General features: G+C 42.1%; 2 protein-coding genes, 1 long non-coding RNA gene and 1 other non-coding gene across 7 annotated transcripts in view; 2 read left to right on the forward strand and 2 right to left on the reverse strand.

The window, feature by feature from the left end:
* Window positions 1-61,286: 61,286 nt before the first annotated feature.
* Window positions 61,287-65,648, reverse strand: LOC129145775 (uncharacterized). The gene is made up of 3 exons (XR_008551803.1): window positions 65,472-65,648; window positions 63,409-63,602; window positions 61,287-62,837 (listed from the first exon to the last, which is right to left on the reverse strand). It is a non-coding gene; the product is annotated as an uncharacterized LOC129145775 (long non-coding RNA).
* CAMK1D (calcium/calmodulin dependent protein kinase ID) lies at window positions 64,911-428,532 on the forward strand. 3 transcript variants are annotated; one of them, XM_054695091.1, is made up of 11 exons: window positions 64,911-65,121; window positions 215,089-215,220; window positions 300,931-301,005; window positions 372,152-372,290; window positions 377,396-377,522; window positions 394,551-394,626; window positions 415,822-415,934; window positions 417,451-417,529; window positions 425,242-425,329; window positions 426,239-426,356; window positions 427,908-428,532. In XM_054695091.1, the coding sequence occupies exons 1-11, from the start codon at window positions 65,030-65,032 to the stop codon at window positions 428,024-428,026; spliced, it is 1,158 nt and encodes a 385-aa protein (XP_054551066.1). In that variant the 5' UTR covers window positions 64,911-65,029; the 3' UTR covers window positions 428,027-428,532. The 3 variants fall into 3 exon arrangements, with proteins under 3 accessions (XP_054551066.1, XP_037366510.2, XP_054551067.1); XM_037510613.2 differs by having other exon boundaries at window positions 64,987-65,121; window positions 426,239-426,360; window positions 427,908-427,975; XM_054695092.1 differs by lacking the exon at window positions 64,911-65,121 and adding an exon at window positions 96,200-96,505.
* On the forward strand, window positions 141,113-141,237 carry LOC119245422 (U6atac minor spliceosomal RNA). Its single transcript, XR_005125350.1, has one exon. It is a non-coding gene; the product is annotated as a U6atac minor spliceosomal RNA (small nuclear RNA).
* Window positions 428,533-476,175: 47,643 nt separating the features above from the next.
* The window catches only part of CCDC3 (coiled-coil domain containing 3), an 83,956-nt gene continuing 43,090 nt past the window's right edge, over window positions 476,176-517,041 (reverse strand). Inside the window, exons 3-5 of one of the 2 annotated variants that reach the window (XM_054695093.1) lie at window positions 477,882-478,092; window positions 477,091-477,225; window positions 476,176-476,532 (exon numbers count right to left, since the gene is read on the reverse strand). In XM_054695093.1, the coding sequence (XP_054551068.1) occupies window positions 476,438-476,532; window positions 477,091-477,225; window positions 477,882-478,092 (441 nt within the window). In that variant the 3' untranslated portion in view covers window positions 476,176-476,437. Of the gene's footprint in view, window positions 476,533-477,090; window positions 478,093-517,041 lie in introns of those variants that run through there. The other variant, XM_037510614.2, reaches the window with a different exon arrangement.

Below are 517,041 nucleotides of genomic sequence, written 5' to 3' on the forward strand. Positions count from 1 at the left end.
CTGAATACACATTTAGAAGAGACTTGAGGGATAGGAATAAAAGGTTTAGTAACAAAAACTAATTTAATAAATAGCTAAAAGTTCCATGTTGTGAAGTTAGACAATGAATTTGGTATTAATCACCTGGTGTGAATGAATTCATTCAAGTGTCTCTTTTTTAAATGAAGGAAAAACAAAATGAAAGGATATTTGTAAACACTAAAAATGAATCCAGGTGGAACAATAAGAACAGAGTACTGCCCCAGTGACTCATTTGCTCAGAGATACTTACTAGCTCCAGAACAATGTTAGGTGCTGTGTGAGTCTCCTGAATCTTCCTGTCTTCACAGACCTATCAATATAGTATACAATGGTAAACAAGTAAATAAAGATAGAGGAATTTGGTGAGCAGAATACAGTAAAGAACAATGGAGTGTGATACAGACATTTGCTAAAAGAAGGAATGTCTGGGGAGACGGCATTTCAGCTGAAACCTGAGGGTGAAAAGAAATCAGCCATGTGAAGAGGGTCAAGTATCCCCACAGGAGCATGCACATCAGACCATTCTCAAGTGGGAAAGGCCTTGTATAGAGTTGCAGCAATCCAAAAACCACTGTGAGTGAGGGGAGAAGTGGGCAGGGCCTTTTCATGCCAGCAGGGCCTTAGTCCATGGTAAAACTTTGCAGTTTTTTTTTCAAGTGGGAAGCCATTGTGTATGTGTGTGGTGGTGGTGGGGGGGGGTGTTAATTAAGCAAAGGGGCAACAATCTAAGGGTTTGAAATGTTATTCTGGTTTCCATGTGGAAAGCATATCCATTAGAACTATGCGTAGTGATAATGGTGGCTTCCCCTACAGGGGTAGCATTGAGATGAAGTGGTGGAAAGATGGGTATGCAATTGGGGCAGAGCACTGACAGAAGTATGGCATGAAGAACAAAAAAGAATACCTGAGGTTTCTGATTTGAGCTATGCCAATTTGCTAAGATTGGGAAACAGAACCACTTAGGGGTGGAAATCATTATTTTGGTTTTGGGCCTAAAGAATTTGAGATTTCAGTGACTTACCCAAATGAAGAGGTCATGAGACAGTTGAATGGGGGTACAAAAAAAGTTTGGGGGGCCTCCCTGGTGGTGCACGGGGTTAAGCACAGCACTGTGGAGTCCGCAGCCTCTGCAGCATGTGTTCGATCCCCCAGCTGGCCAGGGAGCAACCCACATGGTGCAGCAGACCTCTCCTGTTGCCTATTCTGTTCCCCACTCTGTCTCTGGTGAATCCTCTCACCCCCTGCGCCTCTGGCCTGTACCCCAGCTCTTGTATACAAAAATAAATAAATCTTTAAAAAAAAAGTTTGGCCTGGAAATAAAAGTTGCAGGAAAGAATATGTTAGCATTTAAAACCACTGGAATGGATTACATTAGCTAGTGAGAAAAGGCCCAAGGCTTTTCTGGGGGAAATCCAAAACTTAGAATTTAGGTAGGATACTGGGAGTAGATTAAAAAGACATAGCAAATAAGGAAAGAAAACAGGAGGTAGCTTTATGTGTTACTATATGCGACACTGCTACGAAGTTGAATAAGGTAACAAAATTTTTTTTATTTGTTATGAGTAGTAATTTAACTTGTTAAGAGACCTACTATGGGTGTTTAATGTGATTTGCATGGTGGTTCTTACTCCTTTTTATGTGTAAAATACAAATTTCTCATAACAATTTAGTAATAGCTAGTAATATAATCATTTTGATACTCTACTTGAACATTGTTTAATTTTGTTAAAACCTCACTTTGAAGTAAAGATGACTTAAGTTGTATTTTCCGCATCATTGATTTTCTCATCTATAATACTTAATGTGTAGAGTTCTTAGTTGGATTGTCTCACCTTGAATTTATGGGCCTTTATTAATCAAGTAAATAAACAGAATTTCTCATACTAATTACAGGTAGTCTGTTCCCTCTAAACTCATAAAGGAAAAATTCATGAAACGTCAGTAATTTTGGAACAACGCAAGCAGATGGGTGAATAGGGTCCCACATGGCGCGCAATCAGCAGTCACTCTGGTTCTGGTGAACTGTACAGTGTACAAACAAAACAAACAAATAAATAAATAACAACTAAACCAAATAAATAAATAAAATAAGCTACAGTGATTCTTAATAATTTGAATAGAAATGAATATCCTTAGGGATCTGGTGAAAGTTATGGGCTTCCCTCAGAAAAATTTTACACACAATTTCAGGGTATCATAGGCCCTAGATTAGGAACCCCTGTGTTAAAGCTATATGGAATTAAGATTAGGATCCATGACTTCTGCAGTTGTGAGAGTAGAGCTATGTTGTAGTGTATAGTGTACCTCAGGAAAGTAAAGCACACAGTTTACTTTTAAATACAGTTTATAGTAATGATGCTTATGCAGCTAATTCATTTGTAGTACATCCCACTCTGAAAATAACTTGCCAACTCTCATCAACAAAATACATTTGTGTATGAGAATTGAACCAGAGAAGCAGAGCCAGTATAAGATATGTACATACATAGATTCTGTGTGTGTGTGTGTGTGTGTGTGTGTGTGTGTGTGTGTGTGTGTGTATGCAGTAAGGGATTTCTTACAAGGGGTTGATTTATGAAATTAAAGGTGTTCACCAAGTCCAAAGTCGGCAGGGCAAGTGGGAACTCCCATAGGCATGATATAGCAGTTGTCAGGTGGAATTTCTTACCTCTCAGGAAAACATTAACCCTTCTTTCAAAGACCTCCAACTAATTAAGCCAGACCTAGAATGCACCCCCTCCCTTAAAGATAACTGATAGGGATTTTACTTTTGCAAAACTCCCTTCACATAGTGTTTGCTGGAGTAACTGGGGGCTATATCCTACCACATTGACACATCAGCCATCACAACTGGATAAGAAGGCATATTTTACATGTAGAAGCTAGTTCTGCATATGGATAGATCATGAATATATTGTGTAACTAAGATAATTCTGATTGTTTCTGAAGGAGCAAACTACTCACTGGAATGGGCATTAGCCTCGAAAGCAGATGCTGTACGACTGCTCTTATTTTTATGATGTGCTGTTCCTAAACCTTTTCTTGAATATTTGTGGAAGTTCCATCAGATCCATGCATAAATCATAAAAGAAAATGTATCTTACTACTTTATTCTGTACCATGTTTTTTGACCAAATGTGATATACAATTCCATATCCCTTTTCTTTCTTATTCATCAGATGTGGCTCAGAATTTCTCCAAAATTCAGATGGCTGCTTCAAGAAACTGTAATCTGTTTTATGTACCATTAGGACATTAATCTTTTTGAAACACAATTCCAGTCATTTTAATACTTAAAGCCTCTGAGGTTTTCCTTTTCTTAGAAAGTACAGATTTCACAAGTAGGCATTCAAAGCCTGGTGAAATTTTGTCCCAGTTGGTGTAACTGGCTTAATTGAGTGCTCACCAGTACTTGCTGTTCTGCAGCCAACCCAGGTTACTTGAGAAAATTAGATTGCCTTTATTGTTTTCCCTCCCATCAGTGTTCTGGTTTGTTTTTTTTTTAGGATTTTATTTATGCATACAAGAACTGGGGTGTAGGCCAGAGGTGTGGGGGTTGAGCACATTCACCAGAGACAGAGTAGGGAGCAGAACATGCCAATCTACTGAAATACACTGCTGAGGGGAACAGCGGACAAAACAGGTGAGGCCTGCTGTGCCATATGTGGGTTAGTTCCCTGGCAGGGAATTGAACTCAGGCCATCATAAGTGAAAGTGCTGAGACTTAACTCCTGAGCCACCAGGGAGACCTGTTCTGGTTATTAAAAGCCAGTCTTCAAACTGTTGCTCAAAAAGCATGTGCCTCATGAACCAGAAATCCTCTGTGCTGAAATTTAATAGCATGTTGATGTCACTATTCCCTTCACACTTAAAACCCTGTAAAATTAGAGCAAGAATGAATAGTTTCCTCACGTGAGTTTCTCAGCACTTGGTGTCATGCTCTATAGTGGCCAAATCCTTGCAGGTGTTTTAACTTAAAAGCTATTCAGATGAGTCCCTCAAATGTTTTCTGCTTCAGTCCTATGACCAGAACCAATGCATCACTCTTCAAAGACCAGCAGGTTAAATAATGCAGTACTCTTATGTTAATCTTTTTATTCACACTATAGAATCACCACTCCAAAAATGTATTAAAGAGCTTGTGTGTCTCAACCATATCACCCAAAAGCTATTGTTGATAACCCATTCCACAGCATGCGTGATGCAACATGTACCAGCCCTTAAACTGAATAAATCCCACATAATTACCTCTGCCTACTTGTTAAAAAAAATACTATAGAACTTCAGTACATTCCACATCTGCTTGCCTTTCATCTACGCCTCCTTGCCGGTCCCCATTCCCACACTAACAAGCACTATCTCAGTCAGAGGCATGCACGGGCAGAACCGCGACCCCTACCTGTGGAGTTCTGCCTTCCCTGCTTTTAAAAATCCGTCAGTATGATAACCTCTTAAGAGGTCGCTGTGCTATTTGTCTTCTTTTGTTCGTCTTGCTGTTTAAGTAGGAAATCATGCTTTGCTGTTGCATTCAGCACAGCCTCAGAGTTGCTCAAGTGGACTGTAGAGCCGGACTGCGTGGGTTAGAATGGGCCTTGTCACCTGTTAACAGCGTAATCCTGGGCAAAGTACTGAGTTCTCTCTGGCCCTCCATTTCCTAAGCTGTACAGTAAAGATGGCAGTGGCACCTCCCCTATAGGCTTATTACCAGAGTCAATGGAAGGCAATTTCTGGTCTCCTAGAAATTGCTGCACTGCAGCATTGTCGCTGTGTGAGTTAGTGAACCGCCTCTATAGAATAATCCCATCCTATTTCTAGCTGGCCTACCTTCCTGTGTTTGAGGGAGTGTTACAACGGGTGGCGCCGTTGTATGTATTTTCTCCAGCCTGCATGCCTGCCTTTTGCCCTACCACAGGGCTACCCCTCGTGGAACCAACATGTAGCCAGCTTCCCAAAGACTCACTCTTCTACCTGAGATACCGCCTTTCCAGAGCCACTGCACTTGACCTGGAACATGGAGGGAGGAAGCCACATAGGGGTTGAAAACAGAATAGCTATGCTAAGAGTGCCTTAAGTACAATTATATTAAGGCAATAAGTGAAGGACTGGAAAAAAAAAGCTTCTATTCAGGAGTCACAAGAAATAACCAACTTGGTAATAAAAATTCTAGGGTAGAGAATGCCAGATGCTTTCTATACATTACCTACTTTTGAACTCGATAGCTGTGTGAATTAGGCAATTTTCAGGGCTTTTACAGAAGATTGTGGCTCAGATAATTTGCTATCTACAGGAAGCAGTGAGTTACAGAGGTAGTATTCAGATGCTCTGCTCCCCCTATCATGTTCCTTCAAAAGCACGGAAGAATAGCCTGAAGTTAGTGCAAGTCTGTGCAGATCATTCAGCCTGGCTCTCTCCGTTGTCCCTGTGTATACGGTCTTCTAGAGAAATTCCAGTGGAAGCTGTTCGTACAGTCCTACTTTGGTGAAGTAAATATCACAGACAGAAATAAATTTGGAAGCATCCACAGTAAGATTTGGAATCTCCTTACTGCTTCTAGAACAGACTTCTTTCCATGGTCTATTCCAAAAGATGATTCTCCCACTGTCCCAGTCACACCACGCTTAAATCAGTCAGGTTGGTTCATGTTCCACAGTGGGTGAAGGGGCTAACCGTTTCTCCTAGCTGGGACACAGCCTGCCACGTGCCCTCTGCTCTAGACTTCCAGGGCAACCTCTCCCTTCCTTGGTTCTGCAGTTCGGCGACAACACTCATGGTTCCACGTATGTGTTTTTTCATTTGCCCTCAGTTAAGTTTTGGCTTATTGAGGTCCCTTCTACTGAGGTACCCGTGAAGCCTCATGACTGGGTATTGTGCCCTTGTGTCTTGGTCTAAGCAAAGAATTCACTCAACTTTGATTAATTTCACTTTGAGGAAAGCAGTTAGAAACCTGAAAAACAACACTGACAGGCTAAAGCCTACATGTTGCTACCGGGCTTGTACTGCACCTTGAGCATGACCATCTCATGCCTGTGGGACTGCGAGGAGGAGCCTGCGATTTTCACTTGTTTTTGAGTTTAGGTCGCTATATTTCTTTTCTCTGGTTTCCCTTCTCTCGAGTTTTTGATTCTATTTGTTTAGGTTTTTGAAAGCCCTGGAGACAGTAGACCCTGAATTTGAGGATATTTACATCTGGATGGTGAAAAAGCTACACACACACACAATGTTTAAGAAAAGACAGGTGGCTACATACAATGTTAACAGTCAAATAGCAGTAAGTGAAAATTTGCTTTCAGTTAAAAATGCTTGGTTTTATAAAGTGTAAAATGAAATTTCATAAATTCAAAGTTGGTTTAATATAATACATTGAGCTTGTAACAAAAAACTGTAGTGAAGACCCTCCCATTATATCCCATTATGCAAATACCTACCCATCAAATAATCAGTCCTAGTTATGGTGGTCGTTTATTTGTTTTCCTTAATGTCACACAGCTCCATATGTACTATCGTAACGTTTAAGAAGTGAGAGAAGGGGACTTGTTGAAAGAATTATACTTTCTACGTTGGAGTTCCCTGGCCTGGACATAAGTGATGATTGGTCAGGGTACAAAAGTTACTTTGTGGGTGACTAAACTCTGTAATATGGTGGTCTTTAAGGGAGACATGAGTGCAAGACTGTTGAAAGACTTACTCCTGCCTTCATGCCCTGCATTTATTTGCAGTTCTCAGGGTATTGAAATGCTAAGAAGTTCAGCCAACCATTTCTCTGAGCAGGTGAAGGCTCGTCTTTCTTTTGATGGGATGATTTCTCAAGAAGGAGTAAGCCAATTCTTAATCTCAGAGTTCTTCCAAGTCACATCATTGCAAAACATTGAGCTAATAGGCATGGTTCATTTTTTATCTTTCTCCCCGGCTCCCAACAAGAGGGGTGCAAGAAAAAGTACAGACGTTACACATGTGTAAGTTCACACACACACACACAAATATTAGCTTTTTGCTTTGGTATGCCAGGCAACTCCTGAACTTAGAATAAGGAAATCCTCCAGTAAGACAAAGGAAGAGTTATCAAAAGATGTAATACTACAGCTTGGGGGGATGTTGTGGGGTGGCGGTGACTGGGAATGACCTCATCTCTGTGGGAGCTTCTTAGTGTGTCATAAAGTAGGAAAAGTGGAAGTAAAGCCAGCCAGAACCCTGGAGTGTTTTTCTCTGAAGTGTCATCCCAGATTCAATAGTCACTAAGTAAATGTAGAACTTCTCTTTTTCTTCCTCTTTTCATTCACATTCCTTTCCCCCTTTGTTTTTCCTAAGAAGCTGTTTTCTTGAGCCTTAGTTTATAAGCAGGGCCTGCTGTTTAAGTCTGAGGAATGGTACAGGATTATATCCAGCACTCTACACTAATGGGAAAACGAACAATTTATTCTTTAAGGTCTACAAATGGCCTTGAAGATGAAAAGCATAGAAATGCCAAGCAACAACGTTTTTAGGAATGTTTGCTTGCAGTAACACCAGAGGTGCTACTCTTTGGCCTCAATGGCAGTTCTAACTTCTACAGCCAGGTATATATCAGTTTCTCATCCAGGAGAGGCAGAGGCTCTTTTATGCATATCAGTGATGGAGAAAGCATTGTCATTCTTAGTAATTTTTTTTTTTTTAAAACTGTTCACCCAAAGAAAGAGGACATTGATAGCAACCCAGAAAAGAAGGAATGGAGGGGCACAAGCTCAGATGCTCTGCAAGGCATCTGATAGTGATTGCAAGGGAATTCAGAGTTGAAGAAATAAATGGAATATGAAAAGACCACATTGAAACAACTTAAAATGCTGTACAGTGTAGAAGGCTCACTGATTCCTCTTTTAATAAATGAGTGGGTACGGCATACGAAAATGACAGGAGAACACATGGTTGCTTCCCAGCACCACTTGTCAAGAGCTTGTCTTCTTCTTCTTTTTCTTCAAAAAAAAAAGGGAATTCCTAGAGTGAACCTTAGCAAAGAAGAAAGATCCCAGAATATGATATATTCACGTCTGCACTTTGAATGAAAAATAAAGCTGTGGCAAAATTTGAATCATAAAAAGAAATGTCAATTAGTGAAGTTTAGTTGCAAGCAACAGAAACTAGCTCTTGTGTAACTATCAATAAAGGAATGTATAGGAAGGATGTGAGGGCACCTCAGAGAATTAACAAAGCTGAAGAAACAGGCCGTGGACAGAGGTCTGTGCAAATCAGAGATCCAGTGAATGGTGTCACCAGGACTCAGCCACCAGGGAGATTCTGGCTTCTGGACTGCTGTTACTCTGCTGAAGATTCCCAGGAGAGAGAGCCTAGTGTCGATCAAGGGACAGCTACTCCTTATTTGAACAATGTGAACAGTAGTTCTCTGGGAATTCACAAGAGGAGGGGTGGAAGGCACAGTGGTCCTGGAAGGTTCCAGGGCAAATGGGAGGTTGCATACACCACACAAGCCCTGAGTAATGGTTAAACATTTGGGCCTGTGTGGAAGGCCTGAAGAGACTGCATGCACTGAGCGACTCCCCACAGGGAAATCGAGGAACCCCACAGAGAGTGGATTCTGGGCATAAAAACAACAGATGTCCTCTACACGTGGGGTCAGGGGTAACGAGAAGAGAACACTATGTGGAGACGTGCAGATTCAGACAAGTCCTTGTGAAATATCCAGGACGTCATGCAGGGAGGGCTCTTAATCTTTCTCTCTTCAGCATCAACTCTTCTGTCATGTTCAGTTTCATGCCTGGGTATCAAGCTAGTTTTTCCTGTTTTACCTCATTTGACTCTAGTCACTCAGAGCGTTTTGAGCAGTTGTCACATACAAGGCATCAAGCTAAATGTTAACAAGTTGTTATCCCTCCTGATGAAGTCTCAGAGAGAAAAGCTCCGGAGAGCCAAATTCCTCTCCTTACTCCCACACCAACAATTTATTTTACTCATTTTTTGTGAATAGTATATTCCCTTGAAACCTTGGAGTCATTTACAACTCAACCTTTCTCTTAATCTCCCATCCCACCCAGCAAGGATTACCAATCTTTCCTCCCAATGCTTGATTAATATTTCTACATTTCTCTTCCAACACCACCACTGGTCAAAGCCCTCAAAACCACTCCCCTGTTTTTCTGAAATATACAACTATCTGAGCTTCTCACTTGATTTCTATAGTCCCCTTTCCTTTCTGAATACAGGTTCCACATACCCTGCGGGCATTTCACTGTGACCTCCCACTACACCTGGAAGAGCTGCTGGCAGGTCAGCCCTCTCACTACCTTCAAACACATCACGTTATTCCAGCTTCCTGCCCCTCCTTCTCCCCTTCTCCCCTCCTTCCCACCTGGCCTGGACTTCTTCTCATCCAGCCACTTAAACCAGGGCTCTCAGCTCTGCTTACACACTTTATTGTTTTAAAAATTTATTTATGCATAGAAGAACAGGGTCCTTTGTGCCAGAGGTACGAGGGGGTGAGAGGATTCACCAGAGACAGAGTGGGGAGCAGAACAGGCGGATTGACTAAAATATACTGCTGAGGGGAGCAGCCGGTGTGCCATATGTGTGTTAGCTCCCTGGCCAGGGATTGAACTCAGGCCATCGCAGTGATAGCACTGAGACTTAACTCCTATGCCGTTCAGCTGAGCCCTTTAGAAGATGTTATTTGGGCCTTTCTTTAGTGATAGTGTAACAGGGTGGTCCCCAGGAAAGGGGGAAGTTCCAGGTTTCCTGCCCCACCCAAAGGAGGGTGGAGCTGAGCAGGGAGAGAAGAAGCTGCAGAGGAGACTGAGAAGAAAGGAAGCAGGATGGAGCCAGAAGGAGACCTGGAAGAGGCACATGGAGCCTAGAGACATGGGAAGAAACTGCGTTTGTCTTTTGGTCGTGGACGGGGTGACACAGATGTGGGTGAGACCCGTGGGAAGGTGACAATGGCAGCTTTTATCTTTTTTTTTTTTTTATTATTATTTTTTTGATAGAGGCATGCTTTATTTATTTGTTTGCTGGTTTGTTTGTTTGTTTTGTTTATACATGCACTGGGTACAGTCAGAAGCGCGGGAGGGTGAGAGAATTCACCAGAGCCAGAGCGGGGAGCACAACAGGCAGAAGGACCGAAGTACACTGCTGAGGGGAGCAGCGGGCGGCAGGAGAGGTCTGCGCGCCATGTGGGACCATCCTCCGGTGGCCGGGGAGCAGCCGGGGATCGAACCGGCACCGCAGAGGCCGCGGGCAGCTTCGCAACCCAGCGCTCAACCGCTGCGCCACCGGGGAGGCCCAGCTTTTATCTTGATTTTGATTTTTCTCTTTTCCGTCCGGGCTTGTCTGGTTGTTTCTGACCCTTTTCTGTGGGTCCCCACTGGAAGATGCTTTAGACTTGGGGCAGGCTTTGGGGCCTTGTTCTGGGCCAATCCCATTTGGATGGAGTTTTACCCACGAGGGGATGGGTAACTTTGGGTGCTTCATTTAGAAACTAGATTCTTTGACTTTCCTATATTGTTTCCTGGTTGTATTAAAGTTCCTTCCCATTAAAGTCTCATGTTTTGTGTTAATGCGGCGGATGGCAGAACCCATTTATAATAGGCAGGTTTGTAAGTTTGGGCTGCCCCCTCCCTGCCCTGTAACAATAGCACTGAGACTTAACTCCTATGCCGTTCAGCTGAGCCCTTTATTTATTTATTTTTTTAAAGATTTATTTGTTTGTTTGTTTGTTTGTTTATTTATTTATTTATACAAGCACTGGGTACAGTCAGAAGCGCGGGAGGGTGAGAGAATTCACCAGAGCCAGAGCGGGGAGCAGAGCAGGCAGAAGGACCGAGGGACACTGCTGAGGGGAGCAGCGCTGAGGGGAGAGGTCTGCGCACCATGCGGGACCCTCCTCCGGTGGCCGGGGAGCAGCCGGGGATGGAACCGGCGCTGCAGAGGCTGCGGGCAGCTTCACAACCCAGCGCTCAACCACTGCGCCACAGGTATATGGGCCTTTCTTTAAAGTGAGAGCCTGGAAGCAGAACAGAAACTAACTCTGATTAATTATCAGTGAAGGAATATGTTGGAAGGACTTGAGGGTAGTCTTTTTCCACTGTTGGGTTCTGAAGAAGCTACCATGAGTTCTACATTCACTGCTGCCACTTGGCAACTGACCCTTGTCTAGGCCGGCCTCCCCTTAAGAAGACAGCCCGGTTATCACCTGGATTTCAGCCTTGTAAGGCCCTGAGCAGAGCGGCCAAATAGGCCTGTACTTCCGACCTTCAGAAAATGAGGTAAACTGAGTGTTGTTTTAAGCCATTGATGTGTGGCAATTATTTACATAGCAATAGAAAACCAATAGAGAACAGGAATGAATATAGAACTTATTTACTAAATCCTGGAAGATTGGAACAAGGGCCCATGCTTTAAAACTCAAAAGAAATTAGGTTTTGTTTGAACACCTAAAAGTATGGCTTCACATACCAGAGAAGAAGTTTACGGAACATATCATCCAAAGAACTGATGGAGTGAAAAAAATTTTTTAGAAATATATCCATGAAGCCATGGATGACCTCTTTTGAAAGTTAGGGCTTATTCTATGCCTGCTCCCAAGAATGATTTGAGGTGGTTTATAAGGTATGTTTGATGATAATTAAAAAGACAAATAGAAATAAACTACAGAGAATGAGGCATAAACAATACAAGAAACTTGGTTATGCATAAGGAACTTAGCTTTGAATTTCTTAGAAGTCAGTTTTTTATTTTTATTTTTTATTTTTTTTACTAGGAAAGAACTTTATTTTTTAATATTTTTTATTTTTTATTTTATTTATTTTATTTTTTACATCATTGTTCATTTTTAAACTATATTTGCTTCCCCCCACCCCCTCAGGTGTAGAAGTCAATATTTTTAAAAGGGTAAAATGATATACTGTAATAAGGGATTTTCAGGTCTAAGTATACATTATAATGCCCTGGAAAAAAATTTTTTTTAAGATTTATTTTTATTTACTTATGCATACAAGAACTGGGATGTAGGCATAGATCAGAGGTGCCAGGGGTGAGAGGATTCACCAGAGACAGAGTGGGGAGCAGAGGAGGTGGATTTACTGAAATACACTGCTGAGGGGAGCAGCAGGGGAGACAGGAGAGGTCTGCTGCACCATGTGGGTTAGCTCCCTGGCTGGGGATCGAACTGCAGTAGCTGGTGATAGCTTGATAGCTTAATATCACTGAGACTTCAACCCTTGAACCACCAGGGAGGCCCTTCCTTGGGGGATTTCTAAAAGATCATCAGTGCCTGGGTCCTATTCCCCAGGATTCTAACTTACTAGGTATAGGATAAGTCTGATCCCACAGAGTATTATAAGCTGCCCCAGGAAAATCTAACACACAACCTAGGCTAAGAATTTTTATTATCAAATAACTGATTTATCAGGAGAGAAACATTGTCTTTTGAGATTTACATTATAAAATGTCTTTTGAGATTTACATCATAAATTATAAAAAATATTAAAAAATGTAGACTCTGTTTTTGCTTTCTACTTTAGTTTTTTTTTTTTTTTATGCAGACATGCAAAGATATTCTTTGTGTGGCCATTTTTATATATTCAACCTTTGACAAAAAAACCAAAGACATATCATCAAAATATAATTTTTGAAGAGATTTCTATGGGTGCCTTAAGTAAATTAGTTTCTGATAATATAATTTGGTACAGGAATTGTATTTTAAAATTCCTAGAAGTGTGAATGGATATATTTGGTTTTGCAAGTTGGGGAAGCTCACAAGGACTGGGAACCAAGTTCAAACAGCTTTTACGTGAGAATCTGCCATGACAAATGTGTGTGGTGAATGAAGGGACATGATTCAATTTTATGCATCAGATTTGCAGATGGTCCCTTAATACTCATTTGCCAAAAACCTACATTCAATGTATGTTCTGATTTATACCATTTACAACTGAGATTTGACTTACCAAGAGAACCTTCCTGACCATTCTGATATTCAAAATGTTTGATGTAGATTTTACAGAGACACAATTAGCAAGGATTTGTTTTGCATAGGCTCCTTATCCTTAGATACTTGTTGGGCTTGAAATCCAAGACTGATAGATGACCTAGTACCAGGGAAAGATGATTTAGCAAGTTTTGAGCATTTAAAGTAGCAGGTCACACACATCATACTTATTATGTACCTTGCCCTGTCCTAATCACTATAAAATAACTAACTTAATCTTCATAGTGACATGTAAGGTAAATACATTACTATCCAATTTTATTTATTTATTTAGATTCATTTTTATTTATTTATGCATACAAGAACTGGGGTGTAGGCCAGCGGTGCAGGGGAGTGAGAGGAATCACAAGAGACTGAACAGGGAGCAGAACAGGCAGATTGACTGAAATACACTGCTGAGGGGAGCAGCAGGTGAGATAGGAGAGGTCTGCTGCGCCATGTGGGTCAGCACCCTGACCAGGGATTGAACTCATGTTGCAGTAGCTGGCCATGGCTTGATAGCTTGATAGCACTGTGTCTTTAACCCCTGTGCCAACAGGGAGGCCCCCCTGTTTTATAGATAATACACTGAACACAGATTGCCACAAATAGTAAGTGGCAGTTGCAGAATTTGAAACCAGCCATTGTGGCTCCTGAGCCCTTGATCTCATCCATCTCTCACCAAAATGAAGGCAGATTCTATAGGTGCTAATCAAAAACATTCCAGTGGAGAAACAAGAGCATCTACGACTATACATGGGAGGAGAGTGAAGGCATGAGGAAGTAGCCGACCCATATTCTGTCGAACCACATGTCGGCTTTTTGTGTAGTTCTCCCTCGTTCTTGAAGTGCCAGCTTTCCCTCCAGTATAATTTCCCTTCAGTCTAAAGAACTTCTTTAAGCTTTTCTTTCAGTTTTTCTGTGGATGGCAAATTCTCTTACAGTTTTCCTTCATCTGAGGGAAGTCTTTATTTTGCCTTCTTTCCTGAAGAATATTTTCACGGGATATAAATTTCTGGATTGAGAGTTCTTTTCTCTCAGGACTTCAAAGATGGGATGCTCTTGGCCTCTGGCCTCTGTGGTGCTTGAGGTGAACTTTTATTAATTCCAATCACTGTTCTCTGATAGGTGACATGTTTTTCACTAGCTGCTTTTGAGATTTTCTTGGCTTTTAGGAGTTTGGCTTTCATGCAACTGTTCATTGTTTTCTTTGAATTTATTCTGTTTGGGTTTGGGCCCTTTTTTTTTTTTTTTTAAAGATTTATTTATTTATTTATACAAGCACTACGTACAGTCAGAAGGGCGGGAGGGTGAGAGAATTCACCAGAGCCAGAGCGGGGAACAGAACAGGCAGACTGACGAAGTACACTGCTGAGGGGAGCAGCGGGCATGGCAGGAAATGTCTGCGTGCCATGTGGGACCCTCGCCTGCGGCCGGGGATCGAACTGGTGCTGCAGAGGCTGCGGGCAGCTTTGCAGCCTAGCGCTCAACCGCTAGGCCATCAGGGGAGGCCCTTTGCTGGGTTTCTTAAATCTACTAGTTTGTGTCTTATACCACATTTGGTGAGTTTGGAGTCTTACTTTTTCCAAATACATTTTCTGTATCAGTCTCTCCACTTCCGCTGGGGCTCCCAGGACAAAAAAATGTCAAGCCTATTGATTTTATTCTAGGCTTGTATGGTTTCTATTAACTTTTTAAAAATACTTTTTATCTTTCTTGCAGATTAGATATATCTTTTTTAGTTCATTGACACTTTAGTTTTATTCATTCTTAATCTTTCCTGAACATTATTCCTTCTTATCTGTGAATAAATTCTGGATTGTGCATAGAAAACACCTATAGGCAGACCTTTTTTTGTTACTTCTCAGCTTTCTTTGTATCTATCTGCAACAGGAAATGTGTAAAGGGGAAAGTTGGAGAGTTGGGTGAAGGAAGTGGGGAGGCCACAGACAAGTAACTTCCTAAAAGTTGCTCAGATCTGTGACCTTGACAACGACACGTCAGGGAAAGCCAGCTCTCCTCTCAAGGGACTTCCTTGCCAGTCAGGCCAGCAGAAAATGTGTTGTATACGGTGGACCACAGGCAGCAGAGAAGGGAGCAGCTAATGCCACATAGAAAATTTTGCTTAAGAGAAACTTAGTCTTACTTCTGTCTTCCCTTTCTTCCTGGGAGTTTGTTATTCAAGATGGCCCCAGGATAATGGAAGCCTTTTTGGTGGACGGAAGTGGAGGAAGAAGGAGCAGAATTCTTGCATTTCTTCTCTCATCAGGTATCTCCTGTTCTAGTTGTGGTTACTCTATCTAAGAATAGAGTTTATAACTCACTGACCTGCTGGAGAGGGCAGAGGCAAGGCCCAGCCTGCAGTTGAAGGAGGGACACATGGGGGAGGGTGGCAGCTGAAGCTGGTTTCTTCAGAGTTTCAGGAGTCATTGGGCACCATGATCCCCTCCTACCTCCCAGGATGGGTGCCTGCCCATCCTCCCTCATACCTCCTCCACGCTTCTCCCCTGTCTTTTCAGGGCTGTCTCCCTCCTTTCCCAGGATGACTTTCTAAGTGCTACTTTCAATTCCCTCAAGGGCACTGCAACTATTTCCACTGCTTCCCCCAAGTCTGTTTTCCCCTCTCCAACTTGCCTCCTACTGCCTAATTATGCCCTAAGCATTTCTCCTTCCATCTATATCTGTATCTTTGGGGACCTTGACTCTTCCTTTCAGGTTGGTACATCACAAACATGTGTTTTGGGAGCAGAACAGTAAGGTAATGGACACCCCAAATCCACACCTTATCACCACTGTACCTCCACTACCCTTAGTCACTTGTGCTACTTTTTCTTTTAATATTTTGTGTTGAATGCTAAGCCCAACAATAATGAATGTTTCTCATTTTAGACCCTTAATTTATCCCCTCCATGAAGTGTTAGTGAGCAGTAAAATTGAGGAGGGAGGGCAGGAAGGGAGCTGCAAAATTCTCAGCTCATTCATCTAGTTGATATCCCGCCAACGCATTTTCCTCCTCTGTTTCACTTTAAGATACTTACTAAAGTGGCTTCTGCTATTGAGCTGCTTGTGACTCGCTTTGATGGTCCTCTTTTCCTCAGAAGCTGATGGCTAATTTCCAGCCACACTGCTTTTGATCTCTCAGTTTTCTCCAACCACATTCTCCTTCTATTTCTCACCTGACTGATAGCATTGTCTGTGGTTTTCTTTTTTCTTTTTTTTGAAAGATTTATTTATTTATGCATGCAAGAACCGGGGTACAGGCCAGAGGTGTGCGGGTGAGAGGATTCACCAGAGACAGAGTGGGGAACAGAACAGGCAGACTGACTGAAATACACTGCTGAGGGGAGCAGCAGGGCAAGATAGGAGATGTCTGCTGTGCCATGTGGGTATCTCCCTGGCCGGGAATTGAACTCATGCTGCAGTGGTTGTAGACAGTTTCATAGGTTGCGTCTTAACCCCTTGTGCCACCAGGGAGGCCCTGTCTATTTTTTTCTGTCTTATCTTTTGAGCTATGACCCCCCAAATAATTTTCAGACACTTACTGTGCTCCTGACCATTTCCCTGAAAACTAATGCTGATCTCTCTCATCCCTTACTACTATTTCTCCTAGGGGAATACTCTATGATCCATGTTTACCAAAGGATGGCCTCAGTCAGTCAGACTGGTTATGCAAATTTAGCCACAATTGAGAACATATGTGAATGTCCTGGAATATACCAGTAGGGATTCAATACATGTTTGCCTAATCTGAACAAAAGAACTCAGAGTTTGAGCAAGATAGAATTCTAGGGTTCTTTTAAAATGAGGTCAACCCCACGTTGGGGTCTTCTGATGTGTACGTGAAGAGATATGTCATCAGTCAACCAGTCAAGAGCATTCACTGAGAATTTTGTGTGAACTTGGCAACATGGTATCACCATGAAATAAGAGGACTTTTGTGTAGATTTGACACCAACATCACCATGAAATTAGATGACTGAAGAAGTTTGAAGGGCTAAGGTATTTTACAGAGTGGCGAGTTTGAGAGTCGTGAAGACTCCTGAGAGTGGTCTGGGCTTCTCTAGTTCCCAAGGGGACAGGTCTGGGCTCCTGTTCAGGTGTTCCTCCCTGACTACCCAGCCACAACTGATGTCAGAACCACATCAAATGCAGAACACGTGGCACTCCTCAGCAGCGTGGGCTCAAGGCCCAACGGAGCTCCAACATCACAGGGCTAGAAATTAGGAAGCCTCAATTTCAGTTCAGGTTTTGCAGGTTCACATTCAATGGTGTGAAATATTCAGAAGTCATGAGGATCCCCTGCATCCTTTGTGTGTATGTTCAAGGGAGATGCTGATGGTTATCCCTTTAGATAAAAAAGTAAATAAAAAATCCAGAGTTGATATGCTTAGACCTAAAGGTCTTTTCAGATGGTTTTATGACCGTAACTGGAAAATTTCTTACTTTAAAAATCATTTAGGCATCTCTGGTGGTGCAAGGGGTTAAGCACCACACAATGAAGCTATCCTCAGCCTCTGCAGCATGATTTCAATCCCCGGCCAGCCAGGGAGTAACCCACATGGTGCAGCAGACCTCTCCTGACTCGCCCACTGCTCCCCTCAGCAGTGTACTTTGGTCAATCTGCCTGTTCTGTTCCCCACTGTCTTTGGTGAATCCTCTCACCCCACCCCCTCATCTCTGGCCTGTACCCCAGGTCTTGTATGCATAAATAAATAAATATTTTTAAAAATACTTTAAAAAACCCCATAAAAACCATTTAGATATAAGATAGCAAAATATAATCAAGGGCCTGAACTTTTGGATAAAGTTTTTTTCCTAAATAAAGAAAATCATCATTAATTTTTTTTTTCTGCAAAATAAATTCCTTCTTCAAGTTTGCATCTGTGTTTTGTGATTGCTGACTTTGAGGTGGGAAATCGCAATCAATATTTATAAATTCTTAGGTCCAGTGGAAAATACATCATCGACTCTTTTTTTTTTAAATTTAGTAAGTAGAATCATAAGCTTTTTTAAAATAACTATTTGAAAACAGTCTAAAAACTGCATTTCACATAATTTGAAAGGTGGAAAATTGACCCTCTGAATCCTAAAGAGATTCACCACAAGATGGCACCATGCAAGTGTTAGTTGATAAAAAGTCTTTTACCTAGTTTCTAATGTTTCTCTTACTCTAGCCTACAAACTTAAAAGCAGTAGCATATGGCACATCTGATAATGCTGTTTATTTGGAGACACATGTCCTTTTTCCTTTATGGGATTTTTAAGGCCTTCCTCATATGTTCCTTTTAAGTCACTCTACCTTTTCACCAAGATTTTCTGGTAACATGCTCTCGTCATACCAAACCCACAATTACTTAAATATTTTGAGGAAAAGTTGGTCCCTGGAGGCACTTGTTTAGTTTTCCCCTCAGCTCCTGTTGGAAAGTGTGGGGAGGTTATGTTCTGGGTCCTCACTATATTGTATTTTGTTAAGGATTTGCTTAAGCACCAAACATTTGGTTTCCTTAATCTGTGGAAAACCAGCAGCAGAACTAGAAAAGTCTGTGGAGTTTGTGATTCTCATTTCTGAGAATGGGAGGATGAGTCTGAAATCCGAAACCAAATGACAGACCTTCATTGCACACATGAAAGCAAACCTGGTATTTTTTCCACTGAATGTTCAAATCTTGGATAACTGAGTGATCTGGAAATTAAAGAGGTCCAATATTCACATGGTTTTAAACACATAGAAAAAGCCACAGTAAAGGATGTTGCCTTTTTTTATGTGTGTGGACAGAATGGAGTATAGGGCGTGTGTTCTTGAAGTTAAATAGAACTTTAACTAATACTGCCCTGTTGCCATGTAGCTAGGTAAATATTTGCAAAGCACCTACTGCTTCTCTCGATTTGGGGCATGTGTCTACTGGGTATGAAACAATCTCCATGGGGAAGTGAGTCTACCCAGTTCTTATCATCCTCTTGTGGAAGAACTACCTAATATGACACAACCCCCAGAGGCAAGGGAGGCCTACCATTTCTTATCTTCCTCTTTCAGCTAGCACAGGAGCATTCTGGTGGCCAAGAATGGGTCATGTGCAGGAGTTGAAGATTAGAGATAGACCCAGAGCTGCATCTTTTGAGCAGTCATAGCTGGAGTTGTAGTGTTACAGGGCAACCCCAATGTGAAATGGGTTGGCCTGACTGTGGGTCCTCACACCTGTGCTTAAAAGGGACTTATAATGAGACTCAACCTCAGGAGCACACAAAAAAGGGTAAGAAAGGGTTTATTTACAAAAAGGGGAAAAGAAGAAATGAATAACTCAGGGAGTAAGGGAGAGAGATAACTTGGTGAATGCGTCCTACCAGTTCCGCTGAGCTGGAACCCCAATAGCATGTTGAAAGCCACTGAAAAACCAAGCACCCCCAAGGCTGACATGTCTGGTTATATACCAAACCTGGCTGCTTAACTCCACCTTCAGTTCCCAGTAATCCTCCCTCCGGTGGTGATGACATTATGGGATTCATTGTCCTTGGTGTCTCAGATCTCTTTGGTCTGGGGAGGGGGGTGGGGTCCATAAAACCTGTTTGTGGACTTTGTTCAGGACATCCTTTCCCGCCAACAGTAGTGTATCTTAAGGACTTAGAATCACTATGCACTGAGAATTATTATCAGTTAGCTCTGTGGTTATTAGGTTTTCAATCTATGAGAAACAAAAAATACCATGGCCATGTCATGATATGGAAAATTCTATTTTTTCAGAACTCTTCTAAGGTAGAATATTCTAAGGGGGTGGAAGAAATACTTTGATAAGTAGCTTAAGGAGAAGGTGAGATCCCCAACCCCGCCCCTACCCCAGTCCCAAGGGCATGCTTTGGTAATAACAAGCTGTCCAACTGAAGAACTTGTTTGAAGGGGATATACAGTGTAGGGCTGAGTTTAACACTTTAAGGACAAAAGAGAAGAAGCTAAATTATCAGACACATCCCCCTTCTGGCTCTCCCTTCCCCATTCACCCTGGGCATACAATACAGGCTCTCAGCTGCATAAACATCAAACAAATCCCTAAAGACTATGGATTTAAAGAGGTGCCCTGGGGCCTCCCTGGTGGTGCAAGGGGTTAAGACGCAAATTATGAAGCTGTCTGCAGCCACTGCAGCATGAGTTCGATCCCTGGCTGACCAGGGAGCCACCCACATGGCGCAGAAGACCTCTCCTGTCTCGCCTGCTGCTCCCCTCAGCAGTGTACTTCGGTCAATCTGCCTGTTCTGTTCCCCGCTCTGTCTCTGATGAATCCTCTCACTCCCCTCACCTCTGGCCTGTAACCCATTCTTGTAAGCATAAATAAATCTTTAAAAAAAATAAAGGGGTGTAGGAGTACCCTGATAGGAGCCTTTAGAGCACCAAAGAATCCCTTTACCTTCCCCAGGTGAGAGAGAAGCACTGGAAGGGCTCCTCAGAGAGAAACATAGCAAGAAGAGGTTCATGTGAAAGGATTATGATCCCAGAAACCCACTGGGCAAGAATCTCAGCTTTGCATGCCTTCCTTGTTGTCTCTCCTCCCCAGGCATCTTGGGTCAATATATGCTGAATCTTCAGTTTATATATAATTTTCAGTATAACTCTATATCCTGAATTATCAAGAATGGTCTGCTTTTACTTACTCATCCTTTTGTTTTACTTACTCATCCTTTTGTTTAGATAAGTGTAGTCCAACTTGACAGCCAGGTCTTAGGTCCTGACTTTTGACTCAGAAAATGAGTCATCACAGATCAGCCACTTTGAGTTAGCAGTAGAGTATCTGTCCCATTAGAGGTGGACCACTTGGAAAATTGCCAGGTGAGGGGCTGGAAACTGCTTGTGTCCAATCTAGTGAAACATTGTTGCTATGCTTAAGTGAATTAGTCATTGTGGAAGAAGAGGGGATGGATCAAAGACCAGTCTCAATGGAGATAAATATTTTGAGAGAGCTTTGAGCCATTCAAGAAGGGACCTCTCAAGGGTGAATGGACCTACAAAACAGAAATTCAGTCTTCTGCTTTGAGAATTTCATTGCTTGTTTAAGGGCTCTTGAGATGGCCCAGCCAAATGGCATGGCTTCTAGGTCACCCATAGCAGTCCCTCTTTCTTTCTTTTCTTTTTAAAGATTTTTAAAATTTATTTATGCATATTTATTTATTCGTATTTATGTAAGAACTGGGGTACAGGCCAGAGGTGTGGGGGGTGAGGGGGTTCACCAGAGACAGAGAGGGGAGCAGAATAGGCAGATCTACTGAAATACACTGCTGAGTAGAGCAGCAAGCAAGACAGGAGAGGTCTGCTACACCATGTGGGTAGCTCCCCTGCTGGCTGGGATTGAACTCATGCTGCAATTGGCTGTGGATAGCTTCACAGTGCTGTGCTCAACCCAACCCCTTGCACCACCGGGGAGGCTTAGTCCCTCTTTCTTTCATACCATTTCTTTCCTTAAGTTCCTTTTTTGTGTTGCTAGTGTTTCTCAGATAATTTTTTCATGGTGGATACAAGGGCAGCGGGCCTTCTCAGTTCGTGCATGCATCTCTAACTATGTCTTTTTTTTTTTAAAGTGAACACTGTTTTTGTTCTAGAATCTGTAATGGCTTCAGTTTTATTTTATTTTATTTTAAAGATTTATTTATAAAGGAACTGGGGTTCAGTCAGAGGCATGGGAGGGTGAGATAATTCACCAGAGAGAGTGGGGAGCAGAACAGGCAGACACACTGAAGACACTGCTGAGGGGAGCTGTGGGCGAGGCAGGAGAGGTCTGCCGCACCATGTGGGTTTCTCTCTGGCCAGCCAGGAATTGAACCCATGCTGTAGAGGTTGCGGACAGCTTCACAGCGCTGTGCTCCACCTGCTGCACCACCAGGGAGGCCCTCTAACTATGTATTTTTGTCCCTTTATAGTTGATTGATAATTTGTCTGTAGGAAACTCTAAATTCAAAGTCATTTCCCATTAAAATTTTGAGTGTATTGCTTCATCATCTGGTATAATTATTTTAAATTTTAAAAACTTAAGAAATTTCTTGCAGGCCATTTCATTATGTGATCAAGCCTTTCCACCCCTGTTTACTTCTGCTTCTTTGGCAAAACATTTCCTCATAACTAGGGTGGGGTAATAACTTTTGGCCAAAACTCCCTCTTAGAGGCATCTGCCTTGAGGATCACTCATATGCAGAGTGAAAAATCATTAATCTTAAGTACCAGGGGCTAAAGGTTGGGTCTTTTATGGAATTTGTGACTCATTATCTGAGCCCATAAAAGATAAATTTGCTCTATTTGGGTTCCTAATTGTATTAGCTAATATCACTGGATAATGTCAGTTAGATGCCTAAAATCTAGCACTAGACACCAATTTAACTAGCCTGGTAACTACATATTTCTGACTGGGTGCCAACATACAGAACACCTGTTTGATAAACTGTCAACTTTCAGGTATAAAGAAAATATCTGCAGCTTTTGCTGAGTCACAGAGTAAGTGGTAGTGAATATACTTGGATGCTAGTACCAGGAACAGGAGAAACTCGTGTTCTCAGCAAAGGATAATAGCTGATTATAATTCCCTCAACATAACTGATGAGTGTGAATTATGACTTAACCCAACTTATTAACAGTCAGAACTGATTCAAGTGGGATGGGCTGCCTTGGGAACCTGTCAGTTCCTTATCCTGGGTTGTTCTTGGTGGGGATATTGTTAATCCAAGATCCTACTGGGTAGTTGGAACACATGATCTTTAAGTTGTGTTCAACTGTGAGAATGTGTTATTGTGTACTTAGTAATACCTTGCACATAGATGATGTTCAATATATTATTAAATATAATGTGGGTGCCCAGATGGATGGCATCACTGTTTCTACTTGTTATAATTTGTTTATTCTAAGCACATTTTAGTCCCAGCTACCATCAGCTACATATGTTGAAAAATTAATACAATCATCTCTTGCACAAACAGTGGCTGATTTTGAATTGGGGATACAACTTGGGTCCAAAACATCTTACAGCTTGGGGTTCTTTATAGATATAGCTAATATTTCTATATTCATAGGAGGACAGAAAGCAGTTAAACAGCAAAGCCTGACTTAATTAGCTAGATTAGGCATACACAAGAGGGCTTTGGAATAATAGAAAGAGGCTTCCAGGCAATACTTGGCCTGGACAACACAGCCTTTCCTTTCTTTCCTTTTTTTTAAAGATTTATTTATTTATTTATCTTTCTATACAAGAGCTGGGGTACAGGCCAGAGGCGCGGGAGGGTAAGAGGATTCGCCAGAGACAGAGTGGGGAGCAGAACAGGCAGATGACCGAAAACACTGCTGAGGGGAGCAGCGGGAGAGGCAGGAGAGGTCTGCTGTGCCATGTGGGTAGCTCCTTGGCCTGCCAGGGATCGAACTCGTGCTGCAGAGGCTGCGGGCAGCTTCACAGTGCAGTGCTCAATCCTTTGTGCCACCGGGGAGGCCCAACACAGCCTTTCTTGTTGGTGAGGATTGAAGAGGCATTCCAGAGTGTGGCCTCTGTTGCTGTGGCTCCTTCATCTACTTACTTGTAACCTGTGATTAGGGACAGACTCTGTAAGGGTGGGGACAGTAAAGACACAATCGATGGTATCCATTAATTCCATTAGGAAGGATAGACTTTCACATAGGATTCAGAGACACCACCCAAAATGAGTATAACAAAGTCCACATCAGAGAGTGATGGTCTGCTGGTCTGGCGGATGATCAAGGGCACAGAAAGGATCTGGCCATCCAAGTAGGCTACCCTTACTATCCAGATTAATGAGTAAAAAAATTGGAACTCATAGTCTGATAGAGGATGTTTCCTGCTTTGTGAATTTATTTCTATGTATGAAAGTAATATTATAAGTTTATAGGAAGTTGCAAAAGAAAAGAATTTATACATAATCTTACCACCCAAACACCCATATCAGTCTAATTTAATACCATCCAGGCTCCGGCAGTCACATAAAGGTTATTAGAGACAGATGGTTGATGACAACTCTAATGTCAATATAATGTTTGTATAACTAGAATTAGTTCCCTACTAAATATATCAGATGTAGGGTTTATTTATTTTTTTTTACAAAATATTTTTTTGTACCTTTTTGTCTTACATTTTTAGCTTCTTATGGCTAAATGGCATTTCACTAAGTGGAAGGAATAATAGGATCTAATATGTGCTATGTTCTCTTAGCAAGTGCTAAATTCGCTGCCATGTGTTTTCCAGGTTTAGTTCATGTATTTCCCACAGTTTTAGGATGGCAGGTGATATTATTTGCTTCTTTCTCAGATGAAGAGTTTCACAAAGTGACTGGTAACACTCATGAGTGGCAGAGTTGGGGTTCAAACCAGGTCTGATTCCAAGGCCAGAGCTCCTAACCAGGGTGCTGATTGCTTCCCTTATTGGAATATTTAACTTGCTTCTTTTCCATCCTTTTGATATAATTAACTCTACAACAAACATCTTTATTCATAGGCCACCTACAAGATAATGTTGTGACCTCTAAACAACAGACAGAATCAAAGAACAAAAATATTTTGATGAATGTTGAAGTCTTGTATCAAAATGACTTTGAAACAATGATACCATTTTATAAATATAAAAGTTACATAATTCAATATCACCTTTATCCATATATCCATAAACTATGCCCTTAATGGCATTAGGTTAATTTAAAATTTTGTTTTGCTAATTCAGTAGTAAAATGAAATTTTAATATTTTACTTCATTTTTAATTTTATATATGAATATTATTTCATCTTTGTCCACCAGTTGTAGTTCTTTGAGTCATAGTTTTATGTTCTTTTCCCATCTATACTTGGAGACAGTAAAAATAAACAATTAGGAAGAACTTTCTCATAGTAATAAAGATATTAACCTTTTGTCAGCTTTGGTGCAAATATTTTTTTCTGGTCTGTTTTCATTGAAATTATATTTTTCATTTGATATATTTTCAAATGTTCACATAGTTTTATATAGCCATTTCTTTCTTTTTTTGATTTACCATACTGTTTCTAGACTTACTTACGTCCCCCAAACGCTTCTCCAGATATTTCAAAAATATTTTACTCTCATTCTTCTAATCTTTTATTTGGTAAACCTATGCTATTCGGGATTCACTCATTGATTTTTGGTGGGCTATAGATGCCTGCATGCTCCAGTCTGTTTCATAACATAAGAAACCAATGTCACTCACCCCACTATCAACTGCTCTTTATCTGTCTTTTCACCTCCTGCTCAAACATTTGCCTACTTGAGTTTGGATTGTATCCCAGTTACAACAATGAAATATTCCTCTCGCCATTCAGCAATGAGCCTATGTTCTTAAGACATTTCTCAGAACTTATTTGAAACATCAGAGGAACTCAGAAGAACTCAGCCCAAATCTATTGTCCTGTAAACCTCACTGGAAAGATTTGCAATCCACTGAGAGCTGTGTAGGCGAATACACAAAGGTCAAGTTCAGCCAATGGTTTTAGGGGTTGGTTTCATTAAGCCCAACATTGAGCCTGAGGACTGAGCAAAAGACAGACAATCTTTCTTTGTGTCTCTACCCAATAAATTAAAAAAATAAAGGTGTAATTTTCAGACAGTAAGATGAATAGACATTATGGGCATTAAGGCAGATGTTAGGGTTGATGAGTTTTAACATCTGTACCAACCTATTTCAGCTCCACTCCAATCAAGGTTAAAAACATTTCCATCAACCCAGTAAATAAGGTCCCTTACACCCATTTCCAACTAATTTTCCCCCACAGAGGCAACTGTTCTGAACTCTATCACTATAAATTCTTTTCCCTGTTTTAGAATTTCATGTAAGTGGAATAATTTGGTATTTATTTTTCTGTGTCTGGCATTTTTTCTGTTCCATTGATCTATTTGTCTGTCTTTGCACCAATACCACACATTCTTCTAGCTTATAGTAAGTCTTGAAGTCAGGTAGTATAAATCTTCTAACCTGATACTTCTTTTTTTCAAGATCATTTTGGCTATTCCATGTTTTTATATTTTAGAATCAACTTTCTAGTTCCCACCAAAAAAAAAAAATCTGGAGGGATTTTGATTGGAATAATGTTGAATTACTTATAGAAGAGAACTGACATCTTAAAATGAGACTTCGAATTCATGAATATGACATCTCCATTTAGACATTTGAAAAGTCTTCTCAACAATGTTTTACTTTTTTTGTTACCTTCCCCGACCCCAACAATGTTTTACATTTTTAAGGTAGAGATCTTGCACAGCCTTTATGTATTTCTAAATATTTCATAGTTTTGATGCTTTTATAATAGTATTGTTTTTAAATTTTATTTATTGCAAACATATGAATGTACAATTGAATTTTGTCCATGTAATCTTCTTAAATTCATTCATTAATTCTTGCAATGGTTCTTAAATTGGGTTTTGTCTTTCTACCCCCCAGCTTCCTTAGGGTTTGCTACATAGACTATTATGTAATCAATAAATAATGACAGTTTTACTTCTTCTTTTTCAAGCTTATTACTATTAATTAATTAGCCAGTTAATATTTGCTTTATTGCATGGCTAAGAACTCCGTACAATGTAGAATTAGTGAAAACAGACATCTTTGTTCTGTTCTGTGTTAGAGAAAATACGTTCAGTATTTCTACCTTAAGTGTTTATAATGAATGGGTGTTGATATTTGTCAAATGCTTTTTTTGCACCTATGGAGATAGCCATATGAGTTTTCTTACTTTATTCTGATTTTCAAATAAAATAACTTTGTACTATAGGAATAAGCTCCAATAAATTACAGGACTTTCTCACATATATTACTTGCTTTACCTTGCTAATATCTTGTCAATATTTACATCTTTGTTCTTGAGAGCTATTGGTCTTTATTTCTTTAAAAAGATTTATTTATTTATGCATACAAGAGCTGGAGTACAGGCCAGAAATGTGGGGGTGGGATGAGAGGATTTACCAGAGACAGAATGGGGATCAGAATAGGCAGATCTACTTAAATACACTGCTGAGGGGAGCAGCAGGCGAGACAAGAGAGGTCTGCTGCACCATATGGGTCACCTCCCTGGCCAGGGATTGAACTCATGCTGCAGAGGCTGTGGATCAATGCTGCATTTTAACCCCTTGTGCCACCAGGGAGGCCCCTGGTCTGTATTTTTAATCTGTAATACCCTTATCAGGCTAATTAACAAGATTTATGTTAGACCATTTGTTACAGTCCCATGGATAATTGAATCTCTGTTCATTTTTCCCCCAGACTTTTTCCTATTAGTTGTTTAGTTTATAATATTTCTGTTCATCTGCAATAAACAATCTTCTATTAATCCCATGTAATAAAATTTTATTTCAGATTTTTTTTTCTGTCCTGGATTTCTATGTGGTTCTCTCACTATTTTTTTTTAAGACTTTCTATATTGCTCTTAAAATTTCATATTTCTTTTCCCTCTGTATCTATCTTTCCTCCACAATATTCATCAGATTTGTTAATTCCAACATAAGTAATCTGTAACAACTGTTTTTATTAACTTTTATTTTCTTTTGACTTTTTTTTTTTCAGATGGGTGCAGTTTTTCCTTGCATCTATTCCTTCCTGGTAACTTTTCTGAGCTTATAATTGTTATCAGCCGGAAAGTTAGTTCATTGCAAGTTATTGGTAGCAGAACACTTCCTTTCCTTTTTATATTAAACAAACCAAAGTGATTTCCCCAAAATCATGGAACTTGGGGTTCTAATTCTATCCTTGCTGTTCACTGGCTCCAAAATCTTGGTCAAGTTACCTTTCTAAGTCTCAAAAATGTCCTCATAATTATAATGAGGTGTTAGAATAGTTGTTCTAACCCTAGGATTCAGAGATGTTAATATTATAAGGTTTTGGTGTTAGGACTCGAGCATAGGTGCTGTGGGCCAAAGTTTGAACTCCAAACTCTGAATTTTCACCTCAAATTTCTGCTGAGTGATTTGCCTGGGTCATTTCCTTTGTGAACACAGCTAGCTAACTGCCACTAACCCAACCAGAAGGCCTTCAACTTTGAAGCCTTTTGTCCTCACATCTCTTTCAGGAGGAAACTACCTTTGAACTGGAAAGAGCTTGTGTGCAAATAAGCATGGATGAGGAACATCACACACTAGAGAAAACTGATGTCACTAGAAACTCATCACCAATGCAGTTTAGGCTCTACCTATTGACTCTGAATTGGTGGAGGGAGGAGCTCAGCAGTGAATGTTTTAACAAGTTCTCCAGCTCCAAGTGATCACAATGCATGCTCAAAATTGAGTACTGCTGAAACAGGGGAGTGTGAAACACTCCGATACAGACGAGACAGGAACATAGCACAGGCATTAGAGATGTGTGGGTGGGGAGGTGGATGGAAGGAGCAGAGATAAAACAGTAAAACCACAGAGAGGGATATTTTGCATTTACTTTTAAAATTAGAAATTAATAGGCTATTTTGATCTTTGGAAAGTAGCTACCCAAAAGAGTGGGGGCATTTCTTTAGATGATATTTACACTGTTTTGAGAAGTAGAAGACTGAACAAGAACCACGTGGCTTAAGGGTGAGAATAGGATTTTCTTCAGCCCATGTCACGCCCAAACCTGTGGCTGCTTTGGTCTTCCGAGGTCAAAGGCACCTCAGGAGGCTGCCTTACAATCACACTGTCGCAAGTATGGGTGGAGATTTGGTGTTGGTTGTTCCCGGTAGGAGTTCAGGCTTGTCCCTATAGCTTCTCACTGAGTCCACTTCTCGGTTCCTGTGGTGACCTGAGCCCCACCCTCAGTCACCAGGTGGGGTAGGAGCAGTCTGGAAGGTTGGGTTGACCTGACTTGGAGCACATAGCCTGTTATCTTGGGAGCATACAAAGGGCTGATCTTTCCAAAAAGGGAAAATTTGGAGGCACAATGGAGTATTTTACCCTCTGAAGTTAACTTCAATGGAGCAGTTGCAAACCTATGTTGATTATAAAAAAGAAGGAAAGTTGGTTAATGGTCTAGAGAAGAAAGAGTCTTTGTTTTTGATGGTTTAAAAACCACAATTGGTTTGTTAAAACAAGGAATGTAGGCTTGTCCGGCAGAGAGAGAACACAGTCTCTTATGTTTACTGGTTTCCTAGGGATTACCCTGCTGGAAATCTTGTTGCGAAATATTTGCTACCTGGTAGACATTGCTTTCATACTATCATTCTCTCCCTCAAGTCGTGGCTCTGGCCTGCCACAGCACGTGCACACTGCCTTTTGTTACAGTTTCAGGCCCAGTGACTTTCCTAAGCTTTTAACTTCCTGATTTGGGCTAAACTCATTTATGAATTCCAACCAACCCTAACCTTTGCTTCCTCCAAACCTGGTCCTTACATCTCCCGGCACACATCACTCTTGTTGCTGCGAAAGCTTTGCTCCATACTTTTCTGCTTGAAGGGCCTTGCTCTCCCCCAGCCAAGCTGTCCAGTTTTCCTGACCCCTTTCTAATCATGTCAGGCCTCACTAGACTCTGTTTCCCTAACACCTATGTTTGTAGGTTTTACCACAAACTTAGTGCCCACACATGCTTGTCTTGCAGTTTTTACTCATTGACTCTCTATTTAACTGGTTCGCCCATGAGAGAAGGAAGCTTGAAGTTAAGCTCCCTTGGGTTCTCCTTAAGAACCAGGCAGGGTTGGTGGCAGGTAGATGAAAATATTGTACTGCTGTTGCTTGATTTCCTCCACTCTGCTTCACTCCTTCCCTCTTTTTCTCCAGGCCCCTCCTATCCAAACCTGCACGCAGGAAAAGATCTGGTATCAGTCATCCCCACCTTGGTATAAATTTAATTCAATGAGCTCATTCTTCTAGTTGTTGCCATTTAAAAATGTAACCCTTAATAGTACAAAAATAGGGTTCTTAATGAAAGAAATGTATCAGCTGAAGGGCTTTTTCTTCTTTTTTTAAGCAGCCCTCACAAATCAACCACACTGTGTCTAAATAAAATTAAGGTGCAGCTGGGTACCTGGGAACATCCACAATTGCCCAAGTTAATGCTGGGCGAGGTGCAAGAGAGAATCCATGGTTCTCTTTGTCTGGTTTTAGGAAGGTGACTGCTTGGTGTTTTGCATCTGTTCCTCTGTCTGCACCAGTGGAAAGCTGGAAACCAGCTCTCCAAAGGTAAAAAATAAGCCATGATTTGTAGCATTTGCTGATTTCCATGGTGTAAATGCTCACATGTGGCAGATTTCAAGCCACCAACAGTTAAACAACTGACTTACTGTATTCCTGACTAATAATCAGCCCTTCCATCAAGAAACGTCTCAGTGATGATTTTTACAATAGAATCTTGTCTTAAAGATGGTACTTAGGGACCACACCTGTCTCATCTGCTTATTTGGATGGGCACACAGAGGAATCCCTTCTCCACACTGTGTGTTTGTGAGGACATTGGATGTCATCCTGTGATCACGGTGGTTGATGGCTGACGCCTGTCTGAAGTGTAAGGCTACGTTCATCATCTCGTCTCTGCTTCACAGTGTGTGACACTGGACTGTGAGCAGATGCTCATGAAAAGTTTTAGGTAAACACAGAGTTCCTTATCAAGAAAAATCTGGGGAGATGTCACTGGGTGAAGGGGCTGAAAGATACAAACTGTAAGACATAACAAAATCAATTTTGGGGCTGTGTGGTGGCCAGAGTTTATGGTCTGAAAAGTTTATGTCTGAAAGTTGCTAGGAGAATAAGTATTAAAATATTTTATCACAGAGGCAAAATGTAACTAGGTATGGTGACAGATGGTAACTAGACTTACTGGAATTCTTTAGTGATATTGACAAATATAGTCATGTTCTACACGTGAAACTAATAGGATGATATGTGTCCATTATACCTGAACAAATAAAGACAGAAACAATAGAAACCAAGTTAATTAATTAATTTAAAAAAGAGAGTATGTGTATAGATACAGATCAGAATCCTTAATTTTCACAAGGGCTGGTCAATTCTAGTAGCTGGCATCAGGTAAATAAAGAACAGTAGCAGTTCTATCTAGCAATGCAGATAATATGAAAGAATACTTAAAAAAGAAAACTAAAGAAGATTTTTTTTTTAAATTTAAATAATAAATTTTATTTTTATATTCCCCCATACAATTGCAAACGCCCCATTCTGACCCCAATCCCTCCCCTCCCGCCCCCAACCCCCAAAAAGTGTCTCTGGTTCATAGTTTTTTGTTGATTTTGATTTTCACTTTCTTATATTCATTTTCCTGGTCCCTTATTTAAGTTTTCTAGATTCCTGCTATGAGTGAGACCATCCGGTATTTTTCTTTTTCTTTTTGGCTTATTTCACTGAGCATGATCCTTCCAGCACCATCCATGTTGCTGCAAATTGCATGTGTTTATCTTTTTTGAATGCTGAGTAATATTCCATGGTATATATGTACCACATCTTCTTCTTCTTTTTTTTTTTTAAATAATAAATTTTATTTTTACATTCCCCATACAATTGCAGCCCCCCCATTCTGACCCCAATCCCTCCCCTCCCGCCCCCACCCCCCTAAAAGTGTCTCTGGTTCATAGTTTTTTGTTGATTTTGATTTTCACTTTCTTATAGTTATTCATTTTCCTGGTCCCTTATTTAAGTTTCCTAGATTCCTGCTATGAGTGAGACCATCCGGTATTTTTCTTTTTCTTTTTGGCTTATTTCACTGAGCATGATCCCTTCCAGCACCATCCATGTTGCTGCAAATTGCATGTGTTTATCTTTTTTGAATGCTGAGTAATATTCCATGGTATATATGTACCACATCTTCTTGATCCAGTCATCTATTTTTGGGCATTTGGGCTGTTTCCAAAGCTTAGCTATTGTAAATAGTGCTGCTATAAACATAGGGGTGCAGGTGTTCTTTGGAATTGATGTTTCTGTGTCCTTTGGGTAAATACCTAGGAGTGGAATTGCTGGATCATATGGAAGCTCTATGTTTAGTAGGTCCAGAAATCTCCACACAGCTCTCCATAGTGGTTGGACCAGTTTGCATTCCCACCAACAGTGCAGAAGAGTTCCTTTTTCTCCACACCCTCGCCAACATTTGTTGTTGCTAGTTTTTTTAATATGTGCCATTCTCACTGGTGTAAGATGGTATCTCATGGTAGTTTTGATTTGCATTTCCCTGATGACAAGTGATGTTGAACATTTTTTCATATGTCTGTTGGCCATTTGCATTTCCTCTTCAGAGAAGTTTCTTTTTAGCTCTTCTGCCCATTTTTTGACTGGATTATTTTCTTTGTTGTTGCTGAGTCTCATCAGCTCTTTGCAGATTTTGGTGATCAGTCCTTTATCATTAGTGTTGGGTGCAAAAATGTTCTCCCAGTTGGTGGGGTTTCTCTTTGTTTTTGTTATTGTCTCTTTTGCTGTGCAGAAGCTCTAAAGAAGATATTTATGAGGCCAAATTATACAATCTTTTCTTATGTTGTCTCAACCTATACAATTTCAAAAATGTAGGTTCCAGTCACCCTCCTCCCAATCTTCTGATTCAGTAGGTCTGAGCTGATCCATGAGTCCCATTTTATCAGCACTTCATAGATGACAAAGGAATTAAATATGATACAAGCACCTAGGGTGGATATGTGGTTGCAAGACTTCTGGTTTCTCCTTCTCCAACCCTACCTTCCTATTAATGTTGCTCTTCAAACATAAACATGATCAGACCCTTGGAGTCTTCCTTGCTCAGTTGCAAATCAATCTTCTATGTCCCTTCGCTATTTTCAAAAAGGCCAATAAAGAATCAGTCCCACCAAGTAAATGTAGCATTTTTGCTCTTTTCTAGATCTTGTCATAAATTCCTTTAACATTTAATTTTAGTGAAAAAGCCTCTTTTAATAGGGAGCTATCACATTTTTTAACCCCCAAATGCTCAGGATGAACTAAATTTAATGTTCAATAACAATACTCGCCCACCTCTGGTTGCTGGTATAATTGTAACTGCCTTTTCCTCCATAGTTTTAGATGTCTCAGCTTTTATTTTAAGGCACCTTAAATACTTTTTGGAAGTACACAATGTGTAACAAAGCAAAAAATAGATAAAATATAGAGTGATCTTTTGGATACCATTATACTAACAAAAGACATACTTTATCTCTTGGTGTATCTAAGGTTGTAGACCAGTATAGGACTTCATAATAGTTTCCCCATTTCTTTTGTCTTATACCATCAAGTTCTCTTCTCTGCTACCACAATTAGCATAGGGCTGAGTGTACTTCCAATGAAGTCATTAACAGTGCTATGATGTGATCATCTACAACCCCACATTTACATGCTGAGACCCTACCCCCAGTGTGATCTTTGGAGATGGGACATTGGGAGTTACTTATGTGAGATCATGAAGGTGGGTGCCTCATAATGCAATTAGTGGCAAAAAAGAGAGAGAGAGAAAGAGCGTGTGAGCTAGAGCAAGTGAGCTACATACACACACCAAGGAAGGACCACAAGAGGACATAGGAAGAAGGTGGTTGCCTGTAGTCTAAAAAGAGAACCTTTTACCAGGAACCTGTGTGGCCCACACCTTGATCTTGGACTCCTGGCACTGAAGTCTAGGATATGTTTTTGCTGTTTAAGTCACCAGATATGGTACTTTGTTATGGGACAAACAGCACTTACAGACACCTATTTTATACCCAGAACTCTGTTTTGGCCACTCTCTATAATGAGGACACATAGGACGGATCTCTAAAAGAAGCTGATTAAGACAAACAGCACTTACAGACACCTATTTTATACCCAGAACTCTGTTTTGGCCACTCTCTATAATGAGGACACATAGGACGGATCTCTAAAAGAAGATCAGTGTCTAACTCTTGCATTCCCTGCTCACAGAAGGACTGATCTCTGTGACTTTTTCCAACAAATGCAGGCTTTCTGTACATCTGTCCTAGGAGACAGTACAGTCCTACATCACACCAGAGGAAGGGAGCCACCAACCCCCACCCAGCTCATTACTCTACACCCATCTCCCCGTTCCCTCACTATAGGCAGGGGTGCTCCTTGGTAGACCCCTCCAAGACCACATTCCTGCATCTGTCCCCCTGAAGGCTTGCCCAGGGATGAACTCCCTGAAACACTGTTCACTTCATTGTCATGGTTATGAATTTGATTGCTAAGATGATTTTTGAATCATGCAAGGTTTCTCAAATTTGAGTGGACAAGAGGATCCCTCCTTTTTATAGTTTTATGTTTTAAATAATACCTAAAATCAGCCAGTATGGGGCTGTGCTAGAGACCTGGGTCTGCTAAGTGCCAAGAAATGCCCTCTCCTCTCAGAGGTGGTTCAGTTTTACATACTAACACCCACGGCAGCTGCCTCTCAGGATGCTGCAAAAAGAAAGCATTACCACTGAAAGATGTTTGTTTTTTTAAAAAAAAAAAAGTCAAAGGAAGTCTCCTACACTGCTGGTGGGAATGCAGATTGGTCCAATCCCTATGGAAAACAGTATGGAGATTTCTCAAAATATTAAAAATAGATCTACCATAAGATCAAGAAATTCCACTCCTATGTATGTACTCAAGGAATGCAGAAAACACTAATGTAAGAGACATATGTATGCTTCTGTGTTCGTTGCAGCCCTACTGTCAGGGTAGGGGAATGACCTGAGTGCCCAAAGGCACGTGGAAGGTGTGTGGTACATACACAATGGAATACTACTACTCAGCTATGAAAAAGAGATAAACTCTTGCCTTTTGTGACAACATAGATGGAACTGGAGGGAATCATGCTCGGTAGAATAAGGAGAAAGACAAATATGGATAGTGTCACTTTATGCAGAATAAGAGAAACAAAGCAAAAGATCAGATAAAAATCAAACCAGTGGGCCTCCCCTGGTGGCGCAGCGGTTGAGCTCTGGGCTGTGAGGCTACCCACAGCCTCTGCAGTGCTGGTTCGATCCCCGGCCGCCAGCGAGGGTCCCACATGGTGCGCAGACCTCTCCTGCCGAGCCCGCTGCTCCCCTCAGCAGTGTACTTCAGTCCGTCTGCCTGTTCTGCTACCTGCTCTGGCTCTGGTGAATTCTCTCACCCTCCCTTGCTTCTGACTGTGCCCAGTGCTTGTATAAATAAATAAATAAATCTTTAAAAAAAATCAAACCAATAAGAAACCTTAGAAATCTGGCTGTAGAATGAGGCTACCCGATAGGGGTGGAGATTGGGCTAGCAAAGTGGGGAAGGGGCACAATGGATTATGGTAGAGGATTTATGGTAGAGGATTTATGGTGTGGTAACATACAAGTGAAGGGTGTGTTCCTATACAGCTAAATCATGTGCTCTGTTACCTTAATTTAAAAAAAAAAAGTCAAACAGGTGATTCTAAAACTACAAGGTAGTCTAAAAAGGGACTGGAGTGGTCTATTGGTGGGGATACTGTGAACAACAAAATGGTTGGCAGGAAATAATAGAGATTTAAAAGTCTGAAGGGGGGAGGGGAAAGAGGGAAGTTGTTTGATGAATACAGAGTTTCACTCTCGAAAGATAAAAAGTTTTGAAGATGTGCTGCACAACAATGTGAATGTATTGAATGCTACTGAGCTGTACATTTTAGTAGTAAATTTTATGTTACATTTTTTAATACCATAATTTAAGTCTGAGAAAGGTAGAAAGGCTTGGGAGAGGGGCACACACACATCTGCAAAATGAATGCTTACAAGTATCATACAGAGAACTGAGGCCCAGCACATAAACCGTATCAAGAGCATACTGCTGTCTCATTTATGTTCTCTCTCTGTCTCTCTTTTCTTTCATTCTGTGATCCACAGAATCTGCTGAAAGACAGGACAAAAAACCAAGGACAAAAAACTGTGAGGTTACATGTCATTTAGCCATTTGATTTTTAGGCAACCAAGAGCCACCTACTTCCCCCTCTTCCCCAGGGCCTCAAGGCATCTTTGCTTAAGAATTCTTAATTCCTCCAAAGTTAAGTTACCACTTCAGCCTCAAGGTTAATGGATGGTGGAAGAATTAATTCATTATTTCATACATTGGGTCAGAGCCAGGACTTTGCTTATGCTGAATTGCACGTTGGATTCAGAAGTTGTGCTGAAAAAACCTGAGCAATGCCATAAGAGGTGAGATTGGGGTCATTAACTGGAAACAAAAGAAACTTTTCTATTATGTTTCTGGACACCACCAGAGAGCATGAAAAGGAATCCTTTCCTTCAAATGAAATTAGATGTGTTGGTATAGATAAAATTTAAGTCATAGACAATAAAAATATTTTATCTAATATTTTAGATCAAATTTGACATCTTACAAGCCCTTCTATCTAAATCATCTCATGTGGTCCTGATGAGACCCACTGGAAATGGTTCCTATAGCACTCCCTGTGAAGTCCAAGGATATATACTTTTTTTTTTTGTTTTTTTTTTAAATAATAAATTTTATTTTTATATTCCCCATACAATTGCAACCCCTCCATTCTGACCCCAATCCCTCCCCTCCCGCCCCCCATCCCCCAAAAAGTGTCTCTGGTTCATAGTTTTTTGTTGATTTTGATTTTCACTTTCTTATAGTTATTCATTTTCCTGGTCCCTTATTTAAGTTTCCTAGATTCCTGCTATGAGTGAGACCATCCGGTATTTTTCTTTTTCTTTTTGGCTTATTTCACTGAGCATGATCCCTTCCAGCGCCATCCATGTTGCTGCAAATTGCATGTGTTTATCTTTTTTGAATGCTGAGTAATATTCCATGGTATATATGTACCACATCTTCTTGATCCAGTCATCTATTTTTGGGCTTTTGGGCTGTTTCCAAAGCTTAGCTATTGTAAATAGTGCTGCTATAAACATAGGGGTGCAGGTGTTCTTTGGAATTGATGTTTCTGTGTCCTTTGTGTAAATACCTAGGAGTGGAATTGCTGGATCATATGGAAGCTCTATGTTTAGTAGGTCCAGAAATCTCCACACAGCTCTCCATAGTGGTTGGACCAGTTTGCACTCCCACCAACAGTGCAGAAGAGTTCCTTTTTCTCCACACCCTCGCCAACATTTGTTGTTGCTAGTTTTTTTAATATGTGCCATTCTCACTGGTGTAAGATGGTATCTCATGGTAGTTTTGATTTGCATTTCCCTGATGACAAGTGATGTTGAACATTTTTTCATATGCTTGTTGGCCATTCGCATTTCCTCTTCCGAGAAGTTTCTTTTTAGCTCTTCTGCCCATTTTTTGACTGGATTATTTTCTTTGTTGTTGTTGAGTCTCATCAGCTCTTTGCAGATTTTTGTGATCAGTCCTTTATCATTAGTGTTGTGTGCAAAAATGTTCTCCCAGTTGGTGGGGTTTCTCTTTGTTTGTATACTTAAGAACACATATTAATTATTGAACGTTACAGAAGCAGTGGAGTTAGAATTTGGGCACCTATACTTTCAACAACCCAGAGCAGGAAGTGGTTAGGTGGTTGCAAATACTCTAGAGATGGATTGATATTAGTGAAGCCAAGAAGATTTTTGCTTATGAAAGGAACCTAGATATGAAACCTTACTAGAATTCTGCTTTTTTTGACCTCACTAATAATTTATAATCAGCTGTTGTCAAAGTTCTTACTACCCACATGGGCTACTAAACACAACTTAGATGTGAACCTGGTTGAGAGCTAATGCACCATAAGAGAAATTTTTGTAACTCTGAGAAGTGTCCAGTTATTTTCCCAGATTGAGGGCTTCCCACAGAGACAGCTGTTCTCCTCGGCCCCAGTCTGCAGGGTCAGGCAATGCGCACTGCATGTTCTCCATGGAGAAGCCCTCCCAGGTCTCAAAGTGGAAGATCAGGGGCATAGACAATGCAGATGGCCTTTAGTCTGTGAACCAGCTTAGCAGCCTGGGGCCCATGGTGAGAAGCAGCTGAATTTCCCAGTCATTCTAGTCATGGTGCTGGGCAGTGTGTGAACCTCCTAAAGGAGGTTCTGCTGTCAGTCTACCAGGCAAGGAGCAGGCTGAAGAGACAAAGGCAGTAAAACCGCTGATCACCAGACACCTTGTCAATCTTGTCGGCTTCTGGGCTCCAAGCAGGACCCTTCTTTCACTACCCTTGAAGAATAGTAAGTAGTCAATTCACTTATAAAGAGCTGTCCTCATAAGTACAATGTGCTCTGGAATGTTCTTGTGCTAACAGATTTAGGAACTGAAAGGACCACAGCTGTGAGCACAAGGAAGCAGAAGGCTCTGAACTGAACCAGGGCAGCCTGCCATTTCCACTGACAGCTCCTCAAGACATTTCTGTGCTCCCAAAGAACAACACGAATTTCCTCTTTGAAAGGCCCTAAACTGCAGAATCTTAAACTGGTCTGCAGCAGGCATCATCAGTGGCATTTGGTCTTCAGAGAGGGATTTCACTTAGTGGAAACCTGGAACTTTCAAAGTAGAAATAGGATCATTTCCTCTCAGTATTAAGAGCTTTGGTAAAGAAGCCCAGGGAAAGCTGAGAAGAAAGAAAATAGCGTCATTTTTATCTTATCTCGACCACCTGAACATCTTTCAGACCCACATTTGACTCAAAGGCAGGGAGGAGAGACACTGTTCTAGCACTGCTCCACGCACACTTACCCTCCACCCTCATGACAAATAAGGCTGAACAACTCACTTCTCTGAAAAGCGAAGGGATACTTGTTTGCTGCTAAATCTTCAGAGTTTGATGTCATGCCTGTTCCATAATATGTACTCATTAAAAGTTGAGTAGATAAAAAAGTTGACTCAATTCAACCAAACAAAATATCCAGTGGATTCTTTTGAGCAAACTGCTTGAAGGAAATCAATTATTATTTTAAACCCACTAAACCTTCTTTTTGATATATTGATAGGATTATATTAGCAAGTGCTCCCTCCTCCCCCAGCTAAGGCATGTGTTATCTTACTGTATTCATTAGAATAGTTTGGGATCCAGGTAGAGAACTTAGAACCTTAAAGGCAAGGATTTTACCTTATTTTTGGTCCCCCTCCTCAGCCAAATGCCAGTTAGTGATGTTATAATGTGATTTGATTGAATAATCTTGAGATATTAAACATTAAAATACAGATTTTCTTTAATAAAAGACTTTTCTCATATCTATCTATATATATATAGATATATATATACACTATGGTTAATATACAGTATTTTGCCAAGAGCAAAGATCCTAAATGGACTGGGTACTGAAAAAGAAAAGAAAATTGTTAGGCTTATATCTCAGTCTTGGGATGCATTTACACTTGCAAAACCTATTGTAGTTTTTGTAAAGAGCATCTTAGAATGAGAACTTTTTCTTTAAAGAGTAAAACAGCCTGCAAGAGGTAGAAATTTCATTGTCCAACATATGGTAATCTGCCTTGAGAAAATTCTCCGGTTTATGAGGGGGAGTCTGATCGAGTGCCAGGGTACTTCTCTGACAAATGTTCTTATGATATTAAATAGGAAAAAGTTTCCTGAGTTGACTTTAATTTGATTCTCAAGGATTTAAAGATGTTTTCTTTGCAACCATGGCAATGTACAAAACTGGAAACTATTAAAAGGCAAATGAAACCATGAGAAGAGTAACAATATATTCATTAGGAGCAAAATAATAGAACAATTTGTCAACCATTGAATTCCCTCAGAATCTGTAGTTTTCTGAGTCTTCAATCCCCAAAGCCAAGATCTTTGAGTCTCCTGGAGAGCCTCCCTGTGCTTCTTAGCCTTCATGATAAAGATCACGGCAGCTAATGATCATTAAGCACCTACTATGTGCCAGACAGTCTCTAAATGTTTACTATGACTTAACTCACTCCATCCTTGCAATTATGCAATGAAGTAGAAGTATGATTTCTAATTTGCATATGCAGAAACCTAGGCACAGGGATGCTTTATTACGCTGCCCAGCTGCGGCAACTGAAAAAGCAAGGCCCGGGTCTAGGGGTTCAGGCTCAGGGCCATCCCTTCAGTGACACCTTTAACTGCAGAGTCTTTTGTGGACCTGTTCAGAAATAATCTAACAGCTATTTGTAACATCTTTTTGAGGAAAGTGTCCTTTGACAGCACAAAGCTAACATATTCCATGAACTTTGGAACTACCTTCATTTGTCAAGTCAGGGCTGCTGCTAATGGGATAGGGGCGAGGCTCCTGATGGTGTTGGGGCTGAGCCTTGTTACAAGGCATTTACTAACCCCCCCCCACCCCCACCTTCCCCCAGAGTCGTAGCTCAAAAGCTTGCTTTCTATGCATGCAGGGTGTCGTTCTTCTAAGTCAGCAGGGCCGAATTATTTTATGTTTTTGGACAATCCACCTAGACTGGCCTAGTTTTCAGTGGCTTCAAACACATAACTCTCCGGATATAGTGTGTGTTTCAAGTGCTGGATTCCATGTACAAGGTCTAATTTACAAAATGGATCTTTGGGTCACCCAATAGTTTAACTGTTCCTTGCCACTTGCATGAAAACATTTCCCAGGCTCTTTTCATATGTTGGTAGCCAGGAAACAGAGTAGCAATTTCATCTTTTCTAACCCTTCTTCTTATAAAAGAGTCACTGAGATGCTTGCTAATAAGAAATTCTTTACTGTAATGATTATAGTAGTTTTTACTTCATGCGTCTGTTTTATGTTGTGGGTAGTGTGCCCAGCTCTTTATATGCATTTTCATAAGTTTCACAGGTGGGGAGACTGAGGCTCAGAGGAATTAAATAATAGGCATAGCTGAGGTTGGAGCTCTGTCTAGTGCCACAGCCTCCTTTCCAAACCACCAGGCTCTCCTGCCTACAGCTGCCCTGTGGCTCTATATGGATAAAGGGGATAGCTATGGCATTAATCCAAAAAAAAAAAAAAAAAAAAGGCAGGAAACTTGAAAAAAATTCCTGTCTGATGCTGGAGTCCATTATGTATGGGATTTATTTGTTTTATTTAGGCTAATATGAAATTAATTTGCATTTTGCAAGCTGATAGCAGCTGGGGGTGTAGCGGGATAAACTGCAGCTTGAGAGTCTGGGAATCAAGAGGAAAAATATCAGCTTGAAGTTAAAAATTAGCCTTCTAAAGCCAACAAATGGTAGCTATAGAAGCTGGTAAATAAAGGTTGGCTACCTGCCCAAGTTTTATGGTAAATTGTAAAATGATGAATTTCATTCTATAATGCAATTTCATTAAGTTCAGACACTTCTATTTGAAATTCACAGCCACAGAGCAATAAGCAGTAACTGAGGTGGAGCCTTCCTGTGTTTGCTTAGCAAAACAATTTCTTTAAAGATCATACAAACGCAGGAGAAAAAGAAGAATCTAGGATTGTTAAAGTTAAACTGCTCTTGGTGAGTTTTCAGTGTCTTAGTTGCATTTTTTTCCAGATGGAAATAAATATTAAGTACATGTCTTTTCCCCATTTATTAAGTGACCCCCCCATAAATTTGCTTTATTAGGAGATACTGTTCTCCTATTAATCAGCCTTCAGTTAACTGAGATTGTCATCCATTTCTTAAAAATTTCTGGGATTCAAAGGGTCTCTGATTTGAACGATACTCCTGATTTAATATCTCTGAAATTGTCATTTCTGTACCCACAAGACTATAGCAATGGTCAAAAGCTATCCAATGCCATCGTGCACATACTTGACATAGAACAGAGAGGAAACCACTGAGAGGGAAAATTCAACTCATGGCAATAAGGTGGTTGGCTCCCCGATTCAGGACTCCCTTTTTTCTCATGGCCATTGCTGGAAAAGACAAGTTGTCCCATATGCACACAATTTTAGGGAGTTTAGGTGTAGCCAATGCCCTCATTTTCAGCCATCCCTCAGGAAATTGATTTCCTTGAAAATACAATCCAAAGAAAATCAGATACCACATGGGTTTGTCTTCCCTAACCAGTGCTTCTGCTAATGGAGCATCTACATACCTGCTCCCACCACAGGTTTCTCATTCCTCTTCTCCCCGTTCTTACTTACCGCCTACAGAAAACAAAATGCAGTGCCTCCGCAGTGGCACAGCAGTTGAGCGCTGGGTTGCGAAGCTGCCCACAGCCTCTGCAGCGCCAGTTCGATCCCCAGCTGCCGGCAAGGGTCCCACATGGCGCGCAGACCTCTCCTGCTGCCCGCTGTTCCCCTCAGCAGTGTACTTTGTCAGTCTGCCTGTTCTGTTCCCTGCTCTGACTCTGGTGAATTCTCTCACCCTTCTGTGCTTCTGACTGTACTCAGCACTTGTATAAATAAATAAATTAATTAAAAAAAAAAAAAGAAAAGAAACCAAAATGCAAGTCTCCCTCTCAAGGTCCAAGAAGGCTAGGTAGAGAGGTTGATCATCACACATACCTTTTTTGTGATGTTCTTTCGGAGGTGTTCAATGTAGGTAGATAGAAGGAATCACACCCCTTTTCAGGCCATGTGAAAATTTCCAAATTGCTAAGAGCATGAGTTTCACTGATATTGATTACTATTTAGCCCAGTCCACAGGTAACAGACTATCTTTTGAATATTACAATTCATTCACTCAAGAAGCCTGTACTGATGGACTGTCAGATGCCATCCATTGATAGTAGAGTAATAAATCAAGCATGGATCTTGTTTTGCAAGAGCTGGCAGCCAAGCAGGTACTGACTTACCTTTATCTAAGAGGGTGGCACTTTGAGCTGTTCTCTAGTGATGGCAATGGCTGTACTGACTCACAGCTCGCCAGAGTCTGCTTGTGAACCAGGGCACTCATTTCCCAAGGTTGATTAGTGGGGCATGTGGGGGACTGTGCAAGAAAGACTCAGGATGTAGTGGGAATCTCCAGCTAGTAGCACCATGATAAGTTATTCGGGTTGTTTCAGCTCCTATGTGACTAGGGATGACAGCACAGGCTCCAAATCAAGTTGATATGGGATGTTTTAAATGTGGATGAAGCCACTGACCCCAAGTCCAGACAGTTGTTTCTACACTGAGCGTGCTGTTCAGGTGACTGGTATCTTTTATTCCAGATCTTTTCTAGAGAAGGAATTGAGGCCCACCAGAAAAGTTTAGTGCATAGTCAATGATTCATAAATCACTTCTAAAGTATAAAATAAGTGAATCTATTTCTACTTCTACAGTTTTTCTGCTCATCCCCAAAGGTTTCTGTTTATAAAAGTAAAGATGTTCATAACTTTCTATCTCCAAAGCTTGGCTTCCTTTACAGATTCAGGTCCTGAGGTTAACTTATCCCTTCTCAATTGAAAAAAAAAAGGAATCAAAACAAGGTATGTTCAGATTTCACTACTGTTTTTACTTTTTCCAATTCAGTAAGTGTTCCATTTAACAAGTAGACTATGCTTTTTATTTTTTTCACCGAAAAGGAGGCACAGAACTGTAAGATCCTTTCTTTAGTCCAGACATCTGTTTCTCAGAACATTTGTTTTTTTCACATGAGTAATAACCAGGAGAAAAAAAATGAGAGAAATAAATTGTCTTAATTTCAAATAGATTTATGAAAACACATGCATGAAAGATCTCTGAAACAGTGAAAAGTTCTATACTATGTGTTTCATAAGATTTGGTAATTAAAGCAGTATGTTATTGGCATACATTGTAACACAGATGAATAGAACAGAGAAGACAACCATAAAATTGATCCTAGAACACATAACAAGAATATATCACAAAGAAGCGTTGTGATATAAAAAAGACACTTTTGGGGGGGTGAGGGGCGGGAAGGGAGGGATTGGGGTCAGAATGGGGGGCTTGCAATTGTATGGGGAATATAAAAATAAAATTTATTATTTAAAATAAATAAATAAATAAATAAAATCATTGTTAAAGGGATAAATTTATATAATAAACTATTATGTGAATGATGATAGGAAAACAGACTACTTGGAAGAATTTTTAGGTCATATTTTCTTTTAACATCAACTCCAGTGGATTGAGAGTGAAATGTAAAGATGAAACTGTAAAAATATTGAAAAGAAACTACAAATAATCTCAGAGTTAAAAAAGGACACTGTAATAAGAAAATCAATGGAATAAATTAAAGAGAAAAATCAGTAGATTGAATATATGAAATGGCAAACATCTTTTGATCAAGACATTAATCAAAATTAAATCACATAACAAACAGCAATCAAATATATTAAATGTTTTAAAAATACAAAATGATAGGGGCCTCCCCGGTGGCGCAGCGGTTGAGCGCTGGGTTGCGAAGCTGCCTGCAGCCTCTGCACTGCCGGTTCGATCCCTGGCTGCTCCCCGGCCACCGGAGGAGGGTCCCACATGGCACGCAGACCTCCCCTGCCGCCCGCTGCTCCCCTCAGCAGTGTACTTCGGTCCTTCTGCCTGCTCTGCTCCCCGCTCTGGCTCTGGTGAATTCTCTCACCCTTCCGTGCTTCTGACTGTACCCAGTGCTTATATAAATAAATAAATAAATAAATAAATAAAATACAAAATGATAAATATTTGCACCCACTGAAAACTGAGTTAAAATACAGATGACTTTTAGAAATACACATGAATGAAAACTACCTGTTAAAAAAAAAAAAACCTGTTTATCGTTTCTCAGCCTTTTGGCTAAGATCAAGTGTAAAAAAACCTGTTTAAAAAAATATCTGTTACATGAGTGACAACAAATTCTTTAAATTCAATTCCATGATTTATTTTTTCATTTATCAAATTAACAAAGATTAAAAATAATAATACTTAATTCCAGGTTATATCTGTAAGAACAAAAACCCTTTCATGTATTCCTGATGAATGTGTAAATTGGTCAGATATTTTTTTGAAAACAATTTTTCAATATATAGCTATATTTATTCTCCTTGCTCTAGCAATTTATCTAACATGATATGCTCTAACAATTTCATATCAGGAAGTAATTAGAGACTTGTAGAATAGAATCTTTGAACTGGAATGGTTTATAAGAATGAAAAGCTGGAGGAGACTTAATATTCATCAGAGTAACATTAGGAAAATGGAATATTAGGCAACTAGTAAACATTGTGTTTTTGAAAATTATTCAAGAACACAGATAAAGTCTTATTTCTCATTAATGGAAATAGAAACACTCATTCCATTCTTGGAAAAAAATGTTTAGGAAGAAAACATGTCAAAATGTTAACAGTAGTTTCTTTGGTTGATAGAATTATAGTTTTCAGGTTTTGCTGTCTTCCAGATTGTTTACAATAAACCTTTATTTATTGCATACTGCATAGCCTAAGAATCAAATGGGGAGTAAGTCACAATGTTTATTTTCAGTAAGCTGAAAGTACAACCCACATACATTTTTCTGTATTTATTGCACTCTGCTACTGAGTCAGGCAACCCAAAGATCTTTATCTGGAAGTCAGCAGACAAATATTATTCTCTCCTTTTTTGTTGCTGTTGAAAGCTCTTGGTGTGGGTTAAGGAATCATTTTCTATATTTCCTTCCTGATTGTTTCCTTTACTGACTTCTCTTGATTTCTCATTAAAAGAGTCTCCACCTTCTGGTTGTCCAGACTCCAACCTCCTGCTTTCCCAAATTGTCTCACCATCTGGAATTTCCTCATGCTGTTCCCTACACATCCAAGCCACCTAGGGTTCACCTCTACTCTGGGAACATCTTAGTCCTGCTCCTGAAGTCCTACAAACCTTTGTTATATTTCACTCTTATCTGACTTTCTCTGTGGGTGTCTATTTCTGCAAGGACATTGCAAGTCCAGGGGCAGCTGCTGTGTGCTGTCTAGTACAATACTTGGTACATAGGCCCTAGTGTTAGTAAACCATAGGTGCTCAGTAAATATTGCTGATTTATCTCATTCCTAATCTAATTGTGGCAGTACAGTCCATCATTCATTTGGAAAACTTTTCTTTTCTTTTTTTTTTTTTTTTTGCCAAGGCTAGCTTCCACCCAACCTCCCCAAACAAGGTCATTTAGAGACTAATGGACAATCAGTGAGTCAAATGAGCTTCCAGATGGAATGGAAATCAGGCTGCAGACCAGCAGACATATATTAGTCTCTCTTTTTTTGTTGCTGTTGATACATCTCGGTGTGGGTTAAGGAATCATTTTCTATATTAACTCTAGACAGATGCTAAAACTCTCTCGTCCTTTCAATCTTGCAAAGAGCAGGGAGTGGTAAAGCATAAAGACTTCCTTTTACTACCTTTTCAAAATAAATGAAGTCACGATTTTAGTTCACTGGAGTATTCGAGAGGGTAGGGCCTAACAAGGCTAGGCCCAGCTGTGTTTATTCTGGAAATCAGAAGTTGGTGGCCCCAGTGTAGAGGCAAGAGGTTACAGACTCAGCCACCTCCACAGGCACTGGGCTGGGGATGAAGTAACAGGTAGGAGGTGGAAACCTGAGTAGGTGTAGTGAGAGCAGGCACAGGGCAGCTTCACTATTGATTCAGGCAGATGGATATTTATAATCTTGATTTATTTTTCTTAGAGTTTGTCCCAAATCATGTAAGCTTCAGGCTCCATGAAGCCTGGTCCCACAATGGGTAGAACAGACAACGCCATTCAACTTCAAGTGGTGTCAGCTAACCAGAGTCTTGCAAGAGCTTCTGATTTTCCAAGAGAACCAAAGAATTCAGATTTTTGCATGAAATCTCCATTTTAAATGTTGGCAACTTAAAACACAGGAACAAAAACAAGCCTCTCTGACCTCAACACATCATCTCTCCAGTCTTGACTGACCCCACGGGCTGCCTGCAATTGCTTGTTCTTTGAGTCTGGAGGAATTACAGAATTGCCAACTGCTAGGTATGTCTCTATGGCAGGTATAGCTGCCCATTTGCCCCCTGCCCATTGAGAACTGGCCTGGCCAGGCCTAAACCAGTGAGTTTTATTCTTTTCCATGGCAGCAGCCAACAGGCAGACAGTCTAAGTGTCTGCCACTGGTCACAAGGCAGGGAGCTGAACAAAGGTGTGGAGAAATGAACTAGGGTAAATTCATCTTCATACTTGGCCAGGTTAACCAAAGCCATGGCCCCTGGACAGTGATGTGACAGCAAAGTCACCTTATGAACATCTGAAGACAACAGGAGTGGCTATTATATTTCCCAGGTACCAGTTAGTCTTGTAGGTGGGTAAGTGCTGTGTGCTCCTCTTTAGGGCTTCAGTCAATGATTTCAGGGAAGGTTTACAGAACTGCTTACATGGAGCGCAAATCACTTCTCTGTGACCCCCAATCCTGCTGAGGCTACACAGCCCACCATTTTACAACCGCAGGCTTTCCACAACTGAACACTCTTTAGAAACTGGAAAGGTCCGCCAAGTGAAAGGCTTTACCTCTGGGTACCATTTTATGTGCAGAACATGAGTCTTATAAAGCCCGTGGTGTGATAAGAGATATCAGGCTGGAATTTGAAGCAGAACATGGCAGTCAGAAAGACACGGTAGATGGGAACCAGGGATGACCAGTGACAACCCCATGGGTGTCCTTCTGGTGTCAGCTTACTGCTTGGAGTGGCTGCATTTGGATCACTAATTAGCCTGTTGTGGGATCTGCTTTGCCACAGAGTGCCTTTTGAGGCTGCAGCTTGGTTTAGAACTCAGCTTTGGTGGTGACTTAGCATTTCAAGTGTGGGTTCAGAGCCAGGGGGATACAAATTCCTTTTCTCCCAAAAGAGACAGAAACTGAAGTGTGGGAGAGGCAGAATACAGAGGGTATAGGGGAAAGTTGCAGAACATTCACTGCTACTGGGGACATTGGGAAACCATCCTCTAATTCAGGGATTTCTGGAAGGGCCTATCAGAATTGCCTGGCACTGTTTTGAACTATACTCCTGGAGATTTTGGCAGAACATGTCCATCCCCACTCATCCCTGCCTTCCCCTATAGTTTGCTCCATTGTCAACACTTTGTCTTGCCACTGGGGCACTGGGTGGGGTGTGTGTGTGGGGAGTGAGTAACTGGCTTATAGCACACAGGTGGAAAGAGGCAGGACTGAATCTGGACAACGTCATCAGAGCCTCATGTCCTGGCTTTTAGCCTAGGTCCATTTAACTGTGTCCTTCCCTGTACAAACATAATGGAAGAATTTCTGTAGTTCGTGGGGAGAAGAGCCAGGGACCCAGGGAAGGCTGTTTTGGTGTAGAATGGAGAAATCTACCACAGTGCTGTAGCTATTTCAGGGGCAAGGTCATCTTTTCTATGCCTTCCAGTGCTAGTGCTTAGAACCAAATAGCACAGAGCTACATTTCTCTGAGGGACTCAACACACTACTACACTTCCATACAAGTCCATTTTCACTCTGAGCTTTACATCTTCATATTTTTAGAAGCTGCAGCAGATAACGTGTGATGGGACAAGATTAAGGAAACAAGCTGAAACTCTTTCTCCTTGGGAGTTATGTCTAACTCCCATAATAATATGCCCCCAAAAAACTCCCAATGATGTCTAACATTATTCCTGATATGTGCTTGGCAGGATTGCCTCACTTTGTCAATGAATTTATTCACTTGCAAACTAATGTACAAATAGCAGTTGTAATCCTGACCCTGGTTCAGACACTGGGCAACTAAGATGAATGAAATTCAGTCTCTGGTGTTTGAATTCCAGTCTCTGGTGTACCCCTGAAGATGAGTACAAAGCCCCCCCACCCCTTGTCATTCTTAAATTCTAGTTATATAGAATTCTACCTGTTTTGTCTTAGTATACTTGGGATCATTGGTTCTCATATGTAACTAGCCATTGTGAGAACAGTGACACTTTTATTGGCCTTCTGGTTGGTTTTTTTCAATTATTTTTTGGGGGGGATTAACCTTGGTTTATATCCTTATTTGTGTTTTAGATTTATTTATTTATTTATTTATTTATTTATTTATTTATTTATTTATGCAAGCACTGGGTACAGTCAGAAGCGCGGGAGGGTGAGAGAATTCACCAGAGCCAGAGCAGAGAGCAGAGCAGGCAGAAGGACCGAAGTACACTGCTGAGGGGAGCAGCGGGCAGCAGGAGAGGTCTGCGTGCCTGGTGGCTGGGGATACAACCGGTGCTGCAGAGGCTGCGGGCAGCTTCTCAACCAATGTGCCACCAGGGGAGACCCCTTATTTGTGTTTTAGAGGTAAAGATTTTCGAGGTGTTATTACCCCACCACACCTACCAAACTGATTCTTTTGCTTTTTTTCAAAAAAAATTATTTATTTATTTATTTATTTATTTATCTATCTATCTATCTATCTATCTATCTATTTATTTATTTATTTTTAAAGGTTATTTACAAGGGAAGGGGAATGAGGAAATGTACAACTCAGGGAGAAAAGAGGGAGATAAATTCTTAAATGTGTCCCACCCATTTCGCCGACCTGGAGTCCCAAATGACCCGTCGAGACCAAATCTGCTTGGCCAAGAGCACAAGCCAAGCGTGCCCAACCCCACTAACATGGCTGGTTTTTATTTATAAACAGAGAAAATGGCTGCTTAACTCCTCCCTTAGGTCCTCACAACTTCCCTTTGGGGATCTGATTCTTTTGCTTTTATGTTATTTAAAAATCTATTCTTTGCCTGTTAGTTTACATAATGTGTTTCATTCTTCTGGTTGTTACTAAGTTGTGGCATTTAGGAATGTTCTGGAGATAGTGGTATTTCTGCTAATCTAAAAAGGCCATTTAAAAACTGATGTAAGCATGACATACCTAGCAGAGTGGGACAAGGGGAGGGACAGTGAGCTGTTCCTTGGGCCAGGATGGAAGAGCCTCAGTGAACCAGGAAGAAAGTCACGCACTGATCCCATGAGAAGTTCAAACTTCACTTTGCTTTTGGTTGGTCGAGTTTCTCTACATTGTATTAGGTGTGGATTTAAAAAAATTTCATCTTGCTTGTTATTTGGGTTCTTGAGAATTGGTGACTGCCATTAATTCTGGAAAATTCCTGGCTATTATTTTTTTCAAATATTGCCTGTGTTCTAATACCTTTTCCCACTCTGACTACTATTTAAATTTATATTAGACCTTTTGAATGTGTACTCTTTTTCATATTTTCTCTCCTCAACACCACCCTTTTCAAGATGAATTCTAGAGTTTTTTCTAACCTAACTTCCAATTCACTAATTCTCACTTCAGCTGTGATAATCTACTGTGAACCAGCCATTGGTTTTTATTTTTTAACTTCAATGGTTGTATTTCTCACTTTGAGGATTTCTATTTGGCTTTTAAGAGTTTATTTCATGGCATTTTCTATAGTTTCCAGTTCCCTGTCAGAGTGTGATTTCTTTCAAGTGTGGCTCTTATGTCTCTGAATATAGTTAGCTGAGTTGTACAGTCTGTATCTAAGAATTCTAATTTCTGAAGTCTTTGTGGGCCTATTTTCTCCCTTGTCAGTTTCTGCTATTCTTGTTCTAATGTCCTGTTTTCTTGGGTGCCTTAGTTCTCTTAGATGGCATCAAACATTAAAAAAAAAGTGTATTAGGCATTGAATGCATGCACTTATATATAATGACATAGATTATATATAGGGCATCTATCTATTCTATGAAAGTTAGTAGAATATTCTAGAAAGGTTTTTCACTTGTATCTGCAAGGCATCAAGGTCACTATCTAATCCAAAAGCAAAGCCTCGGTCCCATAAGGTCAACGATGATGTGGACATGTCTGTAAACCCTAGAGCTATATACTTCCCCTTCTCCCTCTATCCTGGGGATCCAGCTTACTGTGGCCAACTTTGGTAGGCCCTGCCTGAGCTTTGGCCTGGTGAGGCTATCAAAACAAGAGCTAATTTCCAAAGTCATTTTTCCCAGATTGATAAATGCCTTTGGAGAAAAGCTTTGTGTGTCTGGCTAACCTCTCCTAGGTATGTCCTTGCCAAGATTTGGCAGGTGTTTCTTCACTGCTTTATTATTGCTTTGATGCTTTTAAGAAAATTAAACAAATATTTCATCCAGTCAGCTTTTTAAGTTGTCTTTGATAAGAAAGTTGATCTGATGACTTAGTTTGCCATTGCTGGAAGCAGAAGTACCAGAAGACCTAGGTTCAAATTCTGGGTCTGTCACTTACTAGCTCATTGATGTCAGCCACATTGGTTGCCTCATCCAAGAGCCATGTACATTAAACACCAGTTAATGACAACACCGTTGTAAAATTTAAATATGAAGCTTTTTTGTAAACTGGCACAATAACACTTTTGCTTATTATATAAACATTGTATAAAATACTTATTATTGTTTAAACATAAATGATATTTATTATCATTGTACCATCCATTAGAATGGGAATTCCAGAGAATGGCAGACATATTTTTTTCCACTCTGGCTTCCCCAACAAAGTCAGGTACATAGTAGATGCTCAATAAACATTGAATAGGGAAAAGGGCTACTTTGTGAAGATAGCCAAGTCTGTAATCAAAGTGCATTGAGTTTTACAATAAAACCAAATTGGAAAAGTGTACTCTTGGGGGTCAAGCTCAAATCTTCTTATCAGTTTCTACTGCTTAGAAGGTCCTATCCCTCGTTACTATTTATATATTTGGTTTTCACCTGCTATTATTTTGACTAGGACCTTCAACTTAAATGAAAGGATTACATACTGACTTGTGGACATGTGATCTGGCTCTAGTTTGGGGCTATTACAGATGCTGTTTGCTTCTCTGCTTGCTGAGACCCATGAAAGGGATAAAACGTGTCCATTGTCCTGCTTTGACATTCTGTTCAGGTCCATTTCAGAAGAAGCATGACTTTCATGCTTAAAGGCTGGCATCTTATATGACATAAACAAAATCAACAAAAAAAATCAATACCCAAGGCTCCCCAGAGGAAAGCTCAGGCTCCTTCCAAAGACAGTCAAGGAAGGAGGTTGTGTGGTAAAGAATTTAGGGTCACTTAATGATTAACTTTCATATTTCCCTGGAGAAAAGTTATTTTAGTAAATGGACTACCCATCATTATTGCCACAGGTTTTTTTTTTTTTTCTTTTCTTAACCAAGGAGTGATTTAAAAATGGCAATGTAGTTTATCTTAAGCCATAGAAACTGGGGTGCTTGACTTCTTCATCCCATACTCCTGGGCAGCTTTTTAGATAAAATAATTTCATCATCTGAACAAGTAATCTAGCTATGCTTTTATTTCATGATCAAATGATTAGGCACTGATGATTAGGCACTGATAGTGACATGCTGCAATAAGAACTACTATTTACTGACTATCTTTTTGTTAGGAACTAAGTTATTCATTACTTAATGTTCTTAAAACAACCTAGCAGAGTAGATACTGCTATTATTTCTATTTTCCAGACAAGGAAAGAAGAGGTTTGTGTTTAGAGAGGTTATATAACTTGTCCTGGGCCACACTGTGGTGAGTGGTTGAGGCAAACCAGTGGGCCAGTTCCACAGACCTAGGCCCTCTGCCTTCTCATTCCACTGAAAGAAAAGATGACATTTCCTTTTGGTGAGAGCGCTTCAAGCAGCCCTTCTTTATCCCCTGGGACCCATGAAATTTGGGTGTTCCTGAAATTCACAAAGTGTGTCTTCAGGACCCAGCAGTGTTTGCCCCCAGAGCTGTGGGTAAATAGACTCAAAGGTAACAAGGGGTTTCAAACAAGCATCTGCTACCTTGTAGGGCTCAGTAAAGAGGCTGAAGATAGATGTAAATAGAACTAAGCAACTCTAGTGGGGAGTGATGTGGCACTGACAGTCACAATGGGTCCTCAGAGGTGGGAGGGGAGGCTCAGTGATGAGGGGCAGGAGCCCCGACCAGCCCACCTTCATGAGATCAGGAGACTAGGATTTAGAAGTCTTTGTTACAGGTAGAAAAAGAGATAACGCTTCTCCTGTACCTTAGGCTCTTCATTTGAATAAGTAACCAAAGTCAAATTCGATGTAGTTTGTCTTTCTTGGGTGTACAGTGCAGATGTATAGGAATAACGTAGAATCACTAGCATAAACTTGGGATTTGAGGTTGGAAGGTAAAAGGCACCCATTTGCCCCCTTCTGCTTCCATTTGCCATTTGTGGGGCAGGTGGTGAAGATGGCAGCATAGGAAGGAAGGGGTGCTTCCTCCAGTTCACTTCTGAGTTGAAATGGCACCCGTGCTCTCTGTGAGTCTCTGAATATTCTCCTGGTGAAAGGGCAACCACAGAGGTCAAAAGAAAACTTCAGGCTTTACCTTAGACAGAGCAACTCAAAAGTTCAAGCATCTTGTGCAAGGCTACATATCAAGCCAGAAATAGAAGTCGGATCTCTGGCCTGCCAGTCTGGACTGCCTCTGATTGCATGTTCTGCGTCAGTCACAGATTCATCCAGTAAAGGGAGGCAAGTGAGGGACTCAACATCTTTTCATTATCCTCAGTAGCTGGGTTGAGGGAAAGAGAGAAGTTTTTGTTCATGAGCTCATTCCAATCAGAATGTGTCCAGACACCCAAATATTTGATTTGAGCCTGGTTGCTAAGAGACCTCCCACTGGGACCCAGCTGCCTGCGGGCAGGAGGGCGGTATTGGCATCACTTCAGATTTCTGCCAATTTATTTTGAAACCAGAAAACCTGGAACCTCGGCCTCCTCAGGGGGAGAGGAGAGATCTGAGTCAGCCAAGCAGCAGAGGAAAAACCCCCACTGACCTTCTGCCAGGGATCTGTAGGAGGGTTTAGGATAGAATTCTTACACTGTGATTGTTTACTTGCTGTGAAATATGCTGGTGTGGTAATGAAGAAATCGGAGCTTTGTGCTTGATTGCATGGGGGCATCTTGAAGCCACCTTAGGGATTCCATAGCAGAGCCCTGTTCTGCCTTATAACTGGGCCTTGTGGCGGCTGCCTGGATTCAAAGTCAGTATCACACTCCAGTGCTTTGGCTTTAAGTCCCTGGTGACTTAACATCCCTCAGGGAATGGCAAGAGCAAAAGGGTTATCGAAATGTGTGTGAGGGGTTGGTACACAAAAGGGAGTGGGGGAAACCCCTTTTCCAACAGCAGGCACACTGCTGTGTGGAACAGGTGTGACGTCTGTATTGTCAGAGAACCGCCATCACTGCTTCCTCACCACAGAACTGAGGATCCTGGGCTCAGAGCCTATTTCAGGGCCACAGAATGATATGTACAGGCCTTAAACTTTAACCAGGATATTCTATTTTCAAATTTGGATTTAGTACTTATTTACAAATTAATGTGTTTATGTGAGAAACGTTGTTTTGAAGTCAGGATATCTGGATGAGAGTCGGAATGTAATATGAAATGCATAGGGCATGGATGGTTAGCCTTGGCTTTCACCCAAAGCCCTCATTTCAATTAATTATTTGCTCAGAGGCAGTATCGTCTAATGGATTTTGCTTTCAGATAGAGCACAATTATAGGCGCCACTCTCTTCAGAGTAGACATGTAAACTGGCATGAGTTCTGATGCCTCAGTTTCCTCATCTGTCGAAAGGCATCCTGAAAGAAGTATCTGTCTGGTTTGAGAAGAGGAGATAGTAGTTTGGAGCTTGTGGGAAAAAGCCAACATGGAAGAGACGAGAGCTTGAAATTAAATATGGGAACAAGAGGGCAAGGGGCCTGGAAGTGGGCTGGGTGCGGCAGTGACCAATTTGGAAGCCATTCTGCATTTGCTGAGAGGCTCCAAGCAAGTTTGCTTGTCTGGGAAGAAAGATGAGAAAGGAGACTTATGCCCAGTTTTATGAGCAGAGGATGTTGAAAAATAAGAAGGGATAGTTTGAGTGTAATATAGGAGGTTAACAAGTCACAAAAAATGACATAGCCACAACTCATGGTTCGAGAAGACTTCAGGTCAGCAGGTCAAAATTTGCATTTTGTGGACCAGAGAAGAGAGCCTCTCAAGAGATGAAATAACTGAACCCAGAGAAGGCCCTTCCATCAGGGAAATCTTTACTCATGTCTGTGTGCTGAAGAAATCTGCAAAACATATTTAAATATGGCCCTCCGCCCCCCTTTGGTTAAATATACCATGTTAGCCCTGGCAATGATGGTTTGTCTCTGTGAAGGAAGCTATGTTATCACCAGACTGTATTATGATGTCATCACAGGATTCCGTTAGGTGCCTGACCAGAGAACCAGCCTCCTGTTTGTTTTGAATACAAATATGCTTGCTAATGAGGAACATTGGCAGGGAGAACAAGAAGGCCACTCCAAATAAGATGAATGTGCAGACGGAGGGCCAAATCCTGCATGGAGATCTTGAATATTCCGCAGGCTATCCAGCCAAAACCTGTCTCTTAGTTTTTCAGTAATGATAGATGACAAAGCCTGGGGTAAAAATAAACCCACTTCCAGTATTGTTTCTGGCTGGTTCAGCGAGAAGCAACACTGTTAACCTTGAGGGGCCTGTGGAGCTGTCTGAGATTTGGAAACTTGGGTCTCCAGGGAGGAGGGCAGGGGAAGACCGAGGGGCTGCAGAGCTACTTCTGCCAAAGCTCTTCCCTCCTCCCTTTTCTGTGTTCCTGTGTAAATTTAATTCAAAGAAAGATTCTTGTCAAGGCTGGTAGTTGAAGCATCTTACCTAAATGTGTCAATTTAGGGCCAGTGGGTTGCATGGGGCGGGGGTACCTACATTTTGTCATGGGTGTAAACATCTCAGTGATCCCACCAACTGGTTTACGTCCATCAGAGGTATAAATTCCACAGACACCTGAATCTGTGAACCCTAGAAAAAGCAGTTGGACCAGGAATGCTGAGAAGCACTTTAGCTTTTTTTATTTGCTAACATGTGAGTGCATATTTTTTTCTCTCATCTTTGTGCTTTAGAAATACTTGGGGAAACACAAGTAGAACACAGTAGAAACACAAGTAGAACACAGTAGAAGAACCACACAAGAAGAACCATAGTAGACTACGGGGCATTTTGTCAATTTGAAGGAGCATAACCTTTAAATTAAAAAATTTGCAGGTCTGTGGTTTAAACATAAAAATTGCTATATGTTTCTTATAATAGATTCCTAAAGTTTTTTTTTTTATTTTTATTTTTTAAGATTTTTTTTTTTATTTATTTATACAAGCACTGGGTACAGTCAGAAGCGAGGGAGGGTGAGAGAATTCACCAGAGCCAGAGCGGGGAGCAGAGCAGGCAGAAGGACCGAAGTACACTGCTGAGGGGAGCAGCAGGAGGCAGGAGAGGTCTGCGCGCCATGTGGGACCCTCCTCCGGTGGCCGGGAAGCAGCCGGGGATCAAACTGGCGCTGCAGAGGCTGCGGGCAACTTTGCAACCCGGCGCTCAACCGCAGCGCCACCGGGGAGGCCCCAGATTCCTAAAGTTTTGATTTGAAGAGTTAATGTCTACAGTGCCAAGACATTCTTAGGGAATTGAAAGGATCTGCTAATTGATAGGTATCTTCAGCTAGAAAACCCCTGCTGGAAATAAGAATCTTGTGATGTGACATTCCAAGATTATTTACTTCCAATTCAAAATACAACAATCCAGTGGAAGTCTTGTGTGTGGCTGTGATTTGGGTAAGATATTTCTTCTTTTTAAATCATTTACTTTATCATCCAGGCAAAAAACAAAGAGCCAGATGTGATAGTTATTAAAAAAAGTTGCATACTATTAATACCTTATGTTTATCTACTTCCTTTCTTTTCTTTTCTTTTCTTTTTTTTTTTATAGAGGCATGCTTTATTTATTTGTTTGCTGGTTTGTTTGTTTGTTTTGTTTATACATGCACTGGGTACAGTCAGAAGCGGGGGAGGGTGAGAATTCACCAGAGCCAGAGCGGGGAGCAGAGCAGGCAGAAGGACCGAAGTACACTGCTGAGGGGAGCAGCGGGCGGCAGGAGAGGTCTGCGCGCCATGTGGGACCCTCCTCCGGTGGCCGGGGAGCAGCCAGGGATCGAACCGGCGCTGCAGAGGCCGCGGGCAGCTTCGCAACCCAGCGCTCAACCGCTGCGCCACCGGGGAGGCCCTACTTCCTTTCTTTTGAGAAGCCCAAAGCGCACTGCAGATGTTGCCTCATCCATCCCCGTATGTTATCCATCCCCATTTTAAAAAGGGATTGGAAAGTGCCTGAAGTTGATGTGTTAGACACCAGGTGAGATCTGGGCTCTTTGATTTTGCACACCTTGCTCTGGTTTGTAGTCTATAATCATCGCCCAAATATTGCAACTTTACCTAGATGTCTTTCTCCCCCGAGTGCTTAAAAAACTCTCTATTTTACCCACTCTGTCTTCTCCTTCTTCTCCTTCTCCTTCTTCTTCTTTTTTTGGTTTTACTGTAGAGAACTGTCACCAGACCAACTCACAAACTCACTTACTGATGATTTGTTTCCCACATCAGGCTATTTGCAAAGTCACTTTTGCATGGGGTACCTACCCACTCACCAATAACAGGATTCCAGCTTCACAGCTCTGTTGGATTAAGATTCACCAAACTTGCCCTATCTTGGGGACTAACAGCTCTACTGAGATGTCCCCATTCAGAATCCTGGCTAATTAATCTGTCTTTGGCACATCTTTAGGATTCCACCCCAGACTTTGAGATTACTTAATGGCTAGAAATTAAAATCTATTATATTAAAAGTAGGATGCAATAGTGCAATTTTCTCTAGAGCTACCATCCTGAATCCTTCAAAGGTGTCTCATAAGACCAGGATTATAAAAGCAACCACAAGTCCATACCCTTTCTGCAGGTAATGGACCCATTGCTGAAATGCAGGGTGCAGTGCTGTTCTGTTTTCAATCCTGCTTGTCACACTTGTTGAAGCTCTACACACGCACACTGTATTTTGGGCTCAAAGGAAAGACATTGGAGACCTTTTCAGCAACAGGTTCTTCAGTTTCCTCTGGTCTCATCTGCTATTCCTGGATCTGGTCACTCTAACCCACTGTACTCATACAGCACCACTTCCTGAACACAGAGCCTCTGTGGTGCCTTTGCGATGGTCACTAGAGCTCTTTGCCAAAAGATTCTGGCTCTCCCCCTTCTGGGCCTGCAGATGAGAGCTCCCCATGTTGGCCCCCTTGTGGTTGGTGGTGGCTATGTTCGTAGTTCTGGCCAATAGCTTGTGAGTGGAATATGTGATGTGTTTCACTTCCAGGACAAAACAGTTACCCCTTTGCTGGTGCGAGAACTGGCCCATTTACCTTCGCCACAGTGACTAGCTCAGTTCAAGTTGGTGGCTGCTCTGCCCATAGGTCCCCAAACAGTTTTTGATGGAAGAGAGTAAGTAACTATTCTAAGTCACTAAGATTCGGAGGTTGCCACTAAACAGCCTATTCTGAGGGCTACACCTTTCTTTGATTTATGTACTTTTATACATGTTTTTCCTTCTGCTGAAAATCTGTAACAGCTACTCAGCAGATTTTTACTGATCCTTCCAGAACCATTTCAGAAACCTTCCTTTCTGTGAAGCCTCTTCTGGCATCTATGGGTAGGAAGTCGGACCCTCTATGATATGTGCTTCCCCACCACTCTGTGCAAACCTCCATGATATGCCTACATTACATTTTATTCTTACTGTCTTGTTTACATGTTTGTCTTTGTCTCTTTGAATACCTGGAACTGTGCTTTGCTCATTTTTCTAGCCAAAGTATAAGCTCAACAAATGTCTCTGTTGAGGGAGATAGTTAAGGTCAGCTCACCAGTGTTACAATTCATAGTCCCAAAGTTCGTAGCTCTGCCACAACTAGTTTTAAAGATTGATTTCTCTCCATGCTCCAATTATCTAAGTAACTACTGTTTCAAATGTTCATGGGTTCAAATAGCTAAAATGGAAGAAAGAACATCTTACAATCAGGATCCCATCTTTTGCTAATTACTCATCTTTACAGGAAAAGATTTTTTTTTTAAGATTTGTTTATTTATGCATACAAGAACCGGGGCACAGGCCAGATGCATGGGAGGGTGAAAGGATTCACCAGAGACAGAGCCGGGAACAGAACAGGTGGATTGATGGAAATACATTGCTGAGGGGAGCAGCAGGGGAGACAGGAGAGGTCTGCCATGCCATGTGGGTTGCTCCGCGGCAGGTGGGGATTGAAACAGCACTGCAGAGGCTGCGGACAGCTTCACAGCGCTGCTTCAACCGCCTGCACCACCAGGGGAGGCCCAGGAAAAGATTTTTTAAAGATATGGGTTTTTGGAGAAAGTCAGACTTTATGGGCCCCTTTTTGAGGCCACTGTGGTGTTGCTTAGACTTGCCTCTGCTTATATTAAACAGCATATTTATTGACTTGATGTCCTCAGTTTTAGTAAATGCATTTATGTACATCATCAAATGTACCTCCTTCAGTTGTTTGAAATAAGTTCAAATATAGTTCAAATTAAGTTCAAATATAGATCTGTCTGAATATCTGCAGATTCTAACTCAATTTTCCAGTGCTGGGTAGGAAAACAGGGGAGGTCCCATTTTTGTTATAGGCCTAGTCCCCCAAACAAGAGGCATCATATTTATCAGGTTAGAGCATATTTCCACATTCACTTCCTTGAGTTGAGGATAGATTCTTCATTCTGTCATGAACTGACCATGTTGTGTTTCCAAGTCAGTTGTAGAATAAGGACAATCCTGGTCTGGGAGAATGTGCAGAAAGGTCTCTGGTAGAAAGATGCAGGTTATATCTTCTAGGTAAAGATCCAAGGGGGGATGTGTTTACTTGAAAATCCCTTGAGGTTTGAAAAAAATGAACCTAAAAACGAAATAAAAGATACATGTGTGGATTTAGCAGTTACTCGATTCTTCTATTTTCGGTTTGAGCAACTATACATTCTTCTCACTTTTGTTATTAAAAAGATGGCTTTTACCTTATGGTGGCCATCAATCATGTTGGCCTGATACCCTTAGTGGATGTTTCCTCAACATCCGTTCCTCTTCCCCCTAGTGACAGCTTCTCACTGTGTGTCTGACATATTTAATTTGAGTAATACTTGGACAGAAAGAATTAGTGTAATAGTTAAGGGCACAGCTCTGGAGTCAGGCTGCTTGGGTTTCATTCACTCACACAGTATAACCTGAACTGTGTTACTTTACCTTTTCAAATTTTCATCTCCTCCACTATAAAATGGAAATAAGGTATTACCCATTTCATATGTTTGATGTGAGATTTAATAACTATATAAAGGTAAAACACTTATAAGAGAGACATATACAGTGCAAGCTCAGTGTTAATTATTATTATGAAATTCTTATATCACAATTTCTTTCCTTAAGAACTTTATAAACATCTTTTATCACTGCCTGTGGCTACAGAATTCTGTGACAGGATGATATAGGATATATATGTTCCCCAATACAAGTGACTTGATTTTTTTTTCCTAAACAATTAAAGGATTATTTCTTTGAAGATAAGCAGTTTTACTATGTAATGTCTTCATATGGATTAACCACATCTTTTCTAACACAAGATGTACCTCTTCAAGCTGTAAGGTTTTCATTTCTGGAAAGTTTTCTTAAATAACATCTTTAAATATTTTTTGTTTCATTATTTCAATCTTTTCAGAAGTACATCATTATGCACATACCGAGAGCTTACTCTGTTTTTCCTATAATTTTTGACTAAATCTTTTTTTTTCACTAAATCTTTGTTTCCATTTTATTTTCCTCCCCTATTTTAGTTTTTTACTCTTTTCTTTCCCCACTATTCTTAATTTTCCTTCTCTATCCCTTAGAAGTTTTTTTTTTTTTTAAATAGGAATTGTCCTTGTGCCATTCCCAATGTAGTCTTATATCTACGGTTGTTAATTTCCTGCTTCTTTCCTGAGCTCCTCTAGCTTATGTTTTAATTCCTTCTGTTGTCTTCCCTGAGCAAATGTATCTTTGCTTTAAGTACTTATTTTATGCAAGTTATTTTTGGTAAATTATGATATGTTTGAACACAAATCTTGCCTATTCCTTAACAAATTTTCTCTTGTGTTGAATCTTCACTGCCATTTGTTTTTCCTACTTTTTTTTTTTTTAAATTGGAGGAATTTTGTAAAGATTTTGTGCTGGTTACACCTTGATTTTTCACCTTCTGAACTAGAGAAGTTCTTCCATGAATAGCTATTTGTAAGAGGCTCATGTTAAGGACAGGGCCTTAGGCATTTTCCAGGCTTAAGTTTAGGTTCTTTATGACCCAGATTGAATGACCATTCTCTTACTCTCTACCTCTTCGAATACAGATCTGAAACTACTATACAATAGTAGTACAAGCTACTCCCTCACAGGTTGCTTTTTGCAAAGGTGATGGTTCTGTGTGATCCCTCATCAGCTATGCTTTTCCTAAGCATTTTTGGCGTGTACACTGTCAATGAGTTATGGTAATTATTAGTATGCAAGAAATAGGCTCTAGTAACTTTCAACTATTTCCAAGAACTAAGTACACAATTAAGGTGCATCCTTTGTGAGAAGAGACTTCTAAAATCAAAGTATTGTCACACAATCCATTTGGAAATGTTTTAAGAAGGAATTTTTTCCCTCTGCATTATTTTTTGTTGGGATTTAAACAAGTTTTTTATGTAGGGAGTATCTATATGAGGTTACCAAGTACAATCTTTTCAATCAATCCATTTTTTGGACCAAAGAATTCTTCAATTTTCAGAGTGATAATATTTCATATAATAAGTTTTTCACCATATTAAAAAAACCCAGTGATTTAAAAATCCTACACATAATCTAGTTAACGTACCATTCTCCTTTCTACAAAACATGTCTTATAGACTGAGGTAGATAAAGTATCTTATGTAAAAACTTAGGGTCAGACTTAGGCCTTGAGCCCAGTTTTGAACTCCTAGTTCTGTCTATCACTCAGTTTGACTTCCTGGCTTATCATTTTAGGTATAAAAGTTGACAGAGGTCATTTGGAATGTTTCAAATATAATCTATGCATTTGCTCTATATAGTATTTATCTGTCCCCTTCTCTGTCCCCCCACCCCCATCTGGCCAGTTCTGAGCCTGGTGTCTGGGCCACATACACCTGATCTAATGGCAGAAGGGTAGAATGAAATAGAATTAATAACACTCTCATGATGGGTTATTAAATGTATCTCTTTGGAATCTTTAAAGAAATTCTTAAGGACATTAAGGAATTATAAAGAATTGGGGTCTACTTTAGTAATCTAGGCTATATGACAGAGTTTTCTGAAATGTTGGGGAGTAGACAGTGGGAGTTGGGGTGGTCACTAAAACTTTAGAAAATGTGTCAGTGGGGAGGAATTGGTCAATCACTGGAGAGCAGTCAAAGTGAGGATCCACAAGTAAACAGAATTTGGCAATTTACAGATGAAGATGCAGACATTCTCAGAAAATAGTGGGTTTTATTTTTTTTTAAGATTTATTTATTTATGCATGCAAGATCTGGGGTACAGGCCAGAGGTGTAGGGGGTGAGAGGATTCACCAGAGACAGAGTGGGGAACAGAACAGGCAGATTGACCAAAGTACACTGCTGAGGGGAGCAGCAGGCGAGACAGGAGAGGTCTGCTGCGCCTTGTGGGTCGCTCCCTGGCTGGCTGGGAATCGAACTTGTGCTATAGTGGCTGCGGATTGCTTCATAGGTTGCACCTTAACCGTTGCGCCACCAGGGAGGCCCTGGGTTTTATTTTCTATTGCAATTTCCATGACCAAGCTCTTTTATTTTACACCATGCTCAGTAATGGAGGAATGACCATACCAAAGCCAGACAAATATGTTTTTGGCATTTTCAGCTCCTGCTCTGGGACATGGGAACCATTCTTTTCAATTCCCCTTTACGTGTTTGAGTCTTTTCTCCAGGTCTTAGTCCAGCTGAGGATAACTTGATAATGCTGAATGAACATTACAAACAGTTTGGAAGAGAAAGAAAACTCCTTATAGCATATCCACCAGTACAACAAATACCAAGTAGTTGTCTTAATTCGATTTCATTTCTTTATCCCTCCAACACCCACTCATGGATCAATTACTTGTGTAAGTTGCAGCACAAATGCTGGGATATAGCGACACAAAACTCAATCCTTCCTGGTCCTCATAGACCCTCCAGGTGGGTAGGTAAATAGAGACATACAATCCCGCTCCCTTTTTCCCATTGTTTCTCCTCCTGGAAAATGACTTCCCTTTGATAAGAATGTAGAGAGAACATTAGCACTTCTTTAGTTCTGGCCACAAAGGCTGAGATAGAGTTGTTTTCCTTTCCTTCTGAAGGCTGGTCCTTAGCTGCAAGGGTTAAACAGATGGGAAAGAGAAAAAGCAAACACACATGAAGATGCTTATGGAGGGGCTTGGGAGAGTGGACCTGGGGTCTTATGCCTGGTTCCTATTCTTCATATGACCTAACCTGTGGCCCAAATAAAAGATATTATATATATTTCTTATCAAAGGGGGTGCTGTTCCCCTTGCATTTTGGTGGAATGTCCCAAGTTTGAGGGGAGTTCCTAGTAATGGATATTGGAAGTTAGGTTTGTCAATTTAATATGTTTCCAACAGCCACCTAAATCCTCTATTTGTCCTCAGTCTGGAGAGCCAGAAGCTAAGTCTCTGAAAGCAGCATTGAGGTTGGAGGGATGGATGGCCGCCAGGTTATATTCTCACCATTTGGGGTGAGGATAGGGGTCAGGATCTGTCTGTGGTCCAGGCATCAGTGAGACTATCAGAGACAGAGCTGCTGGATGGACTTTCCTTTTCAGGAAATAGATTACCCCCCCCCCGCCCCCCTCTTTACAGCGAAATTGGAACAGTCCTGGGAAAATGGGACAGGTGTCACCAATCAAGAGTAAGCGCTGTTTACCCAAGTGAGCCAAGGGGTTCAGGGGGTGTGATAGTCTTGACGCAGAGAAAACAATTTTATGAACAGGCGATAGTTCCTGCTGGTTGAAGACACCTGGTGCCCTGTGCCTGGTGGATGTGGGCGAGGGGTGGGCAGCTCAGGTGCACATCCGAGGTGGGAGGCCAGAGGCAACTCTTTGGGCTCCTTTCTCCAACCTGTAGGAAAGGATGCTCTGAGGTACGCCCTGCCACAGGGTCCCCCATTTAGCCAGGTGCGGGTGGGGCTCAGGAGGGTGTGCCTCTGCATTTTGGCCCAGGCCACAGAGAGTCGGGAGGGAGAGGGAGAAACCAGGAGAGGCCAACCCGAGTGAAGGCCGTCAGGCCGGCTCAGGCGCTCTGATCGCTCCAGCTGGGGGGCTGGGGCCGCCTGAGCTGCGCGCGGAGCCCGCGCCGGGCAGTGCCCGCGTCCACCACAGATAACCCCGGGCGCTCGGCTTCCAAAGGGAAAACTGGCAGCGCCCGGCACGTCCTCGCGTCCGGGCCCCAGGCTCTCCGGCTTTCTCCTCCCCACGACGCCCCCTCCCCCCGGCCATAATTTGACGCGAGTGCCGATTTTGGTGCAATGCGAATTAGCTCCCGTCTCCGAGTCGGGAGGGACTGACAAGCTCCGGGAGCGCCTCTCGCGGACCGCCGCCGCGGGGCGCGAGTCAACGCCCACCTCCGCCCGCATCCCGGCAGCCGCCTCCCGTCGCCATAACAACCAGCCCCAGCCCGCGCGGCCCGCGCCACCCGGGACGCCCCGGGCCCAGGCCGGCCCCGGGGACGGCGCCCCCCGCGCTCGGCGCCCCGTCTCGGGCCGGCCTCGTGTCCTCGCCCCCAGCCCCGCCAACTCCACGGCAGCGCCCATCGCAGAGGCGCCCCCTCCTGCCACCCGGGAGGAAAGCCCTCGAGCCCGGGGGACTTGACTGGGCAGGATTAATAAAGCACCCCAGGAGCTGGAGTCCTCCCGCGCGCGCCCGGCCCCCCGCGCCTACCTGGGCCCCGGCACCTGCCCGCTCCCGGGCTTCGGGGCGCGCGCGGGAGTCGTGCGCTCCGCCGGGCGGCGGGTGGCGGGAGCCCCCCGCTCTCCAGGGGCTCGGCGCTCCGGGGGAGCAGGACATCCCCGCAGGCGGCCGCGCGCGGGAGGCGGGGAGGAGACTGGGGCGCGCGGGGAGGGCGGGGAGCCCGCGGGCGGAGGGGGGAGGCGGGGAGAGGGAGGGCGCGGGGCGGGCGGCGCGGAGGGAGGAGAAGGGAGGCAAGAAAGTAGCAGAAAGTGAGGCTGGCAACCCGCGCAACCCAGCCGGCTGCGCGGCGGCGGCAGGAAGTCTGTGCCCGAGAAGAGCAGAAATAAGAGCCAGGGAGGCACCGCGGCGCGGCGAGAGTGAAAGAGGAAACTGCACAAGAGGAAGCTCTGCCGCAGCACAAAGTCGGCTCCGGCTCCCGCGCCGAGCATCCCCGCGCCGGCCGCCTCGGTCCTCCCGGCGCCGCCGCCCGCGCCCGCGCCCGCGCCGCCCCTGCGCCCCCTCCCCAGCGCGCCCACCCCGGCCCCGCGCGCCCGGGTCGCTCCTCCTCGCCGCCCTCCGCGCACGCCGTCCTCGTCTGCCATGGCCCGGGAGAACGGCGAGAGCAGCTCCTCCTGGAAAAAGCAGGCTGAAGACATCAAGAAAATTTTCGAGTTCAAGGAGACCCTCGGAACGTAAGTGGGGAGCAGGGAGGGCAGCGCGAAGGTGGCACGGCCGCGGGTGCTCGGGCGGCTCCGCCGGCGCCGCGGCAGGAACCCGGGTGGGCGCCGCGTCCTCCTGCGCGGGGTGTCGGCCCTGCCGAGGCACCCGCGCGCCCCGCGTGGGTCTGCGCGCCCCGGCGCCGTGGGCTCCGCTCCGGGGCGGGCGCGGGGGCAGCTCTGGGCGTGGGGGGCGCAGCCCACGCTGGCGGGCGACTTTGCACTTGCCCCGACCCTGCCGTCCTCGTCACTTCTTTCTCCCCACGCGTGACAGTGGGATGAGCATGGGGGGCATTTCTGTTTACCGGCTCTGTGCGTTTACTCACCCTGTGTATGGGCGCACGGTGGAGGCGAGAGACGTGGTCACGAGCAGAGCCGGCCTCGGTCATTCCCGTTTGTGTCCTTGCATCGCATAGTCTTACAGAACGGACATCTGCACGTACTCGGTGGGAGCAAGACTTGGGATGGCCACTCGGTTATGGAAGGGAGGAATTTCGCAGTGTTAAGGGTCACGTGGGGGCAGAGCCTTACCTGGGTGCATCTTTCCAAGGGAGGGTCTGTGAGTGGCGCTGCACAGGCAGTTTCTCTCCAGGGCTGTATTTAGTCTAATGCTGGTGGCTGCGTCTCAAGAAAGCAGAGATAATCAGGAGTCAAAGGCATGAATGCTCCAAGCATGTGCTGCTGTTCCCTCTCTGCCCAGGAGTTGGGTTTGTTTGTTTTGTTTTGGAGGGCCTCGGGATAGGTAGGGAGGCTGATAGTGAAAGAGAAGCAGGCACTGCCAGATGAGTCTGAAGTTCAAGTTATTTTCTTCCTTCGTGTGATCTGTATCTGTCTATTGTTGATCAGTGTCTGTCAGGATACATTCACACACATATGTGCTATATGAACTGAACATTTTGCAGGGGTTCCTGGAGGTGTTGATTAGGCTGGGAAGAGAAAGAGGAGGTGTTTCCTAGGGTAAATCTGTGTGCTATTATTTCCTTCCTCCGTTTTCCCACCTTTACTTGTGTTTCTGATTGGTTTGCTTTCCCAGAGTCACATTTCAAGTCCAGATTATCTTCTGTTCCATGCATGCTCAGGGTCTACTGCAGCTGTTCACACTATTTCCCTCCCTCAACCCCCAAACCGCAGTGGGTTCCCCACAGCTAAGTTGTGAGGGTAGCATCCCAGCCATGCTTCTGTTGCCAGGGAAAGCACACTGACTGTGACCAAGAATAGGGTCCCCAGTTGTTGGGCACCTGTGGTATAGATGTTTCTTCTTTGTTGGAATGAAAACATAAAGGACTTCTTTTCAAAAAGAGGGACTCAGGGTTGCCCCTCAGCATGGCCAGTTAATGGGTGAGTTTGGGTGAAAACTTTTGAAAATTACCACTGAGGTTTATTCAGGGTTGGTACTGTGATCTGGGATGCTTAGGTTATGGAGAAAAGAGCAGGATGTCCTTGCTTGGACCCTGACACGGCTTAGGTGGCTGTGGGAAGCAGGGGGATGCAAAGAGTGCAAGCCCATCATGTGAAAATGCATTCCTGTGCATGGCTTGTTCCCACCTGGGTCCTTCGCACTGGTCCCTCTGCCTGCAGCCTTCAGGCAGCGTGATGCGGTGTTGCCTACCTGACTCTTGCTCCCTGGGAGCAAGTCTTGCAGCCGCACCTCTGCAGTGGTGGACTGCTGGCGCTCAGTGAGCTGTGGCTTCATTGAGTGATTCCTGCTGTGGCAGGCGCTGTTTGGGGATGACTACTGGTGGTTTTCACCTCTGGGAAGGATGGGGATTTGTCTCTAGAGAGGCCCGTAGAGCTCTTGTAGGAATAATGTCTTGGGACTCTGGCCGCATTGCCCTTGAACTTGGGTATGGGTCTCTGTTAGGGTTGCAAAGCTTTACCTTCTGCCTTGGAAAGAATTCTTTAAAATATGACTACTCAGTGAGGTTCTATAGTACTGACAGAGGTACAAGAAGAGTGACATACAGATAATAAAATGATCATAATATTTTATTCACTGACATATAATGGTAGTCATAGATGACTTTATTAAATGAATACCAGGTATCAGGCATTATCTTAAGTGCATTTTAAATATTAACTCATTTTATTCTTATAATAGCTATGTGAGGTAGGGGTTTACTATTATCCCCACTTGACGGATGGACAAGCTGAGGCATAGAGAGATTAAGTGACCTGCCAAACATGAGCTAATTATTAAGTGGTGGAGCTGGTATCCAGGTCCAGGCAGAATAACTCGTGGTTATCCATATGGGGTTAAGCAACCTTGTAGATTATGTAACAGCAAATGTTTAATAATAATTTGACTTAACTTTAATATTTGGAAAACTAATTTTAATATTAATGTAAAGAAACCAAAATTATGGGATGACTTATTATCTCAATATGGATTATTAACATTATTTTGTCTCCTGGGACTTCCTAGAAGTGATCTGCAGTTCAGAATGCCTGTTTCATCAGGGCCAAGTCCAACAACCTTGACCTGAGTCTAATCCAGGAGGTCACTGCTAGTCTGGTCAATGTGGATTTGGAGTCTGGGCTCTTCTCTTGTTTGCAGTGAAACAAGAGTAAGTCAAAGGCATCAACAATTATGACTGGAAATTCATTTCCAAAGTACCGTTCTGGTCCAGTCATTTTGTTTGTCATACCTTTACCGTATGTCTTTAAATTCCCAAGGCAGGAAAGCCCAGATAGAGTAAGGTTGTCAGCTTACATTGTTAAAATAAAAATATTGTAAAGGCCTGGGGAGCACCGGCTTTGCTGGGCTCAGTAATCTGATCTGGGTATCTTTCCTTGAAGGGCAGAAGGAACATTTACTGGTGATGCTGAAGGTTCCAGCCACTTAGTCTGTGTGGTCAGAGGACCTTCCTGGAAGCTGGGGACCTAATGGCAGTGAAGATTGGTTCAGGAGGGGTGGAGAAGTGAAGGGCAGCATGTGGTTTGGACCTGAGTTAGCTGAGACACCTCTGAGGCAGGCCTCAGGAAAGACCTCTCACAGCCTGTGGGCTTCTGTGACTTCCTTTGAAAGGGAATTCCTGAGCCTAACCATTTCTCTGAGTAAGGTGGGGAGACTTACTATTTCTTAATCAATGACATGTTTTCAATTCTTTGGCTTACTGGGAGGGCAAATTAGGGGCGGAAGCATTTCTGTCGATGTATTTGCCATCTTTACGGGAAATAACTTTCAATAACTTCTCTGAAAACACGCCTTTTGGAGAAGTATACAGATGAGATGAAAGCTTTGGTGTGGTGTCCAGGGACTACCCTGGACTCAGGAAAGCCAGTTCTATAATTGCCATGCTATGAAAGGCATCAGAATAGAGAAGGCCTTCAGACTTGACACGACACAGAATGATTCTCCCAATATACCTCACCTCCCCTGGAGTATAGGAAATGGCATGGCCTAGAAAATAGATCTTCATCTCTGCAGGGTATGAATACATGCTTTTCTTATATCCTGAACACTTCATGCTGAAGTAATTGCTGTCTGTAGGGGGCTGACCAGGCGTGATGGAGAATTTGAGTCTGGCTTCCAGGTCGGGGGCAGTCACTAAGGGGGTGCGTGGTGCGTGGGTCGGTGGTCATTCGTCCACATTACCCACTCTCCTTTAAAGTTTCCTCATCTTTAAAATGGGGGAGGAGAACAGTGAAGATGAGATGGCGTTTAAGTGCCCTGACCACCCTGAGAATTAATGGCTTTCCTGTTCAAGGAAGGCACTTGTGTGGTTCTTCAGGAACATTCCATGTGTGGCTCATTTCTGCATGGAAGGATGGTTCCATGCCCAGGTTAGTAGCAAAGTGAAAAGGCTCAGTCAGGTGTCTGGTCCCACTCCATGTCAATAACAGAGGGCCTTCTCTTTTTCATTAAGCAGTGCCTGCTGGGTGCCGCGTGAGGAGTGGTATAAATAGAAATTTCTGTCTTTTCCCACTAGTATCATACTTCACACACCTTATTCCAAAATGCTCAATAAATACACCTGTTGAGAACACAGAAGATTGATTTATCTGAAAGCCCTGGGGGAAAAGAGATTCAGCTGTTTTTTTTTTGGTGGTGTGTATGTGTATATGGGGGGGACTGTGAAAGCAGAGTTACCCGAGGTGGTTTGTATATCTGACTGGCTGATTTAATCAAATTTATTCAGGGTTATTCAGAATTTCATCTGAAGATTATCTGAAAGAACATTACCAAGAGAAAAATAAATGGATCCCCATGGGTATCCAGCTATAATATTTGTTCGAACTTTGTATTTTTTAGTCCTCTTTTTGGAGACATAATGTAAATCAGTCTATGACGCATTTAAAAATATCCATTGAATTCCTCCAATATTCTGCACACTGGGGCACAGACAGACAGACAAAAATGCCTGCTTTTTTGGAGTTCACATTCTGATAAGGGAGACAGAAAATTAAAAAATATTTTAAGCAAATGTGGAGTGTGTTGCATAGTATAAATGCTAGGGAGAAAAATAAAGCAGAATTTTTTTTTTCTTTTTTTTTTGGAGTGGGAGTGATTGCAGCTTGAGGCAGGGGTGCCAGGAATGGCCTGAAGCTAAGAAACTGATGTTTGAGTGGAAATCTGAAGGAGCTGGCTGAAGGGAGAATGTTCCCGTTGAGGGAACAGCAAGGACTGAAGGCCTGAGGTGGGAGTGTGCCAGGTGTTCAAGGAATCTGGAGTGGCTGGAACTGAGTGAGAAGGGGGAGGGAAGGAAGAGGGAGTATAGGATAGTGGGGCTGCAATGGGTGGGGGAGGTGGTGTGGCAGCAGGGAGAGGGGAGGTAGAGGGTAGATTCACCAAGGCCAGGTATGCCACAGCAGAGACTGCTTTTGCTTTAAGAGGAATGGGGGACCTTAGAAGGTTTTGAGCAGAGAACATAGGTCTGTCTTAATCTCATTTGGGAGTCTCTGTCATCGCTGTGGTTGCCATGTTGAGGATGCAGTGGAGCTCAAGGGTAGATGCAGGGAGACCAGTTGGAGGCTTTTGCAGTGATTCAGGGAGAGATGATGGTGGGAAGTAGTTGTTGAGGTCAGGAGGAGTGACTGGATTCTGATATACTTGGAAGGGAGTGTCGAAAGGAAGTGCTGGTAGATTGGATGTGGGGTGTGAGATTCTTCATGGACTCAGGCTTGAAAAAACAGTGCTGTTCAGCTGTTCGTGTTAGTTGTTCTAAGAATTTTCTCGGCTCCTGCTCTGCACAACAAGACTTTGACAGGTCTTGGAAAGAATTTAGAGGGTAACTTCACACCTTTGGGCCTCTGGGCTCCCCTTGTGAAGGATTCCTGCATTTTTTTTAAAGATTTATTTATTCATGCATACAAGAGCTGGGGTACAGGCCAGAGATGCAGGAGGATGAGAGGATTCACCAGAGACAGAGTGGGGAACAGAACAGGCAGACTGACTGAAATACACTGCTGAGGGGAGCCTTGGGCAAGACAAAAGAGGTCTGCTGCACCATGTGGGTTGCTCCCTGGCCAGCCCGGGGATCAAACACATGCTGCAGAGGCTGTGGATTGCTTCATAGTGTGATGCTTAACCCCTTGTGCCACCAGGGAGGCCCCGATTCCTGCATTTTAAGGGGAATCTCCAGCTTTCTAAGAACTGGGGCTTTGGAAAGGGCTTGTGTCACAGTGGGAATGTCACAATAGGCCAGGCATTTTAGCAGCTGGAAGAACTACTGTACTTTCTCTGAAGATACTGGGTTTTGCCTTTAGAATTATCAGTAAGAAGAGCTAGGTCACTGACAGGTGGGCCAACGACATAACCCTCCTACTGGATTTGGGAATTCACAACTCAAACATTCTGTGATAAATAATGAACATGAGAACTCTTGCTACTTCTTTCTTAGATAAGATGTTCTGTGTTTGAAGAGGAAAAGCCAGAAATGTTTCTTGATGGAAAGAAATGATAACACCAGGGTCCTTACTGATTAGTAGAATGGGGTTGTGAAATGGCACTTTGGGTGGAGCTCGTGTGGCTAAAGCAGACTGTGTCTCAAGTAAAGATTTCTGGTTCAAACTTGGCAGCTAAGTGGGCAATAATTAGCGTTGGCAGGTGGACATTTGGGTCTTCTCTGTGTGGAGGATTTCAGGGGTTAACTTGTTGAGTTTTTTTTTGGCTGGGTCTCCACAGATCCCTTTAATCTTTCCTTTCCTCAAATAAATCTCTTTAAATCCCCTTCAATCTTTTCCCTCTCCTCCTCTCCCCTTTGGGAGGGCTTACGCATTGACCCAGCAGAGAATTGTCATGTTATTGGTCATTGTACACACACACACACACACACACACACACACACACACACACACACACACACACACACACGGGGCGGGGGGTGGGGGTGGGGTGGGCAGAGTCTTTATATCTCCAATCCTTACTGGACTTCACAGGAATCATCTGAGAGTCACAGCCCCCCTGGTGTCACATTTGTTAATTCAAGAAGGAACTACTTGTGGGGATCCAGCATACAGCCTGTTCCTGCTCAGTGACCCAAGTGTCTTCTCTGACCAGAGATAGTGAATCCAGTGCATATGTTGTTAAAGCAGGAGGAACATGGATTCTGGGAGACACCCTTACTTGATCTTCTTTCTCAGTTCACATTGGTTACATCCTGTTAAATAACAGAATTCACATATTCAGAGATCTCGTAGGCTTTATTAAATGATTCATGAATCAGGCAGCATCTAGACTAGATACTGCAAGGGGTTACACAAAATGGAAGGTATTTATAGATGAAAGAGGGCGGACAAGGTTATTAGCAAAAGAAAAGCTTATTTGAGGTAAAACCACCTTCCCTCAGGAAGGCAGGGGGGTCTTATCATGCAGATTACCTCACTGGTGCTGATTAGGAAACTCAGAATGATTGTTTTAGGATTATACTTTTGCAAGAGGTTGAAACTGTGTTAAGTCTGGATGAGGCCCTGCATGAAGGACTCCATTTAGTCCTGCTTTTTTTCTATTTTAACAGTCCCCTTGACCTTCTGTGGTGCAGGATATCCCCTTTTCTGTGGATCCCTCTGATTTTTTAAAATGTTTACTACTTAGTATATGGATTATTCAGGCTCCAGTGAGACCAAGGGTGACCTTCGAAAGGACTCCATGGGTCAACTTCCTTCCATGACAGCCCAAGTTCATCGCGTGTCTCCAGTTTCTTGCACTGTTTTCCCTGGTATTCCAGGAGGATTAAGAAAAGAAAGGATTCTACCTCTTGGTTAACACTGTGGCTTGAAGAAGGCATGCGTATTTATTAAGGCCACCTATGGGGAGACATTAGGAGCAATGAACCATAATAAAAACATAGTTCTAGTATAGCCATCCATAGCTATATGCCTCTGGATGCTTTCCTTAATTTTTCTGAGTTAAGATGAACATGGAAGTTGCTACCTGATGTGATTCTGGTAAGGATTCACGGACTTAAGTGATGTGCTTGGCATGTCGTTGAGAGTGAATAAGCAGTATCTGTTACCAAGTTCTAGTAGCCTTCAGCAGCTAGAGTTGAGGTCAACTACCTGTAACCTCTAGTTCTTACTGCAAATATGCAGTATGGTGTGCATCTAACCTCCCCCCAAATTGATTTAAGAAACCATCAGCAAGTTTTCAGTCATTCAGGGAAGAGCAGTTGGCTGTTTATCTTGTCACGTATGGTAGAGAGCAGCTAAGCATGCAGACTCTGAGGTCACTGGGTCACAGGCACACATCCTGGGTCCACTGCCTCCTAGCTATATAGTTTAATTATTTTCCCATTCACAGCCTCATGTCCTCATCTGGCTATGAGTGGTAGAGAAAATTAGTGTCTAATTTAAGAGTTGTAGTGAGGATTCAACGAGGGCTCATGGGAAGTGCTTAGTACAGTGCATGGCCCATGAATATGTTCTCAGTAAATGCTAGTTCTCTCTCATTAGTCCCTGCAGTGCTGGAACACTGCTCCTCAGAGGCCATTTGCACAGATTTGGAGGGTCCATTGAGCCATTCACCATTTGCTCCCCATAGGAGGATGATTAGTTCGTATAGAGTGTTGGCATTAGCCAAGAAACTCAGCCTGAAACATCCTCTGGGCCAGCTTGTGTGCTGGAGTGACCTAGTTTGCTATAGATCACAGGCTCATTCCTTCCTCTACTTATCTCATCAGCTTTGTCTCTCTGCACCTCTCCCTGCACCCTGAGCCAGTTTTTTTTTTTTTTTTTTTTTTTTTTTTATCTGTCACTATCTGCATAAGCTTGTGCAAGAGTCTATTCTAACTGCAGTTTCTGTCTTGTCAAAGCACTTGGGCCCTGGGTGCAGCTGGGGCCCTTCTTTAGCTTCAACGTACTTTCCTTTCTGAGCATTGCTTCACTATTTCTGCTTAGTTTCTTATTGAAAATCATGTTTTGATATGGGGACTGAAGTAACTTCTTTGCAATGAATTTACATGTTGGAGTTTAACAGTTGAAAATTGAGAGGTACTCAATTTATTTTAATGTCACAGTATTTAAGAAGTGGCAGCAGGGACACGTCTATAACATGTAACTAACCATTTATTAAAAAATCGTATGGGGGACAATAGTATGATGAAGGATAGAGTTGGACTCTATATATTACACATAATGTTCAACATATAGAATAATGAAATAGATAATGTATATACAAGTATATACATATTTTTATAGGTTCAGTGTTGACTGACACAGTTTGATTGAAGTAACAGTACAACATTGTTGTAGGTGTGTGGTTTTAATCTCCATCTTTATTGGGGATTATTGGGTAAGGTATGGAAGATCCCAAAAGCTTTTAACTTCCCAGGCCACAATATGTAGGTTTAACACTTGGGGAGCTGATGTCTAAAATGGGCAGTATTTCTCACCGTGACCGGTTTTAGCCCTGTGATGGTGAAACAAGGTCTGGGGTCACAATTGATGGGACCCTTCTAACAAGGGAGCTCAGGGGAAGGAAAGGCTTCCAGCCAGAAAGCAGCTCACCTTCCTCCTTGACAGCAGGTCCTCTCTGTTTATGACCACAGGCATCACTGAAGCTGCTTTTACACCAAGTTGGATCCAGCAATTAAGTGGAATCTGAAAGGAACTCTATTCAGTAAGACCTTAGGTAGGCCCTGGTTTTCAAGGAACACTGCTGCCAGCTTCCTCACACAACTCTGTCTTTTCCCACCAAGGCCTGCAGGGAAAAAACACCAAAAAAAAAAAAATCAAAATCCCAAACCCTTTGTAGCTTTAGAAAACTTGTGGGTGGAAGGAAGCCTCATGGAGTAGGGAGATCCAGTAGAGTGGGGGAGTCTGTAGACTCCCCCAGTCTCTTCCCATATAGATGCTGATTTTTCTTTAACCTTGGAAAAAAGGGACTGCTTGAAATTTGCCTTAAAATATTAGAAGATATAAATCTCTGGACATAGGTTGAGGGACCAATCATTTATGATAGAAGCAATTTTAAGACAATACCTTTTCACTTACAAGAATATACCTATTTCTTAACAGAAAAATAGTAGTATTTGAATGGGGTGGGAAAATAGGTAACTCTGGTCTTGGAACTTTGAGGGGGTGGCAGGAGACTCAGTGGGCTGCAAACTGGAAAGTTGAGGGTCCAGTGAGACAAGAAGAACAATGGTGCCTCACAGGAAGGATCCTAGGCCAATGACCTCTTTCAAAACTGGGTCCTGGCCGGGGTGTGGGTGTGGGTCTAGGCCCTGGAAAGGAAGTTGTAGTGTTGCTTCTTCCCCTTGGTGACCTCTCCCTCCTCCCCTCTCACCCCTCCCAGGACCAGGCCATTGGCACTGCAATTCAGTCATATCAGGGACTCAAGGCTTCTCTCAGCCCTGGTAGACTTCTAACTATCTGGAAAATTTCACTTCTCTAAGAAAATTTGGCTTGAGTAACAGTAGTAGCACAACAACAACAACAACAAAGTGAACTTTTGGAGCAGACCTTCTGTAAAAGTTGAGGACAGCCATACTGAAGAAAGATGAACGAGAATAATTCTTCCTGGATCTTTTTTGTTTGTGTTAGCATGGTCAGTTAAAGTGGAATTTGTGGGCCTAGTAATGATTAAAAACACAGTGTTGGTTTTCTGTGGTCCTTTCAGTTCTGTTGACAACTGGGTTATAATTAAAAAAACCCTCATTTTTGTGTGCATATATGTTAAATTGTGGTAAAAAATACATAACATAAAATTTACCATCTTCACCATTTTTAAGTGTGCAGTATAATGGTATTAAATTCATGCCCGTTGTTATGCAATTATCATGGCCATCCATCTCCAGAACTCTTTCATCTTCCAAAACTCAAACTCTGAACCCATTAAACTCTAACTCTCCATTCTCCTCTTCCCCAGGCCCTGCCAACTACCATTCTACTTCATGTTTCTATAGATTTTATTGCTCTAGATTCATTATATAAGTAGACACTAAAATATTTGTCCTTTTGTGTTTGACTTATTTAAATTATAATAATGTTTTCAAGGTTTATCTACATAGTAGCCTTGTGTCACAATTTCTTTTTAAAGGCAGAGTAATATTCCACTGTGCATCTATATCATTGTATATATCCACTCATATCTTAATGGACATGGGTTGCTTCTGCCTTTTGGCTATTGTGAATAATGCTGTATGTACATGAGTGTACATCTAGCTCTTCAAGTTCCTATTTTCAATTCTTTTGGGTAGATACTCAGAAGTAGTATTATTGATTATATGTTGATTCAGTGCTTGGTTTTCCCCAGCTTTGTGAAGTATTTTATAGTTTGCAAATTATTTCAATGTACATGATTCCTTCTGAGACCTAGAATAATCCTGTGAGTGGGCTGCAATCATTGCTGTCATTTTACAGATAATAAAATGGAGGTTCAGAGAGGTTCAATCACTCAGGTGAAAAGGGTGCTAAGTTGTGGGTGGAGATTTAAGAGTCTTTTGATTCCTAATTCAGTGCTCTTTTTTCTGGGCCATGCTGCTTACAAGCTGGTTAGTGGAGTTGATGGGAATAGAGACTACTGATTGAGACAAATACCTCCCCCTCCTGTGGATGTCTTATTCTATGGTAAAGAGACCACTCCCCTCCCACCCCCACTTATGAATCAGTTATGTGCTGATAAACCACTTCTGATTTGTAGCTATTGCTGATGTCCCTGGTGTAAATACTCCCACCTAGAACAATTTCAAGCTACCCTACAACCTACTATAGCATTCTTGAATTAGATCTTATGAGCAGATAAGTGACTCCAGGATGCCTCTAAAGGAAATAGAGTCCAGGAGATCTGAGTTTAGTCCTAGCTCTGTCATTAACAAGTGTGGAATCTTGGTTTTATCCTCTGTACATCTTGATTACCTTGTTTGTTAAATGGGGATAATTACACCTGAATTAAACGTGCTTACATTACAGCCCTGTTTTAAGTCCCGAATGAGATAAAGTATGCATAGTGCTGCCTTATCCAAATAGAGGGTATCATTATGTTACAAAGATTATAGCTTTAAAGATATTCCTTTATCATAAATGTTAGTATCATGCACACTCTTTGAAACCTAGCTATCATCTTTTGGGCAGAGTTCCCATAGAAATTGGGCTCTATGTTAACCTGAAAGCGTCGACACAAAACCCAGTGTTTCAGACTATGTTTCCTCTGGCTCTATTCAGGTGTATATAGCTTTTGTTCTCAGTGTTTGAGTGATACCTTAAGAAAAACTTACAGAAAAGAGTCATAAAAGCAATTTGTCATCCTAGTAGGGACTTTGAAAAATGTGGAAGGGTGCAAAGAAGTCAATAAGGACTGACTAATTGGCTGGATGTGTTCTGGGGAGCGGGGGAAGCTCAGGAGAGGCCCCAGAGGTCAGCTGTGGGGAAGGACTTACGGGGGGGGGGTTGCGGAGATTGGCTTATGTTTATATACTACTTAGTATGAAGATATTTCAATATTTTACCAACTGGGCTGATTGGACCCTTGCGCACTGATTGAGTATAGATGTTCGAAATAGGGGTGGTGGTCTTTGCTGCACACTGTACTGTGGGTGTCTGACTTTCTTCAGGGTGTCAGTATTTTGTGTTAGCTGGTGATGGTAGTGATGGCTTGCTGGGATTGTCATAACACTGTCGCTGCTTTATCACCATCTCTGAACACGCACAGGGTCAACAGTGGGTCAGAACCTGGTGCCAACTGGAGTCCCTGCTCAACAGACTCCTAGCTGATAGTGTTGGTGGGAAGAAGGAGCTAAGGCACATCCTAGCGAAGCTGTCTCTCCTTGCTTGATGTAGGCACTGGGAACCTGGCTTCTCAGACACTTCATAGCATAAAATAAATACTGTTTGCTCTGGTGAATGCTTGTGTTTCCCTCCCTCTCCCCATTCATGTTGAAATCTAACCCCCAATGTGTATTAGGTATTAGGAGGTGGGGGGGTCTCTGGGAGGTGATTAGGTCATGATGTTGGAGCCCTCATGAATGGGATTTATGTCCTTATAAAGAAGACCCCATAGAGTCTCTTGTCCCTTCTGCCTGTGAAGCCACAGCAAGAATGCTGATGTGTGTGAACCTGGAAGTGGGCTTTTACCAGACACTGAATCTGCTGATATCTTGATCTTGGACTTTCCAGCCTCCAGAACTGCGAGAAATAAGTCTAATCTTTAGAAGCCACCCAGTCTATAGAAGTCTGTTCTGATTCTGAACAGATTAAGATCCTTACATGCATGGTCCTGCCTTCTGTCAAACTGCTCACATCTGACATCTTCAAGCCAACTTCTTTTTAGAACACTGTGTTTGCCAACAACTTATTCTTGTCATTAGAGGCCAAGTCTTTGTAACTCATCTGGAGAGCCACTGAAGTACTTTGTGATTAAGTGAGAGCCCCAGATTCCACCGTTACCACAAACATGTCCAGAGCTCTGTGCATTTCCTCAGTCTCTGCCTGTTGCCATGTCATCTCTAATGATGGTTCCAGCAAACATCCTGAGGCACCTTCTCATCACTATCCATGTAATGACCTCAGTTGGGATTACCTGCATGGGGGGCACATGCCTGTGGAATAGCCTACCCACACCCATAGCACCTGCTCAGATGTGACCCTGTGTGTAGGGTAAGGAAAAAGTATCAGGCTTTTCTGCCCTCCCGCCATTAGGATAGGGCAGATGTAGTCCTGAATGCATGCCTGATGGCGGGCACCTGGAGTAGGGTGTGGGCATAGGTAGATGGGATTCATCTGGGCTAAGACTGGGCTTTTAAGGGCAATGTCACGGGGACGCCAGCAGAAGCCGAGAGAGAACGAACAAGAATCATGAGAAGAAGAACCACGAAAAGGCCACGCGAGAAGGCTGGAGAGCCCAGATAGAGTGAAGACTTGCTGGGGCTGGGGAGGCTGCCTGTTGTGTACGTGGTAAATCCCAATAAAAGCCTGAAAACCCACCAAGGACTCTTGGACCCTTCTCCTTACCCGCTCTGCTGGATCAGAAAACCTCTCAGTGGCCTTCCTGCCTTTACACTGTGTGTTTCATAAATGTTGTGAGTAAACAAATGCATATGGGAATAAAACGAGCACTGACTTTGATTAGATTCATAAAGTTCAAATCCTAACGGGGCCACTTGTGAGATGTGAGAACTTGAGTGAGCCTCATAATCTGAGTTTCTGTTTTCTCACATTTGAGTGGGGAATAATAGTATCTGTCTTTCCAGCTTGTTGTGAGGTTTTGTTGCTAAAAAAAAAAATAAAAGTATAAAGCATGCTCTATGTACAGGTCTAGAACACTGACTTGAGTTTTAAACAAATAGGTGTTAGACATCATCATGGGATCTAAAGTTTATTGCAAACTCCCTACCTGATGCCTTCAGGAATACCATTAGAGATTTCTTCCTTTGACTTAAGGCATTTTCTCAAGAATAAGAAATCAAACATTAATTAACATATAGGTCAATGTAAAAGAGTTTATATTTTGTTAGAAAGAGTTTGGAGAAAGAAATAGGAAAGAGATTTTGCAAATCATAAGGAGTTGGACTAGAAGTAAGGGGTCGTAATAACACTGATTATGCCAAAGAGGACATTGGTGGCCATAAAGTCAGCCCAAGTGAGAATATTCATTCACTCAACAGACAGCGCTTGAATGGCCCATGTGAGCTGGACTGGTGAGTTCTGTCTCTGTGGCAGGATGACTTCTCTTTGCTCACCCAATGGTCCATGTGGACGCGGGGATGGAGACTGTGACTTGTCTTCCAGATGGGGGGCACCATTCTTGCAGCCCCCTTTCTGCTCAGATAGGTCAGGGGCAGGAGGGGCTGTGCCTGCTATCAGGGAAAGGCTGGGTGGGCTCCCAGGCAGGTTCTAATGGGGGCGTGGATGGGACAACCTCTGAGTCTTCAGGACCAGTGACTTGTGGCTATCCCTCCCCCTCCAGAGGGGCGTATGGTGGCTGTCCTTTTTAGCAGGAGTCCTTACATGAAAATGTCCTAGATGTAACCTCAGTGCATATTGCAGGGATGGTTCACATAGAGGCAGGGACCTCCAAAAAAGCCTGGTTAGCCCTGAAGTTCCTAAGAGTTGGGAGTCTTTCAAAAGCACTGCAGAAATTTGGAGTTTGGGCCCCCAACATGGTCAGTGGGTTATTGTCTAGGTAGACCTTAACTCTGGAAAACTCCTGGGTTCACTGAATAACAGGTGAATTGGGGTCCCAGTTTATCCCATGGGAGTAAGGGAAACTTGAACTAGTCCTGGTGCTAGAAATTTGGCAGAAAGTCTGGCCAAAGTAATTTGGAAATGTGCCATATTTATCCCCCTCCGTCAAGCTTCACCAGGACTTTCAAGAAGTGTGAGACTGATTGCATAGGTTTTGGTTTTGGTTTTAAAATCTGTTAGAGATTGAAAATCTGCTCCAAGCCAGGCATTAAGGTTCTACTCCCCTCTCTGTCTCTGGTGAATCCTTTCACCCTCCCATGCCTCTGGCCTGTATCCCAGCTATTGTATAAATAAAAAATAAAAGATTTATTATGCATACAAGAACTGGGGTACAGGCCAGAGATGCAGGGGGTGAGAGGATTCACCAGAGAGAGAGGGATTGAATAGAACAGGCAGATGAACTGAAAAACACTGCTGAGGGGAGCAGTGGGTGTGACAGGAGAGGTCTGCTGCGCCATGTGGGTGTCTCCCTGGCTGGCCTGGGATCGAACTCATGCTACAGTGGCTGAGGATAGCCTCACGGTGCTGCAGAGGGAGACACATCTTAAGAGCTGGTAACTGAAATGTTTTTCTCCTAAGACTTCTCCATGACCCATTTCCTGGGGGAGGGTAGTCATATAGTCATTTAATGAATGGTCAAGAACAGATTCAAGGCTGGTCCTATACCAGCTGTAACTTGTGTGGAAAATCAGATGTGGTCCCTTCTTCTTGGAGTCACAGTCTTGTGTCCTACAGTGAGCCTAGACTTAGTCTCCATACCCTGCACCTGTAGCATCTCCTCCCTCTGCCTGCTGACTCTGTGGGCCTGCACCAAAATCTGATCGCTTCCATCAAGTTTCCCTGGATGTATGCAGCTGACTTTGGATTTCTCTGCTTCTCTTCCTTCCATCTCAGAATGATACTGTTGTGTTTCCTCTCTCTGATGCAATTGAGAACTCTGCGAGATTGGGAGGGGGGTGGTATTCACTCACATGTGGTTTCCCAGAATTCCTTGCACCCTGAGTAATAGATGGAGAGTCTGTTTGGTTTGGTTTTAAATATCCTGAGAAATAAAATTGTCTCCATGGCTGCTTAGGAAGCTGGCTTTTCTAAATGTTTTCATTACAGATAAGCTCTTCAGAATGTTCCTCCTATATTTTCTTCTGGATCCTGTCTCAAATCATCACCAATTTTCCATGTGCAGATTATTCACTCTGGGAATTAGTTGGGTGAATTTTTAATCTGGGAGACTTTCCTTTGCTTCTTTCCTTAGCATATTGGTGGGTTTTGTCTCTTGGCTGCCACTGGGGCTGTGCTCAGAGAAGAAAAAAAAAAAAAACTATAGTTTCAGGCTCCAAAAAAAAAGTCTTCCTCAGTACTAGGACCCAAAGCCTAAATATCACAACATTTGGATTATTATACCCTTCTTTAGTTGGGTGGCCTTAATTGGCTGTGTCTTGTGGTATGTTAAATATTACTATTCTCTATTATTTTCTTTCTTGAAATTTCTCCCCTCGAACATGGCTCATTATAATCCAGAGTTTATGCTTGGAATCAGTGTGTATTTGGTGTAAAAAATATTTTCTCTTGCAAACCAGGTCCTTAAATGGCTTTATCACTTTTTTTCCTGCACGAAGATTTGTCCAAAACCCTAGGATGATCTGTGGGCTATAATTATCAACTGCATTATTTTTCTTCAGTTGATGTCATGTCTATAGGCCTGAAGATGGAATGAAGAATTTCTGGACATGTGACAGTAGTATTTCCTGATTTTATTTCCCTTAGAATTTGACACTCTTTTTTTTCTCCAAGTCCCACATTTATTGACTTTGACGTAAAAGTTTCCCTTGCTCTTCATACCTGGGCCAAACCAAATGAAAAAATGCCCAGTCTCCCTTTTGCCAACACCTATTTGCTGAATGTACTAGATTTTCTGAGGAAGTTGCCAGGGCTGGTTTTAGTGGGAGGGTGTGGGGGTGGTTCGAAAAGGAATTAATAATGGCTACCAGCACTTGAATATCTGCTAAGCTCTAGACACTTGGCCACATGATGAGTTCTTCTATCTGCCAATAACTCTGTGAATTAATTACTATTTGACAGCTGAGGAGAACTCACTGGCCCCAGGTTGCATCATTTGTAAGTCACAGAACAGTGACTTGAACCTAGATTTGTTTGAAGAAGCTTCTGGAAAGCTGTGCTCATTTCACAACTGTGCTGACTGAGGTGGAGCAGGCTCTCCAGGATGTGACCTGGAAACACCACTGGTGTGTCTAGTGGGTGCCAGCAGGGAGCCCTTTGTGTGCCTATGTGCTGTGACCATTCTCACCGAGTCTCCAGAGGTCAGCCCTGCTACCCTCCTCCCCAAACCCCTCACAGTCCCGACACCCAGAGCTGGAATGTTACATAGGCTCAGTCTGCGGCTTGGACACTGGCACTTGGATCCCACAACCCAGCTCCAGCTCATCAGAAAACTCTGTGCTAAGAGAGGGATGGGTCTAAGAACTAGTTTATAGGTCAAGGATACATCTTGTTATCGGGTTGCTTTTTCTGTATTGGCAAATGAAAAGAAAATTATTTTAAAAACTTTGAAAGCACCCTGAGTTTTCCAATTAGATTATTTGAAAACAAAAAACCAGAACTAGTGTCTTCATCCCAGGGTTCTGGCGAACAAAATGTAGTGTTCTCTGGGGCTAAAAACAACAACACATCATTTATAGCTTAGGTATCCATTAGCAAAAGGTCATGGAAAATTGGGGCAGTTCTCCAGAAATTCAGGCAGTCTGGCTTATGTTTTCAGATGGCTAACATGTGTCCAGGACATGATTTCTGTTCCCGTTCCTCCTGTGTGAGCTGGTGTTGAGCTGCTTACTCAGTGACAGTCAAGTGACTAGCAGATGGACATTCTTTGACTCCAATCTCTGTGCTCTTTTCTCACTTATGGTTTTAAAAAATTGTTGTTCTCCTTGGCTAGAATAGTTTCTCTTGTGACAAAGGATTGTAAATGTTTTTCAAATGTTTACTAGATCAGATTTACTTTTTCTCAGGGATTGCTAATTTTTAAGGCAATATTATTCGTTGTGTAATAAAAGACTTTCTATACTGTATACCTCAAATGGTTTCTTTATATTTTCATTAATTGAAAAGCACCAGGAGACAATCAACAGGAGTAGTAACAATTTTGAACACCAACTCTGTTAGGAGAGAGACAGCAGCATGATATGCACTGTTACTCATTGTTTCTCTTTGGGATATGTTTTGAAATCTGTTTCTGTAATGATTTATACGCAAGATGACCTTTTCCTGCTGTCACTGGCAGCTTCTTAGCATAAGAAGCAGTTAAAGCTGTCTCTTGTATTACATTAACATCCAGTGGTATCCAGAGCCAAGCTGTTCAACATTCCAGTATGAGATCCCGCCTTTGTGTGTGGTACATCCTGGAGAAAGCATCCGGCACTTGTGGCTGACTTGCAGGCCATTTCTCAGCTCATCAGGCCCCATTCTTTGGAGCCAGGAGTGACTTCTGGGGTCCTCATCACCAAGCCCTCTGGGGGCCAACTTCCTGGGCATGTGACCTTTGTGGTTGCACTAGGCCCTTGCTCAAAGGGCTCCATGCTTCATTTAATATGCTCTGTCTTGAAATTCTTTTTTTTTTTTTTTAGATTTATTTATTTATTTATACAAGCACTGGGTATAGTCAGTATACCCAGGAGGGTATACTGGGTGAGAGGGTGAGAGAATGCACCGATCCAGAGCGGGGAGCAGAGCAGGCAGAAGGACCGAAGTACACTGCTGAGGGGAGCAGCGGGCGGCAGGAGAGGTCTGCGCGCCATGTGGGACCCTCCTCCGGTGGCCGGGGAGCAGCCGGGGATCGAACCAGGGCTGCGGAGAATGCTGGCAGCTTCGCAAGCCAGCACTCAACCGCTGCGCCACCGGGGAGGCCCTCTGCCTTGAAATTCTTAATTTTTTTTTTAAAACAAGGTCCTTCCACCACTATCTTTATTCTATGTAATGGGTTTTGTGATTACATAGCTGATCTGATCCTTTTCATTATAAAACTTGCTTCCCTACTCCTTTCAACCTAATATCAAAGGCGTCTTACTGATTAAGATTTTTTTAGGGTTAGTGGTTCAAATAGTTTCTTGGCCTGTGAAGCTATCCATAGCCACTGCAGCACAAGTTTGATCCCCAGCCAGGGGGCTACCCACATGGCGCTGAAAGTTATGAAAGTTTATTGGATACTTGGAAAAGTCTTGTATGATGATATCCTGGGTGTAAACATTGCCCAGGTGTAGTGCTGGCAGGACACAGGGCAGGTTCTCTATCAATTCGAACAGACTAGTAGCGTCCAGACCCCTCAGTGGCTTCTTCAGGTTTTAATGATCATTCTATACCAATTGTAGTGTGTAACCATGTGCAGGGCAGTCAGGGGACTGGGGGAAGGGAGCAGGAGGCTAGCAGGCCTCCTAGCCCCCCAGAAAATCTTTTTCTTTTTTTTTTTAAAGATTTATTTATTTATACATACAAGAACTGGGATACAGGCAAGAGGTGTAGGGGGGTGAGAGGATTCACCCGAGACAGAGCGGGGAACAGAACAGGCAGACTGACTGAAATACACTGCTAAGGGGAGCAGCGGGTGAGTCAGGAGAGGTCTGCTGCACCATGTGGGTAGCTCCCTGGCTGGGGATGGAACTTTTGCTGCAATGGCTGCGGATAGCTTCACAGGCTCTGTCTTAATAACCCCCTGTGCCACCAGGGAGGTCCCTCTTTACTCTTTCTTTTGGCTCTCTCTGGCATAGTCTCATGGTCCTGCCTCTCTATAGTCACTCATCTTTCTCATAGCTGTTCTGCTGTTGTTAGTCTCCAGGCTCAGGTGTGCCCACTTACGCATGCGTACACCATACTCCATGTGTCCACAATCAGGCATGCGTACCCCCAGCCCACGTTCCCAAGCGCATCTTGCATTCAAGGCCACAGGTGATAGCCACAAAGGCCAGTAGTGTAAAAGCCTGAGCATCTTCATTTACCAGATATGCACATATAGTTAGTATTTGATAATGTCTTTGAGACACTATTTTAAAAACATTTGAGGCATTCTAGAATGCTGTGGCTGGGACGCTCTGACTAGTGGATTTCATACCTGGGCAGTGGTCTGTGAATGGAGGTGCAGTGCTTCTCTAGTCTAGGTCCCAGCTTGCCTACTCCCCACCATATGTGTAGTGCCGAGCTCTATTTATAATTCAGAAGTGGAGATAATATCGGGACACATTGTATGTAGAATTGCTATGAGGTTTTGGTGAGGATGAATTGTGTAATTTTTTTTTCATAATATTTGGTATATATTAAGTACTCAATAAATTTTAGCTGCAATCACTTTATTTGGAGTGATAGTTTTTGCCTCTCTGACTCATGATCAAATATACGTCTAACTCCCAGCTAGATATCTTTAAAAGATGTGTCTTAAAGTGGATGGATCTGCATAAATCCTTTAGGAGAAATTAAAAGAAGGTGGGGGAGGTCATTTTGAGAGGATGTCCTTGCATATAAAGGGCAAGGATTGCTTAGTTTCCTGGTCCTTGGTAAAGTGGAGCCAGAAATAATATTTGGTGTGTCAGCTTGAGAAGAGGTAATAAGTTTAGTACACACAAACACCAGCTATATTATAGGCACCATCATCTTAAGTCACAACTCCACTGCTTAAGGAGCAAATGGAAGGGACCCTGTTAGGGGTATTTGTGACATGGCCCTACTGAGCTTGAAAAGGGGAGGTGTTTGCTCACTTATTTTCTTCTCTGATGTTACAGTTCACTGGCCATGCACCTGCATTGCCTTAGGGCTCTCATTGCAGGGAACAATGGGAGAGGGGTGTAAGAGAGAAGCCTGGATAATGATAAGTGGGGGTGGAATGGGAACAGGGTTCAAAGGAAGCCGCTCTGATTTTGCATCAGGTGAAATGCAAAGGTCTGAATTCAGCAGAGCTGTACTGTGATACAGTTTCAGCTTCCAATTAGTGGGTAAATGATTTCCCTTGTAGCCTAGTTTATGTAATAATTATTCCTTATGGCAACAGAAAGGATACAAAAAATTCTTCCTTTTAAGGAGCAGATAACATAATGGCGCGTCTGCTTTTGATGTGATTGTTACTCTTGCAAAGTAGAATGATTTTTATCATGCTGTGCCGACCAAGTCAGCATACTTTTAAGAGCATTTTTCAACTAATTAAAGACTCACATATTCAGTAATGATATAATTGGCTAGCTGGTTATTTAGTCATCTTTTTTGGGGGTAAAGTGAATGATTTGAGGTTCAGATGAAAACAAATCTGTACCCACGTGAAGTAGCAAGTGCATTTTGTGAATTTCTTCCATTTTGATTTAGTTGAAAGCCTTCCTTTTTCCTTTCGACTTTGAGAAATAAAAAGGAAGTAGAAGTGGAAGTGAAAAGAACCAGCTGTGCCTTCAAAATAATTGTGAAAGAAGGTCAGTTTCACACATACACCAAGCACTAGCCCTGGGCCAGGCGTCTTGTAATGTCAGAGATTTAATGCTGCCCCTTTGCTGGTGTGTGCGCAGTTCGACTGAGGCTATTGAGAGTAACGAAAATCTGAATCTCACGGAGAGAAACTAGGGTCGGAAGAACAAGAAGAACATAGTTTCGCTGTGAAACTTGCCATCTCTCAAGATCCTCTGGTAATCAGGCCCCATGCCAGGTGTATGTCACAGGGTCCTCACACGGCCTGGAGCTGATGTGGGGATGTTTTGGACATTTAGGTTCCAGAATGTTGACTCTGGAGAGGACCGCATGAATATCTTGTTCTTTGATCGGGTTGAGAAGTAAGTAGCCACTTGAGGGCAAACTCCCAGGCCTTTCTGGGATTCCAGAGGCAAAACCTTTTTAGGGGATGGAAATACAGGTAGGTTCTCCTATAAAAGGAACCAAAATGAATTAGGTTTTCCTGCTCTTGCATTACTCCTGATTATATATCAAAAGCCTGATCAGGGAGACAGAGCTGTGCAGTCACAAAAGCCCCGTCTCAGGCTGTTGTGAGAATTAAACGAACTCACGCATGTAAAATTATTAGCACAGCACCCGCCTCAGAGTAAGTGCTCAATCAATGCCGCTCTTGCTGTCACCAGCTCTGAGGTGTGGGTGAGCAGTGGTGCTGCGGGATGGGCATTGTTCTCTGCACTTTGGTACATGTCACCTGTGCCCCTCAGCTTGCTGTCCTGTCTGCGGTGTCATCTTTGTTTGAGGCACCACCATGTAGGAGTAGTCCCATCTATCAAGTTACTGTTGGGTTCATTTCTGTCGTTGCTTGATTTTCAGTTGTTGATGAATGGTTTTCTGTGGCTGACATTGCTAATTATGAGACAGTCCTCTCTGTGTGTGTTCTACACTATTTGCATGTGATAGACATTATCTGCTGGCTTAATTAAGTTTTGTGTTGTCTTTTGGAAAGTCCAAGGCCCAGCTAAACCTAGCACCTGGACTGTGGGTGGTCCGGGCTGTGATATGGGAATGAGCTGTGAGTGCTAGGTGAGGATTCAGGTTTAGTTTTCTTAGTAACAGCTGCTAAGTGCATAGAACCCTGCTCCCCAGTTTTTTTTCTCCTGCTTGACAATGGCCTGCTAACCTTTTGAGATGGGAACTTTTGTCAGGTGCGTACCATTTTCACAGCTAGGAAAATATATTGTCTTTAGATTCATTCTCCAGCTTTCATAAGAAGACAGAGCTAACCTCTCAGAACTGATTAGAATCAGTCTGAGTTTCCGAGGGTCATGGTGTGACATACAGAAGCAGCTGTGTCCACCTTTGCAGTGCTGGCTAGTTTTCATTATCTTGTTAATTGGGCAATTTCAGATGTGCCAATTAACCTGGGTCAGTAGCATGCTGAAATGAGAGAAATGAGGAGTTTGGCAGTGCCATTGCTGATTAGGTTTCTGAATTGCAGACATGACCCTTCAGGGGGCTCCGGGATATAAGGTACGAATAAAACAGTTCTGTTCATTGGTTTTTTTCTCCAGTGCTACACTTTCAAGGAAGATAAGCAAAAACCACATAAGCTCATATTTGGGATTTATTAATGAAAACCATGTTTTAGAGTGTGTGCCATATCACTCATTGTATCACTCCTATCAGCCCACTTTCCTGGGCACAATGTACTTTATATTGTGTAGTGATAATGCACATCCCTTATGATGTGCATCCATTTGTAGTAGATTAAAAATTACTGGTGGGTGAACCTGTCATGCCTGTTGATAATGGTAATAGACTCTTGCACATGAAATGCATGGAAATGAAATAGAAGATGTAATTGTTTGTCTACCATAATACACAGACACAAAAATACTTACATTGTTTGGAATATTTTAACCACAACTGTTTGCAAACCAAAATGATAATGAACCAGTTATTAATACTATATTTCCTGAATGATTTAATTGAGAGACACTACTGCTACTACTACCACTACCACTGTTACCAGCTGTATTGCAGGTATTGCATGAATAATATGTCATGTAATCTTCACAACATCCCTGCAAGATAGTTTTTACTTTTAAAAACAACACAGTTTGCACAGAGAGGTCAAGTAATTTGCTCAAGGATGCACAGCTAGGAATGAAAAGAGCTGGGATTTGAAGCCAGGTGTTTTAAAGTGTAGGTAGTTTCCTCTATATGTCAAGATGTATCCCAAGATGTTAACCAAAATATTGTTGTAACGTAATTTGTTTGGGGTCAAACCAGGTAATACAGCTTTCAGGGTGTATTTTTTGATCTAAAGAATTTTTGTGACTAAATAATCAAATAACTACCAAATCCCTCTTTCTTCTAGGATTTACAGACTTAAATACAATTAGAATATCTCTTCAATTTTTTTAGTTATAGTCTTTTATGGTAGAGTTACTTTTGGTGAGTAGTAGAATGAGAACTCGGGATTTTTAAGCAAGAAAATTTACAAAGAATTTCAGAACATGCTCTGAATAAAGTCTTCTCTTCAGCAGTGGATTGAGTGATTGACAACTCAGGGAAATGTTAAATTGACTTTAACTTAATGCCTACTGCTTGGGTTTTATATTAGCAGTTGTTTATTTCATCAGACATGGGCATTCAATTTCACCACATCTGTCCATTTCAAGTCTTCTTGAACTTCAGACTCAGAATTAGAGTTTTGGTGTTTTTTTTTTTTTAAACATTTTATTGTTCCTTTCCTACCTATTACAAATACAAAGAATGTTGAAATTCTGTTAGAGGAATAACTATTGAGAGAGTTGCGCTTTAGGGAATGAGTATATTTAGGACCTTTCAAGAATGAGTGTAATACTGAAATAACCACTTTAATCTTCCCACAACAAATGCATTTTGTAATTTTGCTCCAGAGCTAATACCATACTTGATGGTGAAAGAATGACTGTTTTCTTCTGAGATCAAGAACAAGATAAGGATGCCTGTTTTTACCATTTCTATTCAATATTGTACTGGAGGTTCTAACTGGGACAGTTAGGCAAGAAAAAGAAATAAATGGCACCCATATTATAAAGGAAGACATGAAACTATTTTTGTTCAGAGACATGATCTTATAAAGTGAAAATCCTATGGAATCCTTTAAAAATGGATTAGAACTAATATATGAAGCTCATCAAGACCATAGGCTACAAAGAACAAATATACAAAATCAATTGTATATTTGTTGACTTTGAACTGTCCAAAAAATGAAATTAAGAAAACAAAGCCAGCTATAATAACATTAAAAAGAGTAAAATATTTAGGCATAAATGTAACCAAAGAAGAACAAGAATTGTGTATTGCAAACTACAAGATGTCATTGAAGTAATTAATGAAGACCTAACTAAATGGAAAGATGTCCTGTATCCATGCATTGGAAGACTTCCTATTGTTAAGATAGCAAATGTTCCCTAATTTATTTATAGATTCAACCCAATATCACAATCCTAGTAATCCCTTTTCTATAAAAATTGACAAGCTGATCCCAAGATTCATACGGAAATGCAAAGGACCCAAAGTATCCCAGAGTCTCTTAAAAAAGACCACAATTGAAGTACTCAGATTTCTTGATTTTAAAACTTACTACAAAGCTGTAGTAATCAAGACTGGTGGTACTGGCATAGAGCCAGACATATGGATCCATGGATTAGAATTGAGGGTCCAGAAATAAACCCTCACACTTATGGTCTATAGATTTTTAACAAGGATGCTAAGATAATTCAATGTGGGGAAAGTGATCTTTTCAACAAATGGTGCTGGGACAACTGGATTTCCACATGCAAAAGAATGGATTTAGATTGTTACGTGGTAGATAAAAGCTTACTCAAAAATGGATCAGTGACCTAAATGTCAGAGGTAAAACTATAAAAGTTATAGAGGAAAACATAAGTGTAATTTCTCATGATTTGGAATAAGTAGTGGTTTCTTAGGTCACCAATCCTACATGTAACAAAATAAAAAAAATACATCGTATTTCATCAAAACTAAAAGCATTTGTGCTTCTAAAGAGAAATAGTGAAGAGACAATTTACAGAATGGGAATTTATTTTTTTTTAATCTGATGATGGACTTGTATCTAAAGTACGTTTAAAACCACAATTGAATAATTAAAAGACAACCCTATTTAAAATGAACACAATATATGAATAAACATTTCCCAGAGGAGATAAACAAATGGCCAATAAGCACATGAAAGATGATCAGCATCATTAGCCATCAGGGAAATGCATATCAAAATCATAATGAGCTATCATTTCACACCCACTAGGATGACTGTAATAAAAAGATAGATAATAACAAGTATTGGTGAAAATGTGAAGAAACTGGGCCCCCCTGTATCCCCCTCCCTGACAGTGCCAGTAGAAATGTAAAATCACACAGTTGCTGTGGAAAACAACAGTTTTGGAACAGTCTGGCAGTTCAATTCATATGGTAAAATAGAGTTACCATATGAGCTCACAATTCCATTTCTTGGTATGATAATTCCAAGTGGTCAAGAGAAATGAAAATATGTGTTCACACAAATAAATGGCCACTTGTATAGGAATGGTCACAGCAGCATTATTCATAGTAGCCGGAAAAAAGAAAAAACCTAAATGTTATTGATCAACTGATGAATGGATAGACAAAACGTTGTCTGTCCACATGGTGGTATAACATTTGGCCGTAAGAAGGAATGAAGTGCGGATATATGCTGCAATATGATTGAGCCTTGAAAACATCAGGCTAAATGATTAGCCAGTCACAAAAATCTTCATATAATATGATTCCACTTGTATGAAATGTCCAGACTAGGCAAGTCCATAGAGACAGAAAGTGCATCAGTGGTTGGCTAGGACTAGGGATGGAGGAGATTGAGAAGTAATAGGAATGACAGCTAATAGGAACAGGGTGTTTTTGGGGGTGGATAATGAATGAAAATATTCTTAAATTGATTATGGTGATCACACACAATTCTGTGAAAACCTATCAATTGTACACTTAAAATTGGTGAATGAGGCATATCTCAACAGAGTTTTTAGGGAAAATATTCCTTTATCCTCTACCTACCTACCTGTCATCTAGCTATGCACTAGTTTCTCCTATGGTGGTTGACAGTTGGAAACAACTTATTTAATACAACAAAATTTGTAAAAATAAGCCATGGCCATCAAAAGAATGGGATGCTCTGCCTACATTAAATCATGATACAGAATATTATTTAAGGGCATGGGTAAGAAACAGTGTTTAATATAAAAAATAAGTGATCAAAATAATATGATCCCAATTTTATGGAGGAGCATTTGTAATTATAGGCATAGGGAGAGGGTGGGAAGTGTATTCATCAGTTATAGTAACTCTAGTCATCTCTGGGTGCTGAAATGACAGATAACTTTAATTTTCTCCTTGCCTTGCTGTATTTCCTAGATTTTCTATGCTAATCATTATCATAAGAAGAAATGTTATGCAAAAATCTACATATAATAGAATAGTTTAATACTTTAATAAAATAAGGCACTCAGAAAATAACCTTACCCTCACTTATTTCATTTTGTAATTATTACTGCTTTCAAAATAGTGATATTCTTCCTGCTTTGACACATATACACACTGCAGATGTAATATATCATAGCTTTTATTGAGCACTTAAAAAATCTAAACATATAGATTTTATTTTATTTTTTTTAAAGATCTATCTATCTATCTATCTATCTATCTATCTATCTATCTATCTATTTATTTATTTATACAAGCACTGGGTACAGTCAGAAGGGTGGGAGGGTGAGAGAATTCACCAGAGCCAGAGCGGGGAGCAGAGCAGGCAGAAGGACCGAAGTACACTGCTGAGGGGAGCAGCGGGCGGCAGGAGAGGTCTGCACGCCATGTGGGACCCTCCTCCGGTGGCTGGCTGGGAGCAGCCCAGGATTGAACTGGTGCTGCAGAGGCTGCGGGCAGCTTCATAACCCAGCGCTCAACCACTGTGCCACCGGGGAGGCCCTAAACATATAGATTTTAGCTTGCTGAAAGTCATATGTGTGCAGTTTATCATGGCATAATAAATGCTCAGAAAATACTAGTGATCATTTATCAGAATGTAAGTTCTGAAATATTTCGTGTATTTCAAAAAATAGGATTTTCATACATGCCTCCCCCCTCTAGTAGCAAGCACCTTTCATGAGCGAGTGAGTATTTGCAGTCTCCTGTGGGAGAGAAGAATCCTCAGCGATGTCTGTTCTGGTGCTTCTCTCCCTTTCTAAGCACCTGCCTCTTAGCATCTTGCACTTGGCTTGTGCTGAGTGTTCCTTAAGGTGATTCCTGGAGCAGTGACTGTCAGCAGCTGTCCACTCTCCAGTGATGTCTGCATCCAGTGGCTCCTTCAGGGATATTCTGGGAGACTATTTCGGGGTCCTGGGTGGTTCCCCCCTCTGTTTTGGGAAGGGGAGAATTTTAAGCCCTTGTTACTATGGAATTTTACCTGAGTCAGTTTTAAAACTGAAGGGTTTTCTCACTTTTCCCAGACTCTAGCTTCTAGATTCTATGCCTGCAAATCAATGGTGTCAGGTACAACTGCTTAAAAGCAGAGGAGAATACCTGGACCATGCTGATGTGCCTTTTCCCAGGAAACGCTGTTTTTGGCAGCCTCAGAGTTTGTGTGCCTGTTGGGGGCTGCTACATGGCACAAGGAGCGTTACCGATCTGCTAATTGCAGAGGTTAACAGCAAAAGCAAAAATACATCTCATCTAATGTGCCCCGTAAATTAATAAATTGTGAAAAATGCACAGTTGCTATGCTTCTGAGGTGCTCATAAACAGAGCTCTGTGATTGCCTAGGGCTAGAGTTCCCAGCAATTTTTCAGATGTACTGTGTCAACATGAAGGTTTGTCTGCTATGAAGAGAAACATCACACCCAGAGGAAGTCATGAGACATGGCATGCATGTGAGTGTGTTGTAAAAACTCAGTTGTTGGAGGCAAGTGCTTTATGAATGCTGGACAGAGGTAAGACTTACAACTTCAGTTGTGAAGAACATGGTCATTAAGTCTGCATGATTTACCTCCCAGCATGCTGTCTAGGAGGCACTGCACTTCACTGAAGGTGATTCTGGCTTGTGTGGTTTCACTGGGCAGGACCTAGAGACAGGGTGGTCTGGTTAGAGAAGGGGCTCATTATCCAGGTTGCTGGCGATTCATCATTAACACATTGACTCTGGTGTTAAGGGTTGTGTCACACAGCATGTGGGGGTGGAGGGAGTGCGGGGGTTCTGGTAGAAGGTAGGTAGCTGTTGCATGCATGTGCCATGGGCATCTTTCGTGTTGTGCCAGCCTTAGGTCTGGGCTTAGATGGAGGGTTATTTTCCTACTGTTGTTGAGGCCAGATCTTTAGGATACTGAGTACTCTGGAAACATCTTGATCTTTCTTGTTGTGGTGGGTGTGGCCAGAGGTGCTCTCCTCAGACCCCATGGGGAGGGAGAGCAGAGACACTTTGGCTTTGCCTGGAGCCATCAGCCGCAGCCGAGTGACTATCCAGGCCTGAGTGGGAACGTGACCTAGTTATTGTGCCTCCCAGCACGTTGGCACAATAACCAGATCTTCCTTCCTCTCTCCTCACAGCAAGAATAATTTTTCTGAGCCTCCTGGAGATTGGAGGGCCAGTTTTAGTAACGTGCCCTTTCCTGGCTGGCTCTTGTCCAGTTATTTCTGTTGAGTGTTAATGGCCATGAATTTGAAAGTTTTATTTATAAGGAAACTCTTGACCCAGGTGTCCTTGTCAGCTATTATCTGTCTGAAGCCATTTCCGTATTAGAGAAGAGACTGAAAGAAAAGTGGTCACAACGTCTGTGACTTTGGATGGTCACCTGTGGTCTCCTACTTTTTTCAGATGCTTTCCTTGTGGATTTAGGCCAAGGCAGGGGAGTGAATTCAGTGTATGGTCATATAGTAGGAGATATCTCCTCTAGGTCAGAGAGAAGGGAGTTTTTCTTGTAGGTCATTATAGTGCCAGCCATGGGACGCCACTCCAAAGTTCAAGGAAGCCTTAACCTTGGGAGGTGAGTGGTGGTCCTGGGTGGAATTTTATTTTGGGTCACTTGTGTGACCAATAAATTGGACTACCTGCTCTGGAGGAATGGATGTGTGATGTTTATACGATCCTTAACCTTCTACAAAGCAAACTTGCCATGAATGGTCTAGCTTCAGGGTCAATGGAGAATTTTCAGTCTGTTGGGTAGTGATTTGCAACAAATGACTAAAAAATCTATAAAATGCTTCAGTGTCTGTGCTAATTGCCAGCGAAAGGGATTTTTTTTGGTAAGTCCGATTCTAGAGTTCAAAGGGACTTTGTTTGTGTGTGTGTGTGTGTGTGTTTGTCTGTCTGTCTCCCCTTATTTTATAGACAGAATGATCATCTAGAGAGGTGAAACACATAGATCAGGATGATGCAGCTACTTAGGACAGAATAGACCTGTGATGCCAGGATAGAACCTAGATTGAGCACAAGCCAGGGTGAAGCTGACCTGCAGCAGAATGCCGGAGGACTCAAGTTCTTCCATCTATGCAAGTCCCCCTTGCTGCTCATGCCATGTGAGAGCAGAACCCCAGGAGGGTGGGTGATTGGCCTAAGGTCACACAGCTGGTGAGTTGCTGAGCCTGGTCTGAGAGGCAGGCCCTTCTGGCTCACAAGATATTCAGGATCTACTGAGGCTCAGTGAACGTGAGCATGGAATGCTGTGTGAGCCTGGTCTTGGCTTTACTACTTGAGTTGATGGGTTCAGTTTGGGCCATTTATGTATTCCAAGTCAGGCACTGAGTGGGGGATGGGTTCAAGTTCAGTTATGGCCAATTCCAGAGCTGATGTGCTGAGCCAGGGCTCTCTTGTGCTAAGAGTGAGGAAATCCTTTTTTCGGGGCTTATGTTTTGGCATCTGAGTCTTTTGACTCAGATTTAACTTCTGTTTTAAGTCAGATTTCTTCCTGGAGTCTTGTTATTCTCAATACAAAATCAACTACTTTAACTGAAAACCTGTTTGGGGGCCTGGGGACAAGTTGGAGGTGTACTTCCTCTGATTAAATCAGAATCACTATGTAAATGAACCTTCCAGAGGATTTTCTCTGGGAATTCCTAAAACAGTCTTAGGGTTGATATCGTGTATTAAGAAAATGCATCAAGCAATCAATCTCAGAGCTTATCTTCTATTCAGAGTTTCCACACAAAGGCAATTTCACCCCAGCTGGGATCACCGGTTGCTTTTCACATTCTTAATTCTTTTGCCAATTTTCCAGATGCCTTTGGAAATTCATGCTGACCGTTTTTTTTTTTTTTTTTTTTTTTTTCATTCCATTTTGAGTACCGAATATTTTCCTGTCACTACTTAAACTGGCATGAATAAAATATTCCTCTTCAGGATGATTATTTTCAAATTTTTTTTTTAAAGAAAAACAAAATGCTCCAGTCAGTTAAATTTATGAGGCTTATAAAAATGTCCTTATTGTGCTACTAGTTGAGTTTGGGATTAGGAATTCTTTCTTTCTATAGGCCATGTAGTATCAAGTACAGTATCTTCTGGTAGCAGGATGTTATCAGAAGGAACCAGTAGAAAATTAAAAAAAATTGAATAGAGAGACGCAATCAGTGTAGACTCAAATTGGAATTCCCCTCAGAACCATCTGGATATCAATGCTAAATTTATGGGATAGTGGTGGTCATTAACAATATTACAGGTTAAAATAGAGTGATTAAAATATCATAAAAACCAAGCATAAAATATTCCGTCTGTTCATATACTTAAAACACTTTTTTTTTTAAAGCTCTTACTGAAAGTAAGGTCTTATGCCAGGTCCTTTTGAGAAGGACAAAAATACTGCCCTCAAGGAAGTTAGGGAAGAAAACTTACAAACCTAAATGTAATAAAACTTAGAAAACTAATAAATTCCACAAGAGAAGGAGGGTGACGACAACCTAGGCCAAGCTTTTCCCATATAGTATCCCTATTTATACTCATGGCTGCAGTGAGATAGATCCAGAGATTTTAATTTTCTCGCCCAGTGACACTTAGCTAACAAGTAGCAGAGCAGGGATTCAAACTTCTTCCAAGAGCTCCCTCTGCTTTTCCTCAGCAGAGATAAATGCTCTGTGAGTTAGAATTCCACCTGGGAGGAGTGTTACACCAGTAGCCTAACCTTGACAGAGGGGATATGCCTGGCCTTGGAGGCCCCACCATGGAGCTGACATACGGCATGGGCGATGCCGCCGCTGTTAGTGGGGCACACAAAATCAGCTTGGAAAGGTAGGTGAGGGGTCAGTTCATCTTGAGTTTTGAATTCTAGGCCAAAACACTTATAATTTTAGTTGGGGATACAAATTTCAGATGTCCAGGCTATTCAAGCCATTTGAAGATAATATTATAATATTAGAATATCACATATAGACCTCCATGTCTGGACTAGGGAAAACTGGAGCTAGGAGGGTCTGCAGGCCGAGAGGAGAGTTGGAAGGCCAGAGCAGTTGTTCCAGCGAGGCAGGTCGGAGGTAGGGTGGTGAGTGGCAGAGGAGGGGACAGGTGTGAAAATGCTGTACATGCAGCCTTGTTGGGCCCCAGTGTCTGGTCATCTGGGAGCTGCTAGAAGGTAGATCTGGATTTAGCCTTGCTCCAGGTGAGCTTCCCACTGCCTCCTGTGCCCTTCAATTTAGGGTGCATTTTGTTGTTAGTTCCGTTTAATGGTAGGTAAGAGAGTTACATGTTTTTACTTAAACATAGAATGCTTTGTCATTTTGTTCTAAGTGCTTAACAAATACTCATTTACTGTTCCTGACTGCCCTATAAGTGAGGCTATGTCTATTCCCATTTTACAGGTGAGAAAATGAAGGCAGGATTTAGGATCTATGCTCTAAACCCAGTACTTTTAGGCTAATCCTCACTTGATATTCGGAGTCCCATTGAGATTCAAATTATAGTATATTTCCCTGAATTCTAATTCTCTTCCCTTCCTAAATTAAGGCAGCCCTCGTGTCCACTGGATACTTAATCTATATGGTAGAGGCATCCAGAATGAAATGTGTAGTGAGGATTTTACATGAAATTGGGTTGGAATCACTGAGCCAGGGGAATGAGAGGAGTAAGATGAACTATTGGAGTAAGATGAACCAAAGAGATTATTTGCTATCAAAACTTCTGTGCAGGGGTAGGGAGAGAGATGCAGGGAGGTCAGGTGACTCAGAAGGGTCATCAGAATTGGATGGTAATTCAGGGCTTCTGATGTCCAGTGACTGAGGTATGTGGTTATGTTTGGAGAAGTTGCTGAAGGATAGTTGGTTTTCAAGTATTCAGAAGCTCAAAGTCCATGGCTTAAACTTCTGTGGGAGATGGCCAGAGGCCAACACCGGGGCTCCAGGGGGCTTTGTGGCCTGGGGACAGGTGACCCCTCTCCTCACATGCTGCTTGGCTCCCTTCTACCTTTGGCATCTTCATTGTCTTCCTCTGTTCATTCCTCTTATGGAATTAAGAACTTTGCCCAAAGTATGGTTTTTCTAGTGAGTGCTTTAGAGGGTTTTTCCAATATCAGGGTTTATGTCCAATGACAATGTGTTCACATTCTGGTCCCCCAACTGGAATTTGTAAGCGTCTCCTACTTAGTCTCCTTTTTTCTGCCGGTGGAAAACAAAGCAGTCTCATTGGAGAAAACCCCTTTTCTTACAGGCCCCATGTGGACAGTGGTTTTTCTCTTTTCTTTTTCTTTATCATCTCTACTTACATGCAGACCTTAGCTGAGCAATTCTTTGAAATGGTCTTAAACAAGCATTTAGATTTTTGCTTGAATTCAGAACCAGAGTTGTGTTCTTTGCTCCCTTTGTGGGCTTCTCTGGGTCATGACCGTCCTTCTGCAGCTGTTGCTGGCTGAGATCAGTAGTTCAAGGCCACAAAGTTTCCCTGCTGGTGCTGCCCACGGGCAGGCTGCTTCCCTGGTTGATTGCATGTGGTTCCTGAAGTTTGGGTTTTCAACTCAAGTGTCATCCCCAGGAATTGAATTATGGGGCTAGGAGGGAGCAGGATTTATGCAACATCTCCACATTGGGTCCACAGCTGTGTTTGTGTGATCTTAAAACAATTTCTCTCTCATTTCAACTGTGCCCCATTGGCTGACCCAGCTCATCTGCCATCACCGTCAGTAATCTCAGTTTTAATTAATCTTTCAAAGAAACAGATTAAGTTGATTGCTTCCCAAGCTGAGTTTTGGTGTATGTACCTTTCAGCTGCCTTCCAGAAATGCTTAAAAAAGGAAATTTTATGTGAGCTTTTCTGCCCAGTTAAGAGTATTTTTGGCTCTTGTCTCAATGGTTTATTTCCATCATGTGCCTGCTTTTAGCAGAAGAACTGAAAATGAGGAGTGGGGCTCGTTTTTGTTTCGTGGTGGGTTTCCTTTGCTGTCAGACACCCCGCTGTGGAGTTTATTCAGGAGTTTATTCTCGTCTGCCTTGTTGGCCCCATCACCCTGAGGGCCATCCCAAGGCAGCCATGCCAGTCACAACAGTGACTGATGTTAGTTTCTTAGGCTACTTCTTCAGTCCCAAGCTTCCACAAAAAAAAAAACCCCTGTATTCCTAACCTACCCAACCCAAAATCCTGTGGCCTTTGCACCGGGATCTAGCTCTAACACTGAATTGAACAGATAGATTGCAAAGGCTGTCTACTTGTCCTAGCACCCCCACCCCCTTGTCTTCTTTGAGGGCAGGTGCTGTGTTTCTGTGGCCCCAGGGCCTTAGGATAGCGCCTAAGACACCAGAAGGTATCAATGAGTGGCTCTCTGTAGTGTATGGAAAAGTGGACAGATGGTATTTCAACCTTGCTGAGAGTCAAGGTAGAAAAGAATGTTAGCCAACCTACCAAAAAAAGGTAAGTAGACATAGAAAAATCCAGATTTCTCATATTCCTTTGCAAAAATTCAGACTTTGCAGGATCTGAAGGGCTTCCTTGGGAGTGCCTGGACTCTACCTTTTGCTTTAGTTCTTTCTACTCACCTAACCCTTAAAATAATCTTATGAAACAATCTATGCCCTCCACACTTGTTGAGTTGATAGCGAAAATGTTTTATCATTTAAGAGTTGCAAACGATGTTATTTCTAGTCTGTTGTAAATATTGACTTTTTTTCTATATGCAGGGTCTGAATTCACAGATTCAAACAACTTCAGATGTTGGTTGAATTTGAGAATGGAGGAAGCAGCAGTATGGAGGGCTGACTCTAAGGGACTTGAACATTTCTGGATTTTGGTATCTGTGGAGGGGTTCTGAAACCAGTCCCCCTCGGCTGCCAAGGGACTATTGTAATTAAGTTTTGGGGGAAGTCAAAGCTATACTTGGGTTTTTGACTGTGGGGGGTGTGTGTGTGTTCATGTGTGTGCTCACCCAAGAGTTGCCCAAGAATCAACTGGGATTTGCACGTGGATGTTATAACTTTAGATACATACATATATATATATATATATATATATATATATGTATATATATATAAATGACAGGTAGTGTTTAGGTAGGCAGGTTTTTTGTTTTGTTTTGTATAGAATATGAAAGGCATAACAGGGGAGTGACAAATATTTTATTTTCACAAGATAGACATTTAGAGCAATAACCTAAGCAGGGCAGCATTCATTAGTATGTCTCAAGAGTTTGTTCAGAGGAGTAATGTTCTAATGATGGGAAATCCCTCTGCTGTTTAAACTTAACTGTGAGCTTCTCACTGTGTACCTCAAGTCTGGGAGTCAGACAGAGGGCTGAGTAAGGACAGCAGTATCTGACTTGCTCTTTTATTATTAGACTAAAGCTTCTGTCATCTGAAGATTAAAGATCTTAGGAAGGAAGTTGGAGTTTGGAATCTGCTCTGACCTCCTAATTTATATTCAGAACCATCATTTATTCTCTGATTTCACATGGCTTGAGAGACTTGAGTCCCACAACCACTAATCCCTACTAAATAGTACATCAAATGTAATTGTCATGGTTTTGAGAAATTTATATTCTGAGGGACAGAGTGTATTTTAAGGCATGATTTGATCCTTCTGGAATCCCCACTGAAGGGTTCTGAGTTTCACTGGACAAGAACTCTCAACCTTTACCCAGAATGTGAGGGAGACATTCAGGAAAGTAAGTGCTCCTTAGTTAATTCTTTTCTCCAATTGGGACAAACCTCTGACCCAAGAATACCTTTCTTGTCTTTGCCTCTCCCCTTTGTAGAAACTTTTATCAGTTCAGATCTTATTCTTCCCTTGATAAATTATAAAGTCAGTGGTTTTCTTTTCCTTCTCACCCCGTATTTATTTATATTTATTTTATCAGTAGATATTACTGAGTCCATGTTCTGTACTTGGGAAGTGCTGGGTGCTGGGAGTATAGAGCCACCCAGCACCCAGCCCTGGGGAATGGAGCCCACTTTGCATTGGGGAAAGGAATAGTATCACAACTGGTAGGAGAGGTAGCTGAGAGGACTCTCAGAAAGGCATGGTTGGGGTGTCTTAGAAGTTGTCTGGGAAAATCAGGGAAGGCTTCACAGAGGAGGTACACTGAGGGGGATAGGTAGAAGTTTACCAGCTAAGCAAAGGAGAGAGGACTTTTAGGTCAATGACCCTGCTCTGGTTTTAAGGGCCAGAGGATGAGGCGTATAGGATCTGTTTGGGGGTTCAGGCAAGACCGGGGAGTAGTGAGAGAGAAAGCTGCAAAGAATAAGGGGTTGTCAGGAACTTTTTATGCTGTTTGTAGTAGTTTAGACTATAGACCAAAGGCGGGGGAATTGAAGGAGCAAGCATTTTGTGTGATTGAAAGGCCGCTTTAGAGCTCCAGTTGGGAAGATTAAGACAGGTGTCAGGGAGACCAATTAAACTGCTCTTGGATTCATGGAAGCAGGGTAAGGGAAGCGGTGAGTCCCCTAACTAGCAGGGGCATGGAGAGACGGAACAGGCTGAAGACACACTTGGTCAGGTCTAATTCTTTAAGCTCATTTTGGATTTGGGAGCCTTAGTCAAGAGAAGAGGACTGAGGTTTCATGCTTGGGAGGAAGCTCCTGAGTTCTGTGTGCATGTGCATGTGGCATCACGCCGTTCCATGAACTCTCACCCGTGCACAGCTGAATAGATGCAGTGAGACAAATACTTTCTGGAAGCAAGGTTTTGGGTTTTGTCTTGTTTTCTTGCTTTTGCCTCTATTATCTAGGTAAGTAATTTATGTTGGTCTGTTGGAAAAGAGCCTGGGGCAAAGTGTGTGAAAGCACTTGGGAGGAAAGATCAGTCTCTAATAATACAGTCTGTAGACCAACGTGGGCACAGGAATCTAGGTGCCCTGAAAGGCTGTGGGCTTCTTTTCGAAATGACTTAGAAGGCTCTTTAGCCTGCTTACCCTTGTGGGATGGCATGGTGGCCACAAGAACCAGTGCTGCTTTCGGGTGCACCTGATGCTTCCCTCCACTGGTCATTGGCCTGCTCTGTGCCTCAGCATCTCTGTCTTTCTTACATGATGGGAATAATAGAACCCACTTTATTTGTGAGGACTCAACGAGATAATTGATGGTGTTTCTTAGGTCAGTCCCTGGCAGAGTGAGTACTCAAAAAAAAAAAAATTGTATCTCAAGTTAATTACATGAACAGCTCTTATATAATGAGTCTGATTTCACAACCCAACATAAATCTGGAATTCAGTATTGGTTTTCTAAGAGATTTATTTTTCATTTGTGGGAGGAGGCATCTACAGTTTCTGTAGAAAACCTTCCTAATAGTGCATTTTAAAATACTCAATTTGCAAAAATTCAACATATTTAAAAATCATAGTCTATTGTTAATAATTTAAATCACACTAAGCTATATTCCATAATATATTGAATTTACAAGATTTGCCCACTACATCTTCTCAGCTGTTCCTCCAGAATAGCCATGACAAAGGGCTGATAGCATGGCCTTGATTTTGCTCGTGGCAATGCTGAGGCCAGGGAGATCCAGAAACTCACTCATGCAATAAAGCAGGCCCCTGCTCCCCAGGCCATGTTGTCTGCAACAGGTGACAACGTTGGGGCCAGTTGAAATCTGTCCTGTTGCTGTTGAAATAAGAGGTTCCAAGAGAAGAAACCTTTAGTTACCTGAGGTTTTTGATGAATAAAATGTCGAGGAAGAAGCTGTTAATGAAGCAAATCCAGACCTTTCCTTCAGAGAATATACAGTTGCATCTCATTCTTTTTGTAAACGTAGCAGCTTTACAAATAAATACACCCTTATTTAGTTGCAAAGATTTAAACAGGTGTAGGCCTGCTAAGGGAGAGAGAACCATTTGTAATTATTAATTATGGATTAGGGCCACTCTCAGAAAGGGCTACTTACTGGTATGAATAACTTCCTATAAAGCTAGACTCCGTGGAATTGTAGAGTAGAAGGGACCTTACAGTTCACAATCTTAATGACAAGGAAACTGTCTTTTTGAAGCACTAATTCATGTCCTTTATATTTGTACAAATCAAGAACAAACAGGGCCGCTGGGGAAGACTTCTCCTCCCTCACCATGGCTACTTGCATGTTGTGTTGACATAATTCTAACCCAAACCAAGTATATGTTGCCATATATTTGGTAACAAATGTGGTTATATTTGGTAAGCAAATACCCATCATATGGCAGGTACACATGTGGTTTCTGTTGGGTGTTTTTGGAAAATAGCCTGATGTCCATTCCTCTTTCGGGCAGCGACTGCTGTCTCCAGGCTAATCCACTCATTTCACAGGCCCGGAGTTTAAGCTGCTTGCCGAGGTCGGAAGCAAAGGAACTGTAGAAGGTAATATACACTGTGTCCAGCGTGGATGTTGTGCTGAGAAAACCATCAGGTCAGTTGCTGATGGCCTTTGAGGAAAACACGGTGGCAGCGTGGATGAACACCGTTCTCGTGTTCAGTGGGGAGGCAGGCAATGGACGAACAAATTCTCCTCTTTGCTAAGAGTGTCTGTGTCTTAGCAGCGACCTTAAAAAAGTAACCTGTAATTGTTTCGCTCTCTAAGTGCCATCTGCCAAACACCCAGCAAAGCCTCATTCATTGAGACCCCTGTATGTTTGGCATCCACGTGACATCCCATGCGGCGAAGCTGAGGTTTGCTTGAGTCAGTATCTACAAAAAGGGGATTTGCTGAGCAAATGAACGGTATCAGCATGAACACGGTCGTATTATTTAACCAACTTATAAGAGCAAACACTTAGCTTTAATATTTGCACGTGTAGTTAAGTGTTTATTACAAGTAATTCTTCTCCGGGCCAACAAGCTGGTACTTCACCAGCTCTTTAAAGTTGTTTATGAATTTCAAGGCATTTAAATTGCATTTCTCTCTGAATGTTTTAAGATGAGCAGGGGAAGGGCAAATGATAGTGTAGACTTGTTTGTACTGGTGCCGACAAGAGCACCTGGTGCAGAGGAGCTGCTCAGTGCTCATCTGTCAAGTGTGTTGGACATGTGAGTAAATACAGTGACGCTGGGATTGTGGGTTAACTAGTTGGAAAAAATTATACAATGTGTTTCTCAGTAGAGGCCCTCAAGGTGCAGTGGTCAAGACAGATTCCTTCATTGCTCAGCGCCTCCAGGGTTGTCTCTGGACATTCTTCTCTGACTTCTATCCTCTGGATGTCCAGTGGAGAAGCAGACTGCCTGCCCCACCCTGGATGAACCACAGAGCCCCACTTACTTCTAGATCCCCCTGAGGGAGCAGATACCATCCCTAGTTAGGGACCACCACTTGTCCCTAAATTCCAAAATAAATCCCAGATGTTATAAGTTAAAGGTAAGAAAGAAATAGTATAACAAGTAGAAGAGAGTGTAAATTATATCTACCATATGAAGCTATAGGATTCTCTGCAGAATCATGCTTTCTGGCAATGGCAAGCTTGCCAGCATTTTCGAGTAAGTCTTCATCTCTAGTTGTCTAGGTTTCCTCATGGGCAATTCCAGGCCTTTCCGTCCTTCTTGTTCTGGATTTTCTCTGACTCTTTACAATGGAGTTTGGAGTTCTCCTTTTGAGAAGGAGGCTGTGGGTAGTGGCCTCTAGAGCCACCCAGCATTTCCTATTTTGTTTTCTCTGTCTGTCTTCATGTAAACCTCAGATGTCTCGAAATTCTAAAATAAATCTTTGACACCCAGGTTTCTGCACCATCATCTACTATCCTGTCTCAGTCCTATGTTCACAGCTAACTTCCTTAGCCTGCTGGATGGCAGCTAACCTCCTTAGCCTGCTGGACAGAGTACGTGGCCTGTGGTCATGACCTAAGGCAGGATGCAGCCTGTCTGACCTCTCTGAGTCGGTGAGTAATAATGCTACCATGGCAGGAAAGGTCACTATGAGTGTCACACCCTGGCTAGAATCCTCCAGAAGCTTGCCATTGCCAGTAGGAGAACCTTGGCTGACCATGCAAGGCCCTAACTTCTATGCACACTTTCTTTTCTTGCCATTCCCTTCCTCACCTTGAAATTCCAGTCCACTGAAGGTTGATTGTAACCATCTCTGGCCTTCCTTCCTCCCCGCCCCAACCTGCTATGCTGATTTCCTTCCGGGCCTTCTCTAACTATGGCTTACTGCTCTTCAGCTCCCTCCTTCCCCATCATGGTTGATTCCTCATTATTTTGCAGTAACCTCTTCTTTTGGAAGGTTTCTGAAGACCCCGTCCCACTGTGAACTGCACATGCATATTATAGTACTTTTTTTTGTGGAGGTGCCAGGCCCCACACCCCCTTCTGTGAGCTGCCTGAGGACAGGGAGGAGGTCATGCCAAGAAGTGTCAAGGAGTTAGGGGAGGGGCTGCCAGATGACTGAATGAATATCCAGTTTGGGAGGAGATACCAGTTCTGGCTGTGGTAGAAGGTGGCAAGCATCATTGGCACAGGTGTTTTTTACAACAGCTCATAGGTTTGTGCTTTTCCCCACAATACATCTTCTGGGGAAAAGAAGAACAAAATTATTTCTGCAGAGACAGCGTTTGCTACCTCTAATTTTCCCATGTCTATGTAAAACACCACACTGATATTCCGGGTGTGTGGCGGGGATAGTCTACTTCCTTTGCCTGGGGAAATATTTGAAGCAAACATGTGCCTTCTCAACTCTGTTTCCTGAGAACTGTTCATGTCCACCACAGCCTGGTGCTCTGGTTCAGGTGTGGCGGGTGGTGTTGGGGAAATCCAGGTGACCCTGGAGCTCAGAGATGTGAACATGTATGTCACTCACAGCAGTTGGTCTGGTCACAGGCATTTTTCTGTGCTCATCCTTTTCAAGTCATACGGGTATTTTTTCACTTTTTGCATTTTGTCCCTTGCTTGCCTTTTTCATGACTTATGCACTTACTTCATCTGCTCATTCTAGAAATGTGTGTTCAGTACCTTCTAAAGCAGGTACCAAATTCGGTGTTGGGTCAACTGAGTGGGGCACCCATGGTCCCTGTCTCCATGTATTTGGTCCTTATGGGTAGGAGGGGGGCAGGAGGTAGTTTCACATTGTGATGAGACTGTGATAAGAATATAAGGGAAAGACAGAGGAGAGGCTATTTTATATAGGAGACTCTGAACATTGCCTTATGCTACTGGAACTCATTTTTAAAAGTAGCTTTATTGAGGTATAAATTCAGAGACCATATAATGCACCTATTAAAGTATACCATTCATAGTCAGTGGTTTTTGGCAGACTACTCTTTAAATTGAGAGGAAAAGATATGTATAACATAAGGTTTGCCATTTTAATAATTTTAAAGTGTACAATTCATGGCATTAATTACATTCATAGTTATGCACCATCACCACTAACTGATTTTAAAACTTTTTCATTATTTAAACAGAAACTCTGTATCTAATTAAGCAATAACACTTCATTCCCCCTTCCCCCAGCCCTTGGACTGCCAGTCTTGTTTCTATGCATTTGCCTATTCCTGGTATCATATAAGTAGAATCACATAGTGCTTGTCCTTTTGTGTCTGGCTTCCTTCATGTAGCATAAGGTCTTCAAATTCATCCTTATATTAGAACTCCTTTTTATGGCTGAATAATATTCCGTTGTTGGACTATACTATATATTTTTTTACCTATGTAACTTGAAATCTCGATATATAATTTTTATTTTCTTGGTATTTCCCCATAGTTCTCATCAGGATAACTTGCCTAGTAAGTATTTCTTGGTTGCTGGTATTTCTCAATTGACTGAATTTACTAATACAGTTTCCAGCAAGATGATAGAAATGACAAGTCAGAAATGCCCTTTCTGGGTGTGTGTGTGTGTGTGTGTATGTGTGTGTAACTGGGCATATTCTTGAATGTGTATATTTCTTTGTCTCATAAATGAAGCCATTCGGTTGACAAACCTGTCTAGAGAAGATAACGTGGGAACTTGCTGGCATGGCAAGGACTCGGGGCAGCAATTCACCTGACAACCCTCCTTCCATCCACCTCCCCTGTCATGTTCCGCAGGTATTTCAAAGAAAAACTAGTTTCTTTGAGGCTTAGTGTTATCCTGATGTACTCTTACAGTCTGCTCAAAACAAACTTGTATCTGTCTCCTTGTAATAAATGTGTCTCAAAAGGCTAAAAAAATGCATAGAGAAAAGCCAGTATTTCTCTAGAGGACTGCCCCACAGGGAAAGTGAGATGATAAATCTTTTTGCATTTGTTTCACAAATCAGAGGAGGACACGTACAGGCTGATAAGGCAGTGGGGCACATATATCATGTGTTTGACAGCAGACGAGGGCTCTGGCTCAGCCAGAATGACAATACATTTAATATGTGACCAAAGGCACAGTGGCTCCAGAGCTTAGGAGCAGCATGAAGCCCTGCCTTTTTTTTTAAAAAAAGATTTATTTATTTATTTATTTATTTATTTATTTATTTATTTATGCACTTATTTATTTATGCATACTGGGGTACAGGCCAGAGGTGTGTGTGGGGTGGGGGTGAGAGGATTCACCAGAGACACAGTGGGGAACAGAACAGGTAGACTGAGTGAAATGCATTGCTGAGGGGAGCAGTGGGAGACACAGGAGAGGTCTGCTGCGCCATGTGGGTAGCTCCCTGGCTGGGGATCAAATTCGTGCTGCATAGGCTGTGGATAGCATCACAGTGCTGTACTTAACTCCTTGTGCCACCAGGGAGGTGCCCCCGCCTTTGTTGAGCCTTAGTTTTTATCTTGAAGGATCGCCTTCACTCTGCCCTTTTATTGATATTTTATTTTTTTTAAAGATTTATTTATTTATTTATACAAGCACTGGGTACAGTCAGAAGCAAGAGAGGGTGAGAGGATTCACCAGAGCCAAAGCAGGGAGCAGAACAGGCACAAGGACCAAAGTACACTGCTGAGGGGAGCAGTAGGTGTGGCAGGAGAGGTCTGCACGCCATGTGGGACCCTCGCCCAGCAGCCGGGGATCGAACCTGCGCTGCAGAGGCTGCGGGCAGCTTCGCAACCCAGTGCTCAACCGCTGCGTCACCGGGGAGGCCCTTTATTGATATTTTAAACCCATCTCTTGTAGATCTGCTCTGTGCTTTTGCTCTTCTTGTGCTAATTGCCGAAGGAGGCAGAGCTTAATGATTTGTTGTCACGGCCACTGTGTGTCTGTGAAGTTTCCAGAATGCTTGTGGTGAACCTCCTCCCCTTTCCCCCCTTCTTAGTCAGTCCCGTCTCTCTTTGGTATGTGCTCAGAAATCCAGTGCATTATTCACTTACCAAGCTCTGTGCCCACCTCATGGGGTCCCTTACATCACCTCACTAAACACTGACTCATGGAGTGTTTATTTGGGCTGGTCTGGTGCTGAGTAACCATCTCTGGGATAAGATGATCTCGGCCGACCTTCTGCATCATGTTTTTGTTATTTCCTGGGCAAAAGCCTTGGCGGTTTTTCTGTTGGGGAAAGGCGGGGGGCAGGTTATGTGGGGAGAATGCCAAGAATCAGAGCTCAAAGGTTTCTGCTTGACTTAAAAAAGATTTTCAACTCTGCCTTTGTTTAGGCTGCGTTTCATAGTCGAGCTTCCCATCTTGTGCCATCTTGCAGAAGCAGGGACCTGGTCACAGGGCGGGTTCCTGCAGCTGAGGTCATTATAGGGGAGGAGGAGGGAGAGGGGTGAGAGGGAGGGAGGGAGGAGCACAGGGGACTGTGGTGATGGTGCTCGGGTGCCTTGGGGAAGGAGATTCTATGGGGACTACACCTGAGAGGGTGGGGGAGGCAAATATTGTCTAAAAAAATGTAAAAAATGATAAATGTTAAAAAAAATGAAAAAGAAAAAAAAATAGCATTTGGTTTCAACTGAAGTTGCTCTGGGGCTGCACTGTGAGGAACCCAGCTGCAGGCTGCAGAAGTGCCTGCAAAGCTTCCAGGCGATGCCCTCCCCTCAGCTGTCATTGACCTGGGCTTGTGCACTGTGGGCTTTTGAATAGAAATATGCTGTAAATGCATTTTAATTTGTAGTGATATTCTATCTGTCTTCTTATGCCTGTTGTCAGCAACAGCTACAAAGCCAGGAATCAAAATAATGACTCCAAAACAAAAGATAGAGCGTCTGCTGATGTCTTTTGATCAGTCTTGTTTGAAGTTTCTGTCTCTGAGTGGGCTGGTCTCCAGTGACGTTTGGTGAGAGAAACAAAGTAAGAGACTGTAGCCAGGTCTCTAATGATACGGACGCGTGACTTTCCCACCTGTTTACAGGAAAAGAGACTTTTTTCCCCACCAGAATTCTCATCTGGTGTTTCTGGGTACCTCAGCTGTGGCCTTGGAGGCACTGGGTCATGTGAGGGGAGGCAGGCACTGTCAGCTTTTTTTCCCAGCTGACCCCAGCATGTTTGCTGCTCCTTTTTGTAGCCACTAAAGAAAGACAAGTGGAACTGGTGTCTCTTAAAAATGAAACCAGTTATAAGTTGTAGTAGTTGCCTGGGTTTAGTCTAACAGAAACAGGTCACAGTAAAGTGGGGGTGTTTGACACTGAATTTTCCAGACGCTTTTTTTCCTTTCCCTTAGATGAATCATTTGCTCACTGGTGTTTGACCTTCCTGGATTCTTTCTGTCCCTGGAAGGAGTTGATGGATATCGCCCAACTGGCCCTTCTGCCTAGCTCCCGATAGGCCCTTGACCACTTTGGGTTTGTGTCCATGTGGGTCTGGGAGTAGGCAGAGCCCAGCTTCTTAGATCAGAGACTTGCTCCTTCCCTTCTCTAAGAAGTCTTGGGGTTCTAGGGTTCTAGGCTGTTTATTCAAGGGTTGGGAACAAAGGGCCCATCACTGCTTTTGGCTGTGAAGACTAGCCTTGCTGAGGTACAGGGGAACCCAGGGAGTCTGATGGTCCCAGGGATCCTAAGGACAGATTGCTGGATAGCTATCCTCAGGGGAGAGACAGCGGGTAACTTGGTCTCACTGGAACTCCTGCTCACACAGGCCAGGCTGTGCTGAGACTTCTTGGGAGGATCTCTGGGGAACGCCATTCTGTGTACTGAACATCATTACAGCAGACTGTCAATCCATCTAGGAAATTGGGCATTTGGGGATTGCTGTGTGATTGAGACTCTTGTGCTGAATTCCAAGGGACAGCATGGAGGATAGCTACTTAAAGCAAAACACTCTCTTCAAACCTCCTGTTAAGAGCACATATTAGTTGTCCAAGGTAGCAAACTTGCCCTCCCCAAATCTCAGGTTCTATATCTGCCAAATGGAATGACAGCATCTATTGTACACCCACTCTACAGGGTGCCTGAGCTGATCAAATGAAATCATGAATTTGAAAGTTGTCTTAACATATTACTTGGCAGAAGTGTTGTGCCACCAGCAATGCTGCTGATGATGGTGGTGATGGTGGTGATAATCATGATGATGATGGTGGTGGTGATGGTGATGATGGTGATGACAATGTAGACAATGTACCTCAGCTTAGAAGGACCTATAGCTATGTGTTTGGAAGAAATTATTGGTCATTTGCTGCTGTTTATGGATCTTGAATCCTCAGTTATGAGTTGTTCTCATTCCAGATATTCTGTTCCATTTACATATCATGTATTTCAGACCCAAATTGTGCCACCGTTTCTGTTTTCACAGAATTTGATGATGACGAACCTGGACTGTCAACCTTGAATGAAACTCCTTGGATTTCCTTGGTTCTGCAGTCCACATGCTTTATGGCAGTGGTGTTCAAACTGCAGCCTGCATCAAAATCTTGGGGTGGCGGTGGGGGAGGGGGTGTTAAAATATCAGAGTTGCTTGGGTCTTGAGAATGTACATTTCTGCTGAGCTCCCAGGAGTTGCTTCTTCTGGTCTGAGACCCACACTTTGAGAACCAGTGCTCTGCTCTCAGAACCACTTTTTTTTTTTCAGCACTGGTTCAAGGCATGTTTTTCACTGGTGTGCAGGAAAATAATGTTTATCTTTTTTTTTTCTTTGAAATTCTGTCTTTCCTGTTTTCTGATAACAGATATCCCTTTCATGAAATGATGATAACAATAGCCGTAGATTGGATGTCCTCACCTGACTTGAAAAAATTAGACTTGGCAGCTCTACTCCAGTTCCTTGAATTTTGGGAAAATTCTACAATTCTTTGAAATGCAAAAGTATGAGGACCACCATCTAATAAATGTGAAGTTTAATTCCTTAATTTTTGAATGTTCTTTCAAATGGGAAGTAAGAGGGAATGGAGGTGGTAAAATAAGACACATATTTACTGGTTAAGTCTGTGCTTTTTTATTTTCTGATGATAATTGTGGTAAACTTTCAGTTTTGCAAAAACCCTGTCTCTCACAGAAGCTCAGTGTACAAAGAATACAGCAGCCGTGTACATTGGTTGGAAGGGCCTTATCTCTGAAATCATCTTTTTTCCTCTGTGGTTTCAGAAAGCGCCGGGGAGAGTGGTCAGCCACGAGGATACCAGCCAGAGTGTTTGATCTGATGCTTTACCTGTTGTGCCTTGTTGTTTTATATTCAGTGGGGGAAGGTGTACATTTTGTGCAAACATCTTGCATTTTTCAAACTTTTTACAGCTTTGTCAAGCTTTGAATAAATTATCATGAATGCCCACTTGTAGGCCTCTTTCTGGAAGTGCTCTGAAAAGCTTTTACCATTGTTTTGGAATATTTTAGGCTAAGTGTTGAGGAGATTTTAGCAACTTGAATTTGGACTGTTTCCTTGAAAAAAATCCACATTTTTAGTCCCAGTGTCCCAGCTTTTTGCCTTGGTTTGAGGAATGATTGATTCCTTAGATCTCTACTTAGCTTATAGCCTGTATAGATGTCGTCTAAGTTGAGATTTTCAGATTTTGCTTGATGGCCAAATTCAGTTCAAATTAAGAAAGTAAATTATGGAGAGTCTGTGCTCAAAATGTTCCATTTAACATTCATTTTGAATTTCTACTGAGAAAAGAAATCTAGTTAGTTCTCTTTGATTTTCCCCTGTAAACTAGCTCGTTTTCCTGTTTTCCTGTGTTACCTTCCTACATTTATGGATTTACCCCTACTGTTTTCATGTGTCCTTTATTACAGCTAGGGCCACCTTTCTTAGCTTATTAATTTTCCTTTCCTTGAAGAATGGTGCTGTATGTCTCCCAAACTGCCCTTGACTATTAATATCACTTGAAATGTACCTGCCTTTTCTCTTTAAAAATGAAGCTACTAAATCACTGAACCATTTCTTTTTGTATCTTGGAGTATATATTGGTGGTGTACATTTATTTTGTAAATATTAATATTCTCTTTATATTTTTAATTATGATAACATTGCTTTATAACACATAAGCTTTAGGTATGCAACATTAAAATTTTTAAAAAAGATTTCTTTATTTTTTATTATTATTATTTTAAATCATTGTTGGCATGATGTTTTCTTTCTTTTTTTTTTTTTTTAAGATTTATTTATTTATACAAGCACTGGGTACAGTCAGAAGCGCGGGAGGGTGAGAGAATTCACCAGAGCCAGAGCAGGGAACAGAACAGGCAGACTGACGAAATACACTGCTGAGGGGAGCAGCGGGCACGGCAGGAGAGGTCTGCACACCATGTGCTGCAACCGGTGCTGCAGAGGCTGTGGGCAGCTTCGCAGCCCAGCACTCAACCACTACACCAACCAGGGGAGGCCCAAGATTTATTTAATGATGCATAAAAGAACTGGGGTACAGGCCAGAGGTGTGGGGGGGGTGAGAGGATTCACCAGAGACAGAGTAGGGAACAGAACAGGCAGAATGACTGAAATACCCTGCTGAGGGGAGCAGCGGGTGAGTCAGGAGAGGTCTGCTGCACCAACATTACAATTTGACACCTGTATATGCTATACAATGTGATCACCACCAAAAGTCTAGTTTCTGTCCATCGCCATATAATTAAACCTATTTACCTTTTTCACACATACGCCAAGCCTTCTTTTCCTCTGGTAACTACCAATCTGTACTCTTTATCTAAACATTTTGTTGTTGTTGTTCATATTTTATTTTATCTTTCACATATGAGTGAAATCATACCACATTTGTCTTTTTTTGGCTGACTTATTTCACTTAGCATATCATGGTCCATCCATGTTGTTGCAAATAAGATTTCATCTTTTTTTTTATGCATGAACATTGGGGTACATATATCTTTTGAATTATGTTTTTTATATTCTGCAAATAAATATCTTAAATATTTTATATTCTGCAAATAAATATATTTATTCTGCAAATAAATATCCATAAATAACCATATGACATTTTTATTCTTAATTTTTTTTTAAAGATTTATTTATTTATTTTTGCATACAAGAACTGGGGTATAGGCCAGAGGTGCAGGGGGATAAGAGGATTCACCAGGGACAGAGTGGGTTGCAGAACAGGTGGATCTGCTGAAATACATTGTTGAGGGGAGCAGTGGGCAAGAGAGGAGAGGTCTGCTGCTCCATGTGGCTTGGCTCCTTGGCCAGGAATCGAACACGTGCTGCAGTGGCTGCAGATAGCTTCATAGTGCTGTGACTTAACCCCTTGAGCCAACAGGGAGGGCTTATTCTTAATTTTGTGAGGAAACAACATGCAGTTTTTGATACTGGCTGTACCGGTTTACATTCTCACCAGCAGTGGACAAGGACTCCCTTTTCTCTACATCCTCTCCAACACTTGTTATTTCTCGTCTGTTGATGAGCCATCATCTCATCAATGCTGTAGCCATTCTAACAGGTGTGAGGTAATGTCTCATTGTGCCTTTGATTTGCAGTTCCCAAATAATGAGTGATGTTGAACATCTGTTTGTGTGCCTATTGGTCATCTGTATGTCTTCTTTAAAGAAATGTCTACTCAGATTCTCTGTCCATTTTTTAATTGGATTGTTTTTGTTATTTTTGTTGTTGGGTTGTGTGAGTTCTTTATATATTTAGATACTAACCATTTGTCAGATGTATGACTTGGAATTTCTTCAAATAGGGTGTCTTTTGGTTTTGATGATGGCTTCCTTCATTTTGCAAAAAACTTTTTAGTTTGATGTAGACCCATTTCTTTATTGTTGATTTTGTTTTCCTTGCCTTTGGAGTCAACTCCACAAAACCATCGCTAACATCAATGTCAAGGAGCTTATTGCCTTGTGTTCTCTTCTAAGTGTTTCTTGGGTTCAGTATTAAATTCAAACCTTCAATCCATTTTGAGTTCAGTATTCTATATGGTAGAAGTATTTATTTTCTAAAACTTAGAAAAGCATTTTCTAAAAATTATTTCTTCCAAGCATTATATGTCCATGACTGTTCTTCAAGGTCTTTGTGCTGCTACATGTTTTGCTTAATAATTCTAAACTCAGTGCTAAGAAATCATTTCCTTGTTCAAAGAAGATTGAAATCATGTTATTTTGTCCTTTTTTAAAAAAACTAGACATTTGACTGTGGAGTAAAAGTATTTATAAATATATAATATATGATTGTACCTGTTCATGTGCTAAGACTTGTGCAATAGAGCAGAATATAAGAAATACAAGGAAATACATAGGAAATACAAGAGAAATTGGTATTAAATATATCAGCAGGGGCCTCCTTAGTGGCTCAAGGGGTTAAGACACAACCTATGAAGTTATCTGCAGCCACTGCAGCACAAGTTCGATCCCTGGCCAGGGAGCAACCCACATGGCGCAGCAGACTTCTCCTGACTCACCCACTGCTCTTTCCAGCAGTGTATTTCAGTCACTCTGCCTGTTCTGTTCCCCACTCTGTCTCTGGTGACTTCTCTCACCCCCCACACCTCTGGCCTGTACCCCACTTCTTGTATGCATAACTAAATAAATTAAAAAAAAATATATGAGGAGAGATCTCTTCAAATGCTTAAAATTGAAACGTTTAGTTTGGATTTAACGTTTTATGGAATTATTCATGTAATGCCATTTGCATTTGCTGAGATTTTGTATTATTAATAGAATAGACAAATCAGCATTTTGTCGTTATATGTAAGACTTGGCTTGTTTTTCTTGTCTTGATTGCTGGTTGCACATGAAATTCAGAGAAGGAAAAAGAGGATAGCACAGAGAGGAAGGGTGGTGGGGATGACTCAGGACTCCCCAGGTCCTTCTGTTCCAGCTGTCTCACTGGAGCCTTCATTTCTGGACTGTCTGGGCATAGTGACACTAGTCCAGAACTCTGAGATTCGATGGGGAGTGGCCCCACGGATCTTGTGTTGGGGGTAATTGAGGTGGAAAGGCTACTTTTGCATCGTGGCATTGCTCTAAGGCAGGGACTATTCTGGGCACCAGAGGGGCAGTTCTGACTTACACTTGGCAATGGAGAGACCTAGGAACTGTCTGCCACACTCTGTCATGGTTTTTTTCCAGGGAGGGTGAATTCTATTTGCTGCCCTTGTAGTCCTATTACTTCCCTTGTCTGCTTTCCTTATTAGTTCAGCCCAGCCTGTCCCGACTCTCCCAGCTTTTCCAAAATGTTCCGCCAGAAATGAGCCTCATCATGGGTGTGTCCTGGTGGGCTGTTGGTGGACTCCATAAAAGCCTTCCAGTGCTGAAGATACTGATGACAGCTGGGGCCGCGGACTTTTTCTCTTTGTATGACATTGTTGGAAATCACTGGAAGGCTCACTGCTTAGGTCTGAATCCCATTTTAGTTGTCTGACTTTGGACCAGTTTTCTAAGCTCTAGATGCCTCTCTATCCTTTTCTGTAAAATGGGTGTAGTAACTGTATTTGTCTTGAAGGGCAAGCCTGGGAAGAACTGGGAAGGACTTAACATAGTGCTAGCATTAAATAAGTTTGCAAAAAAAGAATTAGCCATTATTATTACCTAAACAGAGGGTGAGGTATCGCAACATTCTGAATTATCTTTTAGTGTGTATGTGTGTGTGTGTTTGTGTGTGTGTGTGAGAGAGAGAGAGAGAGAGAGAGAGAGAGAGAGAGAGAGAGAGAGAAGGAAGAGAGAGACTGAAAATTTGAAAATAGCACAATCACTTTATGGATTATGGGGATGTTGGAACAGAGTTTCAGTGTGATGTCTTTGAAGCAAGCCCAGCCAGGAATCTTGGGGGTACCACTATGCCAGAAAAAACAGGTTCCAGAAGAAGAAAACAGAGACAGGATCCCTTGCAGAGTAGGAGGTGGCAATGAGTTGTTTAGGGTGGCATTCAGCCAGCCAGAAGGTTTGCTTAGAAGGTAACCTGGGGCCCAGGCTGGGGAGGGGAGAGTCCAGGGAGGATCCACAGCTGTGGGCTGAGGAGGTGTGTAGAACTGGGATTAAGCCCTCCCGTAAACTGCAGGTCACCTGGTTCCCTCTGACAGGAGGCCTGGGCAACCCATAGCTGATTGCTCCTGGTGAGTGGCTGGGGAGGAGCCAGAGACACTGACATGACCTGACTCTAACTTTGAAATCAAGTGGACACTGGGTGCCATATTTTCTTTCAAAGGAAACCTCTTCCTACCAACTGTATTCCATGCCAAATGATAGATAATACATTGAGCAAGCATCCATAACATCCCTAGGGTGTCAGAGTAGAATAAATGGCTTGATATCCATTTCTCACCCACAGGGAGCTTCCATTCCGGTAGGTCAGATGAGACAGATGATGTGTTTCAAAAGATACCTCTCGGGCCTCCCCGGTGGTGCAGCGGTTGAGCGCTGGGTTGCGAAGCTGCCCGCAGCCTCTGCAGCGCCGGTTCGATCCCCGGCTGCTCCCGGCCACTGGAGGAGGGTCCCACATGGCGCGCAGATCAGCAGTGTACTTCGGTCCTTCTGCCTGCTCTGCTCCCCACTCTGGCTCTGGTGAATTCTCTCGCCCTCCCGCGTTTCTGACTGTACCAGTGCATGTATAAACAAAACGGCCTCAAAAGATACCTCTTATTACAATATTGTAATGCATCTGGGGGGTAAAAGGTTGCCAACTGTTGAAAGACTAGAGATGCCTGATGGGCCCATTTTATCACCAAGACAGACTTGCTTCATTACTGACTCATCCAAAATTATTACTGTTCTCCTTGGCAAAGTGTCATTTATGTAAAGTGGTATCATTCTTACTATATAACTTTACACCTGATTGTTTTCTTGCAACATTGTGCCTGTAGTCATTTACTCTGAGTTATAGAGTTGTTTGTAACTGTGCTTTTTAATGACATCTTAGTATCTTAATGTCTGGATGTGCTTTAATTTTTTTTTCTGTTCTCCTGTTATTCAATATTTGGCTTGTTTCCATTTTTTTATATTGTAAATAAACATGTGCAGAGAATAACCTTGTACATAAATTCCTTCACAATTCTATTTCTTTTCTCCCGCTGGTTTGAAACCTTTTTGTTTTATTGACGTATAATTGACAAGTAAGATTGTAAGATTTTTAAAGTATATATTGTAATGATTTGATATCCATATACAGTAGGAAAATTTCCCCCCATTCTAGCTAATTTCACGTCCATCACCTCACATGTTTATCTTTTTGTATGTGTGTAAGAATGTTTACGTTCTACTCGCTCAGTAAATTTCAGTGATACAATGCAGTGTTATTAACTACAGTGACCATGTTATACTTTAGAGTCTCAGAACTTATTCATCCTATAGCTGAAAATTCGCACTCTTTTACTGACTTACCCTATTTCCTTCACCTCCCAGTCCCAGGCAACCACTTTCATATTCTGTTTCTGTGAGTTTGACATAAATGATACCATGTGGCATTTGTCTTTCTCTGACTTACCTACTTCGTATAATGTCCTCTGTTGTCCATAATGTCTTTCTCATGGCTGAGTAACATTCCAGTATCACATCTTCTGTAACCATTCATTTGTTGATAGATGCTTAGGTTGTTTCCATATTTCAGCTGTTGTAAATAATGTAATGAAGATGGGATCTCGTGATAGATTCTGAGAAGGGGAATTGAGTTAAAAGATATTTGTTTTAAGGTACCATGATGGCTTTGAGAAAGATTTTTACTTGTATGAGCATATCCATCATATTATATGCTTGCTAGTGATTATCATTACATTTGCTAACTTGAAAGTCTAAAACACAATCTTTTTCTTAAAGTAATCAAGGTATTATAAGAAAACGATGTTTGTTGATTGAAGGTCCCAATCCTGCATTTGTCCAGGTCTTTCAAACCCTCACCTGGGTGGGAGATGGTGAGTGTGATCTACCTGGCTAAGGGATGTCCACAGATGTGCTGTAGATGGGATAAATTAGCTGGGGGTGGTGTGCTGAAGACAGTGTTCAGATGAGATTTTAGGGCAGTTGCCTGTTTCTTTTGGTTTGACTTTCCTGAGTAAATGAACTTCTCTGTCTCATTTTCACCTAAAATTTAGAAAGGCACCCGAGAAATCATCTGTTTCAAACCTCACCATCTCAAATGAATGGAATCCATCTTATTCTTAAAACCCCAGGGAACAGGAGATTCCGTAACCATGAATGATTTTACTATGCATGTTCTTCAAACCTTGGCAGACATGATTTCATCAATACCACCCTTCCCCCACTTTTTTTTTTTTTTTAATAAAAGAAGGAGGCTGAATTGAGAAAACTAAGCCCAATAAGGTGAGGTTGCCAACCTGAGGCCACTTACTGGAGGTTCCAAGAATAGAATTGGGTTATCCTGACACCCACTGACTTTGGGCAGGAACATTTTCCAAGTTACTATGAAAAGTGGGAAAATCCACTAGTTAACCAGAGCCAAGTCTTGTTTCCTGACTTTTCCACAGATTTTCTTAGCAGCATGCAGGGCACACATTAGAAATGAGTCAGACTTGTGGTTTTCCTAAAGCATAAAGCACTGTGCACAAATAGTTATCTCCGCATTGGGCCTCAGTGGATTCTGAATGGAGCCAAAAGTGATTCAGCCTTAGATCAAGAGAGAACACACACACACACACACACACACACACACACACACACAGAGAGAGCTCCTACTAATATTGTAAAAACTGTTTTTTCAGTTTCTTAGAATTTCATTTTATACATTGGATTTCATATATGGATTTAAAAAAATTTTTAAGATAAACAGTGACCATCATTGTTATTTTCTGGCTGTGTCTCTGGGTGGATACTACTTTCATAGCAACTTTACTGATTCACTTGAGTTTTAGAAACATTTTTAGTAAGCAATGAGGAATTTGATATCACACATTTTCTAACCTCAGTGAGAAGTCATATCCATGAAATTTTAAAACGATGATATTTTTGCATTAGAAGTAGAAGCATGACATAATAGCCCTTTTAATATTTTATATTTAGGGTCCATTTCAAATGAGTGAACATTATAACATTGTAATACTTTTTTATTATTTTATAAATTATAATATTTGTTTTTATAACTCCAGCAAGCATGCACTGATAATGGTTTTTTGGATTAGTAAGATTTTTAGGTAAGTGAGGTTTACTAATTTAACCCTTTGGGACTTTTTGCTGGCAAGTTTAGTCATACACACACACACACACACACACACAATTTTAATGAGTTGTCTAGAAAAGTGCAACATCCCAGACTGCTTGGAGTTTCTGCTTATTTCTGATAGTCTTTGTCTTGCCAAAGATTGCTGTGTAATCTAGGGAGATTGAGAATTTCAGGAGAAAACTCAGACAACTATAGCCAATACCAAGTTATGAACCTGCCAGAGAGCGACTCTGCTTTGCTCCTATAAGTGAAATTATCAGATGTATTTTATTCTGTTTCTGGAGGGCTGTCATCTTTACTGTGAGTTCCCGGGGTAGCTGGGACAACCCAGCAGTCCAGGGCTCTGGCCGTCAGACATGGGGGAGTGTGGCGGGCACAAATGGGCTTCTTACTGCATCACCTCAGCCTCTGCTCCACGAGCTTGCCTCTCACCTCCCTCTACAAACAGTAAATGCCTTATTTCCCATCATGCTTAGAGAAGCCCCTTTTACTAGTTTGAACTGTATGTTCAGGGCCCTGCAGACTTGATTATAAAATCTCCTGCCTGACCATGCCTTTCTGAGAAGGGAATGCTGGCACCAGGGAGGTAGAGGCTCCAGGTGGTTGCGCTTGGCTCCTTCCCATATTCATATCCCTGGGTAGGAAGAACTTCCTCAAGCTTGGACCAACTCATACTGCTCTGTGAGCTCATGAAAGGAGTAAGTTATATTAATAAAGAACCCAGCTTAGAGAGCTGCTCTGCAGGTCAAAGCCCTTGTGGGTGGAGCAGGGGCCTGTGCTTTCCATCATCAGAACATCAGCCCTGGGTGTTCCCTGAGGGGCACTGTCACGGGGTGTAACCAGTACATCCAGGCCATTGACTTCTGTTTCAGTTTGATTTGTGCCTCATTTCACTGTCTATTGTTTATGCCAGACCATTTCCTTTTATTCTTTTTGATAGTTTCCAATTATGACCTTGTAGTTTTATTTTAGTCTTTTGAAACTAAGCATTGGGAAATGACTTTTCATTGATCTTTGGTAGTGACACCATATGAAAATTCTTCTTGTGGTTCAACTAATATGAGATAAATCTGTAGGCAATGAATCTTTAGTAAGGATTTTTGTTGTGTATGACAGGAGGGATGAAGGATGGAATCTTGCCTTTCTCTGGTTATTCTTGATTTTCAGCGTGTGTTCTTAATGAGATAATTACACAATGATAAAAAATAACTCACTAGCTCTGGCTGAAGGTGCCATGTCCATGAGCATTAACCTACAATAACAGGTATTACGAGGGCACGCCGTTCTCTGCGTGTGAATGACTGCTGTGTTTCAAGTGCCAGCACGCCATCGGGACTCCAGCCAAAATGGAAAAGAAGCTTGGAGCTTCAAAAAAAAAAAAATAAATAAAATAAAAAAAAAAGACCTTACAGATAAGAAAATAGTATTTTGAATTATGGGAATCTTTTTCCAATGTGAGCTTTCTTTAGGAAATATTGGGTTAAGTAATGATTTTTCTTCATAAAATTTGCATAATAGTACTCACTTCTTTTGTGGTGCCCGGGGTTGCTTATGTGCATGGAGACTTCCAGCAAGGATGATTTTATGCTGCAAAGTAACCATGGAAAGAGGGGGCTATTTATGCTCCTCCTGTACTTCTAGGTGTTTGAGTTTTCCTCTTGTACTGCCCACGTACCTCATTTACTACCAAAGTGGTCACTTCACAGTATGGAAAAGAAAGTCTCCTTAAATTCTACCTGGTAACAAATTATGTTTTTTCTCATCACCAAGTGAGATGCCAGGTATTCAGCTCCTCTGGAAGTGTCAGTGAAAGAATTTAGTTTTCTTCCATCCAACTGGATTGAAAACAGCTTGAAATGTTAGCCTGAATTCTCATAGTTGGATTAAAAATAAAAAGAAAAGAAACCATTCCTTTCAGATTTGTGCAGACAGACACGAATGGTTTACCCTGACTAATTTGGTTATTTCATAGTTTGGTTTCTGTGGAATTGAAATCAAGAAAAAGATCCTGAATCGTGTGTATTTGAGTGTAGGGAGGCCCTTTGGCTAGTGCCTGGATTATGACATTTGTGTCTATTCGGGCACATCTCTTGCCTTCCTGCTAAGTCTTGATCTCAGGTCAGTGTCTCCCTTCAAGGCCAGATGTCTTCACTCAGTTTTCCACTCAGCCTGTGCACCTCCTCTGCAGAGACGTCTCCCCTAAAGGTCTCGGCCGCCTGCTGCAGGACACTTTCATTGTCACATGTGCACTGAAGTCCCCACTTCAGCCCAGTTCTCCTTCCTGAGTTCTAGCCCTTACATTGAGCAGCTCTCTGGATATCCCTAGATAGTCAACCCCCCCATCTCAAGTGAACCCCACCCTGCCTCACGCGAACCCTCTCTTGCCATCCTCCCTGTCCCCTACACCTAAGTCCTCTGTCTCTGGCCAGACATCCAGACAACATTTGGGTTCCTCAACCTCTCATCTCTCCTCCCAGCCCCCATTTCTAATCATTCTCCCACATCTTACGTTTCAATTTCAGTCTCTTGAATTTATCTGTTGACAATCTCTGCTCCCTTCCCCCCATGCAGTGAACTCTTACCATCTTGGCCCTGAATTTCTCCAGTAACATCTTTTCTGCCTTCCCTTTCTTCTCTCTCAACCCTGTCTAGTTTATTCCCCAAGGTGATTTTCCTGAAGCCCAGATCTGATCACGTTGCTGCTCTGCTTACATCTTCCAGGGACTTCCCAGGGCCCATGTTAAGTCTCAGCTGCCTTAGGTGTCATGTAAGTAGAGTGACCTTATGTCTGGTGTTTCTGGGACAGTCCCAGTTCGTGTCTGTTTCTGCAACCTAAATATGTCATTCATCTTGTCCTGGTTTGAATTATGGACTATAGGGTTTTCCTGCCCGTTAGGCCTTTCATGCACACCTGCCCTGTCACATCTGTTTCAGCCATGTCCAGCCTTTAGCCTTTCAGGTCCACCTGCCTGAGTCTGGTCCACCTTCCCCTCTAGGCCTGGCTCCTGCACCCTCCCTCGGGCACTGCTTAGATTTATTGCATCCAGAAACCTTCCCTGCTCCCTCCTCCACACTACACAAGATATCCCCTCTTTGCTGTCCCCCTCCACCAGGCTCCTTGCCTCTTACTGCCTTGCATTCATGCCTGCCCTTTCTTTATTTCACTTCTCAACTAGATGTACTAGATTTGCATCTCCTTGAGGACAAAGGACTATAACTTGGTCACTGTTCTCCAAGGTTCTCCCAGTGCCTGCTGATATCAACAAATATTGATGACTATTTGTGAAACAAGTGAATACATGGGCAAGGTAAAAGTAGATTACTCCCAAATTTAAAAAAATGTCATTCATTAGTCATGCCAATTCATTTATGATGACAGGGAGACTTTTAAATCCTGCACGAGGGACAATTTTGAATGCCAAAGAACTGGGAATACATACTAGAAAATTCTCATTCTGCTATTAAATAATTCAGGTTCACTGTGATTGTACTAGAGAACAGACCATGCCAGGTATATGTCACCTCTTTAGCTAACTTTAGCTGATCCTGGTATTATTTTACAGTTTCCTCTTTAGCACACTCTTCACCATAAGCTGTTATTTTGAGCTCTGCAGATTTCTCTTTAATGAGATATCTTGGAACTTTGGAATAGTGAAAGTGGAGATGGAGTCAACCCCCTGACACCAGGAAGGCATGCCCCCCACTTGCTTTTTGAATTAAACTGAGCGTTTTAGGTCACTGCAAGTAAATGCTTGTTAAAGACTTATGCCTCACAATTCATTATAATCAGAGTCTTTTTCTTTTTTTTTTTTAATATTTATTTATGTATGTATACAAGAACTGGGGCATAGGCCAGAGGTGCAGGGGGTGAGAGGATTCACCAGAACAGAGTGGGGAACAGAACAGGCAGACTGACTGAAACACACTGCTAAGGGGAGCAGCAGGCAAGGCAGGAGAGGTCCACTACAACATGTGGGTTGCTCCCTGGCCAGGGATCGAACTCGTGCTGTAGTGGCTGCAGACAGCTCCGTAGATTGCATCTTAACCCCTTGCGCCACCAGGGAGGCCCCTCAGAGTCTCTTTTCTTATCCCACTTGCAAAATTCTGCTCATATCTTTCCTCAGAGGGGTGCACTCCTTTCTCTTTCTATCTAGCCAGAGAGACCAGCTTCTCTCTCCTGGGTGGCTGCAGTACTTTCTAGTGGTTTCTCTCTTTCACTCTGTCCCTTTTCAATCTGCTCTCTCCATGGGCAACTAATGAGGCCAGGGAAACAGCTTCTATCGACTTCTTACCACCTCAGAATGTAAGCCAACAACCTCACTTTGGGCCAAACCACCAGGTGTGGTGTGGCTGTTGTCCCCTCCTCCAGACCACTGTGACCACAGCCATCTCTTCTGGTCCTGCCTCCTGTACTTCCCACTCTGGCCACACTGGTTCCCATTGACTCTTCCAGCTTCCAAGCTCTTTCCTAGTGCAGGACCCTGTGCCTACTCTTCTTCTTTTCTGATGCTGCTGTCTCATCCCCCACGCTGTCTCTGCTGAGCTGGTTTCATCTCACACCTCAGCCCACAATTTAAATGTCACCACCTCAGAGTATTCCCTCCTGACCTCCACAAGTAGAACCCCTTCCCCCACATCCCCATAATCCCCGAGACTCTACACATCATTCTGGTGTCCCTAGCACTTAATGCAGGGGCTGGCAAACAGACACCAAATTCAGGTCTGAGGAGGGTGTGAGGAGGACCACACCGGAGCATCTGGAATTCAGGCAGAGGTTGTTGCCTGCAGCCGTATTGTCCCTGGGGTTTCTCCTCCAGGTGCACCCTGTTCCGTGCATGCTAGACTGCCTGCATTTATGTAATTGATAGACTTGTATAGCATCCATGTGGGCAGAGGAAACAGCTCTCAGATCAACCCGGCACCACCCCAGTGCAGGGGCTCCTAGGGGGCTGTGGGGCACCTGCTCTTCTGCTTTATCTCCCATTTCTAGTCCTGCTTGCTTTCTCCTCTTATTTTTTCCCAGCTTCTGACTTCCTTTCCTCAGATGACTTGCATACATAACAGTGGAGGTGCCCACACACCTTTTCTCTCTTGCCATTCTCTGTCGGACAGAAGTCAGCAGCCAGGATAATAGTAGAAAATCTGTATCACTTCAGATCCGCTCTTTCAGAATCTGTGAGCTCTTGGATGGGATTAAGCCAGTGTTGACTTTTGTTCTCTCCCTGAGAAGGGTTGCTCAGCAAAGCAGTATGATAAGTACCGGAGGGAAGTTGTGGCTAAGAGAACAAAGCGTTACAGGCACATGCCCTGTTTGCAGGTGAGCTGATGTAGGTGCAGCTCTGTAGCCCAGAGTTTTTCTCCTTACGAGAGTGGGAGGGGTCAGTGTGCTACAGAATAGTGGAGTTTTTGCTAAATCAATTAGCCTTAATCCCAGGTCATTTGAATTAATTATATGACTTTCCTTTCTTCCTGCTTGTGGCCACATCTGTGGTCTGAGACTGAGGCATTATGTTGTTGATTTTGCCAATGAGGAAACTGAGGCCCAGAGCTGACCCACTTGAGCACCATGTGCTTCCTCCCCTGAGAGTCCACCTGTCTGGATCTCTCCTTGCTTCTCTCTGGGGCTTTCCAGTCTTAGAGCTTTTGTGCATAAATGATTGATTTTTTTTTAAAAGATTTATTTATTTATTTACACAAGCACTGGGTACATTCAGAAGCGCAGAAGGGTGAGAGAATTCACCAGAGCCAGGGGGAGAGCAGAGCAGGCAGACTGATGAAGTACACTGCTGAGGGGAGCAGCGGGCGGCAGGAGAGGTCCACGTGCTATGTGGGTTCCTCACCCGGCGGCCTGGGATCGAACCAGCACTGCAGAGGCTGCGGGCAGCTTCGCAACACAGTGCTCATCTGCTGTGCCACCGGGGAGGCCCAATGATTGATATTTTTAAATGCTTTTATTGGGTTATGAACAACAAATTAGGACATTTGCCTCATTTCCTTATTTTTAAAAATGCATGCTTCCCCCACCTTGCCCTCATGGCCTTATTATTGTTGTCGACAAAGGAAGAAAAAATTAAAACAATAAAGTAAAATGTGGAAGGCAATTTTGAGGGAAAGTTAAGCAAACACTCATCTCACCTCTGCACAGGCTATGCGGGGCTGGGAGCTATTTTTCACAGTGGGGCGGGGAGCCCATTACTAAGGGCAAAAGTGAAGCAGAGACCAACGCTTCTAACTCGTTCATTACTGAATGGAAGGAGGTGCAATTGCTAGAGGGAGCCAGGGCCTGCTAGGGGTCTGGACCACAAGGCTCTGATCTTCATTCAGTCATGGAGGTGAGAGCAGATGCAGAGAAATGAGGACCAGGAGACTGAGGGGGGTATGGCACTGATTCTCAGCCCCCACCAAGGGAACCCATTCATCACACGCTGCCAAGAGGTAAAAAGTGACCCTCCCCAAGGAATAGTTTGCTTCAAAGATTCAGTGACACTAAAGAAAAACCCGTGTGACCCAGCCACCTAGTGAGGGGCAGCCCGAGGCAGTGTGGCAGGGAGAATGTTCTCTGATTCCAGGGCCAGCGACCTAGGGAGAGGTCAGCGCTTTTATTGCCCACAGGACCACATCTGCCTTTTTTCCTTCTTTTCCTCTTCCCTGAAGGGATTGCTTGGGAGAGCTAGAATGATGTTTACTACCCAGCTTTTTATATTACATTTTAATATTTACTGCCTCCTTGCTTCCTTTGAGGATTTGAGGACATTCTCAGTAACATCTGGCAGCACCTCTTTTACTCTCAACCATAATTTTCCTTTCAGCCCATGTGTTGGGGTCTAGAGTCAGGTCACACTTGGGAAAAGACAGCTGAGAAGGCTTCGGTGCACCTCTGAGCAGAGCCAGCTGTGCTGAACCTCTGGGTCAGGTATCATGCGCTGGGAAAAGGACTTTGGGTCCATCTGAAGAATCAGTTTCCAGTTTACAGACTCTTTGGGAAATGCTTCTCCCAGATACTGCGGGCTATTCGCTTTTGGTGGTGGTGAGAGAGTGGGGGCTGTTTGACCCACAGGCATAGAATGGAACTTGCTGGTGGCGGTGGGGAGACAGTGGCAGAGAGTACCCCCATCTCAAGAGACTGTGATGCTCAAGTTCTCCTCCATCGTCCCATATTTGCTTTTCAGGTGACTCTGGAGCATGATTCCAGGCTCATTTGTCTGCTGTCTGTGTTTATGGACCTCTGGCAGATCCAAGTAAGGGCTGTGGCCAGGTTGGAAGCTTCTAGTTTCTCTTGCTAGTGGGAGTGAGTGGATGAATGCTGTCAGGGTACCAGCACTGCCTCTGCTGCTGGAGCTGTCAGGGTTTATTCCCTGAAGATTGCTCACGCTTACCTTGTCACCTGTGCACTGCTCTCATTGGGCCCAACCCGTGCTTGGCACCCCTCGAAGCCCAGCTGTCAGCCAGCTGCTCCAAAGATGTTGACATCAGCTCCCACACAGCAAGGGGAGATCCTTTGGGAGACTCATGTAGAAGGTCCATGGAAATGCAGATGCTACATGGTGATTTAACAATCTCAGAATGGAAAGGACCTTAGACTATGCCTAGTGTGTTCTTGGCACATGGGTAGGTGAGACATGAGTTATGTCATTTCACTGGGAAAAATCGACCAATCCCACACCAGGTGCCAAGTCAAATGTTACCTCCACCAGCCTCAGAAGTACCCTCTATGTATTTTTCTCTTAGAGGTTAAGAGGTCTGAAGAAACCCCATCCACCTGGGAGAAAACTTTTTTACTCTTTGCTGCTATCAAGCTTAGCACTTTCCTGTAGACCTGCTGGCCTTTGTCATCACTACCAAGTGCCGATCATGGACCACAGGATTTAATCACCAATGACTAGTATTTTCCCATCTGCCCATATTTCCTCATCCAGGTGCAGTGTTGTTTTTTTTCCCCCCCTCTTTTCTTCCAGAATGGAAGGATTTGCTGTATTTTACATTTGCTTTTTAAAGGAAGATGGCGTAGGCTTTCTTAGGTTCCTCTTACTCATTTTTGTTTAATAAAACAAAGATGAAATTGACTGAGGGAAGTGGACAGTTCCAAAGCATGGAATTTTGGAAAGCTTATTCAGGATTCACTTGATTTGAGGGGGCCTGGGAATATTGTTGGTATCTTTCCAAAATGCCTTACATGTGACTATTCAGAAAGCTGGCACTTGGTGTATATTTGCCAAATGAAAATCACAGAAAAGAAGGAAAGCAAGGCCACAGATTCTGAGCATTTTTGCAGCAATATTGTGAGGTTATTTTTATATGTTAACTAGACTAAGTGGATGCCAGATAGCTGGTGAAACATTAGTTCTGGGTGTGTCTCTAAGGGCGGGTTCAGGAAAAGATTAGTGTTCGAATGGATGGACTTGGGGGGTGGGGGGTGAAAATCACCTTCCCCAATGTGGGTGGGCATCATCCACTCTTTTTTTTTTTTTTTTTTTTAGATTTGTTTATTTATGCATACTAGAGCTGGGGTAAAGGCCAGAGATGCAGAGGTTAAGAGGATTCACCAGAAACAGAGCAGGGAACAGAACAGGCAGACTGACCGAAATACACTGCTGAAGGGAGCAGCAGGCGAGTCAGATGTCTGCTGCACCATGTGGGTTGCTCCCTGGCCAGCTGGGGTGCTGTAGAAGCTGTTAGGAGATGGATGAATGCTCTGTTTCTCTTCTTGAGTTAGGACTCCATCATCTTCTGTCCTTGACATTTTAGCTCTTGGTTCTCAGACCTTCGAACTCTGGGATTTAAACCATTTACTCCCCTGCCTTTGGACTCAAACTGAATCACTCCACTGGCTTCCCTACTTCCCCAGCATGCAGATGGTAGACTGTGGGATGTCTCGGCCACCATAACTGTTTGAGCCAATTCCTGTAATAAATCTCATATGTATTTCTCCATATCTCCCTTGGTTCCATTTCTCTAGACAACCCTGGCTAACACACGGAACGATGAACCTGCAGAACAGCCCCAGGTTTGCAGCTTTGTGTCTTGCCTTCTTAGCTCTATGTCTTGGGGTACTAGGTGTCAATCTACCCTCACCTCCATGTATGGCTGTGTTTAGAATCGCAGCATAAATTGGAAAGAATCCTCTAGGCAAGAATTAACAACTAACCTTTCAGGCAAGAATTTCAGGCTCCCAGCTGCTTCCTTCTGTCTAAGTTTGGTTGGACAAGTGTCTCTTCAGAGGTGTGAATGGTCCTCTGATTTTGAAGTATCATCCATTCCTTAGTGTCATGGGAGGAGAGATGTGCTGCTCTTGTCTACTAAGTGAAGGGTTGGGCTTTGAGGATCTTTGGTATCTGTCAGTGTTTAGTTGATTAGTCACAAAATAACTAGTAAGGCTCTCTAGCATTGGCTGTTAGGGATCCATGAGACTACCCTCAGGTCTGGTGATTCACTAGGGCTCACCGTAGCTGTGCTCATGGCTTTGATTTATTGCAGTGAAAGGGTGTGGATCAGAGTGTATGCACAAGGAGTTGTGACCACAGCACATGTGAACTGCTTTCGACCAAGAAGCTTGTCGGAGACTCAGCAACCAGGGATTTAAAAAAAAACAAAAACGAAACATTATTTTTCTGAGCTGTTTTACGTTCACAGCAAATTTGAGCAGAAAGTACAGAGATGTCTCATACACACCCGGCGCAAGACCAAGCTCCCCCTTATCAAAATCCCCTTCATTTGTTATAACTGTTGAACCTACAGGGACACATTATCATTGCCCAAATTCCATAGTTAAATTTAGGCTTCACTCTTTGTGCTGAACATTCTCTGGGTTGGGACAAGTGCATGATGACATGTGTCCTTCATTATAGTATCGCACAGAGTATTCTCACTGCCCTAAGAATCCTCCATGCTCCACCTACTCATCCCTGTCCTTCAGCTCCCAAGTCTCTGAAAACCCTATCTCTACAGTTTGGCTTTTTGGAGAATGTCACTACAGTTTTCAGATTGGCTTCTTTACTTTAGACTTTTTGTAGACAACTGGTCATGTAGTTGATCAGCACACCCAAATTCCAGAATCTCAGAAGGAAAGTTGGCGGGCGGGGACTGTGGGGGGGGTCGCACGTATCCCATGGGCTTGTGTATACAGTTTAGGCACAGGGAGCTACTCTGATGAGTTCAGGTGCAGGAACTTTTCCAAATCCAAGGTGTCAGGTATCAGCCAAGGACCAACTTGCCAATGGACCTTTCAGTGAATAGGAATCAGGCCTGCCCTGCTAACTCTCTCTGAAGATCCCACCAGGTAACGGGCTCATCACAGAGCCATTCGGCAGCTGAAGTCACAGGCCCTTCCTCGTCAGTGGTCCTCTTCCTTGTCATCTTTCACCATTGAACCCCAGATCTGCCTTGGGAAAGACTTCATTCTAAGCAGCCCTTGGTGTCTTTTGTCTACCTCTGGTACTTTCCTTCACTCTAGGTAAATGACTTAATTTATTCTCTGCCCAGATGGAATTATGTAGCTGATTATTGTCCTCTGAGAGGGAAGAAAAAAATGCATAATTCGCTGGGACATGACTTCAGTTCCTTTTTTAAATGGTATATGCAGCTACTGAGAAAACCCTTTTTGTAAACACAGGTGGTTCTATCAGGAGGGGTCCCCAGGCAGATCTTTCTCGTGGTAACATTCCTGTTTGCTGTGACCCCTTTTCTATTGTTTCACTGGTCTTGGACTTGAACATTGTGATTTTGCCTATTACTGCTGACCTTGTATGCTGGGGTAATGATTCTATGTTTTTGATGCTGTCCTAGGGGTTAACGTTATTAGGAACCATAGCTCCTTGTAGAAATGTGATTGATTTGTTCCTCTTAGCATAGAGGAAACCTAACTCTTTCTTTCTTTCCTTGCCCCATTCTACCACCCAGTTAATCATTTTGACTTTAGCTAAAAAACAACAAATAATGAAATTTGCTTTTGGGCATGGAAATCAAACCACACCCTTGGATAGCAATATCACTTTAATTTTTTTAGAAAGCCATAATATGTCTTTTTGGTTTTGCCTTTCTCCAGAATTTTCCCAAGATCTGAGCCTTTTGGTGCAGGATTCTTTCCTTGCTTCCCTTCCCAGTTAAAACAGAGCCATGTACCCTCGCGTTTAGGAGACTGTCTTCTGGGTAGGACAGACATCACGTGCTCTTGTCTGCATCTGCCAGCAGCTATTACCCCACCTCCCAGTGGCCGGCCAGCTCAGGCCTATTGTTCTGTATACCACAGGCTAAAATTATTTTTTTTTCCACAGCTCATTTTTGAAGTTACTGCGATAGGTGCTTCTGAGGATAAAAAGACTGCATTGTGTCTCAGGGACCAGAATGGTTGTTTGTTGTGGTTTAATATTTATTGAAAGCACATGTCTCAGGGTACAAGGATTGATGAGGGCCAGACAGTGAGAATCAGATGTTTTCAAAATTATTCTGTGATTGCACATCCCTTTATATCTATAGTAAGCTTTATCACCATTCAGTGAACTATGGAGATTAAATTGATAAAGGCTGCAATGTGTGCTTTTTATTGTTTGCCTGCATTTTGGGACTTGGTTGCGAGAACAACTTGCTCTTAGTATTTTCTCTGAGCCTCCCCCCCACCCTGTTAGCATCATTGGTGTGAACAGCTGCTAAATGAACAAGATTTTATTTTGTTTTTTCTATTATTTAAATTTTTTTAAATTGGTATTTATTTTTTTAATTTTTAAAAATTTTTTTACATCATTGTTCATTTTTATACAATATTTGCTTCCCCACCCACTCAGGTGTAGTCCCCATAGAGTTTCCTTCACCAATGCACCCGTGCACCATCACCTCAGTAAAAATTTTATTTATTACCTTTTTTTTAAAAGATTTATTTATTTATTTATACAAGCACTGGGTACAGTCAGAAGCGTGGGAGGGTAAGAGAATTCACCAGAGCAAGAGCGGGGAGCAGAGCAGACAGACCGAAGTACACTGCTGAGGGGAGCAGCGGGCGTGGCAGGAGAGGTCTGCGCGCCATGTGGGACCCTCCTCCGGTGGCCGGTGATTGAACTGGCGCTGCAGAGGCTGCAGGCAGCTTCGCAACCCAGCGTTCAACCGCTGCGCCACCGGGGAGGCCCTATTTTTTTACTTTTTTAAAGATTTATTTACGTATGCATACAAGAACTGGGGTACAGGCCAGAGGTGCGGGGGAGGTGAGAGGATTCACCAGAGACAGAATGGGGAGCAGAACAGGCAGAAGGACTGAAATACACTGCTGAGGGGAGCAGCGGGCGAGGCAGGGGAAGTCTGCTGCGCCATGTGAGTATCTCCCTGGCCAGGGATCGAACTCTTGCTGCAATAGATGCAGCTAGCTTCATAGGTTTCTTCTTAACCCTTTGTGCCACCAGGGAGGCCCTAAGTCAAGATTTTAGAGTGGTTTATATTTGAACTTGGTGGTGCTGGAGGCTGGAGGGGGCGATGACTTCATTTCTTCTGCTATGTCTTTGCTGCCAGACAGTCTGAGGAGATTTCTTTTTTTGTCTAAACAAAACAGGTAAGAACTGAGTGGTCCAACTTTACCAACCTGAGCTAATCTTCAAATCTGGTGAAAGGTAACGTTGTGGCCGCTGGCCTGGGGTTCCTTCCTCCTGGCTCCTCATAAAGGTCACCTTCATATCATGGGATAATCATGAAACATCAGATCTATTGCTTGTTTTTCTCTTCATCATGCTTGTTAAATGTTAGTCCTTTTGGATTTTTTGTTTGTTTGTTTAATTTGCTGTGATAAAAAAGCAAACTCGTTCCCCCCTTTTAGTCCAAATGTAATTTTTCTTCACCTGTGCTCCTCTGTACTCCCAGGAGGAATCTGAACCCTTCAAGCACTTGATAATAGTTAAAGTAAAAATCTCTGAAACAGAAAAGGGATTGGAAAGCCATAAGATGACTTTCTTGCATGAAAAAGGTGGAAAAAAGGGAAAATTGCAATTTATTTTTTAAAGTATAAAAGAAAATTTCTTTGATGTAAAAAAACAGCAACAATAATTCTTCAGTCTTACTAATGAATTGGAATGGACCAATCTCAGTAAAATCCAAAATACAGGCTCAAATATTCATTCATCTTTTTCAGTAATTTTCTTTTCTCAAAATATTGATTTCTCTTAAACATTACTTAAAAAGCGAAACTTTATTCAACCAACATTTTATTTCAGACAGACCTGGAAAACCCTTTCGTTATAATCACTCTATTTTGTTGTCACTCCAAACCTTGACCATTCATCACCCGAGTTCTCTATGTCTGGAGTCTTTCCAACAATAGTGCTCTTTTAGATTGAGAAAGGCTCTACGTGGAGTGTTTTATTCTTCTTTCATTTTGTTGTCTTTTCTGACAAGGAAAAGATCAAAAGGGAGCTTTCACCCATTGTTGAACATTTTTGGGAAAGTGAAACCTGCCTCTTCCATTTCCTTTGTAAGGAGGTTCATATTAGAAGTGAAAACACCTGGGGCCTCCCCGGTGGCGCAGCGGTTAAGCACTGGATTGCGAAGCTGCCCGCAGCCTCTGCAGCACTGGTTCGATCCCCGGCTGCTCCCCGGCCACCAGAGGAGGGTCCAGCATGGCGCGCAGACCTCTCCTGCCGCCTGCTGCTCCCCTCAGCAGTGTACTTTGGTCCTTCTGCCTGCTCTGCTCCCCGCTCTGGCTCTGGTGGATTCTCTCACCCTCCCGCACTTCTGAGTGTACCCAGTGCTTGTATAAATAAATAAATAAATCTTAAAAAAAAAACACAAAAAAGAAGTGAATACACCTGGAAAATTTCACAAATCAGTCAGGAAAGGAGGGCATGATGCTAGATTCCAGCAACACTCTAAAATAGTTTTTTTTGCCTCCTTTTCATCTTATATTTTCTTCTAATTTCCTTTACTCTTTCCACTTTTCCCCTTCACTAGTTTTTCCCTCATCTTTCCCTTCAGTGATTTTAAGCCATTTTCTGTTATTCCCTTTAGGTGTTATCTCACAGCAATTGAGAAAAGAGTAACATACCTCACAGAGATAGATATTTTGTGAAGGACTCTGGATGACAGAGCCAAGGGAATTAACTTTCAATAGTGAAATTTTTGCTTGAGTTGGAAACATATTGATGAGCAAAATATTTTCCCAGGGATTACCTGTAAGATTTATTCAGTATTTGTGGAACAGAGATGATAAGAGGCCTGCTGTGTTCCAGGCACTGGGTGCAAACATACAGATGGATAAATGATCTCCCTGCAGTGTCAGGGAAGGGGAGAGACACGTGTAGAAATGAATGGTTACCATATAATGTGGTCACTGCCTTGATGGAGGCAAGACACATGTCCTGCTCATGTGCATGAGCAGGGCAACTAGTTTGGGAACCTCCATTTCTCTGGTCTCTGAGATTTTGATGAGGAAAATAAATATGCTCTGTGGAGTTAATGTGAGAATTCTGAAATGAAACAGTCATGGAATCTATTTAAATCCATCAAGGTGACAGTTTAGTTCAGCTTAGCTTTGGTTGTGCCTTTTTTTTTTTTTTTTTTTTTTTTTTTTTGTGGTTTCCTTGGTCATGAAGGATGGGCTTGAATTGACTGGTTTCAGGTAGCTTCGCCATTATTGACTATCAGATAGAGAGCACCAGAGTATGGGCAAGAAAGGGGAAGACACAGCTGGGCAGTAAACACTTTCCTTTGGGATTTTTTAAGTATTACTATGTAGTAATGTTAACACACATTTTAAAAAGATTTATTTATTTATGCATACAAGAACTGGGGTACAGGCCAGAGGTGTGGAGGGTGAGAGGATGGATTCACCAGAGTCAGAGTGGGGAGCAGAATAGGCGGATTGACTTAAATACACTGCTGAGGGGAGCAGCAGAAGAGCCAGAGAGGTCTGCTGCACCATGTGGGTAGCTCCCTGGCTGGGGATAGAACTTGTGCAGCAGTGGCTGCCGATAGCTTCATAGATTGTGTCTTAACCCCTTGCGCCACCAGGGAGGCCCAACATACATTTTTAGATAGGAGACTGTCCCATGTTTTTTCCCGACTTGCCCTTAGCCATCATAATCCTTGCATTTGCACTGCTGTGGGAATAAAAAGGAAATAAAGATTCCTATTTTTTTTTTTTTAGTGTCAAAGTCATAAACTATGCCTTGATAACTTCAGAAAACTGTAACACTAATGTTTTATTGTTAGTATAACTTTTAATTGCCTTCCTTATCTTTGTGCCTCACTTGCTTTCTGCAGTGGAAGTTAATACTGTTTTGAAAGTCAGTTCAGAGGTGAATGAACGAGACTCTCATAAAAGCAGATGTAGACATGTTGTTGGCATATCATGAATGTCAAATACTAATTTTAACAATAGTAAATTTTTAGAGGGAATGACAAGTTCCCAAGTAGTGAAAGGAAGATATTTAGTGTGAGAAGCTCTTGTTATTTGTAGATACCGTGGTCCATTCTGTTGCAGATAGGACAGATAGCTTCTTTGCCCCAGTGCCATCATTAGTCAGCCTACTGATTTTTTTTTTAAGGTTATTTATTTATACAAGCACTGGGTACAGTCAGAAGCGCGGGAGGGTGAGAGAATTCACCAGAGCCAGAACAGGGAGCAGAGCAGGCAGAAGGACTGAAGTACACTGCTGAGGGGAGCAGCGGGCGGCAGGAGAGGTCTGTGCGCCATGTGGGACCCTCGCCTTGTGGCTGGGGATCGAACCAGCGCTGCAGAGGCTGTGGGCAGCTTCGCAACCCAGTGCTCAACCGCTGTGCCACCAGGGAGGCCCAGCCTACTGATTTTTGAAGAGGCTCAGATTTTTCAAGTAGGGCAGTGACCATGATATACCTCCTTTTTTTTCTTCTTCTTTTTTTTTTAAATATTTATTTATTTATGCATACAAGAGCTGAGGTACAGGCCAGAGGTGTGTGTGGGTGTGGGCGTTGGGGGGGTTGTGAGAGGATTCACAGAGAGAGCGGGGAACAGAACAGGCAGACTGACTGAAAATACACTGCTGAGGGGAGCAGTGGGCGATAAGGACAGGTCTGCTGCACCATGTGGGTTGCTCCCTGGCCGCCCAGGGGTTGAACTTGTGCTGCAGAGGCTGCGGATTGCTTCATAGTGTGGTGCTTAACCCCTTGCGCCACCAGGGAGACCCCCTCCTTTTTCTTCTTTTAATATAAGGAGGCTCATGTCAGTAGTTACTGAACCATTTGGAGTTAGAACTCCTGGTTCTTGTTGATCTGGATTTCAGTCCATACTTTTCCTTCCATTCCATCCAACATCACCTCTTCTTTACCTTTTAAATTCTGATTTCTTTTGTGAATTCTGTGACTTCTAAGGCTACACGAAACACTTTTACCTTCTTTCTATTGGGATAATTGTGCTAAATGTTGGGAAGGACTAAGGATAATTGGGCTAAATGTCTGAACAGGACTCAAGATCCTTCCTTCAGGTACTCTGCCCAGTCCATCCTGAGGCACCTCATTGGTGTCCGAGATCTGTTGTTTGGATTTAATTTTTATTTTTATATGTCATTTTGTCTTTGAAGACCCAACTTTAAAGAAATAATTTGATTGTGATGATTCATTCAAAGTTATTGTCTGCCAGCAACTCCACTCCTAGGTGTCTATCCAAAGAATAAGAAAATGCTAATTGAAAGGGAAACCTGGACTCCTGTGTTCATTGCAGCACTATTTACAATAGCGCAGCTGTGGAATAATCTAAGTGTCCAAGTCCAGACAAGTGGATCAGAGCCAGTGATGTGGTTTATGTACACGAGGAATACCACTCAGCTATCAAAGACAATAACCTCTCGCCATACGCAGCAACGTGAGTGGAACTGGAGGGGGTAATGCTGAGTGAAATTTCAGAAGGAGAAAGACAAATACCGCTTATATGTGGAATATAGAGAAACCAAATGAAGGGTCAGATGGAGCCAAGCTGACAACAACCTCTAGAAAGCAGATTATAGAACTGAAGCTACCAGATGGAGAGGCAGAGGTGGCAGGGCAAGAATAAAGTTGGAGGGGAACAAAAGATTATGGGGGTAGACTGTGGGTGCTTTGGTGGTGGGTGTGGCATGGTAACAACACCTGAAGGGCAGATTATGTACCTCTAAAACACAAATAACCATGTAAACCAATGTTAACAATAAGAAGTCATGGTTCGTACTGGGAAAATTAGTATGGAAGGTTGAATTCACTCTCCCTGATTTCCCTTTGTGTGTGTGAGTGTGTGTGTGTGTATGTTTGTGTGAGGGTGTGGGGCACACAAGAGAGCACAGCCTCAGGTCTGTGCTGCCCGCTGGGCAACCTCTGGTAGTTCTCTAGACAGGAAATTTGCAGAGCTGCCTGGACTTCTCGCCCAGGTTTGTTTGGAGAGGAGTGTTAAGCAGCGCTTGAATGATTTGAATTTTTCATGAGAAAAACAAAGTGAATGATTTTTTTTTTTTTTGCTAGAAGACATTTTGTTTGGCTTATGGGGCAGGTTTGGTTTTTCTTTTACCTATTGTTTATAATCTTTTTTTTTACTATTTTTATTTTTATTTACTTTTAATATTTATTTATGCATATAAGAACTGGGGTGTAAGCCAGAGGTGTGTGGGTGAGAGGATTCACCAGGGAGAGTGGGGAGTAGAACAGGCAGATCTACTCAAATACACTGCTGAGGGGAGCAGCGGGTGAGGCAGGAGAGGTCTGCTGCACCATGTGGGTAGCTCCCTGGCTATCCTGGGATTGAACTCATGCTGCAGTGGCTGGCAATAGCTTCACAACATTGTCTTTAACCCCTGAGCCACCAGGAATGCCCTTCACTATTTCTAAAGACAGCAATCAGAAGGGGTTAATCCTTGGACCATTTTTTCCAGTGAAGGACACTGGGTGTGGCTATCAGAATGGAGGGTGGCCATAAGGAAACCATAAGGTAGAGGCATCAAAAATGCTGACTCTGTCCCTCAGGGATCTAAACTCTCTGTGCCCTGGATGCATCATCTATAGATGGAAACAATAATCTCATTAGCTGTTGTGGTATTTAACTGAGATCATTCTTGTAAAACATTAGAATAACCCCTGGTATATAGTAAGCAGCCCATGATTATTATTTTATGGTTATGCACGAATTCTTTTAGGTCACATTTCCATGCTATGGAAGATTCTAGTTTCTTTGATACTGATGTGGTCTTTGAAGCTTGAACAAATTTTCAAATGTGTCAGTATGTTTGACCATGACTTGGTTATTTGGATCAGAGAAGAAGGTCACTTTGTAAACTTATTCTTTTCATCAGAGCCCAGTTTGCTGCACTCTGTTGACTTCAAGCCTGAGTAGGCAGAGCACAAATGGCCCTCTCGCAGGCTGTGGTATAGCTGTAGTAGCTGTTCTGGTGTTGAGGGGCTAAAATATTGGAAACGGTCCTGGAGGATGATGCTTGGCAATTAACCACCTTTATTACTTACCAACTATTTGTATTCTGGGTCATATCAGCTGTTTATCCATCCATCCATCCGTCCGTCCGTCCGTCCGTCCATCCATCCATCCATCCATCCATCCATCTATCCGTCCATTTGTTTATTAAACTTACTTCATTTCTTAAAAATGCTTAGATATTTTAAAGTAAATTATAGATCTTCTTGTAGCATTGTTCACAGTAGCCAAGATATCGAAGCCACCTATGTATATATATGAACAGATGAGTGGATAAAGAAGATGTCATGTGTACACACACACACACACACACACACACAAAATGGAACATTACCGGGCCATGAGAAAAAAAATTCTGCCATTTGTGGCAACAGGGATAGACCTTGAAGGTGTTATGTTAAGAAATAAGTCAGCTAGAAAAAGATAAACACTGAGTGATACCCTATATGTGGAATTTTGAAAAGCCTTACTCTTAGAAACAAAGTAGAATGATGGTTACTAGGACTGGAGCACTGGGAAAACAGGGAGATGGAGGTGGAAGGGTACAAAGTTATAGTTAGCTGACTAGATCTAAATATTCTCATCACAAAGAAAAAATGATAATGATGTGACTTGACAGAGATGTTAGCTAACGCTAGAGTGGTAACCACATTGCAATATACAAATGTGGCAAATCAACATATTGTGCGACTTAAGCTTAGATGTTGTGTGTCAGTTATATTGCAATTGATAAAAAATACATTGATATTCCTTCCCTAGTAATATCTAGAATGAATACTGGCAGCATCCTTCCAAGGAAGGAAGCGATGAAAGAAGTTTCAATATATGATCAAAGTAAAATTTAATATTTTTTAATATGCTCTAAGAGTTCATATTCAGGTTTCTGCAGTTGTGGTCAGGTCATATACTGAATTTACTTTATTATTTGAGTTGATTCATAGGGGGATCTAGGAGGTAGAACTAACTAAATGATGCCAAGGGCTCACTTCAACATGAGTATAATGTTGAATATTTTTCAGAATTGCTTCTCTGATTTTCTTCATTTATCTCTTGCTCTTGGAGAAGGATTCCAAGTTTATAGAGATAAACTATGACTCTAACATGACGAAGTGGACGTTTGGAAATTCTTTGGTTCATGGAATCAATTAAGACAGGTCAGGAGTCCCTCAGACTGGGCTTAACTTACAGCTTTGGGCAGAATGATCATCCACATGGTGAATAAATTGTATACTTGCCAGAGAGAAAGGGCAGTGAGTTAGTTTTAGGTTGAACAGGTTTGGGGCTTGCGTTTCCTGCCCCCCTGAAATGTTCATAATGCCATTTAGATTGAGAACTTGGACAGTCGATTTGATTTCGTTTTGTTTTGTTATTTGAGACTCTGGTGTTTCATTCAGGAGACTAAATGCTGGGTCTCTCAGGTTTCCTGTCTAAGGAAGCTCCCATTGTTCTAGAATAAAGGAATGAAAAAGTCATGCTTTGACTGCTTAGTGGGTATCAGGTGCTGGAACCCCAGAGGTCACCAGTGATATTGGCACATTGTGCATCTGTTCACACAACACCTTTTTAAAGTGAAATTTTCATTGAAATATAATCTATACATTACACCTTTGGGGACCACATCTCACTTTTGACTTACATTGAACCTTGCTATCCCAAATCCCTGCAGTTTTAAGTAAGACCACTATTAATACATTTTATCATTGAGCCTTCCTCTTTTCTGAAATGTTAATTTTTATGCATCTAATTATCATGTAATCTTGTTAGAGCTACTACTCTAAACCAGTTAGTCAAGATCTTTTAGAATTCCAAGTATTTCTCCTGATTTAACTTCAGGTCAGCCACCAATAGGATGATCCTATCCTCTGTATCTCTGTCCAGGACTCCATGAGCTGTGGGTGCTGTTGGAAACCCACCCTCATTGGCTTATTCCTTTGGATGTTGCTTTGAAGTTGTTCACCATCCATCCAGCTATTCCTCTGCTGGCACATTCTTCATTTCCATCATAAGGCCATCATTTGGGAACTTGTCACCATGTCATACGCGCGTCAGTGCATTTCATCTCATGAAATTTAGATACCCATTCACACTTTAAAGGAATTTGATTGTTTTTTGTTTGGGGCTATTATGTACAAAGGATGAAAACATTCTTGTGCATGCCTTAGGTGGATGGAGTGAGAGTTATTGGTTAGGTTAACTAACTGTCCCTAAAATTGGAGTTTACATTCACTTGCACACACACATTGTCACATTGTCTATACCAAATGTTTTTTTAAATTTTTATTATTTTTAAAATATTTTTGTTTATATATTTTTTCATCATTGTTCCTTTTTAAACAATGTTTGCTTTCTACCCCTCCCCCCAAGTGTAGTCCCCATAGAATTTCCTTCACCACGGCACCCTTGCACCATCATCTCAGTCCCCTGTGCTCCTTCCTCCCTCCCTCTGATCCTGCTCCCTCCTCCTCCCCTGCAGGATGTCTCTGGTTTATAATTGTCTGCTTGTTTTTGTTTTGTTTTGTTGTGTTGTATTTTATATTTTTTAAAAGATTTATTTATGCATACAAGAGCTGAGGTGTAGCCCAGAGGTGGGGAGGTGGTAGTGAGAGGATTCACCAGAGACAGAATGGGAAACAGAACAGGCAGATTGACTGAAATACACTGCTGAGGGGAGCAGTGGGTGAGACAGGAGAGGTCTGCTGCGCCATGTAGGTCACCTCCCTAGCCGGGGATTGAACTCATGCTGCAGTAGCTGCGGATTGCTTCATAGTCTTAATGCTTAACCCCTTGCACCCCAGGGAGGCTCAGTGTTTTCTATTGTTATTATTTTTCCCCCATGTCTTATTTGATTTCCTTCTATTCCTCTTATCTATAAGTGAAACCATCAAATATTTTTCTTTTTCCTTCTGACTTGCTTCACTGAGCATAGTTCCTTCTAGCTTCATCCACTTTGCTGAGAATGGCATGAGTTTATCTTTTTGATTGCTGAATAGTATTCCATTATGTATATATATACCACATCTTCTTGATCCAGTCATCTATTTTTTGGGCATTTGGGCATGCCAAATGTTTTAATGTAAATTGAAGGTATTGTACAAACAAAGGAATGAATTTAGTCTGGTACACTTGTTTTTAGCAAATCCACATGAGTACAAAAGCAGATCACTGCTTCTGTGCACTTTCACTATTATAAATATTCTAAGCCAGAGGGCAGCTTCCTGATAGCAGAGATTCTTATGTGAAACTGTATTGTTTCCTTCTGCCTTCTCTAGAAAACATGGGAAAAGAATCTTTTTGTTAATTCTGCAAATAGTCTTTATTTTCTAATTTTAGATTCTCATTGTGGAAAAAAAGTCATGAATTACTAAAAGCTCTGAGAATATAAACTAGTTTTGGGGGTCCCCTGAATCAGAATGAATGAAGTTTTAAATATTTCATCTACACTTTTCTTTCCATATTATTTTGTATATTGCGATACATTTTTTTTTACTGATTTATAATCCGTGAATACTGTTAATAAAAATGTAATTTCAATTCTATTAACTAGAAGTGAAATTACTGGAGGGAAATTCTAGTAAGTTGCTGGAGGAAATCTGTTAACCTAGAAAGTTGATGCTTAGAAATAGAGGAGGAAACTGAACTCTAGTCACCATTGCGGGAATGCTACATTGATTTAAGTTTTAAAAGAGACTGTGTTTTCTGAAAGTAAAAATTAGGTTAGTACTCCCCTTGACATGAATAGAAAATGTTCTAGTCACCTATGCTACACACATACATTTAAGGTATCGTGGTCTCGTTATAGCATCCAATGATTTTTAAGAACCTACAGGAGGGGGATCTGACTGTGCACCAACAGTACAGATGGATTTGTCCTCTGACCCCACAGTCCTGTTTCTGGGAATCTTTCCCACCTGTACATGGTAATGCAATGACATTGATACAAGGTTGTTATTGAATTGAATGTTTGCATAACACCTAAACATTGAAAGCCACCAAATGTCCATTAGCCAATAAGGCAGAGGTTGGAGGGTGGTACATAGCTACAGGGGAATGCTACACAGTTGTCAAAAGAGAGCAGTGAAGTCCTACATTGTGACATGGGTTGATGTCCAGGTAGATTTTCAAAATGGAAAAAACAGTGCATAGAGTATACTGCCCTTTGTGTAAGAAAGGTAGGGATATGAAAATATGTAGGTGAATTTTCTTACATTTGCATCAGGAAACACTGGAAGGATAAATAAGAAACTAATAAAAATGCTTTCCTGTAGTGGGCAGAGGCGAATGGAGGAACTGGGACATGTGAGGATGACTGCTCTGCAGGCATCGTTTTTTGTTTTGCTCAATTTTTGAAAAATGCAGAAAACATTCAATTAACCAGCCAGCTAAAGTGAGCAAGCATGCCCTTGGACACTGATTGAGACCAAGGTTAGGTGGTGGAAAGTGAAGCTGGTTGAATACACCATGAAAGGGAGAAGCTGTTCACTGCATATCTTTTTTTGAAGCTAAGTCAGTGCTTTCAATCACTCAGTCAGCAAATACCTATTGAGCCAACCTGCCAATCCAATGTGCCAGGTACTATTTTAGGTGCTGGGGATACAGCTGTTGGTGGGAGCCGTGATATCCAGGCTTTCATGGAGTTGGCATTCCTGGAGGCACAACCAACCAACCATCAGGGGAGGGAAGTGAGAGGAGTCCACACTGAGGCCAGAGGGGAGGTGAATTGCTGAACTGTGTTCCTCTGTATCCGTGGTGTACACAGGACCAGAAAGTACCGTGAAATCTCACAATTAATCCTTTGCTACAGCAGTCAGGATTTCAGCTTACCTTAATGTCATTATCACCAAAGTTAAGTTTCAGTAAGTAAAAAACACACGGTAGCACTCACTGTACCTCCTCTACTGTGCTGACAAGAGACTGCAATTTAGTGGAATAAAAAGTTGCTTTAACCATTATGTTTGTTTTCACAACAGTGGGGCAATATGGGGTTGTTATGTATGTGATTTGTGTCTATAACCACAGGTTATTAAAGAGACAAGCTATTACTATGACAAGTCTATTATTTTTTTTTCCATTTAAGGAGTGACTACAGGGCCTCCCTGGTGGCGCAGTGGTTGAGCGCTGGGTTGTGAAGTTGCCCGCAGCCTCTGCAGCACTGGTTCGATCCCCTGCTGCTCCCCGGCCACCGGAGGAGGGTCCCACATGGCGCGCAGACCTCTCCTGCCGCCCGCTGCTCCCCTCAGCAGTGTACTTCGGTCCTTCTGCCTGCTCTGCTCCCCGCTCTGGCTCTGGTGAATTCTCTCACCCTCCCGCACTTCTGACTATACCCAGTGCTTGTATAAATAAATAAATAAAATAAAGTAAAATAAAATAAATCTTTAAAAAAAAAAGGAGTGACTACATATAAATTTTTCCTTTAGCATGACATATTTGTTACAGAAATTGTAACCCCACATACATGCCCACATACACACATGCCCCCCCACCACACACGTACACATATATCACACACCCACACACACTCGTATACCACACACACATGCACACACAAACCACACTCATGGAATTGGCATTCCTGGAGGCACAACCAACCAACCATCGGGGAGGGGAGTGAGAGGAGTCCACACTGAGGTCAGAGGGGAGGTGAATTGCTGAACTGTGTTCCTCTGTATCCGTGGTGCACACAGGACCACACAGCCCTCACATTCTGTTTATCTTCATGGTAATTATTGTCTAGAAATACCAGGGAGTTATTGCTATCATAGATAATATAGACATTTGAAACCTATTTCTCTTGCATTTATTTTCTTTTATTCTAGTCTTTTATTGGCCGATTTCTCTTTCATAGTTTCTAAATCAGATGAAAGAGTCATGTGATTTTTTTTAAAGATTTATTTATTTATGCATAGAAGAACTGGGATGTAGGCTAGAGGTGCGGGGGTTGAGGGGATTCACCAGAGACAGAGCGCGGAGCAGAACAGGCGGATCTACTGAAATACACTGCTGAGGGGAGTAGCAGGTGAGACAGGAGAGGTCTGCTGTGCCATGTGGGTCAGCTCCCTGGCCATAGTGGTGATAGCGCTGATATTTAACCCCTAGGCCACCAGGCAGACCCCCATATGATTATTTTTTAAAGTTTTTGTGATGAAATGATTTTTTAAAGAGAAATTTTTCTGTATCCTTGGGTTCGGTTACATTTTGGTGAATCTTGAAAACAGAGATCAAAGCCACAGGAAATGTCAATAGATTGCTTCTCTCTCCACCAAGGTCAGAGCCTAGGGCTTATTCAGATTTGAAGGATGATGACAGAGACTGGCAGCCAGACATGGGAGTCTGGGGTTTTCTGACAACCAAAGTCCAAAATATAGATCTATCTGGAGCTAGAATATTCACAACCATTCTTTTGTGATTTAGTCAAAAAGCAGATCAGATTTGTTTTTCAAAGAGTAAAAAATGCCTGCTGTTGTATACAGAGAAAGCAGATGGAGTAAATAAAAGACAAACTTTTGGACTATATGACCAGTTAGCAGTTACCAGAAGGGAAGGGGGAGGAGAGGTGGGGGACAATGGCATGGTGAAGGGTGAAACTGAACTGTTGGGGTAAACTCAATGTTACGGTCTGTGCACATGTTGATTTTCATTGATGCATGCCTGATCCCTATGTGATGCTATAATATCATGTTACTTTAATACAGTTTTTAAAATGTCTGTTATTACAGATCTAGATGATTTCATAATCACAAAGGGTTCTGGAGGATAATAAGGAGAGACTCAAGGATTGTGAGAATCCACTGTCATCCTAAGAGAGGCAGAAATCTGATAACAGAAGCTTGTCCTTGTATTTCCCTGTTCTCTGGTGTTAAAAAGACTCAGGCCATCATTGTGGGCTGTTTCAGAACTTTGTCAGAGCTGCATTGCTGGACTTTCAGGGTGAACTCAGGAGGACCCGGCCTCGCTCTCTCCTGGAGAAAGCAAAGAGGAGGCAGTGACCATGCTAACTGGCCCAGTCTGCCTCTCTACTTTCTGTACAGGATTGTTGGACAGCATCCAGGGCTTGGCTAGTGGAGTCACTCAAGCAAGTCCCCATTCTCCAACACCCCAACAGAATGAGGGTGTTTGCAGAAATATTTGATTTGCTCCTAGCAGCTCAGTTCAGGGATATAGCAGGGAATCTGGAAACTATTTGGATGCGAATCCACTATGTTCTAAGTCGTGCTTTTCTTTTGAATTTAATTTCCAGACAGGAAATAAGCACAAAAGGAACATAAAGGTGAAGGGCTGTGAGGAAATTGAGTGAAGCTGGGCTGATTCTCTAGTGCCTTTGGCTATTTGGGGTAGCAATTTAACAAGAGACTTTTTCCACATGGCATACCCCAAAACAGCAAACAGCATTTGAACTCCTTCACAATTATTTTTAGGCATTCTTCTTCTGTGATTTTAGTCCATACTTGCTCTTAACAGAGGACCAGCTACACTGGGTAAAGACTATTGTTTTGCTACAACATCTTTGAAAGAAGTTTGTTAATCATCCCAGAAACCAAGTCTGCTTTTGTCCAAAGCAGCTCCCCATTTCACAAATACACTGTGGCTGCTATTCCCTGCTATTCCCAGCCAACACTTCTGACATCTGCAAACAAGATCCTTGGCTCCCATTTGAATCAACAAAAGAAGATAAGTTTATATTCACAGTAGATTTAGTATTTTGCCGAAGCTCAAATTTCTGTTAATTCTATGAAAAACAAATGGATTTGTTTATGGGAGTATTTTACTGAATGGACAGTTCATGTTTCTGGCCTGTTAAGAGATTTTTAAACTACTGATAAGCATTTGGACATATTGTGAGAGACCCAAGGCATTCTGACCAGGTGGGCATAAAGCACATAGTAACAAGGGCCACAAAACTGGAGCGAGTGGGTATTTATATGTTATTTTGGAGTTCATTGAACAAAATTTCTGTGTTGTATGTTATTAGACAAGAGAGGCTTAAAGGATGGGCAAAATGGACTCAGTGAGCATATCTGAGTGGGGGAGCTTTAACTTGTTAAGACAGTGGTGTCCTCTTGGGTAACACAGTATTGGTGACAGTAGTTCAGAGGGGCTCGCTTATCAGCAGCTAGACAGGGAACATTTTGTTCTGGAAAGAAGAAATGAATGGCAAAATTGGTCTGTCTCCATCCGTCCGACCATCCATCCATCTAGTTTTGTACCTAGTAGCATTTATTAGCAAATTTGGTCATTTCATATATATCCAAAAGTTGACCTTTTAAGGTAAACAAAGGAACTCACAACCCACCAGCACATTTTAATCTCATCAACCATTTTTCTCACGTTGGAGGTTGCCGCTGGTGGGTTTTCACTACCAAATTCTTGGCACCTTTTTTTCACCTAGCACCTGTGACTTGAAGGATGTGATACAAATGCTGAACTGCCTTCTGAAAGCCAAGTTAAAATACATCTCAAAACAACAGAAAATCACTGAATGTACCCCCCACTCCCCATGATTGTTGAATGACTTAGTAGATTTTAATAAGATGAGCACGTGCAAATGACTATCCCAGACCTTGACAGGATGATGGTCAATGAGTTGGTATTTTCCCTCATCCTTGGTAGTGCTTTTCAGCTTCCAGCCAAGTGCTCTCGAGTGCAGAGGGTAGAAATTCTACACTAGAACCTGACCATTCTGGAGTTTCGCAGACTCCCATTGAGGAGCTGTGATATGTGCTTGTAGAGTGATTTTTAGTAAGTGAAGTGTGATTAGGGAGAGTAAGAGCCTGCTTGTGGGCTCCCTGGCAAAGGTGAAAGCAGAGGTTTCTGGGCATGTGTTGGGAAGAGGCTGGTTCCTAGCTGTGGAGGAGAGCATGGCATGGGATGGTGGGGATCCCTGTGGGGGAGGAGAGGTCTTCCCAGAGTGGCATGGGAGTGAGAACAGTAAAAGACTGTTTGGCAGCTGAAAGGGCCAGAAGGGAACACTATCCTGCATTTTCCGGGGATGGGCCGGCCCCAGTGGGTGTCCTTTCCTGCCTGCGACACCCCTCTCACTCCTCCAGCCCACGTGGTGGGAACACATGCAGTGGCTTAGGATTGCAGGGACCACAGGTCTGGTCCACCCACATCCCAGACCGCACCCTCCTCCTTCTGAACCAAAATTTCCAGAAAGTTTGAGAATTAGCTTCTGTCTTTGTCACCGTTTCCTGTCATATGGTTGTTTTTCTTATTGGATTCAGGCAAGCTAATTAGGCAGGGAAGGACCGGTGGTGCCTCTTTTTTATTCATTATTTAACAGCCTCTTCCTAGTCCCAAATCTCATCTGCTCTCAGCAGCCCACACAGCATCATGCCCCGAAAACATGGGTCATTAATGCAGATGGAAATGAAGTGAACTTCTCCAGAGGGAGATTTTCTGAGAATGGAGACGTGCAGCTCTCTTGTGACTAGTAATGCGTGTTCAGGAAAGGAGTCACTGAATCCTGTCCTCTGAGCTAGAGGCGCCTCTGGTATGGGACCATGCTTCTCTTTGGAGAGAGAAAACCACCCAGAATTTTTATCCTCCTGAATTAATCCTCTATCTAAAGATAGAGGTTCCCTCTGTTCCCCCCTTTTCGTGTGTGGACATACAAATGGCTGCTGTCAGCCTGTACAAGAAACTCACTCCTGGAGTCCATGCTTCCCTCTGAGCCAGCCTTCTTTCTGTGTTTGCAGCAGTCAGCAATACTTTAACTGTTTTCCCAGAGGCCCAGCCTAGAAAACACTTATTTGCCTAATATTCCTTTATTGGGTTTGCTGTCCTTTGCTATAGATTCGGAAAAGACACACCTTAGTAGTTCTTAAACAAATAATGACGAAACAGCAGCTTACTCTGTGGAACCCTGAGAACTTCCCCCTCACCCCCAGGAAAAGTTAATATTATAAATGGTTTTGCAAAAGTGCTTATTCTGTGTTATTTAATAAGGCTTTAAGAATCTGATTTTTAAATGTGCAGTTTCTGGAGAAAATAATATTATGTTTTTACTTGAAGAACAATTTAGTTGAAATGATCCTTTTTTTGGTTTAGTAGGTATTATTCTTGTTAAGTATCACAGATTTTCTTTAGGGCATATTCTGATATTTAAGTAAATGGTTGAACACCAGAAAACAGGATAAGATTTTGCTTGATTGTTTTTGATTTTCTTTGGGTCCAAAGATATGTCTAAATGATTCCAAATGTTCACATATTAGTATATAACCAGATGCTTATGTTGGATTGTCTGAAAATATCTATTATTATATAAACACAGCAGCCTTGAGGTCCTCATTTGCCTCCCAGACTTCATAATGATTTTCTCTAATGCTTTTAAAAGCTTTTGACTTTCAGAGTAGTACATATAGGCCTACTTTTATAAAATTCACAAAAATGTGCTAATCCCCTCCCCTTCATATGATTTAAAAAGACTTGAAGAAGGATATACATATCAACTCTAATCCTGTTAAATAACCAGTTAATTTTTGCTTTATTTTCCAGCCTTTTAAATATACATAGCTATATTTCATATTTTTCTTCTTTTTCTCATTTATTGACTGATCCTGGGCATTTTCTCATATTGCTTTGTTCCCCAAATACCATCTATGCCTTTTGAATCCCAGGAAACTGAGTCCTAGTCCCAGGTGGGTGTCATGGGCATCTGGCCCAATGTGCTGCCTCTTCTGTACCTGGCAGGATCCCAGTGTGGGGGGCATTTCTGCATCTCCCGTGGGTTAGCTTGCTGCCTTCCTTTAGGCTTTTAGCACCTTCTCATCTCCCTCCTTTGCCCTTTGCCTCCTTCCTGCCATGTCTGTTCTCCTGCCAGTTTATTTTAAGTCCTACTTTCTCATTCACTGGTGCTGGTCAGAAGCTGCAGGCTGAGGGACCTGTGGTGTGTGCGGGGGCCCTTCTCTTACCAGGGCAGGCGGGCCACACCCGTTGGAAAGTGGGCTGGCTTGGTGTGTCCAGACACAAATGGGAGCGGCTTCCTTGGTAATTCACCTTCGTGTTTACCAAGGGGCCTGAGGTCACATGTTCTCTGTGTTGCCTTTTAAGTGGAGCCAACATCCCCTTCAGGAGGCCCAAGCCAGCCTTTATCTGCTAGTGGGGGCTGGCTTTGTATATCCGGGGACCTGATGAAAAGTGTCCCGGGTCTTTCACTAGAGCTCAGCCACCAAAAGTTTGAGCTTTAACAGGTCAGGAGTTAACCTGGCTGCCAGGTGCTGACTCAAGGCCCTTTAACCTTAAGTTCCTGAGAATCAGGAAAGGTGGGACCAGAGCACCCGCCTCCATGCCAGCCTGCTAAATGGACCTCAGGTTTCCTCCTTCACTGCTAGTGCAACAGTAAGGAGAGATGCTTTGAACAGTCTGAGTTTCTGAGCTTTGCTGTGAGTCCCCCTCTCATCAGAGATATCTCTGTCTCTTCTCTTTTGTCCAGGACACTGCTGTTTGGGTGTATAACTCACTTTACCTCTGAGGACATCTAGAGACACAGACGGCAGGCATCCGTGCAACTCCCCATCACTTGCCTCTGTTTATTCATGTCTAAATTTATCACACACATTAATGACTTATCCCTGGTGAGACCAGTGAGCCTCAGGTAGTCTGTGCAGAACATCACTGATTGCTCGACCCAGTGTGTCCTTTGGTCTTTCCTTCCTGTGATGAAAAGCTTTGCTTCTCTTCCTCTTTGTGGAACATACCCCTTCTTCCCACAGGAAGCCTCATGCAACTTTATTCCAGTCTGCCCCACCTGTCTCCTGCTTTCCTCTTCTGTCATTCCTTGTCTCATCTCACTTTTTGTATGTTTAGCGTTCATTCATTCATGCAGTGTTCATTGATTATCTTCTCTGCGCCATGCCCTCTGCTCAAGGCTGAGTGTAACCCTGTGAACAGCACAAGTCCCTGCCTTCCAGGAACTGTCCCTTACTTGGGGGACCATGTGAGCAGTCAGTGTCCAAAATGGGGAGTCCGCTAGCTGGTGGCAAGGGTCCATAGCCCAGAGAAAACTGGACGCACATGTGTTCGTACATTATGAAAGCCCCACACCTCTGAACTGTCCCCCAGTTCTTGTATACATAAATAAATAAATTAAAAAAAAGAGAGATAGCCTTCAGTGGTGAACAGATACCCCTTTAAGAGTTTCTAGGTTAATGTGGGGCAGAGGATACAGGTCATGCAGGCAGAAGGGACAGCACACACAGATGCTGGAGGCATACACAGTGTGGCATTTGGTGGGGATTGGGTAGCAACGATGACTTATGCAGGAATTAAGGGCAGGAGTTGCACTTGGAGAAAGTGGACTGTGGCTATACCATGATGGATGATCCTTGTATATCAAAGTACCAACACTAGCTAACGTGATCCTGTGGGCAAGACATGGTTGTAGCATCTTACAGATATTAACTCATTAATCCTTATAATAACACTAAGAGGTTACAAACATTATTGCCTTCATTTTACAGACGCAAAACTTAAGAACAAAGAGATTGAGATTTACACAAATTGCTCCAAAGGAGGCTTGCTGAGGTGGAAACGAGGGAGTCTTCTCTGAGGGGCTACATGGCCCCAGAGTTAGCTCTCCTGACAGCTCAGTTTGCGCCTGTCACTCTCAGGCACATCGCCATACTGGCCTTGAGGAGCATGGAAGGGCATTATGTAAAGGGGGACAGAATCTGAAGCTTATACAGATAATTTATCTTCAGAGACAGATGGAGACTTGATCTAGGAAGATTACTTAGACGTTCCTACAGATTTTGTGGGAAATCTGGGGGAACAGGCTTTCAGAATCGCTTTCTCAGAATTTTGTATACTGAAAAGGCAATTCTGGAGCCTATTTTAAAACCAGCAGTACTGTATCACAAAGCATGCCCTATATAGAAGGGCCTCAAAGAACGCTGTTTCGTTCAACATTGTTTTGTTATAACATTGATGAGGGGAAAAAAATTGATTTGTGGCCAGGGCCACCATCTGTATGGAGTTTGCCTGTTCCCCTCCTGTCAGCGTGGGCTTCTTCAGGCCTCTGGTTCCTCCCACATCCCAAAGAAGTGCGTGTGAGGTTTGCTGGCAGGGGGCGGTTGTCCCAGATTGAGTGAGTGGGCCTGTGTGTAGATGCTCCCTGTCGTGGCAGGCGTCTTGTCCAGAGTTGGGTCCTGACTGGCCAGAAATGGCTTGGGCCCCTTGACTCTGAACTGAAATAAGAGGGTTGAAAAATGAATGAATGAATATGAAGAATTGTTACATATTAGAAGTGTTGTGGGTGTTCAGAAGTTTGGTGATGTTTTATGATCAGAAATATGCTCTAGTACCTTAATTCTTAGTGAGATCATTAGCCTATAGTCAAATTTGTTTCAGCCACTGTCTCCAAGAATCCATTGACAACATTGAGGACTTATTGTATACTAAAGGAATTTTGTATTTGAATTAATCATAAATATTGATGTGATTTAAAGTACTTTTCTATATCGTAAAAGCAGTTGGTTTTAAGATACTTCTTTAAAGTCTCTTTAGACCTTCCTTCTACTTCTGGGTCCTATGGGGGACTCTTCATTCCAGTGACAGAAACTGGGGGATCACTGTAAGAAGGGAAGGGGACACAGCTAGCCGGTGTGTGTGTCTCTGATTGGTCCCTCTTCCATGAGGTTTTTTAAAATCATTTTTTCATTGTAATAAAATATATATAACACACTTTACTTTTTTAACCATTGTTTTAGTCTATAATTCTCCGTGGCATTTAGTATATTTACACTGTTGAGCAACCATCACCACCATCCATCTCCAGAACTCTCTTAATCTTCTGAAACTACAAACTCTAAAACTGCAACTTTTACCCACCAGGCAATAATTTCCCATTCCTCCCTCTTTTCACCTTCTGGAAATCACCATTCTCCTTTGTCTCCATGAACTTGACTGCTGTAGATTCTTCATATATGTGAATCATACAGTATTTGGTTGTATGTGTGTGTATCTGGTTTATTTAATTCATGATAATGTCCTCAAGGTTCATCCATGTTATCCACGTTATAGCATGCATCAGAATTTCCTCCCCTTTTAAGGCTGAACAATATTCTACTAAGTGGCTACGAAACATTTTGAGTATCCATTCACCCACTGATGGACTCTTATAGTGCTTCCACCTCTTTTCTATCGTGACTAATGCTGCTGTGAACATAGAGCAACTCCGTGTTCCTGCTTTCAGTTCTTTTGGATATTCCATACAGTTTTTTAAAAAAATATTTATGTATACAAGAACTGGGGTAAAGGCCAGAGGTTTTAATCCTTCTTAGATCTGAGCTTGGGAACTATAATATATTTGTGTTAACTGGCTGGCATTTGCCCCTTTTTCCCCCCTTCTGTCCCTAGTGTGTTAAATGAATCACACTCAACATTAAAAGTGGATTTCAGGAATTGTGTTTTAGAACTAGTTCCCTCCCAACCTCCCCTGCTTTTATGAAGCAGATAGCATAGTGGACATGAAACAAGAAGCTTTTTTTTTTTTTTTAATAAATTTTATTGTTATATTCCCCATACAATTGCAGCCCCCCATTCTGACCCCAATCCCTCCCCTCCCACCCCCGCCCCCCTAAAAGTGTCTCTGGTTCATAGTTTTTTGTTGATTTTGATTTTCACTTTCTTATAGTTATTCATTTTCCTGGTCCCTTATTTAAGTTTTCTAGATTCCTGCTATGAGTGAGACCATCCGGTATTTTTCTTTTTCTTTTTGGCTTATTTCGCTGAGCATGATCCCTTCCAGCGCCATCCATGTTGCTGCAAATTGCATGTGTTTATCTTTTTGAATGCTGAGTAATATTCCATGGTATATATGTACCACATCTTCTTGATCCAGTCATCTATTTTTGGGCATTTGGGTTGTTTCCAAAGCTTAGCTATTGTAAACAGTGCTGCTATAAACATAGGGGTGCAGGTGTTCTTTGGAATTGATGTTTCTGTGTCCTTTGGGTAAATACCTAGGAGTGGAATTGCTGGATCATATGGAAGCTCTATGTTTAGTAGGTCCAGAACTGTCCATACAGCTTTCCACAGTGGTTGGACCAGTTTGCACTCCCACCAACAGTGCAGAAGAGTTCCTTTTTCTCCACACCCTCGCCAACATTTGTTGTTGGTAGTTTTTTAATATGTGCCATTCTCACTGGTGTAAGATGGTATCTCATGGTAGTTTTGATTTGCATTTCCCTGATGACAAGTGATGTTGAACATTTTTTCATATGCCTGTTGGCCATTTGCATTTCCTCTTCAGAGAAGTTTCTTTTAAGCTCTTCTGCCCATTTTTTGACTGGATTATTTTCTTTGTTGTTGTTGAGTCTCATCAGCTCTTTGCATATTTTTGTGATCAGACCTTTATCATTAGTGTTGGGTGCAAAAATGTTCTCCCAGTTGGTGGGGTTTCTCTTTGTTTTTGTTATTGTCTCTTTTGCTGTGCAAAAGCTCTTTAATTTGATGTAGTCCCAGCTGTTTATCTTTGCCTTCACTATCACTGCTTTGGGTGATGTGTCTGTAAAGATGTCTTTGATGTGCAAATCACGTAGTGTTTCGCCTATATTTCCTTCTATATATTTTATGGTTTCAGGTCTTATGTCTAGTTCTTTAATCCATTTTGAGTTGATTTTTGTGTATGGTGTGAGGTAGTGGTCAAGCTTCATTCTTTTGCATGTAGCGACCCAGTTTTCCCAGCACCATTTATTGAACAAACTTTCTTTGCTCCAATGCATATTCTTTGCTCCTTTGTCAAAGATTAGTTGACCATAAATCTGTGGGTTTATTTCTGGATTTTCTATTCGATTCCATTGGTCTGTATGTCTGTTCTTGTTCCAATACCATGCAGTTTTGATGATTATGGCTTTGTAGTATAGTTTGAAGTCTGGGAGTCTGATGCCTCCATTCCCTTCTTTTTTTTTCAGGAGAGCTTTGGCTATTCGGGGTTTTTGGTGATTCCATATGAATTTCATCAATAATTGTTCTATTTCTTTGAAGAATGACATTGAAATTTTGATTGGAATAGCATTGAATCTGTATATTGCTTTTGGTAGGATGGCCATTTTAATAATGTTTATTCTTCCAATCCATGAGCAGGGGATATCTCTCCATTTCTTTGTGTCTTCTTCTATTTCTTTTAACAGTGTTTTATAGTTTTCTTTGTATAGGTCCTTTACCTCTTTTGTTAGATTTATTCCCAAATATTTGATTTTTTTTGTTTCAATAACAAAAGGGATGGTCTTTTTGATTTCTTCTTCTTCAGATTTATTGTTTGTGTATAGGAAGGCTACTGACTTTTGCGTGTTGATTTTGTATCCTGCCACTTTACTAAACTGATTGATGAGTTGAATTAGCTTTTCTGTGGAGTTTTTGGGGTTCTCTATGTATAATATCATATCGTCTGCAAATAGTGATAGTTTGACTTCTTCTTTTCCTGTTTGGATTCCTTGGATGTCTTTCTCTTGAAACAAGAAGCTTTTTTTGACAAGTTCCAAGCAGGTGATGATGGTTCCCTGAGCTATGGAAGTGCCAGTGGAGGAGTGTGTATGTGTGTGTGTGTGTGTGTGTGTGTGTGTGAGAGAGAGAGAGAGAGAGAGAGAGAGAGAGAGAGAGAGAGAGAGAGAACAGTGCTAATTTGAGAACAGTCTGGGTAGAAATTATGGATATTTGTGAGTTTGCACTTCATGGTAGTACATGTGAAAGAAAGAAGATCTAGAGTTAACCCTAGATATTAGCTTGGGTGACTAGATAACTCTATTTGATGACTGGCACATGGGGAAGACTTTGAGAGATCACAGAGCACACATTTATTTGGGGTCTCTCCAGAATAAGGGAAGAAGCTCCATGGGCCTGCAGATGATCTGCAGAGTGAGAATAATTACAACTCAACTGTATAATGAAACTGGAAAATGAAATAAGGATACTGTATAATTAGAGTGAGTTTAGATTCTTATTCAAAGAAGATGGCTATATTTCTTAACAAAAATTTCTCTTACCATGTCAGGATTTTTTATTTTGGGAATTAATAGTGAAGGTTAATATTTTTTGGTTTGTTTCAAAAGTGACAGATGAAACTAGGGGAGTAACTAGTTTTAAATAAGCATTTAAATATTAAATAAGCATTTCTACATAACTTTTTGTTTCTTTGAACTTGAATTTGGGGTGAGTCAGTGTAATTTTTCTGAAGCATCTTGCAGTTTGCAGTAGCAACTGCATTGTCTGGCTCTTATCAATACATTTCTCAGCCCTTATTCATGAGCAAACCCAGCTCCTCATTCTGCCTGCTCCTGTTACTGTAGAATTGGAGTGGAGTATACAGCAAGAGGAGTGCATGTTATGGGAAGGATAAAGGGCTCACTTTCAGATAGCTTGAGCTGATATCCAGGTGGAGAGAGGTAGGTGGTTGGAAATAATGGTCTACTGCTCAGATGGACCGGAGGCTGAAGGGAGCTATGGAAGACATCCGAATGCCCAGGGTCATGAGATTGTCAGAAAATTAGGAACAAGAAGAGGAGATGACCAAAGGTGGAAGAGCAATCTCATTTTTATCTACTCCTATATCCACTTCAGGAGACAGAGTAAGTGCTAGGGGCAAGATGAAGACGTGGCACCAGGCCTGAAGCTTTGTCCCATTCTGCTTGGTTCATGTGCACAGCCAGACACCAGAGCAGAAAGAAGGGGATTTCAGCATCCTGTATGGAAGAGGCAGGGTCAAGTGCAGTGGCAATGTGGACCTGGGGAGAGAAGCCATTAAGAACTCTGAGAAGGGAGAGCAGGGTGGTATGGGGAGAATAAATAGAACAGGTGGTATTTTTAAAAAAGATTTATTGGGCCTCCCTGGTGGCGCAGCGGTTGAGCGCTGGGTTGCGAAGCTGCCCGCAGCCTCTGCAGCGCCGGTTCGATCCCCAGCTGCTACCAGGCCACCGGAGGAGGAGGGTCCCGCATGGCATGCAGACCTCTCCTGCCGCCCGCTGCTCCCCTCGGCAGTGTACTTCGGTCCTTCTGCCTGCTCTGCTCCCCACTCTGGCTCTGGTGAATTCTCTCACCCTCCCGCGCCTCTGACTGTACCCAGTGCATGTATAAATAAATAAAAATAAATCTTTTAAAAAAATTTATGCACACAAGAACTGGGGTACAGGCCAGAGGTATGGGGGGTGGGGGTGAGAGGACTCACCAGAGAGAGAGTGGGGAGCAGAACAGGCAGACTGACTGAAATACACTGCTGAGGGGAGCAGCGGGTGAGTCAGAGCAGCGGGTGAGTCAGAGGTCTGCTGCACCATGTGGGTAGCCTCTGGCCGGGCATTGAACCTGTGCTGCAGTGGCTACAGGTAGCTTCATAGGTTGCCTTTTAACCCCTTGCGCTACCAGGGAGGCCCAGAACAGGTGGTATTTCTGAAGTCAAAAGGAGGAAGTTGAGGGGGTGGAGTGGTTAACTATTAGATGCCAGATGGGACCAGATGATTGACAGTTACCTCTATTTAGCTATTGGGATGGGCCTACTTGTTCCAGGTAATGGGGGTGTTTATCCAAGATGAGATTCTCCCAGAGGGCCTTCCCATAGCACTAGAATTCCAAACACTCTGGACATTATGCTTCTTACCGCTTTTCCTTACTAAAAATACCCTCCAGCAATTCAGAACATGTTATAAAGACTTCCAGTCTACATTTTAAATACCAGTATTTGCACTCAGATACCTCAAGTCCTCTGTCTGGAGACATCTCCTTAAAATTCCTGTTACGATTATTGTAACAAAATGGGCTGTGCTTTTATTTTCTGGGATTTACAAGATTTATTTTTTTAAAGTTTTAACAAGCCTGTTTTTTTTTTTTTTTTTTTAAGATTTATTTATACATACAAGAGCTGGGGTACAGGCTAGAGATGCGGGGGGCGAGAGGATTCACCAGAGACAGAGTGGGGAACAGAACAGGCAGATTGACTGAAATACACTGCTGAGGGGAGCAGCGGGAGAGACAGGAGAGGTCTGCTGCGCCATGTAGGTTGCTCCCTGGCCAGCTGGGCATCGAACTCGTGCTGCAGAGGCTGCGGATCGCTTCATAGTGTGGGGCTTAACCCCTTGCACCACCAGGGAGGCCTGATTTGCAAGATTCTTGAGAGCCAAGGTTGAGGAAATGTCTTTGGGCAGGGGTGACATGGATCAGTGACCTGGGATTCCTGGGGAACCTTGGATGGTGACAGCAGCAGTATCCACAGCTTCCTCTTGGCTTCTCTGAGGATGATCCTTGGAACGACTTCCCTGAAAGTCAGAGCTTCGTGGTTCCAGTCTTCCTCTAGCTGTTTCTAAGTGACTGCTTGTAGCACCAGCAAGGCACAGGGCAGCTTCTCTAGCGATTCAGGCAGACGGGTAAAGGACTGTAGGGTAAGTAAGTGATTTTCAGGCTTTTCTGCCCTCCTGCTATTAGGATTGATGATGGATCTGCAGTCCTGAATGCATGCCTGATGGCAGGCACCTGCAATAGGGTGTGGGCATATGTAGTTGGGGTTCACCTGGGCTAAGACTGGGCTTATAAGGGTGGCGTCACGGGGATGCCGGAAGAGCCATGAGAGCAGAGAAGCAGAGGGAACGAGAGCGAGAGAGCGAAAGAGCAGCAGAGGACACCAGAGAACACTGGAGAGCCCAGATAGAGTGAAGGCTTGCTGGGGGCTGGCAGGCCTGCCAGCCTCCCGGCCCCCCAGGACCCCTGCCAGCTGTGTACCTGGTAAATCCCAATAAAAGCCTGCAAAAGCCACCGAGGGTTCCAGGACTCTCTCCTCTACCCAGTCTGCTTGGATCATAGAAAACCTGCCCTGTGTCATCCTGCCCCTACAAGGACAATCCTGGAACTCTCAGTGGCTTTTTCAGGCTTTAATGCTCTTTCTGTGCAAGTTGTTAGGGGGCAAGCCCACAGGGTGACAAGGGGGGCCGCCTCTTTAGGCTCTCTCTAGGGTCTTTTCTTGGTCTCTTCCTCTTATGCCTGTGGCTTGTCCTCTCGTAGCCGTTCTCCGCTGCGTCCATCTCTCTTTGACTCCGCCCTTATAGCCCAGCCTCCAGGCACAGGTGTGCACACTCACGCATGCCCATGCCACACTCCAGGTGTCCACCATCAGGCACGTGTGTCCTGAGCGCATGCTCCCAAGCGCCTCCTGCATTAGCACAATCAAGGCCTCAGGTGACAGCCGCAGAGACCAGCTGTGTACAAGCCTGACCATCTCATTTACCCTGCACTTGCTGTTTTCTAAATCTGTTCCCCTCATACTGATGAGCATATTATCAGGTACAGGGCACCCAGTGCCCACCACATTTGAGCACCATACCAAGTTCTTCACAGATACTTGTCTCGTTTAATTCTGACGTTATAACCTTATGGCGGAGTGAGGAAACTGTGACTCAGAAAAATTTACAGGACTTTCTGGAAGCCGGTGGATCTCAAACGTGAATGGACATCAGATTCCCCTGGAGGGTTTGTTGACGCACAGACTGCTCCATCTCTAGTTTCTGATTTAGAAGTTCTGTGTTCTAACACGCCCCCAGGCATGGGGACATAGGCGCACTCTGCACCCCAAGAACCTGCCTGCTCACTCCCCAGGACAGACTACAGTCTTCCTAGTAGAAGATTCAGGTGAGTAACTATTTCTATTTTAGGTGTGATTCAGCCATGCTTGGGATATGCGGGCAGAGGGAAGTGTTGGGAGCAGAAGCTGAGAGAAGGCATTGCCTATACAGAGCTTAAAACAATAACAGCAACTGAAAGTGAGTCTGGTGATTATTATCACAATCAGCAATTCTGAACAATGTCTGTGATAAATACCCTTCCCCCTGCTCTCTTTATGTGCCATTGCCTGGCAATTACAGATAAAAATACCTGAACCCCCTTCATTGTGGGGCGTTGGTAAGCTCTAAGTCAGGACCCTAGTTTTCTCCCTCCTTTCCACACACGGGTAAGTGCTTGGTCCACATCTAATCGGTAAATCCTTCCTTTTCCATCTCGATTTTAATGCTAAAATATCCCTACTTAAATACTCCAGGAATAAAAAAGATACTCTAGAGCTGTATATTTGGTAGGCAAGTTTCATAGCAATCCCTTTTGTCTGGTAGACAGCAGTCTTACTGCTGGGCACACATGAACTCGCTGACCAGACATGGATCCCGTGTTGTGAGGAGCACATAGGGCTGTACAGAGGTCAGGTGACTTCCCCAGGTCACACAGGATTCGCTCCAGGCAGCCTAGCTCCAGAGTCTTTGGACTTAATCTATATGCCACAGGCAGATTGTTGGTGTTTAATAAGTGCACAGTGGAAATAAGTGCATATGGAAATGGGTAGGCATATTAGAGGCTAGCAGTCCCGGGAGCCTCAGTCTACAAGCAGGAGTGGGATATGCGTGGGTCACTCTACTTGATGGTCACTCTGGGTCCACTCAGGATGGCATAAGGTCCTTTGCACCAGAGCCATCTTGCAGGCTGCTACAGTGTTCCGTGTAATGAAATGTGTCTTCCCTTGAGGGGGTGGTTATTGGTATTTATAGAGCATCTTATAGCTGAAGAGCTCCAGAAGCAACAATTACCTCTTTAATCCTCTTAGCATCTCTCTAAGAAGAGGGAAGTGAACGTGTATAGCTGGCTCCTGCTCCCTTCCTTTGCTTCTCTGTGCTCCAGCCCCCGTGTCTACAGAGTGCACTCAGCAGCAAGACAGGGAGAGGAGAGGGGGCTTTTAGAGGGAATAAGTCATTTCATAGTCAAAGCCGGTGGGAGCATTGGGCTACTATGGGGGAGGGGGGAGGCTTGAGGCCAGCTCATCTGCATTTCTACTTCCTTTATATACCTGACAGTGAGAAATAGCCTTCTTTCTGCTGAGGAAATCCCACTAGCCACTTGCACTATTCTCCTTATGCTCCAGAAAGGAAAGTTTAAATAATAGAAATTTTTTTTTTTTCTCTGCAAGCTATGGCTTCTTCTTTCTTGGCAGCTATAGTGTTCAAAACAAGCTATTCAGAGGAAAAGCAGAGAAAATGAAGAGGGATGAGGTCTGGGGAACTTTTCTCGTGTTTGTGGGTTTTTCCATATGCGTGTCTACATCACACACACATTTGCATCTGTGCCTTCTCCTGTAGCAGCCTACTGGGCTTGCATAATAAACAGCTCCTGGGCCTAACTGCCTTTTGTTATGTGGATGTAATCAAATTCAGTGGCAGCACCTGGGGGTACACTGCCTGGCGATAAGGCTAATTTGGTCAGCTGAACTCACCAGTGGGCTGCTGTGATGGTGTGGAGGGGGCCTTGTTTAGACCAGTGATTTCTGTTACTAAGGGGGGAATCAAGCCTAGATAATTAAGGTCTGCTATTGCCAGGGTTCGGAAAGTTTCAGCCATCAGGGTCTCTTATTTTAGGATTTTTAACAGTCATTTCTCTGGCCAGATCATGCAAAAGAAGTTCATTCTGATGTTTGACTGGATTCGCTGCCTCCTGACTGCCACTAATATCTCTGTCCTGCCACCACTTTCCTATGTGTAGAGTTGGATGATGGCCCCAAATTCCAGACTTGGCGACTCCCGCCTATCTTTGTGGAGGGGCCATCATTCATTCAGTCTTGAGCTTTAAAAAAAATTATATTTTGAGGCGCTGATTTCATTACTGGGGAACAGTGGTTCCAACTTCAGGCTGGTACACCCAGCCATCGTCCTGAGACCTGAAAAGGGCAGGGTAGAGTTGGCCTTCTGGATCCTTCACTCTGTAGTCAGCACTGTCTTTCCACCACAAGCTTTGTGATGGGAAAGACATAGTCTCATAGCTGTGTCCTGAGCCCTGACTCCCTCACCACCCCCTCACCACAATGAGGCACTCACGTCCTCATTGTCCCAGCACTGTCAGCCCTTCCCCACCTCTACCCTGAGTATTTTCTCTGCACCCAACAGTTTCCAGTTACTATTTCCCCTCCAACTAGAGGGAAATGTGTAGAATATGCATTAGGAAGAAGGAAGGCCAATAGGGGAGCTCCTGGATAAAGCCAGGAGAAGGGAGCAGGAATTAAAGCCTTTGAGAATTGGTCACACGATACTAATTCTACCTCCTTCCCTCCAGGAAGGCAAAGATTGGAGATGGAATGCTGTCATTATCCTCCACATAATTATAGGAGAGAATCAAGGTTCTTGAACATGCCAGGAAAGTCAGGGAACTCTTCCAAGATGATCGTGGAAGCTCAGTGCCTTGGGATGCCAGCAGGGACGATAGCATGGGCAGGGGCAGGATGAGCTCATGCAAGAACCACTGTAGAGTGGAAATAATGGCTTCCTGGTTTTGGACATGGAAAATAGCTTTGGGGAATGCTGGGGGTAGTGAAGCCTGGTCTCTGGATTTCTTTAGATGTTCTTCAGGTTTCTAACGTGTTCTGTGGCTTTGCTGGAAGGCTACTGTGCAGCTGCTGCTGTGGTGACAGGGACGCTGTGGGCTGCAGCTGGGCGTGTAGCCACAGAGGGCAGGTGAGAGGAGAAGGAAGTGGGGAATCCCATTATGTACCCAGATGAAATCTGTTGCCTTGTTGGCTTCCGCCTCTCATCTGACCCCAGTGGTGTTCTGTATCACCAATACCCATCCAGGTTTGCTTTTTAGATTTGGGAGCTGAGCACAGTGGAGTAGAGAAGAACCTTCCAGAAGGAGATGAAGTAACATTCTGCATGTTTTCACTGCTTCCCATACGGGTATTTCTAAGTAAGAATGCAAATCGGCTTGAAATAGAAGATATTAGTAAGTGTAACAGAGAAGCAAAGTGTATTTTTAGCAAGTGTGGCTAAAGCAGATTATTGAGACGGAGACAGGGAAAGATGAAGCATTGGGGCTGGGCAACATGCCCCTAGCTGCCCACAGAGCCGCAGGACTGATGGGGCATGAGCTGCTGGTGTCTCTTGGACACTGAGGACTCCTTGAGGAGCCTTGTTGATTTAGAGCGCCTTTTCTTCTTCTGTCTACTCTAAGGGAGTAGAGAGACTGCATGATTGTGGTGAAGCTTATGGCAGCAAATCCCCAGATTCTGGAGAGGCCCCCACCTCCAACATGGCTGCTGCCAGTCACCCCTCCATGGAGCACAGGGAACTGTGCAGATGGAGGAGGTCACGACGCTGGGGGGTCAACTGTGAGCACTGAGGGATTCCTGGGAGGGAAGGCTGGAACTCAGGTCCTGGTCACCAGATTGTAGGGTCTCAGTCACAGCACCCCAGATTCTCTATAATTCAGTTTCCTTATCTGCAGAGACCATTAATACTTTATCAGAGACACATGAGCCCAAACAAGGTCACACATAAAAGGAGGTTGGTTGGATGTTTCAGCAGAAAATTGCTCAAAATGCTAAATGTATTATGCTCCCTGCCCCCGCCCCCACAGATTAGCTGGAGTTTAACACCTGAAAGCAGTATGAGGCTTTGAGGATGTGACTGCCTTGTGTAATGGCACTATTTACAATAGAACAAAGTTCAATCCCAGGGGTGTCCATATAGGGTTCTGACTACCAGATTTCCCAGAGCCTAATGCCAAGGCAATTTCCTTAGGTAGGGGTCTTATGGTTAGGCTCCAACCCCACACTGTAGTCTCTCTGTGCAGCTAAGTTCACTACTGGATCCTCAGCTTTATGTATGTTCTGGACACCCACTCCCTTGTACCCCCTTTCAGAAAACAGCCATGAGTAATTTTATGTGTCGACTGAGCTACAGGGTGTTCAGATGTTTGGTCAAACATTATTCTAGGTATGAGATTAACATTCAAATTGATAGCCTGAGTGGAGCAGATTGCCCTCCCTAATGTGGGTGGGCCTCATCCAATCAGTTGAAGGCCTGAATGGAACAACACGGCTCACTCTCTTCTGAATAAGAGGGAATTCCTTCTGTCTAATGGTCTTTGAACTGGGACACTGGCTTTTTCCTGCCTTTGGATTTGTATCGAATCATTCTGATTCTTGAGCTTGTTGGCCTTCAGATGGGAACTACACCATCTGCTCTGCTGGGTCTCCAGCTTTCTGATTCACTCTGCAGATCTTGGGACTTGCCAGCCTCCATAAGCATTTGTGCCAATTCCTTATAATAAATCTCTTTATTGGTTCCATTTTTTCTGGAGAACCCTGACTAATACAACCATCTGCTAAATCAAATTATACTTTGTGGCACAGCCAGTAACACCCCCTTCTCTACTACAGGGTTTCATAAGAAGTCAGTGAGTGAACAGAACAGAACTTGGGGTCTCTTATCATTTATATTTTGCACAACAGACAGTGGGGAAGAGACTTACAGCCATGGGGCTCCACTCTGAGAAAATTCAGTGCTTAGATATTTAAACCTATGCCAGAGGAGAAAGTAGGAGCTAATTTTCACATTAAAATAGGATTCTTCACAAGGTTCCTTTAATTAACAAGTTCCCTTTTCTATTTGGAAATTTTCGATTTACACTAACCCTGTCAGGAACACATGGATTACCTCAAGTGAACTCCCCCCTCTACTACCAGCTTCTGATGCATAACATTGAACGACCTTATTGATCGTTCAATTCACTAGGTTTGCTTTCGATGACATTTCACAGGTTGTTCTCACAATTGGCATGAATCTGAAATTGCCCTGTGGCAGAGAGCTTTGGTTGATTTGTTCTCTTTTTGTTTGCCCGGGTTTGATTTTATTGGGTTGCTCTAAGTTGGTTCTTGAATCCTTTTCTAATCATTCGGTGTCTACAAACACTCAACTCATCATTGTAATGATACACATCCCAGTTAGAAAGGGACTAGGTAGCTGAATCATTTCTCATGGGTCCTATGAGGGACTCCTGTTATCAGAAGGTGATATCTGAAGAGTTCTGGACAGTCAGTGTTTCTAGGATTTTTCTCTCTGCTGTGTATTCTATGCTGTATTCTACCCAGACCACTGGCAGGATTCGGCAAATGTTAATAGGACCTGAAATGGAGAGTGTGAATTTGGGACAGTGAACTACCCACACTGTAAAGACCCCCTACTACATGTACTGTCAAGGTCTATTTAACATATGCTTATTAAATTGATACGCAAAGCTGTGGCCCATGGCCATTGCATTCTTGTTTTAACAACTTGGGCATGTCAGGATCTCAGCAAGTGGACGTCTGTCGATGAAAACAAGCCTAGCAAAAAAATACCTTCTACCATGTCCTCAAGAAATCTTTTTCCCAAGCTCCTCTCCTTTTGCAGAGGTCATCCATATTAATTTGTATGACACCATTCACTGTAAAGGTGGAAGTGAAACAATTTTGTATTTGTTCCATTGAGTTGCAAGTCTGAGTTAAAGTTTCCAGTGTTAACAATTTAGAGGGTGTGAGTTGGGTTTTTTTTTCCCTGAGGATGAAGGTCTTCCAAGCAACCAGGAATCACAGAGGTGGGTCCCAAGTTCCAAATCCCATGTGGTTTTAGTTCACCTCCCAGATGTCCCAAATGAGTGTATGATGAGAAAAGGACTTAATCTTTAGAGAATCTCCTACTGAGCCCAAAGTGCAGGGTGAACTTGACTTATCAAACCACACTAGTGTCAGCGACTCTACAGGACACAGGAGCGGGAACAGATTTTTTTTAACCTAGACCATCTACATGGCATGTGCTCATGGACTGCTTGTGGACTCTTCCCTTTCATGGCAGTTTCTGTGGTACAACTGCCTGTACTCTTCATACTCTCCTGTTTAATCTCCACCACTCTCATTTCTGAGCTTTTATCTCACTCTTGCACCTACATTTTCCCTCAGTGGGCCCTCGACATCAGCAGCTGTTTGCAGGCGCTGTCCAGCTCTGCAGAGCCCTGTCCTGCCCAGCTCTGGGACCTTGGAAGTTGCATTCCAGCCTTGAGCTCAAGTGGAATGTGTCGCTGGACACGATGTCCCCACTGTAGATAGCTGGGGCAGCTGTGAACCGGGCAGCCACACTTGCAGGCTCAGGCGCTGAAGGTGTTGGTGGCCCCCGGCCAGCGCCTGGGAAGGAGCAGGCCAGCGCCACGCTGGTGTGTCTCCAAGTTTTTCTGGGTGCATCTGCGAGGGCCCCTATGTGAGAGCTGTGCTGCCTACACTGCAGCCGGAAACTCTGCTGTTAGGCCTTAATTGGACTTGGGAAACCACTCGAGGGTTGTCCCCTCCCTGCCTCATCACGGAAGCAAAGAACTCGAGAGACATTGTTTTGAAATTAATTAGAGTGTGATAAGTGTTGTGAAACAGCAGTGCTGCCCTTGGAACTGTCATCAAAGCCAGCTGCTTGCAGGGCGCTGTGACACTCTGACTTGCTAGATTCTTCTCCCACCCGTGGCTGTTAGGTTCCTGTGGTGTGGAAAGGGAATTTGGGGGCCTGCCCCAGCTTAATCAGAAGACAGGGATGTGATAGAGAGAAGGAGGTTTTAAGACAGAGGGAGGAAACAGGATGGGTGTTGAAGAAAAATATCAGGATGCCAGCCCTACGGCCCCTCAGCTTTTACTTTCTTAGCATAATGGAGTTATGCTTCATTTACCTGCTTCATTCACTATGTAATGAAAAGGGAAGTAATGCTGTGCAGACACTGGTGATTTCACAAATGCTTACTGAATTGGACAAAATCAGACTTCCATGGCCCATTTCCATGTCTTCTGCGCAGTCATCCTGTCCTGTGCCCATTTGGTTGTAACTGTGGGTGACTGGGAGGAATGAGTGTGTGTGCACTATAGGCTGAATGTTTGTGCCCTTCTCACATTCCTGTGTTGAAACCCAGACCCCCAGTGGGGTAGTATTTGGAGGTCTTTGGGATGTGATGAGGTCATGAGAGTGAAGCCCTCATGAATGGGGATAGTGGCCTTATAAAAGAGACTCCAGAGAGCTTCCTTACCCTATCCACCATGTGGGGACACAGTCTGTGAACAAGGCAGTGGACCCTAACATGACTCAGAATCTTCCAGCTTCTTGACCTTAAACATCCCAGTCTCCAGAGTAGTGGGAATATATAAATACCTGCTGTTATACACCACTCAGTCTATGGAACTTCTACTGTAACAGCCTGAACCTACTACCATGCTGTGCCAGGTGTCTGATGACAGTCTCTCCAGCTTTGAAAGAAGACATCTGGCAACATCTGGGCTGTACTTTCTGGGATGTAACTGATGGTGGTTAACTGAGCTCACCAGGTAGTCACCAAACAAAAAAGCAGAGGTTAAATTAGGTGATACTGTGTTTTTTTTTTTTTTAAGGAACGCGTTATTGATTTTTTTAATTATAAAATACAATCTCAAGGACAAAGGTCACTTTAGATTTCCATTTTAAGGTGATGCAAAGATAAGATGATATATATATCTTTTCTGTGTTTGGGGGGGCCTAAGGGAGAACCTCCTGTGTCCAAAGGGAAATTCCATCAGAATAGAGGCTTCCCCCAGTGTCCCATAGGAGACCCAGCAGCAGAAGCTGCCTTCTCAGGAGACCTCCCCCTCTCTGGGTCCCCTCTCTGCCACTTGCCAGCTCCCAAGTGGGCTAATCACCTTGTTTCTTCACTTGAGAAGTCTTGTGAAAGGATTAGCTGTGAAAATATCCAGCATTTCTCACATTTCACCAGTGTCTGCACAGCATTATTTCCCTTTTCATTACATCGTGAATGTGCGGAAAGGATAGCCGCTCATTCTTAATTGTAGTTAAAAAATCATTAAGGGCCCTGTAACCATGATTCTCAGTTGTCTTCTGTTGAGTACATTCCTAACTGCAGGCTTTCTTTCCTCCCGACATGACCTCTTTGAGAGGAATCGACGGCAGGGACTGGATGCTATGACTGCAGGCCCTGCCATGTCTCCTTGCTCTGGGGCTGCCCTCCAAGGTGGGAGGTGTGAAGCAGTAGGCCACCGGGGGCTCTCCACTAGGAACCCAAAGTAGCAAAAAAGTGTACATAACCATCATTATTTATAAGCACCACCATACATATAGGGGCCACGGCCAGCGGAGAGACCCTCTCCATGAGGAAGCTGACCACTGTCCCCCTGGGGTCATGTGCAGGTTCCCAGCCTGCTCACTTGGCTCACGGGAGTGGATGAGACAGTGTGGAGCCCCCTGAGCTGCACACCGGGGCCCAGCTGCTCCTGTCTTTGCAGTTCACCCCAGCTTGTATGTCCTCAGGGCTGATTTTGCAAGTCCATTCCCACCTGTCTCTGAGCATGGACCCCCCCCGGCTTCTGTAGCTCTGTTTCTGTGCTTTGTGGAGCCCCAGCCTGGGCAGGTGCAGTGTGGTTTTATTAATGGATGAATCTCTAGAACACTTGCTTCATATGTTCTTATAAATCACTTAACGGGGCATTTGTGGCATGTTTGCTGAGCCACACAGGCAGATAGATCCTTTCAGGATGCCATCTCTATAGGCAACCCGGCTCTATAAGGCTGCTCTTGGGCCGTCCCCAAAACAGTCTTGCTGTTGTCTCCTAGAAGAAAGATGACAGCGGGGCTAGTGAAGTGATGTTTGTGAGGATGGACGAGCCCAAGCTGAAGTCTAGAAGTGGGCAGTTACCTTTGGGATGTGCATGTGGCCCCGGGGGAGATGTGGCACACTCCAAACATCTGCCCACATTACAGAGTCTTAGGGCCAGAAGGAAACTTCCAAGAGCCACTTTTTACATTGTTTAAAATAGCTGATGTAAGCTGTGCATCCTCTCACAGGGAAAACGCACATATGCACCACACCTGCAATTTTGCAGACAATTTCAGGAGCTCACTGACTGCCTGAAATATATTGAGAGGCCATGGAGAAAGGACAGCTGAGCCAGTGCTCGGGATGTCCCTGTTCCCTGACTCACTGGTGAAAAGACAATGGCAGGACTCCTTTCTGACCACCCCGCTAGTTAGTGGCAAAACCAGGGCCAGGAACTCCCTGAATTGGCCTGGGTTCCAATTCAGTGCCCTTTCTACCACCCTACGTGCTTCCACCTGAACCTCTTTGCTGCTCAATGTCCGCATGGAAGGGACTCTTGTTTTATCTCAGTATGTTTGGTTTATTCCATTTGCTTTCCTAAACTGGGAGCCTTGTCCCCACCCTCCATTCTGAGGATTTAAAGCTTGTTCTGGGAAGACAAAGAGAGGAACAGAGCTTATGAGATCATGGCTGATGGCAAGGGCTCATCTATCTCACTTTGCTTGATGTTTCTGTTAGTAAGTAGTAGTTTGAATATAAGAATAAGATCATTTTAGTACTACAAACCAGGTGACTTAATACATATTTATTGTGTCAGAATTTTGGAGACTAGAAAGAAGGTCAAAATAAAGGTGCTGGGAGGGTTGATTCCTTCTGAGGGCTATAAGGGAAGGGTCTGTTCCAGGTCCATCTCCTCAGCTAGTAGATGACCATCTTCTCTCTGTGCCTCTCCACACCATCTTCTCTGGGTGTGTGTCTGCCTGAAGGCCACCAGTCATATTGGGTTGGAGCCCACTCTAATGAACTCACTTTGTCTACTTCTATAAAGAACTTATTTCCAAGTAGTGCTACATTCTGAGTTCCTGGGGGATAGACTACATTGTAGGAATAGTAGTCTATTATGGGATAGTTATATAACTAGTTATTATATTAGTTATGGGATAGTTCAACCCATAACAGAAGACATTTTTTGATTGACAGCTGTAGTGGAGGCCCCTCAGTGGCCCAATCTTGGTTGGGTGTAATGTACTTCCATAATACTACACTGGCTGATTTTATTGCAACTCCATTAGATACATTTCCTGTAAAAAGTAACAAATCTTTGAAATGTTAAAGAAAATCTTGATTTTACTGGAATACTTGGCAAGAAGGCTGAGCATCTCCCTGAGCCAATAACATTTGCTTGGGGGTTGGGTGGAAGGAAGTAAACACATTCATTGGGAGGTTATGATTTTCATGCTTGAGCCAATGAGGATAAATTTTGAAAGAATCTGACATCTCTGGTTTTAAGTGTTTGACTTCTCAGACCCAATCCCAGTTGTGTTATCATCACTGAGAGTGAGCTTTCTATTGGCATTACATCTTTGTAAGTGGTGTCAATTATGTTTCTTTGATAGTGAAGAAATCACACTTCAGAGAATGAATGCAAAGCAGATTAGACACCACCACCAACATAGATAGATGAGGAATTCACAAATACATTAAATTTCTCGCAGAGGAAAGATTGATTATGACTTTGAGTCTAGATTATTGCCGTGACATCAATCTGTTTGTATATCTGCTGTAAGTTACTCATTGTGTGTGGGGTAGGGTCAAGTGGGTGATCCATAGAGAGGTCACACTGTGTTCTGGTGGAAGCCCCCCCCTCACTTAGAAAAATAAATGGAATATTGTTTTAAATGTGGGAATTATAATTGGGGACAATGAGTAGAAATACTATTCTTGAGTAATTGATAGAAAATTATAGGCGGGAGGGAGGAAGGAACACAGGGGACTGAGGTGATGGGTCATGGGTACATTGGTGAAGGAAATTCTGTGGGAACTACACCTGATGGGGGGAGCAAACATTGTTTAAAAATGAATAATGATGCAAAACATATATAAAAATATTTTTAAAAATATTAAAGGAGATTTGTCTTTGAACTTGAGACCTGGGTTAAAGTAATAAACATCTCTTTAACATGGTGTGTGTGGAGGGGGGATTCCAGCCCTGCTCATGGTCTCCAAAGCAGCTGTGAGTGACCCAGAAAACGTGGTGTCTCAGAACAACTGGCAGGTGTCATGTCTGTACTGACAAGAAAAAAATATCAGCTATTTATAATATAGCGCATCTGGTGATGGTAAATAGTAGAAGCAGCTTAAATTCAGTCCTGGGACAGATGTACTAGGGTGGATTATCTTTGGGAAATATTGCATCCCAGGCCTGCCTCTGTGTATTTTTGATGTGCAGCATCTTTGGAACCATTTTTCCTTCTAAACTGGTGTAGGCTTAGGAAATGCATGCTGACTTTAAACATTAGTTTCACACACACACAATATTTGAGAACTATGGGAAGAAGGGCAAACCTGCTTCCTGGCCCTGTACCCGACAACCACTTCTACTTAGTGCATCACAGAGCCTGGCACTTGGGTATCACTTTCTTTTTTTTTTTTTTTAAATAAATTTTATTTTTATATTCCCCATACAATTGCAACCCCCCCATTGGGTATCACTTTCTTATTCGCTGTGGCCTTGGATTTTCTTGTCAATTTTCACCTTCTTCACTTTGGTTGTTTTGAATTTATGGTCTAATAAGAAAACTGTTTCTAAACATAAAATAGAAATCAGCCAGGTGAGTGTGGCTTAGACATGGAATTTCTATTGTAGGTGAAAATCTTTTCATTTAAAATGAAAAACATTACTGCCTACATCCTCCGATTGAAAACAATGTACACTGTAAACTTGTGCACTAAAAACTTAGATTCTGGTAACGTACAAAGCAAGCACATATTTTTACTCTCATAAATTTCTCAAAGCAAAAATTTGCTGCCCCAGTTAAAGTCCGGGTCTTTTATGAAAAAAGGAAAATGCCTTCAACTTTTTCCTTCCGAAAACATTCCCAGATGTAGTCAGATTTTTGTTTCTTCTAACAGTTTGTACACATGTCCTCATGTCCTTAGCGTAATGCAGGACGTAACAATGACCTCAATTTTAATAACTGTTTAGAATGAGCTAAATATTACCAAGGAATATTTCCAATTAGTTAAAAATGATGTGTCATTTCCAATTCTCCAGAGCTCTGCTCTTTTAATGGGTCAAATGCATGTGTTTGGTTTTTTAAAAAATGAATTTTTCAAACAAAACCTTTTTATTGACAGTTAAAGAAGCAAACTTTTTAGCTCTCTAAGAAATGCCAGATTTTGGGTGTTTTGTGTACTTAAGATTTTATGTCCTTTAGAAAGTTGAGGAATAAACATTTAGACAATTTTTTTAAAGATTTACTTTTTATGCATACAAGAGCTGGGGACAGGCCAGAGATGTGGGGGGTGAGAGGATTCACCAGAGACAGAGTGGGGAACAGAACAAGTGGATTGACTGAAAAACACTTCTGAGGGGAGCAGTGGGTGAGTCAGGAGAGGTCTGCTGTGCCATGTGGGTCACCTCCCTGGCCAGGGGATTGAACTCATGCCGCAGTGGCTTCAGATAGTTTCATAGCGCTTCGTTCGTCTTAACCCCTTGTGCCAGCAGGAAGGTGCCCATTTAGACAATTTTGAAGGATGAAAACAGTCCAATATATTCCACTAGTAGAATACAGAAAGGATGCACAACACTGTGTATTGTTGTCTATCCAGGAGTTAAATATTCTCTTACATGTGTGTTTTATTCAGTGTTTCTCTCTTCTGTAAAAGATGTAGACATGTGCTTTATTGAATTACCTTGGCCATTACGGTTATTTTTTTATTTTTTATTTTATATATTTTTTACATCATTTTTCATTTTTGTACAATGTATGCATTTTCATGTTGGTTATAATCCCCATACACTTCCCACCTCCCTCTGAAGTTCATGTTCAGACTCTTCAGTGACTGCCATTTAGTTTGAGATTGGCTGCAAGTCATGGACAACTATCGGTAACTGAGTAAAATAGAATGGGGGCTCTTCCCTCTTGTACAAGTCCTGGCAGGTCACTTAGGAATGGTGTGGGTTCTTATCCTCTACTCCTCAGTCTTGTGTGACCTTGACTCATGGAGCAGCATGGGGTATCCATACCTGAGGTGTTAGGATGGAGGAAGGTACAGAGAGACAGGAGCACATAGTACCTGTGAACAAACTAGAGCTTAGATAGTCATGCCTAACTGCACAGAGGATGGGAAATGGGTCTTCATTCTGAGGTGTATGGATATCACCTGAAATCAGGTGTTTTCTTCCAATGAAAGAAAGAAGAGTTAGTGGTGGATAGCTCACAGTCTGTGCTGCTATAACAAACTTTTGCTGTAAATACAATACCAGCAATCCATTGATAATATTTAAATAGCAAGATGAATTTCTTTTATGGTTCTTATGGATTTAAATTCTGTTAGCTTTAAGAGTTGGTATCCAGGCCTCCCATGGTGGTGCAGCAGTTGAGCACTGGGTTGCGAAGCTGCCCGCAACCTCTGCAGTACCAGTTTGATCCCCGGCTGCCGGGCGAAGGTCCCACATGGCGCATAGACCTCTCCTGCCACCCGCTGCTCCCCTCAGCAGTGGGCTTCGGTCCTTCTGCCTGTTCTGCTCCCTGCTCTGGCTCTGGAGAATTCTCTCACCCTCCCGCGCTTCTGACTGTACCCAGTGCTTGTATAAATAAGTAAACAAACAAACAAACAAATAAATAAAGATTTGGTATGCCTCTATATGTCAGGACTTGAAATAAACATGGTTTAAAATTTGAAATGCAGTTTTTCAAACTCTAATAAATTTTATTTAAAGTTTTATATCTGTTCCCCAGATGACTGAGGTTGAAAAGTATACAATCATTTCAAAAATGTCTGATTTATGGAAATTGACTAAGCTGAAGCCTAGAAGTTGGCACGAAAGTATGAATTAGGTGATTAGCCCAGAATACCTTAGGCTGGGATGAGAGATGAAGGCTGGTGCAAGAATATATTGATTTGTGTGGGATGGGGAAGAAAGAGAAACTAGAGATAAGAAATGAATGTTCAGATAGTAATAAGTTACAACCTTAGTGACTTGTGTTATGATTGGGGAACCTCAGACCTGAGTTCTAAGACTAAAACCTAAACTAGAGCGAGAGAACTTATTTTCTCTGTGACTGTGACCTTAGAATTAGCACCTGGTACCAACAATTCAATGGGGGAAGAAGACTTCTGGGTTACCAAGGTCAGGAAGGGCAGGTATCCAGGAACTCTTTGACTAAGATATAGCTAAACTCCACATCCACAGATACATCCAACTTCCAAATTGTATGAAGTCAGAATTCTGAAGAAAGGACTATATCACAAGGGTTGAGGTAATTTCCATAACTGGATGTCTCTGGGGGAAAACTAGAAAATACTGCTTGGTGAATGGGCTGAAACAGAAGAGCCTGATTTCCTGATTGGAGATGGTGGTGAGGAAGATGACCTCTGAGATGAGCGGGATGGAAAACCATGTGATCTTAGATCCCAAGCTGGTCGTGGTACCCCCCTCCCCCAATATCAAAATTGTTGGCCACTGTAGTTATTTACATGAAATTTTGCAGGGGACAATTTAGTCTTTGGGAGTCCAGCACTTCAGAAGTAGTCAAGATATAACCTTACTTTGTGTGCAGAACATTTTCTTCCATGGAATGTCATTTAAGCTAAGGATTTCTGTCAACTCACATAATAGAATTTATGTGGCAGACATTTATGTATTATTTTAGCAGTGAGCGAAGTAAGGAATTGATTGCAAATGATGCCGTGGGTCATACCCAACATTTACTTTCTTGGCTTCAAGATGAGTACTTTTTTTTTCTCCCATCAAATGTAGGGCTTATAATCATTTGTTATTTGCTGATTAATGGGCTAGGTGCAAGAGGAATGGACAAGAGATTGGATAAATAAAATCTTTCTGGGTAGTTCTTCCATAGAGTGTCTTTTTACCAATCTCAGTACTTAGAGCTGTACTGATGGGGTCATTTAGGGTGACCGCCAGCATTGGCTAAGATGTGGATGGATGATTCTGGGTCTTGTTTCACTGTCAGGAGCCTATACCTCTTTTCTCATTCTGATAAGAGCCATTCTGCTTTATCTTTGTTGCCCACAGCCCATATCCACATGCATATTTCATAATTTTCTTACCTTCCAGTTGCTTCTGAGAAAATAAAAAGGAAGAAATGTCAGAGCTGAAAGCAGAAATAAACATTTTCGTTTCACTGGCCCTGAGGCATTAGGATTAATTTTTTTTTTTTTTAACTCCACATCGGATTCTCTCACCCAGGAGACTCAAGGTGGGCTGTCTAGGGGGTAGCCCACGTGGGTTTTAGATAGGATTTGGCTAGAACAACACAAAGAAGGGCTATTTTTCCACACTCTTCACAGATGAGCTGAGACAGGAGGGATTTCCACCTCAGAGCAGACCAAGGAGATAGAACGTAGGAATGTTGGCAGGTTGTCTGCTCTTTAGCTGAAAAGTTTTGAGGAAACTTTCTCACAAATGCCAATGGGTGTTAGCCGTCCCATTATATAACAGGACATCTATTTCAAGGCCTCTGTACAATTCCAGAGCCTTTACGGGGCACACTGGGACAGACTCTCTCAGTTCATGATCTAATTGAACAAGAGTTGCAGAAAGAAGAGCCCCTTGGGGGTCATGTAGTGAGACTATGGCAAGGTCAGGAAGGCCCAGGAAACTGTGTGGGTCTGGCCTGTGGAGGACAGGCAGTGGAAGAAAGCTGCGGAAATTTTCCCTTTTTTCCCCCCTGGAGCAGAGCCATTTAGTCTGTGCACCTGTCCAGGACTGGCTCATCTTCCTGTAGACCTGACTGAGGACAGAGTTACAGGGACCCAGCATCACCAGTACAAATCACTCTGGCAGAGATAGGCAGCCAGTGGCAGGCCCTCTCCTTTGGAGCTCTGGCTGTCATCACCCATGTTGGTGACATGCCTTTCTCATGATTGAGAATATATTTGGTTTATAGCAGAAAGGGCCAGGCTTTTGGTCTGCCCCCACACCTTGCTTTGTGACTCTGAGCAGTTTACTCTGGCACACCTTTATTTAGAGAGGATTATCTGTCAAAAGTGACTTGGGATATTCTGTCAATTTGTCATCCTTTAGCAATGTTTTCCTTTAGAAGGCATCAAGATGTGAATGGATTGTTTGTGGGGACTTGTCAGTGAGATACACAGCTACACTCTGCACTCACATTTTGTTAATTAGAAATTATGTTGTTGAATTCTCTGGTTAATATAAAGAAGAGGAAATTTTACTGTTATTAAATTTCCACTATGTAAATGCTTTCACTTGAGTTGCTTCAGTTAAGCCTCATAGTAACCAGTGGTTGGCATTCTAGTTCTCGTTTTACACATGAGGAAACTGGATTTCCCAGAGAAACCTTGCCAAAAATGTGTGAGCTAATAATTGGCAGCTCTCACATCCAATCTGTGCTCACCTGCCTGCCAAGCCTCACCCCTCTTTGTAAGCCACATGGTTTCTCAGCTCAAAGCCATTTTGCTTGCACAGCAATGAAAGAAAATACAGAAGAAATGGGACAATGGTAGTCTCAGCCTATTTGGGAAGTAGCAATTCCCACTTTATTTTAGTTCATACTTTTTTCTTACAACTATTGGACAGAATTTAATCATTATTCAAATTTTTGTTGAGTCCTATTATAGTTAAAGCAGCATCTACTGGTTAAAATTTACTAAGGGGGCAGTGATTCAGAAAATCTGGTTCTTGTTGCTAATAAAGTAAGGGGCGTGGGGGACTTCACATATGCTCAATTCTTGGTTGACCTGGGGACCTGGGTAAACCATGTAGCCCTGTGCTACATGCTGTTCCCTTGTGCTGCTGTGTGTCCTTGTCACATAGTCGTTCCAGCAAGTATTCACCGTCCTGCACTATGTGCTGGAGGAAATAAAAAGAAATCTGTAACAGTTCCTGTTCTCCAAGGCCTGAAGGTTTATTTAAAGGGCTAAGTATATCCCGGTGCTTCCTGCCTAGGGATGGTTTTGCCCTAAGGGGACATTGGGCAGTGTCTGGAGACACTTGAAGGTTATGCTTGCTGATATTGGTGTCTAGTGGGTAGGGCCCAGGAATGCTGCTAAACATCTTGCAATGCACAGGACAGCCCCCAACCACCCCCGCTCCCAAATGATCCAACCCACATGTCAGTGGTGTTGAGATTGAGAAACACTGGTGTGTCCCAAGGGTGTATTCCCAAGGTGCTTTGCAATGTGAATGGGGCAGTGTATGATAACTGCTGAGTGAGCAGTGCCACTGTGGCTGCTGTGGAGGGGAACCTCCTGAGCTGATGCCACCTGGGAGAGCAGTGGAGCCTGGGAGGCCATGAACCATGATAAATGTTTGATTGCTGATGGAAGGAAATGCAATAGCAGGAACAGGTCAAGGCTGAGAGAGAGAGTAGTCGGTGTGGAGAAAGCAGGATGGGGGAGACAAGACTGTGGGCAGGAGCTGTCAGTAGAAGTGGGGAAGCTGGACATAGGGTGATGCAGTGCAGTGTGGACTCTTGTGCATGAGAGACTCAGGGTTTTGGGACAGTGTTCTGACAGTGGTGGGTGAGCAGGACTGGTCAGAGCAAGGCTGGTCAGAAGTCACAGGACTTCAGAGGGAGAAGAGGGGGGTATGGCAGCAGATGGTGCTACATGGTGAAAGCTGGAAGCAACCTTGATCATCACCAACATGACACCAGTCTACCCATAAGAAAACTGGGTGCAGGCAGATTAGCCTCTTGGCTCCCTGGCTCAGCAAAGTGGAGGTAGAAGCTGGGTAATAGAACTATCCTTCTGTTACCAGGCAGGTCCTGTCCTAAGTGTTACTTGGGAAATCCCATCTGGCCCTATCTATAGCCTTCCAAGGCAGGCTCTTTGTTACCTTGGTTTACAGAGGAGAAAATGGCCACAGAGCTCAGTAACCTGCCAAGGGCATGACAGAGCAGGCTTTGACGAGAGCAGGTTGACCCCAGGACGTGCTCCAGTAAGAGGTGTGCATGGCTATCCTCCTAGGTGGTGACAGTTGGTGTTCTGTGAGGCCATTTACTGTCCCTGGTGTGCCAGGAGGACTGGAGAAGGGTGACCCCAGGGTGCGGTGAAGGAGGAGTGTGCGGACCAGAGGCTGGGCTGAAACTTGGGCATCTGCCTGTGCCTGAGATTCCTGGAGGGTGTTCATTTGCCACCTTTCATGCCTTTCTTCTTGGATCCCATTTTTCCTGCAAGAGGGAATTGGCTTTGCTGGTCTCTTATTTCCTTCATAACTTTAATATCTCTAAATTCTCTTCCCAGGCACAGATCTAATCAGTTCTGTACTGTTGTTGCCCATTCAGTATGTGTATTTGTGCACGCATATGGATTTGCATGTGTATATATGGGTTTGTGTACATACATGTGTGTGAACCTGTATGCACACATGTGTGCCTGCATGTGTGTTTGGTTGTGTGCATGCATTTGCAGGTGGGTTTGTAGGTGTACCTGTACATGTATGCGTGAACCTAGACATATTTGTGTGTACATGCATGTGTGTGTTTGTGCACCTGTGTGCATGTGCTGCTGAGATTGTGGAAGGAGTGCTTGCTCCTCTCCCTGCTTGGTACAGCCAGGTGGCTGCGTGTAATATATTTAAATACATTCAATGAGATGCCTGAACCAAAAGAACTCCTGGGAGCTAGGTTTGTAACCGAATAGCAGGTTCTTTGCAGAGTGTGCCGCAGCCGTCTGGCAGCCTGGGGCACTTTCACAAGGGAGGAGAGAGTAGGGTAGGTTGGCAGACGGCATTTGGGAGTAGAGATCTTATCCAGGGCAGAAACTTCTAGTAAGGCCAAACTTAGCTGGGTTGGCTTCAGTCTTCATAAATAGATGCATTTGGGGGTGATGACTTAGACCAATATTTTTGTTTTGTGCTTACTAACAAAACAGTCCTTGCCTCTTTCCTCTATGGTTGGACCAATCTTTCAAAGTTAGTTCTGTGGACCCCACAGGTTTGTCTGTAGGGCAAAGGGTATATTAAAATGTTTTCTCGGGCCTCCCCGGTGGCGCAGCAGGTTGAGTGTGGCACTGTGAAGCTGTCCGCAGCCTCTGCAGCATGGGTTCGATTCCCAGCTGGCCGGGGAGATTCCCACATGGCGCCACAGACCTCTCCTGTCTTGCCCGCTGCTCCCCTCAGCAGTGCTTTCAGTCTGTCTGCCTGTTCTATTCCCTGCTCTGTCTCTGGTGAATCCTCTCACCCTCCCGCACCTCTAGCCTGTACCCCAGCGATTTTATAAATAAAAAATAAATCTTTAAAAAAATAAAATATTTTCTCCTGGAGTCCTGCTTTTGTAGTGGTTGAAGACACAGGTTCAGTGTTTGAAAGTCCAGGTTCCTAAGCAGGCAAAGTCCTGGTCTCAGGATTTCTTTCTCAAGGGGACTTGAAGTTCCTGTCTGAAGGCACGAGCCTGGTTTTGACGCAGATAATTATCCGCAAGTGTCATTTCTTCCTGCATCAGCTGAGATGCGACTCTGGCAGAGACCTTAAGCTATTAACCAGAGTTAGAAAGCCTGGTTTTGCCATCCTCTGGGGGCATGTCCTGTCAGAGACTCTGAAAACAACTTGAACCCTTCTCGATCCCTTTCCCGGAGGCTGGTGTTTGCCCAGGTTCCCCTGAGTTCTGCACTGCATAGCCTTGGGTCACCCAGTCCCTCTTTTGTCCTCCTGCAGTATGGGTCCAGCCTCTCTTGTAGGTAGGAGCAGAAACTCCATTGGCTAAGAACTTCCAGTGGCTGACAGCCACAAAGCAACAAGCCTAACATGGGGTTTCACCTTTTTTTGCTTCTCATGAGCTATTGTCAATCTTGTTTCTTAGTCTTACTCTCTTTTTTTCTGCATTACTGTTATTTTTAGGATGTTTCATGATCATTATACTGTCGTCATATTCTGATTGGTTGAAAGCAGTGGGAGTGACTGTGGTTGAATTAAAGTGAAACGTTGATGACAGTGTTGGCTACTGGCACAGAATCTCTTAGAACTCGAGAACTGATGGACTCCCAAAAATCTTTAAGAGCTGAACTTTCCATAGGGTAGAGAAGCTTCTGGACCTGTCTTCTCTCAAGGGTATCAGGCAAATGAACATTCTTCTGCAAAACCCAATATGGAATAGATAATTAGCCCACTTGATAATTTTAAAGGCAATAAAACTGTGTTGGAAGCTCCCCAAAGGTAAATCAAAAGCTTTCAAATGTTACTAGCATCAGGAACACCAGTCTCTGCTTTCTGGAAGGGATTCTTCCTGCCCAGTGGTCCATTAGATTCTTCTCTGACCAAAAAGAAGCCCAACAGAAGGAGCATAAATTGGACCTGTCACAAGCAGTGCTGCTTTGTACTTATTTGTTCTTATTTGTTCTTTGTTCTTATTTGGCATGGTTGCACAACAAAGAGTAAATAATAGCAAAAGCACACGGACCTGCTCTAGTGTCAGTTTTATAGGAATTTAATTACACTTCTCATGGCAACGCTGGATCTGTTTGTGACTTTACACAAGGCCAGGACTACATGCTCTAATGAAATAGAGAAAAGGACTGATCCCACAGAACAAGTGATTTCAGACCGCACCTTCCTGCTTCTCTTTATCCTTTGTTCTAGATCTGTCCAATCACACCTATATGAAAATCTATCATTTCCCCCCAAAGAAGGGGCACCCCAAAATTCATTCTTTTGTGTAAGAGTCATAGATTACATTAAAGGAGAATCTAGGTCATTCTAGGCTCCCCACATGCTAACTGTGTGAAGACTGACAAGTCAACTTCCTGAGCCTTTACTTTCTCATCTGTACAACAGGCAGTGGTAACTCCTGTCTAGCTTGCTTCCTGGGGTTCTTGTGAGGATCAGAAGATAAATGTCTGACCGCATGCTTGGGAAGTTTAAAACTCTGTATGCACTGTAAATAAAAGGAAGAATCAAGGCCCTCTGTCTCATGGCAAGCCTGCACTTGTCACCACAGAGCACTGGGGGGCGGGGAGGGAACCCTCTTCACTTCTGGTCATATTGCTTCCTTAGTTTTTTTGCATAATGCCCAATAAATGGGAGTAAGAAAATAGTCTTTTAATATTTCCTATATAATTGCAGAGCTGGGAACATTTTTCACACTAGTTGCACTAATTATAGAGGAAATAATTCATTGGGTTGTTTGTTACAATTCTGAGCCCCTCATTAAAATAATTAAGGATAGCAAAATAATAGAAACCAGGATCTGAAGAGATGCCAGCACCCCCTTGTTCATTGAAGCACTAGTCACAATAACTACAATGTGGAAACAATGCAGATGTGTGTCCACAGATGAATGGATGAAGAAAAGGTAATATGCATACGCAGTGGAATATTATTCAGCCTTAAAAAGGAAAGAGATCCTGCTATTTGATACAATATGTGTGGACCATGAGAACTTTATGCCAAGTGAAATGAACCAGTCATAGAAGGACAAATACTGCTGGATTCCACTTGAGGAATCTAAAATAGTCAAACACATAGAAATAGAGAATAGAATGGTGATTGCCAGGGGCTGGGGAGAGGGGAAATGGACAGTTATTTTTCAGTGGATATCAAATTCCAGTTATGCTAGATGAATGCATTCTAGAGATGTGCTGTACAATATAGTACCTATGGTTAACAATTCCCAAAATTGGTATTTGTGTTTGTTCCCTGCCCTCAATTCAGAAGTGCACATTTCCGACTCTATGCTGTTTCCTCCTGAATGTTTCTTTGGTACCTGAGATCAGTCCTTCTAAGGTAAACCTATCAACTATTTGCAGTAGCCAAAAAGTGCTTATGTTCATTGACAAGTGAATGGAAGAACAAATATGGTATATCCATACAGTGGAATATTCAGTCTAAAAAAGCATGGGCATTCTGACACATGCTACAACATGGGGTTAATCTTGAATGAGCCAGACAAAAGGACAAATATTGTCCACTTACACAAAGCACTTAAACTAGTCAAAATAAGATTCGTAGGGACAAAAAGTAGAATAGAGGCTGCCAGGGGCTGGAGGAGGATGTATTGGGGCGCTTTTGTTTAATGGGGATAGAGTTTCAGTTTTGCAAGATGTAAAGTGTTCTAGATGGTGATGATGGTTGCTCAACAATGCCAGTGTGCTTAATGCCATTGAATTGTAGACTGAAAAATGGTTACAGTAGTAAATTTTATGTTATATATATTTTACCACAGTTAAAACAAATCAGACACATGGTTCTCCTTTTCTTCTGTCTCCCCAGCTGAACTCCTTGTCTTGAGGTCTGTATTTAATTGACAAATAAGTAATAAAGCTGGGAGAGAAGATTGGGGAATCCACTTGAATGAGTTTCTTCATTTAAGCCAAAACCACAAAGAAAGAATGCCCTTTGTCCTCACACTTTCTTTACGACTATCAAAGGGAAGTGAGTACAGAAGCCATAGCAACACTTCTGGGGAATTATCTTCCCTGATCTAGATGGCTGTGTCTGCAAGTTGTAACCAATCATTTGGGAGAAGAGGGTTTTGGGGACAGAAGCTGTGACCATTACATCTTATTACATTTTCTGAGATGCAGCAGGCCTCTCAGAGAGGAAGCGGTATGTGCCAAATTTCAGAGCTGGAGAGGGCCTTCATTTGAGTAATTGCAAGCCTTTTGGTTCAGCAGCTGTTAACCTCAAAGGCCTCGGGCCAGACGCCTCTCCTCCCTCTTGTGAGTGTGAGTGTGCTGTTGCTCCCCCTAGCTGGGCACAGAACACAGGCACTTCTTTGACATGGACGCCTGCTCTTGGAGGAGACATCATTAGTGACCATATTCACTCAAATCAGTGTTGTTTTGTCATTACCTGAGTGAAGGTGGATTGTCAGCTCCCTGTGAATTTATGGGACAATTTACATCATCTTGACACCTGGGTAGAGGTCATCTTCCAGAACTTTGAGATTTTGGAATGTGACTTCTAAGTGATCCTTTTCCAAAAAACAGCTGGGCCTCTCCTCTGTGGTTTCCCTCTCTTTCCCCCCGGGGCTATGTCCGTGATTGTGGTTCAGAAGAGGCCCTCTGAAGGCCTGGATCATGCAGCCAATTTCCTCCAGACTTCTGGCTGCACGCATATTTATTTCCATTGGGTACTGGAGCTGCTGCAGATAACACTGTGGTGTCACCCAGTTTCATTGTTGCAGGGAGGAAATGCCCTAGACTTTAAAACAGAGAACATGTAGTAGGTAAATAAAAACCTAAAGATCAACTCCAACTCTGGCCTTCAGTGTCACTGTCTAGTCAGCCTTAGTTCAGAATGACCTACTGCTTGGTTTTAGGTAGTTTTGGAAGTTGTGTGGGCCTTTTGAAACCATTTTCAAAGGTATCAATTAATCTGAGATTTAATCGTCTCTGATTATCTACCACAAAAGTACTTGTTCACCAGCAAGCACATTTAAGAATTGAATGTGTTTTCGCTAAGGTGATTGTAGAGGAGTGAAGCAGAACTGGACCATTTGTTAAAAGGAATGTAGTCTTGATTTCTATACCAACTGCCAGTGCCACCTCCAGGGCTGCCCAGTAATTCAATACTTCCCTGAGTCACCAACAACGCGAGGTTTCATTCTGGCCACCCCTGAATGCTTCAGAGGAGGGCTGTCTGCAGGATGCAGTGGGAACACAAATGTACAAGCTTGGCATTTTCTGGGTATCTATCATCCATTCTGTAGCGAAGACAGTGGAAATTAATGCAAATGAATGCAGACCGGCAGTCCTGACAAGTTGAGAGAAGCCTTAATTCAGCAGTGTGTACACAATTGATTTCTCATTCCTTAAAGGCAGCGGTTCCTGCTCTCCAATAAGAAGTGGAGATGAAAGAGGAAGAGGTTCTGGCAGTCTGTAGAAAAGTCCTGGATTCTGAAGCAGAATGCTTTGACCTTCACTTTTCATTGGCTCAGCACTGATACAGTGCATGATTTCAATAGGCAGTGGGGTCTGTTTTGTCATAAATAGGTTCATTTATCTTCACTGGTATCTGCCCAGTTGGCCAATTTTAGTGTGTTGTAGGTGGCCTTAAATCTAGATTTTCATATTGAATAGAGCTCTTCCTCAGCCTTATCATGAAAGTGCTACATTCAGCTCAGATATTAATACCTGGGAGGGCGAAGAGGTTAGTGGTTTTTATCGTGATTTCAAATTGGAATCTCTTGGAAGGAACTTAAACACACACACACACACACACACACACACACACACAGAGACACAGACACACAGACAGACATGGTCCTTTTCCAGTCCAGCTGTGTCAGAATCTTTGGATGGTTCCCAGACATTGGTATTTTAAAAACTCACATTCTTGGGGGATTCAAGTATACATCAGTATAGAGAACCTTAGGTCCATACTGAAAGATCCAGGCTTCTGAATGGACAGAGACTCGTTTATGTTACATGGACCATAAGATTGGACTGTCCAGAATTTATTGCCAAGCTATTGGCATCTTTGAGCAGTGGAGAAAGTATGTTTGGCCTACAAGTGTGGTGATACCCAGTTCCGTGCTGTTAACAGCTGCATGAGTTCATCGAAGATGTGTTTTATATCTCAGTTTCCTCATCTGTGAAATGGGGATAACACTTTCCCTGCATTCCCCACTAGGCAGTTGAAAAGGGGCTCATGAAATCATACATGTCCATACATATGGGAAAGCACAGTGGAAAATACAAAGGGCTGTCCTGGAGGAAGCTGTCATTATTCCCCAGCATATTTCACTGTAATAAAAAGCCCAAGATATTGCAGGTTAAATATACAAATGTGTCAGCTCATCAAAATATTTATAAAACCTTTCCCAAAAAGAGGCTATGCTGGTGAATGGTTCTGGATATATTTGAGATTTGGCTTGGATCAGTCAAGGCCCAAGAATGTGCTGCCTTAGCCTGACTCTGGCCTCAGACACCTTGAGGTTTCCACCAGTGGCTCTACCAAAAGCCCCCTTTTTTGTACCTGCCCATTGGGAGTCTCGGGGCTCATTATAGGAGCTGTTATTGAATATAGAATGTCTTTTTAATTTTTCCTTTTTTTAATTTATTGAGGTAACATTGGTTTACAACACTGTGTGTGACTCAGAGGCGTAGGATCACACTTTTCAGATGTATGTCAACACATCACCACAACCTGTTGGGCTCCTTCCCTTACTCTCTACCTTCCCCCTCTGATAACTTTAATTCTACAGATTTTTAGGGTTTGTTGTTGGTTTGGTTTTGACTGACCCTTTGTTTTGTTTCTTTATAATCCACATGTAAGTGAAATCATGCGATTTTTGCCTCTCTTTGTAATGTTTCCCTTAACATGATACTCTCCAGTTTCATCTATGTTGTTGCAAATAATAGGAGTTCATCATTTTTTTTAATTGCTTGTTTGGATTCCATTTTAATAGATAGGGCTTTATTTGGGCTTCCAGAATTGGAACTCCTTGGTTGCCCCTGTCCTGTGGCTTTCTCATTTCTAGTTGCCCCTTCGTAGATGTCTTTGAGCCTGGAAGGACCAACCTTCATGTGCTTTGTTAAACCCAGGAGAAAGCTGCACCATAGAACCTCACTAATGCTGACGTTGGTGTTCTCCTATTTCCAGGGGAACCAGGTTTCCTGGTCCAGGTGATTGCAGTGTGATCCGAGAGCACGCCGGGAAAAACAAGCAGACCATGCTGGGCTGGTGTTGACAGTTCCCATCACAGAAGGACCAGTGTGCCCACATTGTTTAACTTTGCTTCAGTGTTTTCCTTTCCTGAACAGAGTCAACAGCACAGGCTTCAAAGAATACAACTGGGATTGTGTTGTCATCCCCATCACGAGTGTCCAGAGTTTGGATTTACTGCCCCGTCCAGCCCCAAAGGAGGAAGTTCTGATGGGGACTCATGAGGGTCATGTTCCCCAGTCAAGTGTTTCTGGCTATAGCTGTCTAGCTGGGGGTTTTGCTGCTTTTATTGACTGGCCTCTTATTTTTCTGCCTCTCCAGGGCCTTTCCCTGGGCTTCCTGAACACTCCACAAGAGGCGTTAGTACAGTGGGAGGAATAACTAGATGCAGGCAGCTTCAGAATGTTATTATGTCAGGCTTTTGCATTCTGGGGAAGGACATAAATAAATCATGTGAACCGCTGCAGAACAGAGCATTGTTATTACCCGTGTGTGGGCCTTTTTGGCTTTCGGTGCAAACCCTCTAGCTAATCAAGTCCAACATGCGCAAGACACACAGCGTAGCCTGTAAGGAATATGTGGACTCCTTGAGGGCAGGGTCCTTGACTGCTTCATAAAAAATGCTTAATCAATCTTTGTTCAACTGATGACGCTTTATCCTGTTTCAAGTGATTTGAAAATGCAAAGCAGTGAAAGCTCAAGTGATAGATGTGGTTGCATGTCCACATTCATCTTGTGTGTTTAAATGAAATGCTGTTCCTCTCTTACTCTACCCGGCCACAGCGGAGGCTGTGCTTGCTTCTAATAGCATTATCAATCATACTTCTTCACATAGGCCTTGTCGCTGTGCTGTCCTCGAGAGACCAGAGTTTCCCTGGGTTGTTGTGATGAGGTAATGACATCATGGAGCTGATACTGCTTTTCAGTTGGAGAGCAATACAGAAATATTAAAGTTTCATTAATGCTACTACTAATAATAATTAGCTATATGACCAGGCTGCTCTTATTATGATACAAGGGGGTGGTGTAACATATTATGGATTCTTAGCACAAGATAACCCCTGCATGTGCATGAACACACACACACTGCTTTTTGAATCATTTTCTTCATTATTACACAAAGTTTGGCTTGTCTTGGACCACACCTGCATAAATCAATAAAAATTTATCTAGCTGAACATAATAACATATGTTCAAATCTGTCATATGCAAGACACTGTGCTGTGGGCTCACATGGTCTGAACTCCTGCAACGACACAGTGAGGTAGCAGTGCTTCTTGCTTTTTACAGACAAGGAAGCAGAAGTTACTTGTCCTAAGCGACATAGGAAGTATATGGGGCAGGCAGGACTTCAACTCACAGATTAGCCATCCTTCCAAGTATATATTAGTCAAAATGTTTTGAGCCAATTTAGCCCCGCTGGTGCTCTAGCATAGGCTTTGGGCAAAACTGACTTGCAACCTGAGGTAAGAAACTAGTTCATTCGCTATTTGCACTGAAAAAAGTGTTCGATAGAGTGCTTGGGACACAGCTAGTGCATTATCAGTGTGTTTATATCCCCATCTTTGAAAAAATGCCTTTGCGTTTCTGTCCAGGAAAACCATCACTCTTGGTGGACGTTTCTGAGTTTTGACATTTGAGTCATGTAACCATCACGACAATCAAGACACAGAACATTTCCATAGCACCCCCAAATTCCCTTGTGTTGCCCCTTTGTAGCCAAACCCTCCCTTTAGCTCTAATCCTTGTCAACCTTTCCCTAGAGTTCTCTGCCTCTACAGCTTTTCTTTGCCAGAATGTAATATAAATGGAATCATATGGTATGTAGTCTTTAGAGTCTGTGTCTTTCTCTCAGCATAATGCATTTGAGATTCACCCATGTCATTCATGTATCAATTGTTTGCTCCTTTTTATTTCTGAGCATTGTGCCATTGTGTGCCATCCAACAGTTTGTTTGAGCCATTCACCAGTTAAAGGGCTCTTGGGGTTGGTTCCAGATTCGATGGTTATGAATATAGCTGTTAAAAGCATTTGCATGTAGGTTTCTGTATAAGCATATGTTTTCATTTATCTTGGATAAACACCTAAAAGTGGGGCTGCTGGGCAATATGGTAGGTGTATGTTTAACTTTATCAGAAGCTGCTAAACTCTCTTCCACAGTGTCTGCACCAGTTTATATTCCCATTGGAGTGTTTGATAGTTCTAATTGCTCTACATTCTTAGTTGCTCTCTGTATTGCCAGGTTTCTTGCTTTTAATTTTAGCCATACTAATTTGACATACAGAGATGTCACACTGTAGTTTCCATTTGCAGTCCCCTAATAACTAATAATGTTGAGCATCTTTTCTTGTGCTTATTTGCTACCCTTATGCCTTTGGTGTAGTATTTGCTTATATTTTTTACCAATAAAAATTGTATTGCTTTTCTTTTTATTCAACTTTGAGAATACTTTACATATTTTATATATTTAATAATTCCTTTCTGAAATAATTGCTTTTTGACTATTTTAGCTCAGTCTGGCTTGACTTTTGTCCTCCTAAGAGTGTCTTTGTATAGCAAAAAGTTTATTTTGATGAAGTCCAATTTTTTAATTTAAAATTTCTGATTCTCGATTCTGATTTCATAGCTAAGAACACTCGGACTACACCAAGAGTATAAGATTTTCTTCCAAAAGTTTCATAGTTTCATGTTCTGCCTCAATATAGATGATCCAATTTGGGTTAATATTTAAGGTAAAGAGTTACATGTTGTGGTTCAACTTTTTGCCTAAGGATTGTTCTGACAATGTTTATTCAAAAACTATTTTTATCTACTTTTGGAGAAAGTGATTTGCACATTTGTAAAAATAAAAAAGTTTATTTACCATATTTGTGTGGGTATACAAAAGGACTGTGTATTCTGTGTCATTCATCTTTGTATTAATCCTTTGACAATACTATACTGTCTTGATTATTTTGGTTTTATGCTAAATCTTGAAATCAGGTAGTATGAATCTTCCAACTTCCTACTTCCTTTAAAAAATGTTTTTAGCTATTACATTCCCTTTGCCTTTCCATAGATATTTTAGTCTTGTGTCAATTCCTACAGAAAGATCTGTTGGCATTTGGATTACAGTTATATTGAATCTATAGATCAATTTGGGAAAAACTAACACTCAAACAATATTAATCTTCCAATCCATGAACATGGTCTATCATTTTAATAGATTTTCTTTTGTTTCTTTAATCAGTGTTCTCTAGTTTCTAATATACAGATCCTTTACATATTTGGTTGTATTTGTACCCAAGTGTTTCATGTTTTTGTTGTTGCTATTGTTTGAAAATGTTCATTATTTTTTGCTAGACTGTAGAAATACAGTTGGTTTTTACGTATTGACCTTGTATCATTTGGCAAAATCTTTTTAATAATTCTAGATGCCTTTAAAAATAGATTTTATGGGATTTTGTACATAAACAACCATGTCATCTATAAATGGAGGTAGATGTATCTTCCTTTTCAATACGTGCCCCTCTTATATCTTTGTTTTGCCTTATTGCACTTATTTGGAGTTCAGAGGGGATTCACAAGACAAGTGTGAAAATTCAGTTGACAAGTTTATCTCACCTTTCTTGGATAGTAGTAACAATGTCCATTCAGTTTTCAAGGATTTTGCTAAGCTGCTTGGATCCACCTCATAAGTCCCCTTGAGGAATTAGTTGAGATTTATGTGGTTCTTTATATCATAACTTACTTCTCAGAGCCATTCTCTTTGGATATGTTTTATATTCAGACACACACATACATACATACATACATACATACATATATACACCTATATATGTATATACATATGTACACATATCACATGGGAAGCCTGAAACTTGTGCTGATTCACACACAGATTTACTGTGTCATCTTCCCCCACTCTCCCCTCTTGGAGATTTTCTTTATGCTGTCCTGCTCAGAGGCCCCTTGTATCCCACTTCCAATGGCCAGGAAAGGAGATATGTCTCAGAGTTTTACTGTAACACCAGCCCACACAGTTGGGCAGTTCTGTGTGACTGGGGACCAGAGTTGCCCTCAGGACAAAGCAGGAGATGAAAGAAAGAGAAAAAATAGTCAGCATCTCTTTCCACTCTTTAGACCACGGGATGCCCCTTCTGGATTTCTTTGGCCAGAGATTTATTTTGTGGGAGTTGTGGTAGGTCCTCATGTTGCCCAGCAGTGCCACTCCACAAGCAAGGCTGGCCATAGGTCAGGAGAGAGAAAAATGTCCAGAATATCCCATGTTATGTTTTGGTTTTCGAGGACCCCTTTCTCCAGTCATTTTGCCAGGAAGAAGAGATTTTTATTGGTATTTTTATCTCCTCCCATTGTGAAGCTGCTTGATATGGCCCACCTTTGCCTTAAAGTCAAGAGTTAAAGGAAGAAAATTTAACCCAAAAAATTTGCCAGTGTATGCTTTTGCAAGTTTCAACTTCCTTCTCAATCTAGCTAATAAAGTTTGCTTTTCAGAGTCCTCAAGAAGTTGTTTATTTTCTATGCAGAGACTTACTTGTGATCACTGGGAGTGAGAGGCTTTTGTGGGCTTACTGCATCTTCACTAGTCCCCTCTATTTTCTGTTTCCTTAAAAAAAAAGCATGCTATTTTGATACCTTTTTCTTTTTTAAAAAAATTAACAATACATTTTGGAGATATTAATAATGCTGTTAATAGTGCCAAATGAAATCACACTTTTTGAGTACTTCAAGTGCTGGGCACTGTTCTAAGCACCATAGATGTTAACCCAGTTAATTTTTGTAGCAACCCTATTAGGTAGGTGCTATTATTTTTGATATCTCATTGGAAAAATTAAGTGACTTCCCCAAGGTTACATTGTTAGTCAGTGAAGGTGCAACCTATTGTCTGGTTCAAAAGTTCACAAGTTCACACTCATGACTGCCATTATATAATAATAATAATGACAATGAAAATAATACCCAACATTCAACTATCAAGTGTTAATACCTGCTAGCTAGGAAATTGCCGTAGAGTTAAATGCACAAATCATCTTCAAAACGAGGTGCCTTTGTCAGCACATCACATTTATTATTCTAAAGGGTCAAGTATATTTAGAAAATCAGGTGGCTTGCCAGAGATGGCAGTGGGATTCTTTAGTACAGACAAGAGGTCTTTTAAATGCTTCTTGCCATCCCCTCTGGAAAGTTACAGTACATTTCTAATAAGTAGATCTTGGAATAATAGAACCATATTAGAGCTGGAAGAGATATCATACCCAAGGTCTAAGTTCACCTTCTGATTTTATAGTTCACACATTATGCTGTATCAAAAGACATCCTGTAAAATGTTATGATATGTGAATATTAGAGTTATAGAAAAGGAAACAGGACTAGAAAGCTAGAGTGATGAATTCTCATCTTCATTATCATTTTTGTAGCTGCTGTTGTAGAACTCAAATGTCTCAAGCACTTTGCAGGGCATATCTCTGAATTTAAAATAACTTTGCAAAATAGTTATTAGAGTCCCCATTTTTCTCATATGAGGAAAGGAATGTTCAGAGATGCCAACCAAGGTGACACACTTGGGTCAAGATTTATTCACACTTTTAACTGAGGATTTCCTATCTATGAGTATTTGCCATACACTGATCATATGTGTAATTACAAACTAATGTATTGTCCCAATTGGGATACTTTTCCTGGGTAAAAGAGGGTATTAGTAGTAGTTACACTGGAACTATCCTGGGCAAATCAGGATGAAGGGTCACCCTGCCTATGAGGTTTTATTTCCATATTATAGAATTTATATTTATCATAGTTTTTTGATTTAAGGATATAAAATTCTATAGAAGGCCAGTGTTTGTGAGTGTCTGTTAATGGATCTGTTGGGCTGTTTTCCAAGGTTTTTGGAGATAAACCACACAGAGCTGGGGATTCCTTTATGTGAGGACAGAAGTTACTTACAAGGTTTTCTTATTGCTGAACAAGAAAGTTCATCCTTTTAGAAAATACAATTAAAGATATGAGTGCCCTGAAAAATCATCAAGAAAACCCCTAAACAAATATGTATTTTATTATTTTTAAAAAGTTTTTTAAAGATTTATTTTTAGGGCCTCCCCAGTGGCGCAGTGGTTGAGCGCTGGGTTGCGAAGCTGCCCGCAGCCTCTGCAGCGCCGGTTCCATCCCTGGCTGCTCCCCGGCCACCGGAGGAGAGTCCCACATGGCGCGCAGACCTCTCCTGCCACCCGCTGCTCCCCTCAGCAGTGTACTTCGGTCCTTCAGCCTGCTCTGCTCCCGGCTCTGGCTCTGGTGAATTCTCTCACCCTCCCGCGCTTCTGACTGTACCCAGTGCTTGTATAAATAAATAAATCTTAAAAAAAAAAGATTTATTTTTATTTATGCACATAAGAACTGGGGTACAGGCCATAGGTATGGGGGATGAGAGGATTCACCAGAGACAGAGTGGGGAGCAGAACAGGCAGATTGAGTGAAACACACTGCTGAGGGGAGCAATGGGCAAGTCAGGAGAGGTCTGCTGCGCCATGTGGGTCACCTCCCTAGCTGGGGATTGAACTCGTGCTGCAGTGGCTGCGGATAGCTTCATAGTGCTGCACCTTAACCCCTTGCGCCACCAGGGTGGCCCCCAATATGTATTTTAAAGACGGTTCTCTACAACTAGCTATGTGTGAGCTTTTCAGGGTAAATATGATTAAATATAGACAAGGATAGATGTCTTTCCCTCTGTGTTTCACTGAGGTGAAGGAAGATCTGTTGTCATGCGCTTCATGGAGGGAAGGCATTGGAAATGGAAACAATTACTGTTTTCTTTTACAGACTGATGAAAAAGATATCTAGTTACTGGTTATGTTTTATCCAGCTGGGTAATGTCCCTTAATACTTATAAGCCTGTAGTGCTTATCACAATTGTAAGGAAGGAAATTGTATCCCTCTGTGTATAGGGAAACTGAGGCACAGGATACTTAAGTTACTGCTCCAGAGCTGATGAGTGTCAGTGTAGGGGTTTGGGTAAGCTCTGGCTCTTTCTGAAGGTTGCTCACTCCTAAATACTCCTTGGTAATGAGCTGAAGGTTGCAGGTATCAGCTCAAGGACATGGTTAGGTAGCTCCCTTCAAGCTGTGAATAGGGAGTCTTGGGCGGGCTGAACTCGCAGGTGAAATGAATGCAGTTATTGCTCAGTATCCTTGGTTCTGGGACTCCTGTGGATACAAAAATCCCTGGATGCTTAAGTCCCTTATATAAAATGGCATAGTATTTGCATATAACCTATATACACCGTCTTGTATACTTTAAATCATCTCAAGATTACTTATAATACCTAATACAAGGTAAATGTTATGTAAATAGTTGTTATACTCTATTGCTTAGGAAATAAAATGTATGTGCACGTCCAATATAGAAGCAGGCATCATAGGCCTCATTATATAATAGGGTTTTCCAGTCATGGTTGGTTGAATCAGTAGCTGCAGAGCCTGTGGATTTGGAGGGCCCACTGTGTCTCGTTTGGGGAAAGTGCTGGGCTAAATTAGCATCCCAGTGTTGTAAGTACCCAGACCTTTGGCAAGTTGTTCTACTTTTCTTGGCCTCAATTTTCCATTCAAGGAAATGAGAGAATTGGGCTTGATGATCTCTATGGCTGGTCTTTGGTCTAACAGCTGGTGGTCTAAAATTAATTGAAGGCCTCATTCAGGATATGACACATACTGGTGGGTAAATACAACTCACTGATTTGTACACTACTAGGTTTGCAGAACTTACCAAATGGAGAGGCACAAAAGACGTGTTGTGATTTTTATAGGTCTGGGGGAAGTTTATAGGAGTTCTTGGGGAAAGCAGTAGGCCTTACGTGCTTTCTGCCAAGAACTGTTTCTATACATTACTTTTGTGGACCCCTTCTCTCTTTCTGTATTGCAACTCCAAGCTTCCTCCTTCCTATTCCATGAGGTGATAAGTTTGAAATTGTGTGCAGGATAATACAATTAGAACACAGACTTCAAGGACCCTAAGTATAAGGCTTGCCCCATGGCAAATAAAACAGGAGATGGAAACTACATGCGATTCATATTAACATTGTATTCTTTTTTTTTTTTTTAAGATTTATTTATTTATACAAGAACTGGGGTAGAGTGAGCAGCACGGAAGGGTGAGAGAATTCACCAGAGACAGAGTGGGGGAGCAGAACAGGCAGACAGACCAAAGACACTGCTGAGGGCAGCAGCGGGCGCGACAGGAGAGGTCTGTCACGCCATGTGGGATTCTCCCTGGACTGTGGAGAATCAAACCCGTGCTGCAGAGGCTGCAGACAGCTTCACAGTGCGGTGCTCAACCCACTGTGCCACTGGGGAGCCCCTAACATTGTATTCTTGCTGTGGACGTTAGTGGCGAGATTATCACAATTTTGATGATGAAATGCTGGCCCTTGTTTTTCTGCAGCAGTATTCAGTGTAAAAGAGAGACCCATTGAGGCAAAAAGTAAGGCCCTCCCCAGGCACTCCCCCCAGGGTGTTTTCATTCTTCTTTCTGCCTTGTGCCGAAAGGAGATAATGGTTGCCAGGGATGCAGGGAAATTACCAACATTAAAAGGTTCCAAGTGTGCAAGCCCGTACTCATCTGTATGCATCACATTTGCTTAAACATATTGTCTGAGGGCAAAGTCCAACTATTTGGAACCAAGTTATTAATGATAAACATAATGACTGCAGCGTCTGCCATTGTGAAGCACCGTGGAGCGGGGAACACTACAGGGGATCTCAGAATTGAAAAAACAAAACTTAAATACATTTTGTACAAAATAACATGATGGGGCACCCTCAAGATTCATCTTCCGTATTGAAACGACAAATTATAGAATGCAGAGTAATTACAGCTGAGAAACAACTTAAAATTGCTTTCATATGACATTACTTTTCCTTTCTTTTTCTAGCAGTAATGTTCTTACTGGGTTGGTCACTAACTGAAAAATGACTTTTACTGGCATTCCTCATTGCGTGGTAGATGTGCAAATAGCTGTTAAATGACTAGTTTAACTAGTTGGGTATAGTGACTGAGGAAAATTGATAATAAAAGCAAAGGAAATTTTCTGTTTCTAATTACATAGATTTATAATATGGGAATCAGAATTCTCTCATGGTTAATTTCTAACAGGTCCCTAATCCAGCTCTTCCCAGTAAAATTATTATAAACACTTCGCAGTGGAGAACCTTGGACAGACCCGTTGATTATTTCCACTGGGCAGCACTCTCCCTGGGTAGGTCACTGAGCAATTAAATCATTCCTAAAATTAAAAAAAAAACTCAGTGTTTTCCATTCATAATTGAGTTTCCCAATTATGAGTCTTAATTTGATGTAGCACATTTTCCTTTTTCTTCTTTGTTGTTTAGGCTTTTAAAAATATTGACTTCATTCATTCATTCAATAGATATCTATTGATCACTTGCCCAAAAGAGTCATGTTTAATTCTTTTCATTTTATTTTTAAGACTGACCTTTCTGAATGCATTACTGTTTATTGGTGATAGGGTTCTATCTTTGCTTGGAACCATCTCCCCCTTGCATTGATAGTCTGGTTGGGGGATTATTTGCATGGAGGAGGCATCTCACACACATGGCACATCATATGCCATCTCCTAGTCATTATTCCTTAATGATGATGCAATACCCTTCATAGACTGACCAGTCATGCATTTACCTGTTTAAAGCCTGATTTTCATGCCATAAACTTCCCGTTGTGCTTACTTTATAAGCACGATGTCCTTTGTGCTCTGCTTTTTAAAGTCCTTTGCTTCTTCAGTCCTCTTTGCTATTATTTTAATGGCTGTATTATTGGCACGATCAATATGTCAATATGACACAGCTTTTCCACTTTATTGGGTACCTCTAGTGTGGCCATTTTATTAGTAAAGGAGTGAATTTGGGTAATAGTAACAGAGTCCCTGCTAACATAGCATGGACAGATTGTGAGTTTATTATTTCATGTAAAAGAATTTACATTTTCATTTAATTTAATATGACAGCTCCATGAAGACATTCTTGGTAGTATTCTGTTCCATCACTATGAGCAAGAAACTGCTATTCTCAAGGTCATAAGCTGAGTGTGAGAAATTCTGACATCATGCCCTATTCTACACAAAAAGGAAGGGGAAGAGACAAAAGAATAGACCTCACAGGTACATCAGCTCCTTTGGTTTCAATCTCATCGGCCACCTCTAGCTGAAAGGGATGTTGGGAAATGTAATTTTGCAACTTGGTGTATCAGGGTACTATTAGCTATTATTGTAACAAGTAAAACCCCAAAGTTAGTGGTTTAACATTGGCTTAATTTTTATCTCATCAGAGTTTGTACAGGTTGCTAGTAGGTCTCCCACTACTAGTTGAGAGTCCTGGGCTCCTTTAGTTGGTGGTTCTGCCTGCCTAAGTCCTCAGAGCCCTCTGCATTCGATGGGTGAAAGACAGGAGAGTCGCGTGTGAGAGAGGTGTCCCTGGGACAGCTTGGAAGGCCAGAGCTCAGTCATGTGCCACATGTACCTGCAAGGCTGGGAGCTAGAATCTAGCTCTCTATGTGGGATGAAAAGCAAAGTTACTTGGTGATCAGCTAGCCACCAGGTACACTGCTGCCTCTGTGATGTCAGATTCTATTATTGGGAAAGATGTTAAAGCCAACTGAGACACAGGAAGCGAGTAGCAGTCTTAGCTACAGCCCAGCGCAGACTCTGCTCATTGTTCCCATGGGGCCTGCTTATTCTGGGTCATCCGCTTACCTGTGGGACACCACACCTGGGTCAGGCCTTGTCCCTTCCAAGTTCATCTGATGACATCAGCTCTTGTTTTTTTGTTCTCCATTTTTCTCGCCTATGTCACCAAATTTAGTTCTTAATCCTACACTGACTTGTTTCCATTTATTCAGTGTTTTCTGAGTCTTGATTTTTGTTTTTTAAACATGTGAGAGCCGATTTTTTTTTCAATTATATATTTCTTTAAACATTTTTTTTTTACATCATTGCCCATTTTTAAACAATATTTGCTTCCCCCTACCCCTCAGGTGTAGTCCCCATAGGGTTTCCTTCACCAATGCACCCGTGCACCATCACCTCAGTCCCCTGTGCCCCTCCCTCCCTCCCTCTGATCCCTCTCCCTCCTCCTCCCCTGCAGGATGTCTCTGATTTATAATTGTCCATTTTTGCTTTGTTGTATTTTGTACTGTTATATTTTTTTACACTGATGTCTTATTTGGTTCCCCTATATTCCTGCTATAAGTGAAACCATCTGATATTTTTCTTTTTCCTTCTGGCTTATTTCACTGAGCATAGTTCCATCCACGTTGCTGTGAATGGCATGAGTTTATCTTTTTTGATTGCTGAATAATATTCCATTGTGTATATATATCACATCTTCTTGATCCAGTCATCGATTTTTGGGCATCTGGGTTGTTTCCAGGTTTTACCTATTGTAAATAGTGCTGCAATAAACATAGGGGTACAGGTGGTCTTTTTTTTTATTTTATTTTATCCCATACAATTGCAACCCCTTTATTTTGATCCAATCCCTCCCCTCCTGCCCCCTTCCCCCCATAGAGTGTCTCTGGTTCATAGTTTTTTGTTGATTTTGATTTTCACTTTCTTATAGTTATTCATTTTCCTGGTCCCTTATTTAAGTTTTCTAGATTCCTGCTATGAGTGAGACCATCCGGTATTTTTCTTTTTCTTTCTGGCTTATTTCGCTGAGCATGATCCCTTCCAGCGCCATCCATGTTGCTGCAAATTGCATGTGTTTATCTTTTTTGAATGCTGAGTAATAGTCCATGGTGTATATGTACCACATCTTCTTGATCCAGTCATCTATTTTTGGGCATTTGGGTTGTTTCCAAAGCTTAGCTATTGTAAATAGTGCTGCTATAACAGGTGGTCTTTTGAATCAATGTTTTTGTGTGAGAGCAGATTTAATTCTCTCCATCACCCTAGTGGTCAACTGAGCCTCAGTGAGGGGCATTTCTTCCTCATGAGAACAGCCAAGAAGTCCTCCTGAAATCTGCTCAAGGAAATAAGGGGGTTGGGAGTTAAACAGTTGAAGTTGAAACCTTCTGGCCAACACTGAGGCCCTGCAGGTCTCGTTACTATTGAGTGTGCTGTGAACCTGGACAAGGCCTCTCTTGATAAGTTCGCCATAGAAAATTCCAACTCCTTAGAGATTATTCAAATGCCTTGTGGGTTCAGTGCTTAATTTAGCCCATGCAAGGTTTTGTTCCTTTTCCTCTGAGTTCTTGGGATGTTTTATGAATGTGTTTGCCTTAGGGCTTATTCATCATATCAAAGTACAGATGGTCTCTAACTTAGGATGGTTCAGCTTAGGACTTCATGGTGTTGTGAAAATGATAGACATTCAGGAGAAACCGTACTTTGAGTTTTGAATTTTGATCTTTTCCCGGGCTAGTGATGTGCAGTATGGTGCTCTCTCCTGAGGCTTGGTAGTGGCATCGAATCCCAGATCCTGCCATCCACGTGTTCATGAGGGCAAACAACTGACAAGTTGCATTGTACCATGTGGCTCGTGTTTTTTTGGCTATTGTGTTTTCATACCCCAGCTATTTTGAATATTGTGTTTTCATATCCCATGTCTGTTTTTCACTGTCAGTATGGTATTAAATTACATGAGATATCCAGCATGTTATTGTACAATAGTCTTTGTGTTCGATAATTTTGCACAACTGTAGGCTAATATAAGTATTCTGAGGATATCTAAGGAAGGCTGTGCTAAGCACTGATGTTCAGTAGGTTAGATGTATAGATATATTTTCAATTTATATATTTTTCGACTTACTGGGATTTAACCCCTTGGCAAACCAAGGAAGATCTGTAATTAATATTTGCTGATTACACTAAGGAGTGAGTATATCATTTCAATCTTTTGTGTAATCCTTGCAGTAAGCCCACAAGGTGTGTGGTGTCACTATCTCCATTGTACTAATGAGGAGACAGGCTTGTAGAGGTTAAGTAACATGCCCGATAAGGAGCAGAGTAAATCTCAATTGGGTCTTTTAATTGATACACTGGATGTTATGCGTAAATTGGACCTGCTCTAAGGAAACCACAACCTAGGTACTCCTTCCTTATCTGCCTCCCATTCTGTGGTTTCCTGAAGGTTCCATTGTCTGTTAAGCCTTCGGTTAGATAAAGAAGCGTATCATGAAACATTGCAAAAAGTACAGAAAGATAAATGGACTACCATGTACTTACCACCCAGATTGGGCAAATGTTAATTAACATTTGGCATATTTGCTTCAGACTTCTTTTACTTTTCTTTCTTTTTTTTTTTGCATTATTTTATTTTATTTTATTTTTAGTAATCTCATCAACTGTTTTTTTTTGTATTCAGTCTTTTTTTTTAATTTTATTTTTATATTCCCCATACAATTGTGACCCCCTTCTTTTGACCCCTATCCCTCCTTTCCCCGCCCACCACCCCCCATAGAGTGTCTCTGGTTCATAGTTGTTTGTTGATTTTGATATTTTATTTCGTACAGTTATTATTTTTCCTGGTTCCTTATTTAAGTTTTCTAGATTCCTGCTATGAGTGAGACCATCCAGTATTTTTATTTTTCTTTCTGGCTTATTTCGCTGAGCATGATCTCTTCCAGCTCCATCCATGTTGCTGAAAATTGCATGTGTTTATCTTTTTTGAATGCTGAGTAATATTCCATGGTGTATATGTACCACATCTTCTTGATCCAGTCATCTATTTTTGGGCATTTGGGTTGTTTCCAAAGCTTAGCTATTGTAAACAGTGCTGCTATAAACATAGGGGTGCAGGTGCTCTTTGGAATTGATGTTTCTGTGTCCTTTGGGTAAATACGTAGGAGTGGAATTGCTGGATCATGTGGAAGCTCTATGCTTAGTAGGTCAAGAAATCTCCACACAGCTCTCCATAGTGGTTGGACCAGTTTGCACTCCCACCAGCAGTGCAGGAGAGTTCCTTTTTCTCCACATCCTCGCCAACATTTGTTGTTGCTATTTTTTTTATATGTGCCATTCTCACTGGTGTAAGATGGTATCTCATGGTAGTTTTGATTTGCATTTCCCTGATTACAAGTGATGTTGAACATTTGTTCATATGCCTGTTGCCCATTTGCATTTCTTCTTCAGAGAAGTTTCTTTTTAGCTCTTCTGCACATTTTTTGACTGGATTATTTTCTTTGTTGTTGTTGAGTCTCATCAGCTCTTTGTAGATTTTTGTGATCAGTCCTTTATCATTAGTGTTGTGTGCAAAAAATGTTCTCCCAGTCGGTGGGGTTTCTCTTTGTTTTTGTTATTGTCTCTTTTGCTGTGTCCCAGCTGTTTATCTTTGCCTTCACTATCACTGCTTTGGGTGATGTGTCTGTAAAGATGTCTTTGATGTGCATATTATGTAGTGTTTCACCTATATTTCCTTCTATGTATTTTATGGTTTCAGGTTCAGACTTCTTTTAAAAGATGTTATGGTACAGAATATGGATACATATTCTAGTTCCTTTTCATTCTCCAAGTCAACTTAACATGTATCTGAAACTGGTGTGTATTCTTATTGTGTCTTTGTACTTCCACTACATATATATATATATATATATATATATATATATATATATATATATATATATTACCTGCCCTGAGCATGTAGGGCTTAGTATTATTGGGGGGGGGTGTATCTCTTAGTAACCTATATATTTATCTTTCATATATACCTGTATATATCTATATATATTTATACCTGTTCAAAAGGATATATACCTGTATATATCTATCTCTATGTATATTTAGTAACTGTATATATCTTTTAGTAACCTGAATTTTTACCCATTATTATATTTTTGAGGTTTATCCTTGTTAATATATGTGGATCATGTCACTTAATTTAACAGCTATTATCTTCCACTCAATGATTCATCATAGTTTACTTTTCTCATTTGGGATTTTATAACTCTCTAGATAAATTAGGATATTACATTCCTCTAGGTAAATGCCCATAACTCTAACTCATTCTTTTTAGGAGCTGTATGGTAGTCCATGGTTTGGATGTACCAGTCTACTATTGCTGGCAATTCATATTGTTTTCATTATTTTCCATTTTTTATAGTGCTGCAGTGAATGTTTTATGCATATATGCTTTTTAAATTTTTAATGCGTATTTGCTTTTATTTCTGTAGGATAGATTCTATAGGCTAGATTTCTTAAAATGAAACTTACCAGGTATAGCCCGATTAGTTTCCAAAAATGTTGTAGCAATTTATAGGCAGCAACTTTCCCACATGAATTGACCATTTCCTAACCTGATGGGAAGAAAGCTGTCCTGTTGAGGATTTTATGTAGCATTTTCTGCTCTCTAAGGGGTGGAGGGCATCAGTTCATGTGCTCTTTGACCTTTCTGGGACGTGAGTATTTGAATCCTTACCCATATCAATTTGTGGGACCACGGGGCTTGGCTTTGGTGAATAGTGCTCCTTGGAGTTGTATGTGTGGCAGTATCTCTGGTGTCATGGGGATACTGTTTTTTTGTTTTCCTTTTTTTGCATTATAAAAATACAGGTTTACTAGGAAAAGGAGAAAGGGAAAAAAGAGGCACCTGCTTAGACACAGGTGGGTATAGAGCCACTACTGCTGCTTTGGACAAGGAAAGGCTTGTTAATAGAGATGTCTGCATAGACAGGCAGGCAGTCTTGGGACAAGAACTGCCTGGACACTGTCTTGTGGATTGCAGCCCTGCCCCACCCCCTAACCCACTCCCACCCAGCCTATCTCCCCCCACCACCTTGCTTATAGTGTCTTTTATATGCCCCCAAATTTCATGTGTAAGCTTGAGTATTTTCTCTTTTCCAACTTGAGTTTTGGGTTTTGTGTCTTGCTGAAGAAGGTTCATTTATGCATACCTTCTAATCTTTGCTCCTAAAATGTTCCCAACATTGTTAGTATGGTTTTTTGTACTTAGAATTTTTTTTTAATGTAGATTTCTTTATCTTCTTATGTCATTGTTAATTTTTGTACAGTATTTGATTTCTTCCCCTCAGGTGTAGTCCCCATAGTTCACAGTACTTAGAAATTTAACCAACATCTTTGAAGTACTGTGACTTTCTTTGTATATAATACAACGTGGCTGGGCTTTGAAACTCATTTACTAAATATTATTCGCTTCGACGTGCTATCAGATGCTCTGCTGAGGAGTGATGATGTGACATGTGTTCTCTCTTCCTTTTAAAAATTTATACTTTGATCTTCTCTGTTCAAATACTATGAAGCTCATAGAGAAAGAAAGGCCCCACCAGCAAAGAGCTGCACACACTTGGAAGGGCGGTCAGGACAGGTATTTTTCTTTTAAAATCAAGTAAGGAAACAAGGCCATTATCATTGTCCCCGGTATTTACCCTCAGGAAAGATGCCAGGATGGCATCCTGCGGAGACTGACAGACAATCTCTGTAGTTCTGAAATCCTGTCACTTACAGGGGTTGAGGCGTCATGATGTGTTCTTGGAGGAGAGGCAAGGCAGCAGTGCTAGGGAAGGGGCGTTCATTTTACTGCGGCTTCTGAGGTGGATCTGATTTAATGGTGAAACAATTTGTGGGTCTCCCTTCTATTTTTAAGCAGACTTTTCAGAAGCACTAAAGTATGTGGCAAATAGGAAAAATGTTAAATCATTTGCGTTAGTGTGTGTGTGTGTGTGTGTGTGTGTGTGTGTGTGTGTGTGGCCTCAATACATTTCCATAACTTCTATTGTTGATATAGGAAATGACTTTTGCCATTATGTGGATGAAGTGCCAGTTCCGGGAGGGCCTGAGGACGTGCAGGCCAGTTGCTAGGTATCCAGCAGATTGGTGATTAGATGTGGAAAGGCATTGTTATTCTCCACACAGCCGGTGCTGCGCAGAGGATACGCAGGCAGCCGGTGTGTGGGAAGTATCGCTATCTGAGTTCTGGCCTCTGAAGCTTTTCTCCCAGTGGGGCCTGCAAGTGGGGGTAGAGGGAGGGGTTCACCTTTGGTACTTTTAACCTGAAGGAAGTGGAGCATCATCTCCGTCTTGCAGGTGGCAAAATTGAAGCAAAAGATGATGAGGCTGGGCTTCCCCGATGGCGCAGCGGTTGAGCGCTGGGTTGCGAAGCTGCCCGCAGCCTCTGCAGCGCCGGTTCGATCCCCGGCTGCTCCCCGGCCACCGGAGGAGGGTCCCACATGGCGCGCAGACCTCTCCTGCCGCCCGCTGCTCCCCTCAGCAGTGTACTTCGGTCCTTCTGCCTGCTCTGCTCCCCGCTCTGGCTCTGGTGAATTCTCTCACCCTCCCCCGCTTCTGACTGTACCCAGTGCTTGTATAAATAAATAAATAAAATAAATCTTTTAAAAAAAAAAAAAAAAAAAAAGATGATGAGGCTAAGCAGCTTCATGAGATCATTTGACCCAGCAAAGAACCTTCTCTTCGCTATGGAAGGAACTTTCACTAAATCAGTAGCAACTCTACTTCTTAGGGAGCATGGGGATGATCAGTGAATTGATCTGGAAAGATGGTGTTTGTGAAGTGAGTGCTAGACCTGATTCTCTGCTTTTTTTTTTTTTTTTTTTTTTTTTAATGCTCTAACACTGAAGAAAAATGTGTCTAAAACCAGTGGCTTCATCTATCTCTCAGAAAACAAAAACAGGGCCTCCCTGGAGGTGCAAGGGTTTAAGTCTCAGCATTATCAAATCTGCAGCTTGAGTTTGATCCCTGGCCAGGGAGGTGACCCACAAGGCACAGCAGACCTCTCCTGTCTCACCCACTGCTCCCCTCAGCAGTGTATTGCAGTCAATCCACTGTTCTATTCCCCGCTCTGTCTCTGGTGAATCCTCTTACCCCCCGCACCCTGGCCTACACTCCAGTTCTTGTATGCATAAATAAATAAAAATAAATCTGTTTTAAATAAAGAACTACAAAGATAAAAAAAGATAGCGAAAACAAAACTTGCCAGTACTTGCCAAGAGCATAGGTGCACTGGATTTCCCTCCTGCTCCTCCTGCACAGCCCCAGGCTTTCTGGACCCCTGCTCTTCTCTCATCAAGCCAACTTAGGCCTTCATGTGTGGGTCCCTCATCCTGGAAAAGTCTAGATAAGCTCGTGGCTCTCTTCCTTGATTCATTCAATTCTCAGCCAAGAGGCCTGCCCTGGCCATCTCATCTCTAATTATACATGCTCTTTTTTTTAACCCTGTTTCATCTTTGTTTCTAGCTCTTGCCAACACTTGACATAGGTTGTTGTTAGTCTGCCCCTTTCCTCACTGGCATGAGAGCTTCCTGGGCAGAAAGCTTGTTCCAGTTTCTCTCTGTCCCCAGGGCCTGCCATGTAACTGTGCTCAGCATACAGTTGTTCACCAGGTGGCCTGTGCTTTTGCCCCCTGCCAGCTCACGGCTGCATGACCTGCTCACGGAGACAGCAGCAGGGCCAGGGGACATTTGCCTCCGTCTTCCCCACCCCCGGGAAGTAGTGTGACATGAATGCATCATGGTCAGCAACAGCTTGTAGTTCAGATTTCTTTGATAGTGAAGTTCATCATCACAGGGGAGCACTTACTAATGTTCTAACTCTGGATGGTTTCCAGTGTCATTAAGGACTACTGCTGAGCAGGAGCTAATGTCTCTATGTGGCACATGCCTGGGAAAGGCACTTGGGTTTCAGAGAATAGGTCAGAAATATATCCCTTGACCCAAAGAGGGTTCAGGCTCATTAAATGGGCAATTTAGGGAGAGATTTTCAGATAGGCAAGATTTTTGGATTTTTAAATTACTCCACCCAGGGGAATCTAATTGTTAATAGATTATAAATCTCACAGTGGCTTGACCCTGACCCAGTGCATGTCAAAGAAAGACAGTCATGGGGTACCCATTGGTGCATCCTGCCTCGCATGGGTTGAGAAGCAGAGCCAGCAGCTGCTCTAATGGGAGCAGTCCAGCAGTCTGGGCCTGGGGCAGTGGCCTCTGTGGTTACCTTTCCTATCATTGAGACAGGTGAGGGCTGGGAGAGGTGCTTTAGCCACATTCATTCCCATTGTTTCTTGGATAGGTCATAACTTCCATGACCAAGCAATTGAGAAAAGCTCAATGAACACTGTCCTGCAGCTTCTGGCTTAGACTTGTGTGCAGTGGTATCTAGGGAATGATCTTTTGTTTTCATGGATAAACCACTCGGGAGGCTTTTATTTTCAGCCAGAAGTACCATACAACAAGTCGATTAGTAGTTTGTGTGTGTGCTATTGAATGTGGAACAGGGCTTTAGACCAAGGCACTAATGGCTATGGATGGGGAACTTTTCTTTCAGCTGGAAAATGGTAATGCGATCATGCTGTAGGACATGGGAGACTTGTCCATTGCACTTGGAGTTAAGTCAGCTCTGTTAATCAGGAAATGAGTAATCAAATGAGTGGGCAATTTAGAAAGAGAAGGAATAACAGGTAGGACAATGTGAGGGTCAATCTTGAGTCTACTAAATTTTCAATTTTTGAAAAGAATGAAAATTATTATGTGGAGTTTTAAGAACTAAAGGAAATTAGAAAGGGGCCTAATTTGAAGACATTTAGTGGTGTAGGAACAAGAACAGAAAGTACAAATTAAAAAATCTCCACTTTCTTTTAGTAGAAGGCATGTGTTCCTGTAAGTAAGGGCAAGAGACTTCTGCTTTCTGCCTTTGGGACTGAAGACATTTCCATCTAAGTCAGACATTTAGAAGGAAGCCAAAGTTGTCGGGGTTCCATGTGAAGGTCTCTGATTAAGAAAATTTTAGTGATTTTACTTAGAATAGTCCAGATAGCCATTAACACAGTGTAGGTGTGAATCTGGGTATTATTTTGGAAGGAAATACAGTGAAAACACCTCTGCTGCCCCACCCTCCCAATGTTGTTACTCTTTCCCAATTGTTAAATTCACTACATCTGGAAAGGTGACAGGGTTTTAAAAATGAAAAAAATAAAAACTATGACTTTGGCGTCAAACCAAGTTCAGAATGTCAGTTTATTACATTGTTAGGAAAGTTCTAAACCTCTTCGAACTTTAGTTTTCTCAGGCGTAAAATGGATGTTATCATGCAGTATTAATGGTGGAATGAGAAAATACTTAGCAAATAATGAAAAAAAAAAAAAAAACCAAAACCAAAAACTTCAGACGTTCCAGGTGGCGCAAGGAGTTAAGCCTCAGCACTATGAAGCTATCGGCAGCCACTGTGTCCCTCTGTCTCCCCTGATGTTTTTTGCCTGTTGAAATGTACTCATCATTCAGGACCAATTTCAAATTCCCACTTTAGTTTTCCAGATACTCACTTTGCCTAGATTATTATTGACTCTTTTTTATCTCCCCCAAATTTTCTCTACTTCTTTAGATAATGTTTAATGGAAAAATAGTATGTGTATATAGTAAAATGGGTAAAATGTAAGTACCCCAACTGACCTCATTCTTAGGCCTTTCACTAGAGATATTGGTGTCATTTTATTCTTACCTGTCCTTTCGGAGGGGTGTGTGTGTGTGTGTGTGTGTGTTATGCAAGTGGGTGCACAATATATGCATTGCTCCACACCTTATTTTTTTTCACTGTACAATGCATTTTGGAGGTAATTCCATATCAGTGCACATAAATCTACTGAGTTATTTCAAATGACTGCATGGTAGTCTGTTGTATTTTTAGATTGTAATTTGCTTAACCTGTTACTTAATGATAGATATTTAGAATATTTCCAATGTTTTGTTATTTCAAACTTACATTGATTTTTTTTTTTAAACCAGGTCATGCTATTCTTCCTATTTTCTTTCCATAGATGCAGCTTAATGGTCCTTTTGTGCAGTAATTGTTATGCCAATAAGGACTTTTTTTTCCTTTATGAGGGAGCTTGAAAGACTGAGTATATTGATGTGTGAGTTTGATTGGCATGTCACTTAGAATTTCATTTTAGGGGGCCTCCCTGGTGGCCTGAGGGTTGAGTCTCAGAGCTATCACTGCCACAGCCTGGGTTTCACCCCAGCCAGGGAGCTAACTAACCCACATGGTGCAGCAGACCTCCCCTGTCTCACCTGCTGCTGCCCTCAGCAGTGTGTTTTGGTGGATCTGCCTGTTCTGCTCTCTACCCTGTCTCTGATGAATTCTCTCACTTCCCTGTACCTCTGGCCTGCACCCCAGTTCTTCTACCCAAAAATGGAAATAAAAATCTTTTTTTTTTAAAAAGAATTTCATTTTAGGAATAGGGAGGAGGAAAAAAAGAATTCAACTAAAATTATCTGTTTACTATATCTGATGTCACAGGTTTAATACATGCTTAAATATGATCCTTCTGGAGGGTCTCAGTGAGAGAAAGAATCTGTGAGGAATGACCAGTTGGGAATAAGCATAACTATCTATTCTGTGCCCACCATTTGATGATGGTGTCCACTAACCCCTACAAAGGCTGTGTATTTGGCATTAGGTAGACACTGGATTTTTGTGACAATCACAGAAGGGGGCATGAGAGTCTGCTAGCTCAGGTTTTCCTGCCACAGGGGATGGTAGTGAGAAAGGGAAGGACTGCTTTCAAGAACTCTCTCACCAGGAGAATCCCCATTAAACAGATCTCAGGGTGCAATGAGAATCATCACCCAGAAGGTCAGTGAAGATAAAGAAAGGTAGAATATTTATTGGGAGTTCAAGTTTCATCCAACTTATCAATTCCATCACCTGTCACCTGGCACAAATGTGGCTTGGGCCCAGGAGGACACATTCTGTGCCTTCCACTGTTACTAACCCTTTAGCTGTGGCTGCAATGAGACTGTCATCCTAAAACAACCCAATCTTTTATCCTGCCACTGTCTCCCCAAACTGGGCTTATGTTAATGCCTCTGTTGGTGTGATAAGAAAATGACTGACTCATTCAGGTTCCATATCGACTTTTTACAAGTGACCTGAGAAGAACAGGGGTAAAATATGAGACCCCATCAGAGAAGTGAAGGCGGAAAAAGTTGTGCTGTTAAATGAAGCATGTTCTTTAAAGTAGGCATTCATTTGGAATTTATTTGTCTTCCACATTTAGATCAGTGAAGCAATTAACGGTAAAGAAATAGTGTTACAGAAGAACTTTAAGAAATCAAAGATGTCCCACCCAATGATTATGCTGGTGTTTTGACGTCTTGCCCGGTGTTAAGCGTCGCCACAACCCAAGCCTGTTCTAGTACTTTTAGATGCAGGGATGTGGTTAGTATGAAAATCAATTTGAGCAAAAAATCAGACTAATTCCATGAATATTTAAGAAGTTAAATAAAGTTACTCTTCATTGTGGAATTTACCAGTTGAAGAGGAAAACGGTATTTTTTGAGTGGAAAGGATTGGCTTTATTTAGGAATCTTCCTACTCTTATGCATAACTAAAGTTAAGGATATGTGTCTACCTTGAACAGGTTAGATCCAAATTGATAAGAGCCTGTGTTTTAGATTATTTTTTAAGACATAGAATATGAATACTTTTAGGTTAGCTGTTAACATAAACTAATGTATGGCCTATTATGTAATTGTAAAGTAGAACATTTTATAATATACACTGAAATCCACAAAGTGGACGCCAAGTTTCACTTACACATATTTGTTGTTAAGGCATGTGAAAGCAAGACTTTCTTTTTGCTCTGTTTGCTTGGAGACCTTTATTTTTCAGGTTGGACCTGACTTTTGTTAGGTCATTGGGCTGGATTAGTGTGAGTTAGCGAAGAATTTTTAACTGAGTTCTACCAGAAAGAGTTAGTGCCACTTCTAAAATTGCCTACATTCTGCCCAGAGAGTTGCTTGGACATTAAAACCATCTGACCCCACATCTGTAATTATCCATTTGAATACTCTGGGGTCAATTATTAGAGTTAGCAGAAATATTTTTCTATTTTAAGACTGGGTTCTGTTCTAAAACAAGAGGGCTAAACACACCTGTCTATTATCATAGGGGTCTAAAGCCAAATATCACCAACTTCATTTTTAACTGTTTCGGTTTTTTTCTACTGAGGAAAATGATATGCTTAGTGGGAAATGGCATTTTAATTTGTAGTTCAAGGTCTGGGAAGGGGGCGGGTAATGTCTGTCGGTCCAGTTGCACAACTCAATAATGGCAATAGGGGAGAGACGATGCTGTAATAAAGTTAATAACACAATCAATCTGATTTGTATGTAAAATGACTAAAGAGCACGAGAGGCAATGATCCAATAATAGCTGACTCTAAGCTAATAGAGCAGATCATTTCAGCACCATCTGATTATTTCTTGGTCTAATTTGGGATGGATATAATTTTACCGAGTGATTGGTTTAGTGTACTGCCATGAATCAAAAAGACAGCCTACGAATTAATTTCTGATTCTTATTGAAACCCAGCATCTTTTTAAGGTTTGGCCAGTTCAACTGGACAAACATTTATGGAGTACCTAAAATGTACACATCACACAGGTTGTTAGAACTAATGTCTGTCAAATTTGTGTTTAAATTGCTCCTATATGAAAATTTTTATTAAAATGATGCACACTTAGAATGGCCAGCACATATACTACTCTTCTTAGACATTACCTGATATTTGTCCTTAACAAATTCATATTATTAGAAACCTATCATTAGAAAAAAAAAGATCATTAGAAACTGGAACACAAAATCCATAGATTCTTGTGTTTACTTTTTCTATGATAATAATTGGTAGTGAGTAGGTGAGTTAACCCTTATGTATCTGGGATGACTTAACTCTTAGTTCTGGCTCCAATGTCTAGCAGCAGATCTGGAGATAAGCTGCTCTGAATGACTCTATGAATTCTTTTTAGCAACTGGAAGGTAAAGTTTTACATGTAGTTCACAGAACCTTTAATGTCTACTTTTAGCCAAGGCCTCCTTGCGATCACTTTACTCAGAGAAGATTGGCTGTCAGCCTCAGGTCGGTGGGCTTCGTGGCTTGGAAAATGTGCTTGAATAGCCCCAGTTTCCTTTCTTACCACTGACTCCAGAAAGCAAAATGAAAAGCCTATTTTCAGAGCATTATTTATGAAGTTAAAAGCAAAAGTAGTTGTTTGTAATTCTTTAGTCAATAGAGAACATGTAACATTTCCCACTAGTCTTGAAAATTCAGCTCTCCAAAGATTAATTTCCTCCTGGGTTTCCTGGTTTACCATCTGAGAAGGCTGCCTCTAGGTGATGATTTGATTTTCTTTGAAATGTGGATGAAAAGGGGGAAGACTCAACTTTGTAATTTGTACTGCCTATCTGCAGGAGCAGAAAATATTTAGCACATCAAGAACACCTTTTTTGTTTGACCTTTTCAGTAACTTGTCAGATTTAATTTAGATAACTTGGTGTGTTTTTAAAAATAGAATAATCATTTTCTTTCAAAATAAAATAAACACTTGTCACAACTTGAAAAAGTAGTTTTTAAAACACCCTAATTTTTATTTCTCCTATGATTATGTGTTTTCTAAAGTCTCTTATCTAAAAACCTGCCTTCTTCTCTCTCCTGTTTTGCTTATTTAATCAGGATGAAGATTTGGTGGGGGAGACATATATTATCAACTATCCAATTTTATATTTTTATCAATCAAGACAGTCATTACAGTATTGCTCAACTATGAACCCTCACTTCAGCATTCAAGCCCATAGTGCATGCTTCAAAATATATCAGGAAAAACCCAAAGAGCGTCTGTGCTACAAGGGAAACCTTTGAAGTTCTTTCTGCATAGGTGTGCATAGAAATCGAAAAGAATACATTATAAAGCATTTTTATTTATTTATTTTTTGATTTTTTTTGGACTGGAATTTTTTTTAATTTTTTTTTTAATTTAAATTTTATTTTTATATTCCACATACAATTACAGCCCCTTTATTTTTACCCCAAGCTCTCCTTTCCCCACCCCCCACCCCCATAGAGTGTCTCTTGTTCATAGTTGTTTGTTGATTTTGATATTTTCTTTCTTTAGTTATTCTTTTTCCTGGTCTCTTATTTAAGTTTTCTAGATTCCTGCTATGAGTGAGACCATGCAGTATTTTTCTTTTTCTTTCTGGCTTATTTCGCTGAGCATGATCCCTTCCAGCGCCATCCATGTTGCTGCAAATTGCATGTGTTTATCTTTTTTGAATGCTGAGTAATATTCCACGGTGTATATGTACCACATCTTCTTGATTCAGTCATCTATTTTTGGGCATTTGGGTTGTTTCCAAAGCTTAGCTATTGTAAATAGTGCTGCTAAAATACCCCAAATAGCCAAAGCTCTCCTGAGAAAAAAAGAAGGAAATGGAGGCATCACACACCCAGACTTCAAACTTTACTACAAAGCCATAATCATCAAAACTGCATGGTACTGGAACAAGAACAGACACACAGACCAATGGAATCGAATAGAAAATCCAGATATAAAGCATTTTAAAGGAGAGGGACAGCATTATTTTCCTCAACTCTGAGTAGCAGATAATTAGAATATATCATTTTTTTTCTGTGGCTCTACAGCGCTGGGGACATGTGGGATGCTGGGAAACCAGAAGAGAGCCCTAAATAATGATCATTGTTAAAACCGCCTTGGTCATCATTAAAACTGCCATCTGTGTCAAGTACTGTTAGGTGTGAAGACACAGACAAGCTAGGACTCCTGCTCTTACAGAGGCAAGAAGATAAAGTATCACAGTGGAATGTGTAAGCAGGGTTGTGTAGGTATTAGCCAAGCATGCAGGCCTCATTCTGCCTGGTTGGGAGGAAATTGAGATGCCTTCAGAGTGAAGGAAATGTACAGGCATCTTTTGTTTCATTGCACTGTAGGTATTTCATTTTTTAAAAAACAAATTGAAGATTTGTGGCAACTTCACATCGAGCAAGTCAGTAGGAACCATTTTTCCAACAGCTTAGAGGGTGGTTAGCATTTTTTAGCAACATAGTAGTATCTAATTAAGGTATGTACACTGCTTTTTAGAATAATGCCACTGCACATTTAATAGGCTACAGGAGAGCATACGCATAACTGGATATTCACTGGGAAACAAAAAATCATGTGACTCGCTTTATTTCAACACCCACTTTCCTGCTCTGGAACCCAGCCCACAATATCTCCAAGGTGTGCCCATAACAGTTGGGCACTTTACGAAACAAATGGAATCTTGCCAAACAGAAGGAGAAGGAAATGGTGTTCAAGGGAAAGGGACAATGAACAGGCCTTGGGCAAAGGCCATGGTGTGAAAGGCATGGGAAGCTGACTGATGTGGTTGTATTACAGTGACGTGTGTGTTTTTGCAAGATGGTTCTAGTGCCAGATGAGTCCATAGAGTTGAGATGAGTTTGGGAAGAGCTTTGGATGCCATGGATAGCCTGTAAATGAGTTTAGACTTTACCCTGTGTAGACACAAAGTCTCCAAGTTTTAAGTATGAGAGCAACATAATCAGATCTCTGTTTTAGAAAAGGAATTTCAGCTGCAGGTGGGAGGTAAGCTTGCTGGGGCCACAGGGACCTGGAGAGTAGGGGCCAGCTAGTTCAGTGTGAAACACTGGAACTTAGACCATTGGTGGTGCAGAGGTAGGACAGACTGGCAGTTAGAGTCTTGCTTAATGGAAGATCTGAATATACTTGGTGACGGTAATGAGAAATAGAGGAGTGAAATAGGTTTCTAGGCTGAGTCACAGAATGGGTAGAAATGAGAGCAAGAATGGAGGAGAGAGAAGTTTGGAGATGAAGATGCTATTTCTTCTTCTGGTGTTGTCCTGCTCCTGAGTGGCCGGGCTTTAGGGACACCTGCTGGAAAGATGAGACTTACACATGAGAGATGAAATTGAGATCAAAGTCAGGGGGTCACAGGTGGTGGTAGAAACTAGAAGAGGCAGATTACCCAGAGGCAGGGTATGGAATCAGATAAAGGGGCCCTGAGGATGAAACCTCAGGAATCATTGACATTGAGGAGGAAGAGCAGCACATGCAGATGGCGAGAAACAGACATAAAAGTGAAGGAGAGAACTATCTTGGGAAACCCAGGAGAGGAGATTTTTAGGAAGGAGGCCAATGTCATCAGTTGTCACACCAAAGACTATATAGGATGAGCAGCAAGTATGTAGTCTTGAATGTAGCAATTAGGAGCCATCCCCAGTCCCGGGTTGGCGTGGGGAGCTAGCCTGCCTAGTTCCAGTCAAATGGAGGAGGGGGGAGAAGTCAGAGAATATAGGGGGAGGGCCTGGCTGCCAGGCAGGTGCAGGCTGCCCCATAGGCTGCCATTTGAAGAGGTTGCAATTGCCATTCAGTCTGACTAGAAGGCTCCGCCATTCTTCTTGAAAGGAGCAGTGCAGTTGTCGCATTTCATGGTTGATAGAGTACAACCTGCTTTGACCTCTTTGTATTTTCTAAATCTTTTTTTTTTTTTTTTTTTTTTTTAATTTTATAGAGGCATGTTTTATTTATTTATTTATTTTGTTTTGTTTTGTTTTTGTTTATACATGCACTGGGTACAGTCAGAAGCGCGGGAGGGTGAGAGAATTCACCAGAGCCAGAGTGGGGAGCAGAGCAGGCAGAAGGACCGAAGTACACTGCTGAGGGGAGCAGCGGGCGGCAGGAGAGGTCTGCGCGCCATATGGGACCCTCCTCCGGTGGCTGGGGAGCAGCCGGGGATCGAACCGGCGCCACAGTGGCTGCGGGCAGCTTCGCAACCCAGCGCTCAACCGCTGCGCCACCGGGGAGGCCCTCTTTGTATTTTCTAAACTTTGTAACTCTGTCCCTGCTTGTGTTCCTGGGAATTTATTTCTTTGCGTTGCCTGAGGTTTTGTGGGCCTCAGATCATTTTTCTCCCTGCCTTCCTTCCTGCTGCCAGCTCCCGCCCAGTCTTCCCTGCCCCCCTCTCCTCGCTGCCCCCCTCCCCACCACTTGGTTGGGTAATTACTTGAAAGTGCCCAAGCTCATTGTCGTTCATGACTTTCTGCTTCTGATGTTTTTAATTAGCTTTCCTGGAACAGGGGAAGTGTCTTCAAGTGATTTCTATTTATTGCAGGAACAATAACAATTTATTCTAATCTTATATCCCCTAAGACTAAAGAGCTTTGTTTGGAAAGCTTAAAGAAGGTAACTGCACACTGTTTGGCTACAGGAGGAAATGAGGTGGACTTGCGCCATGGGGGAAGGCTGGCAGCTCCCCAAAGGCACATTCTGACCATGGGTTTCCATCACCTTCCCCAGCTGTGAGGCAGGCTCCCTGATGGTTGCGTGCGTCAACCCCACTTAATGACCTCAGAGGGTTTAGGGAACTTGTGTTCTCTTTCCTCACTTTTGTTGCCTGAGCCTCAGTGTCTTCATCTGTATAATGGGCATGACAGCAACTTCCCATGTGCTTCTTGGGGGTGCTCAAAGAATTGGATTAGTTGATACATGCCATAGTTCTCTGTCCATGTCAAATAAAGACATACCAGGTACCCTACAATTATTCACAGAGCTGCGTTCTCCTTCAGGGAGGTGAGGTGAGAAAAGGGTGATCATATTTTCCCAATGTGTCCATCGCCAGGCAATGTCATTGAGTAGAACAGGCAGATTTACATTTTTTTTATTGTGGTAAAATATACATAACATAAAATGATAAAATGTACCATTTTAGCCATTTTGAAGCATGTAGTTCAGTGGCATTAAATACAGTCACGCTGTTGGGTAACCATTGCCAGAACCCTTCTTCCTCCATGGAGACTGTACTGAGGAAACACTAGCTCCCCTCCCCACACCCCCCCCCTCGCCTCTGGCACCACCATTCTGCTTTTTGTCTCGATGAACTGACTGCTGTAGGTGCTTCACATGCATGGGATCAGGTAGGGCTTGGCCTTTTGACTCTGGCCTATTTCACTTAGTAGAATCAAGGTTCGTTTGTGTTATAGCCAGATTGTGAGGTTCTGTTCCTCTTTTATGGCAGTTCCATCATACAGCTAGCCATGTTTTGTTTAGCCACCCATCTACTGATGGATGTTCGTGTTGTTCCTGCTGTTCAGCTCTTGTGAATAATGCTGCTGGGAACATGGGCATACAAATGTCTGTTCAAGTCCCTACTTTCCAGTGTGTGTGTGTGTGTGTGTGTGTGTGTGTGTGTGTGTGTGTGTGCGTGTGTGTATACACCTGGAGGTGGATTTGCAGGCTGACTTTCAGTCTGAAAGGATGGGGCTTCACCTCGCCTTTATGCTTTTGCTACTCTTCTCAGTAACTGTGGTAGAGGCCTCTGGAGGCTCCCTTAGCCATCTGGGGCCAGCCCTGCCCCTGTGGGCTAGTTTGTTAACAAACCCCCAGTTGCTCAGCTCATGAAGCCCTTTATGTATCTACCCTGTGAGCTGCCTCACTGTGGGGGTCACAGAGTCCCTCCCTCCTGAAGTCACAAAGGACAGGGTTCCAGGGGTTGATTCCTGCAGAAACTGTGTTTTACAGGGCGGGGATGTGCCACAGAGCAAGGAAGCACTTTTATGGGATACATGAATGTACAATTTAGGTGCTGCAGCTTAACGGGATGCCTCCTGGGCATAGACTATGGTCTGTTATCATGCATGTTCTGAAGAAGAGGCATGGTGGACATGAGTGGGGCACGAACACAGCAAGGAGAAGTCCCTTAGCTGTTGTTGGCCCATGCTGTAGCGGCTCGGCCGGAAAGTGGAAGGTGGACACAGAAAATCAGGCATACTCCAGGGGGAGATTACCAGTGTTGTTAGTACCAGGGACTCAATGGCAAATAAGAAAACTGAAAATGAAAACATGGAGGATCTGGCATAAAATCACCCAGGGTTCTAGCCTTTTCTCACAGATATTTCTTATCTCTGACATAATTCTAATTCCACCTCATGGAGGGGAGCAAAAGGGAGCTTGGATGTAGTCATCGGGGACTTCTGTCTTAGAGGTGAATCCACCTTGGTCTGTCCCTGAAACAGTGGTGAGGCCACTCTTGGGCTGGGGGATTCTCTCAAATTGGTATGGCTTGGTTTTCTTGAGTGAAAGCCATTGATAGTGACCAAGAATCATTGGAATGTCTGATTCCATGTATCATTTTGTGATTAATCTGTTGTGTGTTTATATGCATATATATCAGTTGCTGTTCTGGTATGTTCTAGCCGGTTTCTGTCTAAGGCAGCCATGTAGAACTGAGGGGCAAGAATTCTACTTGGTCAATTATTTGTGGATCTCATCCGAAGATCCTTATTCTGACATTTTCCATTTGGTTGTTTTGTGGAATGCCTATCTGTGCCCCTCAGGTCCATGTAATTACATACCAACCTTAAAGTTAGACAGACAGTCCCCCTGCCCCCATTCCAGTAGGAACTGTTCTAAAGATTTATAGTCAATTGCACAAAGTGGAAGTGAATCCCTCTCATTAGAAAGGATTCTAAAAATATATATTGTCTTCCCTCGGTTGGTGACAGATGGCATATCCTGTCAGATGGGCAGGGACAGGGAAAGACAGACACCATCCCCTTGCTAGGCAGCTCTTTGATTCATCTGAAGAACACAAGTCCCAAGGCACTGGTATTTGGTTGACATCGATCCTTCTCGTGGTTTCTTTTAATGTAGAAAAGTTGTCTCTAACTGTGAAGACACCATGTTTAGTGTATCAATGAGAAAGTAAGAGTTGCTCCTGATAATTTTGGGACAGGGAGTGGGTCTTGTTATTCCTTAGCCTACACACACACAGAGCCCAACCTGCTGAGGTCTGGAGCCGTTAGGGAGGTTGTGTCCAGCCCCCAGCACAATACCAGGCACAGCCTGCTGGCAACATAGGGGCTGGCAGAGTGGGTGCTGAGGGCCTGTTCAGGGCTCTCTGATCACAGCCCACTTTTTAGAGAAATGGACTCTCTGGGCACAAGGGTTCTGGGTAAATTTTTAGTTTGTTGCTCTGCCGTGGTGGAGTTAAATTCTTATTTTCAGTCAGGAAAATCTCCCCCACTCAGGGTACCATGTGTGTTTTTGTTTGTTTGCTTATTTGGTTTGAAAAAGAAACAAGCTGCTTATTGAAGACTTGCATGCCCCTACCAATTAATTAACCCCGTGTCAATACCACGTGTGGCACCAGCTCACACTTTAATTACATCCTTACCTATCTGTGAGAATTAATTAAACATTTGCAAAGTGCTTTGAAATTTTCTTGGGCCTGCGAGGAATCTAGACATTTTGCTATGACTTTCTAGTCCTTGTGGATGGGGGAGGGTATCATCTTGTGCAGGAATCTTCCGGGGAGCATTCCTTTCTGTTCCAAAGTGATTGCTACATGCTGTACTTCAGGGTGGCAGGTGGCCTCAGGAGGTGGTCAGACAAAGACATCCATCCTCATCCATCACCCATTGCATGAGGGCCCATGTGTGTGTGTGTGTGTGTATACTTCTTTGTATAGGAAGTTTGGTGGGGGTTGATGCTGAATAAAAAAGTAACAACACTACTGGTGGTCACTCTCATCATTATTATTGGTCAAGCTTTGGTACAGGAATTGGGGGGGGGGCAGTAGGAGGAAGCCTTGTGAAACCCAAAACTCCCAAATCTAAGCTGCTTCTTTTTCTTTTTTGTTCACAGTGGGGCATTTTCTGAAGTGGTTTTAGCCGAAGAGAAGGCCACTGGAAAACTCTTTGCGGTGAAGTGTATCCCTAAGAAGGCGCTGAAAGGCAAAGAAAGCAGCATAGAGAATGAGATAGCCGTTCTGAGAAAGTAAGTGCCAGGAGACCTCCTTCCGCCACTGTGCATGGTTTCTATCAGGTCCCTAATCCAGGGGTGGAGAAGGCTCTCTGAGGCTGGCCTCCCAGAGTCCAGACATACCGTCAAGCCTACAGGAAGTGGGCTTTGTTCATGATGACTGACAGTCACATATGTATCCACATAGGTATCATCTCTTAGAACATTTGCAGGCATCATTTGAGTCCAAAGAACACAGTGCTCAGGTGCACTTGATTTTGAACTGAGGTCCCACAATCACTTTAGCTGGGTGACCTTGGCAAATTACTGAGCACTGAGCCCCTTTTGTAAACTGAAGTTATAAGCATCTCCCTTGCAGTGTGTTCTGAGGGTGAAATGAAATGCAAAGCACTTTCTGCACCTGCTGCATAGTAAGAGTTCAGTAATGGATAGCTGCTGCTGCTGTTGTGGCTGGTACTATTATTATTTTATTGTTGTTGCTGCTTTATTTTATAATGAGATGAAGCTCAGAGTGTAAAGTCACTTGTCCAATGCCTTTGCAGCTCATGGCTGGCAAAGCCTGGGATGCCAACCCCACCATTTATTTCCATGCTCTGGAGGGTCTCCATGCTCTACCACAGACTTGGTTGGTACCAGCAAGTTTCACAGAAGTCACTGTTTAGGTGCTTCATTTATTCGCTGAGGTTTTCTTTTTTTTTTTGGCTCCCCACATGTAATAGAGCCAAATCAATATCTCCCCTCCCAGTGTAATGGCTCATGGAGAACCACACTGATCTAGGCAGACACCCCCAGAAGGTTCTCTCTTTCTACACCATCATTGTCAAGCCATCTCTGTGTCACACATGGTTTGGGGATCAGACCCTTCTGTGGTACCTACTTATGCATGTTTGGAGTGTATCTGAGCTTTGTTCTATGAAAGTTTAAAGGATTTCTATTAATAAAAGATGTTAGAACTATCCTTGAAATTTTTGGGGTTTGGAATCAGCACATAGCAAGACTCTCTGTACAGATAAGCAAAACAGAATGGGAACAAGCCTTGTAGGGCTCAAAAGCAAATGTCACACTCCCCACCTGCTTCCTAAATAAGCTCTTTCATCGGCTTCTCTCTCTCAGGGACCAGCAGTGCCTGCTGAAGTACCCTCAGCTCAGACCCAGCGCCCTCCTGATGGTGGGGCTAAACATCCTCTTCCAAAGCACGATGTGATAGGTGTTTTGGAAAAAATGGGTCTCCCAGAGCCTTTTAGTCTAAGTGGTCTTGCTTGTTTGTTTGGTTGGTTTCTAGGTTCCCTGGATTGTCTGTTAGAGGCCCAAAGATTTTCAGATCGTCCTGTGGAGGATTGCATGAAATGATTCTATGGAAGAGAGTTTGGGAAAACAAATTACTCTAAGTACATTAGCATCAAGCAGGAAAACATTATGTTAATGAAACATTTATTTAAATTGCTCATTTTCCAACATGAAATCAGCACTGGAGAAGAGGGTGTTCACTGGGTATTAATATGCAGCCACATCCAGGTATTTGACATTTTTGAGGGAATTCGAGGTGGGCCCAGACCCTTCCAAAGCTTCTACCTTGGGGTTGCCCACTGTGAATCAAGAGTGTGGTCTTATTTTTATGTGACTTTCTCATGAACTTAGAAGTTATAAAGTTGGGGAAGTCCATTTTTATTCTTGGTGTTATTTTATGTCTACACAGGAAGTGGCACGCAGACATAGACTTCCTAAGTCAGTCTTGATTTATGCCACGACATTCTGCTTTCATCAGTGTCTCCACCTCATGCCTCAGTCACATAACAGTCACTTCCAGGGAGAGGGCATTTAAAAGTAGGAGGCCAGGGATTGGAAATAACTCTTGTTGATAGTTTCTCACTATCTGCTGTTGGAGTGCCTTCAAGCATGACCCTTCTTTCAGGAGAAAAGAACAAAGAAATGATTTGTAGATGGTGTATCTCCTGTGCTGATTTATTTTTTGTTCCCCTGCAAATGATTTACAAATGGAACAAGAGGCAGTTCTATATCCTCAGCAGCTGAAAACAAAATATGTGAATTGTACAGGAAATAGTTTGGAGCCAGTGTTTTCATGCTGACATTGGGACGATCATTCACTTAGCTGGGATTTATGAAACTCCCACTGGGTGTTCAGTGGCACTGCCAGATATTGAGCTTGAAAAACTAAGATGCAGTTCTTGCCCTTTAGGACCTCATAGTTGTGTCCCCAAGTATCTGTCGATGCCTTGAGACAAGTCTGAGCAGGGATCCCAGAGCCAAGCTGTCACTTCTTCCGTTGGGGTGGGGTGTGAGGAAAGGTTTCATAGAGGAGGTGGGTCTGGACAATGAGTAGATTTTGCAGGGGGCAAAAAGGCAGAGGGTATTTCCAACTAGAAAGAACAAACTGAGGTAAGAGCATGGGACACAGCCTGGGGTCCTTGGAACACAAGCCTGTGGAACCAGGGCTCGTGATGAATGGAGGACCTGGGGCCAAAGGGTCAGATTGTGGAAGGGCTTGAATAGTTTGAATAGCATTCTACAGTCAGGAGCAACATGAAGGGAAGGAGTAACATGATCAGGGTTGTTTCGGAAACTTGTTGAGACAGAACTTAGAACCTAGAAGGATAGATCAGAGGAGCTGAGACTCAGTACAGGGAGTGCAGCTGGGAGGCCACTGGAGGAGTCTGGGAAGCTGCATGTTAGAACAAGAGCTGTGGTCTGGAATGGACAGACAAAAGTAAGTGTTGCAGCAAATGTAATTACAAGGACCCAAGGAGAGGGACAAGGGGAGATAGCATTCTGGGATGACTACCAGGTTTCTGGGGGGACAGTGACCTTATGAACTGAATGAGATCAGTGATGCTGGAGCAGAAGGGCACCTGATGAGTTCTGATTTGGACCTGCAGGTTTGCAGATTTTGGGGATCTCTATCCCTGTAGAGGCGACCATTTCTCCATTGAAGTGTGGGATTGAGCTGTGACCTGGACTTGCTGATAATGTTTCCTGTAACAATATGTAAAAAACCTTTTGATAGATCCTGTAACTAAATCATTGTGGATGGAGTCCTAAAGAGACCCAGTTTGTACTGAGTTCTGACATAGACCTGGCCATGTGTAGATTTCCATGCCATTTTTTCCTCTAAGTAGGCCCATCTGAGAGATTGCCTGCCCTCCTACGTGCTGAGTTTATTGCAGGTTGAGAGATTTATGTATTTCAGTGGATTAAAGTAATGTAGCTAATATATCTTAAGGATGTCTTTATACTTGCTCTGAAAATAGTTCTGAAATGAATTTTCTACTTGATAAGTAGATATTAAACCAAGCTCAGAGGGAATAAAAAGTGGCAGGCATCATGGTAGGCTGTTGCTATGCAGCAGAAAGCGCTGCCAGCCTGACCTTGGCATTCAGGGCACAGGATCTATGTGGCCCACATGCACTTTCCCAGTGGGAAGGTTTGCTCTGGTGCCACCAAGGAGTTTTTTGTGCATCATGGAATATCAGATCGTAAGTTTTACATACTCTGGAATGGACTGAAGAGCTATCGTTTCTGTGTATTTTTTACTTACAAGGCAGGTGGTACTCAAATGTAATGTCAAGGCAACATATAAAGCATTTTTTGAGAAGTATATAAGCCAATCTATAAACAGTCTGCATTTCAATGAGTGGTAAGTGGAGGAGATGCATGAAGCTGAAAAATAGGAAGTGGGAGAAGCAAAGTAGATATATCTAGAGTAGCCCTTATTAGTACACATCTTGGGAAACTGAGGCTCAAATGGCTGAAAAGGTATTGCTTATTTTTTTCCCACTAAGAATAATCTTTATTATATTAAAAAGTTCCCCTATTTTTAGATTTTTTTTATTTTAACGTTTATCATTTTTTACATTTTTTAGACAATATTTGCTTCTCCCTACCTCCTCAGATTGAGTCCCCCTAGAATTTCCTTCCCCAAGGCACCCATGCACTGTTTAAATGAAACAGAAGGCCAGAATTTAGCATGTGCTGTTGTGGTTGCTTTATTGACTGCCCCAGATGAATTTATCCCCAGAAAGGGCCTGGGTAGGAATTGCTATTAAATTGCATGTTCTTCTGCATCTGGTACATTGGGATGTCTTGGCCTTCTTGTCTCTGAATCAGGGGTTCTCAATCCTGGTGGCATATTAAAATCACCAGGGAAGCTTTTCAGAACATGCTGATGCCCAGGTCACATTCTGGACCAGATGAGTTAGAAATGGAGGCTATGGTGGATATTGGCCATGTTAAAAAGCACCCTCTGCCTTAGTGATTCTCCCATGCAGCCTCCTCAGTGTTGAAACAGCTGCTGCTGGCCCTTACTTCCTGGTGTCACCTCCCAGGGGGTGAAGGTGTGTCCAGGAATGTGGAAAGGTGTGTACACATGCAAGTGCACACACAAACACAGACCTGGAGAAGTTTCCTTTAGGAGAAAGGTTTCATTTACAGAAGGAAATTCAACTGTGTTGGATTCATTATAATAAAGGGGATTCATTATAATAAAGAGGAATTAATTGGGGTCCATTGTCCTGTCAGTAGGGAGCAGGCATCAGCCACTGGCTGGGTTCAAGTGTGGGAACCTGCCTTTTTGCAGGTGGCTGAAGAAGTCGGGGCAGCGGTGGAGTGACCGTCCTCAGGGTTGGTCAAGTCAAGTCTCAGAACATTGTCAGGAGGGTTCAGGGCTGCTGGAGACAGTGGATATCAAAGCCCAGACCTCCCTGTGGCCACAGTCAGCCTAGATTGGAGGAAGTGAGGTGGGGCTGGGCTTGTGGGAGAGAAAGTGAACACCAGAACCAGGTGAGGGCGAGGCTCCAGAGACCTGGACACCTCCCAGGCCCTGGATTCCTGGCTGTCTTAGACCAGACCTGTGTCTCTCGTGTAGACTGTGAAGGGAGGCAGCCTGAGCCCTACAGGGAGACAGCTGGTTTATATTAAGTAGTAGCCTTCAGAGAGAGTCTCCCCTGTAGTTTGTTTAACTCATTTGAATCTGGCCTGCTTCTACCCCTATGACTTCGCTCTGATAGCAGGCTGGCCCGTTCACTTATTTCACCCACTGCCAAGTGCCAACTTACTATGTTAAAGAAACATACACTTTCATGGAAATTCATTCCACTTTTCCAATGACTGAAAATGGCCAAGATGATAAAACTGATGGTTGAGTTTCTCGGTACCAAGTCACCTGCTGAAGGATCTATCTGCTTAGAAGATGATGTCCTAACATAGAGACCTTTTCTCTGGAAAAGTAGCATTGGAATTAAGGACATAGGCCAAAAGCATGAAAAGTAGTGGCTGAAGACCAAGGGTAACAAATAGGGAGACAAGTATATCTTTTATGATCCTAGAATCCTTGGCTAACCTGGAAAACTCCTTCGATTTAAAAAAAAACACCGAACAACTGGCAATTAGAGTAAAAAAGGTTGAGGGATGCAGAAAGCTGTTGGGTGGTTATTGTTGTTGTATAGTGTGTGATTAAAGTCACAGTCTCCCCTCATGTGGAGCAGGCACGTGAGGGGCAGCTGGCTGAGTGGCCCGAGGTCTGCTGGAATGTGACACACCCCTGCCAGAACCTGCTCTAACCAGGCTCCTCTGGAAAAGCTTCTGATCTCTTCTGTAGGGCCCTCCGAGAGCTGTGCTTGGAGTCTTGCCTTATTTGGTGCTTCCTCTATTTCTGCCTGGCACCTAGGCCTCTGCTTCTGGGGGCTCTGCAGGCCTGACTGCTGAGTGGGGAAGCCCCCCTCTGCCAGGCACACAGCCACCCCAGCCTTGTTCGCACCGCTGTTGGTTTACTTCATCCCGACAGTGTGCGTGCATATGTGAAATAAGCCTGGTCTGAAGCCAGTGCAACTTGACCACCAAGAGAGGAGACACTCAGTGCTTCCAAGTGGCCTCTGCATGTTCTCCATCCAGAGTGGATAGTTCAGGAACATTTTTTATTTGATTGAGATCAGAATGAATACATTTTCATTAGTTCTCTTAGCTTCTTGGGTATTGCTTATAGAACTCTATATGAGTGGAAGGAAGAGAGAATTGGGGGATCCCTTACTGCAAAACATATTCAGACTGACCTGAGTACACTTTGGTTTTTCTGTCCCGCTATCCCCTACCCTGGGGCCTGTGCCTGCCTGTGGTTTCTGCTTCCCAAATACTGTGTGAGTGTGGCTCTCGCAAGTCCTCTCTTCAGTTCTTTTTCCCACAATGCTATGCAAATGAGTGTTAAAAACCCTATCTAACATGGTACGTCCCCCACCCCCTTAATTCCACACAGTCAGATGTGATGGAGTCCAAACTGCCCCCACATTGTAATCGTGTTCTCTTAGTTCTCCTCCTATCCCACCCTCTAGGGTTCAGTTTACACCCCACTCCTAAAGGAACAGATTTGGCCTATGACTCAGGGGAATGCCTGCCTTCAGGATTCCCCTGATTGTCCTTGTCTGGGGGGTCCTTCTGAGACCCTGTGACTCCAAGTTTACCTCTGCCACTCCTGACTCTGCCTGTGGGTGGCTTCCTGAGACTGGATTTCCTGAATCCAACCCTCAACTAAAGGCATGATGGTGAGGATGTACGCAAGGGGCGGCAGTCAGGAAGCGAAAAACACTGGGCTTGGGGACTGGCTTGGAAAGAGGGAGTGGGGTCAAGAAGGAATCTGTGCTGACTTCGCATCCTCTCTGGCTTTGGTGACCCAAGCCATGGCAGGTCTACCTACCAACATGGGGTGTTCTAGAAGAGGAGGCAGGTTAGAGGGAAGATGATTCTCCTATAGCAACAGAGCTGTCTTAAATCTAGTGTGGTTGTTCCTACCACCTTTTACACTATATTTATTACTCTGCATATATTTAGAGTAGTTGAAGAAACAATGTGTTTTTATCACACTTTCAAAAACAGTGTCAGTTATTTGCATGCTTATTTGTGTGCAAGCCTCCCTCCCTGCCATCTAATCGGCTATGTGCTGGGCAAGTTCAGCCCTTTTGTGGATTAGTGGTGGTTTAAATATCTTTAATAACATCTCTTGGCAAATGTTTCCCCCCTTCTCCTGTAAATCTACTTAGCTAATGATTTATACAAATTTCACTTAAATGATTCCACCAGCTTTGTATATGTATCTGGTAGCCTAATAGCCCTGAAAAGCCAGAATTGCTTAGACTGGAGGATGAAACGACATGAAAGATTAAGAACAAGGAGTCTCTAGTCAGAAGGGGAAGGCAAACAGAGAAAAAGAAACCAGTACGCACCAAAGGTTTGCTGTTTCTTTCCTGTCAAACTTTAGTTTGTGCCAGTTCAGTTTTCCACATGGTTTTGAAGTTATTTACATGGGTGGATAAATGATTTTAGTGAAGCTTTATTTATGACTCATCCAGTTTAAACCACATATAAATTAGTGAATAAATTTCACTTCACATACTTGCTGTTCACCGTCGCAGTTACTATTTTAATACTGTAGAACTAACTCTTTTATCAAAGTCAGCTTAAAATTGAGATGACTGGTCTGTTTATAGGAAATATACCATTAAAGGAATTATTTCTAAAATATTAGTTGCATGGCATTTGATAAATGGACATACTAACCATTTTTTTAGCCCTTTGCATTTTGCCTTCGTAAATATTTAAAAAATAGTGGTAGTGACTTGATGATATGGAACTGTAGTAGGAATTACTTGGGAATCCAGACACATGCAAGAAAATTTGCTAGCAAATGCAGTGGGTGATAGGTGTGGTGTTTTCATTTTTGTTGAAATCACAGAACTGGTGTTCTGTGACACACACGTGTGTATGGGTATGTGTGTATGTACATGCACATTCATATTTACATCTTGTGTAAATATACACTTTTAAAATAGATTTCAATGTTTGTTTTTATTTTTATATCTTTTCCCTGAAGAGTAAAACATTCTTTTTGCTCAATTAAGTAAATATAGCTTCAAAGCTATCAAAATCTGCTGTCAAGTTACCTTAGATAACAAGGCATATGAATGCCTTTTTAAACTTTAAATGCTCAAGTATTGGGGATTATGCAAGTGTTGGGCACTGTGACTCTCATTATACTAATATAAGGGTACAGAATATCCCTGGCAGGTAAGAACAGAAGCTGATGTGTCCTTTTTATGGAAGGGGAAACTGAGGTACAGTGTGAGATTTGGGTGAACAGTGGAGCTGGGGAGAGCACAGGGTGTGTCCCTTGTGGAGCTGTTCTCCATCTTTCAGGGTACCCACCCTTCTCTTAGGAAGCTGCTGCTGGAACTTTGGACGCACTGGGAACAACTCATAACAAATCAGTCTTATGACTCCCAGTGATAGTAAGAAATAGAGATCAATTCCTTCAATTAATAGACTGATAACTTTAAAAATCAAAGTTCAACCTTTTGTTCTAACAACCGAAATCCAGAACAATTTAAATCTATCCTCTGAGATTTTAAGTCCAGATATTCTTACTTTGTCATAATTTAAAAGCTAGCATTGCATTATGTAATCCTCATAATAAATGTGGGTGTAATATTTGATGTGGGTATTATTATCCACATATTATGGCTGGGGCACTGGGATTTGCTTAAGTAATTCTGAGGCCACTTAAGTAGTAATGGGTACAACAGAAAGTCAGACCCAGCTCTGTCTCTTTTACATTATGATTTGACCTGTCTGGTGTCTCCATGTCAGCCCTTTGAGTCAGAGACCACCCATGCTTGATATAGAGGACACCCCTCTGTATGCAGGGGGTGCTCATGCTTGGTAAATGAGTGCATCTCTCATCGGGACATTGCAGACTTGGAGAGGTTATGTAAAATACTGGCGATGACCTGAGAGTCCACCTGACTAAGCTGGCACCCAACTACACCACTTAGAAGCTGTGAGACCTTGGGCAAGTTATTTTAATTTTGTGCCTCATTGTCAGGAAATGGAATGATATTAGTACTTGTCTCTAAGAGCTGTAGATATTGAAGAAGCAGTGTTTGCCAGGCACTTAGAACAATGTGGGCTCTCCAAATGTTTGCTGTTTATATTATTTTGTATGCTGGGACATCTTGTGAGACGGTGGGAATAGGAAGAGGGTGCCTTCCCACAAGGCACAGCACAGAGTCTTGCCTCCCTGGAGTGCTCCCTGGAGCCATGGAAGGCCTGCTGCACAGGAAGCAGTGCCAGCAGCAGCGAGGTGGCTGGCCCCCATCCAGTGGAGTGGTGCTGCTGTGATCATACCCAGAGTAGTTGCAGAGCTGTCAAGAATGTGTCAGTGTTACTGTTTCCTGGCTGGGAAAAACTATGAAAACTGCTTCTTTCCTTGTCTTTTCTACAATCTGCTTCCTATAACATCAGAGTCCCAGAACATAAAAACTGGAAAAGGAGCTTAGCAATCTTGGTCCAGTTCTCTTGATTTCCAGAAACAAGCCCAGAGAGGTTAAGTGACTGGGTAAAGGTCACAGAGCAAACTTGGACAGACACCAGAATGATAGTTTCTGGGCTCCTAATTCAGAAATCTTTTTACCTAACCAAACTGGATTTCTTGTAGTGCATCCCTCAGGAGAAGGAAAGCAAATAACTGGTCCTCATCCCTAAAAGTCCTTGGGTGTCCTCAGCAGGGTCTAAGGACTCTGCCCTAGTGTTTGGCCGAATTCCAGACAGGAGCATTGAATCTGGTTTCAGAAATTCCCCTAGTGATTCACTTAGCTGTGCTGTTGTCCTGCCCCACTGCTATTCTGTTTTGCCCAAAGCTGCCTCCAGTTTTCTGGAATTTTCTAGAAAAGTGTTCAGAGGCCAGCCTCAGAGCCTGCATCCACACAGGGAATACTTTGTTTGTTTGATAAAGTAGCCCCCTTTTGGCTGTTTCTAGTCCATAGAGTGAAGATACTACTTCTCAGAAGTGCTATGGGATGAAACCAGCTTCAGACTGTGGAGTAATTTGAGAAATTTGGAAAGTGCTGTTGTGGGGAGAGGCGGTAATCCGGGAACCCTTTTCCACTGACCCCCAGCCAGGCAGGAGGCTCAGGAACACTGAGCCCAGTTCCTGTTCCCTCTTTGTCCTCACAGCACTTTCCAGGGTGCTCTAGAAACAAAGGGAGAGCTGCCTCATCTGCTGTCAGGGGTGACAGAGTGGGCTGGAGGGACATGACGCCACCCTGAGGGCAGCACCGACAAAGGGGAGGTCACTGAGCAGAGCTTGAGTGGACCACCTAGAAAAGGTACCACTTTGGGACTAAGCCCACCAATTAAGAAGTGATGGAATTTTTTTCAAGAGCAAATTTTATACATTAGTATGTAATTTTTTCCAGGCAGAAAAGTAAGCCTAGTGGAAGAAGTTTCCATTCAAGCATTAGTATGGTTTCTAGTGAGTCTTCCTGCTGGAGGCAAGGGGATAGCACAGCTATTTCCTTAAAACAAATCTCTCCCTGGTGGAATTAAGTTGGTTGGTTTGAGTTGTGTTTCCACAAATCCAAAGCTGATTTCCTAGGTGTGAAGTCCTGGTTGTGTCATCCTTGTGGTTGTTGTGTGTGTTTAATCCTGGTGGTACCTCCTCCTGGACAAAGCCACTTGATGTACCCAGGAAGGTGGCCTTAAAAGATGTTCATGAGTGCCTCCCCTGGTGGCGCAGGCGGTTGAGCGCCGCGCTGTGAAGCTGTCCACAGTCTCTGCAGCGCCTGTTCAATCCTGGCTGGCCGGTGAGGGTCCCACATGCTGCAGCAGATCTCTCCTGTCGCGCCCACTGCTCCCCTCAGCAGTGTATTTCGTCAGTCTGCCTGTTCTGTTCCCCCCTCTGTCTCTGGTGAACCCTCTCACCCTCCCGCACATCTGGCCTATACCCCAATTCTTGTATAAATAAATAAATAAATAAATCTTTAAAAAAAAAAAAAAGATGTTCATGAATCTTGTGTAACATTAAAGCTTGGGAGGCAAGTTCGTTTGTGGGTGCATCTTTCTGCTTAACTGGCTAAGGCACACTTTTCCTTCAGATTTAGAACACAGCACATTGCGGAGGGTCCTGGAAACTTGCACCTGCATTTACTCAGGTTTTCCTTAAGGTATCAATAGAAAGGTTGGACCTCTGGCTTGTGTGAGTCCCACTCGCCCTCATTGGAATGCCTCACTTCTTAAAACCTTGTAGGAGATTATAAGAATAGGTCAGTAAGCGAAACTTGACCACCATTGGTATCCATAAATAGCATGCTTTATTGTCAATTATATATCAATAAAACAAACAAAATTGTTGCTTATAGGTAAAGTTTCCCTTGAGGAATATGGCAAGTAGTTTTTCCTTTCCAATCATGGTCCTTTGATTAGGTAACGAAGTATTTCACACTACAGACTTGGCTCATTTAGGCAGTTTGGAACAATTATTAAGTCTATTATTATTATTCGGTCAGTGTAACTTTTCCCAAAAGATATTCTTCTTTTAAGAAGAAATCAAAAAAACCATCCCTTTTGTTATTGAAACAAAAAAAATCAAATATTTGGGAATAAATCTAACAAAAGAGATAAAGGACCTATACAAAGAAAACTATAAAACACTGTTAAAAGAAATAGAAGAAGACACAAAGAAATGGAGAGACATCCCCTGCTCGTGGATTGGAAGAATAAACATTATTAAAATGGCCATCCTTCCAAAAGCAATATACAGATTCAATGCTATTCCAATCAAAATTTCAATGTCATTCTTCAAAGAAATAGAACAATTATTGATGAAATTCATATGGAATCACAAAAAACCCCGAATAGCCAAAGCTCTCCTGAAAAAAAAAGAAGGGAATGGAGGCATTACACTCCCAGACTTCAAACTATACTACAAAGCCATAATCATCAAAACTACATGGTATTGGAACAAGAACAGACATACAGACCAATGGAATCGAATAGAAAATCCAGAAATAAATCCACAGATTTATGGTCAACTAATCTTTGACAAAGGAGCAAAGACTATGCATTGGAGCAAAGAAAGTTTGTTCAATAAATGGTGCTGGGAAAATTGGGTCGCTACATGCAAAAGAATGAAGCTTGACCACTACCTCACACCATACACAAAAATCAACTCAAAATGGATTAAAGAACTAGACATAAGACCTGAAACCATAAAATATATAGAAGGAAATATAGGCGAAACACTACGTGATCTGCACATCAAAGACATCTTTACAGACACATCACCCAAAGCAGTGATAGTGAAGGCAAAGATAAACAGCTGGGACTACATCAAATTAAAGAGCTTCTGCACAGCAAAAGAGACAATAACAAAAACAAAGAGAAACCCCACCAACTGGGAGAACATTTTTGCACCCAACACTAATGATAAAGGACTGATCACAAAAATCTGCAAAGAGCTGATGAGACTCAGCAACAACAAAGAAAATAATCCAGTCAAAAAATGGGCAGAAGAGCTAAAAAGAAACTTCTCTGAAGAGGAAATGCAAATGGCCAACAGGCATATGAAAAAATGTTCAACATCACTTGCCATCAGGGAAATGCAAATCAAAACTACCATGAGATACCATCTTACACCAGTGAGAATGGTACATATTAAAAAAACTAGCAACAACAAATGCTGGCGAGGGTGTGGAGAAAAAGGAACTCTTCTGCACTGTTGGTGGGAGTGCAAACTGGTCCAACCACTGTGGAGAGCTGTGTGGAGATTTCTGGACCTACTAAACATAGAGCTTCCATATGATCCAGCAATTCCACTCCTAGGTATTTACCCAAAGGACACAGAAACATCCATTCCAAAGAACACCTGCACCCCTATGTTTATAGCAGCACTGTTTACAATAGCTAAGCTTTGGAAACAACCCAAATGCCCAAAAATAGATGACTGGATCAAGAAGATGTGGTACATATATACCATGGAATATTACTCAGCATTCAAAAAAGATAAACACATGCAATTTGCAGCAACATGGATGGCCCTGGAAGGGATCATGCTCAGCGAAATAAGCCAAAAAGAAAAAGAAAAATACCGGATGGTCTCACTCATAGCAGGAATCTAGAAAACTTAAATAAGGGACCAGGAAAATGAATAACTATAAGAAAGTGAAAATCAAAATCAACAAAAAACTATGAACCAGAGACACTTTTAGGGGGGCGGGGGCGGGAGGGGAGGGATTGGGGTCAGAATGGGGGGGCTGCAATTGTATGGGGAATATAACAATAAAATTTATAAAAAAAAAAAAAAAAGATATTCTTCTTTTAAAAAATAATTTAGAATTAGTGTTTTTTTTTTTCCTCTTTATAAAGACCACAATGATAAGAAGTACAGTATAAACTGAATGTTTCTGAATGGAAACTTTGTTCTGAAGGAACTACATACTCAATTAATATGCCCGGGTATTTTCACGATATTATTGCCAAGTCAGATGAACAGATGGTCTGCATGGCAACGAGACTTTTCAGAGTATATTTTAGACTCCTAGATTCTCTGTATTCAAGAGTTCAATGAGCATGTACATTTAGTTTCCTTTTGCATTAATGAGTTATATTCACTTACTTGCTTAAACCACAATTTTAAATGAAGTAACCCATTTATCTATCTATCTATAATTCATTTAGAATTTTTAATTCTTTTTTAAAATGTCATAGATGATAATGTTTGTTATGTAGACTCTTGTTATTTTGAATTTGGTTTACTCAGCATACAGAACCAGTTGAATTTTAACATTTTTAACTCTTAAAAATTATGTGGTGAGCATATGATAGAATAAAAGACACTCATGAAGGTATTATAAAGCTTATATAGGAAAATGAAAATTTTTAAGTTCTTGAAATGAGTGTGTTAAATGTGGGTAATTATCTTTTTATCTAAATAGATGTGGCAATGACCCTGTGTAGCTGTGGGTTCAAGGTAAATGAAATAATTCAACTCCCTTTAAAAAAGTTGTATAGTTCAAGCTTTTAAATAATTTAGATTTGTCCTATAATTTCTCTGAGTTGAAGAGCTCTTAAACCTATCTAAGGAGATTGTTGATAGTTACCCAGCCTTTAATTCTTTCCTTGCCAACAATCTCCTCACCCACTTTGTTCATCTCTTTAGCTACAGGAGCACTGGAGTGGTTACTGTCGTGGTCTCTGTGCTGACTCTTTTCATGTCATCTTTATCTGGCATAAGCTTTCTCTGGACTGGTCCAGCCTCAGTGTTGGGATCTAGTCTTTTGCCAAATGAATCGTGATCCCTAAAGTGTTTTGACGACATAGGCACATGTGTCCCAGCAACAATAGTTTGTGAAAAAGTATGTTCATTACAAAGAAGAAAATGGGAGAGCTAAAAAATTAAAAACAAGAAACAAAGTTGGGATAATACATTAAATCCCTAGTAGATTTAGCATAGAATTCCCTAGCTTTCTTCAGTTCTTCTTGAATAGGAATGGCAACACCCTCTTTTAAAATGTAGTCTGCAGAGGGAAATCTATAAATGGCATCCCAAAGATAAGGGTGACTCCTGGGTGTGTGCAGGATGAAGGGGGATTAGAGAGATGCCAGAATAGAAACTGTGAGGTCATCTGGGTCTGATTGTGTAATTCCTGGCCAGGACAGGACCCTAAACAGCCATGTGGACCTTGCTTGAGAAATTAGGAGGAAGAATTGATGAAACTCTATAAGACTTGGATGATAGGATGATAAGGAATGATGGAACAGAGATTTTAAGTCCCAGTGATTGGGAAAGTGCCTAGAACAAAACATAAGTAGAAAAGCAAAGAAATGGCAGGATCCAGTGCTATTCATTAGGATATCTTTCTTTCCTTTCAGCAGGATATCTAATGACAGAATTAATTAGTATGACCCAATAGGCCTGGGAGAAAGGAGGCCAAGCCTGAAAGCAATCAGGCCACAGCACTGGAATAGAAATGGTACTTGTTTCTTTTAGTGATGCCCACAGGTGAGTGATGCACTATAGGGGGACATTGGGCAGGTTGGATGAGGGAAAGAGTTGCTTTTGCCACAATGCTGTCCTGAGTTACTCAGACATAGATGAAGACACTCAATATTATGATGTATCCTGGTTAGTGTTGTCAAGATGCATTACACACACTATGACAAAAATTCAGGCCTATAAGATAGGTCCTAATTACAGTGTGTATTTTGAAGATGGAACCAAGGAAGCAAACACAATTTTTGACAGTACAAAGTGGGAGGTGTCATCCTCTGAGTTCTGACTTCTAGAACAATAGTTTTCACTTAGTAAATTTTGGTGATTTCAGAATAGTTTCTCATTCTGGAAGATTTCTCCTTTTTTCTTTCCTTTTGCAACTAAACTGCTTTTAAGTATTTCCACTTCTATGCCTGTACTTCCTTACTAATAACTCATTCACCTATCTTTTTACTATAAGGCTTCTGGTTCAACAGTCATATGGCACTGTTTCCTTTAAGATCACCAGTTAATTTCGGGTTGCCAAACATCATAACTTTTTCAAAGTATAAATTTCCCTTGATTTTTCTGAAACATTAGACCCTGTTGACCAACACTGTCTTCTTAAAAGTCTCAAATTTTAATTGTGACATTGTTTAAATATTTGCTTCCAGTCTTAGTCTGTTCAGACTGCTATAACAATTTACCAGAGGCAGAATGGCTTTCAAATAACTGAAATTTCTCTCTCCCTGTTCTGGAGGCTGGGGCGTCCAAGTTCAAGGCCCTGGCAAGTTTCGTGTCTGGTGAGGGTTCTCTTGCTAGCTCATAAACAGTCTTCTCACTGTTCTCACATGCCAGGAGGGTCAGGGCTCTGTTGGGTCTCTTTTAGAAGAGCACCAATCCCGTCATGAAAGCTCCACCCTCATGACTTTAATCACCTCCCAAAGCCCTATCTCTTAATATATCACCATGGAGATTCGATTTCAACATATAAATTGGGAGAAAGGGAGGGCATTCAGTTCATACCATGTTTCTACTTTTCTGCGGGCTCTTCTTTCTTTTGTGAACTCTTCATTTTCTCCTGTTTCATAGTTGGGATATTTTTCAAAATTTGATACCTGGTCTACATTTTACTTATTCATCTGTGGAGATTTCCTGGGTTTGTCTCTCATTTTATTTTATTTTTTTTTTTTGAGTTAATGATTTTTTAAAAAAAAGATTTATTCATACATACAAGAATCTGGGTACAGGTCAGATGTGTGGGAGGGGTGAGAGGATTCACCAGCGACAGAACGGGGAACAGAACAGGCAGACTGACCGAAACACACTGCTGAGGGGAGCAGCAGGCAAGACAGGAGAGGTCTGCTGCACCATGTGGGTTTCTCTCCGGCTGGCTGGGATCGAACCCGTGCTGCAGAGGCTGCGGACAGCTTTACAGCGCTGTGCTCAACCACCTGCACCACCAGGGGAGGCCCTGTCCCTTATTTTAATCTGGAGGACTTCCAAGGCTATCCTTGCGGTCCTCACAGCTAACATAGTTTCCAAAGAGGGGACACAACATGGTCCTTTGGGATACAGACAGGGACTGTTAGAAATTCCACTTATAATTTTACCTTTAAAGATAAGAACAAAATTCAGAAGCACAAATGTCATTTGGGTTTGTCAGACAGATAGCCCTGTGTGTCACTCTGAGAGAAGCAGGGTTCACAGAGGTGTCTTGGTCTACCTTGTGTGTGTGGTTACATGAATTTGTTAATTGCATTACCTAGTGTCACCTAAACTCACCTTCACAAAGTAGACAAAGAACTTAAGGAGATTCCTCAAGGAAGCCATGGCTTGAAGGTCATACTAAAAATGCAAGCACAACTACACAACCACAGAGTGAACTGAAACTTGTTCTTTGTCAGCCACTTTACAGGGAAAAAACAGTGAGAAAGTTCATTTCAGTGATTCCACTTTTAAGATCTTTCTAGTAAGACAAAAAGGTTGTGTTATTATTAACTAAAATAAAATCTATTTTGTTTCTTTCATCTGGTTTTAGTATTGTGTAAGATTTAAATACATACAATACACTAATATACTTACTATGCTAATATTACTCTAATATATTATTTTAAATGTACATAATGTACAAGGATGGTAGTGTAACTGTTATCATTTATAAATAAATATACCCATATTCAGGGATGCTAAAGGACTTTTACTGAAAGGAGTCAATGAATAAAAGTTGGAGACCATTGTTCTAGAGACTTGGGTCTATATTTATAGTACTTTATGGACAAATTCATGCTAATGTGTGACTTGATTCTGGCTTTTTTTTTTTTTTTGCCACTCAGCCTTCCCCAATACCATTTATCTTCAGTCCCTAATGCTCAGTTTGTAGAACTGGGTGTCCAGTGACTAAGAGTTACTGTTAGGCATTTGACCCAGACAACCCCAATACCCAGCCCAGAGGGAAGAGGCAGAGGGAGGCATAGGACAGCTCAAGGACACGTTTACCTGAATTATGATTAAAGTAGACTGGGGAGGTCTTTGTCACTCCCTATCACACTAGGGACACTTGAGGCTGGTGATGGCCACCTTGACTCTGTACCCTAAGGTTCCCCCACCTACTTATGCCTTGACTCACAACCATGGGTTGGGACAAGCCCACAAGACTTCCCTACACATATGTCCAGGTCTCCCTGATGGTTTCCCTGCACACCTGATCTGTTGGGTTCCCCTGCCAAGTCCAACTCTAGCTTGTGGGTCTCCCACCAGTGACCTCCCTTCATTTCCTTGGGGGTGTCAACATTTGCTGCCTCCAGTTTCTGAATCTTATATCACCTCTAGGACTTCAGCTTGGATTTATCCCATTCTGAATTAAGATCTTTAGAGACCCAAGGACTAATTGTTGAGCACATTTCCTTTCCTTTTTATTTAAATGAATTACACATTTTGAAATGTAATAAACATAAGGAAGTTCAACAAACTTCTGTTTCTGCCATTATGACATTGCTATTTTAGAATGGTCAAGTAGGACATTTTTTTCAGTCTTTTTCTCATTTTTTTCTCTCCATATTTTGTTGCTAGCCAACAGTTCTGGGTTGGTTCTACAAAATGCTTCCTTCTTCATATTATTTCAGGTATTCTATTTATGGGACTTATGGATACCTATCCCCAACCCTGGCCAATTTTTCATAAGAGGAAATGATATTCAACAGATATCTCTAACTTAACCTGTCAAAAATTATACTGATTTCCTTCTTCCCCACAAACTAATTTCCCTTCCTTATTATCTTTGCTGGTATCATTACCACTGTGCCAACTATTTAGGTAAAAAGTCAAAGTTGGACTCTCAGGAGGGTGACGCCTGCAAGATGGTAGAATAGCTGGTGGAACAGGAGTTCACTGCTGTCACTCCCACAGAACATCCATTTCGACAGCCACCCATGAACAAGAGTACCCTTGTGGGAGTCTGGGAGTCCAGTGAAGAATTTTTAGCCAGGGTAGGAGTAAAAAAAAAAAACGGAATCAAGAATAGATCGTGCATTGAAGAGGGTAAGAGGAGCAGTTTTATTTTGCTCACATCACTCCTGCCAAAGGCAGCAAAGCTTGGTGTCATGAGAGACCCCACTAATTCTCTGTCATACTAGAAACTGTGCAAGATACCCACATCTTTACTGGGGTGATCTGCAAGGCTGAGGGATCAGGAGAAACTGAGAGCTCAGTGGTGAGGCTCAGAACACATTGAAGAGACACTGCTAACCATGTCAGTGTTCTTCCTATGAGTCCACTCTGGACTCCATCAGGAGCCCAGTCCACAACACGCTGAGGCTGCCTTGCCTTTGGAGCCTTCCAACTGCCCAATGCTCTTTGCACCCCCTCTGATACCCTCCTGCTTCACCCTCTATGTCAGGTGCTACAGGTAACAAGAACGACCTTTGTAGACAGCTTGTGAGCAAATACAGAAAACCAGCCTGATTGCTGGGAGGGAAGCCTTGTGACCCCCATAGCCCAGTGTCCATGGAACACAAACAAAGCCCTCAGCACTCAGCAGGACTTTGCAGGATCAAGAGAAGACATACAATCTTAAGAATTCCAAGGAGGAATTAGAAGTGCAGAGTGGATGCATCCTTTCTTGCCCCTCATGTCAGTCGGTGAAGACCACAGGAGGTGACTCTTCATGCATGAGGACACCAGCACAAGACTTCGGGAACTCTGAAAGCTAAGAATCATGATACCACCAAAGAAGACAATAATTATCTCATGACTGACCCCAGAGACATGGAGATCTACAGAATACCATCAAAGAATTTAAAGTAATTAAGAAAGCTCAGAAAGCTCCAAAAGAACACAGGGGGGAAAAAACAATAAAATTAGGAATGTAATACATGATCAAACTGAGAGATGTAGCTGAGAGAAGTCGTAGACAAAATGCTGGAGTGAAGAATACAATAAATGAAATGAAAAATGCAGTGGAGAGCACCAAAAGCATTAGGCAGAGGGAGAAGTTAACCAGCTTCTCCAAACTAACCAGGTGGGTGTGGTCACATGAGGATTTCCCCTATCCTTCTGTACCTTACCCTCCCAGATGAGCCAACAGTCAGGGAGGGACTGAGTTTCAAAGGGGCCTAAAAACCTTCCTGTTGCCCTTGTTCAGGTGGAATCCTTCAGAGGTGTCTGCTCTAAGCTCTCTAGTGCCTCCTTGGGCTTTTTTCTTGTGTGGAAAATCCAGTGACCCCCCACCTCTTCTGGAGGTGCTAACATTGCCCCATGAAACTTTGTGGGAGCTTTTGGCAGAGCCAGAATTCCCCAGTGAGGGATATCCTGTACCATTAATAATCCAACCTGACCATGTGAGCCAGCCCTGTCCTGTCTCTCGATAATTCTCGGCTACACCTTGTTCATCAATGTGATCTAATTAATTTAATGAACAAATATTTGAGAATTGGAAATCTAGGTTGTACCAACACAGTCAGAATAAAATTTACATTTAAAAAATATTAATAGCTTCAGGGTGAGCCTGGAGCCTATTGGGGCTGCCAGCATATCTCCCAGGTCACAGAATTTGGTGTACAAAGCTAATAATTCTGAAAGGGTTGAATTAGCTACAGATTAACTCCACAGAAAACTTTGTTTCAGGGAACAGTGGGAAATGTACTTTGTATGTAGAAGTCTTACTGTTCTAATAGAAATTGTTAACCAGCTCAAGTTTCATTTTGTACTTGAAAATAGAACGTAAATCCTAGCTCAGTGACAATCACTAAGTCATACTAGAAAGAGAGAGAAAAGCAAAAGAGTCATAATCTGCTGTGTCTTGCTGCTTGGGTACCAGCCAAGTGAACACCGGGAAGTTTCCATGAGGAGCCATGTAAATGCTGAAGGCTGGAAATTAGGTCCTAGAGACAAGACAGAAGAGACTGGTATTATTTTACCTGGAGAAATTAGATAGCTGACATCCATTATCATATATTTATTATTATATGTGAGTGGCAGGTATTCTGAGGAGAAATTGTTCTTTTTTTTTAAAGCCCTTGAAGATTTAGAATCATAACACACAAGAATGATTTTTCTTTTAGTTTATGTTGAAGATAACGCGTCTCAGAGAAATGAAGCAACTGCAGCTCCCTACTCTTCACTGGCTGAGCCAGGGTGAGGACTTGGGCTTGAAACACAGATGTGTAGGGGAGTCAGTATTTTGCTTTTACCCTCTTAGAGTTCTGTTGGTCTAGGACCGAGAATTAAATTGACATAAGCAGATCAATAGGAGAAAAGCATACAAGTTCACATAATACACATTTCACGTGATTACAGAATTTTCAAGGGAGTGAAGCTCCAATCAAATGGTGAGACCTACTTGCTTTTATATATTTTATTTATTTATCTATTAGACTTATATATTATATATAAATTGAGCGAAGCAGGCAGTTGTGGGAATGTGACTAAACTGTGGGGAGGCCAAAGGAAGATTATGATTGTTTTTGTATTAATTTTTTTATATCATTGTTCATTTTTAAACAATATTTACGTTCCCCCAACCCCTCAGGTGTAGTCCCCATAGGGTTTCCTTCACCTGTGCACCATCACCTCAGTGATGTACTCCTCGCTCCCTCCCTCTGATAGATTATGATTATTTTAACAAGGTCTGTTGGTAGAGAATTTTCTTGGCCCCAACTTCTTGTCCTTGTTGATAAGAATCTTACTTTCCTTCTGATATAGGGAAGATATCTCTTGCATGGAATTTCATCTCCTGCTTTTAAGAAAAACAAAGTGAGCATTTGTGTTTGCTGTTTTTAACTCAAGATATTCAATATGGCTTTAATTCCAAATACTTCATATGCCAGGGGGCATGTTTTGGGGTAGGGGAAGTCGTAGATGAAGCTTAAGTTGTATAAAGCAGTTTCTTATCAGGGAAAGATTGTCTAACATTGGAATGAGGGAATGCAATATCTTGTCTGGAGAGCTTAGGAAATCCAGTCTCCCCTGGGACAGTTCCAACTCTACCTAGAAAGGGGGATGGATGAGCTGATTTCTCTTGGCTCTTTCCTCTGATGGCTCCAGTGATAGGAACTGGCTTTTCCTTGGCATGTAGTATAAGAGAAACTGTTCTGACATGCATGCAGTTTGATACTTGCCATTGTTAAAATAGCTGATTTTCTATCCGATAATATACATTTTCCACTAGGACTCTTAGATTTTATCTGACCTTGTCAACATGAGAGTCTCCACGTTCCTCATAAGCTCCAGGCTTTGGGCTTTGTCACTCAGGTAAAGTTTCCACTTTGAGATTTTGCAATTTTAAGGACAGCACGAGTGTGATGGTCCTAGCCAGATTCAGAGTGATCAGAACATTATGATGGCGAAGTGGCTTTCAACATTTGGGTGCAATTTTCATGTTTTCAGCAGAAACAATTTCTGTATCCTAAGACACTTGTTATTCTCTTTGTGCATGCTTGGAGAGCAGGAAGCTGGACTTCAACATCTCAGGTTCTGGTTAATATCTTGCAATGTAGATTTTTAAAGCATTGCCTATACTCTAAAATTTATAAAATAATAAAGGCTTAGAGCTTATATAGGTATATTGCCATATCTGGTTCTCAAAGGGAACAATATTTTAAGTGATAATTAAAGATGAGAAACATGTTATTCCCCAGAAATACTTCGACCCTGCCCGAAAAGCCGTAAAGTCCATTGTCCAAGAAATAAACCATAAACATAAAATAATTTTGAGGAGCAAAAACTGATGATGAGATACCTGTTTTGGGAACACATATTCTTGTTGCTCTGCATATTTATTGCCAGACTTTCTAACAAAACTATAAGGCAAGTATTGATGTTCTATTTTACTGATGAGGAAACTGAGACTCGAAAAAATTTAGTGAGTTGCCAAAACTGCGATTAAAATCTAATCTAAGTTTTTCTCAGATCTACACTTGTGTGTATGTGTGCATGTGTGTTTTATGTTTCATATTGCCTGCTAATACAATGTGTGTTATAATTCCTAGATTGAAAAAAGCTCACCAACTGAAATAGGGGACATCACACACAGCTTGAAGAGGTTACTAGTGAACTGAGGGACCTGCTGGGCAGGCAGGATCTGTCATTAGCTTGGGGGCTGATATTCAGACCAAATGAATTGCCTTCTGACATAGTGCTGCAGTGAGGGGAAGCCTTGGCCGAAGGGTTCTTCACAAGCAACTTGGTCAGTTTTACCTAGAACTAATTGGAGAGTTAAGCCAGATGTTCCCCCAATTAAGAGGGGTCAGAATCTCTAACAGGACTGATGAGACACAGGTTCCTGCATGAATGGAGGGCTCTGAAGCAGCCCTAGCACAGCCTTCAATTGAGACTCAGCTGCAGCAGAAAAACCACCAACCATTACTCCTTTCAGCCTTTTGAAAGGAGATTTCTTGGGGCCTCTACTCTGCCAAGAGGGCTCCTAGGTGTAGCTCCCGGAGCCCTACATGACTATTCATTAGCATTCATGAATGTTCGCAAATGTTCATGAGCATCAAGAGACTCAGCACTTCCTGGACCAGTAACTCAATGGCTTTCTCCTACCACACCTATATGAAGTCTACCAGAAAATTTTGAAAAATATCTGAAGTATCTTTCAATTGTGCTTCGGATTTCACTAAAAGCAGCCTAATGTAGACCTGTAGCATTTTGGTTTTAGCTAAAGAAAACCAATTCCAATTAGCTTAAATGAAAGATGTTGGTTAAGACCACACTGGTTTATCTTAGCTTATTGAAGGAAAAAAAATGAACAACCAAGATTTCCTGGAGAACCCATTAAGTTTGGTCTTGGAATGTCATCTTAGGAAATCACAATCTGCTTTCTGGGGTATAACCATTCCTATAACTCAACCTCAAACCTCATCCCCCTCATCTCTCCTTTTCCAAACTTCAAATTTCCCACACAACGCAGACCTGTCCTGGGTCAGGAATTAACCTTGGATCGAGTAGATATGGTAGGTTTCCCATGGAATAACCATCACCCTTGGGCAACCATCTTGGATTTTAGGATCTGCTTCCAGAAAAGGAGGGTGTCCTTGTGAACCCAGCATCCAACCAAGAGTTGTCTGCCATATCTGGTTCTCAAAGGGAACCCTATGTGATGGGGAATTGGGGAACAAAAATTTATAGTTTTACCCCTTGGAAGAGAAGTGTACTAGTTTTCGGGGTTCTCGCTCACTTCTGTTATCCGTTTTCATTTTATTCATTATTAACTGGTTTCTGAGTGCCAGGCTCTGATTTTATGGCTTCTTTCCTTTAAAAGGAAAAGCGAATTCTCTGCAATGTTGAGAAAGGCTGTGATGGTAAATAACCTAAAATTAATAAGCAACAACTGAGGAGTAGCCAGCCCACAACCACTTTCCTAAAATACAATCTGACTTCCAAAATAAGCAGGCACAAACAACAGTTTTGAGCCCCTGTAATAATATCCTGTATACCGAATGCCAGGAGATGGAAGCTAGAAACTTATTGGCTTCCTTGCTGTCTGCATTTATTCAGGGTTATGTGATGGATCGCAGGGATTTATTGACTTTGATTATAGCCTGTGGTTCTGGACTCTGGCTGCATATTAAAACTTCCTGGGCTTATTCCAGATCAGTTAAATCAGAATCTGGGACTGGGGTCCAGACATGAGTGTTTTTCTGGTGGCTCTGATGTGGAGCCCTGGTTAAGAATCCTTGGACCAGGCTGCCAAACACAGATGACAGGAATGTGTAGGTGAAATGACTTGTTGTAGACTGCCCTGGAATTCATTTTCTTCTTGTGATAAAACAATTAATCTTTGCATATCATGACGGAAAAAATAGTTTTACCCTTTTTTCTTATTTGATGCCTAAGAGGGAATATTTAGGTTTACCATTGCATCTCTGAGGCTTATCTTGTAGGTGGATGACCTTGTCGTTAATAAACCCAAGTGATAAATTGGGGAATGGCTGTGCTGTAGAAAGGATATATTGAGCTATTAAAGATTTTGCCTTCAAGCTCTTTTAAGCTTTGTTGTTTGAGGTTTTTAAGGAGATACTTACATGTAGCATTGCAAGAGAGCGCAAATATTAAGTAAAGGAGTTCATATGGATGTTGTGTTGAAATGCACTAGTTTATAGCAAATCAGGATAAAGCAAGTGAACATTCCAAAGAGGGTGAAGGAACATAGGTAGTTCAGTAGTTATTGCAATTGGCAGGATATTTGGGGACAGCAGCTGCACTTTGTTGTATCTCATATACGTAGACAGCTTGCCAGGCCCAGATGTATGTGGTAGTGGCTGAATGGGGACAATCCTATACATGGTTTGACCATCTCAAGATGGTGAACTTGTTAAGATAATAGTTAGGCAGGGCCTCCCCGGTGGCGCAGCGGTTGAGCGCTGGGTTGCGAAGCTGCCCGCGGCCTCGGCGGCGCCGGTTCGATCCCCGGCTGCTCCCCGGCCACCAGAGGAGGGTCCCACATGGCGCGCAGACCTCTCCTGCCGCCCGCTGCTCCCCTCAGCAGTGTACTTCGGTCCTTCTGCCTGCTCTGCTCCCCGCTCTGGCTCTGGTGAATTCTCTCACCCTCCCACGCTTCTGACTGTACCCAGTGCATGTATAAACAAAACAAACAAACAAATAAATAAATAAAAACATGCCTCTATAAAAAAAAAAAAAATTAAAAAAAAAAGATAATAGTTAGGCACCCCAACTGCAGAAATAGCATCATCCTTAGGGCTTTTAGTCACAGAATTGATATAGGAGGCACACCCATGAGAGTCTGCAGAAAAAGAGAAACCCTATTCTCCAAAGTGTCTGCCTTGTTTGGGGATTTGCAATAAATATGGTAAATATCATGTGTAACTTCCAAGTCCCTCTTTAGTAAATAGTGACCTATTTACTTTGGTAATTGGCCAGACAGGGGACCCTGCTCTCTGATAGCTTCTGGTTTCCCGCAGACCTCTCACCACTACCCACAGCCCTCCTGTTGAACACTTTTCACCCCAGAGAGGAAATAATAGAGTACCTTTCCATTGAACTGGATTTCCAAAGAAAGGACAGCCAATTTGCCTTTTCTAAATGCAGTTCAAGGAGTAACTTTTGATATGCTTTAAATTTGAGAGTTGTGTCCATTTAAAGAAACTGTTCTTCTATCCATGTATTTTTTCATAGGAAAGAGACTGCAAAATATAACCCCCAAGTTGTTTGGTGTTTAAGAAGCTTGTTTATTGTGGCTAAAGGCAGTTTGAAAAGCGTGCCTGCAGGCAGTGACTGTGCTTCCTGGGCAGAGAGCACGCTGCCTTTTGTGATTTGCATGTGTTACTCTTCAATTGGAGAAAATAGAAGCAATTTTTGGATGGTAGCAACACAACTGCCAACATTAAAGATTAGGCAGGAAGGGGCAAGTGAACATTCTTCCTTACATTCTCTCTTGAGCCAGTGAAAACATTAAGGATTTCTAGTGGTAAGCAATGGTATCTTTTAACAAGCAGCCCCTCCAACACTGCTAGTAGCTTCAGGTGGGGGTGGAGGGCAGCAGGAAATGGCAAATTTCAGCATTTACCACTTCCTAGGAACAGAACTTGAAAGAAAATCAGCCTCATGGGAACATTTGTCCCTCTTCATTGCAGTTATTTAGTAATTTCTGAGACTGCATTTTCCCTGGCTAGAACATTCTGTAAAATGTGGAGTTGCCAATATTTTGGCAAATTCTTCCTTTCAAATGCCCTTTGCATAGAGAGACCTGCTAATATAAGTCTAAGGTGCCAAGCCCCGAAGCCCAGGGGTAGCAAGTGAAACCTAAAACAAATGAAACATAAAGGAAATTGGCTAAAAAATACAGCCACTCGTTGATTATTCTTTTTACAACCTTTCGGGAAGTCTTTCAGCATTTAGCTCACTCAGAGTATTTATCATTTTCTGTAGCACTTTCTGTATCATTTAGGGCCACTGAATGCTTAGTTTCTTGCTTTAGAGTTAATTATGTGCATATTTTTACTTCTCCACTATAGTTCTTTAATGCTGGGTTTAGTTTTTTTCTCTTTGTTTCTCCCATGGCACCTGGGAGAGTGCTTTATTCATAGTTACTGTTCCATAATTATTGTTGAATGAATGCACTTTTACAAAACATGGGTGTGATTTGTTTCTCAAATTCAGCTCCTAATGAATTCATTTATCTTGTTGGTCAGACATCAAGTTGCCACACATAGAAAAAAAAATCCTCCAAGTGACAAAAATCCTCCAAGTAACCAGAATTATAGAATCACAAAATTTTACAGCCATAAAGGACTGAGAGATTTTAATTCAACCTATTTATTTTGTAGGTAAGCAATTATAGCTGATAGAGATCAAATGACCTGCCCAGTTTTGTAGAGCTAGCCAAAGAATCAAAGCATCCACCACATTCATTGATTAGCCTCATGTAAAATGACATTGTTGATGATTATTTTAGCTACTTCTATATAATACATTTAAATTTCATCAATCTTCATGCCCCTGATTTTTCTTCGGAAGCTATTTAATTGGTTAAATTTTTTATTTTCTCTGAATTTTTGGCTCTATTTTCTCTGTCTGCTTTCTAAATTTCTTTACACTACACAAGGAAACCAACCTGTGACAGCCGGTCCTCCCCCATGATAGCCCCAGACCAGTGGTGGCTGGGACACTAATTATGTAAGTAGATAGTGGCCAAATCATACATAAAACTCTAACCATACGCAGAACCTTACACAGACCACTGACCCCTAATCTCTAGCAAACAGGTAGTCAAATAATACCCCCTGTGCATAGGTGACCCTAAATGGTCAGGGTTTGCTCAGTTACTGTAAATTTTGTCTTTTTCCCCCAACTTAAGACCAGTCTGAAAAACCCCAATATTGTTCCCCAGCCAATCAAAAAGGATGCCCCCCTCCTCTAGCTGGCCTGCCTCCAGCTTCCCCATGCTAACAGCACCCAATCAAGCCACATTTGGAGCCTTCCCATTTTTCAGTACAAAGCTTTTCCACTCCTCTGCCTACTTTGAGTCTCTGCCAAGCATAAATAATGGTGGCTGACTCCCTTGCTACAGCAAACTCTGAATAAATTGCCTCTGCTTGTTCTTATTTGAGTGAACTTCACTCACATGGAAGAAGACCCAGAAGACCAGCCCTGCCTACTTCAGTGTTCTCTCTGATTATGATTGTGCAGCCAGCTAGATGTCTGCATAATAAAGTTTTAAAAGTCCACTTGTCTCTTCCTTTATCAAAAGGACACATGAAGAAGTCTTGATGGATTGTTCAGAAACCAACATGCGCTCTATCTGTTGCATTCTTCTACCTGTCAACCCAGGAATCCTGCCAAGCTAGGAAGGGACACTGGCATGGCCCAGAGTCAAATCCCAGTATTTCCTGAATGCTCACCAAACTTCCATTTACTTATCTTTCTAGAATGTCAAAAGAAGGATGATGTCAGGCATCATCTGGCCTTGTCTTTTCTGGAATTCATCCTTTTCTCTCATTTTGAAAATCAGGATTTATTTTTATTTGCCAATATTGCTCAGATTCATAAGGTATGAAATCACAAATAAGATTCATAATTTATAAGCCTGGGATATCTTTCTTCTGAATGTCAATAATTAACTTTAATTGAAGGGATAAAATTACCTTGTTTTAGAAACCATAGATTCCCTCTGAACAGTGACATTGCCAGGGTGCTAGGTGGGTTGGAGAACAGGAGTTTAGTCCTCATGCATGTCTAGCAGCCCAGCCTCAAGCCCCAATTCTCTGATGTGACCCATGGACATTTTCTCAGCATGAAATGAAATGCTATGCAAATGCAGTTGTAAGCCTCCCATTTCCAAACATACTGAATCCGTAACTCTCCTAAAGGAATTAAGAGTTAATGTGTGTAAGTTACTTAAAACACAGCCTTGCCTCCTAGTAATCACTCAGTGTCTGTTGGCTGCTACCTTACCTCTATAACTACTAGTACTACCACTATAACTACTGCTGCTACTATTGCTAGTATAACTACGGCTGTTGCTGCTGCTGCTACTACTACTACTACTACTGCTGCTGGAAATCTGTGAGCTGCTATTTTCTGTCAGTCATGTTTGCTTCCACCCTTACAGCCTGGATCATGTCATGCTCTTCTTCTGGGCTTCACCCACTCAGTTCCTTTTGTTTGGGCCCCTCTTTTTCTTCTTCCCCCCACCCATCTCATTCTCCTTGTGTTTTAGATGCTTCTTAAATGTCACTTCCTCCACGAAGTGTTCCTAAACTCCAGACAATTTGAAGACACTTATTTTATTTTCTTAGACCAGGGGTTAAGAAACATTTTTTGAAAAGGGCCCGTAGTAAATGTTTTCGATTCTGCAGACCATATAGGCAACTGTTCAACTCTGTGGCTTTAAGGCAAAGGCAGCCACAGGCAAAATGTAAATGAATGGATGGGCTGAGTGCCAATAAAACTTTATTTACGAAAACAAGTGGTTGGCCCCTGGCCATAGTTTACCAAATGTCATTTTACAGCACTGTATAGTTTTTTTCTGTACAATATGATTATAGGTTTATTTATTTATTCTCTTTTTTACTCTGGATTGAAACTTGTTAAATCCAAGGACTAATTGGCATCCATTTCTGCAGCTACAGGACAAGCATAGTGCTGGCATATAGCAGGTACTTAATAAGCATTTATTGAATGAATGAATGAATGAGGTGGACAGGCAATAGACATTGGAGTCTGCCTTCTGTCTCCTGTTAACAATATGCTGCTGTCCTCTGTCTGTTTGTCAAACCTTTATCCTCTCATTCTGAATATTTCTTTAGAATAAGATCCTCAATGATCTTTGGCATTCCCCCCCACCCTCTGCCCCAATCTAGACCCTTTGGGATTTATCTCTCTATCCAAGTTTGAGTCACTCAATTGGTAATTACCCATGGTTGGGCAGTTGTTGAACCAGACAGGAACTTGCAATCTCTTCTCTTAATTAAAACCAGGGAGTGAAGTTATGTGTGTGTCATTATGAGAGATGAGCTCATTTTAGGAACCTGATGGCATTCATATTATAGAAAGGAACATTTGGCCATATTAAATTGTCACTAATGTGATTTGGGTGAAGAAAAAAAAAAAAAAAAAAGACAGCCACCACCTAGCAACCATACCCCAAGCATTTCAAGACATAGTAATTTCATTTCTACCAAACAAACTTGTTTTGCTCAACCATGCTTAAGTCTATAGGTGTGATCCTTATTTTTATAGGCAACTAATTTTGATGTGACATTTTTGGGATGTGCTGATCCCAGAGGTATTTTTCTTGCCTCATGAATGTCCTGCAGGAGAGACTGTCAACATTCAGCCGCCCTAGAGCCTAGAGGTCAAGGGAATGTGGGGCCACCCATTGACAGAGTCAGTGATGACAGACTGCGTTTTCTGCCCTGTTTCCTGTGGGACATTTTCAGAGAGTCAGTGAACTCAAGCATTTCTCAGTGTTTCACATGTGGAATCGATTCTCATAATCAGGAGCTAAAGGATAGTCTAGGTTACAAGCAGTTTGTCCATTTGAGAAATGCTTAGTTTTTTAGACACTAGGTAAGAAAATCTATTTGAAATAGGTAAGAAAATCTATTTCAAGGAAGGTTATCCTAAGGCTTGCTTTGTGCTCATGAGGTCCTGGGGAGTGGCTGGCTTTGGCAAGGCAGCTACATAGTAGCCACACCCAGGGTCCCAGCTTGGGAAATACAGTAGGATTATGGTTCCCTAGCAGAAAGCAGAAACTCCCGTATAAGCACAAAATGAGTAACATAGGGTGTCTTGGTAACATAGGGTGCTGGGGTGGCTATAACAAAATGCCATAGACCATGCTTAGCAATAGGCATGTGTTCTTGCAGTTTTGGAGACTGCAAAGTCCATGATAAAGGTGCCAGGAGGTTCATTGTCTGGTGAGGACCCTTTTCCTGCATGTAAATGACATCTTCTTGCTGTGTCTTTACATGGTGGAGAGAGCTCTGATTTCTTCCTTTTAGGAGGGCCCTGATCTCATCATGAGGACCCCACCACCATCATCTAAACCTGATCACCTCCCCATATTCCTACCTCTAAATCCATCACATCAAGGGCTAGGGTTTCCTCATGGGAGTTTGGGGGAGGACACGGTTAGCCCATACAGGAAAGATTCAGGTTGGAGGAACAGCTGGACTCCGAGAATGATTCTTAACACATTCCAGGGAGATACCCCTTTTGCCACAGTCAGGCAGTGGGGAAGGCTTAGAAGCACAGCAAATGATCCAAGTCTGCAGACTCTCTAAGAATCAGCCCTGCCCCTCACTGGATTCATAATCTAGGACCATCTCTCTCCCCCTTTGGCCTCCCACCTCTGCCACCAGTACTGTCTTGAAATTCATACTAATCTTATCTTAGCAGGCTTGGCACCTGTAGCCTACCACCCACCACCCCTCCCTCCACGTGGGTATGGATGTGGGAGGGTTTGGGACCCTGGAAGTAGAGGGGCTGCTGGCCTTGCATCTCTGTGCCTTAGGGAAAATGATAGTAAATGGCAAATGAATGAATGAACGAATGAATGAATGAATAAATAAATAAAAATAGCATGACTGGTTGAGAAAGAGACTATGGAAGAAGGGGGGAAACGTTTCTCTCTGCTTCTTTGAACAAAACCCTACATTTTTATTTTGCTCTTTTGGCTAGCTGGCAAATTCTATAGCTGTTCCTGGATAAATCTAGTAACTCTGTCATTGTGTGTAGCAGCCCTTGCCCCGCTTCTGCCTTTCCCTGCTCTGCCAGGGCTCAGTACCAGCTGTGGAGGAGTCTGGGAAATGTGGCCTTTAGGGTTCTCCTTCTTCAGGCATAAAAGACCCTGCAAAGGGATGGAGGCGAGGGAACCAATCGTTCTAGAAAGCGATATGGCCCAGGAAAATAGAAACAGGGAATAAGGGAGAGTGTGGTGAAATTGGGGGGGAGGTTAAATGTATCCCCCAGTTTCCAATTTGAGATATTCCTAGATTCCCATTCCTGGGTATAGGTAACTCTGTAGCTCTAGACTAGTGTTGCTCAAACTTAGGAGACAATAGGGAAATTTGTTTTAAAATGAAGATTTATATGTCCTTCCTGTCAACAGTTCTGGGGCTGAAATCCAGTGGGTCATCATTTAAATCAGGAGAGAGAGAGAGAGAGCTTCTGGAGACCCTGTCTAAGGTGTGTTTCAGATCAATTGCCAGGATCCATCCTGGGACCCACCGGTCCCACCCACACTTCTTTGCTTTTCTGTATTTTTCTTGTGGAAGTTCTTAGCGGCCTTTATTAACTTCCTCTCTGGCGGAGGTGCTGAATGACTGTTTTATTTCCTCTGAGTACTCTAGTACCCCTAGGATGTTGAAGATAAATGCTAAAATGAGGCTAGTAAGTCATCTGTGGAGTTCAGAGTCAAAGACATTCAACATTTATTTGGCCCCTGCAATGTTCCCAACCCTGGGGACACAGAACTATAAATACACAGCTCCTGCCCAGTGGGTACTCACCACTATTCAGGAAATCTTAGCAGCACTGCTCCCCTTGCTTGACTCAAACAGTTGGGGGAACAATGTCTGTTTGGGAAAAACAAAAAGACACGTTTGTGGACGATGCTTGAGTTCTGTAGTGACTGCTCTCTGAATACAGGGTGTGAAGCTGAACCTGGGGTACCTCCATGTTGGTGCAACCTCTGCCATCCCCCTTCAGAGTTGAACTCAGCTGCAAAATCCGGCTCAGAATCTCACTTTGATTTTCCAGGAATTGAGGCAGAGGCATTCTCACAGCATTACCCTGAAGTTCACAGCTCTGCTAACTCAAGGTCCTTGGCCTTGCTGGTTGAAGGAGCCCTTCCTCAGAGGCTTTACCTACAGCAGGGAACAGGATTTCCCTTTCTGGGAGATACTTGAGCCATGAAGTTGAAGTCATCGCCATGGAGGAGACTGACTATGACTTCAGCCCAAAGCAGAGGCGGAAGCCTCTCATCTGACAGAGCAGCATGTCTGGGCCAGCGGTACCCTAACCCAGGGTGTGTTGAAGGAGCCAGCTCCTTCCTGTATGTTGTAGCTAATTCCTATCCTTGAACTTGCCTGTTCTCCTGGGCTATCCAGAGAACTGTATTTGCCATCTACTGTCAATAGCTCTCTCTCCATCCAGAGAAGGAAGCTTGACTTTTGCTGATGTGAGCTGGGTGAGTTTGTGTTCTGACTGGATCTGGGAAGTGAGTTCTACTCTCAAAACACCTGGGACCATTACCCGGACATCATGCCAGTGCTGGCATCATTGTCAAATGGCAACAAACATTTGCGAGCCCCCAAATGCCAGATGCTCTAGAGAATGCACACTCACCCAGCCCTGCATGGAAGAGCTCACATTAAGGTAAACAATGCTGTGAACCATAGGAATTTGTAACTTGCAGAATGTCTTCCTGTGCAAACACTTACTCACATTTCTTTGGTTAAGGATAATCGCTTATTTGCTTCAGAAAGACCTCATTCATGCCTTGATTTCAGTGTTGCCACATGAAAGCAATAGCTGAACCTGGGTGCCTGCTGTGAAAATGAAAATACTTAAGGATATTCGATTGCTTTTCCATTATTCATGTGCTTCCGAGGTAGACCATCATGGCAACGCATCTGCTCGAAGCATGTGATTATGTGTGGCTTCCCACTTCAGTCTGAGATTGCTTCATTTCCTACAGCTGTTCTACAGCATGGTAGCATTTGAATGATACAGATATTTTGCCCATAAAGGGTTCCCAAGATACACCAATTTGTGCTTTATCCAGACAGATCCCAAACAGTACAAAGGGCCTAGAGTTCCCAGATAGTTTTAACTAATATCGATTGAGCATTTGCTATGTACTAGACACCTTTTACATATCTCAAACATTTTCTCATTTTCAAAAAAAAATGAAGAAATGTTTGGGGCTAGCCTACTTCCTACAGATGTAGAGCACCTTACCGGAGAGTTTAAGTCCTGGGTGCTTTTGTGAACTTGTCCTGACCAGATGCTTATTGTCCTAGAGCAACTGTGAAATCAAATTATCGTTGTGATTCTGTCTGGGCTGTAGAGATGAACACCAAAGGCTTGAATGGCAGGAGAAAGGATCTGTATAGGTGGGTTCTTAAAACTTTGTGTTTGAAACTCTGCAGTTTGGAGACTGCTCCAATCTAGATGGAAGCAAAATTAAACAGAAGCAGATTAGGCTTTTTAATGAGAGGCTTATAGATGACATGCTATCTGTTATGTGTTTGTGAGCCTGGATATAGCAAATCTATTTTTATTAGGTCTACAGACACCAAAATATCTCGATATGTGTGATGTGATGTAATCTTTGCATTTAGGGTGGGTGTAAAGAGAGAATAAAGAAGTCAATTAGTCAGCAAAAATGTACACAATGATTGGTTAGTAATTCAAAAGAATGCCCAGACTGTCATAGAATTGAGGAAAGACATGTAATATCCCCATAAATTAGGGAAGTGATGCATTGTGTTCACATGTTCCTATGATTGATAATGTGTTTATCATTGCTATTTTTTGAGCAGTACTGGTGACTCTTTGCATGATTTGGACTAGCCTTTTTGTTATCTTGAGTTATAACATGGGCCAGGTTTTGAATTAGAGTTTTGGAAACTGAAGGGCTCTCCATTCCTGCCTTGTTTAGCGGGCAGATGGAGAGTCACTCTATTCAGGAAGGCCAGGTCTTATTTTATAATTGTCTGCTGAAGCCTGGAGGGGGTGGTGTGGGGATATGGAGAATACAAGTGTGCCTGGCTTACAGGGCCCTGGGAGACATTGTGGCTTCATTGTGCTCAGCCGACAACATGGGAGTTGGCAATGCAGTGCCTCTCGGGAGCCATTCTCTTGACCAGGGCATGTAGAAAGGAACATGCAAAGACCCACCCTTTTCACTCAGCAGCATATCAATGTTCCATCTCTATTTTGTCTTTTTCGTGACAAGCCTGTTATGTGGCAAGAGAGCGGTATATGATAGGAAGCGATGGGGTAGCAATCCTGTCTCGTTGGCTTTGTCTCTCCAGTGAAGAAGTGCTAGTGTTTCTGTGAGCACTTGTGAGTTCTGGACATCTGAGATCTCAGTATTAACACAGTTTCCAGGCAGCTCCCGGGGAGGGCTTGGGACTTTCCTGGTGTCAGCCTCTGGAGATTAGAGATTGCTGAAATTGTATCACTCCTTTATTAACGACTAGAGGATGTATACATTAAGGCAAAAAAGCTCTTATCAAGTGACCTTATTTTGTAAGGAAATAGAGGACAATAGAAATTTGAAAAAAAATCCATAATCTAGAAAAAAGGAGAAATATTCACTAAAGTAGGTTTGAAACAAAGGGCCAAAGAGAAACTTTTAAGACCAGGTCTTAAAAACTGACCATAGATCTAAGGGGCAGGAGATTTGAGAACTGGGCACTTGAGGAGTGTTGGGGAGCACAGTGGACTGTAGTAGAGGACCATGGAGCTTTGGTGGGGGGAGAGCTACAGTGACCACACCTGAGGGGACAAATCCTATATTGTCAAAATGATGACAAGGAGTTAAAACAATGCTACTTTGTGAATAATAATTAAAAAAATAAATTGTTTGACTACATATGTTTGACTACAGTTTCCAGCTGCATCAGTGAGAAGTTGGGTTGGCTTCACAATTCTGATTAAATATTCCCTTTGAGACCCCCTCAACTCAACTTTAGGGTCCCTTTAGAAACAAAGAATCAAAACAACTAACCCAAATGCTTTAAATAACTGGACAAAACCTAGAAAGAGTTCCTGCTCTGCAGTCCACTCATGTTTCATTTTATTTTTTCAATCAAATACAGAGAGGCCAGTGAACATGTGTTTTGATTCTGAGGAAGTTCCAAGCCTCTTTGTTTAACAAATGTTGATCTGTTGAAATGTGGGCGTCTCTCCCCTTTAGCAAGCAAAGTGTCCAATAATCAAGGAATCTCCTTCTGATTTACTTAGCCACCACATGCGCTTTGCTCAGAGCTCTTTAAATCCTTTCTCATTCTTGAGAAGCATGAGCTTCTACCAACACCAGTTTCATTCTACAGCTTGTTACTCATGTAAGTTTTTCTTTTATGACAAATTTTGTTCCATTCTGTTGTGATGATTCCACACCAACACATGAAGATGACACGCTCTCCAATGCTCTAAATCTCACCTGGCCCTGACTGGGCAGGTATGCAGAGAAACATGGCTTCTCCGGGGGTATCTCAATACAGTTCTCAAAAATCCAGGTTGTGAACTCAACTTTGAGTCATTGGAAAAGTTTTCTTCTCTCCTCAGAATTGCCTGCAAAATTGCCCTGATCCAGTTAGCTCATATCTGTCCACCTAGTACATCACTCCCTGTGGCCTGGGGTGTGGGTCTCAGGAGTGAACAGGAAGAGCCCCCCTACCTGTGGCGCCTGCCTGGGGAGTGGGACCCCATGATGAAGGCCCCATTCACTCATATCAGAACCTTCTAGATCTAGAGCAATGCCTGTCTCCTGATCTGAAAAACCTCCCCAGATAATTCTGTCTGCCTTCCTATACTTTCTGAAAAGTCCTGTTTTATAGGATCAGTTCCTAGTCTGTCCAAAGCAAAGTCCAATTACTGTGAAATAATTGGAAAGCTCACGATGAGGTCATCACCCTCTCCCCTCCATCTCTTGTTTACTTTTGAGTTCACAGGCAGTCACAGAGAATGGGGATCTTTTCAACCAGTTACTTTTCCAAACCAGAAAAGGTGTGAAAACAACCAGTGGAAGACATTCCTGGGCGACAGATACTTTTTATATTGTGCCAGAGAATGACCTTTCAAACAGAGCGCGGGAACTTGAGAGCTCAGAGTTAGGAGATGAAATGGGCAGCTTCACCCCTCCTGCCTAGGTAGATTTCTATATTGTGAATTCTTGGAATGCCATAGTTGTCTCTAAATGTAAGTCAAAAAAAGTAGTAAGTATTTTTTGAGACATGTAGAAAGCATGGATTTGTGGACCACCTACCTCATCTCAGGTTTGTGATGGGCCCTGAGTCAGCAGGGACTTGTGGACACTGAACAGGCCCAATCAGCCTGTCTGTGCAGAAATTTGGGAGTTGAGGACATCAGAGCACAGACCAGCTGTGTCGCTCCAACCCCAGCCTCACCCACAAGCGCTTTTAACTGCTCTCATGATATTTCTCAGTCAATTTCCTGTGGTTCCTTCAAACTCAAGTTGGCTAAATTCTTTCTCCACCCAGACTAACTTGCCTTTCCTGCTGTGTTCATGTCTCAGTAGGGACACCAGGTATGTAGTTGCTGAAGCCAGAAACCTGGGAGTCACATTTGACCCTTTCAAGGGAAAAAGTCACTCTCTGCCTCCACCCTTCTGGCATACCTACCTTTGTCATCCTGAGATCATCTGATTTAGCCTCTGAAGTGTGTCTGCAATCTGTCATCTCATGTTCCACATCCACTGCTATCTTCATCCCTTATTTGAACCATTGAAAATAGTGCCCTTAATTGGCCTTCTTGCTCTCCCTCCTCCAATTTATCCTGCACATTCTCACCAAGCAGAACTTTTCCTGAGTGCACACCTTCAGGCCAGGGCTAGAGAAAGGAAGGACTCTAGGACTGCTTCAAATATTTTTTTTTAAGATTTACTTATTTATGTATGCAAGAACTGGGGTACAGGCCAGAGGTGTGGGGGGTGAGAGGATCAGCAGAGAAAGAGTGGAGGACAGAAAAGGCAGATTGACTGAAATACACTGCTGAGGGGAGCAGCAAGTGAGTCAGGAGAAGTCTGCTATGCCATGTATGTAGCTCCCTGGCCGGCCCGGGGATCGAACTCATGCAGCAGTGGCTGCAGATAGCTTCATAGGTTGCGTCTTAACCCCTTGCGCCACCAGGGAGGTCCCTAGCTTCAAATATTTTAGGCTCCAGTGAACAGCTCAGGAATGATTAGCACCTGTCTGAGCTCATTTTCATTTCTTCTCTACTTGGCTTGTTCCTCAAACACAGATCTGATCATGCCCCTGTCTTATGTACAGCTTTTGCTTGCCCTGCCTCTGTCTCTAGCATAAAGACCCGCTCATTAAACACACATTGTACTGTGACTCACTCCCACCTAATATTCCTGAAAACGCTGTGCATCTGCAGGTCTCTGGGACTCTGCAGTGCCATCGTGTGTGTCAGGAGTACCCTCACCATCTGGCAGACTCATTCCCACTACAAACCAGCCATGTGAGCCATTCCTTGTCCCTGGCCCCTGATTGCAAACAGAGCAAGTCTTGCCTTCTCTGGATTCCTGGAGCATCTTAAGTGCCTTTGTCTCAGTGGTCCTACCTTGAACCACTCCCATCATAGTTACCCACCTGCCTGCTCAGGTCCAGTGGGTCCCTCCTGAAACCTGGGACACTATCATTGAATTATTAGCACTCACTCATGCCAGTGTCTGGCACAGAACTATTTCCCAGGGTGAACAATTGTACCAATACGATGAGATGGATGTTGTGCAAATGTGCAACCCTGGGGCTGGTGGAAATTGGGCCCGGAACATCATACAGGTGCCAGCGTCTTTGAAGATGACAGACATTATTAAGTAATCAGATAAAATATATAAAGTGCAGTAAACCTTTGACTTGTTAGCAAAAGTGCTTGGCAGCATTGCCACAACAGAAACTGAATTTCTGTCTCACCTGAGACAGGATCAGTGTGTTTAGTTTCTCTGGGGAACTTTCCAGAAGCACTTACTTAATGCTCGTCAAAGGGTCTCAAGAATATGAGGGTCTGTCTTAACCATCTCCAGTTGACTGGTTCCTGAGACTAGTAATAATTTACCACCTGTGACTTGCACGTGCAATTTTAAGCATTTCTGGCCATTGCTTCAGACATTTCAGGTTCCAATTAACTGTCAAAATGTGTATTATTCAAATATGTGCCTATCTCTAGGGTATGGAAAGAGTGAAGGATATGATCCCTAGTTGCAGTGTGAGTCTACAGGAATGGAGAGGGATATGCCTGTGCCAGTGGTGCCAGGCATTTCCTAACTTAGTCACAGAATCCTTTTTCTTGACACTGGTGTACCATGGAACCACACTGTGGGAAATACTAATTGCAATACTGGGATTTATATGAAAAATAAATATGCATTTCATCATTCAAATGGTTCCTGGTTCATAGCTCCCCAAAGCCTTGGAATTTTCTAAATGTTGAGAGGGATGACAGTATCTCCTATTATGTTGTGAGGTGACTTTGGAAGCACCTAAGAATGGTGGCTGGTTACCAGGGGAATCAACCAGGTGATTAGTGGATTGGACTTTATAGTCTCTCTCCCAGATCTCTGGGGAGTGTAAGGGGCTGGAGATTGAGTCAGTCACCAGTGGCCAATGATTTAATCAATCACGGCTATACACTGAAGTCCCATAAGGGACAGAGCTCAGGGAAATTCTGGGTCAGTGAACATGCGGAGATTTGGGGAGAGCAGTGTGCCTGGAGAGGGCACGGAAGCTTCCTGGTGTTTCCCCGGCTTTGCCCTGCGTGCCTCTTCCATCCGACTCTTCCTGATTCATGCCACCTTATAATAAACCAGTAATCTAGTAAGTAAAATGTTACTCTGAGCACTACGAGCTGCTCAGCAAGTTAATCTGGGGAGGGGCTGAAGGGGCCTCTGATATATATAATTGGTCAGAATTATAGGCAGAAGCACTGAGCTTGCAACTGGTGGTCTTGGGAGGCAGAGCCCTTTGCTGTGGCATCTGATGCTATTTCCAGTTACGTAATAGCTGAATTGAATTGAATTCTTAGCTACCTTGCTGGTGTCTGAGAATTTCTTATTGGTGTGAGGAGACCTTCACCCCCACTTACCTTGGAACTGGGTCCAGGAACCCTTTCACTGACCCAGTGCAATATTTTTATTTTACTGAGAAAAAGATTTACTGAGAAAAAGATTAAAACCTGGACAGATGAAGGCCTGGTGGCCCAGAAGTGATGGAGCTGGGCTAGAACCCAGGTCTGCTGGCTGCTAAGTCAGGACCCTTCCTCCTGAGGGCTACATGGCTTCTAATGTAGGTGAGAGGGAGACAAGAAGCTATGTGTGTGTTTGTGTGCGTGAGTTTTTGTAAGAGGAAGACAGACATACCTTGGTCAGAACAGGCCCCAGCAGTAGATGTATGTGTGTCAGTATCTGCTCACCCTGACCACCTATCCATAGCATCTTGCCCCCATCACCCCCCTACCCCTCAGCAGCTGGTGACTCCTGGCCACTCCAGGCCCTACTCTGACCCCAGGGCTACCTCCCCAGCCTCATCTCAGTGAAGTCTGTGACCCAAGCAGAACTTCTGTGGTATAATTTATGGCTTCTCTCTTCAGAAGGGGCATTCTCAGGAGTGGCATTCTCATGTGAGCATGAGGGAGGGGGCGTCAGATGTGCCAATCCCAGCCTCAGAGCACACAGCCTGTGTGGCCGCCGTTCTGCCTCAGCTCTGGGCCGCCCTTGAACATGGCCTTTTGTGGCCGCCTCCCTCCCGCCCTCTCCCTTTGGCAGAGAGCTCTTGGAAACCAGAGTTATTAGGAAACCAAAAGTAAACAGCCCAACCTCTCCCCCACCCCCAGGACCAGAGGGGCTGGTGCCAGCAGCCATGCTCAAGCAGCCTGTGGTATGCTGGGAGGTGCAGGAGGTTGGCCACAGGGGTTGCACTGGACTGCTAGGGGCAGGTTGAGGTCAGAAAAAAGGGCAGGGTGAGGTGCTCTTCCTCTGTTCCTCAGCCCCGCAGCCAGAACAGCTCTTCCCTTTGAGCTGCAGCAGGTGCTTTATCCTCATTTATAGATGAGCAGAGATAGTAACTGACCCAGGTCCTGCAGGGGAGGAGCCACTAGACCCTCAGATTTTAGGGCCCCTGACCCAGCCGTGCTTTCTCCTCTGTTCCATGGACCCTCACACATAGAACAGCGTCCAGAGGCGGAAATCTAGGTCTCCGAGCAGCTAGGATGCCAGATAATTCAGAGAATAGGCCAAGTTCTTTCTTTACTGTACGGTCCTGCCCATTTCTCATGAACATGCTTGGCTGAACTTGCAGTCAGTTTCCTAAGACAGCTAAAATCATAGGTAAGGACTTTGGCTCTGAGGTCTGCCAAGAGTTGTGGGAACCATGGATGGTGGTGGTTCATCCTGGAAGGGCGAGGCTCATATTGGAAGGCAGGGCTGTTAACTCATAAGTCTCTGTTCTGCTCCTAGACCCAAGCTGGAAGGGGGGAAGAACGTACACATGTGTTTCATTTCTGTGGTTTGTGTGATCACCACTGCCATTTACAGATCCCTCTAGGGTGTCAAGTCCTACATGAAGCTCTTGGTGTCTAAGAGCTTTTTCAAGCCCCATGAGGATGCTGTGAGCGAGATGATTCCTCATCGTTTTGTAGATGAGGAACCCAAGGCCCATCCTACCCGTGGTCGTCTACCTCCCAAGTCTCCCCCAGCTACAATGCATGCCTGTTTACTCTCAGCTTTGGACACTTCTTTATTTTTTCCTCCAGCTCTACTGGAATACAATGGACATATAACATTGTGTAAATTCAGGACATACAATGTGATGACTTGTTAAACATTTATTGTGAAGTGATTACCACAGTAAGGTTAGTTAACAGATCCTTCAACTCATATCATTACCACTTTGTAGTGGTGGTGGAGTGAAAACAGTTAAGACCTGCTTTATTTTGGCATCTTTCAAGTGTATCATTCATTACTGTTAACTGTGGTCACCCGGCTGTACGTTAGGTCCCCAGAACTTACTCATCATATAACTAGAGTTTGTACCCTGGACCTACATCTTCTCCTTTCTTCAACCTCCCTCTCCCCCACCCCCCAGCCTCTCAAAACTATATTCTACTTTCTTTTTACGAGTTTGGTTCTTTTAAGATTGCACATATAAGTGACATCACACGGTACTTGTCTCTCTGGCTTATTTTATTTTGTATAATGCCCTGAGGTTTTATCCATGTTGTTGCAAGTGACAGGATCTCTTTTTTTTTTTTTTTAATTGACATATATAATTAACATCTACTACTATATTGGCTTCAGGGGTACACCATAGGGAGTCAATATTTGTACACATTGCTAAATGATTACCACAGTAAGTCAACAGTCTTCACTATACCACACATAGTTATGATTTTTTTCTTGTGATAAGAACTTGTAAGGTCTCACACTTTGGTGGGGGGGGGTGCTGGGGAGAGGAGGGATTGGGGTCAAAATCAGGGGGTTGCAATTGTATGGGGAATATAAAAATAAAATAAATAAATAAAGAACTTGTAAGGTCTCTCAAACAGGCAATTTTAGCCACTTTCAAACATACAATACAGTATTATTGACTATAATCACCATGTTATACATAACCTTCCCAGGATTTAATCATCTCATAACTGGAGGTTTGTGCCTTTGACCCCCTCTACGACCCCACTGCCCATCTCCACTACCCCACCCTCTGCCTCTGGCAACTCACAATCTGATCTTCAACATTTGGTATCTCCGGGATCCTGCTTTTTTTCCCCTTTATTAGATTCCACATAAAAGTGACATCATACAGTATTTGTCTCTCTCTGTCTGACTTATTTTACTTGGTATTAAGGTCCATCCATGTTGCAGACGGCAAGGTTTCATTCTTACTTTAGTGGCTGAATAGTAGTCCACTGTGCGTATATGTATCTCCCTTCTGCATCTTCTTTATCTCTTCATCCATCTATGAACACTTAGGCAGTTTCCTTGTCTTGGCTATTGTGAATAATGCTGCAATAAACATAAAGGGGCAACTATTGCTTCAGTAGAGTGATTTCATTTCTTTTAGGTTATGCCCAGAAATGGGCTGCTCCGATGGTAGTTCTGGTTCTAGTGTTTTGAGGAAATTCTCTAGTCTTTTGCACAGTGCCTGCACCAACTTCCATCCCACCAATGGTGCGCTGGGCTCCTTTTTCTCTGCATCCTCGCCTGCACTTCTTAGCTCTTGTTTTTTTAATGATTGCCATTCTAGCAGGTGTGAGGATAGGTTGTTGTGTCTTTGTTTTGCCTTTTACTGGTGACTAGGGACATTGAGCACCTTTTCATATACTTCTTGGCTGGGCCAGTTCTTATTTATCCAACTGACTACTGACAGAGGGGAGAAGAAATACCTGATGCTCAGCAGTAATATGGAACCCGCTCTTCACTCATGTCTAGGGGGAATCATTGCCATTTCCCTTGCTCTCCTTTCCTTGAAGAAGAGGGGGAGGAAGGGTTAAGAGAGGATGTCGTCCTTCACCTTTGAAGGCTGGTGCAAAGCCTGAGTTTGGTCATTGGGTAAGGTAACCTGGCATTCGGGGTAGGTCGTGGGGCCTGCTTGGGTGCACATTCAAGCGTTGACTACTCACAAATTGAGCAATAAGTTTCATTCATGTCTCTGTGCCTCAGTTTCCCCATCTGTACAAAGAATTTGACAGTAGATGTCAGGAACAGTGCCTAACAGGTATGTGCACAATGAATGTTACCTCTTTGTCTAACTTGGCATGTTCTATGTATATTTCAGCTTTTCTTCCCCCCTTTCATGTTTTCCCCCTCTAATACTTCTCCGTACAGTTCTAGAAAATCACTAGCTCTTCTGCTGACATATCCCCCTAGAAGTGTGGAAATCTCAGTGTGAAATCTCATGAACTGATAATCTTTAGTGAAAAGACCAGGGAAGTTTAAATCGAAGAATCTGAAAGCTCTGTGGTGTGCTAGGACAGGTGCGAGTTAGCCACGATTCTGTGGCCTGACTACTCTGACCATTGAACTCTGCAGTAGAAGATATAGAGTGGTCACAGAACAATTTGGAATGGTTTTTAAAGTCAACAGAATCGGTTTGCAAATGAACTCCTCAATATAATCAGAGTTCATTTTCCTCCTTGGATGATGGGAGGTTAGAGATGAAGCTATTCAGTCTAACAATGTGTGATTGATTAGAAAATGGCATCGCCTCACTTTCGCCTCTGGGGTGATGCTGGGAGCACAGGCAGGGATCTCTGGCAGGGGCGCTCCTAATTCTGCTCCCCATCTTCCATGGATCACCTTGGACTATTGTCCTCATTTCTCTCAACCTCAATCTCCTGTCAGGAGTAAAGGTCCTGGAAGTTCTACTTCGTGGAGTTGTGGGTGTGACATGAAAAGATGCTTCCCTGGGGATATACAGCTGGAAAAATAGGACTTCCCTCCTGCCCAGTTCCCAGAGACTGCACTCCTTCCACGCCATTCTCATGGGAAAAGCCACGAAGGACCTGGAGAGCCAGGGAGAAAGGACTGAGCTCACTCAGTGTAGCTTCTGTGGAACTTCCTGCTTCCTGCTCGTCCTGCCACAGCAGAGACCCGCCACAGTCTGTGGGGAACCTGCACTCTGAGGGTGGGCTTGGAATTCAGGGGTCAGCACGACACAACTCACAGGTCTAAGGCCAAGCTCTGCATTTGGCTTAATCAATCACAAAGCTCACATTCCCATCCCTGGCTTCAGTGTGTGTCTTCTATGACTCATCTTCCTTTTGTTTCTAAACTCAGCAGAAGGAGAAAGGATGTTTTCTATTGAGTCCCTAAAACTCCGGAGTACTCAGGAGCATCTGGCATGTGATTACTATGGCCATGGTGGCAGGGAATGTAAAATGGGTGGCAGGATTTCATGGAAGCGTGAGCTTGGAATCAGAGACTGTGATTCTCAGAGCTGCCGTCCATGTAAGACACATCCCTGATTGTGTCACAAATGTAATGTCTGAGACTCAATATTCCTTTGCCACATGATGCCCGAGCAGCCCATGAGCTGGCTTTGCTAATTCAATGGAAGAACAAACTCCATTCTCAGTGAATGCACAGGGAAGGAATTTACTCACCCAAATACAATGGGATTGGATGAGAAAATGTGTAACTATTTTCTTCTTACAAGAAAAGAATAGAATCAAAGTCCTGGCGAATTACACTTTGAGAATCTTTTCAGGAACCTATTCTTAGCTCCCTACTCAGGACTGGTATGGGGAGGTTGTCACGCTGGGCAAGACAGATGTTTCTGACATTTCTTTCCTCTCCTCTCTCCTGCGCTCCCTTTTTCTTCTCTCTTCTTTCTTCTGTACTTTAATGCCAAGTACACATTTATAACCCATGTCCTCCACTGCCTCATTAGTGAGAATAATCTAGGGCTAGCTATACAAGAATCTTCTAACAAATGATCCCACAGCAGCACCATAAAGGGTAAATTGCTCTTGAGAAGTGTTGTGGGTTTTGTAATGAGAAGATTTCAGAAACCTCCTGGGCCCTTTAGTGACGTGTTAATTTCCCAGGAACATCTCCCTGCTCTGATCACATTTACTCAGCTTCCCAGAGCGCACACTGCCCCGCCACAGACGCAGACACAGAAGCATCAACCTTCCCCCAGGTACCTGGCATGCCTTAATTACCTCGGCAACCCGAAATAAGTCACAACTCTGCAGATTCCTCAAATGTATCATGGAATTTCCTACCCAAATATAACGTACTTTTGCTTTTAAAACTGTTGTAACAGGAGTCAAACCCAAAGGGTACTTTTAATTTAAGATTTTGTTTTGGAAAATGAGATTAATTATAAAACAAAACAGATCCAGTAGTGAAAAATCTAGATACCAATGGGCCAGTGGAACTAATAACAGATTCATTAGGTTTAAAGTATTTCTGTGGTTTGTGGGGAGATATTGAAGATTGTCAGCTTTTCTGTAGCATTTTTTTCTCCTTCCATTGCTGCATCAATACTTTCACCACGTCAGTGACAGAGGGTTGGGAGGGTGGGGGGAACCACAGGTTGTGTTTTTCAATACAAGATCTATCTCCATGGGTCTAAAAACATGGCAGTTGTAAAGAACCATCCTACAAATAAGAATGATTTGAAAAGTAAATAGCAGTTAGGAATGATTGCGCTTGTTCAACACATGTAATAAATGAAAACTTGAAATTGCTGAACATCTTACTTTTATAAGATACCCTCCCTATGTCTGTCCTCTCTGCTTTTTCTATGAAATATATGCTGAACCAAATTCTTGGGATACACAACTAGAAGACATTACAAGGCAGTGGTTTAGTGTTCTGGCTTCAATATCTGCCATGTGGGATTCATACTGGTCTGTGATCTTGGACAAGTTATTTCAACTTGTGATCTTGGACAAGTTATTTCAACATGGGAAGAATCATAGGATTCTTGGACCAGTATGGGATTCATACTGGTCTGTGATCTTGGACAAGGTATTTCAACTTGTGATCTTGGACAAGTTATTTCAACATGGGAAGAATCATAGGATTCTTGGACCAGTATGGGATTCATACTGGTCTGTGATCTTGGACAAGGTATTTCAACTTGCGATCTTGGACAAGTTATTTCAACATGGGAAGAATCATAGCATTGGTGTAAAGAGTGAATGGAATGATCTATACAAAGTGCTTGGGATAGTGCCTGGGAGAGCTTAGTGACAAACAACTATGTCATTATTGTTGCTGTACTTCTAAGACCTTGTCTACCAGGTCCTTAACTTCCAGCAGGAGGGGGTCACAGAACAGATTGACATTCATCTATGATGGCGATAAGGACAGTAATATCATAGATGTGGGCACAACCCAGACCAGACAATTCAGGGAAGTCTTCCTGGAGGAAGCAATGACCCATCTGTGTCTTCAAGGACATATCACAATGATCAAGGAGAGAACCATGTGAAATGTCAACTTTCAAGGATCTGATGGTGGAAGATAGGTTTGAAGAGCGTGGTAAAGAAGTGCTTAGAAACAAAAGGGAAGTCAGCAGAGACTCACAGAAGCTGGGATGAGAGGAGGTTCAGGAGGGAGGGAATGATTAATGACACTTGGATAGCATCCATTGGAATGAATGACAATAAAGTAATTTTGACATCCACAAGGGCCATTTCAGTCAAGTGGTGGGAAAACAGCCCCAGCCTGCCCTGCTGGCAGCTTTGAGAAGAGGGAGCCCAGAAGCCTGTCTTCTCCATGTTCCACTTTTCTACTTTATTATTAATATTTTCAAACTGAGGGAGGCCGTGCAGTACATGGTTAAGAGGACCCCAATGACCTTGGTTCTCCTACCGGTTTCTCTACTTAGTAGACTGATCATCTAGAACAATTTACTCAATCTGTTTATGTCTTAGTTTATGCATCTATAAAAGAGTATCATGATAGTGCTTATCTCATAGTGTTGTGAAAATTGAATTAATTGATACTCGCAAGCACTTAGTACAGAGCTTGGCATGTAGCAAGCGTTCAATAAATGTTGTTATGCCTCAGCTTTGTTGTTGCTGTTATATACAAATATCACTAACAAAAACACTAAACTGTGGATTTACATTATATATACACATTTAACTAAAGTAAATTCAACCATATGCATCTTTCTTATGTGATTAAAAATACTGTAAAGTTATATTTTGCATATAGTGTGTTTTCTATTTTATAGTGTGCATAATTTTTTATATTAAAAAGTTCTAAATATGGGCCTCCCCGGTGGCGCAGCGGTTGAGCGCTGGGTTGCGAAGCTGCCCGCGGCCTCCGCGACGCCAGTTCGATCCCCGGCTGCTCCCCGGCCACCGGAGGAGGGTCCCGCATGACGCGCAGACCTCTCCTGCCGCCCGCTGCTCCCCTCAGCAGTGTACTTCGGTCCTTCTGCCTGCTCTGCTCCCTGCTCTGGCTCTGGTGAATTCTCTCACCCTCCCGCACTTCTGACTGTACCCAGTGCTTGTATAAACAAAACAAACAAACAAATAAATAAATAAAGCATGCCTCTATAAAAAAAAATTTAAAAAAAAAAAAAAGTTCTAAATATGTATTACTGTATTGGGTTGGATACATAAAAATATGTGCACCATGCTTTATGGGCAATTTTAACAAATTTTCAAGGAAATTTTTACTGCCTTTATATAATTTCTATCTTTTGGACTGAATTTTGAGCCTACCCCCCCCCTTTTTTTTTCAAAATGAGTGTGTGTGAAGAAGTGTGTGAGAAGCTACTAGAACCCTCCATTCTGCCTCACTCAAGGTGACAGCCACCTCACATCCCATAGAGCCCATTCACTGCACTGAATCCGACGTGGAAGTTCTGTAGGTCTCCAGGGCTACAAGGTGTAGCTCACGTCCTCTGACTCTATGATTGTCATCCATATCCTTTCTGTGTTAGCAATTGCTGAGCAGGAAGAATCAGCCAAAAGAAAGACGTGTGCCTAAATAATTACAACACAGCGTGGTGAGACAAGCACATTCCTGACTAAATATCAATGCAATGGATGCCCAGGCCTGGACATTCTCAGGGAGGTGACAGGGGAGGTGGCATTTGAAGAGGGTGTTCTGAGAAGGAATGCCATATAGGAAGTCTGAGAGCACAAATGGGTATGTGGGATATTGGGGGGCTGTATTTTGAGCCAATGAGAAGTCCGTGGGACTGGACAGTTGGAGAGAGGACACAGAATGGGACAGGTTAAAATATCCTATGGTGACTGGAAGCCATTGGTAGTTCTAAGCAAATCATTGTTTTTGACTCTTGAATGGGGTTCTTCAGTTTTTATATCCTATATATTGAATTATATTTGAGCAATCAGCTCCACTAAGGGCAGTTTGCAGAAGGAAATTTTTCAAGTTTTGCTTTACTTTGAAAATGGACTGTCTGAGAAAAGTGTTGGTGTTTAAGGCATAGTTAAAAGTTGTTGGTAAGGAAATGAGAAGACATGGGATTAATTTTCAAGTTAGAGAAGTAGAATTACAGGCAAACTTAAATATTGGATTTTTTTATATAGTGTTTCCAAATCAACTGAATAACATAACTTTAATTATCTTGGTAAGTCCTTACAGTAATTGACATTTAATGACACCTAATAAATTCTCCAGACACTGTTTTAAACCCTTTACACACATTGGCTCATTTAGTCCTCAAGCCATCTCTCCAGTAGCTGGTATTTTTCCTCACCCTTCACAGAAAATCCAAGCACAGAGACAGAGCAAAGGAGCCAGGTGGGAACACAGGCAGTGCAGCTCCCTGTTCACACACATAGTATTGATCATGTGGCTCTTGGGTCATATTTGTTAAGTAAATAGCATGAGTGTTGGGGGTAGTGGAGGCGAGTGGCCAGGGGAGGTGGTGACAGGAGCTTAAACTTTAGGATTGTATCTTCAATATTTGTCTCGGTTGGGTCTCAGGCATCTAAGCATCTCACCACAAATATATGCAGGGGAGGGAGAGGCAAGGCATCAAAACAGGGAGGGAAGAACACAAGGGACTATGGTGATGGTGCAGGGGTGAATTGGTGGTAGGAATTTTACAGGGACTACACCTGAGAGGAGACATCAAACATTGTACAAAAAATCAACAATGATGTAAATATATATATATATAAATAATAAAAAAAGATAGGTTAGTGGTAGATTTTTTTTTTCCCTTCAAGGACCTATATCACCTATGGAAATCTGACTAAAGTGATTAGTTGAAAGTACATCTGTGCTTTGTAGTAAAATTACTAGTGTTTCAAAGGAAACATGATTTTTAGTCTCCCCAATGGAGTCACTCATGCTAGCACTTCCTTCCAAATGTTTTCTTTTTTCATAATGACTGAAGCAATGTATGTTCATAAAAGGTAATTAGAAAAAGTATGTAAGGAAAAATACTTGTAATCTTACCATCCATAAATCTCCACTGTTTATGTTGACATCATTTATGTAAATATTACCATTCTCCTTTCCCCACAAGATGTATTATTTTGCACCAGCCTTTCACTGGGGTGCAAGAATGAGCCGCTAGTGTGATAAGCAGAAGTGGGTGAGAGGAAGGACGACCAGAAGTGAGGAGCCCCACATGTGGCAGCTTGTACTTTTTGCTCCTGGGAGGGCTGTTGATGAACTTCTAGAAAAGAGACAATTTTCTACTTGATGTGCACCCTGTGCTCTGGCCAAATGTCAAGGTCCCCCAGTGGTGCAGACACCCATACTTTAGCTTTTCTGGATGCTCAGATACCTGCTGCCTGGTGTCTGCTCCTCCAGACTGCATGGAATCATGCACCAGACAAGAACACTCAACAGTCACAGAAGAGAAACGTGACAGAAATGCTGGTGTCACTGAGACACTGCTTTCCACTAGTGTGGTCGTGAAATCCTGACAGTGCTTTTTTTGAAATGGAACATGAAGCATTTATATTTTTTAAACCATTATTTAGTTGCATAGCATCAATAATTGGATCAGAGCAGTTTATATGTACTTTGAAATGAGAATCCAGGTTTTCTCTTTAATTCCTACCTCTCCATCAAGATCTGGGCTAGAATGCTATCCCTATTTCGATGATTATGAACTTATTTTGTATGGATTTTGTATTTGCTTTAGATCCAGGTATCAAGAGGCAACTTACATGTATCCTCTATGCTGAGTTTGTGATCAACAGCACATTCTAGACTTTTCTCTGTTGTTTTCTATGCCCAGCTCCCTTGTCTCCCTTCCCTCCTGATTTCCGTTGGTAACCACCATCCACCAATAATTGTCTGATATTTCTCTTTGAATACATGAGCATCCTCCTAAGATGTGTCCTAAGATTTTGCAGTGTGTGTGTGTTGTGTTTTTAATTTAATTTATGTGAATGGTATGCTGTAGGTTCCAATCTGTTACCATTTCCAATTCACAGTGGTTTAACATCTGGCGATACTACTATATTTCATTCTAGTTCATTGTTTTTAGATGCCTTCACACCATTTTACTCTCCATCTCCCTTGTGATGGATGTCTGAGGACTCTGCTCTCCAGCCTCTATAAACAGTATCATAAGAAACAACCTTGTACAGGCCCCTTTGTGGAATTGCCTAGGGCTTTATATTTGGAGAAAGCAGACATACATATACTTAAGTATTGCCAGGTTATTTTATTTTTTGGTATGAACTTATTGACTCTTTTCTATGTACATCACATTATGTTTGGTGTTGAGAGGGATTCATGAGGAAAACAGAGGACTCTATTCTCAACAAGAAGTTTGAAATAATACATGAATGCAATAAGAATAGTAAACAGGGCCTCCCTGGTGGCTCAGGTGGTTGAGCACCCCACTGTGAAGCTGTCCGCAGCCTCTGCAGTGCGGGTTTGATCCTGGGCGGCCAGTGAGAATCCCACATGGCGCAGCAGACCTCTTCTGTCTCACCCGTTGCTCCCCTCAGCAGTGTATTTCTTCAGTCTGCCTGTTCTGTTCCCCACGCTGTCTCTGGTGAATCCTCTTACCCTCCCGTGCATCTGGCCTGTATCCCAATTCTTGTATAAAAATAAATAAAACTTTAAAAACAAAAAAAGAATAGTAAACATTGATTATTTACTATGTGCCAGGCACATGTATCATCGTACTCCTTGTAAACCCTATGAGTGTGTATTATTCACTGTTTTTCTGTTAAATAAATGGTAGTTCAGAGTGGTTAAGTAAATTTCCCAAGGATGCACAGCAAGGATAATGGTCATACCAGGGTTTAAATCTCGATCTCTGCTGATAACTCCTGCAACATAGTACTAGCTCCCAAGATGAGATGATTTTTAAAGAAAGCATCACATCTTGACCTATAGCAGGTATTCAACAAATTCTTCTGAATTATTTATGGAAATAATAATGGCTATTATTATAAAAGTACTATCAACTAAGATCTGCGTATGACTTTATTTTGTGATATGACATCTTACGAGGTTAAATTTATTACCAATATCTTAATTTTGCTTCTGCAGAAATGAAGGCATAGAGGGGAGATGAGTAAATTTACACAGAGATGGATTTTTTAAAAAACTTAAAGATTTTGAGATGATTATAGACTCATATGCAATTGTATAAAATAGTAGCAAGAGTCAGTGAACCCTTTACTCATTTTCCTCTGAAGGTAACTTCTTGGCAGAACATAGTAGAACATCACAGCCAAGATAGTGACATCACCACAGTCAAGACACGGAAGGGTCCAGGAGTCCTCATGTCTTCTTTGTAGCAAACCCACCTTCCTCTGCTCCTACCCCCTCCATTCCCCTGCCATCTGGTGTCTTCTCCATTTCTGCACTTTTATAATTTTGAGAATGTTATATAAATTGTAAATGTAATGAACATGCATTTATATATTAATGAACATACATGTAACCTTTGGGGATTTTCTTCTTCACCCATCATTCTTTGAAGATACTTCTAAGTGGTCCAGGTATCAGTGGTTGGTTCCATTGTAGTGCTAAGAAGTCTTGTTTGGTATGGATGTATCACAGTTGGTTTAACCATTTGCCAGCTGAAGGTGGAACAGGAAAAAGTACTGTCTACTTTTTCTCCCTGATGTGGAGGCTGGATTTTTTTCTTTTCTTTTTTTGTTTTATATATTTTTTACATCATTTTTCATTTTTGTACAATATATGCATTTTCATCTTGGTTATAGTCCCCATACAATTCCTACCCCCTTATTTTGACCCTAATCCCTCCTCCCCTCTGCCCCCATACCCCCTCCTAGTGTGTCTCTGGTTTATAATTGCTTGTTGGTTTTGTTTTTTACTTTATTATAATTAGTCTTTTTCCTGGTCCCTTATTTAGGTTTTCTAAATTTTTGCTGTAAGTGATTCCGTCTGGTATTTTTCTTTTTCTTTCTGGCTTATTTCGCTGAGCATGATCCCTTCCAGCACCATCCATGTTGCTGCAAATTGCATGCGTTTATCTTTTTTGAATGCTGAGTAATATTCCATGGTGTATATGTACCACATCTTCTTGATCCAGTCATCTATTTTTGGGCATTTGGGTTGTTTCCAAAGCTTAGCTATTGTAAATAGTGCTGCTATAAACATAGGGGTGCAGGTGCTCTTTGGAATTAATGTTTCTGTGGAGGCTGGATTTTGAACCCCCACAATCTGGCACTGCCAGCCTGCTCTCAGGCCCCTGGGTGGGGAGAAGAGCATGGCTGCACTGGGCAGGGAGGCATTTGTGAAATCAGTCAAATGGGAGTTGGCGGAAGACTTCGGTTTTGACAAGTTGAGATGGAAGGGTAATTTACCTCCTGAAATAGCTAAGTAGAGGGGAGGAAGTGGGAGTCGGGTGGTTAGGATGAGCAGGAAAGCACCTACCCACAGTATGGAGAGCTGTGTGGGGAACGAGCAAGCAGGCTGCACCAGGCTGGCAGCTCCTTGCGTTAGAGGTGATGACGCCAAGCAAGGAGTTCCCAAAATGTGCCTCCCCCTTTTTCCTCCCTTCCTTTCTTTTATATAGGAGCACCTGCCTCATTTAGAAAGATGAATTGCTTCTCCATTCTAGTGAGGCCAATTTAGCTGTTAGTGAATGCCACTGAGAGGAAAAAGTGACAGAGACAGTTGCTTCCCATTTCTCTTGAACCCTCTGTCATAGTTGCTTTGTCAAACTCCTTTTGTGGTTATTGTGAAAATTAAATGGCATTGTGGGTGCAGTCTCCAGGAGCATGCCCTCTGATCATGACCCAGGCCCGGTTCCCCGGCCACCCGACACTCCCTTCTGTTTGCCCCAAGACTCACTGTGTGCTGTGACCCCTCTGCTTCACACGTCTGGTTCTCAGCTCCCAGAAATATGTGGGAAACTGTTGTTTCTCCACCAGCTTCCTAAAACGTGTTTCCTTATTCATTGATTCATTTGTTATAGGATCATCTGTTGATGGTATAGTAACTAGAGGATTCAGCTTTTTTGCTTAACCCCACAAAACATGCATCTACTCACATGCACATATTTTATTTCATTTATTTTATTAAATCAAAGTCAGCTCTTAGGTTATTGTGTATTTGGAAGTGATATTCACAACAAAATCATAAGCTATAGTAGGATTGAATTTTATGTCTTGTACTATTTTAGTTTCCTTAGATTTAATAATTGCCTCATCTCTTTAACTTTAATAATCTCTGTTGGGAGTATAATTTTATTATAATAACATGCATCCATCTCAAGTGTATAGATCTATGAGTTTTTGACTAGTGTCTACTTGCATATAATCACAAGCCTGGTAATGGTATGGAATATTTCCATTGCTTCAAAAACTTTCCTCTCTCTGATTTTTTTTTTTACTATCAATTATTTTTGCCTGTTCTAAAAATTCATGTAGATGGAATCAGACAGCACGTGCTCTCTCTGGTATCTTCTACTGGGTATAATGTTACAGAGCTTCTTTCATGCTGCTGTAAGGATTTGTTGGCTACTTTTCCATCATGTAAATGTGCTACAGCCTATCCATTCACCTGTGGATGAATATTTGGATCTTTCCAGTTTGGAGCTGTTATATTAAAACTGTTAGAAGCATTTGTATGCAAGTCTTTGTTTAGCAAGTGTTTTCATTTCTCTTGGGAAATATCTTGGAGTAGCATTGCAGAGTAATTGGTAGGTGGTGTGTATAACTGTTTTCCAGAGTGGCTGAATCATTTTCATATCCTTCAGTAATGTAAGAGCATCCTAGATACTCTTCAATATTTGGGGCTGTCGATATTTTAATTTTTGCTACTGTACTGCCCATATAGTCATTGCTCACTGTGGGTTTTAAAAAAATATCTACCTGTCTACCTTCTAACTATCCATCCAACCACCCACCCACCCACCTACCCACTCACCCATCCATCTATCATCTATCTACCAATCGCAATTTCAGGTTTTTACCTGTTGAAAGACATGTTGCTTGCTTTCTGGTTTTGGCAATTAAGAATAAAGTTGTTATATATGTCCATGTACCTTTTGTTTTGTGGGGATAGAGGTAAGTGCCAGTACTGTTCTGGGAGCAGAGCTAGGCAGGGACAATGACTCACTCACCAGTCTTTCTGAGGGGCTCTGCCTCAGCCACACCTGAGCTCTCAGACTCAGTCTCTCTGGCCACCCTCTGGTTCTCCTCCCCCAACTTGCTCTAGGATAGGAGACCGAATCTGGGTTCTCTGTGGTCCTAAAGACAGAGGCATCTTCTTGTTTTTAGCCCAATCTTCAATTCCCAAGCCTTTGGGGCCTCCATCATGTACCCCATCCCATTCTCAAGCTTATGTTTTGGATCTTCTGGTTGTTCAAGTCAGTTACTTCTTGTCCATCTTCTTCTATGGCCAGAGGTTATTGACCTGTCTTGATAAATCATTTCTTTTCCTATTTTTTGTCTTTCCTGCTATGCTTGATGAAAGACACCAACTTGTTCTTTTTTACTAATATCTGTATCATGTACAATAATATGAACATGTTGTGGTTTATTCAACCAGTTCCCTGTTGATAGACTCAGGTTGTTTCTGTGTATTTCTTTTGCCTTTTGCCTATACACAAAATGCTTGGATTAACATCCTCCTGCATGATTATTATATACGGGTTCTTTTATTTCAATAGGAAGATTCTCCCAAGTGGGCATATAGGAGCAAAGGTCTGTATTTTTTGCACCTTAGTAGATATTGTCAAATTAATTTTCCAAAAGTTGGTTGCAGTTTACACTCCCACCCACACTGGGATCTCTTGCACTTTCCAAGTGAAAAAATTAAGATCCCAAGAGGGCTGAGCATGCTGTGTGATTTTAAGTAGTGTATTTGTCATTAGATGATGGTTTTTTTCAATAGTAAGTTGTGATAACTAATGTTGGATTATTTTGAAAGTAAGGGGGAAATAGAGACACAACCAAAGGCTTTTTATTTACAAAAGAACATTTCCTTTTTGATTCTCTAAATGGCATCAGCCATGACATTGGTCGGCGCTTGTGTGGACAAATGTCAGAGGCCCTTCTTGCAGCAGACATTTATTTCCTTGGGAAGGACCGAGGATAACCACATATGTTTGCAGAAGTTCTGGAGAGGAGCTGCCCCTTCCCACTCAAGGGGGTTTTAGGTATTGCTCACCTGTCAGCTTTTATTTTTCTTTGGGGAATAAAATGTTCTATTCCTTTGGCCCTTTCTAGCTCAGTGTTTCTTTTCTGGACCAAAGAGAACAGTGGCCAATCTGGTCTTCTTAAGCACCATGAACCCTCCAGTGCCTTGCCTACTGTTTTTACTTTAACCTACCTGTTCCCCAAAAGTCTGCATCTCTGTGGACAGTGCAACTTCTCCTTTGTGGGAAGCCGTTGCTGCATGGTTTGAGGCCTCAGGCATGGTGTGTATAGGGACAACGCCCAGGGAGCTTGTACACACCTACCCCTACCCCACCCCTACCCAGAGTTGGAAGTATGAGGAAGAAGTAGAAATGGGCACTAGCCTGCCAGGGCTAGGGCAGAGCTTGGGGTGCCATGGCCTGCCTAGGTGCCAGACCCAGCTCAGAACATCCTGGCGAAGGACTACCCAGGTGCTTTAGCATCAGTGTGGCCTCTCTAGAGCAGTGATGATAACCTCTGGTCTGTCTTCTACATTAGGTCGTAGGGATGGAGTGAGATAATTTCGGAAACAGCAAACTGCATGCAAGGCCAGGGCCCTGTTGCAAGTTCGCCCTGCGAGTTTCCTCCCTAGCGCCTCCCAGTTCAGTGACACCTCCTGTGGGTGTGATTACTGGAACACTACCTGTCTCTCACGAGGGCAAAGATTAGGTCTCCTTTGCTTACCACTGGGTTGTCAGGACGGCTGCTGTAATTACTGAGTGAATGAGTGAATAAATAAAAATACAAGAAGCCAACTTCCTCGCACCTCTTGTAACTTAAAAAACCATGGGAACATTTAATCATGACAATGCCTTCAGTGATCCTGACCATTCTGTGCCAGAAACCAACTAAGCACTTCTTATTATCATATTATTTTATTATAGCCCTTATTATAAGGGCAATATATATCATGTTGTTATTATATCATTCTTACTCTGTTATATAACTTTATATTCATTTATTTAATCCTCACAGCAATTCTGTGAGACAGAGCCTGAAAGTGCCCCCATTTTGGTGACTGAGCAAAGTAGGACTTACAGAGGTTCAGTCACTTGCTTGAGGCACTCAGCTGGGATCAAGCCCAGCTACCTGGCTCTTCACCTCATACCCAGTCACCTCCTTGGCCAACACTGTCCTCACGCCCTTTCCTCACAGGATGGCCATATCTCTGAGATCTGCTGCTGGAGTGTATTAGGATTATGCCAGCTGCTGTTTTAGTCCATGTGAAAAACCAAGTGTGGTTAAATAGACTCTGATTCTGCCAAATTCCCCCACCCCCATTTTCTCTCCATCTAGTCTTTCTCTTTTCACTGCACCTTCCAGAATAAATGAAATGAATAAACACATACTATTTTCTAAATTCTTCACACACACCCAAATTTGTTTGGTCCTCAGGACAACTTAATGGGATAGGTGTTCTTAGGTAATTCCACTTCATCAGTGAGGAAACTAAGGCATGGAGCAGGGAGGCCACTTGCCTGAGATGACACAGCAAAAGCTGGTCGAGCTGGAATTCAACTCCAGGCAGTCTGGCTCCAGAGCCTATGCTCTTCATTCCTGTGCTTTGCAGCCTGATCCTGGCCTCTGTACAGTCAAAAGTAGCAATATGTTTGTTAATTATGAGATGTTCAGATCCTCTGCCCACCTCCAGACCCTTCACAATTGTCCTCAGCTTACTTTATCCTGCTTCATCTCCAGGAAAACTACCCAAGTCGCCACCCCTTCAGCTCCTCGCCTGTCACAGAGTGTGGGTTCCGGCAGCTCCATGTTCTTCTTGTGTGTGATTTAGATTGTGGGCAGCAGATTAGTCAGACTATTTTGGGGGATGTTTCTCACTACCCATTGTTTAAGGACGGATCAAGACATAAGCCCAGAGCAGTGGTTATTGGAAGAAATGATAAGAGCGGCGTTCAGCTAGTATGGACTTCCCCAGACTCTGTGGAAACGCACCTATGGTATCAGTCTCCAGCTGTCATTGTGAGAGCCTGGGCCCTTTTGGCGTGTACTGATGGAACTTCTCTGTTCTAAAAGGAGACCTTCACATACAAATTTTCTGGTTTCTTTCCAGGAATATGAGAATAAAGGTTTTCATATCTGGTACTTTCTCCATAGAGCTTATGAAAGGCTAAAATAATTAGTAGAAAACAATTTCTTTGTCTGGAGCAATGCTTCTTAACCGAGGAAAACCTGGAGGCTCCCTCTGAGAGATTCTGACTCATGAGGCCCAGGTGGGGTCCTGGAATTTGTATTTGTGAAAATTCTCTCCTGATTCTGACTCATTCCCCCATTTGAACATTGCTGGTGTTAGGACCTTGCTCAGAAATGCAGTTAACCTTGGAAGAGGTAAAGGGGTGTCACTGTTCTCACGATACCTTACATTCAGTGGGTTCTGTAAAGTGTTACGTGTCAAAGAGAGCAACGGAGCAATAACTGCACCTGAAAGAAAGGGGATGTTTTCATTTGATGCTGAATTTGTTAGTTAAAAAAAATATATATATGACAAATACTACCTTCCTGGATAATTTGCCCAGGGATTTAATTTGTTGTGATTTGGAGCACTGCTACTTCATTTGACCAGCTTTGCCATCCGTTTGGTGTCATAAAAACATAGTGTTCAGTCGTGTTGAAAGCCCAAGATGGCAGTAGAGACATCTACACATAAATGCAAAGTAAAACCTGTAAAGAAACAGCTCTGAAGGTTTGTCTTTTCCCCCCAGAACTCTCATATGTTGTTCCCACATCGAGGTTGTCAGAACATCACACGGAGCCAAGTTAGAGGCCCCTGGGCGGCTGTTCAGTGAAGCGCTCACTGTGTGGGCAGGTCTTGATTATAGTCATTACAGAGGGGGACATATTCTCTACCTCTGGTTGCTTCAACCTCCACAATATCTTGCAGGAAAGTGCCAAACAGTAACTCTCACACTATCTGAAAGCTTGTTTTTTTCAAATACTAGACTTCCTGATTTTGTAGTAACATTCCACTTCTCTGGCTGGAAGCAATATTCATTAGCAGCATCGTCAGAAGTGAGGGGTACCAGGTGCAGGAGGAGGTGAATGCCCTCCAAGATGGCTGTGAGCTCAGGGGACCATGGAGAGAGGAACAGAGGCCAGGCTATGTCACCCCTGGAGATCAGACTCAAGGAGACCTCGGGACAGAAAGTGCGTTAAAGCTCCCAGAGTGGGCTTTTGTCTTGCTTTTGGGTCTATTTTGGACAAAATGACCTTGGAAGTTCTTTCCAACTTAAAGGATATAGGATCCTAAGAATTAAGCCCCAATTCCTCAGCTCAGTATTTAAAGCCATTTATCATCTAGTTACTTCTTACTTAATTATAATGCCTTTTCTCCTCCACAGTGTCCTCTCCTCCCTGCTGAGCTTATTTCTGCCTCTGAACCTTCTGTTTTGCTTTTCTTCTTGAACCCTCCTGCCACCCTCACCCCGCCCCCAATATATGCACATCATTCCCATGGGTAGAACCTTCTTCTCATCTTCTCCACATTCTACCCACTCTACCTACTTTGTTTATTTACCAGCAGAATTTTGCTGTGACCTAACCATCCTTCCCTTCTTTGAGACCTTCCTGAACCTGCATCCTGCAAGGTGCAGTGTAGCACTTCAGAAATGCTGAGTTCATAAACAGTAGAGTCCTCAAGGTTTCATGTAAGGATCAGTGAGTGAGCAAGGTAGGGGATGAAGAGGGTCGCCCAACACTCCCCATCAAAGTGAAAAGTCCTTGAGCGAAGAAACTCTGTGTATCATCTCCAGGATGCCTTCTTAGTGCCTGGTGATTCATGGTCATACTGTACAAACAAACAAAAACAAGGCAGGAAAACACTTCTGAGGGTGCAGTCAGGTTCTTCCTGTATGTTCCCTTGTGCTTGGCCTAAAAAGTGGGAGAGTATTCCAATTTGTGGGGCTCCCCTAGCAAGGCCCTAAAGTCTGGCCCACAGGAAGGCATCCATGCCTGCTCTGGTGGGAGAAAAAAGCAGTCACATGTTGGGAGCTGAGCATGACCCAAGTCATCTCTTTTCTGCACTTGGCCCTGCCCCCAGAGTGGTATATTCCACTTTGGCTGTCGCACTTTGGAAGACTTGGGGAGGTTGGAGAGATGCCAGAAAGGAGCAAGAAATAGATGAAAGGATGCACTTGTGGTCAGAAGGTTAACGGGATTGAGGGTTCTGTAATTTTCTTCCCCTGAGAGGCAACAGTGAGAGGGAGGCAACAATGGCCCTTAAATAATTAAGGTTTCTGGCTAGTTACTCTCCATCTCCATGGAAGATTAAACTGGAGAAGGTCAACCTCAAGTGCAGTGATTGAGTGCATCAGGCATGATGAGCTTATTAATAGTAAGCTTCCTTACGTAGCTAAGCCAAGGACTGGATGAAAATCTGAGTTATTCTTCTGAAAAGGCTGGGCACTGGCTTTTGTTAGGGTTTTCTGACTTTTATAATCACTGGATTCTCAGAGGTCATGGTCTGTTCGTTCATTCATTCATTCATCAAGTCTGCACAGAAGGGATATTTCTCAGGTTTGGCAAACCTTCCCTTGGTCAGAAAACTTCCCTGGGCCTGTCAGGTGTGTTGTGTGGCTGGGAGGGAGGGAGGCTGAGACACACTAGGAAGGGTCACATGTTGACTGGCACCCACTCAGAGCACCTTTTGTATGTGAAGAATGACTTTCAGCTGCATCAATTGTGGAAACAATTGTGCATGATCCCAGAGCAGTTCCTGTGTAGATCCTGCATTCACATCCACCCTTCTCTTCTGCACCTTCTTCTCAAGCTGCAGAGCATAGAATTGTAATGATTCATTTGCAGGAGAAAACAATAACCTCAAAACCCATCTGCTTTTTCAGGAGGCACCTCCCAAGAGACAGATGCACCCTCGTTCTCTTTCGGTTGCTTTTTTCAGCAATATGATAACGCCCTGGTGACCACACCACTGTCCTACCAATGGTCCTTCAGGCACTGTTTCCACAGGGAACCAAGACCAGGAGGCAGATGCAGCAGCTTACTGCATTGCTCAGGGGGGACCAAGAAACTTGTCCCCTGCCCAGCTGGTGCTGTACATCCCTTTTCTTTTAGAGCTCGTCTCAGGCACATGCTGGCCAGCCCTCCGTGGCTGCCTTCCTGCCTTCCCTATTGTGTTGCTGTGCTTCTTTCTTGATGCTGATGTTTCTCACCCTTGCAGCTAGTCTGGTTCTGCTGTTCTTCCTGCCAGCCCAACCCCTGTTACCTGCTGCTGAGAGACAATGTCTCAGGGCTCCTGGGAGCGGGGTTGGGAGGCCTCACCAAAACATGAGCTAGGCATGCAAGATCCTGTTGGTAGGCAAGATTCTGTCCATTTTCAGTAGGGTTTGGGTGACAGCATAAACAGGAAATTAGGTTTTGTTTTATTCAATTCTTTGTTCAGTTATTTGTTCATTCATTCATTCAACACAAGCTGTGCATGCACGAAGTAGGATGAATACGGAGGGCTGGGTGCACTAGCATCCAGGCATGGCCCAGTGTCTGGGTGTGATGGATGAGCTGCAACTTCCAGCCCCACTGAAGTGTGTTCACTTTCTATTTTTCTTAGGAAACTCCAGCCCCTGTATGTTGTTTGTTTTAATAAATGTAATTAAACATCTAAGTTAGTTGCAAAACTGCTTAGACTCCACCATTTGGAGGAAGTTAAATGTCAAGTTTTATTTACACACCAATTATTTATTGAGCACTCCTGAGCCCATGGCATAGTGCTGGATCTTGGGGAGAAGTCCTGTCCTTAGAGGACCCCAGTCTGGGGTTCATGGAGGGATACTTCTGTGAATGAGATGATGGCTCCTGGGCACCTCCCCAGGAGCAGGAGAGGGCTGTCTGCATTTCAGGTCTATTGATCTATGGTCCTGCAATGTCAGCAGTCAGATGAGGCTAACCCATTTCATTGTGGCAAAACAGATTTTACTTATAAATGTTAAACCAAGAACAGGAACAATGATCAGCAGAACTAAGGTCTTTATTTTAATAATGATTGATTCTTTTCTAAGATGTGATTCCTGATAAAATCCAGTGTTTAATTTTATATTTCATTATGCTTCATTGAACCTTTTATTACTAACAACTCACTATTTAAAATGCATATTTCAATCATGAGAAACAATTTACTAGACTTGAAAGAAAATCAGCCTTTTTAAAAAGGAAGAACGCTCCCTCCTGATTCCTGTGAATTTCTCCATCCAGATTTTCCAAACAGCCCCTGGATCTTTTTTTATTTTCAATTTTGGTAAAATCCATGTAACATAACATAATAAACCATCTTAACTATTTTTACATGTACAGCTCAGTGGTATCAGCACATCACCATCAAGCTCTTTTCATCTTCCCCGAGGATATATTTTACCTATTACAGTCAAGACATGGCACTAGGTGCTTTCCATGGGTTTTATGTGTTAATTCTTACCATAATCGGGGGACTTCCTGGTGGCGCAGAGGTTAAAGTCAGTGCTATCAAGCTATCATCAGTCACTGCAGCACAAGTTTGATCCCCGGCAAGGGAGCTTCCCACATGGCACAGCAGAACTCTCCTGACTCACGAGCTGCTCCCCTCAGCAGTGTATTTCAGTAGATCTGCCTGTTCTGCTCCCCACTCTCTCTGGTGAATCCTCTCACCCCCTGCACCTCTGGCCTACATCGCAGGCCTTGTATGCATAAATAAATCTTTTCAAAAAAAAAACTCACCATAATCTTATAAGGACAGGTTACATACACTGTTTTTACTGATGAGAAAGTAGACTGAAGGGGTTAAATAACTTACAAAATCTGCACCAGTGGATGCTGCAATGAGCATTTGAACCCAGCATCTTCCAAAGCCAAGCTTCTTTTCTCTTGCTCCACAGTGATTTTCAGTTCAAAATTGTGATTCTGGCAGCTTGCCTCCTGCCCGTCACCGCTGTCAGCACCGATCAGAGCACTGTTCACGCTTTCTTCGAATACTAGGCATGTTTCTTTTTTGCTCAGAGTTTCCTAATCAGTAAATATGAATGTCAGCACACAACTGTCCTTTCTGCTTGAAGAGAATTTGGAAGTATATCACTAAAATGAGACAACTGTATATCCCTCTATTTAGAATATTCTCTCCCTCTAAAATGTCATTGTTAATTTTTATAACTCTAACTGGAGGGGTGACTCTCCCCACTATTACAGATAGATCCTTCCTGCCCATTACTGATGGCACTTGTGTCTTTCTTTTATGAAAACACACAGACATATGACATAAATTTTCTTCTTAATCATCATTGGCTGGAGGACATAGTGGAAATGTTAATACTTGAGAAAGTCCAGTAAGGTCCCAATACTGGGACCACTAGACTTGCTAATATACAGGTGCCTTCATTTTGGGAGAAGCAAGTTGCATAAAATGATGCAAATGTTAGCAATCTTTTTATTCTTGGAAGAAACAGTGCGCTAGAGATATGGTTGGGAATCAGCAGTAAAGCATCCTCGGCTCTTTTCCCCTTTATGAGACTGTGATGCTATATTAAGGCATATATATATTAAGGCACTCAGATAGCGACACCAAACATATGGTAGAAGAGAGAAAGAAACATGTTCTTTCTCTAGTTTGACATGCAAATAAGAGGGAAAACATGGCAAAGGCACAAGCTGGCTTCTACTCTTGGAGAGCAGAGAAAGGCCACCCTAATACCCCAACCTAGTAACCTCATAGTGCCCCCTTCTCACCGCCCCACTGTTATTCCTCTTCTCAGACTCCCTATGGAGGCAGTAGCTTGGTGGTGGGGATTCCGGAGGCCCTGAGAGGCAGGGGTCTTAGGGAAGGGATGACAGTGTTGTCGGGTTCACTCCTTCCTCCTCTGTTTCCATCTTCCCCCAAACCCCCACCATGTTTATCTCTCTTCCCTACCAATTCCACACTCACTCACTCATGCACCTCTCTCATTGATTGACTGGAAGTACAATGATTGACTAGAGATTGGGGAAGTATAAGCATCTGGCTGATTTTTCAGGTTTGTTTCATGCACAGAGTGAAAGCTTTCATCCTGTGAAGTCCTCTGGCCCATTTTTAATGACTCTACTTTGCCATCTGAATAAAGTCCAGACTCCTGAACTGTTTGTTCTGCATGATAGAGCCTTTGTTCTTGCTTTTGTCCCTCCACATCTACCCAGCTTGCCCCCTCCCCACCCTAGCCTTTTATAATCCCACCATCACAACAATCTGCTGTTAGCAGAGGCAGTGCTCTGTCTTCAACCTCAAACTACTCACAAAAGCTCTTTCTTTGCCTGGAGGACTCCATTTACCTCATCCCTCACCCCACCCTACTTTACTTGCCCCTTGTCTGCCTTATTCATTCTTACCAGGAGGTCTTCTCTGAGACCCTAAAACTGACCAGCCTCCCCTCCTGCACATTTAACACACATTGGCGGAAAAGCCTATTTACTGGAGCCTCCACAGACAACCTGATGTCCGCAGAGCTCAACAAATGCCTGCTGAGCGTGTACTCCCGGCACTTGCTGTGACCCTTTGCTGCCTGTACATCCTTTTGTGTCACTTCTGTAAACATGGAGAGTGGGAGGGAGATGGGTGAAATTCTGTCATGGTAGAAGGAGCATCCTCAAAGACCCCCTTCTCTGGTCACTGTTGATTGTTCTTCCCTCCTCTCCTTCCCTTCAGTGTTTCCTGCAGTCAGGAAGGCTCTCATTGTCTGCTGTGCTTCTTCACCCAGTCTTGACCATCCTCTTCATGAGGGCAGGGATCTCACACCTTCTGGTTCTTCTTAAGCTCAAAACACAGTTATTCCTGGACATACAGACTGTTCATTGTCTATTTTCTGGATGTATAAATCAATTAAGTAACAGTGATAGAGTGGACGTTCAGCACCAGAAAGAGAAAGACTTCTATTTTTTGCCTCAAAAATATGGCTTTTCAGGAGCCATGATGGCAACTGGAAAAGGCTACAAGGCTGCAGCTCACCCCCATCCGAGCAAGACCTCTGAGGAGTCTTGGTCTTCATTTTCTCTAGGCCACACTCATGTAAAAACTCATTTAAAGGGAGATCTAATGTTTATTTACCTGATAATTAACATTTGTTTTTTAGTGTCCATTTGTTTTTAGTTTACTATTTGTTTAGTCACATCAGTTTGCATGCTATTATTTCCATTACCAGATCTGCTAAGCCCTTAGGTAATTCTCATTACAATGCTCCCTGGAAAAGGATTATTATTTAACAATCAGATGGCTGGTGGATATGCATTCTTTACTTGGAGATTTTTTCTGTGCCTTGGTGTTCAATTGGAGACTTCTATGCACCTAAATTTTACATGAAAACTCCTTGGTAGAGCCTCTGGAATCATTGGTGACTTCTGATGGCACTAGCTCCTCAAACTCTGTGCCTTTAATGAGAGAAGAAAAATCCTATAATATGCTGCTCTGTGAAACTCCCCTTTTGGATGATAGAAACCGACAGATGTCCTTATTATTATTCTGCAGAACAGCTCCTTCCCTTTACCAAGAACAAACCATATTCCTAGACCCAGAAATTTCCACTCCTAGAAAACTCTTTTCATTTGCTTTGCCAGTGAGGATGTTTCTCCTGATTTCGGGTTTTGTTTGCTGTCAGCTTGCCTTCACCCCTTCACCTTCTGTTAGGCAAGATTCTGTGTAAATTACAGATTTTGCCAGCAGGGGTGGTGGGGAGTAAAAGGATTTGAATACTGGCTCCTCTGTATTTGGATTCCATGAGCTTCTCTTTTTCAAGTCCTTTCACTGTAGAAATGGAGATTGTTCTTCTGCCTCATAGGTGAACCCTCTATAAATCAGACCAGAGTTTCTCACATAGTAGGTGCTCATGAAAGGCATATTGTAATGATGGCTTTGTGCTCATTTGGGGAACCTAGTTATTCGCAAGTTTCCTGAACAAATCAGCTACAAAATTTAAGAAGAAAGTGGCACTTTCTATTCTCAGTGGAAACTGAAGATATAAGAAATGGACAAACAGATGAAATTCTTCTCTCATGAGATAGAAAGACAGAATCAAGCCTTTTGCATCTCCCTGTAATGGATGCAGTGGGGAAGGGGAGGGGATTTAGCCCAGTACTTGGACATTCTCAGAATATTCCTGGCTGAAGGTCGCCTGTGTGCCATGTCATGTGGCCCTGCATTGGCGTGTGTGTTCTAGCTCAGTCCTGACTCAGCTGTGTGGGACCTTGGTCACTTATTCAGTATGGAGTGGCAGGAAAAAGGTTGAGAATCTCTGCTCTGAGCTGTATTCTAGGTAAATTCTTTTCTTCAAATTGATTTTAAATATAAATGTATCCATCAAAATAGATAACTTCTGGCTTAAAATTATGGTTTTGATAAATTTCTCTGACTAAAAAAGATAAGGAAAGAGTTAATAATAGAAACAATAAAACCTATGATTGTAAGACATAAGTCAATCCTAGACAGATTCTAAACCATACCATGGAAGAGGTGGGTTTTGAACACCTTGGGAAAAGGAAGCAGGGATCACTTTGAACCAGCATTGAATATTCAGTGGAGTTTTGACATGGATGAAATCTCATATGCTCCAAGATGCCATACCTGTCATATTGCTGAGTAGTCATTTACTGATCTAGTGATGGACTGCACTATGATTTCTTGAGGCCAAGGCCAACAGACAGTCTGGCACCTGCAGACCTGGTACATGATAAGTGCTTAGCAAATGATTACTGAATAAATTGATAAATATTCTTGTAGATAAGCTGAAAAAGGGTAAGGTAGGTAATATCACACTTAAATGGATAGTGTTGCCATACCCAAAGGCTGTTGACTGGGGGGATCAGTTTAAACCTGAAAGGGAACTTCTGGGGATTTCCCCCAAGGCTAGTTCAGAACATATTCTTTCCAATATTGAAAAAAGAAAATAGCTTGGATGAAGACGTGGAAGGCATGCTTATTAAATTTACATACGGCCAGAAGCTAGATCCAAAAATAATTCTACCAATAACAAGTGAGCTAATAAATTAATTAAATTTACCCCAACACTGGTTTCTTTTATTTCCATGCTTTTAATTTAATTTTACCACCCACTCTCTTTAATTTATTTTCCAGTTTCTAGTTATGATTGGATCTTGACAATATAGAACAGTGCTCTTATAGCCATTTCCAATGAGTGTAGGGGAATATTCTGTGAAGGGTACTTAAGAGTTTTTCTTAGTATATTTGCGGTAAAATATATAAAAAAGAGATGAATCAAAAGGAGTCTGGAAAAGTAAATCACATAATTTTTTTCACCAATGCCAGTAAAAACTAGGGACAATTTATTTATTCTCCTGGCCAAGCTCTATATTCCTTTCATGCTAATCTGTGTGAGCTAGATTTTTTTAGGGGTGTAAAAGTCTCTATTGGGCCTCTTACTCTTTTGCCCCTTCTACTAGAGCTCCCTGAGTAAAACAAACAGTTACCTCTTTGGATTTCCCAAGAAAAATAAGAATCTTTTTTCATTAGAGTGAGTCAAAAAATAAATAGAAACCAGCCCTGAGGATTGTGTGCCAAATGACTAAACCTTTGACACCAAAATTTAGTTTCTTTCATGTTTGTGACCAATAAGATAACTCAACATCTTAATGTCCCTTCAAATTTGAGATTTCCTTATACAAAGCAGTTGTCCCATTTACTGGAAACTTCCATGACCTTTCTCCTCAGAACTTGGCTTGTCTTCATTTTCCCTCCCGCCCGAGTGCTTTGTTTCCTTCCTTCACCTTTTTCTCAAGGGAGTTTCCTGCCAAGCTCAGGGTTCCTGGCTCTTCTGAGCCATCTGGGCCTTGGAGCTTCCCCTGCATTTTCAGTTACCTCAAATGAGGAGGCTTCCCTCTGATTCTGAAGAATCAAAGATTCGCTCCAGGTCTTTTGTACTAAAGATTCACTCCAGGTCTTTTGTACAAAATTATACATTTCCTTCACCAGTGGTGTGAGCCCTGATCCATATCTTGTATAATTCCACAGAGAAAATGACTTTCTACATTATTTTTTCATAAACCATTACAAGTTAATATTAATTTCATGCTAATATTCCTGTAAGGCTGCATTCAATGGATCACTTCTTAATCTCTGAAGAAGGTGGAATTATGTGTCAAATGGCTCACATAGAAATTTCATATGTCAGGATTAGATTTCTAATAAGCAGAGATGCAAATGGGATTGTTTGAAGGTTAGATAATTTGCACAAGGGCCTTAAATCCTCCTGGAAAGCTGTCATTTCTTCACATCTGACCTTTACCTGTGTCTCAGATCCCTCAGAATCACTCCAGAGTTTGTATCCTCTTCTGTCTTCCCTGTTCTTTACATATTTTCAAGTGGCTGAACATTTTCACAAAGAACATGCGGGGCAGTTAACATTCTCCCACACTTTCTGTTTGACAGGACCAACCATTTCTCCCCTGCTATTTTTAGTCAGGATTAATAAAAATGACACATTCATTATTGAGCTAACGCTATTATTTTAAAATGTATTTTTAAAGCTAGACATGAAATATACCTCTATTCTGTTTTCATTTATGAAACAACATAGAAGTATGTGGATTTCGTCACTTGTTGGGCCATCTATAGCAATCATTTGATTGTAGGATGCCTTTGATTGTAAGTAAGAAAAAACAAAGCTTAAATTGGGGTAAGTTAATGTGTTTAAAAGGCATATATATGTTAAGGGCGTAAGTTGGCTTATGTTTCATCCTCCAGAGATGGAGCAGGCTTACATTTGGTTTAAGGAAATGAAACAATATTGAGCTCAATACTATGGTTTCTGCCTTTCCCTTTGCTCTGCCACCATGGCTTTATCCTGTCAAGTCAGTTTCTTCTGTGATTACAAGATGGCTGCCAACAACTTCTAGAACAACTGTTGCTTCTTTGTCCAAGGCCTAAGCCAGATGTCCTAGTCTTATTGCCAACGGTAGAGTTAACATTCCCCAAAGTCAAAGTTGTGTGTGAGTGATGTGGATCAAGTGAAAATCAAGAACTTATCAAAGGGGGCCTCCCCTGGTGGCACAGCGGTTGAGCGCTGGGCTGCAAAGCTGCCCACAGCCTCTGCAGTGCCGGTTCGATCCCTGGCCGCCAGCGAGGGTCCCACATGGCGCGACAGACCTCTCCTGCTGTGCCCGCTGCTCCCCTCAGCAGTGTACTTCGTCAGTCTGGCTGTTCTGTTCCCCGCTCTGGCTCTGGTGGATTCTCTCACCCACCCCCCACGCTTCTGACTGTACCCAGTGCTTGTATAAATAAATAAATAAATCTTTAAAAAAAAAAAAAAAAAAAAAAAAAAGAACTTATCAAAGGAAGCGGGTGCATGGCCAGTGGGAGAGACCTGTTATCCAATACACCATTTTAGTTTCTAAAAATAACTTACTAGAAGTTCATCTAAAAAAGACTACATTGTAAATATTCTTGAGGAAATGTTTACCTTAATTTGTCCCTGTTCATCATGTGGCTATCTAAAATTATTTTCATACTACTTGAAGAATGTCTGTAATTTCTCACACATGTGTGCCTAGTTTTTGAAAAGTAATTGAAAGATTGTAACTAGCTTCTGTTCAGTATCTTCCACTAAACAGAAAATTAATTACTATGAAAAAAATTATTTACTGGTTTTTAAAAAATTCTCTTCATTAGTTTTATCCAGAAACTAGATAAAAAATTGAGTTTTAATGTGGGAGGTGATTTTTGAAGGAAAGCATTTTTATAATTGGTTTTCAGATGTTTTTTGAGGATGTTAGGATGGAAATTTCCTAAGAATCAGTGAGAATTTTCAATATTCTTTCTTTCTTTATAGTTTTTTTTTTCAATTTTAATTTTTATTTTTGTGTAGAAGAACTGGGGTATAGGCCAGAGGTGCAGGGGGTGAGAGGATTCACCAGAGACAGAGTGGGGAACAGAACAGGAAGATTTACTGAAATGCACTGTTGAGGGGGAAGCAGCGGGCAAGACAGGAGAGGTCTGCTGCACCATATGTGGCTTAGCTCCCTGGCTGGGGATTGAACTCAGGCCATAGTGGTGATAAGACTGAGACTTAAGGCAGTAAAACAGTAGGCCACCAGGGAGGCCCTAATATTCTTTTGTTGAAATAGTTTGTAACTTCTCCCTGTCTGATTTGTATAGTTTTAAAGAATTCTTTCTGACCAATTTACAGATAAAGTAGAAATCTGAAAGAAATCTTATTATAGAACTAATATTATTATTATATTAGAGAAATAGTAAAATTTCACTTTCTCTGGAAAAATTAACTTATCTTAAATAATTATGGAGAAATACATTTATACTTTTTTTTACTTCCTTTATTTTTTTTAATTTTTTAATAAATTTTATTTTTACATTCCCCATACAATTGCAACCCCCTTATTTTGACCCCAATCTCTCCCCTCCCCACCTCCTACCCCCCATAGAGTGTCTCTGGTTCATAGTTGTTTGTTGATTTTGATTTTCACTTTTTTATAGTTATTCTTTTTCCTGGTCCCTTATTTAGGTTTTCTAGATTCCAGCTATGAGTGAGACCATCCGGTATTTTTCTTTTTCTTTTTGGCTTATTTTGCTGAGCATGATCCTTTCCAGCGCCATCCATGTTGCTGCAAATTGCATGTGTTTATCTTTTTTGAATGCTGAGTAATATTCCATGGTGTATATGTACCACATCTTCTTGATCCAGTCATCTATTTTTGGGCATTTGGGTTGTTTCCAAAGCTTTTAGCTATTGTAAACAGTGCTGCTATAAACATAGGGGTGCAGGTGCTCTTTGGAATTGATGTTTCTGTGTCCTTCGGGTAAATACCTAGGAGTGGAATTGCTGAATCATATGGAAGCTCTATGTTTAGTAAGTCAAGAAATCTCCACACAGCTCTCCATAGTGGTTGGACCAGTTTGCACTCCCACCAGCAGTGCAGGAGAGTTCCTTTTTCTCCACATCCTCGCCAACATTTGTTGTTGCTAGTTTTTTTTTTTTTTTAAATGATTGTCTTTATTTATTTATACAAGCACTGGGTACAGTCAGAAGCGTGGGAGGGTGAGAGAATTCACCAGAGCCAGAGCAGGGAGCAGAGCAGGCAGAAGGACCGAAGTACACTGCTGAGGGGAGCAGCGGGAGGCAGGAGAGGTCTGCGCGCCTTGTGGGACCCTCGCCTGGCAGCCGGGGATCGAACTGTCGCTGCAGAGGCTGCAGGCAGCTTCGCAACCCAGCGCTCAACCGCTGCGCCACCGGGGAGGCCCCTTAATATGTGCCATTCTCACTGGTGTAAGATGGTATCTCATAGTAGTTTTGATTTGCATTTCCCTGATTACAAGTGTACGTCTATACTTTTAAAGGTAATTAGTCTAGTAGAAAGGAGTGAGCTTGAGAATGAGAGAGTTGTGGGTTTGAATTCAGGCAAAGGTAGCCTTGGGACATTCACTGATTTTATAATAGCCCCCCAACTAGCATTTTCAGTTATTCCAATAAAGTTGAAATGAGATTTGATCGCCCCAGTGTCCCCCACTAGAAGCTCTTGGTAAATGATATTACAAAAAATATGGAATTGAATGAGAAAATATCCAAATCTAATGGAATTGTAGGAAATTATTCTGTTACCTTAAGACTTTAGAAATTCCCTATCCTATGTTACATTGGATTCTTTTACTTTAGAAACACATAGCAGTTTCCTTTAAAATTTTCAGTCTGCCTAGGCTTAATACAAAACCTATCACTATAAAAATGTCTACACATATTTACATATATGTACATCACATATTTATATATATGAACATATGGGGGGGGGAAATAGGCAGAGTTTCATTAAGGAGAGTCTGGCCTCCACAGCTGTTCTGAACTTGGGCAAAAGGAGCTGCTGGGTCACCAGACTGCCTTCTGGCCTGAGCCAGCAGTGCCCTTCTCATGGGGTGAGGTGTCTGCAGGGTCAAGGCTACAGGGCCAAGGACATGTTCCCACCCAGTGCACATATAAGCTCTTCTCTGTGACACCAGAAACCCTCCCCAAGCTACCATCTTGAGGGGAAATTAAGAATTCAAAATCCAATCCTCATATGAGGTGGAACATATTATACTTGAGAGTTTTTTAATTTATTACTTCATCTATACCAAAGCTGTTTCTTTATAGAATAGGAACATTATAAGGAAGTATATTCTGTCATCATAACCAGCTGAGAGTTTGTGGGTCCTCACCCAATTTCCCCATCTGTAAAGGGTGCGCTTGCTAGAACATCGGTTCTCCAATTTGACTAATCATCAGAGTTAATGGGAACTTCAAAATATCATCGTGATCCCCAGATTCCATGAGAAATCCAGGCAAGAGCTTTAAATCTTACCTGGGGGTCTGCATGATTGGTTGGTTTCACCACCACACCACTACATGGACTCCAGTATTATTCAGTATTACTCTGATCTCAGCTTCTAGGATTCTTTCCCAATAAATCTGGAGACGCGGAGCTAAGTATTCATCCGGAACATTTGTCTATTGGTATCTTAAGATCTGGCCTTTGCCAGGCTTGAACATGTACTCATACAGAGAGGCAGCCATGACATCTGCTGCCTTGACTTTCATTCTGTGTTATTATTAGGCACCAAGTTTGAGTGACAGCTAAGATAAGAAGAAAAGAGAGCAGAAAGATATGTCTTTGTAAAGAAAGAGAAGCCTAACTTTTCTGTGCGTGCTGTGTGCTGGCAGCCCGTGAAACTTGAGGTGGGTTTCTGCGTTTTCAGAAATTCCATCAAGTAGTTGACACTTTCTCTTCATAGTGTTTGTGGTGGATGAAAGGGAAAAAGCCTTTCCAATATTTTTTAGCTTTCTATTTATTTTCAGTATTCTATTTTTTAGTTTTCTAGTTATTTCAATAGTTTTCTGAAGATAAAAAAATATTCAGTGAACAATATTTTAATTCTGGAGACATAGGAACGCCAAGGAGCAAAATGCCCAATAGTGCTAGATACTGTTTTCTTTCTCACCATCTCCTTTTCCTTCAGAGGAAAAAAATACTGTTGCAAAGAATCATGAACTTGACATTTTGTAGGACTCCAATCTTTCCATTACTACCTACTCATAGTTCCTGTGTTAGCCTCAATCCCCAAGGAAAGCTAGACATTTACACTATGGTCAAATTGACTTTTTCTCCATGTTCATGATGAAAGAGAAAAGTGCATAAGAACTTTCCACCAGGGAAATTAAAAGTGGAGTGAAGTGAAATTTCATATTTAAACTTACACCCTCCGTAAGAGAGAGAGGGTGAGGACTTGAAACATGGTTTATATGGAACTACTTCGTTTCACTCAATTTAAATATCTCTGCAAAGCACTGCATTTACTTTTCTTAGAGCTTGCCTCACATGCACACTGCCTCTTAGTTCCCTTAGCATAAACATGCACATTGTTGGACTTGACAGTAAAGTCTTTTGTAATATTCCTTGATCTACCCTCAGATATATGTCTCCTACGATCCCATCCTCCTGACTGACCTTACCTCTGTGTCTTTGTAAATGCTATTCCCTTTCTCTGACCTGCTCTTTTCCTTGCCTTTCTATGCCTGGCAAACTTGTCAGCACCCAGAGCACATGTCACCTCCCAGGGGGAGTAAGACAATGGAGCAGTCTGTGCTTCCAAGGCCAGTGGCCAGTCCCTAGAAACACTTTGGTCTTGCTGAGTCATGTTTGCATTCACCTTTGTCCTCCCACACTGGCCGGAATCCTCTTGGTTTCAAGGACTGTGTCTTTTTCATCTTTATGTCTCTACTGTGTAGCTTCCTGCTTGATACTTGTAGATTCTCTCTCGATGCTTGGTGAGTCTAGGTCTGTGAGTTTTATGCAAGCTCTCTGCAAATAATGTGCCATGATGGTTTTCCAAGGGCTCTTGTATGCAGTGAACTTTGAGAATGGTTGTGCTGTCCCTTCCTCCCCCATAGCCCCTCCTCCTCTGTCTGCAGTGCCGTTGCTGGCATTCTAGTGCAGCGTCCCATCGGCTCTGACCGACTGTCTTATTATGCAATTTCTAGGTGTTTATTCATCATCAAACACATTAGACCTCTTGTGCTAGTCCACCACCCAACCCCACCCTCATATCCCTAAGTAAAAACAGATTAAAAAAAAAATGAACGAGGAAAAACCACCAGATGGTTCATCTAACTCCACACCCTTACTGCAAGATCCTAGAACTGCCAGTCTTCATTCCCAGATTAGTTGCTTCCCGCTAAGGTTCCCAAAATTAACCTGCGTCCATACCCACAGGGGCTGTACTTGCCTTCTGATTTTGCATCTTGAGACAAGGAAATAATTCTGACTCAGTCTTATGCCTGCTTTTCAGGATGCACCTCCAGACTTAATCTTATTCTTTGTTTCTTTACTCCTCCAGTGTTCTTGGCATCTTTTCTCCGAGTTAAATCATTCTGCCAGGTTTCTGCCTACAGAGTACGTTACACAGTGCTGATTGCACCCCCAGCCTCTGGTGAAATAGTAGCTGCAAGGCTGTGCACCCAGCAACTATGAGACCAAACTGTATAATGTATCTATGTGTTGTTTGTGCATGCACACATGTGCATGCATATAGGTAACACAAATCCACGTGTATATGAGTTATGTGTGTAAGCATGCATGCATATATGTGCACCGTGCTTTGTGTTCATGTATGCACATGTATGTCTACATGGTATATGTGTGTGCTTATATGGCCACCCTTGTGTGTGTACACATGTGGCACATGTGTCTATGTGTATGTACATAACCCCATTTCATCCCCCCATCTTTGTTGTTACATTATTGAATCCGTCCTGATTTTAACATAGGTTAAAAAAAAACCCACAAATCTAAAGAGCCATAGATTCAGGAGGAAGCAGCATATTAGCATCCTTAAGAATAACATTCTTAGGATAGATCTTCCCTTTGTATCTGAAAATAATATTAATTATTATCTTCTCTAGGTGGAGTAGGGACAAAGCCTTTTTATTCACTATATTATTCATTGCACTCATTTCATTTTTCCCTCCTTTTTTTCTTTTGCTTTTCCCTTTTTGAAGTGGCAGAATCCCTTTTAAAAATCTTATGTAGAACCCCTATACATAAGCAGGTAAGAAATGTAGATTTTTATCAGAATGAGTTTATAAATCCAATTCTATAACTTTTATTTGTGACAAGTCCTATCAGTGGGAATACAAGTGAACAGTTGGTGGTCTCCACTGTGTTCACTTTGGCATCTATTGTACTTAGCCTGTGAAGGTTGTATTTATTGAGAACCTGGAAGACTTGGGGAAAACCAGGTTCATTAAAAGTGACCTCCTAAAGTCTAGCCATTGGACTAACAGGCTCTGATGTTTGCAGAAAAAAATCTCTATGCCGTGCTCTGGAAAAGTCAGAGTTGCCTAAAATGCACTCAGCAACCACATATGACCTCGATCTGGCCTGGCCCTCCCTGTCTTTGGCTGGGAGACTGTGGCACCACCTGGACACATCAGCTGCTCTGTCTGAGCACAAGAGCATGGTGACTGCTCCCTCCCCTCCCAACTGCGCTGGTGTAATTGTCAGGGACAATGTAGGTGGCTGGATTTCTTCCATCCTCTCATCCCACGTGGCACAATTGCTTTCCTAATTACTTTTTAAACTCTGAAAGAGAAAACTGGGTGAATAACAACTAGTTTATTAGCCACAACCTATTAGTAGTATCATTTCTGAGAATTTGTATATAGTCCTGGAGCTCACTCAGGAAGTCTCTAAAGAATTGCAATCTCTTGGCTATGATAATCTTTTGTTAGCAGGAGATAATAAAACTATAAGCTCAGAACTGCCTCAGCATTTAGCACCCATCTACCATAAATCTGTGCTTTGGAGAGATGACGCATTTAACACACACCCCCTTTAGAAAAATCATCCAGAAAGCAAAACATGCTGTTCTTTCTAATCAGGACTTCAATTTCCGTTATGAAGGATCTCTTGCTTTCTCAAGAAACACTACAGAACTGCCCCTATTACACACAATCATAGAAATTATCTCTGTGTTTTTAAAATACACACAGCCAACCAACCACACATCCCTACATGAGTTCCCAACATGTTAGTGCTTGAAAAAAATGCTTTCTTCTATCTCAGTGCACCTGATTTTCTGAAGCCTGGGCCTGACCAGAATGGATTCTGTGACAGCATTAATTACTGATGTGCAAAAGCTAAAGAACATTTGATTATGCATCATCGTCTCTCAATGTGGGCACTTTCCAAGAACAACGCAGGTTCATTCCTCCTAACACTGAAAATCAGCTGATATTAGAGATTCAAAGCAGACTTCCTTCCTCTGTTTTGCTTACACTTTTCACCCCATCTTTTATTTTTTCAATTTGCCTTCACTTCTAAATAAATGTCACAAGATCTGAGTAGATTCCAGGAGTCACCCAGGATCATGCTTTCTTGGCCCAGGTTTCATGATCTAGAAGCAGCAATCCCTTGCCTCTTCTTTCCTTACAGCATCCCAGGCCTCAGCATCAGTGGGGCCTGCCAGCATTGTGCACCTGAGCCTGCCATCCAGGGTACCTACTGACTTGGCATAGTCCTGGGTTTGAGTGGTGACATACAGGACGCTCACTGTAGGTATCATCAAAGAGAAAGCACAGAGTTTTTGTAGCAGGAAGGAAAGGGGAGAAGATCCCGGTGCATTGTTTTAACCCTTTCATTTACACTCACAACAGTGCAGGTGTTCAAGGCTAGAAGTCTCTAAGATGCTTACTGAATTCAAGACCATTGTCTTCTGTCTGGGAGCACAGAGCGTATGATGAAGCTGGGGGAGGCAGCCAGCAGTTGGCACCTGGTTATATCTTATCATATAAGAATGGCTTCTGAGTTCATACTGCAGTTATCTCCTTTGGACCTAGAACAAAGTTTCTGAGATTTCAGCTGTTTCCATGCCATTGGATGCAGTACTTATGTATCAGTAGAGTGGGCAAATTAAAGTTATAAGACTTCACTTCTGTATTGAGATGGGTGACTACCTTGATATTCTCCTAGACTCCAGACATTTATTTTCAGGTTTAAAACATCCAGAGGAATATGTATTACCCTCTGATAAAAAGTTACCAAAATATCCAGAGAAGGAAATGACATTTTCTTTAATGTGCTAGAGTTTTGAATAATTATTAAGTGTTTTGAATAATTATTAGAAGAAAATGTTAGAGTTAACTAGTTGAAGTATGTTAATTTTGCATACTCTTCCCAAGAGGACTACTAATGTGTCAATCATGAAGATTCGAGCATTTATCCCCAGGACACCTTGCATCTTACCTTTATATCAGAGATCTTTTGCAGTAAATGTATTCATCCAGGATAAATTCAAAATGGACACCAAAACTGTGGCATTATCAACTTGCAAGTACTGAAAAATGAGTTTTTCCTTGGTATCTAAGGTTTTCAGTGACTCAGTAACTTAACAGTGGTTCTTAAACATTGTGTTTGAATCACTTGGCAGCCTTTTTTTAAATTCCCAGTGCCTAGGCTGCATCCCAGACAATGAAATTATACTCTCCAGGGGTGGACCCTGGAGTCAGTGTATGCTGATCCTCCCCAGGTAATTGGGGAGATAACGACCAGTCCATTGTGAGACCTAATGTTCAGGAGAGGGAAAGAAAGATACAAGGTAAAATCTTATAACCCTTCTTGATTCAGGTATCCAGCTTCTGAGTGTCTTTAGTCTGTAAGACCTTAGGAAGTTCATGATTAATCAGTCATTCATTTATTCATTCTTCCACAACATTCATTGAATGTTAGTATGTGCCAAGCACTGGGTTTTCACACTGATTATACTAAACACAATCAGGTCTCAGCTGGACCTTTTGGAGCTATTTAGACATGAACAAATCTCCTGAGCTATGGTCCTGGGCATTGTAGATGTTGGCGACAGGAGAAGGAAAAGAAGGTCTTTACCACATAAAATGGCTTCCTTGCTCAAGAAATTCTATTCCATGTCTAACTTACAAATTAACCCATGAAGAAGAAGCTGTTGGAACATGAGCTGTAATCCAGGCTTCTGTGTAACAATAACCCAGAGAACACCAAACACTGACTTAAAATCAAGCTTTGTGGACCCACAGCTACCTTAGTAGCTTTTATTTTTTTCATTATCGTTTTAGATTCAGCAATTTTGAGAGTTGGAAAGGATCTCAGAGAGTATGCTGTCTGACTGATTAATTTCTGAATGAGGAAAGTGAGTCCCTAAAAGGTGATATGACCAATCTATAGTCACCTAGAGACAGAGCCAGCCTAGTTGGAGCCGCTGCATGGCACCCTTGTGTAGAAGTTCTTTCTCTGCTCCTTACATGCAAATGCCTGCGAAGCCCCCAGCTGAGCAACAGAATTTTTATTGTTGTTTATTTTTAAGGATTCAAAGCAAAGCTCACTTCACAATGAGAGAGTATCCCATGTGGTACTTCATTCTTTAAAAAAACAACAAAATTGTCTGGCATACTTAAGATGTAGTTCACTTAGATAACAGTTTTTGCTCATTAGTCAACCATTGGTTGCAGCTCCATCTGCTGGTACAATGAGAGATGATTTGAAGCTTTAGATTTCGAATTCTTGTTATTTCTGGAGTGGCCTATATTCTTAATAGGTAAGCTATCTCTCTGTATATGGAACGTGATGCATATGTGTATACTTACATTTCACTTCTATGCCTGTATGCATGTGTATGTGTATGCATAATGAGATCACATATCTTACTGTTTGCTTAACAAATGAAAAAATCAAGTCAAAGTATTTAATGCCTTGTCTAAAATATTGTGATTAAGTGTGTCAGAACTGAGACTCAAACTAATCTGATTTCTTGAGCATTTCAACTAATCAGTATGTACTTCTTTGTGTCCAGCATTATGGGTTTATTTTTGTGAACCAGATGTTAATGGCTTTGATCAAGAGCTTTTATAAAAGTGTTCTTTGCAAAGGTTTGGAAATACAACAGTCTAGTAAACTTCCTCTACTTGAATTCCATATGAGAATCAAGCCATTAAACCTGAAGGCATTTGTTGTTTATACTTAATTAGCTCTCTCTCCTATGCAACTTCTCTGCTTGGGAGAATTGAGTAAATAGTCGCTCAAATAATTTTTCTTTGTTCTGTGGTTCAGATGAAGAACCCTGGTTCAGAAAATCTGAAAGATGGAAATTCCCTCTGGTCCTAGCACACTTTCTCACGTAACTAGGGGTAATTTTATATGTATCCTTATAGACTTCTCTGTATTTAAATTATTTAAATATACACATATGTACAAACAGATATTTGATGTAAAATGCAGTGTGTACAACAACAAGGTGACAAAAGAACTGGGGTGACCAGAGGAGAGGAATGAGTCTGTAAGATGTAAGGAAGAGCAGAGAACTCTCGCGGAGGTAGAATAGAATGAGCCTCACGATAAATAGTTTAGTAAAAAGATCAAGAGGGATGAACACACCTATTTGGCCAAAGAAGACACGTGAGAGCTGCCCAGGTTCATTGGTTTTGCTGTGGGCTAATAGGATGAGATGGATGGGCAGATAAATATTAAACAACATGGGACCTTGTAAATCATGCCAAGTTGTTTGGATTTTATTCTGGACTACAGGGAGCCATTGATGGACTCAACCCAAATAGTTTGAGCCACTCTATATAGTAAAATAATCATGTATGAGATAGCATGGAGAATGTTATCTCAAAACAGAGGGAGATAGAACAAAACAGAGGGAGATAGGGAGGACATTTAAGTGGTTATAAACTGGGAATGATCATCTATAAAATAGAAATAATAATACCTAATTTATAGAGTTGTGGAAATGAAATGAGATAGCATCTGTGAATGTGTCTGTTAAGCTATAAAAAGGAAAGATATTAATTTTTAATACCATCTGACAAATATTTCATCTCTATCATTTTCTTTTATGACGAATGATAGTATCCTGATTTTCTCAGTATGATTTCCTGTACTGCTTATAATGAAAGAGAAAAATCTGACTCAGGAAAGGAAGAAATAATGTTTTTTAAAAAGCCTGTACAATTTATTTAGATAAATAGGAGACAAGTCATAAGAATATTCTTTTTTTTAATATTTATTTATTTATACAAGAACTAGGGTAGAGTCAGGTGCTGGAGGGTGAGAGAATTCACCAGAGAGCGGGGAGCAGAACAGGCAGACGGACCGAATCGAGCCCGCAGCTACAGAGGCTGCAGACAGCTTCACAGTGCTGTGCTAAACCTGCTGCGCCACCGGGGAGGCCCAAGTCATAAGAATATTCTAATATTTTTGTAGCTCTTTGTCCTGCCAGAACAACCATAGCAATTGTGTGTGTGTGAATAAAATGTAAACTTTCTGGGCAGTTAAGATAAAAGAGACCATGGTATGTGGTCAAAGATATAGTCCCTTATGGTCTTTGCCTAAGAGGGACTTGCATCAGCCTTTCAAATATGACTGGACTCTTAACTGGACGTGCCAGCGAGAGGAGGACAGAAAGCTGTTTGGTTCATTGGTGTAACTTCCACCTCGGATGCCTGCAGAGAGATCTGTTCTCCACTCTCCTTGCTCCTCTGCACTGATAATCGCCTTATCTCTCCTGTTTGACCTTACTGATTCTATTCCTTCTATCTCTTGTCTTCCAGTGACCTCTTTAATCTGACTAGATAAGTCACTATTTCCAAAGAATGGCAACACAAAGGAAAAGTGTTTCCTTGTCTTTCCCTTTTGTGATAATTCTCATCATTTCTTCCACAAGCTTTACAACCTCCAGATCAATGAACCATGATAGGATTAAAAAAAAAAGCAAAGAAATGCTGAGCTTTCTTTTCTATCTTCACCTCTTGTGTTTTTCTAACTTTATTTTACATGGAGTTCAAAATTTGTAGGTCTTTGAACTATGGAGAATTAGGCTGGAGGGAGAATTGATGTTGCTATCATTTCCTTGAAGCGTGTATATTCAGTGAATGCCTGTCCTTTGGGTGCTGATGTCCCCACCACTGCCGCCCCCCGCCCCCCCACCCCACCCCCACCCCCCACCCCCCGCCCCAGCTAGGGGACTTTGGACTGGAGGATACTTGTACATTTGGTGCGCTTTTTTTTTTTTCAATGAATTAACTTTACAGTGTTAAATGGATCTTTCTGGGATTTTCTTTCTTGGCTGTCAGTTACTCCGCAGACAGGAGTCTGCATCAGTGATTATATGTTGTTTCACATTCATCTTTTCTCTCTCTGCTGGGGCCCTCTTCCTTCTAAATCCCCTCTAATGTATGTTTTGGGGGAGATAGAGACTTTAGATAGCCCTATATTACCTTATGTATTTAGATTTTATCAGTTGTGATTACTTTGGCCTTAGTAAATTATAAGTGATTGAGGTTCTTTTTATCATCTAAAGTTCCTTTTAGTGATATTATTCTTTTGAATTATACACATTTTAGAGAACTTTGCTGTTTGGGGATGCACATTCCTAGGGCATGGAGGTTCTCTTGGACCTTTCCACATTTTGGAAAGACTGACTACTGACCTACAGGGATTTAGCTGTGTAAGCTGTACAAGGTTAATAGAACCTTGATTCCCATTTGTTCATAGCTAACATCTGCCTCTTTCCTCTGTCCATTTTATGCTTCCATTTGATGACATTGATGGATCTGGCTGATGACAGTCTCTTTCTAATTATAATTTCTGGACTTCACACTACTCCTTCTGCTTCTGAATATCTGTTCCTCTAGTTCACTTTGACTTACTGGGATTTCATCTTATCTTGAGAGCTTCTGCTAGGTCTTAGGATAGTTTAACAAATCTCTACACTCCCAGAATTGGGTATTATATTGTTAGTTAGGTGGTTTAATGCCATGATTTTAGGGATTATAATTTTATATAAATAACTGAATTTACATGGGCTCTTTGATACATTCTTTATAACTTAGTTAACGTGAATTTGTAGCATAAGTACTTGAAGATGAATTGTAGCATAAGTGCTTGAAGATGAATAGTTAACATGAATTTGTAGCATAAGTGCTTGAAGATGAATTTGGACATTAGAATCTCAGCAATTCTAATTACTAACCATATGGTCATGTACTATTTACTCAACCACTTGGTGTCTTGGTTTTACTTTGTTAAATATTAGAAGAACGATAATCAGTTTCATAGGATTGTTGTATTAAATAAAATAACTAAAAATCCTCATATATCCTCAATACACAATTAACATCCCATAATTGGTATTTGTAATACAGCTATGTAAGTAGGGCCTAAAGAAAGGTAGAAAGTTTATTCACCAGTAGATGTAGATGTCGATCCCAGGGGACTGATGAAATTACACTTACTGCAAGAGTCACAGTTGAAATATTTGAAAAAGCAATAGGAGAGATGTTGGCAACTTCTCCAAACATAAAGAGGTAGAATATGAGATGTATAGGCTGGGAGGTTTGACTTCAATGCACAACAAAATTCTGGAACCATAATTTAAGCAGATGGTTTTTGATCATTTAGTAAAGACTGTCGTGGTTGCTAGGAGCCACCATGGGTTTACTAAGAACAAATCTTCCCAGCATCCCTTTTAAGTAGTATTATGTGGTATGTAAAATTGAGGATGTCATTTCAATGAGTAAAGGAATTGTCTCCTTATGGATAGGATAGAACTTCTGGGTTTGTAACTTGACAGGAAGTGAAGCCAGCTGATTAATGTCAAGGTTCACTTGCTGGGTGTTTGCCCAAGTGGATCTTGAAAAACCATCGACTGCTGATTTAAGACTGTCCGTTTAAGACTTTAACTAGGAATTTGGATGAAGATGTATGGATTGGATGTGTGCAGATCAAATATGCAGATGGCCCAAAGTTGGGAGGGATAATAAATACAGTGAATAAGAGAATCAAAATTTAGACTATTTCTGATCATTGGAAGCATTGCATGTTACCCAGAAAGATTGAATTTAATGAAGCTAGCAGTGACATTACATCTTACATTCATAAGATCACACCTGAGTAAGGAAGATCTTGTTTGGTAGAAGTTCAGGTAAAAAATGATTTATCCTAAGCTTAGTATGTTTCCTTTCATTCATTCATTCAACAAATATGTATTGAAAGTACTGTCTGCCATGTGCTTTTCTTATCATTGGGGAGACAGCAGTGAACAAAATAGTTTAAAATCCCTCTCTTCATGGAGCTACCTTCTTTATATGCCAAAACTTGTACAATTGCTTAAAACACACGAATGTATTGTCAGACTATTTTTGTTTTTATTTTTTTAAAGATTTATTTATTTATGCATACAAGAGCTGGGGTACAGGCCAGAGATGTGGGGGGTAAGAGGACTCACCAGAGACAGAGTGGGGAGCAGAACAGGCAGACTGACTGAAATACACTGCTGAGGGGAGCGGCAGGCAAGACAGGAGAGGTCTGCTGCACCATGTGGGTTTCTCCCTGGCCGGCTGGGGATCAAACTTGTGCTGCGGAGGCTGTGGATTGCTTCATAGTGCGGTGCTTAACCCCTTGGGCCACCAGGGAGACCCTGGACTATTTTTAAAGGTATAGTACTCAGCTTATGGTAGCTGGTAGCACTGCTCTATTATTTAATGCCCTATTTTTGATGCTATATTTTACACTGGGATGATTACTTCATTTTTCTGGTTACCATAATCTGGACAAATAGAAATGACAATAATGTGATGAGAGGAACACAAACTATGTTGGAGGGCTGATTGGTCATGGGAAGACTGAGTAGAAATATTATATCCCTCAAACATTTTCAGAGTTTGAGAAGAGGGTGTACTTATGTTCTCTGTTATTTCCAGGGATCACTACTAGTTCCAAGGAGGTTGATTTTGGTTAGGTATAAAAACACTCTGTGTGGGGTGTGATCTGCCCACTTGTGTGAGGTCCACAAGGGCTGGGAGGTGCTCTTGTGAGATCATGTGCTGTGTACGTGCATGTAGGTGCCCAGGGATGTGTGGATGGATATTCCTGTGGCATTTTGTGAGGGAATCCTAGGTACCTAAGTACTGTTGACATGTCAGTTCAGTTTTTGTGTACCTTAAGGAGTCTGAGAGTTAAAGCAGCCAAGAACAGAAGTTTCTTCTATCATGTGCTAAAATCTACAGGTTAATTAAAGCACTTTTCTTAAGGTACTATTAAGAGACCACTTTAAAATTTCTATGAAATTTTTGAAGTTCTTCTATTCAAACACAACCTGTTACAACTCCACTACCACCATTTTCTTGAGGACTTTGCTATAATCTGGACCCATACGGGGCTTTGCTTTCTCTGGCCTTAGTACAGTTCTATGAAATTTAGCATTTAATTCTCCCCTAAATTCTACATGCTTTTCTCTAGGTGACAAGCTTTTCTGAGGGCAAAACCATATCCCTCCCCCCTCAGGCACATAACAGAAACCCCATTTCTCTTGCTTAATTCATTAGTCAAGAGGCATAGTGTGTAGAAGTATCATTCTAGCCACTGAAAACTCATGTAAGACTCGGCAGGTTAAATACACTTTAATTTCTCTATCCCTTACATCCAAAAATGAGATTATACTCTGAATTTATTGGCATCACCTCCTTGGCTGGGCAGGCGCTTTGCACGTAGTTGACTCTTTGTATATAATTGGGCCTGGATTTATGGCTATCCTCCAAAGCTCAAACAGCCTTCTTGGCCCAACCTCCAAAGAGATTTAGGACTGCAGGTACAAATCCCTAAGCCCAGTTTGGAGGCTCATTGACTGTGATTCATGTAACTAAAGTAACCAGATTTAGCACATGAAAATGCAAGGTGCTTAGTAACATGTGAATTTCAGAAAAACAACATTGCAATATTTGGGATACTTACGGTAAAATGTATTCCTTAGTTAACCATAAATAAATGATACTGGATGCTCTGCATTTTATCTGGCAATCCTATATATAAACTAAATTCCTGTCATTTTCCAATAAGTCTAAACCCTTAACTCCTAAATTAACTTCACTGGAAAAAATTTGTGCCTGTGTGATTAATTCCACGGGCAAAATTTTAAAAATTAATAAGAGGAAAAATCCATACACAGTATAATTTTTGTGGTCATATTCTTCTAGGTATTCAGTCAATAATGTTAATTCCACAAACATCTTGGATCCTGGCAGTGACAATATTAATCTCTTTTTCCTCACTGGCATAGTTTATTTGGTTCTTATAATATAATGCTGATATTATTTTGCTCAGGTGCCACAGTAACCACTGCTAACAAATAATTAGGCTTTATACATTGGAATCAGGTGAAAGTGAATCTAGTATAATCTATAGTTTCAGCTCCTGCAAATGATCTGTATTAAATAATAAGAGCTATAACAATCAGACAGAAGTTTTGCCACTTTTCTTTTAGTCTCTTCTTTCATCTGCTCAAAGGAAGACAATATTCTGATTTGTTCTACTTTATAAATTTCTTTTTAAAAGGAAGACATCTCACACTTAGGAAAGTTACCTCCATCGTATGTAACTAAATAATGCCTCCTGCTGTTAGGGGTAGTTCATTCATTCATTCATTCAGCAAACTTTTATCAAGCCGTCAATGTTAGGTATGAAGAGGGAAACAAAATGAGCAAGACGTAGTCCCTGCTTTCAAGGGTGCACAACAATCTGCTCATTAAATGTTTGCTTTTAATGATTCATCAGTCTTTTCAATCAAAGGCTTGCAGTAAGAGTTAACTAACTCAGAGTTACAGAATGATTCTTCTCTCCAACGCTTGAGATTAAATATCAAGCCTTACATTCTGAAAAGATGCTACTCTTAGTGGGTAGTTCTGGGATCTAGAATTCGCCTGTTTCCTTCTCGTTGGTGTGTATAGGACTTTGCAGCTCAGTGTGGTCCCTAGACCGGCAGCATCAGCATCAGCGTCTACTGGGACCTTGTTAGAAACAGGGCCCTGCCCTGGACAAAAAGAATCAGTGCAGTGTCCCCCTCCCCAAGTGTTTAGGGGCACCCTGAAGTCTGAGAAGCACAGGTCTAAAGCAGAATTTCTTCTGTTATGCTTTGTGCACAGCAATGCCTTCGGCCCTCCCCCCAGGAATCTGATTCTGAAAGGTAGCACAGCTAAGGACCTTCTGGTACTGCCTGTTGGGAACCACACTTTGAGTAGCAGCATTTAGTTCCCTTAGGGCACTGAACTGAGCTGAGGTGATGTCAACCCCAGTGAGGGACATCAGTCCGGTTTTCCTCTGCCCACACTGGAGTGATGAGCATGATGGTGAAAATGACCCCTGCAGACTCTCGCTTGGTAGGGAACAGTGTTGCTTACATCCAACAGCTCAGACCTATCTGGATGGCCATTTTGAAACTATGTAAGAGGGAGCAATCAAATTCAGTGTGGGGCTCAGCCACTTTACTTGGGCCCTTCAAAATAATAGGATTTTGACAATTTGATCCACTGGTTCCATTCACAGGAATCTCTGCAGCAAGGCTATACCCAAGGCAACAATAGTTAATCAGTGACCTACATGTAGGGGATGGAGCCTTAGAAATGAAGAGGAGCAGGGCAGAGAGGAGGAACATTGGGAAGTGGGTCTGGAACAAAATTTGGAAATAAGATTGTGAAGACTCTTAAAACATACATTAAGGAGTTCAGATTCTGTCTTAGAGCTTTCTATTATAATAATATCTGTTTTAAACAGTTTCCATGACTAGCTGTACTTAATATTCTGTGTATATGCTTCTTTTCTTTCAGGATTAAGCATGAAAACATCGTTGCCCTGGAAGACATTTACGAAAGCCCAAACCACTTGTACCTGGTCATGCAGCTGTAAGTACTGCGTTTGTTTGATAAGTGCCGACAAGGGTTTGCAAACTCAAATGCCTAGAGGCCCAGGAGGAAAATTATACTAATGTAGTGGGCAGGGTCAGACAGCAGGGTGTAGGGAGAACCTACCTGTGTCCATCAAAAGCCAGCGGCGTCTGCAGGCTGCCCTCAGTCTAGCCTGCAGCCAATGGGCTAAGACTAAAAATTTAAAGCCCTCAACGCAATGCAATGCTACTGCTGCAGGGAGCCTCATTCGTGGTGTCTCTTTTGCTTTCTAATATGTGAGGGCCAAATACTGCTCCCTGAGAACTCCTCAGCGAGCCCATGTGCAGGACACATTGCTCTCATCTCTCACAGCAACTCCCACCCTCCTCTTCATTTCTAGGGACACTGGGGGAGGGTGCAGATGGCAGCTGTGTGCTTCTTTCCTTCCCTTTTACTCTTTGGCTGGCAGATAAATGCACATGTGATTGGACTGGAATTCATGCCAAACATAAGTATAACTGGAACTGGACCATGACATTACCTCCCCCATTAGATTATTTCTGCCTTTCCCTGGAGAGGCCAGAGGAGGGAAGAAATAAGAAAGCTGAGTATATAGGTAGAGGCTTAAATGTGTATGTTTAAAATAAAATTATTTGTATGGAGGTAGCATTGGTTTACAATATTATATATGTTTTAGGTTTGTGCCTTCAAATGTATGTTATACCTCACCCACCATCAGAACACCCATAGTCTTCCACGCTAGTCCCTCCCTGCTCTGGTAGCCTCAGTTCTGCAATCGTATTTCTAGGGTTTGTTTTGTTTTAAACATGTAATTTTTTTTAATGTAGGATGAAATTCTTCTCCCAACTCATACAAATGCTTTTGAGTATTCTTAGGAGTATCCCAGGGCTAAATCTGTTAGCATTAAATGATGCAAACTGAAAAAGAGTGTTACACTTTAACCAAACCTGAATAATAAATTCTGGAATACCATATTATTAAGCTTGATGACTGAAAAGAATTTTTGTTGAAGGTTAGAATATATATATATATATTTCATTATTTAAGTAATTTCATTATTTTTTAATGATTTTCAGTCTTTGGGATTCAGTCTAGCAGTATTTAGAAGAATTGAAGGTTAGGTTAACAATTTCTTTTTCATCTGTCCTCTTCCCTTAGGAATGTTTAAACAACATATTAACTTGGCATATTGGAACGCAAGTATGTGTTCCTCAATATATTTAATCTTTCATTGTCTTGGCAATATTTTTAGTCGGTTGTGACCTGCATGTATAAACACTCTAAAGCCCGAAGCCAAGCTCGAATCTTGTGGATGACTGTCCTTTGTCAAGTGACTGTCCTGGGGGTGGCCAGTGTTTGGCACATTTGTGTGTCATTGTCAGTGATAAGATTGGCAATTTGAGCAGTTTTTGACTGCGTGTCTCCAAGTACACTCCCAGTGACTAACTGCAGTCTTTCCTAGTTTCTTGCTATTCTGCTTGTTTTACGTTTTGCTGCATTCCTGGTTCGTCCTGGAGAGTAGTAACTCTCCCCAATTCTGGGGTACTCCCTAGAAGCTCATGTAACTTTGTTTTATAGAGCATCTGCTCCTAAAAAAGTGGGTGAATTCCTTTCCCACCAAATACTGACTGCTGTGCAAGAAAAATATGGCATTTTGGTGACAAGAAAAAGTCTGACAAAATGTCAATGCTGTAAGAGAAAAAAATTTCTGCTTCTTCCCTACTAGTTTCTCTTGGCTGACCTATTAATTAAATCAACTTAAGTCAGATTAATAGGAGAAAAACAATTTTAATTTCATAGGTATGAGAGCTCTATAAAAGTATGAAACTCAAAGAAGTGGTGACCAAAAACAGGCAGCTTTTACACCCTTTGGACAAACAATTTATGAAGAATTGACAAGACAAAGGGTTTTGGACTTGGGGTAGTAGTAAATTTGCAAAACTTAATTGGTTTATACAGACTTGTCTGTTCTAAATTTCCTCTCTGTGGTATTAAGGCTGTCTCTACCTTCCTGGCATAGGAAGGGCATTTCACATGGGAGATTTATCTCCTACTCTCAGGTGGTCGGACAGTGGAGGGTTACTGTGCCCTTCCTGCACCAGCTGTCTCTCAAGTATCTCTAATGCAAAATAGCAACATGACAAACAGCATGTTTTGGAGTGGTGTATTCTGCTCCTTGGTAGAGTACTTAATGTGACTTTTGAACTGGTAATGCCAAAAAAAAAAAAAATTAATAGTTGAATCCAAATCTCTATGTAGTCACTTGTTTTAGTCTGTTTATTGGAATTACAGCTTAATAACTCAGTTTAAAGTACCCTAAATATGTGAATCTCAGCTCTTCCTCTTCCTGGATGGTTTTTTTATGGACAGCCCTATCATTCCATCTGTGCGTCCCTGCAGGTGGTCTCTCATTTTATGAAGTAAGTTCAAGTAAATTGAAATTCTACTTTCCTAGGCAACTTGACCGTATACTTATCAGCAGACGTTTATGTAACAATAGTTTGACATGAGAATGAGCAGAAAAGTATTTGGAACAGAATGAATCTTAGATGAAGCAGTGGGGACCCTGCTGTCCCCACCCCTCACTGAGTTTTTCCTGTCTCAGCTGGCCCCCTCCCCCCTTTTTGGAATTATTTTAAAACCTCTTTGGTTTAGACCAGACTCATTTAGAATTTAAATTAATGTGGAGAGGAGTTGAGCTGGGTTTAAACTCTGGGTGGGCTCTGTATGAGGTTTTTAAGGCAAATAAATCACAAAATCCATACCTAGGGGTGATGTTTCTAATACTTAAGCAGCATTAAGCATTTTAGAAGCACTATTTACACAGATTGGATATATTCATTAAAAGTTTTTTTAGTTTAGCTTCCCCATGGGTTCTCTTCATTTTTAAAAATCAACTTCATTGAAGTAGTATTCACGTACAGTTAACTACACCCATTTAAGCTAAGTAATTCAGTAATGGGTATAAAAGAATCATATTTAAGAAACAATACTGAGATTATGAACAATAAATTTGCACCACCTCACAAGATTCCAGGTCCCCCACCGCCTACCTCACCCCTGACCCCAAGCAACCTAGTCCTCTTTCAATCCGTACAAATTATTTTGCACTTGCCAAAATAGTACATAAATGGAATCATGTAGTCCGTGTACTTCTGTGGGTGGCTTCTTCCAGTCATCGTCATTACTGACATTTGTCCATGTACTAAGCATGGGTCAGCTGTTCCTTCCTTCCTGTTACCCAGGAGTGATCCACTGTTACTGAAATTCCACATTTATCCTCTTGCCTGTTGGTAGGCATTTCGGTTGTTTCCAACTAAGGGGCTATTATGAAGAAAGCTGCAGTGAGTATTCATGTATAAGCCTGTGTGAGATATGTTTGAGTAAAAACCTAGTAGAATGAGTGGCCCATGGAGTAGGTATTATGCTAATTTTTTAAAGAAAAAGCCAAACAATTTTCCATTGTTGTTTTACCATTTTATATTTTCACCAGTAGTTTACTTAAGTTCTCTTTGCTCTCCATTCTTGCCAACATAAAATACTTACAGTCCATTCAATTTGGGCCATTTTAATGGGTGTGTGATTGTATTTTATTGTAGTTTTGTGTTTCCCTGATGATTAATGATGTTCATCTTTTTATGTCCTGATGGGTCATTTGTATATTTTCTTTGGTAAAGTAGCTGATCCCATCTTTGGGTTTTAATTTTACTAGATTGTTTGTCATGTTATTGAATTGGAAGTGCTCTTTATATATCCTGTCACTTGTCAAATATATGTAAAATGAATATTTTCTCTCATTCTATAGTTTATTTTCTAAATGATGACTTTTAAAAAATATTCATTGAGATATAGTTCATATACTATACCTGTCACCAACTTAAAGTGTACAATTTAGTGATTTTTATTATGGTCACTGGGTTATGCATCACAAAATCCAATTTTAGAATATACTCGTCCCCTAGAAGAGACCCAGACCCATTAGCAGTCACTCTCAAGTCTTCTGTCCCTAACCACTTACTTGCTGTCCCTAATGATTTGACTGTCCTAGACATTTCAAGTAAGTGGAATCATACAACATTGTGGGCTTTTGTGACTAGCTTCTCTCACTTAGCTTAATGTTTCCAAGATTTATCCATGTAGCTTGTGCCAGTACTTTCTTTTTATTGTTAAATAATACTTTGTGGATATACCACATTTTATTTAGCCTTTCATTTTGTGGGTGACTAGAGTGTTCCCACTTTTTGGCTATTATGAATAGTTAATGCCAGATATATTCACGTACAAGTTTTTGTGTGGACATTTGTCGAGGGCATTTGCCTATGAGTGGATCACTTTATCTAATGGTAACTCTATGTCTAGCACTGGGAGGTATTCCCCAACTGTGTTCCAAAATGATGGCACCCTTCACAATCCCAGGAGCCCCATGTAAAGATTCCAGTGTCTCTACAACTTCTTCAGTACTTGTTTCACTGTGTTTTGTTGGTAATCATCCTTGTGAATGTGAAGTGGTATCTCATTGTGGTGTGAGTCGCACTTTGATGATTAATGATGTTTTACATCTTTTCATGTGCTTATTAGCCACTTGTGTGTCTTTTTTGGAGAAGTATCTGTTCAAATGCCATACCCATTTTTTAATTGTATCACTTCTCTTTTAGTTTTCAGTTGTAGAACTTCTTTACACCTTCTATATACAAGTCTCATGTCAGACACATAATTTGCAAATGTTTTTTTTTAATTCTGTGGCCTTTTTCATCTTCTTGATGTCATCATTTGCAGGACCAAAGTTTTTAATGTAATGTTGATAATAGTCTAGTAGTTATTTTTCCTTTTGTTGCTTATTCTTTTGGTGTCATATCTAAGAAACCACCTAATTCTTAATGATATCTTTTGGATAGGAAATATTTTGGTGGTGATAAAGTTCAACTTAGCTATTTCTTTTCTTTTACAGTTTTTTACTTTTTGTGTCCTATATGAGAAGACTTTCCCTACCTCAAGTTTATAATTTTTTTTCTTCTATCAGTGTTTTAGTTTTAGTCTTTTCTATCTAGTTCTATTTCAAGATGAATTTCAAGTTAGCTTTCATGTATGGTGTGATGTAAGAATAATATGCTTTTTTTTCATAGGGATACCCAATTTTCAGCACCATTGTTGAGAGACCTTTCTTTTCCCAGTTAATTGCTTTAGCACTTTTGTCAAAAATCAATTGGCCATATATGTTTGGATTAATTTCTGGACTCTTTATTCTAAGCCATTGCTCTGTGTGTCTGTCCTTTTGTCTTGTTTACCATAACTTTCCAGTAACTTGAATTTAAGTAATATAAGTCCTCTAATTTTGTTAGAGGACTCAATTTTCTTTTAAAAATTAGAAGTTAGAAGTTAAATGTTAGAAGTCCTCAATTTTCTTTTAAAAATTGCTTTGGCACTTCTAGATTATTTGTATTTTCATATGAATTTTAGAAACAGCCCATGCTTCTTCCCAAAAATGCAGTGGAATTTTGTTTTGGAATTATGTTAAATCAATATATCAATTTGGGAACAATTAACAACTTAAAAAAAAACTGAGCCTTTCAATCCATAACATGATTAGTTTATTTGGAACTTTCGTTTTCCCCAGTAATGTTTTATACTTTTCAGCATGTTGTTTTTCCATATCTCACTTTATTCTGAAATATTTTACTTTTTTTGATCCTATTGTAAATTGATTTATATTTCATTTTTCCAGTGTCTCATCGCTATTATATAAAAGTATGGTTGGATTTTGTGTTTTAACCTATAACCCTATTAAGGTTACTTATTAGTTCTAGTAGTTGTTTTGTGAATTTCTTAGCATCTTCTGTGTAAACTGTGATGTCATTTGCAATTTACATTAATTTTAGTTGATTTCCAAAGGAGTGCTATTTGGTAAATCTTTGATAGTTTAATATTCAGTATATTCCAGTGTCATAACTATTTCTTTAAAATATTTCATCAGATATTCTGAAAATTCAAACTGACCTCTCATTCCTTCCTCTCTCCCACTGGTGATCTAAATCAATGGGATTATTAAAAAGTGGCAAAGAAAGGAAAAGAAAGCAATGACGGAAAGCCATTGACATATCAGAATATAATATTGGAGAAATCCTTGGTTTGAGGATTGTTTTGGCTCTATTGTTATTTTTGTTGACAAGTCTCCATAGTTTTTATCTTTTCAGTCTGGGTCAGTGGAAAGTGAGTTTTTTTACTTTTTTCTTAAGAGTTTAGGAAGTACTCAATTTCTAAATACTTGGGGAGAATCTCAAGCACAACATTCAAGGGTACTGTATTTCACAATATTTGTGCCTGGGAGGTCCTTGGTTTCCTAGGCAACATCATCTTGGGTACTGATGTGCAGAAATAATAGGGGAGGCTCAGCACCCTAATTTTATTACTTAGCTAATTGCTATTTCGATTCTGAGTACTGTAGCATATTTGTTCCTTTGTGGCTGCAGCAGAAGAGACTTGATTGTTTATAGAATTCTATATTTAAATTTTATTTGGATTTTTGGATAAATGTCTTTTTTTTCAGAATGCTATTTCTGGGAACATTCTTCTTTACATAGTATTGAGTCGCTATGATACTGAGATAGTTACAGATAAAAGTTAGTTGTTTGGAGTTTATTTCTCCACTGAGTTTGCTTGTGAGATATCAACTCATACACTTGGACATAATAAAGGACACACTCTCCAACTTCGTCTCTTTCATATCTATAACAATAGAGGATGTAAAATATATTTCAGGCTGATAAAATTTAAGACACATCAGAATAACTTTTTTAATGAAAGATTATATTCCCTATTGAATATATAATATTTTCAATAAGACTTACATTTCTATATGTGGGTAATTCTTAATTTATAACAGTGTGGATTCTTCCCCTGAATCCGGGCGTGACTATCAAACTGTCTGCTCAACAGTTCCACTTGGCTGTGTAATAAGTGTCGCTCACTTAACAGATCCAAGAAACACCACCAGAGTTTTCCACAAAATCTGTTTCTCCTGCTGTCTATCTCCTCTTAGTGAACAACAAGCCCATTCTTCCAGTTGTTCAGGCTAAAACTCCAGAGTCATCATTGACTCGTCTGTCTTTTGCATCTGATAATTCCATCCATTGGCAAATCCTGTGGTCACACCTTGAAGCTAGATGGAGAATCCAGCCACTTTATCATCATCTCCAGAGCAACCACCTTGGTCCAATTTCATCTTGCTGCAGTAGAATTGAATCCCTTGCTATTCAGCAGCATGCCAGGTGTGCACCCACATGGGCTTTTGTGTGTGGTATTCTGCCTGGCTGGACCATTTTCCTATAAATATCTCAATACTATGATGGAATGAAAGAAATACTAGAATTTCTGCCAAATGCCACCTTTTCATTGTAATATTCTGCAATTCCTCTGTATGAAATAGCAATTCCCCCACCACCTCTACCACATACATGTTCATCTCCTACCCCTTCCTCAAATTAATATTTCTCTATAGTACTTGTCACCATCTTAAAATTTATCCCTACTCTGTTGAACAGTGTGTGTGCATTATGGTAGGCACTAAATAAATATTTATTCAATTGTTATGATTACATATAAAAGGAATAATGCTTAACAGTTATTTATTCACTCATTTAATCTTATGAAAAACTTATGCCTTTTTTCCAGTTTTACAAGGACAGAAATGTTGGATCACCTCTCCAAGTCAAAGACTAACCCAGTATGTACTCCTAGCCAGTTTAATATAACACTGGTGGCATTTTCTAGAAAAAAAAATCTTATGGATAATATTAATGCAAATACTTTCCATTTACCAGGAAAAAAATTGTTCTTATTACTTCAAAAATATTTTAAAAGCAGCACAAACTATACAATACCCTATGCTTTTTAGTGGTTTGTGAGGGGCATGGTTGGGGGAGGATGTTTCCTAAGTAACAAAAATCACCAAAGTAACTTTAATTCATTCATAGCAATTAATCACATTTCTTAACTACATTTTTTTTTTCAGTTAATGCAGGATTGAACGAATGTGTTGGGTTGTTGCATTCTGCATATTCCACATGAGATACAAATATTTCTATTCTAATAGTTCTTTATTACATGATAGCATTAAAATATGTATAACTAGTTACTTGTCGAGCTTAGAAAACTAATGATTAAACACACTTTCTTTCAAGAATAATAATTTGATCCCTGAGTAGTCCAAGACATGAAAATATATGCAGCTTCCAATAGAAAATATGGCTTATCTACTTCATTGGCTTGTTCATGAAGCTGTTTGAACAGCTCGCTGTCTGTGGGGGTTGCCAGTGTTAGTTTCATGTGGATACTGTATTCATAATTCATACAAAGTGTTCCCAGAAACAGTTTTAATTATAACACAAATTATTACTCCCAATAGAAAGTCTTTTGTAAGTAGCCAAGCATAATAATGAAGAAAAAAAGTGATTCTATGACACCTTAATATATTCATATATAAATTGCCAAAATCTTATCTTTGTTTACAACAGATATTAATTACAAGCCTAGAATCTCTGGTGGAGGAGACACTCTTGGGTGGAGCATGATTAGGACTTAACCGGATGAATTAAGGGGTGGAGGGAGGAGCCTGGCAGGATATGCTCCAGACTATAATGCTGGTAGAGAGAGACGCGTTAAGGAGCTTAGGTATTTGAGGGATTTCAATCTGGGGGGACATCCAGTTTATGAGAGATTCAGTATATTGGGTATCTAGTCTGTAGGGGGCTCAATTTGTGGGGGTTTCAGTTTGTGGGGTCATCCAGTTTATTAGGGATCCAGTTTGTGAGAGGTTTAGTCTTGGGGGATCAACTTTAGATGATTCTGGTGTGTGAAGAGTTTAGTCTATAGAGGGTTTAGTCTATGATGTTTCAGTATGTGGAGGGGTCTGCTGGGATCCACCTTTGGGATTTATTCTGTGGGGGGATGGTTAATTTGTAGGGATGGAGAGCAGTGTGACACCTTTCTGGGAGATATGGCTAGAGATGCTGACAGAGGCAGACTCAATACTTCTGGCAGCTGCTGCTTCTTTGTCATCCTCCAGGATAATTATTTTAACTTGCCTTTCCCCCCACTCCTGCCATTGGGAAACATACTGAATTATAAAAGACTTAGAGAGTTAATAAAAAAAGCCAGTGTCCAATACAGTCATGAGCCAATTTTACTAGGTTCAACTATATGAAGTTGCCAATATTCAGTCAATTTTTTGAGATCTCTTTTTTAATATAAGCATTACAACTGTGAATTTTCCTCTCAGCACTGCTTTTGCTGCATCCCATTAATGGGCATGCTGTGTTTTGATTTTCATTTGTTTCAAGATTTTTTTCTCTCAACAAGCCCCTCTCCTGTGACACCCTCCCTTGGCCACTCTCTAGAATGGTGTCCCCCCAGAGTGGCTCTGTAATCTCAGTTTCCACCACTCTCTGGGTGTCTTAATTGAGCTCACAACAGCCCCTCAATTTTGTTATTTCTTGCCTGTTCTTTGACATTATTGAGAAGCGTGGGCTTCCTTATCTAGCCCAATGCCTTTGATTATCCTCATGGTCACTCTTCTCCCTGCATCCTTCCTTCTTTGCCTGCTGCACCCACCCTGAAGATGCAGAACTTGTTATCAGTTGGTGCATTTGCCTGCACCCTCCACTCCTTCATCAGGTGCTATTGGGTGCTGCTGAAGGAAAACACAGTCAGAGGGCTTGGAGCTGCTGTGAATTAAATGCTCTTCCATCTCAGCCCAGTGTGTAGCACAACTCAGGTCTCTTTTCCCTTGACACTGATTAGATTCTGCTTCCATCCTCTTATTTTCCATTTATTCTAACATTTATTGTTCTTCCTAAGCTACCTGTTAATTGGATATTTGAACTCTATGAGCCTTTGAGAGATGTACTTTGTAAATCAATTTAAGTATATTAAAATAGCACCAAATGATAGTCCTTTACAACTTCTTTGTAAATAAATGTTCCAGATTTTGGTTGCATGTATTAAAAAACAGTTCAGAAGCAGGCAATAGTTAACCAAAATACTCAAAAAGTTGAGTGCCCCAAATAGCAGCTTTTGAGGGATATTTTGCAAATTGCAATGATTGCAAAGAAAACTTGAAGCATATCCCTCTAAAATAGAGGGAAAAATTGAGCAAGTAAAGTGATAGTATATAAAAGTTAGTTTTGAAATTCTGTAACTGTGCTTTGGAATAATTTGATCTGTGGGTGGTGCCTTTATGGAGCACCTATTTCTAATTGAATAGTTTTGTAACTGTACTACAACTAAGATTGGGAAGACTGATTGCAACATCCAAATTTGGAGAAACATTAAGAAAATCATTAATACAGATAATTTATTTCACAAGTTTGTCTTTTAAAAGTATTGGTCAAAGAAAGGTAGCATTTGTTGGAAAATGGTTACAAAATGACAATACCTGTAAGAAAATATTTGGACTGAAATATTTCTATATTTTGATCAAAAATTTGCAATTAAAAATTTGTTCTGTAAGATTTGCACTGAATTTCTAGATATTGCAGCACTTGTAGAAAGGATATTTTCCACATTAAAAATATTGTCAACAGAGAAGTCAATTAAAAATATTCACAATTGGGCCTCCCCGGTGGTGCAGCGGTTGAGCACTGGGTTGCGAAGCTGCCCGCGGCCTCTGCGGCGCCGGTTCGATCCCCGGCTGCTCCCCGGCCACCGGAGGAGGGTCCCACATGGCGCGCAGACCTCTCCTGCCGCCCGCTGCTCCCCTCAGCAGTGTGCTTCGGTCCTTCTGCCTGCTCTGCTCCCCGCTCTGGCTCTGGTGAATTCTCTCACCCTCCCGCGCTTCTGACTGTACCCAGTGCATGTATAAACAAACCATCAAATAAATAAATAAATAAAACATGCCTCTAAAAAAAAAAAAAAAAAAAAAACTCCAAAAAAAAAAAAAAATATTCACAATTTTGGGGCCTCCCCGGTGGCGCAGCGAGTTGAGCACCATGCTGTGAAGCTGTCTGCAGCCTCTGCAGCGTGGGTTTGATTCCTGGCCGGCCAGGGAGATACTCACATGGCATGGCAGACCTCTCCTCCTCTCGCCCCCTCATCTCAGCAGTGTCTTCGGTCTGTTTGCCTGTTCTGCTCCCCGCTCTCTCTGGTGAATTCTCTCACCCTCCTGTGCCTCTGACTTGTACCCCAGTTCTTGTATAAATAAATAAAATCTTTAAAAAACAATTCACAATTTCAAGCATAGTCACCCTAGAAGGCAACTTTGAAGAAGATTATAGGCAATCTTAGAAAAGCTAAAATAGTGCTGGGAAAAATGAATTCTTCAGATATGGATTTAGAAAATGAGATGAATAAAAATTGATTAAGACATGAATATGTGCTGAGTAAATTATTCTGCTTATATTATTTTCTGTCGTTTAGACAACCAACAGAATGAAGTTTAAAAAAATCTCATGTATATATATAGATACAGGTTATTTTGTGTTCTGGATATAATTTCATTGTTAAAGGCAGTTATTCAAGAAAATTCTTTTTATAGGCTACCAAAATGATAGAATTTGTAACCAATGTGTTAATTTTTAAATGAAAGTCAAACATTATATTACATTAACTTTAGTGGCTCTTTTAACTATTAAAAATGGACTGGTTGGACACTAAATTATACAGTGGATCTCCCCATCATACTCTTTCTCAGCTGCCTTTTCTGTAGGAATTGCACCCATCTTTCCTGTCTTTTCACTGTCCCCATTTGTGATTTTCCCTGTTCTTTTGCTCACATGTCTCTCTCTTCTAACTGTAAGCTCTTTGAGAACAGGACCATTTTATTACTATTGCATCCTTAAGGTCTAGCTCAAGACCTGGTACATAATAAAGACTGTTACATGAATTTAGGAATCTAGGGTTTTTGGTAGATCACCCTAATGAATTTACCTATCTGTAAGCATTTGTACTCACCACTATGCCTTTCTTTTAATCACCCCTCTGATAGCCATTTATCCAGACTCCTAGTGACTAAGCAAATGAGACTGAAAACATTTCAGGGAAGCTAAATATTATATTTTCACACAAAATGGTTGCCCCGTGTACTTTAAAAGGGACTCATTATGTATAGATGTGGCATTTGATGCTTTTAAACAAGCAAAGTAAGCCATGAGGAAGACACAGCCTTCAGGGAGGGGAATTTCTTGTCTGTGAGAGTTTACTGTCCTCAGACATTCACGCCCATTGATCTATTTGTATGGTTTGCAAGTCCTTCCTAGCAGGGATTCCTCAGCCAGAGCAGAATGAATTTCTAATGTCCTGGTGTTTTAAGTGTCCATAGTTCCTAGGAAAGTGGAGCCCTTTAAGTAGGCAGGAACTTTCCATGTCAGTGACATCTGTGGAGGGTATGATAGGGAAGAAGAGAAACTGTGTGGGTCAGACATGGAATTGGTGGGTTAGAGAAGCAACTCTCTCAGAAAGAAACAGTCCAACCAGATTCCATCTGATTCATGTGAAGTTCTTGCAAGCAAGGCTCCAGCTATTTTTGATTATGATCCCTTGATAAAGGTCCTCAAAGAAGGTAGCTACATTTTTAGACATCTTTGAATGTATTATTCCATGTGTGTCTAAATACTAAAGAACATGCAGACAATAGGATTGTTCTAACATAATTTTTAGATGACTGTTCATTTTGAAAATCACCTCACTGCATGGATTGAGCATGTTCCTGAAGCCGTGGTTATAAAGGCGATGCCATCTGTCAGTTGCTTGTGTGAATGTGTATTATCCATCCCCATTGGTAATCCTTATAATGAAAGAAAAAAGAGAATATATGCAGAGGGTGTTAGGAGGGGGGCAAGATTTTTTTCAATCACTATGCTTTTTTTTTTTATTTTTGATGTTAAGATCTCCAAATGAAAGACATGTAGTTAACCTGGAATAGGTTATCTTTTATTATATAAAGCAGGCGAACATTTATTAGGGAGGTTAACATACAATGCACTCGATAGAAATGGAGACAGAGGAGTTGCCTCCTGCAATTCTAACAAGGTCTATAATTCAATCCTGTTTTTCAAGGGACCCTAAAGAGTGAAGACTTTCTTTCAAAAGTTATCTAAAAATAGTCATTGCTAAATCCATTGTGCTAGAACTGTGACCTTTTGTGTAGATGTGTGTTAGAACCATTGGGAGACACTAAAATACCTGAATTTTAGCATCTTTTGTGAAGATTCAGTGCTGAGGGGCTGTCCCTCTCACCTTGGGAGGAGCTGCCAGGACTCAATAATAACTACCTTATTAACTCTGCTCAGCTAACTGCCTTCCCTAGAAATGCAACTTTTTTTATCTCATAGTAAATTGACCCTGGCCCTTATAAAAAGCCCAAGTTCTTTATTTTCTCCAGGAATAGCTCGACCGCCACTCACTTATGCATATTTTTGTTCAGGAAAGTCACCCAGACCCCTCTTGGCATGACTCTCTCTCCCCATTCTCAATCCTTGTGGCTGATGGGGGCCCTGGAATGGGATTCTGAGTGATGGAAAGAAAGTCACGGGAGATTCAGGACTGGGAAGTGCCCAGAGATGATCTCTGAAAGCAGATGAGTGGAAGGCAAGGGTCCTTGTGACATTTGGGGAAGTTTTGTAGAGGATTAGAAGGGCTAGATGGGACTTTACCTTGCCCACCCCTGTCTTTTAAGTGTATCTTATTTTGCACTGCCATCTTCCAACCACAGCTCCCTCCTCTGTGTAGGGTCCAAGTCACTGATGCTTTTCCTGTGCAGAGAAAGAGAGTTCTCTGGAGCAGAATAATGCTGGCAATAGTGAGACCCATGAAGTGGCAACTGCAAATTGGAGTTGCAGTAGCTCCTCAAAGACAGTGTGAGGTTCTTTGATGCTCGTTTAACACTTCTAGAAGTTAACATCCCTTACACATTAAAAATTATAACAATTATGCCATTTACACACATAAACATATTATGCCCCTGGTGAGGTTATTTTGTATGTACTAATATGGGATGGTTGCAAAGAAATGATGTTAGTGCATAATGCTATGTAGAATGTACTTTTTTAAAAAAAGATTAGATTATAAAGACACATGCTTGTGTGTGTGTGTGTGTGTGTGTAAGATCTTAGAAGAATATTTATAAAATTGCTAGGGGTTGATTCTTGGAGTAAAAATTGATATGTAGAGTGCGAAGAAAGCTTACTTTTTTGCTGTATACCCTTTTATACTATATGCATTTCCATTTTTACTGTATTTTTTAAAATTTTAAGAGGCCACATCTGTTTTTATTCCCAAGGCTTTAAGATTTCATTGTAAAATCACTCACCTGGTCTTTAACAACCTTTGGTTCCTTTGACAGCCTGGATTTTTCATTACCAATGTCAAATAGTAATTATTTTGCCACCACCAGTAACTCTCACAGCAGTGAGAATCAATTGTCAATATGACAGAAAAATTTCATTTTTCCAGCATAATCAGACCCTAAATAGTACTCTGTGAGCTGTGATTGAGAGAGTAAGGAAGTTATATCTGTGTGTAATTTCAGACTCTAAATGGGAAAAGGTCTGATGGGATGCATTTTCAGAGCAGATTCATTTTTAATATCAGTCTTCGTATTAAGGCCCTTATGATTTGGGTCTTTAATTATCTCACTGAGCAATTTGTGTTGATTCAAGATCAGCTGTTCTTGTTGATTTATTGATTCTATGTTCCGCAAAAATATTATACATCATTTTGTGACAAAGAGCTTTTGAACATAGTGCCTCCTGTGTTGTGACCCCCAAATTATGTGCCAGAATTTTTTACATCTGTTCTTTCCCAGCTGGTTTTTGCATTTGTATTAGATTATAACTGCTGTTTAATGTCCATGAAGACTTTAATCTATGATTGTAGAATCTTTGTGAATTTATGAGCTTCTAATTTCGTTGTAATGTGAAATGGTTGATGGATGACCATGAATGATGGTAAGGACCTAATAAAATTATATTTTCTCATGATCGAATCACTAAATGAAGCCCAAGGCCTATGTGTATGCAGCCTAGGATTGTCCAAACCAAGGGGCATAGACATCAGGTGAAAAGAGGAAGCAGCGTTTTCCATGGTGCAAACAGGAGAGCGGTCAACTGAGATGAAGGCCACTTGATACATTCTAAAAAGAGGAACACCAAGGCCGCTGGCTCCAGAGGGCTGGGTGGGTGAGTGGGCCTTCACACTGAAGCCAGTGCAGCTCGGCCCCCACCGCATGCCTCCCCCGCCCCAGCAGCCTGGCTATAAGCCCAGCAACCCTGTTTCGGTTTTTGAGACCCACACACTTTTAGTGTGCTCTGAATGTTAAAATTACTTGAAAACAAAGAATTCCTGCTCACCAGAAATGGACTTGATGAAAACCAGCAGGGGATTAAGGTGAATGACATTATTATTGTACTCCAGGCTCTGCTCAGAATGTTCTAATTTTGTTTTTGTTAAGCTTAGAAAATGCCAGGGTGACACGTGTGCTCTCATTCCCAGAGTAGCCCTTCAGGGCTGTTTGGTTTCTGCCAAGCTCATGTCTCCTCTGGCCCCTGGGTGAACCCCACTGTGTAGGTCAGTGGGCAAAGCTGCACTTGGAATGAATGATGAAGGATTGTAGAGGAATGGCATTGGCAGCACAGGTCTGCTTTCCTGCTCAAACAGTATTTATTGAAATAAGAATAAATAAGAGTCAAAGGGCAGGTCGTGGAAAAAGAAAATAAGAATTTCATCATTTATTGATACACACTTTGTTGACCAATAATGTAATATGAATGGAAAACATATTAACCAAAGAATAAATACAAACGAATCACTGATTACTAACCTCGATCTAGCTTTTCAGAGAGGACTAATGACTAAGAGAAGGATTTAAAAAATTACGGACAGTTCTATAGATTTTGGTGCCTGAAGATTACGGTTGTATTATAATATTGGCAGGTTTTTTCCTGCCAGGTTTCAGTTGAAAATGCATCCTAAATCCTTTAGATCCTTAACTCAATGAGCTGCTGTAGATCCTCCAAGTGTCTACAATTTAATTTCCAAGATCCTCATAGCTTTAGCTTATCCTTAGATGTCTCGGTAATGAGTATATCCTTTGGGATTTTTTAGAAGACGTTTATGCTTCTGAGAAAAGAAGCATTATGTTTCCAGCTCAGCAGTCCCAGCTAATGCTTCAAGCAGAGGAGCTTGCTGTTCCATGCCATTGCCTGCCTGCTTCATACACCTTGGATTAAACTGAGAAGAGAGATTATGACCGCTCTGCTGGGTGACTATATTTTTCACTTACGAGGTTTCCCTAGCAACCAGCTTTAATAAGACATGCAATTCCTCCTCCTACTCACCCTTCCCCTTTCAAACAAAGCTCAATCTATTAATTGGTTAAGTACACTCATTAACTAAACAAAGTATACTCTTCAATAAGTGATTTCTCTTTCTGACAGTTTGACAGCCAGCTCCATAAAGAGATTTTGCTTCTCTCTCACTTCCTTCTCCAAAATTTAAAATACATGTCAAGAAAAAGCTCAGTTAAGAGGATGAAGTCATTTTCTCGCAACACTGTAGTATAAGGAATGGGTTGGAACTGAGCCTACTATTTACAACTTATATCTTTATACTCACTTTATTAAGTAGAAAACAATGAAGTTTACATTTGGTCTCTTCATTTTTATATTCATTCTGATCCAAGGCTTACAATTTCATGGAAGGTATTATAGAAAGTGAAGATGACACTGACTTTCTGAGAACTCTCTAATGTGCAGAGATCATGGGTGCTGATAGAGATTTATATTGGCTTGTGAGTTGGTCTTGGTAGTGCCACCATATCTTCTGAATACTGTTCTTGTGCACCTAGAACTGGTCAGTTCTCTCTCTTTTTAAAGATTTATTTATTTATATAAGTATGGGGGTACAGGCCAGAGGAGTGAGAGGGTAAAAGAATTCACCAGAGACAGAGCAGGGAGCAGAACAGGCAAATGGACTGAAAACACCGCTGAGGGAAGCAGCGGGTGAGACAGGAGAGGTCTGCCACGCCATGTGGGTATCTCCCTGGCTGGCTGGGATCGAACCTGCGCTGCAGAGGCTGCGGACAGCTTCACAGTGCTGTGCTCAACCCGCTGTGCCATGGAGGAGGCCCTAGTCAGTTCTCTTTGATGTCCATATGAACCTGTCAGTTTCGCCCAAACTTTGCAATGAGCTCAAATACAAAAGAGCACTTACTGTGTTGAGCACTTGCTGTAACAGCCACTGTTCCATATAACATCTGTGGGTTGACTCTTAATATCTCAAGGCCTGTTATTAAAGTCAACTCAAATCAGATATCCTACTTACAACAGGCCAATACTTATGTTTTGTAAAGCAAATGATCACATGTATGGCCAAACCACTAATCCCAGAAATAACAGAGGGGGTCTAGAAACCTTTTCTTCTTCTTCTACTCCCCTTCCCCTATTCTTAAAGGCAGTTTTTAAAGAGATGCTTGAAACAGAAGAGACAAGGTTGGTAGGGCCTTCCAGAAATTGAGATAATGCATCAAATAGCAGAGTATTAGAAGCAGAGAAGTGAACTATTAGAAAGCCAGTCTCCCAGCAGTGTGAAAGCCAGTCTCCCAGCACCATGGATGAGGACGGGAAGGGTATGGACAAAAGGGTTAGGTAGCTGGCATAGTTTCTCTGTATTTTAATATGCAATATCTGTAGTGTCTGTTCTGTGAATAGAATGAAGAGGAGGGGAATGAGGCCTTTCATAACCAAACCAACATTTACATTCTATGGGTATAAATTTTGAAAGTGCCAGTAATAATGAAGGAAAGCGATACTGATTCCTCTGTAGCTGTGGAACCACCTCTGGCCTTCCTGTCTAACTCACTTTTGCTTCAATAGCTGAAATAGTTTAGTAGTGTCACCTTTGATTCTGAAGAGAGATGATACAGATCTAGCAGCTCTATTTTGTTCATTTTTTTAAAAGATAGTTATTTAAACCAAATAGTTGAAGTATTTTCCTGTATTAACAAAGGGCTCTATTATTAACAAAGCACCTAATTGCACATATTGGTAATATTTCCTCTTCACAGATGTTTCTGTATTTTGATACAGCTGTTTGATTCAGTTGCAAAACTCAAAGCATATTCAACAATCTGGTAATAGAATGTGGCTGACCTGTTTCATACTGATAGAAGAGAGCTATGTAATTAGCGATTTAGGTAATATGTGATATTGATGAGAGACAAATAAGGTCAGAAGTGATCATTCAGAAATAGACCCTGCCAATTATGTACATATGCATTTATAAGAACATACACATACAGTTGGTATATATTAACGGAAATATTTCAGACCAATGGGGAATGTAGATTTTTTATTTATTTATTTTTTATAGAGGAATGTTTTATTTATTTATTTGTTTGTTTTGTTTGTTTTGTTTATACATGCACTGGGTACAGTCAGAAGCGCGGGAGGGTGAGAGAATTCACCAGAGTCAGAGCGGGGAGCAGAGCAGGCAGAAGGACCAAAGTACACTGCTGAGGGGAGCAGCGGGCAGCAGGAGAGGTCTGCGCGCCATGCAGGACCCTCCTCCGGTGGCCAGGGAGCAGCTGGGGATTGAACCGGCGCCGCAGAGGCCGCGGGCAGCTTCGCAACCCAGCGCTCAACCACTGGGCCACCTGGGAGGCCCGGAATGTAGATTTTTTAAATAAACAGTGCCAGAAATTCAGAGGGGGACTATAGCGCTATTTCTTTCATATGGAATTAATTCTAGATGTATCACAGATCTAATTGTAAACTAAACAGAAATAAAATAACTAAATATCATGCTCCCTTTTATCATACTGTTATAGAGCAACCCCGATATTAAACGGGTTCCTGGCTGTGGGTCCTCACCCGCGCGCTTTAAAGGGACTTATGAATACTCTACTACAGATACACGCAAAAGGGTTAATAAAAGGTTTATTTACAAGAGAAAAAGAAATAAGGAAAATATACAACTCAGGGAGAAAATAGGGAAATAAAGTCTTTAATGCGTCCTACCCGATCCGACGACCTGGAAACCCAAAGTCACTCTCAGAGCTAGCCGGATGCTGCGAGCTGGCAGAGAGCCAAAAATGGAGAGCCCCCCAAAGCCCACGTGTCTGCCTTTTGTATCCACCTGGCTGCTTAACCCCACCCTCAGGTCCCAGCCACCTTCCCTTTGGTGGGGATGGGATTTGGAGTTCCCAGTGTCTTTGGCTTTGACCTGGGGTGGGGGTGGAGTCCACAAAGCCTATATGGAATTTGCTTTGGGACATCCTTTTCCCCCTAACAATACTGCATTGCAAAAACCTTTCTAAATTTGACATAAAACTCAGAGACCATAAAAAATAATACTATTAAGTTTGCGCATGTGAAACTAAGACACAAAAACTTTTTTATGTCTAGAAACAATTTTTAAAGTAAAGGGAAACAGGTAAAATATTTGCAAAACATACAAGAACTATTTTTAATTTTTGTATTAAAGTATTCTTACAAATCAGCAAAAGTATATGGCATTTCAATAGAAAAATGGGCAGAGGACATAAACAAGCAAGCAATCCAGGCAGACAACTTCATTCATTCTTTCAATATATGTAGGTTGAGCAGATGATGATCTGCTATTGTGGATGCTGGGATTAAACAACAGACGCAAAAGATACTCCTGCCCAAAGGAGCTTACATTCTAAGGGGACAAACAGATAATACACATCCCCAGAATACATTAGCAAGAACACAATATGTTGGTAAAGTGCTGTGGAATAATCTGACAGTGTCTTAACCAGGTGTTTCTGTTCTTTTGACATCTTGGGGCCTTGATGGCTGGAAAGACTGCCCCTCCCTATCTTAGCCAATTCCTAAAGATAGTAAATGACTCAATTGTGATCCCACCCTTCCATATGAGCCAACCAATCCAGAGCCCACATCCCAAACCCTTCTCAATGAGGCTCTTACAGTCAGTACTAATATCTCTGTGCTTTAGTCTCCCAGGGCCAGGTACTAGACAATTTAGAACAGCCCTCCACCTAGAAATTATTCATCATGGAAATTATTCAAACTAGCTAGTCCTAAACCTGTCTGTCCTGCCTCTCCTGTTCCTTTCTGTGCAAACCACAATAAAGGCTCTTGTCCACATTCCACCACCCATACTCACCCACCCCCAAACTCTCTCTGACCTGGTGCTTCCTCGTGTGGCCCTGTATAGCAGAAAGCTGCCTTCTATTGGAAACTATAGGTAACAGCCTGTCTCTTCAGTGGCAGTATCTCCTGATCTGTTGACCAATACTGAGTGATACTAAAATCTACATTCCAAACAGATATATAATGGCTCAGCGTTTCCTTGTGTTTGTTGAGCAGAGAGGATGCCTCTCAGGAGGTGACATTAAAGTAGACACCCCTAAGGTAAGGAAGGAGTGGCTGTGTACTACTTTGGGGACAGGGGATTCCAAACAGGGGAAGTAGCTTATGCAGAGATCCAGTGGTGGGGTGTGCTGATGTAAATAAAGAACAGAAGAAAGTATTACATGTAGAATAGCTGCAGAGAATAGTAGGATATGATGTCAGAGAGGCAGTGAGGGCCTATGGGGTCATAAGCATTCATGTGTACTTTCAGTGGGATTGAACATTTGTACAGTGTTTTTGGAGGACATTTGACTGTATTGCACAGGATTTTAAATGCACATACACTTAGAGCCAGCAATTCCAAATCTAGAAACTTGTCCAGGGAATCAATTCCTTATACCATTGTGATTGCAACAAAAACAACAAAAGTGGAAAGAAGTTATTAATAGGAGACTGGTACATTAATAGTACATTAATACAGTGCAGTACAAATAAATTGGTATGATAGGGAAAATTACCTATTGTTCATTTGTAATGTTTATTTATTTAAATATATTATTGTTCATATGATACACACAGGCTTACACCTATATCTTTTCAAAGGGAAAGAGCACATATTTTGTATATTTTGTGTTTCATAATCTCAGGATGATTGTGAAATATTTTAGAACAGATACACAAGAAACTTCTCTGGATGGATGTAGGAAAACTGGAATTTCCCATTGTATTCCCTTCTGTACTGTCTGCATTTCGAAGCATGTGTGATTTTTATAAGTTACAAAATAGGTCTCCCTTAAAACAACGAGATACAGCTTATTAGAATGGTTTAACAATGAGATACAACTTACTAGATACACAATTACTAGAATGGCTAAAATCCAAAAGCTGGCAATTAGTGGCAAGGATGTGGAGTGACAGGAAATCTCATTCATGACTAATTAAGGAATATTAACTGGTACCGCCACTGTGAAGATAGTTTGGCAGTTTCTTGCAAAACTAAAATGTAGCCTTACTCTAAGATCTAGCAGTCATGCTCCCAAGTCTTTACCCAAAGGAATCGAAGAGTCACGTCCACACAAAAATTCACACATGAATATGAACATTCATACTTGTCCAGTTCATAATTTGGGCAATTCATAATTGCCCAAAACTCAAATAACCAAGGTGTTATTCAATAGGTGAGTGGGTAAACCAACTGATATATCCAGACATTGGAGTACTATTTGGCAACAAAGAGAAATGAGCTTAAGCTATTAAAACTTTTAGGAATCTTAAATGCATATTGCTAATTGAAAGAAACCATTCTAAAAAGGCAATGTATTGTAGGATTCCAAAATATGACATTCTGGAAATGACAAAATATCTATAAAGTTGATTTAAAAAGATCAGTGCTTTCAAAAGGTATGGTGGGTGATTGAACAGGTGGAAAGGTCTAATTTATAAAGAGGTGAAATGATGATGTCATAATGGTGGACACTGGAATGACTGTGTTTCCTTGCTGCATCTGCTGAGAGGCTAAACGCAGTGACAACTTAATAGCAACATACACACGGAATGCCCAGATCCTTGACTCTAAAGACTATTCTCCAAGAAAAAGGGCCAGGGCTCCTGGAAGAAATGGCTGATTCTAAGACTGCAGCAAGAAATGTACAAAATAAACCTAGAATGTATTTTAGTTCCAGAAGTAACAAAGTACTCAAAGAGCAAAAGCAAACTGTGGGTTATAGCAAAAGGACACAGAGCCCCCAGTGACAAAACTGGAATAATTTGAACAAAAAATAAAATGATAATGATTTATAACCCAAAATATAATATAAATACTCATGGGTCCATACTGATATGGACAAAGAAATGAATAGCAAGGAAGAATAGGCAACTATTTTGTGAAGAGGAATTTCCAATAAATCTTTTATCATATATCACCTTCCCCACATATATAAAGAAAAATATAAACATTCCTAAAACTTCAATCCTTTAAACCATTTTTCCACTGAAAATTATGGGAGTTCTAGTGTTTTTTTTTTTTCCTTTTTACTATCCTCTAGGCCATCAAGAGCAGTGATAAAAAGAAGCTTCCCCTATTGTCTGCAAGCTTTTTTCCAAGCAAGTTGCAATTTACATGTGAGACAATGACAATTATGTCATGATTGCCACAACAATAATTCTTCAGAGCTGTTTAGGATGTGAACAAGATGGCTCTTGAATTGATGAGAAGTGGAGTATCTGAGAGACATAGTGCTTTATGGCTCTATGTACTGTACTGATTTATTCCTCACAACAACCGAATGAGGGAGGCTATTTTATTACAAACACTTTGAAATCAGGGACAGAGTCATGGAGAGATTGCTCTGCTTGCTGAGTTGAAGGTCATGCAACTAGTAAGTGAAAAATCTAAGGTTTCTATCTAAGGTGGTTGACTTAGTGGAGGGATTGCTCTGTGCAACCCTGCAGCTTCAAGTAATAACAATTAAATCAGCTTTTTGGTGGGGGAGGGGTGGTGACAATGGGTGACAAGAAATACAAACTATAAGGAAAGGACTCAAGTGCTTATGTCTCTGAAAGTTTACACACAGCTGTCTCTTTCACACACCGAAGGGAAATTGACTCTCTTATTACTGCCAACTCCTTTTTGATACAGTCACTTTAGTAGATAGATGTCTGTATACCCCTTTTGCTTATCTTGGAAGAATTACTGGAATGATCTGCATACAAGCCTATCTTTTTGAAAATATCAGGATGTTCATGCAGTGAACACATAAGACATCTATCCCTACATGTACGTATTTGTGATCTGTCTTTAAAAAAAAATCCTGCTTTTAACTTTGTTGGTGTCTACGATTCTGCATAGTCACTATTTTGGAAAAGGTATAGAAATCCGTCCTGTTAAATACTTGAGTAGCTGATATTTGATATTTGCAATCAGAATTCTAAGTAATTTATGTAGCTCTCCACTCTCTAGGAAGGGAAGTATAAATCCCCCCTTCTCGAGTGTGGGATATACTTCCTCCCTAAGCATAGTGTGGAAAGGAAAAAAAAAGTCATTTTACTAGGGAAAAACTGACCAGTAGAGCTTAATGACCAGGTCACATCAGCAGTGACAGGTCACATTCATAGCATGATCCTTTATATTATGTGACATGAACAGTGTACTTCACCTCTGTGATCTTCCTATCCCAAAACCTATAACCCCGGTCTAATAAAGAGAAAAAGATTAGACATCCCCACAGAAGAGCATTTTATAAAATACCTGACCATATCTCCTCAAACTGTCAAAGTTATCAAAAACAGGGACTGAGAAACTGTCATAGTCCAGAGCAGCCTAAGGGAATGAGCTAATCAGACCTGATATAGTAACCTGAATAAGATCCCGAAACAGGAAAAACACACTAGGTCAAAACTAAGGGAACATTAAGGAGCCTGCGCCTTAGTTAATAATTCACCAACGCTGGTTTATCAGTTGTGGCAGATGTAGCATAGGAAGGTAAGATGTAGTGACAGGGCAAATGGACATTTGCTCCACTATTTTTTGCAATGTTGCTGGAAAATAGATCTGTTAGTTAAAAAATAGATCCCCCCCCCATCCAATTTAGAAAGTATTAAATTTAGAGTGTCAATAGGGGATATCTTATATTGGGACAGTAAGTGATTTATTTTCTTCTTCCTCTATATAGTTATCTACATTGTTATAGAATTTCTATGTGTTATTTAATTTTTAGAAAGGTTGAGGAGAGTTTTTAAAGTGTTGGGTTGTAGTAAAGAGATGGATAGTGTATATTTGGGGTTTTCCCACCTCTTTCTGCCTCCATTACCCCAAATTTACTAGCCCTCTTCAAAATGCTAGAGTGCTTATATTTTCTATTTGAAAGAGAGAGGAAAGTTTTATAATGACTGTATATTCCAATTCACAGAGGCTTAAGCAAAAAAAGCATTGCTTCAAAACCAAATGTCAGTGGGGATAGAATCTGGCTCCTGACAAGACTGGATTCTTCTGTTTCCATCTTTCAGTTTTTGCTTCCTCTTAAATTCTTTATTTTTTAGGCAGGTTTTCCAGCTGACAGCCCTAGGCTCATACTCTCACCTGCAGAAAAAAACCCTCCTCTCTTCCACGGCAGGTGCTCCTGTAGTTGCCCCTAAGCTGCTTTCTGGAAGCCCCATCTGTTTGACCAGAGCAGCTGCCGTAGTTTCCCATTGTTACCATGGCATTCCTTTTGGGACCAAGGTCTGATCCAAATTTATCTATCCTTTGCCAGACCTCTCTTCCTAGAGACTCAGCCATAACCCTGCCCCCATCACTAAAGTTCTGTTGCCAATTGGGTGGGTTCCCTGACTTCTTTTTTTTTTTTTTTTTTTTTTTTGTGGGACCCTCACTGGTGGCCGGGGAACGAACCAGTGCTGCAGAGGCTGCAGGCAGCCTCGCAGCCCAGCGCTTAGCTGCTGCGTCACCAGGGGAGTCAGGGTTCCCTGACTTTCCTGGCCTGAACCTCAACTTGTTCTTGCCCCATCTCATCCTCTAAGCCCCTTCCACTCACACCTTCAGTGCCTTCAGCTTTAATTTCCTATTGCTGCTGTAAGAAATTACCACATAATTGGTGACTTAAAGCAACACCAACATATTATCTTACAGTTTGGGGGGCAGATTTTCCAAAATGCATCTCACTGGGCTGAAATCAAGGTGTTGGCAGGACTGTGTTCCTCCTGGAGACTCTAGGAGAAATTTCCTTATTTGTTTGCTTACTGTTTTCAGCTCCTGGCTGTTGCCCACATTCCTTGGCGTGTGGCCTCTGCCCTCACTGTCAGAGTTACTAGTTCCCTCGTCTCCCCTACTGTCCCCTCCCTTCCCATCATCTCCTTTCCTCTCCTCCCCCTCAGTTCTTGTCATTCTGTCTCCTTCTTCGGCTCTTTGTAATCATGTGAACCCATGTGTTATATTTGGTTCAACTAGTTAATCCAGGCTCACTTTCCTATCTCAAGATCCTTAATTTAACCATAGGTGTAAAGTCCCTTTGCCGACCTAATGTAGCCATGGGTTGTGAGGATTAGGAATGGGCACCTTTGGGGAATCATCATTCTGTCTGCCCCAGCCTGTGCTCAGGGCTTGCCCTTCACAGACCTGGTCCCATTAGCCTCAGCCCTGCCCATTCCCTGGCTCAACCCTCCCCTCTACCCCAGTTCCCCTCCTGCCAAGGCAAGGACATTGTTAATTATTTTAGGTCAAATGTGGTATTTCACATCTGATAAAAGGGGTACAGTGTTTTTGTTAGAATGGATATGCAAAAGGGCTTACAGACCATTCAAGGGATGTTTTGGCCCCTTCTCTTTTGTTAATTGTGATCACACTCTGATTACCCTGAATTGAGGCACTGACTCCTGCCTGGCTCAGAAATCTAATGTTGTTGTGATATAATCCATGTAATGATGCAGCCAGTTAGAAAATGAGGGAATATTTCATCTCTTTGGAAGCCCTGCCATACTTTTGACTTTCAAAAGGGACATGTGGAACTTGAATGTTCCCCAGATTTTTTCAATAATTGTCCTAGGGTGAAAAAGCTTGAAAATTGCTGCTTTAAAATGATCCCAGGAACCTGAATGCCTGAAGAAATATCCATCCACTTAAGTTATATATTCATATTCATGTTCAACAGTAATTGTCTTAATAGATGAACATGTCATTCTCTAAAAACTGTCAGTTACTGACTAAACCCTACTTGTAATTTCCTGATGTTCTTCTTCATTATATTTGGAAACAGAAGAATTATATATGCAGTGGAACAAGTAGTTCTAGTAATAAATTGCAAATGCTTGCTTTCATAGGAAAACGGGGCCTTCGAAGAAAATAGCTTATAGAGCTGTGTCAGTTTTATATAAATACACATAGTATTTATATAGATTGGAAAGGACTCCATCTTGGCATCTTGTTTAATATTCTAAGATATTTATCCACCTGGATACTTGAGAGCAGTGACTTCCAGATAAGCAGTTTGCTGTTACACTACTGTTATTGAACTTAGGAAGGAAAAAATGGTAGTGAATTCAATATAATTTACAGTATCAGACTTCCTTAGGGGCATTGTATAGTAAGGCCCAGAGCAGGGTGTAGGAGTAATTTACGGATTCATGCAGATTTGAGGGACCTCCCTGGTGGCCGAGGGGTTAAGTCTCAATGCTGTCACTGCTGTGACCTGACTTAGATCCCAGGGTTGTGCCCCTCAGCAGTGTATTTCAGTAAATCCACCTTTTCTGTTTTGTCTCTGGTGAAACCTCTCACCCCCCTGCACCTCTGGCCTATACCCCAGTTCTTCTATGCAAAAAATAAATAAAATTAAAGAAAAAAACAGAATTGAGAGTTATGATGGAATCAGATTTTGGTTAAAAATTTCTCATTTCTCTTAAAGTGATATCATCTTTTGAATGTCCAAGAACAAGAACTAGAAGGAGAAATAAACTGTGGAATTCTTTAGGGAACAATGTTTCTGTACTTTTACCCTTCTGGCTGGCTACTTACATGCTTAAAGTAAAGCAATGGAGATTAGAAGGACTCTGACTCAACTTCTGCAATGTTGCTAGGTTTTTTTTTAAAATGCAAAGATATTTTGAAAATCGAGGCCAAGGAAAAACCCTTGTCACAGTCACTCTTCCTGCGTTTCCACTGACATTACGGAGCCTCTGCCTCCAGTCTGGATTTTAGCCCGGCATCCTCAGAGTTTAATGTAGAAGGCGGAGGTGTGTTCATTTCAGTAACCGTGTGGTGTGAGAGGTCAGCAGGCTTTGCAGGCAATCCACAGGAAATGGCTCTTGTAATTTCTAAAACTACTAAATCTCATGGAATCAATTCAGTTTACTTGGCAAGAATTGTTTGTATGACAGGAAATCGTGTGTGGCCTCTGAATAGCTGCTGTTTACTGAAATTGTGATGCTTTTTTTCCTCAAGGTAGTAACTTTGTAAATACTACTGTATTGCCAAGCTTGATACAATTTTCAAGTATGCCTGAATTGCAGAAACATGTTTGATGCTTGATAGATGCTCCTGAAATTTATCCTCTGGATCATGTAGACATAAAATTATCACAAAGGGCCTCCCCTGGTGGCGCAGCGGTTGAGTGCTGGGCTGCGAGGCTGCCCGCAGCCTCTGTGGCGCCGGTTCGTTCCCCAGCCACCGGCGAGGGTCCCACCAAAAAAAAAATTATCACAAACAGTGAGCTGTTGCTCTGAGAGCAAAACAGGATTGAGTTTTCCCACCAATCTCTGAGCACCACCTTCTCATCCATCACCTTGTTTAATATGTGTTGTTGATTCACTAATATTGAACTCATGACAGTTAGTAATTCATTCCTAAAAGAAGTTTATTTACAGTATTTTCTCTCATTCCTACAAGAGGTTTATTTACAGTATTTTCTCTGGAAATCACATCCTAGCTTTCCCTTGCTTAGAATCACTAGACAGCACTGCGGCACTGTGCTTGGGGCCATTTTAAGCAGTGAAATCACCAGCGAAAAGCACAAAAATGTGAAACCAGGGCACTAAATAGACTGCAAAAAGGACACCTGTTTCCAGTGTGAGAGCTGAAACAGGAAGACAGAGCATTGCCTGTCTGACCTCAGTTGGAGCTGTAGGCTTGGAACTCAAAATTTTTCCCCTCTGCTTATGTCTGTGAATGACCACATGCGTATTGATTCTCTAGTTTCAAAGAAATGTTAGCATGTGGGCAAATTTGCAAATATGAAATCCATGAATAATGAGGATAAACTCTGTATTTTAATTTCCTTTATGAAACACCTTTCTCTACAAATGTTGAAACAATGAAAATTACTTATCCCCAAATACCAGTCAAATCCAGACCAGGGGCAGAGGTTGGGTAATGTCAGTGGATACCCAGTAAGTGCATCATGACGAGTTTTTCCCCGTGTCCTTGTTTAGAATAATAATCTTTGCATCAAAAAACCCCAAAAACCTAGCAACACTACAGATACCCACACTTAATCTCCATTGCTTAACATTTGACATCAAAGGAAGAGGGCCTCCCTGGTAGCCTACTGGTTAAGGCTCAGCGCTATCACCTCAATGACCTGAGTAAGATCCCCAGCCATGGAGGTGACCCACATGGTTCAGCAGACCTCTTCTGTCTCACCCACTGCTCGCCTTAGCAGTGTGTTTCAGCAAATCTACCTCTTTTGCTCCCCGCTCTGTCTCTGGTGAATCCTCTCACCCATCCCCCCACCCTGACACCTCTGGTCTACACCCCAGTTCTTCTATGCAAAAATAAATAAAATCTTTAAAAAACAAAAACAAAAAAAATCAAAGTAACAGCCAGAAGGTTGAAAGTAGAGATGAAATTCCTGACCCATAGCGAATCCCATGTTCTAATTCTGGTTCTTGGATTTGAGAAAGGTGGGGTCATTTTGAAATGCTATTAGAACTATTTAACCAATAATCTGATTTTGTCCTTTCCTGTATATTCCTGGTAAATTCATTACTGTTCCTATAACCTGCTTAGGACTTTACCTTATATTACTCCCAAAGAAGACTGATTTTTATTGTAAATATTGAATTTAGTATCATGCCCCCCTCCTAAGTATAACTGAAGTAATTCTGTTGGAAAATTAACATTTGACATTAACATTAAATGTTAAAATTAACATTTAACTCCTTTTTAGTTCCCCATAGTTAATTCTTTAGTGACCACAGAGTTTTTGCTATCAATGATTTAGTCACTGTAATTATAAACTAATGTGCTTTGCCAAAAACCAAAAATTCTGCACAAAGATGACAAATATTTTATTTAGTAAATTAATTACAATCAATTATCATAATTCTGTATTTTTTATGTACACCTCTGAAGAGTTCCAGACTCCTTCTAATAGGAGCTTTTAGTGGGGCAGGAGGTGACACATAGGTTATTCTAATTCCCTCTGGCTGACTAGATTCCTCTTCTGTGTCAGTTCAATTTTGTTTAAGGTAGCGTGATTTCTTAAGTGATACCCCTGTGATAAACCACCATGTGCTTTTACACTGTACAATATATCTTAAATATCTGTCTTCCCATAAACCTCAGGTGACTTCATAGTATTCACTGTGGGAGCCTGGTATAACAGGAGATTAAAGCAACTTTATTTTTCTCCAAACACATGGCATATACCTACCTGCTGCTAGAAAGGATAGCTAAGGTTGTGGCTTTTTTTTTCCTTTCTTGTTAGAGTGAATAAAGCCCAGATCTCAGGGGCTTAACATGAGAGAAGTTGATAGCCCATTGGAGCTGTCAAGACCCCCAAGGAGGTGGAGACCCTGCTATATTCCATGCAGAGCTACAGTGCTCAGCCAGCAGAAGAGAAAAGCAGATGAGAGGACCAGGCAGAAGAGCTTCATGAGGACCCTAGGAACAGTGCACCTCAATTCTCCCCATATTCTTTGACCTAACTCTGTGACTGCCTATAGGTGGGGGAGGGGTGGAATTGTGTGCCCTGGCTGGCAGCCACCTCCAGCAGCCCTGTCTGTTCCATGAAGGGGGACCCTGAGTCATTACTAGACAGCTGCCATCCCAGCACACAGCAGACGGGCGTGTGGGATGCTGTTCTTGGTGTGAGTTAACAAAATGTCATCAGAGCCAATGTCAACATTGAGGAGCTGAGGTTATTGGCAATATTTCCATCAAATTGCCCCCAAGTTCAAGCTATACCCCTGTTAGTGCTGCACCTCTAAGGCACTAAAGACTTGCGCTCTGCTTCTAGGTCTCAGAACAAATACAGAACAGGGTGTGGGAATCTGTTTTGACACTCAAGGGAGCTACTGAAGACAAGCTCTACCTGAGTCTCATGCAGAAAAGGCATTCAGCATGTGCTAGTTGAACACGCACAGCAATGGGTGACTTCATACAGGGGTAGTGGGCCAGGCCCTGTACAAAGCCCCAATGCCTCTTGTCACATTTATTCTCCAAATAGCCATCACAGGCAGGTTCTGTTAGCATGTGTTAGCTAACGTGGGTTAGCACAGTGTTAGCATGACGCCAGTTGAAACCAGAGGAAACCATGCACTCAAAGTCAAATAACCTGCTCCTGAGTATAGAGCTCAGGAGTAGTAGAGTGAGGATTTGAACATTCCTAGGGCACGGGAGGATGGGTGAAGGAAAATAGGAAGCACTGGAGTTGTTATAGGACAGGGAGAGGGGCAGCCCAAACCCCGCAAACCTGCCTATTTTACATGGGTTTTGCCATCCGCCGCATTAACACAAAACATAGGAGACTTTAATGGGAAGGAACTTTAATAAAACTAGGAAACAATACAGGTAAGGCAAAGAGTCTAGTTTCTAAATGAAGCACCCAAAGTTACCCGTCCCCTCGTGGGTAAAAGTCCATCCATATGGGATCGGCCCAGAGCAAGGCCCCAAAGCCTGCCACAAGTCTAAAACATCTTCCAGTGGGGACCCACAGAAAAGTGTCAGAAACAACCAGACAAGCCCGGAAGGAAAAGAGCAAAATCAACATCAAGATAAAAGCTGCCATTGTCACCTCCCCATGGGTCTCACCCACATCTGTGTCACCCAGTCCACGACCAAAAGACAAGCGCAGTTTCTTCACGTGTCTCTAGGCTCCATGTGCCTCCTCCAGGTCTCCTGGCTCCATCCTGCTTCCTTCCTCAGTCTCTTCTGTCGCTTCTCCTCTTCCTGCTCAGCTCCACCCTCCCTTGGGTGGGGCAGGGAACCTCCCCCTTTCCTGGGGACCACCCTGTTGCAATCCCCCCTTTTAATTTTTATTCCACCATATCTATGGTGGCACAGATCTCATAGTGTAATCTTAGGAGACAGTCTTTTTTTAGGGTTACAATGTGTGTAAGAGAAGCAACAATTAGTCAGAGCATTGTCCATGAATGTCCAGTATGAGTTTCATTACTTAAAAATAGTCCATTATCCAAGCCAAAAGAAAAAATTTGGAGCATTGGCTAAAACAAGATAGTAAATATATTAAAATCACAGGGAAAAAATGTTAAAATGGTTCAACTTATGTAAAACACAAATTTTCTCAACCTTGATCCCGAACTTTTAATAGCATAGCAAAAGTTTGCAAACTAAATTTACTTTTAAACCATTTTTCCTATTTTTGTATAAAATCACAGGGCAGAAAATAACTAACAGCAATTTTTAGATGGCTTTGTTGAAATACTCCATACAGGATCAGAGCGAACCGGTGGCATTCAGTCGACGTAGGCTTCAGGTATAAAGTTGGACTCAACAGGGTGGTCCCCAGGAAAGGGGGAGGTTCCCTGTTACAGAGTGAGTGGGAGTGACACTTGTCTCATTCTGGAACTTCTTCTTCTTTTAAGATATATTTATTTATGCATACAACAGCTGGGGTGCAGGCCAGAGGTGTGGGGTGGGGGTGAGAGGATTCACCAGAGACAGAGTGGGGAACAGAACCTGCAGATTGACCGAAATACACTGCTGAGGGGAGCAGTGGGTGAGTCATGCATCATAATGATCGAAGGTCACCCAAGCTGCTGCATCTTCTTTTGCATCCTTATCAGGGAGATGCCCTTGTTTCTTTCAGATATTGATGCCAGAAGCTAGGCCTCGGGGGATGTCAGAGTCAAAATCCCCACTTCCCAGGGAAACTGAGACTCAGTAAGGAAATGACTTGTTCCAAGTTACATAGTAGTTCAGCATTGTTTTTCAAAAAGTTCACCTAATTTTGGGGGGGAGGGGTTCCTTCTCAAAAATAGCTGGTTACCATAAAGAAGATAACTAGTTGGCAAAAGAACCTGAGATTTTCCTGACATTTAGCCAGCCATTTTTTTCTTCAGTATATCTGTTAGTTGCCAAGTAGCTATATGACAGTTTTAGTCAACGTGATTGCCTCTTCCTGTCCGGGCTGGTGACTCAAATGTGTATCTGCTGCACGGCCGTGGTGAGTGGGCGGTGGCTGGAGTTCCATGTCACAGACTGCATGTGGCAGAGAGTCTGGGGTCCCACTGGCAGGGCTCAGAATAGCCTGCAGAGAAGCCACCAGACCCAGAGGTGGTGGGAACCGAGTCTCACAGTGTTACTGTCTCCTAGTGACTTAGATCAACTGATAACGCTGTAAAGAAAGGTGCTTCCTAGGCCCCCACCTTGTGATGATATTTAAGACCTTGTCAAAAAGCAGCCTTTCACAGGTGTCCCGGTACAGTTTAAGACAAGTTTCAGTTCAATAAAGCAGTAAAGTGCAGTCACAAAGTGAACTCTATTCAAAAATATAAATTCCATAAATGAATCAGCCAGCATTTGATATTTGATTAATTTTCTCGGTGAGCCAAAATTAGACCAACATTGTTCTCTGAATTATTTCCCACCTTTTTTGAAGTGTGTGTGTGTAGATATGTGTGGGGCATGTCTACAGCTGTGCTATAGCAGTGCTATATTCCTCCTCCCTTTTTCAGCCTTTTAAATATAATTTTAAAAGAAGTGACCTCATTAGAGCAAGATTAAAAAAGAGAACATTGTTTATGTAACACCACTTGCTGTTATCAGTATTCACTATAAATGTAACAGTATATTCCCCCCACCACTGGAATATAAATGTGAGCTTATTATAATAATTTTTTTTTCTTAGTTTTGTATGAAACTTGTAGTGAATGGCTAGGGACAAGTGACAACGTGGGCATGGTGCAGCCTTAAGACCCAGGAGTTTGGAGTTGAGACCTTTGTCTGCCGTTAACCAGTCCTGGCACATAATGCCACATTTTCAAGAGTCTCTTACTTTCTGTCTCTAAGGTGATACCATCCAAGAAATAACATTTCTCAAGAATGAGTCATCAAATCTTGAACTCCAGTGAAAGGAATTTTCTGTAAAATGTATTCTGTAAAACGGTGGGTGGGTGGGGTGAGGGGAGAGGACCAGGGGATGATCGGATGAAAAGCATTGCTTGTATCATTCCTTTCAATGTTTGCGGGCATTCATTTTACACATCTCCCAGGGAGTCCCCCTTTCATTGCCTCTCTAAGGCATGAATTAAATAATGCTCATTTTCCTTCTTGTTCTTGTAGGTTATTCCCTTGCAGTGGTGGTGGTAGTAATTTGGTTCTAGAAGCATGAAATAAGGCCTCGTAAAAATTGTTGGGCAGAATTAAAATGTAGAGGCATGGGGTCTGCTGCTCCCATAGACCATTACTCCTGGTGAGTGGGGATCAGGGCTAAGATAAAGCAGATGTCTTATGTGCTACTTAATGGGTTTTGGATTATAGTTGGGGTTTCTTCATACGTGGTTCTTGAGCCATTGGATCCTGAAGTCAATTTGATAGAACAGAATAGAAATTAATACGATACCGTATGTATAACTGTGTGTTTGTCTAATTTGGGAGGTTCCTTGATTCCCTCCATAAATGAATCATCCAGCATTTGATACTTGATTCACTTTTATTGGTGAGCCAAAAATAGACCAGTATTTGTCTCTGAATTAGTATAATAAGGGTAGGAAAATCCTGTTTTATGTAACTTTTGTTTCATTTACATGAACATGGTGCATATAATATATGGTGGTTTTGGAAGGCTGGTATAGTCTTTGGTTCTGACTGTGGCTGTCCTTTTCCATTTGGAAAGCTACCTGTGTTTGAGGTAAATTAAAGCAGGAACAAAGGTCATTGGGTGTAACGGGGACGGAAGCCAGAATTTAGTTGTTCAGCTTCCTTGCTTAGGGTTGAGACATAGCTTCTGCCAGTCTCATTAAAAGGTGACGTATGAACCACGTTGCTCTAAGAATAGCAGTATCTCCCTGGACCTCAGTGCCTGAGGACAGGCATGCTTTTATTAATTGAACAGTTTTATGAATTGGAAAGGATTAACTAAAAGTATGTTAACTGAAAGCTGCTTAATGATTTCAGCAGTAGTTGAACATCTTTATGAGATGCATTATAATACTTCAGCATCCTTGTTTAGTACTTAGTTATTCTGAAATCATTTAATCTTTACTGATTTAGAAAATTGCAGCTTCATCACTGTGAGATTAACAACCACAGTGCAGCAATGCAGATGTGGATATAAAAAGTAGAAAAGATGTATTTTCCAATCACTGTCTCATTGATTCTTTAAAACAAGCATTTTTGGAGCACCTACTATGTTCTGTGCTCTGGGAACATAAAGATGAAAATCTTGGCTCATGGTCCAGAGGCAGAAACAATTGTGTAGATACACAAAATTAATTCAGGAAGGCAAGTGCTAGGATAGAGAGATACATGTAAAGTTATCTGGGATTATAAAGGAAGGAGGGCAACTCTGCAGTTTGGGAAGACATGATCCTTCACAAAATTCTCAAAAGTCAAACTTGAAAAGTAATTATGAGTTTTCCAGATGGAGAAAGACAGGAGTTAGAGAAAGGGAGAAAGGGTAAGAGCATGTTTGGAATTTGGCTTGTCTTGCTATGCTTTGAGTATCATGTACTTCTTTCCCTTAAAAATTGAATCATTAAAAAAAAAAATTCTAGTTATTCAGAATACAGTTAATGGAAATCTAGCTAATTAAGGTTTCACTGTAACTACAGTGCTTCAGAGAATGGGACTATAATGATGTGCTTTAGTTTTAATTATATTGAGATAGAGCTTCTTGTTGTTCTTGTTGTGTATTATCCATTTGACTTGGGTGGAATTTGATCTGAGTAACTTTGATTTTGAGTTTTCTCTTACAAATACATTTTGGCATCTCATATCTTCTTCCCAAGAAAAATTTAAAGTATTCATTAAGTCACTGAAGTGGAATGAAATAAGGTCAGAAAATGGAGGGAGAAAAAAATGACTGATCCTGCATCAGGGGATTCCAGAACATAGAGGGCAAAGGTCAGTCTCCTGCCTTCCACCCTCCATGGTGTCCCTGGTCTTTGAGAAGGAGGTGTCAGGTAATGGCAGAGCAAGTGTGGCCGACCAGAAAGAGCAGACTTCTCACAGAGCTGTCTTCAAAATCCAGGTCTAGAACCCTTGGAGACTGCAGCTGACCCTTAAACAACATGATGTGAGCTATGCAGGGCCACTTACACTTTGATTTTCTTAATAGTTTCTTTAGTTTACTGTATTATGTATTATGAGAATATAATACAATATATATTATATAACACAATATAATATATAATACAATGTAATATAATATATAATACAGTATAATACATAATACAACTTGCAAAATACATGTTGATCAACTGTTCATGTTATTGGTAAAGCTTCTGGTCAACCATCAGCATCAGGCTATCAGTTAAGTTTTTGGGGAGTCACAAGTTATATGTGGATTTTTGACTGTGTGGGGGATTGGCACCCCTCACCCCGGGGCACCAATAAATATTTGGAGAAGTATATCTACCCAACTGTTTCTGCCTCTGGACCATGGGCCAGGGGGATGTTCAAGGGTCCACTGTACTTGCTCAGCTGTAAAATCAACTTTAACAGCCTGATCTGCTGAGGTCCAGGAGCACAGGTCCTCATCCAAGAAAAGGACAAGTTTCCAGGCCAAAGCGCTTGGGCTGACCATTCATCTAGAGCATGCCGTGAAGGAGAAGCTGGAGTGATCTTTTTTCTTTGCCTATCATTTAAAATAATCTGGCTGTCTCTATACTCTTTAATAGCACTGATATCCTCAAATCATTTGCAATATTAATTCCCAAGACAATGTTATAAAAGCCTTGTAGATGGCTGGGCCATTTACTTCTTTTTGTTTTTGTTATATAGTGAGTTTATATACGACTTTACTTATCAGTAAGGGTATTACTGGGTATTTAATATAGATGACTTGTTTAACATCCTGGGGGCTTATTTTAAATGACCCCAGTTATATGATAGGGTCCTAAAATTCTCAGGTCGCACAGTAAGAAGCTGAGCTGACATCCATACTCCACCCTGCAAAGCTCATTCTCTCCTGTCTCTTCTACTCCTGTGAGTTTCTTATACAGTATTAACCTCTACAAATATTTAACTTTTGGAACTTATCTCTTACATATAGCTGTATACAGACACACATTTTTTCAAAATCCTGTGTTGTAAAATTAAAGTGAGTTAGATCTTTTTTTTATTTAAATTTTATTTTTATATTCCCCATACAATTACAACCCCCTTATTTTTACCCCAAGCCCACCTTTCCCCGCCCCCCCACCCCCCATAGAGTGTCTCTTGTTCATAGTTCATATTTGTAGATTTTGATATTTTCTTTCTTATAGTTATTCTTTTTCCTGGTCCCTTATTTAAGTTTTCTAGATTCCTGCTATGAGTGAGACCATCTGGTATTTTTCTTTTCTTTCTGGCTTATTTTGCTGAGCATGATCCCTTCCAGCACCATCCATGTTGCTGCAAATTGCATGTGTTTATCTTTTTTGAATGCTGAGTAATATTCCATGGTATATATGTACCACATCTTCTTGATCCAGTCATCTATTGTTGGGCATTTGGGTTGTTTCCAAATCTTAGCTATTGTAGATCTTGATGTCCAGTGGAGATGCAGATTGTGGGGGAGAGTTATTCAGTTGCGTGAGAAGAAGTAATTGGTTGGTTCATAGCTTTAGGATTCTGTGAAATTCCTAGAGTGAATTCCTTTTCCCCCTTAAATCTTGAGGCAAACTGAACACCCACAGGTATCTGTGCAACTTGTGCCACATAATTAGCTCAAACGAAGACTGCCAACAAAACCTTCCAGGCGGAAGACAACCTGGTGTTGCCGGTGACCTCAACCATGCCCCCATCCCATGACTCCCCAAACCAAAGCTTTTGAGGAACTTTCCTGGCTAATCTGTGGTGTTTCTTTTATTGCCATTTGTGAATATGGTGAGCTGATTTAAAAACCTGTGGGATGATTCATTAGATAACTTTTTTGCAATTGTGAAAGGGTGTTCAGAGCCTCTAGACAATAGGAAAGTAATACAGGACTTTAGCAGTAAAGACAAATGTCTTTACTTTTTACTTGCCAGCTGTGGCCCCGGAGCAAGTCACTTGGCTTGTGTGTGGAGGTTCCTCCTCTGTAAGATCCATCGGGGCCTGGCTTGCCTTGCTCCGGTGTTTGAAGAAGCAAAAGAAATAATGGAAAACGCACATTTCACAGTATGAAGTTGAATGTCTATGTCCTTGGGGTCTCCTGTGTACTTGGGGCCTCCTTTGTACTGGGGTCTCCTCTGTGTGATGCATAATAAAGCCACTTGGTAAGATCAGGGAGGGATGGAGGCCTCCGGGACTCAAGGTGCTTTTGCTGATGGGCAGAATAAGGAGCACCCCATGACCCCCAAATCTGCCTGCTCTAAATGGATTCTGCCATCCACCATATAAAGACAAATATACTCTGTGGGTAAGTCCTTCAATAGAAAAGAACTTCAATGCAATTAGTGTGTAATAAGGGAAGAGAAAGAATATAGTGAAAACAGTTCCCACATAAACACTCAAAGTTACCCATCCCCTCGTGAGGAAATGCCCAGCCAAACAGGGCTGGCCCCAAGTGGGGTTGTTATGGCCTCAAAGCTTGGCCACAAGTCTATGGCACCTGCTGGTGGGGGCCCAGAGGACAGGCCGCAAAGGAGCCAGGCAAGTCTGGGACGAGAAGAGCAAAATCAATATATGAGTCACGATAAAGACTACTGTAGTGAACCTCCCCATGGGTCACTCACCCACATCTCTGTCTCTTTCCAATCCCCCAAATCGTTGGCACAAGTCCAAGGCCAAGAAGCAAGTGCCACTGCTGCTTCACACGTCTCTCTGCTTCATCTGCCTCCTCCAGGTCTTTCCCCAAATCATCTTCCTTCTTTTTTCTTCTTTGTCTCCCAGTCTTTTCTAGCTTCCCCTCCTTGCCTAGCTCCACCCTTCCTTGATTGGGGCAGGGAACCTGGGACCTCTACTTTCTCTGGGGATTACCCCGCTACACTCTGGGGATGGAAGTGAAGTTTCCTGACGGCTGTGCCTACCATGTCGTGTGGGGGTGATGCTGTGTCCTGTGTCCAGGAGACTTGACCTGAACTGGGATTCAAATCCAGGACTACATGCCTTTAGGAGATTTGAAAGGCCGGAGGAGCTCTGGAGGGCTGACGCTGGACAGGTTAATGAGAGATGGTGCTGAGTTGCTCGTCTGACTTAGGTGTGAAGCTGTGAGCCTTGGCTTCTTAGCAGCATCCCAGTCAGAGGGATTGCCAAGAGCAGGCCAGGACTCTCCAGGGCTTGAATGCTGTGGGGGAAAGAGAGGTAGCAAGAGCTATATTGGGACCAGGTGGCAGCCCAGGTACAGGCCTCATTGTTAGACCTGCCTCCTGGGTGAGTCACCCTGCTCCAGGGTGAGAACCTGATTCTGGAGGCTCGGGGAAAGCCCACATGGAGCCTGGAGCCGCCACAATGATATAAATGGAAAGTTTTTTAAAAAATGCTCAGGGTTTGTAAAGATGGAATACATTGTAGCTGAGGAAATTCTTGGCTGAGAAAATAGGAAAGTGCTAGGGCCGTTGTTAGAGGGTTTCTGTTTCGTTTGTTTTTCTCAGTAAAGGGAGACTTGGCGACCAGTTGTCCCCACCCCTTTGCCATTATGGAAACAGGCAGACAAATAGAAAAGACTTTGCAATGCAATTAAGAGTCTAGGGTGGGAACAGGAGAGTATGAGGAATCTAAAGAATAGAATGCATTCTTAAACCTCAGGGAGATAAAAATATCTGAAATGGAGGCTTGTAGCCTAAATCTAAGAGTCTGCTAACTCAGAGACAGCAAGAAGTATTTTCTTCTGTAGCTACAGGACCATGTGACTCCATTTTCCCTTTGCAACAACATACATGAAAACATTTATTTACCCAGTGCCTTGGGAGGGAGGACATTAGGAGAATTTGTGCTTCAGTCAGTTTCAAAATATTATTGTAGAGCTTTGGCACTTTGTTTTTCTTAATTTAACTTTAAATTTTGGGGAAGCTTGATGGACTTTAGGTATATTTAATAGCTGGGATATTTGGAAGGAAAGAATCCCTTTAGGTCAGGAAGCAGTAGGAAAAAAATTAAAGAAAGTGAATTGGATGCCCGGATTTTCTTGTTATTAGGTCTGGTGGCCATATTTACGTTTTGTTTCCTTTTGTTTGTAAGCTTATCATAGTTACATAGAGATCAGTTAGAGTACTTCCAAAAAGACAAAACAAAAACACTGCCCTTCGATTAGAATTAAGGGAAGCACCTCAAACTCACCGGCAAAAGATAAGACCCTGGGTGGTCTTTTATGAGTCTGCTTGTTAATCATTTTAGATACACAGATACTATGTAAAATAAACAAACTGCATACAAAGCAGGAGGATGAGCCCATCATAAAACTTTTGACCTGCAACCTGGGAAACGCAAATCTACAGGAGCAGTGAGTTCCAAATTGTGCACACACTGAGGGATTTTTTGAGGATAGGTATGGAAGTTATTTGGCTTTTTTCAGCTGATTGTAGTCTAGTGCTCTTCTTCCTTATTTGGATCAGGAGAGCTGAGTCAGGGAACAAGGAAGTCTACAGATGGCACAGAGTTGGCTTTTGGGGATTGACTGGTACCGTCTGCTAATTTCCAAGAATTATAAATTTCTGTTAGGTGAGGTGAAGTTTCTTTTATGCGTCTGCATTGACTGTCTCCATTTTGGTTCCCTGACACAAGTGACTCCATTTTGGTTTGGTTCTGTACCTCATGAAAAAGAAAACACCATCTGTTAAGCACCAGTTGTACAATGACTGGATTTTCATTATTTTCCGAATCTACTTGCCTGAACGTCTGTGAGGATAGCCCAACTGTGTTACTAACATGTTTGCATCCTGGCTCTGCAACTTGCTGTGTGACTTTGAACAAATCACTAAGCTTCTCTGTGCCTCAGTTTCTGCTCTTTAAAATGTTATAATAATAGTACTTAGCACACCGATCATTGGTGGCTTTGCATGAGATATTAAACAAGTGCGTAGAAGAGTGTCACATAATTTTTCAAAGAAATATTAGCTATTATCATATATGACTAAATGATTCAAAGACATTTAAATTCCCCTTTAGTTAGAACCCAAGGTATATTTCTGTTAATGGGTCCAATAGCTGAGTCCAGATGGAATGATATCAGTTCCTGTTGTAAATGTTACTTATATTTTGGACTGGAATATTTTAGACAATCAGACAATCTATTGATAACTTTATTTGGGCTGTGCCCCATCATTCATTCTATACATGTTTATCGAGCACCTGTCATGTGCTAGGAAGTATACTAACTATGGAGGATAAATAGATGAAAATAAAGAGCTTGCAGATTAGCAAGAGAGACGGAGGCAAGCAAATCCTTCTGGCACAGTGTGACAGTCCTTGATTTTATATAGGAGAGTTGTTTGCACTCTTGATAATGACTGAGGAGATCTGGGACACAGGTTTCGTTAGGGCTCAGGTTCTGTAAGTTGTGGGGTGGAAGCTGGAACAAGATGTTGCCCTCTGTGCTTGGACTCACCCACCTGCTTGCCCAGCACACTGGGCAACCTTCAACAGTGAATTGCAGTGCTTTGCGAGTCAGGACCCAGGCAAGGGAGAACTTGTAAAGCTCTTTGCTTTGCACAACACTGCTTTGCACAGAGAGCAAATAACAATCACCCAGCACTATCTCTAGTTCACAACAGAGATCTGAGCCCAACAGACCCCTCTCAGGGGCTGGCCCTCTGACCCCCAAGTATGCACCGAGTCATCTGAACACACCCAGCTTACAAAAAGGCTGCAGAGCTCTGAGTTGGAGTTCACATCTTGAATGTGGATCTGTGTTTGGTAGACTGTCCTTATCTACATATTGCTCATCAGAGTCACCATGAAATCAAAATCTAATTTCCACTTAGCCTCTTGAATAGAATTCCCAGGCATGGAGGGTTTTCTTGTTTTTGTTTTTTTGGTTTTTGTTTTTTTACTCCTAATTTCAACTTAATAAAGTTTTCTAGTCCTGTGATTCTAGGAACAGTTGGTTTCTGGCTAAAAGCAAAACAGAAAACTGCCTGTTTTAGGCACATAAGGTGATATGGCAAGTACTTGCTTCTTGAGGAATCAAGATCTATTTATAACTGGGCTCTCAGCGCTCCCGGCACAGAGCCGCCATCTGCAGGCCCGAGGGAGAAAAACACACAGAAGAATTGAATTCAAAGCTTGCTTTGCAGCAAGACAGGAAAAGTAAAAGGAAATGCAGCCCTTACAGCGTAAAAAGCAAAGGTCTCAGCAGGGTCACTTGCAGATAAATATGCGAGAGAACACATGACATTGCATGAGTTCTGATAAATTCCTTCCCTTTGGAATTTTCCGGATGTTTTCCATTGAAAACATGTTTTCTTTTTCAGAGTGTGGAGACCCTAAAATCATATCCCAGGGAACTTGCTGCTTAGTGCAACTGCCAGCTGATCATTTTTAATTAAAAGAAATGCCAAGAAAAATATTTTTTCTTTGATAAGATTGAGTGAATAGTATTGCAAAGTCTGTTCTTAAGACAGGAGGTATTCTGGCCTTGAGCCTTAGGAAGGTGTCAGTGAGCTTCCAGGTACACTAGGTATTGCCAGATCAAACTGGGAGGGACCCTAAAGGATCATGATCAAGCTGGCTCTGAAGAGAAGAGAAGCAGAGCCCTGGACATGTGAAAGGAGAATGTTGTATGACAGCAAAGATGGAGAGGTTGGAGTCATGCAACTGTAGCCAAGGATGTTCAGATACCACAGAGGCTAAGAGAAGGGCATGGAACAGGTTCTTCACTAGTGCTTTCAAAGGCACGGTCCTGCAGTGCCTGGATTTCAGCCATCTAGAAAATGCTTTTCTTTTCCAAGTCACCCAGTGTGTGGTGCTTTGTTACAGCAGCTTGAGGAAACTAATATAGAGCCCTTCAAAAGCAGCATTGTGACAACTGACTTTTCCATTTGGAAAAGTCTCCATTTGGAGATCAAATTAGAGGTAGATCACAACTCTATACCATCAAAAAACGATATTCCAACTTATTTAATAATCTAAATGTGAAAAGTAAAATTTCAGCTTTTTGGAGAAAATGTACATCTTGTAAACTTAGTGTAGAAAAGACTTTATATTAAAGAAAAGAGAAAAAACCAAAGCACCTAAGGTTGATATATTTGCATCAAAATTGAAAACTTCTGTACAATATAAGGCAGCATAAATAAAAACGAGAGATAAGCCACAAACGAGGAGAAAGTGCTTGAAACCTGACATAGTCAAGAAATAACCAATCTATGAATTATATTAAAAAGTCTTAGAGATGAAAGAAGCAGTCACCCAATAAAAATATAGGCAAATGTGTGACTAGGCAATTGACAGAACTGGAAGCAAGTAGTCAGTGGATCAAAGAATGGATTAAAAATCGTAACCTATTCAGATAGAGGAACACTATACAACATTAAAATAAATCAGTTCTGTACGTGTGTGTGTATATATATATATATATATATATATCAATGTGGACAGTTCTGAAAATGTTGAATGAAAAATGTGCTTTATGGTATAAGAAAGCATTTGTATAGAAAAGACAAAGAAATACTATGCGTTATTTCTGGATACATATGTATATTAAAAATTAAAAACTAACTGAAAAATTGTCACATTCATCATCATGTTTGCCTCTAGGAGAGGAGAAGAGTGGGGCAGTATCGGCACAAGACTGAGGGTTACCAAGGGAACTTGAGTTTCATCTGTCATAGTCTATTTACATCATTATAAGAAAAGCTGAAGAAAAAGCATTAAAAATTTTAAGTGCTAGGATGCTTGCTATAATCTCTGTAATTTTCCAGAGCTTCTCATAAAACCTTTTTGTGCATGTTTTGAAAACATTTTAAAAGTAAAAACTTTAATCAGAAAGGAGAATAAGTGTATTTAACACAGAAATAAAGGCGTGCATTCAGTTCTATGTCTAAAAATCATAGTGCAAAGAAAAAATCAGGCAATAAAAGCCTGAAGCTTATGAGAAAAATGGTATTAGGGTACACAGCTCTCAAAAAAAAAATCACCAGTGATGTGTTAAAAAGATAGGAGCTTAATTAAAAACAGCACAATTGGAAGCATGTTAAGTGATTAAGAAATAAGGAAATGATTATCTTAAAAACCATCTGAAATTTGGTCCTGGAAGTGATGTAGGAAGAGTTGGGACTTTGAGTTGCTGTGAAGTGGTAGAAGGAAGATTATCTGAAGTCAGGTGATCTGAAGTCACAGTGGGCATGGACAGGTTGGCCACAACAGGGTAATCTGAGGAGGCAGGAAGGTGCTGGAAGGGTATGTGTGCACCTTTTGTGTATTTCTACTAAGTTTAGTTCTGTTCTTCTACTCAATGCAGTGTTTCTTGATGGTGACATTGGTATTTTGCATTGAATATTTTGTGTGGTGAGAGCTTTCTTCATGTTGTGGGGTGTTTATCAGCATCCTTGGCCTGTACCAGATATATAGTTCCAGATGCCTGCAATACCCCCCAGATACGGCAGAAATGTCTCTAGACATTGCATTGTCCTCTTAGGAATAAAAGTGCCCTGATTTAGAACTGACCTAGGGTTTCTAATATATAAAATTGCATTTAAGCAAGTGTGAAATTTGGTGATATTTTATTCCCCAGTATGTCAATCATGTTGGAACCAGTCCAGATTTTCAAATGTGTTATAGCAAAAATGACTGTATTGTACTGCACTTCAAAATAATGAGTTTCTGTTTTAAATGTGAAGGAATCACTTGAATTTTAAAAGCTGAACTCTAAATTTTATGTAGAATACAACAAAAAGATGAAGACAAATTAAAAACAAAAGGTGAAATAAGACATATTTTAATGCTCAAAGAAAATAAACATATAGCAAGTAACAATTAGAGTTTAAACTCACTTAAAGAAAACAATTCAATAAAGATGAACCTTGTGCTTAATATGATTAGAGTATTTTAAGCTAACAAATATATAATTTACATTATTTCTACTTATGGACCACAGTAAATTTCAGTTTCTCCAACTCAACCACAATAATAAGTAAACCAAAATTGTTTAAATTAATTTAAATTGTTTAAATTAAAAAAATGCTATTCATTTAAAAATAGTCCAGTGACAATGTATACTTCATAGATTTTAATATTATATTTCATTTAAATTATAGATAGGAGACATATTTTAAAGTAGTCTCTGTATTGATATTGTAAGTAATTTGAAAAATTGCATTTCGATTTCAACATTTACACCAAGTTTCTGGTATAATTTTATAGCCAATTTATTCTTTAACAATGAACTAAGAAAAGCAGTAATGAGGAATTCTTAACTGCTTGTTCTTCATTGTTGCCAGTGAAATCAGTATAATTAGGCTTTCATATAAAGAACTAGATTTTTCTTATATAAAAAATATATATATATGTATATATTTCCAGTAATGTATTTGGTGCTGGGAAAAGTTGGAGCAATGGAAGCTTTAGAAGAAAAGTTTATGAAAATATATTGTTACCAAGGAACCACGCTTACTCAGACAATTATCAGAAATTCTAAAGCTATCTTACCTCCTTCCTAGTGAGAGTAATTAATGCATTAGATTTTCCACATAAAAAAATTATTACAGAGTAAGAAATGTTAAGTGCTTGAAGAAATACACACTGATTGAAACCATTAACCATTTGAGTGTAAGATTATAGACCTAAAAGAAAAGTTATGTTAAATATAAAATTATTTTATTGACAGTGCTCAGGATTTGAATTTTTTGTTTTTCTGAGCAGAAGCTATATCTTCCCACCCTACTCTCCTACTTGTCTTTAGGAGCAACATATAAAGCTAATTAAAGCCATGCATCATTTTGGTGAATCTTTGATTCATTTTGGAGGATTGCTTTCTAGTTTTGTATTTTTTTGAGTACTTGATCTCGCTGTGAAAATGCAATCTTGAAATAGAGTTCAAACCCCAGCTTTTCATTTTTCAGACACATTATTTGGCTTCGTTTTCAGAGCAGGTAGAGAAAATAATATCATCTTAAGCAACCCCATTCTTACTTTTGGTTTAGTTGGGCGTAAATTACGCAATTTGGTTTTTATACAGCATCACAATGATTTTTGTCAAATGATTGGCATTGTGCCATTTGCTCCAGTGATGGTCCACAGGGCAGCACTCTTGTGTCCAAGAGGATTTTAATTAGCAGGCACACAAGCCACCAGATGGCTCTCTTAGGTTTTTATATCTCTTCTTGGGTAAATTGACTTTCCTTGAAAAAATTACTTGAGTAGATTTTGAATAATGCCCTGAAGTTGCAATGTCAGCAGGTCTTCATAGTTTCAAGCTGAATTTATAGGTCTAGATCTGTCAGGGGTTATTATACAAGATCCTCAAGTTAGTTTTACTACCCACATCATGATTTACCATCTTTGTGGGCTTTTCTTTTTTAATTTTTTTCCCCACTCATCGTTGAAATCGTATCTTGTTTCTTTTTCTCCCCACCAGCCTTTTAAAAAAATTAAATGTACTATGCCTTCACATTCTCATCATGGGGCCTAAACCTTGAAAAGACAGTGTTGGGAGTTCATACCAGAGTAGAATGTAGAAGTTGTGAGTTGCTCATCTGATATCAATACGCTCTGCTAATTGTGCTTGTTTGCTCGCCACAGTTCTCACTGCCAGGGACAGAGCACTTTCACATCTTCAGAGTACCCTGAAACTCAATGGACTCAATTCTTTAATCAAAAACTGACAGAGGAAAGAGATTATGGAATTTTTTTTAATTGTAGTAACAACACAACACAAGATTCGCCCTGTAAAATGTTGAAGTGTGCAGCACAGTACTGTTAACTATAGCACAGTGTTGGAGGGAGGAAGCAGGCTAAATTGAGCACCCCATCACCAGTAACCCTCTTTTCTTTTTAAGGTTAGAGTGACTTTTTATGGAAATTACCCCAAACCCCTGAGTAGAAACTCTAGAAACTAAGAAGAACCACCTGCTCACACTGAATTTCTAATGCCTCTATCAGTCTTACTCCTCCTTCACCAGATGTTTACCTACTAAGTCTCCTTTGCAGTTTTCCTGGGGCAAAACCTGTGTAGAATTCTCTTTTAGGGAGCAGAAAATTATTGTTTGTTCCAGCTTTCAGATTTCAATCTTCTGGGATGTATGACTGAGAAATCTATGTGGGAGTTTTAGGAGAGCAGATCTCAACATTGAACACATTTAAGAATCACCTGGAGATTTTATTAAAATGAAGTTTCTCAGGCCCCTTGAAAAGAAATTCTGCTTCAGTAGACCTGAGTAAGTAAGGGGGTTGTATTTGCATTTCAGGTACTCCTAAGTAATGCTGATGCTACTGATGTAAGGACTACCTTTTGGGTAGCAAGACTTTCCAGACAATGCTTCTAATATTCAGTTGTCACCTCTAAGGAGAAACAGCAAAGTGATGCCAAATCAAGACATTTGTCATCAACCACACATGATTTTACATGAGCCTGGACTTATGACTTCCATCAGGATGTAAAGAAAGCCAACTTGGTCCATCTCCAGTATTCCTCACAAAGTAACTCTTGACATATCAGTGGGAAAAGAGGGAGGGCATTGGAACATTTACTAGAGAATGCTCCCATTGAGTTTAGGTCTTCATTTATATGTAGAAGGAGATGATTGAGGTGAATCTCAAGATATGGTCCCATTAAAAACACAGAATAAATTACTCCTGTTGATGCACATAAAGAGACATGACGAGTGACAAGAAATGTGGCATGTCTGTGACCAACCTCCTCTAACAAATCACTTCAAGGCATTCTTACTAATCTTTCAACCCAACCAGTGCTCAAGGGCAATGAGACCCAAAGCTGACATCTTAGATAAGATGACTGCTGACACATTCTCTAATCTCAACTAAAGTAAACACAGATTCATTGTCTCAAATAAGTGGTTGGCACAAAGCCCTGGCTAACAAAGATTTGACATGGAAATAGGAGTCTTTCAAGCCTTTTTTTAAGCATGGAACTACTATGGAAAAGATTTTTGTTGTTAAATGACCCCGAAGAATCAATAAGGATTCATATCTAAGACTTTTCAAAACCATGGAAAGGTGATTCCTCTTGGCAGGTTATGCCAAGGAGCCTATTGTGTGCGTTAGCATCCTTTGGTTTTCAGCCATCAGATTAATTACAGCCCAACGACATACATCACACCATGCATGTGAGTAGTTTTCAGAAGCCAGTAGCAGTGTACCTATCTCCTGAAATTTACTAATTCATTCAGCAGAGAACTATATCTAGACTCTATGTGAGATGATACAATATAAGCACTGACTCGTGTGGCTCACTGTCTTTGGGCCAAGTGTAAATGTATGTACACAAGTTATTGTAGACCAGTTAAATGACATCATGCAAATAGCAGACATTGAGCCTTCCCCAGTATGCTGGGGAGCATCAGTGATGGAGGGATTCGCGTTGCCAGGGAGATGCAGTAAGTTCAGCCTTGATGAAGAGGGATGAATTTTTCAGGCAAACTAGGATCTTCAAGATTGTGGGACTAGTATCAGGACTATGGAGCAGCTTCTCTGCATGTAGATCCTCTACTTCCAGGTTTTGAAAACACCTTCTAGAACTCCACACAGGGAGGAATGAAATTTCGTCAGAATCAATGTATTATGGAGGTCATCTCTCACTCAGTTGCACACTTGTTGGCTGCACACCAATATCCAGGATCCCTGATATTCAGCATAATTCTTTCAGGCCCCTATTCATTGATTTATTTGTTAATCTATTCAGAAAAAAAAAATGTACTGAGCAACTACTAGGTGGCAGACTCTTCCTAAGCATTGCAAATAAAGCAGAAAACAAATTAGATAAGGACCTGCACTCACGAAGCTCAGTATACCCAGGTGGGAGAAACATTTAAATGATCAAGGAACTTCCCAGAAGATTAGTGCTGTACAGATCTGATGGGGGAACTGGTGGGAGATGGCAAGTTTGGGTGGCCGAGCCCTCCTTCTTACAGGCAAGCTGTTTGTGGACACAGTTGTTGAGATTATTAGTGTAGACCTAAACTACTTTTTATGGGAGTTATTTAACCCCTCTCTGGTTTCTAAGTGCATTGGGCTCTGTAACTGGAGGCAGTCATGTTTTAAGGATCTTGGAGGTGCATTAGGGAAGGAGACTGTAGGAGAAGTTGTGGGACTGAGTGCATTACTCCATACAATTGAGAGGGAAATGAGGGCTATCCAAGGAGGAGAAACCTAGAGAGCAGGAGTGAATGGGGGGAAAGGGAAACCTCCATTGATCATGGGACACAGAAGGACTTTGGAGCAAGCTCAGAGCTGTCTCCTGAGGACTGAAGTCACGTGTGATGTTTGTGCAGTGAAAGGTCATCGCCTGGGTCCTTAGGAGCCTCTGCTGAGTCTCATTGCTCATTAATGCTTTTCTTTTTGGTGAACTCTAAGAAGAGCTGAACTCTGTGTCCAGGCTGGTGTAGAGAATGACAAAGTCTAGGGGGGCACTCAGGAACTGGAAGGAACCGGAGCAGCGGACACCTGGGATTGCACTGTACTGTAATCCCAAAGAGGTTTGCAGTTAGCACAGTCAAGGCACCTCCTAGAAGTAATAGACATGCGTCCTTCAGTACTGTCATGTGGAAGGTGGACAAATTATTCTTCGTAGAGGTGTTAGGAAGAATGTGTAGTCAAATACTTAACTCATTGTAGTGGTTATGGTCTGAATAGTTGTGTCCCCAAATTCATGTTAAAAATCTATTTCTGATGTGGTAGACTTTTAGGAGGTGGGACCTGCAGTATTAGGAAGTGGGATACGGGCAGGTGAAGGCAATAAAAAAAAAATTTATGTATGTTTAGATTTGTACATTTAAATTTTTGGTCATCTCTTATCTTAAAAATGTAAGGAAAATAGTATTGCTGTATTTGTGGTTCAGTCTCTGTGTTCTGGGTCTTTCCTGAGTATATTCTGCAGGAACGAAAGGTACCTGCTATTTCACTTCCAGGAGTGCTTGCTTCCTGAATTCTCATCTGCTTTGATTTATGACATCTATAACTCAGCATCTTCTGGTGTTAAGAATGGAATGTGATTCCTGGATGAAACCAAAAGCTTGTGAATCCACTGAAGAAGGCAGTAGAATTCATTCCCTTTGTAGAGGATGCTGAGTTCAAGCCTTGCATTTAAGGCTCTTTAGGGAAGTGTTTGACACCAGGCAACCTGCTACTTCGAATTTATTTTTTTTTAAAGATTTAGTTTTTTATGCATACAAGAACTGGGGTACAGGTCGGAGGTGTGGGGGTGGTGGTGAGAGGATTCGCCAGAGACAGAGTGGGGAACAGAACAGACAGATTGACTGAAATACACTGCTGAGGGGAACAGCAGGCGAGACAGGAGAGGTCTACTGCGCCATGTGGGTAGCTCCCTGGCCGGCCGAGGATCAAACTCGTGCTGCAGAGGCTGCAGATTGCTTCATAGTGTGGTGCTTAACCCCTTGTGCCACCAGGGAGGCCCCTGCTACTTGGGATTTAAATGTAAAGAGATGCTCCTTCTGCCTTGAAAGGAAATAAAGCCCTGCCCAGCCTTCTCTGATCTTCATTGAGGTCTAACCAGAGAACCCCATTTGTTCTGTCATGTCCCAGCCTCTGCCCCCTGAGAATTTGATGTAATCATGGATATATTAAAGGCACACTTTCTTCCACAACTTCAAAAATGCAAGTGTCTCCAATAATCTCTAGAGGCAATTGTCTGGTAGTCTGCTATGGATGAGATTCTGTGATGTGTTTCTCATGTGGTTTGGGAATTGGAGAGCGCCTGCCATCCACCAACCTCTGTGCAATCAGTTTGCAGATCCCTGGTCTGAGTCCTCACCAGATTGCCACAGGCCCAAGTGAGAAAAAGCATATGAAAGCACCTTGTGGTCACAACTAGGGAAATCCTCCCCAGTGTGAGGCATTTGTATGTTCGTGTGTGTGTGTTTGTTTCAAAGCTCTTTTATAATCTAAGCCACCAGATTGGGTGTTTTCTAAGAGTAATTATTTTAAAGAGAGCGCTAAACTCAAATATTTTAATCCACATGGTTTTTAAAAATGTTTCAAAGAATATTTAACCAGAATAATTAGTAATCAGTAGCTCCCTTAAAAAATCCTAAGTGTGGGACCTCCTTGGTGGTAAATGGGGTTAAGTCTCAGCACTATGAAGCAATTCATAGCCACTGCAGCAAGAGTTTGATCCCCATCCAGGGAGCTATCGCACATGGCGCAGCAGACCTCTCCTGACTCACCCACTGCTCCCCTCAGCAGTGTATTTCAGTCATTATGCCTGTTCTGCTCCCGACTCTGTCTCTGGTGGATCCTCTCACCGCCCCACACCTCTAGCCTACACTCTAGCTCTTGTATGTATAAATAAGTAAATCTTTAAAAAAAATCGTAAGTGCCCACTGTCATTGTCAATTATACTTTATCTTCTCAATATCTCATCTGCTCTCATCTTAGAATCCAGTAGGTAAGATTAATATCATAAGGCATGTCTACACCTGTTCTAAATGGTGTAAATTCTAATTGTAGAATTCTAAAATGGTCATGTTTTCCTAGCATACTCAACAGTGTTGAATGGTATGGAATAATATGATATGTAGTTCAAAATAACTTGAACATATTTTTAGTCTCAGAGATGTATTACAAGGTAACACTTGCTTTGCAGGATTTCCAATTCACTTCCATATTCAAGGACCACAGCAGAATGAAACTTTGGATGTTGCATATATTTAAGATTGATGATCCACTACAAAGAATGCTTTATTCTTTGTTTTTCTTTTAATTCCGTCATTTCCATAACATATTTACAGGAAGCCCTTAAAATTTTCAAAATAAAATAAATAACTAATTTTTCTACTTCCCCCACACATTACAAACACATTGCAAAGGAATTCTCATGGCAGAGCTCTTCAGTGTTTCATCTTTATGAACATACCATATGCTTTTCCAAGCTAATAAATAGTTCAAGATTTTTACTTAGCCTGTAAAATAGAATTATGCTGTTTATTGTTATAAAGGGAATTCTGAAGGCAAATACAAAACAGACTTGCATACAGTCACTGTGCTGAAGTGAGAGAACCTGGGTTTGTCCTCACGTCTTTCAGTTTCTAAGCTTTACCTGCACAACTGTGGTTTTCAAATATGAGACAGGACCTCAGTTCCCACCAGAGGAGCTTTTTTCTTTTCTTTTTCCTAATTCTTTGTTTCGTGCATCCAGGTCATTGGAACTAAGCTTCCTCTGCGTTATTCTGCTGGTCCCCACGGCCATGGTGAGAAGTGATTGTACTAAATCCTTGCTCCTGGCAGCCATGCCCTGACCCCATCAGGCCCTCAGGCAGCTCTGCCCAAGGCTTTGTAGCATGGCACATAGTGTGTGGCTCCCAATAGCCAGTACTTCACTGTTTCTTGGTGAAAACAATGTTCCTAGTAAGGGAAGCAAAGAGAAGGCTTATTTTGATTGCAATAAACAACTTAAAGCCTGCTGCACTTTTTGAAACAATCCCTTTCAAGTCCAGAAATGTTAGGAAGTAATGCCTCAGAAACACGTAGTTGTGATCTGAGGTTAAATAATCACTGAGGACAAAAGCAGTTAGCACAAGCGTGTGGGGGTTATTTGTTCTATTCCTTACTATCTTGCTTCAAGTAGCATTTTACTGGCAGCGTGTGAATGCCTAGGCAATTTTTATTTCGACATTTGTGCTATGATTTTGTAAGGTGTGTGCTGGCTTGTATTTGATGTCACAATCACTAGGATAATAAACATTCAGAGGCATCAGTTATATAAACTGGAACGATGTGTCTTTTGGGCCATTGGTGGCCCCCCAGAGTACAGCCTAAACACAACTCCCAATATTAAGGCAGTGAGGCTAATTTTTTTTTTTTTTTTTTGCTTTATTATCTACAAGGTCAAATTCTAGTACCATCACTGTATATCATAAGATACATTTAAGAGCCACAGATCAAACGTAGCCTATTTCTAAGTAGACCACAGCCTTTCAACCTGGAAAATGCTCTGATAAGCCTCCCTCAGAGAGAAGCAGGGATTCTGCCTCCATAGCACTGAATTGCAGTTCTGGACTTGCATTGCACATTGTATGTTGTCAACTGATATGGTCTGATGGAGAACTGATAGAGTCATGGATTGCCTGTCTTAATAAATGTGGCAGACTTGCAATTTTTTAAAGATCTAAGGAAATACTGTGTGTTTTTCTAGCAACCCATTTGTGCTAACATCTTGCAGGGATAGCCCCATCTGCTCTGGAATCCTAGATGTCTGCGGTACCAATCCTTGGGCAGGACTGGTTACACCTGTACAAGCATTGTGGTTATTTTGTAATTTTATCCACAAGCAGGACCCGTCTGAGAGTAATATCCACTCTAAGGCTGAGATCGCCCTTGACTGTGAATTGGTCTGACATGATCCACTTTCAGAGGCAGTGAGTTGCAGGGTACTGGAAGAAGCACTCCATTCACTATTGGTGTGGTAATAAGACTGAGCCAAGGGCTTGGTTTTTAAAATCATTAGAAGATGCTATCTTTGTGCTGCTGACAGCCGCATGAGATAAGAGAGGCTGGCTTTTTTATCCTGCCTTTAGGCTCCACTCATCAAGCTTGGCCCACATGTGTGCACATGTATAAGCATGTGTGTTTGTATCTTTGTTTATGCTTTGCTTAGTGTCTGCCTACAGAAAAGTCTAGAAGACATTGAAGTATTAGGGATGATCACTTGCAATATCTATTCCCAAAATGAGTGATTTAACAACCACAAATTCTGTAACAAGGGAAAATATTTTTAAAGATACTTTAACACATGAAAAAACTGAAAAGTCATCTAAATTGTTGTTATTTTCCTATTAAAGTTACCAGTCTTGTGACTGGCACTATCCTCTGTGCCTTCATGCCAAGGTGACTGGGTATACTAGAATTCCTGGACAAAAGAGCTTTGGGACATAGGTCAGGCCAGCTCTGTGTATGTTTTTCAGTTAATCTTGTGTCTTGAGTATGCACTGAGCATCAGAGATGGCTTTAGGTTCAAATGGGGTCCCTGAGTAGTGGAGAGGGCATGGTGCACTGGCAGACTGATCTAGAAAATTGGTTGGAGCTGTCCATGAAAGGGAAAGAAGCCAGGGTACTTGGGACAAGTAGCTGTAGTGAGAAGACTCTGGAAATTCTCTTCCAATATTTTCAATTTTCTCAAGAGAGGAAGAATCCAACCAAATCATCTGTGCTGAGAATCTTGGATAACAGAGATTAAGGAGAGGAGAAGTTGTGAAATATTTGTTGGAAGGAACCAGAAAAAGTGACCAGGAAATAGAATCCAGTTGCCAGGGTCAGCATCTAGTGCCTGCGTGGTTGGAATTTAAAGCAGGGACCAGTCAGTGTGCTTGTGTGACTTTCCACCACCATGTTCAGCTACACAGTGTAGGCGCAGGGCAGGTAGAGGGCTGGGTATAACCAGGGTCATGACTTTGCAAAAAAGACAGGATGAGGAGAAGAACAGCAATATATGGAAGGAGTGATTCTAATGATTGTGGAATTTGTGCTGATTAAGGGAGCAGGAGAACAAGTAGTTGGCCAGGGACTGTGAACAGATGTTAGATGGGAAAGATGGATTGGAAGTTCCAGTGGGGCTGAAGGACTATTGGTGTCTGGGTGCTAAGTAGGAGCAGGCTGGGAAGTATCTTATTCAGGAGCTAGAAGTAGAGGAGTAAGGGTTCAGCATCCAGTACCCAGGATGTCCCCCTAGCCTGTACCATCCACATATTAACGCTGAGAAGCACATGTCCCTAGAAGGAGCCATACTCTCAGCCATCATCTCACTGGCCCTTTCCCTGCACCCTTTGCTCCAGGCCCATATGCCCTGCTCTGACCTTGGGTCAGTGAACCACAGGCTGAGATGTGGGGCTGGCAGCCTCACAGGTTCTGAGCCTAACAGTTATGGAGGCACAGACAGTGAGTGTATTTTTTTTAAAGAAAGAAAAAAAATTAAGAAAAACAACAACTGCATTTAACATGAAAAGACTCAGAGGAAGGCTAAAAGCCTGTTAAGTGAAAGAAGCCAGTCTGGAAAGGTGACATGCTGTATGAGTCCGTCTATGTGACATTCTAGAAAAGGCAATGAGTCATCTCTGGAGCTGGTAAAAGGATCAGTGGTTTCCAGTGGCTGGGTGGAGAGAGAGATGAATACGCAGAGCACAGAGGCTTTTCAGAGCGCTAAAACTGTATGTCGTTATCCATGTGTTCAAACCCACAGAAGGTCCAGCACCAAGAGTGAACCCAAAGGTAATGACAATGCGCCATTGTAAGTTCATCAGTTGTAACAAATGCACCATTCTGAGGGGGATGCTGATAATGGGGGAGGCTGTGCATGTATGGAGGCAGGGATTATATGGAAAGTTTCTGTAGCTTCCACTCAGTTTTGCTGTAAACCTGAAGCTGTGCTTAAAAAATCTCCAAATGCACAACTGCCCTTCTCATACCCGCCCCATCTACTCCATGGCTGTGGGGCTGAGATGGCTGGCAGCCTGCGCGGATTGCAAGGGGAAAGAAAGGATAAGCTGATTTTGATTGAAATTCCACTGTAGGCATATGGAGGAATTTAGAGACACGCTGAGCTCGTGAGTGCTGTGGGTTCCTTTTGTTTGGATTTGGCACGGGCAGGAAGATTGTGCTGCCACAGGGGCTCCAATGGAGGGCAGCCAGATCTGCTGCATGTCCTGAAATGTACCCATTTCACATGGAGATTTCCATTATGATGCCAAATGCCATAGTTTCCAGGAGCCACTTTTGTTCCAAGTAGCCCACAAATTTCTTTCCCATGAAGAAGACAGGCTCTCACTTTTTCCCTCTCTGTTACTGCCCCAGTCCTTCCCTATGCCCTGTCTCCTGCGGCCTCCTTCCCTCTCTACCTGGTGAATGAAAGGGGAAGGTCACAGAGGATGAGGGACCTCAGCTGAGACTCAGGTCTCTAACTATTAGCAAATGTAATTGTGTTCGAGGATACTTCTACTTATTCATTTAAATTCCAAATCCTTGTAAAAGTATTACTGACAATTTCTTGATGCTTTTCCAAGCAATTCACTTTTAGAAATGCAAAGCAGCATATATTAATAAAAAATTTTCTGGTAGTTGCTAAATAAGAATTTGTATTTTACAATATTCGGAAATATTTCAATACAAAAGCCAACAAGATATATATGAAAAATGAATAAAATGAAAGTTCTATATGCTTTTGTATCAGTACCTTTCATGTGCATTGGATTAGCCACATGATCTAATTGCATTTTTTCCCTTCTCTCCCAAAACATTTTCTTTTTCCTATACTGCTTTTCTTGATTCGTTGCACCATCCTCTACCTGGATGCCCACGCCAGAAGCCAGCATAACGTTTGTATTTGCAAGAGAGTAATACTGAGTAGAAGTGGGCTCCAGAATTTCATCAGCCACTATTGTTTCTCTTTTGTACTTATTCATTCTCTCTCTTGATCTGTCTCAGTTTCTCCTTATATGCTCTTCATATCTTGGTTCATTTTCTGCCATAGAGGGACTTTTCCCGTGCACTGGGGACCATGCCCTAGGTTATTTACGTTTGAATCATTGTAGCTTACTGACCCAAGAGAACAGTGAGCATCCTTTAGCCAATTTCAGTAGCAGCAACCGTGGAGAGGACTTGTGTTGACCTAAGCTCAGTCACACACACACACACACACACACAGGCAGAGGTTGAATTTATATTTCTTTAATAGAAATGTTTATTAACATTCCTTTTTCTTAATTGGTAAAAGTCTTGTGTTTATTCTTCAGTTCACACATGTGTGACCTATTTTAAATTCATCTGTTGCTTCTTATATCCCTTATTCACCAGTTACATAAGGTTATATAGTCTCCTAGTTGGTAGGATGGCACTAACAGACTCACACATCACTCTCTAAAACATTCTCCCCACCTCCTGTTCTCCCTTCCCACCCAGCATCTAACCAGCTACCCAGTTTTGGCAATCCTTTTCCCATGATCCCTCATAGTCTTTTCTTCTTTCTTCTTGATTGCTCCTTTGGGCAGCTTGGTTCAGCTCTCTGCCGCCTGTTGAAAGAGCACCTCCCATGGCTCCAGGACTTTTCCTCCAGGCTAGTCTTGGCACTGGAGTGCCCTCTACAACATATGCCCAGATATGAAATTGCTGTGCTCAGAAATGTGTCTCTGCCAGTAGTAGGATGAAGGCTCAAGTCAGGGTCCTCCATGGTCTGGCCATGCTGAGGGTCTGGCTCCATCTCCCTCCACCTGGGGCCTGAGCACCACAGCCCAGTCACTGGCTCTTCAAAGCTCCCCAAGCTACTCGCTTCTTCTCTCTTCTCATCTCTTGTTTCCTTCACTTGCAAAGTCCTTGTCCATATTCCTGGAGTCTTAGTGTTAATTATCAGATCCTAGATTGTACAGCTTTTTATTCACTTTTAGCAAAAGAGGAAACATGAGCTACAAGATCAAAACAAATAAAAATACTCTAAGAATGGTGATTATAGGAGTTAAAATAAACCACCACCTAGTATACTGGACTCAAATGCCAGTTTCATAACCTGAGACTAGTCTACAACCCTCTAAAATAAATTCTAGATAGATTAAATACTTGATGTAAAATAGCAAATAAAACCAAGGAAATCCCCTAGGAAGAAATATTTGTGAAGTTTTGGAAAAGGGCAGATCTTTCATCAATAAAAGATATAATGAAAGAATGTGGACGGATTAACTACTTAATGAAATTGAAAACATCTGCAGGGGACAAAATATGAAAAATATAATTAAGAGACTGAAAAACATTTCAAAAATTTTCAGAGACCCCAGGATTCATATCTTTATCATACTAATTGTTCATACTAATTTTTACCAATAAGAAGATGCTTAACCTTGTATAATTAATGAACAAGGCTTATAAAGAATCACACAGATTAATTACAAATAGCTAAACATTTAAGATGTTCAAGTTTATGAATAGAAAAGAGTAAGAAGTGATGCTAATCCTGGTGAAGATAGAGTTGGACATCCTGCATGAGACTGTTGATTGGAGCACAGATGAGTGCATTCTTTCCTCACCAAATCTTGTCCAATATTCCTTTTTAGGACTAGAACACAAAGGCACATTCCAAAATGCAGACAAAGATATTTGCAAGGTGTTCTCCTCGGTCTTATTTATTTATTTGTTTGTTTGTTTATTTTTAAAGATTTATTTATTTATTTATACAAGCACTGGGTACAGTCAGAAGTGCGGGAGGGTGAGATAATTCACCAGAGCCAGAGAGGAGAGCAGAACAGGCAGACTGATGAAGCACACTGCTGAGGGGAGCAGCGGGCGGCAGGAGAGGTCTGCGCACCATGTGGGACCCTCACCTGGCGGCTGGGGAATGAACTGGCGCTGCAGAGGCTGCAGGCAGCTTCACAACCCAGCACTCAACTGCTGCGCCACCGGGGAGGCCTTCCTCGGTCTTATTTAAAAACACAAAAATATCACTAAGGAGTATATTGTCAAATGAGTTATTTTATAGTCACACTAAATATATGTAAAGATATTATAGTCACACTAAATATATGTAAAGATATATTTAGTCACACTAAATATATGTAAAGTCACACTAAATATATGTATTAGTCACACTAAATATATGTAAAGATTTATGAGAATCTTTATTAATGTTGGGAAACCTTTGTAATACAATTTTACTTGAAAAGCTTAATATAAAATAACATGTATAATTTGATCTCAATATAACTTAGAAAAAAGATTGAGAGGTTAAAAGCAAAAATATTAATTGTGGGTGCCCCTGGTGGAGTTTTAGTCACTACCTTAAAGTTCTATATGCTGATCATATGTTATTTGTAATTGAAAACTTATTTTCTGTATTTTTGCTGAATCGTCTTTCTGTTTTGTTGTAGTTCATTCTGCTTCCTTAGAACTACTTTTCTGAATTCTTCTTTGGGCAAATCACAACTCTCCATTTCCTTGGGATTAGTTACTAGAAAATTTGTCAAGCCTCTGGTGGTGTTATGTTTCTTTGATTTTCCATGTTCCTTAAAGTCTTGGATTGCTTTCTGCATTTGAGAAGTATTTATGTCTTCCAGTCTTTACTGACTCACCTAAGGAGTGAATTATCTTCTGTCTGCCCTGTTAGGGACTCTGAGGTTTTCTCTTTTTAATTGATACACGTGCTCCACACGTCTTGTTCCTTCTGGTGGGAGGAAGTCTAAAGATTATAGGTCTGTCTTCTCTTGGTGATGCAAAGTCATACAGGAACGTGCTGTCTCCTCCTGCTTTCTGTGAGGTAGCACTGAATGTGTAAGTGCACATGTGCAATCCCGACCTGAGTTAGGCAGCTCGCTGCACTTGCACACTAGTCACCTGCAGAGACTTGCTGCTCCACCACCACTGGGACTGCACACAGAGAGGGGGCCTCAGGTGCGGATTGTATAGTTGGGGTGCTCAGAGTGTGGCAGGGAGCTTTTGGGTTAGCAGAAGGATCAGTGTCCTCAGTGACTCATGTGTGGGCTTCCTGTTGGAGTTGACAGTGCAGTTAATAGGATCCATGTCCCTAGTAGCCCTCTGAGAGCTCTGGCTACTTTTCTTGCTGCCTCTCCTTGCTCCTTAGTCTTGAAGCGCACTGTAGTTTTCTAGACAGAGTAAGAAAGAAATGGGTCTCTGGTGGATCCTGCACATTGGGGAAGCCTTGTGTCAACACACTCAGTTTCCCCCATAGGAAAAATTGCTTGTGAGATGGTCTCACTTGGTGCTAAACTATGCCTTGAGAGACAGAGAATTTGGGTAAAGGGAATGTGTTCCTCTTACCCTCTGCAATGGTTGAGTCTTAGACTCATTTTTGTCCACTGGTGAGCTAGAACATCTGGACTCTTGCTCTTGTGGTATACAAAGCATATGGATTTCCACCAAGGTGCTCTCTCCTATGGGTGATTGTTGAAATCTGAAGCTTTCACAGGAAGACAATAGAAAATTCCTACTTTACCATTTTGAACACATGCATATTCTTTAAAAGTTAAAGATTCACCACAGTTATGAGCTAAAAGGTGGTATTGTTTATGCCAAATAACTTGTAAAATGATTATGTAATAGCATCGTGCTGGAGTAAATGATGTTTGCTACTTCTGCACATCATTTGGGGTCTAATTTTCTTGAATTCTAACTGGACTCCTCTCTGCTTGTGTCCCCTTCCCATCTTGCATTTGTGTTATAGGACAGGGAGAGGGGCAGCCCAAAAACCCTGCAAACCTGCCTATTCTAAATGGGTTCTGCCATCCGCCGCATCAACACAAAACATAGGAGACTTTAATGGGAAGGAACTTTAATTAAACTAGGAAACAATACAGGTAAGGCAAAGAGTCTAGTTTCTAAATGAAGCACCCAAAGTTACCCATCCCCTCGTGGGTAAAAGTCCATCCATATGGGATCGGCCCAGAACAAGGCCCCAAAGCCTGCTACAAGTCTAAAGCATCTTCCAGTGGGGACCCACAGCAAAGGGTCACAAACAACCGGACAAGCCCGGAAGGAAAAGAGCAAAATCAACATCAAGATAAAAGCTGCCATTGTCACCTCCCCACGGGTCTCACCCACATCTGTGTCACCCAGTCCACGACCAAAAGACAAGCGCAGTTTCTTCACGTGTCTCTAGGCTCCATGCGCCTCCTCCAGGTCTCCTGGTTCCATCCTGCTTCCTTCCTCAGTCTCTTCTGCAGCTTCTTCTTTCCCTGCTCAGCTCCACCCTCCCTTGGGTGGGGCAGGGAACCTCCCCCTTTCCTGGGGACCACCCTGTTGCATTTGGACTGCATTTCCTGACACTCTCGGTTTGAGGTTATGGAAAAGCTTGCACAGAGGCCAGCCTATGCGGGAAACTTACAAGTAGGAGGGGACTTTGTCTTGTGAGTAAATGTTGCCTTTATGGAGGTACCATGTCAATTGGGAGAGACAAGATCAGAAGCAGGAGAAGGAACCAGAATGGTAGGCAGGAGAGATTGATGAAGATAGGTATGCTTACAAATGGAGACACTAAGAGACTGGAAAGCCCAAATAAATAAGCCAAGGCAGTTTGAAACATATTATAGGACTTTGGAGCATACCAACACATGGTGCTTGGTCCATGAGTTGAACCTAGCATAAGAAAATCAATAGTGTACATTTCTCTGGCTGAGGAATTTTAGTATAATACCAGCATTCATGTTATTCATGATCCACTCATCTGTTCTGGGGCATTTAGGTTGTTTCCATATCTTGGATATTGTAATGATATTGCCATTGGGCAGTAATAATGCTAAGATAACCAGAGACTTATAATAAGATTTGGGATTTTTTTTAAGCAGAGCATTTTTAGATAATTGGTGGCTCCTGGAGTCCCTTAGGCAAGGGGATTTTCCAGATATCTTTTTGATTGTAGCACATGGAATATGTGGAATGCTGTCTAAAATGCTACAGTATCAGTGACTTTACATAATCACTGAAATCTTATTATCCTCCTGCCTGCAGGCTTTCTAGCAGAGGGTACAATTATATTAAATGTAGGAAACAAATGGACTCTAAACTCAAGTGTGGGTACAGAATTTCCTGGCATCTCTTTGCTTTTCTGAGAGTCTCATTACTCTCAGATTTCCTTGTTTTCCTTTCTTCATGCTTGGCAGAGACCACACACTCTTGGAACTATTGGATAGTCAGGGGGAAAAGAGACCTTCTTAGTTCAACAAATCCATCTAAACAGATGGGTAAATGTATCTCCAGTTCTTATAAAAGAAAAAGGAAAGCATCAATAAATGATGAGTTGGATTTTTGACTTAGAATTCATGAAATAACAAATTTATTATTGGCTCCAGGGTCTATGAAACACCAGATAAATTTTTCTTAGAATTTGTGGTGCTACATTTTGAGATACTTTCAGGTTTGACCCTTCTTAGTATTTACATTTCTAACCATTTATAAACATCGGATATATAATAAGCATCTGTCCTAAAGGTCTCCAAAGCAGCAGGGTGGGTGCAGGTAAGTTTGGGATCAGCATCAGGGCAGAGGAAAGCGGTGGCCTATATAGTGGATTTGACAAAGGCTTCAGCCAATTCAGGAATCTCTGGGGTCGGGATGGCCCTTCAGGGATTTTTCCTGCCTTGAAACATATTGGGGTGAGGGTGGGCGTTACATCCTCTCATTATCTGGCCTTTGGATGTGAGCTGCCCCTAGGGACAGAGGAACTACTTTGGGCAAGTTGTGCTGTTTTGTTTTTAAACATCCTTGTTTGTAAATTCACAATATAGGATTTCTCCCCTCAGGTGTGGTCACAACAGTTTTCCCACCACCAACGTACCCACAGTCCTCTACCACTCTGGCACGCTCCTCACACCCCACCCCTCCATACTCTCTACCCTCTCTCTCCCTTCCTGAAGGTCTCAGATCTACAGTCTGCTTTCAAGGGTCAGTCTTACAGTTTGTCTTTGTCTGATCCTTTGTTTGGTTTCTCTGGATTCCACATGTAAGTGAAACTATCCAATATTTATCTTTCTCCTTCTGGCTCACTTTCTTTAGAATAATCCCCTCCAGATCCATCCATGTTGCTGCAAATAACAATTTGTCTTCTTTATCACTGAGTAATATTTCACTGTGTAGATACACCACATCTTCTTGATCCACTCATCTGTTCTGGAGCATTTAGGTTGTTTCCTTATCTTGGATATTGTAAATAGTGCTACTGTAAACATAGGAGTGCAGGTTTCCTTGCGAACTAGTGTTTTTATGTTCTTTGGGTGATACCTAGGAGTGGAATTGCTGGGTCATATAATAAATCCATATTTAGTCTTTTGAGGAATCTTCACACTCTTTCCAAGCAGTGTTCTTATGCTAAGGGAAGTGCCTTGGAGAGATTTAGTCAATAGTCTTTATCAGCCACCACTTGTGCGCCCAGGGTGCCCTGACGGGGTTGGGGCACTAGGCACCAGACTGCAGGAGCCACTACGTTTGCCTTTGGTCCTGCAGTTCTCCCATTGTCAACCTCAGCTCCATGTTGCTTTCTCTCTACCTCCACCCACTCCATCTTTTCTACCCCGCTGATTTATTTATTTTCAGTTTTTAGACAGCTTTATTGAAATTTAATTTATGTATCATAAAATTCACTCACTTTAAGTGTACAATTCAATGATTTTTAGTAAATTTACAAACCATCCCCTCAGTCTGGTTTTAGGACATGTTTTCATCACCCTAATAGCACACTCCCTTTAGAAAAAAAGTACCTGATATATTTTATTTTATTTTTTTTTTTATTTTATTTTATTTTTTTAATAGAGGCATGTTTATTTATTTATTTATTTGTTTGTTTGTTTGTTTGTTTTTTGTTTATACATGCACTGGGTACAGTCAGAAGCACGGGAGGGTGAGAGAATTCACCAGAGCCAGAGCGGAGAGCAGAGCAGGCAGAAGGACCGAAGTACACTGCTGAGGGGAGCAGCGGGCGGCAGGAGAGGTCTGCGCGCCATGTGGGACCCTTCTCCGGTGGCCGGGGAGCAGCCGGGGATTGAACTGGCGCCGCAGAGGTCTCGGGCAGCTTCACAACCCAGTGCTCAACCGCTGCGCCACCGGGGAGGCCCACCTGATATATTTTAAAGTAAATCACTCTCAGTTTCATGAGGCAATTAAATTCTTAACTGAAGGGATCTATTGATAGGAACAAGAAAAAACTCACATTCATATGAGTGAGTGAAGTGCCATTTAGCAGTTATTTGAGGTCACATAATACAAACCTTGAAGATAAAACTATCTAAAAGCTGTTTCCAGAGGAAATAGTTCCACCTCCCTTTGTTAAGTGATCTATTCCCAGAGGTTGTCTAAGCATGCCACCCTTGACAAAGGGCCTTGTTCTACTTCATTCCTCAAGAGAAGAACCTGTCTTAGAGCTGGAGAGGAAGTAGGGGGTACGGGTTAAATAAGTATAAATATGTGCAGGCTGTCAAGAACTGTCTGAAAAAGCAAATGGTAGCTCCAAAGAGAGACCATTGTATTGCTTCAAAAAGAGGAGAAAGAAAAGATATGAAGAAGATGGAAATGAAAAACCCAGACAAAGAGGGGAAAATGGCTTTTAAATGGGCAAGGCCAAACACTAGGCTTTTTCTCCTCTTGTTATAATCCTATTTGCATATACGCAAATTGCATCTTGCATGTAAAATAATGGATCTGGGGCCTCCCTGGTGGCGTAGGCGGTTAAGCGCAGGGCTGTGAAGCTGACGCAGCCTCTGCAGCACCAGTTCAATCCCTGCCGGTCTCGGAGCAACCCACACGGCGGCGAGCAGACCTCTCCTGTCTCGCCCGCTGCTCCCCTCAGCAGTGTATTTCATCAGTCTGCCTGTTCTGTTCCCCACTCTGTCTCTGGTGGGTCCTCTCACCCTCCCACGCCTCTAGCCTATACCCCGATTCTTGTATAAATAAAATAAATCTTTAAATAAATAAATAATGGGTCTGAAAAAAGAAGAGCACATTTTTTAAACAAGTGGCATATAATCCATGTACCATAAAAATACCCATTTGAGGTATATAAGTGAGTGTTTTTCAGTATATTTACAAGTATACAATCTTCACTATATGCTTCCAGACTACTTTCATCTAAAATAAACTGGATGCTCATTTGTGGCCGCCCCACATTGTGAACTCCCCATTGCATCCTCCCCCAGCCTGTAGCTACTGTTAATCTACTTTGTGTCTCTAGTGTTTTCTCCTGGACTTTTTATACAACAGGATCATACATTGCATGGCCTTTCGTGTCTTATTTCTTTCCCTTAGAATAATGTTTTCCATATGTTTGTAACATTGCAGCGTGTATCAGTACTGCATTCCTTTTTATGACTGAATAATAATCCTTGTATGAGTTATAAGCATATAGATATAGATAAAACACATGTTGTTTATCCCGCCATCAATTGATGGGCATTTGGGTTGTTTCCACTTTTTGGCTATTATGAATAATTCTGCCATGAAATTCATGTACAAGTTTTTTTTTATATAACCGTATGTTTTCAATTAACCTAGGAATGAAATTGCTGGGTCATATTATAACTCTATGTTTAATTTTTGAGGAACCGCCAAACTGTGTTCCCCGGAGTGGCTACACCATTTTACATTTTCGCCAGAAATGTATGTGGGTTCCAACGACGCCACGTGCTAACCAACACTTACTCTGCTTCTTGTTTGGTTTGCTTTTATTTTATAGCCATTTTTCCTTGTGTGAAGTGGAAAGGTATATTTGAAAAGACACTGGCAACAAAGAAAGGTGAACATTAAAACCAAAGGTCAAGTTCCAGGCTTGAGGCTCTCAATTCTGTGCCCATGACACTTCGTTGTCTGTCAGTGGATAGACTGGGTGGCCCCTGCTGCTGGGGCCATGTCACCTGTGGGACCCAAAGGTGCGCATTCTGGCCTTGCTCGTTGAGTGGGGCCTGCTGTTCCATAGACCCAGATGAACCGAAGCTCAATCATTGTTTCCAAATACACACACACACACTCCTAACCTTAAATACTAGAGAGAGTATGTACTGAAGAGGAAATAATTAAATTATTCTGGTAGCATGAAAGAAAAACTGTCTCTACCTAACACAATTTTTTGTGGGTTTTTAGTTTTGCTGTATATGGATTTTTGTCAGTGTTTTTTGTTTTTCCAAATATCAGAAAGGACAGTCTGAGAAAGAACTTTCTTCTAGAAAAAGATAAATCAAGGATAGCAGCTTTGTTAAATATATGTCCTATGGACCCAACTCAGATGGCATTCTAAACTTCTAATTAGCTTTGCAGTATTTTTGTCATCAAAGATGCATTTGGTATTTGCTATTACCTATAAAGGTAAAACTCAAACTACTAAATCTCAGATCTCCCCTCTAGGAGCTAATTCCTAAATCTCTCCTTCCTGCAGGAATCAGCTAACATTTTTCTGCAGTTCAATGAGTGCCACACTAGACACGCAAGCAGTAAAGACCTCTCCTTCTAGAACCTTCTCTAACTGCTGATTTCTCTTTTATGATGCCACAGGATTCTCCAGCTGGGGTCAGTTTGGCAAGGCTTAGTCACTGGGACTTTCCACTATGACAACTGAGAGCTGCTTTCATGGCTTCTCAAATACAGACTAACCACTCCCTGTTGGGAGGCAGGCACAGAGAAGGTGCTTACAGGACCTTCTTTCATTGTATTTCCCTGAAGGAAGTTCACAAAAAAAAACATCCTTTTGAGAAATTCAAATTATGGGGGTTGGCGTGCTGGACTTTTTTTTTTTTTATGGAAACAGCAAATCAATTTTATTTCTATTTTTTTAATTTTGTATATTTTTTACATCATTCTTCATTTTTGTGCAATGTACGCTTTCTTATCTCCATTATAGTTCCTGTGATATTCCCACCACCAGTTCACCCTTTACCCATGTACCATCACCATAGTTCTTTGTGCTTTTCCCACCCCTGTTTTGATCCTACTCCCCATTCCCTCCCTATAGAATGTCTCTAGTTTAGAGATGCCTATTGATTTTGATATTTACTTTATTACTTTTATTTTCCTGATCCCTTACTTGGTTCCCCTGCATTTCTCCTAAAAGTGAAACCATCTAGTATTTTTCTTTTTCTTTCTGGCTTATTTCACTGAGCATGATCCTTTTTAGCTCCATCCATGTTGCTGCAAATGGCATGAGTTTATCTTTTTTGATTGCTGAGTAATATTCCATTGTGTATATATACCACGTTTTCTTGATCCAGTCATCTATTTTTGGGCATTTGGGTTGTTTCCATAGCTTACCTATTGTAAATAGTGCTGCAGTAAACGTAAGGGTGCAGGTGTCCTTTTGAATTAATGTTTTTGGGTAGATACCTAGGAGTGGAATTGCTGGATCATATGGAAGCTCCATTTTTAGCAGTTTGAGGAACCTCCAAACAGCTTTTCATAGTGGTTGGGCCAGTTTGCACTCCCTGCTGGGCTCTTTTAACATGACTAAATACTCCCTTAAGACAGCTGGGTTCATACCACCCCACATACATCAGAACCATTTACACTGTATTCTACTTGTATGCATGTTAATTCCCCTACTGGACTATTGCCCCTTGGAAACAGGGGCAACATATGACTGGCTTGAGAGGAGACTTCATGATTTTGTGAAAAAGAAAAAAGTAGAATGCAAATAAAGTAGCAAAAATGTTTTGCTTGTCAATGAACTCTTAAAAAAATGTGTTAAGAGAATACACATCCAAAGATAAGCTGCATGAGTATGGAAGATATAGTATGTCCCCAGTGTGTTAGTTTGCTAGGGCTGCCATAACAAGTTCCACAGAGCAGGTAACTCACAATCGAGATTATTTTCTCACAATTCTGGAGTTGGAAGTCAAAGATCATGGTGTCAGCAAGTTCGGTTTCTCCCGAGGCCTGTCTTCTTGGCTTGTAAATCGCAGCCTCCTCACTGTGTCTCTCTCTCTGTTTGCATCCCTGGTGTCACTCTCTCTCTTGTAAAGACACCAGTCTTATTGAATGATGATATCCTTAGCCTTACTTACATCTTTAAAGGTTTCCATTCCAAATATTCACATTCTGAGGTACTGGGGTTAGGATGTCAACCTATGAAATGTGATGGGGTGATCAGGTGGGAGTGGAATGTAATTCAGTTTGTTTTTTTTTTAATGCAAGAACTGGGGTACAGGCCAGAGGTGTGGGGGGAGTGAGAGGATTCATCAGAGACAGAGTGGGGAACAGAACAGGCAGATTGACTGAAATACACTGCTGAGGGGAGCAGTGGGCAAGACAGGAGAGGTCTGCTCGCCACGTGGGATCCTCACCGGCCGGCGGGGATCTAACCAGGACTGCAGAGGCTGCCTACAGCTTCACAGCTCTGTGCTCAACCACCTGCCCCACCAGGGGAGGCCCATGTAATTCAGTTTGTTAATGCCAGATATTGAGAAGCAAAGTGTCATGGAAGACAAGGGGTTAAATTGATGTGCTCCCACAAACTGGAGAGGCATGGATTTGTATTTTGGAAATTTAGACGTGTGAAATTTCTAGACAGGAAACCTGCAAGATATTGTAAATCTGAATTCTAAGAATAAAGATATTTTTATTAAAGTAGGATTTTTGAAGCAGGAAAATAGAGGGCAGAGGTTACATGAAATGTACCCTTAATCTTCCCAAAATGGGTGAGATAGGCCCCCCAGGAGCAGGGAAATGATATGGGGAAATATGGGAAAGCAAAGCCAAATGAAGGCATGAAAATTGAGAGTAAGGGCCTGGGAGGTGTGTGATTATTCCTTGCAGCGGAGGGAATCTTGAGAGCTGCCAAATTGGAACTTGATTGAGGAAAATACTGAGAAGATAAACTCTTTTTTCCTCCAGGCTTGGAGAAAAAAAAAAGAAACATCTGCCTCTAGAATTTGTGGCTTCATCATTGAAAAATGCTGTTGGTAGCTTCTGTTAATCGCAGCTTGTATGTTTCAAGAGACCCTTCCCCTTAGGACTAAATGTAATAGAGGACATGGCTTGTAGAAAACAAACATGTATAACCAGACTTGCTCTTGCTCTTGTAGCCATGTCACAGGGTATTTTCCACTGTTGCTGCATAGTTATATGCCAGCCTTTGTGAATTTCAGGGTTTATTTGCTGTGATGCTGCTTTTTTATTACCTAGCACCACTGCTAATATTTCTCAGTCTGCTCTCTCTAAAATTAACAGCACTGTGCAGCAGGGGAGAAAGAAGTTTTCCCTGACTCTTGTAGGGTCTCTGGCTAGGTTTGAAATTAGGTTGACACAGAGATTAACAGGAGAAATACACAACTTGCATTCAAGTTTTACATGTACAGAAGAGCTTTCGAAAGAGATTAAAGACCCGAAAGTAACCAGAACAGGGAGTTTTTATACCTTTTAGACAAAGAAACAATAAATTTGTGAAGAATTGACAAGACAAGGGGTTTGATCTAGGGGTATTAAATTGTAAGGAAGTGTCTAGTAAGATAAGGGTTAGTTTAACAAGGGTTTGCTTGCACTGATTCCTCTGGGCTAATAAGAGTCTGTCCCTAGGAGAAGGAGCATTTATTTCCTACCTCAATACAGAAAAGGAGAGAGGAGGGATCTCCATTTACTGCTACTTTAATTGCAATTGCCTGAGGTCCCCCAGCAGCCTGCAGAATAGAGGATGTGAGTAGTGGACAGACAAGGTATGAAAACATCATAACGGGGCCTCCCTGGTGGCGCAAGGGGTTAAGCACAGCACAGTGAAGCCATCCTCAGCCTCTGCAGCACGAGTTCGATCCCCGCTGGCCAGGGAGATACCTTACATGGAGCAGCAGACCTCTCCTGGCTCGCCCACTGCTCCCCTCAGAAGTGTATTTCAGTCAGTCTGCCTATTCTGTTCCCCACTCTGTCTCTAGTGAATCTTCTCACCCCCCACACTCTGGCCTGTACCCCAGTTCTTTTTTTAAAGATTTATTTATACAAGAACCGGGGTACAGTACAGATGCATGGGAGGGTGAGAGGATTCACCAGAGACAGAGCAGGGAACAGAACAGGCAAACTGATGAAACACACTGCTGAGGGGAGCAGTGAGTGACACAGGAGAGGTCTGCTTCGCCATGTGGGGTTCTCGCCGGCTGGCTGGGATCAAACCCACGCTGCAGAGGCTGTGGACAGCCTCACAGTATGGCGCTCAATTGCCTGTGCCACCAGGGAGGCCCACCTCAGTTCTTATATGAGTAAATAAATAAATATTTTTTTAAAAAAAACCATCAGAATGCTAGTAAGGGTGTCATTATTGGAAGGTGGGCCAATGGTAGAGTTTGTGGAAGGACACTCTGACTGGCACTGATTCCTCTAGGCTAATAAGAGTCTGTCCTTAGGAGAAGGAGCATTTATTTCCTACCTCAATACAGAAAAGGAGGGAGGAAATAAGAAGCTGGCATATATGGACTCCCAGTAAATGTTGAATGATTGATTACATCAAGTGGATGCGCCCAGGGTTCACCTTGCCCCAGGCAGCACTGTATCTCTTAGAGTACACCCTCAAGCTCTGACATGTGTATACACTGAAACTCATTGGAAGGAGGTTCTAGCAAAATTAAGACTGGTGAGAAATTGGCATCAGTTGCTGAGAGATGTCTTGGGATTTTGGTTATCTTAGAATGGATCATTAAGACAATATAATTATCAAAATATAGTTTCTCCCCTGTTGTTGACATTTCTTTTCAGTCTTGGAATGCTTTTATTTCTCCTGAGTGCCTTTCTTTTCTTACCTAGACTGGTTGGGTTGCTTTGGAAATAGACATTATCCAAGTATAATGTAGCTTGGAATGACAAGGTAATGGAAGAGATTCTAGCACATAGGCCTTTTATAACCGCAATTGTGTTTTCTTTATTAGTTTTTTTTTTAAAGAAGGTTTCAGTGGATCAGTTATTGCACATTAATTGCCATGACTTGCAGAAAATGAATCATAGCTTTGTAAGCATGTTGCTGCAGGGGCATGTCTCTAACTGTATCTATTAAAACTGTAATGTTGTTTATGAGACTATTTTATGATTTTAATATTTCAAGTTTATTTCTTTTTTCATTATGCTTTTGGAAATTTTGTTTCTCTTTTATAAATAAAACATAGTGTTAATATACTCCTTGAAGCTAATTTCCAAGGTGGTATAATTATTTGAAAGAACTCCTTGTTTTTCTTAGAGAACTATCACTACAAATTTGAAAGTTAAGGTATTAGTTGAATTGTTTCTATTAAGGGTCATGCAGTTCTGTTGCTTTATTGGACACACAGCAACACAAAACATCAGAGCTGAAAGGGTTGAGGAAGTTTGTCCTCCAAGGTTTTTTGACCATTGCTATCCTAGGCCCTGTTTCCATAAACACACAAAGAATGTTTAATAAATATGAAATTCAAAACAAATTAATTATTGTCACCAAAAATCAAAGCAAAGCAACATGATAGAGTATGTAATAATACTTCTTTTCTAAGTCACATGTGAGTTTCTGGTTCTGTTGCCTGCAAGGGCATATTCCTACCCTCTGTTGGAAATAGTTGACTAGATTAGCTCACTCATCACTCATTTTATAGATTAAAAAGACTGAAGAATCTAGGGCCTCCCCGGTGGCGCAGCGGTTGAGCGCTGGGTTGCGAAGCTGCCCGCAGCCTCTGCAGCCCCGGTTCGATCCCCAGCTGCTCCCCGGCCATGGGAGGAGGGTCCCGCATGGCGCGCAGACCTCTCCTGCTGCCCGCTGCTCCCCTCAGCAGTGTACTTCGGGCCCTCTGCCTGCTCTGCTCCCCGCTCTGGCTCTGGTGAATTTCCCGCGCTTCTGACTGTACCCAGTGCTTATATAAATAAACAAACAAATAAATAAATAAATAAATAAAATCTTTAAAAAAAAAAAAAAGACTGAAGAATCTAAAAGTCTAAAGAATCAAGGACTGCTCATACATTTAGAATATTGGGAACAGAGCTTAGATAAGAACTCACATATCTTGTTGACTACTCAGTGCTTTACCTATACCCTACTACCCACCCCTCCAATCCTTTAAGAATATTCCCTCATGCAAAAGAGACATCTTATCCAGCCTCATCTTCCTATTGTCGATAATGCTGATGTTCTGGAAGGTTATTTGACTTTATGTTGTCATAGCAGAATGAAGTAGAGGCCAAGAAATACCACATAGATTTGGCTAGTCTGTGGATCCTGGTCCTTTTTTCCTCCTTTATTTCATTTCCTACATCTGTATTCTCTTGATATAGAAACACTTCCCTTCTATAACTTCTGGGGAACAGGTGGAAAGAAAACTAAATCTGAAAATGCTTGCAATAAAATTTGTACCTTTTATAATATTGAAAACTCTTACTAATGGTTTTCCTTGAAGAATTCAACAGGTCTTCTCAAACTTTAAATTTGTTCTTTTTTTTAAAATAGTGTATCTGGTGGAGAGCTGTTTGATCGGATAGTGGAGAAGGGATTTTACACAGAGAAAGATGCCAGCACTCTGATCCGCCAGGTCTTGGATGCCGTCTACTATTTGCATAGAATGGGCATTGTCCACAGGGACCTCAAGGTAAGACTGTCACTTAGTTACATTCCTCAGGTGTTCTCCAACCCACAATGCACTTGTCTAAGAGGATGGGCTCCAGAGGAGGCATGGAGGTGGTAGATGTGGGTGGAATAGAATGTGGGCATTTGTGTACTTTTAGTTGCTGGGTTCTTTGGGAAACCCAGAAGTAGCTTGAATGAAGATGTAGATCAATGGGACTAGCCATTGTTTGGAAGATTTTATGACATTATACGCCAAAACGTCATAGGGAGGTGGGTCGGGTATTGCTTCAAATCTGTCTTAAAGGTAATTTTGTTCAAGACATGCAGGCAATGAAGACCCTTTCCCCAGTGCTGTTCTTCTCAGGCCTCTCCAATTCCAGCTATGTGTCAGCACAACACTCTGTGAAAGAAAGGGGTTGGCAGGTAAAGGGTGTGAAATGAGAGCAAAGGGAAATAAAAGGTTAAAGAGAAAGATAACTGACCTGTAATTACAGCCTTATACAACGTCCTGTACATTCTTGTCTCCCTTTACCCATCGTCACTGAAGGGGTGGACTCTTACTTGGGCACCTTGGCATTCCATTCCTCCCTGTGTCTATATAGGTACCAAAAGGCTGTTCTCAAACATACAGACCAAAGGGGAGACAGTGAACATGTCTACCGGAGAAGCAGAGGAAAGCAGCCCTGTTGATTCATGGTTTTATTTATTTTTTTAAAGATTTATTTATTTATGCATACAAGAACTGGGGTACAGGTCAGAGGTGTGGGGGGGGTGAAAGGATCCACCAGAGACAGAGTGGGGAACAGAACAGGCAGACTGACTGAAACACACTGCTGAGGGGAGCAGCAGGCGAGACAGGAGAGGTCCACTTCACCATGTGGGTTTCTCCCTAGCTGGCCGGGGATCGAACTTATGCTGCAGAGGCTGCGGACAGCTTCCTAGTGCTGTGCTTAATCCTTTGCACCACCAGGGAGGCCAGATTCATGGTTTTCATGTTGCTTCATTCTACAGCAATTCCACATCCATCCCCCAATCTCCCTACGCCAATCAAGATAGAAATTTCTCCCCAGCACACATACCCACCGCTTGTATCATAAACACAGGGATTATAACATTATAACTGAGGCTATGCTGTTCATGATTATTGGAAATCTAAATCAATTCAGAGATTAAATAACAATAAACATTCATGAAAACAGGATTTCAGCCTCTGCCCGCAATCTGGTAGTGGTACAAAGGTACACAGAGGTGGCACTTTTTCTTTCATGAGGACTTCTCCTTTTGCAAGGACTGACTGCAAAGTTTTCCCTTTTTCTCTCCAAATTGCCATTTCCATTGATTAGGATAGCGCTCCCAAAAGTTAGAATTGTCAGAATTCTACAATCGTCAGAATACATCAGAATTGTCTGGAAAACTTGTAAAGAGATGGACTACTGACCTACCCAGAGGTTCTGATTCTGTAGGTCTGCAGTGGGGCCCAGGAACTTGCATTTCTAAGTGCTGGCCAGTGTTGCTGGTGTTGCCTGGGAACCATCCTTGGAGAACCGCCAGAGGGGCAGGCTCTTAGTGTGTCTAGTGGAGAGCTGTTTGGCAATGTTGATGGAGTCCACAGGCCTTTGTCCTTGGGCTGTGAGCAGAATTCGCTGATCTCCAGGACTTAGAGGTCCTTCAGAGGCTCTCTGTGTCCTCTCCAAATGCCAAGCACGTTTCCTTTCAGAACATGCAGGCAACTCTCTAAGCAAGGTAATAATGCAGTAACTGAGGAGATGTGATGTGAAGGGCTGGTTCTCTGTACTTATTAGAAATAATTTCCAAGCAGATAAGCCATTTCCTACAGGGGTAGTATTTATTTTCCTCATAGCACGGTGGATTGTCTGTGTGGGAGATATTGTATTTTCCTCCCACATAATGCTTTTGGAGAAGTACTTGGAGCTCCCAGCCTATAGAACTTTAACATTCCCAACCTAATAATTGCACAAAGAACATTGCCATTTTAGGACCTTTTTGTAATCTCTTTTCAGAACACAGAGGATTTTGATCTATGTGGAAGAAGTTGGGGTTGGGATATTGAATTTTCATAAACGTGTAAGAAAGTGAAAAGAAACAGCAATTTAGGCCAGAGCAATGGAGAACAAGATCACATTCATTTTGATTAGGGCTCAGCCTGGGACACTGTCCAGCTGTATGAGTATAGCCCCTTTTCTGTCCAGAGAGGTATTCTATGGCTTCTTGCCCCAGGATGCTACAAGAGACACTCACGTGTCCTGTTTGTGAAACATGGGCTCTTGACTGGAAATGTCCATGATTGTCCCTTAAGTTAAGACAAAGCTTCTCTCAACATTGACATTGGGAATTGCAACATTCTTTGTTGTGGGGACTGCACTGTGCATTGTAGACTATTTAGTGGCCTCCCTAGCCTCTGCTCACTAGATGTGAGTACCTCCCCCAGAGTTGTGACAGCCAAAACTATTTCAGCATTGCCAAGTATTCCTAGGGGGTTGGGGGAGGGTAATGGCAAAATGCCCCCAGTTGAAAATACTAGGTTAGGATTATATATAACGTTAATTTTACAGGAAATGTTGATTTGGATCTTTTAAAACCTTATGTGAACTTCTAAAGGATTGGGGTTGACATTCCAATTTAACATTGGCCACCAATTATCTCACAAAGTTGTCATAAACTGTAGAAAAATAATTTATAATCATTCCTTGAACTCATAGGACTCCAGGCAGAATTGCAAGTTCCCCTTGGCCACCCCCACTCCTTCACCCTGCTACTGCCAACTGGAGGTCTCCATCTCATACCGGAGTTAACCAACCTCAAGGGTTTTGAGGAGAAGGGAAGTAGTTTATTTGTCAACAAATGAGGAAGGTGGCAAACTAGAGTCTGAAAGACTACTGTCCTCATTACTAGCAGAGGCGTCGGGTATTTAGCTGGCATTATAGGACATGAAAGGGGAATAGGGTAGGGTCAGCACGCTCGTTCTTGTCACAGAAGTGTCTGGTAATTTGGTTGACATCAGCTTGTTTTCATCTCCATCTGGAGTTGATACCTCATCAGATCCCTTATCCCCTGTCTTCCGTATCTGAGCACCCTGGCAAAATATGTGTCAAATCAGTATTCCCAGAAATCCCCTTACCCTGAGTGTCTCTTCTTAGTCATTTTCTATCCACTGCCTACCCCCCAACCCCCCACCCCCCGCTTCTACACTGAACTATAAATCTCCATGTGTCTTTGTGTTCAGAATTGAGCCCAGTCTCTCTACCCACTGCAGTGGGCCCCCTGAATAGTGTCTTCTTCACTATGTTTAACAAGTGTCTGAATAATTTTCTTTTAATAACATCAGAGGTGGGGGATGAAGAAACTTGACCAGCTGTAAGAGTGAGGGATTGTCTGTAAGCTAATTTAGCAGGATATGTGCTGTGACCTCACCATGCAGGCCTAGCAAGGGAGGAGGGACACGCAAGGCCAAGATGGAGGCCTCATTGAAAAGAGGCCAGAAGGGGTCTCTGTGGTGGTGCAGGGGTTTAAATCTCAGCACTATGAAGTTATTGGCAACCACTGCAGCATGAGTTCGATCCCTGGCCAAGGAGCTACCCACATGGTGCAGCAGACCTCTCCTGTCTCTCCCACTGCTCCCCTCAGCAGTGTATTTCAGTAGATCTGCTTCTTCTGCTCCCCACTCTGTCTCTGGTGAATCCTCTCACCCCCCACACCTCTGGCCTATACCCCAGTTCTTGTATACATAAATAAATCTTTTTAAAAAAGAAAAGAGGGCAGAAGAGCCAGACTAAAGTTAGGTCAAGGAAAGAGTCTTAATCGGGTCTCAGAACTTCCTCTCAGCAGTAGTTGCACTTCAGAATCTAACATCCAGAGGCCTGAGCCAGTTCCAAATCCACTGAAGAACAGCATCCCCCACCATGTATTAGTCCCCCCGGGCAACTGTGCTGCACCACTAGGCCAGCAACCACTTTCTACTTGAGTCTAGTCACTCTGAGTAAAAATCATTCCTAAAATTCAAAGCTTGGGGACCAGAAATTTACCACAAACCACTGACAAGAGAAAATATTGCTTTATTCCTGGTGTTGGGTTAGGGGAGAGCCAGACAGAAAATGATATAGGAAAATGAGTTTCTCAATTCGGGTGCCCCCTGTTGTCCTTCAAGGTTTCGTGTAAATGAGAGACATGATTACTGCTTCATTCAGTAAATTGTCAGGATATTGCTGATGAGGTGACATTGCTACTGGACCACAGCAGATGCGTCAGTCCCTGATAGTATCTTCCGAGTAACAATTTCATCAATTGAAGCAACTTATCAGATAAATTCTGTAGCATCCTTGGTCTTTAAGCTCCATAAGCCCTGCCCCACTCTTTGCTAGGAACCAGAAAAGTCCCTAATTTTACATAAAACTCTCTGATTAGCAAATGAAGCTTCACAGTCTCACCCCTCAATCCCGAGGATAACTGCCCCCCAAGTCCTGTCATGGAGACACCAAGCCAGTACCACAGATAAGCAGAGCTCCAGAAAGTGTAACCAGATCTTGGCTATGTGCGTGCTGACTGCAGTCTGCACTCCATCTTGTGCTGCTCAGGGGACAAATGGAGCCATTGCCACCTGTGTTCTGCAGATAGACACCGAAGTTCAAAGTGCTTAAGGACATGTGGCTAGAAAGTGCTGGGCCTCCCCAGTCCTGTTCATTCTTTCCAGAGGCACCCATCTGCTTTCCCTGGGCAGGAGAGGGGGCAGAACAAGCAGGGAAAGAGACCTTTGGGCTAGGGAAAGATTGTTAACGAGCGTCACTATAAAAAATAAAATAGTACCTGCCAAACCCAAGAAACGACAAATTTAAGTAGCATCTCTAGATTGCCTCAAATTATGGCTCATTTTTTTTTTAAGTATAGAGAATGCTAGCAAATGGGACATTTACTGAAAGACTGTATAAGTGCCTGATACTGTGAGGGCCCTCTATGTTACTGTATTAAACACTGCTTTTCTTAATGCATGTATTGTCTAAAGGTCAAGTATGTTCTTAAGTCATGAAGAGCTTTTACAGTCTGGGGAGTCTCCCACAAGTATCCGAACTCTACTAACCAAGCTCTAAAGAGTTTTTTTATTTTTTGTTCTAGCCTGAAAATCTGTTGTACTACAGTCAAGATGAGGAGTCTAAAATAATGATCAGTGACTTTGGATTATCAAAAATGGAGGGCAAAGGAGATGTGATGTCCACAGCCTGTGGAACCCCAGGCTACGTTGGTAAGGAATGTGTGTGTGTGTGTGTGTGTGTGTGTGTGTACTTGCTTGTGTCTGCATGTGTATGTGAATATGTGTGTGTGTGCACATGTGCTTCCCCACATGTCAACTTCATCAGTATTAAACATCTGAGCCTGGCACGTGATCACAGCTGCCTTCATTTCCCCTGAGGGATGAATAAAAAGATGAAGAGATATTGGAATGAGTTAGAAGAGAAATGATTTCCCCTGAAACCTGTTTGATTTGGGTACAGGCCTGAGTGGAGGGAGGCGGGGAGTGATCTGGGCAAATTCCCACATTCTAATACCAGAAATATTGTAGCTACAGCTCTGTTTTCATAGATATATAGGGGGCACTGAGATAACAGTAAGGTGCAGACACAAATAAAACATTTCAAGTGTTCAAACAGAAACAGCCAGAAGGAAAATAGTGGTAGGAGGAATCTTGTTCAAACCTTGAAGAAGTCTCACTTTTCAGTTGGCCAGTCCTGACCTGTATGGGAAAAGTCCAGAATGAAAGTCTTCTCTAAAATAAGAAGCCCAGCTCCTTTGTACCAAACATGCAGAGTGTAGCAAAGGCTACAGGGAATGTGTGACATTCATACAGGGGCTCATCTTCCTTCTTCTGAGGACCCGGAGAAATGCCTTTGGAGCCATGTGTGACATTCTTGAGACTTCCACTTACACGGATGCATTCATTCATTCTGCAGATGGATATTAAAGTGTTTTGTTCCAGATGCTGTTGTAGGGACTGGGGCGAGGCAAAGACTGCGCTGCCCTCGCTCAACTTACATTTTAGTTGGGAGCGACAGACAGCAAGCAAAGAAATGAACAGGATTGTTGTGGATCATAAGTGCCGGGGTGAAAATGAAATGGGGGCATGTAATACAGTCAGAAGGGGTGAGGGAGATTAGAACAGTGAAGGGGACAAGGAGGAAACTTGGGCGTTGTCCTCACTGATGAGAGGCAGCCTTGGGAAAGTTGGGAGCATCAAGCATTCCAGGTAGGGTGTCTGCTTGTGCAAAAGCCCTCAGTGGGAAAAATCCTGCAGGGTGGGGAGAGTGACTGAGAACAGGAAAAAAAGAGGTCAGAAAAGACGTGGAAAATGGAGAGCAAAGCGAATTCGCAACCCACAAACCATGAAAGCTTTTCTTAATGAGAGCACTAAATCCACTGGACAGAGAGGAGGGCCTGCTTATGACTGGTATTCCTGCTGGTCTTGGAGAATGACCACATGACCTTGCCAGTCAAATGAGGAAGGCAGATCTAAAACAAAATAGACCTGGGTCCCAAAGCACTGTGGGGCAGCTCCAAGGGACCATGGAGATACATCAGGGCCTTTTCGAGCTGCCATGATAATGGGTGTTAGATCACTTTAAAGGAACTGGCTCACTTTAAAGGAACTCAAAGGAGAGCAGAAGTGAGCCGACCAGGGGAATAGAGGAAAACAGAAAAAAATAGAGAAACAAAAATTTAGAAGGAGGTGAGAAAGGAGGTGGCCGAAGAAGAAAAGATGTGTCAGTACCGCTTAGCTGGTGGATATCATAGGCGGGGTTGTGTCCCTGGATAGAGTGTACACTTGTCAGAAGAGATTACTCTGCTCACATTAAAGAGGTCTGTGCAGGCTTGATGGAGATTAAGGGCACAGTAAGTAAGCTGTGATCTAGGGTAGTGGGGTGAGAGTTGCAGGAATAGCCTGGACCCGGTCAAGGAGAACCGGAGTCAGGGCTATGAATTGAGATGCTCGTGCAAATGCATGTGCATTTGGGGTGGGGGGGTTTCCTCCAGTTCAGTCCAAGCCATCAGAAAAACAGCTAATAAAAATGAATGAGACAGCTTATTCCTAATTTCTCATAAAAGATAGGGAGGAAAAAGTCTGTTCTAAAGACCATGAATCATAGACAGAGGTAGATGGAAAGGCCTGCCAGGTCGTGGTGTCCATTACCCCTGCCAGGATGGCTTTCCTCTTTTCCGCAGTCTGGTGTCCCGGCGATGCTGGGCTAAGAAGCTGCTGAGGCCGTGGGGTCTGCTCTTCAGGAAGTCTACTGTCAGGCTGCAATTTAAATGTTCTGAAATGACTGTCTATATTAAATATACATCACACAGTTCTCATATTTGACTCTGATGCTGAAAAGCCCTGGCACTTTCTAAATGGATATCTACCTCTTTGTGTCCTGGACAAGCCCATAGTAATGCAGTTTCTCTGGATATCTTTGCCATTGCTGTCTGATGAGCTGGGCTGTTTAGTTGTCACATACTGATGAGTCTGAGAAGCACATAGAGTTGTGACCCCTGCTCTCACTATCCTAAATGGTGGCAAGTGGAGATATCAAGTAATCCTCTTGTCAGATAGCTAGTTTTCCTTGAGTTGGGAGAGGGAGAGGAAGCTTGTGAAAATAGAGCAGATTGTTTGTTTAGTTTGTTCCTATCTATTGTGCATTGAGACTCCTGGGAGGCCTTTTTGAGCAATAAAGGGGCTACACTGGGAAGTGCATATCTATGTAGATGTACTCTGGACAGTGAGCAGCTGAGCTGGGGCTATTTCTTCCTTCTCAGCCTGCAAGGCAAGCTCCTGTTCAGCCACCAAAGCCCCACTTATTTGTTCCCTCTTTTGATTGCTTTCCCAACAGCCATCCTCTCCTTTGCCATCCTGGTTCTTTTCCAGACTCTTTTCTTAGTGTGACTCTGATCACTTTGCATCAGGGTCCCTGTTTATTTGTGTCTCTCCCCCTGTGCTGTGGACCTTGTCTTAGAGCTGGGACTATGTCTTATTCATCTTTCCACAGATACTTGTTAATCGAATCAAAACTCAAAGTTCAAGAAAATTAACAAGTTTTTTCCTCTCCTCCCCTTGCATTCATTCAGCATGCATTAATTATATTCCTGAGGTGTGCACAGTGATTTGGTGGTAGGAACACAAATATGAAGAAGACAGAAAGTCTGACCTCAGAATCTTGACAGTACTATGAGTGGCAGAAGGAAACAGATCAGTTGAATAACGTATGGTAAATGCTATGTTAGTCATCCATTGAAGCATTATTTATTTAGTGTCTACCTTCTGTTCTGGGCACTAGGGATAGATCAGTAGAAACAAAACAAACAGATAGAAATCTCCGCCCCCAAGGTACTGACATTTGAGTGGGATGGAGACAGACTATATGCAAATAATTAACTGTATTAATTAGCATATTAAATGGCAGTGAATGCTATGGAGAAAAATAAAGCAGGAAAGAGCAAAAACTGTGTGTGGGGGGAGTTGCAATTTTTGTTTTGATGTTTAAATTTCATTTATTTATTTTTATTATTTTTTTAAAGATTTATTTATTTATGCATACAAGAGCTGGAGTACAGGCCAGAGATGTGGGGGGTGAGAGGATTCACCAGAGACAGAGTGGGGAACAGAACAGGCAGACTGACTGAAATACACTGCTGAGGGGAGCAGTGGGCAAGACAGGAGAGGTCCACTTCGCCATGTGGGTTTCTCTCTGGCCGGCTGGGGATCAAACTCATGCTGCAGAGGTTGCAGACTGCCTCATAGTGCTTAACTGCTTGCGCCACCAGGGAGGTCCTTTATTTATTTTTAATTGAGGTAATATTGGGGTATCCCCATCAGGTATTACCACCATAGTGCACCCAGCACCAACTAATCAGTATTCTACCACCAAAGAACACTGTGCTTCCGTCTCTCTTTGTTCTTACCTTTCCCTCAACCCCTCCCCTCCTTGGTGCTTCAGTTCTATAGTCAGCTGTCAAGGGCTGGTTTTTAAGCTTACCTTTATCTCACTTTTAGTCTAGTACCTTTCCATTCCACATATTAATGATACCATCTGGTATTTATCTTTCTCCCTGTGATTTATTTCACTTAGCATTATCCCTTCAAGCTCCAGCCATATTGCCACAAATGGCATGAGTTTATATCTTTTGACCGCTGAGTAATATTCCATTGTGTATGTATATATATATATATATATATATATATACCACATCTTCTTGATCCACTCACCTATGGGGTGGAGGTGGGGAGGTGTTGCAGTTTTAAATGCAGTGATCAGGGCATCCTCACTAAACGGTACAATGGGGTAATGATTTGATAGAAGTGCTTTCATTTAGGGGGGAAACATTTCAAGTGTGATGCAAAGACCCTGAGGCAGGAGTATGTGGAGGAGAAACAGGAGTCAAGAAAGAAGAGAATAATGGCAAATAATCTCAGAGAAGTAATGGGCAAGGTATGTGCAAAGCAGGACTCACAAGTCATTGTCAGACTGTGGCTTTTACTCAGGGTGGCAGGAAGTCATTGGAGGATTCTGAGTTCAAACTTGACATGATCTAAGTTTTATCAGATTTCTTCTAGACAGACAGAGTTAAGGAGAAACAGCACTGGGGAGGACTAGGATGGGAGGAGGGAGACCAATCAGAAGACTCTGGAATTAATCCAAGTGAAAAATAGCAGGGGTTGGGCCAGACTGGTAGAAGTGGGAGGGAACTGTCAGAATCCAGATATATTCAGAAGGTAGTGAAGAGAAGTTAAGGACAGTTCCAAGATTATCTGGCCTGAAAGTGTGCAGTTGCCTTTACACAAGATGTAAAAACCTTGAGAGGAACAGGTTGCAGAAATACTACCAGGGGTTCAAGATTTGCTTTATTAAAGTCTGAAGGGTCAAGAAAGTAGCTGGAATATGAGTGTGGAGTTTTGGGGAGAGATCCAGTTTGGAATAATACATACAATTGATTCTTGTTATTTGCAGTAGTTCTAGTCTATAGTATCTCTAGGAGTGCTGAATGAGTGAACGCGAAACCAGTGCTCCTAGAGAAAGCACAGGGTTAGATCCCATGGGCCTTGTGTTAAAAGATTTTCATCAGTTGATGCACGTGTAACTTTTATGTGTATTGAATGTTATTGCTGATTCACTAACATTAACTCATGACCAGCAGCACTACCACTCAGCCTGAATGATGTCTAAACACACGGTTTCTCTATAAGGCACACCCACCTTCTTGTGCTTAGGAACACTGGGCACCACTACAGACATGATCATTTTAAATGGTGGAATAAAAAATAACAAAATATGAAAAATGTGGCACCATGTAGACCACAAAAACCACACTTACTGACAGTGAGAGCTGAAACAAGATGGCAGACCATTGATTTTGGAGACCTTGAATTATGAATTAATTGAATGACTAATTTTTATCTGTGGGTACCTGGTAGTCAGAGTAATGCAGGAAAAAGGTGAAACCAGTCTTTGAAAGAGGACCCTAGTGCTGTTGACCCTGGGGCTGGACACAGCCACCTGCACTGCCACGAGGGTTTATCTCTGCAAGGCTGGGGCAGTATTTAGGATCCCTGACAAAGAAGTCATGCCCTATTCCTCTTGGCAGTTTAGATTTGAACAGGGCAGACAGGAAATTAAACTATGTTAAAAGAACCTCAAATCTTTTTCTACAAATTAATGTGGCAGAGTGCTTCTGCGTCCCTGGAGGAAGACAAGTGTGCTGTCCTCTCTTCCTAGCAAGGTGATTCAGGAACCCCCAGCTGTACTTTAGAAAGGGTGAGAGGCATGAGGTAGTGGAAACTTGAACTGCTTTGTAATGGTTTTGAGCTGAATGAGATTGTTTTCATTGAGCCCTACCGAGCCACGATCCATCACTCCACAGCATTTCATTTGGAGCACATGCCAGTAGCCACACAGTCGCTAGTGGGTGCTACTCTGAAATAGGCCAGAGCATTTCCATATGCTCCAGTGTTCTGTTTCTAAGCAGCACAGCATTGTGGTTCTTTTGATGGTGGCTAATGGTTAGGTTACTAGAGCCATGGGGAAGGCATCATTCCCGTTTTCTTCTGTAACTTAGTTGTAATGCTGCCTGCACAGACATTGGTCTAGCTCTGACTTAACTTGCCCAAAGTAGTTTAAACAAATTTTATCATGTTTTTTCCTAAACAGAAATGGAGACCAGTTGGTCAAAACTCTCAACATATTTTTTCATACAATTAGAAGAATGCTTTTTTTTTTAAGATGTATTTATTTATGCATACAAGAACCCAGGGTACAGGCCAGAGGTGCAGGGGGTGAGAGGATTCACCAGAGACAGAGCAGGGAACAGAACAGGCATACTGATGAAATACACTGCTGAGGGATGTAGCAGGTGCGACAGGAGAGGTCTGTGGGCATCTCCCCAGCCGGCCGGGATTGAACCTGCGCTGCAGAGGCTGAAGACAGCTATACAGTGCCACGCTCAACCGCCTGCACCCTCAGGGAGGCCCCTAGAGGAATGCTTTTAATTCATGGGACTCTTGGGGTTATGAGCCTGTGAAGTGTTGGTACAATCAGCACATCGACTAAATGACCTCCATGATTTTTTTTGGTTCTACCACGATGTGTCCTACAGATATGTGACTTAGTATCCTTTAAGTATCTCTGTACCAATGTGCCAAGGATCTTCACTCTCATATTTTCCCTTCTTCACTCAGAACAGACAAGAAGAAATAGGATTTAATTGATCCACATCACCCAGTTCTCTCATCTTCAGCAACTCCTTCATCTGATGACTCCTTCATCTTTCCTCATGGGTCTTCTTTTCATAACCAACCCTTTAATCTTCACTCTTCTGTGTGGTTGTTGCCCCATAAAAACTTGATTTTTATTTGGTGTTCACATAAATACTATATTTTACTACACAGTTGTATTACATTGTTGTTCTCTCAAACAGTTGGTGTTGAAACAGGACTTTCTATGCCTGATAAATCGTCACATGCAGGTGTCTAGGTGGGACAGATCAGGATTTTCTCTTTCCTTCTGTCACCAGCTCCTTGGTGACAACCCAGAGCAAGTATTTCATCACACACTGGATGTGCTGTGACCAGACTCCGTTTGTCAGAACAGGCTGCCTGAGTGGGGAGACTTGTAGGACCTGCAGCTCTTAGTAGCCTTGACACAAGCAAACACAGACTGGGGCAAAGCTCATTACCCGACATGGGCAAAGTACGCCAGGCCTGCCCTAGACCAGCCAGCCTCCATGCGTCCACCCCACTAAGTCCAGAACTCTTTACACTGCTTTTAAAGTACTTTTCATGCTTCTGGAACTTCTTCCTGGGTTCAATAAATACTTGACAATGGGATGGAGTTTCAGTTTCTAAACTGGTGCCATTTCGTTGAGGTGGAGGGCAAGTAAAACAGTATTTTGTAAGTTAACTTTTTTTTTTTTTTTGATGACTTCAGACCAAAACATTGGATTCACTGTAACAGAGTCTTAATTAATAGAAGTGTTAGCTTCTTGTCAGCGTTCAGAAGACAGGATGGGATTAGGTGTAAATCCCTGGCAGTCATAAATAGTAGGTGGAAGCTGATTCGGAATGACCTAGAAGGAACATGTCATAGGGTTTTTTGTTGCCACACTGCTCTGAAATGCCTTACTCAAAACATTTTCCTGCCTCCAGCCCACTGAATTCCACGTCTCTCCCACATTTTCAAACACCAACTGCACTCTCATTTTCCACTCCCTTTCCATTCCTTAGCCTCATCCTCCACCCACAGCCACATCTTGGCTATCGTAGCATCTGAATAGCAATCCCAGCTCAGCTCTGAGCGGTAATTATAAATCAGGATGGTGCTTTAACGGGGACTTTTCATGCCTGTGGTCAAATTCAAGAGGCTACTAGGAAAATTAGCGTGAGCTGCTCTTTCATGTGCATTTTTGGGAAGTTATGACTCTAAGGAAACTATAAGAAACAGCAACGGAATCTACACCCACAGAGAGAAGACAGAGCTCTTCCCAGCACCTCTACACCTCCGAACTTGAGACTTTGGGTTGAAGACAAACAAACAGGACAAACAGCAGACAATTACAGCTGTATTTTTATTTACCGAAAGTCCTGATTGCAATATACTCTAAACCTAGATAAGACAGCACCTTTCACTGCTCACAGCAAAAGCCTTTATTATCTGTGTTTCCTTTCTTAATACCTTTGCTGTTGAAAATTCTGACAGAAGGCAGATCTGACTAAGCCATTCAATATTGCCTCCTTGTTATAATGCAATTCTTACAGAGGCCCCGTTCTTCCCTGAAATGTATGCCTACATTTTATTTCCCTTGATCTTTAGAATTAGATTTACCGTCTCTGAACAGGTCACTGCTGAATAGAAATGTATTCTTTCTCTCCCGCTATTTCAAGAAATCCTTCTCCTCACCACCTCCCTGACACGCAGGGTCAGTGATTCCTGGGAACTGTATTGTAGTCAGATTTAAGACTACTTTTTCATCCATAGCAAGGGAGCCGTGTTCTTGTCACCACCTGTGAAACTCCTGGAATATCTTGTGATATTATGGCTTTTTCTCGTGGCTCGTGAGAAGATATTTATCTGTGTTGGATGGAGCCTAGCACAGAAGTCGAGTGGCTTCAGGACAAAGACTGGCTCGGAGATGATATCTAGCCCTGGATCCTTAATGACTTCCTTTGAATGAGGGGTTGCATGCAGCTCTTCAACTGAGCTCCAGTTCTTTTCCGCAAAGGCTTAACTCCAGGAGAAAATGACAGGGACACTTCAAGACAGAACAACCGGGGCATAGAAAGATAATGAGTTTTCTAAGACCTGGGGGCACAGAGCTCTGCCTGGCGTCTATCCTTGGATTTGTTGCTGGATCTGAGGTGACGAGTGATAGTGTCACTCAGAGTGTATACAAGCTGATCATAAAGCACTCTTTTACAATCTCAGCACTCTCCCCATCAGACCACCCTACATCCATGTTAGGGGCCTTCCTATAAAGACCTTGTCACCTTGCCTAACCTGTCTGGCAGAGAAGAATTTAAATCCAATCGCTGTGCCCCCCACCACCACCACCACCACCACCTTAGGTGCTGTGATATCTTTTAATGAGCCACTTGGGTATTAAAAGAAGTCTCCCCTACCTCTGACCACAACTGGCTCTTGTGTTTTAGGACCTTTTGGCCAAAGTGCTGCCTTTTCCTACCTACCATGACATGCATGAAGCTAAGACAAACACCTTTCTTCTTGGTCTCCTCAGGGAGGTGAGACCAGCCAGCAAGAGGAACATGCACACCTTATACACAGCCACGGGCTGGCGAGTTGCCTGTCACCACCTGTTCTTGCTGACATCACAGAAAGCCCACATTTCAAACTCGTTTTCAAAAACAGAAACTCGTTCAAAGAATGGTAGGACTGCTACTAATCTTAGTGTTCAGCCAGCTCTGTCTCAACAGGTAGGGAAAATGGCCCAGTTTTACACAAAGAAGGGAGATGAAGGAAGTTCCATGTTTATAAGCAGTCTACCAGAACAGGTTTTTTCCAATTCCCCGTTTAACAATAAATTATAGCTAGGACCAGTGAAACAGGAATTGATGGAACTGGGCTTTGCACTCTTTAGACTATTTACAAGATGCAGAGAACTTGGAGTGATGGAGGGGGTAAATTTGATGACTCCTGGTTGGGAGGCAGGAAGTGGAAGCGTGAGCTGGGGGACAAGGAAGGCAGGTGGCCAGGGAGAGAAACATGGAAATAATTTCCCACCTCCCTCCGTAAAGGCAGAGCTTCAAAGTTGCCATGGCAAGCTGGCATTCCTCAGCCATCCCAGGAATCTCTAATAATACAACAGACTGTCCTTGTTTCCATAGTGCTGTCAGCCAGCAATGGTGAGCAGGCAGCTCCCCGGTTGGCTGTCTGCAATGGGGCCTGGACCAAGCAGAGTCCATGTTAATGTGCTGGTGATTAATGAACAAAAGCATCAGTAACCAAATGAATTAAGGGGCCAACTGGATGGCAGGTTTGTTAAAGGGGTTTTTAAGACACCTTCCAACACTGTTCTTAAGACACCCCTTCTGTCACAGGTGGGCAGAAGTCAGTCCTGACTTTTGAAGGCTTTATCGTAATCTTCATTTAGGAATTGTTTCCATTTTGTAATGATAGAATCAAGAGAAAGTACCAGATGAGATCAAGGATCTGTCCAGCCTTACTTCTAGAAAATAATAAAACTTTAAGTTCTGTTTTTGCTTCTATGGTCCTCCAACTCCCACATTTTTACATAATACCTACTAGTAGTTATATCCAAAACTTATGTGCTTATTATTTCCTGTAAGCCTCATCACAGTCCTAACAGTTGAACTCTAATAAAATGTTTCCATTTTACAGATGAACAAAATAGAGGTTTAAAGAGATTAAAGGACATACCCCAGTCCACATGTGTGTAATAAGTGGTAGGTCCTAGATTTCTTTCCCTGAAAAGTCAGTGTACCTGACAACTGACATTGTTTTAAGTTAAACAACCTAAGTCCAAGCAACCATTTCATATCCTTTACCTCTCTTTTAATTAGAAATGATTCTTTTTATCTTGCCTATTTTGTCACCTTTAAACTATACTTTATTCTTATAATGTAATTTAAAAGCGTGTTCATACCCCACCACTAGCTTTGCCCCATCATGTCTTTGTCGTTCTTTCTCTTTGCACCTGTTCCATCCTTTGACTGTTGAAGGTAAAATAGCTGACCTTGCATAACACAAGTGTGAACAGCACAGCTGCTCTTACATGTGGATTTTTTTTCTACCCGTGGCTTCTGCATTCATAGATTTAACTACTGGTAGATGTCTGCTGGTTGAATCCTCAGATGAGGAAACCACAGAAGGCAGTTCTGTGGATGTTCTGTGTGGGGGTCAGCACCCCTAACTCCTCTGTGATTTTGTTATTTGAGGGTCAACTATATATTCTTTCCTTGGATATTTTCAGTTTTATTTAGAATAAGGTCAGTGGTTTCCATTTTATTCAGAGGGAGTTAAACTTCAGAATCAGCATCTTTCCCATCTTAACCATCTTGACTTGATCATCTTAGAAAGGCAGATGCAGCTGGCATTGCTTCTGTGACTTGTGTCTCTGCTCTCAATGTCCAGTAGAACAAAAGCACCATGGGGGCAGAGGCAGGTCTGTCTTCCTATGGCATAAAACCAGTGCCTGAAATGGTTCCCAATTCCCAACCCTCTAAAATGGTTGAATAATTGAATAAAAGCAGACACCCACATCTTGGTTCCCAGGGCTCTGGACCCTTGGCTTTCACTCTCTGGCGCTGAGGGCTGCTCCCCTTCCAGTTGCCTTGTGCCTCTCCTGTGGAAATGGTCCTCTTAAAGCAGTACAAGGAACAGAGCAACGAGCATCATAGAGGAGAACAAATTGCCTTGAACTTGAGCTTATTAGCAGCGAAATCTCAGTCTCCCCTCTCTCAATGGGTATTGCTCTTCAGCACATCCTTAAGGAGAAGGGAAAATTCTTTTGCTACTTTCTAAGAGCCTGAAGATTGGTGATGGCATCCCACCCCAATAAGACAGACACCTTCCTGGTTTTCAGTTACACTTGATTAATTCTTTTACTTCTCTCTTTGGGTAAGGAAAATGGGCATTTCGATTGTTCTTAAAAATAAGATGACAGGTTTCTGAATTTTTTTTTTCATTTTGAAATCTCTGGAGTTTTTCCCTTTACCAGGAATCCTTGCTCTAAATCAATATAAAACAGCTTGGCTGATGAAAGATGTTTCCCACGAAATGGAATTTTCCACAGCAGATTGGAAGTGAATCTCACAGGAGTAAATTCAGTTATTTAGATTTTTGAACCTACTGTCTCATTAAAAAGGATGAGTTAATCCTGGGGCTTGGGAGAGGACTGCATCAACCTGCCCCGGGCACCTCCCGCAGCTGTGGGATGCTCTGCCGGGGCTGCTCGGTTTACGTGGAGATTAATGTCTACTTAATGGTGTAGCCTAAACAAGCTGACGGGACACTGTTTTATCAGGAGCGGCAAAGAAAACTGAATCACCCCACGATCTGACCAGAAAGAAGATTCTAAGAGATGATTAAAAATATCATTTCTACTCTTTAACCCCAAATCAGTAATTCCAAAGTCCCTTTGAGAAAAAACTTTTAAAAGGAGAACTCCAGGAATGACAATCAAATCCACAGGCAGAGGATTAGAACTCATTCTGCCTCTTATCCCTGTAATTCATGTCAGAAGTCATTTGCTTAAGGGCAGGTTTTTTAGCGATTGATTTTACTTGCACCTAGTACTTATACTTCCCAGTTGATAGGTGCTTGTTTTTCAAAATTCATTTGTTATCTTCTCTTATTTTTTATTGTACCTACTCACCAAAAATATTTGAGACAGCTGTATTTATTTGTAAGTCGGTAGTGTGGAGTTTGGAGAACATAATGGATTGTATGTTAAATATTAATAGGTTGGGTCCAGTTGAATATGCAGTTGTTGACCGACAGAATATGGTAAGCCCTGGAAACACAAACACAAATACCAGCATGAAGTCTGGTATTTGACAGTGACACTCACACAGCAGAGAAGGCTTGTAGCAGGTACTGTGGGAGCTTGCTTACAGGGGGCCAGTATGCTTTAAGATTTTGATGAGTGGACCTGGGGACCCAAGTGTCACGCACAACACATGTTACTCAGGCAGAGCTGCCTCCACCCAACCCCACTCTTTACCCATAAAAGGCTGGCTTTGGTCAAGCCTGAGTCAGGGGCAGTCTGGAGGTCGGACATACTGCCTGTCTTGCATTTGTCTTTTTCAGCACCCCCAGGTGGGTGGATCTTGTCAATACTGCCATTGCTGCCCACTGACAGTCCCCAGGGACTGTGCCTTGAAATGCACAGGAGGAATGTGGGTGCCCTCTCCAGCTGAGTCTTTTCTTATGCAATGGCTGTGCCAGGAAACTAGCAGCCCCTGCTCTGCCAAGGGCTGATGGCATCAGTGCCACAGTGCCCTTTAACGAGTGCACCCTGTATCAATAGCTCCAACTAAGTTAGTTCCATTCAAAGCTTCCCTCTGTTATTAGGGTGAGAGTGGCGAGTCATTGCCAACCTCCCCACTATTGTGTTGTGCCATGTAGTTAGAAAAGGTGATTATTACTATTTTTTCAATTTTGTTCAGTAATTTATTTTTTTTTAATTTTTTAGTTTTTTTTCTTACAATGTTTGCTTACTTGTCTCAGGTGTAGTCACCATAGAATTTCCACCACCAATTCACCCGCGCACCATCACGTCTCTTGTGCTCTTCCCACCCTCGTTTTGATACCTTCCCCCACCCCCCACCCCCCCCCCGCAGAATCTCTGATTTGTAGTCTGTTTATTTTTGTTTTGTTTTGTTGTGGTTTTTGTTGTTGTTATTTTTTTCCCCTTGATCCCCTGTATTCCTCCTGTAAGCGAAACCATCGGTATTTTTCTTTTTCCTTCTGACTTATTTCACTGAGCATGATGCAGAAGAGGAGATTACTTCTTGATCAAGTTCTTTGACATCTCCTGGCAATGTTGGAGAAGAGATGAGATGGTGGCGGTGTGACTGGGGGGATCCCTCATCTTTTTCCAAAGAACTGATGGACTGTGTTTTATGCCTCCTTGACCTGGAAGCTCATTTGTCTTCTGAACCTTTTTACATTGGGCTATGATATTTTAGGATCACGGCAGAATTCTTGCCAAGTGGTATAAGTTTGATCGCAAGTGGAATAAGATTAATAGCATACTCCAAGGGAGTTTGGCTTGTTCTCAAAGTGAGTTTGGTCTCAAAATAGCAGAGTAAATGGATTCTCCCAGTACTGCACACTCTGCCATAGCCGAAAGGGATCAAGAAGTGGTAGGAGGAAGACCCTTCCCTACCCTCCCCCCCAAAAAAAACAGCGATTTCAAACACCTGATGAAACAAGGGAGCCTCTTTTGAACACAGAAGGAGTGGAGGAGTGAAAAAATCTGAGCTCATCTCAGGAATGCTTCGTGATCTGGCTACCACATCAAATTGTCAGGAGGGTTTTTAAATATTGCCTGGGAATTTATATTTTTCAAGACTTACTATGAGATTTTTTTTTAAGTAGCTATTTAAAATGATGTAGGTAGATTTGGTTCCAGATATCTCAAGTGAAGTTAGAATGAAGGCTTTTAGGGTATCTAATACTGTTACACAATTTTTTTCTAATAAGTTCGTGACATTATTGTTTCCAAATCAATTTTTTCTCATTTTTTTTTTGGTCCTTACAATAGACTACTATCTTTACCCACTGCATTAGTTTCAAGTACCATGAAGGAGGTAAATTGTTCACTTTCCTCCAATGATGATAAAACGTTTCTATTTTGTTGGTGGTGACATAATCCAGAAAAGACACAAAACCAGAAAGGGATGAAGACGTGTTCAACACAAATGCATAGATTACACCTCCAGTGTGGATACCCTGGTATTTTACTCTTAATCATTTAGAATTTTCCCCCTAAAATCCATGCTACTGATCACAGCCAAAAACTGGGTTTATTTTAATCATATACTGACGTTATAAAGTTTGCCACTTAAACAAAATTTTCATATTTAAACAACTATATATCTTGTCCATGGCTTCAAGAATCAAAATGTCTCAAGTAACATCCCAGCTCCAAGTGGCATAAAAGTCAGCCACTTTCTTCTCAAGTCTGTGCAGTGCTTTGCACAGTTGCCCAAAAGGTTGGTGAATTTGTGGGGTTGATGATGAAATCCTTGATGTGCAAGTGCCCCTAGGTGTGGGATTTCTGGAGGGGCATGTTCTTTAGTCTTCTGGTCTCTGAACAATGGATGGTGGCCAGTACTTTCCTCTTTCTAACATGAGAGGAGGAGGAAGATGTTCTTGTAAAGAATCTTCTTCCCAGTCTCCAGTGCTGGAGAATGTGAAGCTGAGGGATCCAAAGAACACAGTGTTAGCTCTTCCCCGGTGTGCGCGCTATGGCTCTTTACCCCTGTGCACATGGTGGCTCACAGGAGCAGCGAGTCTTTGCTCATGAACTCGGGATTCATCCCCGTGTGTCTGTCGCCATAGGGCACCCGGCATATAGCATGAGTTTGTGCTCTAAATCCTGCACTGAGTTCCTGGGGTCTCTGTGCCATTTGACATCTGGTTCTGGGGAGTCTCTGGGCCAGGTTGGCTAACCATGTCCCTGAAGATCCCTGCTGACCCCGTGACAGGAAATCTGGGGCTACTGTCCCCCAGCTGGGCTCTATGCTCATGACATCTGCCATCAGCTCTGCTGGAAGGTGAAGCTAGGTCAGATTTACCTCTTTTGAACTTTCCATCAGACCACAAGGATGGCCATGCAGGTTTAGAAACTAAGCTCCTTGCAGATAGGGTCACCTCCCACCATCTGTGTGCCCTGGGGGCTCTCAGACCCAAACATCAGCTCAGGTAGCACAGACCTCCTAAGTCAGAGAGACATTTACTGGGGTGCACGGCTCCCTTTTGTCGGTTGCCACAATAGAGAAATATGCTCTGAGCAGCTGTGGGGGGAAGGAAGTGTGGATGGAGGCAGCTCCACTTACCCGATTTGCGAGCTCCCTAGCTTTATAGTTTTGCTTCTCCTTTTGCTGTTGCATTAAAGAAAGTGCACAAATGGCTTTATTTTGCACCCATTAAAAAAAGATCTAATAGAAAGTTGGATATAATGGAGCTAAAACTTAAATTAGATTTGGGGATTATCTATGGATTGACTTTCTTACTATCATATCCAGAAACATTCAGCGATAGTTTGTATACTGCCTTGTTCTTGCTCAGAAACATATTTATCTTCACAGAAGGAAAGAAAGGATTTCCCTAGTAGTTTTTCTGCAAAGGGACTTTTCTTACAGACTGAAGAAACTCTCACCTAACATCAGTGATAAGCTGGGCAACAATGAGACTGACCTGGGTTCACATCCCAATTTTTCCCTACCTACTGTGTGACTTTGGAAAAGAACATTCTCTGAGACAGGTTTTCCTAATCTATAGATGCAGACAATGGTAATTGTCAGGGTGGGTGAAAAGATCATACAGAAGATACTAGAACAAGACACGCATCCTAATGGGCACTTCATTGAGATTGGTGTAGATGACACTTTCTAACTAGCTCACTTTGGACAATTTCTTGACCTCTTTGTCCCTCTGTGCCCTCTCCTGCAATCTGGGAATAAAGGTGATAATGATGGTTGTTCTTCCCCCCCAAAGGCGTTTGGGGTTAGTTAATGTGTCCCAAACCTATAGGACACACAAAATAGCCAATAATCAGTGCCTGATAAGCTGTAGCTGGCTGTTTTTATTTTCTCTACCTTTTAAATTTTTCTGGAAAGTCTATGATAAAGATACCTCATTCAGCTGTATTTGAATAAAAAGGGGCTTTATCGTGAAGAAGATTCACTGTCTTGTATTTACTCTACACAAATACGTATCAGGTTCCTGCTATGGCAGATGCAACTGGTTGCAGACACTGGCTGAGTATCCAATGCTGGACAGTAGCTTCAAGGCCAGGAACAGGAAGGGTGGGAATGATACCAAATGAGCCCAAACTCCCATGATGAGTGACTCTTGCTGGATAGTGCATGACAACCCAGAAAGTGAGATTAAATGGCATTTCCTGATTCATAGATAAGGACATGAAATGACAGTGCTAACAGAGAACCCACTCGAAACCTTAGAGAATAAACTAAGAGCAAATCTGGTGTGTGATTCCCAGGCAACATATTTTACGTCTAACCTCTTCTCAATTTTAAGCTCCATGAAAACAGGGAGGGGGCTTCACCTCATGTTCCCACAGCACCCAGCAAGGCCTAACACAGGGGCTAGAAACACTTCCTTGAACAGTTTTGAGGTGAAGTCAGAACCCTATGCCCCAAACTGAGTTTTTTACTCTGACTCAGTCCAATCTGAGCTACAGTACTTAATATAGCACTGAATAGAATAGTCACATATTAAGTGTTTGTTGATTGACTGAATGTGATTAATAATCTCTGTCTCTCTCTCTCTCTCTCTCTCTCTCTCTCACACACACACACACACACACACACACACACACACACATACACACACACACACTTTCCTAGTTAGAGAAGCCAGCCACAAAGAAAATAGATCATATATCTCTACTCAATTTTTAGAGTCACAGAAAGGTCAGTTCATGTAACAGAAAGAAAAAGGGAGAAAATACCTGAAAACTATCTTATGTCCTAGGCATCTAATCTGTCAGACTTGTGTCTCTCATTGTCATTCTATAGCTCCTGAGGTCCTCGCCCAGAAACCTTACAGCAAAGCTGTTGACTGCTGGTCCATTGGAGTGATCGCCTATATCTTGTGAGTACAGCCATGCCCACCATGGCTTCCATTTTCCTTTATAAAAGAAAAATTACAGTGAAATACACATAACATGAAATTTACCATTTTAACCATTTCTATGGGTGCAAATCACAAACATGTTGCAAAACCATTCCCACCATCCAGCTCCAGAACTTCTTTATCACCTAAAACTGAAAACCCGCCCCCACCAGACAGCAACCCCTCATCCTCTCCCCAGTACCTGCCAGCCACCAATCTCTTTTCTGTCTCTGTGAATTAACTACTGCAGGTCCCTCACTTAAGTGGATTGTGTAATATCTGTCCTTTTGTCCTTTTGTTTGTACTCAGCATGATGTCCTCAAGGTTCATCCAAGCTGTAGCATGCATCTGAATTGCTCTTTCTTTAGGCTGAATAATATTCCATTGTATGTCTATAACAAAATGGGTTACCCATTCATCTGTCCAGGGACGCTTGGGTTGTCTCCACCTACTGGCTATTGTGAACATTTCTGATAAGAGCAGAGGTGTACAGGTCCCTATCAGAGTCCACTTTCAGTGCTTTTGAGTGCGCATGCAAGAGTGGGGTCACTGGATCACGTGGTAATTCTGTTTTTCTTTTTGAGAAACTGCAGTGTTGTTTTCCAAAACTGTACTACCATTTTATAGTCCCAGCAGCAGTGTTCACCCAACAGCAATGGTGCACCCACACCAACACTTCTTTTCCTATCCTCTTTTTTACCAGCCATCCTCATAGGCATGAAGTGGTAATTCATTATGGTTTTGATTTGCATTTTCCTTATGATTTGTGATGTGCATGTAATACATTGTTAATATTGCCTTTTTTAGCTTTTATATTTGAGTTTATTCTTCATTTACCCTTTAAAACACTATTGTAGTTGAATATTTTAAAAAATCAAGAGCAAGTAGCAAGCATATTATGTTTATAGTCCTTTACTCATTCACTATTGTTCATAAAATGCCAGCCGTGAGGGTTATTCATGATCCTGACCCGACACTGAACACCTTTTCTAGCTTGATAGTCAACATCCTGGGATACTGTAATGGGGTCATATTTTCTGATTTGGCTCAGAGTCCACAAATTCCACCTGGTCTACTTTTCAGCAAAGAGGTTTATTTGGAGAGAAACATCATTCTCAGGAAAGTTTACCTTAAATTTGGTGATTAAGTTTGGCCTCCATAGTTGGCATGCCTTCATTTAGCACATACTTGCCATTCCATGCTTGACAAGTTGACCTGGATGAGAGGCGATGACTCTGGGTTGGTCTTCAAGAGTAGGTATTGGCCTTTGGGGGCCATACAGTGCTTCAGCCCACTGGGCACCCACACACTTGAAAAGGTCTTTTCCTCATTAAGTAAAACAGTGTGAGCCTTTCAACCTAAAACAGTGATCGTACCTCCTGGCTTTTGGGCTCCTTCACAGCTTTTCATGTGCCACTTTGGCTTACCCAGGAATACAAACCACTAGGGAAATATTAGGACCTCTCCAAAGGACATCACCTTAAAAAAAAAAGAAGAAGAAAACCAGAATTAAGCCTTTGGAGTCTTCATTTCTCCACTGGTGCCTTGTCTTCATGACCCAGGAAATGTCCTTAACCATAGACTTGCTATAATTATTTTGGGATGACCAATTTTCATTTTTATTGTTATGTTTTGTTTTGGTGAAGTTTACTATAAATTTTAAATTGCAATTTCTTTTTTGCAATGATTCTTTCAAATACTTATTATGGAACATAATTCAAGGTGGCTTTAGGCCAATTAGTTTTGTAACTGTTAGGAAATGAATTTCTCCTCCTCATCATCCCCAAGGAAGGGAACAGGTTCTGGCAGACAGAGCCCCCTGCACACAATGAAAGACTCTGGGGGATTCTGACTGGTAAAAGCTCTGACAGTGGGCGGCATCCATGGGGAATGCTGGAAACATCCCCCTGACACTGGCTTGTCTCATTATCTAGGAAGCAAATGCTCTTTCTACAGCATACATTCAGCTGGGCAGCTTTTGCAGTTTGTTGTGAATTTACTTGACAGTTCCTGTAGATTCTTGCCATTATCACAGGAGAATTTTATCCAATTATATTACACTTGGTCTATATGGCTCCCACTATGGAAACTGGTAAAGGTCAGATTCATTTGAGCTGTACAACTAACATATTGCACTTTTACAGTGCTTTCATTTTCAATACATGTTAACCATCTTTGGCAGTAGTTTCATCTTTTTTGAGAGGGTGGTAGGTTGTAAACTCTTCTGAGAATCTCATAAAATATATGGACCTCCCCCTTCTTTAATAAATTCATACACACACATACACACATACACAATTCTACATACCATGTTGGGGATGGTTTCCTGGGTAAGGAGATACTGGACGTGGACCCCATGCTATTTACTCTGACTCCCTAAATCCTCAAATAAAATTCTTATCAGAGCTCCTGCCTTACCCAGCTTGACTGTGATGGGCTTTAAGAAATGAATGATAGGCCTGTCGCCTTCCTTCAAAGGACTGATGTCATTTAGAGAAATTTTCCCTGGGGCTAGGCCAGAATTGGCCTTCTTCTTTCTTGTTCCTTTACATATTTCTAAACCTTGAACTGCTACTCTGGAATATACAATTGTGTATTTAATAATTTCCCTGAAGTCTTAGCATTGGGATAGGCTATCAAGACAGCTATGAGGAGATGCATATTGACAGATGTTTCTCTAAGCAATGATGTCTTATCAGTATGGTTGCCTTCACAAAATTCCACAATCTGTCTGACTTAAACATTTATCACAATTCTAGAGGTTGGGATGTCTAAGGTCAAGCTGCCAGCCAGTTTGGTTGCCAGTGAGGACCCTCTTCTTGGCTAGACAGTTACTGATTCTGAAGGGGTTTTTGTCTGGTTTTCACCAATCAATCCTACATAAAATTTGAAAGAGGGTCTCCCCTGGTGGCACAGGCAGTTGAGCGCAGCGCTGTGGAGCTTTCCACAGCCTCTGAGCGCCGGTTCAATCCCCGCCAGCTGGCAAGGGTCCCACATGGTGAGGCAGACCTCTCCTGTCGCACCCACTGCTCTCCTCAGCAGTGTATTTCGTCAGTCTGCCTGTTCTGTTCCCCGCTCTGTCTCTAGTGAATCCTCTCTCCCTCCCGCTCATCTGGACTGTACCCTGGTTCTTGTATAAATAAATAAATTTAAAAAAAAATTTTGAAAGAGCCAATAACTATTGTCAAGGGAGGGACCATGGTACTTCCCATTGATCCACCCTGTCAGTTCTCCCCATTCCCTTCCTTCACCTAAACACTTATGATCAAGGCTGCTGAGCAGGCTGAGACCAGCAGGCAGCATCTGGGCAAGCCAACTCTCCCACGGGAGACCATGCAGAGCTCCTCATTCCTCATGTTACCTGTAATGGAAAAGAAGTTATTCTCTGCAATTTTTCAGAATGCAGCATTATTATTTTCATTTGATGTATCTGTCACACTGAGATATCAGATCGCAAGCAGAAGTGGCTGTGACAGGCCACAGCTCCAAATTTTCTTCTCTCCACATGCTGGGTAAACATTCCTCATTTTGTCACTGCAGATACTTGATGAATTGGCTTTCTTTTGATCACACTCATTTCTATGTTATTCATCATTTGGAAGGAGAAATTTTTTTCCTATCAAGGATACTCATTTTTTAAAACACATTTGATGAGTCCTTATCCTGCCAGGAATCTATCTTTGGGAAATTAGAATTGGCAAAAAAAAAAAAAAATTGCCTGCATAGCTGAAGCTACTGGGAAGGATTGAGGATGGAGCGTGCTGTTTGCCCTGATAATCATGTGGGTGTCCAGTCAATGGTTGACTAAGCCCAGATAGTCCAAGCTCCAAAGAAATACATCTCCAACATGTGATGAGAGTCAGTCTCTCATCACTCAAATGCAATTTTGTGTCCAGGTGTATTGCCTTTCTTCTCACAACATCAAGGAGATTATTTAATCATTATTTGTCTATATTATGCTGTGAGGAAATACAGTGAATATTTGTTGATATAAAAACTGAGGAAAATCTAAGGAAATCAGTCATTGAAGGTGAGAGCATTAGGGCTTTGGGTCAGGCTGGACAGGTAGGGAAGATTTGCCATGGACAGTGAGAGCATTTACCCAGGCTGTCACCTCTGATCTCTTCGGCCTAGAAGAAATTCCAGGTAAAATACTTGGGAATTTATGGTAGTCCCTTTATTTTTGACTGGACTATTGCATTGTTCAATTTTTAAGACAAAGGATAATGGGATGGCCAGTCCACAGGATGTAATTAGCTCTAAGAGTGGAACTAAAACTCCCCATCTACATGCTGTATCTCCATCTTCTGAGACACAGGATGAGTCTCAAAAGGTAGTAGCCTTTACTTTGACCTGCTGACAGCCCCTTCCTTATGGACATATGTGCCCCAAGGAGAGAGCATGAGCCCAGGTTTCAGGAGCAGAGAGTACAGAGTTATTGCTGAGTCATGGCGAGATGACCAGGAGTTAGTGTTGAGATGGTGGTCACACTCAGTTATAAGGATGGTGTTACCAGCAGGCAGCAATCACCTTGTGAGAATCAGAAGCTTTGTGAAGTGGACACGTTCCATCATTTTGGCTACCGTGGGCCCACCATCTGGACTTTGGCTTTTGAAGTTTAAAGACTAAATTAGACCTAATTATTCAGCTTGTTCAGACAATCCCTGTGAATTGACTCATACCAACCATACTCAGAAGAGATCTGAAAAATAAATCCACACAACTGGAGTGTTGATTTACTAAATCATAATGAGATTTGTACCCTGCAAGGTAATTGGATAAGCGTGTCATGAAACAGGCATGTTCTCTCCCTGCCCACCCCCATGGGAAATGCTGTATGAGAAAGCAAATTCAAACCAGAAGCTTCCTTTATGAACAAGGAATCAGAACAATGGGGACTTTTAGGGTTCCCAAGTCTGTGGTGGGCTCCAAGTCCCCCGTAGCTACAAAAGTGCATTTCAGTCAAGCAGCACAGCTGATCTGTCCTTGCATCTTTCACCTTCCTCCTTAAACACCAGCCACCCTTGCCCTGCTAGCATCACTGTTTTTATTTCAGCAGGCATCGATTATTTTAATTCTCAGGTTTACTGATTTTATTTTCCTGAACATTTTAGTTGGTTGCTTTCCGAGCATTTTCAGCAAGGTATCTTATCGCCCATAGAAGTCTACACTGAGTGCATCCTGGGGACAGGTAGATGCCATGGTGGATTGTGAGTCCTTAGAGTTTTAGTTTCTGCTTTGTTCATGGGCCTGTGACCCTCTGTCTGCGGGCTTGGGAGAGGGGTGTTATTAGTTGACTGTGAGAGCTGGCTCACCTCTATCTCCTTAGGAAATAACCTAACGTAAAACACTGTGGTTTCAAAAAGTGGGTGTCAGGTGTGTCCATAGGTGGAATGGAGGAGCATTTAAAAGCAGTGCAATGAGATAAAGAAACTCCACCTTTTGAATGGGATTTCAAGGAAGGTGGAATCCACCAATATCTGTGCCCTTGTCTCTGCCAAGACCCTGGAGTAGAGAGGGCAGCCGGAGGGAGAAGCAGGAGGGGGATGTGTCATTTCCATCACCTTTATACTCTGAATGGTGCAGCTTCAGGTCAGATGGAAAAACATTTTACTTCCTCTGCTGTTTTATTTTCATCTCCACATCATCATTTCAGTGACAGCTAAATGCTTCAGGATATTTAACCTGGAGAAGGGAAGGCAGGGGATTGACATTCATTTATTTAACATTTATTGAGCCTAATAAGTGTCAGGCGATATGATGGGGCTGCAGAGATAGATTCATTGCCGCCCAGCCTCAAAGGCACTTACTGTCTGCTGGAGGTGAAAGACGGTAAACAGATAAGTTAGAATCCAGTCTTATTGGCTGTCTCCGAGGTGGGAGGGAAGATCTGAGCAGCACCAGGACAGGGCCACACGTCCTGTCTGGCCTTGAGGAAAGCTTCATGAGATGGATGACAGTGATTCGGGTTTGGAAGGACAGCAAGGCCATCGAGCTGGGAGCTGACGGTTTACCCTTCAAGACCCAATTATCTAAGGAGATGATGTGCTGACTATGTTTGTGAAAAGATGTGCCATTCACTCTGAAACATAATTATAACATAGCTGTAACTTGAAAGATGTGATTCAGTTTTGAATTTCTGCTATTTAAAACCTGGTGATGGATAAAATATCATCTCTGAGTTATAAGGATGCGCCTGGCACCTATCATTAATTTCCTAGCACCATTCCGAACAAAAGACCGAACAAGAGGCTCTTACTGAGTTTTAAAACATTTGCTATGTGGAATGTGCCACAGTAGCATGGAAGCAGGAGGGAGGCGGGCCAGACTGTAAAAAGAAACAGAAAGGCCACAGAGAGGTAGGTGGCTCTCTTGCCTGGGGGTTGTAACTGCGAGAGCTGCGAACTCAGACCCCTTGCTCTGAGCTGGGTTTGTGACTAGGAGGAATAAAAGTGAGGCCTGGAGGGGAGAGGTTCCGCTTTGCCCCAGCAAGGCAGGAAACACTCATGGAGGTGGCGGGAGCACTTGAGCCAGGGCTGACCAGAAGTCCAGGACTCAGTTGCCACCGTTGTGGGTGCTGTGCCTGCCTACACCGCCCATGGGGATACTCTGACTTCTGATCGCTTTATGGGGTGCACGGGCTTGTTCCCTGGTGGTCTTAGGAGAGCGTTGTGACACAGCAAACGTGGGCCAGAGAACAAGTGAAAAATGTCATCAAATGTCAAGCCAATGGGATGGAGGCACCTAGGCATTTCCCAAATGCCATTGATGGTGTGCACAGATTCAGAATTATTTCAATCAGGACATGAAAGAGAGAGAGAGAGCAGCAAAGGAAGGAAGCCAGGAGAGAGGGAGGCAGCCAGAGCTAACAATCAAGAAAACAAAGTCTAGATGCTGAAGTCTAATTGGGAATCCGCCACAGCTTTGGAATCATCAGTTAGCGCTTGTGCTAATCACTTCCAGACTGAGTGTCTGTGCCCCTCGGTGCTTCCATGTGAAATTCATTACTCGAGAGAACTAATTTTAGCTGTTCAAAGTTCTGCTGTTTTTCCTAACACAACATCCCTAGCTGTTGGAAGCTCTCCTCCCTCGTCCCCTTTCTCACCATCCGTCTCACTGTTGGCACCCTCAGCTGAGTTGGAAGGGGTTTTGTCCCATCTTCTTTCAGATGTGTTTCCCCCTACATGGGGAGGCTTTATATGCTGTGCTAATCTCGCACTCCCCGGACACTGGGTGAATGCAAGAGTCAAAAAGTCTTCGGCTTGGGAGCCTCCCTTGCACCTCACAAGGGGTTAAGCACAGCACTGTGAAGCTATCCACAGCCTCTGCAGCACAAGTTCGAGCCCTTGCCGGCTAGGGAGCTACCCACATGGCACAGCAGACCTCTCCTGACTCGCCCGCTGCTCCCCTCAGCAGTGTATTTCAGTCAATCTGCCTGTTCTGTTCCCCACTCTGTCTCTGGTGAATCCTCTCACCCCCCACACCTCTGTCCTGTACCCCAGTTCTTGTATGAATAAATAAATAAATCTTTTTTTTAAAAATTCAGCTGGAAGTGGGATTGTGGACAACACAACAGCTTTGGGCAATGTTTTGTCTAGTTCAGCTCTTTACTGTAGCAGAATTTTTTCTAACTCTGGATTATGCTTCCCATGGGTTGGACTGTGGATTGCTTGCTTCTCATGCTTGGGATGTATTTTCTTCCTCTCCATTCCCAATCTTCAGCTCCAGTTGTACATATACTTTCTCAGGAATGTGCTTCCTCTTCTCCTATATTCCTTTCCTTTCTCCCCTAGATCTTTCCCTCATCTGCTTATTCATTCTTAACTCTCAGGAAATTACCCAGATCTCAGGAGATGATATGGGACAGTTGGCCATCACATTTTCATCAATGACTCTTTCTGTAGTCAGCCTGCACGTGGTTTTAATATGTGAACCATTCCCAGTTTCTCCAGCCTTACCTCCTCCAAGTTTGTAAGGAGAAAGCTCTGAAGTGCACATAATCAAATATATGACCCCCAAGATAATTACATTACATTTTGATAATGATTCTGGTCTTACTGGTCATTCTATAAAATTCAGAATAATATATGGAAACTTGTTTTGTCCATGAAGCCAACCTTATAATCTAGTATAAGAGATTTATCAACTTAAAAGAATTTGCTTTTATTTTTATTTTTACATATCTGTCATAGTATTCAGATTAAGACCAATAAAACGCAGGTTCCTTAGTATAGTCCCATCATTCAGTATCTACTTGCTGAGTGCCCACCAAGCACCATGCAAGAAAGGCAATTGGCAGCTACCCACAGTTATTTCAGACAAGACAGACTAGTTCTGAAGGAGGGTGTAGGGTAAAGAAAATATCAGGCTTTTCTGCCCTTCCGCCATCAGGATAGATGATGGATCCTTGTCCTGAATGCATGCCTGATGGCGGGCACCTGGAATAGGGTGTGGGCATAGGTAGATGGGATTCACCTGGGCTAAGACTGTGCTTTTAAGGCGGCGTCACGGGGACGCCAGCGGCAGCAGCAGAAGCCGAAGCCGAAGCCGAAAGAGAAGCCGAGAAGCAGCAGAACGAACTCCAGAGAGCCCAGATAGAGTGAAGACTTGCTGGGGGCTGGGAGGCCTGCCAGCCTCCCAGCCCCCAGCCAGCACCCCTGCCTGCCATATGCCTGGTGAACCCCAATAAAAAACCTGCAAAACCACTGAGGACTCTGACTCCTCCTTTACCCGGTCTGCATGGGATCAGAAAACCTGCACTGTGGCCAGTCCTGCCTTTACAGAGGGATGCCCATACTTGATTAACTTTTTGAGTGTTTTTCAGAGACTCATTGGGCCTAAGTTGTTGGCCTTATGTGGCTCATCTAGTTTGCAGTAAACATAGAACTTTGTTGTTTCAATCATTTTTATGGTACACTAATTACATAAAATATTCATTCTTAAATATGCCTTTGAGTAAATATTTTCAGAAAGGCCTGAACCCTTCCTAGAATGGAGGACTTCCTGGCTCAATGCTTGGAGATATTGGTGCACAAAGATCAGAATTTAAAAGCAGATCTCTAGCACATTCCGTTCTCCTATTCTTAACACAGAACACAAAATAATGAGCAGACACAGCATCTTTCTCCCTTCCTTAGAAGTTTACATCAGGATGTATGCTCATTAATGGATGATTCTGAGACTGCACAAAAATGTAAGAACATAATGCTTCATTTTCATATTAAAAAAAACACAAGGATTTTTTAAAAATATTTATGTATATAAGAACTGGGGTACAGGCCAGAGGTGTGGGGGGTGAGAGGATTCACCAGAGACAGAGTGGAGAACAGAACAGGCAGATTGACTGAAATACACTGCTGAGGGAAGCAGCAGGTGAGACAGGAGAGGTCTGCTACAGCATGTGGGTAGCTCCCTGGCCAGTAATTGAACTCGTGCTGCAGTGGCTGCGGATAGTTTCATAGTTTTCATCTTAATGCCTTGCACCACCTGTTTTCACATTTAGCGTGTAGGACTTTGGACTGAGTGCTTTGGGGCTTCGCTCCTTCTCTCTGCCTCTCTTACTATTCTTTCTGATGGTGAACAACTGTATCCCCACTTTAGATATTTCAGTTGAAGGAACCAGCAAAGGACTCAGTGGAATTGGTGGGATGGAAAAGGAAAGAAATGTGTAAGGATGAGGACATTGGTATTTAATGACTAGCATGTGACAGGCACCTTCATATGTTATATCTAACATCTATCCATCCAGCCATGTGTATGTTTTATATATCGTCTACATTACAATACAGTATATATTATCTCTCTATAAGGTGAGCATTATTAGCCCCATTTCACAAAAGAAACTGAGGTTCAGGGAGGCTATATAATTTCCCCAAGGTCACTTAACCAGTCCTTGTTGAAGACAAGATTTGAATCCAGGTCTCTCTTTCTCAACCCAGGCTGAGGAGGCCACACTTCATAACCTCTCAGAAAGCAAATTTGGAGTCCTCTTCAAGGAATAACAACAAACCCTTCCTTGAAAAATACTTTTTTGTCTTCTCCCTCACAGCCCTTCCTTCCCATTAGACGAAAACGACAAATTCTGGGTTGCCATTTTCTGATATGTATTCAGTTATGACAGTGGACTCTAACAGTCAGATACTTCTTATATGACATTGAAAATATGTTTTAGCACTTGAGCACTTTTCAGAGCACTTTTAGAAAATTCACTTATGTATAGCACATGACTTCCCAGTGATTCTGGGGCACTGAGGTATGGCAGCCCCACACAGCTCCACAGGTCTCTACAGGGGGGATACCCTTTGCCTGCCCTTTGGCACTGCATGGAAGCAAAGCACCAAACAAAGGCTATTGGACGTGATCATATTGGAATTTGGTTCAATATGAACTCAGGCTCATTTTTCTCCAGTCCTTCTCTCTCACAGACAGGCCGTAATGGTCCTGGCCATTCTCCAATCTGTCTTTCAGGAAGGCAGGCTGGGTAGAAAACTAGGTATTGATTTTCTAACTGCAAGGACTCCAAACTGTTCTTTATTTCCTTGTCAGATCTTTCTACCCTTGCTTCTGGCTGTTTCCAAACAACAACAAAAAAAAATATGAAAAGAAGACAGCCTCACTTCAGAGGCAGTTTAGGAAGAGAATGTATATGTATTTCCCCCATCTATGGTACAATAACTGGCTGCACTGCCTAAAGTCTCTGGAGTTGGGTAGAGTTAAAATTCTGTTCTTCCCCTTACGTATGAACAAGTGGCATTTCCTTCTGCCTTTTCTTTTTTTTTTTTTTTTTTTTTTTATTAAATTTTATTTTTATATTCCCCCATACAATTGCAAACGCCCCATTCTGACCCCAATCCTTCCCCTCCCGCCCCCCCACCCCCAAAAAGTGTCTCTGGTTCATAGTTTTTTTGTTGATTTTGATTTTCACTTTCTTATATTCATTTTCCTGGTCCCTTATTTAAGTTTTCTAGATTCCTGCTATGAGTGAGACCATCCGGTATTTTTCTTTTTCTTTTTGGCTTATTTCGCTGAGCATGATCCCTTCCAGTGCCATCCATGTTGCTGCAAATTGCATGTGTTTATCTTTTTTGAATGCTGAGTAATATTCCATGGTATATATGTACCACATCTTCTTGATCCAGTCATCTATTTTTGGGCATTTGGGTTGTTTCCAAAGCTTAGCTATTGTAAACAGTGCTGCTATAAACATAGGAGTGCAGGTGCTCTTTGGAATTGATGTTTCTGTGTCCTTTGGGTAAATACCTAGGAGTGGAATTGCTGGATCATATGGAAGCTCTATGTTTAGTAGGTCCAGAAATCTCCACACAGCTCTCCATAGTGGTTGGACCAGTTTGCACTCCCACCAACAGTGCACAAGAGTTCCTTTTCTCCACATCCTCGCCAACATTTGTTGTTGCTAGTTTTTTTAATATGTGCCATTCTCACTGGTGTGAGATGGTATCTCATGGTAGTTTTGATTTGCATTTCCCTGATTACAAGTGATGTTGAACATTTTTTCATATGTCTGTTGGCCATTTGCATTTCCTCTTCAGAGAAGTTTCTTTTTAGCTCTTCTGCCCATTTTTTGACTGGATTATTTTCTTTGTTGTTGCTGACTCTCATCAGCTCTTTGCAGATTTTTGTGATCAGTCCTTTATCATTAGTGTTGGGTGCAAAAATGTTCTCCCAGTTGGTGGGGTTTCTCTTTGTTTTTGTTATTGTCTCTTTTGCTGTGCAGAAGCTCTTTAATTTGATGTAGTCCCAGCTGTTTATCTTTCTCTTCACTATCACTGCTTTGGGTGATGTGTCTGTAAAGATGTCTTTGATGTGCAAATCCCGTAGTGTTTCGCCTATATTTCCTTCTATGTATTTTATGGTTTCAGGTCTTATGTCTAGTTCTTTAATCCATTTTGAGTTGATTTTTGTGTATGGTGTGAGGTAGTGGTCAAGCTTCATTCTTTTGCATGTAGCGACCCAGTTTTCCCAGCACCATTTATTGAACAAACTTTCTTTGCTCCAATGCATAGTCTTTGCTCCTTTGTCAAAGATTAGTTGACCATAGATCTGTGGGTTTATTTCTGGATTTTCTATTCGATTCCATTGGTCTGTATGTCTGTTCTTGTTCCAATACCATGCAGTTTTGATGATTATGGCTTTGTAGTATAGTTTGAAGTCTGGGAGTGTGATGCCTCCATTTCCTTCTTTTTTTTTCAGTAGAGCTTTGGCTATTCGGGGTTTTGGTGATTCCATATGAATTTCATCAATAATTGTTCTATTTCTTTGAAGAATGCCATTGAGATTTTGATTGGAATAGCATTGAATCTGTATATTGCTTTTGGTAGGATGGCCATTTTAATAATGTTTATTCTTCCAATCCATGAGCAGGGGATGTCTTTCCATTTCTTTGTGTCTTCTTCTATTTCTTTTAACAGTGTTTTATAGTTTTCTTTGTATAGGTCCTTTACCTCTTTTGTTAGATTTATTCCCAAATATTGATTTTTTTTGTTTCGATAATAAAAGGGGTGGTTTTTTTGATTTCTTCTTCTTCAGATTTATTGTTTGTGTATAGGAAGGCTACTGACTTTTGCGTGTTGATTTTGTATCCTGCCACTTTACTGAATTGATTGATGAGTTGAATTAGTTTTTCTGTGGAGATTTTGGGGTTCTCTATGTATATTATCATATCATCTGCAAATAGTGATAGTTTGACTTCTTCTTTTCCTATTTGGATTCCTTGGATGTCTTTCTCTTGTCTTATTGCTCTGGCTAGGACTTCCAGTATTATATTGAAAAGCAGTGGTGAGAGTGGACATCCTTGTCTTGTTCCAGATCTTAATGGAATTGCTTTCAGCTTTTCACCATTGAGAATGATACTGGCTGTTGGCTTGTCATAGATGGCCTTTATGATGTTGAGGTATGTTCCTTGTATCCCAAGAATTTCAAGGGCTTTTATCATGAATGGGTGTTGCACTTTGTCGAAAGCTTTCTCAGCATCTATTGATATTATCATATGGTTTTTATATTTCTTTTTGTTGATGTGTTGGATAACGTTGATTGATTTTCGGATTTAAACCATCCTTGTGCCCCTGGAATGAATCCAACTTGGTCGTGGTGAATTATCTTATGGATACATTGTTGGATTCTGATAGCTAAAATTTTATTGAGGATTTTTGCATCAGTGTTCATTAGGGAGATTGGCCTATAGTTTTCCTTTTTTGTGTTGTCCTTATTCGGTTTTGGTATTAGTGTAATATTGGCTTCATAGAACGTGTTTGGTATTGTCCCTTCCTTCTCAATTTTTTGGAAGAGTTTGTGAAGGATAGGCACTAATTCGTCTCTGAATGTTTGGTAGAATTCATTTGTAAATCCATCAGGTCCTGGGCTTTTGTTTTTGGGAGGTTTTTAATTACCATTTCAATTTCGCTGCTTGTAATTGGTCTGTTTAGGTGTTCTATTTCTTCTTTATCTAGCTTTGGGTGATTGTAGAGTTGTAGGAATTTGTCCATCTCCTCTAGATTGTTGAACTTGTTTCCATATAACTGTTCATAGTAGTTACTGATTATTCTTTGATTTCTGCTGTGTCCGTTGTGATTTCTCCTCTTTCATTTATGATTCTGTGTATTGTGTGCTTTCTCCCTTTTTTCCTTTGTGAGCCTGGCTAGGGGTTTGTCTATTTTATTTATTTTTTCAAAGAACCAGCTCTTGGTTTCATTGATCTTTTGGATTGTTTTTTTAGTTTCAATTTCATTTATTTCTGCTTTGGTTTTTATTATTTCTTTTCTTCTACTGGTTCTGGGTTTTTTGTTGTTCTTTTTCTAGATCTTTGAGCTTCGAGATTAGGTTGTTTCTTTGAGTTCTTTCTTGTTTTTTTGATGTGAGCTTCTATGCTATATATTTTCCTCTTATTACTGCTTTTGCTGCATCCCATACATTTAGGATATTGGTGTCCTCCTTGTCATTCAATTCAAAGAATTTTTTAATTTCTTCTTTGATCTCTTCGTTAGTCCAGTGGTCTTCCAGTAGTGTGGCTTTTAATCTCCATGAGGTAGGATAGTTCCTTGCCTTCTTTTTATGATTTATTTCTAGTTTGATGCCTTCGTGGTCAGAAAAGATGGTTGGTATGATTTCAATCTTGGTGTATCTGTTGATGTTTGTCTTGTGCCCCAGTATGTGATCGATCCTGGAGAATGATCCGTGTGCGCTTGAGAAAAATGTGTACTCCGTTTTTTTTGGGTTTAGTGTTCTATAGATGTCTGTTAAGCCCAAATGCTCTAGGTCCTTATTTAGAGCTTTAGTTTCTTTACTTATTTTTTGTCTTGTTGATCTATCCATTGTTGATAGTGGGTGTTGAAGTCTCCCACTACATATGTGTTTTCTCTGATGTCTGTTTTCAGAGAGGACAACAGTTGTCTGATATATTTTGGTGCTCTTTCGTTTGGTGAGTATATGTTAATGAGTGTTATTTCTTCTTGAAGTATTGTCCCCTTAATCATAATGTAGTGACCATTGGGGTCTCTTTTTATTTTTTTGAGTTTGAAGTCTGTTTTATCTGATATAAGTATAGCTGTTCCTGCTTTCTTTTTTGGCCCATTTGCTTGTAGGATTGTTTTCCATCCTTTGACTTTGAGCCTATTTTTATCTTTTGTAGCTAAATGTGTTTCCTGGAGACAGCAAAAGGTTGGGTTTTGTTTCTTAATCCAGGCTGCAACTCTGTGTCTTTATTGAAGAGTTTAGTCCATTTACATTTAGAGTAATATTGATATGTTAGCATCTGTATTTGCCATTATGTTTGTCTTTCCTTTGATTTATTTATTTATTCTTTTAATAACTTTTTTTTTTTTTGGTCTTCTTTCGTTGTTATTCGTCCCTCTGAGGTTCTGGCTTTAGGATTCCTTGTAGTATTTTTTGGAGTGGGGGTTTAGTCGCAATGAAATTCCGGAGTTTCTCTTTGTCTGGGAAGGTCCATATTCTTTCTTCATGGAGGAAAGAGAGCTTTGCGGGATAGAGTATTCTTGGTTGGCATCTTTTCTTGGAGTCTGTTGACTATGTCCCTCCACTCTCTCCTTGCCGTAGTGTTTCTTCAGAGAAGTCTGATGTCAGCCTGATTGGTTTTCCTTTGAATGTTATCTGTTTCTTCCCTCTTGTCAGCTTCATTATTTTTTCCTTGTCCTGGATTCTTGGGAGCTTTACTATTATGTGTCTTGCTGTGTTTTTTCCTTTCGTCGTGGAAGTTTGGTGTTCTTCTTGCTTCTTGTATATCAATTTTCAGCTCCTTCTTCTCATTTGGGAAGTTCTCTTCAATTATATCCATGAATATTTTCTCTGTTCCTACATCTCTCTCCTCTCCTTCTGGAATTCCTATAACTCTTTTTTTTTTTTTTTTTTTTTTTTTTTTTTCTCATTTCTTTTTTTTTTTTTTTTTTTTTAATAAATTTTATTGTTATATTCCCCATACAATTGCAGCCCCCCATTCTGACCCCAATCCCTCCCCTCCCACCCCCGCCCCCTAAAAGTGTCTCTGGTTCATAGTTTTTTGTTGATTTTGATTTTCACTTTCTTATAGTTATTCATTTTCCTGGTCCCTTATTTAAGTTTTCTAGATTCCTGCTATGAGTGAGACCATCCGGTATTTTTCTTTTTCTTTTTGGCTTATTTCGCTGAGCATGATCCCTTCCAGCGCCATCCATGTTGCTGCAAATTGCATGTGTTTATCTTTTTTGAATGCTGAGTAATATTCCATGGTATATATGTACCACATCTTCTTGATCCAGTCATCTACTTTTGGGCATTTGGGTTGTTTCCAAAGCTTAGCTATTGTAAACAGTGCTGCTATAAACATAGGGGTGCAGGTGTTCTTTGGAATTGATGTTTCTGTGTCCTTTGGGTAAATACCTAGGAGTGGAATTGCTGGATCATATGGAAGCTCTATGTTTAGTAGGTCCAGAAATCTCCATACAGCTTTCCACAGTGGTTGGACCAGTTTGCACTCCCACCAACAGTGCAGAAGAGTTCCTTTTTCTCCACACCCTCGCCAACATTTGTTGTTGCTAGTTTTTTTAATATGTGCCATTCTCACTGGTGTAAGATGGTATCTCATGGTAGTTTTGATTTGCATTTCCCTGATGACAAGTGATGTTGAACATTTTTTCATATGCCTGTTGGCCATTTGCATTTCCTCTTCAGAGAAGTTTCTTTTAAGCTCTTCTGCCCATTTTTTGACTGGATTATTTTCTTTGTTGTTGTTGAGTCTCATCAGCTCTTAATTCCTATAACTCTTATATTTCCTTTCCTCATGGAGTCAGATAGTTCCCGAAGTCTTTCTTCATTCTTTTTCCTTCGTACTTCTCTTTCCTTTTCTGTTTTGGTTCTTTTTATTTCTGTGTCTTCAAGATTACTTATTCGTTCTTCCATTTCATCTATTCTGCTTTCATTGCTTTTCCCAGAGTTCTTTAGTTCCTCCATTAATTCTTTGATCTCCTGCATTTCTCTTACTTCCCTCTTTAGGGACTCAATTTCCTTCTTCTGATCTATCACTTTTTTAATCATGGCAATTTTAAATTCTCTTTCTGGAAGGCTCAGAAGTTCTTCCAAGTTGCTGTCGTTGCAATCTGGGGAGTGGTTTTCTTTTTGTGGTGTGCTTCTTTCCTGAGGAGTTTTTAGGTTGCGTGTGGTTCTTCTACTCCCTACTGTCTGTTTTCTAATTTGTCGTATGCGTTGGGACACTGTGTTGCTCGGACTGACTGACATCTTGGGTGAACTTCTCCGCTCCCCTCTGGCTCTTCCAGGAGCCATCTCTGTCTTCTGGGGGAGCTTTCTGCTGGTTTTAGGCAGTTTTTACTGAAGAAATGTCCCTGTTCTCAAATGGCGAAGCGGGATGCAGTCCCTGCGCCTCCGGTTTCAGGCACACTCTTCTGCGCACCCGGTCTGCCCCGGACGTGGGTGCCTGCTCCCTCTGTGGGCTCAGACTGCTGGTCGGAAGGGGCCTGGCGTGGAATAACTTCCCGGCTGGCCACTGGGTCCTCCAGAAACCTTCTGCCCTTTTCAAGCAGACTTAAGAAATGTCCTGTTTTATAGGGTGTTAGTGACTTTTTTTTTTTCCTGGTCGCTAGGTGGCGCCAGAGATCTCTCCTATTGTCCTTGGGGGGCTGTTTTTCGCCTCCCCCCACCCCGTGGGACAGAGAACAGAGCGGGAATGGTAGGGTACACCTCAACAGCTTTGGGGTGCTGTGTCTGCCTTGTGCCCCACCGTCGTGGAGAACCCACGCCCCGAATTTTCGTGCCCCGGGTCTCAGTTCAAAGCCCTCAGGTCCAGGACGCGGGCTGTAGCCCAGTTCAGTGGCGCGGGAATGGCGCCTTTTGCACCCGGCTCCAGTGCCTGGGCGCCTGGTTCCTGCTTACTCAGGGAGGGACCTTCACCTCAGTGAGGACCTCCGTGCGTCTCCCCGCAAGCCTAGGTCGTCTCCCCGCAAGCCTAGGTCGCAGGCGCGGGGACCTGGGCAGCCGCGATCCCGGTCTGCACTTGCTTTTCAAGCGCGCCAGGCGCGCCGCGTTTCCCGCGCAGGCTTACCGGCAGCCCGGGCTGTGTGCGCGTCTCCCGGGGTCTTTGTTCTTCTCTAATGGCGCCCGGAGCCGTTCGCTCACCGCCGCGGCGGATCCTGCAGGGTTCGCCTCAGCTCCCGTTCACGGGGTGTGGTGGCTGCAATAGTTCCTTTCCGCTCACAGTCCCGCTTGCTGCGTCGTTTGTTCTTGTTGGTTGTTTTGGTTTGTTGTTTCCTCCTCTCTGCCGGTCGGAGAGTGCCGCCTCTGTGGGCGGGGAGGGAGCAGGGTTCTGCGCTTCCCTCCCTTCTAGTCCTCTTTTATGGCCAGTTTCTTCTTCGGGCAGTTCGCTGGCGTCACCCGTTTATCTTCCGTGTCCCAGTTCTCACTGGGACCTGCCGCTTTTCCTCCCTATTCACTTTTTTAATGGGAGATCTTACTCGCAGCGTCTCCTCGCCGCCATGTTGCTCCGCCCCCTTCCTCCTTCTGCCTTTTCTCATCTGGAAATGGACACTGGAAATGCTTACTTCAAAAATAGACAATAGGGGCCTCCCCGGTGGTGCAGCGGTTGAGCGCTGGGCTGCGAAGCTGCCCGCACCTCTGTAGCACTGGTTCGATTCCAGCCACCGGCATGGGTCCCACATGGCGTGCAGACCTCTACTGTTGAGCCCGCTGCTCTCCTCAGCAGTGTACTTCATCAGTCCGTTCTGTCTCTGGTGAATTCTTTCACCAGACTGTACCCATTGCTTGTATAAATAAAAAATAAATAAATAATAAAATAAATAAATAAATAATAGACAACAAATGAGACAATATGTGTAAGTTGCTTGGCCCAGTGCCCAGAACACAGTAAATGGAGAGTGGTTCAAAGGGGCACATGGAAGGTATGGGGACACCTGCTTCTTGGGGCAGTGAGTTTTAACTGAGAGAACACAGCAAAGCTCTTGGTGGAATTCTTGACCCCAAGTAAATGCTAATCCAGGCTAAACTAGAATCTAGTAGCACCTTCGCAGAAGTATGTCCCAGGCATATAAGATGGCTGACGAAATAGCTATCTTATGGCTGGGAGGTGGAAGAGTTCTCCATGCCTGGGCAAGTGTGTTGCCTGTATTGGGTGTAAACATCAGGCACTGTGTTGCCAAGTTTATTTTTTTTTTACATTTATTTATGCTTACAAGAGCTGGGGTACAGGCCAGAGATGCAGGGGGTGAGAGGATTCACCAGAGACAGAGTGGGGAACAGAACAGGCAGATTGAGTGAAATACACTGCTGAGGGGAGCAGCGGGCGAGACAGGAGAGGTCTGCTTCGCCATGTGGGTTTCTCCCTGGCCAGCCGGGCATCCAACTCATTGTGCTCCAGAGGCTGCGGACTGTTTCATAGTGCAGTGCTTAACCCTTTGCATCACCAGGGAGGCCAAGTTTAGTTGTCATTCTAAACCATAAACTTTTCAGCCTAAAACAATTGGGAATGGCTTTATTTAAGGTAAAATATGCATACACAGGAATTACAAGTGCAAGGAGGCAAGTCCAAGACCAGGGAAGCCACATCTGTAGAGGAAGATAAAGAGCACAAAGCTGTTATTTTTCTGTTTGGATCCTCCGCACAAATCCACTGATGAAATAGCATGGCCAGGGAGATAGATCTCTGTGAGATTTCTAAATCTGAGGAAGATTTTATCACTTCTGTTTATTCTTTTACAACCCTTGTTTTCAAATCACTCCTTTCTTCCATTCTTAGTACAACCTCATAAACACAGCATTCTGTACACAGAAGAGCTAAAACCAGAAGAAATTGGGATTTACATTCAGAAAATTGGCACAAGAAGAATACATTGTCCTTGCAATTTTCTTAAAGATTTTTTCCCTTGAGAAGAAAGCCAAACTGTAAAATAAAACACTCAGTTGTTAATAAACAAAAACCTCACATATCTAAAATTTAGTCATTTTCCAAGAAGAACTAACATTTTGCTCTGTCTGCTTTTCCTAATATGCACATTTCATCTAGTCCAAATCCTCATTATGGGAAACATTTACATATCCATCTCCCAGCTCCAGGCCTTCCCCAGGCAGTGAAATATGTGCTTAGTGGTTTCAAGAATACTGGCTCTCTTTCATTTTGCCAAAAGCAGCATATCTTTAAAAATGAAGTTTTCTAGACACTTAGAGATGATTTCAAATCTTATCATCCACAGAATGTTTCAGAGCCTTAAAAAATGTCATCTGTCATTCCCCCATGCAGCATGGCTGGTGACATCACGGGTGGCTGCAGGAGCAGCTGAGAGTGCCAACCTGAGGCTGTTTTGAACCTTTATTTAATTCTTATTTGTTCACAGCCTGATCTTTTGAAGACCTGGAATCTGTTGATCCCTGTTCGTTGGTTCTCATTAAGCTGGTCTCCAGGCTATCTCTGTGTTTTGAGCAAAGTTGGGCTATGTGGGAAGGCCTAGGGCTTCCTTGAAGCAGCAGAGCCCCTTGTGGCCGCCACTTCTGGATTGTCAGAACCAGAACTGAATTCTTCACCATCCAGCTTTGCACCTGGCCTTACAGAATCCAGCCCTGTCTTCTACCCCATTGGTCACTCACACACACAGCAGTGACCCCACCCTTTCCTGAGTGTCCAGGCCCAGCAGGGCTCTGTACCTGTTCCATGTGGGCCTCAAGCATGTGTTAGGGCTCTCCCCAGGTCTCTTGGCCAGCCAAATAAGTTGGGTGAGGAATTCCTACAGCCACAGCAGCTTAAAGCCTCAATAATTATTAGGGGTTTTCTAGCCTGACCTCCTCATGTTTAGATAAGGAAATGTGTGCCCAGAAAATGCAGTGATGGTCTACTAATGGGGAAAAAGTTCCATTGGAACTGAGAGCAGCCTTGAGTGAGACTTCATGAGTTTGTGGAACAAGCTGAATTGGGGTATTTGATGAACATTCTCTCCTGAAATGTTTGTCAGATGACTGTAGGAACCCCCAGAACTATGTGTTACTGCACCAGCAACCTAATTTCATTTTTTTAAAATCAACTTTCATTGGTTCAGTGGGAGAATGGAATGTCAGTATTACAATATTGCGATATTATAATTCATACCAACTTCTGCTTATACTTACTGCCCATTAATAAGCAAAACCTTAATTGGGCATTTCCAAATGTCCCATTTGGGCAGGGTAGAGCGATCATGTGCAGTTTAGGGGAACCTGTGGCAGCTTGATGCTCAAGCTTGTAAAATTTCCTTTTTTCTCTTTGTTTAATAAATTAAGTGAGCTTGTAAGGACACTAAAATATTACATATATTTTGTTTGGATTAGGGACAGTATTGCAGACCATAAGATCAATAGTGTGTACACTGCAGAAGGCTGTCTGGTAGGTTTTTAGGGTGAATAATGTACATGAATTAAAGTGGACTTAAATACATATATTTCACCTTTTATTTTCACCTGAGCTAACCCTTTTTTTTCTGTTTACTATATCAGTTTTATTTCCATGCCACCAATGCTCGCAGAATGGGAGTTCATTTCTCTGTTGACATGGCACTTACACTATACACAGTGCTGGTTTCCTCAGCTTGAGGGAAAGTGGCTCTTCCTTCTGGGGGCCAAAGCACCAGGCTGACTGTAAAGTCTTTTCAGAGCTTCTACCATCTTGTCTTCCAGGCTCTGTGGCTACCCTCCTTTTTATGATGAAAATGACTCCAAGCTCTTTGAACAGATCCTCAAAGCAGAATATGAGTTCGACTCCCCCTACTGGGATGACATCTCTGACTCTGGTAAGTGGTTCAACTCACTGGGGGTGGCCCCAGAGAATGTTACATGCAGGCCACCTGACTCTGACAGACCAGGAGACTCAGAGTAGGCCTGAAGCATCAGAGGAAGCTTCCTGAGGTGTATACTTGGCTTGATTACAAAGTAGAAGACAGGTGAAGGACATCTGGAGGTGGAGACTCACCCCACCACTTCTCCTAACCATGCCCTGAGGTGGGTGTTCCCCACATGTAGGAGAGAAACTGTATCCGCTAGCACTTGCTGAGCACCTACTATGAGCTGTACACTTTAAACTCTTCATGTGAGCTAACTCCCAGTTCTCAGGACAGCCTACCAGATGGGTGTTACTGTTATCCCCTCTTGAAAGATGAGGAAACTGAGGCTCAGAAAGTGAAATAACTTGACCAAAGTCACACAGCTACTGAGTGGCAAAGCTGGGATTTGAACCTAAGTTCTCACTACAGAGCCTCGGCTGCTCTGCCACACTCAATCATTCCCAGAGACACTCACCATCTCTTCCTCAGAGATGAAGATCGAAACCAAGGCCTGTGTAAACTAAGAACCTCTGAGCCTCTGTTTCCTCACTGCTAAGATGGCACTAATATTCCTTCCAACCACGGAGGTTGGTGTGAGGGTCACATGAAATAATGACTAGATAGCGTTCTGTACTCACAGGTGGGTGATTCAAATATTGTGTTTTATTATTTTATTTATCCTAATTCCGCCTAACTAGAAACACCTTACTTTCCCTCTCAGTCTTCTAAAACCTGGGATAAGCCTCCACGATTTGTAGGAAATGACCTCTAGAAGGTTTTACTTTGACCTAGGAAGGATGCAGCCTCACCCAGAAGCCCAGCCTCCTGGCCAGGGACCTGCCAGCCCCTCTGATGCTGAGATTTCCATTTGGGCACGGGGCTGTCATCTTTCAGATCTGTGACCCAACCCTCAGGTCCTCAGTGCCCTGCTTCTGGTCATTCTCGTGCTGGGCCTCCAGACAAACTCCACCTTCCCACTGGGGGATGTCTCCTCACATGTGACTCCTGTTCTTTATTTGTGAGAGGCTGCCTGATGTGGGGCTGCTTGAGGGCTATGTATTCACTGCCCCTTGCCCAGGAGCTGGTGAGCTTGGTTAGATGCTCAGGAGAGTTTGTTGAATTGGGACATCAGCAAAACAGCTCTTTGAGGCATCGGTGAGATGAATGAGGGGCCTGTTTATCTCTTCTTTGAACCAAAAGTATCACTAACTGCCAGACAGAAGGAGCTTCAGGCTGGGAGGACAGGGTCCCAACCTGGTTTACTTGCCATTTCATTCATGCGTCACCACTGGAAGTCCCACGCTTTGGTTCTCCTTGACCCCAGATGTTGGTGCCACCTGCCCTTTGTGTGGTGCCCCGGCTACCCTGGGGTCTGTGGACACCTGGTCTCATGTCATACCAGATACTCTCAAAAACCCTCTGGTATTGCATTGTCACATCTCAAACCACACACTGACTCCATCCCTTGTGCTTTCTTTTTGAACAGCAAAAGACTTCATTCGGAACCTCATGGAGAAAGACCCAAATAAAAGATACACATGTGAGCAGGCAGCTCGGCACCCCTGGTAAGAAAAAGCACCCACTAGACAAACCTCCCCAGAGAAAGCTTCCTAATGACCGTCCCTAATTGTGAAGACCCCGGAAATAATTGCACCTCATTCTGGCCAGTGGCTTTAGCCCTTTGACCAAGCCAACACTTGGATTCATTTGTTCTTCCAGACACAGTCTCTGAATACGCTAATAACAAGGGTACCAAGGATACCAAGGTTACCTCCTTTTCTACTTTATGCAAAATTTTTTCACATCATTTTTACTGCCGGTAATTACCCAAGAAAGCATTAAATTTGGAGTTGTTTTCCACAACTCGGTCATTAAGTGAATTGAAGTCTATTTTCTCCCTTTTAAGATACTTTTCAAGTAAGAATTTCTCAACTCCATGGGGAGTAATTGATGGTTTATGGCATGCTCTACTACATTTTGAGCAGTGTCCTATAAAGCTTTGCTATCAACTAGATGTGACTCTGGGTTTGTACGTAATTGTTCTGGGCTTCGATTTCTCATCTTTAAAATGAAAATAATATTACCTTGTTTATGGGTTTGATATAAGAAGTAATGGAGATGATGCATGTAAAAGATGACTTAGCATAGTGTCTGGTACTTAGTAAATGCCTCATTAAGGTATTATTGTGAAAGTTTCATCAACATCCAAATTTTTTTTTAAGATTTATTTATTTATTTATACAAGCACTGGGTACAGTCAGCAGCACGGGAGGGTGAGAGAACCCACCAGAGCCAGAGCGGGGAACAGAACAGGCAGAGTGACAAAATACACTGCGGAGGGGAGCAGCAGGCAGCAGGAGAGGTCTGCACGCCATGTGGGACCCTTGCTGGCGGCCAGGGATCAAACGGCACTACAGAGGCCGCGGGCAGCTCCGCAGCCCAGCGCTCAACCACTGCGCCACCAGGGGAGGCCCATCCATCAATATCCATTTTGAAACAAAAGACCAGAAGCAGTAAAATATCCAATAAAATGGAAAAAAAAAAAAAGGACAGAACCTTGATTTTCAGGACTCTCCCCCTAAGAAGCACCCTAGAAAACCATCCCCTTGTTTATCCCACTATCTCTTGGGTCCTTTTCTCTAGACTTGAATATGCTGCTAAATCTCCCTTGGGGACCTACTTACAGCCCTGTCCTGCTCAATTTCATGGTATTTTAACAGCTATCATTTATTGAGCACCTGTTATGTTCTAGCCACTGTGTTAACTGCTTTAAAATATCATCTCATCTTTTGTCTTTAGAATACTCTGTAAGAGTGTATCCCCATTTCAGAGATAAGGAAAATGATTTAGGACAATAAGGTGACTTCACCAAGGCTGCACACATAGCTAAAGGCAAAGCCACCAGAATTGTCTGATCCTAAATGATGCTCTCCGCACCTTTAGGGAGGAGGGAATGGGCTGGAGGGAGGAGGAAAGAATTCCTAAATAAGTAGGCAGTTTTGATTGGTTTTTGTTTGTTTGTTTTTGTTTTTTTCCCTTTTTTTTCTTTTTGCTCCTCCCACCTCCTCTCCCCCTCCCCTACAGGATGTCTCTGATTTATAATTGTTTTTGTTTTGTTGTATTTTGTATTGTTATTATTTTTCTCCTGGTGTTGTATTTGGTTCCCCTGTATCCCTCCTATAAGTGAAACCATCCGATATTTTTCTTTTTCCTTCTGACTTATTTCATTGAGCATAATGAAGCAAAATGGATGGAGCCAGAAAGAATTATGCACAGTTTTTATTGTTTTTTTTTGTCTCAGTATTTTCTTTTTTTTTTTTATCTGCACTGATGGAAGTTTTATTTCATGTCTCAATATTTTCTAAGAAGTCACTTTGGACTGTAGGTCAAATTATGTAACAGTGACGATAACAAAGGGTTTCTTACTTCTTAACAGTAGGCTTTGAAAGCCATATAAGACTTTTTCTTCCAGTCTTATTAAGATGTGATTGACATGCCACACTGAGTTTCAGGTAGACAGCATAATGACTTGGTGCATGTCTTGCAAAATGACTGCCACAGTAAGTTTAGTTAATACCCATCATCTTGTAGAGATACAAAATAATTTTTCCCCTTGTGATAAGAATTTTAGCTTGTGGCGTCTTAGCAGCTTTCACATATACCATAGAGCAGTTGTAACCATAGTCACCACGACAAGTGTTACTTTTCCAGGACGCACTTGTCCTATATATAAGAGACTTGGGGATTATCTACCTATCCACCCCCATCTCCATCCCATATATGCCCTTATCCGTTTCTCCCCCCACCCCTTAACTTCACTGCATTTATTAATGTCTACTAGCTTTTGTATTTTCCTTTGTCAGCTTATCTGTTACATAAATGTCCAGTATTTGTATTTGTCACTCTGAGTTGCTTCATTATACTAATTCCCTCAAACTCCTTCCATTTTACTGTCAATGACTGCCTTTCATCTTTCCTTATGGCTGACAGTATTGCATCACGTGGAACTCCACCTCCTCTTGATCAGTTTGTCCACTGATGGACATTTAGGCTGTTTCTATGTCCTCGCTAAACAGTGTGGCAATAAATGTCATGGGGATTATCTGATGGTGGAGGAAAATGACCTCCAAAGAAGGGAAGTGATTTACTTTCTAGACCTTGTTCACTAATCCAGTCTCGCACTGTGGAAGTCAGGACAAAGATCCAATTAAAACAGTCTCTCCTTCAGTGAACATTTTTGAAAAACCAAGGGAGAGGTCACTTTTCTGAGGGGGCTGGTGGAGGCAGCAGGGCGGCTCAGCACAGTCAAGATAGAGTCCAGGGAGAGGTTGAGCCTTGCTCACCAACCTTCCGGGAGAAGGAGGGCACTTGAGGTCTCAGCCACAGCTTGACTACTTAAAACTGTGCATCCATCCTCGGTATCACCGCATCTGGAATTTCTGGAGTAGAGCAGACAATGAGGGGGCTGGGAGATGAGACTAGAAAGAAAGCAGAACTGGCAGGATTCTGGTGTGAGTTCTGGTGCAGCCTGCTTGAGTTCAGTCAAATCCTGGCTTCTCTTCCTAGTGCTGGGGCAAGTTCCCTGAGCCCCGTGGGCTTCTCTAGAGAATTGAGGTAGTAAATACCAGCAGCACCTAGCTGATAGGACTTTTCCAGGAGTAAAATATATACAAAGAAGAAGAGTCTGTAGCACTAATAAAAGTCCAATCTATATGAGTTGCCTTTAATTCATCGAGAGGGTCTCCAGGGGAACAGATGCTCCAGGGCTTGGGTAGGGCTCTGTGGATGGGGTGAGGCAAAGAAAGGAGTTGGGGCTTACTCCTAAGGCTCAGCTAAGGGACTTGGGTGGATGATTGTGCCAGAAGAATAGTGGGCTTGAGTGAAAGAATAAGGAAAGTTCTTGGCGTTTTCTAGGTGGAGACCTATGGAGCTGTTTAGCTGCAAGAATGTGGAGCTCAGGAGAGAGGTCATGTTAGAGGCAAACTTCAGGGTCAGTCTCTGTCACATTATCCATGAGTGAGCTGCACAGATGCCTTCTTGCTTTAGGCATGGAGCTTGCCCCGTGCTTTATCATTTTCCCTGTGCATTTCAGAATCTATGGGAAGTAAAACATTGGAAAATTTTTTTTTTAAATGATTTTAAAGACACACATTTGCTCAAGCATCCCTGTAGTACCGCACTGCCTGTGTTAGTGATGTACTTGTTTCTTGCATGTAAAATTGCCCAAGCAAAAGAGAACAAGGATTCAGCTGTGAGCTGGTGGAAAGTGGAGTAATTATTCCAGCGAAGCATAACTTTATCAACATCACCACTCTGTAAGCTGTGGTCTCGCCACCTCAATTAAATCCAGACAGCAGCATCTCTTCTGCTACATTTGCTCTTCCCACTTACTCCAGGCCCCCACGGAAAGGAAAAGCCTGGAAAGTTGCAGATGCTTTCCCTCACTTCCAGATAGACCCTCTGGACAGGAGAGGGATCCTTTCAAAGCTCTTGTCAAGAGCAGTCCACCCTTCTTACCAAGTGTTCCCTAGCCCCTCCTGGCAGGGGATCTGCCTTTTTGCATGGCAAGGAACCACAGGCTGCTGGCCTAGGAATTGAGGGTGCCAGATGGCAGGATAAGAACCCAGTCCTCGTTGCAGAGAAATACCTAGACAGGATTCATCTGTCTGCTTTGGACAGGGCTGAAGCTCTGTGTCTAGTTTCACTGACAAGCAAATCAAAGTGATGACCCTGAGCATCAGCCCCCTGGGGACACTTAGCCAACCCTGTTCATGGCAGTGTGACACCTGGAGGAACATCGTGTGCTGGCCAGACCAAGATGGCACCTGCAGCCCTCTCCTCATAGTTCAGAGACCACTGCACTTCCTCTGGGCTTCAACCAGCTGAGTTCAGGCTGACCGTCGGACTTGGGAGCCACCCACTGTCCAGGAATCACACCAGGCATCACAAAGCCTATGTTGAGCAAGTGGCTAGAAAAATGAAAAGTCAGAGACATGGGGTTAGAGCATTTCACATCCAGAACACAGAGGCACCAAGAGTCAAGGAGAGATGAGTTGGATGATCGGTGTGTGCAGAAAGATAGCAAGGGACACCTCACAAAGGGTGGTGTAAATATGCACCATCTAGCTCATTAGTGTAGAGATTAAAACTGGAACGCAAAAGAGAATGTGAGACCTGAATGACATGTGGGTGTCCCTAGCTTTACGCATGTGTTGTACACACAGGCACAGCTCCCTATATGGCATTTCGCCAAAACTGTGTTTTATATAACTGAATATTTGTGGCAAGTCTGTGTGGAGCAAGTCTATCGATGCCTTTTCCACAGCAGCTTGGGTGATGGGTAGCATGTTTAATCAGTAAAGAATGTCTTTTTTTTTAAATATATATTGAGATTTATTGCAAGGAATTGGCATATGCAATATGGAAGTAATTACGCAAATCCGTAATCTTTTGGGCAGGCTGCAGCTCAGGAACAGGATAAAGGTGCTGTTCATAGGAGAAGTTTCATTTTGGGAGAAGGCCTCATCTCTGCTTTCAAAGCTTTCCCACTGATTAAATCAGGTCCAACCAGAATATATGGGCTAGTCTCCCTTAAATTCAATTGATTATGGATTAGTAAAGTATGTCTTAATTAAGGTACAGACACTGCTTTCTAGACCTGATGCTCTCCACACTGGGTTGAGGCTGCAGTGTAAGTGCACCTCTTATATACATCTGATGCATTTGGAAACAAAAGAATTCACCTGAATCCCTTTTTTGATATAGTCACTCTCTTGTGGTGTGAAGCTGAATCCACCATGTTGGCTGAGGTGTGCCTGCATACAGAAATTCTGTTTTAAAGAAATTCTTCTGTGGGGGAGGCATTGTTCAATTGCTAGGACAGTCACAGCAGCAACTAAGGGGATTCCAAGTCTCAGACTCCATGCCTCCAGTTTTGTTGGTGAAAACTGCTGGAGCTGGCAGCCCCGAGTCTCCTGTCATACACTGGCATTTTGAGCTTCCAGGCCTCCTCATAGCAGCCTTTTCTGTTGAAGAAGAACATGTGCTGTCATGACCCAAGGTGGCTGCAGCCCCCCAAGAAGAGTGCCTGACAGAGTTGTGAGACCACCTCTGCCTTCTGCTGGGTTCTCACCCAACCACATAGCACACCCTAGGTTGTGGGAAGTGAGTTCAGAACATTCCTAAAATGACTGACAGTTTGCATTTTCCTTACATGCAGCCATATTAACCCACAGAGGAGGGAGCCCCGCTTCTCACTCACTGATCTGTTTAGTTTGGATTGAGGCACAGGCAGTGCTCAGCCTGAGGAGTGCCATACTTCCTACCACTTTGCTTGGTAGCTTCCAAGAAAGGGCTGCTCACTGACGAGCTGGAGCTGGTATCCTCTTATGATGGTGCAGGAAGAAACACTCACAGGAGCTCTCTGGAGAAAAAGCTTAATAAGCATCAGTCCCCTGGTCTCCTTGTCATTCTTGTGTCAGATGGATTTGCCAACTCAGATACTCTACTTTTGTTGACTGAGGTGTGTCTGGGGGGAAAGAACACTTAACAGTTGTTGGAAGTGGAAACCTGGTTCACTTTAGTTCATTCTGAATATCTCTAGGCTAAGTATTTATAGCCCTGCTGAGAAAAAGACAGGGGTCTGTTCTGGGGAACTGCACTTAGCAGGGGCCTTCAGAGTGTATTCTCAGCTTAAGCTCAGTCTGGTGCAGACTTAATCCATCAACCAAGCTTTCAGTTCTAAAGTGAAAGGCAAGGTGGGTAGGAACATTTTTTTTTTCTTCAGTGATGATTTCCTGTCTGAGTAAGACCTAAACTTATTCCTTTCATCCCCCCAACAAGATAGACCAAACAGTCTGGGCCATCCCAATTGCTTTGTGTCCAGTGACAAATGGATCTAGAACATGGCAGTTTTTCTCACTTACTGGTTACCTTCCAGCTAGAAGGCATAATCAATGTCCCTGGCCTCCATCTGTCCCTTACCTTTTCTAAGATTCAAGTAATTGTTTCTTTTTTTATGATTTATTTATGCATATAAGAACTGTGGTACAGGCCAGAGGCATGGGGGGGTAAGAGGATCCACCAGAGACAGAGCAGGAAAGAGAACAGGCAGATTAACTGGAATACACTGCTGAGGGGAGCAATGGGCAAGGCAGGAGAGGTCTGCTGCGCCATGTGGGTAGCTCCCTGTGCAGTGACTGCAGACAGCTTCATAGGCTGCGTCTCAACCCCTTGCACCACCAGGGAGGCTCCCTCAAGTAATTATTTCTTGGGCATCAGATGTTGACTTAGAATTTAATTGTTTGGTGCTAAAGGAAAGGGGAAATGAAAGGACCCCTACCCAGAAAAGAACAAGAGCACAATACAGCTTCCTTTGAAATGGGGAAGCCAATTGACTGAATGTAGAGGAAGGTGATGGTTTGAGAGTGTAAAGGGTGTTTGTGGGAGAAGGATAAGCCATGAGCAACCTCTAGGTTGTTGGTAAGATCAGAGATGATCAGAGAGCAAAGAGGGAGGTACAACTGCGGAGAGAGGGAGGGAGGGAGAGGTGATAGAGGGGAGAAGTAGCAAGATAAGGGGGACTCTGGGGACAAAAGGAAAAAAGTAAACCTAACTTCTTCTCTGCTAGTAGGAAAAGAAGAGTAAATAAAAAAATTACTCCCTAATATAAAGCATCCAGTTGATTGTAGAGTGGATGCAGTCCCTAGATTTTTGGAAACTTTTGTAGGAAATTCAAGAGTTGAATATGTACCAAGCAGTGCTGGGGGGGGAGGGGTCCTCTCCTCTCTCTTTCTCTCAGAGAAAGAGCTTAGTTGAGCTGGGATGAAGTCAAGTGGAGCCATGGGTCCACGGAGCAGAGGTCTAGGGTAGGCAGAGAGAGAGGCCTCAGGTATGAGGAAGCTGGGACGTGGGTGTGGATGGGGACCTGGTGATCAGACCAGGTAGGGCAAGGTTGAGAGCTCTGAGGTAAAGCTCTGCAGGTAGAAAGCTGGTGTGGAGGGAGGTGGAAGGTAAACTAACTCAGATTGCCTTGTCATTTTGGACTCTGAGGTTATGGGAATTAAGGCCGGAAAAGGAAGAAGCAGGAACCAGGAAGAGAGGTCAACCAGGATGGTGTTGAGGAATCCTGAGAAGGTGCAGAGTTCAGAAGTCGAACAGGACCAGAGTAGAGCTGTGGGCCAGCACGTAGCCTGGAAAAGTATTGGCAAGTCCCCCTCACATTGAAAGGGACCAAATGAGACTTCCTTTTTGAAGAAGCATCTTGCCTCTTTTTTAGGATCGCGGGTGACACAGCCCTCAACAAAAACATCCATGAATCAGTCAGCGCTCAGATCCGGAAGAACTTCGCAAAAAGCAAATGGAGAGTAAGTCTTGTGTTTATTAAACTAAACTCCTGATGAATTTCTAGTTTGAGCATCTCTTATTTCTCAAGGTTACTGTCACCAGAGTTTGATGAAAATCCCCAGAACCTCATCCAAATAATTTTGCTAATTTTAGCTCATTATGCTTAAGATCTTAGGAAGGAGTAGCATGACATGAAAGGGATAGATTATGTGATTTAATATTTCTCTGGGATTCAAAAATAGCAGTAGTACCAGCTCGTATGCCTTTGCTATTTCTTAAGAACATAATCTCTGTCTTACTTCACTTTGCTGAACTTAGAATGGTTAGCTTTTATTAAAGTAATCATGAAGGGAAAAAAAGGAAATCTGAGATGAACTCATCATTATATCCTGGTAAAAGTATGATGATTTAAACCAGTGAGATGCCTGATCACCAATTAGTTACCTAAGGCTATATTCTCACCACAGGCTATTAGGTGTGGCTGACTTACCACCTGAGAGCCAGTAGAGAGCTGCTGTACTGAAATTAATTCCGATGACATACTTTATTCTGAGGTGCTGGTACAAAAGTACCAATAATAGGAAAATTAAAAACTATTTTAAAACTTTGTATTTTCAGGCAGTACATGATTATAATATACTTTTTAACCTAAAAGTCACTTAACCTAAATTAAGGAGAGAATTGGTTTACATTTATTCTATATATTTACTATGTTAGAAGGAAAAAATGTTTTAATCTCCAAAATATACTTTGAGGTGGAGAGGAATGATAAATAAACCATGTACTTTTGGAGGAAGTAGCCTTAAGGTTCCTGAATATCATGAGAATGTTAGAAGCCGAAATGCCCAGGAGAAATGATAGGAGAGAGTTTGTGTCTTTCCTGATTAGCTGGAATCTTTCATCTGCTTTTCCCCCATCTTCCATTTCAGCAAGCATTTAATGCCACAGCCGTTGTAAGACATATGAGAAAACTACATCTTGGCAGCAGCCTGGACAGTTCCAATGCAAGTGTTTCGAGCAGCCTCAGCTTGGCCAGCCAAAAAGATTGTGCGTATGTAGCAAAACCAGAACCTTTCAAATGTCATTTAAGACAAATCTGGGGTGGAGAGGAGGGAGTGGTGATGGGCTGAGTAGCTGCCAAGAGGCAGGCACTTCCAGTGAGGTATTGCATGTAATATGCCCAGCAACCCTCGGATTTTGCTTAATTTTAAAAAAAAAAATTTCTAAAAATTTAATTATTTAGTACTCACACAGCCCTTGGTTTTATTTCCATTTATAGCTGGGAATTCTGTTGTTTAAGATCCACAGCCCTGTCTGTTTTCTGGTGCCTCTCCTTCCCCTCTGACATGCTGCTCCTGTGTGTTACTCTTAGGCGTTGAGGACAGGATGGCAGAGTCTCAGGACAGCCTGATCCCTTCATATATTTTTTTATGAGAATGATGGTAATCAAGCTAATTTATGTTAAGTGCATTGGCATGGCAATCAAAGTAAGAATAACATTGCATTACCCTTCCCCTTTGTTTGGGATAATACAATATTGAGGGCATACTTACACTTTCTCCCTTCCCACCCCCTCACCTCCTGAGTTTATCTTAATCTCATATTGGACCATTCCAATGACTCCTCCCCACTTCACAGCTGTTGCCTTCATCATGAGCCTCCTCATTCTCACTGCTGAGTGCCCCTCAGCTTGGTCTCACTCTGTCCACCTCATTTTTTCCTATTTCCCTCAGAAAAGGGTCCCATTCCACTCTAATTAATCTTCGCATCTCATTTAGGAGAGTCCAGTCCTTAAATGTCACCAAGAGATGTCCATGAGCATCCCCTGACACTCCACACCCTATTGTAGACCAGCGTTTACATCTCAGTTAATGTCCCCACAGCAATCACTTCATTCATTCAGTGGCTCTGACAGCAATGCCACCCCCAGTGACTTACTTTACGGATCGCCTTGTATCCCAGTGCTAAGCCAAAGAGGGTTCACCCTGCGTCAAGACCTTCAGAGCCAATACATCTTCTTGGGGAGCACTTAGTTCTTCCTGTGAGGAATTAGGGGGCCACCAGGATTCCACAGGAATAGGTCAGCAATTCTCATTTCTATGTGCTCTGTGTCATAAACACATCTTAGCCAAACATACAGATAGCACACCAAGCAGAGGTTAGAGGGGGGATCACATTCTTTCTTCATTCTTAAAATCCCTACTTCATGGAGCTGTTGTGAAAAATAAGCAGTTCTTATAATGACAGCATGTGTTCAACACCTAGCCCCATGCCGAGTACATAGTAAGTGCTCAATAAACAGAATTTATCCTCTTTTGGTGATGAAACCACATCTTCTTCAAATACAAAGCACTTATGGTATTATTCAGTATTGTCAACTAATTATTATTTTACTAAATAATTATTACCAAAAAAGGAGGGAAGACTGGGTCTAAGAAAAAAGTATTTTGGACAAGTTGCAAAGCCTTCCGATGGACAGGTAAAAATTGAGAGTCAAGTGTCTAAAAGTTTGTCTCCCCCAAACCCTTGCAGTGGGAGGGGGTAGCAAGTATTTCCTTCTGCAGCTCTGAACCCCTTGTGTCCTCTGGCCCCCTGCAGGTCTGGCCCCCTCCACGCTCTGTAGTTTCATTTCCTCTTCGTCGGGGGTCCCAGGAGTGGGAGCAGAGCGGAGACCGAGGCCCACCACTGTGACGACAGGGCACTCTGGAAGCAAGTGACTGGCTCGTGAGACGGGGCCCAGGGGGTGGGGCCACAGCACCAGGAGCCACTCCAGAGTGACCCCACCTTGCATGGTGCGCCTTCCTGCACAGGACTGGAAGACAGAAGTTTTTTTATGGCCATATTTTATACTGCAATTCTGAAGTGTTCATTTCTCACAAACTGTACTGACTCAAGGGAGCTGATTTAATAGGATCTGGTGCTGTATATAGGAATCTTGCAAAGCTCTAAAGGAACGGACCTTCTTCATCCTCTCCCCCGACACCTGTCATTTCCAATCTTCTCAGTATGGGTAACCGTCTATATTGTGTTTTTTCATTAATGACACATAAAAAAGCTTTCAACTGGATTATTTAAGTATTGGTAAATATTGTGTGCACCAGGGCTTCGTTTTTCCTTTTAAGAAATATGTCTTCTCCATCTGTACTTCTCGGTTATAGGACCTGTAACTTTTGCTTGTTGGTAGTAGTTTTATGTTAACCTTTAGGTGTCTTTTTTTTTTCTCCAAGGGAAATTTCAAGGTATTTTTTAAAATTTCTAGTAAGAGGATCAAGAATCTGTCTCCGCGGCAAAGAGTGCACTTTACTTCTATTTCTCTCTCTCTCCCCTTCCTCGGAGGGCAGCTCTCTAAGCAGACAGCTCAGCTGTGCACAGGGCGGTCTTCCCTCAGGGTGGATTTAGTAGGGGAAACTGTAGGAAACCTTTCCTAGCAGCTTCCTCCAGTGAACCCCACCTCAAGCGGAGACTCCAGGAGCCACTTGCCATTAGCAGTCAGAAATAAAGCCTGCTTTCCAGAGACTAAAGGCAAAATTTCAGCGACTAGACTCGCTGTGAAGGAGATAACCCTCCTCCCAAGAAAAGTTTGAAGCACCTCCCTCAGAAAAGGAACAAGATGCCATTTTGTTGAGGTGAACGTCCCACAGCTCTCATTTCTCATGAGGGGTTAACACATGAAAGCTCTGCTCTCAGCTATGCAGTTTTAAAATTAATCTCTTTTTTAAATATGCATTTCTAATCTTACACTTAAACGGCCTCCAACTCACACAAGTTGTTCCTGCAGATTTTTACCCTGTTCTTCTATGAATGTTCTCCAAGGCAGGAGAGGGAAGTGGCCTTTCAAAAGAATCCACTTTCTCCAGGGTGGTGAGAAGACTCAACCTCCGAACAAGCAGGACACTGATTACTGCAGTGATGGCCAGAGATGGCCTCAACCAGGCCTAGCCACTGCTGGAAGCAATTTCTCTGACTAGGGGGATCTGAAAACCAAAGACCTATGGTGGTGGGTCATCAAAGGTCCCAATTTGCTGGGGCTGAAGAATTTCCCAGGCTATAGGACTTTCAGTACTGAAACCAGCAATGTCCCTGGCAAAGCAGGCCACAATCACCCACATGGTGGATAGGAGCATGGGATCAAGCACATGCAGTGTGAAACCCAGGACAAATGCTTTTCAAGAAGGCTCTCATGGAGGCTCTCATGGAGGCAAGCAGGTGGCTCCAACAGCCAGCTTTTGCAAACACCCTCTCTCAGTCCTCATGCCCTAACAACACCTTGAGTCTGAATTCCACACAGTCAGCTCAAGCTTACTGTGTGTCCCTGTAGGTCTGTTTGATGGTCAATGGCTTCTTGGCTATTGTCCTTAGGCCTTCTCCCACAGTTGTCCAGATTCAGAAGGCCCTATTGATCAAGCCATCTTTATCACTTCCACACTTTTGCCTTGTCCAGGCCAAAGGTTTAGTGATGCCCCCTGGTCCTACACACACACACACACACACACACACACACACACACACACAGAGCCACTCCTTTAGGTCACAGTGCAGGTCTTTGTAAGAACAGCTGGAAAGACAGACAACTGGTCAACCTTGTTCCCACATGTGTCATAGACACTTAGGCCCTTGGCAGGAATCCCACTGGCATCAGCCTCACAGGCTTCTAGAGTGAAAACCAGGCTATCACTCTTCAAAATCTGTTTTAAAAAAAAAAAAAAAAACCCTAGAAAAGTTTATAAAATAACAGACCCAGTTAAGAAAAAATGTGTCACCTGAGTTGGCTGTGCATCAAACCCCCACCTTCAGAAGGACAGTAGCCTGAATATTATAAAACAGTAGCTGAGTAAATGGAGGCATCTCTCCAGGGGGGTTATTATGCTGTTGCTTACTAACAAATATAATGGAGCATTCAAGTTTTTGAAATATAAGAAAACAAGTGTTTAGATGGGTGATAATTTGTCTGAATTCAGTATCTATGATGTGCTCGATTAATTATCAGCCCTTCATACTGTGTGCTATACGCAGTCATTAGCATTTAGAAAGCCACACTTGAAGTCCAGCTCTATTACTGGTGATCAACTCACTGTCGGGAGCTGACATGTGTGCCACATGTTACGTGCAAGGAGGTTGAAAATCCAAACGTGCTGAACAGCTGAAAGCCGGGCCTGTTCAGGCGTCCTCTTGGTCCAGTTATCTCATGGCTGTGCATGACCTGCCACTTGTCAGGTCTCAGTAATTTAGTGCAAGGAGATAGTAGCTGGTTTCAGGTAGACTCTTTTGACTGATTCAGTCAAAGTGGACTGTGGAACTTGACATCAGTTAAGTACATGCCATCTCAATGCCACCAGGTTTATTTCCTATTGTTTTAGGAAAAGGAAGAAATAACAGCCATATGGAAGGATGTTTGCTCTTTTGAGAGAGTCAGTGGTTAAAAGGGGTTCTCTTTCTACTGTGTTTGGTATTATTCATCCTGTGTTATAGCACAGGAAGAGAACCCAAAATGTGCCTTTTGTTAAGACCTGTAAGCGGGGTGACAGGGTCCTGGGGCCCTTGGCGATATCACATCCCACCACCCATAGCTGGGCATTCCACACGTGCACCACTCATACCCGCTCTCAAAGCCAGTGTGTTTGAGCTAAAAGGGATGTACGGGGCCACCCCAGCATTCTTTCTGCCCCCAAGCCCCTATTTGCTCTCTTTGCTTTCTCAGAGCAAGTGGCTATTTTTTCTCACTTGAATATTACATTTTAAAAGAGTGTCCTAGAGTGGTATTTCCCTCAGCCGCCTGTCTGTCTCTTCCCTCCCTTGCCTCTCTGACCTTCATCTCACAATTGAGACCATCAGGGAAGTGAACATTTGTCAGAAGCAGTGAGTACACACTGACACACGGGCCCCCGACAGAGTGCAGCTCCTCCCTGTTAACCAGGATGTCCAGTTGGGATGGCAGGAGCATGCGTGCCTCTGTGAAGTGCATGTGGCCACAGAAACCCCTGAGAAAGTGAGCCTCCCAGACACATGGACAGCAGCTCCAGGGCTGTTCGTGGCCATGGCAGTGGGCAGCTTTCACTGCCTGCTTCCCCTGGCTCCATAAAAGAGTGGAAAAGATAACATTCCCCTTCATTGTCCATTTTTTAAAAAAAGACTAATGCAGAAAGTGTGGGGGCTAAAAAAGCAAAAGGAGGGAAGGAAGGAGACAGGCAGGCCGGCAGGTAGGGTTAGTTTTCTTGACCATGGCAGTGACTCTGGCCAACCAATGCACCAAACCATTGCATATTTGTGGGAGCAGAGAACAGCCCCTTCCTGGCATGGTACCTTCAAGAGGTACCCCCCTCCAACTAGCTTTTAGCGTAGTGTTCCAGGAACGCAACTGTCCAGATTAAGGCAAAAAAAAAAAAAGATAGTTTTGGCTAAACAGCAAAGCTGTGGCACTTAGCAGATGTGAGCCATCTGACTAAGGGGATTTGCCACAGGACCCTCAGTTTACTCACCCAGCACTAATCTCATCCTGTTCACTTGTCTACCTTAGTCTGCAGTATGTCCTGGGGGGATAGGGGCCTGGGAGAGCAGAACTCCCCTGTAGAATCCAAGTCAAGCATACTAGGAACATCGGGAGGGAGCCCAGCAGTGATAGCTTAATCTGATTAACTGCTCAGCAAGAAAGGATTGCATCCCAGCGGAGAGAACTCAGAATAATTCACCAAGACCTTGTGGGCCACCCAGAGGCTCAGCTGGTATCGATCCTTTACCCGGGAGCTGCCGCAGCGGAACTGTATCTGCAAGCTGGCGACAGAAAGACCAGGCTCACTGCCTCTTGGCTTCAGCCATCACACCTCTCCTTCACGTGCGCTGCCTGTTTGATCTGGACCTGTAAAGGGACAGCAGGGCCAGGAAGGAAGCTCATCCCACCTCCAGAAGCAGAAATAAGACACTTCCCAGGTCGTACGATCGGTCACTCTGGCCCATGAGTTGAAGGTCCTCTGATTCAACCAATGCACGACGCCTTTGCATGTTCTCCGGAAACAGTGCTACTTCCCGTTCTGTCTACTCACACACTGCAAAGTTTGCCTTTTCCTTAAACACATTCCAGACCAAACACTGTTCAGTTTGTCACCCCACCCCACACCTAACAAAATGTATATACCTGTATGTAACACTCCATTCTGGGGGGGGGGAGGGTGGAGGGACCCCTGGTCCTAGTTTGGGGCTGCAAATGTACTTTTTTGCAGAAATGTTCCAATCCTTTGATTATCAGAGTTGAAACCATTGAGATTTTAAAAAAAAGTTATTAGGGCAAAAAGATTCCTAAAGGGGGGCTTATTTCCTGAAGACACCAAGAAAACTAGTCTGCAAATGAATTAGTTTGGAAACCTCTACTGCGGACAGCAGGCAGGGAGGAGACAGCAGAGGAGAGACCCTTCACCGTGGTCCCAGGGCACGTTGGGCACAGCCGGGCGTGGGTGCAGGAGCCCAGCCCGCATGCTGGCCCCGGCCTGGCCCACCTCCTGCTTCCCACCCGTCATCTGCCCTTCCTGACCTTTCCTGCTCCCCGCAGCAGGAGCGGCTTGGCTTGTGGCTCCAGGGGGCTCCGCTCCTGCAAACCCAAAGGCTGTGCATTTGGCAGCTGACCCCAAAGCATGTGGCTGCCAGGTCTGGTTTTGTGGACACAGCAAACTGTGGAATGGCTTCTCGGTGTCTCTCTTTCTACACCAAAGGGACAAACTGTTGCACTCACCCTTTGTACTAATGCCGCTTCTGCATTCACCATCTCACCCTTTGGTCTCCAGGGAACTTCTCGCACGATGACTATGTCTTCAGATTCTTTACTGGATTATTTTACTAAAAGGTGATTTTATTTTCTTATGGACAGCAAAAAAGAAAAAAGAGAGCAATGCTTGAGGCTTTAGTTTTAGAGATAAGACATCAGCAGGGATTTGAAAGCCCCAAACACTAAATTACTTCTTAAAGGAAAACTTTCATCTGGACAAAAGATCCCCGAGCCCAGCTGATAGTCCTGCAACTTGGGAAACAGCCTCTTGGGCAGAGCTGGCAGCCAGCGGGGTGCACTAGAGGCCAAGAAGAGGCACCTCTGCTGGGACCTGGGATGTTCCTCCTGCACCTGAAGCCTGTGCTCTCCTTCCCAACAGAGTGACATGCTATTCACACGGTGCCCAAAATGCTGCGACATTGCAGCAGCATCTTAGTTTTGAAAGATGGGGTGGCTTCTTTCGGTGAATGTTTATCTTAGTCCCACTTTCAGGTTGGAAGACATAAAAGGTATATCCTGTCCAGAATAAAGTTGGAACAATTTCTCAATTGGCTTTAATCACTCCACATAATGTCATTCCCCTTCTTGCAGCAATCCCAACAGTGAGCATGTTTTCCAGAAGCTTTCCACGTGGAACCCAGGAATGTCCCCATGTCTATTATTGCCAGGCTTGCGATTGGTCCAATTTTTCCATAAAAACATGCTTGTCCAAAAGAAGGGAAACTGTGCATTTATTCCATGCATGTAACCAACTGCAAGATGTTTAACTCACATAGGTTTGCGGCACTGCAAAATTGTTAATGGGCCTATGTAGCAAATGAGTCTCTGCCTTGACAATCATGTACACATATCAAGGTTTCTATCATCATAACAAGATTGATGACTTCTTGTTTTCCTCCAATAAAGACAATTAATCACCTTCAAATGGATGTGGTTTGTTTTCTCCACAAAGAGCAGGAGGAGGTGGTTCAACAGCATTCTCCCTCCTTTCTCTGAAGTTTGCATTTCAAGGAAGAGATTTGAATGAAACCCCCCAAAAGTCCAAAGATGGGGAGAGGTGGCACATCTTAGCTTGGAAGTTTGAGGAAGGTGCCAAGGTTCAAGACCCTGGTGGACAGGAAAGCTCCCTTTCCCTTGTTGCTGCAGAAATTGAACCCTCAAACTCAAATCTCATTACCTAGACAACCACAAGTTATTTGGAGGAAATGCCAATGCAGATTTCCAGGGAACTCTCTCTGAGCAGGGAATGAGAGCTCACATCCATACACTTCCATTTCCTCAATACAGCCTTGAAGGTCTAGATGCTCAAAGGAAATTCTTTTGTGAGTAGAAGACTGGCTGCTGTCTTTTTGCGGGGAGACGGAACGGGGGAACTATAGTTCATAGCTCATTAAATAAATTATAGGGATTGTGCTCCAGGACTAGACAATTCAAATAGTATGTGGTTGTGTAGGGAAAATGAACTGGAAGTGTGCAATGAAGTGTAGGGTTAACACTGTCCCACACAGCCACTCTCAACTGAACACGCATGGCTTTAGTAGAAATAAGTGAGCCCCTAAGAAACAGAGTGTACACTGCTGTCTAATTCTTTCTTAGTCAATTATGGCTTTTTTTTTAGCCCTATGGGGTATATCAAAACAGAGATCATTAGGCCAAGAATAGGATGGTGAAAAGGGACATCAGTCATAAGCAGCCAATCCCCCTGACTCAGTGTCCCCATGGAGGACAACCATAACAAAGCTCAAATTCGTACAGAATGTCTTCGATTCAGATGAGCCCTGAGCTATTTTGCTGGCTAGTTGTGGACTCAGGGGTATGTATACACTGGGCTGTGTCCCTGCTCTCTGGTTTGAGAGAGATTGAGCAGAGGAATTGTGCTTAGCTCCATTTTGTTGTTGTTGTTACACATTAGCTGCAAAACTTGTGCTGAGCCCTCAGAATATGTGATTCCCTAAAAGCACCTCAAGTACATGAAACCTTCATAACAGAGTATGTGTGTGCATGTACATGTGTGTGTATGTGTGTGCAGCATATCCATCATGCACAGGCTTCCAGCTGAGGGGGTCCACATTCTCCATGCCAAACCACACACCCTGGTGCAGGGTAATAAATCCTGGTTTTCTCACCCAGTTCATGCAAAGGTGCCTTATAGGGACTTGCTGGCTTGTGTGTGCCAATGAAGCATTGGATTTTCAACAGGGGGCAACTAGAGCTCTTATCAGGTTAGCAAGCTTGGTGAGAGCTGCCAGCTGAGAGAAAGCTGAGAATCAAGGCCCAGCTCCAGGGGGTATTCATCTGACCTCTAGTTCAGGGATGTGAGAGGAGCATTAGCCTTCAAGAGATACTCCCTAAGGGTTCATACATCAGTAGCACTTTACAGACCTCATTTGGAACCATAGCTGTAGAAAATGTGTTGATCTCCTTGTCACACACAGGAAACCCAAGGAGACTTTGCCTTTCATTTTGGCCTATTGGCAGCAGTGAAATTAGACCTCAGTCCTGTAGAATCCACAGTTCTCCCTGATCTCTTCCCCTACCAAGTCTCCTTAGTGCCCTTCAGGTAGACCCTGTCATTATTGGCTTTTATTCATTCATTCATTTATTCCACATTTTTTCAGCACCTACTATATATTCAAGGGTTTTCATATGAGAAAATCAACGTAAATCTGAGGTGGATCCCAACCTCAAATGCTGCATGAAAGAGGGAGAGCGCTGGAGTGAGATGGAAGGAGGGGTAGAGTTTGGACAGGAAGAATTAGTAGGAACCATGTGATTAAGAACATGGAGGCTGGAAGCAGTATGTTCTTAAGGCACAGAGCGGGTGTGCAAACCATAGGGAGAGAAAAGGGGCCTGGAGGGGCCTTATTACCACTAACAACAATAACAATAATGTCACCTACTCAACACCTAGTGTGTTCCAGATACTGTGTCAAGTGCATGTCATTCATCTCATGTAACTGGAATAATAAGGAAGGCAGTAAGGAAGGTTCCCAGATTGTCCAAGTGGAGTCACCTACTACCTGAGGTGAGTAGAATTTCAAACTGGGGCAGACACATAGGCCTTGGGCTGTATTGCCTCTCCTGGTTTTATACAGGTCACTGAGTTCCAAACTCAAGTCTGCACTGGATTTATTTAGTAGGTAACTGGGGGCCACTGAAAATTGCTGAGTTGAGGAGTGACATGATGAAATCAACTAATGTTTTGGAACATCACCATCACTAGGGTCCATTCTGTATCAGCAAGAGATACAGATCTGTACCTCTTTATTAGCTCACTCTGGCTTCACATGTAGCGCAATAAATGAGAAGCTGTGGGGAGCAGAGGCACCACCGCATAGCCAGACCATATGTTTTCTGCTATTTGGTTGTTTCATTTCTCAAGAGGAATGTCACAGTAGCTGGACTTGATCCCGAATCAGTCATGCAGACAGTAATCATAACACTGCCATTGTTTCCTTAAAACTACTCTGTTCTCTTGCCCCCTCTGGTAAGTCCTATTCATACATACAATTTTGTCCCTGACGTGCAGACTTCCTTCACTGCTATTCTTCAGCTCATCTTCAAAGTTACTGATTTATTTTCAAGAAACTGTCTCCGATCTCTTGTTCCCACATCCCTTGAGAGGAACTGTATTTAGCATGAGCTCATCTCCCTAATACTTTTCCATGGGCAAACACAGACTCCTCTCAGAAAGACTTAGTAGGCCAAGAAAATTCAGTTCTTGGTTAACCTATTAAACCCCTTTGCCTACTTCTTTACCCACCTCTTTCCCCCTCCTAACCTTAATCTCAACAGTATATATTCTTTCCTGAATATGTCAAGGTCTAACTATTTCCATGGGCCTTGCTGGGTCAGGCTGTTTCTATCCTCACCTGGAAAGCACAGCCAGCAGTCCAAACTGGCTGTCATCAAGCAGAAGGCACTGGGCAACCCCTGTGATGAGGGCCAGCTATTCCCCAGCAAGAACATGGACAACGGCTGACTCTTGTATTCACCTAACCCGAGGTGCTTGCCACATGGCACCCCTAGGGGAGAAGGGAAGGATTGCAGGGGTAAGTCTTTAAAATTAATTAAATCTTGCATCTGGCTGGTAATCCCTACAGGAAGGGCATCTGTAGCCTGCAAGTGTGGGATTGCATATCCCTTCTGCTCGGGGACGTCTCACTCAGGGGGCATAGGGATTAAGTCTAAGCACTCCCAAGCTATTGCCAGCCACTGTGGCACGAGTTTGATCCCCAGCCAGGGAGTTAACCTACATGGCACAGCAGACCTCTCCTGTCTCGCCTGCTGCTCCCTTTAACAGTGTATTTCAGTAGACCCAACTGTTCTGAACCCCACTCTGTCTCTGGTGAATCCTCTCACCCCACCCCTCTCTGGCCTGCATTCCACTTCTTCTACGCAAAAATAAATAAAATCTTTAAAAAATAAAAAAACCAACAACTCTCCATGTTCTTGGTGGCACTCCCCTCCTCCCATCAGTTTTGTAGGGAAATCAAAGCGTCCCAGTGCCCCAGCAAGGTCTGCAGACTTGGTCATGGTCCCCGTATAACCATGGTTAGTTATGGTCTTTGTCCTCTGTGTCCTCATTAATACAATCAATAATGGGTTTGACACGTTCCTTAAGGTAACTTTCAGTTCTAGAACTTTCTGATACTCAGACATCCCCACCTCACAATGGTGTTGAGTTCCAGTGCCTCTCTTTGGGGTTGACAATTTGCTCGAAAAAGAGCACCCCTTTGCCTGCCAAATGTACCTGTTTGTTTCCCGAGAAACACGGAGAAGAGTTATAGTTGAACCTGTGAATTTCAGGCTTTTCCAGACATGAATCCCAACCAAAAGGAAAGGAAAAGCATGAGGTAGAATTGTTATAGTGGTTATGAAGCACACATTTCCTGTCGTGTCTTTCCAAGTCTGGTGTTAAATTAACAGGCTCAAATGTGAATGTTAACAAGGATGACTCAGGTTTAGAGAATGTAGGAACTTGACACTGGCTTTTAAATAATGGCAGTAAAAGGACTTTTGATCCTTTTGTTGATATAAGATAACAAGAGATCATTAATCTTGTTCAGTAACCTCTAAACAGTTTTGATAGTGTTCCCTATTGATAAAATGTTTTGGGGCATGCAAATGCCCCTAGTATGTGAATATGATTTGAAAATTATAGGCATTTAGTAATGCTATACCTACTTATGAACATACAAAGGAAGTGAACTTTGTGTTTATATACACAAAGGAAGAAAAATGAAAGAACAAGAATAAAACAAACTCTTCAACAAAGTTTTTATGTTACATTAATGTGATTTAATTGTTATTTCTGTAATACAGCCAGTTGAAAGCCTGAATCCAAATAAACTAGTTTATCTATTTTTTTATTTCTAAACCTACTAAATTCATCTAAATTCTTGGTCTGTTGTAGCTCAAAAAGTTGCAACATAAAAATATGTAGCTCTAAATTGAAATCTGTTGTGGGGGTGTGTGAAATTGGGGACTTGATCAAATCCAAATTGGAAACGTACAAGACTAAAGGTCTTCACCATACTAGACCATCACAGGTCATTCCTTCTTTTTAATATCCTTCTAACCCTCCTGACAAGGATCCTTGTACCCCTGTCATGTTACACAAATAGAAAACTATAATTCAGGTACAAACAGTGCCCCCAAAGAGTCTATTTCACCATAAAACAAAAGGTTAATGTTTATATTTTACTCTTAAAGTTTACAGTTGATAGTTTATATTAACAGTTCATAGAGTTCAAAACTTACAAATGAATGGGCAGTAAGTACTAACATGATCTCTTTGTTAAGGCTTTCCAGGGAGCGTGGAGTTTCAGAGACTAGAGCAACGGTTCCCAGGGTTCCTATGTATGTGGTCCCTTTTCATGGAACTTGGTACACTGGCAAATGGAATTGACTAGGAAAAGGTAAGGTGAAAAACTTTTTTTAAATGAATTTTTTTAAAGATTGATTTATGCATACAAGAACTGAGGTACAGGCCAGAGGTGTGGGGGTGGGGAGGGGTGAGAGGATTCACCAGAGACAGAGCGGGGAACAGAACAGGCAGATCGACTGAAATACACTGCTGTGGGGAGCAGCAGGTGAGTCAGGAGAGGTCTGCTCCGCCATGTGGGTAGCTCCCTGCCTGGCTGGGGATCGAACTCATCCTGCAGAGGCTGTGGATAGCTTCATAGTGCTGTGCTCAACACCTTTCACCACCAGGTAGGCCCTTAAAATGAATTTATAAAGAAAATGTTGTCTGTACATTCACTGGGATATTATTCAGACTTCAAAAACAAAGAAATTGTACCATTGCCACAGCAAGCATGAACCAGGAAAATAATATGCTAAGTGAGACAAACCAGTCAGAGAAATACAAATACTACATGATTCCACTCCCATGAATTATTTAAAATAGTCAAAGTTACACAAGCAGAGAATATAATTGTGCCCACGAGAACCTTGGGATGGAGGAGACAGGGAGTTGTTATTCAAATGGGTATAAAGTTTCAGTTATGCTAGATGAATACATTCTAGATATCTGCAGTGCAACACAGTACCTGTAGTTAACATCATGAGCACTTCAAAATGTATAAAGAGGGTAAATCTCCTATCAAGGGTTCTAATGAAAAACAAAAAGCACAAAACTAAACTAAAAGAACACAAGGGAACTCCAGGAGGTATGGGATTATGTTTTTTACCTGATTATGGTGAATATATCACCAGTGTTTGCAGATATCCAAATTTATCAAATTTTATATATATATTAAATGTTTCATTTTTGTGTGTATCAATTAGTTTCAATAAAACTAAAAACTACATTTGTATTTTACAATTCAAAGTGACATCTGTGTCTGTTGAGCAATAGTAAGTACATGCAGGAGACATTTCATCATTCTCCTGCAAGGCTCAGAACACATAGGAATTGGGCAACTCTTGCAACCAATCTTCAGCCTATGAGCAACAAGTCCCCTCGAACATAGTTTCCCAGTGGGAGAGAAGGTATTTTAAGTATAAATATCTAGTGATTTATCTTGAAAATCCAAACTTACTAAATTGTGACAAAATTTACACTAAGCAAAGGGTCTCAAGGTAGTACAGGCATTGTGGACTGCAAGTCCTTTTCTAGTTCTAGTCTGTGTGCTGATTGACACTGTGGCCTTGTGGAACAAAAAGCAAAAATACTAAAAACGGAGAGGGATACCGATAAAGTATTCACACAACCAGAGAACCATCTGCAGTATAAATTGGATAGAAGAATGTTACCGTAAGCAGTGCTTCTCAAATAGTCATAAGAAAAACCTGAGCATCTTTTTAGACTGCAGGTTATGATTCAATAGGCTTGGGGCAGCCTCTGGGATTCTGCATGTCTATCACACCCCCAAGAGACACAGGTGCTGCTAGTCCAAGACCATGCCCTGAGTAACAAGGCCCCAGCCTACAAGTTTTCAACAAGCAAATCCAGTCTGTCTTTCTGACAGAGGCCCAGTGGGGAAGAACCCAGCCCAAGTCAGTATTGGTAACTACATTTAAAGCATAAAAGCTGCAGGTTGTTACTAATTATCAGGTTGGCTGCCCAACCTGATAATTACTTAGTATTACTCCCAGCTAACTGAGATGGCTTCTTTGGGTTAAACTTTCAATTTGATCCTCCTGGAGCAGTCAAGCCCAGGGAGGGCTGGGCTGGTGGGCACCACAGCGCCCCCTGCTGACAGGGGTCTCCAGCAAGAAGCCAGAGGCAATTAGGGCAGAGGCAGCCATTGAGTGGCTGAAGATGCACTTTAAAGGCCCCTGAAGTGGAGCTGCCTCTCGATTTCAGCTTTTTGCACCAACTATCTCCACGTTTCTATGTAGCTCTTCCCAGCATGAGCCGCCGGGGTTACTGCTCAAGCAGGAACACGCCGGCTCTGGAGTGCTGGGCTGGCCTGGTTCCTGCACCTGGAAGGTAAGACCTGGGATCACCATTTCTTCTTTTGGGACCCCTGTGGCTCCTTCATAGTCTCCCTTTCTAATGGAAGCAACCCTCTGTGATTCTGAGTGAAACCCTGCTAAAGTGACCAACCTCTTTGGCACTGAAAAGAGATGAAAGTTGAATGTTGTCGAGCAGAAGCAAGAAAAGCTGTTAGATTGGTTTAAACTGGGCAAGACGCCCTGCTTTTCCTCCCGCCGCCACCTCCCGTCCCAGGTATATGTGTGCAATCCTGTTTTTCCCCAGAGGAAATGAGATGGTTTTTGAAAAGTTTCCTAAAGTGGCTGTGGATTAGCTTGCAATGCTCTGAAAAGCTTCCACCCACAGATTCACACTTTGAGCCGACTTGCTAGTGAGCAATTTTAGGAGACCACTGGGTTCATTTTCTCACTGAGCTGAGCTACAGCAGCCTTTGGCCCTGGGGTTACCTACCTCTACTTATTTTGTTACAAATGGAAATAGTGGAGGGTGGGTAAGAATGCGCGAAGGCAGGCGCCAAGACTGTTTTATGTCTTATCCCCACTACATTGGCCATCACTAAGTAACGTTTATTGAATGAATCTGTGCATTTCGGCATTTGGGCATTGTGTGGTGGACTGAGTGTGGTGGCCCTTGGCTGGTCAGCCTCTGCTAATTCCACGTCCTGGATGAGTACACCATGTTTCCGAGAGGCCACTGACTCGGGGTGCGTCTTCCTGGAGACTCAGTTTGGGGGCCTCCCTGGTGGCGCTGGGGGTTGAGCACAGCGCTCTGAAGCTGTCCGGAGCCTCTACAGTGCGGGTTCGATTCCCAGCCAGCCAGGGAGATTCCCACATGGCACAGCAGACCTCTCCTGTCTTGCCTGCTGCTCCCCTCAGCAGTGCTTTTGTTCTGTCTGCCTGTTCTGCTCCCTGCTCTGTCTCTGGTGAATCTTCTTACCCTCTCGCACTCTGGCCTGTACCCCAGCTATTGTATTTAAAAAAAAAAAAAAAAAAAAAAACTTGGGTATGGGCTGTCTCAGCTACAGTTGTTCATTTTCCCTTTGTCCAAGCTCTACTCTCCCGCATCAGCCTGCTAGATTAGGGGCCTCAAGAACTGTCTACACTGTCACTCTCCTTCCTTGCTTACAGAAAGCAGGTAGGAGGAGCCTTGTCAAAGAGCCCTCACCAAGCATGCACACTCTTCCCATAAACCTGCTTGTGGGACCTCAAGAGGCATGGTTCCCAGAAGGCAGGGTTTTGCCACATTGACTTTGAAATCCAACTGGAATAGAGTTTAAAATCCTCCCTCCTCAGCTGTATCCCCTTTGCTTGTATAGGCAGATGGGCTGTTAAACTTGAAAAGGTGTTGGTTCAGAACTGAGCGGCCCAGCCCAGCCCAGCATGTAAGGGCAGCAGCTTCTGGGAAATGGCCAGAACCCACTTGGCACCACTGGTGACAACAGCCTGCCCTGGGCTTGACCTTTGTGTCAGGTAAGGGTCATGTTAGTGTCACCCCACTGCTAGGACACATTTACCCGGTCTACACTTTTAACTGTGCCTGGCCCGCTAGCAATATTCTTAACACATGGAAATGGCAGTGTTCCAAGTCAATTTAATCAGAGACAGTTGCAGGTATTTCCTTTCAGTTAGCTAATTGTGCGTACCTGAAACACTCCCGGTGCCTAGGAGAGCAGCGGGAGCATTGAGGAGCCGATCAAGAGTAGGCATGGTTAGGCAGTGGATGCCAGGGGCTAGCAGGGAGGAAGGGTGAGTAGGTGGAGCACACAGATTTTTGGGGCAGTGAAACTGCTCTGTTCTTATGTGGTCCATGTGTTTGGATTTTACCAACACATAGAATGTACAACACTGAGTGAGCCTGTTTGCAACCATCCCAGGCCTGGTAGGTTCCTTGTTGGTTCTTGCAGATGCAAAGATAATTTTGGAGACTTCAATAGATTTCACAGGCCTTTGATGCTCTCAGGGAACTAGGCACAGAGGTGCACCAGGTAGGGAGGCTGGCATGTAAGGAGGCAGGGGGCCTGGGAGGCAGGCAGGCAACCAAGCCTCCCAGCTCCCCATGTATCTTCGCGCTCTTTCTCTGATGTTCTCTGTCTCGTATGGTCTCACTCAGAGTGGTCCTCCTGCTGTGCTGCCACACAGCCGTTATCTTTATCCCCCTCCTCTAAGCACAGACGTGAGCACTTACACGCACGCACCAGTGTTCTCTGGGTCCAAGTGTCCCTAATTACAGCGCACATGCCCCATGCTCACGCTTCCAAGTGCTTTTTGCATAGGCAACAGGTGGTGGCTATAAAGCTAGCGAAGGGAAGGTGGAATCAAGCCTGACCACTCCATTTACCCTACAAGGCCCTGAATAGATGGTGGAGTTTAGGTGATAATGTGTCCATGCAGGTTCATAGATTGTAGCAAAGGTACCACTCTGCTGAGGGACACTGAGAAAGGGGGAGCTCATACAGTTGTGGGGATGGGCATATGGGAAATCTCAACTGTCTGCTCAATTGTGTTACAAACCTAAAACTGCTCTGTTGACTTCATTTCCTCCCTTAAGGTGGAGAGGGTACTGGGGCCAAGATTGTCTGCAGGCCCCAAAATGGGTGAGGCAGATTTGGGGGTGGGGCGGCACCCCCTCTCGAGATACCTTGATTTTGAGGGTCTGAGAAAGGTCTGCTCCTCAGAATGAGCTACAGGATCAGAAAGCCATGAATTAGGAGCTGGAACTAGTTGGGTTGCCCTCAGCTCTAGACCCGAGAGGTGGGTTGTCTGGACACAGAAAGCACCAGGAAGGAAGGCTGCTCTTGTTTATCATGGAAACTCATCTCCAGCACCATCCCCTACCTGCCTCTCACGTAACTCCTCGCTCCCCTCAGCTTGAAAATGGAATTTATCTCTGGAAACGGGCACTGAGCTGAGGACAGGCATGAAACACATTCTCTGTCAGATGCTTTGTTTACTCTGGAGCTGACTATGAGCAAGGACAGACATCCTTGCAGCCCTGACACCTGTTGACCCTGTGGGCATGGGTGGCTGAGCCTGAAATGAAGTGACAGGGCACCCAAGCCTGCATCCAAGCAGTTAGGCTGCTAGTTGACTGATTCCCATGTGGGGTGATTTATTCACTCCTGGTAGCTGCTCAGAGGGAAGGCATGGGCTGGGAGTGAACTTCTCCTCGTTTGGATTCTTGCAATTTGACCGAATCTTCTAGCTCAGAGATTCTCAGGCTTGACTGCACATTGAAATCACCTGTCTAAGTCTTGGCAGTTCCTCATGTCATCATTCTGGGGCATGACCTGTGTGTGGGAATATTTAATGTTCCCCCAGTTGATGCTAGTGGTCAGGAAAGTGGGACTCCCTGGCCCAGCTGAAGCTTTTCTAGATCTGATGGGGATAAGTAGCCTGACCCTAGAAGGCCCTACCTGCCTCATCAAGTTTCCACAAAGTCCAGATGACTTGGGGAGGACTTGATGAGGATGCTTCTGCCTGTGGCTTCTGTGCTAATATCTGTGCCATCTTTTCTCGGTGTTCTTTAATGGCAAATCCACCAGGTCACCAATCCCTTCTCTTTTGAGCAGAAGATTTAAAAACGCTTTTGAAGGTCAAAGAAACATGAAAAACAACCCTGGAAAGCTCACCATAGACCTGAGGCAGCCTAAGGAGGTGGGGGAAGAGGGTGAGGTACTTAGAAAGACTATGGTGGAGGATCTGGGAGATTGGTGGTGGGACAGTGTATAGGGCAGGACCAGGACACAGTGCAGGTTTTCTGATCCCATGCAGACCGGGTAAAGGAGGAGTCAGAGTCCTTAGTGGGTTTTTGCAGGTTTTTTATTTGGGGTTCACCAGGCATATGGCAGGCAGGGGTGCTGGCTGGGGGGCTGGCAGGCTGGCAGGCCTCCCAGCCCCCAGCAAGTCTTCACTCTATCTGGACTCTCTGGTGTTCGTTTTGCTGCTTCTCGGCTTCTGCTTCGGCTTCTACTGCTGCTACTGGTGCTGCTGGCGTCCCCGTGACGCCGCCCTTAAAAAGCACAGTCTTAACTCAGCTGAATCCCATCTACCTAGGCCCACACCCTATTCCAGGTGCCCGCCATCAGGCATGCATTCAGGACAAGGATCCATCATCTGTCCTGATGGCGGAAGGGCAGAAAAGCCTGACATTTTCTTTACCCTACAGACAGCTAGTGACCACACCTGAGGGGAGAGATGCTATCCTGTCAAAATATTAGAAAGGATGTAGAACAATGGTAGTTCATTTAAAAAAAATTATATAAATCTGTGAAGTATAAAAATTAACCTAGATAAAAATTTTAGGGTAGCTCTGCTCAAATTTCCAATTGTAAGATCAGTTTTAAAAACAGCATGTATTTTCTACCAAGCAATTTATATCAATAACTATATTCATCTGGAAGGGGAAATCAATGCTTGTTCTTTTGAGGCAAAAATTTTATTTTCCTGTTTATTCAAATTCAATATAACATTTTTAGTATTTGATATATGTGAATAGAGGAATAGTTATTTTTTAAAGAATTGCTATTGTGAAAATTAGCAATACCAACAAATAACCAAAAAATGGAAAGAAATAATAAATACCTTTTAAAAGCAAAAAAATAACAGTTTTGAAACAAATTGTCTCAAATAGGGTCAAGAGATAAAATACAGAATGGCCAGTTTAATTTTAATGTCAGGTAATCAATGAATTTTTAAAAAATTGTATACTGTGCAGTATTTAGGATATACTTAGACTAAGAAATTATCCAAAATCAGCTGGGCATCCTGTATTTTTATTTGCTATATCTGGCTACCATAGTAGATATATTCATCAGAATGACTCAATTACTTTCATTATAGATGACAAAAACCCAACTCAAGCTAATTTAAGCAAAATAAAGGAAGTTAATTGGTTGCCATAACTGAAAAGTCCCTGTAGTTAGGCCATATTTCTTAGCTTTCCCTGAATGCATTTAAGCAATTCTAAATAGAGGAAAAGAAGGCATGTGGTAGCTCCAGCTTCTCACAGACCTGACAGTGTATAATCCCAGTGGAAGAGTCTTTCTCCTGCGAGGTCCAGAAACAAGGAAAGCAGATTTCTCTGGCTTGATTCTCATGTCTACCCTTGACTCAAGTGGGTCTGGAAATCGAGCGCTCCATTTCTTTTGTGCTCATCACCAGAGCACCCCTGATGCCAGAAGGGGTCACTCCCCAAATCACATGACCTGAGCAGCATTGAGTAAGCCAGGGTGGGGGTGGCTTCCTGTAGGGGGCCGGACATGGGCACAGTGCAGGTTTTCTGATCCCATGCAGACTGGGTAAAGGAGGAATCAGAGTCCTCAGTAGTTTTGCAGGTTTTTTATTTGGGGTTCACCAGGCATATGGCAGGCAGGGGTGCTGGCTGGGGGCTGGGAGGCTGGCAGGCCTCCAGCCCCCAGCAAGTCTTCACTCTATCTGGGCTCTCTGGCGTTCTCTGCTTCTGCTTCGGCTTCTCCCTCAGGTTCTGCTGCTGCTGGCTGGGGCTGCTGGCGTCCCCCCGTGACGCCGCCCTTAAAAGCACAGTCTTAACTCAGCTGAATCCCATCTACCTATGCCCACACCCTATTCCAGGTGCCCGCCATCAGGCATGCATTCAGGACAAGGATCCATCATCTATCCTGATGGCAGAAGGGCAGAAAAGCCTGATATTTTCTTTACCCTACAGTCCACCCCCTCAGGGTTTTCTGCCATACAGTCTATACATATATACACAATTTTCTAAGCAAACAAACAATGCAGCCATGGCCCACAAAAGCAAATACATCAAATAACAAAATACAACATAACAAAATACAACAGAACACAAATAAGTCCAGGCAGGGCACCAACCAAGTGCAAAAGACAATTATTGGTACCAGCAGATGAGCCACCAAATCTGCTGCCGAAGGCACTGCTCATATAAGGGAGGGGAATCACTCACGGCATCTACTATAACATACCAGGAGCCGTCAGGCTTCCTGGCCTTCTCCGGCTGTAGTCTAGGCTACAAGGCACACACAGCATCCACCCCCAGGATGCACTAGCTCTGGGATTGGCAATTTTATTCTGTTGGGGGTAATCGCCAACCCTCAGGGTTTCTGTCTGCAGTCGCTCCAACACTCGGCCTTCATGGCCACCCATGCGACTCACAGACCCCTGCTCTCAAGCCAACCCACTGCACAAGCACATGGGTTGGGGATCCAAACTTTGCATTTGGCTTGGGCTCCACCCCAAGCCACATTCCCACCCGTCCCCCAAGGACGGGCTCCTCAGCTCCTCACCCTCACTCAAGAATGAGCAGGGCATCACCCATAGGTGATTTTACGAGACTCACAGGGCTTCAGCATACCCAGGCTGCTTAACAGCCGCTTTAGGGCTTCTCAACTTAGCATCAGTACCAGCTTTTGCCACCTTAGTTGGCTTTTCTCCTCCACCTGGCCACTGGGCATACACAGGCTGCTTTTGGCCATCTAGGCCCACTGGCCACCCCCAGATTCTCAAAAAAAAAATAACCTGCCAAGGTCCTCCGCCTTCTGGCGGGATTGTCAGTCCAAGTTTATCAGTTCATCAGTCTATCAGTCCAAGTCCATCAGTTCAAGTCCATTGGCCTCTCCCTGCTTCAGCAACGGCCTGCTGCCTCAGGGGTCATTGGCTGGTCCTTTCCGGTGTCGTTGGCTGGTCCTTTCTGGTGTCGTTGGCTGGTCCTTTCGGGCGTCTCCTTCACGCCAGGTCTCATCCTGTAGCTCGTGGACGTATCCATCTTCTATACCGCCATGGTGCCTCCAGCGTCGTCACAGGCAGTCTTTTACTCCTTAGTCCCTCCAGGTCTTCGGAGGGCTCCAATACCTGTCTGCATGGATCTTGCCGACTTACGCCAATTGTAGGGGGCCGGACATGGGCACAGTGCAGGTTTTCTATTGTAGGGGGCCGGACATGGGCACAGTGCAGGTTTTCTGATCCCATGCAGACTGGGTAAAGGAGGAATCAGAGTCCTCAGTAGTTTTGCAGGTTTTTTATTTGGGGTTCACCAGGCATATGGCAGGCAGGGGTGCTGGCTGGGGGGCTGGGAGGCTGGCAGGCCTCCCAGCCCCCAGCAAGTCTTCACTCTATCTGGGCTCTCTGGCGTTCTCTGCTTCTGCTTCGGCTTCTCCCTCAGGTTCTGCTGCTGCTGGCTGGGGCTGCTGGCGTCCCCCCGTGACGCCGCCCTTAAAAGCACAGTCTTAACTCAGCTGAATCCCATCTACCTATGCCCACACCCTATTCCAGGTGCCCGCCATCAGGCATGCATTCAGGACAAGGATCCATCATCTATCCTGATGGCAGAAGGGCAGAAAAGCCTGATATTTTCTTTACCCTACACTTCCCAAGGGAAAGATCTTGAGAAGTGCATGACTCTTCCAAAGACGAGATGCACTTCTTGCTCTGTCCAAACCCATGAGCATTAATTACCTAAGGGAGGAAGAGTCTCCATTACAAGGATGAGAGGCAACTCTCTCACCTGCCTGTGACTGTGTAGTTCCTCCCTGTCTCCTTTTCCTAATAAACCTGTCCTTTTAAAATATAAAAAAAAAAACCTAAATAATTGGGATAGCTATGAGTCCAGAGGCGTGAGCAATTCCCTCGAGGTCTCTAGATGAATCGAGTCACTTAGTTCTTGCAGAGCACACACCTCATCTCCCCTCTGCCATCCTGCCAGGGCTTCTGCTTGTCCAAGAGGTGAAGCTGTTCAGCACACCTTTGGGGCCTAGAGGACAAGGGCTGCCCTCGGGGAAGCTGCTGCTTCCAGTTCTGCCCCTCTTGAGCTGTGAAAGAGGAAAGCATCTCAGTCAACCCGGGTTGAAGAACCCACTCAAGATGCTTGATACACTCCTGACCCACGGGGCCCTGAAGCCTCATCAGGTGATGCCTGAAAATTCTCTGGCCCTGCAGGTGGATAATTCTACTTCTAAAGGAACAGGAGATCGGCATTCTGCTTTGCACTGTGAACTTTCTGTTCACATCTCATGTTTGAGTTCTTGGCTATTCCACAAAAGTGTAAGCTTCTTGAAGGTAGAGATGCTTTGTTCTGTGCTTTTACAGGACCCAGCATGGGGATGTGTGAATGTTTTAAGGATAGGAAAGAAAGCTCTACCACCTACTGTCCCGGGTTCTTGTCAATTGCATTCTTATTTGACATACTTCTCCACAGGGGGTGCCTATCAGAATCAACTTTTTGGAGCAAGATTGCCTGTACTTCAGAAATGCTGATTAGGAAAACTAGGATGTTGGGTTGGAATGGAATGTATATTTTGGTTTTTGAAGAATTCTAGCAATAATTCTAATATGCTGACCTCTTCCCACAAGCCACCTTCAATTAAAAATAGTTCTGAAATAATTCTCTTCTGTTATTTAGCAACAATGTCTGTGGTTTGATTTCATGCTATGGGATACCACAATTGTGTTGGAAATAATTCAGTAGAAATTTCAGTCAAGCTAAATTTTCCACTAACCAATTCTAGTCTTATATTTAGAAATAGTTTTGTGGAAGCACAAAAGGAGATTTCTTGAAAAGAGTTTCCTTAATTACGGGAGGTAGATCTTCTTTGAAGTTAAAGTGCCAATTTGTTGCTGTTGTTGAGTTTATACTATTGAAATTTCAGAGTATAGTTTCACATCTCAACAAATATACAAACCATGCCATGCCCATACCCACCACCCAGTAGAGCCCATCTGCCCATTTTTCACACCCTCTCTGTCATCCCCTCCCCCTCTGGTAACCACCATTTTGTTGTCAGCATCTAAGGGTTTGTGTTTGTTTTGATTTGTTTGTTCATTTGTTTCTTTATATTCCAGGTATGCGCGAAATACTATGGTACTTGTCTTTCTCTTTCTGATATATTTCACTCCGCATTATCATCTCACGCCCCATCCATGTTGTTGCAAATGGAAGATTTGTCTTTTTTTAAATAGTGAGTAGTGTCTCAATAGCTGAGTGTATATATATTACATCTTCTTTATCCACTTATCTACCATTGGATATTTAGTTTGTTTCCATGTCTTGGCAATTGTGAATCATGTTGCAATGAACAACAAGGGGATGTATATATCTTTTTGAAGTATTAGTTTTGTATTCTTCAGATAGATACCTAGAAGTAGAGTTGCTGATCAGAGGCAATTCTGTTTTTATTTCTTTGAGAAGCCTCCATACTCTTTTCCATAGTGACTGAACCAACTTACGTTCCCAGGTGGTCTCTTTAATAATGGCTAGGTTGGGCCTCCCTGGTGGCGCAGCAGTTGAGCACTGGGCTGTGAAGCTGCCCGCAGTCTCTGCAGCGCCAGTTCGATCCCCGGCCACCGGCGAGGGTCCCACATGGTGCGCAGACCTTTCCTGCCGCCCGCTGCTCCCTCAGCAGTGTAATTCGTCAGTCTGCCTGTTCTGTTCCCCGCTCTGGCTCTGGTGAATTCTCTCACCCTCCCGCACTTCTGACTGTACCCAGTGCTTGTATAAATAAATCTTTAAAAATATATATTAAAAAAAAGGATTAAAAAAAATAATGGCTAGGTTTAGTGCTAACAGCTTGTAGGCATAACTTACAGTTCTTTCTCCTCTAACTCTTGGAAAACATGTCATGACAGTCATACCCCTGATATTTTGGAGTGGAATTGCTATTGGCAACATGGATACTAAATATGGTGATAAATGAATGCTCTGTTTGTTGGTGTTCATATTACAATGAATAAGATTAAAATTCTGCCCAATGATTTCAAAAATAATTGTGAACTAGGAAGCATAAGAACAAGCAATTACAGGGAGATGGACTCAGTATGGGATCACCAGGTTGGCAGAATAGGAAAAGAAAGTGATAGGAAAGAGGATGGAGGAGAAACACCCAAGTGCTAACTCACCTGTAAAATGGCTTCCACCTGTTGACTGTAAACATATTCCACCTGCCAATTACAAGCATCATAAAATAACTTTCCCATATACAAATCTCTTCCATCCCCAGCCCAATCAACTCAAGGTAAGTCATTCCTCAAAAGAACCAATGGGAAATAAAGCTATGGCTACCTTGTTTATATTCTTTGATGGCCCAATACTTAGGTCTTCAATGAAAACAAATGAATCAGAATTATTTAAAAGGAGACCTCTCCCACCTATGTTCCTCTTCTCCAACAAATATTTTTCAGTCAAGCTAATTTTCACATTGCAGGATGTTAACATCTAACCAAATCTGTCCTTTTCAGATTCAAACCTTAGCTGAAATTATAATATTAAAAAAAAAAATTTCCCATTGGGTTTCTTCCCTAACCATGGAAACACTTCCATGAAATACAGCTGTGCCCCTCACACAAGGGCTTTGAAATGATTTTATTTTTATTTTATATATTTTTTACATTTTTCATTTTTGTACAATGTATACATTTTCATCTTGGTTATAGTCCCTGTACAATTCCCACCACCCCTGTTTTGGTCCTACTCCCTTCTCCTCCCACCCCTATAGTGTTTCTCTAGTTTATAGTTGCTTGTAGATTTTGATTTTTACTTCATTAAAATTAGTCTTTTTCCTGGTCCCTTATTTAGATTTTCTAAATCCCTGCTATTAGTGAGACCATCTGGTAATTTTCTTTTTCTTTCTGGCTTATTTCACTCTGCATGATCCCTTCCAGTTCCATCCATGTTGCTGCAAATTGCATGAGTTTATCTTTTTTGATTGCTGAGTAATATTCCATTGTGTACATGTACCACATCTTCTTGATCAAGTCATCTATTTTTGGGCATTTGGGTTGTTTCCATAGCTTACCTATTGTAAATAATGCATAGGGGTGCAGGTATCCTTTTGAATTAATGTTTTTGTGTCCTTTGGGTAAATACCTAAGAGTGGAATTGCTAGATAATATGGAAGCTCCATTTTTGGCAGATTGAGGAATCTCCACACAGCTCTCCATAGTGGTTGAACCAGTTTACATTCCCACCTGCAGTGCAGGAGAGTTCCTTTTTCTCCACATCCTCGCCAACATTTGTTGTTGCTAGTTTTTTTAATATGTGGCATTCTCACTGGTGTAAGACGGTATTTCATTGTACTTTTGATTTGCATTTCCCTGATTACAAGTGATGTTGAACATTTTTTCATATGCCTGTTGGTCATTTGCATTTCCTCTTTGGCGAAGTTTCTTTTTAGCTCTTCTGCCCATTTTTTGACTAGATTATTTACTTTGTTTTCTGTCTTGACCCGCGGGATTCGAGAGGCACGGAAGAGGGGCTGGGGATGAAATGAGAGGCTGACACACTGGATGAGAAGCTGCAAAACGGGGGACTTTTATTTCCTCTAGCACAGGCCTTATATACCCTGTGCTGCGCCTGCACTTTGCCTGTGTCTCATGTTTGGGCTGTGTGCTTCTTTTTGGTTGGTACTTTCCCTGAATGCCTGGCTCGTGCACATATCGTGCTGTACATGTGTGTTCATCCCATTGGCTGCTTTGTCCCATTGGCTGCTTGCTTAATGATATGCATTCTTACTGCGCCACAGCTCACTGTGGGCCCTGGACAGTTTTTGTTGAGTCTCATTAGCTCTTTGTAGATTTTTGTAATCAGCCCTTTATCATTAATGTTGTGTGGAAAAATTTTCTCCCAATCAGTGGGGTGTCTCTTTGTTTTGGTTACTGTCTCTTTTGCTATACAGAAGCTCTTTAATTTGATGTAGTCCCAGCTGTTTGTCTTTTCCTTCACTATCACTGCTTTGGGTGATGTGTCTTTAAAGATGTTACTGTCATGTAGTGTTTAACCTATATTTCTTTCTATGTATTTTATGGTTTCAGGTTTTATGTCCAGTTTTTTAATCCATTTTGAGTTGTTTGTTTGTTTTTTTTTTAAGATTTATTTATTTATACAAGCACTGGGTACAGTCAGAAGCGCGGGTTGGGAGGGTGAGAGAATTCACCAGAGCCATAGGGGAGAGCAGAGCAGGCAGAGTGACGGAGTATACTGCTGAGGGAGCGGCGGGCAGCAGGAGAGGTCTGCGCGCCCATTTTGAGTTGGTTTTAGTGCATGGTGTGAGGTAGTAGTCAAGCTTCATTCTTTTGCATGTAGCAACCCAGTTTTCCCAGCACCATTTATTGAACAAACTTTCTTTGCTCCAATGCATATTCTTTGCCCCTTTGTCAAAGATTAGTTGACTGTAAATTTGTGGGTTTATTTCTGGATTTTCTATTTGGTTCCATTGGTCTGAGTGTCTGTTCTTGTTCCAGTACCATGCAGTTTTATTTATTATGGCTTTGTAGTATAGTGTGAAGTCTGGGAGTGATACCTCCATTCCCTCCTTTTTTTTTTTTTTTTTTTTTTTTCAGGAGAGCTTTGGCTATTCAGAGTTTTTGGTGGCTCCATATTAATTTCATCAATATTTGTTCTATTTCTTTGAAGAATGTCATTGAAATTTTTATTGGAATAGCATTGAACCTGTAGATTGCTTTTAGTAGGATGGCCATTTTGTTAATGTTAATTCTTCCAATCCATGAGCAGGGGATGTCTTTCCATTTCTTTGTGTCTTCTTTAAGAAATTATTTTTTTTTAAGATTTATTTATTGTGTACAAGAACCGGAGTGTAGGCCAGAGTGGTGGGAGGTGGGAAGTGTGAGAGGATTTACCAGAGGCAGAGTGGGGAGCAGGACAGGTGGATCTACTGAAATACACTGCTAAGGGGAGCAGTGGGAGAGATGGGAGAGGTCTGCTACACCATGTGGGTTAGCTCTCCGGCCCAGGATCTGGACCTAACTCAGGCTGTAGCAGTGATAGTGTGATAGCACTGAGAACTAACCCCTATGCCACCAGGGAGGCCCCTGAAATCATTGTCTAAATAAATTATTCACATACCCAAAATTTTTTGGCAGACTTATGATTTATCTTACACTACTGAAATTTTTCTTATTCTACATCATAATAATGTAAAATAATATATATTTAGGCTTATTTAATATAAAATAATATTTAAATCATTTTACTACCAGAAAAGCTCAAATAAACATAAGTGATAAATATAATACTGTATTAGGGTTATAAAATTTAAGAACATACTCATAAATATGTGGAAAAATAAAAAGTATCTTATTTACTGCTTTATAGATAATGACAGGTACTTACTGAGGGCTGTCCAGAACACTGCTAAAGAGTTGGTATTGTGTAATGTTTTGGGCCACTTGTGGTGTAAATTTGCTTAGACAATAAAGTTGAATGTTAAGCTGAAAAAGCTCCTGATCAACTATAGTTTTTACTGTCTTGCAGAATATTTGTGAAAAACATTTTCTGTAAGGAAATATGGGTTCTTAGATAGGATTCTTAATTTTACCATCAGTATGATTTTCACTACACATCAAATAATTAAGAATCCCAAACACTCTATAGTTCTCTCAACCTGTTTTCTTTATCTAACTCTCAAGTCTTTGTTCCCTGCAGAGATTTTGTCATGTTTAAGTTTTTTAAGATGCAATTTTGCCTTGAAATTGTTGAGGGCATTCAGCCTTGAAAATATATTTGCCTAAACAAGCCCATTTTTGAGATCATATTTTAAAAAAAAAATAATGTTATATTTAACCAGAGGTGTGTTGTTAAACTAGTTTTTCAGAAAAAGAAAAAAACCCTGATTTGTTGTTTGCCATTTACATGGGTAGAAATAGTCATACCACAGCTAATTGAATGCTACCAGCATTCACTAAATGTGAAGTTGAGGAAAAGACAGCACAGCTGGCTCTCAGGTGTGTATGAACCCTCAGGCTCCAACACAGGCCTGATTGAACCGACATACAAAAAAATGCACACCAGCAAGGTAAACATAAAACTCTACTAAGGTTAAGAAAAAGAACAGTGTTGATGGCCCAGTAGTCTGCCACATGTTCTTTTCCATGTAGAATCCTCTTCTTCCCCATTAGAGTTTACCGTCTTTTTACTTTCCTAGTGTTTCTTCCCCTGCTAGTCTTCATACTTTTACCACCTCGCTAGTCTTCATACTTTTACCACCTAAGCATACATTCCTAAACACTAGCATTTAATTTGATCTACTTCGAACTCTATATAAATGCAATCGTACTTCATGTATTCTTTTGTGATTTGTTTATTTTGCTCAACATTATATGTGCCTGGTTTATCCATGTTGGTACATGTATCTATAGGTCCTTCCATTTTGGCTGTCTTATAGTCCAACATATGAATCTGCTCAATGGCCTTCTGGTGGGCCTTCCAGGCTCGTAAAAAATGATTGTTAAATGTTTAGGAATTTTGCAAGCTAGTTGATGAGCCTGAAATTGGCCATGGGGGAATATTTACATCATGGAAATTGGCAAGTGCTACAAATCAGTGCTCCCCATCATTGTTCAACATCAGCCAGCATGCCACTGAACATACTATACTGTGTTTATATATCCTGTAGTAAATGGGCATATTTTTTAAAAGATTTATTTCTACAATAACCGGGGTACTGGCCAGATGCGCGAGAGGGTGAGAGGATTCACCAGAGACAGAGCGGGGAACAGAATAGGCAGACTGACGAAATACACTGCTGAGGGGAGCAATGGGCGAGACAAGAGAGGTCTGCTGTGTCATGTGGGACTCTCCTTGGCCAGCTAGGATGGAACCAGAGCTGCAGAGGCTGCGGACAGCTTCACAGCGCTGCGCTCAACCGCCTGCACCACCAGAGGCCTATATGGGCATTTTTTTGGTTTCCAGTTTTTGTTGATGAACATCTCTTACATGAGTCCTGACAGATAATGCAGTAACATTTCTGAAAGGTAGGATATCTCACACTCTTATAAGAGCCAGCTGCGCTGCCTTTCCAACTTCACATTCAATGAATGTTGGTAGCTTTCAGTCAGATCACGGGGCATGTGCATATTCAATTTTCAAAGATTTTGTATCAATTTATCAAGAAACTCAGTGGCTTCATTTGAGAATTCTTATTCTACTTCCTCAATGAGAAAGATGACATGGAAGAGAGAGACGCAAGCAGCTCCCAGGTGACTAACCAGCCACGACTGCATACATCACTCACACTTATCCCACTGGCCAATACTTACACATACTTAGGTCATACCTACTTGCTGGGGAGGCTTGGAATTGTAGTCCTCAGCCAACTAGCTAAAATTTGAGCGGTTATAATAACAGCAGGACAAAGGGAAGTCTATTGAGAGTCAAGAAACAGTCTTTTCCAAGGTCTTCAGCCAGGCTGCCTTGCAACAACATTCACAGATCACCAGGGACAGTGACTATCTCTGGCCTTTTTTCCCCTGTAAATTTTCTTCTTCCCTTCCTCTATCTGCTCTTATTTCCTTTATTGAAACAAATCAGTTTAGGAAAGTGGCAGATTACAAAATCAATATACAAAAAATCAGTTGCCTTCCTCTCTACAAACAATGAGATAGAGGAAGAAATCAAGAAAACAATCCCAGTTACTAGCTGCATCAAAAGAGTTAAATAACTAGGAGTAAACAACAACAACAGTTTATTTACAAAGGGGTAACTGAGATTAGGAAAGAGTTCTAAGGCCACAAATGGCCGCCTGTCCTACCCCCAAATAGTGTCTAGTTCTCTTACAGGAGCAGAAGGGTGGAAGCAGAGAAGAAAGGCAAACATAGAGGACCCTCTCAAAATATATGGTGGCCAGTCACCACCTCCCAATGAATAGTTCCCTTTCCTAAGGGATCCCAAATATTTTCAGTCCTTCCAACTCCTGTTTTTCAAGTCTCACATGAATGTTCACCTTCTCAGAAAGACCTTCTCTAACCATCCTGTCTAAAATATGTCCCCCTCTTGGTTTCCAGCCCCACTGCAGCATTTGCTCATGCTGCAGCACTCCGTTGATTTTTTGTATCTTTCATTTGTAATTATTAGTTTATGTTTATTTTCCCCTCCCCCACTAGAGAATTGGACTTCACAATGGAAGGGAACATTGCTGTCTTGATCATTATTTGCCTGGCATATAGTAGGTGGTCAATAAATATCTGTGAATGAGCTTCCCCTGCCTGAGATATCAGGAGTGGATAAACTGGTGCTCTAAGCACAGATCACCAGCCCAAGATAATGAATGAGTTTTGTTTGGTTTATTGTGGTTGATTTAACATGCAATCTACCCTCTTACCACAAAAGCAGAGAAGAGAATTGTGGTTGCCGGGGGCTGGGTGAGGGAGAAAGGCAGAATTACTATTTAATGGGTATCAACTTTCAGTTATGTGAAAGGAATACATTCTAGGGAACAGGTTTTTAAAGATGACATAGGGAATAATTATCAGGGAATGTAGAGGCAAACACGTGGCTGATTTCCAAGCCCTGAGGGTGCTTTGCATTAATCACTGAGCCCTGTGGCATACGCACTCTTATTAGCAGGATCATGGCCCAGAGATGAATGGATCTACTCCAACTCCCTGCTAAGCTCCTGAAATGAAAGATTTCTCTGAGCATTTTGAGTTGTTCTCATGAGATGTTAGGGCCAGCAAGCTGAAAAACTGTGTGGCTTTTTGCCAGCTGCCTGGTTTCAAATCTTGTTTCTTCCATGGAAAAGGAAATTAAGAAAGTATTTCAAGATTTCTAATCAGAATCTGTCCCCTACAAGGAAGAAGCTATTTTTACGTGCCATCCCAACATGCTGGAGAGTTCTGGGAATGCATGTATATAATTTCTATAAGCCATTCTGGATTGAGGAGCTAAGTGCTATCTCTCCTCCTAAGGAAGAAGCCAAAAATATCACATAGGTCTCTGCTTTTCAGCACACTCTCTCCTCCAGCTCTATTGAAAGATAGAAAGAAGGGACACAGTGGGTCCAATTAAGAAAGTAGATAATGAAGTGGTAAAAACATTACAAGTGAAAGTTGAAATGAAAACATCCGTCTGAACGAAGGACCTCATTCTACTATGAACAGTACGAATCAATGCATGTGGATTAGCCAATAGGGAGGCAAAGGGAAAACTTGGTGAAATTTCCATTGTTCTAGAAAAAGTCAAAGTTCATGGCTTGAGAGAAATCATGATGTATACAGGAAGATAATAGAATTTAATTTTCCTTTCAAATATCGTCTATGCCTCTTTTTGGTGTGTGAAAAGCTGTCTATTCCCCCACCAAATGGTATGATGATGTGCTAGAAAGATCTGTAGATACCAATCAGAGTGTTTTAGGATGAGAAAGAGAAGGAGGAGAGGCTGCATCCTTGCAGCCTGAGCTTTTGGGAAAGAGGAGGGGGAAGGACCCCCACTCCCAGACCAGATCTACCTGATGTTTGAATATTTATAAGCCAGTGAGAAAGTGGGAAGCACTGGATGTGCACAGCCCATTGGCTTGTTGGCAGTAGGTGCCTGATACCAAAAAGGTAAATGAGTTAAGAGCAGATGCTTTTTCTCAGATATGAAGAGCAGTTGTTTGTGATATGCTATGTACTTTTTGTGTGCTCTGATCTAGGCCATAATGTCCCTTTTTACCACCATGTATCCAATATAAAGGAAAATAATCTTAGTCCTTCAAAGTTCCACTGCCAAGGTGAGTTGAAAAAGTGACCAGTAGCATGGGTTGAAAACAAGTATGACCACAACCCACGTATGGGTTTGTTTTTTTTAAAGATTTATTTATTTATGCATACAAGAGTGGGGGCACAGGACAGAGATGCAGGGGGTGAGGGGATCCACTAGAGACGGAGTGGGGAACAGAACAGGCAAATTGGCTGAAATACACTGCTGAGGGGAACAGCGGGCGAGACAGGAGAGGTCTGCTGCCCCATGTGGGAAGCTCCCTGGCTGGGTGGGGATTGAACTCATGCTGCAGAGGCTGCAGATTGCTTCATAGTGCTGTGCTTAACCCCTTGTGCTACCAGGGAGGCCCAGACCCACGTATGGTTTTTAAAGAAAAAAAGTTTCTTATGCTGTGGAAGTTAGAACAGCAGGTGAATATCCTCCATTTCCTTTCTGCTCTCCCTGAGCTGAAAGCCAATTGTAGCTTCCCCTCCTGGCTCCCATCAATGGCTCTGCTAAGTGACACTGGTGGGCCCTCTGACAGGTCGTGCCCATGCAAGTGGTTGTCAGAGACCTAGTGTTCACTGGGATGAATGACAGATGCGATGAAAATTCTGTGATAATGGCAGGACAAAGACTCTCCTCATCATGACTGATGTTCATGATTGAAATAAGAGGAAAGTTATGAAAATTGGGAAGAAATATTTTGTCTCTGATATGTTGCTTTTCTCCCTGAAGTTCCATAGTGTGTGGTTCTTGCCAAGCGGGCCAACTCAGAGAAGCTGAAAGGGTTACACCTCTGGGACATTGACAGGGGTTACTTGGGTGAGGACTTGGAAGAGCGAAGCTGCCCTCTCTTTCTACCTGATGCTTAGGAAAACTTTCCACTTGACCATTGATTATTGGGTAACCAAAATAGATTTGCAACAGCCTTCCTCTTCCAAACTAAACACTTAGATCTCAGTTATTAACTCCAAGTATAGCAACTGCCTTGGGGAAACCAAAACAAAACCAGACTTAACAAAGAAAGCCAGTTTTAAATACTGCCTGCAAAAACAAGGTGGGATATAGGTAAAGCTGCTCTTTGGAGGAGACCCAGGCACAAAACAAATGTAAGATATCAACTCTCTTGACCTATTTTCAGGCACCATGTTGAAAATAAAGATAAATATAAAGAAGATTATGATAGTAGATGACAGATTTTTAATAATGGGGGAAAGAATTCAAATAGAACTCAGCTGTTTTCTGTGTGTTTGCCTCTCACAATGATGTCCTCATTGGAAGCTTCCCAGAGTAGCCAGCAGAGAGGAGTGATAGACTGAATGTTTGTGACCTCCAACCCCCTCCCATCTATATCCTCAGTGTGAGGGTACTTGCAGATAGAGGTCTTGGGAGTGATTAAGTTGTGAGGATAAAGCCTTCTTGATGGGTTAGTGCCTTGATGGGTTAGAAGAGAGAGAGTTTGCCTCTTCTCTCAAGAAGACAGCCATTCGGCAAACCAGGAAAAGGGCCCTCACTGGACCCCAAACTTGCTAGCACACTATCTTGGATTTCTCAACTTCTAGAACTGTAAGGGCAATAAAATGTTTGTTGTTTTAGCCACTCAATTTGTAGTAATCTGCTACAGTAATCTGAACTCAGGCATTTGAAGTAGGGTGTTGGCCTACAGAATTGTTAGACTTCCTTTTTGCCCTGAACTTCTGTGTGCTTTGAATTGAATCTTATACCCTTGGCTGGATGTCACATTACATTAAGGAAACCATAGGTGATTGATCACTGTTTCTGTGATAGTGAGCTAACTCCAGGATTGTCAGTTGTCCTTCCTATAAACCCTCAGTCATGGAAAATGGTGAAGACAGTAATAAAAATGACATGACATAATAAAGGTCATCTGACAAGCCCACAAGTACCATTATACTCAACAGTGAAAAACTGAAAGCTTTCCCTGTAAGATCAGAACAAGACAAAGCACCCCCTCCCTTGCCACCTATATTCAACATTTTATTAGAAGTCTTAGCCAAGACAGATGAGAGAGCAAGAAACAGGCATCCAAACTGGAAAAACGGAAGTAAAATTATTTGCAAATGACATGATTACATATACAGAAAACCCTAAAGACCTTACCAGAAAGCTGTTAGACCTAATGAATGAATTCAACAAAGCTTCAGGACATAAAATCGACACAAAAAATTCAATTGTGTTTCTACATGTGAACAAACCATCCAAAAAATAAATTTTAAAAACCCTGTACAATAGCATCAAAAATTAAAAAATATATATACTTAGGAATAAATATAACCAAGGAGGTAAAAGATTGTACACTGAAAGTATTTAAAAAGTGATGAAATGAGGGCCTCCCCGGTGGCGCAGCGGTTGAGCGCTGGGTTGCGAAGCTGCTCGCAGCCTCTGCGGCGCCGGTTCGATCCCCAGCTGCTCCCCGGCCACCAGAGGAGGGTCCCACATGGCGCGCAGACCTCTCCTGCCGCCCGCTGCTCCCCTCAGCAGTGTACTTCGGTCCTTCTGCCTGCTCTGCTTCCCGCTCTGGCTCTGGTGAATTCTCTCACCCTCCCGCGCTTCTGACTGTACCCAGTGCATGTATAAACAAAACAAACAAACAAATAAATAAATAAATAAAACATGCCTCTATTTAAAAAAAAAAAAAAAAAGTGATGAAATGAGGCACAAATAAATGAAAAGATATTCCATGATATGGACTAGAAATAGTAATATTATTAAAATGTTCATGTTACTCAAAGCAATCTAGAGATGCAATATAATCCCTGTCAAAATTTCAATGTCATCCTTCATAAAAATTAAAAAAAAAAGCTATAATTTGAATGGAATCACCTTAAGAACAAAGGCATAGGCTTCCTTGGCCCTCCCGGGTCTGTTTCCACCAGCCTGGGTGTCCCACTTTATTTCTGTTCCTTTTCTCCTTAATAAATTTATTCTTTCTCTAAAAACAAAACAAAAAGAACAAAGCTATAAGTGTCACACTGCCTGGTGCCTTTAAAATATTTGCATTCTGATTAGTTTGCCGGTATTCAGAGATGCTCCGTGTACCTCAACTTATACTGTCTTAATAACAAGGTCCCCAAAATAATTTCTCCCACAATTAAGTATTTGTCCTGAAGATAATAACCTGTTTTACCCCCAGGGCAGTACACTCTTAATAATAGCTACATATTGTCCTGCGGAAGGTGTTTTGTTTTGCTTTTTTTTAATCTGGTTTGACTTTAATGCTGATGCTGGAGCCTGACTCAGAAAGGAAGGGGTCAGAATGGTACCCCTTTATTTATCGCTCCCCGTTGCTCCTAATGGGCTGCCAGGGTTGAGAATGACTGGAGTCATTTATGTAATTGTCTGGCACTTTTAGCCCAGCAGTTCTACCCTACTCCACCCCATTTCCAGCATTCAAAGATGCAGAAATAGTGAAGCTCATGCTCAGAACATCCAGCAACACAATTAAGAAATGGTTTTATTTAAAAAAAAAAGAAAAAGAACATTTCAGTGTCTGGTTTAAATTTCCTCTTTTTATTGGACAGGAATATATGAAATATCAGGTCGGCCACTTCATGCCAGCCATCTGGCAGATGGAGATTCAACTCAGAGAGAGTGAGGCGGCCAACTCATGATCCTTTAATGGGGAGCAGGATTAATTGGCATAACCCCAGATAATCAAAAGCTTCATTTTAGGTCCTTTTTTCCAGCCTCCTCCCTGAGCCTGTAGCAAGTTCAAGAAAGCAGCAGGCAAATTCATTAGCATTTTACCTTTCCACTGTGTTCAGTCTCTAAAGCCAAAGCTAACAGGATCTGTAGACACCAAGGGAGTGGCGGCTGGGGTGAGGAGGGGTGGGGAAATCAAGAGGGTTTTAATCTCTTCTCTGGAGAAATAGTGTCTGGATAACATAAAAATGACTTTTGCCACAGAGTTATTTTGTTGTGTGTTGGTTGGATAAGGTGTCAAACAGATGGTACTACTCAGGGATGTTTTCCGTGATCCTGCAGTCCAGGAAAATTGGACGTTATAAAGAGACTGAATAAAAGTTTATACACAAAACAGATAACTTTGGATAATGGCAGGTCAGCTGCTGCAGAACATTAGCCATGGAAGAAACTGTTCTTTTCCTAGAGGTAAATCCTAGCCGATAGGACCCTGGAACCCATGGGGGAATCCCCCTGACCCCTGCTGCTGGCCAAGGCTGAGGCAAGATGTTCGGCTCAGATGGAGAAGAGGCCTGGGTGATGATGAAGTCATTCTTTGCCTCTTTCTCTTCATTTCTCCAATTCTTAGGATTGTGGGGGACTCAGTATATGCTGCTGCCTACTTTACCCTCTTCATTCTTGCTCAACAAGCGTTAGGGTAGTGTCACACTGTGCTGGCCAGAGAATCCCAGGAGCTCACAAATTAGTGAGAAGGAGAAACACAAGAGTTCACCAGTAAGAAATGCGGTCAGGGCCTCCCTGGTGGTGCAAGAGGTTAAGAAGCAACCTATGAAACTATCCTCAGCCTCTGCAGCATGAGTTCCATCCCCAGCCAGGGAACTACCCACATGGCACAGCAGACCTCTCCTGACTCTCCCCTACTCCCCTCAGCAGTGTATTACAGTAGATCTGCCTGTTCTGCTCCCCACTCTGTCTCTGGTGAATCCTCTCACCCCCTACACCTCTGGCCTGCACCTCAGTTCTTGTATGCATAAATCTTTAAAAAAAAAAAGAAAAGAAAAGAAATGTGGTCAGTGCTAGAATGGGACTGCCCAAAATGACATAGGATCATAGAGGAAGGAGTGATTGATACCAATTAGGCCTAAGGTTAGGGAAGGCTTCAGAAATTGGAGTTTAAATACTAAGTTCTCTCACAGTGTAAATACACTGGACCCTTTGTTCAGAGTTTCACTCTCTGTAGTTTCAGTTTTCAGTCTGAAAATATTTCATACATTAGGATTTCAGAGAGAGAGACCACATTCACATAATTTTTATTATAGCATTTTGCTATAATTTTTCTGTTTTATTATTATGGTTGTTAATCTCTTCCTGTACTTAATTTATAAATTAAGCTATCATTGGTATGTACATCTAGGAAAAATGTTTGTAGGATTTGGTGCTTTATCAGTTGGGGCATTCCGTGGGGATCCTGGAGTGTGTGCCCCCCAGGTAAGCCAGAATGACTGTATACCAAGCAATATTGAACTGGACACTTAAAAGTGGTTAAGATGGTACATTTTATGTTACATTTTTAAACCATAATTTCAAAAATGATCCTCAGCAAAACTTTCTAGTTGGTATTAGCATGGGTAACCCAAAAACCACTTCCAAACTGTAGTTATAAAGAATTACAACAGTTGCTGTGGGAATGAGAATTATGATTGCCTTTGACCGAGATTTTTAATTTTGAATAGGATTTTCTCAGAAGGGACCAAGAAATACCCAGCAAAAGGCAGGAAATGGTATAAGCAAATACTTTGGGTGCTGGATGAATTGCCTCTAGTGTGACCTAGAAAGAGGGGGTATAAAGATGGAGGGAAGGCATGAGGAACTGACAATGTTTTTTTAATTGAGATAAAATTTGTATAACAAAAAAATTCACTAAAAATTTTAAAGTGTACAATTAAATGGTGATTCGTATATTCAGTGTTGTGCAGATGTCACCACTGTCTTTTTCTAGAACATTTTTATCCAAAAGAAGCCCTGTACCCACTCCCCCATCAACCCCAGCACCTGGCAACTACTAATCTACTTTCTGCCCTTTTCTTTCTCTGCTCTGTCTGGAACTCCCATTCCATTTGTGTTGGTGTGCTTGATGGTCCCTACAGGTCTCCTACAGGCCTCCTACAGGCCTCCTAGCTCTGTTTGTTTTTCTTCATTCTTTTCTCTCTTTGTGTTCAAATCTATAGTTTAGCCCCTATAGTGAATTTCTCATTCATTGTGCTTTTCAACATTAGAATTTCTGTCTAATTCCTCATAAAGTCTAGCTCTTGGAGACCTTCCCTATTTGGTGAGGTATTCTTATGAGTCCTGTTTTGTCAACTATTTATATACTACAGAATTCCAAAGAAAAGAAGCTACATGGTGTCCTCTTGAACTTCCTTGCCATACTAACCTTAATCCCATGGGTCAGGAATCTAATGCAGCTATCTTCCAATACCAAGAATATCTATTCCAAGTACATACTCAAGAACTGGGGGAAATAATCCCTGAGTGCTTTGACACTGACTGTGAGATGAACTTGGATCAGGACACCATTGCTATCTGACCCCCTTAAGCATCCACCTAACTGTTGACTTGATATATTACCTAAATCTAGAAACACTGTAGGATTCCCCTTTCTCTGTGCACATTTATTTTTTTTTTTTTTAATTTTTTTTTTTATCTGTGCACATTTATACTGGTGAATACCTGCAAGTCTTTGGTAGATGGCTAGGAAAATAGGACCTTGAATTGTTACCCTTGGGCCTACTACAAAGGCTCCTGTTCTCCCCCTTAGTTAAGGGACTTTATGAAGTGATTCATAATTCTAGTTGGTATTAGACTGGGTAATAATTCTCCAGTAAGCAGAGATTCAAGTGAGGCTTCGAGAGAGAGAGAGAGAGAGACAGAGAGCTCCATGATTAATCATTTGGATAGCCTCTTTGGTCATACTTCCTGTTAGTTAAATACCCATGTTGTCTGGGGCGGGGGGGGGGGGGTGTGAAAATCTATTTCACTGACACATCTCCCACATTCATCTCTGATCTTCAGAGAAAAATCACTTCTTTCAGTGATGGTGATAATCATTGTTTTCACACTCTTTCTACCTTTATTGAGTTAATTGACATTTAACATTGTATGTGTTTAAGGTGTATAATGCGTGGACTTAATACATTCGTATATTACAAAATGACTGCCAAGATAGTGTTAGCTAACACCTCTATCATCACATAATTACCATTAATTTTTAGTAGTGAGAATATTTAAGACATAATGTCTTAGCAACTTTCAGACATATAGCGCATTAGCAATAATCACCAGATTATTCAGATCCCCAGAAGATATTCCTTATAAATTTGTGATCTTTAGGCAATATCTTCTTATTCCCTCCCCCAGTAATAGCCATCCTAGTCTCTGCTTCTGTGATGTCAGTGTTTTTAGATTACACATTTAAGTGATATCATACAATACTGTTCTTTCTCTGATTTATCTCACTTAGCATAATATCCTCAAGGTCCACCCATGTTGTCGGGATTTACTTCTTTCTCATGGTTGAATATTATTCCGTTGTATATATGTATATATGTATTTATAAATGTGTCACATCTTCGTCCATTCATCTACTGATGGACACTTAGGTTTGTTTTCATAGCTTGTGAAATAAGATGAAATTCACTATTGTGGTGATGTCTCAATAAACATGGAACTGCAGATATCACTTCAATACCCTGATTTCATTACTTTGGACTAAGTACCAGTAAGTGGGACTGTTGGTGCATATGGTAGTTCTAACATTAATTTTTTGAGGAATCTACATGCTGTTTTCCACAATGGTTTTACCAATTTAAATTTCCACCAATAGTATACAAGGGCTCCCTTTTGGCCACACCTTTGCCAACGCGTGTTACCTTTTAGTTCTAACAGATGGGGTGATGCCTGTTTTGCTTTTGCTTTGCACTTCCCTGATGGTTAGTTATGTTCAGCATTTTTTCATTTATTTGTTTGCCATGTGTCTTCTTTAGAACAATATTTATTCAGATCCTTGTCCCATTTATTTTTATTGCTGAGTAGTATATATATATATATATGAAATTATATATGTAAAATTATATATATCTGAAATTCTAGGAATTTCATTGAATCTGAATATCCATTTGGATAATGTGAAATTTTATTTTTCTAATCTATGAGCATACTCTATCTTCCCATAAATTTGTGTCTTCTACAATGCCTTCTAGTTTTCAGTATATGGGTCCTTCACATCCTTAGTCAAATTTATTCCTAGGTATTTTATTCTTTTTGCTGCAATTAAAATGGGATTGTTCTTAATTTCTGAATGTTATTAGTACATGTAAATGCAATTGCACTGTGTTTTGATTTTGTATCCTGCAACATTTCTGCATTTATTAGTTTTTATAGTGTATTTGCTGGAGTCCTTGCAGTTTTCTGTATATAATGTCATGTCATTTGCAGTTAGTTTTGCTTCTTTCTTTCCATCATTTGAATGCCTTTTCTTTATCTTGCCTAATAGTGTGGCCAGGACTTCCAATATTCAGTTAAACACTAGTTAGAGTGGGCATAGTTGTCTTGATCTTGATCTTAGAGGCAAAGCTTTCAGTATTTCACTGTGATACTGATATGATCTTTATTATATTCAGGTACATTCTTTTATTAACACATTTTTGAGGCTTTATCATGAATTAATGTTGAATTTTTTCAAAATTCTTTTTTGCATCTTTGAGATATCATATGAGCATCACCTTCATTTTGGTAATGTGCTGCTGCTTTGATTTGTGAATGAACCATCCTCACATCCCTAGACTAAATCCCACTTAACCATGGTGTATAATCTTTTTCTGTATTGTCAAATTTAGTTCCTAATATTTTGTTGAGGATTTTTCATCTATGTTATCAGGGATTTTGTGCTTTTGTAGTGTCATGAGCTTGGAAGGATTACCTTCTCATTTTTCATGAGAGTTTGAGAGGAACTGGTATTAATTCTTTTTTAAATACTTTGCACAATTCACCAGGGTGTCATTTGGTCCAAGATTTTTGTTGGTTGGGAGATTTTTGATTACTAACTCAATCTGCTGACTAGTGATCATTTTGTCCAGATAATGTATGTCTTCTTGGAGAAGTGCTTTTTCAGCTCTTCTGTCCATTTATTGATTGGGCTGTTTGTTTTCTTTCTGTTGCCTTGTTCTAAAAGAACTCTGATATCAGCCCTTTGTCAGATGTATGGTATGTAAATATTTTCTTCCATTGAGTAGAGAATGGTTCATTTCAGGTATGGTTTCTTCTACTCTGCAGAAGCTTTTTAGTTTCATGTAGTCCCAACTGTTCATATTCATTTTTTTTAAAAAGATTTATTTATTTATGCATACAAGAACTGGGGTACAGGCCAGAGGTGCAAGGGGTGAGAGGATTCACCAGAGACAGAGTCAGGAACAGAACAGGCAGACTGACTGAAATACACTGCTGAGGGGAGCAGCAGGCGAGCCAGGAGAGGTCTGCTGTACTTGTGGGCAGCTCCCTGGCCAGCTGGGGATCGAACCAGTGCTGTAGAGGCTGCAGGTAGCTTCACAGTGCCGTACTCAACCCCTGAGCCACCAGGGAGACCCTGTTTATATTCCCTTTTGTTTTCCTTGCTGTTTGAGACAAATCCATGCAGACATCATTGAGGTTTATATCATAAAATGTTTTGCCTATCTTTTTTTAATGTGTATTTTATGATCTTGTACTTGCATCCAAGTCTTTTATTCAGTTTGAGGTGATTTTTATGTGTGATGTGAGATAATGGTCTAGTTTTATTCTTTCACATGGGGTGTCCAGTTTTCCCAACACCATTTGTTGAAGAGGCTTTCCTTTCTCCAGTGTATATTGTTGGCTCCCCTGTTGTAGATTAACTGTCCATTTAGGTGTGTGTTTATTTCTGGGGTCTCAATTCTATTCCATTGTTCTGTGTGTCTGTTTTTGTTTTAGTACCATGCTGTTTTATGCATATTGTTATGGCTTTATAGTATAATTTGAAGTCTGTGTGATACCACCATTCTTTCTTTCAAAAAAAAAATCAGGATTGCTTTGAATATTCAGGCTTTTTGTGGTTCCATATAAATTTAGTAGTATTTGTTCCATTTCTTTGAAGATTTCCTTTGAAATTTTGATAGGGATTGCATTGGATCTTTATATTGCTTTAGGTAGGATGGCCATTTTGACAATGTTGATTCTTCTAATCCATGTACAGGGAATATCTTTCCATTTCTTTGTGTCTTCTATTTCTTGCAACAATGTCTTACAGTTTTCACTGTATAGATTTTTTACTTTTGTTGGGCTTACACGTAGGTATTTTTTTTTTCATGTGATTGTGAATGCAATTATTTTCTTAATTTCTTCTTTTCTAGCTCATTGTTTGAATATAGGGAGACCACTGATTTTGTACATTCATTTTGTAACCTTCCACTTTGCTGAACTGACTTGTTTCAATTAGCTTTTTATTTTTTAAAAAAAGATTTATTTATTTATTTATACAAGAACTGGGTACAGGCCAGATTCGAGGTAGGGTGAGAGGATTCAGCAGAGACAGAGCAGGGAACAGAACAGGCAGACTGACGAAATACACTGTTGAGGGGAGCAGCGGGCGAGACAGGAAAGGTCTGCCACGCCATGTGGAACCCTTGCTGGCTGGCCAGGATCGAACTGGTGCTGCAGAGGCTACAGACAGCTTCACAGCGCTGCCCTCAACCGCCTGCGCCACCAGGGGAGGCCCTCAATTAGCTTTTTTTTTTAAATAATAAATTTTATTTTTATATTCCCCATACAATTGCAGCCCCCCCATTCTGACCCCAATTCCTCCCCTCCCGCCCCCCCCCCCTAAAAGTGTCTCTGGTTCATAGTTTTTTGTTGATTTTGATTTTCACTTTCTTATAGTTATTCATTTTCCTGGTCCCTTATTTAAGTTTTCTAGATTCCTGCTATGAGTGAGACCATCCGGTATTTTTCTTTTTCTTTTGGCTTATTTCGCTGAGCATGATCCCTTCCAGCTCCATCCATGTTGCTGCAAATTGCATGTGTTTATCTTTTTTGAATGCTGAGTAATATTCCATGGTATACATGTACCACATCTTCTTGATCCAGTCATCTATTTTTGGGCATTTGGGTTGTTTCCAAAGCTTAGCTATAGTAAACAGTGCTGCTATAAACATAGGGGTGCAGGTGTTCTTTGGAATTGATGTTTCTGTGTCCTTTGGGTAAATACCTAGGAGTGGAATTGCTGGATCATATGGAAGCTCTATGTTTAGTAGGTCCAGAAATCTCCACACAGCTCTCCACAGTGGTTGGACCAGTTTGCACTCCCACCAACAGTGCAGAAGATTTCCTTTTTCTCCACACCCTCGCCAACATTTGTTGTTGCTAGTTTTTTTAATATGTGCCATTCTCACTGGTGTAAGATGGTATCTCATGGTAGTTTTGATTTGCATTTCCCTGATGACAAGTGATGTTGAACATTTTTTCATATGCCTGTTGGCCATTTGCATTTCCTCTTCAGAGAAGTTTCTTTTTAGCTCTTCTGCCCATTTTTTGACCAGATTATTTTCTTTGTTGTTGTTGAGTCTCATCAGCTCTTTGCAGATTTTTGTGATCAGTCCTTTATCATTAGTGTTGGGTGCAAAAATGTTCTCCCAGTTGGTGGGGTTTCTCTTTGTTTTTGTTATTGTCTCTTTTGCTGTGCAGAAGCTCTTTAATTCAATTAGCTTTTTAATGGAGTTTTTAGGACTCTCTGTATTATCACTTTGTGTACAAATACTGATAGTTTTACTTTCCTAGTTTGGGTTCCTTTTATATCTTTCTCTTGCCTAATTGCTCTAGCTAGGACTTCCAGTCTGTATGGAATAGTAGTGAGAATGGATAAATTTGTCTTGTATCAGATTTTAGTGGAAAAATCTTCAGATTTTCACCATTGAGAATGATGTTATCGTGGGTTTGTCGCATATGGCATTTATTATGTTGAGCTATGTTTCGTTTATCCCCAGTTTTTCAAGGAATTTCATTATATATATGGATGCTGGATCTTATCAAATGCTTCCTAGGCACCTGTTAATATTTCTTTCTTTTTGTTAATGTGGTGAATTGCATTGATTTTCAGATGTTTGACCACCCTTGTGTCCTAGTGTGAATCCCAGTCGGTCATGGTATATACACCTTTTAATGCGTTTTTACATTTTGGTTTGCTAAGCATTTTTGTCTCTGTTTATTAGGGAAATTTGCCTGTAGTCTTTGCTTGGTTTGGGTATTAGACTGTTAGCCTCATAAATGTATTTGAAAGTATTATTCTTTCTCAATTTTTTGAAAGAGTTTGAGCAGGATAGTTATTCATCTTTGAAGCTTTGATAGAGCTCACAAAACCATTTGGTCCTGGGCTTTTGTTTTTCTGGAAGAGTTTTGATTACTGTTTCTATTTCCTTGTTTGAGATTGGTCTGTTTAAGTTTTTCTAATACTTCCCTATTCAGTCTCATGATTATATAATTCTAAGACTCTGTCCATCTCTTCTAAGTTATTTAACTTGTTAGCATATAAATGTTCCCGGTAATCTCTTATTCTCTGAATTCCTGCAATCTTGTAATTTCCTTTCTTTCTCATGCTATTTGAGTTTTCTTCCTTATTTTCTTGGTGAACCTAGTTAGAGGTTTGTCTATTTTGTCTAATTTTTTTTAAAAGGTTTTATTTTTATTTTTATACAAGAGCCAGGGTACAGGCCAGATGCGTGGGAAGGTGAGAGGATTCACCAGAGACAGAGCATGGAACAGAACAGGCAGACTGAGGAAGCACACTGCTGAGAGGAACAGTGGGCAAGACAGGAGAGGTCTGCTCAGCCACGTGGGTTGCCCAGAGGCTGGCGGGGATCGAAATGGCACTGCAGAGGCTGCGGACAGCTTCACAGCACTGCGCTCAACCGCCTGCACCACCAGGAAGGCCCTATTTTGTCTATTTTTTGGACGAACCAGCTTTTGTTTTTACTAAACCTTTGGACTTTTCAATTTCTATTTCATTTAATCTCTGATTTTTATTTTCTTCTGCTGGGTTTTAGTTTTGTTTGGTCATCATTTTCTTGTTCCTCGAGGGGAGAAATAAGGTTATTTATCTGCACCTTTCCTTGTTTCTTAATGTGGGCCTGTATTGCTGTATACTTTCCTCTTAGCACTGCTTTTGCTGTAGCACATAAGTCCTGGAATGTCAACTACTCATTGTCATTTTTCTCTAGGTATGTTTTGATTTCTTTTATGTCCTCATTATGTTGGATGTGTAAATACTGATATTCTCTTCTTGGATTGATCCCTTTATTATATATCATTCTATTTCAGTCATTGTCTAAAGTCTATTTTCTCTGGTATTGGTGTAAATTTCCAGCTTTCTTTTGGTTCCCATTTGCATGGAATATCTTTTATCATCTCTTCAGTTTCAGTATGTGTGTCCTCAAAACTGCAGTCAGGGCCTCCCTGGTGGTGCAGTGGTTGAGCGCTGGGCTGCAAAGCTGCCCGCAGCCTCTGCAGCGCTGGTTCGATCCTCGGCCTCCAGATGAGGATCCCACATGGTGCACAGACCTCTCCTGCCATGCCCGCTGCTCCCCTCAGCAGTGTACTTAGTTGATCTGCCTATTCTGTTCCCCGCTCTGGCTCTGGTGAATTCTCTCACCCTCCCGCACTTCTGACTGTACCCAGTGCTTGTATAAATAAATAAATAAATCTTTAAAAAAACAAAAAAAAAAAAAAAAAAACGCAGTCAGCCACTCATGGACAATATGTAATTAGTGGTTTTATTTTTAGTTTTTTTTAAAGATTTATTTATTTTTATACAAGTGGGGAACAGGCCAGAGGCGCAGTAGGGTGAGAGGATTCACCAGAGACAGAGCAGGGAGCAGAACAGGCAGACGGTCCGAAATACTCTGCTGAGGGGAGCAGTGGGAGAGACAGGAGAGGTCTACTGTGCCATGTGGGTATCTCCCTGACCGGCAGGGACTAAAACCCACACTGCAGAGGCTTCGGACAGCTTCACAGCACTGTGCTCAACCCTCTGCGCCACTGGGGAGGCCCAGTGGTTTTAATTTTAATCTGTTTCACCACTCTGTTTTGATTGTAGTATTTAGAACATTTATAGAAAATTTACTTAAGTTAAAATAAATATTAATGGTATGGACTGAGTGCCATTTTAATTGTTTCCTGACTTTTATAATTCATGTTCCTTTCTTCTTCTCTTGCTCTCTCTCTCATTGTGATTTGATGATTTTCAGTAGTAGTAAACTTAAACTTCTTTTTACTGTTAGAAAATATTCATTTTATTGTTAAAAAAAACACTGCATTTTGTGTAGGTTTTTGCTTTGTGGTAACCATACAGCTTACATAAAAATCTTAAGGGTTACAATGGCCTATTTAACTGATAATTTTGTTGCTCCTTATTTTTATTCTTCCTCCACATGGTTTATGTTTTTGATGTCACAATTCACATTTTCTCATTATCTTAGGTATCCATTAACAAATTATTAAAGTTGTAGCTATTTTTGTTAATTTTTTCTTTTAATCTTCATACATTTGTAAGTGACTAGCCATCACCATTACAGCATGAGATTATCAGTTTATTCTCGATTTAATTACATATTTACCTTTGCCACTTTCACTTTTTTTTTCTGTTATTATTTCATGCCCTCATTTCAGGTTAAAAAAGTACCTTTAACATTTTTGTAAGGCCTGTTTAGTGGTGATAAATTCCTTCTGCTTTTGCTTATCTGTAAAACTCTTTCTCCTTTAATTCTGCAAGACATGTTAAATTACATTATTTTTGTATATTGATTTCATATCCTGTAACCAGGATTTGTTAGTTCTATTTGTAAAATCCTTGGGTTTTCTATATATGATATCTAATTTACCTTTGACACTGAAGGATGGCTTTGCTCTGTATTCTTGATTTTTTTTTTCTTTCAGTGTTTTGAATACATAATTCCAGACCTTTCTGATCTACAAAGTTTTTACTAAAAAAAAAAAAAAAAAATCTGCCTGTTATCTTACTGGGGATGCCTTGTACATAACAAGTTTGTTTTTTTTTTTCTCTTGTTGCTTTAAAAAGTCTCTTCTTTAACTTTTGAAAATTTAATTATAATGTCTCATTGTTGGTCTGCTTGGATTCATCTCTTTTTGAATTTTGTGAATTCCTACATCTATTTTTGCCTCCTGGGAGTTTACAGCAATTATTTCTTTGAATTTTATTTTTCCCCTTTCACTACCTCTTCTGAGACCCCTATAAATTTGTATATTGGTCAGTATGATGGTATCCCATAAGTCCCTTAAGTTCTTGATAGTTTTACTTCTATAATTAGATACATTCCAATGTCATCTTTGAGTTCACTTATACTTTTTCACAATTGATCTAGTCTTCCATTGAATCCCTCCATTATTTCAGTTCATATTATATTCCTCAATCTGTGATTTCCTTTGATACTTTTAATTTTTATGTTGTTGAAATTCATTTTTTTTTTCATGCTTGGCTGTCCTGATCTTGGTGAGCATTTTAATGTCCATTATTTTGAGGCGTCTAATCAGGTAAACTCACTTGTCTATGTTTTATTCAAATCAATTTCTAGAGTTTCATCTTGTCTCTTTTTGGGGGGTGGGGTGGGTGCAGAACATACTTTCCTTGGCTGTGTTGTTTTTCATGCACAAGGTAAAATATACACCTTTTTCTGTGTAGACAGAGTGAGCTTGTACAGGAGATGATCCTAATCAGTCTGGCCCCATGCTCCTGGTTATCTAACTTTTGTGATTATACAAGCAGCATTCTTTGTTCCTCACTAGGAACAATAGTTGAGTGTGTGCCAAGACTCATCATAGTCCCAAAGGAAAGTGTCACTGCACCTTGATGCAGACTATTAGAAACTGCACCCTCAGGCAGCACCTGGGCAACCATGCAGTTAGGTGCCTTCCAGAGAAAAAGTGAGGTAGGCATTTTTGCCCACTTACTCATCCTTAAGTCTGAGTACATAGCTGCAGGAGAGTGAACCAGAACCCAAGAACTACTTTCTTTGTTACAGTTCTACAGGACTCATGAGTGGAAGTCCCATTGGCGATCAAAGCCAGGCAATCTGGGGATCTAACCTTCAATAGCAGCTGCAAAGCTGGAGTACAGATATGTGTTCAAGCTTCTTCTAGGGAGTTAATGGTGACTTGGAGTGGATTGTCGAGGGCAGAGAAGGTGTTTGCTCTATTTTGGTTTGCGGCAGGGGCATATATCGTCAAAAAGCTTGCTAGATTGGAAAACTGATACACATTCAGCAGCTTTTTAAGTATGCAATAGAACCTATTCAGGTGAAAACTAGTATATGAATGTGTTTTGCCTATTCCTTCTGCATGATTGATGAAATGAGTATTCATGCCTGTTAATAATGGCTCCTCTGTTTGCTCTGTTCTTATGTGTCTTGTGAATGCAAACGCACTGGTTTTCAGAAAGAGTTGTTTTGGGCTCCATCTCTTCTGGGGGGAGGTCTTAAAATGTGGGGTATTAGCTATACTACTCAAACTTTGGTTCCTCAGGGGAAAGATGGGATTTGGTGGTTCTCTACTGATTATACTGCTCTGTGTCATGATGGGACTTGTGGCATAAGTGTAGGACAGCCTTTCCTACCATATGAGTGTGGGTATTTTTTTAAGATTTTTATTTTACTTTTTTTTTAAAGATTTATGTATTCATGCATACAAGAACTGGGGGACTCACACTGCCAAACTGGGCAGTGTGAGTTAGAGTAGAAATGGAGGGCTCCCATTCTCTGATGGATCATATTTTCTTGGTAAATTTGGAGCAACAAAGAAAAGTGTAGCTCAAAAGTAAGAAAATGAAAAAGAACTAGTAATGTACAATTGGAAAAGAGCTATCACGTGTAAGAAAGATTTACTTAATCCAACCAAAATTTTTTTACAACTGTTACTATAAGTAATGTCTACTGAGAGTTTGTGGAATGTCACACACCAGGGCAAGCATTCACACCAGGAATTTCATTCTTCTAAGAGCATTTGAGGTAGGAGTGATTATCCCCACTTAACATGTAAGTAAGGAAAGATAGGGTTCAATCTTTGACCACCTGTGCTACTTGTGTATACTGAGCAATTTAATCTCGTGAAATCCTAGATTCTTTTTGAAGAATGGGGAACAGGACCACCATTTTCTAAAATGATTAGGAATGTCACATGAGACTGTATATGTGGTAGAGCTGAATACATGCTGGGTGCTTGATTTTAATAGAAAATCAGCATAAAATATAGGGTTCATGGCCTGGCACTACAGAAGTGAGAACCTTGCCAGGGCAGTACCCTAAATGTCTAACAGTCTATGAGGGAATAACGAACAGGGGTCCCACCAAAGGCATTCACATTCAAACACATTGTGGAGGCTGAAGAAACCTCACCCCCACACTACCTGTAACCTCTATACTGTTTGGGTTCTATAAAGATTTTTAAAGTCTGAGTGCCTCTCACTTACGTTACTTTGCAAAGGTCACTGGAACCACAAAGTGGAGCTAAACAATGCCTACATCTTGGAGATGTTGCTAATAGAACTCCCATAGGTTCTATTAAAGTTCTGAGTAATTCTTGGTGCTTTCTTGCATAAAACCTCCTACTAGCACAAGGTGGAAGGGTTAGCATAAGGGGACAGTGCAGCCGATAATGGGCCAGGAGAGCCCTTTGGCAACAGGTCTGAGTGTACTTTTGAAACCTTGACTAATGAAGCCTCTTCTTCCTTGTGAGGAGCAGGCCCAGAGAACACTGCTTTTCTGCAGGTGTTTTGAGAGATGGGAACCCTGAAAGAGGCAGGCATAGGCCACATTCCAGAAGGGACAGCAGAGGAGGCTTAAGCTCAGTCCTCTAAATGCCCCAGGTGTTACTCAGACATTTCTCCCAAAGGATCTAAATTGTTTTCCCAGGACCCAACTGGAAATCTTGAAATCTCTGACCCAAAAGAAACACACACTTCCTTACTACTATGGCTGAAATATTGCTCTGTTTATTAAAAAGGAAGAAGATAAGGCATCTGTAGGAATCCAGCTCCCATAGTTCTCCAGACAGTGGTTATAAATCACCCACCTCATCATTCCCTTTGGTAGAAGCAAAAGCTGCTTTATTGCAATGTCCCCGAGGGGAATAAACTGAAGGCTGCAACTTCTATTCACCATACAATGAAGAATAGAGCAAAGTAGTGGCAGATGCTTAGACATGAAGTCCCCTTGAGTAAAAGCTCCCATTCTGTCAGGTTCAGGCTGTAGACGGCACTGCTGAGGCAGCAGCCTGCCACCAGGACTCAAGTCCCACACTGGCTGCCAGAGCAAGGAGACCTGGTTTTCCTAAAACTAGTGAAATGAAAATCTAGCTGCCACTTACAGCACAGAGGGCCAAGTGATCAGGCCCTGCAGTGTCTGGGTGTTCTATGGGGCAGACCCCCTAAAGAGAGACTCAAAACTTCTGTCTGGCATGTCAGGGGAGGGAAACTTGGTGGTATGGAAGCCGTGATCAGAAGATAACCAAGATATGGGCACTCAGCTGGCTTCTCAGTAACACAGCTGGGCCTTAGGTAGGAGAGCTCTACTTTTTACCTGTTGTAATGTCTTTAAAGGTTGCTTTCCAAAAAGCATGAAGCACATTGGGCATGTACAGGAACTGATACAAATGGACTGATGTGCAAATATTTCTCTCAGGATAAGGACCATGCTGTGGATGGAAAGCATCTGCATAAATCAGCAGGAATCAGGATGCCCAGAAAAGCCCTGGATGGGAATGAGGTAAGGTCACCTGATCCCCAATAGATAAGGAGGTGTCTTTACAACACAGAAGTTCTCAAGAGCACTGACTTGCCTCAAATTTTGACAAGTTGGAAGTCATTAGTGAGCAAATAATAAGTTAGAATTTACCAGTGGCTGAGACGCAGCTCCAGCTCTTCCAACTTCGGAATACGGTTTGACGCAATGTGACAGGCCCGTGAAGGGAATTTCCTTTCGCTTGAGATGACCAGTAGGTCCACTGGCTACAACTCTGGAGAGCTGGGGCTGGAAGTCAGGTAGATTTCCTCTTAATCACCTGTAACCTCCTCCCCTCAATTCCCTTATCTGTGCTGAGCTCATTAAGTCTTAATATGCCTCAGCTGTGAGGAAATGCTAGCTGGCGCGGGGGCACCCAGCACATGTTTATGGTCATCCTTGGGTGCTTTGCAAGGCCACCATCCCAAGGTATGGAAAATGAGACAGCAGACAGTCCTGTCACTAGCTTTGGATCATTCATCAAAAACTAATCGTTGTCCTCGAGCTGAAATGGAGGGACCTCAGGGTTCAGCCTTTAGCTAGAGACTCTAGCTATCCTTATCCCAGTAAGTGCACCTTTCAGGCTGCTCCTGGGAGTGGAGGACAGACCCCTCAAACAAGCACACAGCACTGAGTCCTCTTACTGCACACTTTGAGGCCAGGGATGGGCAGGAGGCCAGAAACCAAGGAGAGCAAAGTCTGCCTTTTAAACCCACTAGACTACCAAAAACATTAAAATAAAAAAAAAGTCTCCTACAAGATTTGAAATATGTGCATGTACAAAACCACCCTCACTCTCCATTTCCGGGCGAGGGGCTGTGAGCCACTGCGCGGCCCCCACTACCCCCGCAGGTAGGTGGCGCCTGCATGGTCGCGCCCCAGGGCATTGATGTGGGGGATGGCACCTGCTGCGGCCACCAGCTTCTCACTGAGCTTCTGGTTCACCAGCTCCAGCTGGCGGCTGTTTTTCCGTGCCTGCCTCAGAGACCTCTTGACCTTCTTCACCCGGTCCCGGAGCTGTCTGTTCCGTTTCTCCAGCGTGGCGACTTTCTGCTGCAGTTTCTTGATGTGGTCCTCCTCCTCAAACAGGGCCTTCTGCACTGAGGAACACATGAGCTGGGGAAAGAATGGCCAGAGATAGGTGAGTTTTAGCAAACTTTATACCTAGCAAGCATCTCTGGGTGCTGCCCAATGCCCTGACCACTTCCTGCATTTTATCCTTGAGCCCCAGCTTCATATACAATAGTCTCTCTATATACTTGAGTTCTTTGTATGATTTTGTTTTGAAAAGCTATTCTATTTGTCACTCCTGTCAGAAAGAGCTGTAATGACTCAATAAGTAAAAGCCAAAAACAAAAATGCACAAAGTATATGAAGCGTTCACAGGAAAGATGTATCTTTTAAACATAAAAAAGCAGCTTAGCCCCACTCATAAGATAAATCTCAACCAGAACTGCTCTTTTCACATAGCTGATTGGCAATATAATAAATAATCAGGACTTGGAACTTGTATACTGTGAGTAAATTTGCATATAGTGATGGGTTTAATCAAAAATGAAACCTGCATATACCCTTTTATCTAGTCATTCTAGGATTTTATCATAAAAATACTCCCAAATATTTGGGAGAAAGACAGGTACATTTCAGTCTGCTGCCTCTTCAGGATGTAGCCTGTTAGGACTGTAATAAATGGTCCCTGTGGGGCCCATTAATGTAAGCCCTGCTGGTCACCCAAGCCAGTGTTTCCCCTGGATGGCAGCTGCAGAAACTTTCAGGTGCACAGACAGGACAGTACTGTTACACAGGTGACCCTTGAACAACATCAGTTTGAACTGGTCAGGTCCACTTACAGACGGAATGTCTTGGCACACTCACGTTCCACATTCATGGATTCAACCAGCTGTGGATGCGGAACCTGTGGCTGGGTTGGGTTGACTGTGAGGTACACACAGGCTTTTGGGGGGGTGTCCTAAACCCCTCATTGTTCAAGGCTCACCTGTGTATGTAATATGACTGAGAAGTGGCATCACAGTAACATAAGAGGTCCTTCATTTTTGTCCTCTCCTCAACAACAAATTGGCATCTATTCACATACAGAAGTGCCTCTGTGAGAGCCCCTTTCACCAAGATGGGAAGGATGAGTGTGCTGCCCATGCCCAGGTTGCTAGCAGAGCTTGGTCCTGGCTGTGGACTCTGCACCGGCACATGAACTGGTTCCAGCTCCCCTAAAATAGGTATTTCTCAAAAAAAGATGTACAAATGATCAACAGATACATGAAAAGGTGTTCAATGCCACTCATGAGGGAAATGCAAACCAAAACACAATGAGGTAGCGTCACATATATTAGAATTACTATAAAAAAAATACAGGGTTCTGGATGTGATAGAGGAGATACTGAATAGTTCTCTTGCCACAGACTCCACAATCACATATGGAACATTAACCTCAGAAAGGCCCCCTCAGACTAGATGAGCAACTCCTGCACAGTGAACAAATGAGGTTTAAAAAAAAAGAAAAAAAAGACACAGGAAAGGCTAAGACACACTCTATCATAAGTCCCTTTGCTCACTCGTCTGAGACCCACAAGAAGCTTCTGAGCTTCTCCCTGGGGATTGAAGGGTTTGAATCCCATACCTGGCACCCTAAATTTCAATACCTGCATCCAAAAGACAAGCCCTCAAAACATTTATCTCTGAAATCCCACAGGGTTTGTTTCCACAAGACTGTAAGAAACAAAGACACAGCTCTTAAAGGGTTCACGAGACTCCATCGCCACAGCGCAGGGTACAGGGCAGAAGCAGTGGGCTGAAACCACCCGGTCTTTATGTGAGAAAGGCCTTTTGTTTATCTTAAAGCTTTTAGCTTGAAGGGCAGTCTTCTATTTTAAGTCCCGGGGCCAAATGAAATACTCTTCAAAGAAGAAGAAGCTGGAGGGACCCATCTTCACACTCTCCCTTGCTCCAGGCCACTGGTATGTCCCTAGAGAGAAGCCTACGTGCACTGCTGTAGTCTAGTTTCTGCAGCTGCCAGCCAGGGGAACCACTTGACCACCGGCTTGGATGGCCAGCAGGGCTTACATTCATGGGCCCCAGAGGAACTGTTCATTACAGTCCTAACAGGCTATACCCTCCAGTCACACGAAGAGGCAACAGACTGAAATGTACCCCCTCTTACTGTCAAAAACCCCACACACCTCAAAGAGGTCTGTTAGCTTACTTTCATAGCTGTGGTGCTGAAAGGCAGCCTTCTAGTTAAACACCTAGGAACTGAATACAGTCACCTTCAGTGACAGGGAGGCTGACAGGTAACGCCCCGGGTCAAGGGTAGCTCCTAAAACGGAAATTGTACACACATCTGATACCCTGGTTTTCCAGCTGTCATCCAGAGGACACTCCCCTTGATGGCTGTGGTGACCAGTGGAAATGTCAGAATATACCACCCAGGGCTCAATGCGGAGGAGCAGACAGAAATGTCCATCTCAGTCCTCTGCAGAGAGAGGTATGTGTGCATACTTAGAGCTGCTTTCTGAGAGTCTGACTTCCCATCATTCAATCTAGATGCAGACTGATAATCACCCCTCCTTTGGGACACTAACAGACCTTAACACACCCTTGATGTCTGAGCACCACTAGCAATGAAGTTGGCTGTTGGACTGTCACAACAGCTAGACAAAAAAACAAGAGCTAGAGCATAGTTACAGAAGGCTCATCTCCTACATGAGGCTACTCCTGCCACACTGGGAGTTGTGGCTGTTTTGTATAGTGCATAGAAACCAACAGAGTCAAGCAAGATAAAAACTATTAAAAAAACTTAAGGTAAGTGACTTACTTGATAGGGATCAAATCAGCGGTGATAAAGATGCTCGCCAAGCTCAGAGATTTGCATGAATAGAGCAAGCAGTTCAACAGATGGAAAGAACTGACTAGAAATCAGAGCGCTAGAGAATACAGTAGCTGAACTGAAAATTAGATAAGAAAGAATCAGTGAACTTGAAAATAGGCGAGTGTAATTCTCAGCAAAAAGAAAGAGTGGAGACAAATTAAGGGACTTTAGGGCAATATCAAGTGGACCAACATTTGTAGTATAGGAAAAGGAAGAACAGGGAACAGGCTATTTATTTTAAAAATACAAGGAATCCTCCCTAACATAATCAGCAGACCTTTTAGCAGAAACTTCATGAGTCAAAAGAAATGAGTGGCATGATATACCGAGAGGTGAGAGCAAATAAAACCCTGCAAACCAAAATTGCCCAAATCTGTGCTTCAACTTTGAAGGAGAAATAGTTTACTACTTCTTTAATATTCCCCTTGAGACCAGTCTAGTAGTATTTTTAAGCTGAAGTGAAAGGGCACAATTAGTAACAGGAAAACTCTGAAAGTATGATTCTCTGTGGTAAAGTAAATATGTGGTCTAATCTAATGTTGAAAAGATGTGGGTTAATTATGTATAAAACCAATATGAGAATTAAAAGATTATAAGTTGTGAAGTCAAATATAGGGCTTTAAAATGCATTCAATTTAGCATTATGTAATGTCTTCACCTTTAGCAATATTCTTCATTTTACAGTGAATTGTTTTAATACAATATGCTCACTTTGGGTAAAAAAAATGCATTCAAAAAAAGTTGTTATCAACTTAATAGGCTGTTATAGACTTATAGAAGTTTTACATAAACTTCATGGTAACTACAAATAATAACCTAGTCAATGCACCTAGCAATCTAAGCATACCACTATGGAAAAGATCACAAGGGCTAGGGTTAGGAGAAAAAGAAAAAGTCATGAAATTACTGAGGATGAGAGGAAGAAAAGCAGAAAGGAACAGCCAAAAAACAATGAACAAAATGATAAGGATGAGATACTGGCATGGGAGGTGGTTCACAGCTTCGTTCCTGGGAGGATAATCTGAAAGTTAACCACACTGAAATTACACCCGTAGAGCCCTGAGACTTGGGGGAAAAACTGGAGCATCTTTTGGACATCAGCAAGGACTGCACCAAAAAGGACACTGGGAGATCACGCTTCATGAACTGAGAGGTAAGTGGGAAAAAAACGCCTGCAGGCTGTGGTCTGAGGTGGGAAGGCTGCTGTGCAAACTGTGGTGACACAGCCCTGAGAAGGGGAGAGCAGAGTGGTGTGGAGGCACACACCTCTGACTGAAGGTAAACACACACAGGGTAGCTGGGGTACCCCTTAGCAGGCAGGGTCCCTAGTGAAAAGAACAAGACAGTAGCTAGGATGCATTACCACTCCCCAGCCCCTCGGGACTGGCCTCATGAAGTGCACACAGTCTGCAAGACCTGGCTCTGGAACCCTGGGGAAGAGGCGTATGGGCAGTGCCAGCAAGACAAAGCAGCTGCAAGAACAGATCTCTGGACAGGTGGAAACAGGGAAAGGCCAAAAGTCTAAAAAAGAAAAGTAATGCACATCTCTGCTACAGGTACTTTAGAAGCACAGGGAAAGCCTGCCATTGGCTGCAGCATAAAGCCCTCGGGGTCTATCCAGGTTAAGTGAAATATGTCAGAAAGACAAGTGCTGCATGATGTCACTTATAGGTGGAATCTAAAAACTCTGAACTCATACAAAGGGCAGAAGAATGGTGGTTACATGGGGGTGAGGGAAATGGGAGGTGATGGCTGAAAGGCACAATCTTCCCATTATGAGATGAGCAGCTCTGGAAACTAATGTAAGGCATGATGAGTAGAATTAACAATACTGTATTATATACTTGAAAGCTGCTAAAAGAATTCTTGAATGTTCTCACCACAAAAAAAATGGTAACATAGTATGTGATGTGATGGAGGTTTACCTAATCCTTTGTTTGTAATTATTTTGCACTATATATGTGTGTGTGTGTCACAAATCAATGCATGGTATACTTTAAACTTATACAATCTTGCCTGTCAACTGTTTCTCCATAGAGCTGCTGGGGGAAACAATTGAATACAATCTAAAACCCCATCAAGGGTTCTTTAAAAAAAATTATGATAAATTCACACTGAATTCACACTGTGGAAACATCTTTAACAGAACAAGGTGGCTTTTTGTGAAGGCTTTACAGAAGTATCTAAGTTATGTCATTAATATGAAAGATGTACAACAGTGTGGATTGTTTGATATGAAAATTGTTGTGATATGAGAATGTAAAATATGGTACCATATCAACCTAGGCTGAAATGTGCATTAACTATGTCTGCAAGAATATACAGGAATCTGGTAAGGATGGTTATGTCCAGCAAGTAGGGGGAGACAGGGGTGAGATTTTCAGGGTGTACCCTTTTGTACTTTCTGAATTTTTGTGCTATATGTTATTACCTTTATCTAAACAAAAATAATCTCCCAATTTCTCTCTTCCTTCCATTCTACATGCTATGACTAGGAGTTAAATTTCCCAAGGAAGACTTGAGCCGTAACCCGTCTGCTTAGAATTATTCGCTAGTGCCCTACCACATACCCTACAATCTAGAGAAATGGTGAAAACCCAGTTGCCTTGGTTTCAGGTCCTGCCTCATCCAAGGTCACACTGCTCACCAGTGGAAAAGGATACTAAGTTCAAGGTCAGGGATTGGTGCTACACCAGCCAGAGCCCTTTTAGGGACTGAAAGGGCTATTCCTATTTCTTGACTGCTGCTGGTTGATAGCTGTCTGTCTCCAAAACTGCCCCTAACTTGAGATTCCCCCCAAAGTCACACCTCCTTCTCTGGGCTACCCAGGTGCAATGACTAGTGGATTCAAGGGTGTGAAACCAGGGCCCACCCAGCCTCAGAGTGTCTGCACAGCACAGGCTCTGGCCTTCAGTAAGACTGCATCCCAGGCCAGCCCTTCTCTCTGCCCAGTCCTGCTCTTCCCACACCTCCCTCCCAGGTGTTAATCCCAGGATCACTCTCCAAAAACCCTCTTGCACCTACTCTCAGTTCAGAATCAGCCTCCCTGAAACCCTGACCTGCAACAGTTACCTTATGTGCGGTGAGAGAACCACAGCTTTCAAAGGGTTGTTTCAAGAATTTAGTAAGTTTTCCTATGAAAGTACTCAGAATTATACCCTGTGCTATGATCTGAATGGTGATGCCCTCCCCCTATTCTCATGTATCTAATGCCCAATGTAATGGTGTTAGGAGGCAGGACTCTAGGGGTGGTGATTAGGTCTTTGGGGCAGAGCCCCCAGAGTTGAAATTAATATCCTTATAAAAGCCTGAGAAAGCCCCCATTGTCCCTTAAGAGAAGACAGACCCAGAATAGGGCCCTCACCTGACCATGCTAGCACCTGATCTTTGACCTTTAGCCTCCAGAACTATGAGAAATTTCTGTTGTTTATAAGCTACCCTGTCTATGGTATGTTGTTAAAGCAGCCTATACATAATAGACTGTCATACAGCAAATGTCCACTGAATGTTCGTTATTTTTATGTGCTAGAATTCCATTCTTAAAAATCCCTGGCCTGCATCTCCAGTCTTATATTGCATCCTTCTGTTCATCCGCTTTATGCCCAAAGCAGCCTGCTGCTGGCTGTCCCCTACACCATGTCCTTTCCCATGTCTGGGTCTCTGCCATTCGCTGCCCTCCTCCTGGAGGGCTGTTCTCCCCCGGCTCTGTCTGGTGACCCTGTAACATTTCATAGGCCCGTCCCTACATGCCTTCCACAGGCCCTCCAGCTGTGCACACTGCCTGCCCCAATGTCTGCCGGCAGAAGCCACCCCCAGGAGTATACCTGCTGACTGATACATTGCAAACTCCTCAGTGGAAGGTTTTTATCTCTCCAGAAAAGTGGGCTATGCCTCAAGTAGAAAGATCTTAGGCCCCTGGACTAGAGGTCAATACACACATACATACACACACACAGGACACATTATTGCTCATTTAGCTGTGAGGTACTTTTTTAGCAAGCTGAGAAAAGGAAAGGCCAGGGGAAGCTGAAAGAGGTATTGCCCCATTTTCTTTGAAAAAGAACCAAAGAGAAACAATTGAAATTACCCCCAAAGCAAGATTCCCAACTCGAAACCCCTTCCTGAGCCTCTGTCACACCAGCTCTGATTGGCTAGGGAAAGCACTTGCCTGTCAGAAGTCTAAGCACCTTCATCATTCACCTGTGGCAGAGTTTCTTTCCCCTGGAAAGTTCCATGTAGCCAACAGGGTGTCTGCTTCAGGTGGATGGGAAGACTCAGAGGGGAGGCTGCTCTTGTGTTCTCAGCAAGACAAATGGCAGGTTGGGACACCCATTCTTTATCTCCTCTTTCAAATAATATCTTTTAAAACTATTATTTAAAAACCCACATTTATTGTGGAAAAACTTTTTTAAATTATGGAACCAAAAGCAAAAAGGACAACTAAAATCATCTGTAATTTTATTGCACAGAGGTAGCCACTGATGATATTTCAGTGTATTTCTTCCCAGGAGTGTTTCCGTGGTGCAGATAATTTAAGCCAAGTTGGAATCATGCCATTTATAGGTTGTCTGTTCATTTGTTTCTCTTTGACACTTCACCATGACTATTTTCCAGGCATTTGTTTCACTTCCAGTGAGCATTTCCATGGAAGCAGGAAGGGAGGGGGGCAGCAAGACAGGCTCTCACTGTTTATCAGCCTCTATTCTCATGTCCACTGGCCAGTGGGAAAGGCAACCCAGATGGGCATTTTTGCATCAGTAGGGCTGAGTGATCTTAGTGTGGACTTTTGGAAAGCACCTGTCTCCCATCACAGGACAAACCCGTGGGGGTTGTCTCATCTGTGCCTCTACCTAAAATGTTCCCATGTCTTCTCTGGTCTCTCCAGGAAGTGCAGGTGCTTTGGGAAAGTTTCACAGTCAAGATCTTGAAAAGTAAAGAAGTGTATGCATGTTACTCTATAGACTCCATCTACCATATAGAATCACCATACATACCCCACATGCTACATAGACTTCATGTGGTGGCTCTACAGGGTAGATGAACTATATGGCACATACCAGACTTCATATGCCACTTACAAGCACAATCAGTTCCCAAATGCCATAGAGACTCCACGTATCGTATAGAATCACCATTTAAATTCCATATGCCAAAGATACATCATATAGACTTCAAATGCCATACAGACTTGCCACATGGACTCCGTATACCATACAGAATCACCTCTAAATTATCTCAAGAATTTCTCAACAGTTCTAGCTCCATATGTCATTTATTCAGCAAGAATCATCTATTATACCATGCCTGGCACTGTGTGGTACAGAAAGTTTTTCTGAATTATTCTGCAATATGCCAATAAATATCTAGCTGGACAAACTGTGTCTTAAGAATTACTATTTCGTGGCAGCAGACAGTCCAAATGCTCAGAGGATATTTTGCCTTCACATCTGCTTTCAATTTAAATAACCACAAACAGGCAAGACAAAGTGTACTTTCTGAAATGTTAAAAATGAGGGACGATCATCCAAATACAACAAACACACAAACAGCTTGCCTTTTTAACACTTTCTTCTTGTTCTTGGGATTCAATAATAAGGAAGAGAAAAAGAATGAAAATCTAGAGCAGGAATTGGCAAACTATGACTCATGGACCAAACCCGGCCCACCACATGCTTCTGCAAATAAGGCTTTTTAGCACCCAGCCACATTTGTTTGTCTGCATACTGTGTATGTCTGCTTTCATGCCATCACAGCAGAACTGAGTAGCCAGGACACAGACTGATCCAGAAAGTCTAAAATACTACATCCCTTTGCAGGAAAAAATTCCTGAACCCTAAAATCGAGAGGAACTTGGAGCAAAAGGAGATATAAAGGTAACAGCTGACAACCGGGTGCATTTGGACAGAAAACAGAACAGGAGAAACATCTAGTCTCTCTTGATACCCTCTTTGCCCCCACCTCACCTTTTCACACTAATTTCAAATACTTGTGTGATTCCTGCTTCAGCTGCCAGGTTTTCAATGATCCTAGTCAAGGGGCCTTTTGAGTCCATCTCCGTGGACTGCTGCCAATTTCAAACTACCAGATGGAAGTCAGCAAAACAGCTCTTTCCATAATGATTGGCCAACTGTTTCTAAAATGCTTCCCTAATGGCACTGGAAAGATAAGCTTTCTGGAACCTACAAAGTGCACTTCTCAGGAACCTTAAAGATCAGTGGGCCGATCACTCTGAAGGGTGATGAAAGTCATCAGTTACTTCTGTATAGTTTGCATTGTACCTTTTTCTGATTATGTTCTGTCATTCTGTGTGACTCAGAAACTCTTATGGGGTTAAAGGTTCACTCATCGCACCCAAGTCCTCTCTAGTTCTGTGGCCCCTTCTCTTTATGCCACCATTGTTTTAAATCCCTAGAAGCATACTTGTGTGGGCAGGCGGCACATCACTAAAGCATGATTTCCAAAGCAATTTGACACTAAGAGGCTGGATGACACCCAGAGCTACTGAAAACACTCCCAAACCACAGATGTAACGCAAGGACAGTTCTTCTGAGAACTCTCTGGAGAAACAATGTGAGATTCTATGACACTATTTGACTTGACATCTGGTTCTTTTCTCCACCCAGTGTCCAAAGAGTTGTCTCCTTGTGCCAGGAAGAGAAGAGAAGGCAAACAAAGAAGGCAACAGAAGAGAAGGCAAATGCCCCAGACAGGGTGTGGCTGGAAGGTAGGTAGGGTGAAGAATAGGAATCTAGGACTGGGGTCAGAGTGAAAGGGAGGCTGGTGCACGAGTCCCCTTCCACAGGTTGTGCTGGCTCAGGGCTTCTTGCTCTCCTTCCCGACCACCACTCCACCGGGCAAGCAGGAGGCTACCCAGCATTCTGGGCAGGAGGGTGGCTTCAGAACCAGGCAAGACTGGGATTTCATCCTGGCTCCCCCATCGTGAAGTCAATAAACCTGTCTTTGTTCAGTTTCTGCATTTCTACAATGGGCTCCACATAGAATTGCTTTGAAGATTAAGTAAGGTTATATATGTAGGCAGCTAACATAGCACATGGCATAGAATAAGCAAGAAAAAAATGATTTTATCATGCATTTTGAACTTGGAATGTCCTGTTTGAACTGCTACCTACTAACTGCACTAGGCTCTCTCAAGTAGGTCTGCCTGACTTTGCATACACTTAGTTCCTTCTGCTTAGAAAATCTTTTCTGACCTGCCCCTCAAGCTTTTATCCAACTAAGAAGATTCTATTTGTTCTGAGTCCTGGTTGAGGGATCACCTCCTTTGTGATGTTTACTGTAATTGTTCCCAATTCCACCTTTGAGTTTATCACATTGTGATCTGTCAATTCTGAGTCTCTCCTAGACCACAAGCTGCCCAAAAATACAAGGGTTTCATCTTTCATCATCCAGCACCAAACATGCAGTAAGCATTTAATAAGTGTAGAAGGGATGTAGGCTGAAATAGAAACCAGTCCAAGACTTTAACATGGGCAAGAGAAGAAGGAGCTGCCTTTCAAAAGTGTGTGCAGGTCTCACTGTGATCCTTGTAAATTCCCATATCCCCAGAAGGAAGTTTTGCTTGCCTTTCCTGGTAGGATAAGGAACTAACCTTAAGAATCCCTGAAATGCATGGATTTTTCCTTTTTGATATGCTCCCCCTCCATCCAACTGACTGGGCAATTTTGCAGTCTCCATACCCATCCCACTTAAGTTGCAGGACATGATGGAGATGAGGAAAAGTGAATTTAGCAGGGCGATGCTGGCTTACAGAAAACACAGCTATGATTAAAAGGAAGAATCATAAGCTGCCCTAAGATGGGGAAGAGGAGGAACAGGGTTTTAGATGGCCAGGGCTTACATCCTGAATTGACCATGGTTAAAGCCAGACAGGGCAGGCTGCCTTGGGTCAAGTCCCTGCCATCATGGGAAGGGAAATGTATTGGTTTAGTTACAGAGAAATGAAGTTATATTTCTTGAAAAATCCATACAGTCTTCTACATAATGCTCATTTCATGAGATGCTAGCTTGGGTACAAAGGATTGGTTTTGGTGGGGGGGTGGTCAAATAAAGTTCAGAAATGCTATGCATTATGCTTCTTTGGTGTAATTCTTATTACCATATCAGTCCTGCATATTGACCCTGCATTAAATAAACCTCTGTTTTACCCAGAATCTCATCTGACAATGGCAGAGCCCTCCTACAGGCAACAAACAGATTTTGATCCCCTTGGCCTTGAGAGAGCCCTTGGCTCTCACCCCTTGGTCCATTCAGCTACGCAGCCTCTGTATTTTTCCCAGGGAATTCTTTCTTAATGTCCCTTACAATAATCATTTATTACTATGGTTGAAAATGGCAGAACAAAATTGTACATTCACCCAAGGCTGAACAAAGAGTAGAAGAGTTGAATAAACCGATTACAAGCAAGGAAATTGAAACAGTAATCAAAACCCTCCCCAAAACAAAAGCCCAGGACCAGATGGTTTCATGAATGAGTTCCACCAAACATTCAAAGATAAACTAATGTATATCCTGCTAAACTCTTTCAAAAACAGAAATACTCGGGGCCTTCCCGGTGGCGCAGCGGTTGAGCGCTGGGTTGCGAAGCTGCCCGCAGCCTCTGCAGCGCCGGTTCGATCCCCAGCTGCTACCGGCCACCGGAGGAGGGTCCCACATGGCGCGCAGACCTCTCCTGCCACCCGCTGCTCCCCTCAGCAGTGTACTTCGGTCCTTCTGCCTGCTCTGCTCCCCACTCTGGCTCTGGTGAATTCTCTCACCCTCCCGCGCTTCTGACTGTACCCAGTGCTTGTATAAATGATAGATAGATAGATAGATAGATAGATAGATAGATAGATAGATAGATAGATAGATAGATAGATAGATAAATCTTTAAAAAAATAAAATAAAATAAAATACTCGGGCGTCCCCGGTGGTGCAGCGGTTGAGTGCTGGGCTGCGAAGCTGCTCGCAGCCTCTTGCTGCACCGGTTCAATCCCCAGCCACCAGTGGGGGTCCCACATGGCGCACAGACTTCTCCTGCCGCCTGCTGCTCCCCTCAGCAGTGTACTTCGTCCGTCTGCCTGCTCTGCTCCCCAATCTGGCGCTAGTGAATTCTCTCACCCTCCCGCGCTTCTGACTGTACGCAGTGCTTTTATAAATAAATAAAACTTTAAAAAAAAAAAGAAAAGAAATACTCATGGATGCTCAATAAAATTTTAGCAAACTGAATCCAACAATGCACCAAAAGAATTATATACCATGACCAAGTGGGATTTATTCCAGGGACACACGGATATTTCAGTATCCAAAATTCAGTGTAATTCACATCAATAACAACAAAACCCCGTATGATCATAATATCACTGGATGCTGAGAAAGCATTTTATAAATTTCAACATCCATTTAAGATGAAGACCTTTGGAAAACTTGGGATAAAAGGAACATAAGAAAAGCCATATATGACAAACGCACAGCTAACATCAGTCTCAATGGTGAAAAACTGAAAGACTTATTAAGATCTGGAACAAGACAAGGATGTCCACTCTCACCAAACATGCAGTAAGCATTTAATAAGTGCAGAAGGGATGTAGGCTGAAATAGAAACCTAGTGTTTTCCTGGCCTCATCACCACTGGCTGAAAACTCCAAAGGGCTCCCTACCAACCCATCCAAGTGTGAAAGGTGCCAGAGATTTATAAGATGTGAGCACACATAGCGATGAAAGCTTGTCCACAGCTACCTCCAGGGCCTGACCAGCTCAATGTCTGTCTAGGAGAATTTATCCAACCCAGATACAGGGTTTTCTTCTGCTGAATCAAGACCGGTGGCCCTGGAGCAGTCTCTCAACACAGAAAAAGCTGGGGATGTGATTTAGCCTCACTTCAAACCTGGCTCTGCCAATTACTGGCTACAGAACTGTTTCCTTCTTTTGCAAATTAGAAATATTGAGAATATGGTTAGATGTATTTTCTAAGCCTCTGAGCCACTAAATGTTAACTGTTAATTTTTACTCCTAGATTCAGTCAACAACCCCATATCCCAGAATCAACTCTTAGTATTTCATAAGGTAAAAATATTACTGGAAAATCTTCAAACAAATGACAGATGACAAATGGACTCTAAAGTACAGCAACATGTTTCTGCCAACTTTCAAGGTCTCTCACTTCTGGCTTGCTATCAGGCACAAGTCTTTGCAAATGTGAACGTTTCCATAACACGGAAAGGGCAAAATTTACATGTGAAAAGCATTAGATTACAGAATCCTATGCCATGCTTGGTTCTGGCCAGACTCTGTGACAAATGAAAAATGGATATCCACCGTGAGAAGAAATTTTAAGTATGACTTAATTATCGTTTCATTATACAAAACACCCAAGTCATTCCTAACCACCTCTTCAACAACATGCTGTTCCATCTTTCTAGAATGCTGTTCCATGACTGCAAGGCAGACTCATTCCCATCCTTCCGTCACCTCCTCAGATATCTTTCCTCACTCTCCTGTAAGAAGCCTCCTCTAGTAGCCATCTTAGGTGCCCTGCTAGAATTGTCAGGCTTATTAATGACTAATTGTCTCTTTCTTCCACTATACTTTAAAAGAGACTTTTTCATTTGTACTGCTATTTCCTTAATGTCTTATACAGTGTCTGACATAGAGTAGGTGCTCAAAAGAGTAACAGTTGACTGAAAGACTAATGAAGTTTTTATATGCTGGTTATTTTTAAAAACTGGAAAGTACTGAAAAATAGAAAAAAATAGTCACCTATAATCTCACCCCTCAAAGACAACTTTCATTTGAAATCATTTGGCATGATTTTTAAAAACCCAGTTAAAAACATGCTAAAAATTTATGAGTTTTACTTGTAAAACAGCATAATCCAAGAATTTCATTGGTCTATTTCATTAAATATTTCATAGTAAGATTGCTTTTATAATTTATTTAACCATATTCCTTTTATTGTTTCAAAATGTGACCGTATTTTAAATAAGGTTAAAGAAAATACCACCATATTTTTCTTTAGGATTCTTTAGGGTTGACACTTAATAAAATTGAAATAGATTAGAAATAAACATTTTTAAGAATTTTGTTTCACGTTACCAAATTGTTTTCTCAATGTATTGTATTGATTTAAGGTTTAATTTTTCACATTTCATTATTCAGTCCACTAGGCCACATGGAATAATGTGAGTATAAATTTTTTCCAAATAGTAAATCATTCTTCCACATTTTATTAAGTAATCTCCCCTCCCCTTGGATCGTATAACTGCCTTCCATAGCTTCTGACTTATACTAAGGTCTGTTTTGTTTTTGTTCTGCATAGAAGAACTGGGGTGTAGGCCAGAGGTGTAGGGAATGAGAGGGTTCACCAGAGAAAGAGTGGGGAGCAGAACAGGTGGATCTACTGAAATACACTGCTGAAGCAGCAGGCGAGACAGGAGAGGTCTGCTGCGTCATGTGGGTCAGCTCCCTGGCCGGGGATCGAACTCAGGCAATCGTGGTGATAGCGCTGAGACTTAACCTCTAGGCCACCAGGTAGGCCCTGACTTATACTAAGGTCTGATTGACCCTCTTCATTCTATTTAGCTATAGGTTAGCATACAATCCTATGCAGTTTTAATCCAATTGGTTTAAAACATTATAGCATGTAATAAGGTATTTCTCCTCTTTTTCAAAACTTTGTCAGGAAATTTGAAACTCTGGATTCTATTAATACCTTAAAATGCAATAGGGAACCTACACAGCTTCAGATTTTGAATGGATCAAAAATGACAGACTAATATTTGTTTATTGTGTAACTTTAAGATTAAATTCATTCAAAGCATATGTTTTTCTCATCTTCTTCCTATTATTTTGTCATAAATATTCTTGCTCTATCTCTTATTCCTATTCAGGGAATAAAACCATGAAATTTTATGTTTCATTCTAGATTTCAAGTGTAAAGTTGTATTTTCCCCTCTTCTCATTACCTATCTAGAAAAATATTCACAGATGTTCGAAATGAAAAGATGAAAGAGGAAAATCTCCAACATTTATTATCAAGTGAAAAAAACGCCAAGTTTAGACTCACTCACGTAGTTTGAGACTATTTGTAGGGAGGAAAAAGCCCACAAATCTAGTTTTTAAGTGTCCACATTGAGGAATGCAAAGCCCTGGTCAGAGGTTGGACAGATCCTCATAGTTAGCACAGCTGCCTCTGGAAAGGAATCTGGGACTGAAAGTTGAAGGAAGTTGTGCTTTTATTAGCAATGCGTATATTTTTACATGGATAATCTATCCAAGCATGTTTTGCTTGTATAATTAAAAATTAGTAAACATTCTAAAAAGTCGTAATTACTGAAGGGTGGCTCAGCTCTTAGTTGCACTTCTCTCATCCACCTAGGTGTCACAGCACCACCTGTCCCTTCTGCGCATGCTCAGATACACATGGCCCCAAGAGCACCTGGAGCACTAGCACCTGCAGTGGAGATGGGCAGGTGACCCCCAGGGAGGTGTGCAATGCATAAGCCCTTACCCTGCAGGAATTATGAGGACTCTGCAATTGCCATTTTGGGTAGAACAGCCACAGTCAGGAGAGAGGCAGCTGATCAGCGGCTGCCAGTGACTCAGAGCCCGCTCACAGGCAGAATCCAGGCTTCCCAACTTTGAGTCTGAAAGGCACAGTTGCACTACTCAGGCTAACAACCTCGGGACAGCAAATTCAGACCTGACCCAGCAGGATTGGTTAGGTGGAATGGCTAGGGGTGGAGGTTAGTTATATACAAATAACTCGGCACTAAGGTCCCCAGACTTAGGGCTTCATCTTTACTGTATTCTGGTGTTGAATTAATATCATTTGTTCAGCATTTATTATGTGCTGGGCACTGTACTAGGTCTTTTGGACACATTCTTATTAAACCCTGATAGTCAGGTGGTACTACTTTCCCTGCTTTGGAGATTATAACACCAAAGCTCAGAAAGCTGATATAACTGATCTAGAACCCCATGGGATGTGATGAGCTTGAACTTGAAACCAAACCATCTTATCTTAAAAGGTGATACCCATGCTCTTGAGCTCTGTAGACTACTGAGGCCTTCAAATAAGGCGATTTCATTTGCAAACCAGAGGCTCAGGCTAAGAGCTGCTATTCAGGGGCCTCAATAGCACCCATAATGTCATTCTTGTGGAACCAGCACCTTCCAAGTTCATGTGAGAAAAGCCAGGACAAACTACAGATGCTGTTTGCCTGGTATATAGGTTTTAGTTGCCAAAACTGAAAACCATCATTCCACATGACTGCCTCCTCATCCCTTCCTTAATTCTGCTTGTGAGCAGTCTGGATATTCAATTTAAAAATGAGTTAAGGAGGCAATTTCAGTGAGGAAGGACATCAGTCCCAGCTTTTTAAAAGTCCAGTTAATGGGGGGGGTGGGGGCGGGGAAAGGAGGGCTTGGGGTAAAAATAAGGGGATTGTAATTGTATGGGGAATATAAAAATAAAATTTAAATTAAAAAAAATAAATAAAATTTTTTTAAAAATTTTTAAAAATTAAAAAAAAAAGTCCAGTTAATGAAAATCAAATTCCTCTCTAGTCCCTGAGAAGGTGACCTTTTGACTCATAAATTTCATACATCCTCTGTGGCCAGAGTGCCTCCGTGCCGTGCCCCTGCCCCCAAGGCTGTGAGTGCATGTCTGCTCTGAGGTCAGCCCAACAGTCCAGAGCAAGCAACTAGCCCCCTGACTAGGGCCCTCTGATTGACCTTGAAGCCAGGAAGTCCTGGCTGCTGGCAGATTCCACTGACGGCAGAAAAGCCAGGCCTTATCTTTCTTTAAATTATTTTTTTCTAATTATGGAAAAATACACGGGACATAGAAAGTACCATTTTAGCCATTTCTGAGCACAAAGTTCAGTGGCATTAAGCACATTCACACTGTTGCACAGTGTTTCCCCCCTACCCTACCTTCTATCTTTTCCACTTCTGCCTTAACAAATGGATGTCCTCTTCTACAGATGGTTCTTTGACTCTTTGAGAGAGATGCTATGTTTGTGAATAATGCCCATAGTGTAACCACACTGTACATGCACTGAGTGGCCCCACCCAGATGGTAGGCGGGTACAACTCGCTTCCCAGAGGGCTTGGCATCTGCCACCTGTGCGCCCTGGAAGCTGCCCCTGGCCCGTCTCTACCACCCTTCCTTGGGCTTCTATCAGGAGAGGCTCTGGAACCACATGGCTGGGTTGCAACCCTGCAGCTCCTTTGCCAGCCTCATGGCCCTGGGCAGTCAACCAAGCCTCAAGGGGCCTCAATCACCCCTCCACAAAATGAAGATGCCAGTATCTGACATGTGGGATGGTTGTAAAGACCAGAAAGCTGTCTGTCAAGGGCCTAGGGCACCATGTCAGTGGCTAACTGCCAGGTTGTCTCTCGGATTTCGCTGACCTGTTCCCATTCCAGGGCTTTCTCTTCTGTTTCCTCTTTCTCCTTCTTTCCACAGCATCCTGTGCCACTTCTCCCCATGCTCTTTCTTCAGTGGACCCCCAGCATGTTTAAGTTACCCCAAGAGGTTGTAGAAAAAGAGGGAGCTCACTGTTGTCTGGACCCAGTAAGTATTCTAACTTCTTCCCTTTGGTTGAGTCTGATAAAATGCTGCTTAGAGGTCACGTCTCACATACAGCAGACACACAAAGAGATGATTCACCAAATGCCACTTAACAGCCAAGAAGGGAAGCCTGGGGCCTTCTGTGCACTGGAAAAACATACTCTTGTTCTGATGCTTGCCAAATGTCTACTATATAAACTTATGACATCCTTCCCTTCCCTACTGCCTTTGTGAGATAAGAAAGACAACCCCTTGATGGATGTGAAGAATAAATCACTGATTTTTAAAAGTCAGTTGGGGAAAGGAGACCATCTGGATGCTTTGAAAATCTCAGAACACAGGAAGAAACCAAGCAGACAAAACCAGACGGGAATGGCCTTCCACAAAATTCCCCTGGACCCACCATCTGTAACTTTACTCTTCTAGAAGGGAAACTAATCCCAGGGTGATCCTCCCCTGCCTGGGGAACACACACCAGCACACTTGCATGATGTCATTTCTCTGCTCAGAAACCTTCAGAAACAACCAGGAGATGCTCACTTAGTTTCCCTGCTTTGGCATCATTACTAGTTCACAAGCATTAAATTACAGGCACTCTGAATTATTCTCACTGCTCTCAAACAGCACTCTAAGTCTATTCCTGATGCTGCTCCACCTGGCCTGTCCCTCCACTCCCACCTCCACTCATGTAAATGGCACACACTCCACGGCTGATCCCAGACGCCACCTTCACAAAGAATTCCCTGGATCCCTCAATGCATGTAATCCACCCCCTGTAGTTTCCCAGGTGCTTGGAATCTCCCTTTTGTTGCAAGTGTCTAGCACAGACAATAATTAAAGCCAATTTTGTTACAAGGTCTGGATATATATCACAGCCACGTGTATACCTGTCTCTACCTCTACGCTCGATGACAAGCTCTTCAAAGGTAACAAGTGTGTCTGTTCCTCATCTCCCTTACTTACCAGCCTGGCTTCATGCCTGGGACTTGTGGAGACATTAGTCTATTAAGTTTTACAGGTCAGTAACCCTGCTCTGGGCATACAGCCTTTGACGCAATCTCCCCTGCCATGTAGAAGCACACCTGAACTCAGCATGCACGTCCCTGCGGCACAGCTGTGCTTCACGGTGAAATCAGCAGAGAGTGGCATTTCCTCCCTCTGGTGGAATGGACGAGGTTTGTGGGCTCAGTTTTGTGCCTTAAAGAGACTGGTTTCAGATGCTACAGAACTGTTATAGCCTCAACTTTTGCTTTCAGCATCTGGTATCATTGCCTTAAGCAACAGTTGAGGTGAAGATCTGAGTTTTAGCCCCCTTCCTAATCTCCCAGAAAGCCAAAGGAAGTCAAAGACCTGGACATTCCATATTTCCAATTGTGACTTCAGATACAAAAAGCATTGCACTAGGAGGCTGCAAAGACTTTTGAGCAGAAACAAGCTCGTTAAATTCTTCTGTTATGTTTTAGGAAATCCTACGCCTGTGGGTTGAAGTGGAAATCCTAGAATGCCTTCCAAAGTAAGACTCTGTTGCCAAAATGGAATTTATAACTGGGTTGCCATGGCAGCCAATCTGTCACGTTTCACTCAGCCTAAGAATATCTAAGCCCTGATGATTTGACAACAGGCTAAGTGGAACAGCCAGGTGTGAGCTCCACAAGGGGCCTCAGTTAACACCTATCTCCCTGACTTTCTACAGATCTCTAAAAATCCCTGACTTCTTCCTCTGAATGTAATCATGAGACAAAGGCTTTCAAAGTGAAGTGCCCAGGCAACTCCTGCTTTTCTGCCACAGTTGTGTGTGTGTGTGTGTGTGTGTGTGTGTGTGTGTAGGGGTGGTGTGTGTGTGTGACTCTAAAATATGTGGTCAACTGGAGTCTTAAAGAGTTTTGGAGACAGTGGGAAGAATGAAAGAAAACAAGGTAAGAGTAGCTGGAAATTTTCAAAGCAGACTTGCAGTTCTAGAAAGTGGTATCTGGATATGATGATGGTGAGCAGCCCCCAAGTAGCACTGAGCACAGGTGTAGGGGGTGGATTTAGCTTGAAGTTCCAGAAGGTTTTGTGAGCCGAAGGAGAGGAAGCCAGGTTAGGAGGCAGAAATAACTTATATGAAGCACATAGTCCCAGGAGAACCCAACTGGAGAGCAACAAAGCTGAGTTAGACCAGACTCCATGAGGAAGCAGATAGGCAGGAAGGGGATTCTAGGGAGGGGGAGTCTGCAGAGATACCTGGAGGGACCCAGAAATCCAGCCAGTAGGAGGGCTATTAAAATCCCCAACTGGATGGTGCCCGTTGCCTCGTTGGCTTACACTCAATAGGCAATGGATCCTTGTCAAAAATCAAGATCTTTTTCCCCTTTAAAATCTCTTGTGACCCACTATTAATCAAGACTAATTTAAAATTCAGACCTACTGAATCACGTTTTGAGGTCTTGCCCAGTGAAGCAAACCCTCTGCAGCTGCTCTGGCAACGTGGCCTCCATAGTCAGGGACTCTGACCACACCTAATTCTCCCGCCTCCTTTTTTCCCCCAGCACAATTACCTATCCTACAGGTAAATATACCTATGTACCTTATAGCAAAATATGACACAAATGATTTTTTAACCCTTGCATTTGGGGTCACACAGAATAAAGCCATTTCCTTTTTCTCAAAGTCTGTCCACAGCACCATATCCTCTACTCCAGAGTGAACATCCCTGGCTTCCTGGGCCATTTTATCACTTTTCAAGACCACTCATGCTCTGCCTCTATATCTCAAGAAATTCTCCCATCATCCTAATGCGGTGCCCAGAGGTGAGCACTGTGCTTAAGGGATGGTCTGACCAGGGCTAGTAAAGCCCAAACCTCATGTATGAGGCAAAGAGCAACAGGAGGGACGAGCCAAGAACTCTCACAAAGCCAGAACTAGGGTGGGTCAGGCCTTGGAGCCTGATTGAGCTACAAAGGGAACATCTACAAATGCAGTGGGCCATTAAGGGGCTTTGCCCAAAAGGCACAGAAGTAGTGCTGTCCATGGCAAATACACCTCCCAGATAAGCTGGTGAGGGCCGAGCAATACCTGGGATTCAACAGAAGCCAGGCAGCACTATCCACAGGTGAGCCCATGAACAAGGCCCCTTAATATGGATGGGAGCATATAAGGGCAAATGACAGTAGCTAGGCACATGGAGTGCTGGACAGTGCTCCAGTCCTGAGCGGGGACTGGGTAGGGTGAAAACAGGAGCAGAAACCAAAACCAGAGCAGCAACCCAGCTGTGGAATGGAGAGCACAGCTGGATACAAAGGCAACTATGATTCACTTGAGCCCAGATAACTGGTTTCAGTTATCTGCACTGGGTCGTGTATAACCACTAGGCTCAAATTTTGAGCCTAAGAAAGTAATGAAACCTTCAGCTCCACTGGCTGGGACTCCAAAGTCATATATTTAAAACCATTAATGTATTATTGCTCAGGCAGGCAAGAATTTTTGCTGAATGGAACCTAAGGGTGTAAGGCAACAGTGGACTGAGTGAAAGGTGGGCAGGACGGCTATGATGCCCTCGTAGGAAGCCTTGTTTGTGACAGGTTGGAATTGTGCTCCATGGGATGTGATATTAATGATCCCTCCTGGAATTCTTCACCTATAATGCTACAATCGCCAACTTTCTTTGCTTCACATCCTGTTTTTTTATTATGGTAGGAACAAACATCAGTAACAAGAAACAGAAAACCATAGATAGCAAAATGGTAGACTTAAGCCCAACCATTAAGAATGAAAAGGACGGGGATGTATTGGACACAAAAGCAAAACCCACCTATATGATGCTTATAAGAAATGGACTTTAAACACACAGACACAAATATGTGAAAAGTAAAAGGATGAGAAGTTACACAGATATGCCATGGAAACACTATGCATGATAAAGCTGGTATGTATTTCATTATATATAGATATGACTCACCAATCAAAAAAGAAAAATGCATGCCATTTGCAGCAGCATGAACGGAGCTGGAAGGGATAATGCTAAGTGAAATAAGTCAGAGGGAGAGAGATAAATATTGAATGGTATCACCAATTAGTGGTATCGCCAGTCAGTTAAACTAACTCTAGTTCCAAACTATGAACCAGAGAAAAACAACCTTAAAAGCTAACCCTTGAAAACTGACTATACTCGGCCTTAGCGCCATCTTCCCGGAAGCCTCCGCGCCATGAGAGCCAAGTGGAGGAAGAAGTGAATGCGCAGGCTGAAGTGCAAAAGAAGAAAGATGAGGCAGAGGTCCAAGTAAACTAGTAACACCCATGAAGCCACAGAAGCAGAAATAAGGAAAGCCGGAGGCCAGAGACACTGGTACAAATTGTTGAACCGCATGCTACTGTCTAGAACTTTGTCTCAGTGAATCTAGAACATCCATCACCATCTGATCACTGCGAACACCTTTGAGAGACCCACCTTGCTCGTACCAAAACCAGTCCCTTTTGGTCCTTTGCCCTCGACCTGTGACATTCTGGACTAGTTCTGCTCTCAGTTGGCTGAATGTAACACGTGTACAATAAATCATCCCTTCTGCTGTCTTGGCTGAAGAAGAAAAAAAAAAGAAAAAGAAAACTGACTATAGAACTGAAGCACCCAAAGGGGAAGGGGCAAGAACAAAGAGGGAAGGAAGCACAGTGGACTGTGGTGGTGTCCTATGGGTGATTTGGTGGTGGGTATCCTATGGTGGTGACCCCTGATGGAGAGAATCCTAATGCTATCACAATGAAAAAACTAAATAAGGGTTAGGGTTAGGGTTTAGGGTCAGGATCAGAGTTAGGGTTAGGGAAAAAAAAAAAACTAAATAAGCAAAATGCACACACACCAAACAAAGCTGGTATGGCTATACTGACACCAGGAAAGTAGACTTCAGGACACGGAGTGTTACACAAGATATAGAGGATATTTCATCAAGGGTCAACTCATCATGAAGACATTATAAAGTTTATGCTCCTAGAAGCAAAAAAAATGCATGAAATCAAACACAGGGGGCATTTATTTAGGACTCCTGGCAATAGAAAGATAAATAAAACATAATCACTTTCCCAAGACAACTTCCAGCTTATAAAGAATATATATTTTAAGATTTCAGACTAAAACATTGTGATCAAAAAGAAAGACAACAATATCCAGTCTTCTTTTCAACAACTGACATGATATTTGTCAACTCCTGTTTTCCAATCTCCACCCAGAAAAGGAATTTTCTTTAAAAAAAAAAAAAACTTTTGATTATGGAAATTTCCAAACATACATAAAAGTAGAATCTATCACTGCTCACCCTCAGCAATTCCCACTGTTTTCCTCTCTTATTTCCTCTATTCACAGGCCCTTCCCACCTGTTTTTGAAGGAATATTTTAAAGAAATCCCAGTTATCAGATCATCTAACCTCTAAATAATTTCAGAGGCTTCGCTAGCTATAAGGGCCTTCTAAAAGACCACAACTGTTGCAGGGCAACCCCAATGTGAAATCCGTTCCCCCCGACACAACCACCATCTTTATTACACTTACCAAATGCAAAAAAAATTTTTTTGAATATTTATTTATTTATAGATGCAATGGGTACAGTCAGAAGCATGGGAGGGTAAGAGAATTCACCAGAGCCAGAGCAGGGAACAGAACAGGCAGACTGACAAAATACACTGCTGAGGGGAGCAGTGGGTGAGACAGGAGAGGTCTGTTGTGCCATGTGGGACCCTCGCTGGCTGCTGGGGATCAAACCAGCGCTGCAGAGGCTGCGAGCAGCGTCGCAGGCCAGCGCTCAACTGCTGTGCCACCAGGGTAGGCCCCCCAAAATTCTTAATATTAGCTAACACTCAGTACACCTGCCTTGCAGACGCAATTTTTTTTAAATTTGGTTTGCTCAAATCATAATCCCAGTAAGGTCCATATATCGCATTGGTAGGTTGTAGCTCCCAAGTCTCTCATGCTATAACAATCCTTTTAAAAAATAAGTCATTGATTTCTTATGAAAAACTGGGTCATTGCTATGACAAAAAGAGTTCTTTTTGATTCAATAAAGCTTAATTCTAGAGATGATTACTACCACATAAAGAACAATAACATGGAATTTTAGAAGTGAATTCTCTAATACATACTCTTTGTTCTAAAACACTCCAAAAAGATTGCTTCTCTTTGCCCAAGGAATTCGTGGAACCCATCAAAGTTAATTTGAAATACATCAGAATCCCACAGATCCTATTAAAATCCTCCTGAGCAGATACTTTTCTCAATTCAGTTTCAAATGAAATTCAATTTGCATTCAAAAAGCACTAATAGATGGATAGGTTCTATCAATCTCAAACTGTAGGCAAAATCCAGAAAAGTAACTAACATGGAACAGGACTTCAGAGAGCCCTCTACTTCTGAAAGACAATCATTGCCAAATCAAGTTGAAAAAAAAAAAAAAAACAAAAAAAAATCACACATTTTTTTCCCTAACCTCAAGCCTGCTGGGGCATTTGGGCGAAGTCAAGGAATGTAGGTGTGCACACACAAGGTCTCAGCGTGTTCAAACACAGCTCAGCAAATGGCATCGCAACTCTGTCCAAATTAAATGTAATATAGACACACAGAGCTTGGAGACGGTTCTTAGGACACCGGCGGCCCAAGGTGTAGGAGGTCACCCAGCCAATACCACAGGCAACCATTTCCAACTCTGGCTCACAGCAAACCCCAACTTTTTTTTTAGACACCTTAGAAAGTCAAAAACTTGGGAAGACAAAATTCAGAAAGCCTCGGGTACCAGGAGAAAGTACAATAAAGAATGCAACAGAAGAAAAGAAAGAGAAATTATGAAAGTGATAACCTTTTCTCAGCAGTTTACACTAAAATCTCCCTCTGGACCTTTCAGGAATGACTACTTGATAACCTCACTGGACACATACCTGAGTTGAAGAAGTGAAGCAATACAGTTTATTAAGTGGTCCATCTTCCTGTCCCTTGCAGGATGGCCTTAGCCATCAAAGAGAAAGGTGTCTTTTTGATAAAGGAGGTCAAATAATCTCCTCTGGGAACCTTTTAAGAGGGAGTGTGTATCATTTATGCCAATAGCTGAGTCTTAACTTCCACCCAAGTTAACTGATCTTGCTGCCTGCACTACCTCCTGAAGGAAGGAATTCTGCTGGGGTGGAATGTGAAGTGATCTAAGTATTCTGTTCTGTGACTACCACTCCATTCCTGGAGCAGCAATTGTGAACATCAGTCCTCCTTGTACAACTGGTTCTGATGTGGCAAGGGATTCTTGTTCCATTGAAGCTATCCCTGTCTCCCAACATCCAGAGCACAGGGGACAACTAGGTCTCTATCACAGGATCACCTTTGTTAAGGGTGCCCCTCCAACACTTACTCCAGAAGGAAGTTTTGGAGCACTTGGTTGATCTCCGCTACAGGTGAATGATGGTTACTTATGTGTGTCAACTTGACTAGGCTAGGGGCTGCGCAGATAGTTAAGACATTTCTGGATGTATCTGTGAGGATATTTCTAGAAGAGATCAGCATTTAAATTGGTAGACTGAGTAAAGGACATCTCCCTCACCAGTGGGGTGAAGGCAGGGGTGAGGGTTAGGGGGAAAATCATCTGACACCTTGAAAATCTGAAGAACAGAAAGGCAGAGGAAGGGAGAATTCTTGCTCTACTTGAATTTGAATATCTTCTGCCCACAGAGGTCAGCACTCCTGGTTCCTGACCAGGACTAAGCCATTAGCCCCTTCCTAACTTTCAGACCTTTGGGTTTAGACCAAAGCGACACCACAGACTCCCCTGAACCTCCAGCTTGCAGACAGCAGATAGGAAGAGCCAATTCCTCATAAGAAATCTTTCTGGGGCCTCCCTGGTGGTACAGGCAGTTGAGCGCCACACTGTGAAGCTGTCTACAGCCTCTGCAGCACGGATTCGATCCCAGCCCGCTGGCAAGGATCCCACATGGTGCAGCAGACCTCTCCTGTCTTGCCCGCTGCTCCCCTCAGCAGTGTATTTCGTCAGTCTGCCTGTTCTGTTTCTTGCTCTGTCTGGTGAATCCTCTCACCCCCCTGTGCATCTGGCCTGTAACCTGGTTCTTGCATAAATAAATAAATCTTTAAAAAAAAAAAAAAAGAAATCTTTCTGTATTTCTACATATATATCTCTGGAGAACTGTGACTTGCATAGAGTCCACTGGAAGCTGAAGATCTGGTCAACTGAGACCAACAGAATAAAAGATGATGCTCAAGTTCGACAGGAGAATGTTACCTAAACAGGACCCCTGCCTTCTTCTGAGTTTTATTTTTGTGCCGTCATGTTAGACAAACGAGTTGACCTGCCTTAGCCATTTCCTAAGTCACTAAAGGTGAGGTACAAGGGCTACCTGCTCTCAGGAGCTGCACGGGGCTCTGATAAGGACTTTCATAAAAGCAGCTTATAAGAGGACTAGGGGAGAAGGCTGCCTCTCTTTCAGTTGTGCCATCATTTCCCTGCGAAGCTAGTCCTTGTCTCTGTGGATGACATTCTCCTATCTAGATGCTGGTTAGTCTCTGGGGATTGGAAGTCACTCTACCCTTCTCTGCCACAGATTTTCCCTACCACTTTGTCAAGCAAACATCACTGTACACCCCCAACCCTCATGGTGCCCCAGTATAGGTTTCACCCCTTCTTCACTGGCCCAATAAAACCAACATGCTTCCAACATGTCTTCCCCCATGAAGACAAGATAGGCAAATACCATTTGATCCTGAAATGGGAAACTTTGCCTCTTAAAGCTGTTTTTTTATGTTTAAAATGGGAATAATCATATCAGTCTGATGGAATTTGGGGGAATGTTTATAGAAGGTCTCTGAAAAACTATAAAATGCTGTACAAACAGCAAGTTTGGAAGTCAGAGTGGGAGGGGGTATATTCTGTAGGGAACAATAACAGAAAAAGCAGAAAGAGAAAAAAATGCTCTTGATCTGAGATTTCTTATGCAATGAGTAAAGGTGAAGAGTATTAGAAAGTAGTCTTGCCAATATAAAATGGGAAAGATGATTAATAGTTATACTTCATTTTCAAATAAAATACTATTCACATGTCTGTATTCTAATGGGAGATGCCAACTTGGGAGCAAGTTTTGATGAGGAGTTCCTTAGTTTTCCATAATTGCAGTTGGAACATAATTCTAAATGCCATTAAGCTCATGCTCCAGGCAGAACTCCAGTCAAGTCATTTTCATCAATTAGGTCTGCAGTCTTTTTCAGAAGTTATCCAGGATAGGGGACTATAAAGTTTATGGAATGGTTTCACATTTTCCAGTTTCTTTTCTATTGAGTGACAAGAGGTCATCTATTTGCAAGGCACCCTCAAAAATCTTATATGTCATGAGAGCAATGTGTAGAGTGGTGAATAGGATCAGATATTACCTGAAGGGATGATGAATAATGTGAACAATGGAAAACTTTCTCTTCTCCTGATTGGAATGAGAGCTCCCCTCAATTTGTGAAGGCTTCTCTGTTATCAGTAAGAGGATAATACTACAGTAAGGGGAGGGGAGTCTGTCGCTATGTGCGGTAAAATAGTTGTCCAGTGCAACTGACAATGACTACAATAAATTAACAGCTGAAACCATGTTCTAGAGCAATAGTTCTCTGACCAGAGTTACTTTATTACCAATGGAACATTTAACAATATTTGAAAACATTTTTGGTTTCCAAATATTGGGGGATTAACACCACTACTACTATCAGTGGCTAGAAGTTAGGGATGTTGTTAGATGCCCAAGACCAGCTCCCCAGAACACAGAATGATCCACACCAACTGTCAATAGGGCCAGGATTGAGAAACCTGTTCTAGAAGGAGATGTGGAACATAGCAGGGCCTATGAGGCCATGGCTTCAGTGAGAACACCAATGATGTGTGCCTGTCCCAGGCCCTGGTCTAAATCTGATTACACTGTGAGGGCCACAAATCAGTTTAAAACCCCTGGCAAGCATACAGTACTCACAACCCTATATGAATGGGGCCCACTCATAAATATAACAACTACTTCATTTGTTTCTAAGTATTTAGTTACAATGTGTCCCAGATAGGGTAGAATGGGAGAGGCCATTTCAAAAATTAGGTCCTCTGTGTTTCCTCTATGCAGAGGTTCTAAATCTGAGGCCCCTATCTCCTGAAAGTCCATGAGTAGAAGTCAGAGACGATGTGGATGAGGGTGGGAAAATATTACATACTTATTTTCACTCATCTCTGGCTGAAATACAGGGCTTAACCCTAATACATACATAGTCAACAAGTCACAGCAGTATTAGTATATCCAACATTTTGTCATCAATAGAAAATCGCAGGTATTATGTCACATTATATATCAATCTATTATTTATGCTCATCATTTTGAAGTTATAATTATTATTAGATATGCTGCTAGTTCTTATTTTATGTTGTGTTAATAATAGAATATATATTTTCATATCATGGATTTTTTTTATATTCTGGTAATCCACATGAATATAATTGGCTTTCTTTGTATCCAGAGCATCTTATTTTATGATTTCAAAAATATTATTGTAGAAATGCCATCTGTAGCATCAACAAACTGTCTAGGAACTAACACTAAGGCATAGAATGTTGATTGGGAGGCTATGACCCAGAATAAGGCCATTCATAGCTTGTCACCATAGCTATGGGAAAGCTGATGGTCCTATGGAACACATGTTCAGTGGCCTGACTTAGAAGTTCACTACCTGTCGCCTAGGCAAACCTATTACCAAGGCTCTACATGGAGCTATTTAAACACTGGTTTCCTGATGGCCTCACTTTTCATGGCCTCACTTCATCTATCTGTCTTTGATCTCCTAAGGCCTCCAACCTCCGGATCCCCAAAAGTCTCAATTTACTCTTGTCTTCTACTCCTTCCCTCTCCAGCTACATGGCTTCAAAGAGTTACTTAATATTTATTTAATAGATGAATGAATCAATGACCCATAGCTTCAACTGTGTTCTTGTCCATGCCCTCAATCCCACCGCCTTCTTATCCTTTTAATAAATATGTCCAACAATATACCAGCCCCAGATCTAATAAAAAATGTCATCTCTTCTTCTACCCCAGAGATGTGATTATTTCCTCCAAAAATTCAGCATCTCTAACTTCAGTTATGCTCGGTGATTCCTTTATGTGTCTCAAGCCAACTCTTTCTTATTCCTTACAATAAATCTAGCTTCAACGGTCTCTTAAATTCTCTGAACTACCACCTTAGCAGATGACTTTACATCCTATTTATAGAAAATAAGGGCTCTGAGGTGTGTATGCTTGTGCACACATACACATGTGTATACAGAAATAAAGACTCCTCAACTTTCTACTCCATTTTCTAAACGTGTCTGCGTTTTCTAATATCTCCATTCCAATGGCAAAGATGTCCTTTTGAGTAAGGAAATTCAACTTCTGTCCAGCCCAACAATTCATAGCTTTTAAGCCACATGTGAAGGAGCTTTTATTTTATAAAGGTTCTTAGTATCTAATAAATGGTTGAAGTGGATCAATTCTGTCCAGATATCAGCTACCTCTAAGAATAAATTAGATGTTATAGCAAGGTCAATGTCTCTCACACGGTGCCATTACAGAAGAAGTACTGCATGACGTGGTAGAGAGTCTGACCAAACCATATTCATTACTTAAAAGAAAGATGAAATCAAGGCCTGATCAGCCCATTAACAGTGATCTATCAAATAACTCTTGTTATAGCCAATGATTTAGTAAAAACATTAGCTAATTGACCTAAGAATTTCTCGAACATGAAGATTGTTAGGTATGAGCATAGTTCATAAAAAGATTGGAAGTCTTTAAAAACAGGAATAGAACTGGCCAGGACCAATTAAATGTTCATTTTAGTGCCATCACTGTGTCATAATTTTACTTCTGTGTTAACATGTCAGTCCTAAATGTGTGAAAACATGCCGACTATCCCGACAAATCCCAGGACCTGTTGGAAGATGTTTTACATACAAAAGAAAACAGCTCAAAATACATCAGGCTATTTTAGTTATAAAAACAATGGCACAAAAAGAAAAATAAGGCATCTGGAAAAAAGAGTAATTGAAATTGTTTTTTTCCCTAACCAAGTTCCAGTTTACTATCTCTCCTGGGAATGAGTTTTTATAGTGGGAAACAACACTGGGATGACCGTAATATTTCAAATGTCTGACTGGGACACAGGGGACTGCAATGTAATGTCTGCAAGGATTTCAAAATCATGACCTTTTGAGAGTCACTAAAAGAAAAAATACATGAAATGGGTCAGCTTAGATGTCTGCAGAAGTCACCTCAGGGTCAGAAGTTTCCCTAATCCAATGGGGGGAAATCAGAGAAAGGCCTTTGAGACAACAGAAAGAACGGAGTCTGGAATCAGACATAGGAGTCTGACTCCTATTCAACTGCTAGCTAGTTGTATGACTGTGCAAACACCTACCTCCCTAGATCCTTTTCTTATAGTCACATTCACTTCTTATGTTGGTGGCAAGAATTAAGGTAACAATGTAAGTCAAGTGCACAACAGGACAATAGTCCTGCCCCTCTGCTTTGTTTCCTGCCCCTAAATCTAAACAAGGCAGAACTGAATGAGAAAGAGCCTGTAGTTTAACTCTTGGTGGTATCAGCTCTAAACAAAGTGTGAATCACCAGTAGGGAGCTAGAAGCGGGGAAGGGCTCATGAATATAATAGGACTGACCCAGCACTGCCCAGTAGTAAGACAGGGAGATGCTGCTCTCCAGGAACTCTTTGAGGCCTAGGCAGGTGTTATTCCTCTGGTGTGCTGTAGGGGCTGCAGACAATGAAGGAAAGCATAGTGTGTATATAAATGCATTTTTCTGGGGAGAGTACATTTCCTGTACCAGCTCCTCAAAGGAGTCTGAACTAGAGAAGTTAAGATCATCTCACCAGACACTGAAGGGCAGGTGATATGTGATTTCACTAGGGTCCTAAGACTCACAAACTCCATTCAATACTGGGGCAAGCTAAGGTCTTCTTCTCCCACCCCCCACCCTGCCATCCCCCACCCATCGCCTACTTCCCCCACCCCCCCAGGCAGGGTTCTTCCTGCAGTTATTGACATGCATTTCCTGGCAGTTTCACTACTTGGGTAACATCTTACTCAGGATGGGTCAATCTGCTTCACTTCATCCCTTGCTTCCTCAAAACCTTGTTCTTTCCTGGGTACCTTAGATTGCACCCCCTTCCACATTCAGTCCCTTGTAAAGGGAGGGACTGATAGCGGAGAATAAAAGTCACAGGAAGGAAATAGATTATGGAAAACTAAGGGGAAAAAAAGCAAATTCATTAGAGCCAGCTCTCTCATTGCTGGTTTTCCCTTCTGTTCTATCTCCAGGGCTTATTTTCTGTCAATCAAAAATCACCCGAGTTTCCAAGAGGGAAGCATAGCTCTGCCTCCCGCCCAGTTTCCAACGAATCTTATGTAGCTTTGGAACATATGCCACCTTCCTGCTGGAGGCCGCCCCATGAGAAGGTATCAGGCAGGAAGAGAGTTCCAGACTCGGAGACTGGCTTGGCAAGGGCTTTTCTATCGAGCGTTTGGTAAATACCAATTGGATTCGAGTCTTCACTGAGTCAACAGATACACAACTCTTCTTCAAGCTTATGCCAGGTGTCCAAAGATGCCACTGTCATTATTCATTTTCTGCACGGTTCTCTACAACAAACATTTTTGAGCATCTGCCCTGTGCTGGGTGCTAGAAATACATAAGGCACTGCTAGAATCAGGGCTGAGTAAGCTTTCCTACTGTCCTCCCCCAAAGTGTCACATCAGCTACAGGCAACATCACCTACCATGTCTTATACTCTCCCTGGGTTCATTACAACCCAAATCAACATAATGACTGTGCTATGTAACAGCAACAATACTCATTGCTGAAATCTGTATAGCCCTCCCGAGGAGCCAGGGCCTGTGGCTAAGAGCTGCTGCCTGAAAATTCTGCAGGGCACTTTCTATGACAGCCTCATTTACAGGTGAGGAATCAAAGTCTAGCAAACAGACCCAAGACACTCTTAGTCACTCAGAGCAGAGCCAAACTTTGAGCCTGGGCAATCTGACTCCAAACCCAGATCTTAGCCACCACACTTTGGCTGACTGTCAAGAAGGAGAGAGCAGCCACCACTTCCACTGCTCCCTTTACTCTCTCCTCTCCAGGGCTACACCCCTGAGCTCCCCCTCCCTTTCTTGTATTCCCTATGTGCTTTTAAACACAGATCCAGCCCATCTCCTCTTGGGAGAAGATCCTTTTTCACCCAATATTCTACAGAAGCTCTCACCTGTGCATTGTCTCACCTGTGCATTGGCTTACTCTGACAGGCTGAATAAATAAACCAAATATGATTAATAGGGTCTCAGGCCCAAGACTTGAAGCTAACAAAACAAAACAAAACAAAAAAAGCTCTCTGGAAAACACTCCTAGAAGCCCCAACACTGAATATATAAGAGAATCTGTCTACAGAGGCTGCTCTGCCCAAGGGACTCTTTCAGTTGAAAGCAAAGAAGAACACAGCTCCCTCAGAAAGCTAAGCACAGGAACTCATCCATCATCCCACCAGATTCCAGCCATTGTGAGTGAGATCAGTTCAGCAGCAAATAGCAGAACAAGATGAAGTGTCCTCTCTGAAAGCAAACAACAAAATGCTGTAACATGTTGGAATTGGCAAACCCCCAGAAAAATGTGTATCTGACAGTCATTCTTTCCTCCCTAGCCTGGATTATCTGACTAAATCTCCTATACACCATTAGAATAGAGAAGACAAACATTTCTAAATTTCCCACCTTCTTGGGCACATCAGATGTCACTGGAAGAGGCCATGAAGCCCAACCAGAGCCAACAACACAAGCTCGGACCTGTGATCCTCTCCTGAGAAAAGGTGTTATGTTGTGATGATCATTTACTTAGAGGTGACAGTGAGACCCTTCTAAAAAGAAGGGGATAAGAGAGGGTTTTCCTCCTACCACATCTGACTCCATATAATGCTCAATTGCAGTAGTTATAATAGGGCAGCCTGGACACCTCCCGGGGCACAGTGTGCTGCAGGCATGTCTGACTGGGCTTCTCTGGTGATACAAAGATGGAATAATCTACGGTTTGGTTTGTGCACAGTTGCTTGGGTTCAAAAGGTCAAGTAAGAGTTGGAATAATCCATCAATGAGTACTTACTAAATCTATAAGAAATCAAAGTTTTTAAACCCAATGTCAGCCAACAAGGAGTATTCACCTTAATGCGGTATTTCTCAAGCTGGAGACTGTGATTTAGGGCAGTTGGTTGTGAAATCAATTTTGCAAGCATTGCCCCAGCATTTTTTTCCATTTTAATTTTATTGAAGTATCATTTTTTACCAAAGCAGGATAAAGCAGCATGTATTGGCCATCACTTCCATAGTTATTCAACTTCTGATTTGGTCTAAGCTGTTCTTTGTGTGAGCCACAGCCAAAAATGTTTGGAAACCATGGATTGAATAAATCATGTCCTGTTCACATGCTTAATGTTTTCCATGGAATTCAACTTCCATCCACACAGCAACTGATTTACTCGTCTGTTGTTGTTTTTCACAAAGATGCCCATGCCTATATGATCATATCCAATAAAGGATAAGGAAATGAGGAATAGAAAATGACCCCACAAAGAACAGAATGAAGTGACTGTGCCGAAATCAGGTAAACCCAAAAGACAGGCTTTGCAGTTCTTCTCAACCCTTCCATGTAGCTGAACAATGGATAAATAGACAACAATAAATCAACAATAAATCACAAGTTCCCTTGTGCACTCCACAAGGAAAGGTTTTGTTTACCTCACTTTCTATTCTCAGTTCCTAGAATAGTCTCCTGAACAAAATGGGCCATAATAAACATTAGTTGAATGAATAATAAAGGAATGAATGCAGACAACCCTTAAACTTGAAAACCATTATTTACTAACGCAGCCAAGGTACTTACTCTACAAAGAAAGTATCACTCACTGAGGTACAATACATTTACTCAGATATCCTTAGAAACCTAGTTAGAAATAGAATCCAAGTATTCCTCTCCAGTTTAAATGTTTTGAGGTCATCTGAACACGAAACTTGCCCTTGACATGTCTGTATATGAGTTCCCTCCTACTCTCTAGCTACACCTTCTTCCCTTGCACTCATTTTAAAATTTATTCTTCCACACTATTGAACTAATTTGAGTTTCCTAAATGCTTGAGACTGGTTTATGTCTCTGTGCCATGCTCACTCCGTGTCTTTTGCCTGAATTAACAATCTCCTTTGAGAACCTAGACAAATAGCACTATCTTCCAGGTCAAGTGTGACTCCTCAAAGCCTTCCCTGACCACGTGCCTCTAACTTCGACCTCTGCAGAGCAAACCAAGTCCTCACCCATGCTACCTCTGCCCTGTGTACACACATGCATTGTTGTGTTCTAATATCTTTTGGAACTTTTCTTGTGATATGTTTTACTCTCCTGCTGGACTTTGAGCTCTCTGAAGGCTACAGTAGATCTTATTCAATAAATATTTCTTGGAGATATAAATGAATAAATGGATGAATGAGTAACCTAGTCAGTCCCCCTGGACTCCTCTGTCCACCCTGAGCCCATCTCATTCTATCCCCATAAGTTATGATGTGGAGGCATGCTGAGAGGATTAAATGAAAAGATTTAAATATACACATGCAAGTAAAATAGAGATATGGTCTGAAGAGAACAGAGAATAGGAGGTAATAGCAGTAATGTGCTGCTCAGATTTAAGGCTGAGCAGGAAAATTCTCCCAAGTCTCACTGCTGACTTGTTGAAAGACAAGCAAAAGAGGACAGCTCACTGAGATTTTAACCCTAAGGACTTGTGACTGGAGCTTCAGGGAGATCATACGCAATCAACCCCAGAGAAACACTCAGCAGGGTGACCCCAAGAGGAAGAACCTTCTACATGGGAAGATGAGAATAAGTCATGACAGCATCAGTGGTGAGTATGTTCAACTTTGTAGGCTGCACTGTCTGTGATAACTACGCATTTAGGCCACTGTCACGCTGAAGCTGCCACAAGCAATATGTAAACGACTAACCAAGTTTCTGAGTCAATGAAACTATTTACACATGCTGACTTTGAGTTTCATACAATACTCATGTGTCACCAATATATTCTTTTTGTTGTTTATATTTGAAAATGTAAAAATCCATTCAGCTAAGGGACCCTACAAAAATAGGCAGTAGGCTGATGTGACCAGCTGACCAGATTCGGCCTGGGGACCTATTTTGCTGACCTCTGGCTTAGTGAGGAGAAATCATACTATGTAACAGTGTCAGAAAAATCTTCAATCAGAAAAACTGTAGACAGTCATTTACCCAGTGTTCAATATCTGACCTAGTCAAAATTACTGGTATTTCCAGAATTTGGATATTTAGATCCAAACAAGCACAATGATTTCAAAAAGACTTTATGCAACCCAAATGTTTTTGATTTTGAATGATCTTATGCCCCTTTCCATGATAGGAATTATTGAATGGGATATATAGTATACATTTATCCAACTGTAATCTAACACTCTAAAATGACAGTGATCCATGAGAACATATAAGGGACCAGACAGGCCTGATGCATGTGTCACCATGAGTCAGTCATGACAGTCCTGAAAAGTCGTTACCATCTGCCTCTCCACTGTCAGTGTGTAGATCTGACACCTAGATGTCACCAGTTGTCACACACAACCCAAGACCACAAAATCACCACATACTACCCATGAGAGCAAACTGTTCTTCAAACTTTTTTTGATAATTATCATTTTTTAAATATTTTAGAGAATAATAATTCTATTATTGTTCAGTTGTGTCTCTAGCCTTGGTATACCAAACAAAGTATGAGTTATCAACATTGTTTACTTTCATTCCATAAAGGGTTTTATTTTTTTTTTTTTTTTTTTTTTTTTTTTTAATTAAATTTTATTTTATATTCCCCCATACAATTGCAAACGCCCCATTCTGACCCCAATCCTTCCCCTCCCGCCCCCCACCCCCCAAAAAGTGTCTCTGGTTCATAGTTTTTTTGTTGATTTTGATTTTCACTTTCTTATATTCATTTTCCTGGTCCCTTATTAAGTTTTCTAGATTCCTGCTATGAGTGAGACCATCCGGTATTTTCTTTTTCTTTTTGGCTTATTTCGCTGAGCATGATCCCTCCAGTGCCATCCATGTTGCTGCAAATTGCATGTTGTTTATCTTTTTTGAATGCTGAGTAATATTCCATGGTAATATATGTACCACATCTTCTTGATCCAGTCATCTATTTTTGGGCATTTGGGTTGTTTCCAAAGCTTAGCTATTGTAAACAGTGCTGCTATAAACATAGGAGTGCAGGTGCTCTTTGGAATTGATGTTTCTGTGTCCTTTGGGTAAATACCTAGGAGTGGAATTGCTGGATCATATGGAAGCTCTATGTTTAGTAGGTCCAGAAATCTCCACACAGCTCTCCATAGTGGTTGGACCAGTTTGCACTCCCACCAACAGTGCACAAGAGTTCCTTTTTCTCCACATCCTCGCCAACATTTGTTGTTGCTAGTTTTTTTTAATATGTGCCATTCTCACTGGTGTGAGATGGTATCTCATGGTAGTTTTGATTTGCATTCCCCTGATTACAAGTGATGTTGAACATTTTTTCATATGTCTGTTGGCCATTTGCATTTCCTCTTCAGAGAAGTTTCTTTTTAGCTCTTCTGCCCATTTTTTGACTGGATTATTTTCTTTGTTGTTGCTGAGTCTCATCAGCTCTTTGCAGATTTTTGTGATCAGTCCTTTATCATTAGTGTTGGGTGCAAAAATGTTCTTCCAGTTGGTGGTTTCTCTTTGTTTTTGTTATTGTCTCTTTTGCTGTGCAGAAGCTCTTTAATTTGATGTAGTCCCAGCTGTTTATCTTTCTCTTCACTATCACTGCTTTGGGTGATGTGTCTGTAAAGATGTCTTTGATGTGCAAATCCCGTAGTGTTTCGCCTATATTTCCTTCTATGTATTTTATGGTTTCAGGTCTTATGTCTAGTTCTTTAATCATTTTGAGTTGATTTTTGTGTATGGTGTGAGGTAGTGGTCAAGCTTCATTCTTTTGCATGTAGCGACCCAGTTTTCCCAGCACCATTTATTGAACAAACTTTCTTTGGCTCCAATGCATAGTCTTTGCTCCTTTGTCAAAGATTAGTTGACCATAAATCTGTGGTTTATTTCTGGATTTTCTATTCGATTCCATTGGTCTGTATGTCTTTCTTGTTCCAATACCATGCAGTTTTGATGATTATGGCTTTGTAGTATAGTTTTGAAGTCTGGGAGTGTGATGCCTCCATTTCCTTCTTTTTTTTTCAGTAGAGCTTGGCTATTCGGGGTTTTTGGTGATTCCATATGAATTTCATCAATAATTGTTCTATTTCTTTGAAGAATGCCATTGAGATTTGATTGGAATAGCATTGAATCTGTATATTGCTTTTGGTAAGGATGGCCATTTTAATAATGTTTATTCTTCCAATCCATGAGCAGGGGATGTCTTTCCATTTCTTTGTGTCTTCTATTTCTTTTAACAGTGTTTATAGTTTTCTTTGTATAGGTCCTTTACCTCTTTTGTTAGATTTATCCCAAATATTTGATTTTTTTTGTTTCGATAAAAAAGTGGTTTTTTTGATTTCTTCTTCTTCAGATTTATTGTTTGTGTATAGAAGGCTACTGACTTTTGCGTGTTGATTTTGTATCCTGCCACTTTACTGAATTGATTGATGAGTTGAATTAGTTTTCTGTGGAGATTTTGGGTTCTCTATGTATATTATCATATCATCTGCAAATAGTGATAGTTTGACTTCTTCTTTTCCTATTTGGATTCCTTGGATGTCTTTCTCTGTCTTATTGCTCTGCTAGGACTTCCAGTATTATATTGAAAAGCAGTGGTGAGAGTGGACATCCTTGTCTTGTTCCAGATCTTAATGGAATTGCTTTCAGCTTTTCACCATTGAGAATGATACTGGCTGTTGGCTTGTCATAGATGGCCTTTATGATGTTGAGGTATGTTCCTTGTATCCAAGAATTTCAAGGCTTTTATCATGAAGGTGTTGCACTTTGTCGAAAGCTTTCTCAGCATCTATTATATTATCATATGGTTTTTATATTTCTTTTTGTTGATGTGTTGGATAACGTTGATTGTTTTCGGATGTTAAACCATCCTTGTGCCCTGGAATGAATCCAACTTGGTCGTGGTGAATTATCTTATGGATACATTGTTGGATTCTGATAGCTAAAATTTATTTTATTAGGATTTTTGCATCAGTGTTCATTAGGGAGATTGGCCTGTAGTTTTCCTTTTTTGTGTTGTCCTTATTCGGTTTTGGTATTAGTGTAATATTGGCTTCATAGAACGTGTTTGGTATTGTCCCTTCCTTCTCAATTTTTGGAAGAGTTTGTGAAGGATAGGCACTAATTCGTCTCTGAATGTTTGTAGAATTCATTTGTAAATCCATCAGGTCCTGGCTTTTTTTTTGGGGAGGTTTTTAATTACCATTTCAATTTCGCTGCTTGTAATTGGTCTGTTTAGGGTTTCTATTTCTTCTTTATCTAGCTTTGGGTGATTGTAGAGTTGTAGGAATTTGTCCATCTCCTCTAGATTGTTGAACTTGTTTCCATATAACTGTTCATAGTAGTTACTGATTATTCTTTTGATTTCTGCTGTGTCCGTTGTGATTTCTCCTCTTTCATTTATGATTCTGTGTATTGTGCTTTCTCCTTTTTTCCTTTGTGAGCCTGGCTAGGGGTTTGTCTATTTTATTTTTTTTCAAAGAACCAGCTTTGGTTTCATTGATCTTTTGGATTGTTTAGTTTCAATTTCATTTATTTCTGCTTTGGTTTTTATTATTTCTTTTCTTCTACTGGTTTCTGGGGTTTTTTGTTGTCTTTTCTAGATCTTTGAGCTTCGAGATTAGGTTGTTTCTTTGAGTTCTTTCTTGTTTTTGATGTGAGCTCTATTGCTATATATTTTCCTCTTTATACCTTTTGCTGCATCCCATACATTAGGATATTGGTGTCCTCCTTGTCATTCAATTCAAAAGAATTTTTTAATTTTCTTCTTTGATCTCTTCATTAGTCCAGTGGTCTTCCAGTAGTGTGGCTTTTAATCTCCATGAGGTAGGAAAGTTCCTTTGCCTCTTTTTATGATTATTTCTAGTTGATGCCTTCTGGTCAGAAAAGATGGTTGGTATGATTTCAATCTTGGTGTATCTGTTGATGTTGTCTTGTGCCCCAGTATGTGATCGATCCTGGAGAATGATCCTGTGTGCGCTTGAGAAAAAATGTGGTACTCCTTTTTTTGGGTTTAGTGGTTCTATAGATGTCTGTTAAGCCCCAAATGCTCTAGGTCTTATTAGAGCTTTAGTTTCTTTACTTATATTTTTGTCTTGTTGATCTATCCATTGTTGATAGTGGATGTGTTGAAGTCTCCCACTACATATGTGTTTTCTCTGATGTCTGTTTTCAGAGAGGACAACAGTTGTCTGATATATTTTGGTGCTCTTTCGTTTGTGAGTATATGTTAATGAGTTATTTCTTCTTGAAGTATTGTCCCCTTAATCATAATGTAGTGACCATTGGGGTCTCTTTTTATT

The sequence above is a fragment of the Talpa occidentalis genome, unplaced genomic scaffold, assembly GCF_014898055.3.
Source record: "Talpa occidentalis isolate TD23 unplaced genomic scaffold, MPIMG_talOcc4v2.1 talOcc4.14, whole genome shotgun sequence".
Taxonomy (NCBI): Eukaryota; Metazoa; Chordata; class Mammalia; order Eulipotyphla; family Talpidae; genus Talpa; species Talpa occidentalis.

Bases quoted from the DNA above. Each gene is read 5' to 3' on its own strand.
- CAMK1D (XM_054695091.1), top strand. From the start codon at position 65,030: ATGGCCCGGGAGAACGGCGAGAGCAGCTCCTCCTGGAAAAAGCAGGCT. The intron at 301,006-372,151 runs GTAAGTACTGCG...TTTTTAAAATAG, and splicing joins TTGTACCTGGTCATGCAGCT to TGTATCTGGTGGAGAGCTGT. The intron at 394,627-415,821 runs GTGAGTACAGCC...CTTGTCTTCCAG, and splicing joins GGAGTGATCGCCTATATCTT to GCTCTGTGGCTACCCTCCTT.